Source organism: Tauraco erythrolophus, chromosome 4, assembly GCF_009769465.1.
Source record: "Tauraco erythrolophus isolate bTauEry1 chromosome 4, bTauEry1.pri, whole genome shotgun sequence".
Taxonomy (NCBI): Eukaryota; Metazoa; Chordata; class Aves; order Musophagiformes; family Musophagidae; genus Tauraco; species Tauraco erythrolophus.
In genome coordinates this window covers 110741-540118 of record NC_141468.1, presented here as the reverse complement: position 1 = coordinate 540118, position 429378 = coordinate 110741, and the positions used below count along the sequence as shown (strand labels likewise).

The 429378-nt window shown below is 57.2% G+C and overlaps 4 protein-coding genes across 5 annotated transcripts; 1 reads left to right on the top strand and 3 right to left on the bottom strand.

Moving 5' to 3' along the window:
* Positions 1-68: 68 nt before the first annotated feature.
* LOC147528794 (carnitine O-palmitoyltransferase 1, muscle isoform-like) lies at positions 69-7233 on the bottom strand. The gene is given in 28 exon segments (XM_086609842.1): positions 69-200; positions 331-393; positions 395-415; positions 610-637; positions 639-669; positions 672-699; positions 1016-1086; positions 1089-1150; positions 1690-1765; positions 1768-1840; positions 2435-2569; positions 3028-3038; positions 3041-3191; positions 3376-3495; positions 3915-4020; positions 4102-4287; positions 4589-4647; positions 4649-4785; positions 4890-4974; positions 5157-5264; positions 5355-5432; positions 5683-5820; positions 5904-6005; positions 6321-6492; positions 6879-6987; positions 6990-7017; positions 7092-7187; positions 7189-7233. Coding segments are annotated over 28 exon segments (2451 nt in total).
* A 4083-nt stretch (positions 7234-11316) lies between these two features.
* CHKB (choline kinase beta) lies at positions 11317-14514 on the bottom strand. The gene is made up of 12 exons (XM_086609841.1): positions 14486-14514; positions 14304-14426; positions 13661-13769; positions 13453-13566; positions 13174-13307; positions 12826-12930; positions 12464-12522; positions 12255-12342; positions 12065-12173; positions 11800-11906; positions 11537-11618; positions 11317-11373 (listed from the first exon to the last, which is right to left on the bottom strand). The coding sequence occupies exons 1-12, from the start codon at positions 14512-14514 to the stop codon at positions 11317-11319; spliced, it is 1116 nt and encodes a 371-aa protein (XP_086465967.1).
* Positions 14515-21848: 7334 nt separating this feature from the next.
* Positions 21849-34433, top strand: MAPK8IP2 (mitogen-activated protein kinase 8 interacting protein 2). Its single transcript, XM_086611155.1, has 12 exons — positions 21849-21913; positions 27064-27169; positions 27832-28071; positions 29687-29789; positions 29940-32330; positions 32821-32896; positions 33005-33177; positions 33267-33376; positions 33461-33580; positions 33712-33782; positions 34034-34132; positions 34361-34433. Exons 1-12 carry the CDS (start codon positions 21849-21851, stop codon positions 34431-34433), a joined length of 3627 nt encoding a protein of 1208 aa, XP_086467281.1.
* A 10029-nt stretch (positions 34434-44462) lies between these two features.
* SHANK3 (SH3 and multiple ankyrin repeat domains 3) lies at positions 44463-388300 on the bottom strand. 2 transcript variants are annotated; one of them, XM_086609695.1, is made up of 22 exons: positions 388043-388300; positions 344738-344941; positions 340628-340699; positions 326359-326467; positions 311721-311872; positions 311271-311438; positions 310039-310155; positions 308653-308730; positions 285101-285167; positions 271872-272196; positions 235426-235619; positions 187697-187810; positions 163769-163844; positions 127369-127451; positions 114241-114365; positions 92497-92632; positions 87694-87774; positions 84490-84513; positions 80387-80514; positions 79309-79414; positions 66582-68907; positions 44463-45006 (listed from the first exon to the last, which is right to left on the bottom strand). In XM_086609695.1, the coding sequence occupies exons 1-22, from the start codon at positions 388298-388300 to the stop codon at positions 44463-44465; spliced, it is 5487 nt and encodes a 1828-aa protein (XP_086465821.1). The 2 variants fall into 2 exon arrangements, with proteins under 2 accessions (XP_086465821.1, XP_086465822.1); XM_086609696.1 differs by lacking the exon at positions 84490-84513.
* Between the last annotated feature and the right edge of the window lie 41078 nt (positions 388301-429378).

The following is a 429378-nucleotide window of genomic DNA, read 5'->3' as shown; positions in this document are numbered from 1 at the left end:
GCTGCATGTGCCTCATCACCGCCATGCAGGCGGCGGCGGGCACGGCTCACCGCGGGCTGGCTCACCGGTCAGCGGCAGGTACGGCTCATCGGCCACTGCCCTGCACTGCTGGCCAGTGCCCACTGGCTCCAGGACCCCCATGGGGACAGAGCTGGCATGGGGTCCCCAGCCCCTTGGCGCTGGGAGGGGCTCACACCAACCTTTATTGGAACCACGTACAGAGTGACAATGCCCTCGCTGCCCCCCCTGCCCCAGCACCGGGGTTTGGAGCGGCCCCCAGCCCTGACTCCGGTCCCCCTCCCCGGGCGGGGGTCCGAGCCCCCTCGTCACTCCCCCGCCTTGGTGGCCGGCGCGTGAGAGCTGGGCGATGTCCAGCATGGCCTGGTGGATGTTTCCTCCCAAAGCGCTTCGAGTCCTGGGGGAGCACCCATGACCCCCTGCCCTGGCACCCTGGGACCCCTGGCTGGCACCAGCGGCACCATGAGCCTTGAGCTGAGTGGGGGGGTCCCACAGGAGAGGGCTGGGATGTGGGGGGCAGGGATCAGGGGGTGCCCAGCCCCTGCCCCCCAGCTCGGGGGAGCCCTCCCCCTGCCCAGCCCGGGCTCTCACCGTCTCGGGGCTGGAGAACTTGCTGGATGTGGAAGGTGATGAGGTTCTCACCCGCGATGAGTAGGAGACGCCGTAGCCATCGTCAGCCACCTGCGGGGAGGGGTGAGCAGGGCCATGGCACCCCGGGGGCACCGGGCACCCACCGGGCACCCAGCAGGGCCATGGGGCTGTGGGGCACCAGCTGGGGCAGGGGCACCTGGTGTGGGGCACACGTGTGCCCCAGGGCCATGGAGGGATGTGCTACAGACCCACACACCCCCACCCCTTGCACACCTACACACTTGCCCGTTGCACACGCACATTTCTACTCCTTGAACATCCCCCCCCTTTGGACCTCCACAACCCACCCTTGCACACCCGCACCCCTGCCACCCGCAGCCCCCCCTTGCACACCCCCTATGCTCACGGGCCCGAAGCCGCCGCCGGTGGAGACGTGCTGCGGGTGCTTTTGAGGTCGAAACATCTTCAGCTGCTGCGCGGCGTCTGGCTGGTGGAGAGGCGCCACGGCTCCGACAGCACCTGCGCACCCCAACGCACCCCGCTGCACCCCACGTGCCCCACTGCACCCCAACGCACCCCGCTGCACCCCACTGCACCCCACTGCACCCCACTGTGCTCCACTGCACCCCAACGCACCCTGCTGCACCCCAACACACCCGCTGCACTCCACTGTGCCCCACTGCACCCCACTGTGCTCCACTGCCCCCAACGCACCCTGCTGCACACCCTGCTGTGCCCCGCTGCACCCCAACACACACCACAGCACCCCACCGCACCCCACTGCACCCCATAGCACCCACTGTGCCCCGCTGTGCTCTGTTGCACCCCAACGCACCCCACTGCACCCCACTGTGCCCCCTGCACCGCGGCGACAGCTGCGGGGTGCCACGCGCCGGGTGTCGTCACTGCGGCACGCGGTGACACGCTGGTGATGGTGGCTGGACACACGCACCTGGGCGCATGCGGCCCTTGCACACGCGTGTGCCGGTGACACGTAAGGGTTGTCCCCGCCGGGCCCCGCGTGCCCGCGTGCCGCCGTCATGGCACGGTGTGGCGCTGCTCCCGTGCCCACCGGCTCACCTGGGCCAGAAGGGGGACTGCACCCCCAGGTAGCGGGACACCACGTAGAGGCAGAAGAGGTGCCGGTCGATGCCGGCCCGGTCATGGCCATGCGGTACATGTGCTGGTGCTTCTCGGCCGCCAGCTTGAAGAGCCGCTGGCGCTCGGCTCGCTGCGGGGAGAGCCGGGGCCATGGGGTAAGGGGCCTCCACGGGACAGGGACCCCCCCGAGATGGGCGCTACCTCTAGGATGGGGACGTCTCCAAGGAATAGGGTCTTCCAGAGATGGGACCTCCGTGAGGGATGGGGACCTCCGCAGGGACAGGGACTTTCCCCAGGGATGGGGACTTCCATGAGAGATGGGGACATCTCCACGGAATAGGATCTTCCAGAGATGGAGACCTTGGTGAGGAACAGACATGTCCCCCAGGGAACAGAGTCTTCTAGAGATGGGGACTTCCTCCAGAGATGGGCACTTTCTCCAGGAACAGGGTCATTCCCAAGGAACAGGAACATCTGGCAGATATGGGGACCTCACCAAGGGACGAGGACGACTGTGGGGATGGGGACCTCCCCCAGCGATGGGGACCTCTCTGAGGGATGGAGACCTCCTGGGGATGGGACCAGCAGAGACAGTGGCTGGGCCAGACCGTGCAGGGACAGCCCAGACTGGCTGGGGACGCAGGATGGAGCTGAGGGCTCGGAGGGGAGGTGCGGGGAGCAGGGGTGGGGGGGCCGCAGACCCGGACCCTGGCGCATGGCTCACGCTCTGCCGGGCGTCCGCCATGCTGCGCACGAAGGCGGTGGACTCGGCGGTGCAGGACCTCACCGTCTCCGTCCGGCCCTCGCGGAAGAGCCGCGTCATAGAGGCCTCATAGGTGAGGCAGAAGCAGCCCTTGTCCTGTGGAGAGGCATGCGTCAGAGCAGGGTGTGCCCAGGGGATGCCATCCCGTCTCCATCCCTGTCCCCATCCCATCCTCATCATCATCCCATCCCCATTCTCATCCCCATCCCATTCCTATCCCCATCCCCACCCCATCCCTATCTCATCTCCATCCCATCCTCACTCCCATCCCCATCCCCATCCCCATCCCATCCCCATCCCCATCCCCATCCCATCCCCATCCCCATCCCATCCCCATCCCATTGCTATCCCCATCCCATTGCTATCCCATTCCATCCCATTCCATCCCCATCCCATCCCATCCCATCCCATCCCCATCCCATCCCATCGCATCCCATCCCCATCCCATCCCATCCCATCCCCATCCCATCCCATCCCATCCCATCCTCACTCCATCCCCATCCCATCCCATCCATCCCCTCCCCACCCGTCCCCACCCCGCCGGAGCGGCTCACGCGGAAGTGGCGAGCTGCAGGGCGATCTGGATGAAGGCGTCGGGGCTGGTCCGGCACTTCTTGATCAGCCCCGTCCCGAAGTCGGAGAACTGGAAGCAGCAGAAGTCCACGTCGTCGGCCAGCGCCTTGGCCAGGCGGTACGAGCCCTCGATGGCAGCGCGGCACTGCGGGGAGGCACAGCGGTGGCAGACGGGGCGCACGGCACCGGCCCCGTCGCCCGGGGTGGGGGGGACACCCATGCCTCAGCCTCAGCCCCGGCACAGCTGGGGGCACCGGGACGCCAAAGGGCCAAGGGTGGTGCTCCAGGGCACCGGTGCCATGGGGCACAGGGGAACTTGGGGGGCAGACCCACCTCCGGGGGATGTCCCACTGGAGGCGCTGGGGGGGGGCCAGCAGGGTGTCGGGGTCTCCCCGGCAGTGCCCCCCCTCTGTGTAGCCCAGCTGGAATTCGTCTGTCGCCAGCATGAACTGGGGGAAGAGGAGCCCCTGGGTGGGGGGCACTGGCCCCCCCGACACCCCTGGGCCCCCCAGAGTCACCCCATCCTCCCCCAATCCACCCCCCCAGCCCCACTTGCCCCAGGGCAGCCCCCTCAGACCCCTAAACCCACAGAAGAGGGTTCCTCAGCTTGGGGGGTGCCCTACAGCAGTGCCCAGCCCTGGGGGGCCCAATTGGGGTGTCCAGCCTGGGGGTCCCCAATAGGGCTGCTCAGCTAGGGGTGCCCCATGGGGGGTGCTCAGCCCGGGGGTCCCCACCTCTGAGGGCTTCCTAAACGGGGGTCCCCAGCCTGGGGGGTCCTCAACAGCGATGCCCAACCGGGGGTTCCCATCCCTGGGGAGCCCATAGGGGTGCCCAGCTGGGGTCCCCCCCAGTGGTGCCCCCCTGTTACCTCCCAGAGGTGCCCGATGATGGGCGCATCGGCCCAGGAGTGCTCGGCGTTGGCCCCCAGCTTCCCGTTCTTGTAGACCACCAGCGTGAAGGACTTGTCAAACCAGCTGCGGGGAGGGGGGGTTGAGGGTGGGGGGGTGCTGGGGGGGAGTGAGAGAGGGGGCTGGGGGCGGTGCCGGGGTGCCCACCGGTCGTAGCAGCGGCCGTGCAGCAGGGACTTGGCGTAGGCGTCCATGCAGCCGGCGCGGCCGGCGCTGTAGCCGTGCTCCTCCTCGTCCAGCGTGAGGAAGAAGGCTGCCCGCTCGATGGCATCCAGAGACACCTTGTTCTTCCCCTGGCTGAAGAACTGGGCTCGCGCCTCGGCCCAGGGCACCCTGCGGCACCGCGGCGTGAGGGCGCAGCGCTGGCAGTGCCGTCATCTGCCGCCGTCCTGCCGAGATCCCCGAGCCCACCGCCCCCACCCATGGGTGGCCCCAGGTTCGGCACCCAGAGCATGAGGGCACAGGGCTGGTGATGCCACTGTCCCACGAAGCCCCCCACAAGCCCATCACCCCTATGTTCTGACCCGCACCGCAGCCCCCCACCCATGGGTGGCCCCAGGGTCCCCATGCCGGAGCATCTCCTCCATCCCGCTGCCCCAGGCAGCACCGGCGGCACCCGCGGCGGGGCTGGCACCTCTCTCCGGCAGTGAGGGCTGCCAGCCGCTCCTCGCCAGGCTGGGGGGGCGACGGGTCCATCCAGGATGCGCTGGAACTGCAGCTCCAGGTCGCGGGGCCGCAGCAGCTGCCCCCCGTAGTAGAGCCAGACCTTGTAGAAGCGGCCCCGGTGGTACACGGCCAAGTGTTTGCTGTCCAGCAGGTGCAGCAGCGTGTCTGGGGGGGGGACACGGGCGTCACAGCCACGGGACCCCCCCCAGGGTGCAGGAGATGGGGGCTGAGCCCTGCTGGCGGATGGGGTGCCCCTCGTGCCCCCGTACCTGTCTCCTTGCCGGGGATGCGGGTGGTGTTGAACATCCGCTCCGACTGGTAGGAGCACATGGGCACGATGCCCAGCGCCATCGTCTGTGTGGGGCAGCAGTGAGCGGGGGACCACGGTGCCTGCACCCCCACCTCTGCCATCTGCACCCCCTAACCCTGCTCTCCTGAGCACCCCCAGCCCCCTGCAGCCCCCCAGCGACCGCCCCCCCCAGCACCACCCTGCCCCCCTGCTCTCCCCAGGACCCCCGGCCCCCCCGGGCACTCACGGGGGGGATCTCCCCGCGGTCCAGCTTGCGGCGGTAGAGCAGGATGGAGTGCACAGCGTTGCCCGCCCGGGCAGCCTGGATGGGGCTGGGGGTCACATAGAGGAAATCCTGGGGACGAGGGATGGGTGAGGATGGGGGGGACACGGACACCCCCGGATGGGGATTTCCGTCATGCCGGCGGTCACCACCCCCCCTCACCATGGCGTAGTAGTTGCTGTTGACCATGAGCGGGCTGCGGCCGCGCAGGTAGATGTACTGCTCCCACCAGTCACTCACCTACAGGGATGGGGACAGGGATGGGGACGGGGTGGGGGAGGGGGTGTGGGACCCCCACCCTGCCCATAATGACCCAGCTGGGGTGTCCAGGAGGACCCAAGTCCCCCCTTCTCATGATTATGGGGGACAAAAGGACCATGGGTTTGGGTTGGGGTCACCATCTCCGGTGACTGCAGGAGGGGGGACCGCCACCGCGGTCCCACGGGGGAAGACGGGACACGGCGGCGGTCCCCCCTCCCGGAGTACTCACGTAGTTGGTTGTCCACCAGGATTTGAGGATCAGGTACCTCTGCAGCCGCGGAGCCGTCTTCTCCTTGAACTCCTTGGCCAGAACCTCCATCTTCTGGTACTTCTCGTCATCCAGGAGCGGCCGCACTGACTCCAGGTACTGCGGGGAGGGGGCTCGCTGTGACCCCCCTCATCCCCATCCCACTGCCGATGGACCCCCCCTGGCCCAGGGCAGCCCCTTACCCGGGTGATGGTGGCCTCCACGGGGGGCACGGGGAGTTTGGGGAGGGAGGTCTGGAAGCTGTAGAGCAGGGGCTTGCGGCCAGACAGCACCTTCACCAGCGCCTGCCGGGCACGCAGAGGGCATGGGGCAGAGCCACAGGACCGCGGCAGGGCCACGCATCACCTGGCACCGCCACTCTGCATCCTGGCTCTGCCCGCTGCCCCCAACACCCCCGGCCTGGGCAGCCGCTCCTGCCCGTGCCCACCGCGGGCACAGCAGCTCCCGACCTTGCCGCCAGGGTCCCGCGGCTCCGCAGCCCCCCCGGCACCCACCGCGCTGCACACGCAGACACTCAGCATCCCACGCCTGGCTCAGCACCATTGCCGTGCCAGGCCAGTGCCGGTGCCAGTGCCAGTGCCAGTGCCGGTGCCGCTCACCACCCAGATCCTGGTGCTGCGGCTCATCTTGCCGTGGGGCTCGAACATCCAGCCGTGGTAGGAGAGCAGCAGCTTCAGCGCCTGCCGGAAGAGCAGGACGGAGGAGAGCCAGACGCCGGTGGAGAAGAGCGCGGCGCTCACTATCGTCCGGCTCTCGGGGCTCAGGAGGCGGCTGCGGGGGCAGACGGGGTGAGGGGGGGCGTGATGGGTCGGGGGATGCAAAGGGTGGGACCCCTCGGGGATGTCTCTGTGCACGGCCATGCCCGTGGTGTAGGGGGACACATGGCGGGACCCCCTGGCAGAGGTCCCCGAGTGGGGCTGTGCCCATGGGGTGGGGATGTGTGGGGTAGGGATGTGTGGGGCAGGACCCACGGTGGATGCTGCGGGCCCCCACGGCTGAGCTGGTGGGGTTGGGGACATCCCCTGGGAGTCAGGGCAGGTGGGGCCGTGCCCACGGAGCTGAGACGCAGCAGGTGGTCCCCACCAAGGGCCACGTCTGGCGGGGCTGTGCCCACGGGTGGGGGGATGGCCCCCCCCAGGCCAGGCGCCCGCGCTCACCTCTCGGGCAGGCAGTGGCGGATGCGGGCGATCATCCCCAGGGAGGGATCAACCTGGCAGTAGAAGGAGCCGGCGGTGGCCATCACGACCACCATCCAGCTGGAGGGGAGGCGGGGTAGACGCCGGTCAGGAAGCTGTTCTGTGGGCACAGGGGGGGTCAGGGTGGTGGGGAGGGGGGGGTCAGACCGTCCGGCTGCCCCCGGCTGGGCCCACCTTGGCGCGGACCAAGCGCTTCTTCCAGGAGGAGATGCCAGCGAGGTAGAGCTGCTTGACGGCCTCGCGGCTGAGATGGAAGTCGAGGCCCTCGGGGGGTGACGGTGAACTGGAAGGCCACCGCCTGGTGAGCCTCCGCCATCTTGGGGGTCTGCCGGCACCTGCGGGGGGGTACACGGGTGCTGAGCCACCCCTGGGACATGCTGCCCCGGGACGGAGGGGGCACCGGAGCGGCCTCGGAGGTGGCACGAGGCAGCGTTGCCAGGATGGGCCGTGTCCCGCGGGAGCCTGCCAGCCGGTGCGCGTGCCGCGGGCCAGTCACGCGGTGCTGGCCGGTTGCCCACTGAGGGAAGGGTCAGTGCTGCCTCCGGCCCCGCACCGGCCCCGGCGCTCGGGGAGGGGGGACGCGGCACCGACACACCCCCGCTGGCGGGCAGCTGCCTGGCCCCTGCCCGCAGCGAAACCCTCGGACGAGGCAGCACCTGCCCCTGCGCTGGCACACGGCACGCGCCATGCCGCGCAGGTAGCCGCGGCTGTGCCAGGGACACCGCTGGCTGAGCTGGTAGTGAGAGCCGTGGGGTGAGCCGGGACCCCTGGGGACCCCCCCCCTTAGGGGTGCTGCTGCTCCACAGGGTCCGGCTCCCACAGGTGTTGGCACAGCTGGTGCTGGCCCAGGGCTGAGCCCGAGGGCTGCTGGGCCCGTGGGTGCTGCCAGAGCCCAGGCCTGGGGGTGGGGGAAGCCCCCGGAGGTGCCCCCGGTGTGGGGGTGCTGAGGGGCGTCCTCGGGCTGAAAGCAAAGAGCAGCTCGGCAGGAGACGAGTCACACCGCTACCACTGCACCGCACTGCACCGCACTGCACCGCACTGCACCATACAGCCACGCTGCGCTGCACTGGCCTGCGTTACGCTGCACTGAACTGCATCGCTCTGCGCTGTGCTGCACCACACTGCACCGCATGGCACTGCACTGCACTGCGTGGCACTGCACAGCACCGCACTGCACCACACGGCACTGCATGGCACTGCACTGCACAGCACGGCACTGTGCTGCGCAGAACAGCACAGCACTGCACCACACTGCACAGCACCCTATGGTGTGGCACAGCACCCTACAGCATGGTACAGCACTGCACGGCGTGGCGCAGCACTGTACGGTGTGGTACAGCACCGCATGGTGTGGCACAGCACCGCACGACGTGGCACAGCACCCTACAGCATGGCACAGCACTGCACGGCGTGGCACAGCACCCCACGGCGTGGCACAGCACCACACTGCGATATCACCGCAGGCTCCCGGGGCCCCGCGGGACCGACACCCGCGGGTGGGACGAGGCCCCCGTGGGGCCGGGTCGCCCCCGCCCGCCCCCCGCCCCGCAGCGAGCGCCGCAAGGTCACCGGGGCCGGGCCGGGCCCGCAGGGACGCGGAGTCCTTGGAGCCCCCGGAGCCCCCGCACCCCCCGAGGGGCGGCCCCGCCAGAACCCGCCGCCCGGCCCCACGGAGCCCCCCCCGCGGCCTCGGGCCCCGCTCCCGGGGCTGCGCGGCGGGGCCGGGGGGCGGCGGGGCCGGCGCTGCCGTGGCGGGACCCGCCGGGCGCGGGGAGCCGCGGCGGGAGCGGGGCGGGAGGACGCGCCCCCACGGGCGCGGGTGGGAGCCGGGGGGGGTGCGGGGCCGTGGGGTTCCCCCGCGCCGCGGGGTGCCCCGGCCCGTGCGGCTCCCGCCCCCGCGGGGCTCCCCCACGCGTGGGTCCCCCCGCCCGCCCGGGTGCCCGGTACCTGCTCGGGGGTGCGGACGGCGGGCGGCAGCCCCGGTGACGGCGGCTCCCTGCGCCCGCTGCCCCCCGGCGTCGGTAACCGGACACCGGCGGCGGGCGGGACCCGCTCCATGGCCCGAAATGGCAGCGGTGCCCGCCGCTCCTCCCCGCACCGCCCGCACCCCGCTCCTCCCCCGAGAAGGGACCGGCATCCCCGGGCAGGGACCGGCACCCGGGCAGGGACCGGCATCCCCGGGCAGGGACCGGCACCCCGGGCAGGGACCGGCACCGCCGTGGGTCCGTCCCGGGGCTCGGTGCACCGGGCAGGGCTGTGCGGGGCCGGGCAGGCGGAGGCGAGGCCGCTGCCCGCCGTGCCCGGGGGGCCCTGCCCTTCCCCTCCCGCTCGCTCCGGAGCCGACCGGAGGCAGCTGCCCGCCGTCCGGGGGGCGGCTCCGGCGCAGCAGCGGCCCGGACCCCCGGCTGCCTCCCCGGCGCGCTGCTGGGGGGCACGGGGGGGGGAGGCACACGCGTGTGTGTGCCCGGAGCCCACCGCGCCAGGGCTCGTCGCTTGCGCAGCCCCAGGGCGAGACCCCTGGGCCCCCGCCCCGCTCCCCGGTGGGGACGGACCCCCGCTCGCCCCCGCAGAGCTGCCGGCGCCCGCGGGGCTATAAATAGCCGGTACGTGCGTGAAAGAGGAGCCGGGCGAGCACCGAGGGGCAGCGCCGGGCCCCGGCCCCCCCACGCAGCCCCACGCGTGCCAGCGGGCAGCTCCCGGCCAGGGGCCACCGAGAAGACGAAGCCAGGAGCCGCCCCCGGGAGCTGCCGCTCCCCCCGCCCGCCGGGCCAGCCCCAGCGGGGAGGGGGCCGAGCCGACCCCCCCCAGCACCAGCGCCCACGGGCTGCGTCGGGACCAGGGTCCGAAGCCCCGGGGGGGCTGAGGGCTGCGCTGAGCCCGGATCCCCCCTGCTCCCGCGCTGCCCCTGAGACCCCCGGGGCCAGTGGGCACCATGAGCCCCGGTCAGCTCACAGCCCCTGGGCTCTGCCACGGGCCAGGGCAGGTCCCGGGGGGGCCGGAGGTGACTTGAAGTGGGGGGGGGGTGGACAGGAGGCACCCAGCACCCTGGTTCGGGGGAGGGACGCAGAGACCGTCGGGCAGGCCCCGGCGCAGCGCAGGCGGGAGGAGACAGGGTGGCAGCTCCTCTGCTGTAGGGCTGCTGCGAGGGGCGAGACCCTCCTGCCGTCCGCAGGGGGCAGGGTGGGGGGGCAGCACCCGCGCCAGGGTGCGGGGTTGGGCGCTGGAACGTACCCCCAGGCCCAGAAGAGCAGCATGGCCTCGGGCTCCTGTGTCCCCATTGCGTCCCCAGGCAGGTGTTGGCTGTGGCACCCAGTGCCCCATCCGCAGCGCTGGCTGGTGGCTCTGGGGAGAGGGTCTGGGGAGAGGGGCGGTGCATGCTGCTGTGGGGCAGCCCCCCACCCGCTGCGGCAGCCCAGAAGCAGGACGGCCCAGGAGAGCCTGGGATAGCCAGGGGCTGCGGGCAAGCGGGAGCCTGGGGGGACACGGAGAGCAAAGAGGCGCCATGCACCACCGCAGCGTTTATTGTCTGAGGACAGTTTACATTCTGCTGTCGGGAGGGGAGGGGAGAGGTGGCCCCCGGCCCCCAGCCCCTGGCCCAGCTGAACAGCCCAGCCACGCAGCCAAGAGCCGCAGGGAAGCCAGGCTGGGGCATGGGGAGCAGCTCGCAGGTCCTGCCCTGGCCCCAGGGGTCTGGGGAGGGGAGTGGGGGGGGAATGAAATGCCAGCAAAGGTCCCCTGCACCCCTCTGCCCCCAGCAGCACCCCAGGACCTCTGCCCGGACCCCTCTCAGCTGGCAGGACCATGGGAGGGGCAGCCAGGACAGCAGAGCCACCCATATGCCCCCAGGTCCAGGCTGCACCAGCCCCCTGCCTGCTGCTGGCTGGGGCAGGGGGATGCCACCTGCCAGGACCTGCAGCTCAAGCCCCGCTCAGTGATGGCAGCGCAGAGGCACGGGATGCGCTGGCATGGGCGCATGTGCCAAAGGCAGCACAGGGCCAGCCGCAGGCAGCACGGAAGGGGCAGGCAGGGACAGGGCACTGCCAGGCAGGGCTGGGGAGACAGCCCCCCCCTCTGCCAGGGGCCATCTGCGCAGGGGCTGGGGCAAAGACACGGACCCACGGCCGACGTGCACCCCTCCAAGCAGGACGGCCTGCTTTCCAGGGGGCACGTGCCCGGGCAGACCCACCTCTCCCTGCATCGCTGCGCGGCCCCGGGGAGCAGAGACAGACACCAGCCCCCAAAACGTTACAGCTCCCGGCCGGGCAGCCCAAGCTGGGGGACAGCCCCCCGGGAGGAGACACCGTGTCCCCAGCCTGCCCCGTGGCACGGGCGCCGCCGGGGCGGGCAGGGGGAGGCTGCGGAGTCGAGGTGGGCGCAGGCAGGGCTGGGACGGCCGCTCTCAGGAGCACTGCGCCTTGTGCTGGAAGTAGGACTCGAAGCGGCTCTGCGCGTAGTCCTGGGGCAGGAAACAGGAGTCAGGAACCGCTTGCAACCCCCGGCAAACCCCCAGCCCCCCCGAGCACCCCCCTGCCACGACACCCCACGTCAGACGAGGGGTGACACGTAAGGGAGCCGCGGGCAAGCCCTGCGCGAGGCAGGGCCCGACGCATGGCGCTCACCAGGTACCCGAACTTGATGGTGGAAATCTTCGCCTGCACGATGGACCACAGGCCCCAGAAGAAGTGAGAGGCCAAAGCGAACCTGGTGGGGAGCAGCCGTCAGCCCCCCCGGACCCCCCTGTCCATGCCCTGCACCAGGCAGGCAGCAGGGAGCGGGACGAGGAGGGTTTTGGGGATGCTGCCCTCTCCGAGCAGCGGGGAGCGGGGAATGTGCCCCCAGGACGGCCCTCGCGGCTGCAGGGCCCCCCCTGTGCCCCCCGCACCGGTTGATCTCCGTGAGCATCTCCTCCTCGATGCGGGCCTGCTCCTCGTGCGTCGTGTCCCCGCGGCGCCCCGAGTCCTCCGACAGGTAGTGCCGGATGAAGTGAAGCTGGAAGGGGACGGAGCAGACGGGGACGCTGCCGACGGCGGGCAGGGGCTGGGCTGCGTGCACTGCCCCGACGCTGCCACGTTTGGCACAGCCCCACCACCTCATGCCCCCTCGCCGGGAGCACCCCTGCCCGCTGCTGAGGGATGGGGCAGCTCTACCTGCTGCTGCCGGCTGGGGTAGTTCTCCGGGGAAGCCTGGAAGAAGGGCCAGGAAGCGTGGGCGTAGCTGTAAACCCACTCGCAGAAGTGGTTGCCGATGTCGAAGCCCCTGGGGAAAAGGGGGGGGTGAGCAGGAGCCCGGCCCCCCCCGGCCAGGGCTTGGCACAGCCCCTCGCGGCCCCCGACCCACCGGTAGTTGTAGCCGCTGTACTCGAAGTCGATGAGCATGAGCTTGTCGGAGGAGGAAGCCTCGTGCCCGGACAACAGCAGGATGTTCCCTGCGCAGAGACGGGGCTGGCTCAGGGGGCAGCTGGGGGGCAGCTCAGGGAGGGGCAGGAGGACGAGCCGGTGCCCAGGCAGGCGAGGGAGCGAGACCGGCTGCCCGCCCGTGGCGCTCACCCTCCTGGACGTCGTTGTGGCAGAAGACCACGGGCGAGGGGGTGGACTCCAGCAGCTCCCTGCGGTTCAGGGGAGAGACGCCTCAGCAGGGGCAGGGCCCGCCGGCCCTCGCCCACCCGCTGCGGGGACACAGGTGCCCCCGCTGTCACCGCATGGCAGCGGGCAGAGCACGAGGAACCCGGTGGGAACCCTGCCCCAGGGACAGAGGGAGCCCTCCGGGTGCCAGCCCCAGGGCCTCGGAAGGGACCCTCTGAGGACGTGGGACAAAGAGACCAGTTTCCAGAGAAGCCGAGTCCCCCAGGCTCCCCACGAGCAGGGTCAGCCCCTGCCCCACACTGTGCCAGCGGGCAGCTCGGGTTCACCTGAGGCTCTTCATCTCTTCCTGCAGGTTGTAAGTCTTGAGGTGGTTGAACTTCTTCAGCTGCTCTTCCTCAGGGAAGGTGAGCTCTGAAATCTGCTTCAGGTACCTGGAGCACAAGAGACGGTGCTGCAGTGGGACAGACACCCCCGGGTGCTGCCACCCCCCAAAATCCCCCCTCTCCTCAGCCTGGCACAGAGCTGGGGCTGCCGAGGAGCTGCTCTGCGCCCTGTGCCCGTGGGCCCCATGGGCAGCCAGCTGGGAAACCTCCCCGTGCTCCAGACCCCGTGGGATTCCAGGGCCTGAGGTGCTCCGGGAACCCGCACCCGCGCAGGATGGCAGCTGCCCTCACCGCTCCATGGTCCCAAACAGCCACTTGGGCTCCTTGTTGAAGGGCATCACCATGCCGTGGAACCGGGACATCTTCACCGCGATCTCCTTGGAGATGTCAGGGTCTCGCAGGTCCTCAGTCCGCAGCCGCCGGCTCTGGGGGGGCACAGCGGTGGTGTGAGCTGCCCGCCTGTCCCCGGGCAGCCAGCCCGGCGCTCAACAGCACCAGGAGCCCCATGGGGCGCCTCTTCCTGCGGCAGCGCCCAGAGCCGGGGTGAGGGGCCCAGAGCCCATCCCGTACCGGAATGTACTGCTCCAGCCGCCCCTGGGGGAACACCCCGTAAAGCCGCGGCCCCAGCGCCCGCTCGGCCAGGATGGCGAACATCACGCTCTCCAGCACCAGCGAGTCCACGCCCTGCGGGCACAGGCGGAGAGACTGAGCCCCGCAGCCGCCGGAGGGGCCGGTACCAGTCGGGGGGGCCCGGTACCAGTCGGGGGGTCTGGCTCACCTGCAGGATGGCCCCGTAGACGCGCAGCAGCACCTGCCGGGGCTCGTCGCCCACGCTGAGGATGTGCTCCGGCAGTGTGCACTTGAACAGCAGGTTGCTGAGCCCCCCGCTGCGGGCACAGGCTGGTCAGGGGCGGCGGGGGTGCCACCGCGGGGGGGGCACGGGCATGGCATGGGGGCAACTGGGGCATCCCGGAGGGGGACCGCGACTGGGGGAGGGCCAGGGGCAGCGGGGGGGGGGAACAACTGGGGCATCCGGCAGGAGACAGGGCTACTGGTTGGGAGGGGAAACTGGGGGGAGGGGGGGCACTGAGGGGGGTACAGGGCCACCGATGGGGGTGGAAACAAGGGGGACACGACTGAGGGAGAGACCGCAGCAGCCGGCGAGGAAACTGCGGGAGGACTGAGCCACCGGGGACGGCCGGGGCCACCGGGAACGGACGGACTGAGCCACCGGGGACAGAAAGGGCCATCGGGGACGGATAGGGCCACCGGGGACGGGACGGGGCCACGGCTCTACGCGGGACTCAGGCACCGCGGGGGGCACCGCGTGGACACGACCGGGACACCGGGGCGGCGCAGGGACACCCGAGGGGATGAACCCGGCGCCGGAAACGGTTCGGTCCTCGGTTCCGCTTCCCTACCTGACGGGCCCGATACCGAACTCCTCGGGCCCGATGAGCTTCCAGGAACCGGCGAGGAACTCCCGGCACCAGGCGTAGGCCTGCAGGCGGGTAGCGGCGGGCACGGCCTCGGCCTCGGCATCGCTTCCCGGTGCCCGCCGCCGCCGCCATGGCCGCCCCGCCCCGTCCCGATGCGCCGCGACGGGCGGCGGAGCCGCCCGTCGCGGCGCATCGGGACGGGGCGGGGCGTGGCGTCGCCTGAGCCAATAGCAAAGCGCGGCCGGCGATGACGTCCCAAGGCGCGACCAATAGGGTGGAGCGGCGGGGATGCGGCGGAACGTGGAGGTGAAGGCGCGCTGGCGCGGCGCGGCCGAGCGGTTGGCACGGGCGGCCCCGGGCCCGGGCCGGGCGCTGGTTCAGGCCGACACCTTCTTCCGCGTCCCGCGGGGCCGCCTCAAGCTGCGGCGCGGACCGGTGAGTGCGGGGTCCGGGGGCGGGGGGGGGGGGTGTCGGACCGGGGGGGGGCGGGCGGGCCTGACCTTGACCCTGACCCTGACCCTGACCCTGACCCGCCTTGGCCCTGCCTGACCCTGACTCAGCCTACCTGACCTTGAGCCTGACCCACCTTGACCCTGCCTGACCCTGAGCCTGACCCTCCTTGACCCTGCCTGATCCTGACCCTGACCCTGACCTTCCTCGACCCTGCCTGACCCTGAGCCTGACCCTCCTTGACCCTGCCTGACCCTGATCCTGACCCTGACCCTGATCCTGACCCTGACCATCCTCGACCCTGCCTGACCCTGACTCTGACCCTCCTTGACCCTGCCTGATCTTGACTCTGACCCTGACCCTCCTTGACCCTGCCTGACCCTGACCCTCCTTGACTCTGCCTGACCCTGACCCTGACCCTGACTCTGATCATCCTCGACCCTGCCAGACCCTGCCTGACCCTGATCCTGACCCTGATCCTGACCCTGACCCTGACCCTGATCATCCTCGACCCTGCCTGATCCTGACCCTGATCCTGACCCTGACCCTGATCATCCTCGACGCTGCCTGACCCTGATCCTGACACTGATCGTCCTTGACCCTGCCTGACCCTGACCCTGACCCTCCTTGACCCTGCCTGATCCTAACCCTGACCCTCCTTGACCCTACCTGACCCTGACCCTGCTGCCTTCCCAGGACGGCCGGGGGGAGCTGATCTTCTACGAGCGCCCCGACGCCGCTGGCCCCAAGCTCTCCTGCTTCAGTGTCACCCCCACAGATGACCCCGACAGCCTGGAGGTGGGTGCTGGGGGACCCTTTCCCGGGCAGCATGCCCGCAGGGGCTGGCTGCACCCCGCCATGGGGCTGTGTGGGGCACCCAGCACCCATGGCCCGGTCAGAGCCTTGTTGGGGGCTTGTGCCCTTGGCTTTGCTGTCTGGCACAGCCCGGCGCTGCGGCTGCCCCTTCCCGGGGTGGCTGCCAGCTGCAGGCAGCTCCTCTCCCGGTGCACAGGCAGTGCTGACACAGGCGTTGGGCGTGCTGGGCGTGGTGAGGAAGGAGCGTCTCCTCTACCTCGTGGGACAGACCCGGGTGCACCTGGACAGTGTGGAGGGGCTGGGAGACTTTGTGGAGCTGGAGGTGAGTGGGGCACGGCCAGGGCATGAGTGCCAGCCCTGGAGTGCCCCCGGGCTCATCCTCCCCATGCCCGCAGGTGGTGCTGACCGAGGAGCAGACCGTGGAGGACGGCGAGCGCGTGGCCCGCCAGCTGATGAAGGAGCTGGGGATCGAGGAGGGGGACCTGATCTCCGGGGCCTACCTGGACCTTCTCCTGGCCAAGGGGGAGTCAGGCTCGTGAGGTGTCCCCGTGCCGGGGGCACAGCCCCCTCACTGCCACCCCTCACCCGGGCTGTGACAGTGCTGAGAGCAGCGGCGACAGGGCAGCCTGCCCCACGGACGGCGGCTGCCCCGTGCCCTTTGCTGCACAATAAAAACTGGGGACGGATGACGTCTGTGCCTGGGACCGGCCGCTCCGGTGGGTGCTGGGGCCTCGGTGCCAAGGTCAGAGCACCCACAGTCTCCCTGTGCCGCCCTCCCATCCCAGCAGGGAGAGGGGTGCCAGCCCGGGGGCTGCTCTGAGCTCTCTTACGGTGGGGCGCAGGGCCCTGGGGAAGGGGCGCAGGAGGGGCTGGCTTTGCTGTGAGGCAGGGAGAGGGTTGTGATGGGCAGCAGCGCTTGGCCCTGAGCTGGGATTACGTCCTCTTCCCGTGCTTGGCACCCACTGGGGGGCCATGGGCTGAGGTGGGAGCGGAGCCCAGCGGTGCTGCAGGCCGGGGGGGGGGGCTCTGGGCTGCTGTGGCAGCAGATGGGTCAGTGGGAGGGGGCTGGGGGGGCTTTAGGCATCTGTGCTGCTGTGCCATCTGCCTGCTGCCAGCTGGCTGGCGGACATGTCCCCTAAGCCGTTGTTGTGGCTGCCTGATCCTCCCCAAGGGGGGACACCAGGCAGGGCTGGGGGCCAGGCGGGCGCTGGAGGGTCTGTGGGGTGGCATGGCTGGGCAGGGGCAGGGACTGGGGCAGGGCTCGCCTGTGGGGCCAACGTGGGGCTGGGGCCAGAGGGTCAAGGGGCAGGGGCTGCTGCCCACACTGCTGCTCTGCCCTCCCCGAGGCTGGCAGCCGGCAGCCTGGCAGAGAGGGGGCTCCGAGGCCCGGCCCGGTGCACCCGGCAGCAGCCGCTCGGGCCGAGTCCATCCGCGTGTGCCGCAGCTGCTGCCTGCGGTGCCGGAGCCCTGTGCCAAGGGATGCCAGGAGAGAAAAGGCCCATGGGGACCCACCCACGCTAACGGGGTGCTGCCAAGCCCCTTGTTTGCCAGCTGTGCTTCCCTGGGCAGTGTGTGAGCTCCATGGGGGAGGGCATCTCCCTAACAGCCCCCTCCACAGGAGCCCACATCTCGGGGTGCCAGAAGGGTCAGGCCATGCTGTGGGCTCAGCCCTTCCCCAGCTGCTGTGCCCGGGGGCCTTCACCACCCGCGCTGCGCCCGCCTGCCCTCTCCAGCCCACGACTGCTGGGACACAGCGGCCCCATCCTGGGAAAGCCTCTCCCCTTCCTGCCCGTCTGCCCCGGGGAAGCCACAGGTGGGAGCGGGGCTGCTGGGGGCTCGCCGCAGCCGTTCTTGGCTCCATGAGCCCATGGAGCTGGGAAGGGGCACCCACTCCTGATCAGGGACCCAGTGTGGGGCACAGGTGTCTGCCTGTGCCGCAGAGGGCTGGTGGAACTGGAGGCGGGGCAGGCATTGCCTGCTGGTGACCGAGGGTAGGTGGTGGCTGCCTGATGTCCCACTGCTTGGACCTGATGATCTTAAAGGTCTTTTCCAACCTCGGTGAGCTCGTGGCTTGGACAGGCAGACTCTGCGCTGGGTAAGAAACTGGCTGGATGGCTGGGCCCAGAGAGCTGCGGTGAGTGGAGCTCAGTCCAGTTGGTGGCCGGTCACAAGTGGTGTTCCCCAGGGCTCAGCACTGGGGCCACTTCTGTTAAATACCTTTGTCAATGATCTGGACGAGGGGACCAAGTGTGCCCTCAGTGAGTCTGCACATGGCACCAAGTTGGATGGGAGTGTTGATCTGCCCAAGGGTAGGAAGGCTCTGCAGAGGGATCTGGACAGGCTGGATCGATGGGCCAAGGCCATTTGCATGAGGTTCAACAAGGCTGAGTGTCGAGTCCTGCACCACAGCCCCCTGCAAGGCTACAGGCTGGGGAAGAGCGGCTGGAAAGCTGCCCAGTGGAAAAGGACCTGGGGTGCTGGTCGGCAGCCGGCTGAACATGAGCCAGCAGTGTGCCCAGGTGGCCAAGAAGGCCAACAGCATCCTGGCCTGTACCCGCAATAGTGTGGCCAGCAGGACTGGGGACAGGATCGTTCCCCCGTACTCGGCACTGGTGAGGTCACACCTGGAATCCTGTGTTCAGGTTTGGGCCCCTCGCGACAAGAAGGACATGGAGGTGCTGGAGCGTGTCCAGAGAAGGGCAGTGGAGCTGGTGATGGGTCTGGAGCACACGTGTGATGGGGAGCGGCTGAGGGAACTGGGGGAGTTCAGCCTGGAGAGAAGGGGGCTCAGGGGAGACCTCATCGCTCTGCAGCTGCCTGGGAGGAGGTTGTGGTGAGGGGGGGTCGGGCTCTTGTCCCAGGTGATAGGATGAGAGGAAACGGCCTCAGGTTGTGCCAGGGGAGGTTTAGATTGGATATTCGGAAAAATTTTGTTAGTGAAAGAGCCGTCAAACATTGGAACAAGTTCCCCAGGGAAGTTCTGGAGTCACCGTGCCTGGAAGTGTTTGAAAAACGTGTAGATGTAGCAGTTCAGGACGTGGTTTAGGTGTGGGTTGACAGTTGATGATCTCAGAGGTCCCTTCCAACCTTAATGATTCCATGATATCTTCATCAGTGACGTGGACAGTGGGATCGTGTGCACTCTCAGCAGGTTTGCATATGACACTAAGCTGAGTGGTGCTGTTGGCACACCTGAGGGAAGGGATGCCATCCAGAGGGACCTGGACAGGCTGGAGAGGTGGCACCTGTGTGGACCTCGTGAGGTTCAACAAGGCCAAGTGCAAGGTCCTGCACGTGGGTTGGGACAATCTCTGCTATCAGTACAGAGTAGGGTGTGAATGGATAGAGAGCAGCCCTGTGGAGGAGAAGGACTTGAGGGTACTGGTGGACAAAAAGCTGAACGTGAGCCGGCACCGTGCGCTGGCAGCCCAGAAAGCCAACCGTGTCCTGGGCTGCATCCAAAGCAGCGTGGGCAGCAGGGCGAGGGAGGGGATTCTGCCCCTCTGCTCTGCTCTCCTGAGACCCCCCTGCAGTGCTGCCTTCAGCTCTGGGGTCCCCAACATCAGAAGGACACGGAGCTGCTGGAGCGGGACCAGAGGAGGCCACGGAGATGATCCGAGGGCTGGAGCACCTCTGCTCTGGAGACAGGCTGGGAGAGTTGGGGCTGTTCAGCCTGGAGAAGAGAAGGCTCCGGGGAGACCTTCCAGCACCTTCCAGTGCCTGAAGGGGCTACAGGAAAGCTGGAGAGGTGCTTTGGACACGGGTGTGTAGTGACAGGACATGGGGCAATGGCTTTAAACTGAAAGAGGGGAGATTTCCATGAGATCTAAGGAAGAAATTCTTCCCTCTGAGGGTGGGGAGGCACTGGCACAGGTTGCCCAGAGAAGCTGTGGCTGCCCCATCCCTGGCAGTGTTCAAGGCCAGGTTGGATGAGGCTTTGGGCAACCTGGTGTAGTGGAGGGTGTCCCTGCCCATGGCAGGGGGTTGGAACTGGATGATCTTTGAGGTCCCTTCCAAACCATTCCATGATCCTACGCATCCTTGGTGGTGTCCCACAGGACGGGCAGTGCCCTTTGGGCAGCTGCTGCCTCCATCTGGGAATGGGGGCATGGGAGCTGCCTCCCGAGCGGGTCTGCTCTGCCTGCAAGCTGGGGGGGTTTCATCCCCACGGATACCTGGGACCCCCCCCCTTGGAGGGCATCTCAGGGTTCCACTGGGGTGGCTGTCCCCCCCCCCCACGCTCTGCACTGGCACAGCACTGGCCCTGATCTCTCCCGGGGGTCCTTGGCATGGGGGTGGGCAGAGGGCAGCTAGACTGGCCCCAGCCCCCCCACTGCATCCCAGTCCCAATGTGGGACCCTCCATTGCACCCGCTCACCCACCGCATGGCCCCCCAGACACACGGACTCGTGGGTCCCCCTGTGCCCCTCCCCCCCGGGCCCTCCCCCCGCACAGGTGTCCCCTCCCTCCGTGCCCCCCTCTCTGTGCTCCCACCTCTTTCAACCCCCCCCCCCCCGATTGCCCTTGCAGCCTCTGACCCCCTCCTCGCTGTATTCTCCCGCTCCTCAGTGCACTGACCCCCCACCTCCAAATCCTGCTGGGCCCCTTGCTGCCTCGAGAACCCCCCCACTCCCTCTCTCCCCACCTCATTTCACCCCCTCCCCTCAATCCGCAGACCCCCAAAAGCCTCCTGAGCACCCACTGCACCTCGTCCCAGTGCACGTACACGCCCCCCCCCCCCCCGACACCCCCTGCACCCCACTCCCCAAAGCACAGCCCTCCCCTCCTCCCGGACCCCATCCTATCCCCCCCGGGGCATCCCCCCCCCCCCCCATTGCTCTCTGCCCCCCAACCGCGAACCTCCAGCACCTCCCGGATCCCCCATGGCCCCTGCCGGCCCCCCCCGCCCGTCAGCACCGGGGCCCGGACAGCCCCGCCCGTCAGCACCGGACAGCTCCGCCGGCGGCCCCGGGGCCGCCCCCGCCCGCCGGGCCGGGCCTGCGCCGCCTCCGCCTCCCCGCACGGCTCCCGGCCCCCTCGCACAGCTCCCTATAGACCCCCTGCCCCTCCCTACAGACCCCCTGCCCCTCCCTATAGACCCCCTGCCCTTCCCTACAGACCCCCTGCCCCTCCCTACAGACTCCCTGCCCTTCCCCATAGGCCCCCTGCCCTTCCCTATAGGCCCCCTGCCCCTCCCTATAGACCCCCTGCCCCTCTTTATAGACCCCCTGCCCCTCCCTATAGACCCCCTGCTCTTCCCTATAGGCCCCCTGCCCTTCCCCATAGGCCCCCTGCCCTTCCCCATAGGCCCCCTGCCCATCTCTACAGACCCCCTGCCCCTCTCTATAGACCCTCTGCCCCTCCCTATAGACCCCCTATCCGTCCCTACGGACCCCCTGCCCTTCCCTATAGACGCCCCGCCCCTCTCTATAGACCCCCTATCCGTCCCTATAGACCCCCTATCCGTCCCTATAGACCCCCTGCCCCTCCCTATACGGCCCCTGCCCCGCCCTGCCCCTGCCCTATAGCCCCCCGCACGTCCCTGTGCCCCCCCCCCGAATCCCCCCTGCACATCCCTCTACATCTCCCTGTAGGGCCCCCCGCACAGCCCCCCGCGCAGCTCTGCACCCCCCGCGCAGCACTCCCAGGTACCACGCGGACCCTGCCCCTCCTTATACCGCCCCGCGCCTCTGCGCAGCCCCCCGCTGCCCCCTGTGCAGCCCCAGCTCCCCTCCATAGGGAACCGACAGCACCTTCCTGCTCCCCCTCTATACAGACCCCCGGGCCCCTCCCTACACAGCCCCCTCCCCTCCTAGACACCCCCCGTCCCCCGCCCTGTTCGGCCATCAGCCCCTCCTGCTCGCCCCCAGCCCCCCCTCCCCTCCCTAGGGAGCCCCCAGCTCCTCCCCGCTGCCCTCCAGACAGCCCCCCCCGCCATCGCCCGATCCCCTCCCTATACCACCGCCCGCCCCCCCCCATACACCCCGCCCCCCTCCCTGTAACCACCGCCCGCCCCTCCCCGCTCCCCTCCCTATACCGCCCCCCCCCCCCCCGCTCCCCTCCTATCCCCCCGCCCGCCCCCGCCCCTCCCGGCCCCTCCCTCGCTCTCAGCCCCCCCCCGGGCTGCCCTCGGCCCCATCCCCCGCCCGCCCCGCCGCCGCCCCCCCCCCGCGCGGCTCCCCGCCCCCGCGCCCCGCCCGGCCGCGCTCCCCGCGCTCCCCGCGCAGCTCCGCAGTCCGGCGCAGCCCCGGCCGGGAGAAGATGGCGGATCGCGCCGAGATGTTCTCGCTCTCCACCTTCCACTCGCTCTCCCCGCCCGGCTGCAGGTGAGTCCGGTGCGCGGCGGGGGGGGGGTGGGCGCGGGGTGCCCGCGGGCGGGGGCGGCCCGGCGGGGCCGGGGCACTGCGGCGCGGCGGGGCCGGGGCTGCCCTTCCCGGTGCACCGCCCTTGGCAGCGGCGGAGGGTACCGGGGCCCGGCGGGGGGGGTGGGCTGGGACGGGGCCCGGCGGGCGGGGGAGGCGGCGGCACGGCGGGCCCGAGCCCCCCCGCCGCGCTTCCCGCCCGTTCACCTTGGGATGCGGGGCCGGGGCCGCCGCCGCCGCTCGGGGCCGCGCAGGCCGCCCGCCCGGTGCGGCCCCGTCCCGGGGATTAACGACGCAGCAGCCGCCGGCCGCATCCTCCCTCCCGGGCGGGGGATGCTGGGGCTCGGGGGGGTCCCCTCTGCCCCCTCATCCACCGAGCCCCCCCCGTTCACGGAGAGGCAGAGCCCCGCCGCCTCCCCGGGCTCAGGTGCCCCCCCCCCCTTCCCCCTCCCCGGTGCCGCCGCATCCCGCCGCTGCGGGGGGAGCCGCCGCCGCCGCCGCCTCTTTGTCTCTCCCGCCGCGCCGCAGCGGGCCCGGACGCGGCCGGGGATGCTCGGTGCCGGCCCCAGGATCGGGCCCTTCTGGGCCCCAGCGCCCGCAGGTGCGGGAGAGGGGGGGTCCCTCGGCCCGGGGTGACGAACCCCACGGCCGGTGGGCCCGGGGCTCGGTGGGGGCTCGGCAGCCGCCCCGGCTCCTGCCGCGGCTCGGCGCTCCCGAGGTCAGACGCGGGCGACAGCCGGTGCGTGCCGAAAACCGAGGGCCCCCCCCCCCATCCCCATCCCCGCCGCCCCCGCGGGAGCAGCGCCAGGGCCCGGGTCACCTTCCCGCAGGTCCCGCGGGAGCCGGAGGCGCGGGGCCCGGACACCGGCCAGGCCCTCCCGGGGGGCCCTCGCGGAGCGGAGAGGGGGACACGGCCGGGCCCGCACCCCCCTTCCCTGCGCCCCGCCTGACCTTGGCAGGACCCCCCCGGGCCGGGGACCCCGGGCCCGCGGTGGGGCGCAGGGCGCTGGGGCCGGGGCGGTGGGACGGGGAAGATGGGGGGTGGTGGCGGGGGAGCCGCGGGGGTGCGGAGCGAGGGAACGAGGTCCGGCGGGGGGGCGGGACGCGCCCTCGGTCGGGGCGGGTGTCACGGCAGCCCCCCCGGGCCGTCCCCATCCCTGGCGACGACCCCGGGCGTCCCGCGGCGGGCGGGGAGGGCAGGAGGCTGCTCGGCTCCATCCTGCCTCCTGCGCGGGGTCCGGGCCCCGGGCCGTGATTCCCCGGGGGTCTCGGCTGTGTCCTCGCCGTGCTCCCCCCGCATCCCGCCCTGCGGGGTCGGAGCTGATCCCTGCCCTTCGCTGCAGCTGGCACCTGGGCCAGGAGCATGCCAGGAACTCCCTGCCCCACTCCTCTCCCCCCAGGGAGTTCAGCCCCCCGGAACAGGAGTCGCTGCTCCCCCGTGTCCCCCAACCTCACACTCTGCCAGGGAGGGACGGCGGCAGCCTGGCCCCTGCGCTGGCCACATCTACTCCCCCCTGCCATGCTCCATCTCCCTGCCCCCCAGCTCCCGTGGGAGCACTCGGACACCGACGGTGGCCCCGAGCCATGGGCAGTGCCACGAGCAGTGCCATGGGCAACACGAAGCCCCTTTGCAGGTGCCCAGGGGCCAGAGCTGTGACCCTGCCATGCCGCTGCGGCCCCCAGCCCACACTGCTCCCCGCCGGGAGGAGGAGGCAGCCTGGGGAGCGGGCGCTGCACCCCTGTGCCCGCCTGGAGAACCGGCTCAAATCCCCGGGGACACCGTGGTGGCGAGTGCCGCCGGGTCTCGCTGAGCACCCGTGGGTCCCCAGAGCCTGGCAGGGGCTGATGAGGGAGGATGAGGCCCTGGCTATTGCCGGCACCGGGGACCCGGCGCCAGCGTGCCTTGGCCTGGCAGTGCCAGGCGGCCGGTCCAACCTGTGCCGGGCAGCGGGTTTGGCCTGGGGCGGTTGAGCTGGGCTCTGCCGTGCTGGATCCAGGCTGAGCCTTTTCCAGGGAGGCCCCTGGGGAGGCCGTGCCCAGCCCGGGGCTCCGGGGGGTCTGCCAGGGTGGGATCCCCTGGCAGGAGGGGAAGGAGAAGCCGGTCAAAGCGAAATGGCGTGAAAAGTGGCGTGAGAAGGCTGTGGAGCGCACGTGGCAGGGCCTTGGCAGGGCTTCGGTGGGATGGCTCTGGGGGCCCAGCCCTGGCGGGGGCGGCCACAGGTCAGGCCGTGGGAGCCCCTGGCTTGGGGTGGGGGATGCTGGCCGGGCCCAGGCCCCCGAGGGTCATCGCCGACCCCCCTGCAGCTCTTCCTTCCCCCAGGAGCAGGTGGTGTCGGGGGGCGTCAGGGGGCTGGAGGCACGTCTGCCATCCCGGTCCCTGGCCCGTCCCTGCGGCAGGAGCTGTTGCAGGGCAGTCTCCGCCGGAGCGAACCGTCCAGGGAGCTGCTCTGAAAATAAGGAGGAAATTCGGCTTTTCCGTGGCCTGCGCGGGCGTCACTGCCGCCTCGGGAAGCCTGGCCCCAGGCAGCTCCTGTGCCGTGCCAGTGTGCACCCTGCTCTCCATCCCTGCTGCACCCCGCTCCCTGCACCCCAGGGTGGGTGATATTGGGACCCCCTTCGGGGTCCAGCTCCCTGCCCTCCCCCCGTGCTGCCCCAGCCCCCCAACTCAGGACATGCCAAAGCAGAGGCGGCAAGGCTGGCCTGGGGCGCGCGGTGGGGTGCCAGGTCCCTGCACGCTCTGCAGTGGGGTGTCCCGCTGCCTCCTGCCCTTCCTGATCCCCCTTTCCGTGCGCGGGGCTGGGGCAAGCTCCCCCCTCCCCAAACTGCTGCTTCAGACCCACGTCAGCTCCGGACCCTCACTCGGGTGCTCCCCACCCGCGTGACCACCCCAGCTGGCCGCGGTGCCCTGTTGGCACCATCACTGATGCTGCACATCACCTGTGCGTCCACGGTGCCCATCGCTGTGTCCCTGCACCCGCAGCAATGGTGCTGCCTCATCTCTGGCTGCAGCAGGGCCGCGGCCAGGGTCCCCGAGGGGCTCCTTGGGGAGGGCACGGGGCCGGGCTGACTCTTGCTGGTGGCCCCATCCCGCCATGGCATCCCCATCCCATGGTGACAGCCCGAGCCCATCATGCCCACCCCAGCTTGGCAGCAGAGTGACCTAGAAACTTCAGCCATGGTTTGTTGCGTTGGTCGTGCCGCGCTGAGGCTGGGTGTTATTCCATGCCACACCACGCCACGCCATGCCATGACACACCACACCTTGCCATGCCATGCTGCGCCGTGCCAGCCTGGTGTGCGTGTCCCCTCAGCCAGGACAAGGGCTGGTGGCAGAGTTGGTCCCTCAGGTGAGGAGGGTCCAGGGAGGTGGGAGCAGAGCCCGGCCGGGGGTTTGCCAGACGCTGGCAGGTCTCCATCCCAGGAGGACTCATGGCCTTGCTGTCCCTGCCCTCCTGCCTGCGTCCCCCTGGGTGGCTGAGGGACCCCCGTGGCCTCCGCTCGTCCCCGGGGAGCACAGTGGGTCCCAGCAGCCGGTCTGGCAGCTGGAGGGTTCTGCCCTGCACCCTGCTGCCTGCAGGAGCACCCACTGGTGTCCTGGGGGAGCTCTGCCACCACCACCCCTGGGGCCCCCCCACCCCCGGGCGGGCTCTGGGGTCCGTCTCAGCGTTGTCCCCCACTGCTGTCCGAGGCCGCGGTCCCACCGCTGGCTCCGATGCTTTCGCCACCGCCGTGCCAGTGTTTGGTGCAGTGCCGGTGCCCTACTTCTGGGAATTATGTGATTAGGGGGACTCTTGCTCCCCGTGAAACGGGAGGAAGCACCCGGCCTCGTGCTGGGGCGAGGGGCTGGAAGAGGGGAGTGGGGGGGCAAAAGCTCGGGGCAAAGCAGGGAAGGCAGCCGCGGCTGTGGGGGCTGTGACCCCCCCACTGCGTGGGGGTCTGCTCCCGCTGCCAGCCGGGTCCTGGCACCGAGACCCCGGTGAGATCCCACCCAGATCCCAGTGGGGTCCCGGTGAGGCCCCAGGCCCGTCCCCGCCGGAGGAGCCCCACGTGCGCTGGCCCCTGCTGGGAGCTCCCCCGGAGCCAGGCTGGGGGGGCCCTGGGTGCCCCTGGCCCATTGGGGTGGGCAGAGGGTCCCCGCTGGTGCCTGGGCACTGCCGCACCTCCCGCCCTACAGAGCTGCCAGAAACGTTTCATTTCCGTTTGCCGACACCAAATCCTGCCGAGAGTTCTCTTTTCCCTGTTTTTTTCCCCCTTTCCCTGCAGAAGCCGCTTGTTTCCATGACACCCCTGTTCCTGACGGAGCGGCTCCGCTCGGTTTCTGAGCCTGCCCTTTGCTCGGGCAGGGGCAGGCAGGGCGGCGGCGCGGGCAAGGCCGCGGTGCCAGTGCATCGACCCTCCCTCGCCGCCCTGTCCCTGCCTAAAGGAGACCCCCGTGGCCGGGAAAGCTGCCCAGCGGCACAGGTCACCCCAAACCGGTGATCGCAGCCATCCCCTCCCCGCCTCGCCTGCGGCACGTGCCGTGGGTTTGGCTCCAGGGATGTCGCTGGGCTGGGAAGCGGGGAGACGCGCTGCCCGCTATGGTGCCAACCCCGGCACCTCTGCCTGGCCGGGGGCAACCTGTGGCTGCGTGGCGCCGAGCCGTGCTGGGCTCCCGCTGTGCTGGGTTCTCGCTGGCCCAGCACCAGGCTGGTAGTGAATCCGGGCTCCCGGTGAATTCGCCTCCGGTGAATGCGGAGCCGGGCGGGAGGGAACGCGGCGCTGAGAGCGGCCGCCCCGTGCACCGCGGCCGGTGCCCTCCCTGTCGCTCCGGCCTCGCCTGGGTCCTGGCATGGGGCTGATCCTCGGGCTGCGGCTTGGCATCCTGTGTCCCGCACTGCCGTGTCGGCTCAGCTGGCGCTCCTGTGCCGGCACCGTGGGGTGATGGTGTTACCAGTGCGTCCCTGCGGTGCTGCCCAGCTGGCGCTGCCTCGCCGGCACCCTGGTGCGATGGCGGCACAACCCCAGCACGTGCCTGTGGTGCTGCTCGGCTCTCCGGGCCCTCGTGGCGCCGGGGGGGGAACGGGAGGCATTTCCCTGAGGTTTACCATTGCGTTGCCCCCCGCCCCTCTCCCCAGGCCCCCCCAGGACATCAGCCTGGAGGAGTTCGATGACGAGGACCTGTCGGAGATCACGGACGACTGCGGCATCGGGCTCAACTACGATTCGGACCACTATGAGAAGGTGCAGCAGCCGGGCGTGCCGAGCCCCCCGGGGGCACGGCGGCCGCCCAGAGCTTCGGTGGGGACTGGGTGGGGGCATCGGCCCGGCAAAGCCCCTCCTGGGGCAGAGGGTCGCCTGTGCCCGGGCACCAAGGAGGTGCATGGCAGGGTTCTTGAACCCAGGGACCCCCGGCACGGCCGGACACCCCAGGGACCCCTGCCACTGCTGGCTGAGCCCCGTGGGGTGGCCGTGGTGGACACGGGTGGCTCAGCCGCCAGCCTTACGCTGGCCCTACCAGCCGGGTGCTCCCTGTGCCACCGCACTCCCCCGGTTCTGGTAGCTCCCCTTACCCAGCTCCCCAGCTCTGCCCAGCACCAGCGGAAACAGCGCTGGGGAAACGGGCAGGGGCCGGGCAGGTGTATGGGTGGGATGAAGCTGGCACAGGCAGGGAGGGACAGGCAGGGTGCTGGCAGAGCTGGCGGCGATCCCTGGTCCCCTGCACAGGGCAGCTTCCTCACGGAGACCCCCATCCCGTTGGGGTGGGAGCAGAGGTGCTGCCAGCGCGGTGCCGGCAGAACGGCTGAGGAGGGTTGTGCCGTGGCGGCTGTGCCATGCCGGGGAGTGGGGCTGTGCCTGGGGTGGGCACGAGCACCGTGGCCGCTCACCCGATGCCACATCCCCAGGACTGCCTGGTGCTGGAGCGCGGCGAGCAGCCGCACCCCGTCTGCACCTTCCAGGATGACTTCCAAGAGTTTGAGATGATCGACGACAATGAGGAGGAGGAGGAGGAGGAAGAGGAGGAGGAAGGCAACGAGCTGGAAGCTCCACCGTCCCCTTCGGCCTCACCCATCCCCTCACCCACACTGGAGGAGACGCAGAAGCACCGACCCACCACCCTCAACCTGACGGCCCCGGGCACCCAGGTGAGGGTGGGGGCAGCTGGGAGGGGCGTTGCCCCCCCAGGGTCTCGGTCCCCCGGGGAGGAGAGCGGGGACTCTGTGGGTGCAGTGTGGGAAGGGGTCCCACAGAGGTGGGCTCTGCCCAGGGGGTGGGCTGAGGGCTGTGCCCACGCCAGGGCGGTGGGCACCGGGAGCACCGGGGAGGAGAGTGGGGGACGGTGGGGGGGTCAGAGAAGGGCCAGATCCTGGGGCTGAGTTGGCTCTGTGTGGTGGGGGGCTGTGAGCCACTGCGGGCGGTGGGCACCGTGGGTGTCGCCTGCCAGCCCTGTGTGTGTGCACGGGTGCGCGTGTGTGGGTGCTGGTGCGCACCGTGCCCCTCCTTTTCCATCCCCGGGGCGGGGGGTCCCCGCAGGCGCGGCGCTGCAGGGGTGTCCCCGCGCACACGCGTGTGCGGTGCCAGCCCCGAGCTGCTGCCGCGCCGCCGCAGTGTGTGGGCAGCCGCGTGCGGTGCTGCCCGCATCCGGCTGCGTTGCCATGGTGCCGGGGGGCTTTTGGGATTCTCGTCTCCTCCCGCTCCCAGGAGGGCTCCGCACACCGCCAGGGCTGCCAGGGGCTGCTGGGGGTCTCGGCCGGGCCCGTGCAGGGGGTGGCAAAGTCCCAGGGCTCCCTGCCAGCGCCTGCCAGCCCCGACCCCCTGCACCCCGGCGGGAGGCACCGGCAAAGCTGGATCCCACCGGCCACCCGGGTCCATCGTCCCTCAGGGGGTGAGCGGAGCCCCCGGCAATGGCAGGATCCAACCCCAATTGGCATGCCCGGGGTGTGAATCCTGGTAATCCTGCTCTGGCCCATTTGCACCGGCCCCGGGAGGAGGCGAGACCCTGGTCCTGGGGCACCGTCCCCCCAGCACCCACCCCGGGGCTGCGGCGCAGCCCGTGCGATGTCAACGCTCGCCGCTGCACCAGGCCCCTGCCGCCCTCCCCGCCGCCACGCTGGTGCGTGCCCTGCAGCACGTGGCGCCAGCCCCGCTCCCTAATCTCCCGCTCGGTGGGATTATCGCTGCCCGTGCTTCCCGCTGGGACTAATCCGCAGCCGCCGCCGCAGCGGATGGGGCAGCCCTGGCTGTGCCAGCTCCTGCCCATGCCGCGGCGCCAGCAGCTCTCTGGGGGAGGCCGCAGGGTCCCACTCACCGGGGTCGGGCTCTGCTTTTGGGGCGACGGCAGCAGCGGGGCCTCGTGCTGGGGGTGCCATGGGCTCAGCGCCGGTGCTGGCGTGTGCCATGCCGGGTGTTGCTCCCAGGGCCGGGGGGCTGGGCAGCGTGCCGTCCCTCGGTCCCGCTCCGTGGCAGGTGATGCTGGGCATGTGTCTGGCTGGGCAGGGGAGCCGGGGACATGGTGGCCCTAATCCCGGTAAGCCCCTGGGCACGTGGCCCCGGCGCTGCCAGGCCGGCGGGGAGCACCGAGCTGCGCTGAGGGGCGTCTCCGGGCCGGCCCAGCCACACTCGGTGCCCCGGTGCCCCGGCTCTCTCCCCTTGCCAGGTCCCCAAACATGCCCCGAGCCTTGTCCCTGGGCTCGGCCCCACGTCCCCTCCTCGGGGCTCCCCCACCCACCCACCCCCCTCCTGCCTCTGCTCTCCCCCCAGGACTCCCTGAACAACAACGGCGGCTTCGCGCCACCCGCTCACCGCACCACCTGGCAGGACGCCCTTCTGCACTCCTCCTCCTCCTCCTCTTCCTCACACACTGGTGAGCGCGGGATGGGGATGGGGTCCCGCTCCAGAGCGGGGCCGTGGGGCGGGGGTGGGCTCCCACCCGGGGGTTCCGCAGCCGCCCCCCCGGGTTAAAGCCCGGCGGGGCATTCCCGGGGCTGATGCCAGGCTCGGCGTTCCCTTGCAGGACACTCGTCTCCCCACGCCTGCATCCAGGACGGACCCTGCCTGGAGAGCCCGAAGGGGCCGAGCCCCGGGGGGGCCGGGCGGGCCCCCGCCTCACTGCAGCCCTCCCCCTTTGACTCGCACGGCAACAGCCACGAGTCGCTGGCACATGGTAACCCATCGTCCCCGAGAGCCGGGGAAGATTATAACATGAATCTCATCTGCTCGGCGCCGCGGGCACCGCACTCCCCGTCGCACCGCCACCCGCCGCCCCCTAAACCGTCTCTCTCTCCAACAGGGCCTGTGGCTCCTCCCGGCCCCGCCGCGGGTTCGCCACCCCACGCCCCCACTGCCGCTGCCCGCTGCGCCCCACCGAAGCATGAAGTGGCTGGTGGCCGGGAGGGGCCGGTGCCCGGCGAGGGGGGCGGGAGCCCGGGGTCCCCCGCGACCCCCCGGCAGCAGCCCGGCTCCCCACGACCCCAGGAGGAGCCGGCGGCTGGGGCGGTGGGCGAGCGGCGCGGTGGGCAGGGTGCCCGGCTGGCGGGCGCCTACGTGCGCCCCGCGGAGCCGCTCAGCTCCGACGGGGAGGGTCCCCAGCCCGGCCGGGCGGCCAGCATGCGCGGGCATCCCTCGGGCTCCTCGGAGACCACCTCGCCCTCCTCGGACCCCGGCATCGAGGCCGACCTCACCAGCAGGACGGCCAAGCCCTTCCTGCCCGGCGGCCGGCACGGCGAAGAGCTGAGCTCGCCCGGCTCCGACTCGGACGTGGAGGGGGAGATCGAGGCGGCCTTCGCCGGCGGGCGCCTGGTCAGCAACATGATCTCCTCCATCTCGGAGACGGAGCTGGACCTGAGCAGCGACAGCAGCAGCGGCCGCTCCTCCCACCTCACCAACTCCATCGAGGAGGCCAGCTCGCCCGCCTCGGAGGCCGAGCTGGAGACAGAGCTGGAGGCCCCCGGCCTGATGGGCATCAAGGACTCCCTGCTGCTGGACAAGGGCAGGGAGGAGGAGGAGGAGAGCCTGGAGCGGGGGCTGCCGGAGCGCGGGCTGGCAGAGCTGAAGACGGAGGGCTACTACGACAGCCTGAACCCGGCGGACTCCGCGCCGGCGGGGCAGACGGACGTCTCCACCTCCAGCCCCCTGGACCTGAAGATCGACCCCGACCACAGCCTGGAGAGCATCCGGCGCTCCTTCTACCTGCCCGTGGGGCCCAAGCTGATGCCCGAGGCGGACGAGGAGGACAACAGCGAGTACGACTCCGACTCGGAGTCGGAGCCTGACCTGAGCGAGGACTCGGACTCGCCCTGGCTGCTCAGCAACCTCGTCAACAAGATGATCTCGGAGGGCTCCTACCCCATCAAGTGCCCGGACGAGTGCTTCCAGCAGACCCACTCGCTCTGCGACACCATCTCCCCGGCCTCCGACCTGGAGCCCGAGATGCCGAGCGAGGCGCTGGATGGGGAACCCGGCTCGCGGGACTCCCCGGTGGGCACGGGGCAGCTGCCCGCCCTGCCCCGCTGCCAGCGCGCCATCGAGCTGGTGGACATGGAGACGCTGCGCAGCTCCCTGCAGCGCGCCGAAGACGAGCGGGCCCTGGGTGCCGGCACGGAGCCGGTGCCGGAGCTGCCTGCCGAGGAGCCGGGCCCCTTCCTCTTCCTGAGCAACCCCACCAACGACACCATCGCGCCCGTCTTCCCGGGGCGCCCCGTCACCCTCGACAGGCTGGACGCCTCCGAGGTCCTGGCCACCTTGGGCTGCCTGCCCCGCGCCCCGCCACGCGCCTCCCCCGGCACCGAGGCCACCGCCGGGGAGCACTGCGCTGCTGTAGTGCCGCCGACCACCGGCCCCGAGGACTGGGCCATCAACAGGGACCTGGACTCGGGTGTCCTGGAGGCCGATGACATGATCGACGACGTCCGGTTAGCGCCGCGGGGGCAGTGCCCTGGCACCGGCCCACCCACCCCGGACGTCTCCACCGCCAAGACCAACCGCGGCTTCGCCATGGCTTACTCGACGGACGAGGACGCGGCGCCCTACCTGAAGGGCTCCCCCTTCCCCGAGGACCCGCTGCGGGGAGGCTTTGGCGGGGAGCTGCCGCCCGCCCCCGGGGCGCCGGAGCCGCGGGCGCTGGACGAGTCCCTGGCCTACGACTCGGTGAAGTACACGCTGGTGGTGGACGAGCACACGCAGCTGGAGCTGGTGAGCCTGCGGCGCTGCACCTCGGTGCTGAGCGACGACAGCGACCTGCTGCGCGCCTGCGACCGCTGCGACCTGGAAGACGAGGCGGTCTTCGGGGACGGGCTGGTGGCCCCCGACGCTCACAGCTCCTCCGAGGACTCGTCCCCCGAGGCCGACCTGCAGTTCTCCAAGAAGTTCCTCAACGTCTTTGTCAACAGCACCTCCCGCTCCTCCAGTAAGTGACCCGTGCCGTGCCATGCCATGCCGTGCCATGCCATGCCGTGCCATGCCAGGCTGCTCTACGTGCTGTTGGCAGGCTGGCTGCCCTCCGCCATCCTGCCTCAGCCATCCTGGCCATGGCATCATCCCTGGGGCATGGCACAGCATGGCATGGCATGGCACAGGAGGTGGGGCAGGGTGGCTGCAGGGGGTACGGGGCTGGACCCGAAGGCTGTGGACTGTCCCCCCCGGGGCCGTGAGGTTTCGCTGGGTGCCCCTTTGCACCAGCAATCCATGGGGTCCTCAGCCCCACGCTGCTGGGTGTGGGGCACAGGTGGGACCCCCAAGGAGGGGCCTGAGCCCGTAGGTGATGGCCATCTGCTCCCCACTCCCCTCGCCCTGAGGGTCTCGCAGCCTCCCGGGGTGTGCAGAGGTGGGGGGCGTCCCTGGCACAGTGGGGTGGGAGCTGCCCCCCGGCCCCATGGCAGCCGCCTCCTCCTCCGCAGGCACAGAGTCCTTCGGGCTGTTCTCCTGCATGGTGAACGGGGAGGAGCGGGAGCAAACCCACCGGGCCGTCTTCAGGTGAGCAGCGAGTCTGGCCGCGCCGCGCCAGCCACGGCCACGGGCACCCTCTCTGCCGCGGCTCTGCCCCTCCCTGCCCGCGTCCTCCTTCTGGCCGTCCCCCCCCAGGTTCATCCCGCGCCACGAGGACGAGCTGGAGCTGGACGTGGATGACCCCATCCTGGTGGAGCTGGAGGAGGACGACTACTGGTACCGGGGCTACAACATGCGGACGGGCGAAAGGGGCATCTTCCCCGCCTTCTACGCCCACGAGGTGGTCGGCCATGCCAGAGATGCTGTTGGTAGGAGCCCGCGGGGTCTCCGGGGTGTGGGAGGATGGCGGGGCCGGGGGGCTCGGGGTGCCATCTCCTCGTGCCCTCTGCCGGCACAGGCCTGAAGAGGAACCCGTGCTGGGTGGAGCGCTTCAACGTGCAGTTCCTGGGCTCGGTGGAGGTGCCGTACCACCAGGGCAACGGCATCCTCTGCGCTGCCATGCAGAAGGTGAGCCCCGGGGAGGGGGGGTGGCAGGGCGCTGTGGCCCCCTCCTCCTCGCACCCATACGAGCCCCCTGCCCTGCACCCCTAGATTGCCACCACCAGGAAGCTGACGGTGCACCTGCGCCCACCGGCCAGCTGCGACCTGGAGATCACGCTGCAGGGCATCAAGCTCATCCTCACCGTCGCCGAGTACAGCCGGGATGAGGAGGTGAGGGGCACGGGTGGGCGGGGGGCTGGGTGCCCACACCACGGTGAGCTGGGAGCCCACCCCACAGTGAGCCGGGCGCCCACCCCGCGGTGAGCTGGGTGCCCACCTCGCAGCCGGCTGTTCTCTTCCAGTTCGAGCGCTGCAGCCACTTCTTCCAGATGAAGAACATCTCCTTCTGCGGGTGCCACCCCCGGAACAGCTGGTGAGACCCCCTCCTCCCACAGCCCCTGGGCCCTCCCAGCCTCAAGGGACCTCCCACCTCCAGCCCCTGCCCGAGGGCACCCCCACTCCTCTGGTGCCACACCAGGTCCCCTGCTCGGTCCCCGTCCTGGCGTGACTGTCCCAGCCCCGGGTCCCGGTGGGCATCCCCTCCATAGAGCCCCCCACGGCCGCCGGCCCGGCCCACGGGGCCGGAGTGGGGTGTGCCCCCCTCACCCCACCCTCCTCCTGCAGCTACTTCGGGTTCATCACCAAGCACCCGGTGCTGAGCCGCTTCGCCTGCCACGTCTTCGTCTCCCAGGAATCCATGCGGCACGTCGCCGAGTGCGTCGGGTAAGATGGGGACGGGGCTGGGGGTGCTGGGGGCGGGGGGCTAGCTGTGCCAGGGCTGGGGGTGCCATGGGGTGGGGGCTGGCTGTGCCAGGGCTGGGGGTGCAGGGGGAGCGGGATGCCAGGAGGTGCCAATGCCAGGGCTGGGCACTGTGGGGGGGTTGTGGTGCTGGGGTCGGGGCCCCAGCCCCTCCCAGCCCTGAGCCCCCCCCCTTGCGCCCTTCCTCGCAGACGAGCGTTTCAGGAATATTACCAGGAGCACCTGGAGTACGCGTGCCCCACAGAGGACATTTACCTGGAGTAGGGGGGCAGCCGCTGGGTCTCCCGCTTCCGCGCCCCACTCCAGCCCCACAGACGGCCAGAGACTCTGTCTGACCCCACAACCAGCCGGCTTGGCCCCCCCGCACCCGCTCCAGCCCCCGCCCCACGGACTCCCCGCACATCCTCACCGCTTCTCGGGGGGCGGGGGGCCGGGCGCAGCCCCGCGCCACGGCAGGGTATCTGGGTGTGCCCAGCACCGCCTCGGCCCCGCACCCTGGGGACCCCGGCCCCGGGGGTGACGCAGCCGAGCCTCGGGCTGGGGGAGAAGCCGCCCCCCCTGCATGAGCAAGGGCAGCCCCGGGGGCCGCAGGGCACCAGCCGTGCCCTTGCCCGGGGATGGAGATGCCAAGGGGTGAATGGGGGGGGTAGGTGTGTGCGAGGGGGGCAAATGCTTGCAGGGGTGGTGAGGGGGGCACAAAGGGGCGAATGGGGCTGGAGGGGGAGTGGGGAGGGAGGCTGATGGGCGTACAGGGAGGATGGGAGTGCTGGGGTGGGCGTCTCTAACCATGAAGCCCCCGAGGCCATGCCGTCCCCCTGCACAGTGGCAGCACCCCCTCCCAGCCCCCCGCAGCTGCAGGCCCCCCCCCCCCCCGGGACAGCCCTGCACCCCGGTGCAGCCGCTGCTGCCCCCTCCCCTCCACGGCCCCAGTGCTGCAGCCCCCCTGGGGAGCGCGGCACAGCCCCCCAGCTCCCCACCATCGGTGACCCCCCCTGCCTCACCACCGCTCTGCCTTCCCTCCTGCCCCGGGGGGGCCATGGGGTGCGGGTTTGGCTCTCAGGCCGGGGGGCTCCCCACAGGGTGGGGGGGGGGGGATCGCTGCCGGCCCCACGGGAGCCCCCCCGGCCTGAATGTATTTGCCCCGTGAGATGCAGCCCCACGGCTGGGGCGGCTGCCGGGGTCCGACCGAGCGTGGCGGGGGGCAGGCGGCCGCCCCCGCTCCTCGCTGCTGTGCCCGGTGGTTTCCTTCGCTTGCGGCCCCCCCGCGCGCCCCCCGCGCTCCTGTAGTGACGGTACCTCCACTCCGCTCTGTGTCCCGGTATTTATCTCCCAGCGCCAACAACGAGGAGTCCTGAGCCACCGACACTTGTACAAACCTCGGGTGAAGGTTCTCCCCCACTGCCTTGTCAGCCACTTGGTCTTTCAATAAAATATATGCTTGGTGTGACCGCGAGGCCGGGCACGCTCTGTCGGTGCCACGGGGGCGGCTGGGCACCCCCCGGGACTGCGGGGTGGGGAGCAGGGGCTGCGCGGGGTGCAGAGCACGTGGATGGTGCCTGGGAGAGTGGGGGGCACTGGGGTGTGTTGGGGTATGTGAGTGTGTGGGCAGGCTGCTGCCAGGGGCACAGGCTGTGGTGGGGTGGGCAGAGGCCATGGGGGGTGGTTCGCAGGAGGTGGGATGTGCAGGAGCAGCAGGGCATGTGGGATGCGGACGCAGGAGGTGCAGGGTGTGCAGGGTGCTCGGCTGGGTGCTGAGGTGCACGGCTGATGTGGCGTGGCCATTCCTGCCACTCCCTGGCACCTCCTGCAGCCCCTTCCTGCTTGGGCATCACCGTCACCGCTGAGGTTGGGATGCAGCATCCCAGCCGGGGGACAGCGACCCGTCTCCCCAGAGCAGGAGCACCCAGCGCCGTGTGTCAGTCTGCAGCACCCCATGGCAGAGAAGCCCCACGGACACATGCCAGGTCCTGGCTTGTGCCCGCGGATATGAGAGGAGAAGGCATCAGTGTCACCAAAACAGGCAGCGCTGATGTGGCACGGGGACAGGGGCATCCAGGCTCGGGGACAGTGACGCAGGGACCCACCGGCTCAGGAGAGATGGCTGTGGGGATGGGTACTGGGGCCTCGGGGTGCGGGCACAGTGTGGCTGGGCTGGCAGCCAGGCCGTGGGGGACACGGGGCCGGTGTGGTGTGTGGGACGTGGTGGCAGAGGGGACAGCGGGAACGGCTGCTGGGGGCTGCTGCGAGGCATCAGCCCTGAGCCCCGTCCTTCGTGCCCAGCTCCACGGTGGCATGGGAGGAGGTGAGCCCCTGGCCCGGGCTGTGCTGGGCTCAGGGCTGTGGGATAGAGGGAGCGGGGAGCCACGCTGGGCTCCCCAGACGCATTCCCCAAGGAGCGGGATGGGCTCTGGAGAAGGTGCCTGGGCACGAGGCCAAGGTGCCAGCGAGGTCCAGGCACTGTCCTGGGCCCTGGGGTGGGTGGGGAGCGGAGCCATCGTGGCAGGAGGTGAGTGCACTGGGATGGGCTGTGCCACGGCTGTGGGGCTTAGCATACGTCCCCCCCGGCCCGTGCCGCCACTGGGGGCTGTGCCGGACGCCCGGCCCTGGCACCAGTCTGGAGGCAGCTGCGGCAGTGCCGTGGCCGGGCTCTCACCGTCACGGTGTGGCCACAACTGCCCCCAGTGCCTGGATCGGCACCTTCCCCCTCACCCCCTTGCCCACTGCCCCCAGCTGGGGTGGCAACTCCCTCCCGCCCCCCCCCACCCCGCTGCCGCCGTATATGCTGCTGGGGCGTATTCCGGTCAGTGCCAATAATGCCACTGCGCCCCAGCACCGCATGTGCCAGTGCGGGGGGTGATGGCCCTGGGGGACACCAGGGGGGTCACTGGGGCGACCACGGCAGGTTCACGGGGTCCTGGCTTGTCCCGCTGGCGGCTCCAGTCCTGCTGCAGGAGCAGCTGCAAGAGCCAGCGCCAGGGAGGAGGCAGGAAGGAGCATCCCCATGGACGCCCAGTGCCACGGGGCCTGCGCTGGCATCACCGCTTCCGAGAGCTGGCGCAGTCCCAGCTGCAGCGGCACAGCTCTGGGTGACCCTTTTGCCCGGGTAAGTCCCACAGCAGCCCTGGGGATGGTGAGTGCTGCTGGCTCCTCCGCAACCCACCCATCCCGGGGTTGGGGACCCACCTGGTCACCCCGGGGCAGGGCATGGCAGAGGATTTGGTGCTGGGGCGGGGGCACACGGGCACTTACTGCAGGGCAGAAGTGTTGGGGTGGGGTGGCCACAGTCCCTAGGGGGTGGTGGGAACCCTTGGGGCCATGGCTGCTGGCACAGTCCCTGCAGACCACCGTGGCGGGTTTCATACTGTCGCGTGCCAGCCCTGTGGCCGTGGGCTCTCTGCACTGCCGCTGGACCGTGCCCTGAGCACGTCTGTCCCTTGGGGCTCCTGCTCGGCCCTGGCCCCGCTCGGGGTGAGCCCCACACGTCAGGCCTGGGCAGTGCCAGGGACAGGTCGGGACAGGACGTTGGTTGTGCCTGTTGCTGCAGGGCTGGGAGCACCGGGGGTGCCAGGAGCACTGGGGTGCCAGCAGCTCCAGGGCCACTCCGTCCTGCAAGACCAAGCCCGGCATGGTGGTCCCAGTAGAGCCCGGCTCCCTGCAGCGTGGCACCAGCCCTGGGAACTGACCCCCCCACCCCAAACAGGGAGCCCTGGGGCACCAGGGTGATGGGTGCAGGTCTGTCCTGTGCCACCCTGCACGGACCAGCAGCCGCGGCAGCCCCTTCCCCAAGCACAGAGGGATGTCACCCCTGCCCAGCCCCGCTCCCCTCCACCATCTCTGTCACTGGCTCAGATTTAAGGGGGCACCCGAGCCCCTGGCAAGCAGGAAGGCAGAGCTGCCCACGGCTGGGTGCGGGAGGTGCCAGTGCAGTCCCCATGGAGCGGGGTGGAGGGGCCCTGGATAGCTGCCCTGGTGTGGGGCTGCTGGAGCTGAGAAACACCACGGAACAAAGCGGAGCTTTCTTATAAATTTATTACATAATAATAATAATAATTAATAATAATAATAATATAATATAAGAAACATAGATCTCTGTGGGGTATGTGTATCACAACGTCAAGGGCGGGAGGCGAATGGCCACACCTCCATGACTCTGGAGAAGGAGAAATCTCCTCCGAAAATCCATACAAAATAAGGGTGAAGTCAAACTGACCCTGTAAAATTAAAAACAGAACAAAAACCCACAGGTGAGTCCGTCTGGGTAAGAAACAAGAGTGTGGATGGCGGGGCCGCGGGCGTGCGGGCGGGCGCACGCCGTGTGCCAGGGCGGGAGCCGGAATATGCACATGCAGCGGGTGCGAGCGCGCCCGGGGGGTCTCCGCGGGTGACACATGCATGCGGCAGTGAGGGCTGCCCACGGGCGCGCCGAGGGAAAACCGCGCCGCACTTCGCCGCCGTGCCGGGACGGCTTCGGCCGGTGAAGCTCTTCACGGCCGGGCGCGGAGTGCTTTGGGTTTTCCTTTCTCTTTTACAGTCAGAGTTACAGACAGGAGCTGATGGAGAACAGGGAGCGATGGCGTCAGTCTGGACAAAGGAAAAATACCAACAATTTTTTTTTTTTTTTTTAAAAAAAAAAAGGAAAAAACCCTTCAAAGCAAAAAGAAAAAAAAAACAAAAACCCAAAAAGTGCGTCCCTTTTTACAGAAGATAACCCAAGTCATTGAGAAGCCATGAGAATCACAGTAACCGCCGCGCGCGGCGGGGCCCGGCGCGGCCGAGGGGTGCGGCGCTCGCTGCCGGCTGCGCCGCGGGCTCGTGGGGTCGGTTCCTCGCCCGCTACCGCTCTGCCTTCTCCTGGATGGCTTTTCAAAATGAAATGTCTCACTGGGTCTGGAGATGTTTGGAGCGGAGATGCCGATGCGGCCGGAATAGATACAGAGTCAGGAAAGCGCTATCTACACCTGGGGAACCCGCCGGGCTCCGGCTCGGAGCGCCAAAGTGGCGGAGCAGCAGCTGCGTTAGCGGGGAGGGCGTCACCGTTGTGCCAGGGGCGGTGGGAATGGCCACGGGACAGGACTTCGGCCATCAGGGTCCCGGCTGAAGGCACCGTGCCCCGGGGCGAGCGCCCTGACCCTGGCTGGGTGCTGCGGGTGCGGGGGATGTGGCTGCGCCGGGTGCCGGTGGCACCGCGGAGCGCAGGGTGGGAGCGGGCTGTCTGTGCAGGGGAGGGACGAGCTGAGGGGGCCTCGGTGCCAGCCCGCGGCTGCTCCCGGCACAAACCACCCCAGGTGCCCCAGGTGCCACTCAAAGCAACGCACGTTCGCCCGGCGGCCCTGGTGCTGCCTGGGGACAGTGCCGTCTCCGAAGCCCCGAGCCCACACTCGGCCAGCTCTGCCACACGTGTGGCGGGTGCCAGGGGACAGGGAGGGTGCAGGTTTGGCAGGGAGGGGGATGAGGACGATGAAAGTGCCGCTGCTGGGGCAGGGCAGCAGGTTAGTGGCAGACCCGGGCAGCCCTTGGGCGAGGGGTGCCGGCGCGGCAGCGTGGTGGGAAGTCGCCTTCTTTCGTGTGCCGCCTGACTGGGACGAGCCGTGGTGTCCCCGGGAGCGACGGCTGTGGCCACCGTCCCGCCGGAGGGATCACGCAGTGTTTGCCAACACAGGTACGGCTGCAGCTGCTTCGCGGCGGAAGCTGGGATGCACGGCGAGGCGGCGCGGCCGCCGGCTCCGCCAGCGCGGAGCGGTGCACCCACCATTTCCAGCCCTGGCGAGGAGGAGGAGGGCAGTCAGGGCGGGAGGAGGAGGGCTCCTCAGAAATGGCAAGAAGGCGTCCAGCTTTCCTGGTCCCAGACCGAACTTTCTGCGGAGAAGTTGCGCTCCGCAGGCTTCTGGCCTCTCGCGGCGAGAGGCGGGTGCAGGCGGGTCTCTCGGCAGCCCCACAAACAGCTGCGGAAGGGGCAGAGACCCCGGGTTTGCCCAGCGGCAACCCGCCGGGCAGCCTGCACTCAGGCTGGCACACAGTCACACTCCCACCAGCGGCACCGGCTGCCCCGAGGGGAGCTGGGGCAGCTCTGCCAGCCACGGGCCGTGGGGCTGCGCTGGAGCACAAGGACCACCGGGGTCGCCAGGGCCACCGGGGTCTCCAAGGGCTGCCAGGGTCTCCGTTACCTGCAGGTGAGGTGGGGAAGGAGCAGCGGCGTGATGGGAATGAAGTGCAGCAGGGGAGGAGATGAAAGGGGTGGCAGTTGGACGAGCTGGCCGGGTGGGCAGGGATGGCGGGCAGTGGTGGGCAGCGGCGGGCAGGGATGGGGTGTGCAGAGGGGCTGCGGGGCGCTGGCAGCACCAAGCGGGGCGGAGGGCCGTGCAATCGGGGATGAGCCATCAGCGGTGCAGGGGCTCGGCCAAGCTGCAGCGCTGGCATCTGCCAGGGCCGCCTGTGCCCGCCGTGTCACCGCAGCAGGAGCCGGCCCCAGGGGATGGAGCCCGAGCGGGGATGGCAGGGGCTTTGCGGGCATGCAGCAGCAGGGGCCAAAGCCAGCCAGCCAACGGGCACAGGTGCCCTGGCGCAGCGCGGGCTGCACACGAGCACTTCCACATCGGCCAGGGGCTCTGGAGCAGCATGAGGAACAAACAGCCAAGCGAGTTCCTGGGAAATCCTGGTCTCTGCACTTCGGGAAGGAGACTGCATGACACCGACCCATGGGTGCAGTGGGGCTTCCTCGGAGGGCTGCGCGGTGCCAGGCCCAGCATGCGGCGTTCCTGCAGGGATGCAGAGGAGCTGGGTGCTCGCCAGTGCTGGTGCGGCTCCGCCAGGCACGGGGCCGGAGAAGCAGCGTCAGCGCGGAGCACCAAGAGCCGGTTGCAGGAGACAAGCGGTGAGTTTGGTTCGTGGCCGGGCATCGGTGAGCACCGCCGGTGCAGGCACTGCAAAGCGTGCGGGAGGTGGCGGAGGGGCGGGATGGGCAGCGCTGGGGGGAGCTGGGGGGTCCCGGAGGGTTCCGGAGGGAGCAAGCGCAGGGCCGGGGGATGCGAGAGCAGCAGTGGCAGAGGCTGTGCTGGCGCGTGCGGTGCAACTGTGCCAGTGGCACAGGACGTCCCTGGTGCAGGACTGTCCCTGGCCGTGCAGGAGCATGGCAGCAAGCCCTTCCGACTGCAGGGTGCCACGTAACGCCAGTGTGGGTGAAGGTGCTGGAGCCCGGGCACCGGAGGGTGAGGGGTGCGGAGGGGTGCTGAGCCGGGCGCGTGATGCTGAGCATGCTGCTGCACGTGCTGCTGGCTGCAGGTGAGGCGTGCAGGGGCATCCAAGGGGTGGGGGTGCCAGGCATAAGGGAGGGGTGGAGGTGGGCAGGAGGGATGGAGGGAGCATGGCACAAATGGAGAGGGGCAGCAGAGGGGTGAAGGGCCAGGCTGCGGCTGTGGGGCGGGGAGGCAGATGGGGCAGGACCTGGTCTGTGGCATCGTGCTCCAGGTCACGGATAGTGGCAGCGTGGGCACAGACGGGGCTGAGGGGATCCTGATGGGGGGCGGTGGCATGCCTGGCACAGCAGGCGGTGAGCTTGGGCAGACGCAATGGCTGCTATCGCGGTTCGGGTGCCTCTTGGCTCACCAGGTGGCAGGTGCGATGCCCGGGGCACCCCGGGGTGTGGGCTGTTGGCTTGTGGGTCCGACTCGAAGGGTCTCGTGCTGTCCCCGGGTGCCCGCCCTGGCTGGGAGCAGCGGGATGGCGCCCGGGGAGGGGGATTGGCCGCGAAGCCCCCAGGGCCTGGCGGCTTCCGGAGAGCTCTGGCTGGAGCCGCTCGGGCACACGCCCGGGAAGAGCTCAGGGAAAGGGAGACGGCAGCGCAGCGCGGCAGGGTCCGTCCCGGGGAGGGTCTGGCGCGCGGGCGCGGGTCAGGGTCCGTCCCAGGGAGGGTCTGGCGCGCAGGAGGGGCTGCGGCTGCCGCCCCCACCCCTGGCTGAAGGTTGTAAAGGTTCGGAGATGTGTGAGGGTCAGAAGGAACCTCCTTGTCCTTCCCTCTAGCACCAGAAGAGTTAATGCCTTCGTGGGGGACTCGGCTTTTTGGGAACACCGGTTGCCAGGCCATCACCCCGAGCCCCGGCCACCCCGAGCCAGGGCAGGGTGAGGCTGGGGGACGATGCGGTGAGGAGGGGGGCGCGCGGGGCACCGGGCACCACGCTGAGGGACGGGATGGGGACGCCACCTCCTCCGGCACCGGGGCTGGCCTGGGTCACTCTGGCTCCCCCAAAGCTGTTGGGCAATGGGACGGCTCCTGCTGAGCCCCGGTGCCCTGGCACCCATGCCGCCAGGGCACCGCCATCCCCCAGGCTCCCCGGCAGTGCGGCGGGAGCCAGCCCGGCCGTCGGACCCACACGACGGCGTCTTCCTGCTCCCGCCGGCCGCTCCGGAGGAGCAGACCCACCGGGGCCCTCGCGCCCAGGCCGGCAGTGCCCGCGCGGGGCCGTGCCGGTGCCGGGTGCGATGGCGGCGGTGGCTCCCCGGGAGCGGCGGCGGGAGAGGGGCCGACGCCGCGGGGCACGCGCCTGCCAGAGGCGCCGGGTGCTGCGGGGCGGTGGGAGCGGCGGCTCTGCGCATCTCTGCCGGGCGGGGGGTGGAAGACTCGGTGTGTCCCAAAAACCAAGTTTTGTTGAGTGTTTCTAAATCTTTAAAATCCAGAGTGTCCGAAAGGAGCTGTCGGGTGGGGGGGGGGGGTTGTGTTTTTTTCTTTTTTAAAAAGACTTTAACATTCATTCAGTCAGTCGCTAAAAACTCCCATGAGCCATGGGCGTCCCAGGGGAGGGGTGCAGGCACCGCCTCGTCAGCATCTCAACGAGTCTAGAGATATATAGATTTAGTAAAATTATAACAAAATCAGGTGGCTATAGCTCTAGATATAGATATATAGATATTTGTTCTCTCTTTTCAAATATATAGCTGATTAAAAAGATGCAAAATAAGGATGACTAGGACGGAGTGGGAATCCTGTAGTTCAGTATCGTCTCTTGTAGATCATCAGCTGCTCTCTATATAAATGCATGGAGATTATATATTATCCATCAACGCGTCCCCCTTGGAAACAACACCCCGAACCAAGAGGAAATGAAACATCTCCCTCCCCCCACCCCCCACCCCCCCGAACGTTGGCAAAGCGTTTTCTGCCGGATTCCCCACCAGCCTCCCTCCGACATCCCCAAACATGCTTCTATCCATGCGGTTTCTTTCGGTCCCTCTCTCACCAGGGCAGCCGCGGGCGACGGGCAGAGCAGCAGCAGCGCCGAGTCCAGGGCTAGTCTCTCGCGCCGGGATCGCTCTTCTGGCTGGCGCGGCCGGGCCGGCTGCTCCCCGGGGCGGCTCTGCGCGGGAGGGAGCGGGTCTGGGTGTCACCGCGGGCGTCCACCCGGCCGCCGCGCTGGCACTGCCCTTCCGTGGAGACCTCTGCGCGCTGGAGCCCTTCCCTTCCAAGCGCCGGTGGGACCATTCCGCTCAGCCGGCCGCCTCCGACTGTGGGCAGGGGCAGCCGCCACGGCCGCGGTGCCACCACAGCCCTGGTGCCACCACGGCCCTGGTGCCACCGTGGCCACGGTGCCTCCTGCCTGCTGGTCCCAAGGCGGGCTGAGCGGCGGCACCAGCGCTGGCCCTGCCTGCCTCCTGCGGCTGCCCCTGCCCTGCCGCGCTCCCGCCGCGCCGGCCGGCTCCCAGCAGCTCGGGGGTCTCCACGCCGTGGGTCGCCCCGAGCTGCTCGAGACGTGGCGCGGTGGCACGCGCCCGGCCCACTTGCCTCCCTGCCGCGCTCCGGCCGGCGTCTCCCTGCCTGTCCCGCCGGGGCAACACGGTCAGCACTCGGCTTAGGCAGAAGCCCTCTCCTTAGCCGGGGCTCGGCCCCGCACTGCACCGCTGGCCCTGCCCCGCTCCGCGCCCCGACCAGGCGCTGCCCTTCGGCCCGGGCAGCCCGTGCTTGGCAGCACGTGGTGCCTCGGCCCTGCCAGCCGCCAGCGACGCCCCTGGGAAAGGGCACATCAAGCGATATACAGGCCAGACTCTCTGGGAGGAACAGAAACGAGGATGTATTTCATGCAACATTCCTTGTCCCGAAGGCGTCGCGGGGCCGGCGGGGCCGAGTGGGGGTCTGCGTGTGCGTGGCACGCCGGGGCGGCGTGGGAGCGGGCGGGAGCCCCTCGGCTCCGCGCCCTTCAGTGCAGTGCTCAGAATAGAAAGAGAATCAAAGTGGGTTTTATTAGTCTAGTAGAAACGCCCCCCCCCCGTGGTGGCTCTGGAAGAGGCCGGCGCTGCCTGGGACGGTCAGCTGTCTACCAGCTGCTTGAGTGCCCGCTCAATGTTCATCCGGTGCCCGACTCGGGTCACCCCCAACTCCACAAAGTCCTCCTTGGTGAGGGCGGGCAGGTGCGTGCCCTCTATTTCATGGTCCTCAAACTTGTCTCGGTGCTCCACCAAATTGATGCTTTCCAGCCAGTCCCCGACGTCGTACTTGTTCCAGAGGTGGAGGGGTTTCTGCATGAAGGGCCGAGGCGGGTGGAGGGTGTGCAGGGGCGGCCCTGGCGAGGGGGACGGGGACGGGGAGCGGCTCCGGGCGCTCACGCTCCTCACCACGAAGCGCACCTCCTTGGGCTCATGGGGGATGGAGAGGCTGGAAGATTTGAGGATGGTGGGAGGGGTGAGACCATAGGGCCGGACGGTGCTGAGGGGCTCTGTCCGATCCAGAGCCGGCTTCACGGGGCTGGGGGTACGTCGGGTTACGGGGTAGCGACTGCCAGGTCGGACTGTGTAGGTGGTCCCGGAGCTCCGCTGGGAAATGGTGCTGAGTTCTCCTAAACTACTGAAAAGTCTGCAGAAAGAACGGTACAGCGAGAGAGAGAGGAGAGAGAGCAGAGGGCAGGGGTGAGGCGGAGGTCCCCAGACACAGGAGCACACACACAGTTTGGGGGGGGGGCGGCTGGAGGGCCGGGCCAGCCCGGGACGGGAGCGGGGGGCTGCAGTGCCTGGGGGCTGCGGCTCGGAGCGCTCCGGCCGAGACTTTCTCCGAGCCCCTGCCGGGGCCGTGCCAGAGGAGGGAGAAGAGGTTCCAGCAAGTACCCGCAGCGTCTCCGCTTCCTGCCCAAACCTGCCCTGAGTGCCACGGCTCCGATGCCCACGGAGACCAGCCCCGCAGCTCGCTGGGAGCACATGGAGACGCGCTGCGGCTGACGACCCGGCACTCGCCTGCCTTGGCCGCTCACCGGGACGCTGCGGCAGAGCTGCACCGAAGCCCCTGCTCCCACCGGGGACCCCACATCTCCCCTTGCCAGCTGCCCTACCACCGGCAGCTCGCGGGTCCCCACGGACTTGGAGCAAACCAGCGCTCCCGAGAACATTGACCAGTCGGGGCACAGCCCCTGCCCGGGACAAGAGGGAACCTCCTGGCATCTCCCCAGGGAGTGGTGTGGGGACAGGAGGACTGTCCCGTTGCCCCAGGGACAGAGGCAGCAGAGTCTGATGGTCACCTGGGGGCCACATCCGCCCACCTGCCGGCACCCTGTGTAGTTGGGGGGCACAGCCCGTGGAGCTGGGCAGGGGGCTGGGGCAGCCCCTCCTGCAGCACTCGGCTCTACCTGTGAGAACCTCTGGACATGCCACGCCGCTGGCACCCTCTGCCTCCCGCCATCGCCTCTTGCCCCGATCACCTCCCCTGGCATCGACAGGCACTCTGGGTATGCAGGAAGAAAGGGATCTAAAACCTGCCAGGGCAAGACGGAGAAGGATGAGCCCTTGGAGGGCAAGGAGCTGTGCCTCGGGCTGGGGGGCCCGGGGAAGGCACGCTGGGGGGGTCTCCTTCCACAAGCACCCGCTGCCGACTGCAGCTGGGGCCGGGAGGGACCCGGGGCTCCGGGACGGTCTCTCCGTCCCGGCAGCGAAAGCGAACGCAGCATCGGGAACCTGCCTGGGGCTTTGGCCACTGCTCCGCGGCAGCCCCTCATTGAGGCTGGCGGGGTCTGAGCTCCGAGGAGGGCTCTCAACAAGGGCACACGATCTGTAGCAGCTCGGAGCCTGGATGCTCCCGCAGCAGAAGTGCTGTGGCCCTGACCACGTGTGCACGGGGACAAAGGGTCCGAAGGGACGAAGGCTCCACTGCTGCGGGGCTGCTCAGCCCCGGTCAAGAGGCATGGATGGCATCACCAGGGTTGTCTCCTTGCTCAACAGTCCATGACCACTCATTTGGGTCAAGCCACGTCACTTTGCCTGTTCTCCCAACTAACCAACCAAACGCCCCGAAACCGCAGCTCCCCGGGTCCTGGGTGAGATGCTGGCTAACGACCGAGCAGCCCTCCGGGCCATCGGCACGGTGCAGCGTGCGCAGCCCAGCACAGTACGGCACCTCTGCGTCCCCACCACCCTCCGGGCTCTGCCCTCCCATCGCAGGTCCCTCCGGGAACAGATGGACCCTCTGGAAACCTGTTGCTGGCAACGGGCGTCCGAGGGCTACGGTCAACAGCGCACACCCACTGCCACCACCGCGCACGCCCCGCGAGATCCGCACTTCTGGGCGGTTAATCAGCACTAATGATCTCCTAGAGAGATGGCTCCGAGGGGATGAGCCGAACACCAACATGACGGTCTGCTCGCAGTCTGTGGGCTTGGGCACGTTTCCTCTTATTTTCCTGGCACCTTGGCACAGAAAGCAAGAGGGTTTCAAAGACGCGCGACGATGAATCACACCGGGACGCTCGGTCAATACAGAAGAGGAAGAGCTGAATGACCTTGAGAACGAAAAGCGTCGGTAGAAAATCCGGCGCCCTGCCCAGAGGGCTGGCATGGGACTTCGGCTCTGCACGGGAAGCGACGGAGGCAGAGAAAATCCCGGGGCTATGGACAGGCCCGGGAGGGGCTGAGCGGGAGGCACCAACGCAGCGCGGCCACGGAAAGGCAGAGGACACCCCGCGAGAGCGAAGCTGCGTGCTCCTCGCAGACACACGGATGCATTCAGGGCACCGCAGGAGACACCGCTACGCTCCCGTCGGAAATTCCGAGCACGGCGCTGGCTGCTCCTGTTCAAGAACAGGAAGGGCTGCAGCCACAGCAGCCGCTGTGCCGAGGGCTGGTGCAACCTGCCCAAGGTGGGATGGGGGAAACTGCTGTTGGAGTCCGTGAAAGGAGAAGAGAGAAGCTGGAGCGTGCTGAGACCTGCAGCAGCCCTGACCAAGCGCCCTCCTCACCGGAGCGGCAGGTGCCTGGTGGCTGTCCGGTGGCACGGGCTGTGCCCACCGCAGAGGCACAGCCCTCACAGAGACCCACCTCCTGGGGCAGGTGGTGTTGCATGGTCTCCCCGCCTCCGGGCACAGCTTCTGGGTTTGTCTGGTGGCTTACAGGGCCGGGGAAGCCGGCTATTGCTGCTCTCAAGAACGAGCTCGCCAGAGCCACACGTGAGGAATCAGTGGTGTGCCCAAGCTGCCACGGCTGGCATGTCCCTGCAGCAACAAGACAGCGGTGCCACAGCAGACCCTCCTGGACAGGGCTGGTCAGCAGAGGTGACTGCAGGTCTGTTCTCCTCTACAGAGCATCAGCTTGGTCAGTGCCGTGCCCTGTTGGTGCTTGACGCCTTCGGCAGCGCTGCTCTGCCAACCGCGTGTTATGCTGCAGGCACCCACCGCACTCCCATGTCCCATCCAGCTCGGGAAGCCGACTTCGTTATGGGCCATCAGTCCAATTATTCGGCCACAGGCACCTTGTCCTGCTCTGAAGACTGGAAAGTTGTAGGACAGCTAATTGAGCCTTCTGGGAACACTTTTACTGAAGGTATTAAAAAGCAGATTTCTTGAGTGAGTCACTGACGGGTGAGGACTCCTCCTCTGAACTCCGAATCTCAGTCCCAATTTCCTCCAGAGAACAAAGGCGCGGGCAGGAGCCGCAGCAGAGGTGACGCACTGCTCGTCGCTCCGAAGAGAAACGCTTCGCGTCTGCTCGCCCCGTCTTTGGTGCTGCTGCTCCTGGCTCCCAGGTGCTCCCATGCAACCTGGTGCAGTGGAGGGTGCCCCTGCCCGTGGCAAGGGGGTTGAGACTGGATGATCTTTGAGGTCCCTTCCAACCCAAACCATTCTGCGATTCCATACTGGCCGTCAAAAGCACCTCCACCGCTTTTCATTAGAACCACCTGGTTCCTCCTGCGAGGAACAACCGCCGCTGACCCATGAGCGAGGCACGAGGCTGCTCTCGTGATGCTCCATCAGTGCTCCGTGCAGCCAAAGGCTCCGGCGCAGAGCTCGGCACTACCGTGACCATGGCCAGGCTGTGCTCAAGGGCCAGGGCTGGACACTGGTCCTCTCTCTGCTCGCCGTGCAGATGGGCACTTCGAAGCTTCCTGCCTCGTTCAGACGAGGCTTCCTTCGGCGGCCGGCTGGTGACGGGGTACGAGCCCCTTTCAAAAGCTGGAAGGACACGGGCTTCTTCCCAGAACCTGGAGGAGGTCCCAGCAACCAGAAGACCAAGCACAGCCTCATGACGAAGCAGCCAGGAGAGCCCTTCTCCCGGAGCAGAGGCAGCGCCGTGGCCGTTCCGCTCCCCAGCGCGCACGGCACCAGCGGCACGCCGGGCTGCGGCTCTCACCGACCGTTTGCCAACCCACTGCTCTTCCTTAATGACCGAATTTCAGCATGAAATTCGCTGCTGGCTCTCAGCAAAAGAACCCAAAGAGAGGATAAGCTTATCCCGGTCGGGAAAGCCCCGAGGGAAAAGGGTGCCCAGCAGCGCGTGAGGATTATCTGCGGAACTCCTGAGAACCCGGTTTGTTCTGATTTCCTGCTGCCACTTCTCTCAGGACTCTGCTCGTGCAGCCAGCACTGCTGTTAGGGAAGATAAACCTGGTGCTTCCCAGTTCTTCTTCCCAGCAGGGGTGCCATGGGGGAAAACCGACCACGGGGTGCCGAGAGGGAAAATCGACACTGATACCCCTGCAAAACCGACACCGAGGAGTGGGGTTAATGGTACCCACCGTACTGTGCATCTGGAGGACACTGAAGAAGCACTGGCAGAGTTCCTCGCCAGAAAACACATGAACGAGCAAACCAGGAGAGAACTGGTACATTTTGTAACTTTAAGGGCTGCTACACTTCCATAGAGAGTCTCCTGAGCACCTGAAGTGCAGAACATACGGGCAGTGCTTACGCATGAAGTCCTACAAATCCGGCAGCTTGGTCCTACGGATTGTGGATGGCACAGGTGGGTCACCGCGGGCACAGCTCTCGTGCTCCTGGCACACCTAGGACTTGTGACGCGGTCCGACACACGCAACCGGTCTGATGTTTCCCAGAAGAGCTCTCACAGCAGCCAGACACTCCACGAAGGGGCACAGCAACCGCGCCGTGTGTGAGCGACAACGCTGCCGTTTTCCGAAGGCGACCGCTGTGCCGCGCTGCACCGCGCGGTTACCACCAACCGGTACCTCCAGGCATGGACGGCTCTGCTGCGGCGGCACTGCAGCCGCTCAGACCAACGTGCCACCTGCCTGCCCGGAAACCTCAGGTGAACTTCCCAAATCTTCAGATTCTGCCCCAACGATACTTCCAGTGGGAAGGGAGGCGTTCTGGGGAGAAGTCAGGAGCAGGGCACCTCCATATCCCTTTTTGGAGCTGGATGGCTCCTTTGGACCAGACTGCAGGTCTGTTCCCTTCAGGACAGCAGCCAGTAAGAGTGCCAGAAGAGATCAAGTGGATAATCTGTTAACTGGGTGTTTGGGAAGAAAAACAAAGCCTTCGGACACCCTGCGGTGCGGTGGGCCGGCCCGCCACGAGGCGCTCGGGCAGAAGGAGGCTGATGGGGGTATCTGCAGGGGCTTCACCAGCAAAGCAGCTGCACCTCACCCGTGCCAGGGCTCAGCTCCCTCAGCCATCACCGAGGAGCAAGCTCAGCATCCAGAAGGCAATCCCTCCTCTTTTCCTTCCACAGCCCATCGAGTTGTTATGGCAACCAGCATGCTGAGGTCTAAGCCTAATTCTTGGCAAGTGGTAGCCCACTCTTGACACCTGTCTTGGCTTGCAGCCGCTGCCTGCGTGCTCGCCAAAGCAGTCGCTGCAACCCCACAGCAACTCCTGCCTGCAAGGAGGAGGACCCAAGGGGTGCCGGGCTGGCCAGCCTCACATGGCTCCCCGCCAGACGACGGAGAACATCATCCCGGAAGCCATTTCCAAGCACGCTGAGGACAAGGCAGGGATGGGAGCAGACAGCACGGCTTCACGAAGGGGAAACCACGCCTGACCAACCCGGCAGCCTCCTACGACCGAACAACCTGGTGGGTGAGGGACGAGCGATGGATTTTGCTTATGCTGACTCGGCAAGGCTTTCGAAAGCATCTCCCGCAACATCCTCGCTGACACGCTGCTGAAGTATGCACAGGACAAGCGGACGGTGACATGGCTGACTGGGAACCGGCAGAACTGCCGGGCTCTAAGGGCTGTGCTCAGCGGCACGACGCCCCGGCGCTGGTCCTGGGGCCAGTACCTCCTGATGCCTTCATTAAGTACCTGGACGATGGGGCAGAGGGTGCCCTCAGCAAGAGGAGATGACACACACACACATTTTGAGCAGATGACACAGAACAGAGGAGCGGCTGATACAGACACCAACTAGACGTGCTGCCCCTCAGAGCGTCCCCGACCGACACGAGGAACGGGCCAAGAGCAATCTCATGGAGTTCAACAAAGAGAAATGCCAAGTCCTGCACCTGAGAAGGTGGGAACAACCTCACCCACCGATATACGCTGGGGGCTGACCAGCTGCAGAGCAGCTTTGCAGAGAAGGACCTGGGGGTGCTGACAGACACCATTTGATCACGAGCCAGCGACGTGCTCCTGCAGCAAACAAAGGCTCTTGGTGTCCTGGGCTGCACCAGGAACAGCACTGCTAGCACATCGAGGGATGGAGCACACCTGGAGCACTGTGTCCAGTACTGGGCTCGCCAGTATGAGAGAGACATGGACTTATTGGAATGAGAGTCCAATGAAGGGTCACAAAGATGATTAAGGTAGTGGAGCATCTGACACAGAGGCTGAGCGAGCTGGAACTGTCCAGCCTGGAGAAGAGAAGGTTCAAGGGGACCACACCAGTGTCTATAAATACCTGATGGGGGGAGGAAAGAAGATGGAGCCAGACTCTTCTCAGTGGTGCCATGACAGGACAAGAGGCAACGGGCACAGATGGAAACACGGGAAATTCCATTGGAACATACGAAATCTCTCAATTCACTGTGAAGGTGACCAAGCACTGGCACAGGCTGCCCATGGAGGGGGTGGAGTTCCCATCCTTGGAGATGGAAAAAAAAAAACCAAACCGCTGGACACTGTCCTGGGCACGCTGCTCTAGGTGGCCCTGCTTGAGTATGGGGGAGGACCAGACGATCTCCAGAGGTCCCCTCCCACCTCAGCCATTCCGTGAGTCTGTGGATTCAGACCGCGGAGGACCAGCGCAGAGCTGCCATCAGCCGACAGCAAAGGCCCCGATGAGGAAGCAATGATGCTCCACAGCTCGTTATTCCCGGTCACTCCATCATCTGGAGCTGCCCCGCGGCACAGCCCTTGACGGGCCTTTACGCAGAGAGTGCTTGAGCTGATAGACCTTCCCATGGACCTTCCTCCAGACCTTGCCGCCACTGTCCTCAACCCTCTCTGGTGCCCACGCAGCAGGAAAACAGCTATGCATTCCTGCAGCACCACCAGTGCCCGACCTGCCCTGCCAGCACCCACCACTACGGTTCAGCTTCCACCCTCACCGCCTCGGTGCAGAGAGCACCGGAGTCTCCGGCGTCGGATGGCCACGGCTCACGGGGGCTGTGCTCTCTGGCCGGCAGAACTGAGCTTCTGCCCTCAGCTGCCCGTCTCCTTCCACTCCTCTGCCATCGGGCAGGTCACTCTGGCTCGGCCAGCTTCCCTCGAGCTCTTCGCTGTCCTCTCCGAGTTCAGTGCCCCCCAAAACGTCATGTTTTCTGCCACTCATGAATTCTTAACCACGGTGGTTTTCATACAATTAACATCTGTTAACGAAATCAAACCCTACCACCGAACACCCCGCTGTCTGCCGTCGACCTTCTCCACAACGAGAACTGAGAGCTGCTTCTGCTCCTCACTGCTGCCATTTTGTCTCTGTAAAACACGTCCAGGCTGAAGTCTTACTTCTTGCTCTGAAAGAATTCCTTAATATTACCAATCCCTCTCCTGCGCCACCAACGAACCACCACCGATCCACCCGTAACCTTCTGTCTGGCGAGGGGAACGCAGAGGAACCCGAGGTGTCCCTCAGCCACCGCTGGAGGTGCTCAGCCACCACGCAGGAGCACACCAGGACGAGGGTGGACATGCCGACACTGAAGAAGTGGGAGAGACTCGGGACAGTGGAACAGTCTGCAGAGGACAAAGCGCCCGGCGTGAAGGCACCTGTACCACTGACACATCTCTGCGCTGGAGCCAGTGTCTCCTGCATGATGTCACACCACGGTACAATGCAAACCTCTTCTTTTTGCACAAAAAGGATGGGAGAGATTTTAGTTTCTACATCTAAGAAGTGAAGTTCTTCTAGATTTCCTCTGTCTGCTCAGGACCTCACTTCCTTCTGCCTATTGCAAGAGCAGACGAGGGAAGAAGTCCCAGATTAGATCTAAGGAAGAAATTTTTCACTCAGAGGGTGGTGAGGCACTGGCACAGGTTGCCCAGAGAAGCTGTGGCTGCCCCATCCCTGGCAGTGTTCAAGGCCAGGTTGGATGGGGCTTTGGGCAACCTGGTGTAGTGGAGGGTGTCCCTGCCCATGGCAGGGGGGTTGGAACTGGGAGATCTTTGAGGTCCCTTCCAACCCAAACCGTTCTGTGATTCTATAGCTAGCACAGACTCAGCATCTTCCTTGACTCTGGGGATGACAAAGAGTTGGGAAAGCTGATTCCTACCATTTAGGCAGCAAGTGAGCACACAGGAACCAACGGTGTCCATCAGGCCCAGCTCGGTGCTGCTGTTCGATGTGCAGCAAGAGGCCCTCACTTAACGACCTAAGTTTTTAACGAACCCTAACGCTGGATCATGTAGGACCAGCAAAGCTCGAAGATCCCACTTAGAACTGCAGGACAGTTGTGCAGTGACGTGGTCAGAAGCTCCATGAGCACCAGAGCTACAGGTGGGAGAATGCTTTACAGTCCAGCTGCAGACAAGTATTTTTCAAAGAACGGAGTAACTTATGAAGTCATCTAAGCCTTGACCTCCCACGTGACACAGCCGGGCCATGCCAGGCAGACCTGGCTGGGCTGGTGTGTTACAGTCAGCTGTCAGGAGAAGACCCACCACAGCAGATCCTGGCAGCGCCGAGTCCAACCCTGGTCTGACCCCCACAGCTGGCCCGGAGCGTCGCAGAGGATGGGTGGGAAGGGACTTGTCCGTGGTCGGGGAAGAGCATTCACGCACAGAAAGCACCAACGATGGAACAGTCTGCGCAGTCTGGCAGGGACAGGAGCACGAACAAACCCCTGGAAGGGGAAGGTGAGCGGACAGGAACGGAAAATGAGGCAACACGTGCCAGGTTGGAAGATGACGCGGACCCAACTGAAGCAAGACGGGAAGACCCGTCGGTGCCAGCTCTGGGTGCCCTCAACGCACCGCAGCCAGTGCCGGGTGCGCTCTGGGAAATGCCTGGACAGACGAACTGTGGGGCCTGAAGCTCTTCTCACCCGAGGAGCATCTCAGCCTGACCTGGAAGAAGCTGCGCTCGGTTTAATGGATGGTTTTCTGGATCCTTGTCTAGTCACTTCAAGCAGAGCACGGAAAGCCACTCCAGAAAGCCGTGGCGATTGTCATTGCTTCACCTCATGATGGGAGGACAAAGCTGAAGACCTAAGCAATGGGATGGCATCACTGATGGAACCGCTGCTTCTGCTGCTATTTGTTTACCACCTTGTAACACCGAGTGTGTGTGTGAGTGCCCGGCACGGCCTCTCCGACGGAGTGCTCCCGCATCAGCCTCTCACGGCCGGATGAGAACGGATCGCACTTCTGCTGGCCTTAGTTCTGTTTTTGCTCTCCCGAACTGTGTATGAGGCATTATCCCAACAAAACACGGAGGCCGGATTTGGGAAGGAGCCAGCCAGCCAGGAATACCCTGCAGGTATATTCCTTGTTGTGGCTTCTCAATGTAACGGCTCCTTCCCGTTTCGAAACTTCCTTTTTTTTCTCTCTCACTCCCTAATTTCCCTCTCCTTCTCTCCGATGGCACTTCTGCAGCCAGAACAGCGGCCGTTCTTGCTGTCTGCTGTTAGAGCATCTTCCCCTGACCTCAAAACACGCACTGACCTTCCTGGCTCACCGCACTGTCCTGCAGACTTCCGCAGGACCTGTCTTTGGGCTCAGAACAGCCCGTCCTGTCTCCTCCGGAGCTGCTGGCTTGCCGTGGCCGGAGCGTGGCCTGGAGCAGCGTGCCCCCACGCCCCGCAGCCTCTGCACAGAACACCAGGGGAAGGCGAAAGCTGCTGGCAGAGCTGCGGCGTTTGGTGCAGAGCTCTCATCTACGGGGTCCCTGGTAGCACCTAACGGCTCAGCAATGAGGTCCCAGTCCAAGAAGTGCCCAGAAAAGGAGGACGCAGGACTCTTCCTATTTATTGGTCCTTGCCAGTCTCAGATGAGCTGGGGAAGGGCACACTGGTTTGTTTCTCAGTTCCTAATTCCCAGCACTGAGCTCTGCGAGCCCAGACGGCGCATCCCTTCTCCCGTCATCCCCGATGGTGGGCACACGCGGGCCGCGTGACGCCCGGGGGACACCACCACATGCCCTGCCCTGGAGCGGGGACACATGGCTCCGGGCCGCCCGCGTGGTGCTCACTGTGAGTGCTACAGGCAAGAGGAGCGTAAGCGTTGCCTGAGAAACCCTGGCCTTGCGCCTCGCTGTGCTGGAGCCCCAGGAGCATCCCCCAAGCCCCAGGCAGGGCAGAGGCACCGCGGCTGGCCGGACACGGAGGGTTCAGTCGAGCTGTGTCATTGCTTCCCTTCAGACCCAGCTTGCCCTGGGAATCTCACTGGCAACTAAAACCCAGGCCTGGGGCACAGGCTCCGCTCGCTGCCCGGTGCCAGCGCTGGGCTGGGTGTGGGGCTCAGCACCCCCTCGCCGTGGCTCCTGCAGGGCAGTGCTGCCTGAGCCTGGAGCTGGAGCTCCACCACGCGCATGGGAAGGCAGGTCCGAACCTTTACGTTGTAGGCGACAAATTCTGTTGCAGGGGAAAACAACCACTGGCTGCAGTGGCCGCCCGACACTGCGCGCAGCTCCCGAGAGGGGCCGTGGGGCCATCGGTGCTCTAACCGCGGTGACACCGGAGGTTAATCCACGGGGTGAGATGACAACTAGTGGAGGACAGAGCCAGCCCCTGCCCCAGCCAGCAGCACACGCTTGTGCTTCTCAACTGATGGCGCCTTAGATCTGCTGTAGGAACGAGTCTCCTCGCTTGTGCACCCTAAAAGTACCCCGGGATACAGCACCCCTCCCCTCCAGGGAATTCAGTGCAAAAACCTGCGCTAGGAAAACATTAAAGGTGTTCGGCCAAGCAGGCACCTGTGAAACCCAGCACGGATGGCAGGTCCAGGTTCAGCGCTGATCCTTTTGGACCAAGAGAGTGGCTGACCCTAACCCTACCCCTGACCTTAACCCTAATCCTAATGGCCCTAATCCTAATCCTATCCTTAAGCTTAACCCGCATGGCCCTACCCCTACCCTACCCCTATCCTCTCCAGGCAGTAAATGGGAATAATGCCACTCGTGACGGGCCCTGGGCAGCGGCAGAGGCTGCTGTTCCCCTCTCCTGCTCATGTCTCCGCAGCCCGCTCACATGCTGAGCCCGGCTCCTGGCGTGGGCTCCCTCCGCCATTGGCAGGTGCGGGGGGCAGGCGGCCCGATGCAGCGCCCCGAGCCCGGGCACGGGGCTGCAGCCCGCGGGAAAGCAGTGGCCGAGGCTCCGGTGTGCTCACGCTCACGCGGCGGGAGCTGAGCCACAGCCCATCGGCAGCGTCGGGGCTGCAAGCGGGGCCGCGCAGGGCGGCTGCGGCTCACGCTCGGAGCGGGGCAGGGATGCTGGGCGCGGGCAAACAATGTCCAAAGCTGTCACATAAACAGGGCTGTGCAACAGAGAGGAAACATCAGCTGATGATCACGGTCAGATGGTGCTGGACGGGAGCAGGCACTGCCATTGTCCGAAACGCCGGCTCAGCGGAACGGAGACAAGCCGGCTCCCATTCAGCGCAGCCAGCCAGCATCCCCGGACGCTTCTGACCAGCCGGTGCTGCCACTGGGGCTGCTGGGCAGTGTTCTCACAACGGGGGGCACAAGACAGACCGAGCAGGCTAAATTCGCCCTGTCCCACGCCGGGCAGCGCAAAGCCGAGGGATGATCCGCGTGCCCGCGGTGCCGACGCGGGCGGCAGGTCTCCCCTGGGTGCAGCCCCCAACACTCAGACGCTCTGTGACACCAGCAACAGGACTGAAGGCATGAAGACACGGGCATATGCGATGACATGAGGACCCTCCCACCGCCGACCACACACCAACCGAGCAAGATTTGCTGTGCGCAACATGGGGCACGAATCTCTCCACCCAGCTCCAGCCAGAGCAGCGCTCCGTCTCCAGCCAGACCCAGGGGCTCCACAACCTTCTGCCCCACCAGAAGGACCCAGGTGGCCTCGGAGTCTCCCACACCTCCGCTCAAACCAGCCGTGTCACAGCCCGGGACTGGAGCAGAGCTGATCCCTGGGGAAGGTGTCCACGCGGCTGTCCGGAGCGTGGCACGGCAGCCACCGCCAGCCCGGCGGCGGTGCAGGGCGTCTGGCAGGAGGAGTTTCCTAGCGCTGCCGTTCTGCTCTCCCGGGACTGGCCCTGTCCAGCCGGGCACCGGGAAGGGGATGCAGAGTTGGAAATTCAGCGCTTGGCAGAAGATGACAAGTAAAATCAAACGGGACAGTGGCCAGAGCTCTGCACAGGCTCCGGGGCCGCGTTGGCACGCGGAAGTGACACAGATGTAGGGAGCCAGGTTCACACACACTACGGGTAAAACACAACAGGGCAGACAGACACACAGAAGCGGCACAACCAAGACCACGCAGCTGGCCATGCACCTGGGGAAATTCACTGGGGGGCACCTGGATCTGGGGCATGCGCCACAGCGCAAACCCACCAGAGCTGCTGGGACCTGCAAGTCATCTCCTGGGGATGGAGAGGGGACCCTGCCCTCGGCCCAAGCGACCCTGTGCAGACAGCAACGGCCCCTCTCAGGGTCTTGCTGCCCGGTCCAGCCTGGTGAGTGCACATGGTTCATCAGCCACGGGCTGGCGAAGGGGTTCCAACAGCTCTGGTGGCAATTGAGACCTGCTGGGGACATGGCCAGGGAGCTCTGCCCACGATGACTCCTCCAGCAGCAGTCATTAGCCAGTTTGGGAGAAGGGGGGGAGGTCACTTTTCAGTACCCTGATTTTCCCTACAGCTCAGGTAAATGCTCATCCACAGTTTAAGGCTGTGCCAACGGTGACTTCCCTGGGGGCACCGTACGTCACAGTGGTGGGTCACCTGGCTGGAGCTCCTGCTGGCTCGGACCCACCCGTGCCGGGGTCCCTCCCCACCTGTGTCAGGGTCCTTCCCCACCTGGGTCAGGGTCCCTCCCCACGGGGCTGAGTCGCGCCAAGGGGCCGTGCCCCTGCGCTGCCCTTGCTGGGTGTTCCCCAGGCAGGCGTGAATGGGCCGCGTGGTCCCATCCGGGCCACGGTACCAATCCCATGGAAGCCCGAGGGAATTTCCTCAGTTGCCACCTACGAGCAGCAGCACACGACAGCACAGCACAGGGACACGGACATGCTACGGGGCACAGCAGGGCGGGCGGGGGACACGCACATGCCAGAGCCAGCACCGCTGCCCGCCCTCGGCCGGGGCGGTGGGAGAACGGGGAGCGGGGTCGGCACGGGCAGGGGGAGACGAGGTGAGTCTGCTATGGGATGAGAACATGCTCACTTACACAACTCGCCCACCCTCCGGACGCCAGAGGCGGTTCTAGACAGAGCAGCGCGGACATGCAGATGGAGAGCAGGAAGAGAGGCAATGAGAGAGAATGTTAGCTCCGGTCCGGGCACCGACGACACAGAGAAGGGCCGACGGCCACGCCATGTGGCCCGGCGCCTTGGCAGGGCTCCCCGTGCCGTGGGCATGGCACGGCGGTGCCCCGTGGCGCTGGGCGTGCCGGGCAGAACGGCTGCCGCATCCAGGGGTGCGCGGCTGAGCCCCCGGCAGCTCTGGGGAAGGGGCGAACCCGGGGGCAGCGAAGGGACCCGGGAAACGGCCCGCACGGGGCTTTTGGGGCCAGTGAAGGTCGGGAAGTTCCGCAGCGGCTGAGGTTCCGTCCGTGTGTTCGCTACAGGAAATGGGACATTCATAATTGCATGAATTCGACAGCCAAAGCCTGAACGACTGGGACGGTGCTGCTGGAAACAGCTGGGAGGGGAGGGAGGGGAGGGGAGGGACAAGGAGGGGATGGATGGAGACTGGGGAGGGCAGGAGAGGGAGGGAAATAAACAACATATGCATGAGAAAAATGCCCCCCAGCAAGAACGAGAGAGTGGCAAACACAGTTCAACATCTGCGCTGGCTTCACCCGACGGCGGTGTTAAGTGCGCGGCTCTAACGGCTGTGAGCGCACCGGCTGCAGCCGCAGGGGGATGGGATGTTACCGGGAGTTAGTGCTTCCCGGGGGATAACCAGCGTCCCTGCGGAACGGCAGCAGTCCCCCGCTGGGGTCTGTGCTGTGCCCAAGCACTCGCCCAAACCCAACGCCTGCTCTCCCGCGAGCAGGTGGGACATGCCGCATCTCGTGGCAGCGGCGAGGGAGACCTCGCACCCGCTGCCTGGGTGCTGCGCTGCTCTCCCGAGCTTCCCAAACCTTCTTCCTGCGCACTGGGAAATCCCTCAGCTGCGGCTGTCGGGAGGGAGCAAGAGCCTCGTCCCACCCGGCCGAAACAGCCACCTCCCGCGAGCAGGGACCGCGTCTGCCCGACTGGCAGTGCCAGCCCCGGGCTGCACCGGGGGCTTCCAGCAGCGGTGGGTTTGGCACAGGCTGCAAACATCACAGGATTCAGTTCCGTCCCTTTTCTGCAGGCGGTGCGGCTGCCCGCAGCGCAGGAAAAGGCGGCAGGAGCCGCGCAGAGAGCAGGGCCGCCTCGTGCTGCTCCGGGCAGGGTCTGCTCGGCCATGCCGGGCACTGCGGGTGGGACGCGCTGCCGGGCGGCTGGCTCCGGGCAGCCCTCGCTGCTGCACTGAGGCATCCGGCACGGTGCCGCGCAGCTCGCCGGCCGGCAGCCCGGGCGGGCCAGCCGAGGGACGCGTGGTTATCCCCGGGGAACGCCCGGCACCCCTGGCTGTGTCACGGTGACCGACCTGCTACGCTCGAGGAGTGATGTAGAAGAGCAAGAGGACTTCTGAGCGCACTTCGAGGGCGCCCTCATGCTTTCCACACAAGAGGGGCTCAGCCTCCAGCTATGGTTTTTCCAGGGCGGTTTGCAGATGCTGCTGTAACTGGACCCATGAGCTCCCACCTATGCTCCGGCATGGAACAGGGACCATCGGGAGCAAAACTGGCTGTCGGTGAACGTCTACAACAGCGAGGTTCTGGCAGGGGCAGAGCATTACGGACGTTAAGAGCAGCTTAACTAAATGTTCTGTCTCTCATTACGGCAAGCCTGTTTTGTCCTCCTCTAACCTCTTTGTAGGAAAAGGAAATTTAGGGCTAGTATCCATAGGAGACTTCCAGTCTCCTCCTGTGTTGTCCTTGGGGCTCTCTGAGCCAATCTCTTCCCAAGCCCTCGCTGGGGAGCGTGCGCAGCCGTGGCAGGTCACCGGCAGAGCCGCTCCAAGGCAGCACACAGGTCTCCTTCCAGGCGGTTGCTTTGGCTCCGGTTTGCTGACACAAGAACTGGGATTTGAACGGGTCCCTTCGTATTTCTCCGTATGAGAGAAGCTCTTTTTCCTGTGACTCCCGCTTCCAGTCTGCTGAAGCCCTGCAAGCAACAGCCCTTACGGCCTTTCTCCTGCGCTTGGGTGATGGAACAACTGCACCGCGGGGCCGTCCCGGAGGGACACTCAGCAACGAGCGAACCCTTTGGGCTTCAACGCTCCCCTCTTTCGGGCCACTTCGGCACCGATGGTCTTGGTGGGACCCAGAGCTCTCCTCCCGAGGTCTGGACAACCCCTCGCTGCTCCTCCCAAGTCTCGCTCTGGACAAGCATGAGGCAGAGTCACTGTTTGCTCTTCTACTCACTCGAGGGATGAGTGGATGAGCTGTGTTAGTAGATGTTAGTGACCGGATGAGGCGAAGCTGTGCGTGCTGTGACACGGACACATGCTGACACTTGCTACCCACAAAGCCCCTGTCTCCTTGTAGGCAATGCACATCAACATCAAACTCAGACCCTCCCCGGCCACCAAGGGCAGGAAGCCTCGAGCTGGCCAGATCGGCGTCGCCTCGGATCGAGGGGAGCGTTTCCCTGTGGTGGGTGCTCTCTCCATCACTACATTTCACAGCAGCCCCCAGACACTCCTGCCTTTCCCAGCACCCAGCCTCCATCAGCTCCTCTCTCACAGCCGCTGCTGCCCCACTCCCTCGCTGCCTGCAGAGCCGTGTCTACGTGGAAAAGTCGCAGAGGTGGAGCAGGCTCAGGAGCTCCCCATCCTCAGCCTGACATCCTGCGGTGAGCGCTGGGAAAGTGCCATGGCAACCAGGGGGGAAGAGCACCCTCCGGCACGGCGCTGCCAGCTGCCAGCAGAACGCGTGGCGAGCCCCGCTGCCGCCCCGAGCCCCCGCCGTGGTGCCGGCGGCCCCGCTGCGGTACGTCTCCACGAGCAGGAGCCTCCTCCCACAGGAAGGGGAGTCCACGGAGAAAAGGATTCATTTTTACAGATACCTACGGAGATGCATGAAGCACCTTGAAGCCCGGCTGCCGCAGGACAACAGGCTGGAGACCTGCCAAGCCTCCGCCACGGGACTGCAGCTCTGCCGTCCTCTGCCGGGGCTGCACCGGACACGTGGGGAAAGGTGGGTGCTCGGGGGGGCCTGGGAGCTCGCAGGACAGTGTGCTGCTGCCAGCACCAGCTGGGACCCGTATCTCCAGAAGCCGCAGGCTTCGTGGCCGTCGGCAGCTCAGCTCGACGGCAGGGAGCCCCTGCTCGATGTCGCCAAAGGGCACCTCTGTCACCTGCCGGGGGGCTTCGGCCCCTGCCGCTGCCGGCACCCTGCCCAGGACTCGGCTGGCACCGGGAAGGCCACCTGCTCTCCCAATCTCTGTGCAGCCCAAAGATCTTCCCGTACTCCCAAACTCCCTCCGGGGAAGGCGCCGAGAAGCGCAGATCTCAGCTGGCCTCATCAAAGCCAATCTCCAGCTTTTCATCAGCTCTCCAAGGACCATTCCCTGGGCTGTGGAAAGAACGCTCAGCTCTGCTTTGTGCATGAGTTTAGACACCGTGAAGAGACAAAAAGCCTACAAGGAAACAGGGGGTTGTATCTGCAGCGGCTGCAAGCTTGCACCAGAAACGTTACACCATTGAACTGAAACAGAATTAATTGATGAGTTTATATAGAAAGAGGTAGCTTTACCCTAGGAGCTAAATGCCTAAAGGGCTTATTTTTCTTCTCTCTCTCTTTCAGATCTGTAGAAATACAAAGCAGTTGTGGGTTTCCAGAACAGCACCTGAAAAACTCAGTTTTGCATCTAAAATTCTGCTTCACATGATACATTTGGCATGTTCAGCTGTTGCTTAAAGACAGACAGACAAACAAACAAACCAACAAACCAACCCCTCTGTGAAGCCCCTTCTAACCCGGCTTCCTGGCTGCATGAGCTGGAGCCCCAAACTGGAACTGTGCTGACACTTTGGACACTCCTGGCTGGAGTCAACCCGAGCTCCCGTTTGGCTCCCCGGGCCGGCGGTTGGCACAGTGCCTGCCCTGGCAGCGGAGGTGGGAGGAGGAGGTCTGAGTGTGACCGTGGGCAATGAGGGATGACACGAGCCCGATGGGCTGGATGGCCACGGGCAGTCACAGGACAAGGGGACACCGAACACAAACGCCACCTCAACGCGCGGTTTAATGCTGCACATGAATGCGTGAGTCACCCTGGAGCGCACGAGCTGAGCCCCTGGTGCCAACGCAGTCTGTGCTGGCATCTGCATCGCTCGCTGTGACTCACTGGGTCGCTCCTCAGAAGCAAACACCTCCCATTCCCTAGCGTCAGCTTTGTCGTGGCACTGGGTGTCACACGATGGGTCCGTTTCGGGGCTCGGCAGCAGCTCTGAGCTGCGGGGTGCTCACGCTGCCCCTGCTCAGCGGAACCGCTGCGCGGCATCTGCTGCTGCGTGGGCTCTGCCCGGGGCTGCCCAGGAGCTTCAGTCCGAGAGACGCCCAGACGGCGGGTCGCTCTCCGCAGCTCCGCTGAGCAAAGGCTACTATGGGCTGGGACACCGGATCTTCAAGGATCCTGTCCATGATGCTGCTGCCGGCCTCGTGTCAGCCTTTGGACAGGCTGCGTCAGACAACGGAGCGGGCAGCTCCCAGCGCGGCACGGCTCCTGCGTGCCCAACTCCAGGGTCAGCGCCTATTCCCGTGGGACAGTGTGAGTGGGAGCTGTCGCTCTGCGCTGCCACCGCTCTCACCGCCGAACTACGGCGTCTCGGTGAGGGCTGTGCAGGAGGCGGGATCTCGGCGAGCGGGCATGGCACCGCTCCGGGAGCACAACCTCCCTGCCAGCACGCGGTGCTCCATCAGCTCCATCAGCAACCTGATCTAGTTGGAGATGTCCCTGTTCCTTGCAGGGGGGTTGGACTAGATGCCCTTTGAAGGTCCCTTCCAGCCCTGACCATTCTATGATTCTATCGCTGCTGGTCCCACAGGGCCCGAGAGTGGGGAGGGTGGAATAAACACCGTCTGATCGGCTGCCTTAACTCTGACCTCACGTTCTCACGCTCAGTATTTCTGGGCCTCCTTCTCAGTCCCTCTTGCCAAACGTCCTCCCATGGAAGACCGGCTTGGAAGGAGATACAGCCAGAGTGCAGAGTTATGGAGAAAGCAGTTTGTGTCTCCTGTTGCTGGGGGTCCCTTAGCCAGGACACTCCGCGGGGAAAGGCACCGGGGCCTGTGCTGAGCCACCACGAGAGACAGAAGTCACCTGCTCTGAGATGTAACGGCTGTAAATTCAGAATTTCATGTGCTTGGAAAGAAACTCCGGCAGTGAAACCTGTGCCGTGGGCAGGCGGCTCCTGGAGTGGTGCCGGCGGCTTGAGGACGGCTCCGGCACAGGCACCCCGTTGCCCCGAGCCCTCTGGGACTCTGGGCAAGAGCTTCAGTTTGGCTCATGACCCCTTCTGGAGCAGAGCTGACTGTAAGAAGGACAGAAGAAGCTGCAGCCCTTCGGAGCGCCAAACGTCCCGGTGAGGGGCTGCAACGGGCTCGGGCTGCGGGAAGCTCGGCCGAAGGGGCGCAGCAGCCTGTGGCCCCAGGCGGATGCTCAAGGTTGGCAGTGGCCACTGGGCCAGCATGTGCCCACCATGCTCCGCAGCCCCTCCGCTGCACGGAGGGCGGCTGGGGCGGGAGGATCCGGTAATACTGTCGTTCTCAGGACAGGCCCAGCGACTGGAAAACGTGTCCTGAACCGAGTCATCTACGCTTATCTAACTGCCCTTTATACTATTTTCTGAATTTACAGCAATTTCATAAAAGAGAGGAATTTTCACAATGAAGGAGAGTGGCTGACATCATTAAGCATTCTATTTACAGCTGACTTCCCGGGAAATATTTCAAGTCTTTGACATCAACCGGGAGCATAAAAATTTCAGCGATGAGAGGCCATGACTTCCAGAAAAGGGAATGAGAACATTTAACTCCGCAGGACAGCCGAGCGTGCCGAATGCCCGGTGGCAGGGTGGGCACAGGCAGGAGGATGGGCTGCGCTGCCCTGGCGCAGGACGGGGTCCCCATGGCAGGTGATGTGCAGCAGTGTCACGCACGGGGCGGGAGCTCGGGAAGGTCTGTGGCTCCCGGGAGCCGGGACGAGGGCCGCACGCTGCCTCCAGGGAGCCGAGGAACCGGGGGGGAAGCAGCGGTGGAGGACAGGAGGGGTTAAAGAGGCAGAGGATGGGGAAGGGGTGTCCCCTGGAACCGGAGGGACTTGCACGTCTCTGCTGGGAGGCTGCTGGGCAACAGCAGCTCAGCCGCACGTGGTGCTCTGGATGGACATGGGAGACCAGGGAAGGAATCGGGACAGGTTGGGGGGGGCGGGAGTCCCAGGTGCTCTTCGCTGCTGGCTCTGGGAGACCAAAGAGGGACGAAGGCAGAAGACCCAGCAGCCCCTCCACCAGCCCGCGGGTCGGTGGGCCCCAGAACAGGTCTCCTCTGCAAAGGGCCAATGCCTGGCACAGGTAAGCTGTTTGAGATGCCATGGCTGGTGCCCTCAGAGCTGGTGACATCCCAGATTTCCAGCGTCACTGCAGATACGCACAGTCAGCACCTTTTAGGAACATGAGGCACGGCGTGCGGGATTTCGGAAGGGTCCCCAGATGCAATTAAGTGCGTTAAGCACAGGACCCCGTGGTTCCCGACTGGGCAGCGCAGGGGGAAGGGACCATGTGGGAGACACCGGTCTCCAGGGAATGGCCATAATGCCCATTTGGGGCTACGTCCAGAGAGATGAAACTGTGCAGCAGGGCAAGATCCACGGATTTCATTCCACACCGCGGCATAACTACAGCCTTGGTTCCTACCGAGAGGTGGGTCCCTGGCGCAGCCAGGCTGGCACTGCCAGCGCGGGCAGTGGCAGGGAGACGTGAGCCTGCGGAAGGACGGAGCTGCATCATGAGCGCTGCCCCGGGCTACGTCAGGACAGGACACTGATCCCCGTGCCACAGCTCGGAACATCACCAGCTGCGCTGGCACTGCGTGGACTTGTAACCCACCACGGTGATGATCTGGTTAGAAAAACCTTTCCAAAAGAAGGGTTCCCCTCAGCCCCTGCTGAACTGGCACCTCGCCGGATCCCAGCAAGCACCCACCGGTGATGCCAGGGGAACCGGCTTCCCGTGGCCTTGCTACTGCGGGAGGGGTCGTGTGGCTGCGCCCTGAAAGGGCAGGGTGAGACGGGCGATTCTGGGTCACTTCCTGCTGGAACTTTGAATTTCAAGCCTTGTAGGGGTTCGCTCTCAAATCTCGGGCTCTAATTCAGAATTTTTTGGTTAGTTTAGTTTTACGGTTAGGTGGGGGTGTCGGGGTGAAAGTGTGGGGCAAAGGGGCCACTGCTGCCACGGGGCAGCCGGTCAGAGCAAACGCCGGTGCTGGTGGGTCAGTGGGTGGCCCTGGCATGGGGGCACACTGGGCAGGAGGGCCGCACAGGGCAGCCTGAGGGACATGGAGAGGTCCATGCTGTGCAGGGAGCGTGATGGTCACAGCTCCAGCGTGGGTGAGGGAACCGGTGTCTCCTGCGTGCCGTGAGGGATGAGGGAACACCGGCAGGACTTTGTAGGAGAAAGAGGCTCCTGCACGTCCTGGGGTCACCCTGCTGTGACGTTTCACCAGTCCCGGGCTGGCCAGGCTCTGTGCACGGAGGAGGACAAGGGCCGAGGGGATCTACCACGCTCTGACGCTGTGTAGATACCTCTGAGCCAGCGGCCAACCCACCGGCCCACCGGCACAGAGACGTGTGTGACCAGCGCCACGCTCAGCAGGATGCAGCCGCTGCGTGGCCCGTGGGAGGGACATGGGCTGCACCCCCTGCCCAGAGCCACGTGGCACACCCCCCCGCTCCCTGCCACAACACCTGCCCGCGGGGCCCAGAGCGGGCACGTTCCGGACATGGCACCGGGCTCTGAGCTCCGCCGGGGCGAGCAGAGGTCGGGGTGGTGCTGCCGTGTCCTTCCCAAGGGCCGCCACGGACCCCCCTCGTGATGGCTCCCGCTCAGCAGGGACTGAGCAGAGCTCTGTACGGAGTCTGACAACGCTTGGAGATCCTTTGGAATGACAAGTGCTAGAGAAACACACGTTATTAGCTGTCCAGGAGCCAGCATCCAGAGGCGAAACCCACGACTAAATACAGCAGCTTAACGAGAGCATCGAGACAGAGGAGGAACATGGAACACCAGGAAGGCAATTCGAAGGGAAAAAGCCACAGTGCGAGCTCGCTACGTGCGCGGTGCGCGGAGAGGAGCCATGAACGAGTCACACCGACGGCGGGAAAGCGTGTCCCGGCACCGCCTCTCCCCGTGCACCTGAGAAGTCCTGACGTCTCTGGAACGCCCCTCGAAACACGCCCGGGACCACTCGGCACAGTCACGCTCCGCGTACGCACCTCCCGGTCCCCCCGGGTGCCTGAGCTCTGCCCCCGACCCCGGCCGGCGACCAGCATCTTACCGTGCCGCGACCACCGGCGACTTCTTCCCGGGATCTAACGCGGACCCGGCCGGTTCCTCCCCCAGTGATCGTGTATCCTTATTCAGTTGCTGTAGTCGGGAACTTAGCTCACTGATCACAGTTGGCTTGTCATCGTCAGCCCCATGGATCGGCCTGCTCTCCATGGGGTCCCCCCATAGCTTGGACCTTCTCTGAAAGAGGTAGCGTGGCCGGCCAATGCTGGCTGACGCCAGAGTGGCCGCATGTTGCTGGGAGATGAGCTCGCTGTCCGAAGACTGCTTCAAAAGTGGGTCCCTGAAAGTAACTGGCCCCTTGCTGAGCTGGGACTTGAGTTTTGGCTTTGGAGGCACTGGTGGCTTCTCGAGTATAAAAGTTTGTCCATCCGCAAAGGAAGTGTATGTGTCAGTAGGCTCCCCGCTTTCTGAGGACAACGTAGACATGCTGGAGACCGTAGAGATGGTGCTTGTGGTCTCCAGGTGATGGTCACTTGAACTTCTGGTGTCCACCTCTTCCACTCCCGAGTCTGCAGCAGACTCCGGGGCTACGGGGGCATCAGAGGGCTTCCCTGAGGGTGTTCCGCCAGTGGTAGAAGGTGCTACTGCTGCCGCTGGTATGGATGGCGTGCTAGGCGTAGCCAGGTGGCTGACCGGTGTGCCAGGGGTGGTGACCAGGACCCCGTTTGCGAACTCATCTGGTGGAGGCACCAGCCCTATCTTGGCCAGCTCCTCCCTGGTCTCTTCGTCACTTGAGGACAACTGAGCTGGTGGGAGGGTAACCGTGTAGGGCTCCACTTCCTCCTCCGAACTCCCTTGTCCCAGCGTCTTGTCAGAGGCTGGACTGACTGGAGGCTTTCCCACGGGACTGGGCTGGGTCTCGGCTTTGGGGGACTCTGCTGGCTCTGTGCACTCTTCAGGGACAGCTGGTTTCTCCTCCTTTATCTCAAGTCCTATCTCGTCTTGGCCATTACTTGTGGCGTGAACCATGATGAGGCCAGCGGTCTTCTGCTGCGATGTATCCACTATGCTAATAATCATGGACTTCTTGTCTTCTTGTTTTTTCTCCTCCTTCCCAGGTGTTTCTGCTCTCGCCTCGGTTTCTTTTCTCAGGGTGGACGGAGTCCCCCACTGGCTTTTCGTCGGGGCCAAAGTCCCAGAGTCTGTTCCGATGGCCCCCTTGCCTCCGGGTGAGTACGCAGGGGACACCAAGCTCTCCAACTCCCCCCTCTCTGGTTCTTTGGTTTGGATGTCCACAAACAGGGGTGCTGCTCTGTCTGAGTCCGGGCTGTGGATCGGGGTGGGCGACCGGGATGGGACTTGAGTCGAGAGGGCCCGTTCCCTTGCGGCCAGCGCAAGCGCCAGAGGCGAGTTCGGATCCAAGGGCTTTCCTGTCAGCGGGTGGATGAACGTTGAGGATGAGCTGCTAATTAATGGCTTTAAAGCTGAGACAGGGGAAGGCAGTAGTACATCTCGGCTTCCTAACAACCGCTCATCGATAGACCTGGACTGCTGCAAGGATGGCATGTCGCTGCTGGGGGGGCTTCCTTCGATGGCCCCGACCGAGAGGAAGACAGTGGATTTCCGCCTCTCATCCAGACGACGGTCTCGGTCCTTCATGACTCCGGCGATGGCAGTGGCAAAGGGGATGCTTGTGGCTTCGACCTGAGCGATGCCGGTGTGGTGCTGATATTCCACCCCGCTCAGGCGATGGCTCCTGCGGGTGGGAGAGGGCTCCCTGGTAAAGCCTCCGGTGATGGACAGTGCTGCTCTCTCCTGTGCATCCTCCACTTGTAACTGCTTAACAAGAGGACTCTTCTTCCTCTGTGGCTTCGTGGGAGCAAACAGGCTGACGTTGAACTGACCCATGTTGGCGTAAGGGTTGTCAATCACTCTCCCCTTCCTCTTCAGCTTCTCCGGAGGGGTTGCGGATGGGCCAGGCCGGGGGATCTCTGTTGGCTCCACGGGAAGATGAGAGGAATCCTGTAGGATTATCATGGATCGGGCCCTCTTCTGCCGGTCAGGGTAAGGGATGGAAGTCCTCGCCTGATCGTACATCTCAGCTGCGCTAATGACCTGCGGGAGCCCGTGGAGTTTAGCCTCCAGGCTTGGCTTAAAGCTTGATCTTATGGTATCGTAAGCTCTTCCAGGGGGTGGAGGTGGGGAGAAGGATGGAGGGGGACCTGTGTCGAAGTAATATGGAGAAGGAGGCGGGGGCGGGGCTGTTTGAGGTGGTGGTGGAATCCCATGTCCTTCCCTAACAGTGTCTTGCATCGATGTGCTCCGGGGAAACTTCCCATCTAGCAAAGAAGCAGCGAGTTTCTCGTCTTCCCCTGGAAAACAAGAAGAACAGTGAAGTCAGAGAGGACGTCTCCAGAGACGCCAGAGCACAACTGGATACGTGACATCCCTCTCTTGCCCCCACCCCACTCCCTTTCTGAGGCGACTTTTCACTTTGCCTTTTCTTTGCTCGGTGCAGGCGTTTGCAGTTTGGCCCTTTGGCTTGGCACAGAAGGGCGACCACCGACTCCCACAACGTCCTCCATTGTTTCAAATCCACCAACAGTTGTCCCCGGCGCTTTCCAACCAGGCTGAACACTCTCCAGACCAACGTGCCAGCAACAGCATGGAACGCTCCATCAAACCTCCCGGCACCCGACTGCCAACGTGTGAGACAGCCGAGCACGACCAGGTTGTGCCACGCACGGCAAACGGTGCCACCTCCCCTGCGCGGCTTCTCGCGCTCCCCGCTCGCTGTTCTCGTGTCACACTTCCCCCCTTCCCCCCGAGGGCTCCACACGCTGCAATGTGCTAGACTGAACTCAGAAGCAGGGTCTAGCAGGGACTGAAGTTACGTATTTCAAGCATTGGAAGTACCCACGGAAGCCAGATTCTGTCATTCTTACTATGAACTTACTACCTGGGTGCACAGCGAGAGCTTCTTCAGGTACTTGCAATGCTCGGTGAAAGAGCATGAGACTCTTGCTAAGCACAGCAACAGGAGGAAAAATCCATTAATCCAGCAAATACGGTGCAAGCACTCGCAGGGACGGACGTTAACCCGCGCAGCTCGCCCCTGCCCTCTGCCTGAGCCGCCCTCCGCCGAGCCCTGCTTTGCCACGCTCATCCCCGACTTGCCAGACCTCCTCCTCTTCAGCCCCAGCTCAGCTGTGGTCAAGGTTCCAAATTGCTCTAGAGAAGGCTCGAGATGGCAGAAAGCCACGACTTGGCACAGCAGCACGGGGACCACCTGCTTGGTTGGCTCTAACGCTTTTCTGTGATGCCCACCAGCGTCCAGAGCGCTTTGGCAGCCGTGCCCTGTATTCCATTAGTCGTTCCACCAAACGCCTGCAGATGTCTGCAGTCTGCTGGGGTGAAAAGGGAATGTTTTGGCCAGTCAGCCTTGAACTCTACATCTCGTCACGTTGATCAGACTGTCACTGCCTTCAAAGCCGCGCTATTTTTGCTGAACCCAGTTTGGGGATTTTTTGTACCAAGGCAGCACAATGAACTGGAAGCACGAGACAAGTTCAAAGAGAGACTGGACAAAGCCATGGAGGACGCACTTTTTGTGGGCTGTTCTGTGCACAGAAGCCTCTGAACTGAAGACAGTAGCCGCCTGGGTGAGTATTCAGCAGAAATACCATATCCTTACCCTGTTCTTACTCTTCCCTGGGCATCTGCTGAAGAGCAATGCTTACGACAGGATCCTGCACTAGATGGAGCCACGGTTTGATTCCATATAGGCATCGTCTTGTTCTCACAGCATGAGGAGCCAAAAAACCAGTCATGCCTTTATGCTTATTTCTGCTTCTCATCTGGGAACGGCCAGGAGTTGAAACAAGGAAATTTATGCCGCGCTGAGCTCTGTTACCGTGCCCGGACCATTACAGAACATGGTCCAGTGCCATCAGAGCTCGTCTTAGGGATGTGCTGACCATCCTGTAAACAGGTACTGCTGTGTTGAGTACAGAGCCAGTTCAGGATATCAAACTGGAAAGCTGGTTCATCGTTCTCAAACTGCCTGATCTGTAAAGGGGCCAGAGGAGACACCGACTACCAACAGTCACGGGATGCTGCAAATCCTCAGCTGTTGATCGCCAAAAGCCGCAGGTGTGGGAGCCCCCGTTCTACCTTCTGGGACCTCCACAAGCCCCAGTAGCTCAGTCCTGGCCGTGAAGTTCTAAAAGCAAAGCATTTCAAGTGAAGGAAGGGTGAAGGGGACAGTTAGATAATCTAAACGTATTCGACGTGTGGGTAGTGGTTTTTGTTTTATTTCACATAGCTGCTTCTACAATTATTCATTTTATTCTCTCTATTCCCCACTTGTTATTTTTGTCTGCCGCAAGCATCTCTCCTCCGTTTTTTCCTTAAATGAGGAAAACAGTATCCGAAGCGCTACAAGGCTGAGTGACCAGCAGACACCTCAAAAGGACCCAGATGGAGGAACAGGCCAGCAGAACTCCATGAATTCCAGCAAGGACAGATGAAACGTCCCACCGCTGAGAAGGAAGAACCCCCTCCCTTCCGACTGGACAGGCCGGCAACTGGCGGGGAAGCAACTCCGTGGAGAAGAATCTGGAGGGCTTGGCACGCTGCGAGGTGAACTTGGCCAACCCTGTGCCCCGGCAGCGGGGGCCAGCGGCGTCCTGGGCGGTGTGAACAGGAGCGAAGGCAACAGACAGAGCAAAGAGGTTGTCCCCCTCGCCCCACTCGTGAGACCACACCTACAATACTGCATCCAGTTTTGGGGCCCCCAAGACATGAAATATGTCGACCAACTGAAGGGAGTTCAGTGGAGAGCCACCAAGGCAGCCAGGGCTGGAGCTCTCGCTCCATCCGGAGAGGCTGAGGGAGCTGGGCTGGTTCAGCCTGCCGAAGGAACGGCTTTTGGGGGACCTAACTGCAGCCTTCCAGTAACTATGGGGAGGTTATCAAGAAGATAAAGCCAAATCTTTTGCAGTGGTACATGGTGGGAGGACAAGAGGCCATGGTGGGGGCACAAGAGGCAATGGGCAAAACAGAAATGAGAGGTTCTGACAGGATACATGGAGAAATTTTATGATGAGGACAGTCAAGCAGTGGAACAGGCTGCCCAGAAGGGTGTGCAGTCTCCACCCTTGGAGGTTTTGAAGGAGACTGGATAAAACCCTGAGCAACACGATCCCATCTCACAGCTGACCCTGCTTTGAGCTTGAGGATGGACTAGAGATCTCCTCCTTCCAACCTGGATCATCCTTTGATCCCACGGCAGAAGAGCGGCTTCATTCCAGTTCTGATTTCCAAGCTGACCATCTCTACAACCCTGTTCCTTGGGATAGTGGGAATAACGTCTGTTCCCTGTGGAAGCGAACATCTCCTATTGCTCCTCAGCAAAACAATTAACACTCGGGAGACATCACTGATGGGAGAGGTGGGAGGAGAGCAAATTCTTGGCAGGCTCCTTCTTCACTACCTGCAACTCACCACTGTGACACAGCTCTACCCGCGTGCGTGCCATCCACGTCCTGCGTAAACAACCACATCCAGTTACTCATCTGCCTCTCCTCCTCCCCGTGCGGCTTGCTCACTCCCTGTGTGCTGCTGACAACGCTGCCTCCATACCCCACTTCTCCACCTCTCCTCCAGCCTTGTGGACCACAGGTGCGTCCAGCCCCGCGTGCTGCCCGACAGCGCCAGGAACGACTGCCTGTGGAAGCACGTACGCAGATGGCAAGTGGGCAGCTGCCTCGGCCCTCCAGAACACTCTGCCTTGGCCCTCCGGAACACTCTGCCTTGGCCCTCCAGAATGCTCTGCCAGCTTCCAGCACTGCCGGCCAGCGCTGGCTGAGCCGGGCCGCCTGGCGCTCCGCCCTCGGCGGACCTTCTCCTGCCAGGCACTTGGCAGAGCTCTTGCAACTCACGCAGATCTCTCGCACGCCCAACACCCGCAGCAGCAGCTCTGCGCCTCCCAGCGCCCGGCGCAGTCACCTCCTTTCCCTTCTTCTGCAGCTCCACCACCAGCTTCTTCCGATGCCCGTCTGCTCTGTGAAGACCTTTTCCGAGGCTTTCTTTGAACGGCGCCGCTGTGTTATTATGCTGCCGTGTGCCAACCTCTCACTGCCCATTCCTACCACGAGAGCGGATTTCCCAAAACACGGCCTTTGTGACAGAAGAAGGCTCCTCACTGCCGTGTAGATGTGATCCCACGGGCAGAATGAAACCGCTCCCTTCGCGCGGAGAAGTGCCTGTTTACAGCTGCGCACCAGACTGATGGCTGCTGAGCTTCGTTTACTGCCTGCGCAGGACGCAGCTCTGTGCGGGCTGTCTCCAAAGGTGACCAAAGGCAATCAGGGATCCCTTGGGAGCAGGCGTCAAACCTGACGTCTTGATGAAGTAATGGATTTCGGAGTTGTGCGTGGCCCCTGCGGCGCAGGCTGGGCCCTGCAGAGGCAGCAAGGACGTGGCCGTGCAGAATCCCCTGGTGGCAGCAGTGTCAGGGATGAGGGTCCTCCTAAAAGGAGGGACCAGCTACATGACCAGTGAGACCATCCTGGCAGTTTTTAACTTGCAGTGGACTCTATTTGTGTTTACCTACAATGCTGGTGGCCAAAAGCACGGCGCTCTTCTCTCCGGCTCCACTCCTGCGGACTCACAGAATCATAGAATCATAGAATGGTTAGGGCTGGAAGGGACCTTCAAAGGTCATCTAGTCCAACCCCCCTGCAAGGAACAGGGACATCTCCAACTAGATCAGGTTGCTCAGGGCCTCGTCCAACCTGGCCTTGAACGTCTCCAGGGATGGAGCATCCACCACCTCTCTGGGCAACCTGTTCCAGTGTTCTACAACTCTCATGGTAAAAAATTTTTTCCTAATATCCAACCCGAATCTACCTCCCTCTATTTTAAACCCATTACCCCTTGTCCTATCACAACAGGCCCTCCTGAACAGCCTCTCCCCATCTTTCTTGTAGGCCCCCTTCAGGTACTCAAATGCCAACAGCTAATTACTTGTCATAAATACGTTTGTTCTTCGCTTCTATCTTCTAACACTTGCCTGGGGCGATGGGCAGAGCTCGGCCCAGGGCACGAGTCTGCAGGAGAAGGAGCCTGACCAACTCCCGCAGTGTTTGGAGCCCTTCTACAAAACTCAGAGGTACCCACGGAACAGCAGAGCAGCTCAGCACCAACGTGCGCACCTGCCGAACACCCACCAGCGCCCAGCGCCCAGCCCCAGCCGGGCTCTCTCCGACACGCAGCACGGCGCTGCGGGAAGGCAGCTCCTCTCGACTGGCAGCACCTGAACCAGGCTGTCCTTTCCTTCCGTTGGGTCTCCACCTGGCAACAACTGACTCGCCGTTTGCCATTCCGCTGCGCCACAGGACGACGCGCGGCGCCTGCGCTCTGCTTCCCGGCACGCTCCGCTGCCAGCGACCGCGCGCTCCCGCCTCCTCCAGACCTGATCGCTCTGAATGTCACACCTCGTGAGCTAGTCCAAGTTCTCCGGAGGGATGGTGGAGGTGGGGCTGACCTCTGGGAAAAGTGAGCGTCCGTCTGGCACAGCCCGTCGCGTGCTGCCCATGACCTCCCTCTGTGCCCAGTCCCTCTCGCACGTGCACAACTGGAAGATGAAACTTCGACGACACATAGACAGACACGTCCCTTTGCCATCTGCTGTTGAGATTCTGTCTCGGTTCTCCTCAAACAGCATGTACTGTGTCTTCGCCGTGCCAGGGCATACACGCTTCCTACGAAGTGCAACGAGGCGTCAGCAGGATCCAACCACAGCGGTTGGCGCACACAGGAGTAAAGAGTTGGAGTCAAAATGGAGCCTCCAGCGACCAGCAAGGACCAGTGAAGAGCCCTGTCTCTGAGCACCCGGAGTAACCGCCCTGAGATGAGACATGTGCACCGGGCACGTGCCCGAGCACAGCCTGGCAATGCCACCAGCCTCATGGCAACCCCTCTCCGCAATGCACGGCACGCTCAGCGCATCGTTAATCTCCCAGGAAAACACAAAGCCTCTCCATGACGCTTTGGGCCTGTTGCCATAACAGCCTAAATCCTGTGAGAACCTAACTCTGGGCATTAATTTGGGCTGGCTGACGAGATGGATCTCTCTGGAGCACACCCCACCGATCCCAACCTTGCTTCCCCTGTGCCGGGATGGCAGAGCAGCCCCCAAAGCCACCCTGGAGCAGAAAGGTGTCGAATTTTTTACCATGAGAGTTGTAGAACACTGGAACAGGTTGCCCAGAGAGGTGGTGGATGCTCCATCCCTGGAGACGTTCAAGGCCAGGTTGGACGAGGCCCTGAGCAACCTGATCTAGTTGGAGATGTCCCTGTTCCTTGCAGGGGGGTTGGACTAGATGACCTTTGAAGGTCCCTTCCAGCCCTAACCATTCTATGATTGATTCTATGATTCTATGATTCTATGATTCTATGAATGCCTCGGCTTCACTCACGTCCAGATGCAGAAAGCGGGTGAACATCCCTGTCCCCAGGAGCGCGGGGCTGACATCAGCCCCAGACAACAAGGGAACGGACAGGAGGAGGATGGAAGCACCAAGAAGTAACAGTCCTGTGCTGGCTGCTACGGCACAAAGCTCGACTGGTGGCTGTGGTGAACCTGAGGGTGGTGAGGCACTGGCGCAGGTTGCCCAGAGAAGCTGTGGCTGCCCCATCCCTGGAAGTGTTCAAGGCCAGGTTGGATGAGGCTTTGGGCAACCTGGTGTAGTGGAGGGTGTCCCTGCCCATGGCAGGGGGGTTGGAACTGGATGATCTCTGAGGTCCCTTCCAACCCAAACCATTCTGTGATTCTGCGATTCTACGAACACGCTTAGAAGAGGTGAAAGCAGTGGAGGCTCACCCAGGATCAGGGAAGGATGATCCCGGGATGGGACTGGGGAGGGCTGCCCCCTGCCAGACCTTCATGCAGCTGAGTAAGGGTGCATGCTCACCCCTCAGCTGGCAGAGCAGGAGGAGATCAACATCTTATCCTCAACATCTTTTTGAACGCCAAGTCACCCCTGAGCAGGGACAGCGCGTTGTCAGCGCGGTGCACCGGGCACCCACCGCTAGCGCCCGCGGCTCATCGTGACTCCGACCAACATGGGGCCGCGCCGGCTTCTACCCGTGCAAAACCACCATCTGCATCACCTTCAATTTGCTCAGGGGACAGGCTCAGTGGGTACCATGACGCTTCTGCCGACTTTCCAGTGTTTTTAACTTCTGAAGCGGGAGCAGATGGCGTGGCAGCTATCTTGGAAGTCTGACAGAGATCTTCTTTCCTATCAGCCTCCCCACTGCAATGCGTTGCTTTTCTCCACGTTTTTGTTGAAATATTTCTTTCCGTTCTGCTTTCGTTGTAGCCAGTCGAGGGTTAACTACCTTTGTCTCAAGAAATTTTCAGATGCAAACACGAAATGCTTTGATCTTTTGTCACAAGCCCCTGGGAATCTAAGCCGGCTGTGTAATACGCAAATAACTCAGAGCATTTCTTCACCACAAAACCAAACCGACCGAGCAACCCCTGCCTATTTTTCATCTAGTTCCTTGCTTTTAGTAGTGATTTTTATCATGAAGTCAACTGACTGTACAGCGTATGAGCCTGTCGTTGTGGGTGTGAAATGACAGCTCAAGAAGGACTTCTAAAACAAGCCAATTGCAACCCCATTTCTACTGTTTGGCTGTTTCCCATTTTAGCTTATCTGGAATTCCACAGATATTAGCCAGTATCTAACAGGCTTTTGGTGTGTACCGTGGCAGCAAACTGGAAACAAGAAGTTGCTGTCCCCTCCTCAACGGGAATGGTTCCCTTTTGGCGCAGACCGACACGTGCCATCCTTGGATCAAGCACCGTTGGGAGCTACGTGGCATTTTCTCCTGTGTTTGTGGTTGGGTTGTGCTTGGATGCTGTGCTCGTGACAGCTGCAGCCACTCCTGCTCAGAACGGGGCATCTCCAGCTCTGCTTTAACCTCCCCTGGTGCAGATGAAATCCAGCGATCCGAATCCCCGCGTTGCACGAGGTGCGTAGCTGTAACGGCCGGGAACCCCTGCACGGAGCAGGGTCTCAGTGCTGCACGAGGAGGACATTCCTGGGACACTACACCCTGTGCTCATGGGCGTATGAACCCTACACACAACCCAACACCCCGTACGGACGTATAAACCCTACAAACTTCGAATCCCTCTTCTCCCAGTTCTCTGCATACAGCGATCCCTGACGGCACACCTGCACCATGAGCACCGCACCATGAGGTGTAGGTTTAGAGGGACTTCCCGAGCCACTGACTCTGCTTTCACAAGCAAAGAGTTGCTCCTTCGGGGCAGGTATTTCATATTTAAGGAATACTTTCCTGTTTTACGATCTATTACTGGGTGAAGATGCAATTTCACACAACAGATCTCCAGCTGTTTGTGGCTTGATTGAACCTTGAACAACTTCTGCTTAGAAACATTTTCACAAACATTCTCACACATGAAACAAACATCTAGGATATAGTTTGAAAATAAACAGGGGCTTTAGACCCCACTGGCTACTGCATACTTGTCTGCCAGGCAGCTGTACACCTCAGCGGTCACCAGATGCTCCTTACAGTCACAGAATCCCAGAATGGTTTGGGTTGGAAGGGACCTCAAAGATCATCCAGTTCCAACCCCCCGGCCATGGGCAGGGACACCCTCCACTACACCAGGTTGCCCAAAGCCCCATCCAGCCTGGCCTTGAACACTGCCAGGGATGGGGCAGCCACAGCTTCTCTGGGCAGCCTGTGCCAGTGCCTCAGCACCCTCAGAGGGAAGAATTTCTTCCTTAGATCTCATGGAAGTCTCCACTCTTCCAGTTTAAAGCCATTGCCCCGTGTCCTGTCACTACACACCCTTGTCCAAAGCCCCTCTCCAGCTTTCCTGTAGCCCCTTTAGGTACTGGAAGGCTGCTATAAGATCACCCCGGAGCCTTCTCTTCTCCAGGCTGAACAGCCCCAACTCTCCCAGCCTGTCTCCATAGCAGAGGTGCGGCAGCCCTTGGATCATCTTTGTGGCCCTTGGACCTGCTCCAGCAGCTCCATGTCCTTCTGATGTTGGGGACCGTTCTGCAAGATTCACCTCTAAGATCAAAACATCAGGTAAATCATCTTAAAAGTGCCTACTTCCCTCTGGTCACTGCAGAGGGTTCCCAGGCACCTTACCTGGACGGAGATTTCTGTGCTCTTAACACATAAGGCTGGATGAGGTGAAGCCCATCCTGCACGTGCTACTGACCTTTTTTACCTTCATGAGAAAACTAACTGGTTACTTCTACTCTAGCAAGCCCATGGGTTGGTGCTGCGGTGGTCCGAGGCACCACGGCACGCAGCTCTCCTCCCTTCCTACCACGTACATCAACAGTACCGCAATGTGTGAGCAACTCATTAATGCCTCCGTGTGCTTCCAACACTGCATCTCATCATCTGCTCGGCCAGCTTCTATTTCAGCTCTTCAGCGCTACGGGAACTTTGTGCCTGCAGATTCCATGGTAGGACAGCAGCTTTACCAACACGGTGCGTAAGTATGTGCCAGGGCAGGGCCTTAAACACCCACTTAAACACCACTGTTGGGTTTTTTTTTTTGTATTATCTCTCCTAGTTTGTTTTTCAGGTTAATCATACACACATCTGGTTGTCTCTGGCTATCTGCTGCTCTCAGACCAACCTCACATGGGACCACAGGTACCAGCCGCTCTTACACAAACCCAAATGGGAGGCACGTATGCACAGCAATTCCGTGGCTCTGTACATTAAAAAGGACATTTTGAATACTAACTCTTGCATTTTTCAACTAATTTTTACATTCTTGCTGGGATTGTGCTGCTCTCAGCTGTAGCTCAAAGCAGAATTTACTTTCCATCCACTTATTTTGTGTGTTAAACATACCTGTTTTGGCATCACCGTTACCACCAGATGATGCCTTAAAATGAAGACTCCCCACCCAGCACACCACCTCTCTCTGTCCCCTCTCCTCCTGCCCCTCAGCTCCACCATGCCAGTGAGGACCCACTCTCCCCAGCTCCGACCCGCACAGCCCTCGGACCTCACGAACACCGCGGCTGGGTGCTACCACCCGGATGGAACCCACCAAGACACAAAATCAAGAGAAGAGAACAAGTCTCCCCCGCTGTCATCGTGCCACCAGCCCCTGCCCACTCCGCCTCGTCCTCCCATCTCCCTCCTCCAGCCTATTTTTGGTTACGGCCGCACTGTAAACCTTTTGGGACACGGGCTAAAGATCCCAACATGGCCCACGGACGCGTGCCTGTTCCTGACCCGCTCCTCTTTTCCTTAGAACAAAGTTCAGTTGTTACCTGCTCCACCGTCTCGCTCTGTGACAGCTCATGGTTTTACGAACCGCCCACATCCAGCACACCGCACGCCCAGCCCAGCACGACGTGGGCAGACGGAACATCACCCACCGACCCTCATTCGCCCGCACGGAGGGTGGGAGAAACCCCCCTATCCCTGGCAAGGGACCCCCGGCCGGACGTCTCCAGCCCAACCTTCTGCTTGGAGCAGGACCAGTGTCAGCGTCAGAACAGGCTTCTCAAGACACGTGCAACTTTCAAAGTCGAAATCCCACTGAACATCCCCTCTTCAAAGATGTGTAGTTAGCAGCCCGTAGAGAGGGCTGAGTCCTTCCTGCCAGTCCCCGGGCAGGCACGGACGCTCCATGGGGACGCCCTCTCCTCGGTAGGAAGGGATTTCCCCCCGTTTTGCCTTACCTACAGATTTTGTTCGTGGAATTCCTTTGCGCAGTGAAACATGGGGCTTCTCAGCTCCCGCAAGGACCCCCGAGTGTGCTGCCATTCCCTGGCGTTCGAAGAGGGACTGGAAGAGAAAAAAAGGAAATTTCCATTCTGGACATCAGCAAGACTCAGCTGAAGGACACGGCACTTCATCTCGCTCCACCTGATCCCTCTGACTGCGGGTGACACCGGTGCTCTACGCCCACGTCAGCCTGCACCCTGTCCCTGCCCCCCTGCCCCTGTGGCCAGGGCTGTCAGAGCTGCAGGAGGGGAGGGGTCCCTGGGGACAGGACGGACCCCCCCCCCCCCCCCCCCCCCCCCCCCCCCCCCCCCCCCCCCACCCCGACTTCCTCACCTCGACCTTGAACAGCCCATCTTCTGTGCTGCCCCATCCAGTGGGTATCCAAGGGCTGTGCTACCGCCCTTTGCAGGATTAACCCTCCCTCCCCCGTGCCTGCCTGCCTCCTCTCCCCTCCCTGCCCTCTCCCTCCTCCCTGCCTGCTCCCCTGCCAGTCCTCGGGCGCTTTGTGCCCAGGGTGGGGTGGCACAGCTATGCCAATGCTGGCTCCAGCAGCAGCCTTCCTCCCGTGGGAAGGCTCTGCTCAGGCCAGTCTCTGCTCAGAAGCAGCCTGTCCCATTTTACCTCCGGCTCCAGAAGCTGCCTCCCACTGCCTGCAGCACTTTCCCAATCCAGACAGCCTGGAGCTGGCAGCCCCCCTCCTACTCCATCCCTGCTTCTCCTCAGAGACGGTGTTTTTCTCTTCTTTGATTCCTCCTAATTTCCAGCTTCACATCCAGAAAATCGCAGCCAGACTAAGCTCTCCAGCTCAGCTTTCCACACTCCTTCAGATCCGCTCTCCCCGTGGCAACCCCGTACCGGTGAGCCAGTGCCCGCCAGCCCGGCTCAGCTCCTCTGCCACCTGACTGGACCCCTGCTCCAGGTCTCCATCTCCCCCCGGACTCTTCCCCTCCACTCTCCTCGGGAAGCCCACTCCCCACGCCCGGCTCAGGGCCCCGTGCCCCGCCGCTCGCCCCGCCAGCCCTCCGCGCTCACACTGATCTCTGCTGGCGTGATGCGCCGGCTTGTTGGTCGCTGCTTCACAGTGGCTGCCCTGGAATCCGCTTCCACAATGTCTGCTCTCAGCGTGGGCTCGGCTGCTGCCAAAATCTCGTCCAGTTTCTCTGAAAATCCAAACAGAACAGCAAAGGAGTCAGCCAGGGCCACCGGAGCGGGGCAGCTCCCCTGCCAGGGCCGGTCCTGGCAGCGCGGCTGAGCCAGAACCAACGGCCCCGCGGGGCGAGCGGCTGCTGTGCCCACTGAGCACAGTGCCGAGCAGCGCCCGCTCAGCCCTCTCCTCCCCGGCTGGCAGCTAACCAAGGTTTTGGGGTGTTTCTGGAGCTGCCCACCCGCCACTGTGCACATCCAGGCACCGGCCCGGCTCAGCCCGGGGACCCACAGCCAAGAGCTCGCCCACCCTGACTGCACCTGGCACATCCGCGCCGCCCGGGCACCCCTCACCGGCTTGTCTGACCTCTGGGTCTGTCAGCTCCCAGGGCGGGAGGACTGCTCCGGGCTGTGCCCTTTGAGGAATCCTTATGTTAAAAGAGCAATTTTTGGCCAAGATATATTTTTGATACTCAGAATGAGACCAGGTTCCCATAATTGGGTGAAACGGGGTGCGGGCAGCGGCTGCGCTACCGCAGGTGAAGGGATCCAGGTGCCACAGGGACCATGAGCGATGCAGAAGTCATAGAATCACAGAACGGTTTGGGTTGGAAGGGACCTTCAAGATCATCCCGTTCCAACCCCCCTGCCATGGGCAGGGACACCCTCCACTACACCAGGTTGCTCAAAGCCCCATCCAACCTGGCCTGGAACACTGCCAGGGATGGGGCAGCCACAGCTTCTCTGGGCAACCTGTGCCACTGCCCCACCACCCTCAGAGGGAAGAATTTCTTCCTTGGATCTCATGGAAATCTCCCCTCTTTCAGTTTAAAGCCATTGCCCCGTGTCCTGTCACTACACGCCCTTGTCCAAAGCCCCTCTCCAGCTTTGCTGTAGCCCCTTTAGGTACTGGAAGTCCACAGGACTCCACGGACTCTGTCTGGCTCAAGCACCACCAGTGTCAATCCAGTGTCTGTCTGGCACAAACTGGGATGTTTCCTCCCTGAATGGACTCCTGCACCCCGACAGCCCTGACGGCAGTACCCAGCCCCTGTGCACCCTGTGGCCGTGGCCCCAGGAGCTCCAGGCAGGCGCAGCCCGGGGGTGGCAGTGCCCGCCAGGGTGTGGTGCGGTAGCACCATGTGCAGAGCCGTCATGGCCATGCTGGCACTGCCGTGGGCCTGACCCATGCACCAACTCCCTCGCTGCTCTCTGGCCCTTGCAGCACCCCCACCTGCATGGTGGAGCAGCCCCGGTCTGCAGTGCTCACACCACTAGTGCCAGAGAACGTAAGAATGTACCCACTCGGGCACAGCACCAGCCCTGGCTGCCGCTGAGGTTTTCTGTCTGGGACCATAAAACCCTGGAACTGAGGAGATGGGAAAGGCAGCAGGCGGATGGTGGCCATGGCCACCGCTGACCACTCCTGCGCTCCCTCTGCAGCCAGACGGGCTCCAGCAGCGCCCAGTGGACAAAGGCTGCTGGGCTGGTGCTCAGCCTGGGCAGGATCCATTCCGTGCCGGTGCCACAGGTGCCCCCTGCTCCTACAGCTCCCTGGGCTACGCAGGGTTGAGTCTGTCGGCTCCGTGTCACACATAGTGTCAGCCGGCCCTGGAGCACGGCCGTCACACCGGCACGGTGCCGTGCTGGAGCTGATGGCGCTGCCCTGGCACTCCTCTAGGCTGGATGCCTCCACCTTCACGGCACAACCAGCACGGGGTCCCAGCACGCTGCCCGGGGACGGGGAGAACACGCGCAGTGTTCGTCCCAAGGGTGATGAGCTCTGCCCACGTCCCCGTAAGGCGTGTGAACTCCCGGGCTCCTCCCAGGCTGGCTGTTGAACCTGGGACTGCAAAACGTCACGGCTGTGGTATTGGGGCTGCTGATCCTTGTGACCTGAGTGACCCGGAGAGCTGTGGCCACCAGGCCTGTGACCCTGCAAAGCCCCGCGGGGCTGACGTGGCTCGCTGAGCAGCTCCAGTGCCCCCGCATGCCGCGGCCACGGCAGCTGTCTGCGTGGCATTCCTGAGCTACAGAAACTAAAAATGAGTCCCAAACATTTCAGAAGCCCAGGCTGCGGAGGAGGGAGCCCTACGCAAACACAGAGGCCAAGCGGTCTTTGCCAAGGGGGCTTACGTGCCCTCTGAGGCCACCCCTTGGGTGGCAGGTACCCACCCAGGCTCTGGGACTAAGGACCTGCACTCGCTCCAGGGGAACAGCCTGGGCCAGCTCCTGAACTTCCTCGGCACAAGACCTTTGCTAGCCAACCCTCCTTGTCTCGGGGGGACTGCACGGCTCCTCTTCCTCGCTGCCGTGCGACTGGCACGCTGCGCTCGCCGAAGAGGCGCAGGACGGCTCCGCAGCTGCCTCATCCCTTACGGCCAAACACACAGAGCGACTCGTGGCCCTCTAGCAGCCAGGCCTTGGGAGGGGACAGGCCATGGGCTGATTCCAAAGATCATGTGCTGGAAGCCTGCCTCCTCGGTGCCTCTGGAAGCTGCTCTGGGCAGCAGCCCTGCAGCGACCTTAGTCTGGGGACCCCAGTGCTGCGGGAGGAGCACCAGCCATGCTCAGCCCTCTCCACCTGCCTCCACTCCTGGCTTCGTCCTGCCTTCTGTCTCTTCATGCCATCAGGGAGACAAACGGCCACCGACGGCACTTTGTACCTGCTGCGCCTTCGCAGGAGACAGAAGAGCATCTTGGAGTGGACCCTGCCTGCCCTGATGCTGCTGGAGCAGGAGACGAGGCAGTGCTGGAGCTGTCCTGAAAAGAGGGACCCCCCGGAATGGGTGCACCCTGACAGCTCTGCCTGTCCCAAGCGCCAAGAGCTCTCCACCACACACGTGGAGATGACCGTCTTCAACGTCAGGACACCCCTCATTCTGATCCATGGGACCTCTGTGTCGCCTCCACCTCTGGGTAAGGACAGATCTGCTCGGGATAGAGGAGGTCTGGAGAGGTCCCTCAGAGACCTCCCACTTGTAAGCCCTGCTCAGCTTCTTCCTATGTTATCACCATTCCAGTGAAGGAGTTGGGCCCTCACATGTCCTGTTCCTTGGGAAACAGCTCTCCAGCTCCACGTTCTGAGGACAGAGCTTCGCTTCTGAAAGGCTAAGAACTGGGGTCAGGTCTCCAGGCTCCCTCCCTCTACCCTGTGCCTGTGCTGGAGAAGTAAACGCGGAGCTGTGTGCTGGCATGGGACGAGCCTCTTGCTGCGTTCAGGATTGCCCGTTGCTGGCTCTCAGCCCTGGCAAGAACGTCCTGTTTTTGCAGTGTCCCACACGCAAAGTCTGCACGGACACTGCGTAGTACAGCTGGCACAGAGCCCGGCTGCACCCAGCTCCACCCCAGCCAGCTCGGGCACCCATAGTGTGGCCTTCACGGTGGGTGGCCTTCTCCAGCCAGAGCCGGGACGATTAACACCAAACCAGCTCTCCCCCAGCTAACTCGGGTATGTCTTCGGAGCTGCCACCGAACCCTGCCTGCGGTGCACGTACATCCCCAGGGGCCTCCTTGGCACGGGACCGCCCGGAGCAGCGGGACAGCCTGCGCCAGGCAGACGCGGAGGCAGCACCCGTGCTGCTGGACACGCAGAGCGCGGCTGCCGCTTCATCCGACCGAGCTCCAGGGGCTTGATCAACCCCTGGGGAGGTCAGACCTGGAGACTCGCGGGGCCCGGCTGGCAAACAGGCATTCCTGCTCGTGCCCAACAGCAGCCCAAAGCACCGCGCCGATTTCGGCCCTTCTGCTGCCCCACCAGAGCCGGACGTGGCGGCTGCTCCCCGCGGCGGCGGTGCCAGTGCCGGTGCCGGGCGGGAGGCTGACCCACAGAGCTTGGCTCCTTTGGGCTGAGCCTTCCAGTGACAAGCAGGGGCCGGTGGCCTGGGCCGGTCCCTCGGGGTGCACCGTGCGTGCGGGTGCGGGGCGGAGCGGGTGCCGGCTGGGTGGCCGTCGGGGAAGGGAGGAGCCCCAGGATGTGCGGTTTCACTCACCCCCTTTTCTTCTCCGCATGGAGGCTTGGAATCAAGAAACAAAAGACAACATGAATGGCATGCACAGTTCCTGCTTTCATTCCCAGCTCCGGCCTCGCTGCCTGCCTGCTGTGCCTCTGCCCCACACGCTCTCCAGCCTCCCGGCATGCTGGCAGGATCAGCGGAGTGTTTGCCTGCCTCGCCAGGGGCTGTCGGCTTCGCCAGGGGCTCTCGGGATGGAGGCTCAGGCAGGGCAGAGGGGCAGCACCCTGTGCACCCCCTTGGCCCCGCCGCCCCTCCATGGGATGGCCAGTGCCTGGCTGGGCTGGCACCGCCGCAGCCGGGCTCTCTGCCAGCCCCACCGCAGGGACCGGCCCTCCGCTGAGCCCTCCTTGCTCCGCTCCGACCAGAAATGCCGAGGGAAGGTGCAACGCCAGAAGGAAGCAAGACCAGGAGGACGGCTGGATGGCATTTAATGCCCGAGCCACGGAGGAATTCTTTTAAAAGCTTTTAATGCCTCCCTGCTCGCTGGGGCGACACAGCGGTCTGCACCGTTCCCAGTAAATGCCGGGAGCGCAGGACAGGAGTGCTGTGTTAGCAGCTTGCTGGGAATCTGCTTTTCCAAGGGGACCGGCACAACACGCAGCAGGAAAACGTTAAGGTATGGCCACGGGCACATGGGATGTGCTGCAGGACAGGGACAGGCTCCAAGGAAAAAGGGGCAGGGACCGTCCGACAAAGCTCCTGTTGAGAAGCTGCTGGCAGAGCCGTCCTTTCACCAGCACCCCATCCCCTCGGACAGGGAGACGGGCTCTGATCGCGCACTCCCTGCGGCGCGGGGACACGGACCTGCACGAAAACTGCCCCTTCGCAGTCAAAGCCGGAGGATCGACCACCGGAAGGCCAAGTGCGGGAGGAGGAACGACCCCCGTTTAAGCCGGGCTGTGCTCCCTGGGGCTGCGGGGTGGGACTGGCTACAGCCCAGTCCCAGGACCAGGGATAGGAGGGACTGACCACTACAACTGCCCGGAAAACGTGGACCAAGACCCACCACCGTCTACAAATCCCTCTCCCAGGAGACACGGGCAGCGGCCTCTCCCGGCCCCTCTCCAGGTAGAAGAGTGGCGTCGTCTAGATGCAAAATCCTCTGGGAGCCCTGGAGGACTCATCCTTAATATATTCCCTGGCATTGTTATTTCTCTGCTCTTCGTGACTTCCCTCTCCACCAGCGTGCTCCCCTCCCCCTCGAGCCCAGCAGCTCTGCTTGCCAGAACAGGCAAACGGGGCCCGTTCCCTCGCACCGCTGCGGGATTCTGCTGTGGGGGGTCATCCCACGGCACAGCCCACACCCACTCGCTGTCCCACACGGCCAAGTGCCGTGGCGGGGGTGTCCGTCCCTCTTCAAAGGTGCCCGCGCGATGCGTGCCAGGCTCGACTCGGGCGCAATGCTTGCTGAGGACGGGCACAAGCAGCCGGGGAAGGCGCTCTCCCGGAGGCAATGTGCCACCTGCGCGTGCAAGCGGGCACCCACCGCGCTGCTGGGACCCACAACTGAGAGTGAAAACACGAACCCTGGGGCCCGGGCAATAGCTGTGCAAAGGGGAGAGCAAAAAGTGGAAGAAACGGGCTATTGTGCATCCTCTCCTAATGGCTGCTGGGAAACACAGCGCCCTCAGGTTCGGAAATAAAGGCCTGGAGACACAGGGAATGGGCCAGGGTGAAAATCAAGACAGTGGGCTCGGCACAAAATAAATGACAGTGGCCACCAACCAGCTGATGCAAACCCTTAAATGCTGAATTTTGTCCCTTCACACCCACGTTCGGGCGTGAGCCTGAGCCCTTAAGGTCTATTTCTTTCGGGAGAGCTCCGCAGGGTTGGAAAGCCCGGACACGCGCTTAGGACAGGGAGCAGAGCGGAGCGAGGAAGGTCGTGGGCCTTCCTTCAGTGCCCTGAAAAAGGGAAGGGGTGGCCGGGGGGTCTCTGCCACGGTTCGTGCCCCTCAGGTGGGTTCTCCTCCCAGGCAGGACAGGGCTCTGCCCCGCGCAGCCTCCGTGCCGCGGCCAGCGAGCACGTCTGCGCGCGTCGCCACGCTTTCCAACAGCAGGAATATAAACGCGGATAAAAACCCAGCCGAGGCGCGAGCCAGAGCGGCAGGCAGCGCCGAGCGCGGCGCCCTCTCGCCGCACCGATGCTCTCGGCGGGGGCTCGCAGCACCTCCGGCTCCCGCCCCGCGCCAGCCCGCAGCGGCCGTGTCGGCAGAGCCAACCTCGCATGTGCCAGAGCCGCACGCGGGCGCGTGGCTGCCCCGAAGGCTCCTGCAGAAGGAGGGGTCCCTCCCCATTGCCTGTGCCCGGCTGGCCGCTGCTGTGCCAGCCAGCCTCCCCGGCACTGCCACTGCCACCGCGCACGGGGCACAATGCGCGACAAAAGGGGCAAATTGTTCCGGGCAGAGGGAAGGGACTGCCCTTTGGAGGGTGCGTCAACACCGGTGCCCTACAGCCCTCGCCTGGGAGGGTGCTACCGGGGGCAGCCCGGTGTCCGGGACGGTGGGGGCTCAATGAGATCACCAGAACAGACAGGAAGACCGAGGGGCTTCGGCACAGGGTACCTGAAGCGAGGACGGGGAGGGGGTGGAGAGGCTTGAAGAGAATTTCGGAACATGTAGATGGAAGCTGGGATACCAAAGCATCTGGAAACGTGGGTAGGCTCTGTAGTGACAGCAGAGCGTGTTAGCGTGTGTGCATGTGCATGTGTGTGTGTACCGGGGGGGGGGAGCGCAGCCCGGGGGGATGCCAGCTAATCCGGCGGCATGTGGCATCTGCTGGAGGCAGAGGAAAATAAAAATACGGGGCGGGAGGAGCGGGGCGCCTGACGGACGGGGCACGGGGGCGGCGAGCCTCTCCGCGGGCACACGGAGGCACCCAGCGGCACCCGGCGTCCTGCCCCCGGCCGCCTCTGCAGGGAGGCGGCACTGCAGGGGTGCACTGGCTCTCGGGGGGCCCCCCCGCCCCCACGGTGGTGCCGGTGGGCTCTCGGCCCCCCGCGCCCCACGCGCCGCTAAGCGCGATGGAAACCTCAGCGCGGCAGGCGCGCGCGTCGCCTCACGCTCATGCAGCCCTCTGGAAAACGGACGCCGGGCGAGCATTCCGCCCGCTCCGGCCGCGGCTCCGCATGCTCCTCGTGCACCCCGGCGTGCGCGCGCGAGCCCCGGCACCGCCGCTTACCCAGCTCCTCCAGCTCGGCCGTCATGGACTTGGAACGCAGCGTCAGGGTGGTGCTGGGCGCTCTCTTGGGAGGCGGCGGAGCTGAAAGGAAGAGAGACGGCATTTTGCATTTCTTGTCCAGGAACTTACGAGGAGTGGCCAGATGCAGGTGCCACTTCTTCTCCACAGCCTGGATCTCCTCGTACTCGCGGGATGAGGAGTCGCACTGCTGCAGGATCTTATTGAGGCTGCGCGTGGAGGCAAACTTCTTCATGGTCTCGGTCGCGCCGTCCCGGGGCGCGGAGGGGCTGGCGGCTCCCGTGCCCGCTGCCCAGGCTCCCACGGCCCTCAGCGGAGGAGGAGAGTCCAAGTCATGTCCCCGGGCTGAGCCTGCCCCCCGGCAGCGACCGGAGATGCTATGGCTATGAAAGCCTCCCGCGAATTAGCTCTGTCTCAGGCAGCTGGCCGCCTGCCCGCGGGACTCAGCACCAGCTCTGATGGCTGCTTCCCCTCCGCACGCGCCATGGGTGGAGGGTAGGAGGGAGAAACGAGTCCAGCAGGCCCGATCTCAGTCTCTCGTTCCCGCCTCGGCGCGGCGCAGCCCCCAGCGAAACACAGCCCACCCACCCTCCTCCGCCGGCGCGGCCGTGTCCAGGACGGGGCGAGGCTCCGCGGCCCTAGCGCAGCGCTGACGGCGGCCGGCTCCGCGGCGGGCAGCGCAGGCACATGGCTGGCATGGGATGGTGCGGGGCTGTGCCGGGGCGCGGGGCTGTGCCAAGGGGCTGCCTAGGCGGGCCGGCCCGCGGGGCTGCCCCGGAGACGCCGCATGCCATGAGCCCACCGGAGCGGGGACGAGTTGAAGGCTCTTCCTCTTCACTTGGGGTGCCTCCTCCTCCTCGCTCACTCGCTGACAATGCTGGATTCAACGCTCAGGCATTGCCATGGCAACCCGAGCTCCAGGCTCTGCCGTGCTGCCTGCATCAGACCCTGGCAGGGGCGGATTCGGCCACGAACCGTCGGTCCCACCCGAGCTCCAGCACCCCTGGGAGAGGCGAGCCCCGGCCGGGGGACACGGGGGTCTGGCAGCCCCCGGCCGTGCTGCAGCCAGGGTCCCGCAGAGGGGACTCGCTGTAGTCCCTGCACCCTGTGCTGGAAGACTCCGTGGGCTCAGGGCAGGGGCAGCGATGGGCAGCGACAGGCAGCGATGGGCAGCTGCTCACCCACCAGCTGTGGGGCTGGAAGCACCAGGAGAAGCACCAAGCGGCACTGGTGGCGGTCCCAGCCCCGATTCCCGAGCCTCAGCCTTTCCACGACTCGTGCTTTTGTGCCGTGACAATATAATTGCAGATCTCAGTGTCGGCGTGCAGAGCTGCCTGCCTCCCCCACGCCCTGCGCGCTGCGCTGGCAGTGCCCCGCTCCCGTCCCCCCGCACCTCCATCCCCACCACGCCGGGGTCCCGGCCGTGCTCCCCCAGAAAACACTCCTGCCCCACAGCTCCCCTCCCCACACACAGCCCAGAGCGGGGGCGGACAGGGACAGCCTGCCTCGTGCTGCCAGCTGCTCCCAGATGTGCCCTCGCCTTCCACAGCTGGTTGCCTGTGGATGAAGTCCTATTCTCCACCACCAGCTGCTCCCAGATGTGCCCTTCCCTCCACCTCTGGCTGCCCCTGGCTGAGGTCCTGCCCTCCACAGGCAGCTGCTCCCAGATGTGCCTCCAGCCTCCCTAGCTGGCTGTCCTCAGATGTGCCCCTGCCCACAGCGGTATGCCATGATGAGTCCCCCTGGTACACAGCTGGCTGCCTCCCATCCAGCTGCCCTCCACAGAATCATAGAATCATAGAATGGTTAGGGCTGGAAGGGACCTTCAAAGGTCATCTAGTCCAACCCCCCTGCAAGGAACAGGGATATCTCCAACTAGATCAGGTTGCTCAGGGCCTTGTCCAACCTGGCCTTGAACGTCTCCAGGGATGGAGCATCCACCACCTCTCTGGGCAACCTGTTCCAGTGTTCTACCACTCTCATAGTAAAAAATTTTTTCCTAATATCCAACCTGAACCTACCTCCCTCTATTTTAAAACCATTACCCCTTGTCCTATCATAACTGGCCCTCCTGAACAGCCTCTCCCCATCTTTCCTGTAGGCCCCCTTGAGGTACTGGAAGACCGCTATAAGGTCACCCCGGAGCCTCCTCTTCTCCAGGCTGAACAGCCCCAACTCTTTCAGCCTGTCCTCATAGGAAAGGTGCTCCAGCCCTCTTATCATCTTCGTGGCCCTCCTCTGGACCCTCTCCAACTGGTCCATGTCCTTCTTATGTTGGGGACTCCAGAACTGGACGCAGTACTCCAAGTGAGGTCTCACGAGGGCAGAGTAGAGGGGGAAAATCACCTCCCTCGACCTGCTGGCCACGCTCCTCTTGATGCAGCCCAGGACGCGGTTGGCCTTCTGGGCCGCAAGAGCACAGTGCCGGCTCATATTGAGCTTCTCGTCCACCAGTACTCCCAAGTCCTTCTCCTCAGGGCTGCTCTCGATCCAATCACCACCCAGTCTGTATTTATGCCTGGGATTGCCACGACCCAGACGTAGGACCTTGCATTTGGCCTGGTTAAACTTCATGAGGTTGGTACGGGCCCACCTCTCCAGCCTGTCGAGGTCCCTCTGGATGGCATCCCTCCCTTCCAGCGTGTCGACGGCACCACACAGCTTGGTGTCATCGGCGAACTTGCTGAGGGTGCACTCCATGCCACTGTCCACGTCACCGACAAAGATGTTGAAGAGGGCCGGGCCCAACACGGACCCCTGAGGGACGCCACTTGTGACCGGTCTCCACTTGGACATTGAGCCGTTGACCACTACTCTCTGAGTGCGGCCATTGAGCCAATTCCTTATCCACCGAGTGGTCCATCCATCAAAGCCATGACTCTCTAATTTAGAGAGAAGAATGTCGTGCGGGACAGTGTCAAAAGCTTTGCACAAGTCCAGGTAGATGACATCCATTGGTCGACCCTTGTCCACCGATGCTGTCACCCCATCGTAAAAGGCCACCAAGTTGGTCAGGCACGATCTGCCTTTGGTGAAGCCATGTTGGCTGTCACCCACCACCTCCTTGCTCTCCATGTGCCTTAGCATGGTTCCCAGGAGAATCTGCTCCATGACCTTGCCAGGCACAGAGGTGAGGCTGACCGGTCTGTAGTTGCCCGGGTCCTCCTTGTTCCCCTTTTTAAAAATGGGGGTTATGTTCCCTCTCTTCCAGTCATCGGGGACCTCGCCAGACCGCCACGACTTCTCAAATACAATGGCCAGTGGCTTGGCAACTTCATCCGCCAGTTCCTTCAGGACCCGCGGATGGATCTCATCAAGTCCCATGGACTTGTGCACCTTCAAGTTCCTCAGATGTTCTCGAACCTGGTCTTCAAGTACAGTGGGCGGTGGTTCATCCTCACAGTCCCTGGTAGTTCTTTCCACAGCTTGGGTGGTAAGACAAGAGGCTTTACCATTGAAGACTGAGGCAAAAAATTCATTGAGTACCTCAGCCTTCTCTATGTCCCGGGTAACCAGAGCACCAGTATCCTTCCGGAGGGGGCCTACATTCTCTTTGGACTTCCTTTTGTCCCCTACATACCTATAGAAGCATTTCTTGTTGCTTTTTATATCCCTTGCCAAATTCAATTCCTTCAGGGCTTTAGCCTTCCTCACTTGATCCCTGGTCACTCTTACAGCTTCTCTGTATTCCTCCCAGGCTATCTGTCTCCGCTTCCATCTTCCTCCAGATGTGCCCCAGCCAGATGCCCGCCAACCCAAGGGCTGCCGTGCCCCGCTGGCCAGGAGCACATCAGCCCACATCAGCCCACCACCAAACTGCACCTCAGGCCCCACCTCTGGCCGAGGGTCCTGGCTCTGCCCTCGGGGCCTGGGGCCCGTGGGGCAAAGGCCCAGAGCCTTCTGGGGCCCCATGGCCACCCTCCCCTGAGTGAGGGCAAGTCCCACACGCGGCCGCAGCCCCAGGACCGGCCGTGCCCCTGGCACATGGGGCAGTTCCCAACCACAGCATTCCCAAGAGAGGACAGGCTCCGCACTGGCACCCCCCACCATCACGGGAGCCGTCCTCCACCCTGAAACTCGCCGCACTCCCATAGGCACCATCCTTCACCCCGGCACCCCCTGCGTCCCCACGGGGACCGCTCTCCACCCCGACAGCCCCGTGCGCAGCAGGGACAGCTCTCCACCACAACCCCCCCTCCCAGTGGGGCCAGTTCCCCACAGCACCCCGTGCCCCCTGGAGCAGGGGCAGTTCCCCCACCATGACCTCGCTCGAGGCCGAGGGTCTCAGCTCTCCCGCACAGCTCTGCCGCCGGCACCGCGGGCTGCAGCCCTGCTCCGGAGGAGCAGCCGGCTCCGACCTTCGCTGAGCACACGCGGCTCTGCTGCGAGAATGGAGTGGCCGCTGTCCTGCAGCCTGGCTGTGACAGGACCCGCTGGAGACCTGGTCGGCAGCCGCCGGCTGTGCCCGGCTTCCCCAGGGTCGGTGGCACTGCTCTGCCCCAGCCCCTCCACCCGAACACCGGCCCGGTCCTCCTGCGCGGCTTCCAGCCACCGGCACGTCCCGGTGCGGCAGCGCTGTGTGCGGAGGTTTCTGTGCCGAGACGGGCAGGTCCTCCCCTCACGGTGCCCTCCATGGTGCCCTCCTTCCTCACCAGCCACAGCCCAGCAGCCCCCCGGCCACCCACGCGTGCCTGGCTCCTCCTGGCAGACCCGGGTTTCTGCACACCCGCTCCCGTTCAGGCGACATGCCCCCATGTTCAGAGAACCCCCAGACCCCACACCTACCCTTCTTCCGAACAACTTCTTCCGATTCTGGCTTGCGGCTGACGGAAACAACCTTCATCACCAGGTGGTTCCCCCCTTGCCGGATCAAGGAGACCACCTGCTTGTGCCCCACCTTCACCACGTTGACACCATTCACCTAGGGCACAAACAGAGAGAGCGCGGTGTGAAGGCTGCCGGGTGCACGGGGAGCGGGCAGAGGGCAAGAGCGATGGGTGTCAAGCCACAAAACCAGATGATCCTGTGTCTCTCCATCTCCTTTCCAGCCTGGCATTTTTGTGTTTAAGCTGTCCCTGCAGGATGTCACCTACCAGTGACCTCAACCTTCTGGAGAAGCTGAGGAATGTGCCACTGCCCAGTGCAAACCAGTGCGCACCAGGGCTGCAGCCAGGTGGCATGAGCCAGACCTCCCACTTCTGACTGGGCCATCAAGGCAGATCACCAAAAATTTGGCACTTCCCAGTTCTGCCTGGGTATTTGGGAACCCCGGGGAGGCTCCTGGATCTGCAAGTCTTGAGCTGCGCCACAGGTCTGCGAGAGGCACTGGAATAACACACCGACCAGTTCTGGAGCTGGGGAAGCTTCTTGCACCTTCTTACAGGGGCTGTTTCTGCAGCCACTCCCCTGCTACCAACCCCCCCCGCCCCCAAACCCAGCACAGCCGTGCGGAGGGATCGCCCGGACAGCTCGGCCACCCTGTCCCCGCCGGCAGCAACCCGAGCTGCACAGATGGAGACGCTCACCTGCTCCCCATCTACCGACACGCTGGTCAACGCCGGCCAGGGGTCTGCAGGACACACGCTGAAGCCCACTCCTGTCATGGTTTTTAGCACCAGCATAACCTGTGAGTTCCCTGGACAACGAGCAGCGGGTCGTGACGGCAGGGGAGGCAACCTCAGGCACAAACCCAGGACATAGATCAGAAAATGCCACCGTGGGTATCTGCCAAGTAGCAATGAACACAACGGGGGCATCAGACGGACCCTGGCTTGGGTGACAGAGGTTTAGGTGTAACGGGGACGGAGATGCCACAGTTCACACGCTTCACCGCTGGCAAAACTGGTTTCAACTTTTGCAGCTTAGTTGCCCACTTTGTAAAAGAACCAGAGGTGCCAGCACCCCGTGGCAGTCACTCCTGACGCCCGCGCTGTGCCCCAGGGCTGCTCTACTCTACACGTAAGGGAACAACCGGTGGCAAACAGCAGAGGAGTGACTGTCTGCGGGCAGCAAATACAGCAGCACTATGTTACCGTCCACGTTAGCGGTGACGTTCCCAGAAGCGGAGCACTCGGAAGACAGGTAACGACGGGATTTCCGTTGTCCATGCGCATTAGTTTCGTCTCCCAAAGCTCCAGCCCAGCAGCGCTAGAGCTAAGCTGCTGCGTGCCATCGGCTCCAGGTCTCAAAGACACCAGGAGATGGAGAATTCATCCCTCCCTCTGCAGGTCTGCTCCAAATGTCTGCTGATTCCCACTGCTTAAAAAACCCCCAACCTGCTCCCATAGCACTATCAAGACACTGGTTTTCCGCCCCAGGCTCTGGTGGATGCCCTCCTCTCCCGCAGTCCCACCTGCCGCCCTGCTGGCACCATCCCGGTGCCACGGCACGCGGGACCACGAGCACAGACTGAAACGCGGAATTGTCCCGCGTGCTGCGAACTTCGGCGTTTCAAGAACGTTTGGGTTTCATGTGTTCCAGCTCCAGCTGGAGATGGTTCCCCTTTAGGGCAGACTGAACTGCTGTTTGAATGGTTAAAAGTACGCAGGTTACGCCGTTTGCAGTACTTGAGCTGCAGTGCTGTTTGCTGTGAAAAACTGTAAAAAAGCTAAAAATGAAGAAAGGGGTTGAAGTGAATTCTGAAATGGAACATCAACATTTTCTGAGATGTGAAGTTTTCAAATCAAATATTCAATTATTTGATTGACTCAATTTTGATTATAATCGACTCAATAATTATTCCATTTGCATGGAAACACAGGTTTTCCTCAGGAAATTTGATTTCAGTAAAGTCACCACCTCCTCTAGTTAAATCACCTCTTAATCTCCTTTTTGGATAAACTGGATGGCACGGACTGGATCCTGGAGCACGGTTATCCTCGTTTTCTCCTGATCCAGCCCCGCAGTTTTCCGAAGCACCGTGGCACAGCAGCACCCGGCGCATCCCCAGCACCGCAGCCCGCGCGGCCGCCGCACACCGGGCGCTCACGGGCCGTGACCCCACGTTTGTTTCTAGAACACGTACGAAATCACAGAGCAGCATCGGGCCCTGAGCGGCGTCCTGCGGGGACCCACGGGAAGCCCCGGCCCCCCCAGCTCCACGCTGGCCGGTACCCACCAGCACCCGCCACTGGGCAAACTTGTGAACGGCTTCCCGGGCGCTCCGCTGGGTTCGTACCCGCGGCTTTCGCAATGGGCACGTCACACAGAGGTAAAAAACCGATTACATCTCAACGGGCACCTTTGTTGAACAAATCTGATGCCCCAAAGAATGAAATGAAATTTGTTCCGTGAGGTTTTCGGCTGGCAATTTTATTCTGCTCTGTAACTCCTCGCCGATGCCTACAGGATCTGGTGGTTCAGTTTTTGCCAGCAACCAGTGTCAGACTGGCAGGTTCACAATTAACCTGGTCCCCCCTGCCCTTCCTCACGCCAAGCGCTCTGCCAGTGCCCCGGCGTTGCCCCAGCATCATCCAGCTACAAAAGGCAAACGTGACAAATCCCCACCTGGAAGATGCTCACGGCTTCGGTTACTCATGGCTCGGGAAGCGTTTCATCATCTGCACGTGACACGTGCACATCACCCTGCTCCCTTCCAAATGAAGACCGGAACACTGACGGAACAGGCCTGTGCTTTCTGTTTCATTTTTCATCACCCAAACTTGCCCACCCAAATGGACGGCAGTTCAGATTTTTTAGGTTACTGGAATGCAGAGAAGAAGGAGTGGGAGGTTTCACCCCGCGGGCTGGAAAGGTGGGACCTGCTGCCCCTGCTCCGTCCTGGCGCAGCACTGGTGGCACACACCAGGGAACCTGGTCTCCAGGAGAGAGAGTGCTGACTGCAGTGGCATCGACTGGCAGCAGTGCGATGGGAGCACTGGGTCCTGTTGGGACATCCAGTCTGGCAGACTGCTGGCGTTTTTGCTGACAGTCAAGTGACAGGTGGAAAATGTTGATTTTTCAATTGTTTTTAACTTGGTGAGATCAGGGAGGAGGAAAAGGTACCAACGCAGTCAGAGAGCTTTTTCCCACTGTGCTTCCAATGTGCCCACAGATGGACAACTCCTTCAAAAGTCCTAAGACATCAACTTAGACTCTGTTGTACAACTTCATCCACCGCTGGGCACTCCTTGGATGTCCAGAGCACGAAAAAGCAGCCATGGTGAGAGCAACACTGGCTCCACAAAGCACGCCGAGGGCAGCCGTGGAAGGCAAGAAGAACATGGCACCGGCCAGTAAGTGCAGGGACTCTCATGCCACGCTTGTCCGAGACTGCCAACTTGACCCTGCGACTCTCTGAAACACCCTTAGCCAGAAGGTCAACTCAAAGCCACAACCAAACTGGCCAGAAAGGAAGCAGAGATGGGTGAGGTTACGAAGTCTGCAAAGCAAAGCCTGGTCACCGGAGCGAGAACGTGAGTAATTCGACCTACAAGAAAAAAGAACATCTCTGCTGCTGTTCCAAAGAGAGGGAACAGCACATTAAAGGTCTTTCAGTGATGGCCTCAAAGCACCGGTCCCACCTTGCCAGGCCGTTTCCGTGAAAGACGGAGTAAAACCCAGCAGATGCTCAAACCCAGGAAACTGCAGCTCAGCCTGACGGGCAGGAACGGCATCTTGCAGAAAGCACAACAGAAGAGCAGTCAAGAGGCTCAGGTAACACAGGAGGAAAAGAAGAATGTTCTACAGTACAGCTGACCACAGGGGAGACTGGTCAGACAGTTGCTTGTCCTGTGCAAGAATGTCTGGGGGAAAAGACCATTTCGGAAAAACACAAAATCCTGATTCACCCCCGGTTCCTGGTGATGCCCAAGAAGATGAACTCTGCAACTGCAATCGGCTTTGGCTGAACGCTCATCTGAGCAAAGTTTCTCTAACAGTTGTTCTTGAAAAATTCCAAACACAGAGAGAAGAATCTCTCTGAAAACAGGTCAGCTCACCGAGGAGATGGCAAGAAGATTTCCAGTCTCGCTTCCGAAGTGGGCTGACTCAACACGGCACGGTGAGCTGCGTGTGCTGCGATGGCAGAGCCTGCGCCGAGGCTGGGTCCGTACCCGACATGGCGGTGAGCTCTCATCCCAGAGCAAACCAGTGGCCTGAGACGCTGTCCCACAGCGGGAAGGGAGAGCCAAGGGAGACCTGGCACCAGCACTCACAGCCGCCTGCCCGCCCGCCAGCGGGAGCCGTGACGGCCAGTGGCCCCGGCGCAGGGTGCCGAGGGGGAGCAGGGGCTGCGGCTCGACGCTGCTGCCGCTCCGCCGAACCGGGAGAGGATCTCAGCCAAACCATCCCCACCTTCCGCAGCACCGAAACGTCCGAGCTGGGCACACCACCATCTCCCGCAGGAGAAGGAATAGCACTTGGACACGAAAGGAGGAGGCAGCAAAATGAACAAGGCAAAACGTTTCATCCCTCCGAGCAGAGCCGTGCAGGAGGATCCCATCCCTGCCACACCGCCAGCCTGGGGCTGCCTGACGGCGTCGGTGCCGCGCAGGGGAACCGCCTGAGAGACACACACTGAAATCAGCTTTTGGTCCCAGTCTGGGAAGTGCAGAGATGAGACTTCAAGAAGATGGGCGGCTGGGAGCCCTGCCCGTTGAGTTAAACACTCCAAAGGATTGCTGGTGCTCAAGGCGGGAGGTGTTGGAGTGAGAAAGATCAGACAGGCAGTGGTGCAAACGTGACTGGTTTTGATCCAATGATAAACTTCCAGCTTCTTGGGCACAACTGCCTGATGTGGATGCCCTGCTCTTGGAGATATGCTTCTGGCCTGGAAGAAGACAACAGACCAAAACTCAAACCATGCAGAAAGCGTCTACAAAAGGTAAAAGAACATACACAGAAACGTGGAGACACTATGTCAAAGTCTGGGCATCATGAACTGCCGCCACTATCTTCTGAACAGTCAAGTGATGCGTCAATGCTGATGGGCTCCACGAGGACTCTCTAACTGGGAGAGAGGGCAAAAGGCAGCAGAGGGGGCACCATTTAGATACATGCAAAGTAACACTTCTAGGGAAGAGCCACCCAAACATGACACACGATGCTGAACATGGACCTGGTGGGTGCAGCTCCAGGTAGGTCTTGACACTGATACTGACAGCTCTCAAAAATCACGGGCTCCGTGCACAGCAGCAGCCAAAAGAGCCAACAAAATCTCTCAGGGAAGAGATGGAAAGCAAGGTGGGCAACGTCGCCCGGGGCTGTGCTGATCCTGCACATCCCGCCTGCAGTGCTGTGCGCCCGTCGGGTTCAGCATCTCAGGGAGGAAGCGGTGGAGCTAGAGAAGGTCCAGAGAAGGGCAACTAAGGTGGCCAAGGGGACGGAGCAGCTGCCCTACAAAGACGGACTGTGGAGGCTGGGAGTCTCCAGGCTGGAGAAGAGAAGGCTCAGGGAGACACGTGGCCAAGGCTTACACAGCTCCCCGAGGCAGCAGGTACAGTGAAGGCAGAGCTGCTGCTCACCAAATCCTGCAGCACTGGAAGGAGAGGGCTCTCGATGGGACCAGTGGCAGATCAGATCAAACCAGACAAAAGCAGGACTTCTTCACACAGCAGGGAATGGTCTGGGGCTGCTGCCAGGGGAGGCCGTGGAGGTGGGCAGGACTGGCAGGTTCAGAGAGAGGTTAGAGAAATTCCCAGAGAGCAGGTCCATGCACAGATTGACACAGGACCAAGTGGGATCAGTCCCCACTGCAATGGCATTGGATGCTGGAGGGCACAAGGAGAACCACAGAATCATAGAATGGTTTGGGTTGGAAGGGACCTTAAAGATCATCTAGTTCCAACCTCCCTGCCACGGGCAGGGACACCTTCCAAAGGTGGTCAGGCACATGTGCTCTCCTTACGGACCATCAGCCTGGCCCAGTGGGACATTCCATACATTCAGTCTGATCCCCCCCATATCCCAGCTGACAAGGGCAGGAAGCTTTAGTAGTCTGTCACGGGAGAAAATGTCCCCATTCTCCTGATCATCTCAGTAGTTTTTCTGTGCTCCTGTTCCAGCCTGAATTCACCTTTCTTGAACACAGATTTCTAAGGTGGTGGACATTACTCCAGGTGAGCTCTTACCTGACTTGAGTAATAGCACTGATACTTCCCCCCTTGTGAGAGACCGACAAACTGCTGACCTGCAGCAGAAGAATGCTCTGAAGAAACAGGCAAGGGCTACGTGCTCAAAGTCCAGGGAAAAATGCAGGAGTGACTGACCAGAGCTGCTGCCACGAACGCTGAACCAGTCTCAACACCAAGGGGAGCAGAAGGCCTTCGCTTTACATCAACTGGCCGCAGCAGCCAAGTGGAGCATCCGGCTGTGCCAGGCAAGTGGGTCAACCAGCTCTGAAACTTCGTCCTTGAATTGATGAGCAGACTGCAAACGTGTCCCTCAGTTAGCAAGACCAGCATGGCGCAGCAGGACTGTGTCACTGGGCTAGCCCAAAAGAAAAGATGAAAATGGAACTACAAACAGCAAGAACTCAAAGGCAGCAACGGGCCTGAGCTGGCGTCAACCACTGAACGTCTTTGAGGTGAGCGGGGACAGCCGGAGCCATGACGGTGAGCAGATTACGGAGACTGGTAACGAGAACCTCCTCTGGATGGTGTTAAGCTGCATATTGCACCGGCAACACTCGGCCAAGTGTGATTTATATTTGTATTTAATTTAATTTAATTTAATTTACATTGCTGTACCACTCTGCTAAACCAAAATCCCACGTAATGTCAAATAAGGGGATTTGGTAGGAAAGACTGAACGCGTCGCGAGTGGAAGATCTAAAAGCAGCTGGTCAGAGAGCCCTGGACCGTGACCTGTGTTCCACACGTCTGGCTGTTCTAAAGCGTGAGAAAACTTCCTTCTCAAGGAGATGCCACCTGTGTGGAGATCAATGGCACCTCCACGCAGTCTCCAGCATGGTGCTGGGAGTGCTGGGACAAATGAAATGTTTTCAGCTAAAGTCACACTGTGGAAAAAAGAGAACAGAAATCTGTCCCCTTGCAGGGACGGAATCCTTTAACGGCGACTGGTATCCAAAGCTATCACAAGGCAGCGTGTAACTGTTGAAGGAGGATGCAGGTACTATCCCTGAAGCTTCAGCAAGCATGCTGTGGTCTGTTCTGGACACTTCATTACCCAAATGATGTTAACCAGCGAGAAGCAGCTTTGAGAACACACAGCATGATCAGAAAATTAGAAGGGCTGAGTTCTGAGGAAAGGCTGGTATCTGCCCACACCTTCATTACGCCGTATCTGTCTGTACATCAAAAGCCTGACCCGACAATGATCACCTGAACCACGCGTGTTCCCAGGAAAAAGAAGTCACTTAGAGGAACGTAAGCTCTGAAGCCTGAAGTTTGCTCTGCTCCAGAGCTCCATTATAGCCATCTACCAGGAGAACAAAGGGTCCACCCACCAGGGTATGCACAGACCACTGGACAAAATCAGGGGATCTGGGGGTAAATCTTCAGCAGCAGGAACAAACCTGCACGCTGCTCCAGAGAGCAGAGCTCTCCGGACTCCTGGTTGCCACCTTCACCCTTTCAGCATCGTGAAACACTCAAACCGAGAAAGGCTGTGAGATTATCCACGTCCTAAGATGCTCCCTCTGAGAACTTGAGCTCTAAAGTCTCTTTCCCACCCCTCCCAGGCAATCCCACTCTCTAGGCATAGGATGTACTGGTGCAGAAAGGCTTTGAAACGGGATTTCACTAAAATCCATAGCTCTGGTTATCCAGGGGATCTTCTGCACAGGCACCGAGATCTGCAGCGAGCTCCTCCCTCCCCGCCGGGCGCTGGAATCGGATACCCCACGCCAGAGCCATTGCCCTCACCAGCCCGGCTTCGGCACGCCGGGCGGGATGGACTCCTTCAGCCTCCAACTTTTTCCAGCTCATGAATCATTTTGAGGCTCTTTCAGAATTCAGCTCAGTATCGTCAGATTCATCCCGCGGTGCCAACGTCTGACTTGCCCATGGTGATGTTCCAGTGATCTTCCAAAGCTGCAACCGGAATATCTAAGTCCGCATAACTCCGGAAGTTTGTCCTTTACATACACAAAATATCTCTGCCGCATCCTACGCAACCAACTAACGGAAACACAATTCTCCTGCAGAAGCCCATGTCCTTTGCTGAATTACATTTCTCCAGGGTGATTTCCCATCCTGGAACCTCCACCCTTTGCTCGCAGACACGTCGCCTTGCACGGCCGGCGGGAGCGTGGCTGCTTCGGCAGGAAGGCAGCTCCTTCTGCGGCAGGTGCTTCTCCGCTGCCGTTCCCCCGCGGCCGGTGACACCTGCCGGCCTCACAAACGGAACACCGGTGGAAGTGGCGAGCTGCAGGGATCAAAAAACGTCAGGAGACCTCGCTGGTGATGGCCCCCCATGCCAGAACCTTCTCCTTTGCAGACGTCTTATGGAACGTGCCCCCGCTTCTAAGCCCCATTTGTTCTGCTAATTCCATTCACTGGAAGGTTATTCCTACCTGAGCCCGGGGTGATTAAGGAAGCCCAAACACACCAGCAAACACAGCCCTCGCTTCAACCGCTCTCACGACGGTGTCAAGAACAGGCAGCAGGTTCTTTTCCACCTTCCATGGCCCCACACTGTATGGGATTAACTGCAATTTCATCCTCTGGTTCTCTGCTCATTGTGCTCCGAACGAAGCGCTCCCTTATCTCAGCCGCACTGGGGCTGAGCTAAACACGCCAGAGTTCCCGAATCACCTGTGTGATACCCTCAGACCATCGGAACAGCACCGGTCCCCTACCAACTCCTGGAGATTTCATAGATGACCAAGATGAACACCAGTGGTCCAGCCAACTCCCCAGCTCGGCTCTCCCAGACACTCGGTACGTGTTATCCAAGCCTGTTAATTTGAGTAGGTTTATTTTTAGCAAATACTATCTCACTTTCTCCTTGGTTACAGCTGGGAAACTTTCTGTTCCAAGCACATCATATGGGTAGATACATCCTCCTGATTTGTTCCAAACTCAGAACAGAACATTTCTGCCTTTTTTTTCTTTTTTTTTTGCACCAGAATATACAATTTTATCATTTACATATAGAAATGGATCTCTACCAGACTTTTTTTTCCCCTTCCTTCTAATGCTCTAAAATTTCTTATTATCTTTACGTATTGGCCTTTGATATTTCCTTTGGCTCCCCTTATCAACCTCCTACACACTTCAGCTCAAATTATCCGCATTTCCTTCTCCCTCCCTTGCTAACCTTTCCAGTGAGAAGGGGACACATGTGTCTGTAATATTTAACGGCTCCCTCATTATCTCACCCAAGTGGGTGATGCCTTGCCCAGCAGACTTTTCCTCCCCGATTTTTGGATTGCGTTTAGCAGCATGTCCTCAAACAACCCTTAGATTTTCTTAATTACGTAAAATTCATGTTCCCAAATATCAAAACCTCTGAGGTTCAGAAAAATGGCACTTCTCCCTCCCCAGGAGGCACTCGGGGGCTGCCGACACGCGCTCCACATGATGGGCACATGTCGGATCTCCTGCTGCACTCGCACGTTTTTGTCGGGAGCCATCAATTCCTTTTTTTTTTTTAAATCTGTCAAATGAAATTCATAGTAGGTGACATTATCTCACAGCAACAGTACTTCACTGGAGGCAGACAGGACACGCAGGACACGTTCCCCTCTGCCACAGCAGGTGTTCTCCTCTGCCGAGGGCCGGTGGGGTCCGTGCAGCCCCACGCACGCCCCGCGGCTCTGGCGGGAGATCCCGGCTCGGTCGGTAACGGCAGTTTTATCCCTGTCAACGATGCTGCGCACAGCTGTGTGACACAGAGCCAAATCACGAAAATATCCACAAACACGTATCTGGATTTGTGTCTGATGTCCACAGGTCCTGCTCTACACGCACACGTGCTCCACGACGTGTAAAATGGAAGTGTCTGCACAGAGGCTGCTGTCTACATCGCTCGTCACGGGCTCCTCAAGGGAAAAAGTCACGGATGTAAAGCCTGCCAGGCTCAGAGGAAGGCACGAGGCTGGCCCCTACGGACGGTGCCCTCAGATCCTGGTCAGTCAGAGCAGGATTTCCAAAGCCCCATGACCCGGGAGGTCTAACCCCGTCTCAAGCCATGGCAGTGAGCCAGGCGAGCACGGATTGCCCAAAGCTGTCATTGTCCATGTGTGTTCCGCCCTGGTGCTGGGCACGGAGGGGAACCATCCCAGACACCTCTGCAGCACCACCAGAGTCAAACTCCACTTCGTTCAAAGGCACCTCATGAAGCCCGTTGCTGAGCTCTGCACAACTGCCTGAACCTTCACAGCTTGAAACTGTCCCTCAAGAAACACCACATCTTTGTGCAACTGCGTTTCATCCAGCTACATGACACGGTACCAGCACATCCGCTTCCCTGCCTGTTAGAGATCAACCACCAGGAAGCAGAACATCTCCGAGGAGCACTGTCCATAAGCACCTTCACAGAATCATGGAATGGTTTGGGTTGGAAGGGACCTCAGAGATCATCCAGTTCCAACCCCCGTGCCATGGGCAGGGACACCCTCCACCATGTCGCTCCAAGTTCAGACCTTCAAACTCTGGTTGAGCATCCTTCCACCCAGGACTCAGGAACAGCCTCTCTTTGTCTCAGCAGCGTCTGCAGGGTTTGCTGCCTCAGGCTGCCCCAGTGAAGGATGGAAGGGTAGAGCCCACCGACTCCTCTCCTTCTGCCAAACCTTTCAGTTCTCAGCAGGAGAGCCCAGAAGACATTGTGACTGCGCCCTGGATGCCGAACCCCTGGGAACGTGTAGTCCTGAGCAGTTACCCTCCTTCCTCCTTCAGTTCACTTACCTACACATGTCCTCGCTCAACGGTTCACGCCGCGGCAACACTGAAGCGAAGAGGTGACAAGAGCAGACCGAGCTCCTGGCTTGGGGAGGTGACACCACCGCCCTCCCCAACCCCATGTCTCAATGACGTTGGGTGTGGTGCGCACTGAGCTCAAGGATGAAGACGCTTCCCAAAGGCAACCTGGAGGATGCTGAGCCCTACTCAAATATGGAGAGCTGCCGGCAGCTCCACTTCAGCTCCCAGACAACGTCCTGCCCTGTGCTCTCTCTAGCAGGATGGGCTCCGAGCTCACGTGCTGTCTTCTCGGACACCTCTGCTGCAGAACACCAGATGGACTTCAGCTTTCCGAGAAGCAGCCCAAAGGGAAGGGGGTGCTGGTTTTCAAATTTTTGAGATCTCAGGAACAACCCACCCACCCTGTCATTTAGGAAGACTGGACATTTCTGCAGAAGGCTTGCTTGATAAGGTAGCAAGCTCCTTAATGAACTAAAATGCAAAAGCACACACAAGGAGAAACGGTGAGGGGCACCAAACCAACACAAACATTGCATCATGCACGAGGGCCAACATCAAAAGACCAAGGCCCAGCTGGAGCAAAGACTACCGAAAGACATTAAGCAGAACAAGGACATCTTGTAGTGGTGCACTGGCACCAAAAGGAAGTTCAGGGAAAATGCGAGTCTGCTGATGAAAATCAGCCATGGACAGCACAGACACAACCAAAGTGCTGCGCTTGGTTTTACACCTCAGTGTTGATGGACAAAGTGTGCTCCCAGACCTCGGAGCAGACAATGTAAGACGGGCAGCCAGTAGTGGGGGAGCAACAGGTCAAGGACTTCTAAGAAGAGCTGCTGCATCCAGGTCCACCAGCCTGGTGGGATTCAGCAGAGGAGCTGAGGGAGTTGCTGAAGTCTCACGAGGCTGCTGTCTATTCCCCAGGAGATACCACGGTGATTTGGAAGCTCCCTGCCAACTGGTCCATAATCTGACACTCACTTTTGAGAAGGGAAGGACAGTCAGTCTTTCCTCAGCTCCGTTAAGGCCACAGAGCACACCTTCTTCATGAGCAAACATTTGAAGGACAACAAGGCAAATGGGAACAGTGAATACGGATCTCCCTACAGCGAACTCTGCTTGACCAACGCAGCTGTCTTCTGTGACAAAACAACTACTTCTGTGGGCGAGGGGGAGTGGTGGATGTGACATACCACGGCCAGCAAGGCTTCTGGCACCAACGCCCATGGCATTCTCAGCTGGAACCTGAGGAGCTACGGAGCAGACGCAGGGACAGCTGGGTGGGCTGAGAACTGACTGGACCGCTGCGTGGAAAGGCAATGATTAACGATGAGCTGGCGAGGAGCAACGTGCTCCAGAGGCCAGTCCTGGGGCCCGTCTTGCTCAACACCCTCATCAACACCACGGATGACACAGAGGACACCCTGGGTAAAAGCGCAGGTGATACCGAACTAGGGGGAGGATCTGACACGGTGGAACGCAGAGCTTCAAACCAGAGCGGCCTCGAGAGGCCAACACAAATCTCGTGGGGTTCAACAATGGGAGGAAGAAAGGTGTGCATCTGGGGTGGACCAACCCAACACACTGGTCCGGGCTCAGGAGAGACTGACCCAGCAGCAGCTCCGTTGAAGAGGCTGAAAAGGGTTTTGCAGCGACTGCCCGGCTGAGCAGGAGCCTGCAGCACCGTCCCACGGAGAAGAAGGCAAGCCACGTGCTGGGCGACGTGCCGAGCCACCTGCCCAGCAGATCCAGGGGTGTTGTCACCCTTTTGACTCAGCACTGGTGAGGCTGCACCTGGAATACTGTGCTCAGTTTTTGGCCATCGAGGTCAGGAGTGACAGGGAGAAACCAAAGAGGGCCCAGACCCAGATGGTATGACAGCAGAAGCAAGCAGCCTGCAGCTTTTAAGCTGTATGAGCCAAACTCTTCCTGGAAGTAGCAGGTGATGTAACGAATGTGGCCAACAGTCTTAAATTGTGGTTTGGGAGGTTCAGGCTGGACTTCTACTTCAGCAAAAAAAAATTCCCCAGGAAGTGGTACAGCCCCAGAAAGGCCACCAGAACTTCAGCACCACCATCCTGCAGAGGGTTTCCAAGGCTTGGCCAGACAGAGCCACCGCTGATCTAACGTGGTCCTTCTCGGGGTAGGATCTCAGGGAACCCTTCCAACCAGCACTTCTACAACTCTAAAGAGGAGAAAACATACAGCTGTGGCTTCAAAAGCTGGCTTAGAAGGAAAGTCAGCCCAAACTTATGGTTTCACTGGAAAACACTAATTCATTGATGGAAAAACCCTTAAAGATCCCCCGAGAGCCCTGACAAGGAGCGATAGGACAATATTCTCTCCACTTTCCCACTAGAAGATATTTGGAAACTACTGAGACACACGGTCAGGGGACTAACAGAAAATCCATTTTAGGATGTAAAAGAGCCTCACATGTAACTGGGACACAAGGATAAGGATTTGACAGTACCTCAGGCTGAAAATATGGTCCAGCAAGCCACGAAAACGCATCTGCTAATTGTCTTTCTGTAAAAGGAGCATTTCTCACAGGAAAGGAACAGTCTCCAGAGCCATCTGACACCCAGGCCACCACGTGGAAAGCTGCACGGTTTCCAGAGACAGCTGAGAACCAACATCTGGGAGCCTGGAGATGCTGCAGAAGCGCACGCAGCAGCCGGAGGTAGTCGCAGTGACGGGAAGTGAGAAAAAGGCGCATTCTCAGCAGAGTGGCCACGTCCTGCCACCACTGAAGGTACAGCTGATGGAGGCATCTCCAGCAACACATCCCAGTACGGCTTTTGGAGCAGGCACAGAACAACGCCAGGCCTGCTCGGGCAGCACAGGGTCCGGGCTCTGGTGTAACACTCTCGCCCACTGCCACACGACTCAACACACCAAGACATGAGGAGCTGGAGGAAAGCCTTAGAGCTGTGATGAGGCCTTGTGCTATTGAAGTTCTTGGTCCACCATGAACTGGAGATGACTTCAGTGAGACAGGTGGACTGCCGTGAGCAAGCGAGCACTGTGGAGACGGGGGAAATGACTGGACCCCCTCCTGAGGCAACGGAAATAACACACCCAGAATCACGTCCAAAGTCCAAATCTCCAAACGAAAGCGTTGTGTCCAGGAAGGGTTTCCTTCTGCTATGTCTGCTGCCAGAGGGCCACCAACAGGACAAACTCACAGCGATCTCAGCGTTATTCTGAGTCTCCAGAGAGGTCAGCACCTCAGAGCGTACGGATGCCGCAAAATCCTCCCACTTCACGCTGGAGAGGCATTGCCGGCGTGTTGTCAAGGCTCTGCCAGCCCTAAACCTCAGAAGTACCAGCGGCGATTGAACAACCAGATATGCCCACAGCGTCGGTGGCACTCAGATGGTAGCGGTTCCTCTGAGAGAACCTCCCAACAGCACAGAGAACAAACCCCAACTGCCCCGAGGAGCTGCTCTGTGTTTGGTGCTTCTCAACCACAGTGCTACAGAATAAGGTGCTTTTTGCCAAGCGACCGCAGGGCTGGGGTTCACCTGGCAGAACATGCTGTCCACAAAATGGGCACCTACCCTGGAAGAAGTTGCCCTGGGATCCCTGTCAGGTCAGGGGAGAGCTGCCCAGTGAATCCACCGGATTCATCACATCCTAAGGCAGACCCCAGGCTAGGTCAGATGAAGTAACTACTCCCCAAGTTGCATCTCCACGTTTATTTGGTCTCCACAGGCAGAACGGGCAGGCCAGATGAGGCAGGAGGTGCAGGTAGCCAGGTGACCGAAGCCTAAAGTGAGGTGAGATGAACTCCCCCCATGAACCTCCTCACAGACCTCTACCAAAGGCCGTGAGACCATCTGTTCTGCGTTGTTGCAGCAGCTCTCTGGGTTGTGGGACCACAGTGGTATGTAGGGAATCAGAGTGCCTCATGGCTAGTTGGCACCTGGATGTTGGAACATGACCACGAGCACCAGCAAGCCGGTGCCAGCCAAACCAACCCGAGAAATGCAACCACTCGGCTTCACGTCCAAGCTGTCCCCCAAACACTCTACTTGGGGGGCGTGCAGTGGAACTGCAGCTAAAGAGATGCTGAGCAAACACGGAGGTTACTTACCCAGCTGTTTCTATACACAGAAACACTGGGAGAGAGGGTGAGGGGTGGTGACCTCAGCGCTGGAAGATCAAGGGCAGAGCCCGATGCCTCTGATCTGTCTGCCCTGAGCAAGCAGAAGCCCTGGGAATTTTCTGTCCCTTCACGTTCCTGGCGCAGCCCGTGTCAACCAACACAAGAGGCCGGTGTGTCCGCGGTGGATCTGAATCACTCGTCACAGACGGGCACGGTCAGTCACCCCGGAGAAGGGGCAGCCTCCATCGGTGAGGAACCGACGGTCTTGCTTTAGAAGACTTGATGACAAAACGACTTGGCGAGGTTCATGCGCTTGTTTTGGCATAAGAATCTGCAAAATCGGCAGGTGACGGAGATGCTGAGCGGCCACTGCTGGAGTTTCACCCGGACTGCTTTCCTCCAACCCTGGGCACACGCACCTTTTGGAGGTCCCCGGGCTTTTGGTAGGTCAGTGAAGGATGCTTCCACCTGGAAGCACAACCAGAGCCTGACACAGTGGCCACGGAGGGGCCAAAATAGGAAACGGAGAGACGGGGCTTACGAAGGAAATGACGGGGTTATGAAGTAACTGAAAAACTAAGAGCAAGAGTGAGCTCGTGGCAGAATGCGGAGGGATCGCGAGACAACGGGAAGCGGCTCTGCCGGAGCCGCCGGCAGCCTGGAGGGGCGGCCCGTGTCCTGCACATCTGCCTGACGCTCCGCAGCCCAGCCTGACGGAGACCGGCACACGGAGCACGGCGGCACGGGATGCACCTCGCTGCGCTGCTTGTGTGATACGTGGAGTGACCCGTGTCCCTCCCTGTCCTGGGGGCTTCATTCTCCTCAGGGCAGAACTTCCTTGCTGTGAGCGTGGCACCGAAGGGGTGAGGACAACCAGGTCCGGGCACCTGGCAGTTCCCCATCAAACCTACAGTGCGAGAGATCTTAAGTAGTAACAAAACTGGGATCAGATTCCCACCCAAAACGCTTTGCAGCACGCAGGGCTGGGCCAACACCCAAAGCAGGAGGTCCAGCATGTTGTGACCATTCCCCACGTGGTTTCCTGGGATCAAAAAACGAACCTGTGCACTCCAGTACGAAGAGAAGGCTCAAGCGTCCAGACCTGAGAGAGAGGACTTGAAGCACAACAAAGGAGCAGAAAAAGCAACGAGCCCAGAAGGTGAGGGCAAAGAGACATACCCTCTGGGGAAGGAGAGCAAGGGCTGGACCTCCCAGTCTGTTACGGTCCCGTAGCGCTGCAAAGATTTCCTTCAGAGGAGCGGGGACTCGGCTGCCGTGAGGGACTCGGCTGAGAGGGTGAAATTTTGAAGACGCTTCTCCTGACGCTTGGATTCCCGTGGATAGGTGGCACCGCAGGATCGAGGTTACGTCTCGCCGCAGCTCCGGGCTGCCTCTGCCGCAGCGCGGAGCCAGAGGACAATCGCGGTGCAGAAGCGTTCGGGAGTGGGGCAGCCCGGCAGCAGGTGCTCCTGCTAAAACTGGGACCAGCAGGAGATAAAACTCCACCAGAGAGGGGCGAACAGGAGGTGTCCATGGCTACGTGTGGGATGACGGGTCACCCCTGTTGAATTATGCCATTGGAGGTTGATCACCACAGTCGTAACGGAGCAGAGGAACACTGGCAGCTGGAGGAACCCAATGACCTGATGGGTTCCTGAGGAGCACCCCGGCTCAGCCACCCCCAGGGCCATGACAGCAGGAGGGTCACCCCCAGTCTGTGCTCAAGACCCATGGGATGAGTTGTGGGAGAGGCTCTCTCCAGGTCACCCTGTGGACCAAGGGGAACTACTGCCTGTGAGGGTATGGAACTCATTATGGGATGCCAGGACAAGCATTCTGGGATTGTGTCAGACCCACTGAGATGCCCAGTGAAAGGACCAAAGGCAGGATGGTGGATCAGGCAAGAACAAGCACAGGAGAACAAAGGGTGAAGAGCGTGGAAGAAGCCAGCTGAACATACCAGGTTGCTGCTCAGTCTGGCCATGCCCTGCACCTGCTCACCATGCTCTGCTGTGGCTTCTCACTGCACCACTTCCAGCCATTCTTCTGGGTGAGGCTGCGCTCTACGTTGTGTATCTTTGTGTGTGCATCCATGGAGGTACTGCTGCCGGCAACTGGGGAAGGGGCTGTGGGTGGTAGGGTCCCACGGGTGCTGGGGTGCCAGCAACTCCAGAGACAGGACTGCATGTGTACTGTACGTCAACTGATGTGTAGGTGCATTTAACCTGTGAGGAATCGTTATGCTGGATTGGGCAGTGAGTAGGATAAGAGACTTGGAGCCAGGCATCGGAGAGGCCATAGACCTGGGGCAGATCACAGAATCACAGAATGGTTTGGGTTGGAAGGGACCTGCAAGACCATCCAGTTCCAACCCGCCTGCCATGGGCAGGGACACTCTCCACTACACCAGGTTGCTCAAAGCCTCATCCAGCCTGGCCTTGGCCACTTCCAGGGATGGGGCAGCCACAGCTTCTCTGGGCAACCTGTGCCAGTGCCTCACTACCCTCAATGTAGATACTGGAGGTCTGAGAATTTGCTACTGGAGGGACCTGATTGACCAGTGGGTTTGAGTCAGCTACTGGTACGGCCCCGTGCCCTGAGCAGCTGCTGGACAGACCAAGTGTCTAAGGCCAGTTCATGGGGAACCAGTGCACACGTGTGCACACGCATGTCAAGAGATCCAGGTACCAGCAAGTGTGGTGGGGCTGTGGGTCTCAGGTTCACACGCTCAGGTGCCAGCAACTGAGGAGACTGGGGGAGCCAGGGGCCAGCTGCTGGGCAGACTGGGGGTCCAAGGCCAGCTACTAGAGGGATCCATGCTGTACATACTTGGGTGTATACGTTCTCTGCTGACAGGCTCTCATGCTGATCAGCTGGGGAGGAACAGGGTCGGGCCCCTCGTGCCGTCTGTACTGTGTGTACTCTGTGTGTGCGTGTGTCCCCATCGGCAAAGCACGCTCGGCCTGGCTACTGACCCAACCCTGGCTACCGACCCAACCGGGGAACGTGGAGCTGCAGCAGCCTTCTGTCTATGGGGCGACTGGATGTGAAGCTCCTGACCATCACCAGGGAGCTCTCACTTTCCTTCATCAAGATTCTCTGCTCCTCCTGAAAGGGTCTGGTGCCAATTTCCACCTTCACAAAATGAGACAGAGGTTTCCTAGTTAAACGTGATCAGTGTCTTGATGAAGAAATTATCAGGTGAGGACACCAACACTCGCCAGACGAGTATCCCAGACTCCACACAGCCGCCCCATGGATCTCACTGAGGAAGACAGATCAACGCATCCCAACTTGCCGACCAAGCGGGCTTCAGCCTGCCGCGTCGGTCCAGGCCAGCCCAGGCCCTCCCTGCGTATGGCAGGCGGTGGTGAGGAACGAAAGGCTAAAGAGGCTGGGGAAGTGGTGTGGCACGGCAGGCTTGACCAGGGGCCAGGACACTGCAGGTCAAACACGGTACAAGCCAGTTAAGTCTTGCACTACAGTTGTTGTAGGCTGGTGTTAATCAACCAAAAAGCCTCAGTGCTAAAAGTTGAATTTGCCTGAAGCTCTGCTCCCGCACCAGAGGCAGACCCACCCCTGTGGACCTCCTGGGTCCTGGGTGGTCTTTGCTTCCACTTTTGAGCCACCATCAGTTGGGCTCCCAGGTGTCACCTGTCGAGCAGCTCTGCTGGGTCCTCATGCCAATGCCCCACGGAAACACATCTCACTCCTCCCCAAAGGGAGCCTCGTTGAGGAACAGGGACTGCTGGAGCAGCTATAGGACCACCTCCAGCATCCATGGCCAGCCATCCCTCTCCCAGCTTCAGAAGCTGATTTAATTACTGAATTTGCATGAGGAAGACTTGGGCAGGTCAGGGCTTGCTTGGCGCTCTAAGCAGTGTCCTTGTCACCTGGTCATGGCATGAAAGAGCTGTTTGTAGTACCGGAGGAGCTGTTCCCCACCGCTGGGCAAGGCCAGCTCCCACGTGGAGACTGTCACTGTCACCAACCACTTCTCCACCTGCAAACACCTCCCAGGACTTCCCACCTGCTTTTCTTCATGTGAAGTTGCTAACTCCAGTGTGAAAGCACCTTAGGTGTTCTGGCTGTCTAGCACTCATCTCCAGCGCTAAGAAATCTTTGAAGCTAAAAAACCTAAAGATTAATTTCAGCAAGAGACGGTCTCAGGCTGCAAGTTACACGGCTAGAAATGAAGTCTCAAAATGCCCACGCACCTTTGATCTGAATTTAACACATCTCCAACCCTGACACTTGGACAGGGAGATGAAGATGGTCCCAGAGACCTGTACGGGGCTTCAAGCTCCAGCACAACATCTCCCCTTCCGAATCTCACCCCGGGATGTGGCTTTGCGTTGTGGCAAAGCTGCTGTGCTCGTTCTAAACCCACCTCCAGCCTCCCTTCCCAGGGAAACCACACACTATCGCTCCACTCGCCTAGATTTAACGATCGCGCAGCCACAGGGGAAGTCAGCTCCGGCGGCTGATCCAAAGGGAACGGTAACCACCGAGGGCAGGTCACCCCCCTAAACACATTTATTCTGCAGCTGAACACCCGGACTGGGAGCAGGGAGAGGGACTGCAAGTCTCAGCCGGGACGAGGCTGCTCTGCTGCAGCACTGACCTCCTCCTTGCATCCCAGAAAAAGTATCAGCGCTACAACGATTTTGTCAGGTTGATGACAACTGGTACGTCACTGGTGCTCTTTAGAGGCTGCAGAAGACACACCAACACCACAGCCGACGTGGCTGGCAGCAGCCTAGTTGGGTGCCGTGGCTACCCTCTCCCCTTCCCGCTGTGCCCCACCAGCTTTGGGATTCCCTGTGCTCCTGGGCACACACGGCTCCACGTCCCCCCACGCTGGCTGTTGTCCTCCCACCTGCCCTGCAGCAGTGCCACACGCGTGGGCACGGTGCCACCCGTGGGACCCCCCGTCTTGGACGAAAGGCACAGCACGTGCAGCACCTCGGCACGGACACATCGCAGCCGGTCCCTGCTTTGGGCACAGGCTTTCCATCAACCACGCATTCAACATCCAGTCCATCGCTCTGGAGCACTCGCTCCAGGAAAAGCATTGCAAGAAAGATCCCTCAGAGCAGCACTGGGAGCTCTGGGGCGCATCAACCTACTGCCTGGTACAGCGGTGATGACCACCCCTGGCAAAGAGAGCGTTTTTCAGCAGAGCAAAGCCTCCCCACCTGCCTCTCCCACCCCAGGAGCACGTCCGCAACCAGTACAACGTCACATGTCCACAACCAGTACAATGTCACACGCCCACCTGCCAAAGCATGCAGCTCTGCTTGCCGTACCCGACGCGCAGCCACCGCGTCGGACCAATGCAGATTCCATACACCTCACTGGTTTGAAGCCTTATGATTTTTGCATGGGAAGACATGAGAAAGCAGAATCCCGCGGGATGCCAGCCCCTCTGACCACCACAGTCTGGTTGGGGAGGAGACCCCAGCGTGTCCTGGTTTCAGCTCAGCCACCCCAGACCTTGACACCGAGTTCCCCCTCCCATCCCACCCAACACACGGTCACTTCACAGACTCGGTGTCAATTCAGCCTCGCTCCACCTCTTCCGCCACTGTTGCTCCCCTGGAAGGGGCAGGATGCATCCCACATCCCACATCCCGCATCCCACATCCCACATCCCACATCCCTTCCTGCACCGACACCGTATACATCTCCTTTCTGAAACAAACTCTCTGTGATCCCTTTTTAAGGCACAGAAACGGGCACCTCTACCGAGTGATTCACAGACACGTTCATCATTTCTCAGCTGCCTTATTGTAACAGCCTTTTCTCTGGCTTCCAGAAAGGCAGACTTGGCCCACCCGTACCATACCCATTGGCACGGATTCCGAACGTAATTTTCAACTGCGAGTGCCGCAGTAACATCTCCTGCACCTTCCTCCTCTGGCGAGGAGAGCCCCTGTAAACATTAACAAATTAACGCTATCGCCCTCTTTTAGATCGCTCCTTGGAACTATCTTCTGCTGCCTTCACTACAAGACGAGCAGCCGACGTGCCAAGGCTGCTCCTTGCAGCGTCATCGCGCTGTCCGGGGACGGCAAGCAGTGGCACAGGGCACCCCCGCCGCCCCGTGTGCCAGGACACAGCCCCCACCACCTGCACGGCGCAGAAGCCGAGCACCGTACGGCACCTGCCACATTTTCCTGACCTGTCGCCGTGGTTCTGGGCAACACCAACAATATGGAAATAAGAACAATGCCAAGCTGCAGGGGGCAAGGACGTGCCCAGACTGCCGGATGCTCCTCTCCAGAGAGGGCATCTAACGAGTCTTTTCTCCAGCCTCCACTTTCCCCAGTTTCGGGCAGCAGAAGGGAACCTCTCAGCCCATCTCCTACCACCCAGAGCACGTATCCACCTGAGTTACTGTACCTGAAGTACATTTTTTCTACATTTTTTCACGGAGACACCCAGGCAGCGGGCATTTCAGTCACAATTATCATCCAGCTCTCAAAGCACTCATAAAGGAAAACAATTTTACGCAGGACGTAGGCCCTGGTCCTGCAGAGGACGACGGTGCTGGCAGCCGCCGGTCGCTCTCCGTGCCGCGTCCGGGCTCACCTCAATCAGAAAGTCTCCCGTGCGAAGCCCCGCTCTCCAGGCGACACCTTCCACGTCCACCGATTCCAGGTACTGGAGCGCTGGGAAGGCTGGGGTTGGGGTGAACTCCTCGATTGGGGTTTCAGCTGCAAAACACAAAGAGAGAGAGATTGAGACTGCGGCAAAAAGAAAGCAGAAGGTGGACAAGAATGTCCAGGAGCCTTGGAAAATCTCCGTGTACTGGTTCAGAAGGAACACGTACGCAAGGCTCAGCTCAACACCAATGCAGCAACCAGAACTAATGCTACATCTCTCCAGTATTCATCAGCTTAGACCCTGAGATAGCCCCAGAGCCTCCTGGAGACGCGTGACTCCCAGAGTCACGCCTGTTCCCACAAGGTCCCTAAAGCCTCATCCATCTCTTGGTACCACAGACGAAACGAGAACATCATCTATGAAAGACACCAGGAGGGGAAGAACTCACTGCTTCTGTGTCTCTGTCTGAGTCAGCAGCTCCAGGCCTCTCTCGTAGCCAGCAGAGCAAAAGCCATGTGCACCATCCACCCGTGCTACTGCCGGCACGGCCCCCGCTTTCGCGCTCCAGAGCCTCGCTCATACCAGTCCTACAGGAGACTGTGAGCTCTGGAGCAGAGGGACACTTGTTGATGGACACCTACATTAGTCAGATGAACCCCATTCTTCATCGGTGAGGTTTTAATTGCATTTCTGGTTGGAAACCTGCTCCTGCCCCCAGAAGAACACCATTTGCAGGGAAGGGACCTTCTCAGATGGACCCGGGCAGCGCACTTACATTATCCAGCTCCAGCCCACCTTGCTTCACTGCCCGTGCAGGACAAAGGAATTTTGCCTGGGGGATGCCCAACTTAGAGCAGACAGGAGCTTGTGTGATGTGTGTTACCCTGTGTGATGTGACACAGGAACAAGCTTCCTTTGTTCATCAAGAGGAGACCACTGCAGATGTTCAGAAACATCAGATCCACTAAAGAAACAAAGCAGAAAGGCCACAGCTACTCTTCACACACTGGGCCAGACTCTGGTCACCTGAAACTACCAGTGGTACCCAGATGGGTTGCTGTCCCCTGCACAGTGTGTATCAACTGTGGCTGTTTCAGGGGCTGATCATGATTCTCCAAGAAGATTTTTATTTTCCCCTCTGTGTACTGCCAACAGACCTGCTGCCCGCGTACCTGCTTTAGTGTCTTGCTACACAAGACCGTAGCACTGGATCAGCGGGGACTTCACCAGGAGAACTTACATGGACTTATATGGACTATATGCCTGGAAACACCTGAAGAAGATCCAGGAGAAGCTCGAGACATCCCTTTTCTAATGGCATGCGATGTCCTTACTGGCTTTCACGTGTTAGCAGACAGATCCCAACAGCCTTTCCAAGGAAAGTGCTGCTCCGCGGCACTACGACACGCAGCCCCGTGCTTGTGTGGCCTTCCAGGGAGCAGCATCTCTAGGGTCATCCCAGCCCGACCTCCGCTTAGTGGCAGCCCCAGGACTCGGGAGGGGATTGTGCCACCTCTGGTGCCCTATGCTGTGCTGGCTTTGGAGCTGCTCTCAGCTGGCAGCAGCCCCAGAGATGAAGCTGAAGATGAGCCACCAGACACAGGAGCACTCACTAACTGGGGGGGTGGAGAGGTGAGGGTGCAATCCTGAAACCACCTGTGCCAGCTGACCTGTTCTCCCTGCCTGCGGAAACAGGAGACGATATCCCATAACGCCTGACTGCCACGGACAAAGAAAATTATTGACACATTAGGAGTAAGTGGCTGCAAACCCCAGACACAACAGATCCGACAGGTCTGCACTGTCCTGCAAGCGTAACACACACCGGAGGGTCAGCAAGAGGGTTTTATGATTCCCGGGCCAGCTGCTTTGCCCAAGGCGAGCTGGCAAATCCCACAGCGCGGCCGTTGGGCAGAAGTCTTCTGCAGCCACAGCGGCACAGCGCTCCTTCTGCTGAGCAGCAACTGCACCAACCGAAATCACCAGGAGGAGATGGGGCCAACATGCCTCTGTCTCGCCTAACGACGCAGCACCTGCCACGCACCAAAGGACATCGGTGCCCGAAACATCCACAACGGCACGGCACTGCTGCTGGCGCGGGGTCGCTTCGGAAGCGTGACGTGGAGCTTCTGGCACCGACGGTGTTGGTGCGGGTTGTCTCGGTCTGCTGCTCTACTCAGGCCGTGAGTTTAGGTCCCGCGGTGCTGACCGGGGTGCGTACGGGTTCCGGGGGTGTCGCACCGCGCCATGTCGTGTCGCTTTCTGGGAAGGGTGATGAACCAGGAGCGTGACGCAGGGCTGTGACCCAGCACCAGCACCAGCACCAGCGAGTCCCAGAGCCTGGCTGTGATGGCTCGTGCCGCCCTCCCTCGAGCAGAGCAATGCTCACGCGTGCAGGAGAGGAGGCAAAGCTGGTTGGTAAGAACTGCAGCCACGAGGCCACAGCTGCAGGAAACAGCTGGCTCAGGCGTGCGCAGAGCCCACGAACCCAAACCAGAGACACGCTCCCCAGCCCCGGCCGGGCTGGCGATTCCGGGGCCGGTGAACCGAAGGCTCTGCCTCGGGGCTTCTCAGTGGACCAACGGAGGTGGCTTTTTCTCACACCAGCCTTCACCCCCTGCAGGATTCACTGTCTCTTCTGCATTCAGGAGAGCCAGTGGTGAAAGGACACCTTTGTCAGGGCAGGGGCAGCTCCATGCAGGACGCACTGCAGGTTCCAGGCTACCTTTCTAAGGAATCAAACACCAAATGTCTTCTTTAGTGGCTGACGATGCCTCAACAGACCACCTGCCTCAGAGACATGCAACAAGCAAGCCAGGAAAACCCACGACTACCTCGTCTGGCACCACGCACGACAAGGGCCAGAGCCTTCAACAACGGTCCCTGTGGGTCCAGCCCTCACCCAGCTGACATGTGCAGAAACCATGATTGATTCTGGTTAGCAACACAGACCACGATGTTCTGTATCAGCAGCCCCAGGTCACTTACCCATCACTATCAGCAAAACAAGGTACTTTTTAAGAGTTGTGTCAAAACTCTAATGAAGCAGCAGATTTAACCCTAACGAAGCAGCAGATTTAACAACAGAGTCAGTGGATGGTCTTGTGCATACATCTCCTCTGATGTCAGGTCACTCCCGTAAACGTGACCTACATTCTCCTTCCTTTCCGTAAAACGTATAGACGCTGATTTTATACAGATAAAAGTATTTCCATCATTTACCATACTACTTCTAAATTATTTTATTTACGGTTTTTATGCAAGATTTTTTCTGCTATATCAAATAGCCATCAGCTAGCACCAGACCAAGACAAAGTTTGCCCGACAAGATGTTCATATGTGGAATGACCTGATTATGCTTAGAAGTTTTTATCAACAGCTTTCCGTGACTTCTTCCTTTGACAGAAGCTCGCTTAAGTGGCAAACAGTTGACAAGTCATCCTACCTATTTTTAGAAATGCCAATGTAACATCTGATTTCTCCAAATCCTTCAGGACTTCCCCAGTGCTAAATTCAACTCCTTGGATCAGTGTTGACCAGCAAGTTCTTTCAACAGTCTGAAATTCAAAGAACCACCAAGGTGACCTTGCTGCAGACTGCAGCTGCAGGACTAGGTGCCCATTAACTATGCCAGGTGCAGGCCCAGAAGGATACGAGGTTTAAGGTGAGAAAAACCTTGTGTATTGCCTGAACCTCTGAAAACGAGAAAAGGGGAGACTCTGGCTCTCTGAATGTCAAGTAAATTATTTATATAACGGTAATGAGACATAGGGTCTCTGTAGAATATCAGCATCACAAAACAGGAGCATCAGCATGACATGCCAGTACTGCCCTCTCATCGTAATTAAGTCAAGAAAAGGTTAAGTGGAAGTCCTGATCCCTGGGGAGGACAGAGTTGGACAGATGACAGTTTAATTGGTTTCCTGGCCAGCAGAAGGAGCCTGACGTGAGCGAACCTCGTTACGGCAGCGGCTCCGGCTATACCCGTCCCGCCGGGCTCACCCCGCTGCGATCCCACAACTCAGAAGCGCTGCCCCACGTTTCCCACCGCGGCGCTGACGGCAGCCTGTGACGGTGGAGAGATCCCAAATCACAGCTCAGAGAAGACTCATCTGAGAGAGAGTTCGAGGACGCATTTTTTGGATTGGTAATCAAAGATATGAACTGACAGGGAATACAGACAAAACGAACCCAGGAAAGCCAGCCTTTCAGCCCATTTTCTCACCTGCATTATGGATGTGTTACAGGAGGACTCCAGGCACACCATTTTCCATGGGCTGGAAGCCATGTATCTACAGTGACTGCATGCCACGATACACGGTTTGTAAAGTGTCACTAGTGCCTTAAAGATTCAGTAAACAAGAAAATGCATCCTGAAGTCAGCCCTCCATCCTCACGAAACGAATACTTGAAGCACAATTTAATGCAGGAGGGGAAAAATGTAGACAGAGGAAGCAACCAGCTCCCCCTGCTCCTGCCTGAGCCCCGGCACTCGCTCACGGGAACGAGAGAGAAGGGCTGGTAACACAAGAAAACGTAAACTCAAGCACCCCTTTTCCGTGCAGAGAACGAGGTCTGCAGGGTCAAGGGCTCCCGGGGTGTCCTGCGGCCCGGCCGGGCGGCGGATGGAGGACGGGACCCCCGGGTGTAGGTGCAATTCATGGATCCCCCACCTGCCTCAACTAACACGCAGCCTCAGGCACTACTGGGGGAACTTGCTGTTAACTGGAGCCTGAAACTGTGCTCCCTCGTTTGAGGACTCTGCCCTGCAGCTGCTTTTAGTTCTTTTTCAGCCAGATGTGCCAGGGCTGTGCTCATACCTGGTCGGTGCTGAGATCGCTCTGCACTTCACCACAAGGACCCGCACGGGGAGGAAACCCTCCGGCAATACACCGCAATTAAGACCTCCTGGGCCAGTGCCAGAGAAGTTGTACAACCAGCTCAGCTCCCGAAAGCCCAGCCCTGCCTCGCTCGTTAAGCCGGCGGGTACCGAGCACATCGTTGTAGACCAGACCAGACCAGACTGTTTCAGCTGGACTAGGTGATCCTTGTAGGTCTCTTCCGACTGCCTGGTCACTTCAGGGCTGACCAAAAGTTGAGGCACGTTGTTAAGGGTATTGTCCAAATGTCTCTTAAACACTGACGGGCTTGGGGCACGGACGACCTCTCTAGCAAGCCTGTTCCAGGGTTTCATCACCCTCTCAGTAAAGAAATGCTTCCGAAGGTGTTTCCTCAGAACAGAACAGAGCTAAATGAAATGTACGTTGACACCAACCCTACGGAGCACCTACAAACCCTCCACGTGCAGGAGACCTTGGTGGTGGGGATATCTCCTTCCAAACCACCAGTCTGCTGAAAGGGGCAGAAGCACCTCTGGACAGTAACGCTCTGACAAAGCCGAGGGGTGAACAGAAAACCCACCGCTATGGGAGAAGTCCTGACTGCCACCCCTGTCCCACGGCAGCCTGTCCAGCCCACGCGCCTGGTGCAGAAATCCCGTGTTCCTCTGGGTGTTCCTTCGGGTGACGGGCGATGGAGCTGCAGGGGACGCGGTGCTGCGCACGCTGCCGAGCACAACCACACGCAGACACGTGCCTGCAGACAGCACGCCCGTTACAACACCCCGGAGTCAGGGATGGCTCGGAGCAAACCTCCGGAGCGCTCCGCGCCTGCTCCTCCCTGAGCAGCCGGCTGTTGGAGGTGGTGGGCCAGTGCTGATAGGCGTGGAGTGGGCACCAACCTGGCACTGAGATGCTCCATCCATCTGTAGGGCTGTTCTGCTGACAGCCAGACCAGGGAGCAGGTGGGACACAGAGGGATGGTCAGAAGAACAGGTCTGCTTCATCGCCCTGATCTGGGCGGTGGTGACCAAGCACGGAGCTGCCCAGCAGACACCCCGGCCAACAGCCCCTGCCGCATCACTCACGTACCTTCGCCAGCTTCTTCCCAGTTCCTGACGCTCCCGTTTGCTGCCCCAGTTTCCTCCCAAATGCACAATCTGCCCACTCACCCCAGTTCTGCTACACCTGCACTCAAATCCGGTGTTTCCAAACCCACCTTGGCCTCACCTGGTATCACTGAGAGGTGACCCCCAAAGATCTCCAGCATTCCCTGTGCTACCTCTGAAGTTCGGCCCCTTCTGGCATCACCCCGCCTCACACCCCGATGAAATCCAGCCGCTCCTCCAAAGTGCTGCCTGTGGCTCCGTCAGCTCCCTCACTGCTGCCACGTCCAACCTCTCCCGCCATGTCCAGTCGTTCTCTGCCTCCGCTTCCGTCGGCTCACCCTCAGCCTGGCCAGCAGCCCGGCCACTGCCCGGCCCCAACACCAGCGACAACCAGAACGACCCACTGCGTCCAGAGCTGGCTGCAGCCTCGGTGGCGGAGGACACCGTGCTCCTTCCCCAGCCCGGGAATCCCGACCTCTCCTCCGACGGCGGCCCCGGGCACAGCACACCAGTCGCCACCAACGCCAGCTCAGACTGGACCCTCCAGAACACCGTTTCCAGATCAGAGCCCATGGGAAAGCTTTAGGTCAGAGGAACGTAACTTGGTGACAATTCACCCGTAAGCGCCTACCCAGGGAGGAAACAAAACCTACGCAGGCTCTTACCCAGCTGGCACGGGCGAAACTAAATCAAAAGGTCTGGAATTAAATTGCAAAAATTCTTGCTGGTAATGAGGTAAAATTTCCTGACGAGGAGCTCTGCTGTTCACTGCGGAAGCTCCTGACTTTGTAACTCGTCCCTCTCGAGGAGACACCGCGTGAACAGCCCAGCTCCGGTGTGCGGTTCCACCACGGCGGCCGTTTCCCGGCGTTGAGAACCCGCTGGCCGGGCGCTCTCCTGCAAGGACACAGCCTCAGCGGCACCCGGCAGCGGAGCAGCCCTGGCAGAGCCGGATCACCGGGACACCCCGTGTGGCTTCGAGAAACCCCTCAGCACCACAGGCGAAGGCCCTGCAGCACCCCAATCCTGCCCAGTGGCACAGGGGCACTGGCAGCTTCCCAGAAGCCACGGGGAGGGTCCCCGAGGGGTTGGCTCTGCCTCTGCCGCGCTGCCACTGCCGGGAGGCTGGTGCCGCTGCCAACACGCAGCGGCATCCTGAAGGGAGAGCCCCTGGCACGGAGCAGCTCAGCGGCACCTGCCACAGGCAGAAGCATGCCCAGACTGGCGGTAGGAAGTGCTCCTCGGGACCCGCTGCAGTAACCCCCTGCCCTGGTTCTGGCTCTTACAGATCCCAGTGGATCGTGCAGCAGGACGTGGGAATCCTGGGACCCTGGGCAGCCGAGAGGGCGAACCGCATCCCGGGGTGCATCGAACACAGCAGAACCAGTGGTCAGGAGAGTGGATTATCTGAGCAACCTGGTGTAGCGGAGGGTGTCCCTGCCCATGGCAGGGGGTTGGGACTGGATGATCTTTGAGGTCCCTTCCAACCCAAACCGTTCCGTGATTCCATGATTATCCCGCTGTATTTGGTGTTGGTGTGGCCTCACCCTGAGCACCGTGTGCAGTGCGGGGCTGCACCACCTGAGAAGGTCCTCGGGTGCGTCCAGAGGACGGAACAAAGATGGTGCGGGGCTGGAAGGCGCGTCCTGTGCGGAGCGGCTGAGGACTCGGGGTTGGTCTCGTTTGGAGAGAAGGAAGCTGAGGGGTGACCTCACGGCTCTCTACAGCTCCTGAGGAGGGGACATGGAGAGGGAGGTGCTGAGCTCTTCTCCCTGGGATCCGGGGACTGGACACATGGGAGTGGTTCAAAGCTGCATCAGGAGATGTTCAGACTTGACATCAGGAAACATTTCTTTACCAGGAGGGTGGTCACATACTGGAAGAGGCTTCCTGGAGAGGCGGTGGATGCCTCAAGCCTGCCAGTGTTTAAGAGGCATTTGGACAATGCCCTTAATAACATGCTTTAACTTTTGGCCTTTAATTAGTCAGGCAGTTGGACTAGATGATTGTCGTAGGTCCCTTCCAACTGAAAATATTCTGTTCTATTCTTTGCAAATACTGCTTTTCTTGGACAAGTTACCTTTATTACCAGCCAAGCTTAGCAGTGAAAAATATGAGAAGTTAATTCAAGCAGAGTAAGTTATTGAGATCCCAGTTACTTCACCAGAAACACATCTACAGAGTGACAAATAAAATAATTCCGTAGCTGCCTTGGTACTTCTCACGTAAAACCCTGCAGGCACGTCCCAGTTCAGGGCGAGGGCAGGGAGCCACATGCCGCGGCTCAGACACCCGGAGCACTGGAGCAGCAGGTACCTGCTCGCAGCCGGGGGGTCGACAGGCAACAGGCTGGGATGGAGCATGTGTATTCGGGGGCGGGAGAAGAGGGGTACTGCAGCAGTTATTTAAAATCACGTTCTGAATTTTTTAATTTCTAAGACCACTGCAAAAGGTGTGTCATAAGCAGCATGTGCCATGTCTAGACTCTTCTGGGCCTTGTTCCTAGTTTTCCACCAGATCTCCATCATGCAGACACCACCTTAACACCGATGACAGACCTGGTGTTTGATGTGCTCTGTCCGAACACCTCCAGCCCCAATTTCTGTCCATCCTGAGGGTCACGAAGTGTCACAGCGCTCCTCTGCACGACAGTCAAGTTCCAAAAAACATTGGTGAGCTCCTTCCATTTCCGCGAAACTTCATGATATCAGCATTGCGTCCCGAAACTTGCCGCAGGGCTTTAGGACAACCTCCCCTCTGCCCCAGACCAGCAGCAAGATCCTCCAGCTTTGTGCGCGCCTCCCTTGCGCGGTCCTCCTGGTGTGCCCAGGGCTGTGCGGGGCGGGAGCTGCGGCTGTTGGGGAGCCCAGAGGTCAGCGAGACCCAGCACTGGGCACCGCATGGCACCACTGCTCAGCCTGCAGAGCCTTCGGAGCCTGAGCTGGGCAGGAAACGAAACTAAAACTCCCTCAAATGATCCACTGATTGCTACAGATCCAGGCCAGTTCTGTGCTTGGGTGGTCGGAAAGCCATTGAAAAAAAAAAAAATTCAGGCAATGGCTTTAAACTGAGAGAGGGGAGATTTCCATGAGATCTAAGGAAGAAATTCTTCCCTCTGAGGGTGGTGAGGCACTGGCACAGGTTGCCCAGAGAAGCTGTGGCTGCCCCATCCCTGGAAGTGTTGCAGGCCAGGTTGGATGGGGCTTTGGGCAACCTGGTGTAGTGGAGGGTGTCCCTGCCCATGGCAGGGGGGTTGGAACTGGATGATCTTTGAGGTCCCTTCCAACCCAAACCATTCCATGATTCTGTGATTCTATGAACACCGAGTTCACCCGAGATCTGCCCCGTTAACTGCCATGCCGGCTGTCCTGGCTGGTCTTTGCACAAAGAGGTGTGAACACAAACATCAGACGCTGAACATCAAACTTCAACCTTCCTGCGGAGAAAATGCAGCCGAAAACCGGTGGGAGGGACGCAGGAGGGACCGGGCTGCCCGTCGGGAGCTCGCCCCGCGATGGCTGCTTGGGCTGCCAGGGCAGGGCTGGCAGCTGTGTGGTCACAGTGCCCGGTTCTCCTGCGACACTGAACGTGAGACGCTCCCAGGGAGCGCTCTGGAGCAATGGCGGGGCTGGAGACAGCGATGGCTGCCCGGGCCCTGCTGCAGCCAGGCTGGTCTGTATCCCACCATCGCCATCACGGTCCCACACGCCAGCGCTGTGGGCACGAGCTGTGACCAGCTGGTTCCACACGGTGCTCCTCATGGCACGGCTCAAACACCAGGGCCAACGCTGGGCACAGCAGGGACACCGAGGGGCACTGACTGGCACAGAGGGGCATGGAGGGGCACAGGAGAGGCATTGAGGGGCTTTGAAGGGGCAAAAAGGGGCATTGAGGGGCACTGAGGGGGCACAAAGGGGCATTGAGGCGCACAGAGGCCATGGTGGGCAGGTGAACACCAGGAGGTCTCGGGGCTGGTAGGGAGGCCATGGTGCCGGGGCAGACGAAGTGCCAAGGGCACTTGCTCCAGGGAGCAGCAGGAGCTGGGAGGTGTGGTGAGCTGGGCAGAAACCTGGAGAGCAAGTCTGCGTTCTGCATCAAGGCAGGCGCAGCTGGTAAAGCTGGTGAAGTGCTTGCTTGGCTGGAGGACCGGGGGTCGTGGGGCGGAATAAAAAGCCGACATCACTTTGGAAAGCAGCAGGAGCAAACCCAGCCCCACGGTGGGTCACTACAGCATCATCTTCCCAACAGTGTGTGGGACCAGCTGCTTCAGGAGATACACGAATCACGGGAAGCCATCACCTTGGGGAACTTTGTGAACCACCTGCCCCGTCTGGCAACTTCTCCCCAAATGAAGGTGACAAAAGAAAGCTCACACCCCCGAAGCAAGGAGCTAGACCCATCTCCTTTTCTTTTTCAAAACATCGGTTGTATTATTGGCAACATCCTTGCTATTCGTATTATTTACTCCTTTCTTAGAGAGTAAATTCCCAAGTCAAGGACTGTGCGTCCTTCTACTGCTTCCACAGAACCCACCATATCCAGGTGTCAATGAGCATTAATTGGCCCAGGAACAATATTCCTCTGCCCAAGGAACTGGTGGCAGGGATTTGCTGAGACCATGCGAGGTGCCATCACTGTATCAGCCGCAACAACCACTATTCACAGGGATGGTCCCAGGAATTATGTATGAATATTTTATGAATCATATTACTAAATAGCTAGTGCCTGATCTGTGATCAGGTTAGCCAGGAAGAGAGAGGTTGCTCCAGTCCAGGCGCAGAAGACTGGTTGAGTTCAGGATATTACAAGCCAAGAACTATCATCATTTTGAGGACAGATCTACCATTTGTGTACGGATGGTCTCTCTGGGCCAAGAAATGAAGAAGTGAATCCACCTGCTCATCACTTTCTGACATACTGGTGAGTGAAGGGGCTGCTACAGCCCTTCCCATCTGCTCCAGATGATTCTCTAAGGCAATGGCTGCAGGCAAGTCCCATGTCCGAAAGCTGCAGCTCATCTCCAGCAGGGACCAGGAGACAACAACCTTTGTCCAAATTCTCAGTTGGATTGACTGGGACATCACCTCCTCCTGATACTGGACAGAGGCGGAGACGGGACGGGCTGGGAAGGACTGGCTCTCCGGGGTGGTGGGCAGCGATCTCCGCCAGGGGTGCAGCTGATGGGCAGCTCACGCAGACGGGCAAATTTGGGCTTGGCAAAGAATCAGCCCTCAGCAAGGCTGGTAGAAGCCATGCAAGATTTTCAGCATCCTCTGCAGCACGAAGTGCAGTTCCCTGTGAGGACCATCCCTCTGAGTCCCACTTAATAACCAGCTCCCTCCCTCTGCAGGACTTTGCTGATGCTCTAGACCTCCCGCTTTCAGACCCCTTCTCCAGCTCACCCCACGAGCCCTGCACAGAGCATCTAAACGAAGCGTGAGCAGCGGTGACACCGACGGGGCCAAGACAAAGAGTCTCAGCCTCTTTCCAGCTTAAACCCCGCCAGGCTGAGTGGCTGGGAAATACGGGGGCGGCTCGGAGCCACAACAGTCACCTCTCTGTCAAGAGGACGCTGCTCCCCAAGGGGCATCAGCAGACTCGCCAGCACCCCCGTCCCAGATGGCAGCAGGACAGACCATGCCCACCCTGCGAGGGTTTCCATGCCACAGCCCCCCGCAGCCACGCGCTGCTCAGTGTCCCCTGCAGCAATGCCGGGCTGCGAGTCCGTGAGCCAGACCCAAGTCCCACACAGCCTCACGCCCACTGTTCAACCCGCTCCAAGCCCTCTCTCTCAGCCTCAGCAGACAAAGGAAAATACAGAGCCTACCAATGTTAGGAGGGCAAACATGAAAATAGAAAGGAAAAAGGAAACAGGATGAAATTTATCCCATTTTTCCTAACACAATAGCTGCAAGTCTGATATGGCAAAAAAATGGATGCCATTTTGAGTCCTGAAGTTTCACTTCACGTTACACAGACCGATGTGAGCAGCACACGGACAGACACGTATGTCACATGTATAGGGAAGGGGAGAGAAAGGGGAGGAAGAGGCAGCAACCATATTCCGCCAGGAACGCACACACACCCACGGGCACACAGAGCCCTTTCGCAATACGGACAGAACAAAGACGATTCAGGGATCCCCACAGAAAATCACCCCCAAGATTAAAGCCCAAATCAGAACCATCTTCAGCCACGCTGAGGTCCGAGAAAGGAGCAGCACTGCCAAAGGAACTGGCAGCCGCCGGTTTGTGCTGTCCCTCCTGCATCCGGCACCCCACATGCAGGGAAGGGACGGAAGCATGCACCGCTGTGCCTCCGCTTCCAGCAGCTGCATTCCCGAGCCCCCTGAGCCCCTCCCCAGCCTTCAGGCTGGAACTGCCGGAGAGAGGACCCTCCAGCCGGAGGAGAACCTGCCTCCGGACCACAGGGGCTGAAGCCCCTTTCCTATGTGAACATGGGTACCTTCATTACCAGTCCCCAAGGGACTCTTTTTTTTGAGCAAAAAGATCAGTTCCCGGCAAGAGGAGCCACAGGAAAAACCTGGTGCAAGGTGCCAGCTGCACGGGCACAGGTGCCCCGGGGCTGCGCAGGGAACGAAGCATGGCAGCACGGGGACGAAGGTGGGGTGGCAGCTGCAGGACACACGTGTGCTGGTTTGCCCTCATGCTGGGGCTGAACCCCACCACAGCCAGGGCCCCCAGGAGAAGGATCCCCAACTCTGTGCAGCCAAAGTATAGTGAAATACTTCAAGCATTTAAAAAAAAAAAAAGAAAAAAGCGCCACGGAGGACCCGGGCCCTGCCCCGCGGGGCTCACCTCTGCGCCTGACACGGAGCACATGCACTTCACACGCCCAGCAAACACGCAGAAGCGAAAACTCCTGCAAATGCAAAGCCACCACCAGCAGCACCTGCACCAGAGCGACGCCCCAGAAGGTGCCAGAGATGCACGTTTGCCAGAAATGGCGTTTTCGGTACAACGCACGTAACCGGAGACGAGCTGCGCTCGCCGCCGGAGAAGAAGGGAGTCCCCTCCGAGACCCCGCTGCACCGGGGCTCGCCGGCTGCGCGGCGCGGCCGGGGAAACGGGGACGCGAGCGGCAGCCCGAGCGAGGAGAAGGAGCTTTCCCCCCGCCCCGGACCCGGCGAAAGAAGCAGCCCTTACCTTTGGCCCCTCGCAACACAAACCCGAATCCCTCATGCTCCCTCTTCTGCAGCACGGCCGTCTTCTCCTCAATGATGTAGTCACTGGGCAGGAAAGAGCACAAGAGAATGACGCTGGGGTTAGATTTCAGCACCATGCTGCCGGGCGGGGGTGGCCTTTGTGCCTGCGACAAGGAGACCTCTTCTCATCCACCGTTTCATCTCAGCAGGGAGTTGGGCACAATCCGCTTCCCTCCCTCCCTCGCCCGGAGTCAGAACAAAAAGACGAAAAGCCACTTTCCCTCAGCGCGGGGGCGGAGGAAAAGCCCCGGCTGCCGGGATGTGCCGGGATGTGCCGGGATCTCCCTCCTGCCCACGGCCCCTGCTCAGCCGCCTGCACCCGCATGCGGAGTCACGGGTCCCGCTCGGGGCTTCCCCCGGAACGCTGCCCTTGGCGTGCGGCCGGAGCGCGGAGCCCGGGCGGGGGGGTGCGGGGGGGGCAGGCAGCCATCCATCAGGGAAGCAGCGCGCTCAGACTTCCCGGTTGCCTCCCGGCTGCAAAAATTCAGCCGCCTGACAAAAGGAGAGGAGCCTCCTTGGCGAGTTCCCCGGGAGGGAGAAGCGCGGAGTTCACAGCCTCATCCCAGCGCTCCGCTCTGCGCTCAGAATCCCCCCCCGCGTTGCCAAGGAACGCTCTGGCACTGGCGGGGGGGGGGACACACGCATCGCATTGTCCCAGTTTAACCCAGCCGCTCCCGCCGCCCTCCGCCGCGGCCGGACGGGAGGAACGGGGGAGAAAACCCGGGCGGGGGGCGGCCCCGCACGGCCTCGGCCGCCGCAGACCCTCCCGCCGCGGGGGGCGGGGGGCGGGGGGGGGATTCTCCCGGCGAACGGGAGCGGGAGCGCAGCCCCGCAAACCCCTCCCCGCCGAGCCGCAGGGCCGGCGGCAGAGCGGCGCCCGGCGGCGGCCTCGCTCCCTCCCGGCGCCGCGGGAAGGGGCTCCGCGCACCCGGCGCCCCCCCGGAGAGGAGCCCCCCGCCCCGAGCACCTGCGGCCACCCCGGGGTGGGTGGGGTGGGGGGGGAGCTGTGCCCGGCGCGCAGCAGCGCGGAACAAAGACCCGCGCCCCGCGCAGCCCCGCGCAGCCCCGCGCAGCCCCGGGCGCGCAGGGGGCGGCGGCGGCTGCACACACCGCGCCGCGGTACGAGGTGCCCCAACGCCCGCCGTGCCGCCGCCGCGGGCACGAACCCCCCGACCGGCACACGGTCCCGCCGGGCGCGGCCCTGCGGGTGACGGGCTCACCCGCTCCGGCAGCCGGGGACACCCTCCATCCCGGGCCGGGACACCCTCCATCCCGCGCCGGGACACCCTCCATCCCGGGCCGGGGACACCCTCCATCCCGGGCCGGGGACACCCTCCATCCCGGGCCGGGACACCCTCCATCCCGGGCCGGGACACCCTCCATCCCGGGCCAGGACAGACCTCTACCTCGGCCAGCGGCAGCTTCCCCTGCCAGGGCTCCGTTTACAGGCATCCCAGTCCCTTTCTGGGGAGCACTTGGGTGGTTCTGCCATTAACACCACTACAGTATCCAGCTCCTGGCAAGAGGGATAGAAATATCCCTTTGTTTTCCAGACCAAGGTGATCACAGAAGTCGATACGTGCAATGGCTGCAGGTATCGACGCACCCCGGAGACGTACAACCGACATCGTCCACAGAAACTAACACAACACACACAATCACAGAATCCCAGAATGTCAGGGACTGGAAGGGACCTCAAAGGGTCATCTTGTCCAATCCCCCTGCCAGAGCAGGACCACCTAGACCAGATCACACAAGAATGGCCCGACCCTCTTCAACATCTTTGTCGGTGACGTGGACAGTGGCATGGAGTGCACCCTCAGCAAGTTCGCCGATGACACCAAGCTGTGTGGTGCCGTTGACACGCTGGAAGGGAGGGATGCCATCCAGAGGGACCTTGACAGGCTGGAGAGGTGGGCCCGTACCAACCTCATGAAGTTTAACCAGGCCAAATGCAAGGTCCTACATCTGGGTCGTGGCAATCCCAGGCATAAATACAGACTGGGTGGTGATTGGATCGAGAGCAGCCCTGAGGAGAAGGACTTGGGAGTACTGGTGGACGAGAAGCTCAATATGAGCCGGCAATGTGCTCTTGCGGCCCAGAAGGCCAACCGCGTCCTGGGCTGCATCAAGAGGAGTGTGGCCAGCAGGGTCGAGGGAGGTGATTCTCCCCCTCTACTCTGCCCTCGTGAGACCTCACTTGGAGTACTTGCGTCCAGTTCTGGAGCCCCCAACATAAGAAGGACATGGACCAGTTGGAGAGGGTCCAGAGGAGGGCCACAAAGATGATAAGAGGGCTGGAGCACCTTTCCTATGAGGACAGGCTGAAAGAGTTGGGGCTGTTCAGCCTGGAGAAGAGGAGGCTCCGGGGTGACCTTATAGCGGTCTTCCAGTACCTCAAGGGGGCCTACAGGAAAGATGGGGAGAGGCTGTTCAGGAGGGCCAGTTATGATAGGACAAGGGGTAATGGTTTTAAAATAGAGGGAGGTAGGTTCAGGTTGGATATTAGGAAAAAATTTTTACTATGAGAGTGGTAGAACACTGGAACAGGTTGCCCAGAGAGGTGGTGGATGCTCCATCCCTGGAGACGTTCAAGGCCAGGTTGGACAAGGCCCTGAGCAACCTGATCTAGTTGGAGATATCCCTGTTCCTTGCAGGGGGGTTGGACTAGATGACCTTTGAAGGTCCCTTCCAGCCCTAACCATTCTATGATTCTATGATTCTAAGAACGCATCCCGGCGGGTTTGGAACATCTCCAGAGAAGGAGACTCCACAACCTCTCTGGGCAGCCTGTTCCAGTGCTCTGTTCCCCTTACTGGGAAGAAGTTCTTCCTCATGTTTAAGCGGAACCTCCCATGTTCCAGCTGAGATCCATTTCCCCTTGTCCTATCGTTGGATGCCAATGAGAAGAGCCTGGATTCCCTGGACCTCCCTGACAGGTCACTCTGTGCTCTAATTTTGGCCATGCTTAGGCATGAGCCATGAAAAAACAGAGTGTCTATCAAAGCAGTGACTTCATGCGACGAAGTACCTCGACGCGGATAAACTTGAACAAAACTATGTGAACTGCTTTGAAGGAGGCGGCTGTGTCACACAGTCGTCCCTTTACGTCACATTTTCAACACGTTGCCTGTCTTTCAAAAGCAGAGTTGGTTATGCATATGCTCCTCAAAACACGTAAAAGTCTCCCCTCTACAACAAAATCCTCTCCTCCAAGTGTGGAGCGTCCTGCTGGAAACAGATTCATAACTACCATGCCCAGAAGAGGTCACGATGGTAACATAATCCTCCCGTCCATGTTACAAGAGCCAGACAACCTTGAACTGTGATTCCTGTATCAAAGAAGCTGTGGCTGCCCCATCCCTGGAAGTGTTCCAGGCCAGGTTGGATGGGGCTTTGGGCAACCTGGTGTAGTGAAGGGTGTCCCTGCCCATGGCAGGGGGGTTGGAACTGGATGATCTTTGAGGTCCATTCCAACCCAAACCGTTCTGTGATTCTGCAATAAGCCTTTATCATCTATCAATAACCCTTTATCTTCTATTTGAACTATGACTTACCTTTTAGGAAGAGAGCTAGACCTAACACATTTCGCATCCACAGGAATATTCCCTCTTTCCCATATGACATGTCAATCCCTTGTAGATGACCTGGGCCACTTCTTAACCCCATACCAAGAGCAAATTCTGCCACCTCTACCAGAATGTGTTTTTGCGCACGCATATGCAAGAGAAAGAGAGAGAAGGAAAGAGAAACAAATGTTTACGTACAAAATCATGATTTCCATTTACCTGGAGGTGGGCTGAAGTGCCACATTAGTCCTGCTGCGATGGCTTTGTCCATGAGAAAGTGAGGAATCCACGACGAAAGAAAATTCTGTACCTCTAATTCTTCCCATAGGACCTCTGTGGTCGTTTCATCCACATGATAAACTGAAGGAACTCTTGACAAAACTTCTCGTTCCCTGCACAAGCACAGTTTCACCCAGCACCCCCCACCAACCCTCCTCTGCCGAGGTCTCCTGCAATAATGTAAGCCTTGAAGTAAGTTCATCCTGCTGCTGCTCTTACCCAAAGTCATTCCGCACAAAGAGCATTTGATTCTTTCCACCACCTGCGAATTATCCCTCCTTCTACCAACAAAATGCCAAGAAGTACCTTAATTCAAAAACCTAAACCTGTCAGAAACAACAGGAAAACTCCCCAACACACCACTTTCTGTCCCTGAACACTCCAGAAGTAGGTATGTAGAGCTACCTGTGGGATTTTTAGAAACGTTGGACATTTATTAGTTTTAGCTCACTCTCTTCCACTGGGATTTATCAAGCTGGACTCGCAAGAGGGATCTTGCAAGAGCACTGCCGGTGTTAAGTCCCTCCAGAACCTGCAAACCCATTGCCTGTTGCCATCCAGCTCTACAGGCACCTACAAGTCCTCAGGTTCATGACTGACTACGGTAGATCCTCTGGACACCTTCACGTTTGGATATAACCACACTAATTAGTGCTACAGATAGATGCAAATAAAAAGTGAAATACAAAGTCCCAGCATTTTTGTGACCTAGAATTGTGGTGGAGTGGAGAGACACCTGAGATGCCACTGATGGGCACTGCTGGAGAAAAAGCAATAAAAACCAGCCTGGGGAAGGAGATGAAGCAGGGTAATCAAAGGCCTGTGATAGTGTCATACTGAAAAAAATAACCTGAATTACTCTTTTTTTTTTATTTTTGTCTAAATAAAAATGGGAACTTTCAAAAAATAAGATGTAGTAGCGAGTTATTTTAAGGTATCAGAGAAAGATTAAGTGAAAGAAGCAGACGAGTTAATGTAACGATAACTGAGGCATCAGAGCACGGCTCTCCAGAGCTGCTCCTCAAGATGACACGAGGTCTACCTGACCGTCTCGGTCCTGCAGGGCTGAGTGTCAGACCTTCTGCTGGCTTGTCTTTTGTTGAAATCAAATTAAAGACAGTTAATGCACGTGATGCTTGACTAGGGCAAATTATTTTAGTAACTTTGTGACTCTTTAGAGGGACAAAACTAACAGATCTATCAAATGAACAATTAAAAAACCAGCATGGTTACGGCTGTACTAAATAGCTACAGCTGACTCCTGTAACACCATCACAGCCAAGATAAGCTCTGACCCTGAAGTGAAAAACCAGCAGTTAGAGGAATTAGAGGGTTTTTTTGATTGTGTGGGCCTGGTGATGTTCCCTGGAAGTGCCCAGGCAGCCAGTGGAAAGCATCTGGCATCCACGATGGGTTGTCTCCGAGAGCTTGCAAGGGATGCATGACACTCCAGAAGATCTGCAAAAGGGCTGATGCTCATCTTTAAAAACAGGCAGTAGAAAGATCAAAGGAAGTATAAACCGAAGCAACTCATCTTTAATTCCCAGGAAAATCCTCTAACAACCAACACAACTGTTTAATAAAACATCTAGAAGAAAAGGAGGTTATAAATACCGGGTGGCATGGATTTGAAAGAACTGATTGTGCTAAATGAACCTAATTTCTGTTTGAACATAATAGGTCTCCTGAAGATGGGAAAGGCAGTTCTGTGAGATATATCTTGATGTCAGCTAAGCATTCTGAAGCTCCCACAAGGCATTCCCACAAAAACCATGGGGAACATGAACTACTGCAAGGTAAACAGCTGGTTTGACGCATTTTTCACTATTGAACTGGAAGCATGTATCAAGTGGGATTTCGCAGGGGTCTGTCTTGGGACAAGCTCAATGCTCTCACCAATGACTAGGATGTAACAGAGAGTAAACTTAAATATGCAGAAGATCCCATCTGAGAGGACAGAAGCACGTTGGAAGAGCGGATTTGGATTCACATGGTGCTACCACTGGAGAAATGGTCTGAAAAATACCAGAGCAAAAAGGAAAAGTGCAAGGTACCGCAGCCAGGAACCATGAAAAGAAAACCAGAAGATGGAGGAGGACTGGCTGGGCAGGTAGCTGGCACGAGAGGCCAGGAAGACCATCCTGGACTCATCATCATCAGCAGCAGCGTCCCACTTTTGTAAGAAAGGGATGACAGATTGACTGGGGATGTATCAACAGGAGCGCTGTCTAAGACCTGAAATAATCCTCCTGCCCTACCCCGTGCTGCAGTAGCCTTGGGAGTCATCAAGTTAAACGTGGGCGTCTATAAAACAAGCACCTACAGTGAGCAAGTCGCTCTGGGCTCCTTTTAGACTCAATGGAGAAGCTAATCAGTGAAGTCAATGGAGCTGTGATTCATCCCCTGCTGAAATGACCGCCTACATTTTGTCAAATGAATGGCACCCCTGGCTCCACTGACTGCACACATCTGTATCAAGTCCCAGGGTGAGCCGGGGCGATGAGCTCAGACACCTACATGGCAGACACCTACAACGAAGTGAGGTGAATCACATCACTGAAGTTAGGTAACACTCCGGCTGCCCAGTTCTTAGCTACACACTTCAGAGGGATGTGGGTCAAGGGGAGAGAGTCCTGAGGAGGACACCTGGAAGATAAAAGGCCCAGCAGGAAAGACTTGGTTTGACTGATTGGCTTGATTATTCCCGTGAGAAAATGCTTAGAAGGAGTCACACAGCTTCTCAGCAGTATTGATCCTGAAGCACAGGAAGAGGGTGGTGATGGAACTTTAGATCAATCTCCCTCAAGACTAATTTCAGTTGAAGCTGATGCTGGTGGCGAGATGGACTGTTTCAGGCCTCTCCCAGTATAAAGCTCACTCATGTTCTGTGCTGTTCCACACCAGGCAGCACGAGGAGTTTAAATCCGCTCAGCCACCTTGGGCAGAAAACATCTCCCACAACCTAGGGATGATCTACAGCAACAGTAAATTAAGGGGCCACAGACCATGCTGGGGCCCCAAGGGCTTGTAGTACAGCCTGAGTCTTTATGGACACCCTTTCTTCTCTGCCCCCAAAAAATCAAAGCTACGACGCAAGGTAGCCCTCTCCAAACTGCGTTCCAGAAATTGCCTCTGGCCAGGGCTGGCCTTGCGCTACGGCCGGCCCTGTCCAGGAGACTGCAAGTTGGCCTGGATCTAATTTATTCCACGGAGCAAGCTAGCATTGAAACAGCATGGACGATGACAAGACGGCACGCAGGTCTCCTTCCTACCCCTATCTCGCTTCAAGGAGCAGATGAAGCTTCAGAGAGCGAGATCGCAGATCACCTGTGGATTTATACACCAAACAGTCAAGCTTCTAGCAGAAAGCAACAGGGAACGGGCACATCCCAGAGGTTTGGGATCCGCTGGGCACATCACTGTTGAATGCTTTGCTGGGCACAGTGTCCCTCGCAGCGACGGAGCCTGGAGAGACCCACCCAGACCCCGGTGCTCTTCGCAGCACGGTGCCAGCCATGGCGCAGCACAGCTGTGTCCCTTGGCTCCGTGGGAATACGAGGGAAAAAGAATGACCACAGCGGGTCAGGATGAGGTGCCTCATCTCGAATGTCTACTGCCAGCAGGAGCTTGGAGAAGAGGAAAGGAGCTGGTCCGGAGCGTCTCAGTGGTGTCTCAGAAGAGCTCCCAGCCCAGAGACTGGCAGCCAGGGGACCTCAGCGACATCAGACGTGAAACTGGGAAAAGCCCTGTGCCGAATGGAAAAATCATAGAATCATAGAATGGTTAGGGTTGGAAGGGACCTCAAAGATGATCTAGTTCCAACCCCCAAAATAAGCCACTTGAATCTCCACTGTAGACAAGGAAACCTCTGGGAACGCAGGCGACAGTGATGCTTCTGCACCGAAAGCAAAGGTCAGCAGGAAACAGCGAGGGGCTGGAAAAGAGCCTATTTATGCTCCAAACTGGTCCTGAAGCGCTGAGTCTCATCAGTCAGATCTTCTGCTTAATGCAGTCAGGAGGCAGCTCATCAAGGCGCTGATTACGAGCTACGTCAGAAGCAAACTGACAGACGAAAAGCAACTCCAACTGCAGAAGAAACCCTCTTCCAGGCACACACACACACACACACACACACACACACGCGCGCGTTCTGAAGCGCAGCAAGCCCCAGGCAGGACGTGCTGCTGGAGGTGACGCTCCCTCCGGCACCGGTCACACGCATTTCGGACACCAGGTAAGCCCCGCAGCCAGCGCTGCGCTGTCCCAGACGCAGTGTGGGCTGTGAGCACCGGAGAAATTGTGAAGATCAGCTACTGCAGGAAGTGAGGGAGACCATTAGTGGAGGGACCTGCCCCATTGGAACACGGGCAGCTCTCGCAGAAAGTTGTCGGCACTGGATTCATCTCGTTTAAACACACCGAGCTGGTAACGTCTGGGGCATTGCCCAGAACATTAAAATACGGGAGCTCGTTAAGGGAACAAGAAGTCCAAGGCATGTTTTGCCTGGACTCCCAACTAGCAGCGCTGCTGAGGACGCCGTCGAGATGCTGCGGTGATCGCTGAAACGCAGCTGAGTGGAGGAGAAGACGCCAGCGCAGAGATGCCCAAAAGATAAGCCCCGGGAACAATCAGGCTTAGATTTCTACTGGCAGAAGGAGACTGCTTGTCCTGGATTTCTGCCCTCGCTTGCCAGAAGAGGCATTGCAGCTGAGAGGTGGTGCTGTCCAGCCCCTGCTCCTGGCTCTGCTCCCCACCGGACAGCCTGAGCCCGGCACCCACAGCGAGCAGGGACCAGGGCAGCGGACGGGGGCTCGGTCTGCAGGGAGGCGAGGTCAGGTCCGTCGTCCGCAGCTGCCCACCAGCTCTTCTTCAGTAAACGGCGCAGAATGGCGTCTGCTAGAAAAGGCGGCACATGTGGGCAGCCTCTGCCCGGTGCTCGGCGCTGCCGAATCACCGATGGCACCTGTGGGAATTCTGCTCCGCAGAAACCGCATCGCTCAAAGGCGGCGTCGGAGCCGTTGGGCTGCGCAGCGGCACGGACAGACGGACCGGGTAACGCACGGCAGCATCTCAGACCTTGGCGTGTCCCACCGGCTCACGAGATCCACGCTGCTTCTGTCTGAAGGGGAAAACAGTCACGGAGGGATGTTACGGGAGTCAGCCCCGCCGCTGCCTTCGGCTGCCACACGTACCGGGAAAGGGCAGGTGACACCGAAAATCTCCCCTTGCTTGAGCAAAAGGAGATTAAAGAACACGGTGCCTGCCTGCTGCCCAGCACACATGCAGGAAAGGACAATGCCTGTGTCTATAAATAATGAAAACAAGTCCTAGAAAATCCAAATTCTATCATGTGGATTTATTCCATCCGCAGCAAAGGAGCCAGATGGAGACGGTTTAAGGGCACTGTGCTGGAGACACAGCACAAACACATGGCACGGACTGAGAAAGAACAGAAAGAAGCTGGCACGGCTAAACAGCAGGGAACGGAGGTCATTAAACCCAGGGAAACATCCTTCAGAAAGCTGAAACCACAGTCAGAGGAGGAACACAGAAAGAACCGTGATCTCTCGCAGGTGAAATGTAGAAACACAGTACGATGGGCCAAATGTGGAGCTGTAGAACCATCTGAGACATCAAAGCTGACACTGAACCAGCTCCCAAGTGCACGGGGAGCAGAGAGCCCTCGGAGCACCTCTGGGCGAGATGACTGTGGGACCACGGCAGCACCCAGACAAGGTAGGGCTGTAACAGAGAAACTAAAGACAGTTTTTTGCTCCCCTGTTGTGGGGAGGTTTCCCCTCCAGAGGCGCAGAGTCGTGCAGGCAGAGCTGAAACCGAAGCGTCTCTGCAAGAGGACATGGAACAAAAAGGAGAGGCACAAGCCACCAGGACCAGACAGCAGACAGCAAAGTGTCTCCAGAGCACCTTGTGGGTGATGGAGCTGTGCCATCCACAGTGCCTGGGCTGTGGTGAGAAGCACAGGGGCCCTGGGGGCCGGGATGGTGGGCATGAGATGCCTGTTTTTTCAGGGATGCCAGCAGAGAAGGAAGCAGCTGCAGGTCCATCATCCTGATGCCTCACTGGGCAAGGCTCTAGCAACTGGAACCAGCAAAGCACCAGCCAACACATGGATAAATATCACACTTGGGACAGCTAACATGGCATTTAAGTGAATGTTTTGCCTCATAAACTCCAGTAACGAGTGGTGTCCCTCAAGGATCCATGCTGGGATCAAAACTATTTAATATCTTTATTAACAATATATTGGGATTGAGCACACCCTCAGCACATTTGCAGATGACACCAAGCCGACTGGTGCAGTTGATCTGCTCAAGTGAAGGGATGCCATCCAGAGGGACCTTGACAGGCTGGAGGAGTGAGCCCGTGCACACCCCATGAAGTTCATCAAGGCCAAGTGTAAGGCCCTGCATGTGGGCAATCCTCAGCATCAGGACAGACTGCTGGAAGTATATTGATTGAGAGTGGCTCTGTGGAGAAGGACTTGGGGATACTTGTGAGTATCATGAGTATCATGAGCCAGCAATGAGCCAGAAAGTCAACCATATCCTGGGCTGCCAAAGCAGCGTGGGCAGCAGGTCCAGGGAGGTGATTCCGCCCCTCTGCTCTGCTCTCCTGTGACCCCCCTGCAGTGCTGCGTTCAGCTCTGGAGTCCTCAATATCAGAAGGACATGGAGCTGCTGAAGCAGGTCCAGAGAAGGCCACGGAGATGATGCAAGGGCTGAAACACCTCTGCTATTGAGACAGGCTGAGAGAGTTGGGGCTGTTCAGCCTGGAGAAGAGAAGGCTCTGGGGAGACCTTCCAGCACCTTCTGGTACCTAAAGGGGCTAAAAGAAAGCTGGAGAGGGGCTTTGGACAAGGGCGTGGAGTGACAGGACAAGGGGCAATGGATTTAAACTGAAAGAGGGGAGATTTCCATGAGATCTAAGGAAGAAATTCTTCCCTCTGAGGGTGGTGAGGCACTGGCACAGGTTGCCCAGAGAAGCTGTGGCTGCCCCATCCCTGGCAGTGTTCAAGGCCAGGCTGGATGGGGCTTTGAGCAACTTGATCTAGGGAAAGAAGTCCCCATCCATGGCCAGGGCGTTGAACTAGATGATCTTTAAAGGTCCCTTCTAACCCAAACCATCCCGTGAGTCTATGACAAAGCACATGTGGATGCAGGTAAGGGAGGTCACTCCCCACCTCCAGCAATTCTGGGATTCTGTAGACAGCGGGGAAAAACTCAACCTACAGTGCTACTGTCAGCCACATCGGGAAACACTCTCGGTCCCCAAAACCAACCAGTGCAGAAGGGCTCGTGTCGACATTGCTCAGGCTGCCCAGTGCCGGCTCGGGTGTCCCCTGAGAATGAACACACCGTCTTCTTTTTTAACACGTTTTTGGTTCAAAATGCTGAAATAAGCTGAGGATTGGGCAGCACCTGATGAAGGAGCGTTCACAACACGGTGCTAAGGGGGAGCACCACGTGAGCATGGCACAGGGACAGGCACGGGGTCTGCCAGGATTGTATCGGAGGATCGTGCAGGGAGGAGAGAGTCAAACTCAACAGTCTCTTCAGTAGCACCTTTAGCAACGGCTCACTAGAATTCAACATCCCCAGAACCACAACCAGGCTTTGTTCCAGAGACACAACGGGCCAACGTGTGAACGGAGCAGGGAGTGCACTGCCATGAAGCCAGAGGGAATAACCGACGGAAAAAAAGGCAGAGATCTGAGCTATTTGACAATAAAAACTTTAAACTAAAGTCTACTTAGGTTTCCAAAAGCAGAGACAAGATCTCTCACTAAAATCTCCTGAGGAAGCTACGAAGCCATGGGATAAAAGGAAGGTTTCTACACGCTAAATTTGTTAAAAGGTTTAAAATAAAAGTAAATGATTGGATTTCACATCAGAAGAAAGGTCAGCAGCGGAGTCTCATGGGGATTGGTGCCAGGACTTACACTGCTCAACAGAGCCCTAGATCATTTACGAGAGAGGAATGAAAGAGAGGTAACAAGGTTTGCTGATAATGCTCAATTATTCAGGATAATAAAGATGAGGAAAACCATGAGGAACTGTAGAAAGACCTTCACATGTAAGATGAAGCGTAAGGTGGAGAAAAACTGATGCAGAGGGGAAAAAATAATTCTCTCCTCATACATAAATTCACAGGCTCTGAGCTGACCATTACTACCAAGATTAAGAACTTGAGGATACAGTAGCCAGTTTGTGAAGAGCATCAGCCAAATGCCCTACAATGGCCAGGAACGATGAGCAAAGACAAGTGAGCAAGACAGAGGAACAGCCAAAGTGCCCCCACATCTTCAATACTCACAGTAACTCTGATCCTCCCATTTTGGAAAATAATACCACAAAACTAAAAAAAAGGGATGTGACATCAACTGTCCAAAGTACGGAAGAGTTTTCTGTACAAGGAACGGTGCTGCTCAGTACCGCTTGATCTGGAGAAACCCCAACCCAGGGGAAATGGTTCCACCAGATCCCGAGTGGTACGGAGGGGTCAGCGCTGGCCTCGCTGTTGCCTCCTCCAGCACAAGGACTAGGCCACATCAGATGAACCTAGAAGACAAGTTTCAAAAGAAACTGCATTTTTCACATGGCATGGGATAGAGTTCTTCTTGCCACAGCATATCGTGCTAAAAATTCACCGGGAGTCAAGGAGCGACTGGACAAGCTCCTGGAAGCGCAATCCCTCACATATTACTGTATATAGGACATGCTTTGGGTGGAGAATCTCCGACCCGCGAGCTGTTGGACACGAACAGAGCGTGCTGGGGAAGCATCACCATGTATATGCCCTGTTCCCACACCCTTCCTCCAGGACTGGTCCGAGAGGTGGACTTCTGACCTAAGCCAGTACGACCATTCTCACAAAGCTCAGCAAAAGCCCTTCTCAGCTGACGAACGAGAGACCTGGGCTGAAAGGAGACACATCTGCAGCACGTGCACATCGCGCTGCTCCAAGACTTTTCTTCCAGGAAAGCCACTTAAGTGTTCGAAAAGAAACGCGGCTCTAAGGAATCAAACCCATCACACCTAAATCACTTCTGACAGCTCGCTGGTGGGAAGCGCAGGAGCAGCGGGGACATCCCAACCGCAGGAGCAGCGGGCTGTACAGTGGGCACATCCCAACCCTGGCACAGCCGCGGTTGCTCACCGCGCTCGCTGGTTGCTCTGACGATGACCGCAGGAACAGCCCCTCTGACAGCCCTGAAGGCTGGCTGTCCTTGGCACGTCGGGACCATCGGTGACCCGACTGGCCACCCTGCTCCGTGCTCTGGCACGCGGAGTGTTTGAAGTGATTCACGTTGATAGCCCTGTTCAGGCCTTAACCTGCAACATCAGAAAAAAAACCCTCACCTGTAGAATGAAAGATCAAAAGCTTAGAAAGAGCCAAGGTTTAACCATACCTGATAGGAGGCATGAGCCTCAGTAGCTGAAGAATGGTTGGAGCACAACCCTTCACTGACAGCCCATCCTCAGCCACCAGCTTTTGTCCATTTTGGTCATTGCTGCGTCATCATTGTAAGAATTAAATCAAGGAAACTCAGCGCCAAGACCTTCCTGAAGAAGGTGATTTGGACTGTATTTAACTTCTCCTGGGAAGCTGACACTCTCCACTCAACATTCCCATAACCACGCACTCAGAGCTGCCAAAGCATGAGCAACCCAATACTCCCATGGAGGTCACTTGTACGAGAGCACAAGGTCAGTGGCCCTCAAGTTCTCACTGTGTCTCCTGGTTTCCCCAGCCAGCAAAACCAAATGATACGTCGGGCAGATCTTTCAGACCCTGTAGGAACCAACAATTATGATGTGATCCTCGTCCTGAGTCTCTCTTGCTTCGTCCTCTTCAATCCTAGCAAGGCTGCTGACAAACACCTTTTCCTTGTCACTCGGGGCACGTGGTGACCACTGTCTGTCTTCCCACAGATCGAAAGGATGAGGAACGGCACATGCAGCGTGCGGTGACCTCGTCACCATCCTCCTGTTACCAGAGCATGGGTGCCCTGCCGACGCGTCACTGCGCGGCGGCATTACCAGCACACAGGACGTCTGTCGAACGCCGCATCCGCGCCGTGGGCAGCGCGGGTCAGCCACAGCCTACGGCGCCGATCGGCTTTGCTGCCGCGCGTTTGGGGTTATCGGTGCACGCCGTGCCTTTGATCCTTGGCTACTGGCTTGGTGCTTTCTCACACAGACGTTTCCATTGATATTCAAATCATACCACCCCTCGTATTTCTCTTAGGAAACCTCCACACCAGGACTCACCCCATGTCTGGCAGTCCCGTCCTCCTGGTGCTGACCCCGGCACCTGTCACAGGCGGTGACACTGGTGATGCCGACCAGCTCCATCCGTGGAGTTGATCACACTCATCCTCCTGGTGCTGACCCCGGCACCTGTCACAGGTGGTGACACTGGTGATGCCGACCAGCTCCATCCGTGGAGTTGGTGACACTCGTCCTCCTCCTGGCACTGACCCTGGCACCTGTCACAGGCGGTGGCACTGGCCATGCCGACCAGCTCCACCCGTGGAGTTGGTCACACTCACTCTGATGAAGTACTCAGTGCTGGAGGGCAGTGACTCACCTGAGGTCACCAGATGTCAGGTTTTCTTGACACATGCTTATCTGATGAGCTGATCATCCTTAGGCAACGCTTCAGTCCTCTCATACTGGAAGCTGCTGCACTCTGCAGACAGTCTCCAGCCTTTCTCTTTGAGTTACTTAACAGTACTGATGCTTATGGGGCCCACCATACAGGCACTATTTCTTCAGCTCACACTGGTTTGCACTAAATGTGTCTCCTTGTGACAGCTGCATTACATTCCGACATCATCGAATCATAGAATGGCTTGGGTTGGGAGAGACCTCATGAAGCTCAAAGGTAGGTCCCAAAATCACCAGGAACTGTCTTCTGAAAGACCTTAGATTCACAGGATATCCAAAGCAGTCAGAAAAGAAGCTCGTGTCCCCTAAATGGAGCAGTGAACGCAATGAGAAAACATTTTTGCTGAACCTGTGCACTGGTGTCCAACTGCTGAGCGGTCCCACATGTGGCACCTGCCGAAGGGGAGCCTGGCTCTCACGCCACTGCTGGGTACCCCAGTTGCTCGCTTCTGCTGAAATATCAGTGCATGAGCACAGGAGCTCAGAGGGTCTTGCTCTGAGGACCACAAGCACACACCAGAAGGTCATCAGCTGATGCAGGAACTTGTTTGAGGGTCGTGTGTTGGAACTGATTTTCAAGAGTCTCCGTCAGTGGATGTGGTGCTCAGTGAGACATCACTTTCCCCTTGCTGATTTACAAGTTGTTTCATTTTACCAGGTGTACTGCTGCAACTTCAGACTTGACCAATTTAGTCCTAATTCTCCAAGAGCTCAGTAGCAATTATTTAATTTTGCCAAGAGTACAGATGTCACGTCTGCAGCATCTAACGCTGCAGCTGCTCCCTTGCTGTTCTGGCAATCCACAGGGATGACTTCTAGTGCCGGCAGACTCTTGCCATCGGCTGGTTCACGAGATGAGTCAGAGAGGACCTTTACAACTCCTTGGTGATGCCACGAACGGCTGTGCCCACCCTGAAGCAGCTTTGTACGTGTCAGAATATAAAATGTTCGTGTTTCAGCTCAAACCATCAGCACTCCCACCATCACCAGCAGCTGCTGGTCCGAGGTGAGGCTGTGCCCTGACTGCACACATGCACGCCCTGACCCTTTCCATGATGTTTGCAACAAGACAGACCCTCAGCACGCTGGCACGTCCATGTCAGGTGCGCGCCACGACTGCTGCTGCTCCAGACCCAGCGTAAGCCGTGTAGTCACTATTGATCAACACATCCTTTACGCTCCTAACTGACAGCTCCTGGCTCTTTAACAAATGACTTCGCACCTTCAGAACGAGAAAAAACCCAGATGATGTTTTCTGCCTTCAGTTGTCTGGCTGAATGGCTTTCTCATGGATCAGAGCAGGCAGGAGCTGCAACGCCTCCGACCTCTGCCAGGAGCGGCGGGACCGCGTGGCTGGGGCTGCCCAGAGTCCCCACCAAACCTTCACCGCTCGCACCAGCACCGGCACTGGCACGGGCTGGGCTGAGCGTGACGCCGACAGCTCCCGCAGACCCACCCCGGCTTCCCGGCGCGTCTCAGGGGGCAGCACCAGGCCGAGAGCGTTTCACAGACTCACTCGTCAGATGGGAATAACGTAACTCACCACACTGGATGGTCCACTTGGCAAAACCACGCCGGAGCGCTCTGTGACAGGGAGAGGCCGCTGGAATATCCTCTGGGGCCATCCCCACACCGCAGCCTCCATCACTGTATTTGCCTCCCGGGCTCACGTTTCGTGTCGTACTCACGATATTCAGTAATTTGCCCGATTCTTGTTCTAATACAACAGCTGTTTCCCCTGAGTCTGACACGTTTCCTCTGTAATAATTATCATTACCTTTTTACTGTAATTAGGAATAACTTTACATTAACACACTCTGGCTCTCACAACGTATTTTGTCATCTCTGTTTAGAACACGAACACCCAGAACCCAAACCTCTTTTTTCTACCTTCTACGCTGGTAATTTAACATTCAGTGCTTACAGTGGGTTTCCAACCAGCAAAGACATTATGTGAAAAACAATTAATTCCCTAAGCCGCCTCCTGAGTTTATCAGCCACTTCTGTTGACATTAGTGACAGAGACATCGATTCCACCAGCACGGCCAGAAGCAGCCTTGGCAAAATTCTGTTTGCACAGCCCAACACTGCTAACATCCAACACGAGTGCTCCTTTGCTCCAGGTCCAGCCAGATGCGCAAAGTAACCTCCCAGACTCACGGGCAGAGCCACGGAGACGTGAGTCACCGTGAGCCCGCCACCGAATGGCACGAGCCCCTTTTCCGCACGCCGCTGAACTCTCGCAGTGATCCATCACCTCCCCGTCCTCCCTCGCCGCTGTCACACGCGTAAAACCGACTGCGGACGAAGCCCAGCTCTCTCTTTTAGGAACCTCTTCCAGAAACGTATTTATTCCTTTTAATTTCATACTGATAATAACACACGTTGGTTGTCTAGAGCCCTGAGTGTTCTCCCACCCATAAAAAAGCACCTAGAAATGACATGTACTACTGCCACAGGCCACCTTGGACCTGTCTCCAAAGAAGACCATGACTGCAGCAAAGCACGGCCAGCCCCACAAGCAAGCGGGGTCACTTCCCCAGCCAAGGGCTGGCTCCTCGGGGCGCCAGGTCCCCCCCGCATCCCGAGGCCTCCCAGCCAAAACCCTCCGCAGGGTTCTACTACGGAAGAGTTCACGCTCTTCTTTCGGAGAGCCTCATTCACCATGGATGGTCTGAACTGAAAACTGACGCGGCGCACACGTAACGTGCTCGGCTCGGCTCTGCTCGCCGCTAAGCTGTTTGCCACCGCGTTCCGCTTGCAGGGAGCCTTCGAACAACGAAAGGGCCACTGTGACCATGACACCATGACATAGGCACGTAACGCCGCGGTGAGGGTCGTACCGGAGAAAGCAACGATCTGCTGAAAAACCCCACGTGGAAAGTAGCTTTCAGGCACAATTGGTACTCGAGGAAGCAGAGGAACACATGGATCGGAAACCTCGCGTTTCCGCGGCTGAATGAAGGAGAGGGAAGCGATCAGATCCCCTGTGGAGGCAGCAGACACCGCGGCACAGCCGCCACCGGCAGCTCTGCAGCCACCAACCACCACCACGGCCTCGGTGCCCCCATCTTCCACCTTATTCTCATCCGAATTCTCACCGCACAGGAGCCACACGCCAGAGGCTTCTCTCAACACCAGGGGATGGTGAAATAGGAAAAAGATCACGTTTCTTAGCGATGCAAAGCTTTTGACTTCTTACGCTACGTATTTGTTAGTATCAGCTTAAACAGTGAGGAAGTGAAAAAGTATTTGTAAAGTGTTTGTATATGAAGACCACATCGTGAAAAACTCCAAGGCAGTAGTAGGAACGGAAATACTTTGATAATTACTACTTGCAGCGCGGGAACTTTCATGACGCAGCAAATGTACAGAAACCCCGACAACTATTCCTGAAGAGACAGGAAAGAACATAAACGTAGCAGAGACTTAAGGAAAGCAAACAGAAAACTATTTTTTTAAAAAAGAGATAAGTGATCCAAGTAATCACCAGCCTGAAAGTTAATTGGCGTTCCCAACGCAACACACATGACAGGAAAACCACCCTCCCCAAACAGGCACGAGCGGCAGCAGCAGCGTCCAGCCCCTCGACTGCTCCGAAGGCAGCGCCGCAGCCAGCGTTCGGAGGGAGAGGGACGGGCTGATGGTTTGATTCTCCTCTGCCCTGCGGCTCCAGTAGTAATTTACACCCACGCGAGGTAATTATAAAACCTACTGTGATTTGTTAAGTGTGATGTTCCTGCTGTGCACATGACCGTTAGTATTCATACATGCAAATATATGCAGCTGCCATATGGGCAGCACCATGCTCCCTCGGCTGAGGACGCCGAGACCCCGCGCTCGGCAGGAGGGCGAGCGGCTGCAGCGGCTCTGCCCAGCCGAGAAGGTCCGGCTGGGGCTCCGTGCCACGCCAACGGCAGCCGGAGGCGACGCGTGCCCGGCCGGAGGGCAGCAGGGACAGACGCCTTAACGAGGCCGTTAGAGATGCCCTTCAGGAGCCCGGCAGAGGGGACTGCAGGGCCCAGTAAAGGCTTTCTTCCCCTGTAGCATCAGTTAAGAAGCTGATAATTACACTGGGGGATAATCAGCATTCAGGCCTGCTACTGACAGACCTCGCTCGTTATTTACAGATGGGAACGTCGGACAAGTGCAGTCCCAGAGAACGAAAGATGGGTGGAGAGGAAGTTTTAAGACACTGGATTTTGCTTGCTCAAGCCATGCTCACGTGTAGCAACACAACGCGCCGCAGCTGCTGCCGCTCTCTGCCATTTCCCTACCCACGGTCTGCGCTCGGCGCTGTTTCGGTGCCTTTTCCAACGCGCCGGGATCTGCCCCTCCCGAGGCAGTGCCGCCGGCTGTACGCACTGCTGCTCCCGGAGAAACCTCTCCAATGGGCAGCTGGTGCATCTCACGCCCACCTAGAGCCAACCTGACTCACATGCAACCCAGACGCTTCTCTTGAGACCGCTAACGCTGCAGGTTACTGCCACGCACTTACTGCTGCCCTCGTCTGCAAGGTGAAGCTTTGTCCACCACCGGGGTCATGGCAGCAGCTGGACACTCGCGCGCAGTCAGGAACGCAGCAGCACCTCGTTTGTACTCGGCACTGGTGAGGCCACACCTGGAATCCTGCGTTCAGGTTTGGGCCCCTCGCGACAAGAAGGACATGGAGGTGCTGGAGCGTGTCCAGAGAAGGGCAGTGGAGCTGGTGAAGGGTCTGGAGCACACGTGTGATGGGGAGCAGCTGAGGGAACTGGGGGTGTTCAGCCTGGAGAGAAGGGGGCTCAGGGGAGACCCCATTGCTCTGCAGCTGCCTGGGAGGAGGTTGTGGCGAGGGGGGTCGGGCTCTTCTCCCAAGTAACAAGTGACAGGATGAGAGGAAATGGCTTCAAGTTGTGCCAGAGGAGGTTTAGATTGGATGTGAGGAAAAATTTCTTCACCGAAAGGGTTGTCAAGCCTTGGAACAGGCTGCCCAGGGAAGGGGTTGAGTCGCTGTCCCTGGAGGGATTTAAAAGATGTGTAGATGTGGTGCTGAGGGACAGGGTGTAGTGGTGGAGTTGGCAGTGTTGGGTTAATGGTTGGGTTTGTTGATCTTAAGGGTCTTTTCTAACCTAAACCATTCTATGATTCCTCAGGTCATCTGCCTCCAAGATCTGAGGTTCAACCTTCTCTTTCCACAAGATCTACAAAACCCACTGGAGAAAGCAAGATATTTAATCTCACGAGGATTAAAACGGCTCTTCCAGCATACCAGCAGGACCCATTATCAAATGACATCTCTGACTGAAACATCCAGTTTCCCATTTGGTGATTGAATTTTCCCTCACCCTGTGGAAACCCTCCTTGGCCTTTATGTGAAGTCCCAGAACCAGCTCTAATCACTCCTCTGGAACGAATCTTCTCTTCCTCAGCATCTCCTACAGAAGATGGGCCAAGATGTTACTTTCAAATCTCCATAACTGATGTCAGCATATTAAATGTTGCACTAACTGGATTAAATTCAAATCACGAACCAAAGGCTCTTTACTCCTGCTGCCTGAACTGCTGGAGTACCTACACCCTGAGCAGGTCATGGCCTTTGGCCGGAGCTCCTGACCTGGCCAGGGCCCCCGTGACCAGTGGGGTGAGGAGGGGGCACGCCAGGGAGCCAGGACACAGCAGTGCCCAGCTCCAGCCCCGCCAGCAGCCTCCACAGCTTACGCTGAAACCTCCACCTGTGGCATAAGAGGCCTCAGCACTGATGGGATCTGCTCCTGTCCAGGTGGCCGCAGACCTCTGCCCCGACGTGTCCTGGCACTGCTCGTGCTCGCCCCGTGCCCTCCAGGAGGACACAGCAGCACCCACCTCTGGCACCCGTGGCCAACAGCGGCACAAGGTCCAGAGAGCAGCACCGGGCACTCGCTGCAACAGCCCCATTCACGAGTATCCCAAACCCTTCCCTCGAGGAAGGTGGCTCTTCATCAGCTTGTCTGCACCGAGGACAGCGGCCTGTCAGGACCGGGCTGCACGTTTCCGCTGTCGGTCCTGCCCGGAGGCACGTCTGCCCCATGCCGACGGGCCGCCCCACAGAGGGGACTCCACCTCACTGCTAAAGGCGTTCGTGCCACGGCCAAAGGGACGGCATCCGTCCCCGGCCAGCAGACTCTGGCCGCTGGAGCCTGACGTGGCCCACGGGTGCGGGGGGCACCTCCCTGGCCCCACACGGCCCCCGTGTCGCCATCACACCAAGCTCGCAGGGGTAAGCGAGCAGCAAAACGGCGACCACAGCAACTCTGTTCTGACTAGATGATTTGCATCCCATTTTCAGCCCTTGTTCTTACAAAGCATGTTTCTAGCAGATGCATCACAAGGGTCTGAATTACCCTTCTCTGTCATCTTAGCACAAGTCACGAGCTGCTTTGCTGGAAGAGTTACAGGCAGCTGAACTCCAGGCACGCAATCCGAGAGAAAATGCCACCGCAAACCAAGAGCACGTGCTGCGTTTGATTTTCAGGACACCACTGGCATAAAGATCTTGGCAAGCATTTGCTCAAGGACAGCTAAAAACAAACGAGTCAACAAACCTGTAGTAGAAACCTCTCATTTTAACCGAGTACAAGGGATGCTGCAGATCCTGCTTTGGCTGGGAAGTTAACGTGAGTGCTGCCGAAACGACCCCGGCTCAAAGCTCTCTGGTGAGAGGAACCTGCACAGGTTACGTGGGGCAAAATGTGTTTTGTTCACTTGCTGAGAGTCAAGATTCACTGTTTGTCTTGAAGCATCTTACTCCTTCAAGAGCATTTACAATCTGTAGTATACACCAACCACTGTTTCAACTTATATTCTCCATAGCTCCTCCAGCATCGTCATTGCAAGAACAGATTGCCTATGGGGTAAGCATGGCTCAGCACTGAGGGGGGTGAGGAAATGGGAACTGTAATGTAGGAAAGACAGAAACATCCAGTAGGTACTCTGGTGCTGAATTTGGAAGGGAGAAGGGCACTGTCGCCATCGACTAGAAGATGTGGGTGGAATGGAAAACCTGTCACCTCTACGGAGAGCGTGAGGCAGCGCCTGTTAAAATAAAACATTTTCAAATCCAGAAGCTGGAACGCTTTACACTGAAGAGCTTTAGACAAACCAGCCAAGGCGCTATCTCAGTAACTAATGTCAGTATTTAAGAAATGCCAGAAGCCCGGGAAATTCCAGGCCCTGGAAGGACTGCCAAGAATGACACAAGAACTCCCAACTATCAGCCTGACTCCAATGCTAAGTAAATGAACAGAATGCTTTATTGGGAAGACCGAATAGGAAATCTCATCGGTGTGGTTAACGTGAGGTGGATCCCGTTAAGCCTCTTGTCAAGATCCCAACAGAACCAACGACTGCAAACACAGGAGATCATGTACTGTGGCTCAAGAGTTTGGTGCCACCACACACGAATTAACTCCACGCACTGCAACCTTCGAGTAGGAAACGTTCGCGTACTAAAAGGGCGCTCACCCATAGGCCAAGAAACGCGACCAAGAGCCCGCGGCCAGCGCGGGGCAGCTGCCTCCCGTTAGCCCCATAAGGACCGGCCCCACTTCGCATTGCAGTCGGTGGTCTACACCAGAGCTGTCCAACCTTTGCACCATCAGAGTCGTGTCTCACTTCACTGCGGTCCCAGGGCTGACCACACACACAGGTATCAGGAAACACCCCACATAATTTGAGAAATTGGACAGACTCTTGTAATAAGCCATATCCAGTCTGTGAGTAACACCGTAAATCCCTGATTTAGAAACACCAGATCTTTGTGCTCGAAGCTTGAAGAGGACACAAAGAACACTGCCGTAGCAGAGAAGTGCTCGTCAGAGCGATCCGGACTGCGGCATTAGACTCTTGGGACAAGAAAAGTTTTGAATACAGGTAAATGCAAAGTATCAAAAATCCAGGTTCTGTTTTCAGGATAAGAGACATTGTTGAGTTGTGAGCACATACTGCCACACCATCAGCTCTCACTGCAACCAAGCGAAGAAAGGCACTCCCTGGACTCAGAAAAATGATCCAGTGGAAACAGAAAACGTTCCTTTACCAGAACAGTCCAGCTGGTGTCTTCAAGAATGATGCCAAAGAGACCACACAAGGCAATGAAAAGAGTGTAGGAAAAGAAGTCTTACAGCGTGAAATTCAGCTCGATGCATTCCTATCACAGAGAGGGTCACAGGGCATCTAGATCATGGTACATCCTGAAAGCAAACACTTCCAATATTTTAGAATTTTCAAACAACGCTGAAAGAAAAGAGCAAATTTCAAGACGTGAGTCAAGAGCCTTGAAATAAGGCAGAATTCCCACTAGAGAGGGCAACTAAACATCGAATGTGGTGGACTCTTGCTTCTCCAAATTCTGTATGGGAGAGGACTAGGTTGTTTGGAAGCTGCGATCGCTTCTGATCTCGGAATCTGTAACACTCATCCCCCCTCCACTTTCTCCCTTCCGCTCCCTCCTTTTGGGGATGGTGCTTCAGGAAAAGGGGAAAACACAAAAACTGGCCAGAACAGGATGAATGACAACAGATGGGATGAGCCAGTTCTCTGAGGTTGTACAAGGATGCTTGCATGCTCCGAGTCAACCAATTACTTCATTCGAAGAGGGGAAGAAATAATCTCCCAAATTAGACCGGTAAAAAACCCAGGAGTTTTCACTTCCTTTGCACCCTGTGATGCTGATCCTCTGCTGGGAAAGTGCATCTGATCAATCCCCCAACTGCAGAAGGGCTTTGGGGCCAAAGAACAGTTTAGTCTTGTGAATGCACCAATGTTTTGGTCCACCAAAAGTCTTTGTAATCAAATACAGTATCCAGGTAAAATTTAATGGGCTGTTACACACAGGAAGTAAAATCAAATGTAATTGCCCCTCCTCACTCACGTTTTATCAAAACAGAAGATGTTTTTGGTAATTCTTACCGATTTAATCGAACTACTGTGAGCTGAAGAAGTGCTACAGGAAAGAACATTTGACACTGTTTTTTAATTTCATTTGTTTGTAATGATCTGATTATCTTCTGCCTGGAAGAACAAGAACCAGCAGACTCTAATCAAAAGAAAATTCCACCAAAATTCACTAAGAAGATATTGTAAGAATCTACAGTATTTTTCATAATTCTAGCTTCTGCAGACAGTGATGCAGCTCAGAGAAGTACAACGGTCTCCTGCAATATCCGTTTTTAATGGCTTTCTGGAAATAAGGACAATTAACTTACAAAAAGTACTTTTGTTTCCCTTTCCTCGTGCCACTCGAAGAGCAGCCACCGTGGCTTGCGGCCACGCGCGCGGCCTGAGGCCCCCACCCAGGGGCGGATACGTGACGCAGGACTGCAGACATTGAGCACAGGAGCTAAATGAACATCACAAGTGACCTTAGGAAGGCTCCCCCAGCGCAGGATCGATTATACCAACGCGCTCCTAACAGATGTTTGTCTAAAACGTTAATTTCCAACGAGAGACCTTTAAGGATCTACCTGGACCATCTTTTCTAATGCTGGGCTACCCTTAGAACGAACATTTTCTCCTACTGCCTAGCTAAAGTTCTGGTTGCTGTGATCGTGGCCGATTGCCTCTTGCCCTGTTCCAACCGGCACGGCGCAGAGTCCGTTCCCACCTCTGCAGTTCCAGTTACACCTTTGAGGATCGTCACCGTGCGCTCACCCAGCACAGCACCTCAGCCTATGCTGCACCAGTGCCAAGCCAAGGAGAGCGTTTGCTCAACTGCTGTTTGAGTATCCCATTTCCTTTAGTTTTTACAACATTTTGATACTGCTAATTGACATTCAGCTTAGGATTCACTACAACTTCCGAACCTTTTCTCCATTCTTCTCTCTCCTGCACTTGCGCAGCTGATGACTTCTCTGCAACTGTGGTGATGTGCGTTTCCTTACTGAATTGCATCTAAGCGTTTCCAAACAATAGTTCCTATCCATCAAGATGATTTTGAATTCTCATCCTGCTTACAAATTTGCAGTACTTGCAGTGACTCACCGAGGGCATTTGCAAGAAGGGCATTCTGTCCCTCATCAAGCGAGTATTCTTGCCCAGAAAAGCGGGGGGGATGACGCTGCCCCGGTGCTGTAACACTTTGGGGAGCTGCAGCTGACAGAGGGGCTGTGGGCTTCTCTTCTGCTCCATCAGGCCCCAAGTCAGCAAACAACAACGACACTGAAGACGCTCGCAGCACTGGGGCACAACACGGGGGGAGGGACCACAGCAGTAGCAAGTCTTGGTGCGACGGCGGGAAACATACTGATGGTAGAGGATGAGTTGTGTCATGTTGGTGAATGTATCTGATGTCAGATAAATTTCACTGCAAAGACCCTATTTTTCTGCATCAAACCACCGGCTTCAACTGGGTACTTAAACGAAGAGCTTTTTGTTGCCAATACCTAGAGTAGGTTGCCTCTTGCCTAAGTGTTGACAGTGATGGTGCACACGTCCCTGCGTGCGCTAGTACTCCCGTGGCTCCCTCATCACCTACGGAGCAAAAGGTGCACGACAAGGTCATGATTCATCTGACTTAAATGATCATTTTAGATGGAAATTAATTGCACCCTGCAAGTCCCCTTTCGCTACTCTATACTATAAAGAGACCTTGATGACAAGGTCAGGTAGACAGCTGCTGACTTGTCTGAAGTCACACAAGATTAATTTCTCCCCTAACGACAGATGACAAAAACCTCTCCTCTCCCCCATTCAGTAGATGGGAGAAAACCATTACACAAAGTGCAGCATCAGAGAAAACATCCATGCCATCAAAGACACCAAATGGTTGGTAGGAAAATAAAGTTTTCAAGGACCAACCAAAGAACTGCACCATGGAAGAAAATCAGCTAAGTTTAATGACTGTAAAACATTCAAAGACCCAAGTCAGTCTTTCATCTCTAAAGCTGGCTGAGAAGAAATGAAAAAGCTTCAACATGGTCTAACTTGTTTTCCAGCAAGCATGAAGGAATAAGAGCAAACCCTCTTCGGGGTCTACAGATTCTGTGACTTTGTGGTTGCTGTTGTTTTTCTTGAAGTTAGTCTTGAGTGTTCGGTTGCACTCAATGTTGAAGCACAGAGGGAGGCCGATTCCTTCCACCTGATGTCCTTCATAAACCAGAACACAAGGACGAGGTACTGCAGAAGACTGTGGGGGTTTGGTGACACCAGCAGCGTTTCGTGAGTAACAGTCAGCAACAAACAGCAAAGGGAAGAGTATAAGGAACAGAAGAAAAGACCAGTGTTCCACCCATGTGACACCGTCCCCGCTTCGGAAAGCCAGTAACCGCATCCCTCATCTCAAGTCCCTGAACAGCTGACAGTGTTTCTTGGTCACAAATTTACTCTTCAGTAATTTCGTACTCCCAGTTCGAATCCATTTATATTTTTGGCCTCTACAACATGCACTAGGAATAAATTCTACAATTTAATCACCTGCAGTGTGACAAAGTACTTTGTTTTATTTTAATCTTGCTGCTTGCTAATTCCACAGAGTGCCACCTCATTCCTTTGTACTGAGAAATCACTATTGTTCCATATTCACCTTCTCCTTGCCTACTCATGGTTTCATAAAACTCTGGCAAATCTTCCTCGGGCACCTCTTCCCTGAGCTGAAGAGTTCCAGTCTATTTAATCTCTTCTAAATGAAAAGTGGTCCATGCTTTGGGTCAACCTTGTTGGCTGCCTCTGAACTTTCTCCAGTTCTTCTTACTCAGATGGATAAACTACAACTGCAAGTAAAGAGACTACCAAACCGTGGATTTACATAGAAGTATAACGCTATTCTTAGTAGACTTTCTATTTCTTTCCTACTTCCTAATATAGCATCATAGGACACCGGGTTAGATGATCCCTGAGGTCCCTTCTGACCTGGTATTCTACGATCCTGTACATGTCACCAGCTGCTGCTTGCCGAGCACTACCCACCCGACTCCAAAACCTCTCGGAGTGGAACGCCGTACAGCAATCCACCGCTGAGCAGGCATGTGCAAGACCCGAGAGACAGCAGGACTGAGTCTCAGACAGACGAGCTGTTCAGTGACCAACACCTCTACCAGTTGTCACCTCTTTCAAGTTCTGGTTGTATTTGTCCATTACCTGACCAAAACCTATTGCAAACACACTGCAGAAAACAGGACTCCTGTGACCAAGTCCCTGACGACACCGCGGGCGGTGGGCGCCGTCCCTCCCACCACCCCGCCGTACGCCCTGCGCTCCAGCGTTCCACCTGCAGCGACGTTCGCGGCAGTGACGTTGGGCACTTGGCTGCAAAAAGAATGGAAAAACTAACGGAAAACCCCACTAACTTTTCTGCGCCTGGCAGTTTCTGGTCAGATTGTTCACACGGTTTCCCAGGATCTGCTTTTCAAACTGCTAACCAGTTGTCCTGAACGTTTCTTTGAAGAAGAGGATGACTGAGGCTTAGTCAACGGCTCCCTTTCCAACGCCCCTTCCATCACTCGTAAGCAGCTCCGAAGGCTGGAGCTGCTCAGCTCGGGCACCGCTCCGCAGGGCTCATGCCAGCCGGCGGCACGCCGCCTCAAGCAGTTCATGATGTCATTACCTGGTCCTGTTTCTTGCCTCATGCTTCCCACCAATTCCAAAATGCTGAATTGCAGAGGAGGCTGAGCCATCCGGCCCAGCACCCGGGCACGAGGACAGCCGCGGGGCGGCACGGGCTCGGGGGCTGCTCACTTCGTTCCTGAAACCTCTGCGGAAGAGGGAAGTGGTCTCAAAAGACGCTGTTCACCAAAAGATCTTAGAAGAGTACTTTGGAGGCACGTTAACGTGACAGGTGGGATTATGCAGAAGGCTTTTCAAGAAGAGATCTCATTCTCTCCCTCTGCACTCCTGTTGCCATGGCAATGACGGCTGCGCCAGCCCAGCGCGCATCGCCTACTCCCGCGCGGTGGGCTCGCCGCTGCAAACCGCGCTGCCGGTGACACGCCAAGAGCAGGGACCTCTCCGGGGCAGCTGCTGCCGTCCCACCGGACGACAATGCATTTGTCAAAGATTCACTCCTCCTCCCCGCTTCTAAGCACGGAACCCCTTCCGCGGGGTATTTCCGATGCCCGGCCCCACGAGGCCATTTCCCCGGCCCCCTCCGCGCTGAGCGCTGCCTCCACCGCGGCTCATCTCCCGCTCCCCAGCGAGCCGCAGCCAGACGGAACGCCAGAACACGCCGATGCCATCCCCGCCGCCCCGCCTGCCGCTCGCCGCCCGGCTCAGACCTGGCAGGAGCAGGAACCGGGGAGGGTTCCACCTGCTGGGCACGATTTAATGCCAACCCTGAAGGAAGAGCGCACCGGGACTGACGAGGCAGAACGGCCAATAAATAAGCTGCAGAACGGGAAAAAGACCAAAGGAGGTTGGCTCAGCGCGCACAGCCACCGAACAGCCCGAGCTAATTCAGAGCGACTCCTTCCACTTGGTCCAGGCTTGAAGGTCGGGAACCAGCCCTCTGCTCATCCGTCCCCGGCACCCGCACGGCTCCGGTCAGCCTCAGGGGGCCAAGGTGCAGAGCAGAATCACAGAAGGGTTTGGGTTGGAAGGGACCTCAAAGATCATCCAGTTCCAACCCCCTGCCATGGGCAGGGACACCCTCCACTACACCAGGTTGCTCAAAGCCTCATCCAACCTGGCCTGGAACACTTCCAGGGATGGGGCAGCCACAGCTTCTCTGGGCAACCTGTGCCAGTGCCTCAGCACCCTCAGAAGGAAGAATTTCTTCCTTAGACCTAATGGAAACGTATTCTCTTTCAGCTCAAAGCCATTGCCCCTGTCCTATCAAGGTGCTCAGGGGACGGGGTCCCAGTGCCTGACGCAGACGCGCCAGTTTTGGCTGCGGTAGAGTTAATTTTTGTCGTAGTAGCTGGTGTGGGGCTGGTTTGGATCTGTGCTGGAAGCAGTGCTGGTCACCCAGGGCTGTGTCCATCACCGCTGGGCAGGGCTCACACAGCACCAGGGGCTTCTCTGCTCCTCACCCCACCCACCAGCGAGAGACTGGGGGTGCACAAGGAGCTGGGAGGGGGCACAGCGGGACAGCTGACCCCGACTGACCCGAGGGACATCCCAGACCATATGACGTCATGCTCAGCATACAGAGCTGGGGAAGGCTGGCAGGGGGCCGCTGCTCAGGGACCAGCTGGGCATCGGTCAGTTGGTGGTGAGCACCTGTTTTCACTTGCATCACTCATCTTTCCTGGGTTTTATTTCTCTTTGTTATTTTCCTTTTCATTACAAACTATTACAATTATTACATTATTTTATTTCTATTATTAAACTGTTCTTATCTCCAACCCATGGGTTTTCTCAGGTTACCCTTCCAATTCTTTTCCCCCCATCCCACTGGGGGGAGTGAGCGGGTGGCTGTGCTCAGCTGTCGGCCGGGGTTACACCACACCAGCAGGCAAAGGTGCTGGCGCTGATGGGGGATTACGAGCTATGACCACCCTGCCAAGAGGGACAATCCCTGCACAGGACCCAGGGGAGGCAATGGCAGCCACTGAAGCCCATCCACGCGGGGCAAACACGGGTACCGCTCTCCTGCACATTACGAGACAGGAGAAATAGTAAGTCACTGGTGCGGTCCCAACGACTTCGAGGTGCTTAGATGGGGGGCTGGAGGGTACAAAAGGAGGTTGGGAGCATGGGGCTTTCTCAGCTTAGAGGAGAGGTGGTGGACACCCCACTGCCACCTGCCACTGCCTCAGGGGGGGCTGCACAGAAGAGAGAAGGAGATTCTTAGAGGGGCACAGGGGCACAAAGAGGCAACAGATGCAGACTGAAGCACAAGAAATTACAATGACGTATATAGAAAACTTTTCCACCCTGGAAACAAAGACTGGGACATGGGTCCAAGGGGGCTGTGGGACGCCCAGCCTTGGAGACACGCAAAGCAATCTGATCTAGTTGGCCCTGCTCTGAGCGGCTGGTTGTGCTAGAGACCTCCGGATGACCCTTCCAACCTGAATTGTTCTATAATTCTGTGTCTGGACATTTTTGGCCAGTCACAGCACCTGAGGGCACAGAAATCCCTGCTCAGAGGCTTCTTCATGTGTTTCCCCTGTTGTACGGGGAGGCCCATCCAGATGGCTTGTGAACACTCATGGTCGTAATCTCTCTCTCTGGTCAAGTAATCCCCGTGATTGAATAATAATAAGAAAAAAAATAACCCTAAATTGTCTATTGCTCCCAATTCTTCTCCTACCCAGCTGTGCCATGCGGAATGTGGGCTCTTAATTTTATAGAGTTAATTTCGAATCACTTCAATCTCTTCCCTTAACATAGCTCATCAGAGAAGTCAATTCCCCTCGTGATTGCCTCTTTCTGAGAAGAACAAGCTCAGATTTCTCTCCCTGCTTGTCTTATTGTCCTGTTTCAGACCAGATTAGGTTTGCTGAGCCCTGTCCTGCGCTCCTCATCCTCTGAGCTCTGAGGAAGGCTCTCATTGCCTCGGGTGACCTTGGGTGCACCCCGGCACACCTCGACTCCGGAGCAGCCGCGTGCTCTCTTCTTTCTTTAACCGCAGCTGTTCTTCAAGGGGCAGTCACGGAGGGGTGGGAACCTGTGCCCGAGCCTGTGCCCGTGCCTCTGCCCCCCCGAGCAGACCCCATCCCTCCCATCTGTTATGGGCAACGTGCCAGTGAAGTTCCAACTGGGAAACGTTGCTGCCCCGGAGGCTGATTCCACAAAAGAAAATACTTTTGTTCAGTGTACAGCCTAATATTTTCTCCTGTTCCCAAACACACCCCCCCATATACCCGGAGCTTTCTTTTCACTTATTAAGCCAAGCAAGAGTAAATGACAGGTCCCACCCAAACCCGCAGTTCTGCGCCGGGACGCTGTTCCTGTGCCGCTGCCCAGGGCCTCCATTCAAACCCGCAGCTATTTCACAGGCTTCTCCTGAAATCTACAGTCACTTGTGTGTCATTTTCTCAAGCGCTTTTAAGTTGCTCCTCAAACATTGTCATTATGTTAATCTTCTCCCACGTTTGAGACCTCCAGTGAAGTCAGAGATGATGGAACAAGCACTCTCCTGCAAATTGCATTAGCCGAGCTGCCGCGCTGATCTTGCAGCACCTTAGCTCTTAATTTCTGCTCTCACGGAATCTACTGGTCCCAGTGTGTAGTATTTTAAATAACGGGAAAAATCCATTTTGCTTATTCTATTTATAAAGGTGATCCTAAAACCGCAATCTGAACCCTCATAGCACACTCCTGACCTCCATGTCACCCCTGCACGCTGCCAGTTATCGAGCCCAGACTCCACTTCCATCCCATAATGCTAACAAAATGCACCCCTGCACCCCTCACGCACGGCTCTGCTCCCCGGCACTCAGTCCCGTGCCGCAATCCTGGTCACCGACACCATCTCTGTGCTTCAGCCACAGCCATATTCCGAACTCCGGCCAACGGAGCAGAGAAGCTCCGGCAGCCACCCAGCGCTCTGCCGTGGGCGGGTTTTGCTGGTTGGGTGGCTGCCGATGTCGCCCACCCCTGGCACCAGGCGCTGCACAGCCCTTGGCACGGCCAGCGCGTGGTCTCCAGGGCCATAACGAAGGTGGCCACTTGTTCTACCCTGCACCGGTTCTCCCTAAGCCAAGGGTGAGGCTGTGTCACCTCCGCACTCGGAGCGACAAGCACATCTACGTGCTTTGAGAAGCTTCTTCCTCATTTCCTGCCACCACACTGTGTTTTGACACAGCAGGAGCAGAAGACACAGCACCCCACTGTTCAGCACCACCACTGTCTCTCCGTCTCCTCCAAAGCCAACCCTAGCTCCTTCTCCGTCCCAGGAGAGAGAAGAAAAGCCCTCGAGTTGCATGTCATTGGGCAAATTAACAGAGTAACGACCCATTAAAGGCTCTTAAATACAAAGACATTGCCTCTGGCTCAGGAAGACTCTGAACAGAAAACTGCTGCAGGCAGGAACAACATTTTGGGTTGCTTATTCTGTTCTCGTAGCTGCAGGAAGCACGTGCCATTGGCCACCGAGCAACACACAACACTGGCCGGCAGGGCCTGCGTGTGCTCCAGAGTGGCCGTCCTCGAGCTGCTCTGTTGCAGGACTACGCACCGTGCTATGGGGATGCAGCTAAAACCCTTCAATCTGTTTCAACTCAACCCACCAAAATCTGTCGAAACCCCATCTTCACAGCCAGCATCAGTGGTCACCATGACCCCAGCACGTCCCAGCCTGGGACTTTGGCAGAGCAGTCCAGTTGATCAGGACCTTGCATGCATCGACTGCCTGCGAACGCCAAGACCAGCTGGACTATGATCTGCAAGAAGATAGAGACGATTTGGTCCAGAATAGGCATTACATCCTCCTGACACATAGCTCTGGAGGACCCCAAGGTGGAGAGATGCCTTCTCCCTCTTGGCTACGGGTGCAGCTAAAGGCACAGACACGCACGCGACCGCCACCCCCTCCTCTGCTGGTTGGATTCTGGGGAAACGGGGCCACTCTGAGCAAAACTTCCCTCACCAGAACAACCCACGCATTTTGCTCCCAGCTGCCCTCCTTCATGGGGGACGCTGGAGACCAAGTCGTAAGACAGCTGGGACGGCTGCTTATCCACCTGTGGGAGGCGACTCCATCCCGCCATCCTTTCCAGCACCCTCCTCCATGACACAGGCTCTCTATACGGACAAATTCTTCTGTGGCACATGTATGGCAGTGGAAGAGATTTCCCTTGGATTAGAGGGAAAACAGGAACAAGCCAGAGCCAAGATGGACTCCTCTGCAGCAGCACACGACCCACAGACCACAGGGCGACCACCTTTATCTAAGTAGTTTTTGTTTTGCCTTACATGGAAAATAAGCTGGCCTGAAGGAAAGGGTCTGAGCTGGCAAGGGGTTCAGGGAGCACGCAGCACAATGTGCAATTCTGGAAACAGTTGTCCATACAGCAGGTCCACTCCTGTGGATATGCAGCTCAACAAGAGGGCTTAAAAGCTGCATCAGTCTACATCTGCACAACTGGTGAGGTTGGAAGGGGACTCTTCAGATCATCTAGTCCAGCGTTCTCGCTCAAGCAGTGTGCCCAGGACCACGGCCAGTTGGGTTTCTCCTGTCTCCACAGTTGGAGACTCCTCAGATGCAGGACTTTTCGTTTCCCTCAGTTGAAGGTCAGGAGGTTCCTCCAGTCTGCCCCAGTCCCTCCAGATGGCAGCACACCCACCTGGTGCATCGGTCACTGCTCCCAGCTTTGCACTGGCTGCAGACTTGCTGAGGGTGCACTCCATCCCAGTGCCCGGGATGCTAACGAAGGCGTTGAACAGGACTGGGGTACTGCACTAATGACTGCCCTCCAGCCGGACTGTGCCACTGACCACGACCCTCCGGGCCCGGCCATTCAGACAGCTTTCAGTCCAACTCACTCTCCACCTACACAGCCATACTTTGTCTGTTCATCTACAAGAGCTTTACGTGAGAAAGCGTCAAAACTCTCACCAAAGCCAAGACAAACGACATCTGCTGCTCTCCCCTCACCCAACGAGCTCATCACCTCACTGAACAAGGCCATCAGCTTGGCTGAGCAGGACATCCCCTTCACAAATCCAGGCTGGCTACTCCCAGTCACCATCTTGTCCTTCACATGTCTGGAGATGCTTTACAGGGTTAGATGCTGCACCATCTTTCCAGAGGTCAAGGTGAGACGGACCAGTCTGGAGCTCCCCACACTCTGTTCGCCCTTCTTGAAGACAGGAGTGGCATTTTTTTTCTCCCAGTCATCAGGAACCTCTCCTGACCACTATGACCTTTCAAAGACGATGGAGAGTGGGCTGGCAAAGCCATCAGCCATCTCCCTCAGCACTCACCCGTGTGTCTCATCAGGCCCCATGGACTCATCTATGTCCCGTTTGATTAAATGTTCCCTAACCTGATCCTCCTCTACCCCGGGCAAGTCCTACTTGCTCCAGACTTTCCCTCTGCTCCAAGGGGCCGAGGATCCCTGAAGGCTGGTCTTACCAGTGAAGACTGAGGCAAAGAAGGCATCTAGTACCTTGGCCTTCTCCTTGCCCTTTGTCGTCAGGGTCCCTGCTCCGTTCAGCAGCAGACCCATGCTTTCTCTAGTCCTCCCCTTGCTGTTGATGTCACGGGCAGAATCCTTTCCCCTTTCCCTTCGCATCCCTCAACAGATTCCACTCCAGGTGGGTTTTGGCTTTCCTAACCCCGTCCCTGCAGGACTGGGCAGTGGCTCTCTGTGCCTCCCGGGTCACTTCTCCCTGCTTCCACCCCTTGTATACCTCCTTCTTGTGTCCGAGTTCAGCGAGGAGCTCCCTGTGCATCCCGCAGGCCTCCCGCTGCCCCTGCCTGATGTCCTGCTCGTCGGGACAGGTCGCTCCTCACCTTGGAGGAGCTTGTCCTGGAATATCAACTAGTTCTCTTGGGCACTTCTTCTCTCCAGGATGGTATCCCATGGGGTTCTGCCATGCAGACCTCTGAAGAGGCTAAAGTCTGCTCTCCAGACATTCCGGTCAAGTGCTCAGGCTCCCTCCATCATGGAATGCAGAGTTCAGAGCCCAGGACCAGGTGCCTGACCACAGAGCCATCTCAGCAGCTACAGGGGACACCAAGGAGAAGGCCATGCCTTGAAATCCGCTCCCTGTAGGGCTTGGAAACCTCGCTCTGGGCTTCAGGGAAAAGTCCACCTCACCCCCAGCTCCCAGCGGCAGCCGCAGCGGGTCAGGCCAGTTGTGCTCCTGACTGCCCAGCGACCTTCCCAATTCCTTCCCAGTAAGGGGAACACGGTGAGGAAAGATGAGTGGGGCGAGAGCACAGCAATGCCTCCCCGCCGCGCTCTCCTGACCTCGGCTGTGGGGTGGGGAGCGAGTCCCGGGGTCGCAGCTGGTCTCTTCACTCGGAAGCCTGCAAACCACTCCTCTTCCTCGGATTTGTCCTGCTGCTTTCTGAATCCCCACCCTTCTCCTCCAGCAGCATTTCCAAGCTTGGGCGTTCCCATCTGCTTAGTCTCACCTCTTACGGAAGATGTTTCCCAGTTTCGAGCACCTGTTAGTTTTCTCCACCAACTTTTCAAGTATTATTTTTCAAGTCTGAAAGACCAAAACTGCACGCAGGCTTCAAGATGTGTGTATGGTGCAGATTTATACACAGACATTAATGATTATGTCTTCCATTTTGTTACTTTTTCCTTTCCTAACAATTCCAAAAATTATTATTTTTTTTTTTTTCAGGTTTGGACTGGAATCGAAGTAAGCCCCAAACCTTGTTCCTGAGCAGGAGTCAGTCCAACACCTTCACTGCCCAGGAAATACTGCTACTGGTTTTTTTCCCCATACACATTACTTCTTGGTTTTCTGTGTTGGTGTTCAGCTGCTGCTTGACCATCCAGTATCCTCTGTCATCAGCGACCTCTCCACAACTGCTTGAGCTGTATTTTCTGACCTACTTGTTTGTCTGGTTTTTTTTGAACACCTCAGTGCTAAACAAGATGTTTTCGCTGTGACGTCACAGTGATGTCAGATCTCTATTCCTAAGCAATTAGGAAGAGCTGAAAAATCTTTAATGGGCATGAGTCCCTCACAGTGTTTCTTCTGGTGTATGCCAAAATAAATCTATTTCACTACCAACCCAGCTTGATGCAATCCCACCCACCTACTCTTCTTTTGCTTAAGGAACGTCATTTTGACTCATCTGCAAATTTTGACCTATTTCCTGCCCTGTAAGACCAACAGCAACCAGTGTCCCCAGCACAGACCTTCTGGGGTTTCCCTGCAGCACTCAGCCATGGTAGAAACAAACTGTTTTCCTCCTCTTTTATTTCTTTACTGTTTTCTGAGTCATAGCAGCATTTTCGCTTTCACCCCATGATCAGTTAAGAACATAAAGACCCCGAAGCAGCGTGTCACAGGATTTTTGAAAATCAACACAAGTTACACGCATTACTTTGAGTAAAAAGTGCTCAGACTCACGGAGACAGATTAGGGATAAGAAGCTCAGCAAACCAGAACACATCCGCTGCCTTGTTGGTAAGCTCAAAGACTTCAGGATAACTTGGTTTTTGCACAATGAATTGTCACAATTTGCTCCTGACATGCCATGAGCAATAATGCTCATCCAATTACTTTAAGGACCAATAGTTTTTAAGAGTGCTAAAGCCTGACTGCAAGCAGAGATGGTGTTCCACGGAGTAACCCCACATGTATCCCTCAAACACAGCACCCTGGTGCCCAACACGCATTCCTGAATCCAACCAGCAGACCCTACGAATACATCCAACGTGCTCAAAACCAAGCCCAAACCAGCAACACCACCCTGGCATTCACGACTGATTCCCTGTCCAGTCTGACCATCTTCCCACAGGCCGGTCTCCGTGCCAGGGCGGCTGTGCTCGATGGCCACAGACCGGAGTGGGCCAGTGAACACAGGGCAGTGCAGGCAGCACGCTCGGTCCTGCTGATGGGCTGGAGCAACAGCTGTTGTCGTGCCACCCCCTGCACAACAGCATCCGCCTCTTTTCCCCTCCAGACCGAAGCTGTAACTCTGCATTTGCATCCAACACATGCTCTTCAGTTCCTGGAGCACACCAGAAATTCTCCAGAACGTTTGTTCCTCAACTGAGACATGAGCCAGGCTGCTCTGCAGCTGCAACGTTTCATCCAGCTGACCCTTATCTAGGACTTGTAATGCAGACTACAACTGAATTGACCAAAACAACCAGAAGAGTTTCCTTCCCATGAAATTAAACCAACGTATACTGCTCTGTCAGGAAAAGGAGACACTTTTTCCATGGAAACGAATCTCCTCATAACTGCAAAGCAAAGACCTGATGCTTACCTGTGAGAGGTGAAATTGTCGTAGGAGCCCACAGTATAATGTCGGAAGAGACGCTTTGTTCTGTCTTCTCTGGTTTCTACAAGAAAAAAGACACATCACAAAGCTGAGAGTCAAAGGAACACTTCTCCATCGTCTCTGCTTCCCCATCACACCTGCAAACAGAGTGAATCCTGCTTTCATGCCAGCGTTTATTAATAACCAAGTAACAATCTGCGTGCAGCCGTGTCGATGTGATCAGTCCCATGCACGCGTGTGCAGCCCCACACGCGCACCAACAGCTTCGGTGAATAGAACATCTCTTTGCTAGAACTTCTAAACCATGTCAAGTCGTCCAATTTCACCAAGACCCCACAGAAGAGGCAAAGAGGTGAATCAGCCCTGGTAAGGCAAAGACATGCTCCACGTCCCACAGCAGCAGCCAGGTTCCTTCCCCTTGTCCTGTGGCCCACATCAACCTTGCACGCCTCAACGCAGAGAGATGCAGTTTGCACAGAAGAGATGTAATGGTCCTGCTGAGCCCTCCTACTCCCCCGCTGGTCACCGAGCTCTCCAGGTGCACAGGAGTTACTAGGAAGTAAAGCTGGGAACCCAGAGAGACCTCTGCTACCGCTCATCTGCCAACCACCGGCACCATCCCCACCAGTGCCTTGGCCACGGCCAGGGCACCCGGTGCTCCAGGACATGCTCGGTTGGACCGAACCTCCCCTTTGGGTGTAACAACTCAGGGGTTACTCGCCTGCCTCAGAAGTGCCAAAAAGCCAAAGAATCTGCCAGCCTGATCTGTGAAGCTGACAACAAAAGTGATGCCAGGGCCTGCAGGCTGCTGAAGGAAGGCAGCCTGGCTCAGGGCTGAGTGGACAGAGATGCCGCTGCAGACATCGAAATATGGTCTGCAGCTAAAGGCTTCAGAGGACACACGACAGGAAGAAATGTTTTACACTGAGGGTGGGAGGCACTGGCACAGGTTGCCCAGAGAAGCTGTGGCTGCCCCATCCCTGGCAGTGTTCAAGGCCAGGCTGGATGGGGCTTTGAGCAACCTGGTGCAGTGGAGGGTGTCCCTGCCTCTGGCAAGGGGGTTGGAACTGGATGATCTTTGAGGTCCCTTCCAACCCTAACCACTCTATGATTCTATGATTCTACCAAAAATGAGTTTACTGCACGACCCAGGCATGGTACGCAAGACCCACCCTGCAGAAAGCAACTGGGTCCTCACACCAACCCAACCGAGAACGTTACATTGAACCAACTCATGCACAGCTGCAGCAGGGTGATGGGACTCCAAACAATCAGGTAACTCCACTCCACTGTGTTGTCACCTCGTTCTTGTGAAGCCCTCGGTGCTGCTCGCTGCATTTCTGCTGCAGCATCAGGTCAACTGCTGCTCTGCTGCAAGCGCAGCACATGCTAACGAGGGTGGTCGGACAGAAGGGGGATGAGTAAGAGAGGAAATGAAGAGTGAAGTGTGGAAGAGACTCATGCTTTTCATCAGTAGGGACACAAATTGCACTCGAAGCAGTAGCAACGCAAAACAAACATTTGGTTTTAGCTGCGCTGGAATTCGGAACGGCAGCAGCCCGTGGGAAGGGGCTGCCGAAGCAGAGGGGCAGTTTCTACTGTTGTTACATCACTGTTGATCCAAGGAACTTTGTTGTAAGCTCAGGACAGGGCGCGCTGCCAAACCTTTCACCCTGCTCTCACCACCACATGAATCCAGCGCCGCCGGCAGAGGGGAACGTGCCGCAGCGCGGCGGTTCCCCACCGCAGGGATGGAGGACAGCCCTCGAGGCAGCACGGCCGCCGCGGCACCCGTCCTGCCCTGCCTCCCGTGCCTCCCTGCCGGACACCCTGCCAGAGATCCGGCTGTAGCTTCTCCGATCCCAACGGGGCCTCTGGACAGGGCACGAGTACCCAGCACAGATGTCCTGCCCTCGGGGCACCAGGCACCCCTATTCCACACCCAAAACACCCTTACTGCCAGCAAGGTTGAAAGAACAATTAACTTTATGTGTGGTTTGGTTTTCTGATTTTTTGTTTTGTTTTGGTTTCGTGTGGGTTTTTTTTGTTGTTTTGGTTTGGTTTGGTTTTTTTAGCTTTTTCCTTTCTTTCTCAGAAGAGCTGAAGAACAGCCCTGGCATCCTGGCACTTGTTCCCCCAGAACATTGCCCTACGCCCTGTGGTTCTGGCCGTCCCTCCTACGGCAGCGGTCTGGTCTCCAAAGTGGGGTGCGTGAGACAATCCACTGGCGTGCGGGAAGAAAATGTTTCTTGTACCATTAATACAATTTTAAAGGATTTTAAAACCAGCACTAATTCCATCTTTATCTCACTATTTCTTAGTTTCTATTTTTGCACGTGCTTTACAGCGTGCACAGCACATGGGCAGAGCAGGGCAGGTATATAAATCATAACTAAATATACGTGTACACGGGGGGTGTGTGCTCAAATTTCGTTTTACTGAGGGACACGTGATCAAAATGGTGAGGCCCCAACGCACGGACATGCAGCATCACAGTGATTAGCGTGGATGCTCCGGCAACCCCCCAAAAGGTGCACAGGAACCCCCAGCTGGGCTGTGGCTCAGAAGGGTTTGGGGACGTCCCCAGTGCTGTGGCTCAGAAGGGTTTGGGGACGTCCCCAGTGCTGTGGCTCAGGAGGGTTTGGGGACGTCCCCGTGCAGGGAGCAGCCCCTGGTGAAACCTGGTGATCCAACATGCTGGTCCAGCCTCGCCCAACGCGTTTACCTAATCCAGAGGGAGGTTTCCTGAAGCCTGGTGGTGCCCGGAGAGCTGGTGGCTCCCCATGAATCTTCCGATTAGGTGGTCGTCCACCGAGCCCCGTCCCTGCGGTCCTGGGAATAACTGTCTCAAAGAACCAAGGAATTAATCTTACTGGCAAAAAGACACGCTGTGCCAAGGAACGGCGTCGTTAGGGACTGATCAGCACCGCACCGCGACGAGGCAAAGGAGCTGACCCTGCGCCTGGGCCACCCGAGGCAGTGCCTCAGCTCGCCCGCCCTGTCCGCGGGGGCAGAGGGGGCTCAGCTCCGAGTCAGGGGGGATATGGGCCCCTACCCCCGGGAGCACAACCACAGCGTGCTGCGGCCATAACGAAAAGGGGGGACCGACGTGCTGCCGGAGCTGCGCCTGCACCACACACCGGCTCCTGCTGCCGGAGCTGCGCCTGCACCGCGCACCGGCTCCTGCCGCGCTGCCGGGGCAGCACTCGAGCCACAGCAGCCTCCAGCTCCAGTTTGGCTGGCACGGCACGTGCACGGCTGGGCAGTGGGATCCAGAACCAAGGAATGAGGAAACACAGCCAAGGCCTCAAATGCACCTCAACCATCAGGACAAGTGTGGCTGTTGTGGCTGTGAACAAGTTGGCAACCACAGCTCTTTACGTGACATGGACACATGGAAAACGGGAGGGGGGGGAGGGAGAGAGGGAGGGAGGGAGGTAAAGAAGGAGGGAGGGGAGGCACGAGCACGGCGCAGCCCGAGCGGGTCACGCAGTGGCACTGAGCACATCCACGCTCTCGGCCTCACGGCACCCAAAGACTCTCAGTACAAGACACCCACCCCCCCTGAGACCCCTGCGCGGGGGGAGCACCCCCTCCTCCTGCCTTGGGGGCTCCCGCTGCCCTTCAGCCCCTTCTCCCTCTTCCCTCCACCCGCTGTGCCTTCTCCTCTGCCTCCTCCGCGCCCCGGCGCACGCACCGACACTGCGCCTCATCGGCAAACACCTCCATCCATCTCACTCCAGATAAATGAAGGGTGATCTGGCGACGGGCGCGGGATTTATGGGCTGTCCGCAGCCCAGAGCTGTTCCCTTCCCCACTCCTAAATATAGCCGCTGCCGAGCGTGCGCTTAATGGAGCCGTCACGGCGGCAGCGGGGCTGCGGCTGATGGATGGAGAGGAGCGGATCGCCCGGAGCCGGGCGCGGGAGGGAGGTCTGTGTTTAGAGAGGGGGTGCGAGGGACCCCGGTGGGATGGGCTGTGCCCGCGGGGCGGGTGCCCGGGGCTCACCCACACACGCAGCAGCACCGGCAGCCCACGAAGGGCAGGCACCAGCAGGGAAAGCGGAACAGGGAACACGGAATGCTGGAAAACCACAGCCTGGAAACCAGGAGCACGTGGACGGGTGTGGGCTGTGCTCAAGGTGCTCGGCACGCTGCCTGTGAAGCGCTTTTGGGAAGTTTTTAAATGGCAATTCTTTCCAGGTTCAGTCTGCCTAACGCATCAGATGAAAACACAGGAACATTAAGGCCCCGTGGCTGGCCAGGAGCAGTCGGGACGTGCCAAAGAAAAGGTTCTGGGAGAGAAGCAGCTCTCACACCAACCGACCTGACACAGACACCCACTGGGCCAGAGCAGCCTGGCCAGAAGCCGGGGTGCCATTCCCAGGCATCCTCCAGCTCCTGGGCTGTCCCATCCTCTCTTCTCTGAGGCACCAACAGCAGGTTCCAAATAGAAAAAATAAGTCTTTTGGAATGCAAAAATATACCTTTCTGTTTCTGCAAAATGTTGAAATTATATTTCTAAGCACAATTTATCTTATTAAATGCACGATTCATGCACCTCTAATTATTGGCAGCATTTTCTTTCACCGTCTAGTTGACCAACGGCTCCTGCATCCGGACCAGCACCGTGGCAGCAGGCGCTCACGGCAGCGCCGGGGCAGCAGCAGCCCGCGCCAGCCAAGGGACCGGGCCTGGCAGCCAACGTGCCCAACGGGCACCTTCCCCGCCGGCGACGGCTGCACGGCCCTGGGGCCAGTGCTGCACCGCAGCGCTGGGAGGAGAATGACACGTCATGTTTTGGAAACCGATCCCTTTCATCATTGCTGCAGCAGCAGGGACGTCGTGGTTATCTTCCAAGAGCTACATCAAACCACCTGGGAGGTCAAGGTCACAGGAAACCATCCAGCCATCAGGCAGATGAGAAACTGAGGGAGAGAGAGACCAGTTTGACTCTGTGCTAGTCAAGAAAGAGGGTTTAAAGCAGACTCTGAGCTGAAATGCCTCCGAAAGCAGTAACACAGAGGAGATGTGACCTCAGGAATGGAGAAGGCTGAGGTCCCTGTTTGTGCCTTCTCGAGCACACAGACACTCCTGGTGCCAGCAGCCCACGCAGGAGGCTCACAGATGCCCTGTCTCAGCGCAGTGGCACCAATTCATCGTGTTTTGAACTGTCTCATCCCCTGGAAGACACACCACGTCCAGCTGACACTCTCAGTGAGGACAAGTGGTGGGCGGCCTCGTCCTCTCGCAGCAGCCAGACCACGAGCCTGCCTGAGACTGTTCTCATGCCACGGGGAGCTGTGCCACTCCGCGGGGGCAGCCAGCGCCGGCACCCCTGGCAGAAGAACCCTCTAGAAGCTGGGAAGGGGTTCGGTGGCGGAGCCGCGGTGCCGCAGCACGCCCGGGAAGCAGCGTCCCAGCCCTGGCGCAGGGCGGTGCGGCCCCCTGGCACGGGCACTGCTGCCCATTGTGGGTTGCACCCACGCGTCCCGAACCGCACTCCCGAGCGCCTGACTCGGAGCGGGCTGACGAGCAGGTGCCATCGCAATTAAAGCCTCTTCCAGGCTCTGTGCCAGGCGGCCAATCTGGCCGGGGCAGCCTTGGCACTGGCGGGAACAGAGCGGGAATTATTTCCCAAGGAGAAATGCTGCACTATGCTGAGGGGGGAAGGACACGCAGCGCCTGAGACCGCAGAGGAGCCGGGTCTCCTCCACGTGGAGAAGGAGCCAGAGCAGGAGAGACATTGGAGCGACCAGCTCTGCCGCGGCCACCGCCGGCGCTCCCGGGCAGCAGTGGGTCCCCGGAGGCAGCGGCTCTGCCTGCCGTGCCACGAGCCTTATCTCAAGCGCGAGAAAGCACGGAAACCCCTGGAGCGGGACCCTTCCACCGCTCACAGCGCCGCCAGAACGAGCCAACCCAGGGCCCGGAGCTGCCGACTGGAAACAGAAAAGCCCCAGAACACGTTGCTCGGTGATTTGCTCGGCGATGTGCGGCACGGCTGCATTTTATGCAGAACGATTAACGAAGTTATGCTTTCCCCACGACCGAGCTTTACCCTTTGGAGTCCAAACACAACTCGTCTCTGAGCGAACGCGGTCAGAGCCTTGCTGCACCGTCCCGTTCCGCACCATCTACGTGCAAGACGTGGCACGTTTGGTGAACCTTCAGCCTGCGCTCCGCAAACGCGCAGAGGAGATGATTGCATTAGTCCCTCTGGCCCTTGATTTATGAGTTATACCTGCAATAAAATTATGCTTGTTAGAGTCCTTCGCTTATCTGTAACTGAAAAAACGCAAATAAAATGGAAGCCTGCTCTCAAATAACTATGAGTCAGAGAGCAGCATCTGTGCGTCGGCTCTCACGGGGACGGAGCGGCCACGGCTGCCAGCCCGAGCGGAGCAGGAGATGGGCAACAGCCACCACGCCGACCCAACGCACGCGGCAGAGCAGGGCCCGAGGAGGTTCTGTTCAACCTCCACAGCTATTCCACGTGGATTTACCCACATTTCTGCAACGAAGGTATTTCCTTAAGTGCCATCCAGGCAGCTGGAGTTCCTGACTGAGCCCGAACCTCCCCAGGAGAAGGGCTCATCCTGCAGACGTTGCACCCACGGACCCATTGCCAGGACACATTCCTCAGGAGAAACCCACAACTCATCCATGGCACCAGGGGAGGGGGGATGACACCACAATCCCCGTATGGATTTTTTCCTTCTGGTTTGTTGTTTCGTTTGGGTTGTTTTTTAAATAGATATAAACCGAATCTATGAGGATCAGGAACTCCCACAACCTGCCAGCGATCTCCAGGGAAGATCCTCCGTGCCAACAGCTCCCACAGCCAAATGCCAGGGTAAAGCCTGCCAGTCCTGTGCCACCACCTCCGTGCTAGGACAGACAGACCCGAGCATGGCCAGCAGGAGCCTCAGGGCCACCACCCAGCGCGGGTCCCTTTGGGTTCCTGACCCCGGACCACGCACAGCGAACGGGGGACTCGGAAGCACGAGGGCCCTGCCCGAGTGCAACGACCCGCGCCAACGCTTTCGGAACTGACAGCCCGGGTTACTTCACCACGTCTCCACCCGCCGCTTGGTGCATGTCACCTCCCTCCAGGGACAGGAGCCATCCGCGTGGCACACGCAGCCCCAGGAGCCACGTCCCTGTGATGGGGACCACGGCTCTGCCGACGCCGCAGGGGACCGGATTCCTCAGCGCACAGGGACAGGAGCTCTCGCTCTGAGCCGCTGCCCGAGTTACTGTCCCACCGTTACCGGGACGCTGCTGCCGTGAGCAGCCGAAACCGGCAAAGCTGCTCGGAGCAGCGGCGGCGGGCACGGCACGCGCTCGGTGAGCTCCTTCTCCACGGTTCGCAACGCAGGTGGAACACGAACCGATTCTCAGCGGAGAGCTTCCGCGGGCCGCGCTCCCACCGCCGCGCGGCTGAGACCGGGGCCGGTACCGCGCTAACGAGCTGCGGGAGTTTCCTTTGCACACTCACCTGTCCTCCCCACCTCCCCACATCTCCAGGGTTCGGCAAACCGCTCGGCAGTGTTTGACGCTGCTTCACCCTTCTACCGCCCCCACCTCCAACGCTCCGCACAGCAGGGTGACACGGCCCTGACGTTCCGCGTATGACAGCACCGACACAGAGGGGCTTCCTTCTCCTGCGTCTGAACCAGCAGCTGGAATGGAAGCATCCTCACCGAGAGCAGTGGAACTGCGCCAGGTGAAGCTCAGGAGAGGTGTTCGTCCATTACAGCACTGAGGAGCCACATGCCATGAGACCAAGAAGAACCCACCAGCCATTGGGCTTTGCCTAGTGCCAAGGAAGAGACAGCTTCAGGAGGACACAACAGCTGTCTCCCCAAACACAGGAGGTTATTGAGAAGACAGAGCAAAGCTCTTCACCAAGGTGCACGGCAGGAGCTACACTCCAGAGGATGCAACATCTCCCTTTTACACCACTGAATCTACTCCAAAACCCATCAGGCAAAACGCACAAACATCTCCACTCCTGCCAACTGCATCACTCTTGGGGAACAAAAGCACTTCAGTCATACGATCCGAGGGCTGGAGCACCTCTGCTATGGAGACAGGCTGAGAGAGTTGAGGTTGCTCAGCCTGGAGAAGAGAAGACTTCAGATCTTGAAGGTCCCTTCCAACCCAAACCATTCTATGATTCTCATCCTTGCCCTCTGTAGACAGAACCAACATCCTCATGTCTTCCAGGTAAAACTGCCTGCAGAAACCCTTCACACAGATGATCCAGCTCACTGAAGCACGTCTGGTGCTGACTCACGCCAACAGGCTGAATCCTTTGCCCCCATGCACATGAACGGAACTGCAACCCTCCTATGAATGTAGCATCGCATCTGTCCTCAACACGAAGATGATACCACAGAGAGGAACAGCCACACCAAAAATTGGGTGTTTCTTAGTAGATTAAGGGCTCCAGAGTCAAAAGGATGACACTGAAGATATGACCATGGCCAGGCATGTGGACATCTTAGTGCTCACAGCCCTCTGGGCAGCCTGCACTAAAGCTCTGGCTATGAGCTGAACCTTCACTGAAGCTTGTAATGTCCTTTCCGAGGTTCACAGAGCACGTGGATGCCAACACAGCCAAGCCATCCGAGGGTGGCATACCTTATAAATGAAGTGTGTCTGGTCATCTGGCAAAACAGAAAAAATAAGAACGCCTCTGGAGTATGCTCTTTTGCCCACAGCATCTAATTTTCTTGAGTCCTGACCTAAAGGCTTCACTTAACTAGACCTTCAGATAGAAGTCAGGACCATCAGAGTCAAAGTAAAGTACATAAAGAGACTTCAGGCTCTTTCTTGGATGGTGGTACTAGGTCTATTTTTAGAGGTGCAGGCTTTAGCAGGGGTAGGGAAGTGCCAGATGGCTGTAGCAGGGTCTGCTATGACCTCACTGATGGACAGGGTCACCTTAACAGAAGCTATATGGTGAGAGACATCCAAGAGCACATATGTTCACACTGCTCAGAGCGTGCAAAGATGCCACAAATGTGACGTCCTGCTGAAGTGGCCCTGAAATGATTCTCAGTAGTCCCCACAGAGACTGGAGAACCGTCTTCCCATGAGGGAATCAGGTCTCTGTGACAAGCTGCTCTTTGAAGAGTGCTGTCCCCACACCCAGCCAAGAGAGGGGATCAAAAGACTACAGAAGAGACGCTGACAAGGGAGATTTGTCCCCCTGAGAAAGCTCATTGCCAAGCCAGGAAACCCACTGACAGCACGACCAACCCGGAAGTTGGTGCCAGCTACAGAGAACGGAGATTCTGGAGATAGGGGCAACCAGTGGGCCACAGAAGATGGTGACACTGCAAGTAGTGCAGGAATTACAACCAGAGCAAGCCTGAGATGATTGTTTGTGCTTCTGTCTGTCAGTCCTCAAACACAACACTCCTGGTGCAGAGGGAGCAGGAGGCAAAGGACAGAGAGGTCCTCGAGCTGTAAGCATGACAGCCGAGGGGCCAAAAAGGCACCACTGACCATCTCTTCTAGATCTGGCTCAGCAAAAGACTGGCCACCACTCTAGGATTCAGTAACAAGAAACAAAAGTACTGATGATATGGCATCCTCTGACTTGAGCAGTGATATGAAAAGTGGGTGTGGAGGGAACCTTAAGCCTGATCAGGACCGAAAACATGTTGTTGATCCATTGTGTGCAGAGGGAAGTTGGTGGAAAGGTTTCACCAGGTCTCCTTGCTCTCCATGCTGATAAAGACCTGGAACAGTTATGACCCTTTTGCTCTTGGGCTTAGTCCTTGGCCACAGACCTGCTGTCTTTGGGACTGGCACCAAAGACTGGGGCACCATCATCCTCCACAGTGACTTAAAAGTCTTCCCAGACAGGAGAGGTCTGGAGGACGACCCTTCAGGAGGACAGTTTCAGAAAGGCTTTGCATGCTGGCAGACAGCAGCGGTCAGTGCAGATGCTCTGAACAAAGACCACGCAAGCAAAGGCTTCATTTAACCCCTCAGCAGCGGGAGTATCGGAATCACCACCAAACCTGAGGAACACAACCCCTGTGGATTTGCCAAACCTCCTTTTGGAGCCTTGAATCTGCCCTAACTGCGACAACGAGATCCGCAACTGCGCACCGAGTGGAAACAGTTCGTTTGATGGCCTTAGCCTTGCTGCCTAATTTCCTTGACTGTCCCTTAATTCTCACCTTTAGACAAACAATAAATCACTGAACTTCTCCAGACTTTGTCTCAGACTCCTGCTGTATTCTCCTGACAATCTCCCCAAACTTGCCTCTTTTTTTAATTCAGTCTCTCCTCATCTGGAAAGTCTTGTGGCCCACCATGCATGGACAATCTCCATCTGCTGTAGAACCTGCCTGCTTACTTCTATCCTTCGCTTTTTATTTTTCAACCAGTTTCTTCTTTTCTTTTCTTTTTTTTTTTTTTTTTTTAAGCAGACTCTGAGAAAACCAACTTAACAGCTTTCTGAAAGCCCTGGTACACTGCATCAATCCTCATCTCGGACCTTGTTGACTACTTCAAAGACTTGTAGGACATCTAGTGGACTTCGCCCTAAAAAGGTTTTAAAATGAGGAAGAGTCAATGAAATACTACTTTATTCTAGTTTCTGCTAAGTTGCAAGATGCAAAAAAGAAAAAAATAAATCAGACTTACTGGTCTTTATATCCTGGCAGTGCTGCTCGTCTCTTACAGTAACGAAAATCAATGCAGTTGAGGCTGAGCTCTTTTTTCCCCTCATACACAGCAAAGATGATGCACACTGACTGGGGAGTCTTTGTTCTAGTGGGGACTACAGGAGATGCTGAACAACAGCTCCAAGAGATGAGCACCTTAAAATGAGCAGTTCGAGGTTCTGAGCCAGGATCTTTTCAGGACCTCACTGATCATCTCTTGGGAATAACATCTTCAGTAAGCCCTGGAACACAGAGCGAGGGACTGAGGAGCAGAAGAAAGCTGAGTCAAGTGTTTAAAGGGATGACTCTTGCAGTTATGGCATGACAGACTGTCACTGATCTTGAGGCGCATGTAAAAGCCCATAAAAACTTGATTATTTAATAATTCCATTAGGTCACTCATTTTGCTGTTGCCTAAACAGGTCACCTGGGCCACCACAGCAATGCTGTATCGTGTTGTACCTTCTGAGCACGTACCACAAACCGATGGCACAGTCACAGAGCAGATCCGGGTCGCCTAAGGGAAACCCAACGTCAACCAAAGCTCCACGCTTGGCAGCGAGACACCCGGCCCCGGCAGGTCCATCCCCACCGCCCGCGTCCCCTGGGCGGTCAACGGCAAGGCAAGCGCTGCTGATGGCCTCCAGACTCGGACCCCCCCAGTTTGAACTTGAACTGCCGGAACCAAAAAGCTTCCCGGAGCAAATGCCAAGGGCACGTTCACACACACGCCTTGGGGTTCAGACTGTCCAGCCAGCTCCGAGGGCAGGCACCTCGGAGGCCTCTGCCATCCACCAGTTGCCCAGCAGCCTGAAGCTGGACAAACATTTCTTGCAAGCTCCAGAAGATAAGAAATGAAAAAGTTAACTGAGAAACGCAGGGAACTAGCCACCAAAGGATTTGTATCCGTTTCCTTTACGACTGTTGAGCTGCTGAAACAATGGGAAGCGCATGGTACAAAGGAGCATCAGAAGCTGTTAGCAACTAACAATGATGCAGTTGCTTAAAGAAAGACAGAAATTCTAACTCATCGTCTGCGCTAATACCAAACACAGCGCCAGACACGAATAAGACATAAATCAGCTGGAAACAAAAACCATCAGAAGACATTAACTACGGCAACTCACGGAGCATCAACAGACCCGCCGAAAATTTACAGAGCTGGGAGCAACCAGGCTGTGGTCAGGCACTCGGGTGGCGATAAACGGACTGACTTCTGTCCAGAATTCCAGAATAAAGTACAGATAAGCCTGAGCCCACCTCGGGCAGATTAGTGCTCTGCTGAAACAAGAGATGCAGAATTCGGAATGACTCCACGTGGACCCTGCACCAGCACCAGCTCCCCTCCCAGGCCACCAGTGCCAACCCCGGGTCCAGGGAGCCTCTTGTTCCTTGTGCTCTGCAATGGCAATAAAACCACCCTGCTGAGTCCAAATTCTTTCTGCAGAAGGCCAAATAGCCATGACGTGGGGGTTTTGTTTTAATTAAGTAATGCTACAGACTTTTTTTTCTTTTACAGTCCTACACAAATCAGCCCAAGGGAAACCACTTTGGGCAACTGCATTTATTTTGCATTTCCAATTCCCTCACGTTCTGAATGGTTCAAGCGTCAGCCTAAGAGTGCTTTGAGATAACCACATCCTCACTCCTTGGAGACACAGCGCGAGTGAGATAAACGGGCTACGAGCACCAAGGCATCGATAGGAGGTTCATACGCAACTGGCACAGGAAACCTGAGTGCTTTGTCCCATTCCTTGGTACGCCCTGCTTGAGCCCAGTGGTCGTACACCCATCACTGCAGACACAGATGTTCAGCTTATGCCTAAGGAACCTGAAGGTGGACAAGTCCATGGGACCAGATGAGGTGCATCCACGGGTCCTGAGGGAACTGGCAGATGAAGTTGCTAAGCCATTATCCATCATATTTCAGAAGTCGTGGCAATCTGGTGAAGTTCCCAATGACTGGAAAAGGGGAAACATAGCCCCCGTCTTTAAAAAGGGAAAAAAGGTGGTAGACCTGGGGAACTACAGGCCAGTCAGTCTCACCTCCATGCACAGCAAGATCATGGAGCAGATCCTCCTGGCGACTATGCTAAGGCACATGGAAAATAAGGGGGTGATTGGTGACAGCCATCATGGCTTCATGAAGGGCAAAGATGATCCAAGAGGTGGAGCACCTCTGCTCTGGAGACAGGCTGAGAGAGTTGGGGCTGTTCAGGCTGGAGAAGAGAAGGCTCTGGGGAGACCTTCCAGCACCTTCCAGTACCTAAAGGGGCTACAGGAAAGCTGGAGAGGGGCTTTGGACAAGGGCATGTAGTGACAGGACACGGGGCAATGGCTTTAAACTGAAAGAGGGGAGATTTCCATGAGATCTAAGGAAGAAATTCTTCCCTCTGAGGGTGGGGAGGCACTGGCACAGGTTGCCCAGAGAAGCTGTGGCTGCCCCATCCCTGGAAGTGTTCAAGGGCAGGTTGGATGGGGCTTTGAGCAACCTGATCTAGGGGAAGGTGTCCCTGCCCATGGCAGGGGGGTTGGAACTGGATGATCTTTGAGGTCCCTTCCAACCCAAACCATTCTGTGACTCTATGCTGACGTCTCTCTCCAGGACCACTAAGCACACAGACTAGAGGACGGGACTGAACTCAAAGTCAGAAGGTGAACGCAAAGTCACAGCAGGGCAGTTTGCAGCACTTGCACCGATTCCCAGGTGCCCCCGGCACAGGAGCCGTTGCTTGGCATCCTCCGGGAAAGCTGCCTCTGAGCTTGTCAGCAAGTGCAGGCGCTCGTCGTGCAGCACCAAGGTGCAGATCCACTCCCCAGCGCAGCCGCAGTGGAGCGTCTGCACATCCATCTTCTCGCTGGTCTTTCTGCCACAGCACATCGAGTCGCTGGAAAAGCCAAAGAGGGGCCTTCCTTCCCACGGGGGCTCTCGGGATGGTGCTCTGGCTCCTGAGGCTGCGCTTGTGCCGCTGTGGCTTCCAACCTGCTGCTATGAGGCAGACGCCTCCTTAGGAGCTCCCTCCTCCCACGCAAGGACTCTCAAAAATCCTGTGGGGAAAAGCCACAGTGTTTGGACTCGGCGCTCACTGCTCAGCCAGGGCTTCTCCTTCCCAGCCCTGGGAAGCATAGCTGTCCATCCTTCCTCTCCTAGCGCAGTCTTTTTCCCAAAAGCAAGGTATTTGTCAAAAGCAACGGTTGCTGAGTTCCAACAAGGTACACGGGTGCTACACGCGAAGCCCTACAACCAACGAGACCCGACCCATACAACTGGCTACAGGGAACACCAACAGCCTCTCAGCCGCAGGACTCCCACTCCGTGCCATCGCTCTACGCACCATCCCGTCTCCCTGTGGATGAGGCAGCAGCCCCGTTAGTGAACACGTTCCCAGTCTCGCTCTATGAGAGAGTTCTCCAGAGGAGGACCACTGCCAGCCGAGGCAGACTCCGTAACGCACCAAGAAAACAAAAGAGAAGGTGGAACAGACAACGCGTCCCTTTGCATGCAGGACACACAGAGACAAAGCTATGACATGGGTACCACGACAAAACAACCCGACGTCCCCAAAGGCTGGTGCAGACCTCCAGGAGGGAGATGATCGATACACCGCAGGAAATCAGAGCACTGTATTTCATTAAGGTACCAAAATCCTCCACAATCCTCCTCCTCCTCCTCTGCAACCCACGTGCTCACGTCACCACCTGAGGTTGGCATCAGACGAGTGAAGAACAACAGTGCCCTCTATCAAAAGAAACAGCCAACGACTTCTGCAACCTCCCCTCCTCAGCCCAGCAGTGGGCACAGAAACAGCCACTCTCCAGGGGCAGGCAGGCTCAGCTGGGCTCTGGACCACCAGAGCGGGCAGGCTCAGCTGGGCTCTGGACCACCATCGGACCACCGGGGCCACGCAGGCACACCAACACTTCACCTTCCTCCATGGTGATGTGCTCCAGCGCCTCAGATGTGCCAGGCTGGAAGATACTTCAGACTCTCTTATCCAACATGGGAATGGATGATTCAGAAACAGCGATGCTAGTTGTGGTTTTTTTTTAAGATCCCATTGTTCTACCATCTGCTCTTCCAGTGTCTATGCTGGCCACTAAGAGAGACAGCAAGATGCTCTCACTGTTAGACTTGTAAATAATTTGAAGCACCCAACAGTTGTTATTCCAATTACAAAATATTTCTTACACAAGAAACTCATTTCTTGACCAAAAGGTGGTTCAAGCTCCTAATTCTTTCCACTGAAAGCCTTTCCACAGCAGGGTCCTATGACTGGAGTGTCAGAACGGAAGGATACGGGCACTTTAGGAAAGACAGGCAGTCCGTCTGGGGACGGATGAGTTGCTGACGGAGAGCTTATGGGTCAGGATTAAAGGGAGGGCAGGGTCAGGTGAGGTTACAGTGGGGGTCTGCTACAGACCACCTGGCCAGGAGGACCGAGTGGATGAGGCCCTCTACAGACAGATAGGATCAGCCTCACATTCATGAGCCCTGATCCTCACGGGGGACTTCAACCACCCCGATATCTGTTGAAGGGACAACACAGCAGGGCAGAGGCAATCCAGAAGGTTCATGGAATGCACTGATGATAACTTCCTTCTCCAAGCGACAGAGTGACCAATGAGGAGAGGTGCCATGGTGGACCTTGTTCTCACCAACAAAGAAGGGCTGGTGACACTCAAGGACAGCCTTGGCTGCAGTGACCATGAAATGGTGGAGTTCAAGATTCTTAGAGAGGCAAGGAGGGTGCACAGCAGGCTCACTACCCTGGATTTCAGGAGAGCAGACTTCGGCTTCTTCAGGGATCTCCTCGGTAGAGTACCATGGGATGAAGCCCTGGAGGGACGCTGGATAATATTCAAGGATCACCTCCTCCAAGCTCAGGAGTGGTGCATCCCAACAAAGAGAAAGTCAGGTAGGAACACCAGGAGGCCTGCATGGATGAACAAGGAGCTCCTGGACCAACTCGGACACAAAAAGGAAGTCTATAGAGGGTGGAAGCAAGCACAGGTAGCCTGGGAGGAATACAGAGAAATTGTCCGAGCAACCAGAGATCAGGTCAGGAAAGCTGAAGCCCTGATAGAGTTAAATCTGGCCAGGGACATCACGGGCAACAAGAAAAGCTTCTATAGGCGTGTCAGTGCTAAAAGGAGGACTAGGGAAAGCCTGGGGCCTCTCTGGAAGGAAACGGGGGGCCTGGCTATCTGGGATATGGAGAAGGCTGAGGTGCTCAATTACTTTTTTGCCTCACTCTTCACTGGCACGAGCTCCAGCGGCACAGCCCAAGTCCCAGAAGGCAAAGGCAGGGACTGGGAGAATGAAGAACCACCCACTGTAGGAGAAGATCAGGTCCTTCCAGCACCTTTCAGTACCTAAAGGGGGTCTACAGAAAAGCTGGAGAGCGGCTTTGGACAAGGGCATGGAGTGACAGGACACGGGGCAATGGCTTTAAACTGAAAGAGGGAGATTTAGATGAGATCTAAGGAAGAAAATTCTTCATTCTGAGGGTGGTGAGGCACTGGACCAGGCTGCCCAGAGAAGCTGTGGCTGCCCCATCCCTGGCAGTGTTCAAGGCCAGGCTGGATGGGGCTTTGAGCAACCTGGTGTAGTGGAGAGTGTCCCTGCCCATGGCAGGGAGGTTGGAACTGGATGATCTTGAAGGTCCCACCCAATCCAAACCATTCCATGATTCTAAGAAGTGGGAACACTTCCACCATCTCTACTGCTACTTGCAGGTACCAAGGAAGTAACTAAATACATCCTTGTCATACGAGGGGGCGTATTCCACCCTTAAAATTATTATTCTTTTCTCAGAAAAAGAAGAAATATCAAAGACTGAGCCCATTAGGATCTCAGCTAACATCGTTTCATGTATTAGTAATTTAGATGCTGTGATGATGGAAAAAACTGGAAATCTCGCCACAAATAAATGGGCAGACAAGGAGCAGTAAGGAGAGGTTTGCCATGTAAAACAGATGGCTCCCTGGACACTACTGACTCCCACATCCTTCCACAGGAACCAAAGCAAGATAAAAAGGAAAAGATCTGATAAAGAAGATACTCGTGCCAGGGTTACTGCACAAGTCAGTCCCAGCCTCCCCAACACGCTCTGCACAGCCCTGACCACTGCCGGCACTAGTGCCTTCCCAATCTGTGCAGCCATGTCCCTGCGTCTCCCAGCGCTGAAGACCTGCCCATCCTTCGAGATGACACCCATCCTTCAAGATGATGCCCATCCTTCCTTCAAGATGATGCCCATCCTCTCTCTGTCTACCCCGGAGGAGAGCAGGCATGTCTGCAGCACACCCACCTCCTGGCCCTGCACGGGAACTGGGGCACTGCCAGGGCATCCCAGGGCTTGGCTGAGTCAGAGGGAGGAGACACTTGTACGTCCCTCAGTAGTGGGGAAGCAGCTGCAGGAAAGCCCAGACCCTGCACGTCTGCAGGTGCTCTCCAGCCCACCAGCTCCGACGCGGCGTGATCGGGTCTGCCAAGAGCCTCCCTCCGTTCCCCGCACAAGGGCGGATCTGCGCACGGACGCGGACAAACAGCACAGAAGGTTCCCTGGAGGAGACGGAGCCGCATCTCTCCGACCACGCACAGCTCGAGAGGCGCCAGCAGGAGCGAGGTGACACCCGACAGCCTGGGCTGTCTCCCGAGGCCGGGTGCCGGCTCGCAGCGCGCGGCGGAGCTTCTGCTCCACTCTCACACCTTCTCTCAGTCCTCGGATGAGTTACTGTGACAACAGGCTGCTCGCACGTACACATCGGAGCCTTCGGCACGTTCTGCTTCGCACACCCAAACTCGTCCTTGGATTTCTGGGTGTCGCTTCCCGAGCGAGCTCCATGCGGCCGGTGGGGTCTGTCCCACCGACGTCAGGCGGGAGAGGCAGCCGGGGTCTGCCACAAAAGGGGATTTTGAAGAACACACAGGGAGTGATGTCAGGGGAGAGAGGGACGACAGCTCAGGGTGAAACGAGCCCAAACCGGACCCGACACCACCCCACGACCGCCGCATTTCAAGGCGTAATCAGCAAATGCACATTCCACGGCGCCCCAACCTATCCCAAACAGCTGCTTCACCTCAACTACAGCTACCAAACGGTCCTCTGCAACTCTAACCAAAGCTGCAGGTCCTTCTCCCAACGTTTCCCTGGACCACAGACTCAGGACTACTCTGTCATTCACCCAAAGCAAGAACGAGTTGTGTTCAAAGCGGAGGTGCAGCCATTCCACTGCCAACTTCGGCAGAAAGTTGTCCAACAATTGACCAACTGTGTCCTGAACAATTAATGCTCCCATTTCATTTCACACAGTGCAGACACTCCCGAATGGTATCACTGAGGTCTGCGCGTGCGAGCTCAGCACGTACCGAGTCCCAGCCCTACAGGCCATTACTCAGTCCCCATCCAAGAAGGGATCCCACCACCGAGGCTTCGGCTCCTCACTGAGCGCACGGAGGCTGCCCACACTTTGAATTCTCTTATTAGAGCCACACAGCTCCCAACAGCGTGTCCACATGAGGAGAACAAGACCAATGTGAATCCAGTCTCCTGCAGACAGCGATCAGAACAACAACCAGTTCCAGATCAGATGTTAACAGCTCCTCATGCCTCCCACATGCTGGAGATGCCTCGTACGAGACATCCCAGGCTCATGTCTGCCTCGTTCGCAGACACACAACGCTACCGTCATCTCCTGAACCACCAACATGCCTCCTCTTGTTGTTGCAAGGAGGAAAATGTTAGCGCAGAACTACCGAGGAGATTTCCTGTTAAGTGCAAGATCCTGCATTTTATCCTCCTGAATTTCATCCTATTTCTGTTACACCAACTCATCCAGCTTTGGAAGTAAAATGTTCTCACCTCATAAGACGTCACAAGGAAACATTAGCAGAACATTTCGGTTTTCTTTTGGCCGCAGCTATTAGTGAAAGCATTTAATAGGTGAAATCGTTAATCAGCTAGTGACAGATGACAAATTCCCAGTGCTCCCCCACATTTCCTCCAACTTCACTAATAATTTCCCACATGACACCGTCCTGAAATCCACACAAGCTGGAACAACGGCATCTCCTCAGTCAACACAGTCAATCAATCTCCTTTAGCACAAACACCGTTTTGTCCTGCCCCTTCTCCCATCCTCCTCCTCTCCCTTCACCCACAATCTGTTTTTAACACTTCTGTACCAGTGAACTCGGAGCACCTTAACTGGGGTTGCCCAGAGCACTCCCACGCACAAGGTTCACCGTTACCTCCCTGAAATCCTTGCCAACGTGCCGGTAATTTTCCCTATTATTTTTTCAGAATGCTGGTGTCACCTGTTCGTTGGGGGCTGCAAGGGCAGGGCTGCTCCCAAAGGAAGGTGGTTCAGGAACCCAGGAGACCCCCCCGGCCAGCAGGGCAGGGGCCTCGCTGGCCACCACTCAAGCAAGGCCAGTGGGACAGACCCAGAGATGGTGGCCAGGTCCAACTAGGACTCCAGCTTGTAACGCAGGAGCACAGCGATGGGGCAGGTCTCGAGACAAGCCAAGAAGCCAGTCTTCAGGCTGGGGTTAAGGCCAGGTCTAGTGACCACTGGGCAGGTCTGAGGTTAAGCTGGGAAATCAGTCCATCGGTTGGGGTCTGGATCAAGAGGGTCCATGGCCAGCGATGGGCGTGACTGTGACTCAACTGGAGACCAAGACTCCTCCAACATAGTTCAGGCAGGGACTGAAAGCCGCAGCTTAAATAGAGCTCCTGGGACCAGTGGTGTGGGAGGAGACCCCAGGTGAAGCTAGTCAGGGACATTAAGACATATTGGTGCCCTCAGGGCCCTGGTATCGCTCTCCCCAGCTGGCAGTACCAGTCCTGCCATAGCCCATCCATCCAGCATCGTGTCTGTTGGGACAGGGAACAGTTCTGGTAGGTTTGGACTTTTACAAAATTAGCTTTGCTCTTACCTCGTTCTCATTGCTTAGTAGCTCTACACCCTCCTTCCTTACTCTTCTTTGTACAGCTGAAGAACCCTGAACAGCAGGATTCTTCACATCCTGAATTACTCCTCTCAATATTCTCAAGGTCCAGCTCAGCTGAATTTCTGGCAAGTCGCATCTTACATTTATGATTTCAGATTCCCGATACAGTTTCTTCTCTCCAGATGAATCCTCATCTTTGTTCTTTGAAAGCTTTGCTTATTCCTAGAGGCCCAGGGACAACCGCATTTGGATTCTCTACCCGCAAGATTTCTCTTTGCCAGGAGTACAAGTCAGGGCAGGTCTTTGTAGCTTTGACTTAAAATACTCACTCAAAATTCCACCTCTATTTTAACTCACTGAAGACAGTTCCATGCACTTCACCACATTTCTCTTCTTTATCAAATACAAAAACCTCTCCTCATCACCAGGCTATCCCGCACCATCGTTTTCCAAAGCCACGTAAAGGCGCACGTTCCTGTCCTCTCTCTGTCCCTGCACAGTCCGTGCATCTCACACTCCCTCAGCTCTGCCATCACCTCCACCTTTCCTCAAGGCACCGCCACGCTGCTCCGGGCTGTTCTCGCCCATAACAGCTGTCGCACTGACCAAACCACCGGGCCCAGTGTCCCCCCTGCGCTGACCAGTTGGCCTTTGTGTTCCCAACACCTTCGCCGTATCCGACTGGCCACCGCCGAGTCCATCGGCAGAGAACAGCCTCTTTTCTGAGCAGCCTGTCCACCTGCCTCCTCTCCTGGGTTCCTTTAGGCAAAGACATGTCCTTGGGGAGGAGAGGAAGGAGATCGGGAGGCAGACATACACACGGGCTGGACACGCTGAGAAAGTCACTGACAAACCGCCTTCTTTACAGTTTCAGTTTAGTCAGCGCCCTACACACGCTCACACTGTGAAAGACCCCCTTCCTACGTCACTTGGATGTAGATCTGCAGCCTCTCGGGTACCTGCACCAGTGCTGCCCACCCATGGCACCATCCTGTCCCTGGTGGCACTCCGCAGCATCTCTGCGAGCGTGAACGGAGCTCCAAGAGCTGCTCGACACGCGGCAGCGCGGTCCCTCTGGCCCGAAGCTCCGCCAGCACCTCTGCTCAGGCAGACAAAGACCTTCCTGGGCAGTCATGGCTGCAGCTCAAGAGCTGAGAGAAGGCACTCCCACCGCCCACCGGCAGGTCCATGCGCCATAATCACATCACGATCCAGAGACAGGAAGACTGGACTAGCTGGTGTCTGCGTGCAGGTTCTCACACCCACAGATTTCAGGCTACCAACAGCTGGGAGGACCACCTGAGGGGCTTTATGCCCTCTTGGCAGAAAGACAAGGCCTGCTTCAACCACATGGAAGGCATAAAAAGATTAATTCCCTGAATCCAACAGAAATGTCACACCTCTTTAAGTGGAACACAGGGTGTGGTGTTAGAGGAGGTGCAGACAGGAATAATAGTCTGTAATGAAGTGGTGGGGTTGATAACTAGATCTGGGATCTCCTCTCAGGATGCCAGGATGATACAAGAAGGATCATCTCCATGGGAAGACGGGCAAAAGCAGAGATCTCCGACTGTAAGGCCAGAAGAAATAAATTTAGAACAGACAGAAAGTTTGAGTTACCAAAGAAATTCCATTTGAGCTCCAAAGGATTTCTGTTCACAGACAGGAGATATCTAAGGAGACCCTCACTGCGAAGTGAGAAACTTACATTTCTGCCTCGGCGCCCGTAACGGAGGTGGACAACAGGACATCTTCCTTCAGAGTCAACAAGTACTGCAGCATCTACGAACTGGGACCTGGGAGGGAAGTGCTGACCCAGAAGCACCCTTGGAGACGAACTTGGCTCATTTAGGCAGATCAATATGCAGCTCATGGCCTTTTCCCTCAAAGCATGAAAATACACGCAGGTTGAAGGAACATTCTAATACCCTCTCCAAAACGTCAACCCTGAAAGTTGCTCTCTCTGAATTTCAATGAAGATCACAATGAATTTCCCAAGCTGATCTCATCCTTGTCACAGTCATCTTCAATCTGTTCCAGCAAGAGTCTAGTCAGGTATCTGCCATGCAACCTTGCTACCTTCTTCAATCAATAAACACACTTGGAGATGTCCACAAGTCTGATGTGGCTTTGCTCCCCAGAAAAGTATAGTTGGGCCAAAACTCTTCCACCAGCGTAGAGCCCAATCAGCTGTTGGGCTATGCTGAAATCAGAAGACAAGACACTTCTCTTTTTTTGATCTCGATGAAAAGTGGCAGAGCAACATCATGTCCACACAGCTGAACTTCCTTCTGTGCACAAACAGCACGGCCTTATCCAAACCACCTTCTGCAAACACTCTGTACCTCAAAATTGTGCTCGACCTTCGTCTGGAAAAGTAAAAGTCGGCATAAGCCAAAACCACGCCAGGGCACGTGCCAACACCTAAACAGTACGGACACCTGGAGGAAAGTGCTCATACCTCTGGCTCCAGCTGTGGTGTCCATGCACCATCTGTTTTTCACACTTCACTACACAACTGCCATTTAACCCAAACACGTAACATTCTCCAAGAAAGCACCCAGCAGACATGAACTCCCAGATACAGGAAGGGCTTATAAACCACACCAACCAGTCTATGCTCTTTTTTATTTAGCTTCACAAAAGGAGAGGGCCAACAGCTCCTGCACACCGACACAGCTCCAGAGCACGGCTCCAAAGCAGCAGGACAGGAAGGTGGAACCTTGTCGGTGAAGTCCCAACTCATCAGCCCTATTCCCTCCTGAAAAAAGAGAAATATCCCAGTCAGGTCTTCACTATCCTCAAGCATTTCCCATCAGCACAACAGAAACGCACTTTGCTGCACTTCTACTGGGCCCAGAGCACAGGTGAGCTCCCGACACGGCGCTTGGCCAGGAGAGCGCAAAGGCAGGGGTGACCAGCGCAGTACGGGGAAGCACATACAAAGATCATTTGAGGGAACACAGGAACGAGCACTGGGAACACAAGCTGGAACTGCAGACTGGAGAGCCAACAGCTGAACCCATCAGCGGCGGGGGAGAACATCTCTGCTGATCAGGCCCTGCGGCGTGCAGGTCTGCGGTGCTACCGGTGGGGTCCCCTCCATGGCCATGGGACCAGTTCCCAAAGGCACCTAATGCTTCACCCACAGGGACTGACGTGTGAGCGTCCCAGAGCACAGACCTGCCCCGTGCTCATCCCAGCACACAGTCAGCGGCTCACTGGTGGAACCTGCCTGCAGGTGCAAACACACACACTTAAAACTCTCCGGAAGGACCGCGATTAGAGCAAAGAAAAGGCTTTGTAAGTGGGTTCAGGCTCCCAGAAACTCATCAAAACTGGCTGTTGTGCAGAACAGAGAACTTATTTTATGGATTTTCTTTCCTCTTCTACAGCTTTGTTTCCAACCCTGCAATCAAGGTTTAACTCTCACCAGAATCCAGCTGTGTGAATTTGAAAGCTCATTTAATATGCAAAGTGACCTTCACTGAATCTGCCAAATCAGGGCCACTTCTCCCCTCAGTAATACATGGAAAAAAAGTAATCCAGATGTTCTTGTCAGTCGCTTTACACCAGGACAAGCTGGGGCTTGCCAGAAGTGTTTCCCACCCCGTCCTCAGGCTGGGAGGGGAACGCTGCTGGGCAGCTGTCGGTGAGAAGGGGGAGGCTGTGGTGACACCCCACAACAGCAGCGGACCCACTAAGTCCTGGTGGCCTCCAAGAACACTATGCTCTTGGGCACACACGATCCCCAGCTCCTCCTGACACCGCTGTCCTCCAGGAACAGCAAATTCCTGTTAGGTGGTGGCTGGAGACGGAGGGGCAGGAGTGCCAGGGCTGTCACAGGCATCTTTAGTATCTTCTGTTGGACTAGAACACACACGTGCAAATCACTGCTTTCTGTTAAGTCTCCTAAACCATAACATGGGCTCGGAGGTTCAGATCGACAGTCCCGCTCTCTTGCTCCATCACCCACTGTCTCCTGCAGAAGATGCTGCCACTGCAGCCATCTCCACAAATGGGACCAGTGACCTCCCTCCTCACGGCAGTACCACACACTTACCACGGATCAGCGTGTCTACTACTGGGTGCTGCTGCACTCAGCAACATAAACCAGCACCTTGAGTTACAATTCCTCAGATGCATCCACTGCCCATTGCAAAGAACGGGCAAGCTCCGAGACTGCCAGAAATTCCAGATGAATCCTTCTGAATTTCTGGGGCTGTCCAGCCTGTCCGCAGAGACGCTCGGACCTAAGCAAACAGCTTACCTTGCCGTGGATCATACTGTCGCATCTGCACCTCCTCCACGCATTCTGCCGGGAACCAGCCAGTCCGTCCTTTCACGGTTCCTTCCCAGAAGCCACCTTCGCCAATACTCAGCACTGTGGGAAGAAACAAACAGGTCCGTGAGAACGGGCAGGACACCCAGAGAAAGGGAAGGCCGGAATGACCATCGTACCGTGCTAACGCAGCGGAAACACGAAAGGGCAGAGCACAGAAAATCTGTCTGGGGCCAGGAGAGGTCGGTCTGGAGGAAGGAAGCACCTCGAGAAGCCTTCAAAAGCTTCTTTCATCCGTGTCCAGAAGAGAGACAGTGTAGACAGTGGCCTCATGCAGCCACGTGCTGCGAAACTGAAACAGCAAATCTGCCTTTGTAAGAAGGGCTGTTAATGGGGGCCCGGACACAACACGGGCTTCGGTGAAACCAGCTCCTGGAAACATGCGACCTGCTGTCACTTCTGACATCCTCAGAGCAACAGAGGAATCGCAGCCCCATAAGGAAAACGGGATGCAGAGAGGGAAAGAGGTTGGCCAAGGCGACAAGATGGGTCGCTCTGAGGAGCAGGGTTGTCCCGCCGGCCCCCCCGAGAGCTGCTTCTCCCAAATGACACAGCGGACAGGAAGGCTCTGCACTGCCACAGCAGAATTCTCCCGACCCATTAAGCCTTTTTTCCCTTGCTCAAAGCTTAGAGGAACGGAGAGGAAGTCTTGAAACGTGCTCTGAAGATTAAATGAATTCAGAGTCAAGGAGATTTTAATGGAGAATCACATCAGGAGTGTCCTCGTTAAACCAGGGAACCATCAGCTTGAGCTCCTCACCAGCCGCCGGCTGGACAGGACGGCTCTCGGAGAGCCGGGACACAAACCGCGGAAGAGCTACAGACAAAACCAGCACTTCCTATTACGCCTGAAGAGCAAACTGGGGTCTAACACAGAGTAGCCAGCACAGTTCCAGGCTACAAAGCAGTTTGAGGTTTCTGATATGAAAACCATTGTCAGCAAACGTATGTTTGATGTCAGCTGTCACCTCCCAGCTCCCTGCAGCTGCACCCTGCACCGTAGGCTAGCAGGCTCTGCAGGGAAGATCTAGATTGGTTTGGGACATTTAGAAACGCATCAGACGTGACCATTACATTTCCTATGGCCAGGGAGAAAATGATGGTTGTTCCCAGAGCACCCAGGAGAAGAGAAATGTGCATGAGGCAGGGGAGAGAAAAGGGAGGCGAGAATCATCACCAATCTTTCTGGTGTTCCCCATTTACATATTGCATCCAGAGTGCCCAGATCTTACCCCTATTTTATCCAGAAAACAGCTGACGTGCACTTCTCACGTGAACTCAAGCACTTACAAGGCCGATCCATTGCACCACCCTGACCCAGGAAAGGAGAGCAGCTAGATGTGTTTTCAGGTCACTGTGGCTCACCACGCTTTCCTGATCTGTAACACAGGGGTCTCTGGGACAGATCGTGAATTCCCGTGTTAGATGGAGTCTATAAAATGCTATAGATCAAGAGCACCTCTGCTCTGGAGACAGGCTGGGAGAGTTGGGGCTGTTCAGCCTGGAGAAGAGAAGGCTCCGGGGAGACCTTCCAGCATCTTCCAGTGCCTAAAGGGGCTACAAGAAAGCTGGAGAGGGGCTTTGGACATGGGCATGGAGTGAGAGGACACGGGGCAATGGATTTAAACTGGAAGAGGGGAGATTTCCGTTAGATCTAAGGAAGAAATTCTTCCCTCTGAGGGTGGGGAGGCACTGGACCAGGCTGCCCAGAGAAGCTGTAGATGCCCCATCCCTGGACGTATTCCAGGCCAGGCTGGATGGGGCTTTGGGCAACCTGGTGTAGTGGAGGGTGTCCCTGCCCATGGCAGGGGGGCTGGAACTGGATGATCTTGAAGGTCCCTTCCAACCCAAACCATTCTGGGATTCTGTGACCCATTCGTGCAGTGGTGCCTTCCAAGTCAAAAGATCTCTGAAGAAACAGTTTCTTTTCTTTTCCTGTCTTGATCCAAAACATCAACAGCCCTGACCGCACAGGAGTCCTTGTGCTCTTGGTATGTCCATTAAGGCCAACACCTCCGGGGAACTCCCTCCTGCTGCTCCTGGGTGTTCACCCCCCATCCCGAGCCATGTGTGGAGGGGCAGGGAAAGCTGTCCTTCCCAGGCAGGGCAGACAAGTGCCAGCGGTGGGAACGCAGCGTGAGGCTTAACCCCCAGCTGGCACATCTATGGGACTTTCAGCCCAGGAGAAAAGGACATGCGATTATGCCAATGGCAGCACACCTTGGCACGGGCCACGGTCCTGCTGCCAGGCTGGGATTTCTGCTGCCGTTTAACTGGTCGGACAACTCAGTTAACACATAAACACCCGAATTCCTGCGGTATTTGATCTCCCAACTGGCAGAAGGCGCAGACACATCCCCCCCCTACCGCACACTGCTCCCTCTCCCGTTCGGCCCCCTCCCAACCTGCACAGGCAGCACCCCAGACCCATCCCCGCGCCGCCCGTGTGTCGGTCACAGCCGAACCCAAACACCAGAGTGATTGATAACCGGAGCTCTGCTCCACGCCAGCCAAAGCCAATTCCCCAAAGAAGAGGAACTTCGCGGTTGCCGGTATCTGGGCATTAGTTCTACAGCAAGCGAGGGAAAAACAAACAGACGAGAAGCTGATTTACAAGCCAAACAGGAGACTCGTTTCAGTCTCTCCTCTGGATCTTTTCTTGAGATGCAAATGCTCCTGCTCTCCAAAGGTTATGACGTTGTCACGGTTTGGAACAGCCCCAGATCCCATCCTTTATTTCCCGCTGCTCTCGTCCATGCTTTAGAAGCTCTGCTAACACTTCCCAACGGAAAACTTCCCTTTTCTGGCACTTTGTATTTCTAACTTCCAAACCAGCCCTTCGTGGAGGAGAGCTCATCCAGCTCTCCAGAGCCTCCCGTTCTTGTACTGTTATGCTTGACTCTTCAATGACACAGTTCTCCGTTGTGAGATTGAGGACTGGAAGGACTGAAGTTGCAGCCTGCCTGGCGTCGAGCTGAACACAGATTTTGAAGTAACACAAACTGAGTCTATTCTAACGAAAGAAAAAAACGTAAAGCTGTCCCTGTTTCACCAGTTTGTCTCTGAGGATGTTACATGAGACAAGATAAAAACCCTGTGCGAGTCAAGATAAACAACATCCGCTGCTCTCCCGTCCCACAAGCTGGTGGCCTCGCTGCAGAAGGCTGTCAGCTTTGTTTGGCAGTATTTCCCCTTCACAAAACCAGGCTGGGAGCCGGCTGCTCCCCATCACCACCTTGTCCTTCATGTGTTTGGAAATGGTTTCCAGGGTTAGTTCCTCCGTCGCCTTCCCAAGGATCAAGATGAGACGGACCAGCCTGGAGCTCCCCGCACCCTCTGCCTTGCTCTTCTTGAAGACAGGAGTGGCGTTTGCTTTCTCCCAGTCATCAGGAACCTCTCCTGACCACCATGACCTTTCGAAGACAATGGAGAGTGGCCTGGCAAAGCCATAAGCCATCTCCCTCAGCACTTGCTGGTGTGTCTCATAAGGACTCATGGACTCACATATGTCCAGTCTGAATATTCCCTAACCAAATTCTCCTCCACTGAGGGTATGCCTACCTTGCCATGGGCTATCCCACTGGTCTCAGGGACCTGGGATTGCTGAAGCATGGTCTTACCAGTGAAGGCTGAGGTGACGAAGGCAGGTACTTCGGCCTCGGTCAGCTCAGTCAAACTTTTCTTGCTGTTTAAACACACAACATCTTCAGAAATGAGGTACCGAGAGCGTGAGCTTTGGGCTGGCAGGGAGAGGAGCAGATGGTGCCAAGGAGCTCTGAAGCTACAGCAATTCATGCCTGGCACACCAAGAGGACAGCACTCACAGCAGCAGCTTGGATTCAGCTGGAATTCAGCAGGGCCAGACTGCACGCGTGGATGCCATCTCGCAGCAGTCTCTCCTGACAAGTCTGGTCCATTTTCTTCTGCAAAGTCTGGCCCTTCTCCTGCAGCGCCAGGCTCAGAAGTCCCCGTGAGCCCACCTCCGCCGTGACAGCCCTCCTCTCCCCCGGGGCCTTAGACCGAGCAGGCAAGGCCATAGCGGTCAAGAAAAAGCTGGTGCTGACAGGAGAAGAGAAATAAATGGTCTACTGAGGCCTACAAATCGTTGGTGCAAGCTGGGCGACTCATACACACAACCATCAACTCTGAAGGTCGCTGTAATTTGCATAGCTATAAACATGGAAATGAGGCATATACCGAGTCATGGTGGGATGCGCACGCGAAATGCTTAAATATGCTTTGAAGACATTCACAAACAAGTCACACTGGCAAGTTTGCTCCATGGCCTGAACAAAGAAGCCCAAGTGACTGCCACTTTCTCGAGCTGGCTTTGCCTGCAAGGATCCCTTAACCTGCTGCTGCAGGACCCTGCAGGAAAATCCCACAGCAGCTGCTGAGATGCCCTTGGCTTTCTCAGCCACTCCTGAGGGTTCTCTCGCTGGCTCCCTCTCTGCTCTCACACCAAATGCAGACATTTCTACCTTCCCCTTTGAGGCACCAATCCACCTTCCACCACTGTTCTACCACGGACCTGACCCTACTTACCCCCACCCCATTCACAGCCCTTACTCATCTCCAAACACATCTTCCAGACCATTTCATGCTGCCTCCACTGTACCTGCAACCTTCTCCCTTGGAGAATCCACTGTAGCATCCTTCACATCTTGTGGAAAATTCCCTACTGAAATGACACTTATGGACCCCAGCCAGCTGCCAATGACAAGGCAGTTGTCCTGACCAAAGACTATGTTTTTCCCTTGTGTTCCTTCCACTCGTTTCAATCTCATTTAACCCTTCAAACCTACGTAAAGAACCAGCTCAGCAGCGTCAGCTCTTCTAGACCACCTCTTTGCACCCTGTAGCTGAATTGCCAGCTCTTCTGCTGTTTGACTCTACAACCTGCAGATCCACGATCTGGTCCTGCCTCTTCCTCACAAAGCTGGTCTCCAGCCCGACAGGACTCCAGATGCTACCAAGATATGCCTTTCACATGGGCTGGCAACGTCACAGGTGGCTGGGACCGCAAAACTCTTTACTTTGGTACTACCGCCTCTGTTCCTCTTGAAGCTCCCATTTTCCTTCGCTTCACAGGTTCCAAGACCAAAAGACATGAAAAAAATAACAACAACAAAAAACCCCTAACCCATAGTGGTCATGGCTTTTCCCTTTCTGGAGTCCCCTACACACCGAGATGTGGCTGCTCCTTTTGGGAGTAATCCCAGAAGTTGCCTTCTTACACAGTCTCAGACACAGATTTGCCCCACTGTGACTTGTTATTGTCCCCTCCCCATCGGACACGTCCCTCCGAGCACCCAAGCTGCCCACTGACTCACGAGGCTGGGCTCAGGCCAGCCCTCGGCTCACTCCCTGCTCCAGCAGAATCTTCCTCCCCTCTTCTGTCTCCCAAGACAATTTCCCTCTCCTGCTCTGTGCGTGCGGGGATCCCTCCGGCACGCGCTGGGGACGCAGCAGCCACGGGCCCCGTTCCCGTAGCGTGTGCTCCTGCAGTATGGTCCCCATCTCGCTCCGGGGAAGACGGGATCTCTCTTCAGCACCACGGCTATTCCGATACAAGGGATGCACTGCCATATTCCTCCTCCGAGTCTCTCCGTGGCGATCCTCACCCACGAACAGCTCTCTCCAGGCCACTCCGGCACCGCTCAGACGTGCCCTTCCCTTCGCTGACCTGGGGACTGTGGGACACCGTACCCCGGTGCGCCCCCTCCGATTCCGACCCCGGCAGCCGCGCTCAAGCACTGCACCTCGGTCTGACCCACCGCCCTGTTTGTGGGTTTCCTATGTCCTCGGCAGCCGTCACGGCCAAATTCCGAGATAACAGGTCAATTTAGCTTCAGCCCCCTGAGGGGCAGAAAACCATCATCATCTGCATCTTATGTACGAGCTACAGAGAAGGGACAGAGCCGCGCGGCGTGTGTTACTGTTAAATGACTGTCGGGAAGCCACCTGGGGGACAGATACAGAATCTGAATCCAGAGACGTTGGAACCTTGCGGTAAGGAACACCTCGGACCCAGGGGCACCGCACCGCACCTCTGCGACAGGCAGCACAAGGACGTGCACCAATGCCCAGAGAGGGGTATGACACCTGGGTTTCAGAGACCTTCCCTGACCACTCCGATGGAGAGGACATCCTGAAGCCACCCTGACCACGTAAGGTGCCCTCAATGGTGAGGCAAAAAGGCCGACGCAGTGTTCGCGTTTCCCTCAAACCTGATATACCACTTGGAGTCATGTATCTGCAGTGCTTGGTGATCCATGAGGACGGTCACCGGGGACCCTCGCGCTAACAGCACTGATGCTGTCCATATGCCACCAGGCTTCAGGGCTTCCTAAATCCTCAGCATGCAGGATTACTTGCAGTTCCAGACTACCTATGATGTGCAGCTGCCAAGCATGGCTGAAGCCGTAACCTTGCTGGCACTGCTAAGATCTTGTTCCAGTCTACATCCAACCCTACCCCAGCAGGGTTGGTCCCTGGAAGACGTGTTACAGGCAAAGACAAATTCCAGAAGGCTACAAAATGAAAAACAGTTGAACAGGTACCCTGACCTCACTCCAAGACTAGATGTACATCACATCATGGAAACACCACCACTACATACTTCTAATCCAAGATCAAGCCAAGAGGAAAGAGGTGCTTCCATCATGCACAAGTCTCTAGGCAGTTTTATTCCAAAATAATTTCCCATAATAATTTGCTTGCAAACAAGCAAACGTTGCCTCTACTTGTGCAACAACTCCACGTCCTGGCCAATCTCTCGTGTAACCTGGGTATTACACGAAGCACCCAAACCTGTCTGGTTTGGCTAACCTAATGGCTAACACGAGATGACATGGCCTCTCAACCACACTCTTCACCTTCACGTTTTCCACTTCTGAGCCACTGCTGTACCAGGGACCCAGAAACAGGGAAGCTGCCAGAATCGTGCCGACAGCACAGCTCTGCTCAACGCCAGCTGTAAATTACTGTTGCTGAGCTCTGAAAAGCCATCGGAACTGACCCATTTTTTGGTCAAGTCCCTCAGTTGAGCAGCAGCATTGTGCTGTGACCTTCACTTAGTTGCAGAGCTCATCAGGCTCTGAGTTTCTTTCTATTATTGTTTTCTCTTCCTTTCCATCTAATTTGCCTGTGTCTATAGTGAGACAGAGTCAAAACTGGAAGGAAGCCAAGCACTGTGAAGTTTCACACAGCTTTAAATCCTTTGCTCCGAGCCCTGTTCACTCCCAGCTCACCTTCAACGCCCGAGCACGCTGCCCAAGGGCCCGCACCCCGCCGGTGAGGCTGAGCACTCACCGCACGCTCAGGCTGCATGTCCTCAAGAGCTACATCTGCTCACACTCTTCATGCCCAAATCCCAGGAGAGTTCGTGAACCAACGTTAGCAGTGTCCTCTTTCCAGAAGCAGCCCACCCACTGTGCCATGCAGGTCTTGGGAATGTTAGACCTGGGAAGGTGCAGTCTCTGGTACCAGCACAACAAGGCTACAGTCTTCCTAACTCCCAGAACTGGGGGACTCTCGAAGCCCATTATCTGATGAAGTTCACAGATCCCTGATGGGTCAAGCTGTACAACACAAGCCATTTCTAGAGTCAGTGAGCCCCCAGTATAGGCCACAATAGCCCAACTTTGCATTCTGCACAGCTCCTTTATCTGTTACGAAATGAAAATGTAATTATAAAAGCTGATTTTAAATGCCCCATCAAATTAATAAACTGACTGTGTACAATCCATCTGGCAGATGTTGCAGGGTCCTTTCATTGCAACAACAGATTTCACTTGGGTTTATTAATAAAAACTCAAGCGAGAGACAAGTTGGCAGTTAAAGAAATGGGGGAAAACTGAAAAGACTCGTATGGGGCTCCCAGGTGAACAGAAGGAACGGTTTCTCCACCAGCCTCATAACCTTCCAGCGAAACGCCCTGGGACGCTTTTGATCCTGGTTACACTGAACGAGCCTTCATTAGACACCACTTGCTCCTTTATTGACAACAGATGAGAAGCTAGAGCCTGCATGCAACACAGAAATGGAGCCTGCATGCAACACAGAAATGAAATCCTCAGTCAGGCAGGCATGGAAATAGATGTCTTCCACTCCAGAGATGCATCCACCATCCCACTGAACACACCTGCGTTCACACAGACCTCAACACGTGCTACAGAACTACGTGTGGACAATGAGCCATTCCCACGTTGCCCATGAGCAGAAGCACATCCAAGTGCAATTTTGGTTTGTCAAGGAAAGCACTTTGCTCTCCAATGGGAAGTACTACATATATCCTGAGGCTGGACCCTCTCCCAGCCCTTCCCACATGCATAATTCTCCCTAACAAAGGCACTCCACACTTCTCCCTGCTGTAGAATCATAGAGTCATTTGGTTGGAAGAGACCTTCAAGATCATCGAGTCCAACCACTCGCCCTGCATTGTCAGGGTCTCTAAACCATGTTCCTCAACACCAAATCCACACGGTTTTTAAACACCACCAGGGATGGGAACTCCACCACCTCCCTAGGCAGTCTGTTCCAGTACTTCACAAGAAGACCCTAGCAAGTCTGCTGCAGAAGAGTCACCTGCCTTAGAGGCTGTACACCACTGGGGCGAGAACTTCTACCCAGGTCTTGCCTTGACCTAACCTGCCTTCCACAGCCAGACTCTTCCTCAGCACCTCCCCTCGGGGTGTCCTACACCTGGTGTTCAGAGCAGCTCACCACACCGACAATTTGGTGGCTCCAATGCAGGTTGAAAACTACCATCGCACCAGAACAGGTTTTAAGATGCTTTAAGTACTGGGCACAGTCTCAGTGTAGTGTATCAAATCACAGAACGGTTTGGTTGGAAGGGACCTCAAAGATCATCCAGTTCCAACTCCCCTGCCATGGGCAGGGACACCCTCCACTACACCAGGTTGCCCAAAGCCCCATCCAACCTGGCCTGGAACACTGCCAGGGATGGGGCAGCCACAGCTTCTCTGGGCAGCCTGGTCCAGTGCTCACCACCCTCAGAGGGAAGAATTTCCTCCTTAGTTCTATTCCCTCTCTGTTCAAAGCCATTGCCCCGTGTCCTACCAGTGCCAGACACCTGACAGCCTTCACCTTGGGCTGCTCGAACTGCAGCCCCCAGCGATGCCATGAAGCTGCTGGTAGGATTTACAGTTACCAGTGGATGACAGAAGCGAATGCTGCAGCTGCAGGCACTGGCCAGAGCCACGTTGTGCTGAACAAGCAGAGACGACCCGGCCAAGCGCGCGGCTCCCGAGGAAAGGCTGCTCTGGAAGCATCTTCCAAAGAGCAAAGCCAGCGCAACTGGTGGTTACAGCCAAGCAGCCTGGCAGCAGTTCCGCATGCCAGATCACAGCCTGCCAAGTCAGGCAGAAAATGCAAATCATCCCAAGAGGAAGGGACAAAAAAGACCCCCAAATTAGAGCTAACTGTGAGGACAGGGCACTCCGATCCGCTTCCTATAGAGGCCAAGATGATGGACATGACTTTGTTGGTACGCTGCTATTCTGCACTCGTCGCTGACATCTACACAATTTTTAAAAGAGAGAAGGATGAAAAGGAAGGAAAACCTTCACTGCTCTATTTGAAATAAAAGAAGGGTGAGATGTGTTTCCTCATTGTTCCTGAAGAAATCCTTGGGAGAATCCAATTTTACAGCGGTCCAAAGAACCAGGTGAGTAACGCTGCCGCAGCGGCTGCCCCAGCAGCACGTGCAGCTGAGCCTGAGGGCAGCGCAGTTGTGCTGGGTTCTTGCTGTGAGAGTGTCTTCTGCAAGCTTGGACCAGCTCTGTCTGTAAGAAGAGAAGAACTGCCTTCACCGGGGACTACGCCGTGTGCCTGAGGAGCAGAAATCACCCTCATCCTGCTCCCAGGAGCTCAGGCCCACCAGCCCAGGCAAGGGACCAGCATGTTAAGTCCAGTTCAGAACACCACAAACCAAACAAGCCCTGATGGGTCTGGCAGAGGTTTGCACGTGCTGGTTCCCCACAGCCTTCCACATCGGAGGGTCCAGGCGCAGGTTTGTGCTGGCAGCTTGGCACCTCCCTCCATCGAGGCGGCCATGGACAGACACCCTCCAGGCAGAGCAGCTCTGCAGACTCGGTCTGCCCTGCGCGGCGGTGAAGCTGGTAACGACTGAGCGACAGCGCCCAGTCCCTCCTCCTCCCAGCTCCTGCCACAGCACAGCACAACCTGTGCCCGAGCGCTTCCAGCCAGAGCCCCGGTGCTTCCCACCTGGGACCACCGCAACATCTGCTGCAAAGACAGAACCCACACCTTGATGGATGTAGCCTATTTCAGAGGCACCCAGCTCTAGACAAAAAGAAACAAAAAGGACTTCTCTCAACATCTGTTCTACCATTACTTCATCAGCGCACACTGAAATAGCTTGCAACGTTTTTAAAAGCTGCCCTTGAGCACCACGTTAAGGGTTTACGCTTTATCAAACTTGCAGCCTCCAGCTTTTCACGTGGACTGCCCTGACCCAGGCATGGCACAAGTATCCGGCTGGGGTGAGGGGCACTTTCTGAATCGCCCCTTCTGCACCTTGTGAAGTTTGGGGCTCCAGCTACCGCAGAGGAACACAGGCACAGCTGGGTCCAACGGAGACCCGAGGTGGCACAGAGCTCAAATATAGCAGTGGAGGAAATGAGATCATTATGGATGAATGGGGACATGACCTGAAGAACGGGCACAAAGAGGGAACTGGCACGGCAGAAAGAAAGCTCAGACCACCCTTGGGGGCACCACCTGTCACCGACTACATGGCAACTTTCCTGGCACCTTCGGACGCAGGCAGGTAAAAGCAATTAAGCTCAAGGCCTGGGGACCTGAAAAGTCTCCAGGAGCAGATGGGATCCACCTGAGTGCCATTAGAAAGGAAGGGCAGGAGCCCGTGCAGAAGCGCTAAGAGCAGCACACACTGCCCTTGGCCCCGCAGCACGGCACATGGCCCAACAGAAGACGAGCCACGGGCCCTGCAGGGGACTGTCACACTCCCTCTCCCGGGTCATTTCTGCTCGGAGTCTCATGCCCTGCTCATCAGTGCTCTAAGGACACACAAGGAAGGCTGGCTGATGCCCCTGACGGTCACGTTTCATGCCCACTGCTCCCAAAGGACGAGATCTGCATGAGCAGGGAGTGAGCTGGTGACCGGGCAGAGCAGGACCTGGCTCGGTCGCACACAGACCACGTGTGCACGCCAGCAGAGGTGGCCCAGCGAGGAGCAGCAGCACCAGCACGGGGGGCAGCGGGGCGAGCAGGGGGCCTGGCGCGCTCTCCGCAAGCTGGTCCTAACCTGGCAGGTCTCACCTGGCTGGGGACAGCGCCGCTGTGCCCATGGAGCAACGCGTTGGTCATGGCCTCAGCCTGGAGCTGCAGGCTCCTTGCGTGGGACCGCGGTGCGCCCTGCAGACAAGGACCCAGACCTTGAACTTGGCTCACCAGCCCGCGGGACTTGGAGCCCAGCAGAGACCTGAGGCTGCAGCTGGTGCCGATGCAGAACCGCATCAGGTTTTGTAGCTTCCCTCGCGCCACGGCTCTGCCCCTCATCTGCAGTCATCCCGGCAGTCGGCAGCAACGGCTCATCCGCCTTCCCCCACCTGCTGCTGGCTCAGGCTGAGATCCCTTCAGGCAGAAGGTGTTTCTGCAGCGAATCTCCGTACAGCGCTGGGAGCGAGGGGGCCGTGGGCTGGGGGTCTGCGAGCGCAACAGCAGCCGAGACGCTGCGTACAACCAAGTTATGGCTGCAGCCTCCGCAGCACCGCCGCACCGATTCCCGCTCCGAGCTGTTCCAGCCCTGCAGCCTCCAGCTGCTAAGCTGATTTTTATAATCATCTTGCTTTTAATACAATCATTATACAGTCATTATGCCTTTAATTAAGCATTTATTGTAAAAAATAGTGCCAATCAAAGTCAGCAGGTTGGAATAGGAAAGGAAGGGAATTAGCGTATTCCCAAAATGTTAATGAGGACTTTTCAGCCTAAGCAGAGCTTCAGGATCTGGTACCCAGTAAGCAGATTTGAAACGTGACACGCAAAGCTTGAGCACAGTGGCCTTGACCCAGATGGCCAGAGCAGAAAGGCGACCGCTGCCGCTCTCTTCTGCCGTCCATGCTCAGCCCCCTCCTCTCCCAGCACTGCCTGATCTTTTCCCCTTTCCATTCCCTACTCCTGGGGACATTAATCCCACCACAGCCCAACCAGAGCATCCATCCACTGCTCGGGACTGCAGGCAGCCTCGCGCTGCCGAGCCCCGGCCCCAGCAGCCCCCCAGCACCAGTGGCCACCCTGTCAGGCATCTGCAGGGAGGTGCCTGGGCCTGCCAAACCTTCCCTAAAGCCAGCTCTGCCCTGGAAAACTCGGATGAATCTCGGCACAAGTCGCTGTGAACAGCAACCCGGCACCCCCAGCAATTTCTCCTACAACTGTTCCTCTGTCTCAGGGGGCTGAGATGTCCTCACCCTCGCAGTACCCCATCTTCCCGGGGGCAGCCCTGGCAGGGCAGGGGGCACAGGACCAGCAGGGCAGGGGGCAGCCCCAGGAGGGCAGGGGGCACAGGAACGGCAGCCAGAGACCCATCCCAAGGGCACGTTCCTGCCGGCCCACGCATGGGCCACTGGAAGGGCTCAGGCGGCTCTGCTGTGCCAGGCAGATGGGCACAGCTCACCCCAAATCCACCCCCGGCGCTCACCAGGCCAAACGGGGGTTCCCTCACTCCAGCCCCCGCCGCAGCCCGCGGCGATGCGTGTGGCCGTCCCTCCTCCCCAGGCCTCGTGACAGCACACGCGGGAGCAGCAGCACCGAGTGACACAGAGCACATCCAGCCTCCAGCGGCGATGGGAGCCGCGGCGGCCGTTCTCCGGACACCCCTTCCACACGCAGACCTGTGCTGCAAGTGCTCACCTGGTCCCCAGCCCTGCCAGCAACCCCCAGCCCCGCGGGGTACCCGCGCTGCACGCCGGCACTTGGGGGGACGCACAGCAGAGCCCCCCGCCCCATCCATCCCCCTTGGCCCCAGAGCTCCCTATGGCTGTTCTGTGCCGTAACGCTCCGTGCTGCTGGGAACAGTGGGAGCTCTCACAAAAGCCCATCATGAAGACCCGGCTGGGCCCACGACCCCTCCATGATGCAGGCAGCTCCTCCCAGGATGCCAGCTGCTGCCAACAGCTGGGAACATGGGAGGATCCCACCCGCTCCAGCAGCGGCACAGGCTGGGGTTCAGCCGCTCGGGACGGTCCGAAGGCACCTGCACTCACCAGACCCCCCAGGAGACTGGGATGGTGCCTGGCTGGGAGCGCCCCAGGGCAGAAGAGCCAGAGCATGGACATCACTCCCAACGCTTCCAGCGTGTGACACCAAAAAGGGGCGAAGGTGTGACAGGTCAAACCAAACGCGGGCAAATGTGCCCTGGCTGTGCCCGAGCAGAAGTGATGGATATTGCACATGTGATGCCAGGCTCTGACCTGTTGCCCCTCGGAACCAGGTTTTGATTTAGGTCTTTGTGTGAGAGCAGCTCAGTGGCTGACAGCAACAAAAACCAAACTAAGTGTCAGGGATGGTCAGGAAAGGGAAAGTATCTTAAATACCTCGTGCAGTTCAGCTCCCTCAGCTCAGAGAGGTCACAGCACAACGGGGAAAGACACAGAAAAGGGTCACCAGGACAGCGAAAGGAATGGCTCCAGACACGGACCGGGCAGCCTCTGGCCTGGAGGAGAAGTGAAGGCTACGACCCAAGTGCACAAAGTCAAGAGCAGCACCGCAGGCGCAGGGATCCCCTCCCGCTGCTTCTTGCACAGAAAATCTAAGGGTCATCAAGCAAAACCAGCAGACAGAAGGCCAAAAAAGCCTCAGGAGAAGCGACTTTTCACACAATGCACAGTTAAGCTGCTGCAGCCGTGAAGAATTTGTATGCGCTAAAAGAGCAAAGATCCCTACGAAGACCCCAGGAAGCACCGTCAGGGACTACGGACACGGACAAAGAGCTCTGAGCCTCGAACGCTTCCCAGTTTCACCTTCCTCCCCGGGCACCTGGTGCTGCCCGCTGCTGGGGACTGGCTGACAGGGCTGCTCCTGTTCCCATTTGCAGCAGGCAGGATCATGCCAAGCCCCAAGCTTCTCCTAAAGACCTGCTGCAGCTTTTGGTCCCTTGTGAACACGTGGCCCTCACGACTGCATGGCCTGTAGCTGCAGCACATCACGCACGAGCTGCAGCAGGCGCTGCCCCGGTGCCGGAGGCGCTGCCTGGGAGCGCTGGTGAAGGGAAGGAGAGCTGCAGGCAGCTGCCTTCCTGCTGCCAGACCCCGCACGGGCCACACTGACTGTTGGCTGGCTGTGTCTCCAAAAGCCACAAACACCAACTTGCTGGAGGAGACTTCAGGAAATATTCCAAGGTTCCAGCACAGCACTGCTGGAGGAGTCTGCTCATGACACGGCCCTTCTCTCCTGCATGCCCAGGAGCAACTGTAACAGCCCTGGGCGTACACACATCCAGCCTTTCCAGCTTGCTCCCATCCATCCATCCATCCATCCATCCATCCATCCCTCCCTCCCTCCCTCCCTCTCTTAGGTCTCCAGAAAAACCCTTCCATCCCCAAAGAGATCCCACCACGACTGACCCAAGATTCCCACAGAGATGCTTCTCCCTATTACTGGGTGCAACTGGCACCTTACCACCAGCCTGGTGTCATGTCCTGGCTCTAAAGCTCCTTGTTGGTACGTGTTCAGCCCTCTCATTTCCATGTGGCACCAGACCTGATGGGAAATCCTTTGGGAGTTCTCCTGGTGCTGCATACTTCAACTGGATTCATCACAGCTCCTCACTTGTTCCCTGCACGGCTGATTGCATCGAGACAGAGAAAGGGAGGGAGAAGCCCAGACTTCACTCCTCTGGCATTCTGAAAGTGCTCCAAAGAAAGCTGTTTTGAACTGAAAACTGGTACCACCGATGCCCTTCACTTCACATAGCAGAAACATGCACAGTTGAGCCTGCAACACTTCCACTCCACCTCTTCCCCCCCTGTGCTCATCAGCATCTGCCTCACAACATGGACAGACTTTGGGGGAAGCATGGACGGGCACCCCAGACACACCTAAGTCCAGCAGCAGGTCACTGGCACCGCTGGGCTATCCCATGCCAGCAATGGAGCCGTGAGCAGGGCGTGCACCAGGCAGCTCGGGCACTGCAGAGCTGCTCCACACGTGCCAAGAGGAGCGTGGGTGGAGGATTCACACGTGCGTGCAAACGAAGGCGCAGGCAGCAGGTGTACCCAGCGCTTTCCGTACCCAAGGTGTTGCCATACGCGCAAAGCACGAAACAGGTGGAATTCGGGGAGCCCTGATCAGAACTCAAAGTTGGCAGTTGGCAATAGATCCACTCCCACGGTACCCAGCCATCGATGTGCCGGACGGGTGAGGCGCGGTGGTACCTGCGAGCAGGAGGGCTCCGAGGTCACCACAACAACGAGCAGCACGTGGGAGCGGCGCAGCCGTGCAGACAGCTCTTTGTAATGCTTCTGCTCCCTGCTTTTTCTTTCTTTCCGTTACGGAGGAATGACTACGGAGGCATTCCAGGAAAATAAAAAGGGGAAATGAAACGGATGAAGTGCTGTGCATTTTGTATAATACACACACACATCCCTCCACTCCCTCCCTTTTCCTCCAATCCGCCAGCAACAGAGGATAACGCAACAGCAGCATACCTGATGGACTTTGGGTCTGGACAGGACAATCAGAAAGATGATGTCTGAGGATGAGCTGAAGGCTACAGAAGTGTCTACCTCAGAAGGATAAAGTGGAAACTAGTCAACAATCCCTGGTCAGAAACGGTACTGAAAGCAGCAAACAGAAAACCCTGAAAATAGCCCATTTCCTCCTCTGCTGGTGATCAGGAACCAATATGGCAATCTGCAATTCCTAAATCTCCGAAATTCCTGCTGCTGTGGACACACCCCGCCCGGACCATGGGGCAGTCTCAACCCTACGCTGTGTGCTCCGACTCACGCTGGTCCAACCTCTCACTCGTCCACCCAGCACGTCGGTCACCAAAAGCCAGCTCAGCCCCCCTAAAGCCCACGTTTATCCTGGCTAACCGAGTCACCCGACCAACACCCACCGGAGCAAGCATTAGGCGACGAGTCCCAGCTCGGAGCTGCGGTGCACGGAGAGGGATAAAGGGCAGCCGAGTCCGCAGTCGATCAGCACTTCCCCTCTCCCCCAGCCTGGGGGCCCGGCCGGAGCCAGGCGGGTCAGCTCGGTGCCTGCGGTAACAGGAGATGCAGCCGGACCCAACCACTGCACATCCCACCTACGGGCAGCGTGCACGGTGCCCGCGCACACCCCGACTGCCAGCCACAGGCACCCATGGCAGTGGGGCCGGCAGGCTGGCAGCAGGCAAAGCATCACAGGCACGAGCCAGAGCTCCCACGGGGTAAACCTCTCCGCAGAGGAAGGGCCATCAGAAGCAGAGATCACTGCTCACAGTCAACAGCACCACAACGCGCTGCACAGGATGCGGGCGAGAGGAGGAACATGGGCGTCATGCAGCTGCCCGAGCAGGACTTCATCTGACCTACTGTCCTGCCTGCGAAAGGAGAAAGAAGCTGATGCTCGGGGGAAGGAGCAAGGTTCCTTCTAACAGATCGGAACAGAATCACTTGCCTTGGGGAAGGAAGGGATACTGGGGGGGGAAGGCATGTGTGTGTCTTCCCAAATGTGTCAGAAGAGCTGGTTTGTACCTGAAGCACAAGTTTTTATCTGCTCGTGACTTCTGTCCCGTGCAGGCAGCTGCACGAATGTCCTCACTGACACATGTGCCCTGAAGCTGGCTCAAGGTTTGAGGGCAGCACGTGTGCCAGCTCTGCCAGGGGCCAGGCAGATGTCCCATCCATGACATTTGCTAAACGGGGACAGTTAGCCTCATGGAGCCATAGAATGGTTTGGGTTGGAAGGGACCTTCAAGGTCATCCAGTTCCAATCCCCCTACCATGGGCAGGGACACCCTCCACTACACCAGGTTGCCCAAAGCCTCATCCAGCCTGGCCTTGAACACTGCCAGGGATGGGGCAAACAACCCTGAGTGAACACTGATGACGAACAACACTGAGCCCACGGGCTTCACTAGACAGAAAGTTTCTGACAGCTTCTGAACAGGGACCAGCACCACAACACCAGCGACTCCATCCTGGTCACCTTTGCTCTCCCTGCTACGCAATCTCTCACCGACCCGTAAGTGAGGCAGAAACACGGGCACAGGATTTGAACATCTACAATATGCTCAATTCAAATAAGATGAGCCACTGGAAGTGAACCACCAGTCAGCAGGAAATTGGAGCCAAGCCTGGGCAGGATTTTGTGCTGACCGCAGCTTCCACCGCTCCGAGGGCTGGAGAGAAGCTCCCAGTGACAGCTCTCAGCTGGTGAGGCACACCAGGGTCACTGTCCTCGACTTCATCACTGGGCTCACAAAAAGTTTCAGCTGCAAAATCCAAACGCTTTGCTCTTCCTCCATCTCCTTCTGCTGCTGCTGCTGGTTTCAGGACACGTGCAGGCCTGGGTCTTCAGGCTGCAGGTCCCAGTAGGGACTTCACAAACAGCTACTGCCTGGAAGAGCTCCACGTTTCATCCGGTCAATTCCCCTCATCCCCAGGAAGCTCCTGCAGCCACGGGCACCCTGCTCAGGCAGGTCACGTAGCGAACCAAGTGTGACAGGCTCAAGGATATGGACGGGGCTTTGCGAGTTTGTGGGTTTTGAGGACGGAGGAAACTGCTGTGTTAATCTTGCTCTGCCAACTCCCAGAATCTCTGCGTCTTGCCCGTTATTCTGTCTGTACTAGAACAAGTGTTTTAGAAAGAAACACGGATTTTTCTTTTCTCCTGGTCCTCAGACCTCTCCTGCCAAGGGAAGGGCAGGCAGTGGGCACAGAGTCTGGGAAAGACCAGACTGCTCCCATCGATGCTCAGGAGACACTGAGACACTCCTTTGCTGCCTGGAGGAGCCAGAAGGACACAAACATAAGAACTCTCCAGAAGATGTATGCAAAAAGAGCTGCAGGCAATCGGAGTCCTGCCGCTGGATCCCTCACATGTCAAGATTTCGGAAGGATCACACCTCTCTAGCACAACTGACTCCTGCAGGCCACCAGGAGATGAAATGGCTGGACGACAGAAATGGAAGCAAGAACTACGTGCACCTTAGACAGCTCTACCCACCTTCCACCGTGTCCATCCACAACCAGCAGCAAGAGGATCCACTGTTTGGCAAAACACTCATGGAGAGCAGCTAGAAGTCAACCATGAGAAAGATGCGACTTTGCAGACGTGGCGGTGTGGGTTTCGTTTTAAATATATAATTACACAGATGAAATTCAGGAGGCTCCTGGATCCCTCACACTCTCGAGACTGCAGAGCAGTACGTATGTATGAAAAACACCTGTGTGATGTCTGGTCACCTGCAGGCTCAATATCACGCTGAAGGACGACAGTCCGGTCTCGTTTCCACACACCTCGTACCAACAACAAGCCCCCGAAACCTGGGGGACCACGGTCACCCCAAGCACACGTGCCCTCCAGCCACCCAGGACTAGGCTCCTGCACGCCAACTCCTGTGCTGGTTTCTCATGGAAGACCTGAAGGGACCGAAAGGGCTGGGAGGAGGACCCCAAAAGGCTGGGAGGAGGACCCCAAGAGAAGGTGTTGTCAGCTCCTTAGATGTCAGGGTGTTTCTTGCTGCAGGAGAGGCAACACTAAAGCCTTTTTTTCTCCCCCCTCCCTCCTAGGGTGCTGGTGGTGGTGTGGTTTTTTTTTTCCTATTGCTGATATATACAAGGAGCACAGAACGAGTGTAAAATATGCATTAAAAATGATACATAATCCCTGCTTGACTTCCCAGCCCAGGGCAGGAAGGAGCACTGCACGCTTCTAGCGCTGCGCACTGCGCCCAAGGTGAGCAGACGCGCTGGTGACAACGGTTGGCAGAGCGAGGCAGAGGAGCAGCCAGGCTCTTCCTTCTCCAGGAAGGACAGCGGTGGGAAGAGCAGCAGCTGCCCAGCACAGAGCACTCGCAGCTGCCCACTTACTGCTTCCCTGGCCAGGTTACAGGGATTAACGCCTCCCCGGGAGCAGAGCATGCCCTTGAGGAGGGCACCCTGTGTGCCTGCAGGTACCACGCGCTGCCCCCAGCTCCCGTGCCGGCAGGTCCAGCCCTGGCAGCTCCACTACGAGCAGACTTTGCACAAAGGGGCGACACAGACACAGTACCCCCACGCACCTGCTGGCACCTGTCTCCGTTTTCTGCTCAGCACGAGATATTTCGTGGGTTTTGCCCCATTACCACCTTACGTGCCCTCGCCTGCCTCATCTCCAGCCTGTGGCGGGCACTCGGAAAGAAGAGCAGGGCCGACGGAGCACTTCGCTGCCAAGCCCAGCGCTGCTGCGGTCCCACCATGCGTGCCGGTGCCACCGCGCATCCTGGTGCCTCGCCACGCCGGGCACGTTTGTTAGCGCTGCAGAGCGGGGCGCGCCGCGGGTTTGCGGGGGTCACGGGCTGACGGCGGCACCGGCGGCGCTGCCGGTGTGAAGGAAGCAGCAGCACGTGCTTCCCCAGCCCTTGGACGCGGAGAAGCAGCCCGAGCGCTCTCGGCCGGCTCGTGCCCAGAGCTCGGCGCGTGCCCACGGAAGGAACTCGCAGCCGCGCGCTGCGCCGGGCTGCCAGGGAGAAGAGAGATCGGCAAGAATCACAACCGCCTTGCCAAGCGGCACCACTCGCCTGCTCATCTCCCCTGCTCCTCCCGACGAGCTGTTTTCCCGGAGGAAAAGCCCCGTCAGAGCCCTGGAGTTCAGGAAATCTCTTTGTCTGCTGCTGAATCCTCTTGCCACTGAAGTGCCGTGACGCGCTTCGCCGTATTAACACCACTCGAGCAGCTCAAATGCCTTGTCAAAGAAAGGCAAGAAAGCGTCTTGGAGGTTATTATGGGCTGATGTGATTTTTCTAAGCCCTTGCTGAATGAGCCCCACTCCGAGGAACGTTTTGGGATCAGACACTCCGGTGGGGACGAGCAATCGCAATTCTGATTTACTGCTGCAGCTGAGAGAGCTCGTCCTTAAAGACAGAAGGATTAGGAATCCCCAGATCCACTCGAGAGCCATACAGCAAGGAAATCCTGAACTGTGAGGCACTGGGTGGCCTCGTGGGAAGGAATCCCCCCGACACATCACTCGGCAGGCAGGGAGCAGAGTCACCGGCACGGGCCGGCTGCGGAGGCGTCGATAGCCATCCATCAGCTGCGAGAGCGCGGGGAGAAGGCTGCGGTCCAAAACGCGCTCTGCGAGACCGGGGCTAAGCCCAGCTCAGCAGCCAGAGCCCAGGCGACCTGAGCGGGCTCAGCACCCGCTGCCTCACCTTGCCCCGCGCCACGCTGGCTGCCTCCCTCCTCCCTTTGCACATCGAGTGCAGCACAAAGGATAAAATTGTTCTCCTTTCTCGTATTCCCATCCTGGGACTGAAAAGAACAGCCACAGAAATCAGGCAAATTCTTCAGGGGGCTCCAGCTGCCCAAACAGAGAACCTGGTTCCATGTCCAAAGGAGGAGCCGTGGGCAACACCAGCTCAGCCCTCGTGAACCCGGCCAAAGGCTCAGGCACCCATCACCCCGTCCCCAGCACCCACACGCGACTGCGAGGAGCGGCACGCTCGGCTTCCAGCCGTGGGCAGCCGGGGGGTTTTCCGGAGCCGCAGCCCGCAGCAGCCGTACTGCCGAACGGATGCCAACAAGCCTGTCTGCCATAAACGAACCTACTCCTTTTTTACAATCCGATCACATTCTTGGCCTCCACAATGTCCTGCAGCAATAAATCCTGCAGTTTAACACCACACTGCACAAACAAGTGCTCTCCTCTGTCTTAAGGCTGGAGCCAACATTTCTGTGGGCACCTCCAGGTTCCTGTGGTAGAGGATTAGTACGCAGCCTTTCTCCAAGCGGTTCATGAAACCACAGGCTGCTGTCACACCATTTATCTCCCAACCGGATACATCTCAAACCGCACAAGGGCATCTCCTCGCGCAGGGGCCGCCGAAGGCTTCTCATCGGCCTCGATGCCCTCTCTGCGCTTTGCCGTAGGGAGAGGGGGGCTCGAGCCGCCAGCGCGGGACACCACGGATTGACGCTGTGCGTGCTGACGGGGTTCGCTTCCGTCTTAAGAGCTTCCCTAGTAAGTCCTGACTGCCCATCAGTTGGGGTAGGGTTGACCAGTTCTGGAGCACTGCCCTGATTTTACAGAGAGCATTGCTGGTTATCGCCTTATTGATAATTATTATTGCCAATGCTACAGGGAAACTGCTGCTCCGAGATCTGCCATCTGAATGCCAACAGCGAATCGACTCCCACTGCTGCGCATCGCTTGGGCTGCTCCTCGCTGTATGCACGATTTGCATTTATTACCTCTGGAATTCAACAGACATTTTATTACTCACGCTGCATCACGTCACCCCTCTACTACAGCTCTCGGCAGCCGGTGCTCGGGGGACCCACCCCGGGCGAGCGCGGACACCGCGCTGTCTGCCGCGGCTCGGCGAGCGCGAGGCGGGCAGGCAGCTCGCAGCACTGCCAGCAGTAGCACCTCACCTTTTCCTTTAACACTCATAGCCATTCCACCACCGCTTCTTTTTTGTTTTTTTTAAACAAAAATTACCAGATCGTGTACTTGGGAGCAGCCCACTGACACCTTTGCGATTTCAAATGCCAAGAGCTCGCGGCTCCGTAATTAGCAGCGCAGACCTCTCCTCCCATCCAAGGCGCTTTGCAGCATGACACTGCACTTCTGCAGAACAGGAGCGAGGCACTTTGAAAATTAAACATCTCCTGTGATATTAAACACACTGAATTTGACACAGACGTACAAAGCACCGAACTAGAGCACTGTTATGGCCACCCGGCTCATCACGTCAGCTTCCAGAGGGACATGGCCTTGGCTCATGTCTCCCACGATGGCAGAGCACAAAGCAATCAGGAGGGCTGCTCACTCCGGGCCGTGCTGGGGATGTGGTGCTGCAGGGCCCCATGGCACCCCACCACCAGTGAGGTACTGGGAAGGGGCCAGGGAGAGCTGCCGTACTTCCCTAAATTCACACCTTGTGCCGTCTGTTCCTATGGCCCCACCAGAGGAAACGTTTGGTGCCATCACCAATGGAAGTACAACCATGAGACTTCACAGTCAACCTGAAAACTTCAAAGCCGTACAGGAAATGACTCCGGCCAGGGGGGCGGAAGGGAAGCCAGGGGGTTCTCCACCTGGAGCCAGCAACGGGGGAAGGGGACACACGCTCATGGACTGAGGTCCAAACCACGGTGGACACTGAAGAGATTACACAGTCAACATTAAAATCCCTTGTGAAATAAACAGCAGACACTTAAAAACTGCTCAGTCCTTGTGGAAACTCCCAAATTCTTCTAATTTTCTCTTCCAAACTCCATTAGGCAAGCGAATGACTTTGCCATGTCCTCTCTAGGGCTGGATTTGACCAAGTGGCGGGGCACCAGGCACCAGAAGGTTCCCCGAGGCCATCGACCGCCTCTGAGACACGGCCGCTGCGCCCGTCCCCACACGGCGCTGGCTCCTGCTTGCCAGCTCGGGGGCACTGGGGCGCCAGGGCTGTGCCAGCCCCTCACGTGTCACTGGGCACACGGCCGCCCCGACGGCCGCCCCACGGATGGCTGCTGCTGCTGCTCCGGCGCTCCTCGCTGAGCCCGGCTGCCGTCTCCACCGGCAGCCCGGGCGCCGGAGCCGCGCTCGCCGCTTTCCCCACAGGCGCGGGCTTCATCTGCCGCCATCCCATTTGCTTGAGACAAACACCCACGCCGCCGCGAGGGGAGCAGATGAAGGGAAGGATTAATTCCTGACGAGCCGCCCCCGCAGCCCGCTCCCGCAGAGAGCAGGGGGACGCACAGCCCCCGCCGGGGCAGGGGAAAGGCGCTCCGGCACCGCGGCCGGCGCTCCTGGCAGCACCGTGTGAAGCCGGGCACGGCGTTAGCCAGTCCCGCACGCCGGGTGGCAAAAGCTGCCGGCGGCCCCAGCCAGCCCTGCGCCGCCGAGGGATGGCCCACGGCTCCCGGGGACCGCGGCCAGGCACCGGCAGCTTCCCACCTCTTCCATCTGGAGCGAGCGACGCGCGTTCTGCTGCTCATCCCCACACCGTCCCCTCCCTGCCTGCTCCTGCGGGCGTTCCCACTTCATTCCTCTGCTGCTGCTTTATTTCCCACCCTCTCCATGTTCCGGGAGAAGCCTGGGTTGGCTTACGAGGAACACAGCGTCACTGTGAACGTACAACGAAAAGCAGCGGAGAGCAGCAGAGCCCCGCAGAGCCCTGGGGTGAGATGAGTTTATCAGGCCTCTGAAGGGCTGCCCAGAGCTTGTGCTCTTGCCACGCTTTCCAGGCAGCAGGTCTGAAAATAAGGATGTGTTTACGCCGCACAAGGCAGTTCAGGACACCCCAAGCTGCACTGGGACCAGAAACTGTTTATTTTATCCTCTCTTAAAAGGACTAGATTCCACCCCGCTGCTGCACATCATCACTTTACCTCCCCAGAATGGCAGGTACCACCAAGAAAAAGAATGATCAAACACGGGGTTTTCAAGCACTGCTCCCTCCTGGGACACGGAGAGGAAGTGTTAAAGTCTTAACAACTGCTTTGTATTTTTTCTTTAATTTCCACAGTTAATGCAAGGTTGAAAGGGCTTTTAAAGCCAGTTTCTGTAAAAAGAACAAGGTGGTAACAGCCATCCTTTAGCACGCTATTCTACAATGAAGACCAGCTTCATCACCACCTTCCTTCTTGGTGGGCCTGAGGTCATTCCCCGGCACTGCTCCTCTCCAGGTCAGGAGGGGACCTGAACACTTTCTTCTCTGCTGCTGCAGGTTCAGTAGGATCAAGCACGAGCAAAGCTGCCACTGAGCCGCTGTGCAACCCCAACCATGCCCACACAGACAGCTCCAGGGTCCCTATCTCAAAAGCGACAGAGAACTGGGAGACGTTCCAGAGGAGGGCAACGAGAGCAAAGGTCTGGAAGAGCATCTGCACATGAAACAATACATAGAGCAGGACCCTTCAGCAAGGAGGAGCCCAGTGCAGTGGGAGGTCAGTGGAATCGCACATGGCCAGGAGAGGACGGACACACATCAGCCGTTCACTGCTTCTCCTAACACAAGAGTTGGGGCTCGTCAACCGACGCGCCGGGCAGCAGGTCTAAAAGAAAACCAGGGAGGTAACTCTTCATACGATGCTTACTAAGCCAAGGAACACCTTGCCACAGGCTGTTACTGACAGCAGAAATTACCATGGGTTCAGTATGCCACTGGAGAAATTAATGAAGAAAAAAAATAAATCACCAAGAGCTATAAATTAAGCCCTGAGTGACTACAAGCGTAACCCACCAGCCACGCACCACCAGGCACCTTCCTCCCTTCATAGTCTTCCGCAGACCGCTGCTTTGGGCCGCTCTCACCAGCAAGAAGTGGAACCAGGTGGTCCTTCGTCCTGCCCAAATGTGACCGTTTTTACATTTTTATATTAAAGAACAACACGGAGAAGAGAAGACGTCCTTGCGCTGAGCTGACATCGCACACAACTACTGCTGCTAACTGGGACGAGGTGATTATGCCGGGAATATGGAAAATCACAGCCTCGGAGGGTACTTGAGTCACACGGTCACGGGCAGCAGCTTGTATGATGTGCACCATGCAGCGCCCCAAGGAAAACCTGAGCAGCTCACACTTTATTGCCTTCAAACTAAATATATCCCCAGAGCAAGGAGACCCCAGAAGCATGACAAGCAGGTGCTGAGACTTCTGGATTGCTGTTGTAACTCAAAAAAAACATTTAGGAAAAAATCAGGAGAATGAAACACATGACACAATAAACGGGCCACCTCATCTGCGCATCGAGTGCAACACTGCCCACTTCATTTCAAGAGTGCTTCACGGCTACAGAAAAGTTAGAGACCAACAAGTGATGGGACCAGAGCTACGAAAGGGCTTTTTATGGTAAAAGACCGAAAACTCTGGGAGCTTTTGAAGAAGAGAAAATAAGGGTGGAACGATTAAGAGAGATAATAACGAAGCCCAGGTACCATCCTGCACACGCTGCCAGTGCTGCTGTTGAGAAAGAAGTGTTGAGCACGACGTCTCCACGGCAATCCCGGAGTCAGGCGGGCTCTCAGCACAGACTAGAAGTTAGCGACCCGGGAAGACGTGTGTGCAGTAAACACTTCGCACGGCGTATGGCTGACAACATATGCTATCCATGCTGCCAGCGTTGCAAAGTGAAGGAAAACCTTTCAGGGGGAAAGAAATGTGCTAATTAATGAAGCTGCCCAGGAAAGCGAGAGAAACTCCTGCCTAGAAAAAAGAGGTAGGAAGGAGGAAGGAGTCCTTCGCAGCCAGGCTTCGTGTGAGACCCAGAGCAGCATGCCCGGCACAGAACAATGGGGAGGGAAGACAAATCCAAAGAAAATTGAGGGAGGAAGAGAAAAATATTCCATTTTCATGAGAGTTCTTAAAGGAGTGGTTCTGACGTAGCCCAAAGAAGCCAAGGATGAAGAGCAAGGAGCCAGTATGCAGGTAGAGGAGGTACTGCAGTTCTTAGAGTCAAAGGCTGCTGAAAGGTACTGGATCCAAAAATTAATACTGACAGCATAGAGCATCGTTGGAAAGTCTCCAGTAAAAACGGCAGGAGAGAAGCCCCAGCAGCCGCGGAAATACTGCTGCGTTTGAAGCCGATACTGATAACACCTTTTTCTTTTCCCCTCTCCTCTTTGAAGCAGCACCTCATTCTGCACTTCCTTGTGCTCGGCAGCGAGAGCACCTCCCGGCACGCGGGCGAGCGCCGCTGCTCCTTAACGAACAGCGAATCCCCCTGCAGCAGCACTCAAACCCACGACTGCTCTTCGCACACAGGACAAGGTTTGGGATACTGGAGAACGGAGACGCGCTTCACTGACCGGCCTGCCCGGACCCTGACCCACCCGCCAGACCCTGACCAGACTGCCGGGACCCCGACCGCAGAGTGACGAGATCAGCTCTTCCCCATCCCATGTTCGCATCCGCCCGCGCTGGCTGGGGGTGGCACCTCCGGGGAGCAGGTTCCTCCTCCGGCCCAGCCAAGCAGACAATGCTGGTTGGAACCAGATGGTCTCTGAGGTGCCTTCCAACCCAACCCATCCGTGATTCCATGATCCTATGCACAGATCAGGTCGTGAGTCAGCAGAGCCCCAGGAAACGCTCCTGAGCGGAATCAGCATTTCCAATCTAACAGTGTTTCAGGGAAACACTGGCACGGCTTTACAGGAGGATAAATCATCATGGGGAGCTGTCAGAGTGTTATGATGTCTCACATTTTTCCACTGAAACATTCTGCTTTCAGCAGCCTCGGAGGTGCCCGACGTTAACTGTTTAGTATGGCTTTTCCTACACCAAGTATTTGCCCCAATGATCTTTTAAACAAGTTCCAGCTGGGCCTGGAACTGAGCTGCCATCCACAATCACAGCTGCAAGAAAACATTTTCACAGTGTCTAAACCAAACGAAACCTCTTACAAAGATCCTGAGCAGGAAGCCGTGACACTTGGGCACTCAAGACGATGGACTTTTAAAATTTGGCAGAAAAGGTCTCTGCAAGGTGCCTGCTGCCACCGACACACAAAACCAACTCCATTTGGGAACGGTTTAAGCTTAAAAAAAAAAAATAAATCGCAACTGAACATACGCTTGGTGCCACTTTTCCAGGTCTGCAGATAGATTTCTGGAGCCTGTTCACATCGACAACATGTGATGCCCATTTCTCTGCCAGGCTAAGAGGTCCTGTTCCATCCTAGAGAGGAAAAACACTTCCAAACCCATTCCCGGTCTCCTGCCTCTCTCCTTTTTGGTGCTGTCTCTGCTGCATCCTACCCTGAAGCTGTCCCCAGCTGTCCTCAGTGTTCCCGTGAAGCTGTGCAGCCTCTTCCTGCTTCCCAGCATGGACGGCTGCCCTCCCGTGCCGAGGCCACAGCAGATACCACGATGGGAGAAGTAGCCCTGGGAAAGCCCAGAAGGTGCGTGGCAGCCTCGACTGCCAGCCCTGCCTGTAACTGTGAACTCCAGCAATGTTCACGGGCAGAAGCCAACTGTTACTCATTGTGAACGGGGAAGACAATTGCATTTTCCTGCACCGAGCAGCAGCTCTGGCACCAGGAACAGCAGCCCGGAGGAGGCAGACCCCGGCTCTAAAGCCACGCGGCCATCCCACACTGGAACAAGGGCGAGCCCTGCTCGGCAGCCGGAGGACATCTGAGCGAGCCAGGTGTCCTCTGCAGGAAAGAGACGGCCCTTTCAGTGGGGCTCAGCTCAAGGCCCCTTCAGCAGAGGGTGACGGGAGTCAGTGGGGACGTGAGTGGGACACAGCAACTCCCGGGGTCAGTTCTGCTTCACCCAGTGCTCCCCGGTCACATCCTCACGGATCAGGGGACTGGGGGCACTGAGATCACAAAGAAGAGTACGGGATCTGTCCCTCATGGCTAAGCTCAAATACTTGTATTTGGCATTGCAAAATCCAAACAACCCACGCCAAGACCACCCGAGCTGGGTGTGAGCTCCCACCGCTTCGTTCACAAGCAAGAGGGGAAGCAGCAGGGTCTGGCACTGCCTCTCCCCTGCACCATCCGGCCACAAGCTGCCTTCTGCAAAGACCCTCCTGGACCAGCTCATACCTTTCCACAGACACCAGACACCACGGGAGTATCTTCTTAGGAGGCATGCGCATCTCCTTGGTTGGTCTTCCTGTGTATGTCACACATCTAAGAACAGAACCTTCAGGGAATGTGGGGAAGTCAGCAGGATGGGAAAAGAAGGTCCGTTCTAGTACTCTGTCCCCCAACCCCATCCAGGCTGGACAGCAGGAATCAAGGAAAGAAGAGGAAAGACGGGTCTCTAAAAGCCCTTGTAAACTCACACACACAGAGGACACGGCAAGGAGAAAAGTGGAAAAGGATGCAGTGGAGTGGAGGGAAGAAAAAAGAAAAAATTCATAGTTACCTAGTTCACGAAGCTGCTCGTCTGCTGCGGAGCATGAATGAAAATGAAAGAGAAAAAACATGGGACACATGCACAAGCTGAGAGCAAAGCAGAAAAACACATAAATGAAGCACAAGAGTTCAGTCACCGAGACACATGTGGGCATGGGCAGTGACAGGCACCAACAGCCTGGCATCCCACAGCCCACTGACGGTGGCCCCATGGCGTCTGATTTACCAAAACCCAAAGGTCCACATGCTTTCTAAGCACACACCCTTCAGAGGGCTTCTTGGCTCCTCTACCCCATGGCCTCACATCCAAAAGACAAACTCATCCCACAAGACCGTGTTGGTCCAAAACAAAAAAGGAAATTCAATTTATAAAGTATTCCATACATAAAGATAAAAATTAAAAAGTCTCCTCTCTCCCTCCTGCCCAGGAGGGAAACAGAAAGCGTTTTCGGTTTCCTCCTTGCACCACCTCCTGCTCAGGTCCAGACAGCCCCCTGCATTCCTCCCCTGGACACCCTGCTCCCCTGCCAATCCCCCCCATACCCCACGCACGACGCACAACAGCGATCCTGCTCGAACTGGCAGGCTGCTGACATGGCCAGGAGCCCCACAGCCTGTTCAAGCTGCGCTGGATGTCCGTGAGATTCCGGTGTTCCTGAGAACTCAACCCAGACAGATGTCTATCTGGTTTGTCCACTAAAGCCCTCAAGAAGCTCCAACAAACAGTCTCATCATCAAGAAACGTACCAATATCTGTTATTCCAACCACTGCTTTCTAAATTATCTTTCTCCACTGGCTTTCCCCACCGATTTCTTGCCCTTCCTCTGGCCTACACTGAGATGCTGAACCCTCAGCTGCTGCTGCTAAATCAAGAGCAACCTTACTCCTTTACAACGGGTGGAACCTCGTCCACTTCACCACCGCAACTTTTGTGCCAGAGCACTGGTTCCTGTATCGCACCACCCGGGACACGGTGAGGAGATGCGTGGGGATGGCACGGTCATGCCCCGCAGCCTTTGGATGCCCATGCCACGCGGTACGAGGCAGAAGGTGGCTGGTGCTGCAGGTTGGAGCACCCCAGCGTAAAGCTGGCCCCACACTTCACCATCAGCCTCTCCCTGCCCAGATCCTTTGCTGGGTCTTGGGCTCATGGCACTGTCAGATTCGGTTCCCACTGCACCTGCAGGGAAACGCTGCAAAAAACGCTGCAGGGAAACGCTGACAAAAAAGCATCACTCTAGAAGCACAGACGTGAGCAAGAGGAAGGGACTTGGTGTGTTTTCTGGCAGCTTCTTGAACCAAAGGGCCTGAAGAAACCATTGGTGCACACAAACGCCCTGCGATGGCAGAAGACGGCCGTGCGTGCCTTGTACTTCTTGGTGCTGCGCAGAGGAGATGTCAACAGCCCTATACAGACAACTAATACGATTCTCAGCACAGGGCTTGTGTAAACCGTGAGGATGCTAAACACGCTTTCACCTCGAGCACGGATTTGGAAGCACCAAAGCCCACTGAGACTGCACGCCCCTGGCTGTGCCAGCACCTCGCTCACTCCTGGACGCAGCTCTTGGACTCTGCTCAGCGAAGGACGTTGAAACCTGCTCAAACAAACACCCTGCTGCACGCGGAGGGTCAGTGTCCTCAACGCAGGTCCCCAGATCGGGTTGGATACCCGAGTCACACTGCTACACAGCCCTTTCAAACCTGTTGCTACCACCAAATGGACAGGGGCAAGGAGACACCCACAAAGAGACACGGCCAAGGTTCACGAGGCAGCTCTCCGGATGCCTGAGAACCCGAACTCCGACTCCGCGAGCGCGGAGCTGAGCGCACATCAGTCCTACGGCCACCACAGCCTGGCGAGCTCACACCTGAGTCTTCCCTCTAATAATAGGGCTGTGTGCCCCCACAGCCGAAAACTGGGACACTGCTAAGGTCAAGCTGATGCGCACAGAAGATGCTGACTTGAATTAATGAAGCATTTTCTAATTCTGGAAGGTAAATAGGGACAGCTGCCAGCTCCGTGCACACCTAAATGCATTTGACTCGAATGCCTTACTGATTGAAGCAGTTTGCAAGGAAAGACAGGCTATGTATTGCTAAAATGGTATCCCCAAATTCCAGCAGGTCATGGTTAGAGGTCACCTACAAAACACATTTTAGCCCCAAGTTTGTTTGCCCATGTGTCTGGCAGGAAGACACATCTCCGCCCTGTGACCAGGTTTGTCCACAGTTGAGGCAGGAGGCAAGCCCATCTGCTGCTCCTTGGATGGTCCAGCCAACGATCACCAAAACCACCCCCAAAGCCCAGAGAGCGTTCCATTACCAAGGAAAACACAGGCACTCTCTTGTTTACGTGCAGTCGTAGGAATGCCCCGTAACTCTGACCAATAACTGATGTACAGCCCGCAGAAGTCCCAGTGAGGAAGGAGGAGTACAAGGAAACTCTTTTTCCCAGAGGACAGAGACCAGCAAAGCTCGAGGACCAAACCATAGGATTCTACGTGCAGCAAGAAGTGAGTGCCAGGGAATGTAGAAAGATCCTAATTAAACCTTAAAAGAAAGAAGGGGAGGTCTGTTTTTTAAAACTCCACTAAGTTTGCTACTACATTTACTATTTGTAGGTCTAAAAGTTTGTAAACAGTAATTCCGTGAAAGATGTGCGTGCGTCCCGACCGCTCCGCGCAGATCCGCAGGGTTACACCGCCAGCTGCAGCCCCTCCGTCTGGCCCCCTTAAAGAGTCCGTTACAACGTCGAGGCTCTGATGTGCAAAACGATGAGTTAATTTATATCAGTGATCTCAACTGAAATGTATTAGTCACAGCAAATCGTATTTGTAAGTGGATGCTCTTATGCAGAATTAAAGTGAATATAATTTCTTTTATCATAATTACAGCTTTGGGAGCGAACTGAATAAACCAAATGAACTATTTTAGTTCCAAGTCAGAGGCCACAACGGCTTTAAGTGGGTAAACTGGTCTGTTACAAAGGGCAGCGTGGATCAGCTCCCCTGGTCACCCAGCCCAGCCACAGAGGGAAGAACGAGCTGTGGGATCTAACGGACGGACGTCTCAAAGGACCGCGCTGGTGGAACGCAGACATCCGACACTCAGCACTGCCCGTGCTGGGCTCACCACGGACAGCCGATCAACCAGAAACCCCCGGGTTCAAAACTGACAACGATCAAAAGTTTCAGCTAAGCAAGTCCCCAAAGCCCCAGCAGCAGATCCCGGTGTCGGGGCCACAGAAGAGAGCCAAGCAGAAGCGCGCGGACGACTCTCGTCAAGTCCACGGCCGGCAGCGCTCTGGATGAGGCCAGAAGGCAAATTACAGCCGGGCTGGTCTCTGCCAGCACACTGCCTCACCCAGCAACCTCTGCACGGCAGAAGTAACCCAGGCAGATCGCAACAGGGCTGGACACGGGGCCGACAGCACAAGGTGCACGCCAGACCCTTGATCTGACGGGGTGTGTGACCCACACCAAGCCAAAGCCTCTGCCCGCAGACCTGCGGCAAGCGGCCAAAGGCTGCTCCGAAGGCACCTCTGCCCGGCCCACGCTCAGCCCCAGCGAGCCCGGGCAGTTCAGGGCAGGGGTTCGCTGTGCCCTTCAGGCGTACGAGCTCGTACGGAGCACTGGGCATCTCCCGAGTTACCTGCAGCCTAAAGCAACCGCCTTGGACTCTAACTCTTGTGCTCCTAAGAAACTACAATTATTCTTACAATTAAAAATTAACTGAATAGCATTTAGAGGTAATATACAGAAATTACAGAAAATAATTCTCGTCACTTGGATCTTAGAAATCGATAACATAGCTTCTCCTTAGTAACCTCCTAAAAATCTGCTGGGACATCCCTCCGTGCCTCCCATGGATGAGATTCAAGAAATTCTTCCCTCTGAGGGTGGGGAGGCACTGGCACAGGTTGCCCAGAGAAGCTGTGGCTGCCCCATCCCTGGCAGTGTTCAAGGCCAGGTTGGATGGGGCTTTGGGCAACCTGGTGTAGTGGAGGGTGTCCCTGCCCATGGCAGGGGGGTTGGAACTGGATGACCTTGAAGGTCCCTTCCAACCCAAACCATTCTATGATTCTATGATCTGCATCCTGGGTTTAGCTTTTACACTACATCAGAGTTGAGCTCTTCCCAAGACTCAGTTCAGACTCAAGCCTTCCTTCCCTACGGCTCCCTGCAAGTTACCAACCACCACGCTGGCACTCGGGCACACAGAGGCAGGAGTGTCTCTTGCCCAGTCTGTAGGGAGACTATATTAACAACTATCTAAACATTTTACTCAATCATGTCAATCATGAGCCAACTGAGAAGGAAATGCTGCTTCTGACAGGCAGCAGGGATCAAAGGAAAATGGTAATACATGGATATGATTCGACAGAGAGCTTTAAACAAGGAGCAGAGTATGTGGATCATTACTAATTCTTAACCAAGACAGAAACAAACACACTGAGGACGACCCTTCATGCCCACCAGCTATTCCTGGCTGGCGTGACAGCAACACCTCTAGTTTTGGGAGACGGTGACGCATCGTTTGGAGAGCCCAAGAGAGGCAGCCCCCGGGGCGTCTTACAGGTGTTAGACCCAAGGTCCATATTTAATCCACAAACATGTGGCTGGATTCGAAGCAAGCTGTTACTGTCAGGCACAGAGATTTCTGCTGGCACACTTCTTCCCCAAGCTGAAGACTCAGATTATCCAGCAAGCCTCCGTGCCAGCAGAGTCCCAGACAGCCAAACAAGAGAGCTCCACCTCGGGAGCAAGCTGCTGAAGTGCCAGTCTCACCTCTCCCGAGATGGAAAGCCTTGAATAGAAACACATCTGATCTTCATGCAAAACACACCCACCGGCAGGTTTGTTCCGTCGTTAATTAACTTCACTCTTAAAAGATTAAAGATATGAGTTCACTATTTAAACGAAGCCGCGTACGCTGAGGCAGCCATCAACATCTGTCTCTCGCTCCCGTTGCAAGGTGATGCCTCGGCCACAGGGAAAGCAGCCTTTACGCGGGAAAGCACGATGATCCGTGAGGGAAGCTTTGGCTGGCTCCAAGAGAAGACCCATAACTTTGGCTGATATCCACCTGCAAGAGGTGAGGAGCGTCAGACTGATGACCACCCTTTTCCTTGACTTCCCCAGCAGGATGTTGGAGACAAGAGCAGAGCGCGCTTTCTGGACAGCAAGTAGATGCCAAAGCCAAACAAACCCTCGCTACGGCTCGCAGGAGCCACTGCTCATGGCCAAGACAGATGAAAGGCAGAGCTCAGAGGCTATCTATATCTGAGCTAGTCAACAGAGAAATGGGCTATTTCGGAGCGTGATTCATCAGACTTATTTTAAATGTCTAACTCGGGAGGAGATAAATTGCACTTTGGCAGAGCTATTTCTTACCGCTGACTGCAGGGAGGCCAGACAACCAGCTCAGGTGCAGCTGCGCACCCACAGATGGATCACCCCCTCTCCTCCCCGACAGCCTTTAACTTCCCCCTGGACCCCAGAGCAGACTCACACCGGTGCTTCCAACACGACGGCAGCTGTGCTGGCACCCGGGTGCCCCGTGCCCCACCGTCAGCCTGCACGATGGCCGCTGTGGCCAAGGACCTCGGCAGAGGCTCTCCAGCAACAACCACCCCGCAGCCACCAGCTGCTCCTGGTTGGTGCTCGCTGCCTCCTGCCCCTGAGGCCACGTGTGGTCAGAGGTGCCTTTGCCCTGAGGGAGCCATGACCACCTCAGGAGGAGCTTTTAAAGACCCCAGACCTTGCAAGAATGCATCTTCCACCTAAGCCTCTCCTTTCTAAGGCTGCCAGATCAGCCAGAGAAACCCTACAGAAAGCTGATGAAAGGGAAAAAAACATCAGACTTTCCGCCCTTTACAGAACCAGCTCAAGTGCAAGAGAGCTCAAGAGCTGAGTGCTCAAGTGTGACAGCGATGGAGCTGGCGGAAGCGCTCACCAAACCATTTTCCATCATTTATCAGCAGTCCTGGCTAACTGGGGAGACCCCAGTTGACTGAAGGGTAGCAAATGCCCACCTACAAGAAGGGCCAGAAGGAGGATCCGGGGAACTGCAGGCCTGTCGGCCTGACCTCAGTGCCAGGGAAGGTTATAGAGCAGATCATCTTGAGTGCTATCACACGGCACATGCAGGACAACCAGGTGATCAGGTCCAATCAGCATGGGTTTGTGAAAGGCAGGTCCTGCTTGACCAACCTGATCTCCTTCTGTGACAAGGTGACCCACTTAGGGGATGAGGGAAAGGCTGTGCATGTTGTCTACCTAGACTTCAGTAAAGCTCTTGACATGGTTTCCCACAGCATTCTCCTGGAGAAACTGGCTGCTCATGGCTTCAACAGGCATACACTTCACTGGGTAAAAAAACTGGCTGGATGGCCGGCCCTTGGCCCAAAATGTTGTGATGAATGGAGTTAAATCCAGTTGGTGGCTGGTCACAAGTGGTGTTTAATATCTTTGTCAATGATCTGGACGAGTGTGTTGAGTCCTGCACCACAACCCCCTGCAAGGCTACCGGCTGGGGAAGAGCGGCTGGCAAGCTGCCCGGTGGAAAAGGACCTGGGGGTGCTGGTCGATGGCCAGCTGAGTATGAGCCAGCAGTGTGCCCAGGGCAGGTTTAGATTGGATATTGGGAAACATTTCTTCACTGAAAGGGTTGTCAGGCATTGGAACGGGCTGCTCAGGGAAGTGGCTGAGTCACTGTCCCTGGAGGTATTTAAAAGACCGTGTAGATGCGGTGCTGATGGACATCGTTTAGTGGAGAACTTGGCAGTGATGGGTTAACGGTTGGACTTTATGGCCTTAAAGGTCTTTTCCAACCTAAATGATTCTATGACAAGAAACTTCAGAAGAAAACCTTCCAGAGCTGGGAAACTAGCTTGGGCAGGAAAAAACAGTCACTTCGTAGCAGGAAACCACTCTGCAAAGAGAGATCCTGGAGATCATCCACCCATCCAGGACAGCCAGCTGTCACTGCAAGATATGTGGAATGGGAAAGCACCCGATCCAGTACGGTACCTGGTTAAGAACTGCTCAAGTGTAACAGAAATTGCAAAGACCAGAGGAAGCCATCACTAAACGCGGCCACACGGCATCCACAGTGTCACACCGGAGACAACGGCGAAGACCGAACCGCCGTGGGTCCGCACCGATGGGCAGCGCGGGAAGCGGGCAGGCACCGCGCCGGAGGGGCAACCCCACTTCGTCAGCAACAAGAACAGGGAAATGGGACAAGTAGGAACATTTTGGGGCATGCGGGGGGCTTGTAGGACTGCGTGGGACTCATTATGGGACATCAGAAAGGGGCTGTGCGATTATGTAAAATTAGAGAGACACATATATACACAAACAAAATTCTGAGAATATGAACAGGCAATTTTCTGTTACAACCGAACATAAATTTCAAGATACTCACATTAAAAAAAAAAAAACCCAACAAAAAAGACACAACAAATGGCCACCAGCAAGTTATAGCAGAAGACAGCAGCCTATGGAGCTACGGAGTGACAGCAGGTCAGGGCTTGCTGGGGGTTTCATAGAATCATAGAATGGTTAGGGCTGGAAGGGACCTTCAAAGGTCATCTAGTCCAACTCCCCTGCAAGGAACAGGGATATCTCCAACTAGATCAGGTTGCTCAGGGCCTTGTCCAACCTGGCCTTGAACGTCTCCAGGGATGGAGCATCCACCACCTCTCTGGGCAACCTGTTCCAGTGTTCTACCACTCTCATAGTAAAAAATTTTTTCCTAATATCCAACCTGAACCTACCTCCCTCTATTTTAAAACCATTACCCCTTGTCCTATCATAACTGGCCCTCCTGAACAGCCTCTCCCCATCTTTCCTGTAGGCCCCCTTGAGGTACTGGAAGACCGCTATAAGGTCACCCCGGAGCCTCCTCTTCTCCAGGCTGAACAGCCCCAACTCTTTCAGCCTGTCCTCATAGGAAAGGTGCTCCAGCCCTCTTATCATCTTCGTGGCCCTCCTCTGGACCCTCTCCAACTGGTCCATGTCCTTCTTATGTTGGGGGCTCCAGAACTGGACGCAGTACTCCAAGTGAGGTCTCACAAGGGCAGAGTAGAGGGGGAGAATCACCTCCCTCGACCTGCTGGCCAGACTCCTCTTGATGCAGCCCAGGACGCGGTTGGCCTTCTGGGCCGCAAGAGCACATTGCCGGCTCATATTGAGCTTCTCGTCCACCAGTACTCCCAAGTACCCGAGTTTCAGCTCGGCCACGGCAGCTGGAGCCGGCGCCAGGTTCACAACTGGCACGGGCTGAAGATAGGACTGAACTCAAAGGCAGAACTGTTTCACTGACCAGCCGTGGTCCGGGAACGGGGTGGAGGTGCTCACAGGAAGATGGCTTGGTAGCACCAAACAGCACCTGCCAGGAACCTGGCCGCAGATGTTGGGCAGCTAAAGCAAACCCCGCCGTAATGCGGCGGAAGGCAGAGCGGCGATGCCAGCTGTCAGTGCCCGGCTGTCCTGACAGCGCATCCGACGGGCGCGGGAAGGAGAGGAGCACGCAGGAGATGAGATGTTCATGTCTGTCCTGCGCTTTCTGTGTCAAGCAGAAAATGTCACCGCACGGAGAACTCCACTTTGCCAGAAGACCCCGAGGAGGGAACAACCGTGGCTGTTATTTCGGCAAGTACCCTGGGTCAGCAGCCACTCGTGAGGATGCTTTTAAAATTCCTTGTGCTTTCAAACATGTTGTTTAGCAGTGCACAATTTAGAGACAAATTTCTCTCTGCTGTAGAATTCAGATGTAGGCAAAGCACAGGAAATAGAGAAAGACCTTCAGAAGGAGTTCAGGAGCATAAATCTACTCCCCCAAAAACACCTTCTGAAAAACACTCTCAATGTTAAATTAAGATGACTGATTTCATATTTTTCCCCAAGAACTTGCATTTGTAAGTACTGCAGTGCTAGAAAAGCAACAGTGGATGAAGAACAAACTGGATCATAAGACGTGGTTAAAAACAAAAAATTAATTAAAAAGAGGGGTATCTTTAGGAGAAAAAAAAAACACATTCCTTCAAAGGAAAAAGTCCATCCAAAAGCAAGCTGCAAGAGACAGGGGCATTCAGAAGCACCTGCTGGAAATAAGACTCCAAACAAAGGAGAGTTTCTGTGCTAGTCCATCTCAAGCACATATGGTTTTATCCATGCTTGGGTCCAGCTACCGAACTGATGCACACCAGCCAAGTACAACCACCCCAATAAAGTCCACTGGGAACCTTCTGTTTCCCCCCCGTGCAGCTGGGCTCAGGACGCAGCCACAGGTACCGGGTACCTGAGCAGAAGAAAGCAGGAGACAGAGGATTTCCGCTGTGGTAGTAAGAGTTTTGATGGTATCTCATTCTTTTGACTTGTCAACAAGGCTTCCTCTCCTTCAGTGACAAGCTGGTAAGAACTCTCAATGTATCATCGGGGATGCCAAGTACAAATGCTATCATTTTTATGGCAATATGCAATAATCCAACCTCACACTGGGCACCTATATGACTTTCAAATGGTATTTGATCCACACACTGAAGCAGCTCATTTTGGTGTATTTCAGAGAGAGGGGGGCAATGTTACTCATTGCTGAATCTGCAAACACAATGTGGTCGACATAGGAAACGTTAATTATCCTTCTCTTAATAAAAGGACAGAAGAAATTCCATTAAAAACATGTAGGTGGAAAAAGAAAGAAAAATCTGGAACATTAATGCAAACTCTGGATCTTACACGGTTGTTCTTCCAGTATCTAATTACCTCACCAGTATGGTGTTACACATACGATGGGTGTCTTTGTGGAAAGCTGCTACTGAAAAAAGCTGACATCTGAAGAAAGTTCCCATAAGTTTTGAAGACCAATAATCCCTGGCAGAGGAATTTATGTTGAAGGAAAAAAGGAAGTACAAAAAAGTTTGAGATTTGTTTCATCCTAAGCAAGCAAAATCTCTCCATCGGTGTACCTGAATGGAAAGTAAAGTTGGAGGCAAGTGGACCACAACAGTTCAGGCCAGTTTTGTCCTTCCGACGTGCAGCAGAGAAACGGAGATCCTGATTCTGTTCTGCCTGACATTGTCTCCAAGTTCATTTTGTGATTTTTTTCCTCCAAAATCTTAAGCAGAGAACTTCTGGTCAATGACACCATGATTTCCAGAAGGGTTATTTGGCCTTAGCGGGACATTTTAAGTTTAGTAGCTCCAACAGTCCAGAATCATGCTGTTGACCTGCAACACGTAAGATCTCAGTGGAAAAATCCTGTCCTGACCTCAAGTAAAGAAATTGAGCACAGCAGAAAGCAGGACTTATGACAAACGGCAGTCCCAAGAGGTTGTGTAATTCTCATACCAGGCTACAGCAACCAGTCGCAGCTTGGCTTCTTCCCATCTCTTTCAAAATGACCTTCCCAGCAGACAAAACAAGAAGGAAGAGAATTTCCTGACCCTGGTACAAAGGAAAAGCTTCACGAGTAATTCCGAGTCCCTCCCAGCCCTGAAGCAGACACGGGGACACCGCAACAAACCCTTCACAGAAACGAAGCCAGAAAGGGAAAGGCAGGACTAAGGGGGTTTGTTAACTTTTGTTGCTGGTGATCACAAAAACCACTCGGCTTAACCACAGGCCAAGAGGCCATCTTCTACACGCGACACGCGGCCAGTGCAGCCCGACCCAAACGACCACCCGAAATGCCCCCAGCACCACCCGGTGCTGGTGCCCGACCCTGTCCTCCAACACGACAGCTCTGGAGCTGAGCCCCCGATGCCCGGGCACAGTTTATCTACATTTGTGCGTGCACGTTACCTGCTTCTTTCTGGGGATGGGCTGGGACTGCCCGTGCCAGGTCAGCTCCGTGCCCTGAGCCCAGGCAGGGGCAGGAGGCACAGCCGCGCTGCCCTGGGCACGCCGACGTGCTCACCCCTTCAGATGACACTCAGAAGCCTGAACATGTGCTGCCTGATCTGTGGCAAAAATTAAACTTTAAACACAGTGAGAAAATTTTAGGCCAGACCAATTTTTCTAGCCATAGTTTAGGATTACTAAAAATAGAGTTTATAATGCCAACTGGTGGCAGCTTTAATAACCATAGAGGGATTACTTGTTCCGCGTGTCCTCGGGGAATCTCCATCTCTTCTTCGCACTGAAGTAGATTTTGACGCTTCTTCCCCTTGCACTGTCCTCATCAGATGCCACCCGACCTTCCTAATCCTTGGTTGCTATTAGACCATAAACAGCACTCCATAGAGCCTGTAGGACTCTAACAAGTCACTCGCCTCTCCTGCCCAGAGGAGAGCCAACGCTCAGAGCCCCAACATCTAGCCATGTCCCTGGGGCTCAGCGCTGTGTGGGTGGATGCATGTATCCAGCAGGTTCTGGATCACCTGCACTCATCAGGAAGGCAGGGTCATGGAATGGTTTGGGTCAGAAGGGTCCTCAGAGCTGACACCCCTACAGTCCTGCCCAGGCTTCTGCTCTCTTGCTTTCTTTCTCGGTCGTGCTGCTGCGGTGGGTATAATTCAAAACCACCACAAACCCGCAGCCAGCGCTGAAGGGAAGAGACTGCCCACCGAACGGCACGTCCCTCCACAAAGCTCATCCCTCCCTGTGGTCCCAGCCTCTCCCAACCACCTAACAACCAGCAAATGGCATTTCGGGTGTCGAGACCCGCGTCAACGCTACTACCGAGAACCATCCTTCCGTGTAATCCCGGAGAAACTCAACACGGTGCTCAGAGCCGCCGGCACCACACGGCTCTGTGGCGGTGAGCACTGGGGAGGGCGATGCCATGACCGCCCAGCGTGACCAGCTCGTCAGCCCCCTCCTCAATCGAGGGCAGGGTGCAGTGATCACGTAGCCTTGGACCAACTGCAAAAACTGCAGCGCGAGCTGTAACACCCCGAAAAAACGCCAAACAACGTGCAGTCACCTCGATTTGTGACTTACACGGGCTGCTATCCACAGTTGACAAGTGAGCAAACATGCAACGGGAGAGGAAAGGGAGGTATGGTTCACTGCCTAAGCTAAATATATACTTAATATTTCTAAACATTGAAAAATGTATTTGCTTTAAAAAAGTAAAACAAAGTATATAAATTCTATGTTCTCTTTATCTTTGCTTCTTCAAAGCGATGCAAGATCCACCTGGACACCACCCAAGACTGCAAACACGAAGACTTATTTATTTGTAATAGACACCAACCGGGGTTAGAGAAGAGCAGAAGGGTTGATGAAAGGTATAAAAAAAATGATTGCAAGAAAAGATTTAAAGAATGAGGCACATGAACGGCAAAGCAATGTACATTTAAGCAGATACAAAACGGGCATCTTAAATGGTGAGTGGAATTTCAAAAAACCAAAACTTCCATGGAGCATCTGAACGAGAGAACACTTAAACTGAAGAGTAACATATTTATAAACCATAAGATCAGACACTTTTCTGCACCAGGCGTAATTAGCTGTCTCACGACACAACGGGCATAAGGAGCACAGCAGGGATGGGAAGGAGGTCAGATCCTCGCACAGAAAACAAGAACAGCCAGAGATGTACCAGGCAAGATACGACGCAGGTCACCGACTCCGCAGCCCACTGCTGAGCCCCAGTTCGGAAACCCACGTCCCCCAAACCCCATCACCCCGTGTCCACGGCTCCTGTGCACCCACAGCGTCTCTCCCACGCAGCACAGCTCTACCTGCTCCTCACACAGCCCCAGCACCTCTCCCCACCCCAACACTCCCAGCCTCCCACTTACTCCTGTTTGGCCAGAACGTGGCAGATCACATCATGGATGTCGTGAAGCTTGCACAGGCCCGGGGCCAGGACCACCAGGCTTGATGAGCCGTCAACTGGCTGCTTCCCCCACCCTCAGCTGCCATGTCTCGAGGGTAGAATCGAGCGCACCCTCTGCAAGTTTGCTGAGGACACCAAGCTGTGTGGTGTGATCAACGCGCCAGAGGGAAGGGATGCCATCCAGAGGGACCTTGATGAAGTTCAGTAAGGCCAAGTGCAAGGTCCTGCACGTGGGTCGGGGCAATCCCAAGCACAAGCACAGGCTGGACGGAGAATGGATTGAGAGCAGCCCTGAGAAGGATGACTTTGGGGTGTTGGTTGATGAAAAGCTCAACATGAGCCAGCACTGTGCACTGGCAGCCCAGAAAGCCAATCGTGTCCTGGGCTGCATCCAAAGCAGCGTGGGCAGCAGGGCGAGGGAGGGGATTCTGCCCCTCTGCTCTGCTCTCCTGAGACCCCTCTGCAGTGCTGCCTTCAGCTCTGGGGTCCCCAACATCAGAAGGACATGGAGCTGCTGGAGCGGGGCCAGAGGAGGCCACGGAGACGATCCGAGGGCTGGAGCACCTCTGCTATGGAGACAGGCTGAGAGTTGGGGCTGTTCAGCCTGGAGAAGAGAAGGCTCCGGGGAGACCTTCCAGTACCTGAAGGGGCTACAGGAAAGCTGGAGAGGGGCTTTGGACAAGGGTGTGGAGTGACAGGACACAGGGCAATGGCTTTAAACTGAAAGAGGGGAGATTTCCATGAGATCTAAGGAAGAAATTCTTCCCTCTGAGGGTGGTGAGGCACTGGCACAGGTTGCCCAGAGAAGCTGTGGCTGCCCCATCCCTGGCAGTGTTCAAGGCCAGGTTGGATGGGGCTTTGAGCAACCTGGTGTAGTGGAGGGTGTCCCTGCCCGTGGAAGGGGGGGTGGAACTAGGTGATCTTGAAGGTCCCTTCCAACCTAAACAGTTCTACGACTTAGCCTCGAAACCTCCCCACATGGGACAAATTTGGTTGAAAATCATAGAATCATGGAATGGTTTGGGTTGGAAGGGACCTCAAAGATCATCCAGTTCCAACCCCCCTGCCATGGGCAGGGACACCCTCCACTACATCAGGTTGCCCAATGCCTCATCCAACCTGGCCTTGAAAATCTTGAAGTGGCTTGAAAGTGAGTATGAAACAATCAGAACAGAAAAGAAACAACAGCTGCTTATGTGCAGCTGCCTCAGGAGAACAGTCTAGAAGAATGGACCACGGATCTTCCTGCGTCAGGGCAGGAGCCAGACAAGGAGCATGGGGCTCTCTTGAGGGTCGGTTCTTCTGCAGGTCGTGCACAACCGAACCCTTTCCAGGCGCCTCCAGCATTAGCTCATCAGGGACTAATTACCGCACAGGGACAGGACCTTGCTTAGACCAAGGAGAGGAATCACAAGTCTACGGTGGAAAAGCGCTACTTGTGTGTCCCGCTGACGGGAAAGGGAACCGGATCGTATCCTGTCACCTGGTCGCTGCAGGCTTGGCCATGCAGTCGCACACACCGTAAGGAACAAAAACCCCCCTTCTTCCAAACGCATTTTTTCACGTCCCTGAGATATTTCAGTTTTATTCAGCTCATTTTGTTTTGTCTTTCATGAGCAATTCTTCTCTTTTTCCCCTTCCATGACTCATTTTCAAAGTTTCTAACAACAAGAGGAAATAATTTATCCATGTCTGAAGAAGCTCTCGTTATTCCTGAAATATCTTTTAACTTCCAAACACTGACCGCTAGACAAACAGCAGAGAAGCATTGCTCCCAGGCTCCCCAACACCTAACAGCCACCCAATTAGGGTGTTCCGTGCTTGGTTCCCAAACAAGCTATCCTTCAAGCCACTCCAGGGCATGTGTTCCAGCCTGCCACACTCACGGCAGAGCATCTTTGGAAAAGCCATGGCACAGGAGATGCACTGGAACGTACCACAGCAGATGGGGACAGCTCTGCACTGCTGTCTGCCATCACTCCCTGCAGCACACGGGGGAGAGAGAACAACTCCTGTTCTCCAAAGGCCTGGTAGGATCCACACTCCTGCCTAATTACCTCCAAGGAACTCAGGGCTGCAGAGAACCGGAACAGTGTTCATCCACAGCCCAGTCCTCAACAAACTCACAACGCTGGGGTCAAAGACAGCTTCTTCATCCATTTCAGTCCCCAGGAGAGTTAAAGGGCTCCTCAGATGGAAAGCAAGAGCAGCTGGCACCCAAGGGATACGAGAGAACTGAGAGCGCGAAGCACCACGGGCTCAGAGGGCAACAGGCTCCCGACGACTCCCGGCACTGTCCGGTGCTGTGGAGAACGCTCAGAGTCAGCACCCACGGGACAGGGCAGCTCGAGCTGAAGAGACCATGGGGACAACAAGCAGCAGGAGATGCTCTGCAGCCTCAGGTGGGATACTGCTCTCATGCACACAACCCTCGTCGGAGGCAGTGAAGCCTGGGATGCCCGCTCGGAGGATTGCTGAGATAAGGCTGGCAGGCAGCACTTGTGACTAAGGCATTTCATTTGTTAGGAAAGGAAAAATCAGTCTCCTTTTTGCAAACGAGTACCTGGTCCCAGCGCCTTTGATGTCTCACAGCCAGATCACAGCAGTCTGTTGTGTCTAAAGGCACACCAAAAATGACTAAACCAGCCATGAGCACTTATTTCACAAGTTAGGAGAGATGAAGTCTGGAAGGTTCTAGAGCAGCCTCCCCACCAGAACAGCAGGAGGAAAGCATCAGTGGTTTCAGAGGAGGAGCATGATCAGCATACAGGTGATGGTCAAGCCGTGCAGGGCCAAGGTCTCGACCCACTGACCACGCGGCTCCTTCTCCATCTCTGTTCCTCCAACGCTGGGAACGAGAATAACCCAGGAGCAGGGTCTGGTGGGGAGGCAGCTGCTTGTCAGCCCTTTGCTCTACATCACCACGGGCACAGATAGTTTGAGAGAGAAGTTTAAAGCTTTAGCTTAACCTTCCAAGTTATTAATGGCTCCGTCTCCAACCACCTGCATCTAAGCACCAGAGCAGCCGCCTTCCTGCCGAGCAGCCGGATCCTCCAGCCCAGAGCAAACTGCGTGAGCAGCCTCTCTCAAATGTTTCTGGATGGATACAGAAAGTTCAGAGGAAACTTGCTGGCTGAGCATCAAACAGAAACTGCAAAACCTTCCACTAACAGAAACTATCTTCTCTGCACAACAGCAACTTTACTCACAAGGAAAATAACCCCCTCTCTCTAAACAACCTCCAGCACAACAGAGAACTGCTACAACAACAATTCAACAAAACCATACCCACAGCCAACAGAAATTCCGTTTGCCATTTTTTTCACAGAGGGTTGGCTTAGATACTGCAGTAGGGAATGTCAGCAAGTGCAGTAAGGAACCACATTCCAAAGGAAAACCTACTGTCAGCTGCACATGGTAACAGTTGCTTGAGAATAACTCCTTCTAATCACAAATCCTAAAGAAATGAGACTCCAAAACCAGCACATTCATAGTGTTCCTCATTTCTCCCTAGTTTCCAGGCTGGAGAGTCAGTCCTCGTTGTGCCCTGTCTATGAGCCATTTCTCCCCGTGACCTTGCGATTTCAGCGCTGGTGACTACTGGTTCTCCCTTTGCTCGGGGCGCTCACATCTCATTTCATTCCTCATTATCAGTAACAAGCAGATCAAGGACAGACTCTCCTCTGCTCGAGTTCTTTAGCTATCTTACAAACGACATAACTGTATTGATTATTGCTTTTTGTCACCCGACAGCTACAGTACACAGTCCAGACAGACACCATAGCTTTCACCGCGCTCTTCAAACCCAACTAGCTCCTACTGAAAAGCCCCGAGGAGACCCGTCACACAACGCGTGGTTCGGTGCATCTCTCGCCCCGCCAAATCCAGTACGAGAGGCTCTCGTCTAACACCAGCGCCCGGCAGAACCTTCGCAGGAGTCCGTCTGCTTTCAACAAGGAACCCACCTCTGAACGAAACCCTGGGCGGATGTTCAAGGATGCTCAGCTTTCCCTCAAGGCAGCACACCAACGAGCAGCATTTGCTTCAGAACGCGGCCACACTTCAAACAGGGCCATACGCAAACCCTCGCACGGCTTACACACATGAGTACGGAGGTGCTCGTGTTACTCCACCTCAAACGCTTCTCCGTCCTCTTTAATTCTCAAGATCAAACCTGCCAGATGCTTTGCCATTCTCCTCCTGACACTGACCGCCGGCAGCCCCAGCCACCTGAAATCCCCCGTTTCACTGCATGGAAGGGACGGCTGTCACATCCCCTCGCTAACACATGTGAGATGGGACACCAGCCCCACCACAGCTTCCACGCCAGTGATCTCCTGTCCCCAGCGCCTGCCTGCTCAGTGTGGCCCTCCCCACGGAGGTCTCTTCCCACAGTGCACTCGTGCCCACAGACAGCTCCTCGCTCAGCCCTGCTCTTTGGGCAGGTTTCTCCATCAGCACTGCGCTCTGAGAGGCCCCTTCGTGCAGGGCTCTCACCCTTGCACATCTCCCCAAACGCAGCTCATCTCATCAAGCAACTGCCGCCAGCAGTCCTTTGACAACGCCCCCCAAATCGGCTCCCACCCCTCCCCGCACCGCTCTTCTGCTCATACCCACCACACGTCAACACTTCCTCCAACTGCCACCTTCTCCCTCCAGGACCCTCCACCCCCAACAGCCCAACACTTTGCTTCCTGGGCAGCTCCGTCACCCCCCACCCAGCTGGTACATCCTGTTCAGGACCCTGATCTGAGGTCCCCCAGCTGCCCATGCCAAGGCATCCTCTCCAGCCACACTCTCCCAACGCCTCTCACCGCTGCTGCCCGTTTGCAGACACCCTGGCACCCTCGTTAGCTCAAAGCACAAGTCCAGCACCAACACAATCTTATACCAGCTCCTGTTTCCCACAAGCAGGGCATGAGAGGGTTCTTCCCACCGACGGAGGATCACCCCGCTTCCCAAAGGAGTCACGAGTCCACCAAAGATGACAAAGCACCAGCTGCAGCAGCTCTACTCAGACCGCTGGTTCCATTTATCCCGCCGCTCGCCCTGCCTGTGAGCCGGGGCACCCTGTCCAGTCACTGCCAATGCTCCTGTCCTCCCAAAATCCATCAGCATCTCAAAAGGAGTAAATAACTGAGCGCTGCCCATCTCCACTGCCTGGAGATCTTTCATCAGCAAGTCACTGAAGTGATTCTCTTTTAACTCTTATTGAACCTTTTCTCAGCCACACATAAGCCAGCTGATGCCTCCAGCTCCGAGGAGCCATCTCCCACCCTGGGCTGCTCTTCCTCCCCACGGTACTTCCCACAACTTGCTTTCTCTCTGGAGATCCCATGAGGCGGCTATGCCCACAATTACAGGTGAATTAAAGACTCTGTTGCCATTACTAAGGAAGGGTATCGGGACCATTCCCTTAATGCCTGACGGAAGGATGGGACAGAAAACACTGGGAGAGTGGGTGAAGAGAGAGATGGGAAAAGCACTTCTGACCCCAAAGCCCTGTCCATCTGTTGATTCCTTCCAGCCTCCTGGAAACCAACACCTTCACCCCAGGACCACAACGACACGTAGCTCCGCACACCAAACCACCCGTTAACTCCAACCACCCCGCTGCAGAACGCCTCACCACCGGGCACCTCTGCCCCGGCACAGGCACCCCGCGTCTGCCTCCGCCTCCACTCAGGGGACAAAACCACATCGGTGGGGGCAACAGCAGGTCTGCTCGGACCGCCACCTCCAAGGGGTGGTTTTCAGCATCCGCAGCACAGGACTCGGTGGTCTCACGTGCTGTTGAAGCAGCAATTCAGGGCACAGAAACGCAAGCCCTGTCTCCCGCTCCCAAGCCCTGTCTCCCGCTCCCAAGCCCTGTCTCCCGCTCCCAAGCCCTGTCTCCCGCTCCCAGCTCGGATCCACAGCACAGCCAATGCAACCAGTCGGATCAGCGACTGCTCCAGCCCGCATTGTACGAGGCATCAGCGAAAAAAGTGGAGGCAGAAAGATGAAAAGAAGATCCTTAAACTTTCTCCGAAAAACTACGGCGTTAGCCTCCTTGCAGAGGAAGCCTCTTGTTACCCCTGCCTGCTGGCAGCTGCCTTCTGACCGCCCGCAGGGCTTGCACGCCTTTCGGGAGCCTGCCCGGCACAACGGGCATGCCATTATCCCTGCGAGCCCCTCTCGTCTCCCGGTGAGCTCCGCATCGCCGCGGCTCCTCAGCGCGAGCGGCGGGGAGTTCTGTCTCGGAAGCGCTCCCCTGCCCACCTCCTCCTCGCCGCGCTCAGCCCGCGCCGCCCGGCAAGCGGTGGGCTGGCGACCAGCACGCGGCACCGCGCCAGGCAGGAGCCGCTCAGGGGGCACTGGGGAGAAGAGGGTTCAGAGAGGCGCCCACTTTTCCAGGGGGTCCCGGCAGGGCACGACGACCACAGCCCCGTGTCACAGGGCGGGACCGACCACCCGAGGTCCGACTGCAGGACCGGGGCCACAGGTGGGAGCCACGGCCCCACACCTGGCACCGACCGGGCAGCACCAGGGCCTGCCCGCGCCCCCCAGCCCTGCGCCCCCGTGCCCTGCCCGAGGGACGGGGGGCTGGAGCTGCCTGGGGACCCCGCGGCTCTGCGGTCCCACAGCCCGACCCGGGACCCCGCGGCCACAGACGGGGCAACCGGCGCTACCGGCCCCCAGCCTGTGGCCGCGGCGGGACCCCCGGGCCGGAGCCCGCAGCTGGCGGTGCCATCCCCGGGCCCCCCGCCCGCCCGACCCCGCGCACCGGCCCCCGCCCGCCCGCCCGCACTCACCCTTGACGGCTTCGCCCCGGTTGAGCTGGATCTCGCCCTCGCCCTGCGGCGCGTAGCTCTTCACCACGATGAACTTGCGGCCGGGCACGGCGCTGTACAGCTTCCGCTTGGGCCCGCGCAGCGGGGCGGGCGCGGCGTGCGGCGCGGGCTCGGCGCCGGGGCCGGGCCCGGGGGGCCCCGCCGGGCCGCCGGGGCTGTAAACGAAGACGTAGGTTACGGTGCTGATGCCCGGCAGCTCGCGGCTCGGCCCGCCGCGGCCCGCGGGCTGCGCCATGGCGGGGCCGGCGGGGCGCGCGGGGCTCAGCGCAGCCCCGGCCGCCGCGGCGCCGCCCGGGCGCGGGCACCGGCTGCGGCTGGGGGGGCCGCCGCCCGCCGCCGGCTCCATGGCGCGGCGCCGCCCGCCCCGCGCGGCGCTCCGCTCCCTCCGGCGCCGCGCCGCCGCCGCGCGCACCATGGCCCGGGGCAGGTGCCGCCGCCGGCGGCTCCTCCCCCTGCGGGCGGGGACGACGCCGGCCCAGCCGCCTCCCGCCCCCGGCCGCCGCCCCCGCCGCGCCGGCCGCCGCCCCGACCCGCCGCCGCCGCCGCCGCCGCCGCGGGGCCGGGGCCGCGCACCGAGCCGCCCCCTGGCGGCCGCCGCCGCCGCGCTGCCCCGGGCCGGGGGAGCGGGGGCTGGGGGGGCGGGCGGCAGTGCCGGGGGGCGGCTCCGGCGGCGGGGTGGGGCGGTGCCGGGGGCAGGTTGGAGGGGCAGCGCCGGGGGCGGGCAGCTTGGGGCGGATGGGGGGGGAGCTCCCGGGGGGGCAGTTTGGGGGGGGGGGGGGGGGGGGGGCAGTGCCGGGGGAGGTGCCGTAGTTCGGGGCGGGGGATGCGCGGGGGGTGCCCAGCTCCTGCTCCCGGGGCGGGGAGCAGTGCCCGCGGGGTGTGGGGATCCCCTCTGCCCTCCCCCACCCGCCAGCGCCGCGCACCGCAGTGCCCCCGCACACGGCGGGGGGGCTCGGGGCTGGCCGCAGCCTCCCCCCCCGCTCCAGGGCTCGTCCCTCCCACTTCCCCCCGCAGCGCCCCGTTTGCAGCCCCCCCAGCTCTGTGCCTGCAGCCCCCTCGCGCTGCAGCTGCAGCCCCCCCGATCTGCACTTGCAGACCCAGTTCAGTGTGTGCATCCTCACCCCGCAGCGCCCACATCCCCCCGGTTCCCCATAGCCCCTGCGGGGCTGCCCCCACCCACCCTCCTGCTGCCCCCCGGGCCCTCGGGGAGAGGCCGGGGCACGGCAGTGCATCGGGGTCTCCTCCCGCAGACCCTCCTGCTGCCGGAGCCGCTGCCTGGTGACAGTGCAGGTGGAGGGGAACGGCTGCTGCGGTGGGAAAAGCTGTCCCGTACGCGGACCCCCAGAAATGGCTGTAACCCAAAGGGGAGCCCGGCTCCTCAGAGAGCCAGGTACGGCCAGGAGACAGGATGGCATCCCTCTGCCTGGGACAGTCAGAGCTTCACCCAGGAGCACCACTGCAGTGACAGAGTCCAGCGGAGCACGGGGAATGGCGACCCAACACCGAAACAAACAGGCAGCACAAGAGTCGCGGATTCCCGTCTTGGCATCAGGGGGCTGCCCAAACCCTCTCCAACCTCCCATCGCAGGCACCCGGCTTCAGCAGGAGGCACCGTGACGTGTGCCGGGGGACCGCCAGCCTCAGCCCAGACGCCTGCTGCTTCCGTACGACCCGAAGCTACCGTCCCTCAAGGGAAAAAACACTTATAAAGAAATAAATAGCTCCCCTTTCCGTGTAATGCTCCTAAATGTCACTCCAGTATCATTTTTAGTCAATGCTGAGATGCTAAAGCCCAGCTCAGAGCTCTAAAGGGCCCTCTATGCTTTTAGCAACAGTCACGAGAAGCGCGCAGAAGCTGTAGGTATTGCAGGCAGCTCACAGAAACATCGGCTCCGTGCCTCGCCGGCACCGCAGCTCCGCACCCGGCTGCGCGCATCGTGCTGGCCAGGGGACGCTCAGCCCACGGCACCGGGCACCGGCGCTCCGGGCTCTGTGCGCGGGCACGTGAGCGGGGAGCTGGGCTGCCTGTGCGCGGCGGGATGGCTGCGGTGCTCCCGCGCTGGGCCGTGCAGCCCCCTTGGCACCGCTGGCTGCGCCGGGTGCCCGCATGGACCTTCACGTCGGCAAGCAGGATCCTGCTCCCATCGTGTCGCTTCCCCAAACTACTGGTTACAACCGCACCCTCGCCGTGCTGTGCCACCGGTGCTGCTTGCCGCCGTGCCGCTGCTGTGCAGCCGCCTCAGCCACCAAGGAGCCCACAGCTCCAGCACCGATCCTGCGCTGCGGCACCCTCCGGCAGGACCGCGGCAGTTTTACGCACCGTCTCCCGCACCTTTTCTTAGCAACGACTTTGCATCATCTTTCACGGGATTTGTGAAAATACCACTGCGGGTCCGAGAGCCGGTCCTCGCACGAGTGACACGAGGATCAAACACCAGCCCAAAGTCTCCACGGCTCCTCGTCAGCTGTTGCACGGGGAAGCGTTAATTACGTGGTTTGCCATCCCGTCCGTATCTGCCGTATCGATTTTGCAGCACACTCATTTTTTAATCGTTAAGGAGTTATTAAGTCAAAACGTCTCAGAAGCCTACGTCTATTACATCAGAAGCACATTTATAACAAGTTTTGTAATAATTTCAAAGAATACCACCGGTTTTGTTTGGTCTCTTTTGGCAGGATCCATTTCAATTAAAGGACGTTAATTAGTTTAACCATATTTCATGTTAATGCCCGCTCGGTTTAACCGTATTTCATGCTAATGCCCACTCGATAGAGACCTGTGCCAGTCGTGCAGCTGCTCCAGGCTCAGGCTCTACTCTGGGAACGTCTCTACCTCTATTCCCAACTGGAAAAAGTGAGAAGAACTGCCTGGAAGGGGTTTACATTTCCTGTCCATCATGGGCGGAGCCGCTCTTGGCCCATTTCCGCGCGCCTGACAAGGTGTTTCTTCACCTCCGTTATCGCCTTGCGCCATAAGGCACCTTGAGGCCCGACGGAGAGAGTTCCATCCTTTGCATCGCCTCGTTAAGCTGTAGCTAATCGCTGCGGGATCCGTAACTTCCTTCTGAGCAGCCGCCAGGACGCCGCGTACGTTATGAATAAAACAAACACCGCCGCGGCACTGTTTGTTAAGCAGCCGAGGAGCTTCTCAGCGTCCCCAGTGTATAATTGCCATGTCGCGACGCCCACCTCCTCCTCCTCCTCCCCGAGACACACGGGACGGACGCCGTGGCTGCGATGTCCGGGTACCGGAGGAGACCGCTGCCCACGGAGGTGCCAAGCGGGGACAGCTCGGATAAGAGCAGTCACTGCGAGAGAGCAGCAGCTCGTTCTTTTTCTGCGCAGGGATCCCGCCCTCCAGGACCACCGGGCTCTTCTCTTTGGGGCAGCCATTCACCCGGAACTCGTCCGTCCGAACCGCACTCCGATTTCCCCACAGAACGGAGAATGACGCTGGGGAAATCCGCCCGCAGTAGGTATCGTTCAGCTACAGCACGCCGGCACGGGGGACGCGGCTGGTTCGAAGGAGCTTCAATGGCAGATGGAGGACTCGTCCTCCTCCCGTCACGCGCTGCCGCTGCAGCCCGCAGGCTGCTCTGGGAGCTGGAGAGCTGAAACCCGCGTCTCTGTGGATGCTTCACCCGGAGCCGGGAGCAGCCTGAGCCACCCGCGTGCGGCGTTGCCCGGTCAGGTCCTGCCAAGGGGCTGCTCGAGGTCCAGGTCCTCGGGTTTGGGTCTCCTCCAGGTAAACGAGCGCTCACGAGACCCTGCTGTGAGCCCACGGGTCAGCACGGAAACCTGATGGCACATCTTCGTGCAGGAGTTCTGAGGTCTCGCGCTTGCTCTGCCTGTTGAAAATAACTATTTGAGATGGATTTGGTGTGTAACGCCGTGTCTCGTGCTTCTTACGGAAGCATCCAGACTCGACAGTGCCTGGAGACAGCAATGGAGACCTGACCGTCTGACCAGTGCCTCCATCAGATGCGGTGCTGGGTCCCAGTATGGGAAAGCATCCTCAAGAGCGCGGACACTTAGAACACTCCTCTCGAAAGCCCCAGTCACTCCCGAGGGAAGGCAGACTTCCCTCCCGCAGGCAGGTGGTAGGTTCAAAACACCGCAAGCGAATTAACAGACCATAATAGTTCCCACAATTACTTCAAACACATCGAGCAGTCCCAAACACCCAGGGCGGCTGCTGTAATTCTGACGTGCTCTCCAGGGGCTGATCAGAAGAGAATCACTTTCTGTCAGGTGAGTTCTGGTTGAAGGATTCTTGTTTCAGGTTTAACAGCCCTCCTCCTCCATCTCCTCATCCTCCTCCTCCTCCTCCTCCTCCTCCTCCCTTCTGGGGAATTCCTGCCCCCCGCCGCCCCGGTGGAGTCCCCCGCGGTGCGAGGCGATGGCTCGCCGGCTTTCGGCGAGCACAGCCGGTGATTACGGGCGCTGCAGCGCTCGCTGCCACAGCAGCCGCGGAGGAAGGAGCCGGATGTGGCTGATCCGAGCCAGGAGGCTGTGCCGAGCTGTGGGAATAACTCGGGCTTCGCCTGGCCCATTCCTGCACACCTCCGGGAGGCACCGAACACGCTAAGGTGTCTCGCACATTATCATCAAAGTATCTTACAGATCCTGATTTTTTCCCCCTTGAGAGCTGAGTATCAGATTTTTGTTGCTTTAGGATACAGAAAGGTTTCGCACGGGGGAACTTCCTGCTGTTTCAAAACGTGCTACGGACCGAACCCTTCAGGAACGACGTGTATTTGGCAGCTCTGCACTTAACCTGCTCGCCCTTCCCTGTAACCGCAGGGCTGTCGAACTGCTCCTGCCCACAGGGCACCAATCCCAAAGCATGCTTTTGCTTTTGCTTTTGCTTTACTTTTACTTTTGCTTTTACTTTACTTTTGCTTTCTTTTTTTTTTTTTTTTCCGAATGAGTTGTCCCTGGTGCTGGAGTTGCCTTTCACTGCAGCCACGGAAAGGAAGGATTTGTAAACTACTCCCCTTGCTCTGAGCACATTTATGTGCTCTGGCACACACAGCTCCGCACCCACGGAGTTATCTGGAGACAATTTCTCTGCAGGAACCTTTCTGGAGACATCTGCACCCAAAGCTCGGTGGGAAGACGCACACAATGTGTGCCCCGCCACAGGTGGTTCAGCTTTGCCCAGCGGTGAGAGCGGTGGTGATCTCCTTTGGGAGTTGCACTCTTCGCTGTTCAGGTAAGAAAGATTTGCCACCACACGAGCAGCATTATAAACTCCAGCAGGTCCTTAGAACCTGGTACCGTTAGACAGAATTTGACTGACAACCAAACGCTGCTCCTCGATTATGGCACTTACTATGTCTCCTTCGGAAGAAATGCTTTTGCTGTTCTGGAGTTTCAGATTGTTACTACAAGCGTGGCTGACAGATACCAAAATAGACTGGGTTGATGGAAACTATCTTATCTCCAGCAAGAAAATAGCAGCTTCGTCACTTCTAAAACTTCCCCAGATTCACCGATCAAACAGAGTGGTTGAGGCTGGCAGGGACCTCCGGAGGTCATCCCGTCCTCCAGCAGGGACACTGCAGCCGGTGGCGCAGGACCATGTCCACATGACTCTTGAACATCTCCAAGGATGGAGACTCTACAACCTCTCTGGGCAGCTTGTGCCAGGGCTCAGTCAATCTCACAGTGAGAAAGTGTTTTCCTGACGTTCAGCAGGAGCCTCCCGTGTTTCAGTTTGTGCCCGTTGCCTCTGGTCCTGACACTGGGCACCACTGAGAGGAGCCTGGCTCCATCCTCTCCTGGCACCCTCCCTGCAGGTATTTATAGACATGGATGAGACTCCCCTGAGTCTTCTCCAGCTGAACAGTCCCAGCTCTCTCAGCCTTTCCTCATAGGAGAGATGCTCTAGTCCCTCCATCATCCCTGTGGCCCTTCACTGGACTCTCTCCAGTATGTCCATATCTCTCTTGTCCTGGGGAGCCCAGCACTGGACACAGCACTCCTGATGTGGCCTCACCAGTGCCGAGCAGAGGGGAAGGACCCCACCCTCAACCTGCTGGCGATGCTTTGCCTAATGCAGCCCAGGACACCGCGTGCCTTCTTTGCGGCAAGGGCACGTCGCCAGCTCATGTTCAACATGGTGCCAGCCAGGACCCCCAGGTCTTCTCTGCAAAGCTGTTTTCTAGCTGGGTGCTGGGAAGAGGGGGTCAAGGGGAATCCCCTCGACTGACAATTAGCTATTTTGGGAGCAATCTTGAATTCAGAAATGGGAGAAATCTTCAGAGACGCTCCGCCTAGAGTATTACTTGGGTCAGGCCAAGATGACCAGAAGACACAGGTTCTGTCCAAAATTCAGGAGGCAGTTTCTGACATTGAGAGCTTTATGCCTCTTTGCTGGGGCTCCCTCCAGCCACAAAAGCAGAGCAGGACCCACCCCATCTCCCCTCCACATTCTCCGAGCTGGGCAGTGGGGCAGACCCAGGCTGATATTCTGGGGCGACTGGTACAGCTCTTGCACAAAATGATTTTATTCCTTCCAGTTCCCAGAGCGCGGCTCATTTAGCTGTTCAGTCTGCCGAGAAACTTCTGGCCTCAGACCATCTCTGCACAGCGAAATGAGAACAGCGCAGTCACCTGCTAACGAGAGCCAATTAGTGGCAGATTCACAGTTTGGGAAAAGGGAGACAACGGGAGAACGGGAATCACTCGCCTTCCCTGCTCCTCCTCCTCCGGCCGCCAGACCAGCGCTCCAGCTCATTAGCACGGGGGCCTGAGCGACGACGTGAAGCCGGAGCCGCGAGCCCGGGTCAGATCCCGGCACCCGCCGGGAGCCGCGGGAGCTCGGCGGGGCGGCTCCTCCCGCCACCGCACAAGGAGGACGGAGCGCAGCGCTGCACCGCGCGGGGCAAACAGGGCACGGGACGGCGTTGGCCACGCAGCCAGCGACCGGATGTGAAAATCCTCCCAAAAGGAGCGCTCGGCCGAGCAGCGCTGGCAGTTGTGACCTACCAGACAGTCCAGAACCCGGGCGTGAGTCTGCTGCCAAGGACACACCGATAACGGCTGCGGGATCGGCCAAAGCGGCAGCTGGGAAAGGTCCTGCAGGCACCCCCCTCCCTGGCACCGACCCGCGCGTCCTTGCAGCGATGGCTCTGGGCGTCGCACTGCCTCCCCCGGAGTACCAACACCTCTGCCCGGCTGCGGCTACAGCCTTACAAACGCGCCTGGAGAAGATGGAGCGGAACTGGAAACCCGGGAGAGACAATTAATTAAAAGGTTTTGTCTCCCTTTATATAATCACAGATATCGATTCACTCGCTAAAGCGCTCGGAGTGCAGCCCAGCCAGTGAAACATCCCCAGCGGAGCTGGATTTGTGCCTCTCCACCCTGACAGCTGAAAGTGCTTCCTATCACCGGGCAGCTCCATCAGATCTAAAGAGTTCTACTGAAAAGGCAAAATACAGTTTTATCAGTTGACAAAGAGGATAACGGGATTTCTGAAAATTATGCCTCTAATCCTGCCTATCCTGCAAGATCACAGTCCTTCGGAATTTGGACAACCTGTCTGATAAGCCCAGGAACAGGCAACTCCCGCGAATTCCCACGCACCGCGCGCTCTGGCAGATGCTCTCACAAAGGTGAGAGAAAGCCTGGTTCTGCTAAAGGCGATGACAAGCTCGCAGTAGATAGTAACTGGAAGGAGCTGCAAGAGGGTTACCCAACCCCACACCTCCTGGGAAGGTGGAGGCAAAGGGCCAGGTGGATCCTCGCAAGCTGCTGCTGATCAGACAAGCTATTTCAAAAAATTTGCCTTTGAAGAATCATTTCAGCAGTATCTCCTGGGCAGTGTTACCCAGGAGTGAAAGACGATGATTAATCAGTCCCCCTTACTTTCGGCATCATGGACCTTCCAATCCCAGAGGTCTTTGCGGTTCCCAGAGGAGGAGGAATCCATGCCATGCAGAAGGCAGGAGCTACTTCATAAAGAAGGAAATAATTTGCAAAACCGGTGACTATGAAACCTTTGGTTGCTACGTCACTATGTGTGCCTCAGTCAAACCCCAGTGCCCTACACATGCCATTCAGCATCTGCTGCGTGCAACTGGTTTTCGGGTTCTGTTCCTCATAAACAAATGTTCACATTCCCACCAACCTGTACATGGCCAGACAATGAGCAGATCCAGAGGTCTAGAAGGACCTTTTCTAGAATGTCCTCCCCATGTGCCCAGTCAGCTCCACAGATGAGAGTCTATGTCAAAGACTGACAGAGATCTGGTTACTCCAGTGCAACTGGTAACCAACTTCTGACTCCGCGACCCACAGCGTGACACCTTCTGCCTTCACTAAAATTACCTAGGGAGAACTTTCGATGGTACGGGCATCTGCAGTAAGAACCACGAGGAGGATGAGTTGAGACTTTGACACTGTAGTCCAAAACTTTGGTCCTCAAAATTACTCAGCTGTTGTCATAACTTCAGAGACTGACACCTGCAGCGTTTCTCCAGAGTCATCAGCAACATCCCCCGGCTCCGGCGGTGCTGCTCAGGATGTCTCAGCCTTGACTGCACGGACAGCACCTGAGCTGCTCTGGTGTCACGGGCACTGCTCCTTCCCCAGACTTGCTCGCACGTCCAAACCCTTGGCGAGCCCTGACAGCTCCCACCAACCACAACCGACACGACAGGAGCTGCACACCGCGCTTTTTACCGAGAGTTACGAAACCATCCAAGCTCTCCATCAAAGGCACTGCGCTACTGGACGAACAGGGGGACAGGGCACCCCCATCCTCTCCCCCTCCTGACCAGAAAGGACCAGCATGTCAGGGCAGGAACGGGCCAGGGCTCAGACTGCCGGGACACGGCAGGAGCACGCCGTCGGCAGCGAGGCGGTTGCCGGGAGGCAGAGGTAATTGGGACATTCCCTCCTACGGCGGCACAGTGCAGCTCTGCTCCCACCCTCACCGACCCCCAACGCCTCACGCACTGCGCCAGGAGCCGGGACACCTCAGGGGGCAACTACGTCCCATTTTTTTGCCGTGCACTTAAAACGTTGGTTGTTCCAGTGCCCACATACTCCTGTAGTGCCAGCTCTTTGAACACGCCACACATTCTGGACACGACGAACAGGGCTCACACAGAGCGTGCCTCTCCAAACCCATCCCAAGGCATCATCGAGAACATCAGGATAAGCGTGTGCACACACCAGCAGAGACCTACAGATTTACAACTTAGCAATGCAGAGCGCTTCTTTTGCAGATTCTTTATTTGCTTAACCATTTTTCTTATTTTATTAAGCAGGAGCCTGCAGCTAACTCCTTGGGTTGCATCAGCTTTTCCCCCTTAGGAAAATGATGCCACCTCTTGGCCAACTCTCCAGGAACAGCCTTCTCAGCCACTTCTAAGTTCTCCTTTGTGCATTCACCAGATTCTTCAACCTGAGGCACCCTTCTTGCACATCCTTCAGCCAGAGACGTATAGACACCACACCTCTGAGAAACCAGCAAAGATGAGCCTGACACTGCCTCTGTCAAGCCAACTCTCCCAGCTCCCGTAGGTTTGTTCCAGGACTCAGCACAAAGACACCAGTGTTTCTATTCCAAACGCAACCATCGTTACGTTGAGCTCCGTTAGCCCCATGCCATGGCTTGCCTGGACTAATGCCCATAGATCATTACCCTCTTGTGTCCTCACCATTGGAAATCCAGATTCTCCTACTGAATCCCACCCTCCCAAACTCCGCGGACTCCAGCACTCATCTTCTGCCTTTCTGATGGTAGCTGTAAGTTACTTTCCAACTCTCTCTCAATGGTGAATTTGAATAATTTGACCAAATGACATTCGCTCATCCTGCCCACAGAGTTCCTTAATCACAGGCACGGTGGCTGGGAGACAGCCATGGCTGAGTCCAGAAGTTACCCGAACCGCTTGGAACTGCTGAAGGATTCAAATAAGGCCAAAGAACGGGAACTGCGCAGGGACACATCCCACGCTGCTGGAAGGCAGCTCAGATATCCGTGGAGGGACGGAAGGCAGCGGTCACTCGATGCACTGTGCAAGGCCAGGCACGCAGCGACCACACCAGCTCCTGCCCCAAATGGCAGCAGAAGCCCTGGGAGTGAGAGGACACGGGACATGCCTCAGGTCCGAAGCACCTGCTTTGGGATGACTCTGCTGTAGGGTGAAGCCACAGGGAGACAGGACAGAAGCTGGCAAAAGTCAGAAATAAAACCGTGAAGAGCAGTTGCACAAACAGAATGAAAAAATAGAAACTCCAAATTAATGCAGGTGTTCCTCTGTGCAGGAGCTGGAAGTCTAAGAAATAAGACAGGAGAACCAGAATGCCTGGTTTTAATAAAAATATCGATACAAGGGATGCACTGGAAGCTCAGTGGAAGAAAGACACAGCAGGAAAGCGTAACACAAAGCGCCACAAAAGGCAGAGCGGGCACTGGAGGGGAGGAGGTGCGGCACTGCCAAGACAGCTTAGAGCTAAATCAGATTAACGAGTTAACTGTGCCAACAAGGGACACCGACCTGCCACGGGTTAACCGTGCCAACAAGGGACACCGACCTGCCACGGGCTGAGGCTCCGGCAGGAGACGCACGCGGTCGGCACTACGCTCTCAGCCACCCAGGCAGGATGGCGACGCTGAGCACAATCTGCTGGAGACCAGCGAGGCCAGTGAGTGCCGGGAGATCGAGACACGCCAGTTAATTCTGCACAAACTGAGCAAACACCGTGTCGGGGCACGACGACAAGATTGCATTTTTAGGCTCAGCCAGTGGAGCGACCAGGCAGGGAACTGACCGCAGGAAAACGCGTTCCTGACCTCGCGCTGACCAGTGAGCACGCTGTAGCTCATAATCTTGTTAATTAAGAGTCATTATTTAACAGTGACCCCAATATAGCCAGGTTCATAATCCTGCCAAAGCAATGGAAGCCAATAAATCAACTACCGTCGATGCTCAGTTGAAAACACGGAGACTTTGAAATTCGTAAAAATTAATTGCGGTAATAAGAAACTCAAAGGGACCATTAAAAGTAAAGCCTTCGCTGGTGTTCTGGAGACTGTTTCAGGACACCTTACTGTATGCTCAGACACGTACTACCTGTCAAGAAGGACCCAGAAAGACCTAAAACCAGCGGGGTACGTAAGGTTATAAGCAGCATGGAGCACCAGTCAAAAAGACAAAGTTGTATTTAAATGAGAAAAACCAGAAAGGACCATGCATTATTTTGTTAAATGGGAGGGGGAAAAAAAGCAAATATGGAGTTGGAAGAATAATGTGCAGAAAGCCTGGAAACTATAAGGCATTTTTCAGAAACACCGAGAACAGAAAACCTGTCAGGGCCTTAAAAGACCAGCAGATAAGCACAGTATAGAAGTGCTTGGAGAGAATAAAGCCATAGCAGAAAAACACAACAAAAATTGCCATCTATGTTTTCAGGAGACTGGACAGAGACCGGCGATGACCCCACGCTGGATCTCTTCCTGACTGACGGTGTCACGGAGACTCGGCCTCAGCCCCGGCGAGGCTCGCAGCCCAGCAAAGGGCCAGTAAGAAACTGCCAGGAGCTCCGGTCTGAAACAGCTGAACTGGCAGCAGTGGTGCGGAACCAGGTCCTCAGGTCGGCCTTCAGCGCCAGAACACGGCAAACGGGTCAGTAATTTTTTTAAAAGTATCTGGGGGAGAAACAGCACACCATTAAACCCGCTATCACGACCACCCAAATCAAGAGGCTACTTAAAGACTACTGTACAGATGGACAAACAGGAATTACTGGGAAAAGTCAACCCATCTTTGTGAATCTCTGTGCAGTTGTGGTCTCTTGCCTCCAAAGGCTGTTCCAGATCTGGAAGAAACTGTGACTGGGATGATTAAAGGTCTACAACAGCTTCTGCGAGTCCATAACCAAAGTGTCCTCAGCCTGCGAGAAGAAAACTGGGGGGACATGGCAGAGGTCTGGGAAACCAGGGGTGGGACTGAAAAGATCAACAGGGATTGGTGCTCACGGGCTCTCCCACTGCAGGAACTGGACGGTGTAACACACGGTGAGGAGAGCGTTGGTCCACGCTAGAGAAAAGGAGAAGCTTTCTCATGTACAGGTAAAGAGGCTGCAGATTTCTCCCCTGCCTGATGTTGTGGAAAGGAAAGTCCACCTGGGCTCAAAAAGCCACAGAACAAACTGAAGGCAGAACCCCCTCCAGTGAGAGCCGTTAAGTACAAAAGATGCCAAGTGTGACTCAAGGAGGGCTCAAAAGACAATATCTGGCTCGAGGGGCTCCTACTGGAAGAGCTTCCCTGGCAGCTCCAAGGGTCACTTTTTGCTTTCTAGATCCATACTGATAACTGGAAAAATTATGCTAACTTGTACCTGTGCCAACGTTGCCTCTCATCTTTGTTAATTCTGGCCCTTCTTAAAGCTTAATCCCATCTCTGTCTCCAGTTCTTTAGGATGAACAAGCCCATTTTCCAGTGCTTTTGTGTTAGTTAACCTTGTTAACTAACCTTGTTAGGGACATGGAGTTATAACACTACAAGTAAAAACGCCGTTTCACTCAGCTGAGGGACTAAGTGCTCCAGGATGTCAGGAATGCCAACAGCAGAGATGACTTCAGAAAGGGATTAGATAAGTTCATGAAGGACAATGTATTAGATCTAAGGAAGAAATTCTTCCTTCTGAGGGTGGTGAGGCACCGGAACAGGTTGCCCAGAGAAGCTGTGGCTGCTCCATCCCTGGAAGTGTTCAAGGCCAGGCTGGATGGGGCTTTGGGCAACCTGGTGTAGTGGAGGGTGTCCCTGCCCATGGCAGGGGGGCTGGAACTGGATGATCTTTGAGGTCCCTTCCAACCCAAACCGTTCTGTGATTCTATTACAGAGATAAAGGGCACGGCACAATAGATCGTGTATATAGGTATTATATATGCATATATAAGCGAGTGTGCCTCTTCACAGCGCTGCAAATCACGAATTCAGCTTCCACATACTCTGGCCAGGCAGCAGGAGACTCCGTCCACCCTCGATCCCTGCGTGAGCGTGGGCCGATCCCTGCCCACATCTGGCACGAGTGCCCTGTGCGCCTGCGCCACGCCGCCGCTCCAGCTGCAGAGGAGCTCCGGCAACGGACGCAGCGATGCTCCAAGCAGAGGACCCTGTCCTGCCCAGTCCAGACCCTGTGGGGCCAGGCTGGTGCCGCAGCCAGCACACCCCGGGGCAGGGGGCTGTAAGCCCCGAGGCCCCCCACGTTAACACCATCCCTCGTGGGCGTGTGGCCCCGAAACACTTCTCCAGGGCATGTGTTGCTCCCCTCATTGCCGCAGCCGTTGTGGAGCCGCTTCCCAAAGGTCCAGCTCTCTCACAGCGTGTTTTTTCCTGCGGTTGGGCAGAGCACCGTCCCCTCCCCACCCCGCTGCCTTATTCCCCCACCTCGCTTCTCCAGCACCCACTGTCACTGCCCCGGCTTTCCTTACAGCGTGTTTTCCAGATCGGAAATTTTTACAGCCAGGCATCTGCTCCTTGTCTGTGCCAGGCTGGATCCATGGGGTTCAGAGCCTCCAGCCCTGACCACAACACCTGAGCAGTCCTCCCACCCCGGCGATGCTCTCACAAGGTGGTGGCAGCAGCAGGGACATGCCGGGGGCTGGCACAGCCCTGAGCCCCGTGGTCTGGCCCCGGGCAGTGGCCCTGCGACCACAAACCCACCCACCAGCCCCCCTCTTGGGGCTCACAGGGACAGGAGAGCTGCCTCCTTGGACTTACCTGCTCGGACAGTAAACTTGGGTTCCAATTAATTATTTTTACCTCCCTTTCTCCAAAGACAAACACCCACCTGGCACCCCCAGTGCCCAGCCCTCGGCACGCTGCAGGAGAGGGACACAGCTCTGTCCCTGCGCACCACGGGCCGTCTCACTGGGAGAGCCTTCCTCCCCATCTCCTGCTGCTCCCAGCACCCCCCAGTTGCCCTCACACCTCGGGAGCTCCTCGCTCACTTTCACACCTTCTCTCAAACCATCCTCTTGCCGTCGCCTTTCGCGTGCATCGTCATTGCCCCCTCCAACACGAACACGGCTAATCACCGTCTCCTGCACTGTCCTCAGCCACAGGCTCTGCAACGCACTGAAGGCAGAGGCGAGGTGTGCTAATTCCTCTCCGAAACGAGGATGTACGATATCGTATTTACGGCAGGTGCCACAAAAGGGCGATCCCTACCACCACCCAACACACGCCTCCCCTGCTCTGGATCTCTGCCGAGGCTCCGCACCAGCCAGTCTCTCCCACTGACTGCAAATCGCAGAGAGACAATAGGCAACATGGAAATCTCAACCCTACTTGCCACACTTGCCATCCCCGGGCAGCAGAAGGCACTTGGGACCACCTCCCAACTGCCTACGTGCCCAACTGGGGCGTTTGGGATGGTGCCATGGGACGGTTTGGCCTGACCCCAGCACTCAACAACACAGCCCCACTGCCTGCGCCCCGTTGGCTGCCAACATCCCCAGCCATGGCAGAGCTCTCTGCTGCAGGACCACGGACACATCACCCCATGAAGATCTCGGGCACATTGGTCAAAAAACGGGAAGTCACAGCTCCCAGAGCAATGCGGTCCGCATCAGTACCCTGACGCAACACAGTAATCCCCATCCTGAGGTTACCAGCACGTTTTGGGGAGCCCACAGATTGCTTGCGGCCAGCCCATGTCACCCTGGCAAGCGCTTGCGGCCAGCCCATGCCACCCCAGCAAGTGCTTGCGGCCAGCCCGTGCCACCCCGGTGAGCTCTCCTGGGCCGGCAATCGCTGCGATCCAGCACCTGCAGTGACCTGCACTGGCACCAACTCCTTCGGGCAGAGCTTTCGGGTCCTCTGCAACAGCAACCGGGGCTTATGGCATCCAGTCATTATTACCCAGCTGGACTGAGCTGAATACAATGAACTAATGAACTAATTAACTCAAGGTACCGACCCTGCCTACAAGAGGCAGGCCATTTCCTCCTGGCTGCGGAAGATGCAACAGCGTCCTTGGTGTTGCAGCCCAGGCCGGTGAGCAACAGGGCTCACGTGCCCTCTCCGGAAAAGGTGGAGGGACAACAATTTCACTGACCGAGGAGAATTCACGGTGCCTGGGATGAGCCGGGAGAGCTGATGTGCTGCGCACGGCAACGCTACGACCGGGTTTAATGCAGGAAGCGAAGCAGGATGCCGTGTTCAATTGAAAGCGCACAGGGAATTTAGATAAGCCGATTATAAATACACAAACTGGAATTTAACTGAGGGGAAGACATCGCTTATCAGCAGCGGTAATTCTTCAAGCAGATTGTCGCCATAGCATCTATTCTTTGTCTTTGACTCAGCCTGCCGATTCCGACGCTGATAAAACCCTCCTGCAGCAGCGGCTGCCGAGGCCGTTTCCTCGCCCAACGCCCTGGATGACAAGTACACAAGTGACTTCAGCCCCGGCCATCCTCCGGGCCCTTCCCCTCCGCAAGATCCCCCCAAAGCCGGGGAAGTACAGCCCAGCAAAGCTGGAGCGGCCACAGGTACCAGCAGTCATCTGCCAGCGCAATTGGTATCGTCTGGATTACGGCTGCGCCCCAGCAGGCAAATTAGCCAGCAGCAAAATAACTCCGTTTAAGGATGTCACAAAACATTACTTGGCTGAGCTGCCTCGCTGGAAAAGCATGTCAGACCTGACTGCCTGTGGGGACGGCGCACGGAAAAACACCCTGAGCTCCGTTCGCTGCAGTCCTGGGTACGTGCCCTGCAGGACACAAAGTTATTCATTTCAGGGAAAAAAAAAGGAAACTAGAACTGAAGCTTTAAGAAACATGAAGGGAACAACATGATTTAATATATTCCTATAATAAAAACTCTGCTGCAGTATATTAGGCAACTGGAAAGGGGATCTGATTGAATTTTAGAACCGGTTCTTGAATACGTGAATCACATTAGGAGGAGAGCTGACGGAAAGAGTGGGGTGTGCCTCGTAGGCAGCATGCAAGGGGGTCTCCAGAGCCTTGTAAACACCTTAAATGAAACTCCAGGATGAAGACAATGGGGACTTGTGGAGTTTCCATCTCATTTCTCTCCGTTTGAAGTCATCCAAAACAACCCCCAGACGACCATAAGGTGCTGAAGGTACGTTTCACCCAGAAGAAGGACTTAGGTGGGCCTGGGGAAACACTGGAGCAGCAGGAGAGCAGACACTGGTCACGGGGATGGAAGAAACCACGAGACACCAGAGGACACAAGGAGCCAGCTCCACACAGCTCCAGCAGTTCCCTGCACTGAGCTGGAGCAGTCTGGAGACAGCGCTGGCGCAGGGGCTGAGAGCAGGGACACAGCAGCGGTCATGGTCTTCAGCTTGTCCATCGAACATGCAGTTCTCAGGCCCTGGACACAATCTGAGCAACTTTGTGCAAGAACTCTGCAGGACAAACTAACTTCTACGCTGCCACTACTACCACAAGCTGTGAGCTGAGCCATGCAGGACCTGACCAGGCAAGGTAACTGCTCTCCTCCGTGAGTCTCCAAGCTTGCATGGAGGGACGCGCCCTCAGTGCTCTCGAGCTTCAGGACCCCTCCAGCCTGTTGGAGGTGGGTTAGGAATGGGCTGTCTGACACTGACCCAACCTCTGCCCTTGGCAGGCTTCAGCTGCTGGAGAAACAGGAGTTGGTGGGAGCTGGGAGAAGGGGCAGGCTGGGTGGCATGGCACCACCCTGACACTCACCAAGGCCAGCTTCAATTTCCAGCTCGCCCAAAGACCCCTGAGACTGGCCGCTCCTCAGGGCCCAGATCTCAGCCAGCCTCAGATGATCCATTCCCACCTCACGCCAAGACACGTCAGTCAGAGCCTTGGCACAGGAGCAGCCACGTGCCCCAGGAACAAGGTCTGTGTCAGGACCTGGACAGCCTGTTCAGAGTCATTCTTCCCCTTCAAGGCATCCTCTGAACTGTCACAACTGAGACAAGAGAGAGAAAACTTCAGGGATGTGGTGTGAGAAGTTCCACTTGAGCAAAGTCGCAGGCTCAGCCCCAGCAGCGCAAGCAGCAGCTCTGCCAGCACGTCCGCAGCACGGATGGGCACACAGCCCCAGGCAGGGCTGCCACACGCAGAACCGCTGCAGCCGTGCCAGAGTGAAGCTGTGCCCACTCCGACACTGAGGGACTGAGCCCTGGCGATGGAAACCATGCCCAACCTCAACAGCTCACAAACGGCACGTCCCACGCAACCCGACACGCGTGCTGCTGGCGACTTCCAGCGCCTGCGGAAAGCCAAAAGCTTTGCACCAGTTTCACCATCAGGGTGGGAGCTGAAACACCCTCTACAACTTCAGGTCAAAGAAACACAACAAAGATCTGTCAGCCCCGTTCCCTGTCTCTCACAGTGGCCTTACAAGATGCCACTAATTAAGCAGAGCACACGTGCCTGACCACTTCAGGTGGTCCATTCCCCTCATGCCCTCCAGCATCCAATGCCATCACAGTGAGGACATCAGCAGGAACGACCCTGCTTGGTCCTGTGTCAATCTGTGCATGGACCTGCTCTCTGGGAATTTCTCTAACCTCTCTCTGAACCTGCCAGTCCTGCCCACCTCCATGGCCTCCCCTGGCAGCAGCCCCAGACCATTCCCTGCTGTGTGAAGAAGTCCTGCTTTTGTCTGGTTTGATCTGATCTGCCACTGGTCTCATCAAGAGCCCTCTCCTTCCAGTGCTGCAAGATTTGGTGAGCAGCAGCTCTGCCTTCACTGTACCTGCTGCCTCGGGGAGCTGTGTAAGCCTTGGCCACGTGTCTCCCTGAGCCTTCTCTTCTCCAGCCTGGAGACTCCCAGCCTCTGCAGTCCGTCTTCATAGGGCAGCTGCTCCGTCCCCTTGGCCACCTTAGTTGCCCTTCTCTGGACCTTCTCTAGCTCCACCGCTTCCTCCCTGAGATGCTGAACCCGACGGGCGCACAGCACTGCAGGCGGGATGTGCAGGATCAGCACAGCCCCGGGCGACGTTGCCCACCTTGCTTTCCATCTCTTCCCTGAGAAACTTTGTTGGCTCTTTTGGCTGCTGCTGTGCACAGAGCCTGTGATTTTTGAGAGCTGTCAGTATCAGTGTCAAGACCTACCTGGAGCTGCACCCACCAGGTCCATGTTCAGCATCGTGTAGCATGTTCAGATGGCTACGTAGCTACTCAAAAAACATATCATCCACAGACTTGGAGGTTTCATGCACCCTCTCTTCTCCAGCTCACTGATGAAAACAGAGGAAACAGGTCCCAGCACCATCCCTGAGTACCCCACTGCTGACTGATGGCCATCCTGAAAGGTGACATTGAAATCCTGCTCTTTGCTTCCTCCTTCTAACAAGTTCTCAAGCCACAACAAAGTCTTTCTGGTTCTAGTTTCACCAATAGCTTTGATTCAAATACTTATTTAAAGCTTTTCTGAAAATCCAAATATATTTTGTTCACCAGATCCCCTCCATCCAGAGGTTTGCTGCACCTTGTGCAGCTCCTCTACCAGGTCAGCAAGGCAAGTGTCCCTTCACAAAACCCACACTGGTTCCTTCCCAGCAGGTTGTCCTTCTCCACATGCTCAGTGACATTATGCTTCACTGACTGCAGCCACTACCATCACACAAAGGGTCTCAACAGCTTCCCAGATCCCCTCTGGAGCTCTGCTGGTGGATGGGCATCATGGTGGCACCCCCTGTCCCCTGGCACAGCGGCCACTTGCAATGATGGGTTTCACACCTCAGCCAGAAATGCTGCAATTTCACCTTTCAACTCCCTCAGGCTTTCCTGTAAGCGACAGTTCAAACACTCTCCATGACTTGCCACTTCTTGGATCAGCAGGCTAGCTCTGTCCCTCCTGTCCAGGTGCCTCCTCTCCCCAAAGGCTCCTCCACTCTTCCCATGCCCAAATCCCCCTCTCCGCATCACTGCAATCCATGGACCACATGCAAGACCTGTGCCCGCCCGCGGCCTTGCACGTCTGAGGTGCAGCATGGCCGAGATGCCACCACTGATGACCCAGGCTCCATCATGTCACCCAGAGTAACGCTGACATGACACTCCTGGGCAGCCTTGTCCCTCTGCAACACCACGAGAACAGCAGAAGCCCTGTCGCACCGTGCCCATGCCTCCAGGCGCTCTCAGCGCGGGCACCCACCGTCCTGTTAGGAAAGGATGGAGACGTCTGCCAGGACACCACGGAGAACCACAAGCAAAGGCTGCAGCTGAGAAGCCTGGTAAAGCTGAGAAGAGAAGGGAGAGCTTCAGTGGCGAGACGGCCTAGAAGAGAAGACACGATGCCAGCGCGTGGGCAAGCAAAACCCAGGCCCATGCTGGGAAGTCTCCTCGCACGCACGTGTGTCAGTAACGAGGGCCTCCAGGGCACTGGTAGCTTCTGTCAGAAGCAGCAGAGAGCCCAGGCTGAGATGAAGGCTCAAAACGGCTCCTAAAATTTCAGGCGAGATCACTGCAGCCACCTAATCTAACCTTCCCCTAACACAGACCCCAGGAATTGCCTTTGGAACGATGCTCCCTGGCCAGATGTGGCACCCGGCACCCCTGCGCTCGCCCTCCACCGCGCAGCTGGACCAGAACAGCAGCAGCTCTTCTCTCTCCCTTCCAGTGCGTCTCCAAACTCCTCTTGAAAACACGGACAGCGCACCAGGACACACAGGTCAGGGATGCTCACCCGGCGCTCCGCGCAGACACCGCGCTGCTGGCGCCGCTGCTCCTCGCGAGGCGCGCTTGGCTTCCGCAGCCTGGGTCACGCTCTGGAGGGTCAGCGTTGGGGTTTGTGATGAATGCTGTGAATGATGACGGCTCCTTCTTCTGAGCTGTGCGGCCAGAGGAAGCTTCTCCTAAGCCTGCTGCTGCCAGCCCTGAGCTCCACAGCTCAGGGATCCTCTGGTGAGCCGGGCATCGAGTCTGAGTGCCACCACAGTTTAACCCAGAGCTTTACTTCTTGCGAAGGAGACTTTCAGAGCCATCCTTGTTCTCAGCACAAGACTCAGGTGATCCTTCTGTAGGCAAAATCATGTCACAGCCCACTCAGTGGTTCAAAGACAGAAGCACAGGCTCCCCGTCCCCACTAGCTTACCAGTCCTTCAAATCCTGGTAGCAACTGGCACCAGCTTCCAGGAAAAACCCAAAATATCAGATGGATTGTCCACCAGTGGCGAGACGGCCTAGAAGAGAAGGCCAGGGAAGTTTCATCTAACTTCACCTAGACAGAAGTCGGTCTGTGCCCAGAGAGGACATTCTAAATTCCTTCCCAAATCGATGGACATATTCATCTGCAGCTTCCTCCTTCTTGCTGGATGACTCCAATCTGAGACCCCAAGTGACTGAGTGCACCCACGCGTGCAATTCAGTGCTCGGAGGGGAGTTCAGGTCTCTTTCTCTCAACAGAGGCAACAAGTTGGGAGCAGGAGGGTTCAGAAATAAGTAGCTAAAATGGTGGAAAGACTCCTGCGTGAGAAGGTGGTGACAAGACGAGGACTGGGTAACGGCAGCGGTCAGTCTGCGGAAAACCGTGCAGAGGAAATTAAAGCAAACAAGGAAACGCTCTTCAGGCACTCAGAAAAGAAGAACAGACAAAAGAGGTGAGCAGCTACGTGGTGAGAATGGTATAAAGATAGTCTGAAAATGAAATTAATGCTTTGCCTTGTGTTTTGATAAGAACGTAGGGCAGAGGTTGGCTGGCTAACAGAGATGAGACTGTGGCAACCAACATGTACGGAGAGCTACCAAACCCCAGAGCATTTGTTGTGTTCAGACAGGACACTGGATAATCCTCATCTCACATTTCTAATGGAGCTGGCACAAGGCAGCAGTGGACCAGAGGAGACTGAGGGGGGATCTCATTCATATTTATAAATATGGAAAGGGTGACTGCCATGAGGATGGAGCCAGGCTCTTCTCAGTGGCATCCAATGACAGGACAAGGGGAAATGGATCTCAGCTGGAACATAGGAGGTTCCGCTTAAACATGAGGAAGAACTTCTTCCCAGTAAGGGGAACAGAACACTGGAACTGGCTGCCCAGAGAGGTTGTGGAGTCTCCTTCTCTGGAGATGTTCCAAACCCGCCTGGACGCGTTCTTGTGTGATCTGATCTAGGTGGTCCTGCTCCGGCAGGGGGATTGGACTGGATGATCCTTTGAGGTCCCTTCCAGTCCCTGACATTCTGGGATTCTGGGATTCTGTGACCAGGAGCACGTATTTTAATGAAGTGACCAAGCACGGGGGCTGCCGCCGGCTCAAGCGCTCAGTGCGGTCAAAGGCATGAACGGCCATCACCGTCTCACGGCACACCTGGGAGACAGGGACCTGCACTCGGCTTTCTGATCTGCACGCTCGGTTATGTGTCCGGGTAGCGGTGTTGGGGCGAGGATCGGCAAGCAGCTGCAGGAAAGGCGAAGAGAAGCCAAGGTAGATCTCTCTGCAGAGATATGACCGAGACCATGACAGCATTTATGGGACCCTGATTTAGTAAACTGCCACTTATAAATAAATATACAACTACAAAACTTGATTTTTCTAATATCTACTACAACGCCAGATCAGAGTTCATCTCCTCCGAAGCACTGTCACCTATTTGCTTCACCACTAACACCCATGTAAAATATCAGCCGTCTGTCACGTTGGGTTGTTTCAAAAGCATCATGTCTACTCAAAGAATACACGGCAATCATTTTTCCTTCACCTTGCCCCATTTCAAAAATTCTCGTCTATTTTAACTGAAACTGAGCCAAAAGCAATGAAAAAGCTGGGAAGTTTCAGACTGGAAGATATTTGAACAGAAAGATTAAAACCAGCTCAAAAAATTCCTCACTACGAGCAGCGTAGCTCAGTAAACATGTCTGGCGAGACTTCTACCCACCGTAAAGTAATAGCTCCATAAATGGGAAACACCACCACTGTACAGCCGAGATTGCTACCCAGTGTCAGCAGCGCTGAATTCCAGGCAACATCACCAATTTCACACCAAGCCATCAAGCGTGGTCTTATTTGAGGCGCAGACACCACGGCCAGGGAGCCCGACAAAGACGTGTCATAAATTCCGCCCCGTTGAGACGGCCACGACCATCCGCTCGCCGCTTCAGCGCAGGGTCACTCCGAATGGCTCACACCAGAAAGCTCCGGGCGTGCCCAGTGCCTTCGGCAGTCTTACAGGGAGACTTCTGCACGTTGGTTATGAGCCACATAAACATTAAATCAGGACATAAAATTCTTAAAATAGCCAACATTTTGGGCTGGAGCCTAACCGTGTAACCAGGGCGCCTCTTCACCGCTCCCGGGTGCCTGGTCCCCCCTGTGAGCCCACCTGGCTCAATTTCCCACGGAGGCAGTGGAGATGCCTCAGAAGTACGGGTGCACAGTGCCAGTGCCCGTGCCCAGCCCTTGCCAGGACGGAAAGCAGGCGGCCGTGCATGCCCTGGAGCTGCCGTCAGACCAGGGAAGCTGCAGACTTATGTCCCAGAGGTGCAGCCTCATGACCCTCCCAAAATAGCACGTCATCTGAGAGCTCACACTGTCCAAACCAGGGCCACGTTCCTGCCAAAGTGGGGCCACTCTCTCGGCAGGCAGACAAGAACCGTAATGCCAAAATGACCCCACAAAGGAGGAGGTGGTAATCATTCTGTCATTGCATTAGGACACTTGTTTGGGAGACGCAGGTAAGAACTGGGATTATGGACCAGCCTTCCAGATTTACTGTGCATTTCAAAGCTGGCCACCTTTAGATAAAAGTAAAAGCTGTCCCGGAGCCAAAATCCCCACTGAACAGGGTGCCACGAGCACCGCTCCCTCCTCACCTGCTGGCATCATGCCCACCTGTGCAGTGCGCGGGCAGCTCGCAGTGGGGTGCGCGGTGTCGGGGTTATCATCACAGTCCCGGGCTCAGGGAATCCCCTGGCACCAGCATCTGCTTTCTGCTCCGAGACTTTGGTAACGCAGGCAACCAGTCCTGCTGAAGATGAAGGTGAGCATCGCTCCTGCGGCGTCGGATGAAGCAAAGCACCGAGGACCGGTGAGCGCGGAGACGCTTTACGAGCTTTGGTGCACACGGCTCCACCAAGTTGGAGCACACTGGCCCCACCTCTGCTTGCAGGAGCAACGTCACTCCCCGCGGCTGGCCACGCTCTCACCAGCAGACACCAGGGCCGGGCGGCTCACACTGCCGCACGGAGCTCTGCAAGAACTCAGCGCTGAGCCTGCCAAAAAGCCGTCGGAGGGGACGGGCGCTTTCCCAGGAAAGGGCCAGCACTTGGGACTTGGGGGCAGCGCTGCCAGCCCCGCTGCTGGCACAGCCACAGAGCATGGAACGACCACTTCTGCCACGCAGCATCCCACGAAACTGTGATAGGTTATGGCACAACACCACTACGGCCCTAGAAACGGTAATTCTGATTCAGAACCAACGTCCAGCCTGCACAGTCGCCAGCGCGAGGCAGAAGGCGTAAAAACCCGTCGTAGCCAGCTAGGAGCAAGCTGTCCCCGCACAGGCAGATTTCTGCTCCCAGACAGAAATTCCCACACCACCTGACAGGAGCTGTGACGCTCCTGCATAACTCCGGTGAGCGGCGGTCCTCGTGCCGTGGCCAGAAGCATCCCTCCTCTGCGACCCCCGGGTGCTGGGCACACGCTGTGCCTGCACAGGGAGCTCCCCGGGCTCGTCACCTGACGGGCAGTAACGACCTCCTTCACGTTCATCCTTCCACTGCTTCTCTCCACTGTGACTCAGCCCTGCAGCCAGTGCCAGTTTTACATACTCTGGACTGGCAAAACTGGAATCGTCTGCCGATTCCCTGCACTGCAGCGGCCTCGTGCCTCCCCAGGGCAGCGGCTCCGTGGCACCTCCGGAGCAGAGCGCGCTCCCCACCAAGGAGCGCAGTCGGCATTGACCAGCCGCCGCTGTGCCTGCTCATCTGTCAGCAGGATGGATCTGGATCTGCTGAGATCTGAGCTGATCCAAACAAACGTGGGTCTGCTCACGTTTACGGAAACAGCGACGCTGTGAGAGACGCAAGTGGACCGCTACAGGGAGGGCACCATTACAGATGGGTGCCCCCACCCTGTGCAGAACAGCCTACCAGTCTATGGCTCCTCCAAACCCACTGCCACATGGAATCATATCCTCCTTGTTTAATCCCATTCTTTCCAGCACCTCTGCATACAAGAGAGCATCTCCAGGCCCCCACTGACGTGCAGCACGGGTCCCTGCCCTCACCAGCGCAGCGCTCTGTTCAGAGCGGGCTGCCCAATAACGTTCATAATATTCAGACCAGGCTGTGCCACTGATGGACGCAAAGGCACCGGGATGTCTCTGCTGCTGCGCACTACCAGCGGGCAAAGCCCCCCTGAGGCAGCTGCAACGACACCTCAGCGCCCGCCGCGCTGCCGCAGGCGCCCGGCAGCGGGTGCAGGTGGAGCGCCGAGAAACACAGCGCGACGGCACAGACGGCGCGAAGGGCGGTGGGCGACGCCGCAGGTGAGTACGCAGGGAGGGGCAGCCGGAGGCTGAACATGAAGGAGGGACGTGACGGCAGCAGGGCCGAGGGCCGTCACCTGCAGCTCCTCGGCGACGGGAGCAGAGCACAGCGATCCCGCTGTCTCCCGTAACTCAAGGGCTGAAGCCAGGAGTGTAACTCGCCCCGCAATAAGAAGCGCTCGGAGATCGTGGCTGGATGATGCTGGAGAGGAGGAAAAAATGTTTTATTAACATATTTAGGAAAGCAGCTGGATGCATAGCAAACATGCGGATAGCCACAAGTTAAGAGTCATGACAAATCGCTATCCAGAAGATGTATGGCTGGAACGAGCCCAGCACACACAGGGCACCACACCAGAGAAGACAATCGTGCCATCAGACCACACTGCAAGGCAGGTTCCTTCCTGGCAAACCTTTGCTGGGACCTTTGTGGGTGAGCATCACCCACCCGCTCAAACAGCTTCCACCGCCGTCTGCTCCCCCGGCCCCGGTGTGGTGGCGCGGGCTGCTGGCACCTGCAGAGCCTCGCCACGCTCATTGGCACACGAGGCACTGCCTTCGCTCCCGGCCTGCCACTCTGAGCCACGCGACCACTCACACCCTGCCAGGAACGCGTGTTCATGCCAAAACTCGCCCCGGGTCTTCTGAGGACATCCCCTCCCCGAACCTTCACAGGGACAGAGGAACGCCCGGTGAACCCTGCGGGCACAGGGAGAGGAGCAGGGGCTGTTCCGTTGGTGGGACACGCAGGTGGCAAGTGAGGGACGAGAAACTCGTCCTGAGTCCCTGCAGCTAAGGATGGACACCCCTAAAAAAAAGGTTATAAAACTAAAAGAGAAAAGAAAGAGCCTCGTCTGGGAGAGCAACACCACGGCGAGGCGCTGGAAGCGGGGCACCGGGAGAGACGCCAGCAGCCCTGCAGCACAGCCAGGACATCCACGGGACCCCCCCTGCCCCTGCGCTGGCACAGGCAACGCGTGGCCACCTTCACCCCACAGGGGTGCCCCCTGCCACGGAGGGGCTGGACACCCCGGGGGTACAACGGCCCCGACAAAACACCCCCCTCACCAGCAAACGACGAGTGTCAATCGCACACAGCAAATCGCAACGAGCACAGACGGCAACGAAGGGGAAACTGGGAGAAATGAAGCGCCAGGAGTCGCACGGCGCGGTGGGGTGTGGAGGAAATCATGTTTGTCACTCCCCCCCCAATTTCACTGTCGCTTCCCCCCCTCTGGACAAACTCCACCACCTCCCGGGCCGCGGCTGCTCCGCTGGCAGACCCCTCTGCCCGCTCCGCCGCGCTGCTCCTGCCCTCGGCTCAGCCGGGCGGCTGGGGCTGCGCTCTGGCCAGGTGACAGTGTCCCACCAGGTGACCGACAGCATCGTCACCTCATTGACGTTATTTTCCATCTCATGTTACACATTCTGATGTTTTGTTCTGCATTTTAATGAGTGAGTCCTCAGCAAGAGGCAGAGCCTTTCCATGGCGGCGCTGACGAGGAAGCCTGTGGGACTGCAGTTAATTTAAACTCCAGCGGAACGCAGCAGCTGTCGGAACGCCCTCCTCACGGCCCGCATCGCCCGGATTTATCGACAAGCTCCAGCGGCCTTTGAAGTCCTGCACTTCCCTCTCGGACAAAATCACTAAGCCAGGGACCGGCAACGCGGAGCGAGGGAGGCACACCGACCGCTCCGCAGGGCCTGCAGGGCCCCCGAGCCCCACGCTGTCCGGAATTGGGACTCTGGAAGACGCAGAGCAGGTGCCCACCGCAGGCTGCCCGCCAGCCCCGGGGCAGCGGCTCCGCTCCCACCCAGCCCATTGCCGGGCAGGAGTCCGGAGCCAACGCCGAGCGCAGCCTCAGCGTGGGTAAAAGCGGGGACTGGCACTTGCTCGGAAAGGCCGTCAGCCCGACTTAAACTCCAGTTTGCTACCTCGCTGTCAGTGCAGCAGTCATTTTTAACGTGGATAGAATCATAGAACGATAGAATGGTTAGGGCTGGATAATTCCTTTTCTCTTAGGCAGAGCTCACGGCGTTGCTCTGCACCGTATCCATAAGTGCTTAGTTTCCATGTTCACCTCACACGAGGCGACACCTAATGAAAGCTCCCAAAACCCCGGGCGCTCGCTCTGGCTGGCAGCCGCTTCACTTCACTCTCTCGATACGTTCCCGCACTCCCGTCTCCCATTTGGCCTCTGCTGCTCTCTCCATCATTCCTCCTGTTCCCAGCCCTGTGCTATCAAAGAGATCAAAAAGCTGTACTGGGGGAAAAACCGCTCCAATGTGTTATTTGTACATCACTGTAACGTTTATAATGCAAAGTTTTAATGTTTTGGACAGTACCACTGCAATCCCCTGCTAACAAATCCCATCACAGTTTAAGTCCCTCTGCCCTTCGGCACCCACCACCCGCTGAGCACAAACACGCCGTGTCACCCCGCTGGCACTGGCCACCGCAGCACCCAGCTCAGGGCAACACCGTGTCTCTTCCCAAACCCCGATTTGCCCTGCCAGCTCCAGGGGAGAGGGCAGCAAAGGGATTGTCCTCCAGGACACTCTGTCCTGCCTGTTGCGCTGGGACCTCACCTCGGCTGAAGACATCAGATCCCACCGGAGCCCACCCAAATTCCTCCCATGGCCAACAGCTGCACCGTGCTCTCGGCAGCCCACGCTGCCTCCCCTAGACCCAGATTCCCCCTCCCGGCGGTGCCTTTACTCGCGACAGTCTCCCGGACCGGCTGCGCTGCCTCGTCGATGATCTCCTCTTCCAAAGGTCCAGCCGCGCGCAGCTCTGCCCGGTCACACCACGCTTCCCGTATCGCCCTCACGGACCTCGTTACAGCTTTTGATGAATTTCTGTTATCTTTCTGAAACTGCCCTTCTGCAGTTGGCACAGCAAGCGTTTTCAGTGTTCTCTCCTTCCTGCAGACGCTGTCCCCGCACAGTCACTGTCACTCACTGCTCCGCGTTTGCTGGGAGTGGCGGCTCCCGCAGCTCCGAGCACAGGCAGCGCCGGTGTCATGTGCAGGTAAATGCAGCGCAGCCGTTCCTGCGATGCGCTCCAGAGGCAGCGGTCCCGGGGATGGAGTGTGAGCCCCCCAGAGCTCCTGGCCTGGGACACAGGGCCCCGGGGCTCTCACCAGGAAGCCCTTCCCCACCGCTGGGCTCCGGCAGCCCTCCCGTCCCCGCACCCCCGGGCTTCAGGGTCTGTCTCCACGGCAGCTCTGGATTCCATCAGCCATTCAACCTTTGCCTCCTCAGACTCCCTCAAGCCTTCCCAAACACTGCTCCAGCCATCCCAGACCGTCTCCTCTTCCACGTGTCAGATCAGATTTAACGCTAACCCCTCGTGCCTCCTCACTCCATCACACCGAGACCTTCCCCCACTGCCAGGCGCCCCAGTTCACCTGGAACAAACCAGCTCTCCAGAGTCCTGCAAACTCTGCTGCACTTCAGAAACCCTGCAGGGTGGTCTTCAGACACAAAAGTCAACGCTTTAACCAAGAGAATACGTGAAAGCCTGTCCAAGTGCTCTGCTGTTTCCGTGGGCTGTGAGCTACGTTTATTGCAGGAGCTGCGCGCCGCGCGCTCTGCGCTGCTGCAGGTTTCTGTACGTGGCTGGTGAGAACGTCCCGGCCGAGAGCTGGACCCTCGGCACGGGGGGTGGCCCTGCAGCCCGGAGGCAGCACAGGCACCCGCACCCCGGCAGAGGAGAGGGCTCTGCTGGCGCCTCTACTGCTCCCATCCAGTTCCATTTTAATTTTGCCCAACTGAAATAAACATTCCTGAAGCTTCGCCAGTATCCCAAATTGACAGCATATATTCTTATGGGAACTCTGAGGCAAACAGAAAAAGCTATTACGGAGACAAACACGCCTGGCACGGAGGTAATCTCACTTGAATATTGCTCTGACTCCCCTCTGGTTTAGCAAACCTTACAAGGCGTTTGTCCTGGTTCCTTCAGGCGCGTTCCGGCGTGCACCGAGGGGAGCAGCACGTCTCGGGGACGTTCCGTGGTGCGGGTGGTTACTCGTCTGTTTAGGGTGAGACTTGGTCCTGAGAAGACATTCCGCCAAAGCTGTTTCTCTCCCGCAGCAGACGGACGGTGGAGTGGAGCTGGCGCCGGGCACACATGGGTCTACAGCGGGACCCCTCCAGAGCGGCCGCCCCACGAGGGCCGGTGAGTCAGGAGCCTGGGGCCAGGGCAGGGCAGTGGTCCCACGGACAGGAGCACAGTCTCAGGGACAAAGATGACAGGTTGGCCAGACAGTGGTCCTGGGAACGCCAGGCAAGTCCCGGGCACGAGGTGGGTCCTGGAGCCCACCAGGCACAGGCACCCCACAGCGTAGCTCAGGACCAGCGATGCGGTCCTGAGCTCAGAGGCAGCTCCCCAGCCCACAGGCTGCCCCCGACAAGGCTTCCTGCATCCCCTTGGCTCAGCCCCATCCCAGAGACCACCCTCAGCTGCAGCTGGGGCAGCCGGAGCCCTCAGCGAAGGGCAGGAGTGCACCCAGGTGGGAGAGATGAGGCTCTTCCAGCTGCTTTACCAACAAGCTTTTGGATTCCACTTTTCTCTTTCAGACAGGAGGGCTGGAGCAGACAACCTCCAGACATCCCTTCCAACTCAAATCACTCCACACACCTGTACCCCCTCTGCAGACAGCCCGCAGCTCCTGCACGAGGTCTCCAGTCCAACAAACGGGGACTCATGGTCTCCTCATCACATCTTTCCGCACTGTCCGTTCAACTGTTTACTGGTGGAGTTGTCCTGGACTACGGCGTCACGCTGGGAGCAGGATATCCTCCACCTACGCTCTTCGCCATCCCTCCCTAAAATAAAACCCCACACTCCAAGCGCGGGGCACGGCGCTGGCGTTGCCGCACTGCCCAGTGCCGGCGGCTGAGCCGCAAACCGTGCGGAAGGACCGTAAGCAGCCTGGTGACCCCAGGAGCACCCAGAGAAGTGGGTGACCTGTTCATCACCCACCTTCAGGCTCGCCCCCCACCACCCCAGGGACTTATTTCTGAGGAGCTGCTGGAGGGGACTGAGGCTACAGCCAAGATGCAGAGGGGACTCAAATCAACAGCTGGTGCCAAGCAAAAACCGGGGCACAGAGGAGAGAATGAAACAAATTGTGGTAATTTCTTCTCAAATCCCTGATGCAGGTAGAACGAATCAAATAGATCTAACCCCTTCAGAAGCCAGGGAGGGAAAACAAATCGTGTAAGGTTTTTAATAAATAAATAAACCAGTGACTTAGTACTTAGGGCAAAGATCTCATTCACAGTGCCGAGGAAAAAAAGGGCTTGGGAATAGTGAATCAGTTCATATCGTTAAAAGTAATAATACGAAAGAAGAGATCAGGACAAGGCATTTATTTTATTAAACCCACCAAGGAGAGGTCAAGAATATTAGAAATGAAGTCCCCAGGTTCCGGTTGATGCCATAACTGCATTTTTAGCAATTTCAGAAGAAGGATGTTTGCTCAAGGTGGCAAAGTGCCAAGAATCTGCAGGGGAGGTGCTAGAGAAGGACGCTCACTCTGTTTACTTGCCGCTGAAGAGCACTGAGCTCAGCACAGCTCCTCCGGAGAGCATCTGTCCGACCAGGACTCCACCGGCCAGCCACGACCCGCAGCTCACCTTCCCTTTGCAGAGATGCTCACAGGCAGGACCAGAGGAGGAGTATTTCAGAGAGGGAGGATAATCCCTGGCCTCCTCGGCACGTGTCCTGCTTTTTAGGCACATGCCAGGGGCAGGCACCAGACAAGATACCGGGCTTGGCAGATGCCCATTCTGATCCAGTGCAGTGTCTTACACTATGCGCCTCCGATGCCAGTTTATCAGACTTAGAGATAATAAGGGATTGCATTGATCCAGACATCTACTGGGGAAGGATCAGGACACTGATGGTCCAGCAAGTTCTTGGACTATACTCATGAGGATTTATTTTTACAGAGAAGGTGCAGAAAACAGCCATAAAAGCTCCTTTAGCACTTTGATTCCAAGTGGCTGAAAGGTTGAGGTAAAGGCTGAAGGCAGAGGTAATGTTGGCAGGAAGGATCATGAGATTATTAGTGTTTGGCACTTCTTAGGAAGAAAGCAAGAAAGACCAGCAAAACATGAGCAATGCCTTTTGACGCCAACATCTACACACTCTTGAATACTAGAGGCAGGTTTCATGAAACGTCAGCCCAGGGTGGCCTCCAGAGTCCCTTCTAACCCAGACTATTACGTGATCCCATGATAGGGAAAGTGAAGGGAAACAGACTTCAGACCTATCTCAACACAGAGGATGCATAAGCAGTGAAGTAAGAAACCAGCTAAAACATAAGACACTCGTTGACTTCAAACACACTACGTAAACTGGAAAACAGGAGTGATTGCTATGGACAGATGTAAAGGAAAAGCACAAGTCCACAGACGCAACATCTGGACAGCACAAGCACGAGAAGAAATGCCACCACGGTGAGAAGCTGTAAACTCATTCTGTAAATACAATGACAGCAAGAAAAAGATCCCAGGAATTGCTGGTACTTGGTGCTCCCTTGGCTAACTGCAGAGAGGGAAAGCCTTCAATGGATGAAACTAAAAAGACCGAGGTGCTTAGTATTTGTTTGTCTTTAAATCAGAGATCAACCATGAGGTTTCAGAGGCAGAGAGTTAAGATCCTACCTGGAAACCAGAAGCAGGAATTAATTAAGAACATTTGGATGTGCCTGATTACACATGTGGTAGGAAGTTTAAGAACAGACTGAAGCAATCTAAGAACACCTAAGGTCAGCTTTGAAGGCTCGTGTTGTATAGAACGTGTCCAAAAGAGCAGAAAACAGCAAATGGCCAAAGAGGGGGCAAAAGAAAAGCTAAAGAAATATCATCGCTTCACTTCTTGGAAAAAAACACTGGGACAAACAACAAGCTGAAGTGCTCGTGCTCGCCGAGAAGGGAGCAACACGGCAGCAGTCAGAAGGGAGTTGTCAAGGACGGGCTGCGAGAGGAGCAGCTGCCGAGCAGCAGCCGCGCATCCCGGCCGGCGCTGGGCTCCTCGCAGCTGCCCGGGACCACCCGAGCGCGGGGCGGGAGAACCACCCTCCGGCATCTCCCCATCAAAGGGTGACCTGGGTCAGTGTCTTCTTCAGCAACACAACGATGGACTGGAGAAGTTCCTCGCCAGATCTGCAAAGGGGCTTCAAAATACTCCAAAGAACAGGATTAAGGCTTAAACGGATGCTGATAAACTGAAGGTACTAAATCTACGCAGGAATCATCAACCGTGCAAGGATTCAGATAGGGAAACACTGGTTATGTAGTGGGTTTTGAGGGGGAAAAACGTGGAGGCTATCACATGCTGAATGTGAGTCACACATCACACCGTTCCACAGAACGCAGGATGATGAGCTATCAAAGCCACAGCCTGAAAAACAGACAACGCGACTCCGCCGCACTCCTCTGCTGCCGCGTGCCTGCGCCGGGCACCGGGCAGCCAGGAGGGAGCAGGGTGGCGGGAGGCTGGGGGGGAGCCATGGTGGGAGCTTGGAGAAAACAGCCCTTCGGGAAGGGCCAGGCAAGGGGCGCTGACAGCTGGCAGCAGGGACGGCACCGGGGAGCACACGTCAAGCAGCCTCCAGCACGCGCAAGACTGCTGCGAGCGAGCTCCTCGCCATGCCTGTGCACAGTAAAGGTGGCAGAACAGACTAGAGGAAGAAATATTCAGATAAGACGTTAAAAAACTTCCTAGTGGTGAGGACAGAGGGAGGCAGGAGTGAGGAAAACACAAGGACACGTCCATCACCAGGGCTTCCCAAGAGCAGGCAGGATGAGTGCAGTCGGCGTTCTGCGGGTTTGACCCTTCCCACTGGTCCTCCCTGGGCCCCCGGTGATCCTCAGCACAACGGGGGCTCGGAGCCAGCTGCACTGGCAGCATTTCCCCCAGGGCTGCTCCCGGGAGCGGGTTATCAGCCAAAAGGCACCTGGGGACACGCCATGCGAGGCTCACCCAGGCCTTGCTGGGGCGGATCGACCTCCGGCATCTACCGGGTCCCCTGCTCCAGGCTCCCTGCAGCCCTGCCCGTCCCACCCAAGCACGGCTCCTGGCCACCATCCGTCCCTCGCCGCAGGGACGGTCCACCCCAGGCTCACACCTGCTGCCTCCGCTCCAGAGTCAGAGCTCTGCTCCCACGCTCACCCTCCCCGGGCCGGCCGGGACCTCCTCTCAGCTTCCGCGGCGGTCGGAGCCGCAGCCCACGGGAGGACTCAGCCACCAGAACCACCAGCGTGGCTGGAGCCGTGAGAGCAACAGGGACAAATAACTGCTCCTGCAGTCGCCGCGGCCGAGCGCCAGCGCCGAGGCTCCGCCGGCCAGCCCACAGGCACGTGGGGTGCCTCTGCGCATCCGTGCTGGGAAAAATGAAACGCTGATACTAAACCAGTTTTCATTTAAATTCTCTTTGCCATCCTGAATATATTTGCAAAACAATCAGAATTTTTCTGGGAGTTTTCACCTTCAGAATAAAGAATTTTGGGGCAACGTTGCAGACACTAAATTTTCTTGATGTTTACTCTAATAAAAGTCTGACCCAGAATCAATTTTTCTGCAAGACTTTTCAAGCAAGATGTGAGAGGACTCCACATGTTTATGGATGCCCTGTCACTCACCACAAAGCAAGGGCTTTCTTGTTGGGAAATAAAGCATTTCTGGGAAACGAGGACTCAGATGAGATAGGGATCACTGCACCGCTCTTCCCCAGCCCTGGAGTAAATAAAAGCTCTGTGAAACCAACACAAACACACTGGGAACCGACTGGAGAGCGATAAATCCAAACAACAAGTGAAAGAACTACCGGGTCAAAGAAAATACCACCATTAATTAGCCGCTCTGAGCACTCGTTAGCACACGGCTTCGTGCTGAACGGCAGCGGGGCGTGCGTACAGCTGTGCGGCTTAGAAGAACATCAGCCCGCGCGACTGGGAGAGTGGCACCCGCCCAGCACCCCAGCCACTGCGGGCACAGCCACAGGACGGGTGCACACAGCAGAGCCGATGCCCTCCCCAGGCACCACCAAAGCCCCTGCGGCCGGGACAGGGGTGGCAGGCAGGACCCCTCTGCCCTCCCTGCTCAGCCCTCGGGCAAGGGCTTCTCCAGGACCTTCTGGCCACCGGCAGCGCCGCTCTGCAGCTGGCCCCGCGTGGCGATGGCCACCCCTGCACAAACGTCCCTTTTGCGCTGCCATGCCCACAGCCCAGGGCAGCCGACCCCCGCCGTGTCAGGGGACAGCGGCTGCCGGGCTCAAACCCCGCTGCCGGATCAACAGCCGCTGCTTCTCCTCCCCTTGAGCTATGGGCTGTTTTTCTCACGTCACCGAGACCACCTCTGTACAATCCCACCAGCTCCAAACTTGCCGGCGCGGACCAGCCCCTGAACGCGCGGGTCACGTGCACGTGGCTTTCACTTGCACCAAACTCAGCGTAATGCATTTCATAATCCTCCTACCCCTGCAAAAATATACAAGTATCTGAAAATAATGGAGTAAAATGCACTTTTATAGGCATTTCATGGAGTGCATATGGCTACGAATAATTAAGCCACCTCCAGCAATCCTTTAAAAGTTTGCACAAGCAGGTGACGGAAGAAAGTGGGGCAGCCGCTCGCTCCAGCAGCGCTCGGCAGCAGGACGAAGGCAGCTGCCTTCCTCCGCCCTGCCCGGGTTCCGGCTGCGCTCCGGCGGATGGCACGGCGAGCGGCCTTCCCGCTGCCTTCGGCACAGAGCCAGCCAGCCCAGGTGAAACAGCTCCGCGGGGACTCCAGAGGTCTGCGCACCACGCTGGAATCCACAGCACCATCCCACCCTCCCGCACTCGCTGGGAGCAAACGGGCAGGCGCGGGGCGGCAGGTGGGGCCGCAGCTCCTGCAGACCCGGCACCGGCTGCGGATCCGGCACCAGCTGCGGACACGGCACCGGCTCTTCCAGCCGCACTACAGACCCGTTTTCGCGAGCCCCCCTCACAGTGCTGCCCACGGCAGACCCCAAATCCCCGGCACGGCCATGCCCAGCCGTGATCCTGCTCTCCCCTTGCCAGGCATTGCCCGTCTGGGTAAGGCTCCACTTCCCCAGCTGCCCTCCTCCTGCCTTGCCATCGAGTGCTCCAAGTAATTTTGAGAAGCCTTCCAAAAGCTTATTGCATATAAAAGCCCACAGTGGTTTGTTCACCCACACCAACCTCCTCACGCTTTTCTGATCACACTGTGCTTCTGCCTTCGGCACGTTCCCACGGCAGTGAATTCCCGAGCTCACTGCAGAGCGGAGAAAAACCTGTTTTGGGCTGCTTTTGAGTGTGTTTGCCATTCATCTCGGCCTTTCTCCCGGTGCCATGAAACAGGCAGAGGTTCCCTACCTCCCTCTGATAAGCCATTCGGTATTTTCAACATTTTTAACATATTTCCTCCTATTCATCTTGTTTCTAAGGTAACAACTCTCCTCTTCTAAATCTTTCTTCAAAGCAGATTCTTTTTTTTCCCTCGTTCCTCATCACTTTCACTGCACCTCCCTTTAACTGCCACTGTTCTCGCAGACTGGTGCTGCCCAGCTCGGTACGCAGCACTCAGAGGTGTCACCACTGATTTTGACCACAGCACGAGACTGTTTTCCGAATCGCCATCCATCACCCATTAGGCATCTACCACCGCCGCGTTTGGTACATCGAGCAGAGGCCTCCGTTGAGCTGCTGAGAAAACAGCCTGCAACTTTCCCTGAGTTAAACTACTAAGGACCCTAGCAGGGACCGGAATGATTCAATTTTTTCCCCTCTAGTAGCTATTTTACACGTATTTTCATTATTTTTCATTCGCTGACATATTACTGTTTCCCCGAATTCTTTAGATTGTCTCAAAGGGCCTCAGAGCTGTTTCTGCTATGGAGTTAATCTCAATAGCTGCCACCTGCAGACTGGTTCTTCAACACTCCAACCCATTTCTTGGTCACTAGTGAACACTCCAGCCCAGCCCTGGTACCTGCTCCTCAGGCTCCTGCTCTGGCCTCGCGGTATCCAGGTTCCTCATTAGCCCCTTCTGAGCAGACGCTGCTTTACCGCAGCCATGGCTGCGGCGGGTCTCGCCTCTCTACTAACACGGCGCTTCAGGAAGCAAAGCCTGACCCAGTCATCACCAAGGGGCCCCTCGGCCACTAAGGCTCTCCAGCAGCACCTCTGCTGCCAGAGAGGAGCAGTGCCCATCCCCTGGATCAGACCAGCTGCCCGTGCCTGGCTTCCAGGCGCAGGCGAGCACCAGCAGTGGCGAGCAGTGTCGGAGACAACGTTCCCATGGCACATGGCCAGTGAGTGACAGGGAGCAGCGGGAAAACACGAGGTCCACATCACTCCTGCACCTACGGGCCACGGAAAATGCCCGAAGCACAAGAAAGGCCACCCCGCACCGCTCGGCGGCTCAGTGAGGGTGTCTGTCAGCCGCTCGCAGCCCCGGCGCGTTCAGCAGCACAACGTGACCACCCGGCCCGTAGGCTGAACACCGATAACCGCAACAACCGCAGGTCGGTGGGGACACATTAGGTGTTGGCTTATCTGCAACGTGCAACCCCGAAGTATTAGTTTTCAAGATGCGTTCATCGTCATAGCAACGACGAGCGCAACGCGCATTGATGCACTTACCGTTTTTCTGAGACACGAGATTAGACCGAGGGCTGGGGAGAAGATCGAGGGAAAAACCCTCGGTGTTGCTCCGGGTCCCAGCCAGCCTTGCTCCCCGCGGCGCACGGACAGGGAGGCGCAGGGCTGCATCGGGCACCGCTGGCCTTCCTGCTCCCCACCCGCTGCCCGGGGTCCCGCAGGTGCCCAGCACCGTGCCGGCGTGGCGCGGGGTCTCCAATGGGTGCCGAGCTGCACCGGCCATGACACTCACTCTGCCTCCCCCAGCCCCTTACCTGGCCTTGCCGCGGCTGCTCCTCCGGAGCGTGGGCAGGTCGGCCTCCTTCTCCTCCTGCACCCGCTGCAGGGACGGGGAGCGGCTGTGGGCGCTGCGGGAGCTCGCCAGGCTGCCGTCGCCCACCCCGGCCGCCGCCTCCTGCATCTGCGCCAGCAGCTGCGGCGGCAGGCTGCGGAGCGAGGGCACCGGCGAGTAGGACGCCCGGCTCTCCGCCTTCAGGTTGTTGTCGCTGGCCGAGCGCTGCAGCATGCGCGGGGACGAGAGGCCGCCGGCACCCAGGATCCGTCTCCGCTTCGTGTAGCTGGGAGTTTCTCTGAAAGGCACTGCAAAAGAGCCAGGGAAAGCGGCGTTAGCTACCGGGCGTGCGGCACAGAGCCGGCACTGGCCGGCCATGCTCAGGCTGGGAGATGGCGGCATGGCAGGAGGACCGGGAAAGCACGCGGAGCAGGGCCAGGAGGGCAGGAGCAGCGGGGCGGAGGAGGACACAGCTCCACGGGATTCCAGCTCCTCTCCTGCACCACCTCGGGGTAAGCGCCCCAGGAGCACGCAGGCAGGTGAGCCCGACCGTGGCACACCGGCTCGGCAGGGATTTGGAGGCGGCATCTCAGGAAGCATCGAGGATCGCTGCCAGAGCGGGAGGCAGCACCAGCAGGAAGGGCCACCGAGGGCGTGCAGGGCCACCGGCGGGACCCCCGCCAGCGCACCTCCAGCTGCCCACCCTGGTGTGAAGGTGGTGAGACACACACGGGACCCCGACGGCAGCACTGACCTCGGCCACCGCTCGCTCTCCTGTTCTGGAGGCCCAGAAGCCAAAATCTATCGCTTCAGGCATGTCCCAAGCACACGCCTAGAAAATACAGTGCCCAGAATAAAATACCAGCCCCTTCCTGCCCTCTGCCCGACCCTCAGGAGTGCGCGGGAGAAACGGGCCGCACGAAGCCCCCCAAGGACGCACACTCTGGCCTCTGCCTGCAGCTCCGCAGCGGGAGAAAGAGCGGAGCAGGGAACCACGGTGGTCGCAGGGGAAGAGGGTTCCGCTGCGGAGCCGCAGCACTGCAGACCTCAGGTCAGGAAAGACACGTTTTCCTAAATTTTGTTCAATGGATCCATTTCCATCCTGAAAGTTTGTCTGACACGTGTGGCAACGTCCAGCGGGAAACCCAGAGCACAACACCCAGCCTGTTTCTGGGGCAAACGTGGTGGCGGAGGTACAGGGGACAGGCGGACGCGCGGAGGCTCCCGCGCTCCTGCTCACAGCCGCGCTCGGAAGCGGCGTGATCCTGCTCACAGGGGACCCCCGCCCCATCCGCAGAGACGCCGCTGGCTTCACCGTTCCAAGGCCACCTCTCCCACGGCAACTTGCACAAACCGGAGCCCTGAGCCCGCTCCCCGGCCACCGCCGCGGGGCTGCGGAGGGCGGGAGCCGCCGGGGGTCTGGGCAGGGCGCTGCCCGATGCCGAGCGGGGCCGCGGACCGGTGCCGCCCTTGGCTACACACCACGGGGGCGCTTCCCAGCTGTGCTGCACAGCCGCACTCCCAATATTTTTCTGAGGAACAAAGTACAAGAATTTCAGGCTCCTGTAAATCTTCCTGTTGTCATAGCAACACGATGCATTTGCTCTCTGATGAGTTTCAACCACGTGGCGGGGAATTTCTGCCGGCAGTGACCGCGCTGCCCGCAGCAGCTCAGCCCGGCTCCCCGGCCTCCTGCGCCAGCCACCCGCCCGCAGCCCTGGTGCTGCCAGCGCCCCACATCATCTGGGCCACCCTGATGGGAAAAACGGGTCAGAACGGTCACTCTGAGGCCACAGGTGAGGAGTGATGTTGGATGGAAGGAAGCAAAGTCTGGGCCATGGATGTGATGTCATCCCTGGGGTCAGACGTGCCGTGGATTCAATGCCTGGGAGGTCGCAGCAGCGCGGCATGCCACACGCCGAGGTTCAGCCTGTCCTACCTACGCAACATGCTGGAGAGGAAGATGCAGTCAGGGCAACTCCAACCATCCCACAGGCAGTTCTGGACAGGTTTGGTTGACAGGGACTGCCAACCCCAGTTCCTGTGTCATCCAGACATATAAGAGATCTCCAGGAGACGTTTACTTTTGTACTATATCACTTCTCATAGAAAATCACATTAAAAAAATCAGAGAAGCAAACATAAAATGGATGCATCTCATGGTAACTGGCAGATGTTACTGTACCAAAGGTCAAGTGAGTACATCCACGGTGTGCTTCCAGGGACCAACACCATAGGTGAAACCAAGTGATCACGGAATTGTAACCTCAGAAAGGCCATGAGCTCATAGCATCAACCAAATATGACCTCCGTGCCATTCTGCCAGAACAGAGTCATCTGAGCCTGTTATGTCTAAGCTGGGGGACAGCAATGCTCCAGAGAGGTGGCCTCAGCGATGCTCCACCCGCAGGCAACGACCCAGCTGGGGAAATGCCACGTTTGGATCCCCACCATATGAGAACTTCGGTGAACAAGAAATATTCAGCAAGAAAAAAACTCAAGGTCTAGAAAAATCTGCCTGGACCATTCTTCCCCCGGTTCTGGGAGCAGGCAGGAGCAGCAGGCAGCCCTTTGCAGATGCCCGGTGCCACCCATGCCCCGCACCAGCTGCCGAGGCAGAGTCCGTGCTGCGTTCCCTCTGTGCACATCCATTACCACGAGGAGGCAAAAAGGGCCACTCAAAGCCCCGGAAGCACAGCCAGACCCACGCTGAGGTACTGGTCGGTTCATCGCTCTTCTGTGTGCGAGCGGGCTCAGCATCACTGGTCTTGAACCAAAACCGAGAGAAAGACACAGGGAAAAGAGAGTGCAATGGTGAAAACTTCAGACAGCCAGCACTGGCCAGGGCTTGCTTCAGTGCTTTTTATAAATTAGTTATTAGTTTCTTGACATTATTGCTTAGGAAAAAAAACCCATAGCTGTCTGTTGAGCTGATCATGTGCAAGCTTACTGCAAAATAACCATATTGGTGGAAAAAAGGAAGAGAAAACAAAAAAAAGGCAGAGATTTATCTTGGAAGGGAAGTAAGCAGCACAGCAGGCAGGAGATCCTTTTGGTCCGTGCTGGAGCTCTTCTGCTCCTGCTTGTCTTAGTGGAGGCGACAAGCAGTGACCCTGTCCCTGTCCCCGCTCTCCCCACTGTGACTCGCGCAGACCTCGCACCAGGGAGACGTCGAGTGGGTCGGGGTCAGGATCGGAGCGGGCAGATCGGCACGGTTCCTGGTGAGACGTTCACAGTCAGCACCAACTACTGGGCAATGGGACACCAACAGGTTGCTCAAGGACTCACTGGCAAAAGGGAAGGTGCTGTACAATTCTTGACACAGGCCAGGGCAAGTGCTTTAATTTAGCCTGTCAAAGAAATCACCCGGTCACCCATCTCCACGCTCTACGCAAGAGTAGTTACCACCCTATATATTCAAAGTGCTCCCTTCCAGCACCAAAATTATAGCATCCACCTTAAAACCAAAGAAAACATCACCTCTGCCTCAGACTCAGGAAGAGCAGAGGGGCTGGAGAAAGCAGCCCAGGTCTGCTCTGCTACTCACTAACCCCTTCATCACATCATCGGGTGTACGAGTCCCCAAAGCACAACGTAGCGCAGCATTTACAGGAGTAAACGAGAAGGTATTCAGGTCACATAACAGGTTGCAAAGCCAAAGTTTCCCGAGTATTTCATTCCAGAAGCATATCAAGAGGACAGAATTAGAGCTGCAAAGGCAGCCTCCTGGAAGGCAGGACGTACCTGCACCATCTGTGCCGTTTCAGTTTGGCCCCAGCGCACAGTAACCGCTCACGAGGTGGGATTCAGACGGCCCGTTTCATCTGCCACAGGGGGACCTCAGGCAGGGGAGCGCCCGAGCCCCAGCGAGCGACAGAGCCTGCTCCCCAGCACTGCCACGGCAGCTCGGGCTTTCAGCTGATGCACGTTACATTGCAAAGTTCCCAGGGCTCTCCGGTGTCCAAACATCTCTGATGTCTCCTGACCCAAGCAGCTGCACCAAGGACCCGGGGTGTCTACTCTGGCATGTAGAGAAGACCTCAGGGGGACTCACCAAAGCCCTCAGAAGCCTTGGAGCGGAGGTACAGGTGATGGAAACCTCACCTGTCCCGGCTTTAGGGCTCAGCTTCTGGTGGCTGGGCTGCCTAGGGGCCCATGCCAGGGCCACTGTGCAGCCAAGAAGGCAACTGGACCAAGATCAGATGTTTCTACATAGAGGTCAGAGAGCTAGAAATGACAACACATGCCTGGGAAAGCCTGATGTTCACTGAGAACACCGACGAGCAGACACCTGGGCAGCTTCACAGGAGGACAATCAGAAGAATACAGCTACTGCTCATGTGAGCAATACAGGATTGCACTCCCCAGATGCTCCAGAGCTTCTCCAAAGCCCTCATCTAAGCACAGACTTACGTCCAGCCAGTCTGGAAGCTCTGCCACGCAGCTACAGCACAAGCCTGGGTCTTTCTGGACAGAAATTAGATCTATTCAGAGAGATACGACCATGGTCTCGGCTGTCATATGCAACGAGACGGAGATAGCAGGAGACAAAATCTGTTGCATGTGGCAGAAACGTGGAAGAGAAGATTGTCTGTGCCACAGCCAGATGGCAAAAAGGACGGGAGACATACCCACGTTGCACGGGATGTGGGCTGGGGCAAACCCGCAAAGCAGAGCCTGGAGCAAAAGAGGACCCGCCAGAGGCAGTTTGGTGTTGAAGGGTGCTATGGGGGCACTTGCACAAGAAAATCCAGCAAGAGCTCAGCATTGGCAGTCACGGACAGCAAAGGCAAGAGGAACATTTTGGGTGACTGCAGCAGGCAGAAAACTGAGGTCACCACATCCACGGGGCAGGGGACGGCCGCAGTCTGCACCGACAGCAGCGCCCGGCTCTGAGCTGCAGCCCTCCAGGCCTCCTCCTGCCGCTGTTTTTAAATCAGCCCCTCCTCGGAGCAGCATCCCTGACGTGTGATCTGCCTTCATCCCTCTCCCCAGGGAGCACCGTGTGCTCAAATGCAGAAGTCTTGAGGGAATCCTCGGCTGTTCTGAGGGAGACCAGTGAAAGAGGAGAACTTCCTCCGGGGGCTGGAAGCACCGAATTAACCACAACTCTGTTCTGAGCCGCGTGCTCCAGAGGCCCTGGCTGCCCGAGAGACCAGCGCATGGACCAGCCCCGTGCTCACAACAGCTAAGTTACGGCTGTGCAGCCACATCCAAGTCTCCAGAGTGTGCAACGATCTCAGGCCCATTTCATGTCTTACAAACTCAGGAGGAGCCGCCTCTGCCCACTCTGTCCCGCGGGACAGCCAGCACCCGGCTCCCGCACCGTGCCGGTGAGGACGCTGCGGTCCTGCCAGCTCCGCTGGCTCTAAATCCGAGGGCCAACCCCCTCTAGCACAGCCGAGCAGCTTCACTCAGCCAAAAATTAGGTCAACCTCAGCTTTACAGACAGCTTACTCTTCAGAAGGATTTTGAAGGAAATGTCACAAGGCAGAGGCACCCCCAGCCCCTTGTCCACTCCCACCGCATGCCCCCCCTGTGCTGGGTGCCAGCCCCAGGCATCGGAGCAGCTCCCCAGTTCAACTCCTCAGCCTCCTGCAAAGCACAGGCAGCAAAATAAGACTAATGAATAACTGCACGAGAGTACTTTCATTCTGAGACAGTGAAAACCAGAGCCATGGAAGAGCTAGGGGTAGGAAAACCTGAAGACAGGCTGAGAAAATTGAGGTTGTTCAGCCTGGAGAAGAGAAGGTTCCGGGGAGACCTTCCAGCACCTTCCAGTACCTAAAGGGGCTACAGGAAAGCTGGAGAGGGGCTTTGGACAACGGTGTGTAGTGACAGGACACGGGGCAATGGCTTTAAACTGAGAGAGGGGAGATTTCATAGAATCATAGAATGGTTCAGGTTGGAAGGGACCTCAAAGATCATCCAGTTCCAGCCCCCCTGCCATGGGCAGGGACACCCTCCACTACACCAGGTTGCCCAAAGCCCCATCCAACCTGGCCTTGAACACTTCCAGGGATGGGGCAGCCACAGCTTCTCTGGGCAACCTGTGCCAGGGCCTCCCCACCCTCAGAGGGAAGAATTTCTTCCTTAGATCTCATGGAAATCTCCCCTCTTCCAGTTTAAAGCCATCACCTGTGTCCTGTCACTACACGCCCTTGTAAAGTGTCCCTCTCCAGCTTTCTCTTACTACGGGCAGTTCACTCATGACTCCGATGTACAACGGGAAGAGCCGATCTGCCTTGGTCTGGCAGGTGAAATCCTCGCCGGGATGCTCGGAGGTGCTCTGGTGTGTCATGATGCACCAAAGCACCGTGCGAGGCCCTGGGCACGCTTCGGCCAGCCCCGCGGGCTGCACGGCTGCTTCTCACTGCTCCTCAGCCTGCTTGAAACTGTTAATAATAATAATTATTATTATTATAATTATAATAATAAACAACCACTGAGCCTGAACTGCAGCCACCAGGTGCCAGGAACAGGATAGTTGCAGGCGCTGCCAGATAGCCAATTCTGACCAAGGTTTCCTCTCCCCATCCCCCTAAATCCACTGTCCCCAGTGGGGAAGGGAGGGCAGGGAGAGCAATAAAGAAAAAAAAACTTCGTGCAGTTCATACAATCAGCTTTGAAGATTCTCTTCCATACCTTCTCAAGAGTTTAATCAAAGTATGTTTGCCGGGTCTCTCGCAGCACTGTGAATCGCTGCAGTTACCATGACAGCGCTGCTGGAAGCGGCACCGCCGTGCCCCAGCCAGCCCGGCTCACCCAACGCTCCCCCCGCTGCTTTCTGCCCCCCAGAAGGGCACACGGCGGCTCTCGGTCCGAAGGCGCCGCTCGCCGCGGGGCTGCGGTGGGAGCGGGATGCAGCCGGGGCTCCCCGAGGAGCTCCCGGCCCCAAGGTGCCGCGTTGGCACCTGGACCACGCTCCAAACAACCCCGAGCTACAGCCTAATGAACCCAAGTGTAATCAGCGCTCGGAGGTTATTGAGATTTGCTGGCTCAGTGTTAAATATTCATGTAAAAGAGCGAAAGCAAAAACGTCGCCACAGTTCCGAGCTGAGAGGCCACATTTACATTTTAATAGTGGAAAATTACAAAGCGAAGTGGAGAAGACGCATGGCATCGCTCTCCCTTCACCTGGCACCGCGGATTGTGCCCAGGCTCATCTCCCGTGCGGGAGAGGCTGCTCCGAGAGATCTCCCAGAGACTTTTTTTTTTCTCTAGGAATGAAAAGCAAAGGAAAAGGACAAGATGACAAGGCAGACCAGGACCTCTCGGCTCTAAAGAGGGAGCCGGTAATTTACCTTGGTACTGAGCAGTCATCCATTGAAAGGAATTACAGCCTCATTATATTTTTTGAATTTAAAAAAAAAAAAGTCATCTTCCAACCATTTCTCCAGCCTTCGTTTGCCTCTCGGTTACCCGAGGCTGCCCCCCGTCCCGGACACCATCCCTCAGAGCACCCCCCACCTCTCCCACACCTTCACCTGAACGGAGACGGAGCTCATCCCGCTCAGAGCCAGCCCTTCGCAGCTGGAAACAGATTCTACTCTGCATTTGTAAGACTGAAACTGAAATTGCTAAAGCACGTGTTAACCCAACTGGCCCGTTTTCCCCTACAAGCGATTCTCAAACGTGCTGGAAATTCACCTGTGAGCGATGCTCCGAGAGGGGATTTTCAGCCCCTGTCGTCGGATAAAACCCACCGGCCCGATGCATCTCAACACGGGAAGTTTTTCCTTGCAAGAGTTCGGTGCGTTTGTCGTTCCTCTGTTCCACCTTGTCAGGTTCAGCACGTCGAGGGGCCATCAGGCCACCACCGACCCGCCCGAGGAAACCCCAACAACGAGTCAGTCAGATTGAATTAACAATGCTGGTGACAGAATCTGGAAAATCTAACCCGTATTTCTGATCTGTCTCTAAAAATAATTCCCATACCCTCCTCTGTACTGGGAAAAAAAAACACACCCAAGACCAACGTGGAGCGTTTAAAACTTCCCCCGCAATTCCAAGGATAGGAGTGACCGGCACCCGTTCAGTTATCGAAAGCTTCTGCAGCAAAGTCCAAAGGAATCTGCGGCACAGCTCGCGGCGCCGCCGCCATGTATTTGTAACACTCCTGCAAGGGCTCCAGAGGTGGGGACACAGCTTGGAAAGGACCAGTGGGGCGACTCCAATAACCATGCAGAGCTCAACTTCATACCATTTCTAGGAAAAGCTTGGAAAAACTGAAACAGGACACTTATCAATTAATAAAAAGACATGAGAATTTAATTTCTATCAGCCAGGATGGCTCTAAGAGCTCAAATCGCTCTGACAAAAATAACTGCTGACATCATAAGCTCGGGTGAAACTGATGACCCCACGACGTTCCGATTACACGCTACCACTGGACAAGCTACCAGAGCACATTTTAACAGACACGATAATGATTTGTTAATGGAGAACAACAGTTGGGAATACTTCCAATTTTATCCAGCCAGTCAGTTCTTGGTACAATATTAATTACATTTTTGTCTTTATCAATGACTTAGGAAAAAAATACAGATCATTGGCAATGAAAGGACAGATGATGCAATGACTGGTGCAACGACATGGATCAAATGTCACGGGTGAAAGTGGGTAGATTGGACCTGGACTGGAACAGGTTGCCCAGAGAAGTTATGGCTGCCCCATCCCTGGAAGTGTTCAAGGCCAGGATGGACGGGGCTTTAAGCAACCTGATCCAGTTGAAGATGTCCCTGCCCATGGCAGGTGGGTTGGACCAGATGATCTTTAAAATCCCTTCAAACTCAAACCATTCTGTGATTCTATGACATACAAGAAAAGGTATCAACACAATGAAATCTCAGGCATTTGTTAAATTTGTTGTCTTGCTTCGTCACAGCCCGATGCAAGATGAAGCATCTGGGAAAGATGAATAGAGGTTGAACAACACAGGACTGCTCCGTGAAAAGCAGCAAGACTGAAATAGCATGAGAGTCCTGACACAAACCACCCGAGGTCAGGCTCCGAGCACAACGCAGTGAGCAGAAGAGCTAACATAGCCCCTGAAAAGGGCAGCATCACCTGTTAATCCATAACGTTATTATGGAAAAATGTACCTAAATTCAGCCCACAAGAGGAAGGTCGTGGTGCAACGCTGCCCACCCAGAGATAACAGTATGCCAGGGCTGCAGGATCTCAAGCAGACGTGGGCCAAGCAACTAAGACATCCCAAAAGCAGGGACGATCACGGCGTCCCAAGGGATGAGCTATCCCCACCCCTGCCTGTACGTGCAAGGAAAACCAGTGTCGTTACGGTGCACTTCGGTTCGGCAAACAGACGCTGCTGACCTCGCACAGAGCTGCAGATTGTCGTTCTCCAACAAAAAGGTATTCCATGTAATATGGGGTAACTGTTTTGGGCTCGTTATGATTGATAATGAATTAATTCCTTGGACTTGAGGTTGGTTGTTGCTTAGTGACCATGAATCATGACCTGATTATATTCAGCATAAGGAAAAGGAAGACAGTCCCAAACCGTCTTACGTACGTGTCACGCTTAAGGCTAATTTCTCGGTATTGAACTAATACTATTCCTCCAGATATGCTTCCACGTAGGGAGAAAAACATGAATAAAAATCAGGAGCTTTTTAAAACTAAACAAACAAAGAAAAAGTTATAAAACCACAATTACGAAACAAAGCAACTTTGGTTAAATGCCTATCCGGACAAGAGTGGCAAAACGAAGACATCAATTGGTACCGCAGAACATACTTATTCTGTAATTATGGAAAATAATTTATATCGATATGAAGTTACAATACACTCCAAATTGGTAAGGGGAGCTATGAACACTAAAGAAAAACAAGTGGTTTGTAGAATGGAGGAAACTTCAAAAGAAGCTTTTAGGTTGTTTTGTAGATCATAGAATCACAGAAGGGTTTGGGTTGGAAGGGACCTCAAAGATCATCCAGTCCCAACCCCCCTGCCATGGGCAGGGACACCCTCCCCTACACCAGGTTGCCCAAAGCCCCATCCAACCTGGCCTGGAACACTGCCAGGGATGGGGCAGCCACAGCTTCTCTGGGCAACCTGTGCCAGTGCCTCACAAGGCAGAAGTATATTCTAAAAGAAGCAGGAACAGGGATGACAAAGCAGAGACAGCTACTTACTAGCTGAAACAAATACTTTAAAACTTGCAGGCTAAGAAAACTTCCCAAAAAGATGGATCAAGTTATTGAGCAGCTGGCACGGGATCCAACTGACAAAAGATCAACGTGCAATTAACACCACTGCAAATGTTTCAATGAAAAATGGGTAATGTGGTGCACATCTCATCTCACCGAGTGGAATTACACGTTTGACTGATAAATGTCGATGTGGGTTTAAGACGTGAATGCCGATGGGACATGTCAGGAGGTTGGCAGTGGCACTCCAGAGAGGCCCTGAGGTTCAGACACAATCCCATTTGCATTGTTTCCCATTGACCAGCTCCTGATGTTCCTGCTCAACACGCAGCCTTTCTCCACTGCCATCTCCAGGGGCTGTGCTGGGAGCCAAACACCCAGCTCAGGGCCACCTTGGAGCGAGCTCTCCCTTTACAGCCCTTGCACATCAGCTCCAGGTTGCTACAGTAGGTGACCCAGGTCCTTTCCCAAGGCATTACCAGTAAATGCACTCAACTGCGAACATCTCCAAACCTGCCCGGAGCAGTCAGAGATGAGGCTCTGCAGCCACACTGCAGGAGATGTTCCTGCTGCTTAGGAAGGGGGTCCTCACTTAGGAGGGGCTGTCCTCACTGCTCCACAGAAACCACTCCCATACAGACCATTGAGCACCAGGATATGCCACAGAGGGTCTGCAGTGGCACTGACAAACCCTCATGATCCAACCGCTCAGGTCCAACCAAGAAAATAAAGCACAGCAGTTGCCATTCATGGCATTCTCTGTCTGCAGGTCCATAAAACAGGAGAATAAGGAAAAAAACAGAAGTAATGGAACAGCCCAATTCCACAGTCTCCACAAACATTTTCTACTTGTAAGAACACGTTCTCCCTCCCCAGATTTGCAGCCTTCCACTCCGACCTTCTCTGACCCCAGTGCTGGTGGCTGTGACGAAACAAGTGGCACTCGGAACCGCCTGAGGGGATGGAGACCTGTGCACAGGGAACCATGGAGAAGCTGCACGAGAAGTCCTGCAGCCCGGTGGGCTGTGAGCAGCTGTCACTGACCACCCAGCACCCACACTGGGCATCGTTCTTCCAACTGTGTAGATCCTGGCTAGACCCAGGGGCTGGATGCCTGTCAGCAGATGGAGCACATCGGGTGTTCTTCTGGAACAGTTTCTGGGTTATTTTCACCTGACAGAAATTCAGTTCATACCCTCTGGGCTTGCTCTACATTGCCAGACAAAGCACAGCCAGTGAGGACGGCCAGCTCCACCCCAGCAGAGTGCTCCGATCCAGACGGAAACACTGATGGATGCTCTGAGAGCCCGGAAGCTCAGCTCCGTGTCAAGGCTGTCCTGCAAAAAGGAGCAAGAGCTACTGCTCACCATCCTTCCTCCCACAGCCTGAACTCTCAACGTTTCTGACGGTGGGGGCCAGCCAGACAGGCACAGCCATTCCTGTCTCTCAGCCAGACGGGCACAGCCCCGGACTGGGAACTCGAGAAGATTTCTCCAAGAGCTGTCACAACACTGCCTTACGCTGCCCTTTCCCGCCAGATTCCTGGTTTCAGCATTTCTCCCACCGTTCCGGGGGAGCTGTCAGAGAAGGGGCCGGAGCGAGCGCTGCCCCTTCCCCATCCCAGCCGCCGCCACTCCGCTCTGCCCCGGTCAGACGCTCACACCTCTCGGTTCTTAACGAACTTCAAAAACCAATTTCTCCTGGCCTGGGAAGTTGCCTGCCAGCTCCCTCGGCCCCAGGGGACGCCATCTGGACCCGCTGGTTTGCGTGTGATTAGTTTGCAACTGTTACCTGACCTATTTTATACAAACAGCCGTGTCTAAAACATGAACAATTCATTGCTCCTGACAGGTTTTCGCGCTCTTTTTCCTTACACTTTTTCAATAAAAACGATCGAGCCAGTCAATCACCGATTGAGATTCAATCACAGAAGAGTTCAGGCTGGAAGGGACCTTTGGAGGCCATCTAGTCCAAAACCCCTCTCACAGCACAGTCACTTTCCTCTTGAATTACCAGGGTGGCTTTCTAGCAAGCACTGATCACTGACACAGTTACAAGGAGTTTTCAGGCTTTTCCCCACGTCCTTTCTGACTCTCAGACCTTCCCACAAACTCCCAGCAGCTGTTTACAGCCATCAGCGATAGTCAGCTGAGAAGAGAAGTGATAAAAGATGTCTCAGGGCCCAGGTTTCCAGGTTCACAGCCGCTTCCCAGAACCAAGCCCAGTACTTGCTGGCCGTTTCAAACTCCACAAGTCTTTTTTCAGTTGCTGACTTGACCACTCTGTACCTTCTGTGGAGGCACCACGCTGAGAATTAACTCTTCGCACTGATTCCCCCATTGCTCTACAGAGCTCTGGACCAATAAACTTCTCAGAATAATTCAAGAAAAGTCAACAAGTGTTCATTTTATACCTGACCTAAAACTCGGGTTTGCATGGCATATATCACATGATAATATCTACACCGCAGAAGGACAGAAGAGATGCCACAAAGAAAAATGCTGACCACAAAACCCCAAAACATTCCTCCATAAAGAAGCAAGTACAACCAGAGCGGCTGCTGCTTCACTTCCTTTGCTTCAGGGGCTTCGGTGTGGGGCAGCTCCATAACCATCATCGCTGCTAAGGCAGAGGACGTCTCCTCCTTGCACCGAGCCCAGTTAATAGCCTTGACAGGAGAGGATCTGTGGCACGAAATGGCCTCACGGATGCAAAGGGAGAGAAAAAGGTAAGGGGCTTTACAGAAGAGCTTTCCAGAGCTGCTCCAGACTAACGGTTTGGCTAATTCTTTAGCTCGTCAATCTCAGCAGCCATAAGCAAGCACTGGACTGAATAAACAAGCCGGATACTGCTGGCCCCGGAGGAAAGGAGATCTCTCTTGCCACTCCCAAGACCCAAAACGATCTGCAGGCTGCAGCTTCCACGGACCACTGCAGGCAGCACCAGAAAACCCCATTAACACACCCAGGCTGGCACAGTCCTGCACGCCACAGCGAGGTTAAGGAGGGAGAAAAGGGGGATGAAGAAAGATCAAACTCACCAACATCGGACTCTTTGTGGGTTTTGATGATTTCAGCCAATTCAAAATTTCCTGCAATGATGGCCACCTGAAAAGAGAGGGAGGGAAGACAGTTGAGCGGCTCTGAACAGCACCGACCCCGCGCTCGCTTGCACGGATTACGCCATATGGACTCGTAACAGCTGCTTTCCGTGGGAGACGCGGAGCCAACGATTGTTCTGCCTCAGCTCACCCAGTCAGTAACCCCAAGGTGAAAATCTGCTCCCGGCACCGCAGGGAGAGCGTCTGTCGATGGCTTGTGCACCGGGAGGGTGGCGAACAGCTCGGCAGTAACTGTTCCCCTCTCCTCAGGGTCTGGTGGTGATATGCCCTCCACCAGCTAGGAATTAATCTCGGCTCTTGCAGGTACCGACAAGATGTTCTCCAGCCTGAAGCTTTCCGTGAATCCTCCTTAGCCCACGAAAGGTGACTTACCCGCAACCGAGGTCCCTGCACGTCTCACCTGAACGCTCAACAGGACTAACTCGTGCTCACTCCAGGCTGCACTGGCCAAGGAACCGCTGCTGGTCAGAAAGCTGCAGCAGCAGCTTGCCCCGGTAAAGCCACGGCATTTTAGACCAACATTAAATACTGCTTTGCCCACCACCCATCCCGTGGTTTCTCTCCACCGGAAGAGTCGTAGAGAACTCAAAGGAACAAGGAAAGCGGGGAAGCTGAACATGGTCTGCCAGCAAAACACATGGACAAAACTGGTCTGTCCTACTCCAGGAACTGGTTTTGCAGGTGCTACATCCTGGGGAACTGCAGAACAGCCGCAGTCTACACGAAGGTAGGTTAACACGTGTAGGAGGAGAGAGACTGAAGTACTGCTCTCCTGAAGCAAGACTTCAGCCAACAGACTAGCAACATCATTTGAACTCTTTGTTGATTTCTCACATATCTGGGAAAAAACTCCAAAACAGCACCGCATCACAGCTAGTAAGTCAGAGCAATGCAATATTTTCAGAACAAGGTCCAAAAGTATTATTTTAACGTGTGAAAGAACCGCAGTGAGATGGGCAGGAGTACACGAAATCCATCACTGTTCCTTGGGAAACAAACAGGACAAACTGCTCTGGACTGAACGGTGTGAGTCCTCCGTTTGACCACCACCTCTGTCCTTCCCACCCTCCCAGTACACCCAGTGCCCCCGCTCACTGCGGAGCCTTAGGACAGTGCCTTCGCCCAGCAGCACCGACAGCCGAATTGGGAAGGAGAAGCAGCCAGATCAAGTTGATTCTGGATGAAAACAAAATGCTGCAGCTCAGAACATGAAGACTTGTGTAAGAACAGCTGAGATACAGCCGCTGGTTCTGCCCGTCCATGCTGGGATGATCACCCCCCTCCCTTGAAGTCAGGGCTGGTATCCGAGACGAGCGCACGCGATCGGGCAGCAGCAAAACCAAACCCTCCCAGACACTGGCGAAGTCAGGAGCAGCACTGGCAGCTCCAGCTGTGAAACGTTTCCCCACCCTCCTACAAGAACAGCTTTTAGAAATACGAGGTTCATTTGCATTTCACCACTAACTTGTGACGAAGGGATATATTTAACTTGGTGACTCAGTACAGCACGCACACCTCTCTACTATCATCCTTTATCAGCAGAAATAGTCTTACTATCCTCAGCTCAACAATGTTTATGCGATTTTTTTTTCCTTTTTGAGGCCCAGAATTTGTGCCGGGAGCAATCAGTGATGGCTCGAAGAAAGGAAACCTTCCTTCTGCATTTGGGAAATTAGGCCACCGTAGCAGAGGAAATCAAGTAGGAATCTCCAAGCTTGCTTCAAATTGCAATCCTCTCCGTCTCTCCTTATACATACATATACATTTATAAGGTTTGCTATCGTACAGGTCACAGTCTTTGAGCAGGCAAAGAAAGCTTTTGTACAGTGGCCTGAATTTGGGGAAACTTGAAAGACAAAATTCAAATGGACAAAAGACTGGAAAGGAGAACTTAGAAAAAGCATTTGAACGTCAAAGTCCCTCAAACGAACAATTAACGTGCAGTCCACTGTCTCTGTGAAAAATCCAAATTCAAAGCACAAGTTTTGAGTCTCATTAGATGTTTGTTTCGGGAGTAACCCCCAAAACGTACGGCGAAGGTGCACACTGCACCAGGAACAGCTTCTGCCACCACGCGTACCCGGGTGCCCCCGCTCCAGCTGCAGGAGGTGGGGTGTCCCACCGCTGTGCCCACCGCCCTGTCAGAGGTCCCGGCACTGGGGCAGCGACGCTGCCCGCAGCAGAAGCTCCCTCCCTCCCTGCCTGGGAAGTGTTCTGACTTCCAGGAAAGGCGAGAAGAAACACACGGGATAAGAAGACTGTGAAGAAGATAATCTCATATAAATCCCCAGGACGGGAGAAGAGCTCTGCCGGTCACATTTTTCAATCCAACTTGGAAAATGCAAAGGAGATGAAAGGGTTTCACGTAAGGCATTGTCACCTCAGCTGGTGCTTCCCGGCACAGCGGCTTCCCCAGCTGTGACACCACCGGTGGCGTTCCCGCGCGCGCCCGCTCCTGTCCCGGTGCCGCGTAGCTGCGTGCAATCGTCCTGATGGAACCGCTTAAGAGGCTGCATGATAGACCTCAGAACTTACGACAGCAGTACCAGTGAACTCCTCGAAGCTAAGAGCAATAGCTTTTTGGGGTCAGGTAAACAAGAAAAGGAAGTCTCAAGGATGGAAACTCCAGAAAACAAGATTTTATTTTTTTTTTCTTAAATATTTCACAGCCAGCAATTTTAGTGCTTGTACAGCAAAGTGGGAAGAATCGGTGACTATCAGAAAAAATAGTCTGATTCCCTCACAGAAGATAAATGATCCAATTTCAAGCACTCAGCCCGATGTCCCACATCGGCAATGCCACCTCAACATCACAGCCGAGCTGCTTATCCTGGTGATGTCCTGGAGAGAGCAGACACCGTGCAAAGGGCTTTTGTCACCGTGTCTTGCCCCGATGCTACGAACAGACTCTGTCCTTCCGCACGTCCCGCGCTGAACAACGAAAGCCCGCGCTCAGGCTGCACAAGACATACAACCCTATCATTGCTCTGGCACAGGGCTATTTTCTGAAGCGCTGTAACACCTTGAGTCATTCCACAGCACGGTATCAAAGTGACAAAGCTGCTTAATCTAACAGCAATTCGCCTATTTTTATCTTTTAGGCAAATTCGGTAATTTCTAAAAGAAAGAAAAAGGAGGGACATCTGCACAGGCTGTGCAGCACATGATGTCAGCGTGCTTATGAGGTCTTAAAAGTTAACAGCGGAAAGCAGAAAGATCATTTAAATATTCCTGGTGAGAGTCACAGCTCCGAGATCTGACCCAGGCTCTGTGGATAACAGCGCCGTGCAAACATCCCATTAAAAACCAAACCAACCAAACAAAACAAGCCCACTGCACTGCATGAATCCATGAGAAGACCCCTCCCAGCCCTCCCACCCTCCTGGCGACACAGGCTGGCACAGAGCTCGGGTCACCACCCACGAGGATCGCCACGAACGCAGCAGGAGCGCGCCGAGGCGCACCGGCACGCAGGGGCCATCGGCAAACGGCTGCTGCGCATCCCGGCGGTGGAAGCCGTGACACACCGGCTGACCACAGCCCTCAGACCCCGCGGGGGTCCGGTCCGTAGAAGAGAAGCCGAGGGAACTCCTCTCCGCATTGCCACGGCGCTGGCCCGGCCGGCCGGCGCTGCTGCCTCTTGCCCCACCTGGCATGGGTCCTACAGAGGTGTGCCATCACCCACCGGTTGGCCACCGAGACTGGTTAAACAACTTTAAGCCTTGGCACTTAACTGGGTTTTTACCCCAAGTCTGCTTTTATAATAATATTTACTTTTTCTTGTTCTGAATCGTCACTGTATACTAATATTAGAGGATCTGTTCTCTCCTCGCACTGATTGTGACATATGATGGAGCGTGAAGATGGAGCTCGGGTGGATGTATTTTGCTACAGGAAGACATCATGTTCTTCAGCTCCAAAAGGTATCTCGAGGGGTAGGGTGCTCGGACAAGGAGAGGACGAGCTCACGTTACAGGGAGAACTGACCCATGAGAGCAGGAGCACAGCGGAGGCGCCTCCGGGCGCCCGGCAGGCGGGAAGGAGCCCCGCACACCCAACCCCGCGGCCCCTCCGCGCCTGCCGTCACCGGCCCGTGTCCTCCACACGCCGCAGACGTGTAATCTGTTTTGACGATCCTGCCAGGATCCCAGGGGTCCTGTGGAGGGCTCAGATAGGAATATCTCCAGGGACAAGAGTGCTGGCCAACCTGCAACATGGTCTTTCACATGGGAAACGTGAAGAATAGTTATCCTGAAGATTTAAAAAAAAACAGAGCCACTTTCCTGGTGCAACAACAGTAAGACAGCGGGTAGAATCACCTTGAACTTGTGCTCACAAGTACAGACACTGCTAGGTAGGTGCAAGGTGGATTTCCACCATTATCTGTTCTTCAGTCCCTAAAAAGATCCACGGTAAAGCACCATCCCCCTGCGATGAAGGGACAGGACCTACGGCTTGCAAAGCTCACAGACAAGCTGCCACCACTGGAGATACCACCTTGTAAAGGTCTCAAAGAGAAGGAGACTGAGGAATTGGAAGACAGAAGAGTAGCAAAACATATCAACTAACCATGAGTCACAGACTCCAAGACACGTGCATCTGAGTTGAGGGATGCATCCAGTTGGCATAAAAGATGATAAGGATCTCCACAGAGCAGAAGTAAAAAGGAAGAGAAGGAGGCAAAGAGATAAGCTCAGCAGCAGGAGTTTACCTTTGTGATGATACCTTCAAATGGGAGTTACCCAGATGAAGGTCAGAAGAACACTGAGTGGATGCCAGAGCAGCTCTGAAAACGCTGGTATTTTCTCGTATTTTCATACCTGAAAAAGTACATACCCCCACCCGCTGGAACCTCTAGTTTGAGAAGTGAAAGACTCTGAGTTAAATGGACCTCCACGTTGTTTGCTCCGTATTAAAGCACCCCATGCTCTCAGAGGCACTGCAGTCTGCAACTGAGAAGCAATCAGAGAAGTCCAGAACCCCAGAACTTCGCCGTTACCGTCCTACGCGTACAAAGGCAGCAGAAGCAGCACTGGCTGAGGGCACAAAGGCAGGAGCAGAGCCAGGAGGGAGGCAGGTGAGATGCAGCAGCAGCTCCTCTAGGAGATGATGGGGCAAGAAGGAGACAGTCATCAGCGGTGCTGCCGGGCAAGAAGGGAGCAGACCTTCTGTGGAAGAGGAACGTGAAAGGGCTTGTTAGGCAGGGTGCAGGCAGCCAATTCGGTGTCATAACACACTCGAGCTACTCAGCTCTCCTCAGACCTTGAGAAGCACCTGTAAACATGCCAGACTGTTGTCAACTATTTTTGTGTCACTTTACCCAAGACTTCTCCAATTGTTGAGGCTTTCCATTGTTGATGGTTTTCTACCTCTCCATCATCCCAGACAACAGAGAGCAGAAGGATTCCTTTTAATCATCGCACTTTGTTTTATCAGGTAGCACTGCTATATGTCTGGACTTTTTTCAAAGTTGTCTACCTTTACTTGGCCAGGCAAACTTCAGGCATGTTCTACATTTGTTCTAGATTTCCAGAAATCTGGCAGTCCTACTAGGTCAATCCTACCACTCACATATGGCAGCTCCATCTGGGCTGCCATACGAGCAGGAACTCTAAGACACGCTCACGGCAATGTGTGGTGCCATTGCACGGCACAGATGCAGCTCGTCTGATGCTCTCAGGGAGCGTCGCGGGGGTCAGTCGCTGCATGACTACGCTGTAGACCCAACACTTCCTGGAGGCAACAGACAGACCTCCTGTGCAAGAGCTACACGGCTGATCTGGGACAAACGCATCCCAGACGCCCTCGGTGCCTGCACACCAGCCTGCAGTGTGCGCGCAGCAGATCCTGGAAACACTCAACTTGCAGCCCATGGTCTATGATCAAGCGAGTATTTACTTCTCCCTATGGACCACACACCGAGCTCTTGGCTTAGCAGAGGCACTTTAGCCAGGCGGCCAGGCTAACATTCTGCCACTAAGCCTACAAGGAGCATCTGCATCAGACAGCGGGTACACGTAAACATACACGAGAAACCAAAAACGTCCAAAGCTGACGCCATTCGGCGCTTCACTAAGAGAGACAGAGAACTTTCTCAGCATTTCCAGGTGAGGCACACAGAGCTACTGGGAAACAGGTGATTCTCCTAAAGAGATGCATCACAAAACTATTCTAAAGAGAGGCAGATGATGCTGTGATCTCCTCCATCAAGGGGAGCAGAGTGTTCTGAACTCCAAAAGTCTCCGGGAAGCAGGACCAAACCTTAAGAAGGCACCTCGGAGCCATTATGCCCAGGAAGCCTTTGAGCTGGAGGAGGAGGAGAACTGCGAGTCACAGTCTCACCTGTCAGGACTGGCGCTGCCAGCAGGGCTGATAGTCATCAGTATGGGCTATAAGGACAACAGTGGTGTGCAATCCAAGAACTACTGATACAAGCACCACCAGCAGCCTTGGCCCAGGGGTGCCACCTCCTCCACATCCTGCTACGACACTCGCAGGCCACGGTAGCATCATGCAGGGCAGCCACACAGGCTGACCAGTGCCATGTCCTGGAGGTCACAGTTCCATTAATTTGTTGTGCTGCAGAAAGGCTCTGGAAATGAGCTTCAGCATCCCGCAGAGACCAAAGGTGCGTTGGTGGCATCTCCTGAAAGTTCAGAAAAGGATTCTGCAAGGGAAGAATGACAGATGTGGGCAGAGCCATGATGGCATGCCTGCACAGAAACCTCCCAGTGCCACAATGCATGCCTTAAAAAAATCAAGTCATGGTTACTTGTCACAGGGAGCTGAATGCAAGGTCCATGAGTGGTCAGTGCCTGCAAAGAGAAGATCTCAGACACAGCAGAGAGGGCAGACCTATCAACGAGGATGTTTCTTGGCTGCCTTTTTCAGATGGAGTGATGATAGATGGTGCTATCTAGAGTAGGCAGAACAGGAGAGGGACAGGCTGGTCCTCTTGGAGAAGAGTTGGTCAGTCCGGTCTCTGGTCCAGCCAGCACTGAAGGATGCTCTCAAGGAACCGGACAGTGTGCAGATCTGTGTCCAGGACGGTCCTTACTACCAGAATTAGAGGTGGGTCTGACAGGCCTTTCGAGAGCAGCAGATCCAGCCTGAAGGATAGGGAAAGGCAGGGCCTCCTGGGCAAAGCAGAGGCTCCTGTGCAACACCTGTGACTGGTGTGACTGCTGCGGGTCAGGGAAGATTTCAAGTCGGCAACATCATCTGGGTAATCCAAGCTGGGATGGCATCTGACTCAGAATTAGATCAGTCTCACACTGAAGACTGGAGGAGGAGTGGGAGGGAGCCAGGAGGCCAGAAACCTGATCGATTCTTACAAGACAAACTTCAAATGAAAAGAAAAACAAATCAAATGAAATTAGGATAAGAAGAAAGCTTTGAGAGAGTAGGTAAATAAAAAATAAAAAAAAAAGAAGTTCAACAGGCAAATGAAAGCTGCTCCGTGGCAGACAGACTGCCCTGTGCCCAGCGCAGCGCACAGGCACGTGCCAACGGGTGCCCAGAGGCAGCACGTGGGAGAGGGGACGCGTGTCCCGCGCCGGGCGGTGGGGCTGGCACTCCTCCTTTGGCACACGCACACCCCGTGAGCGCGCCCACGCTCGGCCTCTCGGGAACACATCTTCCAGTCTGTTCCTCCAGGACACAATTATCCGTGGCCGGACAGTCTGCCCGTGGTCTGCGATCTTTCGCTCCAGCACCGGGAAGCCCAGAGCTCAGCCATACTATGACAAGAGAAGCTGAATAAACCTGTAATCTACCAGGAGAAAACATTTTAAACCCATCACAAAGAAGCAAAGGCACAGGTCTGTCCTCGGTCCACCAGGGACACAGATGGTCCAACCGCAGACAGCGGGGCAGCGGAGGGGAGGTGGCGGGTGCTGCGCAGGAACGGGGGAAGGCACCTTCCCAAACGGCGCGGCGTACGGAGCCGAAACCTCCCAGCTGTAACGGGGCAGGGGGCCGGCAGCACGTGCTAAACACAATCAATCTTCAAACAGGCAAGTCCTGGTGAGTTACAGGAAGTCTTGAAAAAAGGAGAGGAACTTTCCACACCCATCAAAATCTTGGGGGTCTTGGAAAACGAGAGGAATTCCAGGCAACAGGAGGACTATCAGGGCTTTTAAACACTTTAAATTATCAGAAGCACTGACCCAGAGCCCACGGGCCGAGCTGCCATCACTCCCAGGGACAGGAGACGGAACGGGCACCTCTCCCGCTGCGGGCTGCCACCTCGCTGCCAGCCCCTGCGGACAGCCGGCGGCACCGGCGCCCGCGGCTCAGCGGCACCACCGGCCCCTCCAGGGCCGCGCTCCCGGCACCGCGGCTCACGCCACGCCGGCCGCTCCTGCCGAAGGGACTGCTCCGCGCGTCCCTGCTCCACCTGAGCGCTCCCGCCGCTCTCGAAACTCTTAAGAGAGTTTTAGTCTGTCCAAGAAAGGGCCACGTTCCAGATGAGAACGGGAATGCTGCTAGGAAAAAAGCACGCTCTGTCACTGCCCTCGCTTCACTCAAAAAAATAAAAAAGCAGCCATGTCAACTTCCTTGAAAATGGACTTTTTTTTCCCCTCCATCCTGTTTTCCTCTAATTTCTTTCCTAGTTCTTCTTCTGCTAAGCCAGAACGTGTCTTTGTATTTCCAGTTATGGTCATTCACACCTTGTCCCCTTCTCTTTGCTTCACAATTCCTTTTTTTGCCTGTATCTGGGTTTATATTCCTTTTTTTTTTTTTCATTCATTACTACACCTTTTTCCTCATCTGATGAGCTTTCTTGCCGTTCGAAACATTTCCAGAAGTATCACAATATTTTATACGTAATGTAGCACAAGCAGCATTACCTATACTCAACACCCAGCACTTATACACAACATCTAGTTTGGTTTGTAAGATCTTCACAGAGGCCATGTATGGTACATTAAGAATACTGATGCATATTTAGCATTTACAGTGCTTTTCTGAATTATTTTCTCCTGCATCCCTTATGCCAGTTTTGACACCACAGACTCTAATTAGATTTTATTCTTGTTTTACTGATAATTTCCTTAGTTTTGGGAAAGTAAATCTTGTTAAAAGAAAAAAGCATAATACGTAGAGCTTGATTGACAAGTTTATGAGTCTGGCTGACAGAAGCAACGATGTCTGAAATCAGAAAGATGAAATCCAGTAAGGTCTAGTACAAACTGTTACACTTGGAACGGAGAAATCAAGCACATAAATATGAGGTGGAGAGTAACCAGCTGGGCATCGTAAAGCAGCAAACAACATGTGGTAACAGCAGTAACCCCAAACTGAACACAAGTCAAGAAAATTGTGACATTGCATAAAGACACATTTAATTCTAGGAGGTATTAACAACATGTCGAGGATCCATCTGGACTGGTATGTCCAGTTTTGGGATAAAGGTCTTTAAGAAGGAGGTAAATAAATTGAAAGCAGTAAGTTGGAAAAGACACTCGGAAATCTTGACCACTGAGGAAAGACTGACAGAAGTGGGTTTGCTCAGTGCAGATCTTAAAAGAGTATTACAAAAAGGTTGGTGATAATTATCCCACCAGTCCGCTGTTGGAAGGACAGAGCAATATGCTTCCCTTGTCAAAAAAAAACTGGTTAAAACCTAAGAACAAATTTCTGATTTTCTCAGAACAGAGGAGCACTGAGAAAAGTCTACTTTGACTGAATGTAGGGTTTGACAAACATGTCCAGGGCTGATTGTCTGCTCAGAGTATGTAGAAAAAGTGGTATCTTGACCACCATGCAAGACATTTGTGCCCAAGAATGTACAACATGACACATTTACCTTTCTCCATGACAGCATATCTAGATTGCATCCAGAAGAGATAGAGATATATATACATGCATGCATACGTATAATTTGTTATATATGATTTATCTTGCTTGAAGCTTAGCTGTTAATGTAGAGAGATCGTCAAGCAGGACTTCACGCAATGGTATGGCTCAGGTTCTTGGTCCAAACCACGTGTGTGCTTGCCATGACCACCTAGCCTAAGGCTGAGGGAAAAGCTGAAGGTGCACCAAGTCTGGTGGGATAACAGAGCACCACTGCAGCAGAGCCCGCGCCCGAGAGCGGCCAGGCTGTGAGCGAGGGCACCGCACAGCGCGGCGGGAGGTGACACCGGCTCAGAAAGCAGGGACACACTTTGGCACAAACTCTCAGAATAACAACTTTAGCCATAAAGACTAACCAAAAGCATCCATGAGAAACACGCGGGAATTCAGCCATGAGCTCTGTACGCCGCAGTTGTGGGACCTGTGCGGATGCTCCGGGTCACTCCCAGAGCCAAAGTCAAGACGCACGTAGGAAGAGAGGCAGATTCACATGATGGACACAAAAGCGATCCAGTAGCTGTGAAAGCCTTTAAAATGCGAGTGTTACAGGAGATCAAACCGTTCTGTTTCCCAACGGCACGATCACCGTGCAGGTGCCGGGGTACGGGGCAGCAGCCCAACTGCAAGGCTTCCGCTTCCCGCGACGCGCGGAAGGGCTCGGAACAGGGCGATTACATCGGGCGGAGCAACGCCGAGGCAAAAGGCGACTTCCAGGAGCGCGGGTAACCAAACAGCTCGCAGAGAGCGGCGGCAGAATCCACCGTGCACGCACGTGGAGCACGGACCCGGCAGCTCTGCTGAGCCCTGTATCCCACCCCGGGACGGGGGACGGGTTTGGCACCACCCCCCACTGGTGCCCCTGAACCCCCCATTTCCAGCCCTGAATCAAGACCGGGTTTGCATTCCAGAGAGTTAATGCAGGAGGAAGAGGAGGAGTTTGCTTTAACTGTAATTCCCAACAGGCCTAAAGAGACACAACGACTGAAAAATGAGAGCAGTCACCCATGCACAAGCAAGGCTTGTTATACCTCTGGCACATCAGAAAAGCTGAGCGCTGCAGAGGCAACACCTCTCCCGTATCTGGAGAAGCAACCAAGGTGGCGGGAACAGTCATTGAGCCCCCCAAAAGGTGCTGAGCCCCCCAAAAGGTGCTGAGCCCAGCTCAGCTCCGCAGGCAAACCCAGAGATGCCAATCTCACCCGTGGAAAACATCGTCACTCTAAAGAGAGCAAATAGGCTTTGCAATCACTAATAGTTTATTTTTGTTGCAAACTAAGCTTTTAAAATCTGGATTATGAGCAAGCTTTTAATTAATCTGAAGTATAAGAAAGGTTAGAAGAAGCTGGGTTATTATGTTATCTGATCGTTAAGGACAACAAAGAGCCTAAGCACTGATAATAGACTTCTCAGAGGTCCCACACTTTAATCAATTGTACCGTTGAAAGTTAACAAGCATACTTTTAAATGCTAAAAAATAAAATGTTTTCCCATTCAATAGCAAATGCAGTAACTTTGAGGAAGATGTGTTGCATTTTTAATACGTAACAGGTTGAATAACCACTCCAAGTGCCAACAGGAACTCCACACCTCCATAAATTATTTTAATTTCTACTATAGTAGAGCTAGAGAGCAAAATCAGTAGGCTCTGCACACACTCACAAAACCCCACAACCTTTACAACCCAAGCGTTTGACAAGAGAGAACAGATGGAGGAGGACGAGGTTACCATTGTAGTGACGACAAGAAAAATACGGAGCTTATTAATAAAAATCATGCTATAGACATTCTCACATCAGCTAAAATTTTTGGCAGTAGTCAGGACTGAGTCTTTAAACCACGTCGAACAGCAGATGTTGTCCCTGCGTTTCACACGTGCTGGGGAACAATGGCAGCTAGCGGGCAACCGCCCGCAGCTGAGCCAACTAACCTGCAAAGTACCCACCAGCTTCGCCATCTCCTTCTGAGGATTCTTGGCACCGAACGCTCATCATCTACACAAGCCGAATTAAATTTATTAATTTCTATGACAACACAAGATATGATGTCATTAATAAGTTAGAAATCCAAACACTGTCAGCTAAAATTTAAGTTAAATTAGAAAAATCCGAGTTAACTGAAGACACTCTTGAACAAAACCACTCCATTTGAGAATATTCTGTTGCCCGGGCAACATGACTGCAAATTGCAGAGTTCAGACCACGATGTCTATTTTAAAGCAACAAGATACAAATCTTTGAAGAAAATACATCTGACAACCTGTTTGCATTGTACTAAAAAGCTGGTACGAGTGGTATCAAAGCGCAGAGCTTGAAGGATTTGAGGAGAACCATGCAGAGTGTTACAAGGCCCAGCTCCACGTGCGACATGCACAAGAGGTTGGGAAAGGTCAAGGTACGGAGTGGGCACAGCACAGGAGGCGTGCGAAGAACAGCGGGGCTCCCAGCCAGAGCCGACGGAACGCAGCGGCGCGTCGGCGGGGCAGGAGAGCTCCCGGCCCGCGGACGCCAGAGGGGTCACTGGCTTTCTCCTTGATCCCGATCCGCTATCGGCTGCGATCGTGCAGCAAGTATCACCAGATCAGATCAGCTGGGCCTCGTAAAACGACCAGCAGAATCGGGGCGTTACCTGCCCTTGTGCCCGGTTCTGCCATCAGCGTACGAATCGCCGTTACTTCTGGACAAAGTGCCAGAGATCTGCAGACCACGAGCCGAGTCACGCTGCCACGAAACCCGCCAGGAGCAACCTCGGGCATCAGCAGCGAGCTCGGATCACCGGTGGCAGTTCTCAGACACCTGGAAGAGAAGGGAAGTTACAACCAGCTTCAAACGTGCGGCGCAAGGAGAGGAACGCTGCACTACAGACCAGCCAACTTCATCTTATTGTCCAGAAAAACCCTGGGCAAAGCAGGCAGTTTGTAAACAGAGATGACCGGTCACGGCAGTTTGTAAAGAGCAAACCAAATTTAAGGGATCCAAGTCACTTCCAGGAGAGGGCAGCGGGCCAGGCTTTGTGAGGAGTGAGGAAACTGAAGATATCATATAGCTTTCCACAAAAAATTTGACATCCTTATATGACATTCTCAGAAACAACAGAAATTAAATCTAGCTGAAACTCCTGCCAAGTGATGAAAAACTGATCAGAAAACTAATTCATGACTAACTGTCAGACTAAAAATATATGGGAAATGGATTTCACAGGACCCTACCCCCGGTTCAGAAGTATTCAATTCTTTCATGAGCAGCCTGGATGACGGAGTGCAGAATACGCTTATTAAATTCCTAGATGAGACCAAGCTGGAAGGAGATGCAAAGTCCTCAGAGGACTAGAACTGAAATGATTGTTGGAAATTCAAAAAATAGGTGGGGGGGAGGATTTAGTCAATAGAGACAGATGTAATGACAGTTTATGCACAGGGATTTCGGGAGGCAGCCTCTTCTCCGAGGTGTGCAAAGAACAAGAGTCAACGGGTGCAACGGGGGGAATTCTGTCTGGGCACAACGCGAAGGCTCTGCACCAGGAGAACGGCCGAGTACGGGAAGGAGCCCAAGGCAGGAACGCTCTGGGCACGCTGACACACGTGCTTTCCAAGCCCAGCCAGGCCAGGCTCCAGGCATCCTCCGCAGCCGTGGGGCTGGCCCATCCGAGCAGGAGGGCTGGAGGAGAGACATCCCGGGTCTCCCCGGTCCAACAGCTCAGTGAGCCCGAGACACCAGGCACAGAGGCAAGCGAGGAGCCAGCAGGCAGCTGTCCTGCTGGAGATCTGAGGACTGCAGCATCACAAGCTGAAAATGAGTCAACAAAGTCACGCTGTGGCAGAAAAGGGAAAATGTACCAGGATTTACAATTAGCAGCCTCACCTCTAACGCGTGTGATGCGGCCCCTCCGCTCTGTGCAGAACCGGTTGGGTTTCAGCCGGAGAAGGCTGCTTTTAGGAAGAGTTAAATAAAAGCTATGGGGAGAATCCAGAGTAAATCAATAGTAACGATGGAATTATGCTTTCAAGGTCTCTGCAGGAAAGCCTGTGTGCTCTGGGATATTCAGCCTGGAGAACAGAAGATGGGTGGGGAAGGGGTGATTTGACTGTAAAAACAGAAAGAAGGCAGCTGCAGCGAGGACAAAAATAATCTGTTCTCAATAACCACGGAAAAGTAACGGGCTTAAAACTCAATACGAAAGATTCAGGTTAGATGTCAGGGAGCACCTTCTGAGATGGCAGAGCTGTGAGCGCAGGAGCGGGCGCCTCGGGGGGCTGCAGCCAGCACCCAGCACAGGGGGCAAACACCAGGCAGAAAACTGAGACAGAGCAGACCCTGGGGCGGGGGCAGAAGAGCCCAAAACCCGACGTCTCGAGTTCCTTTTGAGTCCTGGCCTTCTCCAAGGCGGCTGGCTCTGAACAAGGGCAGCACAGGAGAGGTGGTCAGCCCCGACCTCGGGGAGGTGTTCAGCGCGGTCTCCTGTACCACCCTTACTGCAAAACGGGACAGGAGTGGTTTGGGCACGGGGACAACGAGGTGGGGGCAGAGCTGGCTGGTGCACTGGGCTCAAAGGGTGGTGATGGGCTGTACAGAGTCCCGTTGGTGGCTGGTTACAAGCCCGTTCCTCAGGGACAGACACGGAGCCGGTCCCTTTTGTACCCTCAGTGACCGCCAGGATGATGGGAGGGAATCCCGGTCGCAGGCCTGGGAGCAGCTGACGATTGGGAGCGCAGTGCCGCTCGTCCCGACCTCCCCAGGCTGGAGCGAGTGCCGGGTCCTGCCCGTGGGCTGCAGCAGTGCTGTGGGATGGGATGGGGCGAGCGGCTGCCGCAGAACGGCCAGGGAGATCCCGGGGCCCCTCAGAGCCGGTGTCAGCAGCACCTGCGGGCAGTGGAGGCCCAGCACCTCCTGGGCACGATGGCCGAGGGCAGCCGGCGGGTGAGGGCAGGGGCTGCTGCCCTCTGCCCAGCACTGGCCAGACCCCACGGGGCACTGGGGCCAGGCCGGGCTCAGCAGCGCAGGACGGACATGGCAGTGGCCATGGGGTCTCGTCCAGCCACAGCCCTGAGCAGCCGTGCTGACACGCTGCTCCCACGGCGCTGGCACTGGGCACCTCAGTGGCCCCTCTCCACCTCTCTGGTTCTTCAGTTTTATGATGCCATTAATTTTGCATATGAAGCTACCTTATCCCCCATGAGCTGGGAAAGAATTCAGGCTGTGATACTGAGACACACGTCCTGCTCTGCCATGTATTCGAAGGATGAATCGCACCCATGCCCCAAGTCAGACCGCGGCTTCCTGCATGAGATGCTGCTACCCGTCCCTGTGCCACTGCCCAGTGGCACCATGGGCATCTCTGTCACCAGCACGACCCCTGCTCTGCACCCGACCATCACCAGCCCCAAGCACCACCTCAGCTCTGCAGGGAGGCGATTTCCCACATGTATCCCAACTCAGGCAATGATTTCCTGACGTCTAGCCAAACATTTCTCTGAAGTGCTCATAGTCAAGAGAAAGGCTGACTAAAACCTCTGACACTTGCTTGAGTTCCATGGCCAAGGTCAGTCTTGCCAGCATCAACAACACCCGTACTAATCATAACAAGAAGCTTTGTTCATGTGTAGCATGCTTACCTACCAAAAAACACCCCAAAAACCCACCCACCACAAAAAACTGTTCAGAAGAGTTTAGCCCGGGGAGAGGGGCAGGGGTAGGAAATCACAAAAACGTGGCAATCAGAAGGACAGACACCTTTTTGACAGAAAGGCAGCAGCTCCAATTGCTAAACTTCAGTGAAATCGGAAGAAATTTGAAGCCACTGCTTACATACTATTTTTATATCCTGCACATGATAATCCGATACACGTATAAATGGAAAAGTTCAACCATGAGTATCATGAGGACAAAGAAATTTGTACAAAATTGACATTTACTGATCATTAAGAAACTTGTCTGCACTTCTGAAACCTCCATCAGACGTGTCTGGGATGAGCTAACACGAGCGATCCCACAGCTCCGTTGGACACAAGTGCGACAGGGAAGAAATCGCCAACTGTGATACCAGAGTCACCTGCTCACACACACAAGCGAACCTTTAGATCAACAGCCATGAGAATTACGAGGGTTTTTTCCAAATAAATATCACTGAATTATTACCTGTTGACAATTAAAGCTTCCAGTGTCGAGTTCACACTCTGACAGGCCCTCACAGCCATCTTTATCGGCTGTCAAAGCTGCATTCACAACCAGCATCTACAACTTTCCAGTGTGTACCTCGGGGAAGGGAATGGTGCAAAGCAGAGCGGAACTCAGATGGTCACACCATACCACCAGGCTGTGGTTTACAGGCAGTTTTTCTTCTATGGCACGATTTTGGTACTACAAGCAGCACTCCGGCACCAACAGCACTGGGGCCTCAGACGGATCAGCCCTGAAGGCCACAGAAACGATGCCAGGGAGACGAGGGAAGAGCCACCTTTGACTTTGGCCAAGCAACGTGATTTGGGGAAAACACGGGCGAGAAGCCTCCAGCCAGAAAAGGCACGGCAAAGGATCTTCCACTACTGCTGGGAAAGGAGTATTGGAAGAACACATGGAGAAAGGAAGATGACTTATCAGTGACTGTACACCCACATAAACACAGGGTGAACCCAAAACACCCCCACAACCCATCATTTCCCTTTGAACCACCACAGGAGCTCAAGCTCATCACCATCATCCCTCTCCTTCCAAGTCTGAACACAAAGGGTACACCATGCCCACGGTCATTTCGGATCATCTTCCTCCTCAGAGGAAGAAGTGAGTGCCTCCGCGGGCTCTGGGAAAGGCGGCTGCACGATAAGGCAGCATGTGGACGAGGCTGCTTGAGGAACTGCAGCTTCTCACCCAGCCTGCATGGACGCACGCGCTGCGACTGACACCGAGGCACGAGGCATTGCTGCAGAGGGGTCCTGCAGTCCCTCCTGCACACAGCAGCTACAAACTGCTCCACCAGCACTCCTTCCACTCCGAAGGGCTGCAGAAAACAGCACCTGGGGAAGGCAGGGGCCAAGCTCTGGGTGTCCGCACCCCAAACATCAAGGGTGGAGATATTCAACAAGTGATTCTGAAGTCACTTGGGCACTGAGCGCACTCCACTGATTAGGGCTGGAGCCTTGACTACAGCCAACTACAGCCAGGTCTGCCCAATGGCCATCGTGGTTGACCCACAGACATTCCAGGAACATACAGAGGCAGCACAAGGAACCTACAAAACTTTCCAGGCAAGAAAGATGCATCTTGATATTGAGAACACAAAGTTCAGACTCCATGTTAGAGATGTGATGGTTGGGAAAGAAAACTGGGAAGTTAGCATTGTTAACAAGATAAAAATTGGATGCTTCTTAGATGGAAACTGCTGGCATCTCTACCAGACCACTGAAACATACAGCGCAAGGCAGGTGATGACCTGACCATAAGCACCTGGACTTTTCCTACTTTTTACACAGGGGTAAGGGCAACTGGAAAAGTCACTTTTATTAAACAAAAGCTGAAAAAATGGCCCAGAGGCTCAAAGTGTTGGGTTGCCAGCATGTGACACCAGGTCTAATCCCCCCAGAGTACTGGGCTCCTGAGACCTTAAGGCATCTGAAAATCAGGGAGGAAAAGGAAAGCAAGACCTGATGCTCCAGTAGAGACCAAGCACATGATAAAACCAAAGGACGTAACCCAGCTACGGCAGGGTCTTACCCCCAGCTCGCCCCAATCACACAGAGACGCTGGGACTGATGGGAAAACAGACGCACAGGCAGCAGAGACAAACTGTTTGGTACAGCTACTGGACAGCGGCATTTTAGGATTTTCCTGCTGTTTACAGGGAAATCTCTACGTGGAGGAGAGCAGGGTTCCTGCGGTACCAGCAAGCCTCCAGCCCCACGCAAGGCAGGCTGCCGAGAGACAGGAGTGACACAGATGGCCCAGCCTCTTCGATACGGAGGTAGGAAAAGCAGCAGCTATCTCAGGGGACACAGGGAAGTAAGACAGATGGAGCCTTCCATGGCTCATCTTTATCTGTACAGAAATGAGAACATTACTGTATGGATGGATGGACAGCTAGATGGGATAAAACTGGTTGGATGGTTGGGCTCAAAGAGTGGTTGTTATCGGGTCATTCTCTACCCGATGGCCAGTAACAGGCAGAGCACCACAGAGGTCAAGTTCACAGGTAACACCAAACTGGGGGAATGGTCAACATGCAAACAGGCAGGACTACCATCCGGAGGAACCTGGACAGGCTGGAGGAATAGGCCAGCAGGACCCCCATGAACTGAAAAAGGACAAATGCAAAGTCCTGTGTCTGGGAATGAAGCGGCTTTGGCAATGGCACAGGCTGGGGAGTAGTTCAGCAGAAAAGGCCCTAGAGATCTTGGTAGACAGCAAGCTGGATTAGAGCCATGAGGACAGTGACTCCTGCAAGAGTAGAGGGTATCTCCTTCCCTCTCACACACTAGTTAAGGACGATCCCAGCCAGATGATCCCCAGTGCCACATAGGAAGGCTGTTCCACATGGTCTGTCTACAACACCAGGTGTGGATCATCATTCTGATGAAGTTCAGCTTGCAAAGGTAAATGATTTAATTTCCAAGTCAAATCATGCAATTTGCATGCTCAGAGAGAGACATGGTCATTCACAGAATTTGAAAGATCTTCTCTCTTGCAATCTCTCTGTCAAACCTGACATCAAGGAAAGGGAAAAGAGAAACCCAAAATACTGCAGTTGAACAGCAGCTGGCACTTAATGCCTTCATAAAAACTGCAAGAAACTGTAGACAAGCTGACCTGGAGGACTTGGAGCTATCAGAGGTCCCATGCAACAGAAAGACCGAAGTAGTGAGGTGGGTAACCTTATTGCCATGTAAAAAAGCACCTCTTGAAGACAAGTCTTCACCCTCCTAAGAGACAAAACATTGTCTAATGTCGCCATAAGTTCTCAACTTGAACTTATGGATCCAGCACGAACCACCGGTGGAAGGGAGGACACCACTGACTGAGGGTGTCCTCCCTGAAAGAGGAGGGATTCAGATTTAAACTGAAAGAGGGCAGATTTAGGTTAGATATAAGAAAGAAATTCTTTACATTGAGGGTGGTAAGGTACTGGAACAGGTTGCCCAGAGAAGCTGTGGATGCCCCATCCCTGGAGGTGTTCAAGGCCAGGTTGGATGAGGTTTTGGGCAACCTGGTGTAGTGGAGGGTGTCCCTGCCCATGGCAGGGGGGTTGGAGCTGGATGATCTTTGAGGTCCCTTCCAACCCAAACCATTCTATGATTCTATGACCTACTCAGCTGCTATTCACAGTGTGTGCACAATCACCCACTCATGTGCCTGTCCACTCGTTCCAGTTCTCCTCTGGGTACCTTCCTGTTGTTAAACAGGATGGTGGGTTCACCACACCACCACCAACTGCTGGTTTTCACAGTCTCAGCTTGAGTGCTTCTCCTTCCCATCGGGAGCTGCTGACCCAGGGCACACTCTGGTGGCCAACTCCCCAGTCCAGCGAGGGAGCACCTCCAGGCACAGGGGAGGTCTGAGGGACAACTACTGCTTTGGCAGCACCTTGTTTCTGATCAATGATACTACTAAAGCAGCAGGAAGGAAAATAAAAGAAAACAAAACAAACAAAACCCACCACGCCGAACTCTCTTTTCATTCAGTGCATTCTGAGTATGTAATATAGAATCATAGAATGGTTTGGGTTGGAAGGAACCTTAAAGATCATCTAGTTCCAACACCCCTGCCATGGGCAGAGAAATCCTCCTACCCAATAGGAGTATATCCTACCCAAAACAGGAGAATATCCTACCCAAAAAATGATATCTCCATCCTCCTGTGAGGAGAATGCATTTGGCTGAGGCTGGGGAGCTTGGGGAAGGTCTGCATCTGCACAGGGGACTTGCTTAGACAATTTATGGATGAAAAACCAGCGAAGAGCAATTGCAGACAGATGTAGGTACAAACCTGGCTCAGGAAAACAGAGATGCAGATTGCCAGAAGCTGGGAAGATACTCTGGAAAAACTGTCACCCTAAACCCACCTGGCTCTTGCGCTCCTCCCTGCAGCCAGCTACCAGCCGCAGAGGCGAGACTGCTCCGGGCACGCCTGCCCACCGCACGGGCCACGCTCTGCACCCCACCAGCGGGGTCAGGGCCCTTCGCAGCAGGAGGAACTCAACGCAGAGACAGCATGCCACCCCGGGCCAGGAGCACGTTGGTTTGCCTTAGGGAAGATAACTAAGCAGATTACAACTTGTAAACCCTCTCAATTACTCACTGCTATCGGGAGTCATCTCGGGCCACTGGCACCAAGCTATCTGATTAACAGCAGCAATCAAATTAACAGGAGGCACGTGCAGCCTTCAGCAGCAGAGGTATTTACAAGAGCTCCCAGCACAGAGCTGGAGCTGCTGGGCAGCACCCACACCCTGCGGCAGCCTCGACCCCCGTGCTGTGCCGAAACTGCCCCGTGGCAAGGCAGCACCCCGTTACACGGCCACGGGAAGATGAGGCGTGGGAAAGCACCGGACTGGGCAGCGGACGGCACGCTGAAGCCTTGAGCAAGCAACCCGAGCAGGGAGGCGGAGAGCTCCTCTTTGAAAGCTGAGAACGGAAGGGAGCACATCGCACTACATCAAATTCTGGTTTGGATTTGCCAGTAAACAAACTGATTGGATTACCAACCACAGTCTTCATTCTCTGGAACAGAAACTTCCAATTAGTCGCACTACTTCAAAAAAGGCAAAGACAAACACTGTTTTTTCCTCATTAAGACCCACGAGGACTCTGCAGGACACGAGCAAAACCAGAGCAGGAGCCATTAGCCTCCCTCCACCACCTGCTACACCACCCCACATCCTGCAAATGCCCAAAGCAAAAAGATTGCCCTTTCTCTATCTCTTGATTCCAAAAGTTCAGCTCATGCCAAAAGGGAGGCAGCAGTTTCCTGGAAGTTTCCCCAGAAATAAATATTTTTACATGAAATTGGAGAGCAGTCAGATAATATCCTCCATCTCCAGGGCAAAGCTCCCAGGTGAGCGGCAGTCTCTGCGCGAAGCAGACCTTGCTGTATCAAGCCCTTTCACAAGCCACCTCCCACGGCAGGAGAGACCCAGCGCACACAGAGGAGAGTTTGAGCCAAGGTGGATTCACGGAGAACAGGGCTGCCCACCGAGCCCAAGCTCAGGCATGCTCCGGCGTTTGCTGTGGTCAGCAGGGTCACACAGTCACCCAGAGTCAAGCTGCGGTGCCACTCGTGCTCGCGTGCACGAGCGCCCCACGCGAGCCAGTCTCCCCGCGCTCGCCAGGCCATCGTGGAGGGCAGGACGAGCCTCTCCTCCTCTGCAAACAGGCACCTACATTCGCACCAGTGTCACTCCCAGCTACGGAGCTCCACCAGCAAGGATCAGACAACCATCACTTAATAGGTGGATTAATCGCATGGTGTAAGTCTCAAGTTCCAGCACGTGACAAGACACCAGACGGCCTATAAGGATGATTAATTTGACCTTCAAGGCCCTTTTTCCTCTCAGCATCCAAGATGACATGTAGCACGACTTGTAAGCGACATGGTTTCAGCCTTCCAACATCAGAAGGATATGGAGCTGTTGGAGTGGGTCCAGAGGTGGCCAGGAAAATGATCCAAGGGCTGGAGCACCTCTGCTATGCAGACAGGCTGAGAGAGTTGGGGCTGTTCAGCCTGGAGAAGAGAAGGCTCCAGGGAGACCTTCCAGTGCCTGAAGGGGCTACAGGAAAGCTGGAGAGGGGCTTTGGACTGGGGCATATAGTGACAGGACACGGGGAAATGGATTTAAACTGAGAGAGGGGAGATTTCCATGGGATCTAAGGAAGAAATTCTTCCCTCTGAGGGTACCGAGGCACTGGCACAGGTTGCCCAGAGAAGCTGTGGCTGCCCCATCCCTGGCAGTGTTCAAGGCCAGGCTGGATGGGGCTTTGGGCAACCTGGTGTAGTGGAGGGTGTCCCTGCCCATGGCAGGGGGGCTGGAACTAGATGATCTTTGAGGTCCCTTCCAAGCCAAACCATTCTGTGGTTCTATGACTAACGAAGAAACAAGACTCCAAGCAATGCACTCATTTCCTGAAGCTACATAAGAGGTTCTAGTTCCTCACGCCGTACACACGAGTGACTCGTAACTGATTATCTCCACACGCTGCCCGATTCCAATACACGATCACGGCAAGCAGACACACCGTTCCATGTACTCTTTCTAGCACAGGATGCTTAATTTGAATTAAAATATACTTGAAATTTAAATGAAATATCCTCATGCAGAACAGAGCACCATTGCAGCAGCTTGCAGCAGGGGGTTCGGGGAGAACCACAGCTGGTTCACTGCGGCTGCCAGTGAGTGGCCGGGTCGGGTCAGAGAGCACTTCGGCTCTCCGCTGCACTCCTGGCACACCCGCTGCACTCCTGGCACACCCGCTGCACTCCTGGCACACCCGCTGCACAGGGATTTGGTGCTTTTTCAGTCAAGTCAGTCCCTCGGGACACACAAGGCTCACCAGACATACCCAGCGTGGCAGATCTCCAGCACGTGCAGAGCACCTGCCCAGCCACCCCCTGCCCGCCTGCACCAGGACGTGCTGCCCCTCCAACGGCGGCCGCAGTCGCACACGTGCAGCGAGAGCGATTGCACCCACAACAGGGCTTCTTTCTCACAGGGACCACGCGTGACGTTTGCGGGGACTGTATGACATCATCGTGGTCACACTTGAGATTCCGTGCTCTAAAGCTGCTGTAAACACCACTGGAGGAGGAGCGAGAACAAGCATTTCTGAAGGGCTAACAGTCAGCGAGCTCACCTGCAGCTACTCCAACCAGGATACGATTAAGATGCTGACAGGCACTCTCTGCTCTCAAGGGACACCTGAAGATTAGTATCAGCTGGACAGCGAGTCAACAACATTTCTGAAAGGTCCTCAGGCAAATGACTGTGCTTCAATAAGAGCACAGACACGATGGCTGTTCCAAGTTCAGAAAACTCCAAAAAAGAAGGGCAAAGCAGACCTTGGATGGGAAGGGACCTCCTGCATCGCAAACTGCAGCCTGCAGGCAGTCACTCCCCATGACAGGCAAACTTAGAGAAGGAGTCACACTGCAAAATGACCGAGTTTCCCTTCTCCACCTGTCACCCAGCATGTTCACTGGAAAGCTATGCCAGAGCTTCACTCCTCTCATGGCCAGAGGCCTTCTGACTTGCAGTTTATTACCAGTAAGTTTAGGTGCATTCATTTCTGCAGCAATACTGTTCTGTATTTCTAAGGTTTCTGCTCCTTCTCTAACATTTACTGCAACATTTCCTTTCCACCTCTGTTACACATGACCAGATGAGCCAAGTCTTTCAGCCTCCCACCATAAGATACCACCTTCACAGCCCTTTCCACCTGTACGCCACGTTCCCTTTCCTCCCTCCTGCTCCAGCCATTAAGCTGGTGTCAGGACAGACATTCTGAACCAGTGGGTTTGTTCCATCAAGCTTTACCCTGCGCCTGCCCAAGACACGTTGCAGAGGTGCCCTCGGCGGGGGCCACAAGGAGCACTGAGGGGAACGGGGCCTGGGCGGGATGGAGCTCGCTGCCTCACCTGGAACGCCGTCTGGCTGTTGTAGTTGCGGATCTCTTTGCTCGCGCCGCGGAAGAGGAGGACTCGAGCGCAGCTCTCCTGTGAAAGCAAGCAAGGGGGAGAGACCAATTAGCACTGCAGACTGGTGACAACGAAGAAACAAAGACATAGCGTCGTTGTGCTCAGAAAGCCTCCTTCGGCAAGAGCAAGGAAGGATGCTCAGCCCCTGTGAACTGGTCACCCCCAGCCCCAAGCTGATCAAGTTCACCCGCCTGCATGCAGCTCTGGGGCACTGGCACCATGGCCATGCCCAAACACAGCCCAAGAGCACAGCTACGGGCACAGTGAGTGACCACACAGGGTCTCAGGTATCGCTCCTTCCTAAAGCCTTTTACTGTTTTTGTTTTGAACGCTCTGTGCTTCTAACTGATGTTAATTCAACATGTTTATGAGCTCCTGCACTCTTTAATGCCGCTCTACCCAACCACCCCAGTGGATGGGGTACAAGAGTCCTTGATGTGCAGAACGTACCTACCACCTAACAAGTCACAAATCAGCCTCCAGGTACCACTGCCTATTGCAAAACATAGCAGTACCCAATTTTCAAAGCATGGACACCTCGGAAACTGAAAATTCCCTTTATAATCAAAACACATCATGTATAGAATCTTTAGGAAGGAATAAAACCTACAAGAGAAATCCTGAGATACTGACCTCCACGTCTCAGAAACAGAGCAGGGGGTGTGCAAGATCAGAGAGGGCTCTTCCACCACCCTCAATTTCTCCTGAACTGAGGTCAGTGACCACCCAGTAAATAAAACAGAAATGGTGCCCTACATTGCCCAGACAGCCTTCTTCAAAATTCAGAAATTAGGAGGAAGAATTTAGGGGCATTTGTGGGAAGAGCAGGTCCCCAGCCCACATGCCTTCCCCAGAGCAGGCTGAAAGCCACGTACCCAACAAACCCTGCCTGGGGCATGTACCTGCCTCAAATTAAACATGAGCACCTGGGCCAAATTAGCACTCCCCACCCAGGCAAACTGCTCCCTCCCGACCAGTAACAGGGGCTTGCTGTGAAGTAGGAATGGGAACCAGAGGAAAAATTACAGAACAAGTTAGGCAGTAAATCAGCAAAAATATCTTGCAAATGGGAATAGACTAAGCTACGGACTCTCTTCTCTGGCCACCTGCCTCTTGAGAAATCCAGAATCAGACTGGTGCTGCAAACAGAAACAGCCTCATCCCAGGACAGAGCGTGGATACAATGCAGAAGAACCTTTCCGGGTCTGGGAACAGTAACAGCAATGAGAAAGTGCCCCAGCCCAATGTTTTGCTCCCTCTATCTCAGGCAGACTGGTGCTCCATCTACACTTTCTTGTTCTCTTGCCCCAAATCCCACAGACGTACCTGGTTATAGAGAGCACAAATATGAAGCGCGGTGTTTCCTGAGGCATTCTGTGCAGTCATATCAGCTCCGTAGAAGAGAAGATGCTCCAGGTGCTGAACATGGCCATAGCGACATGCCTGCTCGAAACACATAATGGAAAAAAGAAATAGAAAATCAGGGAGCAGCAGGAAGATGATAAATCCTATAACATCCTCTGTGGGATTCATCCATGGTAGAAAAGTTGAATCAGGAGGGACCTGTAACCTGAAAAGTCCCATTAACATGCATGTACAGACACTGCTGCTCCTTACAGCAACATACACCTGAACACTTACCGGACAAATGACCTCTACATCTATTGCAAATTTGGGATCAGCATCATATTGGTACCAGGATCTCCTCCAGGCTGTCTGCTATCGCTATACAATTATCCAGTGAAAATAAGCCCTAAAGCACAAGCAGGCAAAGAGGAGGGCAACAGACCGATATCTCTAGTAAACTGGTGTGGCCTTTTCCTCTATGTTTGGTCCATCCTGGGACCAGCCATCCTCAAAGATCTGCCACGGCAAAGTAGGATGGAGGCAGGAAAGAGGACAGTCATATCCAGCAAACTGAGATCACAAACAGACATCTCTTGTTTTTCCATTCTCGTGCACTCACCCTTAGCTGAGCCACTGCTCGTCCACCTTGCAGGGGCTGAGAGCCAGGTGCTTCAGGAGGCCACGGGCCCAAAGACAACCTGCCCTCCCAACCGCCCAAGACAAGGGGGCTCCAGACAGAGCCAGTGACCCTCACTTCTCCCAAAGGGTCTCGGTCTCGAAGCACAAAGCCAGCTCGGGTCCCCTAACCCCTGGCCAATATCTTCCCTACTCCAAATCCACTTGACGATGTGTAAAACTGGGACAGATACAACTGTGGTTTGGAACCAGGGTGCCTCAGGAATTGGACCAAGATCCCTGAGCACTGTCCTATGAGCCTGTCATGATCTGAGGAGGATCCCAGATCCCTCTGACCAAAGCCAGAAGAAAACAGCCTGAGCATTGGCCTGGGATGGGAGCCACAGCTGGCACACTACGTGCAAGTCCTCCACACAGGAGCCTGGCCCCTGTGCTGACCACCCCTGCCAAGCAGTGCCTCCGCCACGCGCCAGGGCACCACGTCCCTGCAGCACCCGAGGGGACGGGACGAGCCCCTCCATCGGCAGAAGGACAGCGATCACCCCATCCGGGTCCCATCCCGCCATCCGTCCCACCTGGTGGATCTCCTGCCAGCCATTCTCGTCCACGCAGCCGAGCCGGGCGTAGTCATGCAGCAGGAGCTCGCAGCAGTAGGGATCCCCCCCCACCATGGCGCTGTGGTACAGGGGCGTCAGCCCCCGGCTGTCCTTGTAGTCCGGGGACGCACCCAGGTCCAGCAGCGTCTGCAAGAGAAGTGCCTGCCTCGCTCTGCGGCTTCGGGGGCCGCGTGGTGGGAAAACCTGCCCCGCGGAGGGTCCAGGGATGCTCCAGCCATGGCAGCAGGGACTGCGTTACCAGTGCCACGCTCCTGTAACAGGCTGTGCTCCCCGACAGTAATGCAGGACACGCTTTCGCCCAGGGAGGGCACAACCCTGCTGGCAGCCCAGATGGGGCGGGCGGAGGAGCTGGCGCCGGGGCGCAGGGTAGGGGAGGGAGAGCCCCCACGGCGGCTCCCCCCGACTCACCAGCAGCGCCACGTGGTTGCGGCACCGGACGGCCTTGTGAAGAGCTGTCATTCCCTCCCGCGTCCGGAAATCCAGGTGCGCTCCCCCGTTGCGCAGCGCCTTGATCATCTCGGTGCTGAGCTCCAGCTGGGCAGCCGCGGTCAGGGGGCACTCTGCAGAGCCCCGGAGAGAGAGGGGTGAGAACCGCGGGGGCACCCGCCCCTCGGCGGGCACCACGGCACCGCCAGCTGTTTCGGAGGCTGACGCACAGCTATGCCCCCCGGCACCACCAGCAGCACCCACAGAGCTGCCCAGAGCCCCGTCCCGCAGCCGCTCCTCACCGCCCCACGTCACCGGCAGAAAGCTCCGAACTCGTGAAACGCCCCGAACGGGAGGAACGTGCCCGCACCTGCGTGTGTGACCCCCCTCGCCCGAGCAGCCTGGCTACTCGTGCGGCAGAGCTGGCACAAACACACCACCTGGTTCAGTCTCAGCTCCGACCGGGATCAGTCCGACTCCCAGGACTGCCCAGCACATTAGGACTTGTTCCACTTGGGAATATAATTGGAGCAGGCAACAGAGGCACTACAGACACCCCTTCGGCCGCCCTCCCTCACCGCGCACCCCACCAGCCCCCACCCACCCTCTGCTTTTGTTCTGCAGTGGGAGCAGGAGCCCCGGGGCACATCTGCTGCTTCTGTCCCTGCAGGAAGCTCCAAAATTCAGACAGGCACCTCTGTGCCAGATGGGCAAAGCCCCTTCCCACCCGTCCCTCAAGGATGGGATTTCAGTGCCCAGCTGTCGGCAAACACCACCGTGCCAGGTTTGCAAGCCACAAGCACAGCTTTGCCCACCGCACCTCCCACGGGACTCCCCCGCGGTCCTCGCACGGACACGGTGAGGGGCACGGTGCTGACACAGGACAGTGGGTCCCGTCCCACCCTGACGGCGTTAGGGAGGTGGGAGCTGCAGAAGGACCCTGCTCGCCCACCCACGGCTGAGTGGATGGCACAAACGTGGGAGGAAAAACACCCTTTGATATAAAATGAGTAAAGTCTCCTTAAGAGACAGAACGATTTTCTGAACATTTTGAGTATAACTAAATAAATTTGTTTTTTTTCAGAGTGCAATATTACAAAAAAAAAAAAAGTACGGCCTTTCTCAAACAAATCCCTAGGTCTTTCCATCCAAATCTTCCGTGCCACAGACGGAGCAATGCGGACACCAGCTAAAATAAGATGCATCAGCTCGAAATACAGTTATGCATTTTTTAGAAAGGTACCTAATTTGCACATAAATTAAAGCCTCTCGATTTAGCAGAAATAACTATTTAAATGAGAATAATAAAATGGGTTGAGATACAAACAAAAAGAGAATACAAATATTAATTTTGGAGTATTGCTATTAGCCAAATTTTAAAATGAGATAGGTAGAGGTCAGACAAGGTTCTGTGGCCTTGCTAAAACTCCCTGGCTTTTGCGCTACGAGACACCAATATCAAAAAATGAAGATTACTGAAGACTGTTGTCAAAAGAATTAAAGATGGGTTCACCAGTAAGAGGAATCACCGGTAAATGAGAACGTTACAGCTGGGTCTTTTAAGGACCTGTCCTCAGCTTAACACTGTCAATCATTTTTTGCAGCCACCTGGAAGAAAATAGGCAGTAACCTCCAAGAAACCTCACGGACACACACACAGTGTTCTTCTATCAGGCAAATACCGACGGCACGACGAACAAAACGGCTTCATGCGCCCCCTGCCCCACGGCCAACCTTCCGGCAGAGGACAGGCGCTGTGCTTACAGCCAGAAAACAGGGAATGTGTTCTGAGCACGAAGGTAATTCCCGACGTAAGTGGGAACGTAACGGTGTCCACACGACGAGCAATGTCACCCGAGGAAAAGCAGTGGGAATGTTTCCTCGGCTCAGCGATCGCCATGAGGACAAGGGCTGGGCGAGGGTTACAGGTAGCGATCTCAATCGTGTCTCACACGGAGGGACAGCAGCGCCGGGCGCAGCACGAGGAACGGTGGAAAACGTCATCACTGGCGGGCGGCTGGATGCGCTGCTGACGTGGTGCCGGGGCAGGTTCCTGGAAGACCTCGGTGGAGTCCACGGAGACACTGCTGTGGTTTCTGTCCAGAAGCGCTGGGCAGCTGCGGTGGGAGCACGGTCTGCCCTTCCACCAAAGCAGGACGGGATGTGGGGTGCCGATTCACACCCTCACCGTGCATCGAGGGGGATGAAGAGCAGGTGACTGTGGGTGAGCTCCTGGGGCAGGAGAGCCTTCCTCCTCCTCTCCACCAACACTGAAGGCAGCTGCTGTGCAGCTCCCCAGCTCCCATGTCCCAGCTCTTTGGCCAAGGCCACCTCCAGCCAAAGGCAAAGGGAAGCTAGAGGAGAGTCTAGTGAAGTTACGGTCTCTTAAGGACCATCACTTATCTTCTGTGCCAAACACCATTGCTTTAATTTCTCTCACCACTGATTTTCAGTTACTGCTTTTTCACCATAATTTCTATGAAATCTCTTCCTTATTTATGGTTATTTTTAATTTTTAATTATTTTGAGAGCACATATTTGGCCCTTGCAGTGTGACAAGAACTCAGACTGCTACAAACTTCAGGCTGTGCATACGGACAGAACTATCCTCATCTGTCCCTGCTCCAGGCATCCACTTCCATCTCCACACACAGTTAAACCACCAGCCTTTTTCAATATCTCAGTTTAAATGAGACAAACTTTTCAAAGAGGCAAAAGACACAGAAAACAAAGCTTCAAATCTTCCTTTAGTCTCAGCTACTAATATGCCAAATTCAATTGAAAAATCCATCACGTTATCTTCAATCCTGAAGACTGAGAAAGGTCCAGACAAGGCATTTCAAGATGCACTGAACGAACTGCAGCTCGCAATTTGTGCACTAAATCTAATCTAATCACCACCTAATCGAGGATTTTAGTGATTACGCTCTGCTAATTCTTGGAAACGTGCGTATCCAAATATATGCTTAAAGTTATTAACTAATAAGCGCACAAGATCCGTAGCAGAAAGCGAGAACCAGCAGAACAACACGTTGCTTGGTGCACAACGCAAGAACGATGCCCGCAGGCAGAAGGAGCTGCAGGCTGGGCTCTGCCGTGGGCTGTGGCGGCCGAGCTCCGCAGGGTGGGTCTGACACCCCCGCTCCCACTGACACTCCCTGCACTGCTCCGATGGGAAGCGCTCGCACGGCAAAGCCAGCACCCACCTGTGCACGGCGGCTGCTCCGCTGCACCTGATCCCTGATGGGAGGAGATCAAATTCTGCAGCCAAAATCTGAACCAGCATATCAGGGCCAGCAGACGAGAGCTGAACTGGGGAGCACCACTGGTGCTCCGAGGGACAGGAGGCTGGGAAGGAGCAGGTGAGACGGCCTGAGTCCAGAAAGCTGCTGGTGGGACTGCTCCTTCAATCAGCAGGTTGTGGGGAAGCAGAGGTGGGGACTGGAACCGCTTCTCAGAGCACCTCCCTGTGCACAGGGACCTTGCAATCCAGCAGCCCGGCTGGCGAGAGCAGCGCAGGACTGGGGCACCGCGCCGAGAGCACTGCTCTGGCAGCTGGAGCACCACGCAGGTCCAAGTCCAGGAAAGCTCCCAGAAGTTCATTTCTACTCCACCTGGAGTGTTTTCTCTACATTCTTGTCTTGTAACTATGTTTGCTCTTCGTTCTGCTAAAAGAGGCTCAGGATGAAAAGCTTTGCTAATGTGCTAATTGCAAACAAGGTGTTCTGGTAATCCGCAGGCTGGTCACTCCCACGAAAGCAACGACGCCAAACCAGGCTGCGCTGCCGAATAAAACCTCTGAGCTCCCACACTCAGAGCCGGAGCAAGGTCCCTGCTCCTGCCCACCGCAGCCACCTCCGCTCTGCATTGGCTGTCACCCACACACCCCCCAGAAGCCGGTGGCAAAGGGACAAGCAGAGCAGACAGCCACCCTGCCACAGCCCCCCGCTCTGCCGGGACTCCTGCACCCAGGGGTGGCACAGGAACTGGAACTCACGTGGCAAGGGAAGGAGACAAGCTACAGACAGTGCTCCAGCACGAGCAGGAACAACCTCTCCACTCTGATACCAGAATTTAGGAAAAAAACATACTTTTGTAAATCTATGTTACTCCAGGAGGTAATTTATCATCTAGGAAAAGGGAAGATCTCTGTTCAAGTTGAGGTGACGACAGGCTCGATGTCACAGTTTCCATGCAAACTACTGGAGCGGTGGGTTTCTGTCTACACGGTGTTCCTGTGCAGACCTGCAGCACACAGTAACAGAAAACATCTGCCTACGACAACCACCACGTATGAGCAGAGCGCCGTGGTAGTGTTCCTCCAGCTGTAGGTGAAAACGCTACAAGATGACATTCCATCTCCAATTTCAGCTGAATGCAAACATATCATTTTTCACTAATCTCCAGTCGCACATTCAATTCAAAGAGGAGATGCCACGAGTTTGCTTAAAAAGAAGGTTTAAAGCAACGAGATGAACAGATTTCAAGCTGAGAAGGACAACAGCTTCACAAACCACAAGCCTCTGGAGTGTCATCCAGTGTCTCTCCCATCTACCCACAACTGCTGCTGAACCGAAGTGTAACTTTTAGCCGCTAAAATCGAAAGCAACAGAAAATGTATCATGTATGAAGGTGAGTTATCCAGGTTGCTAATCAGGTACTTGTGCCTGTGTACCCTGAGCGCGTCGTGCCACGGCGGGCACAGCTGGGCACGGCACAGCCGGGGCAGGGAGGGGCGAGACCCCCGCCTTGGGCAGAGGGCTTTTTCCTAGCGGTAAGCAGAAGGCTGGGAAAGCACTGTCGTGCACAGCAAGTGTTTCTCCCCAGCTGGTCACTCCTGCTGCTATTTGCCCTCGCACGGTGCCGGGGCCACAGCCCCCCTCGGCTGCACGCAGGCAGGAACGCTTCTTTGCAAACGCGACCATCTCTGTCGTCGTCCCGCTGTTCCCCGGCTGACACCCCACGTTAGGTACTGAACATCACCTCTCTCTTTTCTACGTGCCAAACTATCGCTCGGGCTTGGGTCCAATTTTAGAATAATGGTAACTTCTCGAGTATTTTTTCACACACTTAAAACGTACCTATAGGAAGCAACTCTGAATTTTTTCTTTCAATCTCTCTCAAAGACCCTCAGTCTTTCCCAGAACATCTTCCCAGCAACCCTGCAGCACCGAAACGTGACCGATGGCAAAACAGGCTGCCACGGTTTAGGACGCGGCTCTTCTCTGTGCCCTGACCCCCGCAGAGGCAGGGACATGTGCTGAGCTTCAGCTGCCCCATGCAGCTCAAAACCACTCCCAAAAGCAGCTCAAACGCAGACACCAGGCTTTGTGCCGAAGGGGCCGGGGCGACGCCGTGCCCTCCTGTTGGCTCTGCTGCAGGGCTGGCACCACAAGGCACAGAAGGCTTTACGGTGCAGCCAGTGCTATCTGAAGATCATTCACTGGATTTAACTCTGCGGGAGAACGTTGCTCCACGCAGGGATGGCCAGCTCGCCCTGGGGAGCTCCCACACACCCGGGAAGGGGCTCTGTCCACTGGATTTAACTCTGCAGGAGAACATTGCTCCATGCAAGGATGTCCAGCTCGCCCTGGGGAGCTCCCACACACCCGGGAAGGGGCTCTGCCCACTGGATTTAACTCTGCAGGAGAACATTGCTCCATGCAAGGATGTCCAGCTCGCCCTGGGGAGCTCCCACGGGCCCAGGGAAGGGGCTCTGCTCAGAACGATTCCATACGGTGAGGGTGCAGCACCCACAGACGGGGTGTGAGGGGACCCTGGTGTGACCAGGCTGCAAAACCCCCCCGTCTCCAGCAAACATGGCACTGACACCAGAAACACGAACGAGCTGCGCTAACGGCAGAAGGAGGGAAATGTTTCCCTCCTAACGGGACAACCTGGATGACAAGTCCCGACCACAGCTGCTGCGCGTGCTGGGAAGAGAAATAACAGCACACACTGGAGAGAGAGTTAAGCGCAGATGTTTTGGTGGCCCAGATGAACGGGGCAAACGTGCATCATCCTTCCCACCTACAGCACAGCCACGGCCCCTTCGGAGCTGCTGGGACTCAAACCTCGGGCCGGGTTATACGGCTTCTCTCTTGCAAAAGAAACAGCTCATAAGCAACGGGAGACCTCTGCGTTCTGGAAAACGTAGCCGGCGGCAGATAGGACTATTGATTTCCCTGTGCTGAACAGATCATGGATAACGACCCACAAATAATTTCTGCAGGGACATTTTTTTCCCCAGGTCAAGAGGCGAAGAAGAAAAGGTTACAGAAACTGAGAGAGGATGAATCATTTTTATTAGGAATCCACACTGCAAAGTCTTTGAAACAGTAATACCACGTTTGCTGCCTCGAAAATCAGCAGAGCAGCTACAAACTGCCTTTGGATGGGGTTGAAGGGAACACTTGTGCTGCGCAGGAGCGGCTGAAGAAGAAAGCTGTAGCTGCTGAAGGGCTGAATCTCTAACACATCGAGGGTTTGGGTTCCCTCCCTCCACTTGTACAAGGAAGGAGAATAAATGGTGTTTGTAATTATCCAAGCTGCTGAAGACCTGGCCACACAGAAGGGAGCATTTGGTGTCAGGGCCTATCTGCAATATCCCGGGCAGCCTCATCCCTAGAGACACAGCGGATAAAGGAGCACCGCTAAGGGCAGTGCGGCTCTGCCTAAAAGGAGGGTAGCTTTACTACAGTGATTTTGTGAAGGATGGCTGAGAAATTAAGAATAGCACTTATGTACTGCAGCTTTTTCTATCTTCGCTAAATACCAAGCACTGGAAATACCATCATTTATTTATTCCTTCTCTTGAAATCTTAATTGGACATCTGCCCACACTTCCATCACTTTGCTGATAAACCTGAAAGCTCCGGGTTAAAAATTCGGTGTAGAAGTATTCCCAGCCAAGGGAAGGTGAAGGGTTTTCAGAGTATGTGGGAGAGGGGAGGCTTGACTTGGCTCTCTCCACACACAATATCCCCGAGGTCCTTAAAGGAGATAAAGAGTAGTAGGCAAGAAAGCTCTAAGACCTTCTGGAAAGAGAGTGTTTCCTCCCTGTGTTTGTATCCTCTCTAGTTTCAGGTTTTACCAGATTCCCACACCAGGGAGTCCTGGCTGCTGGGCTGGGTGGGCATCTCCTGGCAAAGATGGAGAGGAGCACTGTTTCAGAAGGACTTGGGACAAGGACCTTCAAAAAGTCCCTGAGAGGCCAAAGCCCAAAACTAAAACCACAAGACCTAAAAGATTTTGGGTTCCTGGAGATGGTGCAATGAGAGACGGCTGCTGAACAGAGAACACTGATGGAAGTTTGTGGCATCGTTGTCTCCAGAAAGTGGAGGGCCAGAGAAGGATTTATTACCGGTAACTGTCTGCGCTTTGTCAGTTAAGCTCAAACACCGCTACGGGCTGAAGGGATGGAGCGACAGCACTGTTAGCTCGGTATTTAACACTGGCCACGCTGTCATCTGACCTGGCATTCCGAGAGGCAGAACCCCTCCTTGCATCACCAGGAAAGCCTGTTCAAAGTGTGGGACCAGAACAGCAGACTGTGTTCCTCAAGCCGAGCCCAGGGACGGGGCTCAGCCTGCACATGTACGTGCGGGGACGTGAGCTCCCACCACAGCTAATGGAGACGTTCCCACCACAGCTAATGGAGACGTGGTGGACAACTCAGCAGAGCACAGCTGAGCTCACCTGCAGCAGCTGTGGGTGGGACTCAGCCGCCCCAGCGAGGACACCGTCCAGCACCACAGGCACCGATCCCACCTGACCTCCTGGCCATGGCAGGAGCCACTCTCCTGCCAGCCCCACACCAAGCCCGCCAGTCCATGCTGGTGTCTTGGGCTTCCCAGAGTGAGGTGCCCAGTCCAGGCAATCGACTTCAGCCTCAGGGCTGGGCGCTGACATGAGTCTGGTGCCCTTCACCGCACTCTGGAAGTCTTGCCAAGAAAATGAGAGCCAGGCAGCGGCACTCGCGTTTACGTGTCTGCGCACAGAAGCTGAGGACAGCTCACAACTGCCCTTCAGTGCTGGGTGAGCCTGGGAGATTAAGGGGCAGAAATTTGCTAGTAACGGGGCACACGGACGTGGAAGGAAAGCTGAAGGGTAGAAAAGCCCCCGTCCTCATCCTAGAGATCCCTTCAGTCCTACATGCAAGACAAGGCATCAGGCGAAAACCACCACAAGCGACTCACCAGCCACATGGCAGGAGCAAAACGGAACATTCCGGCCCATTCTGGAGGATTCTCAGCGAATGACCTGACCCCGACCACTGAGAGGTGAGATAACGATTTTGGCTGAGAAACAGGTAGAGCAATTAGGAAGATGTTAAACTAAGAACATGAGCAAAACAATTCCAAAGAGGGAAACACGGCGCAAACGCATCATATCAGAAGGAATTAAACCACTTTGACACAGGATGTGAGGAAGATTTCTTTCCCCTCTCTGCTCCTTGCAAAATGCCAGGAGGCCGGATAGCAAGCAAGGGATGTGGACTGCTTTTCCTGGTAATAAGCACTGTGATCCAATTGTCAGTACTGCAATCTACAGAGAGTTGCACCATTTTAGAACATCACGGATGCCTGATCGTCACGAGAATGAGAAAGTACCGAGTGGGCGAGCAGGACCAGAGAAAGAGTTGACATTAAAATCCCATCATCAACCGTGTGGCCACTGATTCTTCAAAGCAGGACTTTGAACACATGTGGATTAGTGTCTGAGGCAGCAAGTTAAAGGCCCTTCACAAGATTTTGGTACAAACCACTACAGAAAAACACATTAACTTCTAAGTGTTTATCTCCAAGTTGTATAAATTAACATTTGCACTATCAGGACAACTTCAGCTTGAAGGAAAATGCTGGGTGTCCCATCCAACCAGCAATAAAATATCATTTCATTTTCTAAAAAGGAGAAAATTGATCACTTTTCTATAGATACTGCTTCGCTCCAACATAAGGGCATGCTCCTTTTGATCTCAACGTAATGAATAAAAATGGGCTAAACGCTTGACTGCTGTCTCGCCAACCAGGGCTGACGTGGAAAGAAGAAAGTCCCAACCAGCCAGGTGAATATTTGATGCTTCCCAAGGGAATCAACCAAGGGAAACTAGATTAGGTAATCAATCACAAGGAACGTGAGAGGTTTAAAATTAAAAAGACAAAGTAAAAGGCGACTGGGAAGTCTTGAAGAACAATTTCTGTGTGACCCAGAACCACAACTCCATAAATCAAAGAGGAGATCCCCTGCCACGTGCCCCTCCCAGGTCAGCAGCAAAGCGATGGCAGCAGGTACAAACAGAGGCAACTCTGACAACAGGACATGATGAAATAGATAGTGGTCAATACAAACTGAAAATTAGAAAATGAAGAAAAAAACCAAGAATGAATGACACGGGAGTAAAGAAATCCCCATTTGGCCCGGCAAAGGACTATCAGAGAGGGGTTCTGCTGCTGCCGCTTAAATTTAATAACACGGAAATGACTTCCCAGCCCCGTGCAAGCCAGTCAGTCACTCGGCAGAGAGCATATAATTGCTAATAAATACAGATAGCAAGGTGACCAATTATTATTTTTTATTTTGCTGCTGTGGAAAAACGTTAATTTTCTTTCCATTACCAAATAAGGATTTTTGGCATGAGCAACCTGATACTGAATAAATTGTTTACACCTAGTGAATGTTGCATGTCCTTCTCCTTATCTTCTCCCTGAAGATCTTGCTGGTCCAAAAAAAGTTACATTTTAATACATTTTGAAATATCGGGACATTCAGAAAGACCAGAAGAAAAGCAGTGTCAGGCCAATGTTCCAAAAGAAGCAAGTAAAATGATCCATGAAACTGCAAGTCGGAGAAATAACATTGATCCTGGGAAAAGTGATTTGGAATTCAATTGACACAGCATTGAAGAATACCTGCGTTATTAACATCGCCCAACCAAGCTTTACAGTAAACTGGTCTTCCTACTCCAACGTAACTCCTTTCCTTGGTACGTTCCAAGTCTGACTGATGCAGAGAGCTGCACTGATGTACGACTCACGCCTGGCTGAGTCCCACATGGCATTAAAAATGAGTGGTATAAAATGCCAGCCAGGCATGTTCCAAAGGAACAAAATTCCAACTGAAGAGCAGCCGTCAGAGCGGTCACTGGGGAACGTGGCCAACCGTATGGGCACTGAAGAGGCTCTTCAGGGTGTTGGACTTGAATATTCTAGATCCTCATCAACTATCCTGAAGTAAACGCAATCAGATCAGATTTGTGGATGCCAAAAGGCTTGGAAGAGTGCTAGGAGCAACCAGGGCAATCCTGGAACCAGGAGCAACCAGGGCAATCCCGGAACCCAGAGCAACCGACAAGGAGACCTGCAGGATGGTGCATTTGAGAAGCTACACATGGGGGAGGAGACGTGCTGCCCCAGACGGCTGCAGCAGCTGCACCCCGGGGTCACAGCTCTGCCAAACGCTCCGGGTCGGGGGGCCGAGCTGGACCCCCCAGCCACGCTTCTGCGGTCGGCGGCCCAGCAGCATGCTCCCACCATGCTCTTTCCATCGTCCAGCCCGGGCTGCATGGGGAGTCAACAGGCAGGAAAACAACCCCCAAAGCAAACAAAGCTCCCAGGCAAGGAATGGCTCAGTGGATCCACCGCGTTCAGCCAACACGGGCCAAGTAAGCCCAGGTTATGGTGGGGGCAGGACACGACGCAGGAGGAGGAACAAGAAGGGAAACCTCTCGGGCCTCTCCATCTAGCAGGATGAAATGTGGGGTCCCATCCAAGAGATACACGGTCACTCCCATCGTCCCAAACATGGCCCGGGGAGGCTGGGGAGCGGGGAGCTGCCTCTGGCGAGCGGTGCGGGCGGGAGCAGGCTGGCTGGTACCCGCACTGGTAAAACCTCTTAAAAATGCCGTAATGACATATAAGCCACAAAAATGACAGGCAAACTGGAGAAAATACCTGCAAATGAAAGACTGGAGGAGTTTGGCCCCTCTTTAATTAAGGAGAGAAAGACTGAATGTTGACTTGATTACCAGGCATAAACACCGGTGTGAAGGCACAGGGTACGAAAGTGCTCTTTAATCTGGAAGATGAAGCATAACAACAGCTGGAAGCTGGAGCACACACATTTAAATGAGAGACAAACGCCAAACCTGGGGGAGATCACCCAAAAAACAACAGAAAGTCACAGGCAGGATCTGCATGGACCAAGATTGATGAGTCTGAAAACACACACACACACATACACACACGCACACACGCACACACACACGCGCACACACGCACACACACACGCACACACGGGTGAAGAGCATTCTGTGAGACGCAGGAGGCCAGGCCGGATGGTACAATAGCTCCATCTGGAACCCACGAGCACTGAGCAGCAGTTCGCTCATTCTTTCACGTTAGGTTACATGCAAGCAGTAACGAGGTGGTTTTGCACAAGAACTAGGACTCCAGAAGCGACGTGTCCCAGACTCTCTGCTCCAACAGTCTATTTTCCCGTCTCACAGCATCCACCCTGGTTTTGCCCTCGGTTCTGAACTGGATCCGAACGACTATTTGGGTCAGGTGTTTTTCCTTCTTCCCCCTCTACGTTTGACAGAGCCTTTTCAGCACTCCACAGCCTGCTCCTACAAGCCTCTACCCTGCCGTGAAACAACATCTGGATTCAAACCGTATCAGATCCAAAGCTCTCACAGCATCTTCTCACGCAGCGCGCTGCATTCTGCAATACACCGTTCTCCGGAAGGCTGAACCAGCTTTAGAAGAGTGAAGGACCTTCTTTGTAAGGAAAGATCCCTCAAAACACTTGCAAGGCTTGCACGAAAACCACGTGGAGCTGAGCTGTTTGGACAGTGCTATTTAACATCTTTGTTGGAGACATGGACAGTGAGTGCACCCTCAGCAAGTTTGCAGATGACATCAAGCTGTGTGGTGTTGTGGACACGCTGGAGGGAAGCGATGCCATCCAGAGGGACCTGGACAGGCTGGAGAGATGGGCCTGTGAGAACCTCATGAAGTTCAACAAGGCCAAGTGCAAGGTCCTGCACGTGGGTCAGGGCAATCCCAAGCACAAGTACAGGCTGGGAGGAGAATGGATTGAGAGCAGCCCTGAGGAGAAGGACTTGGCAGTGCTGTGGGATGAGAAGCTCAACATGAGCCGGCACCGTGCGCTGGCAGCCCAGAAAGCCAACTGTGTCCTGGGCTGCATCAAAAGAATTGTGGCCAGCAGGTCGAGGGAAGTGATTCTGCCTCTCTGCTCTGCTCTCGTGAGATCCCACCTGGAATACTGCGTTCAGCTCTGGGGTCCCCAACACAAGAAGGACATGGAGCTACTGGAATGAGTCCAGAGGAGGCCACGAAGATGATCAGAGGGCTGGAGCACCTCTGCTATGAAGACAGGCTGAGAGAGTTGGGGCTGTTCAGCCTGGAGAAGAGAAGGCTCCGGGGTGATCTTATCGCAGCTTTCCAGTACCTAAAGGGGGCCTACAGGAAAGCTGGAGAGGGACTTTTTACAAGGGCGTGTAGTGATAGGACAAGGGGCAATGGATTTAAACCGGAAGAGGGCAGATTTAGGTTAGATATAAGAAAGAAATTCTTTACATTGAGTGTGGTGAGGTACTGGCACAGGTTGCCCAGAGAAGCTGTGGCTGCCCCATCATAGAATCATAGAATCATAGAATGGTTAGGGCTGGAAGGGACCTTCAAAGGTCATCTAGTCCAACCCCCCTGCAAGGAACAGGGATATCTCCAACTAGATCAGGTTGCTCAGGGCCTCGTCCAACCTGGCCTTGAACGTCTCCAGGGATGGAGCATCCACCACCTCTCTGGGCAACCTGTTCCAGTGTTCTACAACTCTTATGGTAAAAATTTTTTTCCTAATATCCAACCTGAATCTACCTCCCTCTATTTTAAAACCATTACCCCTTGTCCTATCACAACAGGCCCTCCTGAACAGCCTCTCCCCATCTTTCTTGTAGGCCCCCTTGAGGTACTGGAAGACCGCTATAAGGTCACCCCGGAGCCTCCTCTTCTCCAGGCTGAACAGCCCCAACTCTTTCAGCCTGTCCTCATAGGAAAGGTGCTCCAGCCCCTCTTATCATCTTCGTGGCCCTCCTCTGGACCCTCTCCAACTGGTCCATGTCCTTCTTATGTTGGGGGCTCCAGAACTGGACGCAGTACTCCAGGTGAGGTCTCACGAGGGCAGAGTAGAGGGGGAGAATCACCTCCCTCGACCTGCTGGCCACGCTCCTCTTGATGCATCCCTGGAAGTGTTCAAGGCCAGGTTGGATGAGGCTTTGGGCAACCTGGAGTAGTGGAGGATTTCCCTGCCCATGGCAGGGGGGTTGGAACTAGATGATCTTTGAGGTCCCTTCCAACCCAAACATGATTCTGTGATGCTATGACATGCTCCAGGGCAGACTGTGATCGCGCTCGCGTGCTATCAGCTATTTTTCATATGAGCAGTTGTTCATCAGGACACTCTGGCAGGTCCAGACATAGCAGCTGCACCAGCAAATTAAACAGTGTAAACGTTTCTGGGCTGTTCAAATGGTTCTTGCCAGAGCTCGGCTGCACCAGCTTTCACCTTCCCAGTTCAGGAGTTGGCAGAGGCCATTCCCAAAGGGCAGTTCGGATGCAGCCACATCATCTGAGAGGATAAGAGGAGTTAACAGTGTGAACAACACCACACTCTGCCACCTGATCTCGGTGCTGAAAAATGGTCTGGACACACTAAATTTCCGAGTGCAGAGGTAGTCAGTGTTTCACAAACAACCTGAAAAGCCATCCAACCGAGCCAGAAACACAGCAAATCAATAATCAGATTGGAGCTCATGGGTTGGTAATGCGCCCATGATTCACACGCAGAAGTCCAACTCTACAATAAATTCTAATGAGCTCCATTACTTTAAAACAAGAACAGCAAAACAGCAACTCCTCTCTCAGGACAAGACTACGACACTTCACAGTGGGGGAAATGGGGAGAAGTCCTCCCTCACTGCCCCATCAGCAAGGAAAAACCTGCTGGAGTCTGATTCTCACTTCTTACAGCCAGGAGCCTGCAGACAACCCACCAGCCAGCGACCAGATCTCTCTGGGGTGGATTTTTGCACACATAGATGGGAAAAAAGAGAAGAAGAAGAAAAAAAAAAATCGAGGAAACCAGAGGCCAAGATTTGATTTACCTGATCACCAAAACACTTCTTAAACCTTCTGACTGCTTCGTGAAGAGATCCTTGGGCAGCGACTGGCATTTGCCCAACTTGCCAATCTCAGAGACAGCCTCATCCTCCCTGGAATCCCACACCGAAAGGTGCCCAGCCCCACAGCTCTTTCATTTCCTGCTGTATTCCCAGACTCCGCATCTTCCCCCCACATACACCATCTTTTCCCAAGAGCCTTCCATAATGTCATGCTCCCAAGAGCCAAGTGTCATAAGAAGACACACAACTGAGAAATTCAACTTACATCCCTCTGTTCCAAACCTCACATTTCAGACAATATGCCATTTGCTAAACCTCCTCTAACACAACCACTCTCCCAAATTCCCACTGTGTCCCCTGGACACTTTCTTCCCCAACCACGTTCTGTCATCCTCCCCTCTCTGCAGAAGCCAGTCTCACCTCCGGTATCCGGATCATGAAAGTTGGGGTCCAGTCCCTTCTCCAGCAGTCTGCAGACCTTCTCCGCATTTAGCATCTGCACGTACTCCATGAACTTCTTCAGATTTGCCTGCAGCCATGACACCCCAGGAAAACACACAATACACAGTGTTAACACCCCAACGTGAAGAAAGAAGCCACCAGAGGCACATTCCCATCCAGGAGACCCAAGGCAACCAGTGAGAATAACGCAGCAGCACCCACCAGAAGCCAGGGCACGTGTTCATTCCCAGATCCTGTCACAGAGCATGCCACAAATCTACACGGGACATGGTCCTTCCATCCCTCTCCTCAAGACTGGGATTGCTGGGTCACCCCATGGGAACCGTCAGGGGCTGCCGGCCACCACCCTCTGCCCCCACCACAAGCCCCCTGGAAAGGCACCTTCTGCTCGTACCACCGCGAGGGCAGCCGCACGCCTTGCACGTGCCGATGACATGGACACATCAGCAGACGCGCAACCTCCCGCGTTTGCCAACAGCACGGCATGGCGCCGGCCGGGGAAGGTGCTGTGCCAGCTAAGCGGCATCGCAGCGGCGGTGAGCCCTTCTGCCCGCGGCTCCATCCGCGTCTCCTACGCTGTGTGCGGTGCGTTGTGTCACAGACTCGTTCCAGGGGCACATCACCCCTCTGCCTGCTGGACCTACACCACTTCTGAGGAAAGACCACGCTACTCAAACACCAACCGTTCTCGCAGGGCGCAGCGGGTGCAGCCGCCACGGTCTGCGGTGAAATTGTGCTTTATTCTGGGTGTCATTTTCTGTCTTTGGCCAACTTGTTCTCCTGAGGGCACTGAGTGCTCTAAAGCCTCTCCTTTGAGTCAGCCTGGTGGTTCGTGGGTTGTTGGGTTTTTCCCTTTTAGATAGCCACGTTGATGAACAGGTTATTTTATCAACTTTCTAGACTCCAGAAATTGCAGCTCTGCCAGGCAGGCGGGCAACGCTTGGACAGGCGACAGTCTGAAAACCCCCACCTCACACATTTCCAGCCCAGATCTTCCAGCCTTTGATTGCAGGTTGGCTGGGTTCATCTGAGTTCAGTTTCATCGAACCTTGCAGTAGCCAGCTTTAGGAAAGGCACTCTGGAAAGTGGCCGACACAGCAGGAATGCTGTGCCATTAGCTGAGGGAAGGCTTTGGGAAAAGCTCTCACCAACCGGTCAAGCTGCAGCCAACGGTCAGGGAACTGCTCCTGCTGCCATGAACCCCTGCGCGGCTGGCTGAACGTGTCTGAGCAAAGCAGATTTTCCATCCAGTGAAAAAACCCTCAAGTTTCAACATTTTCCCCTTGTTAGATATAGAAAAATTATATCTTTTATGATGCAAAATGAATTCCAAAGTGCTTCACTTCAAACTTCATTTTGAAGGCTTCCAGTTGGAAAATAGCAAAAAATATTCTGAAAATACCACACAGGACGGAGAAACATGTCCCAGTTCTTTTCAAAGGCTTCCTAAGAAAAATTTCATCACATATTATTTTGCATAATAATTTGATTTTGTCAAAATTTAATTTTCTGAGGGGAACACTTCAGACTTTTAGAACCAATTTTACAGAGGAGCTTTCAAATCCCAAAACTTGCAACCCACAAAGTTCATCTGTGCTATTTCTCCGACAGGCTGAGGAGCAGAAATGTAAGAAGTCGGACAGAAAATGTCACCGAGATTAAACTTTCCAAAGATGAGACAAACTGATGCTGGGCTGTGAACGCGCTTTGAAACAAATACAGTCTCTGTGAGGTTGCTCTGCAGAACCAAGCCTAAAACCCACCCACGTTTTTTCTGAAACCAGCACCATGGAGCCATGCCACACACATGCCAGGTCACGTATTTAAACTTCTACAGCCGTTTTAGCGCACTGCCCCCCGCGACGTGACTCCACCTCAGCAGAGCTAAACAGCTCGGCCAAGACCCTACGGTACGGCAGCTCCACCGCACCCGTGCCAGTACTTCACCTGCTGGCTCTGGCCGCAGCGACACGCAGACGCGTGCGGAGATGCCAGTGCCACAGGAACGCACAAGATGACGCACAAAGCCACAAACACGCAGCTCACCTACAAGGTTCACACCCCTTAGTGCCCCGGGGACAGGAGTGCAGTCAGGTGAGAGGGAAGAAGAGACGGATTCACTGGGACAGCTGATGCCAGAGCTGATCCCGTGGTGGGAGCACAGCCCCGCTCCCCGTGTCCACCACCTCGCCCACCCCCAGGTGCTCCCTCGCGTCCCTCAAGACCGCAGCAGCCCGGGTAGAGCTGCCAAGACAGACTCAACGCGACCGCGGGACGGTGCACAGGAGCAAGGAGAACCCCTCAGAGGGTGGAGCGGGGCCAGGTCACCCACACTGGGAGGCACTGGAAGCACCTCCATGAGGTATAAGCAATTCCCTCACCACCCACACTTATCACCAGCACAGCGAAAGGGCAACCAGCATCAGCTGCAGCAGAGTACAAGCGCTGCCCTTCCAGGTAGGCAAGACATGCCCCAACCCCGCTGCTTGGGGGTGTTTCTCCCCTAAATCCCCTCTGGCCTCACGACAACGGAAAGCGACATCCGCCTCCTGCTCGGTACCCCTTCAGCTACTGCTCAGCACAGAAACGCGGATGGAAATCACAGCTGCCTGCCAGCAACAGCACAGACGGGACTTGACAACTCCAGCAGCCGCCTCCAGGATGCCATCCCAAAATGCCTCTTCCCAACCATCGCCCGATTGCACAGATTTAACCCTGTTCCTTCCACTCCCATTTGTCCACAGCCCTCGTCTCCTCCCAGCAGCCCTTCAGCAGATGATGCCAACCTCACCCAACAGATGATGCTCCACGCGTGGCCCCGCTGAACCCGTGGCCAGGAATGGCACTGCCAGTCCCACTGAGCACTGCACCAGTGGTCAGGGCACACGTGCAGGCACGAGCTGAGGAAGGGACCGTGCACCACGTGGCACATCTCTGTGTGCCCTCTGCCCTCGCAGGCCCCCGCAGCCTCCCTGGGCTCTCCAGGGGCAGGGAGGCACTTGTGCTTGCTCCCTGCACGGGCAAACGCCGTACCTCCGTGCGTGCGACAGCAGCTCACGGCAGTTTCACTTCTATGCCACTGTCAGACACATCCCAGGCACTAACCTGAAGTTCTGCTCCTGAGGTTCTGCCCACGACTCTCATTTACAACCCCAGAAATGCATCTGACCCAGACCCATCCAGCATCCAGCAGCAGTGTCCTCGTTTATGTTTCTACTATTCTAAGTGCTCAGGAATTTAAAACCATTTCCTCCTCCATTTTCCTTCTTCTTCCTCCTAAACTTCCTTCTCCAAGTGATGGAGGAAACAACGAGGAGAGGTGCTTTGCTGGACCTTGTTCTCACCAACAAGGAGCAGGTGGTGGAGAACATGAAGCGTCCCTTCCAGCCCTAACCATTCTATGATTCTATGATTCTATGAAGCTCAAGGGCAGCCTTGGCTGAAGTGACCATGAAACGGTGGAGTTCAAGATCCTTAGGGCAGCAAGGAAGGAGAACAGCAAGCTCACTACCCTGGACTTCAGGAGAGCAGACCTCGGCCTCCTCAGTATCTGCTTGGTAGAGTACGATGGGATAATATCCTGGAGGGACGAGGGGCCAAGAAAGCTGGATAATATTAAAAGATCACCTCCTCCAAGCTCAGGAGCAATGCATGTCAGGCAAAACCACCAGGAGGCCTGCATGGATGAACAAGGAGCTCCTGGACCAACTCAAACACAAAAAGGCCTACAGAGGGTGGAAGCAAGCACAGGTAGCCTAGGAGGAATACAGAGAAATTGTCCAAGCAACCAGAGATCAGGTCAGGAAAGCTGAAGCCCTGATAGAGTTAAATCTGGCCAGTGACATCAAGGGCAACAAGAAAAGCATCTATAGGTGTGTCAGTGATAAAAGGAGGACTAGGGAAAGTGTGGGCCCTCTCCGGAAGGAAACGGGGGACCTGGCTTCCCGGGATATGGAGAAGGCTGAGGTGCTCAATGACTTCTTTGCCTCAGTCTTCACTGGCAAGAGCTCCAGCGGCACAGCCCAAGTCACGGAAGGCAAAGGCAGGGACTGGGAGAATGAAGAACCGCCCACTGTAGGAGAAGATCAGGTTTGAGACCATCTAAAGAACCTGAAGGTGGACAAGTCCATGGGACCTGATGAGGTGCATCCGCGGGTCCTGAGGGAACAGGCAGATGAAGCTGCTAAGCCACTGTCCATCATATTTCAGAAGTCATGGCAATCTGGTGAAGTTCCCACTGAGTGGAAAAGGGCAAACACAGCCCCCATCTTTAAAAAGGGGAAAAAAGAAGACCCAGGGAACTACAGGCCAGTCAGTCTCACCTCCATGCACAGCAAGATCATGGAGCAGATCCTCCTGGCGACTATGCTAAGGCACATGGAAAATAAGGAGGTGATTGGTGACAGCCATCATGGCTTCACAAAGGGCAAATCCTGCCTGACTAATTTGGTGACCTTCTATGATGACGTTACAGCATTGATGGATAAGGGAGGAGCAACTGACGTCATCTACCTGGACTTGTCCAAAGCATTTGACACTGTTCTGCAAGACATCCTTGTCTCTAAACTGGACAGACATGGATTTGACAGACCGACCACTCGGTGCACAAGGAACTGGCTGGATGGTCGCACTCCAAGAGTTGCAGGCAACAGCTCGACGTCTAAGTGGAGATCAGTGATGAGTGGTGTTCCTCAGGGGTCAGTACTGGGGCCAGTCCTATTTAACATCTTTGTTAAGTAACCACTGGAAGGCTGGTGAGGCACTGGCACAGGTTGCCCAGAGAAGCTGTGGCTGCCCCATCCCTGGCAGTGTTCCAGGCCAGGTTGGATGGGGCTTTGGGCAACCTGGTGTAGTGGAGGGTGTCCCTGCCCATGGCAGGGGGTTGGAACTGAATGATCTCCAAGGCCTTTCCAACCCAGACCGTTCTATGATTCTATGATCTTTTTGACAGTAGGAAGTTGATGCACTACGTCAACTTTCAATGGTACTTTTTATATTTAGAAAGGAAACTGAAGAGAGAGTGCATGACCAAAAGGAGGAAGGATGCAGAGAGAGGCATCCTTGATTCTGGGATCTGCATTCTCCTGCTGTAGATGTTTGTTTGTCATCATGGTCCTCTGCACCAAGCAGGCATTAATGGGTCTATGCATGGAATTTCCCTTGGAGGGAAATCAATTACCACCCTGCATTTCCAGATGAAGAACAAAGAAGGTTCATCTATTCAAGGTCTCCGACCAAATCCACAGTAATGCTTAAAAAATAATTTGTAAAGTCCAGAGACTCAACCAGTTAACTTTTACACCGAAAAATACTCTCTTTCCATCACCTTGTAGCAGCATATCTGCTCTGCATCATGCTCCAGATGTGCAGCTTGGTGCCCACGTTAAGGAGCTGCTGCAATTCACAAACTTAACACTATGAGGAGAGGGTAAGACACCAGCACAGTGACTCCTGAGCCTCCCTGGCCCAGTTCTGTTCCTCTGGGTTTGGTCCTCGATCTCAGCGAACAACGGAAACGCCTGAGAAGACTGAGAATATAGATGATGAAAAAGACTATTTACCAGAGGTGTAACGTTACAGCGTTAGACGAATCCCATGCCCAGGATTTAGGTGACAGCCTTGCTCCACTTCCAAACAAACCTGAAACAAGGCATTACAAGGAAAGCGACCACAAAAAGGGAAAAATGAAAAGAAGATGGCAGCCTGGTGGTTTCTCTGATCAGGCTCACAGCCCGGCCCACTGAGCTGTGTGTGTGCCGGGAGCCACGGCGGAGCAGCCAGGGCGACTCACCGTGCGCGACTCACTGCCAAAGGGCGGCACGTTTGGAACTGCACGTTTGGGCACCGCAGCGGCAACGGGAGGGACCGCAGCAACTCGGCCACGGGCACGGGGAGCAGCAGCGCGAGCGAGCAGAGGGGCCCAACACTGCCCCTTATCAGACAGTTTCCAGTTTCTTATTCTTTACCAGCAAAAAGGTATATAATTAACTCAATTAAACTGTTTTCCAGAATAAAGTTAGAGAAAAAAATGTTGTTTCGTTCAAGTTCAGTATTTCTATGACCAGAGAGAGAGACCGTCGTTTCCATACCCAAACTCCGGGGAGGCAGTCTGCTACTTCCCAGGGAGCTCTACAGTGCTACATCTACAGCCAGGTTTGGGAAATGACAGAAATTGGATTAGGTAAACAGGAAATTGCTAGCAGAGCCATCCTGGTCACTGTACGCTCGAAACCATTGCACCAGGCTCCAGGGACTCTATTCCTCGGAGGCCTCTCGCACATCCTGCCTTTGCAGCCCAGTAACCGGGGACCTGGCACGCTGCGCCAAGCTCCCCGCGCACACCCGGTGCCTCCCGGGCCGCCTCGGCATCCCCGAGAGACGCTGCAGGGGGTCTGGGAGCCTCCGCGGAGGAGCCCCAGCTCTGCCCAGGCGTCTGCCAACAGGCAGGGTGCCCAGGCCCCCTTGGCAGCCCGTGGGCATCTGCCCGCAGCCACAGGAGCCATTCCAGCAGCCCGCTCCTGGCAAGCCAGTGCCACCAGACCTCCGAATGAACACCAACGCATGGCACAGGTCCAGGCGAAGAACTTAATCAAAATCAGACCGGCGCTGTGCGGTGCAGCCAGAGCCGTGCTGCCGCCCTCCCCCACGACACGGCCGTCCCCATCAGCCCCCTCCCCGCAGAGGGACACTGGGGCTCTCCAGGAGCTGCTCCCCACCCCGGTGCGACCATGGTCACCGCAGCAGCCCCGGGCGCCGCGGCACACAGAGCAGGGCCGAGCCAACAACGGCTCGATCCCGGCTTTAACGTTTCACTTACAGCACAGGCATGGCCCACCCTAAAACGCACCCGTTTAGCCCCAGTTTGCTGCGTGACGGCTGACGCGGGCGTCCGTATTTCCACGCGTTTGTAAAAGGTAGTGGTGAAACGGCCCTTCTGCCACCGGCCAGGAATTCCAGCCTGCTTTTCCTGAATCGTTCGGAATCAGAAGCGAAACATCCTCAGCTCTTGAAATCAACTCAAACCCGACAAACGTGTCGCAGCATGTCCCTTGCTGGGCACGTTCCATCCACTTTTCCCAATGAAGCAAATGCTGGCATTTACGTTCTTCCATGTCGTTTTTTCAGCTTATGCTGCATAGAAAAGCTTTCCTCTCCGATTGCTTTCCACTTCAATTTAGCTAGAAACAGAATATTTTCCTTATTATTTGCACTGATTCACTCAGAGCCGAAAGGAGATTTGAGAACTGAGAAAGTAAGGAAGCTTGTTTTCCTGCCCCAACCTATGAATAAAACCCTGGTGGGAAAGGAATGAGATCTCATTATTCTAAGAAGCTGAGGGATTTGGGGCCAGGTTTTCAAATGTATTAAGGTGACTAGACATGAAGAGAGAGCAAATGTCAGCCTCCCACTGAAAGCCAGGGGAGCTATGCAGATGCCTAAACCGCTCAGGCAATTTTGAAATCTCACCGGATACTTAGTCATTTTCTGGCACTTAAATACCTTTGAGAATTTGTGATGAGAGCCACTCATACAAACCAAATCTTCCTTTGTTTAAAAGATCAGTCAGCTTTAAATACAAAAGATACGTACTGATAAATTTACTTTTCGCCTGCTGTGTCCAGTACATTCAAGCGACATTTATTTAAGTGCTAAAGGTACAATTTAAAATGTTGCTTTACTTTAATTTAAACTGAATTTCAGCTTTCACCCAAATGCAGTTTGATACAAATCAAAAGAATAAAAAAATAATCAGAAGCCAGTAAAGGCGTCGCATCCCATTTCCTATATGAAAAAATTAAAACCTGGATGTATTTATATAAAGCTCTCTGACTGCTTAAACAAACACTCAGAACGGATCTTCCCGTGAGAAAAGCACCGTATTTAGCGCGACCACGATGGCGATTTGCACATCGATACGTTTGAATGGCTACAGCCAGAGCGAAGCAGCTGTCTCTGGGAGGAGAAAGCCCCAAGACTCTACAAAAACTCATGCTCACAAAATTAAAGACCAGAGTAAGACTCTCTCGCGCTTTTTCACGGGGTGTTTTAAGTCTCTCATTCTCCAGGCACCTTCGTGCGAGCAGCGGCACGTGGCACAGCCTGGGCAGGGGCCGGGGCCCGGGGGCTGCGGGCAGGCAGGGTCTGGGGGCTGCGGGCAGGCAGGGTCTGGGGGCTGTGGGCAGGCAGGGTCTGGGGGCTGCGGGCAGGCAGGGTCTGGGGGCTGTGGGCAGGCAGGGTCTGGGGGCTGCGGGCAGGCAGGGTCTGGGAGCTGCGGGCAGGCAGGATCTGGGGGCTGTGGGCAGGTAGGGTCTGGGGGCTGCGGGCAGGCAGAGTCTGGGGGCTGTGGGCAGGCAGGGTCTGGGGGCTGTGGGCAGGCAGGATCTGGGGGCTGTGGGCAGGTAGGGTCTGGGGGCTGCGGGCAGGCAGAGTCTGGGGGCTGTGGGCAGGCAGGGTCTGGGGGCTGTGGGCAGGCAGGGTCTGGGGGCTGCGGGCAGGCAGGGTCTGGGGGCTGTGGGCAGGCAGGGTCTGGGGGCTGCGGGCAGGCAGGGCCCAGGGGCTGTATTTCCCACCTGCCCCCTGAAAACCTTTGGGAAGTAATCCCTGTCTTTGGCATCTTCTTCCTTGTGGGTAAGGCTGCACTGCTGCCCGAGAAGGAGGAGGAGGAAGAGGAGAATCCCCGTGGAGACAGGAACCAAAGCCTGGCTCTGCCCTTACCCTTCAGCCTGGAGCCACCGGGGCTGCTGCCCGAACCGTGGCTCCGGTGCTTTGGCTCGGTTCATGTGTCTTTATCCAAAACTCCCGCCTCAGCAGATGACTCCCAAGCAAGTCTGAGGCACTTCTGCTTGCTCACAAGAGCGAGAAGGAGGTCCACACCAGCGGAGCACCAGGGACTGGGGCACCGCTCCAGCCGCCCAGCTGGCAGCCGCCACGCTGCAGCCCATTATCCGCTGCTAGCACCGAACTGCAAGAAAAATCAACACCCTCCGGAAAAGAAAACCTCATTGAGAGGAAACTGGTGCGAGGGAACAAGCTTCTCTCTCTTGAATAGAAATGAAAGAAAATAAATTAGATATTCTTCTTGCAGAAAAATTACTCTGTTGCTCGCCATTCACTGCGGGCTGGGTGCTGGGGAAGCCAACCGCGGGCACCCGGCTCGGGCACGCTGTGGGAGCGGAAAGACAACACATCCCCTTCACGCCAAGCGCATGCTGATGTTTCCAGCAATTTCAGTATCAAGGAAAGACTAATCTTTTCTTGGGATTCAGCTTGCTCTAAACAGCAGCTGAATTAAGACAAATCACCCGCTTTCCAGAGCGTGGCGGCTGCCGCAGGGTCACAGGCCCTGGAAGAGGCTGGCGAGGAGCAGCATCCTCCCTCGTGCCAGCCGTTGGACGAGCTCTCCCACAGGCCGTTCGGCAGCAGCACATAGACACCGCACTGATTCCCACAGAAACGTCCAACGATCAATTCCGTGACACACCACAACGGGCAACGGCTGCTCGCAGGCTGGCACGCAGCACCCCGGGCAGCCTGCGCACGCTCCCAGCCGTTAGATCCTGCTGGCCTGCCCTGCCTCCGATGGCTCGTCTGGGCAGAAGGAGAAGTCAGAGACAAGCAAGAGGTCTCCTGCTGCAGAGAGGCAGGACCGGCCTCGCTTGTGCCCAGCTTTGATAAGGCGGTTGCTGAGGTTCAATGTCGTTTTTGCTGTAAAGGGTGGCCCCGGATGCAGATGGCACTGTCAGCAGCGCAAACAAGCAAACAGCAAGACACCATCCTGTTCTCCACCCTCAGGTCTGGAATCCTTGCCCCAGCCTTCATCGCCTTTGGCAACATCCTCCTCCATCCCAGGCATGCACAAGCCCTCCATCCCGAAGGTGGGTGCAGCCCCCCCGCCGCTGCCTCCGTCGGCACACGCTGCACCAGCACTCGCGGCAGCTCCGGCACCCAGCACCAGCGGCCCGTATCTGACCGAGGTCCTTCACAGCCTGCGCTGGCTCCTCTCTGCTGTCCCCTCCTCCTGGCACCACCACGGCCATGGTGTGCGCTCCCCTCACCCAGGTGTGCCTCCAATGAAGACCTCCCCTGCGTCCCACTGCTCCGCAGAGCAGTGCCACCGTCCCCTCCCCACCACAGCCACCCCTCTCGCGCACTAACCCCAGCAGGAAAGGTGATGACAGCCACGCCGCAGACCTGCCGTGGGTGTTGTCCACCAAGGTGACACTTTCTCGTTGCTTCGTTGCCCTCGCTCTGCCCACAGCCCCTGCACCCGCCCCAGCCCCCCCGGGCTGCCGTTCCGTAACCATAACCGTACGGTGCGCAGCACGAGGGGACGGGATCGCCCTCTGCGGCCACCACCTCTGGTCCTGACTAGTGTCAGTCACCCACGACAGTAACGGCAAACACGCTCCTAGTAAGCACCTTCAGTGTGTTTTAAGTGTGTTGCTGCTTTGCCCTTCCAGGTGGTAATATCCCAAGTCTTCCGGTAGCACAACGTCCTTTGTGGATGTTTTGGTAAATGCCAAGATTTTTCTGCACAGATTTTCGTTTATAAGCACAATGCGATTGCCCTTTTCTAACATGCATTTTTTTCTGCACTCCCATTTCTGAGCAGTCTACTGCAATTCAGTGGGAAAAATATCTGTGAGAAATGCCGCTGCCTGCAGATCCCAAGAGGCAGAAGGGACTGGGGCTGATTGACTGATCTTCGTTACTGCCGGCAATACAAAAAATCAGTTTCCCCACTTAGAACAAGTCCACTGGCACTCCAAAAAAGGAGATATTTTTATCTATATTTATATTGTATTTTTATATTTCCCAGTTTTCTTTTGTAATGGGAGTTAAGAATCGTGTTTAAAGGTAATTAAAAGATTGAAGTAGCGTATCCTGCCTCTAAAAGTCAGACTCTAACCTCTGAACATTTTCATACTTTGCCCTTGTTCAGATGGGACCATTAGCCCCAGGCCTGACGATTTTGCACATGCCACAGCCTCAGGAGCCATCCCACCATCCTGTCGGACCTAAAGACAACCCTTCACAGCCCTTTAAATTACCACATCTCAGAACAAAACGGTATTTCACTGCCCCAGCGAGCACGTATCGCTACAAATATGATGAAGCCTCACGCCTCGAGCGACACGTACAGTCTGCACTGCCCCGCGGAGGCATCCTCTCCGGGCATCCGCTTGCCCAGAGAAACCAGCGACCCCCGAACGCGCAGACGGAACAGAAACCCCCGCACGGCCGACCCGACGCTCAGCCTGCAGAAGCCCGCGGTGGAGCAGCCAGCCGTGCCGCGAGTCGGCCCAGAGACACCCCCTTGCTGCGTGTTCGACGCGGGGAACGACCCCCACCCGGTGCTGCCCTGTCGCCAGCCCCCGCAGCATCCCTCCGGGGGTTGGGTGGCACATCAGGACTGACCCCCGGGGCCCCTTGCCCGGCAGTGCCCGGCGCACCACAGAGGAGGCGGCACAGCCGACGGGGCAGAAGCAGGCAGTACCGTGCGCTTCGCTCGGGCTCTGCGGTCCCCAGCAGCTTCCCGGTGCTCTCTGCGCTCCGCCAGCCGCCGTCCCAGAGAGGAGCCCATGTCCCTCCGCTCTCCGGCCCCTCTCACCCTCAGCCGGCTGCCAGGAGGCTGCACACGCACGCTCCGCTCTCACCCGCTCCCAGCGAAGCCGCGTCGATCTGTGCCGGGCGGGTGAGCCCCGCTGCTGCCAGCTCTCGGCGCCGGCACCGCTCCGACGAGCGGCCCGCATGAGTACGTCTCCCACTCGCAGGGGTGCTACCCCCTGCGGCTGCCTCCGCCGCCTCCATCACGCTGCATCCCTGCCGTGGGGCAGGACGAGGGCTCCTCTTCCACCCTCCACAGGCACCACGGTGCCCACGGTGCCCACGGGCTCTACGAAAACACCAGCCAAAGGAAATGCTCACCAGCATCCTCTTGATGGAGGCAAAAGGGAACGGAGATGCAGGATCTCGCTCAGATGCCATATCTTATCGGCAAGGGATGGTTTAAAAATAAAGAAACGACATGAAGGAGATTTGTTTTTTAAGTAGAAATTAAAGCACTGAGATTAAGTGAATATTTCATAAAGTGCATTTACGGCTACCACACGCTCACGGGGGAAGTCCTCAGCTGCTGCCACCGGGTCCCCCCGCGGCAGGCGCCTCCGGCCCTCCCTCCGGCATGCACGGTCTCTGGCTGGCAGGGCTCAGGAGGACCGTGATTCACGCTTCCTGGCGCCAGGAAGATGCTGAGAGCTTTCCAGATTTGCTGCCTGGATATTCTTATGCCACCAGACAGAAGCCTCGTGACTTTAATCTTCGTGAGTCAAACCCGAACTCCAGCAGCATTTTGTTTCTTGTTTCTGCAGCTCTGCAAACAAGACGACAGAGGACCTGCTGCTTCCCCCGAAGAAGATTTCCACCTTTGGGTAGGTCAAGCCCTTTGGGAGAAGGTTTTCTTCCCTTCTGCTCTACGTCTGTGGGTCCACTAGCTCAGCTCTTGCAGTTGTACCCGCTAACTGAAAAGGTACCGCCCTGGCCTGCCTGTCTCTTGCAGAGCAGATGTGACCAGAAGCAAAGCGCCGCGCGACAGACCCACGGCAGGAGCCACGCACGGGCGCCCTGTGCCCAACAGCGACGCGTGCCAACAGGAGGCCGAGGAGGAGGCACAGCACCCGGGTGCGCCTCCGCCATCACCCGGCCCGGGACACCTCCTGCACGTGTCTCGGAGCCACCGCTGTCAGGTGAGAGCGGCCGAGCAGCTGAGAAGGGCCGAGGCAGACAATGGCACACGTCTCACCAGGGGGCAAAAGGAAAACAGCCAAGAGGTGCCCAGCCCTGGCGGGACGCGGTCACTTTGCACAGGGGCTTTCCAAGGGAGCTCGTGACACACAGCGACAACGGAGCTGGCAGGGAGCCCCGAGGTCTCGGCCAGTCCCACGTCCTTCCTAAACGAGAATCCCCAAAGTTCCCTGCGTGCCTTTCCCAGTTCAGTGCCCCCCACACACGGGCCATTCCCATGAGCCTCTCCACGCCACCGCTCCCTGCCCCAGCCCTTCCCCACGCATTCTCCCAGAAAATGAGTTTGATGGGGGCTGAGAGTGTCCTCGTGCCACCCAGCAGTTCGAATGCTGCCCAGCGCGTTCAGCCACCCACTTCGCTGTGCAACGGCATCGTGCTGCCGGAGCCCCCCTCCTTCCTCCTGTCCCACAGCTCCCACACACTGCTGGCCCCGGCCTCCCAGGAACCATCAAAGTCCTCACGGGGCCACATGCCATCTTATGGCACAATTACTGGTGGCAGCAGGAATCTTCTGGTGGTCTCAGACCTCTCCGCAATCATTGTCTTAATTTCTTAGGCAAGAAGTGACAAAACAGGACCACCACAGCTATCCAGGGGAAGAGCAATGCCAGAGGGCATCCAGCCAACACATGCCCAAGGCCTGGTCACCATTCACATCCCTGACCCTCCGGCCGTGCCAGCTGGGGTGTCCCTGGCTGCAGAGCCCGGTGGTTTTGGTGGGGTGCCTCTCCTCCCAGGAAACACTCATGCATGCAAAAGCACCATTCCTGCCACACTCCTGTTCTCCAGCCACCCAGACAACGGTTCAGTGCCTGCACCATTAATCTTGGCACGTGCCTTGATCACTGCCCATGACACGTGGGGGCTGCAGTAGACCAAGAGTGCTTTCCACTCCGCATGTGGATCCTACCAGTGAAATCCTGACCCAGACACATGGGTTAAAGCTGGAGATACGGCCACAAGCCCGTGTGCAAGGCGGAGGCGTGCTGCAGCCTCTCGCTGGGGGAAGGGAAGGCATGCTCCTCAATGAGCACCATTGTGCTCGCCAGGCGTTTAGTGACTCCTCCATGCCAGAGCATAAAGCTTCTCTTCAGCCAGCCCATCATGTGCTCCTCTGCCTGAGCACCCCACGGAGAGCTGCCCCCATGCTCTCCCGCACACCCGCCTGTAAGCACCCGTAAGCAGTGCGAGCCTGTCCCTGTGTGGGCACCATGCCATGGCTCGATGGGGTCCTCCAGCTTGTACCCTCACCTAAACCACCCCAGGCTTCAGCAAGCACCACCCACTCCTGGGGAGTGCTTTGCAGCCTGGCAGTAGGGCAAGACCGAAATATCCCAAAACATGGTATCCTCTCTGTGATCGTCACCATGAGTGCTGAACATGCTACCAGGGCTTTGAGCTTCCAGCTAGACTCCAGCCTTACCTTTGTATGGAGCTTGGCAAACTGCTTGTCATCCAGCAAAGTCTGGGTGTACACACGCCTTTTGTACCGGAACTGCAAGAGGGAAGAATGTCAGACATGAGATGAACAAAACCCACTCAGCATCAAACCGCTCTTGAGCAGCTCCAGTGAAAGTCATCTTGCATGAACACATTCAGTCTCCATCTGAAAACAACAGGTACAGAATACACCGTTCTCCGTCATAATTTGCTCCAAGAGTTGATTGCTTTCCTCACTAAAGAAATTCTGATCAGCTTTTCATATTAATCTGTCTGGTTTCAGCTTCCAGACGGTGTAGGCTTCGTTCTGCTTCTTCCCAATTAATTAGAGATCTCTAACAACAGAATGGGTTTCCCCAGGATGGTTCTTATACGAGTGGTCTTGAGTCGACTTCCCTGTAAGCAGGCTGAGCTCTAAATCTCTCCTTGAAGGATCTTCTGTTCTCAGATCACTTCTGCTGCTCTTTTCTGTGCCATGCCTCTTTCCAGCATCCCTTCAAGTACGCTGACTGTCACCCACACACTGCTCCACTACCAACCACTTCCACCCCCACCACTCCTAAAACCAACTCACTGCTCGTCAGGGTACACACTGAAGAATTACAGGGTCACATCGTGCCACAGCATCACACTGGCAATTACCGTTAGGTTTCTTGACCAAAAGGCTCAAAAAATTTCTTTAGAAACTTTGTTTTTCACCACGAGAGTCCTTCCTTTGCAAGCAATCCTCGTTCCTCGTCATTCGGTGACTTAGTGCATACTTTGATGGGACCCCCACTTATCAAACGACAGAGACATCGATACATTCTCTGCCAAACTTGGTGTGATCAGGCTTTATCGGCAGTGATTTTACTTTTACACCCAGATCCCTGAGTGCAAATAACCACCTCCAGCTTGACATTGGTCCCTGGGAAACCCCCCTAGAAACACATCTATGCCGTGATGACCGCGGTGACAACTGCTTTTTGGTTAATTTGCCAGCGGCACTTGTCCTGCTGACGTTTTATAGTGCTAATCCTGAACTTGAATATCGTGTAGAACAAAATCAAGTACCCCCAAGTGGCTGCTACCTTTGTGCAGTTATCTTTATCAAGCAGAATTACAATTTCCTTAAAGAACGAAATTGGATTTGTTTGACTGGATCTTTTTTCAACAGATGAATTGTATTCCGAGATTTTGAATTGCTACGAGCTTAATCCTCCATCAACATTTCATTATTCCAGCTGGAACTGACACCAAGTTATCTTTGGACTGCAGTTACTAAGCTCATCCCACTTACTTTTCAATACTGGCAAAATATTAGCACATTTTCAGTCTATCACAAACTTGTACTACTGGGCAGATGTTTTCTCACACAATTTTTTTTTTTTTAATCATTCCAAGGCAAAAACTGTCTCGCCCACTGATTTACAGACGTTGGTCCTTTGCAGATGCTGCTGGTGCCAGGGATCCTCTGTGCAGTCATGGCAGCACCCTTCAGCAGCACCTCTTCACCCCCACGGGGCACCACGCCAGAGGGTCTGCAAAGGAGATGCGCCCCCAGCCTGGGCAGCGCTCCGGCTGAGCTGGGGCAGCGCGGCTCTGCCACCGCTCGCTTTCGGCTGCCCGTCCGCACACGCCGGCCCAGGCGGGCTCGCCCACGGCTGCTCTCCAGCATTCCGCCCTGGGGAAGGTCCCGCAGGGCTCCCAGACGCCCCAGGCCAGGCAGGCGGGGGCCGGGCAGCGTGTCAGCATGGCAGGACTGAGAGAGGGAAGGCTGGCTACATGGGCGTTGATGTCAGAGCAACGCACGGTGCCAGCCAGGCTCAAGGGGAAAGCCTCATCTGAGAAGAGCTGCGTTGCACAACACGTAGTCAGCTGCTCCCAACTGCGCAGTAACGCTGCTGAAGAAGTGACTGGGGTCACTTAAGGGGCTACAACAGAGTTGGAAAAGGGCTTTGGACAAGGGCGTGTAGTGACAGGACATGGGGCAATGGCTTTACACTGAAAGAGGGGAGATTTCCATGAGATCTAAGGAAGAAATTCTTTCCTCTGAGGGTGGTGAGGCACTGGCACAGGTTGCCCAGAGAAGCTGTGGCTGCCCCATCCCTGGCAGTGTTCAAGGCCAGGTTGGATGGGGCTTTGGGCAACCTGGTGTAGCGGACGGTGTCCCTGCCCATGGCAGGGGGGTTGGAACTAGATGGTCTTCAAGGTCCCTTCCAACCCAAACCATTCTGTGATTCTATGATTCTATGAGTGAAGTGGCCCTAAGCTAGTTACAACCCAGCGGTTTTGCTCCAACAGCTCACCCACAGACCGGACTTGCACAGGGAGAACGTACAGCCATATGAATTTCCAAATCTCATTCAAATTTGCCAGGTGCATGAACTAAATGTGTGATGTTTAATAGCAGTGAGAACACAACGGTGCGTTCTGCATGCAAACGAAATAACTACCTCATTAAGAAGGACACATAAGCTTCTGACAGTAGATAAAAACCAGTAAGATAATACGTGACACAGTCAATATCACCAAATGTGCTGGAGGGTAACTGGATCTGAGCAGATGGGCAGGCAGACCCCAGTGCACGTTGCTTGACCACAACACCCTGCGTTGCAGCTGCTCTTTTATCCCAATAAAGGAATCTGGAGTACCCACAGCTCCCCATCGCATAGAACAGATCCAGCAGCCCACCTCTCCAGGGAACTACTGCAGGTACCTGCTTTGGAATGTAATTTTTCTATCAATATGCACAAACCCCTCATTTACCTGATTACCTTCATATGCAGCCTGAGGGCTAATTTATCTTCTGGGTCCAAGAAACCTCAGTGGCATCAGCTTAGGATTTATGTCTTTGTAAACAGACTCTGGATTTTTGGTGCATCCTGCAGTGCTCAGCTGCCATTCTTACAAGGTTATGAAGAATCGAGATGACACACAACAAATATCCATGTCAAGTCTGCATTTAGATGTGAGTGCTAAGACCTTAAGCGTGGATATTACGCTAAATTATACAAAAACAAAGTATTAAAGCCTGTATAAGGAAAATTAAGGAATTTACTGCCTCATAGGTTTATTTGCAAGCATTCTTAATGTTGTTCCAAATGTTTTTGTCTACATTAAATGTTAGTTTGCTAAGAAATTGTGCTGCACTGTCTTTCCAAATTAGTCAGGATTAGTTATAATAACAGCATTGGCACTTGCATTTATAAGAGCTCGTGCGGCTTAGGCGTGTAATGCGTTCTAAATAGACTTTGTGGGTAAAACATAGCACAAGATCCCTATATTTAGAAGTCCACGTGCAGGTAACTGGAGTCCCACGACAGTCCGTGGGGATGTCCACAGTGACAGTCAATGGAGCCCAAAAATCTCTGCAGGTCACCCTCAGAGTACACACCTACATGTGATCACCTGAATCCCAGCTCAAGGCAAAACCTATAGTGAATGTAAGTACAGAGTTAATTTGGTTAATTTCTGCTCTAGTTAATTTTCTGGAACAGAAAATAGTATTGATTATCCTCCATGCTCATCACACAAATGAGGCCCCCACAGGGACAGGCACTTGCTGTCAAAGCACACAGACGTATTCCAGTCTCTACAGTAACTGTAAATCAAATAAAATACTGAACCCAAGTCCTTCAGCCTCATACTGAAAGATCTCCCTGTGATTTTCCCTCCGTACCTACAAGACTGACTTTCCTTCTCTTATTGCAATTTCCCACGACAGTTTTGCACCACTAGTCAAAACGCAATTTTGATCAACAGGGTCAGAACAGAGGGAAGCTGTTTCCCAGGGCGGAGACAGATGTGATGGAGCTCTTGAGCAGACAGAGTCACGAGCAACTAAAACTCAGAGGTATTTGTCTCAGCGTTCCCTCAACGGATTCTCCGTGAGCAAACACACACCCACACACATTTCTGTGCTTGCACTCCTGGGAGGGAAACGGAAAAAAACGGGGAGGGGGACGGAGGGCGTTAATACTTGTGGTGCCTGCAGAGACTGCAGTGGAAGGGATCACACAAGCCCTACACACTCATGTACACAAATACACATGTATGCATAGATGTAAATACAGATACACAGACATTTTTAAAAAAAAAAGACAATGGCTACCTCCAAGTAGGGGACAGGAGTGTCTGGGTTCAGGGGGTACTCCCTCAGCAGGCGCTCCTCATCCAGAAACTTCCCAGCCCTGCCGTTGAAGGCCGGCTGGAAGAGCCCGTAGTTCAGAACATCCTTCAGGCTGTGGTTCAAGGTGCAGAGGATGCGCTGCTTGGAAACCCACACGGGAACGTCTGGATTCAGCCGTAGACACTTCTGTGGAGAGACACAGAGGGCAGTTGGAGCCGAGCACCACCAAGGTCCCGCACCTCAGGGCTGCACCCAGAAACAGTCACCACGAGAACAAGAAGGGGGATAAATGGGAAAGCCACAATCTTTTCCGTGTCAGTGGATTACAGGAAGGAGAAAAAAAGTTACGAGAAGGATGAGACTTAGCAGATACCCCCTAACGTATTTTGCAAGTTCAAGGCAGACTCAAATCCTGTATGTTACAACATCCTATAAAATATGAGAAGCAGCAAAGAACATTTTATGGCCTAGTAACAGTATAACAGCAAAATTTCACTTAAAAATCCCCAATGGAGCATAAGGAGTCTATGGACTTCTCCACCACGGGCTTCCCCAGGTGTGCGAACACGCGAGGGATGAAGGGCAGCCCCGCGAGCCCTGGCAGGAGCTGAAGCCATTCCCCAAGGTCTTCCTCAACGGGAGGAGAGAAGAGCCCTCTGCCTCCTCGTGCAGAAAGCGATGCTCCCCCATCTCGCCCTGGGACTGCCGCGGGTTTCCTGGGTGCTGTAAGCAGTTTCCCTCCCTCCTCAGGACCCAAGTCATCAAATATTTACAGTCCATCACCCTCAGGCTGTATTTCCAACAGCTGCGGCCCCCACTGCCGCACTCCTGGCTGGCTGCAGGCTGGGCTGCGGTGCCAGCAGAGCCCGCGGGCTGTGGGAACCCGCTTGGCCAGAGCCCACTAAGCTCCAGCCCGGCACATGGGCAGCCCCTTCCCCGTGTCCCCTGTGCCTGGCGGCAGGGCAGCAGGCTCTTCGCAGCATCCGCTCCGGCGGGTGAGGAGCAGGAAGGCACGAGGGTGTCATGCTGGTGGCACCAGAGGTTGGTGTCACAACAGCCTGTCCCCATCGGCAGCCACCGTCCCCCCTCCCAGGTCCCTGGGTTTGCATTTTGGCCCTCAACCTTTCCTCGTTCCGGTCACTTTGTTTCCCTCCTTGTTTGCCTCTCATCCCCCTCCACACCTTCTGCAGGAGGAGAAGACAGCATTTAGTCTTGTTCCAGCGTTTCATTTCAAAGCCACAGCCTGTCAGCCCCGTTTAATGCTCCTGATTTTTGTGCTGGAAGGCAAAGTGCACAACCACCCTCCCTGCCTCTGCGGTGCTCCCCCACCAGCCACCGCTCTCCCAGGCTGAGTCCTGCCCCCACTTATCACGCAGAGGCATTCCACGTGTCTGCCCACCATTGTGGACCCCTGGACCACTCCATCCCATTTGCAACAGGAGACTGGAGGCGCACGCCGTGTCCGAGGGACAGATGCCGCACGGATCCACGCAGCAGCACAAGCGCGTTTTGTCCATGAAGGTGTTGGAAGAGTTGAGGCCCGAACACAGACATCTATTTGGATTTCCTGACAGACAGACTGACCTGATCCCCACCTTCTCCATGTGCCCAGCAGCATCTCCAGTGTGACACACCTGCAGAACCGGAGCTCCCGCCACTACCACACTGTGTCTCCCCCAGAGCAGGAGAAGGACACTCACACCCTCACTCACCCCTTCAGCCCCACTTCCATCTTCAGAACTTTACCCCAGCGCCTGTTTCGGTCCTTTTTCCCCTTAATAGCATCTTTTTGGTTCCATGAATTAAACAGGAACCGTTTTGAAAAATTTCAACAGTTTTGCCCAGAGAGAAGCAAATGATGCCGCTGGGCCGCCGGGCAGGAGCCCACGGAGCACTGGTGCTGCCCAGCACGGTGCCAGCCCGCCCGCCGGCACACCACCACCCGGGAAAGCCACCGCCCGAGACAGAAGCCACCGAGCTGACGTTACGGCTCGTTTTGCTCGGGCACAGTTAACTGACACTTGGCAGCGCGTTTGTGCTGCAAACAGAGGTCAGCGTTATCCATCTCATCGCCGACCGCGGCAGTGAGTCAGTGGCCATCGACGGCGGCGCGTCCTACCGTGGGCGTGAAAACCAGGAGCTCAGAACCTTTGAGAAACGCCGGCTCTGTTCTCTTTCAGTCCCCCAAGAGAAGCAGAATATGCATCATTCTTTCAGAGACCCATAAACAAAAAATAAAAGTCGTCTATACCTCTCTGCATGCTTATTTAGCCTCTAGGATCCTTCCTCACTGTCAAATTATGTCGTTCAGTATTAAAATATGCAGCTAACAGGAAATGCACACGTGCACAAGCACAAGCATTGGTTGAAGGAAGGTCTCAGCATAAAACCCACAGAATTTTATACCAAACTTCATACTGCAGAGACATACTCCGGGGAGTATTGCCACTTCCTATGTGAGAGAGGGACAAACTCCCACCCCCCAGTGTGTCTCCTTCGGTCTGTAACTGGCGTCGGAATTCAGAAAGAAGCAAACGCCTGCGTCAGCCGTGAGGTCGGAACGCCGCACAGCCCTTTGTGGGCAAATCCAGCACTTCAATGTCTCTTACGACTCGTTCTCCAAACACCACCACGTGTATTAATGACTTTCTCATATTGGAGATCTCGCAACCGAACTCACTTATTCCACTCCACGATGCAGCCCAGCCACGCCGGGAGCAACCCAAAAACATGAGGTGAATCCCACAACCCCCTTCCAGAGGGGCTGCAAGGGACATCTCTGTGAAGCCCGAACTCCAAAGCCTGCAGGGATTAGCAGGAGAAAGCTGCTCTGTGCACGGGGACCGGGCTCGCTTTGCTGCAGCAGCCACAGCAGGGAGGGCTCCTCCGCTTCCCAGCCCATGGACGGCTCCTCCGCTTCCCAGCTCATGGACGGCTCCTCCGCTTCCCAGCCCATGGAGGGCTCCTCTGCTTCCCAGCCCATGGAGGGCTCCTCTGCTTCCCAGCCCATGGAGGGCTCCTCTGCTTCCCAGTCCATGGAGGGCTCCTCTGCTTCCCAGCCCATGGAGGGCTCCTCTGCTTCCCAGCCCATGGAGGGCTCCTCTGCTTCCCAGTCCATGGAGGGCTCCTCTGCTTCCCAGCCCATGGAGGGCTCCTTCACTTCCCGGCTCACGGAGGGCTCCTCCACTTCCCAGCCCATGGAGGGTGCGTTGCTCCCCTCCAGCCTCCCGCATGGCTGGGACAGCCCCAGCAGCTCCCACCCGGCACCACGCCAATGTTGGACCCAGCAGGGCTTGGCCACCCAAGCCACAGACACCGTGCCAGGTGCTGGATCTGGATCCCTCAGGAAGAGGTGGCTGAGCTCAGACGGTGTGGACCACCACAGCACTTCACAGCACCTCGCTGGGGCGCGAGGAACCGCAGCCCTGCGGGTTCCCACACTCAATCAATGGTAATTTCAAAAGGAACCAAACTGCCTCATAGGGTCCGGAGCCCACAGGGGAAGGAAAGGTCTCTGCCCTCTTCCTCCTGACACTTTCCTGGAACGAGAGGCTTGATGCTGCTCCTGGTGTCAGTTCCCAGAAGACCACGCGGTGCCAGTCCCGCGTGCCAGCGGCACAGCACCCGCAGAGCCCTCCCTGTGCCCGGGGCAGGTCCCAGAGCCAGCGGGCAGGCTCGGAGGAGGGCAGGGTGGGAGCAGCTTTCGGAACAAGTTGCTCACTCTGGTTTGCAGTTACAAGCGATAATTTCTTTCATACAATTATAAGCTCTGATCACAACAATCAAAGCCTTAGGAACAACTCCTGACAGAAACAGCTTCTCAACTTTAGACAGCACAGATGCCTCCTTCCTGAGGAAGAAAGAGCTCAGAGCTTCAGATTCAATCCTCAGCAACGCACAGGATGACAGACAAGATCTATTCAAGAGCCACCCTGCAATAATGACAATAAAGAACTTACATTCAACCATCCCTTAAGAGCAAAAAAGCCAAAAATTCTTCATCGAAGAGCACACAAATGAGAAAGAGCTGAAAGGAAATTAAAAGAAGCAGCTGAAAAGGTAATGTGCTTGCAGGCAGCAGGGAGTATATCTCATAATATCACATTAGAAGCTCTGAGCAAATGTATGGCAAAAATGAAAAAACAGCCTGTAAGAGGCCCCTACAGAAAGACGAAGCAGCCAAACCAACAGAGCAAAGAATCTATCAAAAGTGAAAGATTTCCTTTAGAAAATGGGAGTCGCCTCTGAATGGGAACAGAAAGAGCACAATCCTGCCACACCACGTGCGAAATGACGATGGCATTGAAGTCCCAGGAACTAACAAACACGGAGGAAGAGGGGAGCCTGACGGAAAGGGGGTGAGGCCGGCGAGCGACCGAGGCAGCAGAGTCATCCGAGGGGGTGTCCTGCAGCCCTCCCATGAGGACTGACCGCGGATGGGCTCCTCGCTGGCCACGGCCGCAGCGTATGCCAACACAAAGGGTCTCGCGGACAAGGAATAAAAGCTCCCCAGTAGATGCAGGAGCACAACTGTGAGCGGCACTGATGGCCCGTGCCCGGCGCTGGCCGTGCTCCGCACCGCACCATGCAAACCCTGCTGGGAGCAGAGCACAGGCAGGAGGGACTCACGCCCAGGAGGGGCTCCAAGATTCTGCTCTCAGAATCTCTGCTCAAAGGCCTGGCCTCTGTCCCAGGAACACGGACAGGAACTGGGACAAACATTCATGTAGCTGAAAAATCCACTTACTCTCCGTAGAGCCGTGCCTCATGCCGCGAGAGAGCCTGGAGGAACCCCACGCCCCAGAACAGGGCGGCCGGCTCACCCATACGCACACACATTTCCACAGTGTCTCAGGAAGGTCCCTTGCTGGCATAAACTGAAGTGCCAGAGCAAGAAAGCGCTCATGTGGACTCCAAACGGACAAGGAAGACAGCAAACAAAGGCGAAGGTGAACCGGCGGGTTTCCTGACACCGGCATTCCGCAGCGCAGCCAGCGGGGCCGTGCTGGGACCCAGTGAAGCAGTGCAGAAAGGGCTGCTACGACACTCAGGAATTGGCAGCACATCCAGATCTTCTGTATCCCACGCGGGGCTGGTGGCCCTGTCTTTTCAGGAAACAACAGAAACAGGAAAAAAGCAAAGGGAAGGAAGACAAAGGTGACCAGAGGCACAGAGCAGCGAGTCTGAACTCCGAGCTGGAGCAGAGCATCCCGGAGCAGCAGGCAGTGCTCCGCAGCATCCAGGCACTGGCACGGAGCGAGCAGCAGCTCCATGTAACACCAGGGCTGGGATGAAGTTACAGGAACACACGCTGTACATAAAACAAACAAGCCCAGATGACTTTTTCACCTTTCCTTAAAAGATTATGCTTGGTTTTCTCCAATTACACTTTTTTTCTTCCCAACTATTTGTTAATAGGCGGTCCCCTTACGCAGCAGCTTCGGCAGCAAGCTCTCCCTGTGCAGACGTCCCTGCCCCTGGGGCAGATGTCACCGGTCCCCTGCGGTGTGTGAAATCCCACCGGATCCTCCTGGCCTCCCTCGCGTGCCAGCAGAAGGGACGAGAGCCACAGGACAGCCCTGACCAGGAACCGCCCGGAGCAGCCTCCCCAGCAGCTCCCCCAGCCCCCCCAGCCCGGGAGGAGCCAGCAGCTCCTCCTGGCCAGGGACCCTGCAACAGGCTGAACATCACGAGCACGGCTTGTGTCCCTTCGTGGCCATGGGCCGGGGCAGGAGCTGGGCTCTGCGGGGACCAGGGCAGAGCAACCACCGCTCTGCGTTTCCATGGAGGAGAGGAGAAACCAGCACAAGCGCTGGATGCTGGTGAAAGGCAAACTGGGACCAGATAAGAGAGCAAGTTGTGTATGCTGGCAAAACAACAGGAATTTCTGGGCTGAGATCACCTCCTGAGGAAAGCTCCGGCCCTCTGCTGCGCTAAATGCCATGCTGGGAGAAGCTGCCTCCACCAAAAGGAAACCAGATAAAGAGCTGGAGGGAGGTTCTCAGCTCCCCGCAGGAAAGCGCCCGGTGCACGAGCCCTTCTTGCAGCTGTGTGCTGTAGGTAACAAAGGCTCTGTGGGTTTTCCAGTGAAACGGCTGCTGCTTAGGAGGCCGTCTGGAAGGACATTGCTGCCTGTTGTATCACCCCCTGGAACTCACCCCGGAGGCAGGAAGCCACCCAGTTACTGCTATTGAAAAGACAGGAGTCCAAGAACCCCCTTGCCACAGCTCTCCAGCACTGACAGTGCCAACCAGCCCCATCCCAGAGTCCCACCAGCAGCACTTGCAGAGGAGCAGCTGCCTCTGATACAAACGCAGCTTGAAATGAATGTTTAAAGAGATTCAGCTCCTGATTAACTCCAAGTGACTGGTTCAGGCAAAACCTCCTTCTTGCACAGAGCTACAACAGCTTTATTATTAGCCACCTGCATGGATGGGGCTGCTGGAGAGCAAAACCACCGGCCCGTTTCATCCAACTGCTCAACGTACTCAGAGAGTAGTGGTCAACGGCTCGATGTCCATGTGGAGAGCGGTCACGAGTGGCGTCCCTCAGGGGTCCGTGTTGGGCCCGGCCCTCTTCAACATCTTTGTCGGTGAGGTGGACAGTGGCATGGAGTGCACCCTCAGCAAGTTCGCCGATGACACCAAGCTGTGTGGTGCCGTCGACACGCTGGAAGGGAGGGATGCCATCCAGAGGGACCTCGACAGGCTGGAGAGGTGGGCCCGTACCAACCTCATGAAGTTTAACCAGGCCAAGTGCAAGGTCCTACATCTGGGTCATGGCAATCCCAGGCATAAATACAGACTGGGCGGAGAATGGATCGAGAGCAGCCTGAGGAGAAGGACTTGGGAGTACTGGTGGACGAGAAGCTCAATATGAGCCGGCAATGTGCTCTTGCGGCCCAGAAGGCCAACCGCGTCCTGGGCTGCATCAAGAGGAGTGTGGCCAGCAGGTCAAGGGAGGTGATTCTCCCCCTCTACTCTGCCCTCGTGAGACCTCACTTGGAGTATTGCGTCCAGTTCTGGAGTCCCCAACATAAGAAGGACATGGACCAGTTGGAGAGGGTCCAGAGGAGGGCCACGAAGATGATAAGAGGGCTGGAGCACCTTTCCTATGAGGACAGGCTGAAAGAGTTGGGGCTGTTCAGCCTGGAGAAGAGGAGGCTCCGGGGTGACCTTATAGCGGTCTTCCAGTACCTCAAGGGGGCCTACAAGAAAGATGGGGAGAGGCTGTTCAGGAGGGCCAGTTGTGATAGGACAAGGGGTAATGGTTTTAAAATAGAGGGAGGTAGATTCAGGTTGGATATTAGGAAAAAATTTTTTACCATGAGAGTTGTAGAACACTGGAACAGGTTGCCCAGAGAGGTGGTGGATGCTCCATCCCTGGAGACGTTCAAGGCCAGGTTGGATGAGGCCCTGAGCAACCTGATCTAGTTGGAGATATCCCTGTTCCTTGCAGGGGGGTTGGACTAGATGACCTTTGAAGGTCCCTTCCAGCCCTAACGATTCTATGATTCTATGATTCTAACTCCTCACACAGAAAAGACAACACAGAGGGAAATGCAAAAGTGTTGCACCTGTAAACCAAGCTGAGCCCACCAAAGAGCCCAAGACAGGTTAAAGAGATGACTATTGCCTTCAGAGACCTGGAAACGTTTCCTGCTTGGCTCATTGCAACACCACAACCACAGCCACACAAAAATAACACGTCTAACTCGTGATCAGTTGGAAAATGAGGGAAGCTTTAGCTCTATCCAGGGCTGAAAAAAGCCACGTAGAGCAAAGCTTCTTCTGGAGAAGAGGGAATAAGATCTTCTGTCCATCCAGCATCAAGACTGAGACATGCTAGTTGGATAGATAGGTCCTAATAAACACATGCAAAAGAGATACCGAACTTCTCAGTATAAAGGAGCAAATGGAATCAAGTTTGACTAGAGAACAGAAGAAACCAGTGAAGAGACACTGCAGTCACTCAGCACGCCCTGATTCAGCAAATTCACAGCCAAGAGGGCCCGTAAGATCACCTCGTGTGAGCAATGTATCACTGCCCCAAAAGTTTCAACCAGTAACTCCCACGATGAACTAAATTACTTGAATTTGGCTCACAATTTCCTGAAAAGCATCCAACTTGAGTCTAAAAACATCCCATGATGGAAACCATGCTCCCTCCTTGGAAAAATTAATAAGCAAACACTCCTCCTCAATGAAAAAAGGTGTGTCTTAGTTCGCATTCGATTTCCCTTGTTTAAACTTACAAAATAATCATTATTTCTTGTCATATCTTTCTCTGTGACACCGAACAGCTCTTTAGCACTCAGTTTCTTGCTACACTGGCAGCCCCCATTTAACACCGTCACCTCTCCGTCTTGTTTAGGCTGAGCAGAAGAGGCTGACGGTCATAAATTGTAGCGCATTTTCTCCAGATCTCAAATAATTTCTGTTGCACTTTTCAGCACCCTCTTTAATTTTAAATACACTTTTTAAAGTGCCGAATCAGAGCCAGAGGCAATATTCCAGCATCTGTCTCCCAGCTGTCATATACAGCTATAAAATACTGTCCTCACCTCAACTCACCGTCCCCTCGCTTCCATCTCCAGGCAGAACATCAGCACTTTTCACCAAGTGTGTGCCAGTTTGGGTTCAGTTTATTCTGACCATTCCATCCCTTCCAGACGGCCAAACCCCATATTCTTTCCAGGATACAGCTCCCTGTTTTCTACATCTGTCATGAGTCCTTAGCTACCTGCAAAACTCTGCATTTGAATGAAGTAAAGACAATTTATTTTGATGCGCGCAGGCCTAATTTGCTCTACATGTGTATAAAAAAATACGAGAAGATGGGGATGCAGCCTCCAACAACCCCAAAGCAGCAGTTGTTGAAATAGGAGGAGTGTGGGGCGAATGGACCACAGAAAGTGGCCAGACTTTGTGCACAACAGCACGTCCTTTGGCCACTGCTGGAGACGGACGCTGGGTCAGACACCCACTGGTTTGGCCCATGGGGCTTTTTTGTGTTCGTATTCATGGCACCTATGGTCACATCTTTATTCATAACTCCACTACTGCTTTTAGTTATATGAAAAAATTGTCAGCAGAGGTAATATATTCACTCCTGCTTCTGTATTTTTATACTTAGCATATTGCAAAACAGTCACTTCTAACGTATCCTAAGAACCTGATCCATAAAGATCTTACGAATCGGTTCACAAGATCTTTACGGATCAGGTTGTTAATGCAAGAAGTCAGAGGTTAATGTAAGTTTAGGTCTTTACGGATCTTTATGATCCTTATGATCCATAAGGAACTTAATTTCTCATGTTAACCCCTGAGTCCCTTTCCAGTGTTGAGGCATTCAGTTCAGCCTATTGCACAGGCACTAAAGTAGTTCATGTTTCTCTCTTTAATGCACCTTACTCGGAATCATCAACACGGATCCTCACCCACCTTGGTTTTGATGCCCGTGTTATTTATGAGGTCCCCCTGAACCTCCTCTCCAGGCTTGACCTGTCACAGACAGCTTTGTGCAGCTGAGCAGCTCTGCTGCCCGGGCAGGAGAGGGAAGGGTCTCGCCGCACAGACCCTGATCAAGAGATGTGCCACGGAGGGCAGGCAAGTGCCAAGTTTTCATGGCAGAGTCCTATAGGATTTGTGCCAGTGCCTGTGCTGCTCATGGGTCTGGGATTGTCTGGGAAGGGGAGGCGTACTGTGAGCCAACAACTAAGGTACCTGGTGCGGTAAAACGGCGGAGAGCCAACAGCAAAACTCGGCAGAAGGACCTCACAGAGCCAAAATGCTGAAGAGTACCGCGGATCAACCCCGCACAAGGAAAACACGAACGACGACAGCTCTGAGCTGGTACTGCCCAGCTGTGGACGGCGGCCCTGCGACCCTGCCACAGCAATGCCCCGAGGTGCCCGACAGAACAGCAGGGCCCGAAGGAACGGGAAGTGCCCCTGCATCGCTGCATGAGCCCCTGGTATGTCTGTGTCCTCAAGGACAGCCGCAGTCCCGGCTCCTGTTTGAGAGGGGCCATACCACAGGTGGAAAAGGAGCGGATGAGGGAGAAAAGATCAGTGACCTGGAGTGGTGTCCGTGTGAGGCTCAGCTGAATAGGCAAGACTATTCAGTCTGGGAAAGAGAAGACTGAGAAGGAATATGACAAACCCAAAAGTGGCACGGAGAGGATAAGCAGGTATTATCTCTTTGGGAACTGATGCAAACACCACCAGACAAGGTGACAGATAGGACATCTCCATTAGACACACTCGTGCTGATCTGCTCAACAGCATGCCGCCGGGCTCTGGCAATCAACCCCAAATTGGTCTCCCAGGTACCTTCTCTTGCATAGTCACAGCCACAAATCAGCGCGGTGTGCATCACCGGGCATTTGGCTTACCCCAGCCGGAGCACCCTACCCAGATCTGACTCTAATTGCAGCCATAACTCTCGGATTACAGTTCACTACCACTCTTTTCTTCAAGGCTACAGCTTCTCCCATCTTCAATTAACCTACACCCCCTCTGCCTCGAGGTCTCAACAACCAGTCAAATTTTGTGGCTGGTTCCTTTTTCCTCATACTTAAGACTCCAAGATTTTGCAGACAGCCCGTGTTTGTTACAATCACATCGTTTTCTGTTAAATTACACCAACTCCTACCCACCAGCAATAAAGTCTCTTTCAAAACAAAACTCAGGAGGATATTAAGTGGAACTAGTAGAGTCAAAGCAGGACAAAGAATTGGCATTTCTTTACTACCCAGTGTGTGTTCGCTGTGCAGCCCCACACCAGTAGTCACAGGCCCATGCCAGGGGAAGGGTTCTGGAGAAGGTTGGTCTGGCTCAGAGCAGGCAGTGGCTCAGGGCTGTGGCCAGAAGAGACCCCCATGGCCTCCTGGGGCCCTGGCTGGTATCCGACCTCCCTCCGGCAAAGGGCTTCTCCTGCCACGGAGGGAGTACATCCCTGGCCACAGCTGGTGCCTCTCGTCCCATCACAGCAGCTCCGAGAGCAGCCCGGCTGCATCCTCGCTCCCCACCCGCTGGGCAGCCACCGGCTGCCGTGGGGTCTCCCCTCGGCCCCCTCCTCTCCGGGCTGAGCACACCCCATGCTCAGCCTCTCCTCCGACCCCCGGTGCTCCAGCCCCGACTGCTCCAGCGGGACCCCCCCCACCGCTGCCATGTCCGTCCTGCGCTGCTGAGCCCGGCCCGGCCCTGGTGCCCCATGGGGTCTGGCCAGCGCTGGGCAGAGGGCAGCAGCCCCTGCCCTCACCCGCCGGCTGCCCTCGGCCATCATGCCTGGGAGGTGCTGGGCCTCTGCTGCCCGTGGGTGCTGCTGGCACCGGCTCTGAGGGGCCCCGGGATCCCCCTGGCCGTTCTGCGGCAGCCGCTCGCCACATCCCATCCCACAGCGCTGCTGCAGCCCACGGGCAGGACCCGGCACTCGCTCCAGCCTGGGGAGGTCGGGATGAGCGGCACTGCGCTCCCAACCGTCGGCTGCTCCCAGGGCTGCGACCGGGATTCCCTCCCGTCGACCCGGTGGTCACTGAGGGTACCGAAAGGGACCGGCTCCGTGTCTGTCCCTGAGGAACGGGCTTGTAACCAGCCACCAACGGGACTCTGTACAGCCCATCACCACCCTTTGAGCCCAGTGCACCAGCCAGCTCTGCCCCCACCTCGTTGTCCCCGCGCCCAAACCACTCCTGTCCCGTTTTGCAGTAAGGGTGGTACAGGAGACCGCGCTGAACACCTCGCCGAGGTCGGGGCTGACCACCTCTCCTGTGCTGCCCTCGTTCAGAGCCAGCCGCCTCGCTGGAGAAAGCAATCGGGTTCGTTTGGTGCCATTTAACCTTGGTGAATCCACGCTGGCTATTCCAAATCACCTTCTGCCCTTCGTGTGCCTGGCCTGGGCTTCCAAGGGGATTTGCTCCATCACCTTTCCAGGCACCAAGGTGAGGCAGACAGGCACTAGTTCCCCACAGCCTCCTTCCCCCTCACCCTTGATGCGAGCACTAAGAGCTGACAGGTGTTCAAAATGGAATACTACAATTTCCTGGAAAAGACATCAGTTGGGGGTTACCAGGTAACCCACCTCCGGCCCGGGGAGCCGCGAAGCCAACTGCTGATCCAGGCTGGAAGGGCTCCCTGGGGAGTTGTCACCGTGTGCATCCCTTGTCTCACCCCTCCAGGGTTTGTCCTTTCCCCCTCCAGGAGTGACAGGATCCTGATGGACCCCACGGTCCAGCCCGGTGTCACCGCACTCACATCTGCCTGCTTGCTGCGTTCCTCTTCAGATTGTTCATACTATGAATAAAGCTACAGACTCTGAGGTGCTTTCCCTCCTCCCTCAGCACCCTGCTGAACTCTCCTGATGCCGACAATCCATCGCTCGTTTGTGCGTTCCCACGTCCACCTCTCTGCCCGGCACTCGGTGTGTTGCAGCTCTTCTGCTCTTCCCGTGTGACTTCCACAGCCCTTTCAGCGGTGTTTCCATAAAGCTGTTCGGAAGTTTCGGCAAATCCTGTCAGTCATCCTCTTACATCCACTCTCTTGAAGAATTAAAACAGATTAGGGAGATACGGTCTTCTGAAAACGTAATGGTTAAATCTCACCAGAAATTATTTTCCAGACGATAAATTCTCCTGTTTTCCAATAACTGTGTAACTCCCGTACCACTCCTAAGTTCATTGGTCTTTAGCTCTCCACGTTGACACTAAGGCTTTCGCTAAAGACGGCTTCAACAGCCCCTTCTTGCTAATCTCCTTTCCCTGATATAATAACTGTTTTGAGTGAAAAGAAAATGCACATTATCACTACCTACTCATCTGCTTCACACTTAAAATGCCTTCAGTAATTACCTACTGTTTTGGTTTTTTGAATCAGTTTGCTTCAGCACTCACCTGCGGAACCATTCTTTTGTGAAACTTCCCCAACGCTTTGCGCTGTTAATTGGGTTTATTTCTGCATCTCACTCACTGCCTTGTGCGGCTCCAGCCCCAGCTCCGACGCTGGAAGGGGACGGTGCTGCCGCAGGCTGGGGTGTGCGGTGCTCGGGCTGGGGTGCTCGGGCTGGGGTGCACGGTGCTCCGGCTGCAGTGCACGGTGCTCGGGCTGGGGTGCACGGTGCTCGAGCTGCCACGTCCCTGCACTCTGCCATCACTGAGACCCCAGACAAGGGAGTGCCAGAGCCGGGGGTCCCGGGGCCTGCGGCTCTGCAGGTGCCCTCACACGGCCCCCTGGGCCGAGCCATGCTGCCCAGGGGCGGCCGCCCCCCGCTGCTGTCCCACCCCTCCCAAAGGAGCATCCCAAGAGCCAGGTGAGCCCCGGCGCTGGCAGCAGTGCCAGCTGGCGAGCCAGAAGAGACACTGGAAGAGGCGTGCTCCTCTGCTCAGTGGCTTTTAATTAAAAAAGAATAATGACAATGTTGATAAATTTATTAACCACTCCTCTGATGATCAATTCAGCCAGTATTTGTCCAACATGCAGAGCCTTGGCAGCCTCCCAACAGCAGCCCGAGAGCTTGACTGTTCCCAGGCAACCACAGCCTGCAGGTCCACACAGGACAACTTTACAATATTACCTTGTTTTCAATAAAAATTCCGCCGTACCAGGGAATTTCAAGTTGTCAAATACAGTTAATAGTAAGGTAAATAGTATTAGGAGGGCCAATATTGACTGCCTTCCTTCCATATCTCACCCAGTTTAAAAAATTAGCATTTTTCTTCTATTAGAAACTGCAGAGTTTGCAGGCTGCTGCATTTAAATACTGCAGATTCCTTTGGGTCTATATGGAAATGGATATTATGCTTCCCACAGAAAACACAGACTCTGAGGCAGGATGCAATTACTTTGGCCACAAGGGCACAAAAAGTAGGAAAAACTCTAAGCCAACGCAGTGAAGAAAAAGACAACAATTGAACGTGCCCGTGCAATAAGAATCTGGGGAAACATAGTGAACTAAAAATGGTCTAACAACCATACAAAAATTACAACTTCTTGATGTTAAGAAAAGCTTCTAGGCAAGAAAAAAATGGTCACTAACCATGAAAAAACTTAACCATACATTTACTTTGGTCTAATGCAAACTAAAAGAAGGATATCAACTCAACAAATGCGGTTGAAACTCTAAGGAGAAGATGCACAGCTTTCATTGACATCATTGAGAAGGAAAAGGAGGATTTCAACAGAAGTATGAACAGTAACAAGTACAGAGAAAGAAAATATCAAAAGTATGTGTTACTTAATTTCCAAGGTTTTTTGTCATCAGATTCAAGGTCAGGTTGGACAGGGCTTTGAGCAACCTGATCTAGTGGAAGGTGTCCCTGCTCATTGCAGGGCGGTTGAACCAGATGATCTTTAAAGGTCTCTTCCAACCCAAACCATTCTGTGGTTCTATGACTCTAAATAAAACATTTCACAAATCATTCTACATTGCTACAAACATCCATAATGTGCAACAAGTCCATCCTGAAGCATGTGTCTTAAATTCAGCTACCTGGTATATGTCAGTATTTTGCTCAAAATACTTAGTGAGCTAGCCCAGAAGATAACAATTTGGAGAAAATCCTGCAGAACTGGGTGGCGGCAGAGGTACGTGTGATCCAGAAGGTGACCTGAGCTGCTATTGCTAAACTTATCTGTGCCTCGCTCCAGAGGCCCCAGCCTCTGACCACGCTGGACAGACCCTGCAAAACGCTACCGTCGCGGTGTCCAGACCCTGCAAAGTGCTGCCGTCACCGCACCCAGATCTGCTGCGCTCACCTCAACATTGCCCGGGACACCCTGTGGCACAGCCTTGACTCTGCTTTCCCTGCAGCAGCTACAGCACCTCGTCACACGGAAAATGAATGCCGAAACGCTACGAGGGCAGAGGATGAAAATGCCTCTGTGTTACCGATGCAGTCACTGCTGCTCCAGCAACCTTCCGTTTCGCGTTTGGGCTATGACTTCCTCCCACCCAGCAGCAGATGCTGCGCCCGCTCCCCTCCCGTGCTCCCCACCTGCACCAGCTCCAAGTGTGCACCAGCTCTGTCCCCCCGGCACCCTCTACAGCACACAGCCCGTCCCCAGCATGTGCTGCTGCCCGTCCTGAGCACCCGTTGCTGCCCGTCCTGAGCACCCATTGCTGCCCGTCCTGAGCACCCGTTGCTGCCCGTCCTGAGCACCCGTTGCTGCCCATCCTGAGCACCCATTGCTGCCCGTCCTGAGCATGTGCTGCTGCCCGTCCTGAGCACCCATTGCTGCCCGTCCTGAGCATGTGCTGCTGCCTGTCCTGAGCACCCATTGCTGCCCGTCCTGAGCATGTGCTGCTGCCCGTCCTGAGCACCCATTGCTGCCCGTCCTGAGCACCCATTGCTGCCCATCCTGAGCACCCATTGCTGCCCATCCTGAGCATGTGCTGCTGCCCGTCCTGAGCACCCATTGCTGCCCGTCCTGAGCATGTGCTGCTGCCCGTCCTGAGCACCCATTGCTGCACATCCTGAGCACCCATTGCTGCCCATCCTGAGCACCCGTTGCTGCCCGTCCTGAGCATGTGCTGCTGCCCGTCCTGAGCACCCATTGCTGCCCATCCTGAGCACCCATTGCTGCCCGTCCTGAGCATGTGCTGCTGCCCATCCTGAGCACCCATTGCTGCCCGTCCTGAGCACCCATTGCTGCTCATCCCAAGCACCCATTGCTGCCCATCCTGAGCACCCGTTGCTGCCCGTCCTGAGCACCCATTGCTGCCCGTCCTGAGCATGTGCTGCTGCCCGTCCTGAGCACCCATTGCTGCCCATCCTGAGCACCCATTGCTGCCCGTCCTGAGCATGTGCTGCTGCCCATCCTGAGCACCCATTGCTGCCCGTCCTGAGCACCCGTTGCTGCCCGTCCTGAGCACCCGTTGCTGCCCGTCCTGAGCACCCATTGCTGCCCGTCCTGAGCACCCGTTGCTGCCCGTCCTGAGCACCCGTTGCTGCCCATCCTGAGCACCCATTGCTGCCCGTCCTGAGCATGTGCTGCTGCCCGTCCTGAGCACCCATTGCTGCCCGTCCTGAGCATGTGCTGCTGCCCGTCCTGAGCACCCATTGCTGCCCGTCCTGAGCACCCATTGCTGCCCATCCTGAGCACCCATTGCTGCCCATCCTGAGCATGTGCTGCTGCCCGTCCTGAGCACCCATTGCTGCCCGTCCTGAGCATGTGCTGCTGCCCGTCCTGAGCACCCATTGCTGCACATCCTGAGCACCCATTGCTGCCCATCCTGAGCATGTGCTGCTGCCCGTCCTGAGCACCCATTGCTGCACATCCTGAGCACCCATTGCTGCCCATCCTGAGCACCCGTTGCTGCCCGTCCTGAGCATGTGCTGCTGCCCGTCCTGAGCACCCATTGCTGCCCATCCTGAGCACCCATTGCTGCCCGTCCTGAGCATGTGCTGCTGCCCATCCTGAGCACCCATTGCTGCCCGTCCTGAGCACCCATTGCTGCTCATCCCAAGCACCCATTGCTGCCCATCCTGAGCACCCGTTGCTGCCCGTCCTGAGCACCCATTGCTGCCCGTCCTGAGCATGTGCTGCTGCCCGTCCTGAGCACCCATTGCTGCCCATCCTGAGCACCCATTGCTGCCCGTCCTGAGCATGTGCTGCTGCCCATCCTGAGCACCCATTGCTGCCCGTCCTGAGCACCCATTGCTGCTCATCCCAAGCACCCATTGCTGCCCATCCTGAGCACCCGTTGCTGCCCATCCTGAGCACCCATTGCTGCCCGTCCTGAGCATGTGCTGCTGCCCGTCCTGAGCACCCATTGCTGCCCATCCTGAGCACCCATTGCTGCCCGTCCTGAGCACCCATTGCTGCTCATCCCAAGCACCCATTGCTGCCCATCCTGAGCACCCGTTGCTGCCCATCCTGAGCACCCATTGCTGCCCGTCCTGAGCATGTGCTGCTGCCCATCCTGAGCACCCATTGCTGCCCGTCCTGAGCACCCATTGCTGCTCATCCCAAGCACCCATTGCTGCCCGTCCTGAGCACCCATTGCTGTTTGTCCCGAGCACACACTGCTGCCCATCCCAAGCACCCATTGCTGCCCGTCCTGAGCACCCATTGCTGCACATCCTGAGCACCCATTGCTGCCCATCCCGAGCACCCATTGCTGCCTGTCCTGAGCACCCATTGCTGTTTGTCCCGAGCACACACTGCTGCCTGGCACGTTCTGCCTCGGGCACTTGCTGCCTTCCCCTGGTCACTACTCCAGGCTTCCTCCACTCCAACGGCTCACCGCTCATCACAGAAGTCAATTTTGTAAAACGATGGGTATTAAAAAAAAAAAAAAGCATGAGTTTCCATCGATTAACCAGTAACATTGAAGAGCCAATCAGCAGCAGGGAAGAGGACTTCGTTAGGTTAGCTGGCTGTTTAATTAATCAACCAAGCCTTTAACAATGCCAATGACCTGTGAATGTCAGGACATGTTTAGAGAACCAGTGGTCTACAGCAAAACTGAGCTGGAAGCCAAAAGCGGTTACGGGCTGTTATTAAAACTGGCAGCAGCAGGAAAAGCATGACTTTTAACAGACTGACAGAAGTTTTCTTTATATTGAGAACTGTAAAATTACTGGACCATGGGAGCGGACCAGGTGTCATGTTTTAAAGGCATTGTTTAATATTGCTTCATGACATCTGGTTTGCATGTTTTTAATTCATTAAAATCGTCATGGATATGCCACCATCATACCAGCTGAGTGCTGAAGAAATGTATAGAAAGACCTGAATGAAGGAATGAGGTTGGTCGGCACCTGGGGTCGATCAGTGAAGATATTATAAGGAAATAAGATGGCACTAAGAAAGTCTGCATCCTAAACAAGCAGGATGTTACATCATCCAGTATGTACTATTGCAAGTTACATCACAAAATGCAACATGTTTCTAGACAATGAGATGAGACTCAGCAAAAACTAACCCTGTTTTGTAAAACTTCTCCCACAGACATACTCAGTAGAAGAGAGAAACTACGCAAGAGGCAACGCAAGAGGCAACGCCTACAGCAAAGCTGGAGAGGGGCTTTGGACAAGGGTGTGTGGTGACAGGACACGGGGCAATGGATTTAAACTGAAAGAGGGCAGATTTAGATTGGATATAAGGAAAAAATTTTCTACATTAAGGATGGTGAGGCACTGGAACAGGCTGCCCAGAGAAGTTGTGGCTGCCCCATCCCTGGAAGTGTTCAAGACCTGGTTGGATGGGGCTTTGGGCAACCTGGTGTAGCGGACGTTGTCCCTGCCCATGGCAGGGGGGTTGGAACTAGATGATCTTTAAGGTCCCTTCCAACCCAAACCATTCCATGATTCTATGATTCTATGATAATGACCTACGCGAGACCGCGAATTACAAACACATCTGCCAGCAATAAGGCGGGGGGGAAGAGAAAAAGAAATGTGGAAAAATACACTCTGTCAGATCACAGAAAATGGAAGTGAAATGACCCCCATCCAGCTCCAGTTCAGCTCCATTTGGAGCACCAGTCCCTAAATTTATCTGTGCCTTGACAAACAAGCACTAGCAGTGGGAAGAAACACCATTGAGTTTAGTTGCTGGTGAACACCCAGCGAGCGCAAGCAGCGCGCTCAGGCCTGGGCAAGGCTGGCACCAGGCAAAGAGTTCAGAGATAAAGCACCATCACACCTCCAGGTTCACGATCCCCTGGGAGACAAGATCCACAGGATCTTGCCGCCTCATCCCCTCCACCAACACGACACCCGTTTCTGGTACAAGCCAGAGCCTGGGGACCAGCTCTGCACTCCTCCGCCACGCTTTACGCTGCCCTGGGGGCCGGCCAGGCTCCCCAGGGAATCCCAAGCAGAGGGGTAGGGTAACCTGCAGCGTCCTGCCCGGCACCGTCACAGAGAAGGGACATTTCTAAGTGCCACACTCTTTCTGTCCACGGGCAGGGGAGCAGGGCATGCCTCCTGCCCTGCCCAGGAGGTGTGAGATGCCCAGAGCTGGGCACAGAGGAGAGAGGCACATCTCTGTATGTGCAGCCCAGGACGGCCAGGAAGCACCGTTGTGCTAATGGGAACCCAAAGTGGCTCCAAGGCTGCGATCCAGCCCTTACAGCTCGGGATCGGCGATCGTGCTCTGTGCTGCTTTCCTGCTCTGTGCGAAGAGCAGCACGCTCAGGGTTGCTCAGATTGGCCTTGCAGGATGGTCTGGATGCCCAGGCAGCCAAGGAGGGGGAAAGTGGCACGGAGCCCTTTTGCTCCTCAGTTCCCAGCTCCTTCTGCTTTGTTGGTTTTCCTGAAGAAGTACAGCCCAGCATCCCCACTGCACACGCACGAGGACAGGAACAGCTCTCCCACGGGAACACTGCAAGTGCCCAGAGAAAACACTGGCAGATGGAGACGGCTCCTTTCTGCAGCAGCAGCCCTGAGGTCACCGCAGCAGCTATAGGGGCAGAGCACAGCCCTCTCCTCCGCCACAGGACAGCCATCCGCAGCCCACCGGGGCCACCACGGGCGGCTCGAGCAGGGGGCAGCAGTGGGACAGCAGACCCTCCCCACTGGCAAGGCAGCTCAGCGCCCGCAGCCCCAGTCATCGTTGTAATGGGGCCAACAGGCTTTTCCAGGCCATCCCAAGAAAGGACACAAGCTGGAGGGAGATCCAAACAGAGCTCCATGATGCTTAAAGCTCTCTGGTGTGAATGAAGTTGGTTTCTGCACAGCCTGTTGTGCTGGAGCCAGAGAGCCCAGACCCCGGCGCTGCTCCCTAGCCAGCCCTCGGACCGAAAACGCTGCGCACCCGCCGCGGTACGAACTTCCTCACTGACATCGCCCGGTGACCAGCACCACACTGAAACAATGAGACAAAGACAGGGTCAGAAAACACATCATCCCAACAGCCAGGGACAGTAAACCATGCTGTCGTCTCCCTCAGAAGCAAGTAAGCTGCTTTCTCGGGATATTTGGGATGAAGAGTATCAAGGTGATGAGTTAGGCTGGGAAAATGCTTACTGCATCTTCTAATTGTTCTGGATCTTGGATTTGAAGCTACATTGCAAAGGCATTACACCACAGAACGATTCAAGTAAATGCATTTAAGATGAAGCATTAAAGTTAGGACTCTTCAGAATCAGAAAAGCACCAAGAAGAATGAAAGGAATTCAGAAAACAGTTCATACTGGTTAGTTAATCTGAAGTGACCGATGAAAGGAAAGATTAGTAAAACAAATATTAAAACACAACAATTACCTTAATGGATTGCTACAGTGTTGTACAGTTACAAAGACAAATTATTTATGGTTTTTAGTAAAACTATGTCGATGCTCCTGTGCACTCTTTTTTATGCAACATATTAACTGGGAAAAAAGCACACACTGAAATGTAACTTTAAGCAAGAAAACAGAACTAGAAATAAGAACATCTGCAGGCTGGAAAACTTGTCTTTGTGTGTGTTTATACAAGACCCAGCACACTGACACTGCAAGCACGAACAAGAACCTGCCATAAACACATCTCGGTGCCTCTGACAATTACCAGCCCATAAGCCACCACGACCAGTTAGGGTTGCTGCAAAGCTACAGGAAAAATTAGCGAGCTCCACTTGGACTCAGTTACCACCAGCACGCGAGCACTCTTCCGTCCCCTACTGCATTCACGACTGGAGCAGCCGTTAGCTCTGCCGCTCCTCGGAGAAAGCCCTGGGATCATGGCCGGCTCCGCGGGAATCCAGGCAAGAGCACTGACATGGAGCGTGCACAGCGCCGTCCCAAAGCACCGCGAAAACTCAGGTCTCGTTCAGCCCTTCGCCGAGAGCGAACGCGAGCGCGGCAGGGACTGACGGGCCACATCCTCCTCGCCAACCCCGGTCCCGAGGGCTGCAGGGACCCGTCCGGACCCGGCAGGGCTCCCTTGACCCGTGCGCTGGGCGCGGGCAGCGTGTCCGGCATGGCACAGGCAGGCGCACCCCTGCCCAGGGCAGGGCCATCATGGGCTTGTCAGCCCCTGGCCAGTCCAGCCCCGCACCCAGCGCCGGTGCCACTGGGTCGCTGCACGCCTCAGTCCTCATCCGACGGGCAACCGATGGGCCAAACCCAGGGAAAGGAAAGACGAAATTTCAGTTCGTGAACGGCTGAGCGCGGCTGTGCGGCAAAGCCAACAGCGTGCGCTGTGCCCGGGACGAGCGGCGTGTAACGTGTCACACCCGACCTTCACAGACCGCCCGTAAAACGAAAGCCAAACGGAAAACAGCGCAGTAACTCTTCACTACGTCGTTTGCAAACTGTAAGTTTATGGATCTAATTCCATCGACTTTTTGAGAGAAGAAATGAACAGGCTGGAGACAAAGCAGGAGAATCTCTGATATCAGAGAGATGCGTTTTCTCAAAGATGCTTATACCTTCCGCTGGGATGCTCTTCGGAGACAAGACACGGAGCACACGGTCGCAATACCAAGAGCTCCCACCAGCAGTAAAGAACGGTGGGGCAAGTGATAGAAGAAGGTTGGAAACTTTGGAATAAAAAGTTGTTGTGGTTTAACCTGGTGGCACGCTCACCCTCCTCCACCCCAGGGAATGGGGAAGAGAATTAAAGCGGAAAAGGGAAGGAGACCTGTGGGTTGAGATAAGAACAATTTTTTTATTATTATTATTATTATTATTATTATTATTATTATTATTATTATTATTATTATTATTATTATTTATTTATTTATTTATTTATTTATTTATTTAAAAATAATAATGTATGAATATATTAAAATTATGGTAATAATATATACAAACAAGTGATGCACGGTGTAATTGCTCACCACTCAGTGACAAATGCTCATCCCATCCCAGCAAGTGATCCCAAAACAGATAAGTCCCAACACTGCAATCCTGGAGGAGTGAGAAGCCCAAAAAGTGAGTGAGAGAGAGACAGAACTCCAAGAGACTCCCCAGAAGACAGAGCCCTCCAGAAGAGTACTCCAAACTTCTCAGTCAACCCTCGGCTATATACTGGGCATGATGTTGCATGATATGGAATACTCCATCAGCCAGTTTGGCCCTAAATCCCAAGTCTAAGTTCAAATCATAAGAGGAGTTGTGGACCCTTTGTCCTGGCCATGTTCCCCCCTATCCTGTTGTGCTTCTGCACACCAGCAAATCATGGGAAGCTGAAAGGTCCTTGATGTCTCAGCACCAGCTACAAACCTGAGTGTGCTATCAACGTTCTTCTAACAAATCCCATACTAATTCCAAAACAGAGCTCTTCTAAGAAGCCACTAAAAAGAAAAACCAGTCCCAGTCAAAATCAGGACAAAAGTATAAATTGGAGATGAAGATTTCTGCACCAGAATGTGCTCCAAATGAGTAACTTGGATGCCGAACAATGCCAGGCAGAAAACTTGGCTTCCTGTAGCTGAAAGAAAAAAAAGTAAATGCAAGATACATTCTAAAACTGTGCTCCACTACCTCTTTTGTAACTGCACTGCTGACTTTGTCATCTGGGGTTTAACACTTTATTTTCCTCGCGTAAAGCCCATGCCCTCACTCCGAGCTTGCCCACCATGTGAAGCGCATTTGGGCAAACCACACAATTCTCTCCTGAGTGGTGACTCCCCATAAACCGTGTTGAGAACTAATCCTCTGGGGCTCTGCAAATTTAGGAGCCCAGGAACAGGGGAATGCTTCCTGTCGAGGTACAGACACCACCCGAGCTGGCCCGTGGTCTCAGGGGTGCAGAAGACACCATGGAAGACCTGGGACCACGGAGGAACAGGCAGCCGGAGTGCCCTGGCTGTACACATGGGCACTGTCCTGATACCCAACTGCACCATGGCAATAACGAAGCAACAAACTGGATTTCCACACTTACAACTCACAGCTTGATCCTCACGTCTCTTGCCACATCCCAGCTGGGTGCCATCAGCCAAGGTGAGGAAAGCCATCTCCCCAACGGCTCACTGCCGCACGCTCTGCTGGCACAGGCAGCACTGCCATCGTCATCTGCGGATGGTAGGACAGCCCAGGTATACAGCAAGGTGTACTGTCTACTGTCAGCTCAGCTGATACGGCTACAGAAAACGGTCAGCGTTTCAGACCCACCAATCATTCCTCAGGTTGGGAGAGCTTCGTCTGCTTTTCCAGATCCATTAGTGTGTCTAATGAAGGACAGTGCTACTCCACAGCCCTCTCCTGCCCCCAACAAGAAGCAGACAGTAGACAAGAGGTCCAAAGTTCTAGAAAAAAGGCCCTGTTGCCATAAAAATATCCATTTCAAGACATAATGAGAGATGAGAAAAAAGGAGAGAATCCACTACAGAACCAGCTTCCACAGGACATTTGGCGTGTCCAAGCTTGAACGTCTTCAGATTTGCAATGACTTACAACCTGCTGCCAAGCTCTCACCTTTGACGTAATCTCACCCACTACAGCAAGAAGGACCTTCCCACAATTGGCTTGCACACTCCATCCATCCACACCCAACATCACAAGCTTTTAAAAATAGACTCTCTAACTAAATGCACAAAAAACTTCCTGACACAGCTAAAGACAGCCAGAGCGGTGCTGGGCACCGAACGCGTCTCCAGAGCTGTACGTGACACTCCAGTTCCTCCTTCTTAAAGCCTTCTTCTGCTAACTTCTCGTACTGTGTTTGGGCTCCACATGACACCAAGAAAGAAATAATTTCAATCATGTTTCTTCAGCACTTGTGTAAGATGTTCATTTTTAAGGCACGCGATTCACAGACTCTAACCGCAGGCTGAGAAATGCCGGGGACAGCGAAAAAGCCACGTAAAGCCGGAGGCGCACGCTGCATCGCCCGGCAGGGCGCTCAGCTCGCACGGAGCCCACGGACAGCCCCCCTCTGCAGCACAGGTCCCTGCCCTCCTCCGAAATCCAGGGAGAAAACGCCGTGAGTCATCTCACCCATGCTCAGCAAAACCGTGGTCTGAACACCACCGGCACGCGCTGACGCGTTACACCGCGTCTGCGAAACGTGGGCAACGATCAACGAGCCTGACGGCAACAACGAGCCTAACGGCGCGTGCTCTGGGAGAGGCTACCCCGTAAACTCGTTATTACAGTTCAATTAACCGACTGAGGGAGGGGCTGAACGAGCCAAGGTCGTGCTGCGGGGTGAGCTGAACCCAGCGCAAGAGAAGTGAGCTCTCCCTCTCCCTCTTCCTCTTCCTCTCCCTCTTCCTCTTCCTCTCCCTCTCCCTCTCCCTCCGAGTGCAGCGTTTGCAGACAATGAGCGGGATCAGGGAACTGGTCCAATGGTAACGAGCCCCTGAGTCTCCATCGCCCCAGACATACGCTCAGATAAACCCAGAATCAATCCCTTAGCAGATCAGATCCGTAGCCATCAACAGCCACCACCAAGCCGTTAGCAGAGAAAAACCCCAAGTGTGAAAGTGCATCAGGAAATTTTTCAGACATAATTTAAAAATTCAGGGACATTCCTGAGGTCCCTGCGGGCACCACGGGTGCTGTGGAGCCCCGGCCACACCGGAGCACGTGTCAGCCACACAAGGCAGAGGCAGGACCCGTGCCACAGCCCTGGCCCCAACGTGTGACCAGGAGCACCGCGTCCCCAGGAGCTGCTGGGTGGCTGTGCCTCAAAGGTCTCCATGGTATGGGCGCAGCTGCTGGTTCCTCCTGAGACCCACCAGAAAGACAAAAGGTCTAGAGGAAGGTGTTGGTTAGAGGGGGTTTGGAACTGGATGATCTTTGAGGTCCCTTCCAACCCAAACCATCCTATGACTCTTTTTAGCAGAGCAGCTAGCACAGCGCTGTGTTCCGCATTACTGTGGGATTTGTTAGGAGAAGAACGTTGATAGCACATTGAGGTTTATAGTTGGTGCTGAGACATTAAGAACTTTCAGCTTCCCATGATTTGCCAGCATGCAGGAGCACAACAGGATAGGGAGGAGCGTGGCCAGGACAAAGGGTCCTCTTGCGATTTGAACTTAGACTTAGGATTTAGGGCCAAATTGGCCAACGGAACATTCCATATAATGCAATGTCACGGCCAGTAAAAAGATGAGAGTTGACAGGAAAGCTGGGAATCATTCTCTCTCTCTCTCTTTTGGGAGGACTCTCGGAGTTCTGTCTCTCTCTCAGTCTCTTTTCCGGCCTCTCACTCATTCGGGATTGTAGTGTTGGGACTTACCAGTTCTGGGATCACTTGCTAGGACAGGATGGGCGTTTGTCACTGAGTGGTGAGCAATTACACCGTGCATCACTTGTTTGTATATATTATTACCATAATTTTTTATATATTCATATATTGTTATTACATCATTATTACTTTCAAATTATTGTTGTTATTATTATCAAATCGCTCATATCTCAACCCACGAGTCTCCGTCCCTTTTCCCCTTTAATTCTCTTCCCCATTCCCCCGGGACGGGGAAGGGCAGCGAGCGGCTGCCTGGCCTTTAGCTGCCGGCGGGTTAAACCACGACGGGCGGGAGCCACTGAGATCTGCTCGCAGGTACAGAGACTGTGCCCAGCTGGCGACTGGCAGGCTGCAGCGGGACCCTGGGTGCCCAGGCAGACGCCCATCGCGTCACCGTCACATATACTGGTACTGGCCCTCCATGGCCGCATCTACACGAGCCGGCTCTCCCGCAGCACGCAGCGCAGCCAGCCCTCACCTCCTCCCTCCCAGCACCGGCACGGGACACTCTTAACCCACCGCTGCCAGGCGGGGGAACGCACCAACTTCAGCCATTACCTGTGCACTGTCTCACACCGATTGCACTGGCAGGGCACCTCTTACACCGAGGTATCCAAGGGGACGGCACGCGCAGCCCCACGAGCGCAGACGTCCGTGCGTGCTGACACCGGCCCAGTGCGACGCTTTCACCTTTGTTACCAGGTGGGCACAGGGGCACAAGTCCTGGCACGAGTGTGTTCCACTGAGGAGCGGCCAGTTCTGCAGCCGCTGGGCACCGTGTGCCCACCCCAGCCAGGATGGAGCCGGGCTGCTCCGTGGCACGAGCAGGGCTCAGCTCGTCGGGCACTGGCTGGGCTGCCGCGGGAAGGAGGGGGCATGACAGGTGGGGAGGGGGCTGCCCCTGCCCGTCCCACGGACATGGGATGCTGCCGGGAAGGAGGGCCTGAGCTCCTCGCAACGGGGAGCTTTTCTCCCAGCCCCACAGTGTCCCAACAACCCCCCGGGCAGAGATGCTCCTTGCTCTGCTCGCACTTCCAGATCTGCCGTCGCGCGTTCTCCTCGCACGCGAACAGAGTTGGCAGAGGTTTTGTGAAGAAGTGGGTCTGCAGCACTGTTCATTTTTACTGGAAATTTCCAATAATTTACGAGGGTTTTTTCACCTAAGATTTTACATCCATCTTTCTTTGGAAATGTTGATAACTAACTTTGGATGTTTATTTCGATCTGGGCACCTTCAGCACATCGAGTGTCGTGCCACAGCGCTGCCGGGCACTGGAACACCAACAGCTCGGCAGCTGGAGACGGCAGGAAGACTCTTTTTGGGCCGATCCACAGAGAACCATACATTAAAAATGAAGCTAATCTCAGAATTTTCCACCAACTCAGATTTTAATAAAAATAATCTCCCCTGGAGATAGCTGTAATATAAAGCTCCAATACTGCCTCTCACACTGCAGCCCATGCTTCCTTCCCAGTAACCGTGAATTATGGCTCAATTACGCTCACTTTGCCCTCTAAGCACCGGCAAGGAATGAGAGGGAGGGCTGCCCTCATGTTTTCGTTCCGAAAAAAATAAAGTGCACAGCACAAGCTTGTGCCTGCCCCTGCGCTGCCCCTCGCACACGCGGGCAGGGTCCCACTCACGGCGCAGAACGTTTCACAACCACCTTCCCTCCGAGGATCTGTGAAATCCAAGCTGTGCTCCCCATGTCTGCTCCCAGACAGGATCAAGGGCTGAACCTTCGAGCTACAAAAGCTCTGGCAACTACAGGTCCTCAGTTGTTTAGGGGACAGAGCTCAGAAAGACGACAGAAATGCTCATTTCGGCAATTTAGCCCGAGGACACTGTGCTGGCTGTATCTTTCATGCTTTGCTTGCTCTTAAGTCTTCCTCCATCCATTTCCCTACCAGTTACCTTCTCCCCATGCCCCTCAGAGCCACCTGGTCTCCTGGCCCCCAACCGCACCACCACCAGCACTGCTGACACCCGCCCCAGCCCCTTGCGCCGCCAGGCAGGCACCTGCCCTTCCTCCGTCCGGGCTCATGGAGAGCGAGCTCCCACAGCCCACGCACTGGGCAGCCAGGAAAGGAGAAGCTGCAGAAACAAACCTGTGTCCTACAGCTCACCACACGGAGCTGGAAGCACAGGAACAGTTACTCCGGAGCACAAGACACAGAAATGTTGCAGGAGGACGCTCTCGCAGGGACCCAAGGTCTGTCGCGCAGGTCATGTCCCGCGAGCCCTACCACAAAGCTGGCTCTGTCGTCAGACAGGGATGGACAGAAGCATCAGCAAATTATCCAAGGATGCTGGAGACTCCCAAGTGAACCTGACAGGCAAGAACGAAATGCAGGTCCTATTTCAATGTTAAATGCGCTCATGAGCATGTTCAGCTGGAAGTCAGAGAAGCAAAAGCATAATCCATGTTACTGAGAGAAAAATTCTAGTTCATATGTGTGGTCATCATGGGTGAAACCTCCTTCATCATAGAATCACAGAATGGTTTGGGTTGGAAAGGACCTCAAAGATCATCTAGTTCCAACCCCCGTGCCATGGGCAGGGACACCCTCCACTACACCAGGTTGCCCAAAGCCCCATCCAACCTGGCCTTGGACACTTCCAAGGATGGGGCAGCCACAGCTTCTCTGGACAGCCTGTTCCAGTGCCCCACCACCCTCAGAGTGAAAAATTTCTTTCTTATATCCAATCTAAATCTCCCCTCTTTCAGTTTAAAGCCATTGCCCCGTGTCCTGTCACTCCACACCCATGTCCAAAGCCCCTCTCCAGCTTTCCTGTAGCCCCTTCAGGCACTGGAAGGTGCTGGAAGGTCTCCCTGGGGCCTTCTCTTCTCCAGGCTGAACAGCCCCAACTCTCTCAGCCTGTCTCCATAGCAGAGGTGCTCCAGCCCTCGGGTCATCTTTGTGGCCCTACTCTGGACATTTCTTCTCATTTCTCTCTCCACCCCATAACACCTCTGCCATTGCTGTCTCTGAGCCTCCAAGGAGGAACTGTGACTCTTCGTCTCAGCTCTTGCACTGATCATGCTCAACGCTGCTTTTGGCACCTTAAACAGTGAAGGACACATGCTAAATGTCAGGGTGAGGTATCTGCTATTGACCCACTTTACAGACAAGCTTCTTGCAAGACTGAACAGCGTCACTGAGAACAGAAACGAGATGTGAACACTCAGCTCCAGGAGAATGTTTCGCCCCTGCTCCCGCACCCCCTCCCAGTGCAACATGACAAACGGTGTCGCGACGACCCGCGATGCTCAGCACTGATCAACAGCGCCGCTCTGGGAGCTCCAACTGCCCACCTTCGCCACCTCCTCCGCAGCCCCGCGCCCTGCCGTGCTCATGCCAGGACCGCCCGTGCCTCAGCCCAATGCATTTGTGACGGCGGTGCCAGGGACCCTCTGGTGCCGTTCCCACATGGGAGCCCCACTCCATCCGAAGGGAAGGATGCAAACTCAGAACAAATGTACAAGATGGAGGCACGTATCTCATTAGCCTGTGTCATGTTCAAACCTTCTCAGAGCAATTCTACGAGGAAGCAATTAGCTGGAGAGAAAGATGGGCTCGGAGCAGTGCCCACCTGCGCAGCAGGGACGGTGCTGGGGATATGTCTGAGCTGGTCCCCAGGACCCGCAGGCTTGTCCAGAGCTGTCTGACGCCTCCAGGGAGGCTCCTCAGCTCCCGACTGCCCCAGGATCAGACACATCCCATTGCCAGAGAGAGCCTGTCGTTTTTCAGCCCCTACACCAGAGCAAGGTTTGGGCATTTGAAGCTGCACCCCCAGCTCAGGCATTCTCGTTCCAGGGAGCGAGCCCAGTGACTGCAGCGCCCGCCAGCCCTCGCTGTACACGAAGAGCCGCACCAGCCAGCCCGCTGCTGGCGACAAAATGCAGGAAACCCCGGTGCTGCTCCAGTGGTGAGGTCCTCCTGCCCTCCCCGTGGAGAGAACCCGGCTACCAGAGCCAGCTGTGCCCCGCAGCCGCTGGGCCTCCCAAATGCCTGGCCTTGGCGCCCGAAATACCCTGCCTGCTCTGAGGGAGTCCCCCTTCCCAACCCACTCGCCATCAGGGCCGTGAAATTGTTGCGGAGCGGGTCGTAGGCAGAGCTGACTGCTTTGCCACGTTGATAAGCAGAGGGCTGAATCCGCTGCGCTGGCGCACGCGTGCACATTCACACGGCTGTCTTCAAATCAAGTTTGAACAGTTCCATGCAAATAAATCGCATTTACTCAAAGCAACTCATTAAATAATTCACCCACAGAGTCCCGAAGGATCTTGCACAACACTTGGCAGCTAAACTTTCCAGTCCCACAATAATCAGCCACAGCCACAGCCCCAGCGCGGTGACCCGCCGCTCTCCCGCTCCAGGCAAAAGCCTCCCTCCGCGCACACGCCAAGGCAAAGTGGATTGATTTAAGCCAAAGCGATCACCAATTTTAACCGTGATAAATCAGCTGGCAGAAAATCTGGATATAAATAATTGAGTCGGATGTTGTTTTGCATCGGCAGTCCTGTGCTATTTTCCTAAAGAAAGGCTGAGTCGGATCAATTCTTAACCACTACATTAGATTAATTTGCAATTTAATACAGACTTTACAACCAAAAGTACTTCTTCCTAAGCAGATACACTCTAACTGTATGCATCTATTTAAGCAATTACAATGTGAAATATAAATTCAATTTTTTAATTTTACCCTAATATTTTAGAAAACAGTAAGTAGCATATTTCTTACTTAATAGAGGATGAGTACTTTTTGACTTGTGATTTAAGTCAAAGTGGACCAAGACAAAAACTGGCATTAAAATATATTCATTTAGCATGTTAAAATATTTTTTGGTACTAACAAATTAAATACAACTACTCTAAGCCACCTGTGCTGGATTCATACAAAACGTATACGGAACCAAAGCATCCCTCGCACCTACAGGCAACAGACATAAAAAGGGACTTTTATCAGTAGTTACTTAAATTAACTGTTTCTTCGGAAGAAAGAGTTGGTGGGTCTCGCCCTCTTGAAATTGCCTTTTATGTCTGGAGTGGAAGTGGAAAGCAAGTTCTTCGTTGCTTCCTCAGCCTCCACCTGGCTCCTCACTTCTGGGTCTGCTCACCTGGGAGCTGAACCGGCTGAAACGATGGAAACGCACCGATTTGTGGTTACAAGTCGGGTTAGTACCTGAACCAGTTTCACACGCTTAACCACGGGACTCTTTGGGATCACTCGTTTGCTTGGCGCCAACTGAATGCCCCATGGGTCGCGGCACCCCGGGCCAGTGCCGTGTAGCTGCTCCGTGAGCCCCTCCTGCCGGCTGCGCCGGCTCAGGACCCTCCACCTGAAGCCACTGAGGGGCAGATGGATCACTTCCAACGCTGCCCATCCCCACGGCCCGGGGCACGGCGCACCCGACAGCAGCGCTGCAGGCAGGAGCCGGCAGTGTTATGTGGGCAAGGGCAGGGAGGGGCACAGCCCCCCCGGTCCCTCACTGCTCCAGTCCCTTGAGGCCACGGCGTGACTGTCGGTCCCCACGGCAGACGTTGGGGCTGCCAGCCCTGGATCCACCACCCAGATGCCCCGTGACGAGGGGCCCTATGTGCTGGCAAGCCTGTGAGCTGTGCCAGTACCGGCTGCCGGCATGCAGCCCAGTTTGTGCCAGTCTTTGGCAGTGCCAGAGCCAGCAGAAAGCCAGGGGCTACAGCACCCGCCAGTATGGCCCACTGCACACCTGAGCATCAGACCAGAGCTTTGCATCTTGCAACCAGGTGTGGTGCCCCCAGCACAGTCCTTGCCAGGGCTTTTCTGAGCACCCAGTGCCACGTCCCCCGTGCACGGGCTGTGTGGCTCTCCCAGAACCAGGCACCACCGCCCCGCCGCATCCCACGGGCTCCGACACCTCGGGCAAAGCTGGGGGGGCCACGGGGAGCGGTGCCAAGCTCTGCCCTGCTCCCCATGGCACCACTGCCCCACTGCATCCCACGGGCTCCGACACCTCGGGCAAAGCTGGGGGGGCCACGGGGAGCGGGCCAAGCTCTGCCCTGCTCCCCATGGCACCACTGCCCCACTGCATCCCACGGGTTCCGACACCTCGGGCAAAGCTGGGGGGGCCACGGGGAGCGGGCCAAGCTCTGCCCTGCTCCCCATACAGGCTGCTGGGATAAACTCCATCGACCCTGGCCAAGGGGTTCAGCACTAACCGTTAAACTGCAGCCCGCACCGCAGCGCCTTTGCAGAGGACCGTGCCCCGCGTTAACGACCGATGCGCAAACACCGGCCGCCACCTCTCTGCTCCGCACCCTCTTCACGCGAGGGGCAAACCGCCATGCTGCTGCGGACACGCTCCCAGGGAGCGCGCGGGCTCCTCGGCTCGCCCCAGCTCCGCACCCGGGCACCACACAGCTCGCCCCGACCTGCCCAGCTGGGTGTGAGGGACGCTGGATAAAGCATCACGGTTTGTTATACCGAGGGTCTCAGCCCACTCTTCCAGGATCCTACTGTCCAGATGCTGACAGAGCGCTCCAACGTTTGCGTTAGGAAAAGAGCCACAGAAAAAGCTACAGAGGGACTTTAAAGTATGTCACGCTTGGTGCCACATTCAACAGTAATGAGGCACGGGGCTGCACAGTGAATGAGAAAGATAAAAACCAGCCAAACAGCTGCCTCATTCATGGAGTACTATTAATCTGATCCGAAAGAGGCTGAGTTCCTATGGAAAAACAATGTGCAGCTTGTAATCAAAAAGCATCTCAAAGCATGTGCATAAGCTGTTTGATTCTCCCCTAAAAGGGGTGAAAAACTCAATCCGACTATCAACAGCTAGAGATGTTCACAGCAGCAGAAAGCAGATGCTTTGGCCAAGGATCAAAGTTTTCCGCACAGGTTTAGGCTGTTCCAGAGGCCAATTCCTGACCTCTAGATCTTCCCTTTGCAGCAATAAAGTTCTCCTGATTTTCTTTTTTTTTTTCACTGCTCACATAGCTGAGACAGAATAGAGCATGGAAAAGGAATTCTAGGATCTATGCGGTACTGGGAAACCAGTGAGAGGAGAAGCCTGGGACAGTGGAGAGCAGCCCGCACGCTCAGGAGCAGAGGGCTGGCGCGGCGGCCAGTGGCCACGCTCCTGCCTTTCAAAGCCGCCACGCCGGCAGGGCCACGGCGCCAGCCCCGCTCTCCTCACCCCTCTCTTTTCTGTCGGGCTCCCTTCCCTCCCCGGGCACCGAAACAGCCGCTGCACGGGCTGGCTCCCTCCTCCTCCGCTGGAAGGAAGGAAGGAAGCCGCAGCGAGCGGCGTTGCCGCATGGCATCGGGACACGGGGCCGTGTCCTCCTCGGCCCTTGGGAAAGGCCTCTGCGGTAAAGCACGGCTCTCCAGTCCTCGAGTTAAAAATTACCTCGGAGAAGATGAAATGCAAGAACATGACTTGGAGCTTTTTATTCCTGCTTTGTGATAGCAGACACGGACCTAAGTAGAGCGCGGTGTGGGTGGGTGTCTATTTAAATCATGGGCTCCATCCACGCTGCCAGGAGCTCACAACACATCCCCGGTGCCGGTCAGTACAAACACTTGAACAAAGCTGGGCACCAGCTCCCTGGGCTCCCTGCATGCGCCCTGCAGCCCCGGCGAGGGCGAGTGCCGGTGCCGGCTCCGCGCAGAGGGACGGGCAGTCACCCCTTCTGCCAGTGGCGACGTCTGTGGACACCGTTTTAACCAGATCCAGCTGAACGTAACCCAGTGGAGGAGAAAGGCCTCCGCTCCCCATGAACGAGGCGGTTCACGGACACGTCAGGCTCCTGGTGCTGCTGCCGGAGGGGGCCCATCTCCTCCCTTGGCCCCACCAGCGCACGCCAACCCGGCGCAGGGAGCTGTTGCAGGTTAAAGCTAACGGGGAAAAATGTTATTTTAACCTTCAGCAGCTCCTCGGTCTGGCTTTAACATGATTTAAAAGGGAAAAGAAAAGAGTTGCCAGCACACAATGGAGAAGAAAAGCCCTTGGAAATCTCTGGAGGAAGTCTCATCAGCTGTACACTGCCGTTCCTCTAGATCTTTCCGAGCTATTTCAATGAGCTCCAGCTCTCTGAGAGTTAGCAGCTTCCTAAGCACCACTCGTCTGCAAGAGGCTCTTATCTCTCTGCATATACATTTTTAATGCAATGTGCTGAGCCATGATTCCTTGGAACAAGTTTTCCCTGCTTCCAGTGAAAAAGTAAATAGCAACCTGCGCCTCGTCACTCCGTAATTACAAGCACAGTGGCAAGCGGCCACGTGGAGGGCGGCCAGCGCTGCCCACCCGCTGCTGCAGAAAGCCTTTTCCTATGGGATACGTCCCCGGTTTGGTCAGACACCTGGAAGGATTTCAGCACCAGCACACACTGCAGACAGAGAGGACTGATGACTACTGAAGGCATTTTTGCCCTCTTCTAGGATTATTTCTGTATTTTCACCTTTTCCTATCACTGGACCCCAAACGAGGTAGCAACTCGCTTCCAAAGTGCTCCCGCCACAAGATTGGGAATTAGTTTTCAAATATGTGTTAATGATACAGTCCCACAACTCATAACTATTTCAGAGAAACAAACCTTAGTCGGGCATGTTTCTGTCTCCTTAAAAAACAGACTATAATCTCATAAATGTTGTGGGTGTTCTGGATAAAATTATCCCGGGTCTCCACCGCCCTCTCCCACAGAGCAGTGCACAGCCAGAAGCTGAGCTGCGGTGGCTCTTCCCGGAGGACACGCAGCCGTGGGCCGAACGCAGGACCAGGCAGTGGAGATGGAGAAGCTCCAGCAGCGTTGGAAAGGATGCCCAGGGCCCTGCACATTGGCCACCTCTCCCCTTTTCCAGGCTTATGGTCCCCTTCCATGCCAGGGCCAGCACCAGCGCGCACCAGCAGCTCACACAGACCCATACTGGGGAAGAAAGAGGAGGCTGCCGGGTTATTAAACTCCAAATAAATTGCTGTCTTGGGAGTCACTGTCAAAACGAACCCAGAGCCCAGGCTGTCAAAACAAACCAATTCCCTGCCCTACAGCCATGGCACGGAATGGGTCTGTGGAGTGAAACACCAGCACAGCACCGACGGCCGGCGCACGGAGCTCTGCGCCGGACACCACTGCCGCTAGTGACGAGCCCAGCTCCTGGGCCACTGCTTCCCTGGCATGGCTGTGCGGGTAGCGGGATGGTGGCCGGAGGCTTGCAATGGGGCCAGCGGAAAGGCCGGGCTGCCCACAGCACGCCGCACACCGGAGCCTGGGCTGCAGCCCCGCGGTCCCACAGGGTCTGCTCAGCCCTCCTCGGTCACAGCACAGGGCTCACCCCTGCCCACCCACTCTGTTTTGCACAGCCCATGGAGCGGGGTTACACCCAAATTCAGCCACGCACTGACACACACCAGGGCAGCTGGGAGCAGCCGGGGTTTACCGGGAAGTGTTAGATCCTGCAGAAGATGATCCCTGGAGCCAGCGAGCAGAGTGGCACTTGCCAGCCACGGCGTCTGCAGGCGGTTGCTGAACGCAGAGCACATGGGCTCTGCCCCTCGTGAGCTCAGCACCACGCAGTCCTTAATTACACCATCACACGCCGCTGCTCAAAGGCTGCACCGCCGACCAGATGATTTTCCTCCTCCTCTGATACGACAGCAGCCTCTCACATTTTCCTGCGCAGCAGCAGCTGATGGTGAGGAGGGATTCTGTGCAACTGAATGGTCCCCTGTGCTGATTCATATCAACACACACTGTATACAGAGCAGACCTACCCAAACACTGCATGTTAACCCCCCTGGTGCCAAGGGGTCCTGCAGGGAGCCAGGACACCCCCGAGCGCAGTGCTGCCCCAGGCCTCTGCCGTCACGGACCCAGGAACCCTTTCCTGTTCTGCCAACACCTGAAGCCACCCCGGGAGCAATATGGATTTGGGACGGCAATTCATATAAAGTACACATGCCTGCAGGTTTTCACTACGATTTTTACTATTGGATTGTTAACTCCCAACAGTTAAGAAGTTTCATTTATCCTTTTCATATCAATTGCTTCCATGAGCTCAGCGTTTCTGCCTGCTGAGGCGTCCACAGTCAGCACCATGTTACTGAGCCCGTGGCACCTGCACAGCCGTGCAGAATAAAACTCTCTGTAGCCGCAGGAAAGCAGCCAGTGCTACTGCACCTTGTCCAGGAAGGCAGAGTGGGCTGCGGGCAGGTCTGCTGGGGCAGGTCTGCTGGCGCAGGGTGCAGCAGCCCTCCCAGCTGCTTCACGCGCTGCGGAGCGGCTGCAGCTGCCGAGCCAGCGCAGGTAACCGGCACCTCTGCACATGCTTTCCACAGTTAAAGTCCGTCCTGCGTCGTGGGCAATCACCGGGGCACAGAGCACACGGCAGCGGAGCAAGAGGCACTGCCACTCCCTGGCTCAGAAGAGAGGTGTCCACTGACATTCCCTACACCCCCCATCTTCTCTCTGCCGCTCTTTTAGGGAGAGGAAAGGGCGCAGCAGGCAGCATGTTTTACAGAAAGGGTCTTTTATTTACAGACATGTCAGCCCTCCTCTGCAAACTGCCTGGTCAGAACCAGTGTCCCTTGTGGCACGGCCCCGCTGCAGCACCCAGAGCCACGTCAGCAGAGGCGCCGTAGCCCCCTGCCCACCCGCCGTCACCGGTGGGCAGCTCGCTCAGCCGTGGCTCGTGGCCACCGCAGCCCTGCCTCACCCGCTGCAGGGACGCAGCACGGGTACCGCTTGCAGGAGGGGCTGCAGCCACACTCACGGGCCTGTGGCACAGTGAATTCAAATCCATTCCCAAACGAATGGCAAGCCACAGCACCTCCCAGCAGCCTGCCTGCCCACCATCCATCCTGGCTAGGCAGAACTTCAGGAAAACTTTGCCTATCTCTCTTTTATAATAGGAAAATTTATTTCTTCATTTCCCCTGGCTCAACAGAAGAATCAATGCTTTGTGCATTGGTTTTCAGGCTCTTCTTTCATTTGCATTAAGGAGATAACAAGCCAGAAAATATTAACCTGAAGTATCAGGTGACAGAAATGGGATGAGCACAGAGCCTTTTCTGCAGCCACAGAGGGAAATGAGCAACTTCACATCCCACGGAAGGGAGACCTCAAACAGCCTCTTACAAACGGAGCTGGGTGGTCCCACGCCTCCAAGGCCTTTGGTTGTGGGGCATTTCCCCTCCGGTCCCTGACGTAGCATCAAAGCCCGGCGTGGAGAAGGAGCCCTCCAACAAGACAGATGCCGGCACAGGAAAGCCACGTCAGAGCCCGCTGCCTGGACACCACAGGACATCCTTCCACAGGATGCAGGTCCTTCAGCATCGCGGGGGCTTTCCTGGCTGCTACATAGCTAACGGGCTGCTTCAGCACAATCCACTCTGCAAATGAGACCAAATTCTCCGCAGGGCTGTGAGTCCACCTCCCTGGCTGATCCTGCCAGTTTGGGAACCAGCGACCTGGCCTGGAACCGCCACGGCTGTCACCACAGGGCTGCACCCAAACAGGTGCCACGGGAGATGGCAGCTCCGTCCTGGCACTGCCCGCTCTGCCAGTGCTGAGGAGCATAGCCCGCGTTCCCGGCGTCACCATGCAGCCATGCTCACACACCTCCCATGGACGGATGTTCCCAGCCCGTGTCCTCGCACGCCCGCCTTCCCTGCACAGCCCAGACCCAGCCCACACGGCACCGTCGCATGAAACCCGTCCTTGGCTCTGTGCCTCTCCAACACAAACGGCTTTCTGTCTCTCCTCCCAAATTAGCATCTGCCCCTCAAAGGGTCTCTTTGCTTTCGATATCACTCTTCCCCACCACTACAGCACCAGTTGTCCTTCCTCCTCCGGCCAGGCCACCACCACGACCTGCCACAACGTCACTCCACCTCAGGGCTCCCAGCAGACCGGCTGTCCCCTTGTACCTGCTGTCCCCCAAAACCTCTTTGCAGGAGCACAGTGCCCACAGTCCGGGTGAGAGGAGCAGGAGCTGGGGTCCCACCACGGTGGCCCCCACGGCAAGCTGGGCAGGCTCAGGCACCTCCCAAAGAGCTCAGTCCCCAAACACACACAACATTGCTTAGAGTCCGTCAGAAACTGCTAGTGAGAAGGGAGGAGAGGAGGCAAGGACCCAAAACTGAAGCAACGAGATGTTCCCATCTTGTGGCACCTTCCCTTCCCCAAACACCTGCCTTGAGTGCCTCAGCTGGCACACAAACAGCTCACAGAGGGGAATAGGGGACAGCAAATTTTGGGCACCATGAAAAATACCCAGCTAAGTGGCGGAGTTGCCTGCCAGGGGCCATGCAGGACAGAGGACCCTTCAGGCTTGTATGGCATCGCATGGCTCCCAACGACAGCCCCAGGCACTCCCCAGCACAGGAGCAGAGTGTGCCAGCATGTGCCAAGCACTGCTTTTCTCCCACAGCCCCAGCCTCTGCCCCTGCCCAGGACAGTCCATGCCCCCACCACCTGCAAGGCTGTCCTACACCCATAGGCTTTGGGAATGTGCAACTCAGGAGGCTCCGGGGTGACCTTATAGCGGTCTTCCAGTACCTCAAGGGGGCCTACAGGAAAGATGGGGAGAGGCTGTTCAGGAGGGCCAGTTATGATAGGACAAGGGGTAATGGTTTTAAAATAGAGGGAGGTAGGTTCAGGTTGGATATTAGGAAAAAATTTTTTACTATGAGAGTGGTAGAACACTGGAACAGGTTGCCCAGAGAGGTGGTGGATGCTCCATCCCTGGAGACGTTCAAGGCCAGGTTGGACAAGGCCCTGAGCAACCTGATCTAGTTGGAGATATCCCTGTTCCTTGCAGGGGGGTTGGACTAGATGACCTTTGAAGGTCCCTTCCAGCCCTAACCATTCTATGATTCTATGATTCTAACTCCCTGGGGCAGCTCTGCCCATCAGAAAGGAGGGCCATATGCAAGCTCTGTGTCGGTCCTCTGAGGGGTTTATAGCCTGTTTCTGTCCCCAGCAGAGCTCTTCACCTACACAGCAGGGAATGCCACCACCTGCTTCTGCACTGGGAGAAAGGCAGTCTCCTTTTGCTGGTTGAGATGTGCTCCCAACCAAGCACACCCCTCCCCAGCTTCTGCACTGCAGAAGGGCCCATCCTTCTGCCCCATCTCCACCTGCCTCTCTGCATCCCACATATCTGTGCGGAGTAGGAGACATGTCCTGTTCCTCCTGCGCTCCAGGTTCCATCTCTCAGGCTGTTGTCTGGGCGTAGAGCAGCTTAGCCTCTCTTCCCTGAGCTCAGAGCTGGTGCAGGTTGCTCAGACTATTTAACCTGAAAGTGCTGGCCCATCACTAGGATGTAAACAGCCAAGTGCCTGAAGAAACTGCCTTTTCAGAGACCAGGTCACAGCCTCGGTAGAGATTAGCACCTAACAATGGAAAACATTAACAGTGAATTCAAAGGCTTCCAGCTGAAAAAAAAAAAAAGGCAGTCATGGAGAGTTCGAAAGGCACCTAAAAGAGAGACAATTCCAAGAGAGCTGGGAAACTTGACTTGAAAAGTCAGCCGCTTCACAGTCTAAAAACCCACCTGGAGGCTCCAACCCTGACAGAAGTCATGAACCTGAATAAGCTGAACTTTGCCCAGCTGAAGCCCTGGTCTCCGAAACGCTGGAAGCTAATGGAGTCTTGTCACCTGTTACTTATTACTGAAAAGCCACTCGTTCACCCTGTGCCTGAAGATCCCAAAAGAGATAATCTCTCCAAGCAGAGCTTGCTCTAGCACAGCCCGTGGCCCATCAGCCCTCTGCTGCAGGGCCAAGCCAGCCCCAGAGGCACCCATGAGAGGAGGGTACGGGGTCACTTCAGATTGTGCAGGGGCTGGAGTTCAGTGAGCAAAAACTCCTGCACACCAACCCCTTGCCAGCACCACACGGTCCTGCAGAGGCCAGTGATCCCTGTTGGGATCCCATCCCTTCTCCTTATGTTTGTGCTCTTCCTAGAGCAAGCAGGGAAGAAAGCCTCTTCTCTTGGATGATGCCTGATGCATGTGCCCCATCACTCAGAGCAACGCAACCACTGGACAGGTCCAGGCAGGAGACGCAGAGCCCAGCCAGAGGAGGTGAGGAGTGCACCCAGCACAAGGCAGGCATTTGACTGCCTCTCTTGCAGGTGCCATCAGGGTCCCGTGCCTTATCCCTGCCTACAGGGCGCCCTTCCCTTTCCTCAGCCCACCTGAGTCCCAGTCTGCACCCGCAGGCTGTGAGATCCCTGCCGGGGTGCAGACACTGACCCTGGCCAGGAGCAGGAGCCCACACAGACCCACAGAGCGGCCCCAGTGTCCCCCAGGGACAGCCACCGCCGCAGCAAAGCCAGCCAAGCAGAGCAGCAAAGGCAGGGGAAGCACACCTCTGGGAAGGTGCCTCGGGGCATTCCCTGCCCAACAGACACAAGGGAAGGACAGCTCGACAGCAGCTCCTCTGAAGTGCAAAGGCCTGTCCCAGCCCAGGGAAAAGGTTCTGACCAGCAAAAGACCCCTCCAGGAGAGGGGTCCCCACCTGGCCGGAGAGACAGTGTGCCACAGCCCTGCTGAGCCTCAGCTGCTGTGGGAAGGAGCCAGGCTGGGTCGGACAGGTGCCAGCACAATGCCCACTAGCTGCAGAGGGGAGCAAGAGCCTGTATGGGCCAGGAACCCGAGCAGGGCAGAGGTCTGGGATCCTTGCTGCTCTCCACCCAGCTGAGACCAAGGACCCCTGTGTCCTGTAAGAGGGAAGAGGAGGCAGGGAACGCACACAGCTCTAGAGCATCTGTCCTGTGAGTTTCGCCAAAACACAGCAAACATCCTCTGACACATCCCAGGGTGGCTCATGGAGGAGACGGGAGTGCAGCGGTGAGCCCAGCAGTGGCAGATAGGACAGGCTCCATCGCTCATTTTCCCCTTGTCCCCTTTCGCACTGCTCAGGCCCCCATCTGCTGGGATGTCACCTTGCAGACAGGGACCAAGCCTGCACAAGGTGCGAGGAATGAGCACCGTGAGTGCCGGGATCGGAGAGCCGATGCACGGGGATGATGCACAGGAGCCTAAGGAAGTTCACCGCCAGTCACAGGGCACTATAGAGCTCTGAGGGATGCATGCTGTTAAGCCAGTTGGGGTTTTCTTGCCTCCCTTTATTTAAGTGAAGGTACCTCAGCAAGCACAGAAGAGGAGTTTGCAAAACAGGCAATTTGGGAAGTCAGTCCCCACCCAAGCTGTAAATGCAACAGTCCTCTGCAGGGACTGCCTTGGCCTGAACGAAAAGGATGCCCCTGGCACCAGCCCGAGCACGGCTGCATGCCGGTGACAGCGCAGGAGCACTGTGCAGGGAGCAGCACGATGTGGCTGGCTGCCCTGGCCCAGCCCGCGGGGCAGCAGAGGGTCCAGCAGAGCAGCTATCCCACCGTCCTGCTGCCCACGGCTCCCCAGGGCACAGCCAGTCCCTGCTCTGCAGGCAGCCTGCACCCAAATCTCCCTTCACCCTGCCCCTCCCTGCCCGAGGAGTGGGTGCCACAGCACCGCCTCCCATTCCCACCTGGTCCCGTGGAATCCAGCGTCCACTGCCCCGTGGGATGGCAGCAGGGACATGGCTGGTCAGGGAGCCCCGGCCCCCACCAGTGCCGTGCCCGCCCTGCCAGGTCTGCTCGCACTGCACAGCCGGAGCCCCGGGCTGAGGCTGCAGCGCTCACCAGCCGGGATGGAGCACGGAGAGCTCTGCCCCCGCCGCGCTGCCCCTCGCGGCGCCTCTGCCCGCCTGCTCGGCCGTCCGGGGGGAGCAATGCCCCCAGCCCCAGGCCACCCGTGGGTCTCCCCAGCTGCCTCTTGCCCATGCCAGCCCCACCCCAGCCCCTGCCCACAGAGGCTGCACCAGAAGCACTTCCACTCTTCAGCTCCCTGATACACATCCGACCCTGGGGAAGGGAGATTCGGCAGGGAAATTCCTACTGCTTACATGCAAAGGTGCTCTGCTCTGCGCGAAGTGCCCCATCACCTCCCCTGCCTCGGGTGATCTGCGGTCTGGCAGGGCTGAGCTGCTGCACCCTCACTCTCGGACTGTGCCCTGCTGCAGTGGAGGGCTTGTAAGGAGGAAGGGGGTGGGAGGTTACAACACACCATCACACTGACTCCAGCATCTCTGCTTCCTCCAGTGCCCACTCACGCTCCCAGAACAAACTAAGACAGGCAAGGGAGCGCAGAGCAGTGCCCAAGGAGCAGCAAAGCACAGGGGTGGATCGATGGCATGGTGCAGAGCAAGCCCTCCCTGACAGTCCCTGGGCCCTGTCCCGCGCTGCATCACACAACCTGCATCACACAACGGGATCCGGGCTGAGGGCTGGAGCCAGGTGAGACCCGGGTCTGTGCATCAGCTCAGGGACGGGTGTGCGCAGGGATGACAGAGGAGGAGCTGATGTGCTGGGGCTGACAGAGCAATGAAGGGAAAGAGCAGACACCGCATCCTCAGCTCACAAAGCCAGCTGGGGTGCAAGTGAGCGGGTGTAAAGCCCCTGCTGCAGCACAAGGTCAGTCCTGGCTAGAGCACAGTGTCTGCCCCATTCTTCGACAGCAAAGGCAGTGCTGCCTTGTCTGCCTTTGCGCTAAGCAGAGCAGTGCCTGCGAGTGTGCCAGCACCTCAGCCCCAGGCACTTGGCCCTCAGCCCCAGCACCACCATCCTCTAGCAACTCTCTGGCCCCAGCCACTGCCCCTCCATCGCTGAGCAGGACCACCACGCCAGTCCCCAAACCAGAACTCTTTCCCCACTAAAGAGAAGTGCTCTCACTTCCTTTAGTCCCCCTCACCCCCAGTAACACTCTGCTCACCCCGAGACTCCGTCTCCTCATCTCTCCCCACCCCCCATCCGCAAGGGGCATCCCCTCTCCCGCCCACACCACCTCATCCCAGAGCACAGGCTCCCTGTGCCTCGCAGCCTGCACATCCCCGGGCAAGCCACCGCTCCCAGCGCGCCACCCTTAATGAGCCCTCTTCATTAAGAGCCACAGTTACTACAGCCCTTCAGTGAACTTTTTCCCTGCACTGATCAAGCTCAGTCTCCGAGCGCTCACTCCCCCCAAGCAGCCAGCACCCCAGGTGACCTCCAGCACTGCCCCATCTGTAAGAGCCACCCCACACCCTCCGTGGCTCACTGCACCCTGTCCGGGGATACCCGCCCGCCATGCCACACGTGCTGCCCCACACGGCGCTGTCACAGGCACCTCCACGATGCCCATGGCCTCCTGTGACACCCCCTCGGCTCCTGGCAGGTCATGCCAGCACGTCCTGCCTGCGGCACAGGCACGGTGGCCCGGCACACCGTACCGCGCTGTACCACCGTCCAGCCCGGCAGTGCACTCAGCGCACACCCCGACCTGCCGTGCTGCCCCGGGCCTGACACCCGCAACCCGCTACGCCCACATCAGTCCCGTGCACAGCCCACGCACCCCCCCGCCTGGGCGCAGCCCTGCTGCCCCACACCCTGCCCAGTCCCCTGCCCACTCCGTCAGCGGGCAGGCGGCCACCTGCTCCCCGCACTGCGCTGCGGCTCCGTGCTCCCGCAGCCCGGCCCAGCCGGACCGGTGCCGGAGCGCTACCGGGAGCGGTGCCGGGAGCGGTGCTGGAGCCCCCGGAGCCGCGCCCGCTCCCCACTCCCAGCCCCGCTGTCCCCCGCGCTCGGGGCGGGCGGAGGCGCGCAGCCCGGTCCCGGGCCGGTGCGAGCCCCGGCAGCGGGAGCGGCCCCTCGCTGCAGCCGCACTGGGAGCCCGGAGCGCCCCGGGAAGGCAGCGCCGCAGCCGGGGCTGCCCGGCCCGCTCCGCCCGCGTTCGCCCCGGGCTCTGCGGGGAAAGGGGAGCGGGGCGGTGGGCGGCGGGGGCGGTGGGGAGCGGGGGCGGTGGGGAGCCGGGGCGGTGGGGAGCGGGGGCAATGGGGAGCGGGGGCGGTGGGGAGCGGGGGCGGTGGGGAGCGGGGGCGGTGGGGAGCCGGGGCGGTGGGGAGCCGGGGCGGTGGGGAGCGGGGGCGGTGGGGAGCCGGGGCGGTGGGGAGCCGGGGCGGTGGGGAGCCGTCTTGCCGGGCCCGTGGCCGGCCGCCCCCCCGCCCGCGGCGGTGCGAAGTTTGCCGGGTGGTGCCGGGGCAGCAGCTGTCGCGGAGCGGGGCCGGGGCCGGGGCCGGGGCCGGGGCGGGCACTTACCGTCTGCTGGAGGTCGGGGATGCCGATGCGGACGACGATGGCGCCGGGCGCGGGCTCCTCCATGCGCGCCGGGGCCGCCAGCTTGGGGGAGCGGGGCCCGCCGGGGCTCCGGGCCGGGTCGAGCCGCGTCTCCTCCCGCAGGCCGGTGCCCGGCTCCCCGGCGGCGGCGGCGCGGGGCTGTCGCTCCGGCGGCGGCGGCTGCTCTGGCGGCGGCGACTCCGGGCTCTCATGTTTGCTGCCGGCGGGGCTCAGAGGCATGCTCCGTGCGGCGCGGCGGGGCGGCCGGCACCGGCACCGGGGGCCCTGCGGGGCGAGGAGAGGCGGTGAGTGCGGCCGCTGCGACCCGCGGGGGCACCCCGGCCGGGACCATCCCCCCCGGCAGGGGCCCGGCGGAGGACCCCCACCCTGCACACGGGCACCCCTGCGGGGAACCCACGGGGAAACCCCGGCAGGGACCCGGCGGAGGATGCCCAGCCTCTGCTCGGGGACTCGGTGGGGACCCCCGGCAGGGGCTCAACAGAGGACCCCCACACTGGAAAAGGTCCCCTTGCCCAGGGACCCTGCGGGATGCCCCCCAACAAGAACCATCCCCCAGCAGGGGTCCAGGGAAGGACTCCCACACTCCACCTGGGCCACGTCCACAGGGACCTCGTACAGGACCCCCTGCCTGCCCCACACAGAGATCCCCATCTCGGGGCCCTTGTCCAGGAACCCCCAACCAACCATGCAGGAATCTCGCAGAGGCACCCCCGCAGGGTTCCCCATGGCAGGAACCCCATGGCAGGAACCCCGTGGGGACAACCCCTCCCCAGGGATCCTCACCTTGAGGGCCTTGCAGAGGACCGCTCCCACCCTACATAGGAATCCCTATGTCAGTCAGGGACCTCTCCAAGAAGCCCCGCACCAGGCAGGGACCCCCACAAGTGGCCCCCCCCCCAGCAAGGGCCAACTGCCACTGCACACACAGTCCCCATTGCTGCCACCCACCAGGCACCCAGAAGAGACCCTTCCTCATCCTGGCAGAGGGACGGGGCAGCAAAGCATGGACTTGCTCCAGGTTGCCCCCATCCCAGGCACAGCGACACCCAGAGCCTCTGCTCCCCAGAGAGGGCCCCGAGCACAGTGCACGCACCAGAGCTAGCACAGAGTGTCTGGACACAGCACCCTGAGGCAGGGGACAGGTTGTCCCAGCTTGTAGGGCCTGCTCTGCGCCTTTGATAACTGTCTCCTCTCCACACCACCACCAATGCCTGCAGTTCTCCCACAGGCCCCATCTCCCACCTGCAACCATGACCCTCCATCTCCACCAGCATATCTGGAGGGCTTGCCTGGCTTCTTCCCCATCATGAGTGAGGCTGGACATCAGCAGGACAAGCAGGCATGACTCTGGGGGGACTCAGCACCCTGCCTGTCTCTGGGTTTTACAGAGGAAGGTCTTGGTTCTGGCCCTGTAAACCGTTCATCCTGCAAGTGCTGCCCACTGCAAGGTCCCCGATACCCCTGCTCAGAGGCGGTCACCACCCAGCACGTGTCTGTGCACACCCACAGATGGCTAGACTGGCCCCTGGGCTGCAGCAGCATCTCCACCGGCCCATCAGGCGAGGAGCTGGGGCTGCCTGCCAGGGGTTTCCCGACCTGGCTCGTACTTGGACAACAGGATGCAGTGGTGCCCTTGTGCCAAAGTTGTGGGAGTGGGAGGAGGGCTGACCTGTGTTTCCGCCCCAGAGACTTGTCTCAGTCAGAGAAGCCACGTGCGCACACACTGGAGCGGTGGCAAGCACAGCTACCGTTAGCACTGGCGTAGAGCAGAGACGAAAGCAGCCACCACGGGCTGCTATTTCTGCCAGTTTCCCTGCCAGTCAGGGCTAATTTAAGCCAGGAGGACCCTGCCCGCCCAGCGGGTCAAGCCCTTGCTCCCAAGCAGAGACGGGCCAGTGACTGCCCTGCCAAGAGCAGATGGGATGCTGGGCTGAGCCCTGCAGGACTGTGCATGGGACTGTGTCCGGTCCATCACTGGCTGGGATTCAAGGCTTTAATCTACGTGACAATCCTCAAACAGAAATAGCCCCCAAGCCACTGAGAGCTGGAGAGATTTACAGTATGGCCTGGATCTGTCCAGGAAATGACTAATGGTTCTTCCTTCGGCCCTCCCACCCTGCGGCCAAGGGACTGCACAAGGCAGGCATCGGTGAGAGCCTGGCTCTGCCAGGGCGGCCAGCCCAAAGCCACTCTCCCAGCTGGCACAGCATCTGATGCAAACGGCCTGCACCAGCAGAACAGGTGAGACAGGTGGGGAAGGATGCACCACAGACCCGGCTGGCAGTTCAGGGTCACAGGAGGAGTCCAACGGGTCCTGGAGCACAAGTACTGAAACTCTGTGGCACTAGCCCCAGAACGGAAATCACGGGTTGATCATGACAAACAATGAGATCAGCCCAGGAGCAACCAGCTGGTCTCTGCGCTCCTCCTTTCCTTCGATCCACACCTGCACCCCTGCGCTGGAGAGCCGTAGGTCCTGTCTGGCTGCTGCTGCGTCACACGCACAAGGATCAGGGAGTCTCCAGCCCACCCTGCACTCTGGGCTCTCAATGCCCTGGTCTCCCAGTACTGCCCTGGCACAGGTCAAGCCTTTGCGCCCAGATGGGAGGACACAGTACCATGGCAGTTTCAGTCATGCCCAACCAGTCCCTTTTTAAGGTATGACAAAACATTCCTGCCCAGCAGCAACACAAGCCCAAACCATGCCCTTCCAGGGTGCCAGTCCTGCAGCAGCTCTCCTGCTGTGTCTCTCCGGGGTCTGAGAAGAGCTCTTTAGCCGGGCAGTGGGGCGAGAGGAGATGAGACCAGTGGCATCAGAAAGCCTCCTGCTCCATAGAGTGCATTGCGTACTCCATCTTTCCTCTGTCCACACTCCAGGCAGAGGCATCAAAACCGCAGCTCTGCAGAGCACGTGCTGGGGCTGAGCACCTCGCAGGTCTAGGTGAAGGGATCATGGGATCATAGAATGTTTTGGGTTGGAAGGGACCTTCAAGATCATCCACTGCCAACCCCCTAACACCTTCCACTACACCAGGTTGCTCAAAGCCCCATCCAGCCTGGCCTTGAACACTTCCAGGGACAGGGCAGCCACAGCTTCTCTGGGCAACCTGTGCCAGTGCCTCACCACCCTCAGAGGGAAGAATTTCTTCCTTAGATCTCCTGGAAATCTCCCCTCTGTCAGTTCAAAGCCATTGCCCCGTGTCCTGTCACTACACTCCCTTGTCCAAAGCCCCTCTCCAGCTTTCCTGTAGCCCCTTTAGGCACTGGAAAGCTGCTACAAGATCACCCCGGAGCCTTCTCTTCTCCAGGCTGAACAGCCCCAACTCTCTCAGCCTGTCTCCAGAGCAGAGGTGCTCCAGCCCTCAGATCATCCTCGTGGCCTCCTCTGGATGCAGGCTCTGAAGCAGACAAGGCCACCTGGCAAAAGCAAGGGCTGCAGGGAATAGGCTGGGCTCTGCAGCGTTGAGTCAGGGGCACCGGGGACAAGGTGGGGCTGGTGAGGGGAAGCAGTGGATGAAATGACCATGAGTCACAAACGGCCGAGAAGGAGCCACACAAAAGACAAAGGAGTAGCAGCAGTCAGGAAGGGAGACGGCAAATATCTGTCGAACAAAGGGCCAGAGATGGGAGCGTGGAAAGTCTGAAGGGTGAAGGCAGCAGCCATGGCGGAGTCACAGCGAATGGCCCGAGGCCAAGGGAAGGAACCTGCAGCCACGCAAGCACGGGCCCACAGGGCCTCTCCTGGTCTGCTGCCGGCAGCGTCCCAGGGTCCCGCGGCACAGGTGCGGGTGGCCCGGCGCTCAAGGAGGGTGGCCTGGCGCTCGGGCAGGTGGCCCAGGGCTCAGGGCAGGTGGCCCGTCCCCGCACGCGCACTGAGATGCGGCAGGACCGGGAGGCACAGGGTGCAGCCGGGCCCTGGGAAGTGCCCCGCGACACGGGGCTGAGGGCAGGACAGGGACCACGCAGCCCCTTGGCGGGGCCTGTCACAACCCACAACAGCCCTGCGAGCCTGTGGTCTCACACCCCGACAGCAGATGCCCCAGTGGAGGCAGCAGGGCTGCGGGACGCTGGGTCTGTACGGAGGCACGTGCAAGCTGGCCACTCAGCAGGGCCGGCAGACGGCCAACACAGGGTGCGTGTCAGATGTCCCTGGCCTGGGGTTCACAGAATCATGGAATGGTTTGGGTTGGAAGGGACCTCAAAGATCATACAGTTCCAACCCCCCTGCCATGGGCAGGGACACCCTCCACTACACCAGGTTGCCCAAAGCCCCATCCAACCTGGCCTGGAACACTTCCAGGGATGGGGCAGCCACAGCTTCTCTGGGCAACCTGTCCCACCACGCGGAGTCGCCCCAGCTCGTGGCTGCCCAGGGCGAACTCCCTCCACCCAGCCCGGCAGCGGCACCATCGGAGCCCGTGCCTGCAGCCCGCTGACCGCAGATCTGTTCCGCTAGTGCCATCCATTGATTTGATTTCTTTCCTTTTTTTCCTGTCTTGTTATTTCACTAGGGGGAGAAATTAAATGCTCCAGATGGTAATTATTTGGATTATTCTTGCTTTTTTTCCCCAATCTTCTGGTACCTCATTAGCTCCCAATAATGTTTAAGACACAACTGTGAATGGTTGGAAAAATGCACTGGCCACCCCCATCTCCAAACTCCATTACAGACTTGCAGAGTCATTCACATTCATTTTCTCTTACTAAATCAACTTCTGAGCTGAGGAAAAAAAATCACTTGTCTTGAAAAAAGATACAAGTTGAGTATCTTAGAAATTATAATCCAATGAGTCTTATTCTAACACCAGGAAAAACGGATGAAAAATCATCAGAGAGTTATCTTTCAGGAAGATTTTATAGTGACAGAACGAATCAGTAATACTTCCATCAAAGAAAGTCACACCTCACTAGTCTAGCAGAGCTCCTTGCACGTGCCACCAGGAGCACCAACAAGTGAAACCCAGAGTAGAGCAGTTTATTTGGATTTCCAAATGGTCTTTGGAATAGTCCTCACAAGAGGTTTGGAAGTCTAGTGACCTTTACCTCTGCACTGTGAGGAACAGCGTTCCCAGATGGCCTGCCCCACTCTCCATTGTTTCCAGTCTCATAGAGTCTGAGGCACCTTCCTGGCCGTCTGTCAAAATCCCTCCGTCAAGGGCAGCCATGCCATGGGCATCACAGAATATCTCAAGCTGGAAGGGACCCATAAGGATCATCGAGTCCAACTCCCTGTGCCTTGCAGGACCACCTAAAACTAAATCATATGACTAAGAGCGTCACCCAGATGCTCTCTGAACCAGGTCCAGGTCATAACAGCAGCAAACCCAAGAACTCACCAACTTCTGGGCCAAACTTGGTATTGAGGCAAGCAGGGAAGCGGCTGCTGGCAGTGCCAGCAGGCAGGTACCTGGGCATGGGACCACTCCACTTCCTGGGTGGGACTGGCCTAAACGCCGAGCCACATCATCCCACGCTACGCTGCTGAACGCTGCTCTGGCATCCTCAGAGCTCTCCATCGGGGCTCCAGGTACCCCCTGGGTTAGAAGTAATGCAGAACCACCGCTGTCACTCAGTATATCACTCCATTACTCTTCCTCTACATGGAAGGCATCCAGCTGAGAGGATCCCGGGAAATGCACAGTGCTAGCGCTGCGGCACTGGGACCCAGAAAGGTGCAACAGGTAAGATCTGAAGGAGACAAGCAGCCCCAGGGCAGGAAGAAAAAAAAAAGGCACATGGCAGCAGAGGTGCCAGCTGGAACTGCTCCTGAGACAGAGGGGCTGGCACCTCCCTGCAGGAGGGAAGGTGCTGCCGCTTGTCCGGCGGCAGCGCGAAGAGCGGGTTGCCTCTCTGGAGCCCAGAGAGGGTTGCAGAGACCTGCAGCTGTTGTCAGCATCGGCACTGGGTCCTGCAGCCCAGGACAAGAGCCTAGCACTGCACGGAGCCAGAACCGGCCAGCACCGGGCTGTAGGCTGCTCTTTCCATCCATGGGGACAGGGCTGCTGGCAACCCAGGTGCCATGTCTGAAATCCTCTTACCAAACTCCCTCTCCTTTCCTCTCGCCCTCTCTCCTCTTCCTGGAAAGCTGTTTCAGACCTTTCTTTGCTGTGATGGGTAGAAGTGGCCTAATTTCTAATTTCTAGCCCACACATTCACGGCTAGTGTACCCGACTCTTGCGTCAGCATTGTCTGTGAGCCTGTGCAGCTCTTCTCTCCTCTGTTTATGTCAGTATTTATATACATACCACAGGCAGCAATTAGATCCCCACTCACACTTCACTTTGCAGGCTCAACAAGTGCCACTTACGCTGTCTCCTCTTGTGTGGCAGAACCCTTTCCCCAGGGACACACTTGGAGGGCCTGACGGACTCAGGAGGGGCCCTGGTCACAGGGACCAGGCACAGGCTGGATTCATACTTAGGGGCACAACGCACTTCCAAAGGAGTCCTGTGCACGGCTCATGCCTTCCCAGGCTTCAAACCCCTTGTCACCCAGAGCGCACATCGCAGGGAGGTCTCAGCTCCTTCCCAAGCAGCAGTTCCAGGGATGCTAAATGTGCAGGGAGCACTGGAAACCCAACAAGGATAACATCAGCTGACACCTCAACAGCAACAGCGACAATCTGTCCAGAGGCAAGGGAGACCCCACAAGTCTCAGCACAGCACCCCTTCTGCACCTTCCTCTGCAGGGGCTGTTGGCCACCCAGGCATCGTGGCCACAAACACCGGCACGGGTTAACCTGCATCCAGCCACACCGTCTTGCAGAAACCTCCAAGCACCAGTCTACTATGGCAAGCAATGCAGACTGCCTGGGACTGGCAGTTTGCCCTGTCTGATCAGGGTTAAATTCCTTTCCCTTTCCAGCACCTGTTTTTCTGTGCACAGGGAGCCTGCTGGGGCACTGCCTCGGGCTGCGCCCACACTCACCGCACTCCGCGACTCCCGAAAGGCCTGTCCCTTGGAGGAACAGGGTCTGCTGAGACACGCAAGCATGGGAGCATCTGGCTCACAACGTCCCCAGGCGCACCTGCACAGCAAGGGCTGGTGCTCCGGGCACAGATCAGGAGGCTGCAGGCACCTGCTCTGCAGCGTGAGTGCTGCTGTCCCGGGAGAGCGGGCAGGGAGAGACAGTTAGCACAGCACCAGTGTGCAGGGACCAGGCACTGGGGTCAGGATGATGTGTGGGAGAAGCACACTCTCCCCAGCTCTCCCCTGAGGCTGCACACCAGCAGGGCACAAGCCGCACCAGGTCCCGGTGTTCCAGGGCTCCTTGCACCACACTGGGGTTGTGGGTAGATACGGCAGCAGCACAAGTCAGGGCCAAGGGGAGATCCAGCATCCTGCTGGGGTGGATGCAGAGAGTAGCACATGGGGCTGTCGCTACTGGGATCGCTGGGAACAGCCCCGTGTGCTGGGGCTGCTGCGGCTGGGGCAGGACGAGCTGCTGGGGTACTGCCTCCGCATCGCTGCCAGTGAGAGGGCCGATTAGGACAGCCTTCACCTGACTTACTCCAGATCAGCACCCGGGCAGCTGCACCGGGGACAGGGCAGCACGTCCACCCACCCGCACCAGCATGGCCCCTGCCCTGCCAGACCCTGCAGACACAGCCACGGAGCCGCAGGCAGTGCTGCCCCCACCAGAGACCAGACCCAACGCCCGCTCCAGTGGCTCCCATGGCACCCCAGCCTCCGTTCCTGCAACGGCACTGAGCCTGGCCCGTGCTCTGCGTGCAGGTGCTGTGCAAGCTCCTCGTCACCTCCCAGGACCAGGGAGCCCTGGGTGATGTGTAGCAGCCCTGCCCAGAGCCCCCAGCCCTCCCGCACCGCTGCAGGGGGTCAAGCCCTCACCTCAAAGGATCGGGGAGCGTCCGCTTTCGCTTGGCTGGCAATGCCCATGGGACAGGCAGAGTCGTCCTCCTCGCACAGGCCCGATGTTACTGATTTACCAGGGGCGGCTGCGCTGCAGCTGCAGCGCACGGTCGATGGTCGCAGGCGCTGTGGAAGGCCCGGCGGGGGGACAGGGAGCGGGAGCGACTGTGCTGCTCTGCCCCCACCACGGGGCCCGAGCTCGGCACCCCGCGTCTGGGGCTCCCACAGGTCACAGTCTCCTTGACCCAGGGCCAGTCCTCGGTACCCCACCAACTCCGTGCCCAGGGCTGCCGAGCAGGGCTGTGCCCAGAGACAGGGCTCTGCCACACCAGGGCCGTCCTCGTTGCTTATCTGGGCACAAGCAGGTCAGTCGGCTCTGCTGTTTGCCATGGCTCCATCCCAGCCTCGCGTGACAGGCAGCACCAAGCACTCTGCACCAGCCCAACCTTCTCCTTCGCCACCGCTGCCCACACGCTCCAGAAGTGACCCATGCGGGCAGGGGCAGGGGCAGGGCAGTGCTGTGACCCCAGACAGAGCATCAGGATGCACAGAGCTAACGAGGAGCAGGAGCGGGAGCGGTGCTCATTGATCAGCCCACGTGCGGCCGCAGTGTCCTACAGGGGCTGACGGGTAATTCTGCTCATCGATTTCCTCTCTCCCCGCTTGCCAGGGTTAGTGGGTCAGCGGGGATGTGCGGATGATTAAATGGCAAGTCCCGCAACGCACCGCTCTTGGGAGCGCGTCCGCTGCACCAGCACTTGGCTTTGCTGGGGTGAAGCGGAGTAGTGCTGACGCCAGAAAGGGGCAGTGGAATACGGAGCAGCATCCTGTGCCCACACAGCACAGGCCCAGGAACACCAGGGCTCATCCGTGTCTCTGAGTGCCCAGCAAAGAGGCAGGGACATGCCTGAATTCCCCCAGCACATGCGCACGTGGAGGCAGCCGCAGCGCGTGGCTGGTTGCAGGGAATCCTGTCTGCAGAGTTCTGGGGCAACAGGCTTTGGCACAGGAGCTGCCAAGAGTTGTCCTTAGCAGCTTTCCCTGAGTCCCGCCGCCCCTTGCTGCCTGCCTACGTGCGCTGTGCACCGCTGCAGCAGAGGAACCCGGCGCTCGGCCACCAGCGAGCGCAGCACCACAAAACCACCGGAGCCGATTCCCCGGGGGCCTGGCCCCAGGGCAGCCCCACTGGCCAGAGCAAAGGCTTTCTGCTCACTCCTGCCACCGTCCCGGCTGGAGCCAACGCTGCAGATTAACAGGACAGACAGCAGTAGATCCCAGCTCAGAACACGTATGCTTCCTGCAGGTCACAGCCCCGCACAGACCCCCAGCTGCCCCCCTCCCACAGGGCCGTGCATCCCCAGCTCCAGGACACGGCCGCCCTGCCTGCCCCATCAGGAAGCAGCAGGGCTGCCCACCCCACAGGAAGGAGCCAGACCCCTCAGAGGTGGCCTGGTGGGCAATAGAGCTCTGTGACAGTCTGGGCAGGGCAGAGCAGGAGCCAACAGTCCCAGCCAGGCTCCTGGCCCCCGTGGTGGAGGAGCAGCACCCGCTGGCTGGTCCCAGCCAGGAGGAAAGAGCATAGGCCAGCAAACCCTTTCTCTGTCCCTGCGGTCCTCACACAGGGTATAGCATTATCTGGTGCCAGGCACTGGCCACACAGCCCTGAGTGTGTGGGGCAGCACGACCACTGCCAGGCTCAGCCCTGTCTACTGCCTGGCCATGGAGCCCCTTCCCTGGGCAAGCCAGGCAGGTGGGACAGTGGCCAAGTGGGCAGGACGGCACGTGCACACTGAGGCTGCACGGCACAGGCATTTCAGCAGCAATGTTGGGACACAGCGGTCTGGTCCTTGCCCCCATCCCTGTACACCCACTCCCACCCCCAGGCAGATATGCAGGCAGCCCACGTTGCCAGCTGGCCTGGGGAGCTGGCCCCGGCTAAAACGAAACCCATTCTGTCCTGATGGCTTTTCGCAGGAGCAGCTCACAGCTGTTCCGTAAAACAGAAGTGGCAATGAACGACACCAGAGCAGGGATGAAGGGCTGGGGTGGAAAGTCTGTAACCCAGCCCTATCAGACTGCCCGGCCATACGTGTGGCCTTTTAAAGTCAGGTTTGTCACACACCCACCTCCCCGGGGTCTGCTGCTTGCACTCTGGCTGCAACCCCGTCCTCTTTGAGCCAGCCAGCTCCTGGTCTTGCGCAGGAACAGCTAACTCAGGCAATTTTGGGTTTGTAGCATCCCAGCTCATTCCTTGACCTCTGTGCATCCTTGATTGCCCAGGGAGAACGTCTCTATGTGGGGCTCTGGGCAGCAGCAAGACACCAGCGGCTGTCCTGGCCACAGTCAGCACCACGGGGGGACACTGCACACTTGAGGGCAATCTCTTGAGCCTCCCAGCCTGGGCTCACTCTAGTACAAATCCAGAGTGGAGAACCACTTCCCACACCTCCCCTTTCCCTCTCCACCTGACCCAGGTCTCAGATCTCCCCAAGCTCTTCTCCATCAGAGATGGGGCAAGTCCCCGTTGCTTCCTGCCCTACAGCCCCTTCCCATATCTGTCCCGGTTTCCGGCAAAGCATCAGTGACTGTGGTCCTTCCTCCCAGGCTGCCCTCACCCTTCCCTGTGCAGCACATGCTCAGAGTCAGCCCCACGGGCCACGCAGCACCCCAGCCTGTCCCCGCAGGACCCCACCTCAGGATGCACCTGGCTGAAGGAGGAACAGAGCCTGGGGAAAGGCAGAGGTGGCTGAAGATGGTGAAGCTTGCAGCACCTACTCCCCTGTGATGCAGCTGGGATCCACGGGCTCCGTGTGTCGTGAGGACACCTCACGGAAGCTGGCACCACTAATGCAGGGCTCCAGGGATACGATGACTGCTGCTCTAGTGGGGAGGGTGTCCCCAGAGCCCCATCACCACGCAGGGTCTGCCCCAAGCTGTCCCAGTAGGGGGTGTCTGCAAATCGCAGGTCCTTCCCTGCCCAGCATGGAGACCCGGCAGGGACGGCGTACGGCTGGTCCAGCCCTGGGCCCTCGGGGTCGGCAGAGCCCACAGCCCACGGGGCACCCCAGCAAGGTGTCTCCAGAATGGGAACCAGGGGATGGCTGCAATGAGAACAGCCTTCCCGGGAGGCACAGGGGATCTGGGGGGGCTTTGCACGCTCCCCCTGCAGTAACTCGGAGTGCGAGCAGTGCGTAGCCATAGGAACATCACTTAACACAGTCACCTTGGTAACCACAGCTACACGCTTTCATGGAGCACGTGCAAGGCCCTGTGCACCCCCGGTCGGGGTCCCCCGATCCCGCACCCACGCTGCAGCCTGCTGCCTACCCAGGCAGCAGATCACGCTGCCGAGTGGGACCCGCAGGGACAGGGACAGACCCCTCCTTGCTGGCGGCAGTGCACCTTCCACAGCACCACAAGAGCAGCTGGAAATCACCACCAAGACCAGGGCAGGGAGTCAGACCCTTCCCTGTCCCATGAACCAGCCTGGCCTGGCCAGTCACCTCTGCCCAGAGGTGTACACTGGACCCACTGGCATCTCCCCCCGTCCCACGAGTGACTGAACCCCCATCAGCTCCTCATGCGGAGCTGGGGCATAGGGACACCCCCACACACACTCCCAGCCCATCAACACAAGAGAGGAGCACGCCTGGGTGAGACACATGTGAGGACACAGCCAGGAGGAACAAGTCCCTGGCGCCTGCCCCACCACGGACAGGCTGGCAGAAAGCACATCTTCTCCCTCCATTTCCCCACACCACAGCTGGGCACAACCGCAGGTAAGCACAGCCCAGGAAGGTGGTACAGCCCAAGGACAAGTAAATCCAAGCATTAGATTCCCACACTTCCCATCCTGATCTCAGCAAGCACCTCCGTGTCCCTACAGAATGGGCGGCAGGCACAGATCCATGGCAGCACAGCCGGGTAAACACCCAGCCCCTCGGTGTGTGGGTGATGCCGTGGCCCAGGCTGACCCAGCTGGCCATCCTGCACAGCTGCAGGGCTGCACAGACTTCAGGAATGCCCTGTACCTGGTGCAATCCTACACCCCACCCGTCCAGCTCCAGCTTAGGAAGAGCAGGGCACAGCAAGAAGCAAGAAACCCAAGGACCTCCATGAATTACACAATCCGCAAAGCGACCCGGACAGCCCTGCTGCTGCCAGGACATACCATCCCCACATCATCGCCACCAGCAAGGTCCCATCACCATCCACTCACTCAGCCTCACCTGCGACGGCCTCGGCTCTGCCCCAGCACCCCGACCTCGCCAGCCACCTGGCCCCCTGCCAAAGCTCCAGGCCCCAGCGGCAGAGCGCAGCGTCCAGGGCTGCCAGCGCAGACCCCAGGTCTAGGAGCGTGTATCTGACCTGTTCCCAGGACTCGCTGCTGCCCGAGTGCAGACACTACCCGGAGCTGGTGTTAGGGTGGCTGCCACCCCAGGAAAACATCCTGCCGCTGCAGAGCCCCAAGCACCCGCTGATCTGCCAGCCTGAGCACACCGCTCAGCTCCTCCTGCTTAGCCCCTCGGTAATAGGATAACAGCCTCCATCTGTTTGTCTGGGACTGGGATGCTAATCGCCTCTCTGGCATCCCTGCCCGGCCCTGCCTCCAGCCCCGGCCCACCTTGCAGAGGCAGCGCAGGGCAGAGCAGCTGCACTGGCAGGAGCTGCGGATGAGGTGCCAGGCAGCAGCCCGCCGGGCAGCCCCGGCAGGGACAGAGCGGATCAGGACTGAGCCAGGCTCCCAACAGCCACAGCCCCCCACAGACGCTGAGGAGCCTCCCCATGTCCCACAGCTTTGGGCTCCTGCTGTGGCAGGGAAGGACAGCCCTTTCCCTTCAGGGCTGGGAGCAAAGCCCTGCAACAGGGATTGCCTTCGCCAAGCCCAGCTCCACGGGGCCCCGCACCCACTGGGATCTGCTGTTCTGCTGCAGAACCAAAAGGACCAGGTCAGAGCACCAGCACTGTCTTCTTCTGAGTGATCTGCTGCAAGTGTTCAGAAATGATTGCCACAGCAATCGGCTTTGGTCCCTGCAAGTCACGATGTGCTCTGGGACCAGGCAGGACTGAATTCATAGAACGCACAAGCCAGAAGAAGAATAGCTTGGATAAATGCCCACACTTCAGTACAAACACAATTCATCCCCGCCGCACACAGTCCAAGACTGCACCTGCCCTGTATTGGCAGCCAGTGCTTAGAAAACTGGCACAGCCCTGCAAGGAGGCACCTCTTGCAGCCCTGCAGCTCCCCAGCCCTGAACCGCTTGGCACGGCACAGCATGGCACAGCACTGCATGGCACAGCACGGCAACTCCCCTGTACGGAAACACGCGGCGCAGCCCCCGCAGCGCAGCCCCCGCAGCGCAGCCAGCCCCTGCACGGAAACACGCACGCAGCCCACGCGCTCGGCCCACGCAGCACAGCCAGCCCTGCACGGGCTCCCGGAATTAGCCGGAGAATTTACAAGGTGAAGCGGCAACATGTTTCAGGGGTCCTGGAACGAAGCTGCAGGCTCTGACAAGAGCTGCCGAAGCCAGAAAAAGCACCCACTATTCTTGCGCGTTCGCGTTTTGTGCTTCCTTTGTTTCACCCTCTGCTTTCCAAGCCTTCGCCCTGAAGGTTGACGTACACTGCTTGCCGCACGCCACCGCTCCGCCTGACTGGTGCACAGGGAGCCGGGGCTGGGTGGGGCTGGGACCTTCTGAGCCCCAGCCCCACAGCAGTGTCCATACGGTGTGCACACGCTGGGGGGTCCCTCGCTTCCCAGCTCATCCCAGCCCCACGGTGGGACACGGCAAAGGTCTGCAGTGAATGGGGTTGGCAGGTCACAGCCTGTGGACAGGGGAAGAAGCTGGAGCCCTGCTCTCCTGCAAGCCCCAGCACTGATGGCACTGGTGCACACCAAGCAGCAGGTGGGAATACAAACTCAGGGACAGGTGTGCACACCTGGAGTGGGAACAGCATCAGCCAGACCCTCCATTGGCAGGAACCAGCCAGTACTGTGCCAGGTAGGAGCTGGGGTCCTTGCTGGGCACCAAGAAATCCCTTTGCAGAGGAAAGAGAGAAGGCTGTTCAGCAGAGCATGCAGCGGCCAGGGCAGTGCGCGACTCAGGGAAGGAGACTGGGTCTACCACAGGGCAAAGAGCACAAGGCAGGTGGGGGACAGCCCAGCCTCAGATCATGGGCAGACATTTATCATTCACCATCTCCCATTCCCACAGAACATCCCTTTCCCCAGCTGTGTCTTACAGCTCAAGCTGCTTCTTCACCAGCTGTGGGCAGTAACTTCCCCACTCCCCTCCCCTGTGCTGTCCCTCATGCTTCCCTGTCCCCAATGCAGCTATGGCTGCCCTTTTCTCCTTCTGTGCCAGGCTCGGGCCCTACCACAGTCACAGCAAGCAGCTGCTGCATCCCTCCCCTGCCCACGTCCTCTCAGTGCCCTGGGAGAAAGCATGTGCCGCCCCTGCCCTGGGCCTGGGGTAGGGGCACCCACCTTTTTTTTTTTTTTTGCTTCCCTTTGTGGGACATGAGCTCTGGCACCTGCCAGCAATGGTGCTGCAGGTCCACTCTGCACACACGGAGCTGCTGGCCTCATGCCACGGCACTGCAACGCCCCTCATGCCAGCCTGACAGCAGGCACAGAGGCAGCACCAACAGCCGAAATGACTGAGCGCAGCCAAAGAAGATGCCTCTCACAACACGCTGCACGTTGGCACCCAGCTCCCACTAAGACCTTGCCCAGGTCTGCAGAGCAGCATGCATGCAGCACCCAGTCCATCGGCACAGCTGTGGGGTGACACGACCACCCGCCACACCAGCGCTGGGGACAGGCAGCGCTTGCAAAGGGCCCATGTCCTCGGGCAGAACAGGAAAAAGCCCCATGGCATGAGGCAGCACCTGAGCAGCAAGGGCTGGAAGAACCATGCGCACCAGTGTGATGTCCAGGAGCCCTCCTGTTCCCCAAGACTAGCGGTACTCGTCCCAGATGGAGATGCTGGATCCCAGCTGGATGGGCCCTGGCAGACATGGTCAGCCAGTCTCCCCCGAGACCTTTCTTCTTGATGCCTCCTCAAAGCACATCAAGTAGCAACGACCTGCCCCGACTCACAACAGCTTCCACACCACTTGCCCTGCCTGAACACATCCTGCCTGCACCGTGCCACCCTTTGCCAGCCCTCACCAGCCCCACTCCTGCCCTCAGCTCTCCACGTAGCCGCCCCTGAGCACCACAGCCAGGTCCCCGTCCTCACGGCCCCAGGCAGGCATCCCCTCCGGGGCACGGCCGCAGGGCCCTCGCCAGCCGGAGCCCCCTCCTGCCACCTCCCGCGGGTGATTCCGAAGGCAGAACGGGAAGGAGAGAACAGTACTTACCTGAAAAGACTGTCGCAGGCACGGGGTCACAGCAGCCTCTCTTCATCAACCTGCGGACAACAAGGACAGCATCAGTGCAGTGCACCGCACGCGCAGCCCCCGGGCATGCTGCACCCATGCAGGCAGCAGATGCAGCCTCAGGACAGCAGCGAGGGGTGGGATGTGCAGGGCTGGGAACAGGAGCGTCCCCAGAGCAAACCTCCACCAGGACACCAGGAACAGAGGGAAGGTCACCCATGGCGTGCACCAGCACCTGCCTGCCTACGCACGCAGAAGCACTGCGAGTCCCGAGCCTTCCTCCCTGCACGTGCCCACCCTCGCCCCGTGGACAGGCGCATCTGCCACCCCCAGGAGAGCCCCGGGGACTCTGCCCTTTACCCAGGCCAGCTGGAGCATCCTGCCTACGCCAGCCTCCAGCACGGCCCAGGGAGACCATGTGCCAGGGCAGTGCAGCTTCCCAAAGGAACAGCCCGGGCCCAAGCACTGGGGGAGGCAGAAGCAGCTGCCCTGGGTCAGCCAGGTCCTCCAGCACCTCTCCCACCCTGGGTTGGTGGGGGTCCTCCAGCACCTCTCCCACCCTGGGTCAGCCAGGTCCTCCAGCACCTCTCCCACCCTGGGTCAGCCAGGTCCTCCAGCACCTCTCCCACCCTGGGTCAGCCAGGTCCTCCAGCACCTCTCCCACCCTGGGTCAGCCAGGTCCTCCAGCACCTCTCCCACCCTGGGTCAGCCAGGTCCTCCAGCACCTCTCCCACCCTGGGTCAGCCAGGTCCTCCAGCACCTCTCCCACCCTGGGTCAGCCACTCTCAGGCAGAGCCCGGGTGGGACACAGCCTGCGAGCCGAGGCAGGCTCGAGCTGAAATGCCAGCAACGCTGAGGGTCAGCTCCTCCACAGGGCCGACTCTCTTGTTCGGGACGAGCAACAGGGGCCCAGGGCTCGGCTGAGCCCACCTCCAGAAGAGGACAGGACAAGTGTCCCAGGCTAAATCAGGAACAGCTATGGGCAGCCAGGAAAAGAGGAAAGTGCCTCTGCTCTCCTCTGTGCTGGAAATGTGCATGCTCTCTCTCCTCGCTTCTCATTAAAGATGCTTTCTGGGTGAGTGGCTGAAATGGCTGCTCTGTTGTAGAAAATTAAAAATGTATGACTTGGGATTTCTTGGAGCACGCCTGTTGTGCTGCAGCTCATGTCAGCAAGTGCAGGGTGCTGGGGGGAAGGGGCCGCGGCAAGGATCCAGTTTTTGCAGAGAGCTCGTGGTGTGCCACGTGGGCAGCTGGGGTGCCACCAGGCTTTAAACATTTTATAAGATACACTCCAGCCACCGCGGGCAGAGGCATCACGGACGCCGCGATGCACCTGGAAAGCTGAGCGGCTATTGTGTGCCTCTGTAAAACAACGCTGCCGAGGTCCCAGCGGGGCCGCAGCACGATGCTCCGGACACAGCTGCCACTGCCCCACTGACTCCTCTCCTGAGAAAAGCTCACAGGACACCTGTGTCACAAAAACAGAGGAAACCTACCACAACTGTTTATGTAGGACCTACACAAAATAGCACAGGGCACGTGTGTGTCCTGCTTGGACATTTAGCGACCACAGTGGCAGGTCTCTGTCCTGTCCCTGACACTGGGAACACCAAGCTGAGCAGGGCAGGTGGTGGGGCAGGGGGCTGCTGTGCCCGCAGGGACACCAAACCTTAAGGAGCACAGCCTGGCAGGGCCAAGGGGTAACATTCCTGGGCACAGGGCAGCACAGGTTGGGACACCTGCACAGCCTCCCTCCCTCCCACCCATGCACCATCCAAAATCCCCCACTGCAGCACAGAGCACGGTCCAAAGCCATGCAACGGCACAGACCAGCCCCAGTCCTCCCACCCCACCACTGCCAGCAGTGCCAGGAGACATGTCTGCTGCAACTGGGAGGCTCAGATGACACGGTGGGTTGTGTAGTCCTGCAGAACAGAACTCCCTGTCCACCGAAGGCATCTCCAGCAGCTTGTGCTCCCACTTCACCCCACTGCCTCCAGGCAGCCTCAGCCCAGGGACATGGTGGGTTTGGGCTGGCACCATGCAGAGTGGCTACTGCTATGTGTCACCGAAGGTGGCATAGCCCAAACACCCCATCGTGCCCGGTAGCTTGACTCCACACCTCTGGGCCTCCACATAGGCGCCAGACAGACAGCGAACTGAACCACATGCACACGGCAGTCATCTGGAGCACGGCAGCCTTCCGCAGACCACCCTCAGGGCCCAGGTTGTGACGGCTGCTGGCGCGGCCATGGCACAACCCCGGGCAGCCGAGCTGCAAGCCCTCAGCAGCACCTTATCCTGACCCAGTCAAGCACCAGCTGCACTTTACCACCATCCCTCCAGGCGTGGGAGGGCTGGGGCAGTGCGGGCAGCACCGGGAGCAAAATGGGCAACAGGGCACGTGGGGAACAGGGGCCTGCACAGCCGTCATCTGGGGCACAGCCACCATCCCAGGCACAGCCCGACACGTCTTAACGGGTGCAGGACTGGGCACCAGGGCTCGCTGGAAAAATGCGAAACCAAGGGGACTCAGAAACAGGAGGCAAGAACAACCAATGGGCAAGAAAACCTGTCAGAAGAAGAGAAAGGAAAGAGCGGAGATCGGTGCCTTAGAAGAAGGCAAATAAGAAGGGACACAGATAAAAGGCTGTAACATCCCGAACACTCAGCAGAAAGGAGACGACGCTTCTGCTCTTTTCATCTCACAGCATGAGGGCAGCGGAAAACACCGTGGCACCTCGCACCGAGAAAAGGAAATACTTCTCTGCATCGCCCATGACCAGACGGTGTAGCTCACCGTCACGGGAAGCACTTGAGGTCCGGAATGGTGCACGTTCCTGGCCAGGCACAGAGGTTTCTGAAGGTGAGGACACCAACCGAGGTTACCAGCAGCAGTGATCTGGCACAGCTGCGCAGCCCCTCGCGCGGGCTCCACTGCAGCCTGCGGCCAGACGGCAGGATGACCGTCAGGACCACCCCTCAGCACGGGCAGCCGGTCCCCAACTGCCCAGGGCAGTGCCAGCAGTGGGTCAGCGCAGTCCCCAGCTCCCCAGGGCAGTGCCAGCAGTGGGCTGGGGCAGCCAGACAGTCCCAAAAGGCGGCTCTGAACTGCAGAGCAGCTCCCAGCACTGGCAGCAGCCTTGGTCCATCTCCAGCAGTATGGCTCTTCCTTCTGGCCCTCATCCGCACTGTCTCCATCCCACCCTGAGCTCCAGAGCAGATCTGGACCAGCACGATGACCTCCTGGGCTCCTCCTGAGCTGCGCCTCTCGAGCACCATCGTTTCTGTCCTCAGGTGACGAGGGCCTGGTGCAACATCAACCATGGGAATGTACATCCAGTAACATCAAAGGCACCGATCCGCACGGGAAGCAGCTCAGGAGATAAATTAAATGCTTATAATATGAGCGTCTTCTCCCAACCCTGATAACAGGCAAAGGAGATTTATGAGTTTATTATTGGACCTGATAAATTAAACTCTTCACAGAAGAATAAATTATGCAGATGATCCGTGATGTATTTAGACTGCAGCTTGCACGCTGCCAGGATCCTGGCCCTCACAGTCCCTGAGGATCCTGCTGTCAGCAAAGCCAGAGGGGCCTTGTTCAGACTAGCGGGGAGAGCTCCAGGGAGGCTGTTATTCCTCCTGCTCATGAATGGCAATTCTGCCTTTTGCTTGTCCAACTCTGACTCTTTTATCACGAAGGACCAGATTCCCTGCTTTTCGTTCAGCTTCTTCCCTTTCCAGGACAAGAGGCAAGGACTGCAGACTCACAGCAACCAAAGCAGCTGGTCCCCAGCAGTCTAACAAACATGACATGATCAGAAATGACAAGTCAGTGGAAGTAAAACTGTCCTCAAGACAGAACTGTTTGCTGGGAAGCATCTGGAGACTCCTGTCTCAGGAGGGTTGTGGAAATGCCTCTCTGCACAGAGAGGTGTCCATGGGGTTACGATATGGCAGATGGGACACACACAGATGCCTGTGATGAGGGTTCACACAGAGAGGACATGCTCATTTCTGCCTCCTGAGGTCTCCTGAGGTCTCCTGGGGCCCTGACCCTGCATGGTCATAGAATCACAGAATCATGGAATGGTTTGGGTTGGGAGGGACCTCAAAGATCATCCAGTTCCAACCCCCCTGCCATGGGCAGGGACACCTTCCCCTAGATCAGGTCGCTCAAAGCCCCATCCAACCTGGCTTGAACACTTGCAGGGATGGGGCAGCCACAACTTCTCTGGGCAGCCTGTGCCAGTGCCTCACCACCCTCAATGTAAAAATGTAAAATGGTCCCTCTCACAAGCATTGTCAAGGAATCTGTTCCAGCTGCTCCAGACAAGAAATGCAGACAAAGCCTTCCCGGCAACAGGGCAGCCACAAACCCAGGCCCAGCACTGCGTTGCCATGAGCAGACACCGCTGCACATCTCTGAGCAAGACCACGTTCAGCCACTGGTCTGGCCACACTGCAGCCAAACTGCCACTGCTGCATGGCACTGCCTGGCACGGCCCTCAGGCTGGAGGTGAGCAGACAGTCAATGTGAGCTCGAGTATGGCCCCCATGTCCCAGCAGGCTCCTGTCACAGCTCTGAGGATCTGTGACCCTGTAGAAGAGCAGGAGGCATCAAGGAAGGGGTACAGTCTGCAGCCCCTGAGCCCCAGCATGCGATGTCCTGTGTCCCCACGCACGCCGGGAGCTGTAGTCCCTTTCTACCAAGGCCAGGAAACATTACATCATGCTGTAAGGACATGGCTGAGCCTCCGCTGAGCCTCCTCCAGGCAGGCAAAGGTCCCCGGGGCAGCCCTGCCTATGGTTGGCTTCCGCCGCTGCTGAACAATAGTGTCCGGGGCTGAGCACTTGCGGGGCCGCTGCGTTTCCTGCCATTCTTTGCACTCCCCTGAGGATGTCTATAAAAAGCACAAGAATCCAGACCTGGAAGTCTAAACCACTCCTTGAACAAGCCAGGAATGCCAGCCTCTCCTGGGAGAGGGAGCCCCGCAGCTCCTGAGGTGGGGAGCTGCTGCAGGGAGGTGGGACGCAGCCCAGGACCCGTCGGTTCTGTCCCGTGGAGAAGCGCAGCACTGAACCGAACTGCACTCCCGATTTCTGGATGCAAACAAGGCCCAGCCAACCACCAACCCCACCCCTGCCCACCAAGGACTCTCTGTGGTTCTGGAGTGTGCAAAGTCATCCACCTTGGCATGCAAAAGCAACCCAAAGAGCCAGCTCCTGTCAAACATGCAGCCCCTTAGAGCAGGGGCTGGGCAGGGGCATCACCTCCCGGCCCCGCTGCGGAGGGCTCGTGGCACACGGAGGCTGTGGGAGGCTGTTTGTGGGGCACACACCCCGCACGCGTCCTGGGGGCTCAGCTCTGCTTGGGGAGGGGCTCGCTGCGGCGAGAAGCTGGCACCGATGGTCCCCCTGCACCGTCCCAGGCTCTGCACAGCCCCGTGCCCACCCAACGCCACCCGTGCAGTCACAGCTGAGTCCACGCAACATCCAGAGTCACAAACCCCCAGAGCCGCTGTCGGCGAAGGGAGAACGTGCTGCCGCCGGAGAAGATCTTTCAATATTTAATGATAGAAGAGTCTCCTGACTGACCTGCTTCTCGGATTACGAAAGTCCCCATTCCTTCCGCTCCCCACGACGAGATGGGCAGCCTGACCGCTGGCAGTGGCACGGACACTCCACCCCGAAAGTCTGAGCCGATCCTTGAGAGACCTCCACGAAGCCAGCGCTGCCTCCCCCTCCCACGCTGCCAACAGGAGCCAAGGCACTCCTGAACCAGAGCTTTTGCCTGTTGTCACAGTTACAGCAGCTCCGCTGCGTTTAGGAGTGGGATGGCAATTTACTCTTTGTACCCGTTTTAGCTGCACGGCCTCCCCCTGCTCCAGGTCTGCCATGGCAGGGGGGATTCCCGCCCCACAGCACCGCAGCCCCACGAGGCTGCCGAGCCCCCGCTGCACCCCACAGCTCCTGCTCCTTGCGTCCCTGGTGCCAAGGGCAGAGCCGGACCACCAGATCCCACCAGAGCGGAGCAGGGCATGGCTGGTCCCCCTTGTCACCCGGAGGGGACCCTTTCCCTGCCCCATGGCTCTGCTCGCCGCAGCTTCTCGGGATCCCCTCGCAGCTCACCCCCACCTCCCGTGCAAAGGGAGAGCAAGGTGGGAGCCAGGAGCGCTGCGGGCAGCCGGCCCTCCCCACGTGGCCTCCCAGCTGTGGCCCATCCCAGAATACTCCTCGGTCCCGAAGGCAGCTGCCTGGAGTAGCTCCGCTCCCACGTCCCCCCTGCACGCGTGCCCCTGCCCCAGCTCTCACGGGAGAGCTCAGCTCTACCCTGAAGGCCATCACTAGCCCCTGCCCAGCTCCACAAAGCCTGGCTGCAGCCACATGCCCAGTGCTGTGCTCTGGCACAGGACCAGCTTGGCATCGCCCCCGGGCTCCTGCGGCGCCTCCATCGGGGAGCCTCACCCCGCCGGGACAGCCCGGATCCGCACACGCTCTGCCGTGCTCTGCAGGCAGGGAAGGGGAGCCCAGCCCACCACCCCGGCCCCCTCCCCATGCCCTGCTCCTCACCACTGGCACTGCCACACACGTGCCTTGCCGTTTGCATGTGCACGCAAGCACTCCCGTGCAGAGGCAACAGGAATAACTTTTAGCTGGCGGAAATCTCAACAGAATATTCTGTGGTGAGATGCTCGTGCGCCTGTTTGTGTGCAACCCCAGAACACAGCAGTGGTTTAAGTGAACAGCGCAGCACAAAACACAAACCGTACAGATTTGCATTATTCATATCATAATACTGACAATAATAAGAATACTTTGGTGCTGTAGGAGTATTTAGCTGTTACATGCTGTACAACAGAAAAGGAATGGTTATTATCTGCAAAAAAGGACCTTGTAATACTCTCCTTTGTGTCTTTTTTTGCCCTCAGCCCCTTTTGCCACATACCTTTCAAATCTGGCATAGTCAGCAAAATCTCCACAGAGAGCTACTGTGCAGGTGCAAAATGCACAAGAACTCTGCAATGCATTTAAGTGTCAGTGTTAAACGCAACCATGGAAACTTGTTATGTGTTGTCTCCATTACCTGCATGTCTCTACTGAGACAGAATGACAATAAAAGTTTTTAGTGAAGTTTCTAAAGTTCTGGGACGGAAAGACTCTACTGTGCCCCAGGTAGGAGCCATTCCTGCCCCAACACCGTTCCCAGGTAAGTCGAGCCCCGAGCCTCGTCGCCTGCGTGCGAGCAACGCGCACACGATCTCCAAGCCTCACCCCCTGTGCAAGCAACGCGCACACACCACGCGCTGCGCCGCAGGCACAGCTCCGCAGCCCCACGGGCTCCAGCTCCCACTCACGCTCAGAGCACGGGGTCTTGTGCAACGCCCACACGTGCGAGGGCCACAGCAAGTGTCGCTTGGCCAGCCCAGCAGACACTGACCAAGAGCAATTGCACGCCCTGGGCAAAGGCAGCCTCCGGGAGACCTAGACCAGGAGAAGAGGGACTTCAGGCCAGGCTGGATGAGGCTTTGAGCAACCTGTTGTAGTGGAAGGTGTCCCTGCCCATGGCAGGGGGGTTGGAATGAGATGATCTTGAAGGTCCCTTCCAACCCAAACCATTCCATGATTCTGTGAAGACCAGAGCCCTGCAGAGGTCAGTGCCCAAGCCCCGAGCTCCTCTCCCTACAACCCAAGACTGGCACAAACACACAACGGCTAAAGGACACCTTGTATGCTAACACAGCAAGGCATTTTCCCTCTACGCCTTGCTAGAGGTACAGTTGCAAAGCCAGCCTCATCTTTGACTACGTTTCTCACAGATGCCTGACAGGTGTAACTCTCACATCACTGAAGGCTCTGAGGAACACTGTCCATAGGCATCAAGGAAAGAAACAGCAGGTACAGTTCCTGTTTAAATCCTATTTGCTTAAATCCATTGCTCCCTTCATGCCAGCATCCCGATTCACACAGCATCCACAGGCACTCATGGGTACCAGTACCTGCGCAGTCACACCCGGCTCTGGAGTTTACTGCTTCCTTGACCCAGTTTTGAAAGAGCAGGAGAGTGGCAGACTCTCACTTTTCCAGCAGTTCCCCAAGACACCAGGAACAGGCAAAATTGCAAGCTGTAGCCCTGACACAGGAACACAACCAAAAAAATCCCATGCACAGGACTGTCCAACACAGCCCGAGCCCAGAGAACAGCTCATTATCCACGACAGCCTGGGGTACAGATGACACTACACAAATTGTGCTTACACACAGCCAACAAAGCACACAGTAAAATGGTGCGCTGAGCATCACGCATAGGTATGTGCAAAGCCCTGAGGGCAGATACACCCAATTATGCACAGACACGCAAGGACCACAAACAGTTAAGTTACAAAAGCAATGGCACATGTTACAAAAGCAATGCCATGCCTTCACCAGAAGTCCCCCTGCCTGTTTCAGTGCTCCTGGACCGTACCACACATGTCACGGTCCCCATCTTCGGATGCATGCTCTGCCTGCACGCATGCTACCGACAAGCGGGGCTCCTGTTCCCCAGCACATACCCCCAACCACAAACCATGGTCCCTACTTCCCAGCACGTATGTGTAGCTGCAAAACACGGCATCTAACCCCCAGTATGTTCAGCTCACTGCAAATATCAGCCCTTATCCCCAAAAATAGACTTCCGCTACAGCCACAGCCCCTACTCTCCAGTCCACATGCCCAAAGCACATCATAGCCCTTACCCCCCAGCACAGACCCCCCAGTTTCAACCACAGCTCCTGTCCTGAAGTGCCAACATCCCAGTGCAAGCCATGGCCCTTATCCCCCAAGATATCCCACTGCCCACAGCCACCCCACATATACATGCCAGTGCAAGCCACAGCCCCGTTCCCCAAAACACACATCCAACCGCCCACCACAGCCCCTAACTCCCAGGACGGGCACCCAACCACAAGGCGCGGCCCAAATTCCCCAGCACAAACGCACCGGACCACACACACACCCCCTGCCAACCACAGCCCCCACCCGGCAGCACCCCAATGCAAACCACAGCCACGGCTCCCCCGCGTGCCCCACAGCTCCCACCGCCCACCGCAGCCGCTCCCCCGCGCTCGGCGGCCCCCACCCACCCGGGCACGGCAGCGCACAGCCCCCGGCCCCAGCCGCGCCTCCACCTGCCCGCGGGGCTGCTGCAGCCGCCTCTCCCACCCGCCGCGGCACCGGCAGCCCCGGGTCCAGCCCGCCGGCGGGCAGCGCCCTCCCGCCGCTGCCCCGGCGAGCCGCCGTCCCTCCGCCCGAACGCGCACCTGCGCGCCCGGACCCGGACCGGGACCGGGACCCTCCGCGGGCGCCCGGGGCAGCGCAGCCGCCCGCTCCCCCCGCGTAGGGCTGACCCCGCCGCCCCCGCCCCGCTCCGCGCACCGCGCTCCCCGCCCCGGCCCCGCCGCCGCCCCCGCCGCGCGGGGCAGCCCGGCGCCGGCCCTGCCCCGGGGCCGCTCGTTACCTGCGGGGCGGCGGGCGGCGGGGCCCGAGCCACCATAGCCGCGGCGCGGCCGGGGGCAGCGGCGGCCGCCGGCGGCGGGAGAGGCGCGGAGCGGAGCGGGGCGGGGGCGGCGGGGCCGGGGCGGGGAGCGGCGCGCGCGGCGGATCCTCCGCGAACTCGGCCCCCGCCGCCGGCAGCGGGTGTTAGTTTAAGGAGTTGTCATGGCAACGGGGAGCCGGTGCGCGCGGGAAGGGGCGGGCGGAGGGAAACTTCAGAGGCGGCCGCTCCGGTTCCGACCCCGGTACCCGCACCGGCCGCCGCCCCCAGGGAGCTTCGCTCCGCTCCGCGCCCGCCATCGACCCTCCCCCGGGCTCTCCGCGGCCCGACTCCCCGGCGCTTCGGCCCCTCGGACTCCCTCCGCTTCCCGGGGCTCCCCACGATCCCCGGTGCCCTCCGGCACTCTCCGCCCGCCCCGGTCGGCGCAGACGCGCTCGGCCTTCCCCCGCCGGCGGCAGCCCCGGGCAGAGGCGGCGAGCGGCGGTCCCTGCGGGCGGGGGCAGGGGCAGAGCCGGCCCCCAGCGCACCCCCGCCCGGGGCACCCCGCGGCCGCGCAGGCGGGCCCCGTGATCCCAGCGCCGGGCCGGGCCGGCGGGGCGCCCCGCGGGCAGGACGCGGCTCCTCGCCCGGGGGTCCCGGCACAGCCCCGCGGCCGCGCCTCGTGCTGCCCCACGGACCTGCCCCACGGACCTGCCCCACGGCGTAGCGGGAACTGTCCCAGAGCCACCGAGCCCGCGGCAGAGCACCGGCGCCAGCCCGCCCCGCCGACCCAGAGCGAGCTACCGGCACTGCCCCGGCCCTGCTGGCCCCGCCGCGGGCACCGGGCCGCCCTTCCCAGCGCTGTCCCCGCCGCACGGCCCCGGGCGGGAGCAGCGGGACCCCATCCCCGGGCTGCTCGCTGTTACCTGCACAGGCCCGCGAGCTCCCGCACGGGCTGCGCGGCTCCTGGCGCCCGCGGAGCTGGAGCCTACAGGAAACCTGCGGCCGCCAGCTCAGCCCCTTTCCTGCCAGGAAGGGGACCCCCCTGGCCCCCGCCAGGCCCCCGCTCCCGGTGTCCTGCCGCGGCCGGCGCGCGGATGTCCGGAGTCAGGGCCTGGCCGCGGGGTCCCGCGTGCGCACACGTGGCTGCACGTGCACGCGTTCGGGGCGCCGCGGGCGCTCTGCGGCGTGCACAGCTCTGGGGTCTGCGGGCGTCTGCGGGGTCAGGATGTGCCTCCGCATCCTATCTGGGGAGCCAGGAAACACCTTGCCGGAGCAGAGATTCTCTCTTCCTGTGGGAGCACCATGGGCTGGGAGGAAACCCCGCTGCGAGGCCGAGCCCGGCACGCTGGCAGCACCGCCCGCAGCAGCGACAGACGGACAGACAGACGACGCCCAGGCCTGGAGCCCTTGCTGGGCACACGGTCTGCCCTGGCCAGGCGTGGGTGGGACGAGCTCGGGCAGGGCCAGAGCAGCCGAGGCAGCGTGCGGGGCCGAGCCGGCGAGCACGGGCCCAGCTCACAGCGGTGCGTGACTTCACAGCAGCGCCCTTGGCATGGCTGTGGTGGGAAGCAGGGACCCTGCCCTGCCCAGCTGCATCTGATGCCCCCTTCCCACCCCACTGCCCTCCCTGACATGCTCCCATAACCCCTCCGCATGCCCAGCCCAGCATGCCCCCAGCCCCCACTCCACTCCATGATCTCCCTGTGTGTAGCAGCAGGCAGACATGGTGCAGCACAGGGACGTGGGTCTGAAAGGGCTTGGCTGGAAGGAGATGGAGCGAGCAGGGACCCGTACCCAGCAGCTTCAGGGCCCTCTATGCCAGCTCTCCTGAATGCCATGTTCTCCTCCAGGAACAGGCTGCTGCCTCATCCCAGGCAGCAGCTCTGTCCCTCCCTGACAACTGTCCCACCTTCGGGCACCAAGAGTCATCCTGCGACAGTCACACCTGGCTCAGGGGAGCTGCAGGAGGGATAGACTGATTTGATCAGCTGCAGGACCTCACAAGGCTCTTCTTCCCATCCGTGGGACAGCTTTCCAGCATCCCCTGGGACCTGCAATGGCCAGAGCTCCTATACATCCCTCTTTCACTCTCCAAGGGAAGCTGCAGCCACCATGGGATGTCTTCCTGTTACTTTCCAGGTCAGCGTTGCCACCTCAGAGGCTCAGAATTAGTGTCCAGGCTCTGTTCCTTTGGCCTGGTTTTGATCATAAGATGCTTAGCTGCAATTCATTGGGTACTTTTCAGCTCGTGGAGGCAAACTTCCTGGATTTCCTTCACTAGCCTGGAGAGCTGAGAACATGCTGTTCTCATAGAGCTGACACGTTCCCCCAGTCCCATGACTCCGAGTGGTTTCTGAGTACTGCAGTGCTCACACCAGCAGTTCAGAGCTGGTGCTGTGATAACGTCTGCAGCCCACGGTGTTAGGAGCAAGTCCCAGCTGCACAGGAAGGAAACAGGTCCTGGGGCCATAGGAATGGGACCAGACTCGAGACACAGGGGAGTGGGATGGCTGCTGGGCTCGCAGCCCTAAGAGCCCTTCCACGGCAGCACGACGTGGGAACAGGTTCTGGTGGAGGTCAAGCAAGCAGAGTCTGGCTGCACGGCCCAGGGAGCAATTAAACTGCGAGGGACAGACCTCAGTGGGGCAGCATGGGGCAGACTCTCTTCCTTTTGGTCAGCAGCCCCAGGGAGGGCAGAGTGCAGACCCTCTCCCAGGTCTCCCTGGGCTGCGGTGGGGCAGCCCACTCCTCTGCTCCTTTGCATCACGGCCCAGGCGCAGGGCAGCTTGCTACGAGCGGCACCGACGTATTGAATGTGGCAGCTCCCCCTGAGACCAGCCAAGTGTGAAATAGAGCCAGTATGAGCTGGGAGGAGAGACATCGCTCTGGGGAGAGCAGCCAAAGTGTGCTCAGCTCACGGGATTGCTGCAGCAGTCAGCACGTGTGGGGTGGACAATGAGGAGCCCCACGCCAATGGCTGTAATGTGACTGACCCCCAACACGCTCACAGCCACAGGAGGTGAGCACCTCCGAGCCAGGGCAAACCCAAGGAATGGGAAGCTACCCTACTCTGTCCCTTAGGGAAGTCCCAGCACAGTCCTGTGGAGTGGACCCACATTTGTGTCCATGCAGAGACGAGAAGCTCATGAACATAACCCTGACCGACCACGGGCATGCTGGTTCTGGCATAGCCTCAGCCTCCGAAGTGATAGTAGGTGTGAGACCATGTGTGCAAGCGCCTGAGGCAGGTCAGTCTGTTGGCCTGCAGCTTCGGAGATTGAACCAGCACACAACCAGACAGGCTTGGACTCTGTAAAGTGGGAGTCCTCAGCCCCAGGGAGCAGGCAGCGGGCACGGCGGGGCTGTGAGGGTCCCCACCCGGGGCTGGCACAGGGCAGGGACTGCAGACAAGAGCTGTGCCTTGGGGCACAGGGCCTCCATGCGCAGAACGGAGCTCGCTGCCTGCGTTGCTTTCTCCAAAGGTCAGAGAACAGTGCGGTGCAAATGCTGGCGAGTGGGAAGCAGCAGGAAGCCCTGTCTCCCAGGCAGGAGCGCAGAGCCAGGCGGAGGCAGGGCCCATCTGTCCTTCCAGTCTGGCAGCCGGGAGGATAGTAGAGACCACGCAGGGGACTCGGGGGAGGCAGGGGAAGGGGCAGATGTGGAGGGCAGCTGGAGCTGCCCAGCTCTGGCAGAGTTTGCTCCCAGGCATGCCAGGGCATCCCACAGCACAGGGCTGGGAAACCGAGTCCAGCAAAGTTGCTGAGGAGCCTCTGCAGGCACTCACCCTCTGGGCAGTGACATGCACCCCAGGAGGAAGGAGATTGAATGATGACCATGGAAAGACCAGAGGATCAGAGAGCCAGGCAGACCTCGGGAGCTGTGGCAAGGACCCGGACAGCTCAGCTTCCTGCCCACCGTCAAGCAGACACGGCTGCCGTGGCTTCACATGGGGATGCTACGCAGTGCCCAAGGCACAGGTCTCACTGCAGGGAAGCAGAGGCAGGTGGTATCTCCGAATCTCACACTCCGTGCACGAGCTGTGCTGCATTTGGAGCAGCCAACCGCCTTCCCCACGTCCAGACTTCCGCAGGCCCTGCCAGGGACAAGGAATGGGACAGCAGGGCCCAGCATCAGCGGGACAGCTCAGCTCCCCTTCCTCCTCTGAGCCTGCCTGCTTCTCACTTGCTTTTCCCATCACTAACTGGCCCAAGGCACAGCGTGGGATGGCAGGGAGGTGGGAGGCCGGCTGAAGCCCCCCCGGTGCTGCCCTTTGGAGGGAAGGCCATGGCAGCAGAGGCTGCTCCCACGCTCCGTGCACAGCACAGTGAAAAGATCTGCACACAAAAGCAGCAGGGCTAGGCTGGAGGCAGCTGGGGCCAGAGCCAGGCTGGCCGTCACCACGGGGCCAGCAGCATGCCCACTCCTGGTGGCACAGAGGTGATTGCGCCTGGCCATGCCAGCTCCTTCAGCCTCCATCCAAGTCCAGTCTCCAGGAAGGCCAGGATATGGGCAGGGAACTTCTTGGGCAGCTCTGGAAGAGACTTTTGCTCTGGCATCTGTTAGAGTGAAAACACAGCTGTGGCTGCCCCATCCCTGGAAGCGCTCAAGGTCAGGTTGGACGGGGCTTTGAGCAACCTGATCTAGTGGAAGATGTCCCTGCCCATGGCAGGGGGTTTGGACTACATGATCTTTCAAGGCCCCTTCCAACCCAAAGCATTCCATGGTTCTGCGTGCCAGCAAAATGCCTCTTTCACTGCACAGTGATACCAGTTCTCCCGAGGCACTCTGAGTGCTTAGGGACCGGCTCCAGGGAGAGAAGCAGTTGGCTCCAGCTGAGCAGAGGCAAGGCCAGGGCCAATGCCGTGGGCAGTGTGCCCTCAAACCTGTGCACTGGACAGCACTCCAGCTGCAGGTTCACCACTGCTCTCTGTAACCCTTGGTGAGGGTGATTCCTTCTGAACTCAATGCTCAGAGCTTCATTAGAGTCGCGCTGCTGAGAGGTCTGGCTGGAGATGACGCATCTCCCACCACCCATGATGACACAAAAACACCGCGGTGTGGCTCCTCAGCAGCACTGGCCACCTCGAGCAAAGCCTCAGGTCTCTGCTGGGCTCCACCTCCCACAGACTGGCGAGCCAAGTTCAAGGTCTGAGTCCTTATCTGCAGGGTGCACCATGGCCCCGTACAGCACTAGGAGCCTGAAGCTCTGGGCTAAGGCCATAACTGACCACATTGTGCCTCGGGCACAGCAGCACTGTCCTCAGCCAGGGAGAGCCATGGGAGGGTTTGCTGAGAGCTCGCCAGGCTCCCTTCCTCCCTCTCCGCCTCCTGCTCCGAGCACCGCCGCTCCTCGCTGGGCCCCCTGTGCGACCCCGGGCACAGAGCAGCCCAGACACTGACGGAGGGTGTACGGCATTTATCCCCCACGTCGTCATTCCCAGGGTGAGCCCCAGCAGCTGCACTGGCCCGGCAGCACTGCTGGTGCACGGGCGGCAATTGCATTTGGGGTCTGCCTGGACCCAGCATCTCTGGGCTGTGTTCTGCCTCTGCACTGAGTCCTACCTGGGTCCTACCTGGCTGCTCATAGAATAAACTGGATGTTTTCCAGGACTCCTTCTGTGTGCCATGTCCCATATGCTGGATCCCACACTGTCCCCTTCATGGCAGTTCTTGGATGATCAGTGCAAAGCCAGTGGTCCAAGAACAGCTCTAAAAGGTGGACAAATGCAGGACGAGGTCTTGTGTTTTCCAACTCTCGATGACAGCAGAAGGTGCAGCTGCCTCTTTTCCCTGAGCTCATGGTGTAGGAGCAGCTGCGGTGGGACTCTGAAATGTCAGATCTTCCTGGCTGACACAGATAAGCCTTGGGCTCTGCCAGCAGCAGCCTCTGAGCGTGCCGTGGTGCACCCCATGCTCAGCCATCTACTTCCTGCAGCAGAGGCTTTGATGAGTGCATGTATCCCACTGCGCATCTGCCTGATCCAGGCTGTAATCGACCTGGGCAGACAACACTGGCATATGGTGAGGAGGAGTGAAGTGGCAGTCCAAGGCCACGGGCTGCAGCTCATGCCTTCTCAAAAGCTACGATGGGCAGCACTACTGCATCATAGTCGCATATAAGGCATCCCATATCTTACCACATTTCCTGCCCCTTGTGCCATGCTGGGAGGCAGCTCCAGAACATCAGCACCTACAGCCTATGCGCAGCTTTTGGCAGCAGTATCCTGCTCTGGCAACCTCCTGTGCTGAGGTTTGGACACAGTCGCTGTAGTCCTGCTGCTAAGGAGTCTCTGGCTAACACCTGTTAGTGAAAATGCCTCTTCCGTACCCATGTCCTGTCTCGCCAGCTCCTGCTCCAGCCTATCCTGCTGCATGGCAAACACCTGTCTCTTGGGCACCTGGCTGTGTTGCAGTGGGCTGCTCTCACCACCCACCTGTTGAATGTGAGGTCTTGGCATGTGCCTCAGATAATCCTCAACACAAGACAAATGTTATTGCAAGAGTTAATAATGCTTCTACTAGGATGCACCCATCAATAACACTGTGCCCAGGACCAGGCAGGCAGGTGACAAAAAGCTTTACTTACAGCTCCCTGTGCCATACAGCAGTTACCGCTCTCCTTCTAACCAGATCACACCCATCAGGATGCTGGTACAGCCTTTGGCCACAGTCCTTACTCCAAACCTCTACCCTAGATTTTGTTTTCCTGTAGAGGAATTTGCTTTGGTGCTACAGACACGTTGGCATATTGAACTCTCCCTTGGTCTCTTTTCAGGTCCACACTTTGACTCTTTCTCTGAATGCCAATCTTTGTGCTGCTCCCAAGAACTGCAGACCCCTCATCTGGTGTGCAGAAATGCTGCGGGCCCCTGAGCATGGCAACGTGCAGCTGTCTTGTGCCCAGAGTTTCTGTGTAGCCTCCCTCTCCACTTCCCTGATGCTTCATGAAGTACAGTTAACCTCACACAGCAGAAGACTTTATTCCATCCCACCAAGCACAGCCCAGCCCTTTACATGCTCAGCCTTCTATTTTTTATATAAACATATTTTCAAAGTGTTGTGTCTACCAGCTTGTAAAGCATCATAGAATCATGAAATGGTTTCGGTTGGAAGGGACCTTAAAGATCATCCCTGCCATGGGCAGGGACACCCTCCACTACACCAGGTTGCCCAAAGCCTCATCCAACCTGCCCTTGAACACTTCCAGGGATGGGGCAGCCACAGCTTCTCTGGACAACCTGTGCCAGTGCCTCAGTACCCTCAGAGGGAAGAATTTCTTCCTTAGATCCCATCGAAATCTCCCCTCTCTCAGTTTAAAGCCATTGCCCCGTGTCCTGTCACTATACGCCCCAGTCCAAAGCCCCTCTCCAGCTTTCCTGTAGCCCCTTTAGGTACTGGAAGGTGCTGGAAGGTCTCCCCGGAGCCTTCTCTTCTCCAGACTGAACAGCCCCAACTCTCTCAGCCTGTCTCCATAGCAGAGGTGCTCCAGCCCTTTCATCATCTTCATGGCCTCTTCTGGACCCACTCCAACAGCTCCATGTCCTTCTGATGTTGGGGGCCCCAGAGCTGAATGCAGCACTGCAGGGTGGCTGTGACCCCCACAGGCTGGAGTGGCCATGCTCCCCATGGGGGTCACCTATTCCTGCACCCAACCAGGCCACCCTCTGCCAAAGGGTTTGCTCAGGGGCTGGCGTTTGATCACATCCCCATTTGTGTCCACAGGCAGGTCCTGGGCAGAGCCTGGCTGGAAGTGGCTGTTGTGGCGCTGGGCTGGAGGCTGCTGCATCCTGCTGCTCCTGTGTCTCCTCTTCCCCAGGAGAGCCTATGTCAGAAGGGGAAGGGAGAGGGAGAGGGGAGAGGGAGAGGGAGAGGGAGAGGGGAGAGGGAGAGGGAGAGGGAGAGGGAGAGGGAGAGGGAGAGGGAGAGGGAGAGGGAGAGGGAGAGGGAGAGGGAGAGGGAGAGGGAGAGGGAGTCTCGCAGCACTTGGCCACACTGCTGCAATCTGGCCTCCTCAGAGAATTAAGCTCTGCCGGGGGCATGTGGCACAGGCCTCTCCAGATGTTTAGTTCTCCAAGTCTCCCAGAGGCACCTGTCCCGCATGTTGTCTGAGATGCTGCTGTGCACGCTTGGCACCATGATTCCCTGGGCTCCTCTCACAGCAGCATCCCCGGCCATGCTGCAGGGCAGGTGAGCCATTGTCCCCATGCCGTGCCACAGTCCCTGCGGGAGCCACCCTGTCCCCACGTGCCATTGCCATGGGCCTCCTCCAGCCCAACGTCACCGAGCCAGCAAATCTTCCGGGGGACAGGCTTGCAAATGGAAACCATCTGCCCTTGGAAGGGGGAGCTGGTAGGGAGGCAACTGAGCTGAGCAGAGCGAGATGTTCAGGGCAGAACTGGCTTGGGATGGAGCAGGCAGGCAAGGAGGCTGGCAGGGGAGGACAGTGTCAGCCCTGGCTGTCAGACACGATCCCTGCCCTGCGACAGGAACAGGAACGAGCGCTGGCCGCTCGCCTCCGGGGTTCTGCTGGCAGCACCTGCCCTTTCCTGCTGCTTAATCACCATTCTCTATGATAATGAGGCGGCCGCTCCTTAAGGGAAGCACGCCTGCTAATTAAGCCCTTAATTTGGTGACACTGCACATTTCCAGAGGCTGCTTCTCTGCCTGCCTGCCTGCAAGGACATCCCGTCCCGGCCTGGCCATGGCACAGCCCTCTGCCCTCCTGCCCTGGCTCTGCTGCAGCCACAGGCACCCCCGTGCCCCAGGCTCTGGCCGCAAACACGCACACACGGTGCTCGCTCCAGCTGTGTGTGCACGCAGGCGGTGCTCACCACATGCACTGGTGGGCACTGCTGGCGTGGGCACTGCTGGTGTGGGCAGTCTGTCTTTCCACTCTTCGCTCTGACATGTGTCGCCAGTCCGTGTTACATCTCGCTCAGCTGGGCGAGGACTGGCTGATGTCTCTGGTTCGTGTTACTCTAGCGCGAGGGCTGTGGTGGCTGGGGCCAGGGAAGGAACAGGCTCACTGGCCCGCAGAGCATGGGTCAGGTTGGTGGCTGGGGCCAGGGAAAGAATGGGCTCGCTGGCCCGCCGAGCGTGGACCAGCACCACGACGTATGGTGAGGGCTGCCTGCGAGTGGTGAGAAGAGGCAGCAGCCTCAGACCCGCTGCAGCGCGGCCACCACGTTACAGCAGGTCTGTGGGAACGGTGAGAGTGCTGAGGTCTACGGGCTGACCTGGCGGGGGTCTCTGGCCCTCGGATGGGGGGCTAACAGAGGCAGGCAGCGATGGTTCCTTGCACCCCGTGAAGGCTGTGCAGCACTCTCAGCCTGTCCCTCTTGGCTCTCAGGAAGGAGAACTTTGGATGGCATAGGTGCAGATCGTGGTGGAGGTTTCCACTCCCAGGTCCTTGTTCTGTCACAGCCAGCCACAGCAGAAGGGCCTCCTGCTCCCTTTGGATCCATGAAACCGAATGCAGTGAGGCTTGGCAGGTGCCACCTCTGCCACTTGGGGCTGATGGTGCCAGAGGATATTTCTGCAGGGACTGGCTTTGGCCAGGATAACCACAGTGTGTCACCTGCATGCTGCACCAAAGCACTCAGCCTTGCTGCTGCAGGCTGGAAGAGCCCTGCAGGTGGACAAGGAGCTGCATGTGAGCAGTGGCTTTGCCAGCCAAGGGACCAGGAGCATCTCCCTTGGGTGCCCACCTGCATGTTGGCACAGCACAGCACGGCATGGCCCGGTGTCTCCATGCTGCACAGGTGTCCCACAGCCATCACAGGGGACACAGGGCTCAGGGAATGGTGCCCTTCCACCATGTCTTCTGTGAGCACACGGGGCCAAGTGAGGCACGGCTGCTGCCTGGAGCACAGGCAGCCGGAGACCCCACAGCAGAACAGGAGTCACTGTGCGATGTGGGACAATTTCCCAGCCCCAGCTGGGCTGTGGGTACTACAGTCCCTGCTGGGAGAGCGGATCAGGGACTACACGCTGGAGTAGAGGCAGTTGGTGACTCCACTCATGCCCTGGCAGGACGAGGGTCATTGCCCCCTCCCCACTGCACAGCCCGGCCCCGAGACCTGCTGCACAAAGCTGACAGCAGCTCTCCCCTCCTGGCAGCGAGCTAATTAGCGAGGTGCTAAGCCCTGAATATTATTCATTGCTGTGATTACACATTCAGATAAGCACGAGTCGTGCAGTTATTGCCATGTGATTACAGCTCACTCTGGGATTAATCAGGTATCTCTCTCCCTCAAAAACCCTGGAAGTCAGTCCCAGCGATCTGCAGGAGTGGCCAGCGGGTGGGGAGGGAGCTGCCGGGATGGAGACAGAGATGCACAGGGGTGGGGAGAGGTGTGGGGATCGTGCTGGTTACGGGGATGGGAACAGTGATCAGGATGGGGACGGTGTGGTGCTGGGGTGGGGATGGCAATGGGACTGGGAATGGGTCTTGAGCTGAGGACAGGGACAGAGATGGTAATTTTGGAAAGGGCAGGTGAGTGGGGCAGGGAACAAGATAAGTCAGGGGAGGCTGAGCACCGTTTGGCTGCAGGAGGTGATTTCACAGGGAGGTATTAACACAGCAGGCTGCTAGGAGATCGCAGCAGGTTTGCTCAGCGTGCTAATGCACGGTTTGGGGCACAGCTCTGCAGTTTGGGGGCTCCCAGAGCCGGGCAGGCACCTCTCCAGGACACGGAGGAGCTCTCCCGAGCCAGCTGAGAGTGACCTTCCACAGACCATGCCAGAGAGAGCAGCTTTCCCACAGCCAAGGGAGGAGCAGACAGTGGGTGCTTGGGACATGCCTGGAGGCGACTGTCCGGAGCAGCATCTCGCCCATGGGAGCACTTGGGAAGGGACACACCATGGCACAGCAGTGCCACAGGCATGACAGGCAGGATCCTTGACATCCCTCCCGGGGGCACTGCCTTTAATCCATAGGCCTGTCCAGGAGCACGTAGCTGCTGCAGTCATAAGCCCAGCGCATGACGTGCCCCAGGAACCAAAGCTCTTCTGGGCTGCGGCTCGAGGGCCACAGCTGTCAGCCTCAGGGTAACAGCTGTAGAGAATGTGTGCAAGGGAGGTGCTCAGCTTCCCCAGGAAACAGGGACTGCAGAACGGGGGCAACATGCCATGCTGAACATAGTGTACCGGTCCCAGATCTGCTTGGACTGAGCTGCAGGGACAGCACGCGCACCAGAGCCTCCTGTACGTACATCAGATTGCATCTGGGCACCGTGTTCCCCTCCTCACCATCTCTGGTGTAGGCACGTCCTGACAGGGCATGCTGCCAAGCCTGCCTGCCTGGCTTCCTAATCCAGCAGCACCGGGCAATCGTGCCTCCACCAGTCTCTGCCATGACTAAAGCTCTACATGACACCTGCTTCCAGTAAGACATAGGCACATCCATGACACCTGCTTCCAGTAAGACATAGGCACATCCATGGCACCACCAGGCAGAGCAGCCAGTGAGCAGAGTCCTGTGCCACAGGACTGTCTTGGGCACAGGCTATGGCATGCAAACCCTGGGAACAATTTGGAACACACTCCTAATGCACAGCACTCGCACACAAATGGAGCAGGACCCTGTGCCCAAGGCACCAGGAGTGCACACTGTGGGCTCACATCAGCCCAGCCCTGGCATCGTGACGCAGTGACAGTGTTATGATACCCAAAAAGCATGCACTACCACAGCTCACACCAGTATTCCTTGTCCCCATCCCCATGCACTGGTTCCTCAGGAGCTACTCTGGTAACTTCAAGTTCTCTCCCCTGTCTCACTTACAGTACGTTATACGGGCCAAACACCTCTTGTCAACGTACTTCATCCTTGGCACCACGGGCATCGGTTCAGCAATAAAGCTTGTAGGCAAGGCTCCTCCGGGCAGTTGTGCCCATTCCTCTGGGAGCTGAGGTCACTCCACACTGCATCGTTGCCTGCTCCAGGCAGAAGCACATCTATAAACTGCCTTTGCATGGATCCTGTCCTAGTTTCAGCTGCGATAGAGTTCACGAGGCAGAAAAGGCTTTGACTCTGTGTAAGCACTGCTCAGCAGTAACTAAAACATCGCTGTGTTATCGACACTGTTCCCGGCACAAATCCAAAACGTAGCCCCATACTAGCTACTCTGAAGAAAATTAATTCTATCGCAGCCAAACCCAGCACATTCTCCACCTCTTATTCCATACTTACACTATCCCATACATCCCCATTAATCACCCTCCCCTCCCCATCCTTTGATATAGTACACTGATAAGATTCCTCTAGCCTATGGGCCACCCCTGTGAATTGTCCATAAAACATTCAGAAATGTGCACAAAATGTCCACTGAGTTCATTTAGTCCATGACTTTGGGCTCCATCTGTTGTGATGGTCACTCAGGACAGGAAAGGTGGCGTGGAGTCATTTAGCACCTAAGCCAGCTCAGGTCGGGTCGCTGCTGCACTTGCACTGCTTCTCGTAAGGGTTGTCCTCCATTGGTTCAGGTGGTTCCTGCTATAGTAATTCCTGTAACACAAAACTCAAATCATGGGTTACAACAATTTAAAGGTATTTCCATTCCAGTCTCCACACCTGGTCCTTTTGGGCCAGGTTACAGGGTTTATCATTGCAATGAACTCCTCTCGTTGCCCCTTCTCTGGCTTGGACTTATCCACAGACTGCAGTCCCTTAGGGGTGTACCTGCTCCAAGTGGAGCCTTATCCATGAGCTACAGACTCTTCAGGGCTGCTACTTGCTGTGGTGTAGACATATCCACAGGCACAGTCACTTTGAGGTGCACCTGTTCCAGCATGGCCTTATCCATGGGCCACAATGTCTTCAGACACACATCTGCTCCAGCGTGGCCTTACCTACAGTCCCAGTCCCTTCAGGAGTGAACCTACTCCAACATGGCCTTACCCATGGCTGCAGCCCCTCCGAGGGAGTATGTGCTCTGTTGTGGGCTTATCCATGGCCACATGCTTTGAGGTGCTCCAGCATGACCTCATGCACAGCCACAGATACTTCAAGGTGTACCTGCTGCAGCATGCACTTATCCACAGCCACAGATGCTCTAAGATGTACTTCTCCAGCATAGACTTCTCCTGGGCCACCATCCCTTCAGAAGTATACCTGCTGCGGCACAGACAGAACCACGGCCACAGATGCGTCGCTATGTACCTGCTCTGGCATGGGCTCATCCATGGCCACAGATGCTTCGGGGTGTCCTGCTCCTGCGTGGACTCTCCCCCAGCTCACAGTCCCTTTGGCTCAAGTTCATGCTGGAGTTGCAGCCCGTCCGGCACAGCAGCACAGAAACAGCAGCGGTGCCCTGGCCACCTGCCAGCCCAGGCGCATCACCACGGCCGTTATCACACCGTTCCCAGGCACGGCAAAGGCGACCAGCAGTGCCGCAGCACAGCGAGAGCAAACAGCAGCCACTAACGAGCACCAGGCTAATAGTCAGGAAGGTAAGCAAGCCCACGGCAAGCACAGGAGCATGCCCCTTAGGAGCTAAACAGCAATGACAGCTATAAATTTGATCTAGAACGTTCCAATCAAATCTGTCGTTATCTCAAACCCGTTTAGCCTCATGTTTTGTGCCAAAAAGGACTGTCATGTTTTAACCCCAGCTGGCAACTGAGCACCACGCAGCTGCTCACTCACTCTCTCCCAGTGGGATGGGGAGAGAATCAGAAGAGTAAAAGAGAAAACTCGTGGGCTGAGATAAAGGCAGTTTAACAGGTAAAGCAAAAGCCACACACAAGCAGAGCAAAACCAGGAATTCCTTCACCACTTCCCATGGGCAGACAGGCGTTCGGCCATCTCCAGGACAGCAGGGCTCTGTCACGCGTGATGGCGACTTGGGAAGACGCCATCACTCCAAACGTCGCCCTTCCTCCTCCTTCCCCAGCTCTGTATGCTGAGCATGACATCGTATGGTCTGGGATGTCCCTCGGGTCAGTCGGGGTCAGCTGTCCCGCTGTGCCCCCTCCCAGCTCCTTGTGCACCCCCAGTCTCTCGCTGGTGGGTGGGGTGAGGAGCAGAGAAGCCCCTGGTGCTGTGTGAGCCCTGCCCAGCGGTGATGGACACAGCCCTGGGTGACCAGCACTGCTTCCAGCACAGATCCAAACCAGCCCCACACCAGCTACTGTGAGGGAACGAACTCTCTTCCAGCCAAACCAGCACAGCAGTAGTGGCCATGGAAGAGCAGGAACATGAGAAGAAAACCAGACCCTGGAAAAGTTACACACTGCTGCACTGCAGAGAGCCACCCCCGTGGCATGCACACGGGCACGAGCCGCACACAGCCGTCCTGCCACCCAGCCCCTGGTGCTGGGTCTGTCACCACCGAAGATGGTGTGGGACCAGTGCAGAGCAAAGGGAGCAGCCCGGACGTGGGAGTTGGTCTGTGAAGCACCCGGCAGCCGGTGCCCAGGGAGCCTCACCGGGCAAGTCATGCCGGACGGCGTGCTGAAGCACGCTCCAGCTGCACACTTCCTCTGACTGTTTTCATGCCTGTTTGTTCCTAACCAGTACACAACCAGGCGTTTTCTTCTCCCAGAGACTGGTCTCTCTCTGAGTGATGGGGTAAATCCATCTGCAGCCACTGGCTGCGGAGATCTGCCTCCCCATGACACTGGCCGAGGTGAAGGGATACATGCCACGCACCATGGGACCGCAGCTGGCACCCATGCAGGAAGCCCCACAGTCTCTGATCAGAGTTGCAGCCAGCACCCGCGAGCTGGGCACAGTGAAGCAGCCATGGCACCACACTGGCCCCACGCCATGGCACATGCCAGTCCCAGCACCCGGGCAGACCGCCCTGCCACGGCCACGCTCACCCACACCATCCGTCCTGAGGATGGCTCCATGTGGGAGGTGCAGCACTTCTGCTGTGGCTGCAGCCATTCCTCGCCCATCCAGGACAGCTGGGCAAGATTAAATCCCCAGCCCTCTGCTTCTGCTCCCGGCAGGGCTCTGACATGGCAGCACTGGGTACACCAGGCTGCTCCTGCAGGCCTGAGAAACAACAGGGAAGCGAAGAGGATCTCAGGGCTGGCAGCAGTAGGTGCTTGCAGCTCAGGCCCATGGAGGAAGAGGGACTTTGCATCTCAGAAGGAAAAGACTTGCACGCATGGGGCTAGTTCCCATTGCGGTTCAGAGTGCAGATGAGAAATGTGGGTCTTTCACACCCCAGAGCCTCCTTGCACCACGTTTTCAGGAACTGAATCATCTGGACAGAACTACTGAAACTGGTCCCAAGCAAAGGCCTTGGGGTTCAGCTTCGCTGCAAAAGACAGCAGAGACCCCAGGAACCAGGACAAGCCCCACAGGGACTGGAAGCCCTTGCAGCACCACTAGCCAGCACGTGCAAACTCACACAGAAATGCAGTGCAGGGGGAGACCTGTGCACCTACACTGGGAGAGCAGTGGCTGCAGAGCCGCCTTGCAGAACAGGACCTGGGGGTGCTGGTGGGCAGCAGTTCAACAGGAGCCCGCAGGGTGCCCAGGCAGCCGAGGGGGCGAACCGCATCCCAGGGTACATCAAACACAGCAGAACCAGTGGTCAGGAGAGCGGATTATCCCGCTGTATTTGGTGTTGGTGTGGCCTCACCCTGAGCACCGTGTGCAGTGCGGGGCTGCACCACCTGAGAAGGTCCTCGGGTGCATCCAGAGGACGGAACAAAGATGGTGCGGGGCTGGAAGGCGCGTCCTGTGCGGAGCGGCTGAGGACTCAGGGTTGGTCTGGTTTGGAGAGAAGGAGGCTGTGAGGGGTGACCTCACGGCTCTCTACAGCTCCTGAGGAGGGGACATGGAGAGGGAGGTGCTGAGCTCTTCTCCCTGGGATCCGGGGACTGGACACATGGGAGTGGTTCAAAGCTGCATCAGGAGATGTTCAGACTTGACATCAGGAAACATTTCTTTACCAGGAGGGTGGTCACATACTGGAAGAGGCTTCCTGGAGAGGTGGTGGATGCCTCAAGCCTGCCAGTGTTTAAGAGGCATTTGGACAATGCCCTTAATAACATGCTTTAACTTTTGGCCTTTAATTAGTCAGGCGGTTGGACTAAATGATCATTGTAGGTCCCTTCCAACCAAAATTACTCTGTTCTGTTCTACCTGCACATGGGCCAGCATAGCCACACAGCAGAGGGTGGGGAGGGCTGCAGGAGAGGGCAGGGGGTGCCAAACGAATGCTTTTCCACTCTGCCTGCCCTTGCTGGCTCTGTGCTCATCACCAGTCCCCCTGCCGCCTGTCCCTGCCACCCCACAGCTCACCTCCCAGGGCTCTTGGGGATACACAGCTCATGGCACTGCTCTCCTGGCTCCCGGCTGTGCTGGCTGCAGCCCCACGGGAGGCGGCCGCAGTGACAGCAGGCACAGAGACAGCCCCGCGCTCATGTTCGAGCATCCAGCGGTCCTGGTGCAGCCTCTGTGTTGTGACAGTCACGGTGGGGCTGCCTGGTCAGGAGAGCCAACAGCAGGTTGCCAAACAGCTCAGCATCTGCGGGCAGACGCTCAGTGCAGGATGGC

Bases quoted from the DNA above. Each gene is read 5' to 3' on its own strand.
- MAPK8IP2 (XM_086611155.1), top strand. From the start codon at position 21,849: ATGGCGGATCGCGCCGAGATGTTCTCGCTCTCCACCTTCCACTCGCTC. The intron at 27,170-27,831 runs GTGCAGCAGCCG...CCACATCCCCAG, and splicing joins ATTCGGACCACTATGAGAAG to GACTGCCTGGTGCTGGAGCG. The intron at 29,790-29,939 runs GTGAGCGCGGGA...GTTCCCTTGCAG, and splicing joins CTCCTCTTCCTCACACACTG to GACACTCGTCTCCCCACGCC.
- SHANK3 (XM_086609695.1), bottom strand. From the start codon at position 388,300: ATGCCTCTGAGCCCCGCCGGCAGCAAACATGAGAGCCCGGAGTCGCCG. The intron at 326,468-340,627 runs GTAAGGCTGGAG...TCATGGCTGCAG, and splicing joins TTGCCAAGCTCCATACAAAG to GCAAATCTGAAGAAGTTCAT. The intron at 285,168-308,652 runs GTGAGGCAGCGA...CTCTCTTTTCAG, and splicing joins ACAGCCAGACGGCGTTCCAG to GTGGCCATCATTGCAGGAAA.
- CHKB (XM_086609841.1), bottom strand. From the start codon at position 14,514: ATGCGCCGCGACGGGCGGCTCCGCCGCCC. The intron at 13,567-13,660 runs GTGAGCCAGACC...CTGTGCCCGCAG, and splicing joins TCTACGGGGCCATCCTGCAG to GGCGTGGACTCGCTGGTGCT. The intron at 13,308-13,452 runs GTACGGGATGGG...GTGCCCCCCCAG, and splicing joins GGCTGGAGCAGTACATTCCG to AGCCGGCGGCTGCGGACTGA.